Source organism: Tetrao urogallus, assembly GCF_951394365.1.
Source record: "Tetrao urogallus genome assembly, chromosome: 1".
Classification (NCBI taxonomy): domain Eukaryota; kingdom Metazoa; phylum Chordata; class Aves; order Galliformes; family Phasianidae; genus Tetrao; species Tetrao urogallus.
The window spans coordinates 40,240,738-40,817,453 of NC_136813.1; the positions used below are offsets into that span (position 1 = coordinate 40,240,738).

The following is a 576,716-nucleotide window of genomic DNA, read 5'->3' on the forward strand; positions in this document are numbered from 1 at the left end:
CAAAAATACACAGAGGAGAATTATTCTTTCTCTGAGTTAATGTAAATTTCTAGGACAGTAACTTAACACGATGTTACATATCTTTATGTAGGACTTCATGCCTGCCCTCATCTTGGCTTTCCCTCATCTTCACAACCTTGAGTTTGCAGCCCTCCTGCACATGTTCATTTCCTTGTTTTTAATCAAGTATTAATATATATGGGAAATAAACCCAGGAACAACCAATTATTAGAGTGGTCTGGAAGAATTTCCAGTAGAGATGAAATTCCTTCTCTTTCTCACATGGATGACTTGATCTGTTTCTCTTCCCCTGTCAGCCTGTGATGACAGCACTAGAAGCAATACCTATTTTAAAATGTATAGTACTTTTTGTTTGCTCTTGTTATTGTTTCCAATTTCCTCTTAAAAGAGAAGCTTCATTTTATTCCAGTATCAATATCAGCTTTTTTTTTTTTTTATTTTAATGAAAAAACTCAGCCATAGCATATCATTCGCACTGACACTACAGAATGGAGTGATACAAAAAACTTGATATCTCAAGTCAAATGATATGAAATGAAATATCTCATTAAGGGTAAAAACCATCTCCATGAGGATGTTCTCAAAATCTGTGCAAGATTTATATGTGATGTTAATATACTATCAGTCTTCTGAAAGGAGATGGAGTGAGTAACTGTCTTTGACTATCAAGTAACTTTGAAAAATAAATTCCTGGTTTAAATTTTCAAATACAAATAGGGAATTTCAACAGTTTCAGGTTATTTGAGTTGCTACCATAAAAGATCTTGGTGTCAAAAGCACTCCTTGAAAACCAGGATCCTTTTAAGTTGTCTCTGATTGAGTGCTGAAAAACTGAGGAGGGCAGAAGTCAGGCTTGTCACAATTTTCTACAGTAACACTTTATTTAGAATTCTGAAGCATGTCAGCAGCTTCTACTAAACACTTGCACCTCTCGTCTTTTTTCTCGACAGCTTGTACAACGTGACATATATGTCAAAAAATGCAAAGACATTTACATATGTATTTAATACACGTGGAGTAAATCCGAGGGTATGTATTAGACCAAATTATGAGTCCTTTTGAGCGGGCTGAAACATTTTCCCTCTGTCAAACAGCATTGTTACTCAGGCTCCAGTTGACACAGGAGGGAACCTCCCAGGTCTGGTGATGTGGAAATGTGACAGAATCCAAATTAAAGACTTTCTGTATTTTTGGAGGTAGAGGAAAAATTTTATCTGGATGAACCACATTACAATGGAAAGTGTTAGCTAGTTAGATCCTATGGTCATTGCCTCCTGCCATAGCTGCATAGGTTGTAGGAAGAGGAGCTCAAAGACCAAGACAGACCCTACAAGAGCTCATGGTTCTTGTCTGGTCTGTGGGCATGCAAACTTCAAGTCTCTGATCTGCAGTGCCCTACAGCTTAACTTCAACAGAAGATGTCCTCACTATGCTGCCAGCAGTCTCTGACAGTTTTGTTTATTGTTTGTTTCCTCCTACACAAAAAATACACCAGAGGTCTGATTTTTGTTCTCCACCAGAACTAAGCCTCAAAGTGTCAAAAGCTCTTTGAAGTGCAGGCATCATCTTCTGGCCACTGTTCAGGTGCAGGACTGCCCTTGGCACTTGGCTTGTTCCCCACAACATATCCGTTGTTTTGGCGTAACTCCACCCTCTCCCTTTGCTACCATTTGCATACTCTCCAAACTGAGCCTTCCTGGCAAGATGTCTGAGAAGTGAATAAATAGAGGAATAAATAAGACTGTTCAGGGAGCTGCTGCTTCCTTTGTCTTTCCAATTTGATCCTGATTTGGCCTTAAATATTCTTTCTTTTAACTTCACTTACATTTTTTTACAAATGTTTTTCAGAAATAACAACAGTGGAAGAAAGGCATCCCATTTAAATTATAAAATGAAGTGATAAAGGTATGGCCACATTAGGAAGAAAGAAAATAATTCAGTAATTGAAAGGTGGCAATGAAAGTGCTACCTAACAGCTGGGGAAAGAAACAAAAAGCAGTTGACATAATGTAGAGAAATGGAAATTGTTGTGAAGACCATTGAGAGATTAGTTTTCAGTAATGTAAGAAAGCAATCCAGGCAATCTGGAATTCTGCAGGACTCTTTGAAGGAGGTCTTACAATGCTTTCAAAAATAAATGCATGTTGTTTTTTTGACAGTGTTAAAATATTATAACAATATGATGCTCTAATGCTTTTATGAATGTTAAGCAATTCCAAAGACAGCTGAAAGCAATGTGGAATAAGAACCTTTTCTGTACATCAGAAAGTGGCAGGATTCAGGCTGTTTATCCTACATGTTTTAACCAGACAGACCCTGGATCTTTTACTAAGTCTTTAATGCTTTGTTATGAAAGGCATCTATCAACTGAAAAACTCCAGACCTATTGCCCACCTTCCTGCAACCAGGATCTGCCATCAGTTAGGATCCAGTATTTAAAAAACAAGAAGTCCAGTATTTAGAACAGAAATTCCCTAGAACTCTTGGAGAAGCTTTCCCTTTCCTATTTTAATACGTCATTTTAAGCCACTTTTGCTGCAAATGTTGCTAGGAGCTGCCACCCACCACAAAGTTAACACTGAAGCGATGAGTTGCCCAGTCAGGAGACAAGCTGGTGCTGGTTTTACAGATATGGGATATGGTTCAGAGAGGTTTTGGATTTTACCAGAGGGCATGTCAAAGTAGCAGCATAGAAATAGGCAATGAACATCCTTCCCTGAGAGACCCAACAGAGTCACAGAATCACAAAACCACAGAATGGCCAGGGTTGGAAGGGACCTCAAGGATCATGAATCTCCAACCCCCCTGCCACATGCAGGGCCACCAACCTCCATGTTTAATGCTAAACCAGGCTGCCCAGGGCCCCATCCAACCTGGCCTTGAACACCTCCAAGGACGGGGCATCCACAACCTCTCTGGGCAGCCTGTTCCAGCACCTCACCACTCTCTGGGTAAAGAATTTCCCCCTGATGTCCGACCTAAATCTCCCCTCCCTCAACTTAAAACCATTTCCCCTCGTCCTACACATATCAACTCTTTCAAAGAGTTGATTCCCCTCTCCTCTGTAGGCTCCCTTTAGGTACTGAAAGGCTGCAATGAAGTCACCCCACAGCCTTCTTTTCTCCAGGCTGAACAAGCCCAGCTCCCTTAGCCTGTCCTCATAGGGGAGGTGCTCCAGTCCCCTGATCATCCTAGTGGCTCTCCTCTGGACCCTCTCTAACAGACCCAACAGCCTATCTGGGGATTGTAGGGGAAACCCAGCAGAAGCAGTTTCATCTTGCAGACATTGAGGCCTCGTGTGTGTACCACCCAGAGTGTCCACAGCTACAGACAGATTCAGCTGAGGTTGCAGGTCAAGGCTGCCATTCCAAATGTGGCCGGGCTAGGTTCATATTTGTATGAACAAAATCTCCATGTGAGATCTCATGTCTGCAATCTGCCAGAGATGTGTGTGCTTTTTATATTATGATATGCACAAAACAACATCTCAAAATATCTACCTGGATATCTACTGAATTCTGGAGGTGAAAACCTTGTTAGCCTAGATCTCTTGGAACACCGTCATGTAGAGCAAGCTTAATAAAACAGAACCATTTGCCAAAGCCTTCAATACGACAAACTGTGTCAGTTATAGTACTGCAGCCCTGCTCCATGTGCACTAGTTAGCTTGCCAGAAGTTGAATCTCTGATGGCAAAGAGTAGCTGCTGTTTCACCTTTCTCAGACTGGAAGAGCACCTCTCACCTTTTTCTTCTTTCCCTTCTGGGAACTATCTGTACTCTTCAAAAAATGATGAGCAACCCCATGCACTGAAAATTCTCTTATAATGTTGAAATGCTAAACAAGAGAAGTGTTTTTTTTTTCCTCAGCAAATATAAACACATTCCACTTGAAGGTACAGTTATAAAATAACAGAGATATGATTAAAGAATTCCATGTGGATTCATTACAAGCTTTCATTTCTGGTAAACTAATAAAGCTTTCCAGCTCATTTAAAAAAAAATAATCTCCCAACATTACACAGGAAGAAAAAATTATTACTCTTTGGGTCTCTGATAGGATATTAGCAGAGAGGCAAAATATTATCTATGCCAGATACACAAGCCAATATCGCAGAAAAACTCATAAAGTATATCAAGTCCAGGCAAAAACATAACAAGCAAAAAGCAGAAAATCACTTGAACTGCAGCAAACTGACGGTAGACCCATAAATATAACTACTGTGTTTCCAGCCAAAGCGAAAACCTCAGAGACACATTTTCAGAGGTATACAATTAAGACTGGGGGAAAAAAGAGAGAGAAAGAAAATTAACAAAAAGACCAAATGCTTTTTACAGAACTCTAATGAAGAAGGAAAATAATACAAGGTACAATAATAAGCCAGATGAGGTAATAAAATATATATTTTTAAAAACTTTCAAGAGCACTGCCAAGATTCCTAGTGGTGTTATTTCTATGTGTACAGATACTCTTCCACAAATGCATCCGAGTAACCACATGATGCAGGACAGTAAGTACAGCACACAAGTCTTGCTTCCATTCATGGCATTTGAATTGCTTTGATATTGCCTTTCAGAATGTGACTGGATGTGAAAGATTTTGCTTCCTCCTGATGATATTCCATAATGACTTAGAGGAGGAAAAAAAAAACAAAACAAAACAGCCGTACTGCAAGAATGTTAATGAACACCAAAAGTGTAGGTTTTACGTACCGGTAGCCCAATACATAGATTAACAAAATCTTAAACAACAAAAAACAATAAAACAGACCAAAACAACAACGACAACAGCAAAAACACCCACAACAATGTGTTTTTCATTTTACACAATTAACTGAAGATCCCAGGACATATTTTGCAAGAGACTAGTAAGTTGGGTTTAAATATATGTCTGAGAGACTATTCTCAAATCAGATTTAAAATTTCATGTAGATATTATTTTTCTGCCCCTAGTACTGCTTACAATGCAGATCTATCCAGAAGGGACACCTTTTGATTGTGTTTTAAAGAAAACAAAATCATAAGGTGGAACTGTAGCAGGAGATGCTAAACAAGTTGTTCCCATACATTCATTGCCAAATAAGAGGAGTATAAAGAGCGCACTGGAGAGCTGCAGCTACAGTTGTCATTGTGTCATGATCTGCTGTGCTGCCTTTTGTTTTATAGACCTCAGAGGCAAATTACGCAAGGTTCTCCAGAGGGAACACATACTCATCCAGCTGCAGATTCAACCCACCTTGCTCAGGTCCCTAAGCAGAAGCCTATGGTAGAGCAGACCTCTCATGCCCTCCCTGTACAGCCAACAGAGAGGAAGGGATTTCCAGAAGATGACACAAAGCAAGGTCTGAATCTTGCTCAGAAGGATTCTGTGTCTCACATAATATGCTCCTAGAAGATCTCCTGGCGCACTGATGAAAAGCTGTTTTCATTCTTTTTTTCTATTGTTAAGTTTGTTTGACTTATAAAACTTCTGAAGGGCACTATGCTAGATGTTCTTAATTTATATTGGAAACAAAATACCAACTTTTATGGTTTCCTTCCTGCTTTGTCCTTGTTCCCTTCCTTCTGACTCCTTACGAGTCTTTCTTGCTTCCTACAGTGGGGCATAAAGGAAGAAGCTCCACTTTATGAGATGCTGAATAATAAAATGTGAAGAAACACATTCATTTTGTGGGGGAGCCACTGGGGATAAAGAACTTAGTGCTAGCAACACTGAAAGAGTCAACCTTGAAAAAGGGAGTTTGCAGGCTTTGTAATCTCTGAGCACCATGTTGTCAGCCCTCTGAAGCTTTCTGCTGTCCTGCTCCTTCATGACTGATTTTTGCTTTGTTGATTTTTCCTGCAGAGATAGAGAGGCGGTACATTCTGGTATGCTCTGCCACTACTACAGATAATGCTTGTGTTGTTTTAAAATCCCATTTAATCCACGGCTTCATCTGAGTTGTAGTGTGTTTCATTTCGTTCCCTCAAGTGCCTCCTTCCTGCTCCAGAGCATGTGCTAAAGCAAAGCTCATTCGCTGCGTTACACAACTCCAAATTACTCTAGGAATTAGGGCATTTCTGATCCCCCTGCTAATACCGGCGTTACACAATTGAGGCTCCCTCCAGATCTGCTCCTTCCTAAGGCAGGATAATAGGGGCTGCTTAGAGCGACTGGCACACTGTGGGGCCTGGGCCTGCCTTCTTCAGCTGCTGGGACCTGCTGCTGAGGTTTGCTGCTAAAGGCCATCCTCTGGAGCAGCCTGCTGCACAGGGACCAGCACTCATAATTGATGTTCTTTAACCCAGCATCGAGCACACAGACACAAAAGCTCGGAGCAATGCTGATTAACTTCAGACCTCAGAGTCTGGCGGCTTTTCTGCTGATGAATAAGCAATGAAGGTGTTGGCAGCACACTATTCATGGGCACCTGCAAGTATTCGCATAATAGAAATGGAAAAGAATAGGCTATCACTGTCTTTCAAGAATATCTTATTTGTGTATTGGAAAGCAAAATTTCAGCATTTGTATTCTTTAATTTCAGGGTTATATCTTAATTTACTCTTACCTCAGGAGTTAAGAAACAAACACTCCATAAACTGCAGATTATACAACACATACTTATGGCCATCTGGAAAAGCATACTGATTGATTAAAGTTCAATCTATCTACTTTAAGACCAGCTCACAGTAACTGCAATGATTGCAATTCCAGCTATGAACTTTTTCTTCTTGAAACATTCCTCACTCTTATCAGACCAATCATTCAACAGAACTCTCACTTATTTCACTTATTTCTGTGCCAGGGATCTGATAGTCTGGAGCACAGTTATGCAGAAAGTAGAAGATGTGCTTGATGACTCAGAATTTCTAAAGAATACAGAAGATCAGGCTCAGTGATGTAAATAGATACACTTGCATATCCCAGAACCCTTACAACAGCTGAGAACATGATTCTAAATAGTGAGCAAAGTTCAATTAACTACTGATATGTTTTGTCCAAGTTTATAAATATGCTGCTAATAATTTAATGATTAGACAATTACCTCTAATAATCAGGCAATTAGAGGAAAAAAAAAAAAAAAAACAGCAAAAAGAGCATATCAACGTATAAAAATTTTGCAAAAGTTCCACCTGCCTATGTCAAAATACCAGTAAGTGCGTTTAGTGCAGGAAGAAGATAAAATAATGCATTTTTAGAATTTAATTAAAAAAATATGAAATCCAGATTTATTTGTGGATTTTATTATTATTATTATTATTATTATTATTATTATTATTTTTTTTTTTTTTTTATTTTTTTTTTTTTTTGCTAGATAATCAACAACAACAAGAAATCTGTTCTGTCTTTACTGTTAAGGGAAATTTACCAACTAATGTTTTTTACATATATACTTTGTGATGAGATGCATACACCTTGTTTAGAAAGCTTCATGTGGATAAATATTCCTTGCAATTTGCAGTTATCTTCATGTGTGAAATACTTTTGATGAAATCACGTAATTTTAAATTTTCTAATGGCTCAGGGACAGTTTGAAAAGGGAAGCATGAAACACAAGCTCTTTGAATATTATTCATTGTGTATTCTCCAATTATTCCTGCAGTGCAGTTGGTTTATAATAGCAATTTTGCTATAATAAATTTTTTCTATCAACTCTCTTTTTTATATTCATCTTGCCACTACCATATCTGAGCTCCTCCCACCTGGATTCTTTTGCTTCTGGCAGGATGCAAATGTTTCTCTGTTGCCTTCTCAGAATTTGCTTCATATAATGCCTACTCTTTTTATTCAGTCTACTAGCGACCAGATCAAAGTAATTCCAAGGCCCTATTCATGTAGTATAGATATTGCACAAAAGGCAACTCACTCATCCCATGGACCTGATGTGTATAGGAAAACCTGATAACAGACAGTAACTACAACTATGACTCATTAAAATTCTGATATTGAACTGAACTGTGCCATGTTCAAAAGGAAATCTAGAGCTCAGGCAGGTGAACCACCCTGAGAAGATCTCACCTTTCTTTTCACAATGAGGTGAACTCTTTTTTCGTTACAGTTAAAAAAAAAAATCAATCCTAATGCCTTGCAAGAACCAAGAGGCAGAGGGATTTAAGATGTGACAGTATAAGGGATAAAAAAAGAAAACAGACTTTGAACTGCTGTGTGAAAGATCCACTGTAACAGCAGGTTACAAGCGTTTGGTTTTAGTAAAGGATGGGGGAGATTTTTAAAAAATGTAAATAAGTACATGTACAATGAGTAACAAGTAAATCACAAGAGGTACAAGAAGATTTTGGTCTGTCCTTACATTACTGTCTGTTCAATTTGTTTTAATTTCTTGTCCTTGGATTTGCTTGCAAGGTTTCTTTTAGATCACAATGTTGCCTAAAGACCAATGATTTAGAAATATGGAACTCTTATCAATATGTTAATATGGGTTTTTATCTGGACCAGGGATCTTTCCCTGCAAACTTTTCAATCTTCTCTGTTGGGGTCTCACTGACTGTCTCATGTGATGGTTCAATTGCAAGGCAGTTGAGGGGAAGGCAAAACTGAAATCCAAAGGAAACTAAGCCAGAAGCATTTTGACTACAAATCATAGAATCATAGAATCATCAAGGTTGGAAAAGACCTCTAAGATCATCCAGTCCAACCATCCACCTATCACCAATATTTCCCACTAAACAATGTCTAAATGTTCCTTGAATACCTCCAGGGACAGTGACTTCACCACTTCCCTGGGCAGCACATTCTAGCACCTGACCCTGACCAGTCCCTCAAAGAGGAATTATTTCCTAACATTCAAGCTGAATCTCCCCTGATGCAAATTGAGGCCCTTCCTTCTTGTCCTATTTCTGGTTATGTGGGAGAAGGGGCCGACCCCACCTCACCACAGCCTCCCTTCAGGATGTTGTAGAGTGCAATGAGGTCTCCCCTGAGCCTCCTCTTCTCCAGACTGAACAATGCCAGCTCCCTCAGCAGCTCCCCATAAGACCTGTGCTCCAGACCCCTCACCAGCTTTGTTGCCCTTCTCTGAACACGCTCCAGCGTCTCAATGTCTTTCTTATACTGAGCCGCTGCCATGGCTTTATGATTTTTTGTTACCGGTGTTCCACATCGTAACATCACATAAAACACTGGGAGTTAAAGAGTTAATGCTTCGGTTCTGTGTACTGCCAATTTTCCAGGTACCTTGTTCTCAGAAGAGACGAACTACATACCCCAGAAAACTTTGTGTTCAGAGGAAAAGTTAAAACTGCTCACGAGTTGGGAGACTGTTTTTTTGCTATCCACCTGGAAATGAATGTTCCTCTGCCGTTTCACCTTCAACTTTAGAATAAGGCCTTTGGTTTCAGACACTCTCTCTTTTATTTGATTTATCAGCCTCAATTCCAATTATATTGTATTATATTGTGTTATCTTGCATTCCAATATCATATTTAGTAAATTAACTATCCTCCTCATCTAATTGCCTGTTCTGTTTTTAGATTTATCGCCTACCTCCCTACCCTTCCCCCTTTTCCCCTTTCTCCTTTCCTTGGGCATGGGTCTGTGGGACGACTGCCCCAGTAGTCACAGAACTGGGCTGAACCAGCCCATAAACTGCCCACAACCCTCCCACCTTGCTTTTCAGTGGCCTGTGGGCCTGCTGTCATGGATACAGTCTAGAGATCACTCCACGGCAGGGGCCCAAAACTAAACACAGTACTCGAGGTGTGGCCTCAACAGCGCTGAGTATAGAGGAATCATTACTTCCCCGCTCCTGCTGACAACACTATTTCCGAAGAAAGCCTTGGCCATCTGGGCACACTACTGGCTCATGTTCAGCTGAGTGTCAACAAATACCCCCAGGTCTGTTTCCTCTACGTAGTCTTCAGCCACCCTGCCCCAATCCCCTAGCGTTGCCTGGGGTTACTGTGGTCAAAGTGCAGGACCCAGCACTTGGTCTTGTTGAACCTCATCCTATTGGCCTCATCCCAGCAATGCAGACTGTCCAGATCCCTCTGTAGAGCCTTCCTACCCCAGAAAGTTGGTACATCCTGCCAACTTGGTGTCACTGGCAAACTTACCAAGGGTGCACTCAATGCGTTCATCCAGGTCATCAATAAAGATACTGAATAGGACAAGCCCCAGTACTGACCCCTGGGGAACACCACTCATGACTGGTTGCCAACTGGACATGACCCCATTTGCCACCAATGTCTGGGCTTGTCCATCCGTCCAGTTCTTTATGCAGCAAACAGCTTACCTGTCCAAGCCATGGGTTACCAGCTACTTCACGATAATACAGGAGGAGACAGTGTTGAAGGCTTTGCTGAAGACTAGGTAGACTACGTCAACAGCCTTGCCTTCATTCACAAAAAGGGTCACTCATTCATAGGAGATCAGGTTGACCAAGAAGGACCTGCCTTTCATGAAAATATGCTGGCTGGGCCTGACCTCCTGGTTGTCCTGCACATGCTGTGTGATCTCCGTCACGGGGACATAAAGGTTGAAACCAACAGCCATCCCTTTAAAAGGCTTTGAACCAGCAGTTTGGGGGGATGTTTAGTCCAGAGCACAAGGCTTAAGCATGAAAAATTGTGAGGTCCTTACTGTGAAGCACTGACCTGATCCTGTTAGAGTGAATTACTTGCTAGCATAAATCTAGCCTCCCATATCCTCAATGCAATTTGGACAAGATTTAATGCTATTACTTTTAGTTGTGAAAACTCGTGCACCTCATCCAAGTTAGGTGGCCACTATCCTCCCTGTAATCACAAAGTCAGGGCTTTGAATTCATGGTATTTAAAGATTGAGATGTAGGATCCTATATAGTATATAGGATGATGACCTCTGGGATCTTCTTCTCCTCCTCAGTGCACTATCAAGGTAGTAGATGACATGCTTTATACTGTCTAACTAACTTTTAGACAGTTAAAATCAATATTCTATCACTGTTTGAAATACGAGATAGAGTTTTGTGAACAAAGTGTAATAAAACAGCTGATAGGATCTTCAATAGTGAGATGCAAATTCATGTTGGGGACATTTAAATTCAAGCTCATGCTTAAGGAAATATACTTTAAAAAGCAAAACCACCTATCCCGCCACCCATATAGCTGTCTGTATTTAAAACTCAAAGAATGTTAATTTGTTTTATGCCTTTGATTTCTGTATGAAAATAACTACCTTTATATATGCTTATCTACTAGTTGATTTCATGTTCTGACAGTGAACATGTTCTGAGCATATTTGGGTAGAAATTTATAGTTACATTGGAAAAAAAAACACAGGGACAATATCACTTCCCAAAATATGCCATAACACTTTCATGCAAAACACTTCAAAGAAATGTACATGAAAAAAAGGAAAAAAGAAAAAAGAAAATACTCCAAAGAAGTCAGCTAAGGGCTTTCCAACTGTGAGGCTCTGCAAGTTAAGATTTTTACTGTCTGTTTTTATATGGCTTTGAGGACCTGGTAATTCTTCTTGCTGTCAAAATTCCAGAGTTGGGGCATGCTCCAAACAAAGATCTTCCACAAATGGCTCCCTCTTGTGTGAAGCTGCAAGTTTCTGCCTGCCCTTGGAATAGTTGCTCTTTAAGTTATGGTTTATATTTTTAACAGCAGTAAGAACATCAATCTGAAGATAATCTCAAATGTGATTTTGTAAAAATTGCACCATCAGCTCTTTGTTATCTGGGCTACTGAGGATGAAAGCACTTGGAAAATCCAGTGCCTGAGTTACTGAACACACAGTGCTAACATCATCCCCACTCAGTCAACTTGGTTTCATCAGGATATTCAAGCACTGGCCAAAGCGCTATCTCAACTCAAAGTGGCTTCTGGAGAATCTCTCTTGTGCCTGTATATCCACGTTTTCCATCCTCCAAAGGATCAGGAGAGGCTTTAAGCTGGCTAGAGAATAATGTGAATATACAGAAGTAGCTCAGACTAACAAGACTAATAAACCCTGTTGGTTCTGAGCTGGTTCTGCATCATGCACTATATTTCATGTCTCCTTGGATCCCAAGGATATGAACAAGGGGCAGATAGCTGGTTCTATCCTGAATTACTACACGTTTAGCAGGGTTCGGAAGCTTGAACTGCAGGACATGCTGAAGTAGCTATGATGCTTCTGAATATGAGTATATAAGAAACGGCGTATTCATGCTCAGGGACTGTTGTTTCTGAAGTACTGAAGACCCAGCTTTGAAACGGTTTATATGACCCTGCAGTTCTGATCCATATAATCCTCTATTATGCAGGGAACTGAGAGTCACCTGAAATTTATTACTCAAACTGCTTGAATACTTCAGAGCATCTTGCCTTTTTTATTGAATGCATATTCTTGCTGCTCTGATTTCTTCCTGAAGCTCAAGGAAGAAAGATGTTATCGTCATCATCAGAACAATGATGTCATGTCCAGTGCTGACTCCAGGGTGCTTGTGCTGTACAGTGGCTCTTTGTATCTACCGGAAACACATGTACTTCAGAGCTGGAGCTTCACACCAAGTCCCTTGGATGAGCATGTTGGTCGCATAAGACATTGGATGAAGAATAAAGTCTTGCTTGGAAAGGAACAAGAACAAAAATAAGAAAAATTTCCAGGAGCTGAGGAACTGTGTCCCTAGGCCCGAAGTAGTAGGCTCTAGTGTAACTATTTGTACAGCTCCAAGACTCTTTTTTTTTCTTTTTTTTTTTTTTTTTTGCATTGGCCTGGATTTAATGCAGAGTAGAAAAAAACAGCAAGGATATCTGATTGCAAGCTTAGGGAACTTAGTCGGTAAACATAAATGCTATTTAAAGTTTGAAAATGTAATGTCCCTCTTCTTGGAAAGAATGGGAAGAAGGTCTTGGAAAAAGGTGAATCTACCTGACTGTTGTAGAAAACAGAGAATGACTGTTCCTAGTGACACTAACTGCAAACTTCACCATATGTCTATTTACCTAAACAATTCCTAAACCAGGAACAGATGCTCCCACACGTGGGTGACTAAACCTAAATGCCTGGGTTCTTTCACATTAATTAGGGAAGAATCTAGCAGATTTCGGTCATGCCACATCTATCAGCAGATATTGACAATCCGCTTGAAAGTGAAGCAAAGAATCTATTTATCTGTGCTAGCCCATTGCTAGCAGGGCATGAAGGAACTGTCAAGGCTGGGTGTATGGATGGAGTGGCTGGGGGAAAAATGCCACTGGTAATCTGATGAGAAACAGGTAGAGTCTGTAAAAGATAAGGAAAAGAAAAGAAGTTTCAGGTACTAAGAAAATGATCAAGATAGCAAAATAGTCCAGTCTGATAGCACCCCATGCAGGGCCTGAGGAGGGGAAGTGGGAAATGAGATTTTGTGATGACAGCCTTGGATGAAGAAGGAGTGAGATAAAAATTGTTATTGTTCTAAAAGAAAAAACAAACAAACAAACACTCAAACCCAATGAAAACTAGAATTCCATGTCAGGATGATGGTATAGTCATTCTGTAACCTCTTCAAAGTTTTTAGTACTTTGTATATTATCATTATATTTGAGAGCTATGGCAAAGGGAACATTGGGAAGAAACGAGTACAAGCTCCATTTTGACTATGGGAAATATGGAGAGGTGTCCTTCCAGGTGGATGCAGACAGAACAGTTGTACTCTGAGCGAAACTGGTAAGAAACACCTTCCATGTTCCTACATTATAGGAGCCACATTAGCACCTTGCTTGCTCATAGCTGATATAAGCTTATAATATGATGCCCGGAGCTATGCGGAGAGGTGTGTAGATCTTCTGGATTGGCTCAGAGTCATATCTAGTCATTAGCGGAATGACTGTGTTTAACGGCCCCTCAAGTAGATACAGTCCAAGATGCCAGTTTTCTGATGTCCTGTTCACTGCACTCGATTCGTGCTAGTGAATATTTCTGGAGAACTGCCAAAAATTTAATTACCAGTATAAACAAGAGAGAATAATAGTGTCTCTGGTGAGCCCAAAAAGCAGAGAAATTCAGTGATTCATCCTAGTAATATTTCTGAAAATGTTTTGGAAGGGAATATATTCAACACTTCAGAAATAAGTATATTGTATGCTTTTTCATTTTTAAGCTGCCATGGAATGTTAATGGTGATAAAATATTTGTGTTATACAGCCAGTATATGAACGTAAATATTTTCTTACTGAATTTTTACAGTATTATACTGTTTGAGTGAAATATAGTTTTACATGTAAGTCTGAGTTTCAGAAATTGCAGTAAAAATTGTTTTCTGCAAAGGACAAAAAAACAGAGCAGACTACTTCCAGTAGATGATCAACTTATTAAAAGATTCCTGAAGAAGTATGATTGGTTATGATAAAAAATGGAGGCATGATAAGGCAAGGTGTAACCTCATTCATGTGTTTAATTCCATTCAGTTAATGGGAGCAAGCATGCTGATGCAATTGATTCCACATGCAACTGTTGTCAGGACCAGGTTCTAAGCTGAAATTAAAGAATTATAGCATAGCAGAAAATGACTGGAAACTGGGACCTTGACTGGCTGAGAACATGCTAATCACCATATCCTGAATTAGTCTTTATAGTACCTGTTCTGCCTGCTCACCTGCAAAACATTCTGAATATCTCATCCAGATGTGATCAAGTACCTTGGTCTGTATTTTCCTGCAAAATTATCCATGATTTATACATATAGCAGCTGCTTGCACCTCAGAGGAACACTGCTTACCCAAATGGAGCAAGAACCAAATAAAGTGTAGTCTGTCCAAGTAAAACTGCAGGTGATAATTTATTTCATAAACATAATTAGTGGGAATGGAACCTGTCCAGAAGCCTCAGGTAAACATTCCTTTTAAAAATAGGAATTGAATATTATTCTAATGAGCTTTTAAATCTAGTCTTAAGTACATATACTTTCTCTCAATGCTTGTACTATTTTGTATACAATGAAGTGCAGGATTGATGCTGAGCACACCAATAATGCCTGCTGCAAAGGAGAGGTTGGGGTGACCTCAAAGCTTTCCAGAAAAGTGAAATTTCAGTGTCATTAGTCACACTCATCATGGCTGGGGCAAGCCAAATGAAAAGTACAACACTGGCTCATCTGCAAGTACAAGTGTAATAATCAGAGTGGCAAGAATTGACGGGTGGGTTTTTCCCCCCCCCCCACTGGATGTGAAAACCAATGTGAAATCATTAGTGACTTTCTTTAGACGTTTCTTTTCCCCCCAAGTTCATGTTCTACACAGTCCAGAAGTTTTCTCATGGTCAGTTTTCCCTAGGGACATCTTTTTTAAAATGAAAGGTTTGAATTTACCACCCAAAATGGATCATAGTTGTAGAAATTCATGCTAGTATTTTAAACAGAAAATAAGCACCCCTTTTGCAGGTGTTTTTGAAAGATTTGCAAGTCTCAAGCAATTTCACATGTCACTAACATCCTTGCATGATTATATAGCAGCCATGGAAAATGACTACTTCCTGGGCTTTTGGGGATTTGCAATCCCATCTGTTACATTTCACAGTTCATCACTAAGAGTATGAGTTATATGATAAGTTGTGGAAAGTAATTATGAAAATACATAGTAAAGTCCTCTGACAGAAGTAAATGGAGTAAGGATGAGGGTCAGGTGGGGGATATGACAGCTTCAGTAAGAGTCTGTCAGAAAGGTCTTCTGGAAGAAGTCTTGCCCATCTGCCAAACATATGAGATAATTGACATCTTGGATGTTCTTGCCAGCTGTCTCAACAGTTCAGGATCGAACAAGGGCAATTCACAGTCATTGGGAAGCAGAAATGCACGTCATAATGCGGGAACTGGAAAACATGACAGGTGACATTTGCTAATGACTGGTAATGATACACAAGAGTAGTTAATTATTGTAGCTATAACCCAGCTATTTTGGAAGACCAAAGTTGAAATACAAATTAATTTTAACACCTTCTAAAGAAACCCTGAGATGATCTGCTATCGCTCCAGTGTATTCTTGAAGCATCCTCACTCTTCTAACATTTAATGCTGACATGTTATCTTCTGAAATGTTGATACCCCCCCCATTTTAGGCAACTACTGAGATTTACACAGAATAAACATAATGGGGAAGTAAATTTTAAGACTTCAGGCTTTCTAGTAGTTCTAGTAGAACTATAGACTTCTTGTTAGAAGAGTCGGAATGTCTTACTTATCTACAGTGCAAAAGAAACCCCAACCAGAATAAGTCATTAATTCTTCTTCTTCCATTTATCATCATACCATCCTTGGGTTTCCTACCACATTAGTAATTAGGAAAGATAAGAAATGGTATTTCTTAATTTAAAGAAGAAGATCCCTTGAACAATAAAATAGAAAAATAAAAAGTTGAGAAGCAATCTGAAATACCTGCTGCATTTTAACAGCAACATAAATAGCAACACCCTTCCCCCCCAATCCAAGCATTTTGCTAATACTTCAAAAAGGTAAATAAAATGACTTGGATAATTACAGATATGTCATCGTGATGTCAATACTAGGCAAAATAATCCAGCAAGTGACATGACTCAATGAGCAAATAATTACAGAAAGCAAATCTATTTGAAAGGGGTTGATACAGTTTATAAAAAATAACAAATTACCTTTAGAAAAAGATGTTTCACACTTGTGGAACATATTCGCTTTACAGTAAAATCTGTACCTATTATACTTTCATGCTCAGAGCACCTCTCAGCTGAGGACTTGTTACCTGAGCAGCAACTAGTGGTTCTTGGGAAGACTATCGTCCTTTGTCCAGCTGCTCCCAAGACACAGCCTGCAAGAGCTCAGTTGGTTTCAGCAGAGCTGTGCTCTTTCACATCACCAAAGTATCCTTCCTAATAAGTCCTACCTTTTGTCCTTCTGAAAGTCATACTGGATCCATCCCAAGCCCAAATTTTCACCAAAAACAAAAAACAAAAACAGCCTCCCTCTCCTCCCCTTCCCCCCCCCCAAAAAAAAACAAAACCAAAAACAAACAAACAAAAACCAAAAACCAATTATTTTGGAAACTGAGTCATGTGGAGCTGACCTTTTCACTGTTGCCAGCACCTTGCATGGTGTCACCAAAAGTGAAGTAAGTATTATTGTGATAGCCAGAAGGGACTCTTCATCTTTGCTGTGTGCAGCCCTCTTATAAAGTATAGAGACACTGCAATATTCGGATGTCTGGGAGGAGAGAAATTCAAAGAAAGGTTCAGACAGCAGGTCTCTAGATGACTTCCAAAATACTTAGTCAAGCACATTCCATAAGTAATTTAGTCCCAAGTGCGTCAGATTGGTTAAGATGAATTAACGTTCAGCTATAGACTCCAGGCAATGTAAGATGATGAATTAAGTGCTATCCCTTATCACAACTGCTAACAAGTAACCACTACACAGTGCATTACCTCACAAGACACTGGTGAGCCAAAAATCACTCATAATGACATTATATGTTTACTAAACTGACATTCAGAGGATTCAAACATTAGTACATTGAAGACTTTCCCTTTAAAACATGACATGAATTAATTCAACATTCACCCACTGGTCCTTAGTCAGTTTTGCATGAATGAGACAGTATAACAGTCCTGTATCAGAGTTCAAGTGCAGCTGTATATTTTCTGGAGACTTCCAGTTTGTCATCATTTGTTGACTATGAATATACTTAAATAGAAATAGATGGCAGAGAAAATGGCAAATGATTGTAGAATTGCGGTATTAATTTCTTGGTATTTTTGTTCAAGTCATTCCTATTAAAGATCCTAGCCTTCATTCCCTTTCAGGTGAAGGGAAAATACCAGTTGTAGTATCACCATAGAATGGCTTGAGTTAGAAAGGAGCTTAAAGATCACTGAACTCCAAACACTTGCTGCCACTCATCAGCTCAGGTTGCCCAGGGCCCTAGCCCATATGGCCTTGAATGTCTTCAGGGATGTGCTAGGGCTAGACTAAAAAGAGTTATAAATGTCTCAAGCAAAGAATAATAAAGCTCTGTTGGTGCCTGCACTGAATTTTTTGGTGATCAGTAGACTCCTGAGCATGCTAGCAGGAGGGACAAACTGATATCTGCTTCCCCTGAGAACACTGCTGTGATGGCCCTCCTCCAGTTGAAACAAGTCTGTAATGGCTGAGAGGTAGGAAAAAGGAAATAAGTAAACATGTGTATCTGGAAAAAATAAACATAAAGAAAGAGGGAAATCTTCCTCAGCAACTTACTGGAGATGTGAAGTACGAGATACATTACAAGTCTGTGATAAAATGTAGATGTTACAAGTATGTTGAACTACATACCTACTCTTCTGTTTTCACTGTGGCTCATAAAGGAGAGAGATAAAAAACATGGTTTGTGGATCTGCTGGTTCCCAGGCCTAAGAAAGTTACCAAAGTAATCCTCATATTTGAATCCAGTTTCTGGTTTAGAGTGTAAAACTTAAATCTCTTTAAGAGACTGTAAATCCACTACCATCCTAGTTATGTGTTTCTATGCTTAACTATCCTTACCACTAGGGAAATGCATCTGACTTCACAACAAGTTGTCTAAGTCAAATTTCAAGCCATTAGCTCCTTTTTAGCCTTTGCAGTCAAGAATGAAAAACATGCCACTATCAGGTCTTATCATACACACTAGAATATGGATGAATGACCTCTCCTATTCTCTTCAGTGAGTTTAGAAAGTTGTATATCTTAATCCTTAAAAAAGGTTTGCCTCCCAAACCTTAGGTCCCATTTATAGTTCAACTGGTATTTCCACATTCTTTTGAACTGCGGACATAAGAGTGGGCTTAGTATTGCAGTAACAGTCCAGTCAAAGCTGTGCAGACATGGTGTTTCCTAGTGTCAATGCAATGTTTTCCTTCTTATATGCCAGGATCACACTATTCTGAGTTCAAAATTTTGAAGATATTAAACAAATTTTTATTTTAGCCACTTTTTCCATTGGAATGTTCGAGATAATCTCATCTAACTTCAGACTCTCAAACACAACTCCTGATGACATCTAATTTGGTAGTATAATACTAAAAAGTTAAATAAAATTTTATAGATGGCTTATAATTAAAGAGTTAATGAACTCCGGTTGGAGCACATCTTGATTCTGCTTGAAAGACCCTCAGGAGCTGCATATCTCTCCCCAGTGATTGTGGAAAGCATCCAGGACAGTAAGACTCCAGTAAGAGTCTAACACAAGCCAGAGGAAATCCAGGGCACAGCTCACTTTTCTATGGAAAGAAATGTTTCTTGCATCTTTATTTCTAGAGATACTGTCATCTACTGGCACACATTTTATGGGACTGTGTGTGACGATTTAAGGAGGCAATTATATCAATGCTGCCTGTATTGTGTTTCCTTCTATTTTAACCCCACATATTTTGTGCTGACTAAATATCCTACTTGAAAACACTTTCGTATGTTCATCTTTGTTGTTAGTGAGAATGCTGAACAATGTCTGCTTAATATTTAGTGCTGGATACAGATCTACTTCTTACCACTTTCTCTGTAGCAACTGCTTGAGATCTCTCCAGGACCTACTTTATGACAGTCTCACTATATAGTGTTAATCTTATATAATTCATGTTTCTTAGTAAAAAAGTTATGGATAAAAAGTCAAATGCCTTGGAGAAATCCAAATGTGACATCAGTGTAGTAACCACTGCCTGCCAGCTTCAGAACAAAAGAAAGCAAACAAAACCTACCTTCTGATCAAAATACTTGCAGCTTCTAATTCTTTGCTCTGTAGTCCAAAACCCATGGTCCTGTATTTTTTTTTTTTACCCAGTTCTACCAGTATAATAATCTGGTAGCTATCTCTGTCATTCCTTCCATTTTCAAACACCAGACCTCTATCAAGAGTTTGTCAGTCCTCTCTGAAGTATTTCAGTTTTTCACTGGATCTGGGGAATGGAAAACCTCCCTACTGTCAGGGAAGAGGTGGTCCAGGAGCGCCTAGGCAACACCAATGTTCACAAATCCATGGGACCCGATGGGATTCATCCACGGGTGCTGAGGGAGCTGGCAGAGGTGGTTGCTGAACCGCCTTCTGTCATCTTTGAGAAGTCTTGGAGGACGGGGGAGGTGCCTGAAGACTGGAAGATAGCCAGCGTCACCCCGGTCTTCAAAAAAGGCAAGAAGGAAGACCCAGGCAATTATAGGCCAGTCAGCCTCACCTCTGTCCCTGGAAAGGTGATGGAACATCTTGTACTGGATGTCATCTCCAGACAACTGGAAGAAGAGGAGGTTATCAGGAATAGTCAGCACGGATTCACAAGGGGGAGGTCGTGCTTGACCAACCTGGTAGCCTTCTATGATGTTGTCTCTGGTTGGGTGGACAGGGGGAGAGCAGTGGATGTAGTCTACCTTGATTTCAGCAAGGCATTTGATACTGTCCCCCACGACATCCTTATAACAAAGCTGAGGAAGTGTGGGATAGATGAGTGGACAGTGAGGTGGGTTGAGAACTGGCTGACTGGCAGAGCGCAGAGGGTCGTTGTTGGTGGTGCAGAGTCTGGTTGGAGGCCTGTAACCAGCGGTGTTCCTCAGGGGTCTGTGCTGGGTCCGGTCTTGTTCAACATCTTCATCAATGACCTTGATGAGGGGATAATGGCCACCCTCAGCAAGTTTGCTGATGATACGAAGTTGGGAGGATTGGCTGACACGCCTGAAGGCTGTGTTGCCATTCAGCAAGACCTGGATAGGCTGGAGAGCTGGGCAGAAAAAAAACAGATGAGGTTTAACAAAAGCAAGTGTAGAGTCTTGCATCTGGGGAGGAATAATTGCATGCACCAGTACAGGTTGGGGGATGACCTGCTGGAGGGGAGCTCTGCGGAAAGGGACCTGGGTGTCCTGGTGGATGACAGGTTGGCCATGAGCCAGCAGTGTGCCCTTGTAGCCAAAAAGGCCAATGGCTTACTGGGGTGCATTAAAAAGAGCGTGGCCAGCAGGTCGAGGGAGGTGATCCTCCCCTTCTACTCTGCCCTGGTGAGGCCTCATCTAGAGTACTGCGTCCAGTTCTGGGCTCCCCAGTACAAAAAAGACAAGGATCTCTTGGAAAGAGTCCAGCGGAGGGCCACGAAGATGGTGAAGGGCCTGGAGCATCTCTCCTATGAGGAAAGGCTGAGTGAACTGGGTCTGTTCAGCCTTGGGAAGAGAAGACTGAGAGGGGACCTGATCCAGGTCTATAAATATCTAAGGTGTGGGGGGCAGAATGGCGAGGCCAGACTGTTTTCAGTGGTGAGTGGAGACAGGACAAGGGGAAACGTCTGGAAACTGCAGCATAGGAAGTTCCGCACAAACATGCGCAAGAACTTCTTTACAGTGAGGGTGACGGAGCACTGGAACAGGCTGCCCAGGGAGGTGGTGGAGTCTCCTTCTCTGGAGATGTTCAAGACCTGCCTGGATGCCTACCTGTGCTACCTGGCGTAGGGAACCTGCTTTGGCAGGGGGGTTGGACTCGATGATCTCTGGAGGTCCCTTCCAACCCCTACAATTCTGTGATTCTGTGATTCTGTGATTCACTTTTCCATGCTTTGATAAAAATTTACCGTGGGCCTTCAAAGACCTCAGTTAAGTTCCTTATGATGTTTATATGCAAGTAATCTGGCAGATGTTGCATTCCTTCTTCTTCAGTTACAGACACTCTCTTCTCTATTCAGTCCTATTACTTCTTCCATGTCATGTCTGGTAAGTATCTATCCACAGACGAAAGATCTAAAACATACTTACCAGAGCTCTACAAAGCAAGTAGCACTGCCGCTAGAATGGGGCATCACCTACCTACTACAATACTTGTGGCAGTCTTTCCTGCTCTCTTATCAAATTGCCAGCTCAGAAATCTAAGATCATTTGCATGGTTCCAAAATGGCATTCTTCTGTCCTTAACTCAGCACAAGACTCCAGTCAGTAAAGCTGTATCTGAGGAAACTTCAACAACACTGCTGCATTTGTCCATACGTGATATGATGAGGAAAAAAAAGTAGAGTAAATGAAACCCAAGCTTCCCACTAGCTTTATTTATTTATTCATTTATTTCAATTTTGAGTCTGCAGAATTTTTCCAACAATTGGAAATTGAAGTGAGATATGATTAAAATTCAGTATGTTGAAAACAAAGAAACAGAACCTCCTGCATAGCACATACTCTGCATTATGAGAAGATGTCAAATTTTGAAATAAATTGGACTTGCAATTCGTGCTGCTGCCCATTCAAATCATTGCAGAACATTGAGCATTGAGTCTTGAGCAATTTCTCACCAAGTTTAAAAGAGGAATTGCTGGAAATTTCAAGGAGGAACTGCAAAATACACTGTAGCAAAAAGTATTTATTGAAATATGCAATTATTGTAATTAATAATACTCCAATTAACAAAACTCAATTCTCTGCCAAAGCTTGAGGCGCTTTTTGGGTCATTAGATGAAATCACAATAATTACCAAAGAAAATACATGGCCTAGCAGAACTTTGAGATTGAAAATAGTTATTACATCACCTAATTCATTCCTTCATTGCCAGTGGAGGATTGTAATATTAAGTACAAAATCATATTTGGTATTTGGGAGCAGGTTTCCAGCTTTTTCGGTAAAGCAGCAACTCTTTCAGCATAACAGCAATGAAATCTTGGCACTCTAGCCCTCAAGCTTGAGAATTTTTTTGAGAGCCAAAGCTTGTCCAGACTTCTCTATGTGTTTGCCGAGATAAATGTAGTTAAATTGAACTGTTTTGATTGCTGTTTTTCCTGTTGCATTTGTTCTCCAGCCAAAAGACCTATATAAGAAAGCATTTTGCATTCAGTGTTGCAAAATGGGACATGTCCATAGAGCCCAGCTAGCTTATTTTAATAGAAAGTTAGTCTTGACATTTTCGTTTTTTGATTTGCTTAAGATTTGGTAAGTGCCAGTACGAAACAGTCACCTAAAGCTGACATTTTCTATATGCACATTCCTATTGTAAATATAATATTTTACAAATTCACAGTGACACAACAGGACAGAGCCAGCTGGGCTCTTACACTTTTTAAAGTGTAGCTCTTGGATGCCTCAGCTGTAGGCACCAGGATCTAGGATTCATTCCAGCAGCTGTGCAAATGCACATTTAGGGTGTGTGAAAGTGAGTGCCTCCTCTCTGCAGTCCCAACCTGAGATGCGTACATGGTGATGCCCTGTGAAACTTCAGGATCAGACCATTCTGCTCCATCAACCCGAGTCTCAGCACACTATAGACTAAGCCCCAAAAGTGCTCACATCAGTGTTCTGGGGCATGCTCAGGCATGTGGACACCAAGACAACTCTCAGGTCAAACAGTAAATAAGCTCAACAGGTGTAATCAGCTCAGCACAGATAGACAGAGAAAATGTGAGTTTTTTGTTTGTTTGCTGGATCACATGCACCTGAAGTTCACCTCTGTCCTGTTTCAGACTCCTCATCCTTTTCATCCTTTTTGTTTATGATTTTTTTGTGTGTGTGTGTTTGTGGATCAAAATCTCTTGCATGAATAGGATGTTAAATGGATCCTGGGAGAACCTGGCCTTTCAGTTAGATACCCTTAATGTTCAGGAACAGGGGACATGCCAAGTAATGGGACAAAGGGGAGGCAGACACTGAAATATCTTTCAGACGGTTCCATTTTTTTCTATTAGCTTACTCCTTACACTGGCAAGTAGCACCTATTTTAGGAAATCAGGTCTGGGTTGTCACGACCAGATCCCTACTGCTTAGATAGGTAATTCTTATAGGAACTTTATTATTCCTTGATTGCAATTATGAGTCACTTCCAGTTTGCTCAGTCAGAGAAAGCCCGCTCTGCAGGTGGAAACAAGTCACAGATTCATTTAATCAGGTCTTATTTTTTGTTGTCCTGTCAAAAGTATATACATTGCAAATCTCTTATTGAAAGTAATACTGGAGGGAAGAGCATACATGTCAATTACAACAGGCATTCAGCTTTCACCTGCCAATCCCTTAAGATCTTTTCTCCATTCCAGTACCTGCACAGACACGCGATGTCCTTCCTCAAAAATAACAAAAAGAGAGAAGGAAAGAAGGAAAGAAAGAAAAAAAAGGAGGAAGGGAGGAAGGAAAGATAATAGGATTCAAACAAAACAAATGGAGAAGTTGATATTGAGCTCAGCTGGCTACAGAGAATAGTAATTAAGAGTGATTACTGCTCCTATGATGCACTTTTGAGAATCAGCAGAACACATTCTCTACCTTGTTTATTCTGCTATGCTAAAATAAATAAAATCCAGCTTTTAAAATTATTTAGCTCCCTCTTTCATTTAGCAGAGCCCTCTGGGATTACCTTGTGTATGTATGTGGGACTTATTTATTTCTATAGCTCTTCCTCTTACTTATGAGCTTGAATTATGAGTGAATTGAATTCAAGACACCAATGATGAAGTGCAGTACTACTTATTGGTCACTTTCTATTCTGACTGTTTACAGAGGGGAAAAAAAAGACATATCTGAAAGTCTTTTGTGTTTGCTATACAGCATGACACAATTATTTAATTTGGTTTAGAGTGAGTTGGTGTAACGCTGATGTTACAGATGTCAGAGGTAGAAATTCCATCTGGCTCTAATAAAAAGACATTGAGCATTGGTGAGAACTGCTGGAAATGTAACCTCCAATTGCTTTAATGAGAGGAAAGGTTTCCCCTCCTTGAGCATTTGCCATCTCCACAACCTCTCAGAGAAGTTTGTCGCAAGGACGGCAGGAATTTCCCCTTAACATTTCAGTGATTCTGAATGCTCAGGCACTCTGCTCCAGGAAATCCTTGCCCCAGGCACTGCTGTGGTTCCTTGTCACCAGCTCATTCATGTGCTGAAGAGTCTGTGCACTTGGAATTGACTATGGGCTGACAGTCTCCTAAATTAATTTTATATAGCAATTTAGGGAAAGCAGAAAGAAATCTTAGCTGAGTCTTTTAAATTTGGAGGGAAATATCACTGTGCGCACAATCTATCCACCTACTCTTCTACAGCCACAGCTAAAAAGAAAAGAGCAGATGGTCATGAGGGTTGTTCAGGATGGCCATACCTGAGTTCTTCACTGAGTTGTTTATAAATCTCTGTTTACTTTCCAGCCTTTTTGCAAGACAGCATGATCGCTCTTCCCTGTAAAGAACTTCCAAATGTACAATTGCACCATTAGCAAATAACACTATGGGACTTCTAAAGCTACTGCTGTACCATACTGGCATGTTTCCATAGAACTTTATTGCCTCTGTTGAATGAAAGCACATTACTGCTTTGGTTATGCTTGTGACAAAATGATTTATTAGACTCCTTCTCTGTAATTTGTCTGCCCTAAGCTATGCATCCAAGATACAGGTAGACATCTTTTCCAGTTAGATCTTGCGCTGAGCAACAGTACTGCAGAATGCTGTAATTCTTCTGCACACCCACAATGAACCACCTAGATGTTAAAGTCTTCATCCTCATCAGTTTTCCCAGTTAGGACAGCAGACTTTCCAACTATTCTACATAAAGACTCCTACCTTAAACACAGACAAGCTAATATGTAGAGTCAACAGACTACAGGCTTGGGGCAGAGTGGTGGGAAGGCTGTGTGGAAAAAAAGGGTCTGAGGGTGTTGGTCAACACTTGCCTGAACATGAGCCAGCAGTGTGCCCAGGTGGCCAAGAAGGCCAGTGGCATCCTGGCTTGATCAGAAACAGTGCAGTCAGCAGGAACAGGGAGGTGATCTTCCCTCTGTACTCAGCTCTGGCGAAGCTGCTGCTTCAGTACTGTGTTCAGTTTTGGGCCCTTTACCACAACAAAGACATGGAGGCCCTGAAGCGTGTCTAGAGAAGGGCAGCAAAGCTGATGAGGGGCCTGGAGCAGAGGTCTTATGAGGAGCAGCTGAGGGAGCTGGGATTCTTCTGGAGACCTTATCACTTTTTACAACTACCTGAGAGGAGATTGTGGCAAAGTGGGGTTTGGCCTCTTGTCCCATGTAACTGGTGACGGGACAAGAGGGAATGGCCTGAAGTTGTTCCAGGGGAAGTTCAGGTTGGATATTAGGAAGAATTTCTTCTCAGAAAGATTGGTTAGGCATTGGTTGCCTAGGGAAGTGATGGAGTCGCCATTCCTGGAGGTGTTTAAGGAAAGTGTAGACGTTGTACTGATGGACATGGTTTAGTAGAGCAATATTGGTGGTAGGGGGACAGTTGGACTAGATGATCTTGGAGGTCATTTCCAACCTTAATTATTCAATTATTCTATGACTCTGTGACAGCTATTAAGCCCAGCTTCCTGGTAATCCTTGTCCTTGTGCGGAGGCAGTCGAAGCATGGGAGATTCCTCTATGATGTCTGTAATTACAGTAGACACATTCAGAAAAACAAATCGAGTCCTAAGCAACTCATTTCTCCTGCCCACAGCCACTTGCTTACAACATGTACCTCACTCAGCCTGCATTTAGTCGTGAACATCTCTCTGCTCACTAAAGGTAGCTAATGAGTTTTATTTTGAACTGCACAGGAAAAGAAAGCAAAACTGCTCCACTCCCGTGGTCTCTTTTTATAACTGTGTAAGGACTTTCATACATGTCTTAATATGTGCAAAATAACTGACTACAGGGCCTGTAGCCTTCAATAAAGTAGGACAAGACAGAAGGTGTTTGAAGTTCCTAAGAAACTTGTCAGCAATTTAAATGTTGAAGACTGCGGCCACCAAACAGCAAGAACAGAAATGCTGCTCTACTACCTAATACCTGGTACAGTAAACAAAACAAAAAACAAAACAAAACCTCAAACCAACAACCTGAAATCATTTTCTGGCATTGATGCCAGCTGGCATGGAACACATCATGTCTACAGTCTTCAGTTGTCAGTCTCTGAAATAGGATAGCAGCATCCAGTTACCTTTCAGGAATGGCCCCTGGGCCACACTGGCTCCTGAATGATGCTTAGGTGTTGTCTGGAAGCATGCTATCTCAGTCCAGTGGCCACTCTAACAATGTGACAGTAGAGGCTATCGCAGCAGTGTTCATGAATGCTTCCCATGATTGCACCATCTACAGGTATGACTGTAGTCAAGTAGCCTTCCCTGCTTAATGCTCAGGTTTATATCTCTGTGAAGATATAGTCAGACAAGCCAGACAAACTGCTGCATTGGCTGGCCATAATGCTGAAAGTCATATTTCTTTCTGTGCAGTGGTCACAAAAAGGATGCATGGACAGCTTTCAGTAGTGCTCTGACACACCAAGAGTTTACTGGGGAAGTAGGTATCTACTGTCTTTCCTGAAGAGGTGTTTAGACCTTTCATTTTTGCTCAGGAGAAACTGTCCCAAGCCAAATCAGGGTTCTGAGAAGGCACAAGAGTTTCCTCCAATGGTGACTTGGTCAGTGTTACTGTTGGGCACACAGTAAACAGATTGTGTCCATTTTTCATATAAGTATTCACACCACACTTCTGTTGTGTGGTGTGAATTTCATTTTCTGTCTGAGTAAATCCTACATTTTTAAAATTAATACAACATAATCTGTGTGTGGTCACTTGTCCTCCCCTTTGAGAACAACCATGTTTGAGTAAAGATGTGGTTGAAAACAATTTACCACATTCATAGTACCTAGGGACACTTCTGGCACTGAGAGCTGCAGCCATCCTACTTTCCTACGCAGTTTGCTGGAGCTCACTTCTCTTCTGCTTTTCCAAGTCCCTCGAGCTTCCATGAAGCCTTTTCTTAACTATCGCCCCCACAACGGCTGCTGTTTGTCATGCTGCTTGGAGGTAGAGGAGCAAGCAGGGCATTGTTTCATCTTTCTCCAGGGTGTACTGAAATGCACTGCCAGTCCAGAAGGGGTGCCATCTCACTGACAGGATTTTAATGAAGGTTGAGTCTATTACCATGGAAATAATCATGCTATTTCTTAAAATGGATTGAAGCATGCTTTGAAGTAGATCTGGAAGACAAGCATTAGTTTCTGCTGGGAAAGTACAAAACCAAAAAACAACAGAAAAACAACAGATAATAAATTTTGAAGTAGAGTCCAATGTACATGGCAGTGGTTGAGATCTAGCCAAGCATTAGGTGAGATATATACCCAAAGAGCAGTAGTGTCTGTGTTACAACATTACTGGAAAGACATCTGTCCTTCACAATTTACTCATCCGGGCTATGGCTTTGAAAACTGCGTTTCACCAGACATTCGCACTGAGCTAAAGCTACAACTACCCTTATTTCCACTAATCATAGAATCATAGAAACATTTAGTTTGGAAAAGACTTCTAAGATAGTTCCTCCTGACTTGTCTGTACTCATGAAACCTTAGCAATCTACAAAAAGGTCCCTGTTCTGAATGGAAATAATATTTCACTCCTATCCAACAACCTAAGGATCAGGGACACCGTGTATGGCCAGGATGCTTTTCAGACTTTCCTGCTGCTTTTGTTTCAGGTTGCCCATGATACCTTGTTTGCCCACAAATAATGTAATGGCTTTCCACTAGTAACAGGTTTTACCTTGGTTTAGAGACATACACTATTATAGATATGTATACTGCAACTGCTGCCATGGATGTATGAGTATCTCAGAGCACCTGAATTTAGTCACTTACTAGACATAAATCCAGGAGAGTTGATGGTAGTGTTAGGATTAGATAATCCAGCACCAAACACTTGGGTGCCTGAAGTAGCCCAGCTACCTGAAGTATGGCCAGTGGATCCCACTCTAATGCAGCACCTCCTCATAACGAGATGCTGCACAGCAGTAGAACAGTATGATAGTATGTTAGATAGGCAGTGGCAGAAGAATTAATGGGGCAAAGTTGCTTTTTGAAAAAAGAAATATGTAATTGCAGCCAACATTTCACATGATTTTTGTTTATCACTGTCTTCTCACTTTTACAGTGGCACAAAGGTAGTTATCCGTTCTCCTTTATTGTGGTTATCTTTCATCTTTCCTCCTCTTTACTTAAAATTCACCTCTTCACATTAATAATCCCACAAACTTGATTATTTTTTTGAAGAAACAACATGACAAAAAGCACTGGTAGCATCTTATAAAGTATTTCTTATAGTGATTTCCTCTTGAGTTCACATTCCAGTTTGCCACGACACTATTATTCAAGACTGTATGGAAATCAATATATATAAAATGGGAAGGAAGGAAGGAAGGAAGGAAGGAAGGAAGGAAGGAAGGAAGGAAGGAAGGAAGGAAGGGAGGGAGGGAGGGAGGGAGGGAGGGAGGGAGGGAGGGAGGGAGGGAATAAGATAGTTCTTGACTGTCAACTGCTTTTGCTATTTCAGTTTGGGTAATCTTTTTGAAAACTACTTGTGAATAACTTGCTTTCTGGATTTCTTCCTGGAATGTTTCTCATTTCTATTTTACTGCATTCTTAAGAGCATCTTCTTTCTCACACATGGTCCCTGTCAACAGTACCATCTTTAATTTAGCAGTTCCTGTGTCAGTGAAGAGTATTGCTTTAACACATTCTTCTATTTGTGGAGAAAAGGAGCCAGTTGCAAGCAACTGTCTCTTAATGATTTTACACTTCTACTAAAATCTGCATAATTCTCTAAAGGTTAATCAACATATCAACATAAATTAATTTTCTAGTTAACAAGTGGCAGTTGTTTTTAAGAGCAGTGAATAAAAGGGTCTTTAGAATGATGTACATTAAAGCGTTTAGGCATAGATTAAGGCAGTCTGTATTTTATTTGCATCCCTAAAACTTTTGTCTCCTTTTGGGCTTTCCTATGTCTCCAGGGACATGGGGCACAATAAGCACAGGAACTTTAGGTCAGGTGTTCACTGTCTGATCCCATAATCAGTATCTGGCTGTAACAGTGCTCAGTGCTTCTAATGTCATTTAGTTACTTGTCAGCAAAGTGACTTACCTCAGGACTTTTTTTTTGCTTGGTTATTTGGTTGGTTTTGTCTTGATGTGTTCTGCTGCCCATTGCTATACATCAGAGTATAGTACACCCAAAGTACCCCATATGCACATGCAGCCCAATATACACTTTTTTTCTGAGCATTTAAATGAGACTGTGGGGGATGGTAGCAGAATTAGGACTTCACTGATAAGATCTCAAGTTTTAATCTGGTCTCACTTCAAGTCTTTCTACTTCTGAAAGCTGATTCCACTCACACAACTTAAATGCCTGTGTGGTTAGGTGAGCTGAGATATGACCTAGATCTGATGCTAAACATATTGTTCCCTTTTGTGCTGCTGGCTACAGAAGCATTGTATCTTCACCAGTCTAGGTGCAGAACTACTTTATCTTCATCTTTGAACAGGTACTTGGTCTTGGATAAGCATGTGTTAGGGTTGGTTCAGATAACATTGACTTTGGAGGTGTTGCAAGCAGCTACTGTCATTGCCCTCTACCCAGCTTTCAGTCAAATACTGGTTGGGTAAAAGATTTCCTATGGAAGAAAATGAAATTAGGTTGTTCCTGACCAGATTTTTAATAAGACTGCTATATAGCTTTGGGAAAACTGTTACTCTAGAAAATAAAACAGCAGATTGTTCCATCACTGATTTCATATAAAAAGGAAGATCACTTTCATGGTCAATTTCATACTACTGAGTAGGGAGCAACTAACAGGAGAAAGTTGGGCACTTATGAGTAAGTGGCATTAGCTATTCCAGCATGAAAAAAAAGGGAAAAAAAAAAAACAAAACAACTTTACTATAATACATAGCAATGCAGAAAGCTTTACAGTTAAAACTTTGAAATCATGAGCATTTAGGCCTGGACATTCTCATAAAATTCCCCAACTAATTTCATCACAAACACATCTACTCTTTCATAACTTTACATTCAATCATATACAAAGACCATCAAATAGAAGTGAAGAGTCTTCTGGCAAAAAAAAAATCCTCAAAATGTTTACCTAGTTATAACTAATAGCTTTTGATTGTTTCTTAGTAAGCTTGGAACCCATTATAGAAAGTGCAATTAAGAGTCTTGACATTTACTGTTCGTTCCAGTTCAAATTTACTAATGGGTACAATTCCGTTCCTTTTTGCATGACACAATGCCACAAATTCAGTTCAGAGTAATGCAGACTTCCAGGGGTGAGCTGGGAATAATTACACAGAAGGTCAAAAGCCTCTTGCTCTGCAGTAAGTACCATTTCTGACAGGCTTGCTAGTTTGTATAAATAGAATGTTATAATCAAGCAGATATTGGAAATGATCTCAAGGAGATTACTTTCAAACAATACAGAGCCTCCCTTATAAAGAAAGATATACCTCATTTTCAGTTATGCAGAGGGTTACCAATAAAGAAGGGCCTTTTAATACTGAAGAGCAACTAGAGTTCTGCTCATTGTGAGCTGCAATTCCTTATTCCAAGTAGGCTTTTATTATCAAACTTGAAACTAAAAGTAGGCTGAACATCTGGCCCTGTGCAAAGAGACTGCATAACTGTCTTTAAAGTGACCTCCCTGTGTGAAAGAAGTGATATTTTTGTGAATGAAATTGGATACTGAAGTATTAGAAATTCAAATACTCCTCTGGTCATTTTGTAGAGAAAGACTGGAGGAGGAGGAATTGAATAGATGCTGACTACAACATACTGTCTACATTAACCAAATGTGTGGAGGTGTGGGAACATACACATAAGCCTTTCTCCAGAGTTTGTTGTTTTGTTAAGATGAAGGAAATTTTAAGAAGTTATTCCTTCTCTCCATATAACAATTCCTGCTGTTCAGTGCTAGTCCTGAGGAGACGTGTTTGTCACCATTTCCACTCTTAAGTTATTGTAAGCAAATTACACAACTAATTTGCATTTGAGAATGAAGATCTGCAAACTCTGCTCCACAGTGTTACAGAAGCTCTTTGGGTTCTCTAGGGAAACCCTCAGAGTTGCCTAGACTTGCTGTGGGATATGGCTCAACTGAAAGAGGCATAGTAGCAGGCAACAGGCAGACACTACTGAGTCCAGAGTATAAACGGTATTTCTCAACATGAAGAGTGTCCTTACACTGTCTTCTTTTATTTGTTTTTGTTTTTTCCAAGAATGTGAGGTACTCAGAAATTTTCAAGTAAAAAGAAACGCCATCCCCTGATTTAAGAAACAAGTGAATGGCTTGTGAACGGCTGAAGTTCTTCAGCTTTGAAAGAAGAACAAGTAGAAACTTCTGCCAGTTTGCTGCACAATTGCCAAGAACTCCACATTTGCCATTAGTTATTTTTATCAGAGAGGGAAGTTGGCTGCAAGCCTAAGCAAAGAGGTGGGCCTTCAGTCCCTCGCTGAACATGGGAAAGTTCAGGTTTAGATGTGTCTCAAAGAGAAAGAAGAGCTAAGGTAGCAATTGCCTGTTCTCTACAACACCACACCCAGATTTCCTTCTATCCGTCTCCAAGGCTCACTGAAAGAGTGTTGATAGCAGAGAAAGGACAGCCTTGATCAGCTGGTCTCTGGCTCATGTTGTGATCATCGCCTTGTAAGTCAATTCAGATATGAAGTTTCAGACTTCCTCATCACCCTGTTTTACTCAACTGACTTTCTGTTCCCTTGACTCATGGCCTTATACAGAGGGTACAGCCCTTCTAGTCCATATAGGACTAGAAAGAGATCTATATGGAGACAAAGCAGCCCATCTGCTCAGTGATCATGAGATCATAGCTGTTCTGCTGCAGTCATCTCTCTGTGCAGCATGTGTCATGACTCTGAACCGTTTGGCCTGTATATCAACAGGTTTGATCTTGCCTCTGGATGATTCCTGAACAGATTGCTGAAAAGCTCTCCAAAGCACCTCCACCTTTTACATGGACTCCACCCTCTTTATTCACAGTGGGTTATGAGGAAGTTTCTGCCTTTTTTGTTTGTTGCTTCAACTGACCTGCTATAGACCGCAACTGCATTTTATGTACTACATAAATTGTGAGGCTTCTTTCAAATCTCATAACAGAAGAGTGCTTTAGGCTTGAATGCATTATCTTTGAAACATGGGAAAGGGAGTAGATTGGATTCAAAATGTGCACACAAATAAGATGACTCAGTTGGATTTAGCCATGTTGATGGATGGTCCTTCAGAAATTGTACTTCCAACTGCAGTAATCATCCACTTACATTTCTGACCACATCTGAACCAAATCCAAATAACAGGCTCATGACAGTTTTGGATCCAAGACAGTCTTAACAATGGGTTGATTGACACAAGCCAGATTTTTGGAGAAGGTTATTTGTAAGCACATTTTCGCACAGTAGGTCAAATGAGTAATAAGTCACGCTCAGCACTGGCTTGCAAATTTAAATAAAAGTGCCAGGCTTTTTTTTTTTTTTTTTGTCATAGGTGTGTGCTCAGCATTCTTTGGCCAAGGGATGCTGTTGATGCATTTGTAGCTACAATCCCATCCCACCCACTTGGGCTCCTGATATGTAACCTGCCAGAAGTCTGTCCAGGTATGCTTGGCCTGACCTCCCTTCACCCTGACCTCCTGATGATATATTTATAGCATACTAACCTGCTGGACATACCTGAACTCATAAAATTCTCTGGAGAAAAGTCTCCACTTGCTCAAGCATTTGTTTGACAGCCTTACGGCCCATAAGTACTAGATATGGCAGTAGGGTGGCCTCAGGTAACCTTGGGATACAGTGCAGATATACCATACTTCACCTGCACCAATACACCTACATGTTCTTACCAAGCAGAATTATATCTTGGCATGTGCAATGGAAATTAGAATGAGGTGTGCCAACATGTATCAGTAGAGAAATGCACCCTTAATCCATGAATGTTTGCTTTATAAAGACTGAAGTACAGTAAAAGCCATTCCTTTATGCAACACAGTCTATAGATTATAAAACTCAAGAGACAAAGCATGGATTAAGTGCATTACCACACAATGGACACATGTCAGTTTGGTTTTTATCACTGTCAAACAAGAACTGGTAAAGAGTCATAAGAAAAATATTTATAGTAATAAATCCCTGTAGCAACATCTTAACATGATAACATTCAGCTTGAGCACTAAAAGAACTGGAAGTATGCAGAGTACAAAGTGACTCAGGTATTCCAGATAACACATGACATGTTGTAGAGTAATTGTGCTAATATTTCTGGCTGGCTAATAGAAGTTGCAGGAGAAAATGCACTTCACAAGTTTTGGATAAGAAACTAAAAGCATCTGGACTGGCTACACATTACCTTTAATGCAGTAAATATAGATAGCTTTTCTTACCATTTACGGCATGGTCTATGCCAGTAAACATCTTCCAAAAGGTAAGGATAATTTGTTAATTATAGCTGCTTTCAAAAGTCACACAACAAGGTATGCACTGTTCGCCAGTCTCGCATAATCATGGAAATGTCATCACGCCAGTAGTTTGCCTCTCTCTGGATTTTTCCCCTTCATGTGCTTACATTGACAGTTTGCTTTGCTTTACTTTTCTCACTAATGTGGTTAAAATTTGTAACCCTCTTGACGAGTGCCATGGTTACAGAGCACATCTCTTTCAACAGGTTCCTTTTTCTTGGCGGCAATACAATGTCTCTGATTCACGGGTTGCAGGACAGTGGTGGTGAAATCACTGGAGCTCACTGTCCTTTGGCATTACCAGAGAGCTGCTCTAAGCAGAGGAATTACCTTTGAGTGGAGAATGCCATCACTGATTTTGGCTTTTGAAGTTTAGTTTCTTTGCCACTATTTTCCTCTTTCAGTACATTTCAGAAACTAAAAGGAATGCAAGTGTTTCCATATCACACTGTATAATTTAACAGAAGACTAATATTTTTTCTGGCAGCCTTTGTAGCTTGTATAGATGATTTCTTACATCAAACTTCTCTGTCCCTTCTTTTCCTCCTCTCCCCTTCCCTGTAAGTGTGATTTTTTGAAAAGCAAAGCTGTTTGACTGCACAGTCCCTTCTGTCATTTAGTAAATGAGGGATGGGTTAATGTGGCAAATGCCTTTGGCTAATGTTCCTTCTCCATAGTTTTCTTTGCATTCAATTTATCAAAAACACATTCATTTGAATTGACTGGAAACATTCCATTGAGACTGACTTTTAGTGATAAGTGGTTTTGATTGTTCGCTTGTTCATTTTAAAGGTTTTCAGGGCAGAGACCAGAGAAAGAGGGGAAAAGTCTTTTGACAGGCTGGAGATTTTGGTGAAGTAACAGGTACTTCAGAATATTCCGTTTGTATATACCAAGATGACTGCTTCTTTATTTCCGTAACTCTCCTCTGCGGGACAAGTGCGTTAGGTGAAATACTCTTCCCATCATTCCCAGCAGCCACCAGGTCCATGAGACAGTTCAGCAAGAAGGAAACAGAGGTGTGTCAGTGACATTCTCCACTACGTTGAGCTCACAGAAACACTCCAGTAACAGATGCCACAAGGTGCCTTCACACTTTTCCATACAGAAGACGATTATTTCCAGGTAAATAAATTGCATTGTTGAAACAAAAATCTGCTTTTGCAAACATACTCATAACAGCAGTGATGATAATGATGATATTTTCATGGGAAAAGAAATCCCATTTTCTGGTTAGTTTTAGTACTCGCGTTTTTGCAGATTGTCTATCACTGGGAAAAGCTTAAAGGAAAAGCAAGTCTGACGTGAGCAATGTAGAATCTGGAAATCCGCAGTGGGGGCCTCTTTGTACCTCTTCCTTTAATGCTGATTTTGCTTATCTTTCTTCTGGTATGAAATTATGGTTCTGAAAGATCCTTTTAAGATCTTTTCTTGGGCATATTCAGTAAAATTTGCATTAAAAGTATGGAATGATTGCAACTTGCTGCCTGTACACTTTTTTCCTGCCGTACAGTACTGCCATTCTTTCGGTTATTACATTAAATTCAAATAATGATGCTGTGCTCCTCTTGATTGACTGAAATGTAAATATTGATTAAAGCTTCAATCAGCTTAAAATATCAGAAACTCAAAATGGTGCTGCCAAAAAGATGGATATTTAATATACTGCTGAGTACTTCCCAGCTTTTCTCCTTTGTGTTTATCAGAGCGTTAATTTTTCCTCGTCACACCAGTATATTTTTATTATTTAAGCAAATCATTGTGGCTGAGGTAAGTAATAAAATTATTCTTTGTTAGCTGGCGCATGGCCATCCCTTTCATGTGTACAAGAGTCATCCACGAATTATAAGGATGTGATGTCCCTGATGGAGTTAGTGTTGACACCATAAATCCTTGCTCTGATGAAGACGCTGTGTTGTTGCCAGTAGTTTGCTGACACTGCCGGTAGAAAGGGCACAAATAAAGACGTCTTTCTTGGCATAGTACCATGACAGTAAAAGCTACTCCGAAAGGAAATAGCAGCCAGGTGAATTTCAACTCCTTTGAAAATTCATCACTTAAACAGGGAACCATACAGCTACCTACCTAATTATGTCCTTCTGTGCAGATAATGGGCTTTGAAGAATGTGGTCAGTTGAATGTAAAAAAACCTGAAAAAAATGTGTATATCTGATGCATTCAGCAATAGTCTGTTAATTGTTTCAGATTAGCTAAAACAGTCCTAGAGCAGACAGTGGGACACCATCGCATAAGTGTATGGCTGCAATGGACCTAGCAGAAGGAACAACCCAGACCCAGTTGCCTGTATTAGCTTCCTACCCATTCTCCAAGAAGGACACATACACAGAATCACAGAATCACAGAATCACAGAATCGTAGGGGCTGGAAGGGACCTCCAGAGATCATCGAGTCCAACCCCCTGACAGCAGGTTCCCTCCTGCATGGTCTCCTCTGGCCCCAGGTCCTGATTTAGGATTGCTGCCACACTGTAGTTGCATCCAGGTGAGGTCTGCATGTTCATGTGGATTTTGGGGGCTAATCTGAGCTCTCCCATGTGAAATGGTGACTGATTCCTCCTAAATCAACAGCAGCAGACATAGAATGTAGTGATGCTTGGCATAGCTGAGTTTCTGAGTATCAAGAAATTCAAGTCGCATCACAGCACACATCCATAAAACACTGACTGATCTCTAAAGAAAAACAGAGTTCTCTGTGCTTGCTGCCTTCCACACCACCATTGCTACATAGACCTATGTTCCATGACCTTAAAATCTGGATCATTAACTCTTTAACTCCCAGTGCACTACATGATGTTATGATGTGGAATACCGATAACCAAAAATCATAAAACCATGACAATCTCTTAATCTCTTTTTAGGCAGTTTAACAGGTCTCACTGCTAAATTTCTCATCATCCATTTCTGGCACCCAGCTCTTTCTTCAATAAAATTCCACCACGATGCCTTAAGGTGGCACATGTGGAATCTCATACCACACCACCAGTGCAAAGCTGAAGATTCCAGATTTTGCTTCAGAAACTGCATGTAGCTCCTGGATAGTGACATTTATCAGCTTGGTCCAAAATGATTCTAAAAATCTTCATGTTAGTGTTCCAACTTTAGACTTGGCTTAATAATAATAATAATGTAAAAATGTGTTCCTTCTCTTTGCTTTCTCCCTTCTTGGACAATTCCAACTTTAAATTTTCTCTGCTGCTCTGAGAATGATAAGCCCTTGCCTCTGTTTAAGACTGAGTCTCACAATGTCATGTGACTCTGGCAGCTGTGGCTTTGAAAGAAGGCCAAAATATCTGCCTTTTTAATGTGCAAAAAGTAGATGTTATTCAGGCGCCACATACAAAATACACTGCCTGTTATCTTGACAATGAATATGTGTATTCCATCAGCAGTGCTTGGCTTCCTTATGCCAATGGTGTAGTTTTATTAATAGCACTGGATTTCATATTATTTACCTGAAAGCTTTCAAACCTCTTGCTTGTGTAAAGTACCTGACATGCCAACCTACAGCTCAAACCAGATTGTACCTGTTTTATGCACTCTGCATGGATTTCTATCCTATTTCTACCTATTTGAGGCTTGCTGAGACCTGTCAGCATTTTCACTTTGTTCTTAGCTGGCAAAGTATTGATATGACATTTGTAAACGTTGCCAGATGAATTGGTGACAAGGGTTTGGTACATAATTGAAGAACTTCAGGTTTTCAAATGCTCTGAAGCAGCAGCCAGTGTTGGAGCCAAGATTTAATATCATTAGTGTATTAATATATGTCAGTGGTTGAGACCATTTTTTGTACCACATTTCACAGAAAATCTCCTACCAACGGCAAATGATCGAAGATGACAAACTCTCTTTTGGCTATTGCCTGTAATACAGGCTACTTAACTCCTCTTTTCCTTCCCAGAATGGAAACTGTGGCTCTCGGTGAAATAATGAAGCTTCTGTTTCTCCGCTTCTGTCAGAAATGGAAATTCAGCACAATCTTTTCATCAGCTTGAAACGCCACATCAGATTAAAAGCCCTGATGCCAAGTGGAGGGCATCTGATACATTGCTTTGAGCTGTGGTTCGTAATGCTCTTTAGTCCACCACTTTGTAAAAGTACCTCAACCTTCCTGTTACTCCCCTCATTAGAGCAGTGCAAATGTGAACAAATTAACAGAGGTTAAGATCTTCTGGAAATAGCTCTGCTTGAGCAATCTCAAGTCTGCTATAGGGCTGCCAGGGCAAAAGGGTCACCTCAAAGAGGGAAGCACTCCAGTCGGGATGTAAACTGGAACTCATTGGTGCATGCAGCCTGCTCCATGGTCACATAAATCAGACACTGAGACCTCTCTGTGGGAGAGTGAGCAGTGTTCAGTTTGGTTCCTGCTACCCTTGGTTGCCAGAGTTGGGTATTTGAATGGAGGGCAGTGGTCATACCAAATCTATTTGGTGTACTAGCCAGGCTTATTAACCCCTAGTATTGCTCTCCACGAGCTGTAGAAGCAGCCAGGAAGCACCAGAGAGTAGTGCATATGAATCACTGATCTCTTGATCTTAGACTTCTCAAAAGCTGCAACAATGAAGCTGGGTGTGAATAACATGCCCATGGTGGCCAGCAGTCCAAGGAAGCCATTGCCATCCTGCTAAGACACCATCTCATTACAAAATCTTTACATTTCATGCATATGTGGAGTGCCTGCTATGAAGTGAGCTGTCATAATGAAATAATGAAGAATCAGATGGAAAAATGTGTGTTTGAGCACTGAAAGCTAGACTTGTAGACCACAGAACAGACTTCACAAGTAGAGGTCAAGGTGGCACCAATTAGGACAAGATTATATTTAATGGAGAGTCACCTGGATTGAATTAAGTGTATTTTCTTGGACCTAGAAGGCTTGAATCAGGATAAACAAACTACTCCAGAATTCCTAGGTGACCTTCCAATAATTATGACCAAATTTGAGTTTCTAGTCTTCTCAGCCCCCAAATTATCTTTTATATAAGAACGCACATTGCTACTCGGGAGGTCTGTTTGTTGTGATTAACACAGCATGAAACAAATCTCTCTCACACGATACTGCAGGTGGAGGCTGCACAGCAGCTTCTCCAACCAAAAGAGCTAATGGGCCTCCAGTGTAAAACGCATTTTTGTAACTCCTTTTCTTCGGACTTTCTTTTTTTGTTGTGAGAAACGCAATGCCAAAAGAACTTAATCGCTCTGTTTTCCAGTCCATAAACTGCTGACATGTCACTGGTGCTGTGGTTAAACATACATGTCCACCAAGCAAAAACTCATGCTACAACCAAATGCTGGGGCCACTGCTTTTATTTTTTTTCACAAATTATATTCCTGTATATCTGAAATATGAAACTGTACCTCTTCATGGGAATACAGACTGAACCGTGATGCAGATACTGCTCAGTGTTGCAGGTTCAATCTGTGGCATCTTTGCCCCTTCTGTAGAGAGCATGTCTATGAGAGGAAGAGGTAATACAGTTAGGTTGAACCTAATCTCACTTTTTTGCAGGTCTTGCACTGTATAAGCTACTCATTCACATTAAGAGGAACATTGGTCAACAGGCTTTCACCACAAAAGAGTTTCTTTTGAAGAATGCATTTGTGGAATGAGCTCTGCTTATCCATTCAGGACATTTCAATGCATACTTAATAAACCCAGGAACGTTTTCAGATCCCAGATGAGTCTGCATCAGTTACTTGGACCATACGAATTTTCACAGCTTCTTAATGAATACATACATGTCAACTTCCCCATTTCTGCTGGCAGTGAAAACAAAAAAAGCTTGGTATTTTTAGTCAGATGCGGAATGGTTTCCTTAAGTTGACTTGAAGTGTCTGAGATGTATGGTCTGACTTAAAACCAAACTGGCACATAATCTCCTCTGCTCCCTCAATAAAAAATAACAAACGAATAACCAAATTAGAACAAGTCCAATCAACCAAATAAAAAAACACCACACTATTCTTTGTTGACCTTTAAGTCATTTCATACAGGCTTTTCAAGAGTTAGCCAAACTCCCAAATTCTAGAGAAACTTAAAACACCTGTTATAAGCAGGAATGAGTATCACTACCAGTATTTCTTTCACATTTACTTGAATCTTCAAGCCTGTGACTCATGATCTTGCCTGCCAAGATTAAAAACACTGCTTTTACACTACAAAAGAATGGGAAGACCTAGATATCCACGTGGGATGCAAAATACTTGCTTTTTCTGTAACAAAGCTAGATATAAACTTGCTACAATTGTCGCTTCAGATAAAATTGCAGTTTTTTAGACTTGTCTCTCTGCATTTGTTTAATTTCAATCATGGGACCAGAAAACCACATTTCAGAAGAGGAAAAATACACCAGAGTCAGTAATTCCTACAAAGCTTATACAGGTATTCCTGTAAACCTTTATGTAACACATGCAAATGAGGGTGTGAAGAGGCATAAATGTCTACATCTGACATCATCTGATTCAGTGGTTCACAACCCAATTAATTATATTTGCGTCTCAGCACTGACATGATCCTCTCTCCTCTAACCCTGACTTATAGGATTGCTATCTAATCATATTTCACTCTCATCGCAGCTTCAGGCTTATTGATACTGCTTTATATACCTTCAGCCCTTTTCCTGTCATCCTGTCTCCCTCCTATCTTAGTTTTTGGTTCATGCTACAGATGCTTTACCAATTCTCCATCCCCAGATGCTTATTCTCCTGTCCCTGTGCCATGTGGGACTTAAGGGTGACAACCCCAAATAGACCCACCTAAATCTGTCACATTGTGCCTGCACAAAGGCCAGAGCATTTGCCAACTTGGCTAACAAGCAGTGGGAGCCTTGCTTCCCCAGGCAGGAACTGGTGACTTGCATTACTTGCATTATCCGGTTGTGCTGTTTGTGGTTGTGAGTAATGCAGCTGTTTGCAAAATGATGCTGAGAAAGCCTGAGTTCTGCATCCTGTGTTCCTCCTATGTGTAAAAGCACCAAGTAGTATATTATTATCATTACAACTAAATATAATTACGTGACAATGATTAAGTACTTCCCATTCAGGTCCTTTGTGAACGAAGGTGTCGGTGCATCATGCAGAAGCCCCTGGAGTCAGCATGGTATGTGTACTACTAAGACATGTGGCATAGGTTGTGCTGGAGAAACAAGATATATTTGATGGCCTTTGGCTTTGGCATGAAGTCAGACTAACAACTCTAAATCCAGTACGTTAAGTCATTGGATGTTGAAGAAATATAAAATAAATAAAATAAAACTCCAAAGTAGATATGGAGCAAGGGTAAGCCTGCAGTCACCACTGACAAGGGATTCCCTAGAGACATCAGAAACATTCCTTTTCTCAGCAAGTGGCAGAGCACTGGCACAAGTTGTGCAGAGAGACTGTGGTGTCTCCTCCTTGGAGAACTTCAAGCACTGCCTTGACATGGGCCTGGGCACCCTGATCTGGGTGGCCCTGCTGAAGCACAGGCTGGGCTAGGTGGACTCAGAGGTGTCTTCCAACTTCAGCCATGCTGTGATTTGCAATTGTGTGGTAAGTCTGATCGTGGAAGTCAGATAGGATTAGCTCCCTCTCTTGTCTGCTCCAGACTTCCCCAGTGGACTCTCTTTCCAGGAAACCATGATTCTGGCCCTGGGAAAGCCCTCTCAGCTGAGATGGCTCATGCAGAGGAGCACTTCTGGTAGAACATGGAGTTTGGCTCTTCCATCACCCACCCATGCTATTCCCACAGGATCTGCATCCTCAGACATCCCTCATGTCCTGGTGCCACACCTCACAGCATACACAGCCTTCCTTCTCCTGCAGCTGGAAATCCAGGACCCCAGCAGCCCACAGCAGAGCTCTGCCTCTGTCCCAGACCCCCTGAGAACAGGAAAACACGCAGAAAATAACAATTACCTCTTTGACTATGACAGTACTGCATAGCAAGTGGGGCTCTTCTGGATCCCGATGAGTGCACTCCTGTTTCAGTCTGCTCTAATGGGGGCTGGCACCAACCTTATGAATATGAGTCAACTTTCCTGTCATGCCTTTGGGAACAGGGATGGCACCCCAGTCCTGCTGTGCAGAAGGTGCAGTCTTTCAATCTATGAGCAGCAGCCTATATCAGAAATGGAATAAAAAATATTTTGAGCCCCAAAGCCTCCATTAAGTTTATGGGTACATAGCTATCAAAGAGAATCAAACTAAAGCTGATGGTCCCAAAGGGCCACATTAGTTTTTCCCACATAAAGAAACCCATGAATGTAGCACTTCTGTCCCACACTTGGCAAGTTACTCATTTATTTTAATTTGCAGTAACCAAGACTGAGTTACATTCATCTTCCCAGCTGCTGTTAGTGATGAAAGCCCAAGGAATAAGCCTTTTCTGCTGTTGATGTACTGTGTGCCAAACCTCATCTTGAGCCCCTGGCTCCCGCTGTACTTTTCTTGTGTCTGTACTGCTGCTTTGTGATAAACGAAACTTGCAGAAGCACACGTACTGTGGTACAGGAACAAGCATCTTGTCTGGGAGTGGTCAGTGCCGGAGGCTAAAAACTCGTGTTGTGTGTTCATCTGCAAAGCCTCATGTAATAACCAAAGCAAAGTTATTATAACTGAAGCAGGGGTGCTGAGGCTTTGATTATAGATGTCAAACAAAATGGGAAACAAAGCAGCTCCAAGGAAGAACGGCGTGGGCCCTGTGTTCTCCTCCCTCCGCTTGTCACGATGAACTGCTTTTCTTTCTCTGTTTTATTTGCTCTAAAGCCTTTACAGCATTCCCTTCTTGGCATGCCTGTAGCATCCGAGAAATCTCAGTTTACTCCCAGTTAAGCTGAAAAGCTCCAGCTGGTACAAATGATCCCTTGTAAATAAATAAATATACCAAAAAGCCTAGCAGAAATGCTGACTTTTTCCCAATTTTGGGGGGAACACACCTCATAAACAGATCGCATACTTCACTATCTGACTCAAACAGCTGTGTTGCCAGTTCGCATGTGTGGAGATCAATTTCACATTGGATAATTACAGGTTTGCTGTTACCATGACAGATGAAGCTCCTAACCCCTCTCTGGTGGGAGAAACCTCTGCTTTGTGCCCCTGTTGACCCCCAGGGCTGTGTCTCCCTCATCCACTTCACATGTGCAGCACAGTGTGGATGACACTAGGTTGTTCCAGTGGCCTGGGGACCCTCCTCAGGTGGCCAGGCCTGTCAGATGGGCTTTGTAGTCCAGGCTCAGGCTGGGCTCATGGTGATTGCATGGAAAATGACAACAGGTCAGGTATGGAGAGTGCCTTCAGGGCACCCCTTGAAAAATCAGCTCAGTTGTGGCACTAAGCATAAGGAGAGGCTGGGCATTCATGTCCTTCTCTTGGTCTTTTGGATCTAATATCTTAGAGATCTCCAAAATGGCTCCATGGGTTTGACTTCGGTGTGATCACCTAACTCCAAAGATACTGTCATTAATTCTCCTTGTGCTTAGAGATATGTGCTCACTGAGGTGACTAAAGCACTCCGTGCCTGTATGCTTGGGCATGACTGTATGCTTGTGCATGTATGTGTGAACCTACGTACAAATATACTTGCATGCCTGTATGTGCTACCAGCCAGACCTCTGGTGTCAGTCTGGACACTGCCTTTTGTCATGGTTTTATGATTTTTGGTTATCAGTATTCCACACCATAACACCATGTAATGCACTGGGGGTTTGACTGCTGATGCTCAAGTTCCGGGTGCCTGTCTGGAGAAGAAGAACTACATTTCCCCATGGGGCTTTGTGGTCAGCAAGGAGATATAACTCCTGGCAAGGTCACCTGATGCTCTCTTCTTCGCCTGCTCTTCTTCGCCTGCGCTTCTCCGTCTGCTTTTCTTCATCTGCTCAACTGGACTGCACTTCTCACCTCAGCGTTGTGGTGAGGCTATCCACCTTTCAGACACACTCTCTCTCTCATTATATTTTGCTGATACTATATTTAGTAAATTAGTTTGTTCCACCTCAGATCATTGCCGCTGTTTTCACTTATTTTGGGGTCTCCTGTTTCCCTTTTCCGGATCTGCGGATCCCTCCGCCCAGCTGGTCACGGAACTGGGCCGAACCAGCCCGTAAACTGTTGACACCTGTACTTAAGAACAAATGGGAATTACAGGAGCTCTGTGTGCTCAATAAAGCTGTGGAGCAGTGGCAGATAGTGTCCTGCAGCAGCCGGCCCTCCCGTTGGGTGGTTCTAACATACTTCCACCTGACTTTGGAGGCAGAAGCTGTATCCCAGGACATCTGCTGCTGTTCCTGCCTCAGCCACACAGAGACTGGCTCCATCCCATCACAGCAATAGAGCAGTTTTGGAGCACTCTTCTCCCAAACTTGCTGGTTTCTCAGACATGGTAATGTATGGTTGTATCCATCAGCAAAGGCTGGATTCATCTCTGTTAAAATGAAATCGGTGACCACATCAGTGCTGGTGGAAAAGTTTATAGAGCTGCTAATTCCCTTTCTCTCACTCAGTATGCAGAGGAGGGAACGATGTCAGAGTTCCCCATTTGTGGTGCTGCCTATCTTACACTGTGCATGTCACATTTATGATCCCATTGGTCAATTGGTCACAGGAGGGGGAAATTTAGCAACTCCTTACAGACTGCATATCAGCATTCTTTGACTACACGGCATGAGTAAGAAACACAGAGGACAGCCCATAATAAATGTTACAAGGGGAAATACCTTCGACTGATAAGGAGTTGAGTGGATGACAAATCACAAAAGCCTGCAGTGAACCCCACAGGAGCAGATAACCTTGAGACGTACCTGTATATAAAGATTAAACAGCAACCTGATCTTGCTGGAGATTTATAGAGCTTTGCAAGTGTCTTGGTTTCAGTGTTTGCTTTTGCAGTCATTTCTGGGCTTTATTGTTAGTTTCTGTCTGTTGATATTCTGTACGGCCCCAAAAATACATGTGTGGAGAAGTCACCCCAGAAAAAAAAAAAAAAAATCACTGGAGATATTTTACAAGGAGATTTTATAGATCAATATCCCCAGTGAATGAGAAAGATAACCAGGAAAGGGCACAGTGCATCTGTGAGAGAGGTTGTGCAAAGATATAAACAAAAACACGAGGGATAAAATATATTGACATATTTGAGCCTACTGGCTAAATCTGGTTATTCATTCCTCCCTAAGTGGCAGCCACAGTTATTATGGGCTATATATTTTTGCTAAGGCAAATATGTGAGGCAGTAAATGCCTTCGTTAGTATGCTCCAGCAGGAAGGGTAGTGGCTACTGCTGTTATTCAGGGCCTCTCAGAGAAAATACCCCTGAATGAAGAAAAATGTGGCCAGTTGCAGACTGGGTCAAAACCTCAGTGAGGAAAAAAAGTTCTGCTTAATGGCTGAAGCAGGCAGGTAGAGATGTGGTTAGCACTGTCCTGAACATCAGGACAGCACTTCTATGCTGTGCAGAGGGCTAAGCACTGGCACATGCTGCCCTGAGAGGTTGTTGGTTCTCCTCCTTGCTGATCTTCTGCCTGCACACAAACATGGGCACCCCACTTGAGGTGGCTCTGCTGGAGCCGGGCTGGACCAGCAGGGCCTAGAGGTCCTTTCCATCCTCAACCATTCTACAGTTCTGCAGTTCTGTTGTTTCTTACCCAACTCCTGAGTCGCCCTGAGTCTCGCAATGAGAGCTTTGTTGATCACCTTTAGTTCTTTGTGTGTAGAAAGGTTGCAACTTTGTCCAGTTTGCAAGGATGGGAGGGCTGACAAGGGGCATGATTCCACAGCATGAACCGCAACCACTGCACTGAAGAGACTGTTCTTGTCCAAGAACAGTCTGCCCCACAAGGGTGGCTCTTCTTTGGAAAAGGTAAAATTCCCACCAGCCACCAAAATTTGGCTCCCACAGTCTCACCCTTTCAACTTGCAGCCAAAACCTAATGCCTCGGTCACAGTGCAGCAGGCTGGAGTACAGCAAACAGGTTTTTGAGCCAAACCTCCTATATTGGTGTGCTTCCCTATTGCAGATTGGTGAGGAGGAATGGCATCATAAATGTGTAGGTGAAAGTCTGCACTGTCAGAGCTCCATTCAGGAGGCAGGTGGGTTCCCAAGGTTCAAGGATGCTGCTGTTGTGATCGTTTCCACACGTAGAGAGAAATCCCTACTTATCTGAGCAGCAGCTCAGCGTGCAAAACTGAAGGTGGTTACCAGCAGCCACTCCTCATCACGCACACAGAGGGCTGAGTATGCTGCATAATGGTGAATAAAAACACACAGACAGACTTTTCACTCCAAATAGACCGTTCAATAACAAAAAAGGGGGGAAGGACAGATTAGCAGACAATTGAGCTGTTGCTTGTGCAAGTGGAAGAAATAACTTTTCAGGAACAGACCACGGGTCAGGGCAGTGGACGGTGTGGGCGTTCATTGGAGACATCAGACTAAACAGGCAGTGATGTGCTTTACACTTATGGCACTGTGGGGAGAAAAATGTATTAAGCACAGTCAGGACACTGAGGAATAACAAATAACGCATTGTATGGAGAGCAGAAGTACCTTGGAAGGACTAGCAGGACGAACTGATGTTCATATTCAGACATCCAAGATTTGTTCAAGCAGGGTTTTGGTTTAGACACATCTCTTGTTAAGGCTCCAAGGTTTCCAAATCTCTTTGTTTACTTGTTTTCCTTCTTATAACCATGCAGTAGTGAGGCTTTTATTAGATAAATTATCATACTCGTTAAAAGCAAATAACTGGTGTTGCAAGGAAAACCCCATTTAAGGACACCTAAGGAGAAGTTTCACCACTAAGGGAAAAGCGTAGCTCACAACCTCTGACTTCATCTCCACAGTTGTCCTAAATGCTGGCTCAAACAAAAAGGAAACTTTGTGGAAAAAACACGAGCCTATGGATCTCAAAATGTCCCTAGAAGCAATCACCAAATACCACCCAACTTCATCTAAGTACAAAACTGAATGCTCCAGCTCACCAAAGCCCACCTCCAACAGCTATTCCTTCACTTGACATGCACACAATGAGCAAATCCTCTCTCAGCAGCGTGGGCATCTTAAGACCACTATAAATTAATTGCATCCCTACAAATGGGGGATGAAGAGGGAAAAAAGAAAACAGGCAGATGCAGAATTCCATTTTAAAATACGTAAGGAAGTCAGATTATATAGTAATGCAAAATATTTTTATATCATCCCAGCTCATTTTTGTTTATACTGCTGAGTGCTATTTTATTTGTTCCAGCCTTGCCACAGATGCACAAACACTGAGAAAGGAGAAAGAATGTGCACTCTATACGATGGCTTTTAAAAAATCAGAAAAGCGAGTAAAATCCATTTCTTAAGAAAACATTCCATTTAAAAAATCACTATATGTTTATAGAGAAGATTTTTTTTTAACAAAGGTTTAATTTAAAAAGTTAATAGCTGGGTATTCCAGAAGGCTTGAGTCATTCACAGTAATAATTAGGGGGTTTGTTCCATACAAAATGCTTTATTTAACCTTCATGCCTCCATTCAGATAATTATACAAATGCATACATTTAAAGGTTTAAACTCTATTTCAATTCACAGCTCAATTCATAGGAAAGTTGAATACAGAAAAGCAATGCACCAACAAAATATGTCTGAGACACCATTAAAAACGATAACACTTGTTCATTTAAATCTTTGAGAATAGACTGGAATAATCATCCTCTGACAGAATTTCATTAGGGGGGTTCCCTTTACATTATTATAGGGCAAAAAAATCACCATCTTACAGGAAGAGGAAAAAAAGCTCTGAGTATATTTACAATACATACACTATACATAAATACAAGAACAACACTTACATAATATTAATAAACTTATAACATAGGTGTTGCCTAAACACTACATACTATATAAATGCAGAGGAAACTATTGGGAAATTAGATCTTCAGATAATTACTTTTATTATTTTTGAAGAACAGAAGTTTTTGCATTTAAAATCTTTTGAAAAGAAGGTGAAAGAAAAGACTTAAGAAACTACGATGTTTGCTTGCTAGCACTGCTGTTTTTATTCCTTTGAAGTATAGGACTTCTATTGACACTATTATCTCTATGGGGTTAGTGATAATGACCCTCCCTTTTGCATCTTATCGCAGGAAAAAAGACTGAGGTGCTGAACACACTAATTCCATTGTTGTGAACCTTCGGTCCCAAATTAATCACTTTAAAAACTAAGGGATGTTTTTGTATTTTTACACAGGAGGATCTAATGAACGCTCATTGGAATATACAACTTCAGCAACCTGATTAATAAGGAAGAGTTTGGGGCCAAATGCAACTCCATTCTTAGGATTTCATTCAACTAACGCCATAGGGGAATTTGCTTCATCCGTAAATGACTTGGCCAAGAATGGTATTTTTCATTATTCTGCCGTTTCTTCCTAAACACAGCTGAAAGAACTTTCCAAATTAATGATATTTTTGACCCCACATGTTGATAGCAGTGTCCAAATCTCCTTTCATTTGAAGCGTATGCATGTGTGTGTCTGTGTGTGTGGGTTGAAGGGTTTAAGGCTGGCGGTGCGTGAAGCTTAAGTCATTCATTCCTATCTCTGTGTATATTCTATTGTAAGTGCAAATGGGATATTATAAGTTCTTAGCGACAGAGAGCAGGTCAAGGGAGCACACTGTGTAGGTGTAAAATGGAGAACTTATATTGCAAAGGAGGCAATATATAGGACTATAGGGAAAAATAAACTTTTTTTTTCTTTTTTTTTTGTTTCATGACAAAATAAGATATAAATCTAGCAGTGAAAAATACCGAAATCAGAAAACCAGAGACAAGAACATCAAATCTGAATTTTGAAAAAGTTTAGTTCTCCTGCAAAGATTATGGGTCAAACGGCCTTTCCAAAGAAGTTCTTTAATCTAGAAAGATGGGAACAAGGAGAAAGGCAGCATCCAAACCACCGATGTCTGCATTTCATGGTTCATGTTTATGACAGTCCATCAAAGCCATCAGCTACTTGAGCATGTCTCCTGGTTGACAATGATTTTTCCAAATGCAGCCAGGTGCATGAACCAGGTTTAGGAAGTCACAGTATGAACCTTCATTCACATTCTCTTTTATAAATAGTGAGAGAACCCTGAAAATGAGCTGGGGGAAGTGTGACTTTTAAGTCACACAGACGGCCAGGAGGATCCCAAATAACTTGCACAGTTCTTATTTTCACAACAGCTAGAACTTGCATTCAGTTTTGCTAGTCCAGAGGACTGAATGGTTGTTTACTGGATAGTCTACAAATCACTTCAGAAGTATCTCAGTTAATTTCATCATTTGAAATCAGTAAGCACAAGGTGCTGGCAAGTCAGTAAGGAAAAAAAAATCTCTTGTTTTTCAAAAAGACATGAAAAAAGCCCAACTCATTTCATGGTGTAGAAGCCTCGGTGCCCTTTCCTATGCAAGAACCAACACATGTAGAGCTGGAGTCAACTGAACACTGTGGGTTTCTATGGGTGCCACGTTGGAGCACTGCTGCTTTAGAGCAGTGAACTGAGACCTCCTCTCTAACAGCCGCTCAGATATAAGAAACTCACATTTCCTTTCTCCTAACACATTTGCTGGTGCTCTCCTAACATCTCCAGCATGAAATGAGATCTTTTATTTGCTTAATATTTGGAAATTCAGTCTGGGATGGGAAAATAAGCATATGCACGTTCTGATGGGATTATTTCCACTGATGCCCAACAGGTATAAATTGTTACTAAACCAGTGGTCATCATGTGATTAACCTGCATGTATCAGTGTCATAGTTTTCACATGCAGTTTCATATGCTTTTACTTTGCACCTCCACTTTCTTCTGCGTTGTCTTTGTGTGCACACAGTTCCTTCCCTGGCGAATAAAAACCTGTTCTCTCAAACAGCAACCCACTGATGGGAGCATAGCTCTGCATGGATAAACGCTGCATACAAGCTTAGGGAATGGAAAGCATTTCTTGGCATTAGGAAAACCAGTTACATTTTGATCTCCAGTAAATTCATTTTTAGAAGCACAAGTATGAGGGATGGCATTACACTGCTATTTTAAGAATCCATTAGCAACAGTAATTTTTTTTTTTTTTTCTTTTTGACAGAAACCTACCAGATTAAAAATAATTAAAAAACAGAGTGGAAGAAACACAGCTAGTCATTTTCTAGTGAGATCCACCAGCCTATTGATGCAATTGTTTAGGCCACTTAATATTAAAAAAAAATATCCTTTCTCCATTCTAAGAATATCAGCTTATTGTTTGTTACTCAAATAGTCTCTAAACTGATAGTCCCCACCTTTTTTCCCCCACTTATTTCTCCCCCAAAATAATAATTTTAAAAAGGGATATATTTTGACCTCTCCAATTTGAAGACGGTATTAAGCACTGGTATTACAAAAAGGAATAGAAAAGTGAAATATGGTGAACTCCACAATTCAATGTAGTGGATTTTTCAAGAGAATATGCTCTGGTGTATAACCTGAAGAAGGTCCATTGCTGGTTTTGTGGTTATTTTACTATAGAATACCATGGATATTTGTGGGCAAATCAGATGCAAATTAGGAAGTAATGCCACAAAACACAATGATCTCCATTTACACCTACTTGGAATCCATATGGATATGATAAATTTGTAAACGAGGATCCATTTTCATCTTACATATCTGACAGACATTATTTGAGAAACTAACTAAAACTCTTAACAAAATACATCAACATGAAAATACAAATGGCACTTTGTGTTTGCTTCTGTGCTGCATTATTGTTCTCAGAGTTTAATTTTATTTTCATCTTATTGTTGATAGAATCCCATAAGTTATTGCTGTGTAAAAGTATAGGAACATCCCATCAGTTCTAATAACAGGCACTTTCAGTTTCTGTTTCATCTTTTAAAATGGATTTTAGACTACCGTGCTGGAGTATATGAGCATTCTAAATGTCACAACTGCCCGCTACCATTGGATTGTTGGCATACTACTGTACCTTGAAGACTGAACACCCCTGGAATCAGCAAAGAACAGCTGCCTATTTCAGCTCTGCAACCTTTTTTTCAAGACGCGGTGTAGTCAGGGAAATACAAGCACAAATAAAATCAAATAAAATCAGAGAGCTTGCTGGTACTGTATCTGCAGTAAATTGCCAGAAGGAAAACAAAACAAAACTTTTTCATATGGTTTTCATTCTCATTAAGTGTTTTGTTTTTTTTCGTTTACTCAGTCAAAGGCATTCTGAATGTTGACTTATTTGATACTGAAGGACTCAATATGACTTCACTATATCACACGCTATCTGCAAAACAGCAAAAAAGTGGCGACTCCATTTTGCAGAGAAAATGTTTCTGCCAAAACAGAATAATTTACTTCTCAGCATTTTCTGTGTAAGCTTTGCAAGGCATTATCTAACAATTTTTTCTTTATGAAAGCGGAAGGATTTTTAAAAATGTACTTCATTTAACCTATTTACACCCCATGAAAAACCGTGAGTTTGAAAATACTTTTCCACTATCACATATATTACAGAATATTTAAACTGTTACAAGTATAGTAAAATACTTTCAATGCATTTCAATTTCTAAAGATGCAGTATCCTTATAGCTACTTGTTTTTTTCTACTAAAACCTGCTTTGCTGCTGCAGTTGATCAGAAATCAAGCATTTTTAAGGTACCAATGGGTATGACTTTGTAAGCATATTACACAGCAACTGGAATGCTATCGTGACACTGTGAAAATATAACAATCATCTTTAAATCTGTGTGCTTCTCCAATTATAAATCACAGGCAAAAGCATAATACAGTAATATGAGCTGGTTTCTTAAGAAGGTAGCACTTTCTTTTATTTCCAATTTATTTTAAATTCTTCATCTTCTGCTTTGTTTTCACAAATGTGTTTGTTTTTATCTGCTGATGGGAGGAGGGATGTGAAAATGCTGGCATTTATATGCATGGGTGTTTGGGTGAGCATGTAGCAGGGCAAATTACTTTAGACGCATTTGCTGCGGAAAATGTGGTTCCTCACATGACCTTTCCAAACCAATGTTCAAACTAAAAAATAAGCAGGGTATTAACAGTGAATCTTACTCTGATTTGAGGTATCCAACTTCAATAAAGGAGAAAGAGATTTTTTCCATTAAACATCTTTTATTATCAGAAGATAAATTTATAAATGGTAACTAGAATACATTCTCAGTGTAGCTAATGGAAAACGAGATTTATGATCACTGCTATTCCATTATTAAAGGGGAGAAAGGTTGTCCAACTACTTGTCCATGCTCTGTACTGTAAGTTTATCCCAAGCATCAACATCACTGATGTAATTTTTAACACTGTTAATTTTGTTATACATTACTCCAGCAAATAATCATATATACAAATCAGTCTAAATCTATTTCATTAATTGAAAGCACGATAGAGAATAAGGAATACTGCATCTTCACCCCCAGTAAAAACTGCCGTTGCAATGAGCCAATGTTACAGTGCTGAATAAAACAGACGCTCAAAAAATAATGGCAATTTAAAATTTAAAAAGTTCTGTATCAAACTTGTTTACTCATTATGTTTTCATGTAATGCTGGCTACTGAGATTTGCTGACAAATCCATTGAATCTTTTTTGGAAACACCTGCAATCTGACACTTCATGGCAGAGATCGCCACGTAAGCCATAATGCTCAGTCGGTACTACCCATCCTTTATTCATATTGAAAAGCATAAATCTGTCTGTCTGAAAGGATAGGGACGCTGTATTTTTGTATTTCTCAACTGCTCAGTTAATTAAGACGGACTTACTGTGCTGTGCCAAGACAAGATCTGGTATTTCTGCATGCCACATGTGAAGTCAGCCTTTACCACTGTTATGCAATGCCGTGCGTGCAATGCACTGCGGTGAGTTGTTGTGATTTTTGAGGAAACCACGCTGGAGCAGCTGCCCTTTGTCTCTGCACAAGCACAGGAACTTGGTGGAACACAGGTGGAAGAGCGCCCTGAGAACCTGGGGGATATCCACTCCATGTCCCAACACGCTCCTTCCACAAAGTAACCTCTCTTAAAATACTCCCAAAGAGGAAAACAAAAAATATTCTCACAGAATGGAGACAAGGGGTTCGCAAAGAGTGATTTCTGCCCTGGGGAATGAGCTTCCTACGGGATCTCTGTGCAGTCAGCACAGGACAATTCAAAGCTGCATACCAAAATTTAAAGCCTCTCAATTGCTCTTGGAGATTTTTAATTCCAATTCACTACACAGAAGCCTGAAGAAGACATTAGTGCCTCTGAGTTATATTAGCCCCTGTGAACAGCATCAGAGAAGATCTCTTATTGTTTCTCTTGAATGCTAACAGAATGTCCTTACGTGTTGCTGGTCAAATAAATTTCATTTTCTATGGGGGAGAAATAAAATCACAGATTCTGCTGCTATTTAGAAAATTAGTTGGTAAAACATTCTTGGAAAAGCAAAATAATTTTATAAATTGACTTTTACCTGACCTGACTTCTTCCCCAAAACACTGATGTTGTCTGATCCATTTAAAGGGAATGACCTTAAAGTACATAAAAGATAGACCTCAGATGCAATCCATGAACCACCTCAGGTACTGCACTGACTACCATTTTTGAAAATGAAAGAAGTAATGCTGTTGGCAAAAACCCAGTTCTGTTGCTCCACAATGGCTTATGGGCTATCAAGAAGCTCTCATCTGTTTCAGCCGTTTTAAACTGCATCAACACTAAGTGCTGCTTAATGCCCAGTTCTGAGTTGGATGCTTAAATGCTACAAAATTTCACAGAAGTTGATCACCAGTGCAGACGGTGGGAATGGGAGAGACATTTTTTCCACTATCACAGAATCAGAGAATCCTTACAGTTGGAAGGGTCCTCTGAAGGCCATCCAGTCCAACTCCCCTACGATGAACAGGGACACCACAGTGATATCAGGTTGTCCAGGGCCTTATGTAGCCTTGCCTTGAAAATCTCTAGGACGGGGCATGAACCTATGGCTGCTAATAATTTGTCTGCAGTTTCTATATTGACCACTCACCAGAGGGGATACTGAATAGTAACAGTACTGAAGTTCTTCTTTTGGGGGACTGACAGATTATCCGGTATCGGGGAACATGAACAATGTATTTAAAGATAATCAAACTCTGGAGCGCCTAAGTGCTGTTATGATGTATTATCCCAGTCTTATTAATCCTCAATTAACTGCAATTACTTTCAGTGTGTGCAAGGGTTCTCTGTTCTGCTTCTTCTTAAAGATTATCTTGACTTCAGAACCTGTTCCCAACATTACAGCTAGTATTTAGGGAATCAGAACTGAATTCAGACTGATCTAACCTTTAAAAATGAACAAGTGGCACCACAAGTTTAATCTGTGCAATTTCTGGAAACAAATATTTGTAATTAAATGCATTGCTGCAAAAGACCTTTATGTATACATCTTTTATCTCTAAGCTATAAAAATCTCAACACTTAAAAAATCTTGCCAAGCCTTCTCTTTGTCTCATTTAGCTGAATAGGCAGATCCTTGTGAAGAAGGAAAACAGAAAAACACTATTCTGTTTTCACGAACAACTGATGACTAGGAGTTTCTCTCCCCTACATAATTTAATTAATACAAATTGATTCACAATTACAGAGCTGTATGGGAATGATCAAGAATTTCCTTTTATTTAATCTGAAAAGGCTTGGATTGAAAATCCCAGCAGAGGCAGCCACTGATACCCATATAAAGGAGCATTTGTATCATAATAGACAGCTGGCAATGTCTTGTTATTCTCTAACTCCCAGGGAGAAACCTAATGTCTTGCAGAGCACCACTGTACAACTGTTTCTTCTTCCTACTTACAGTTCATCCACTGACTCCTCAACACTCAGCTCTTTCCTTTATATGTTTTGCTTTCCTGACACAAGTAAGCATTATGTTTAAGGAAATGAAAGTACTTAATTGTGGTAACTAACAGGTCAGTGAAACCATCAGGAAGATTAACTTAAATTATCTTACGTGCAATTTCTGCATACCTCCCTTCTGTTGATGTGGAGTAAATTATTGTCTTGAGAGCCATTTTACTCATTATTGCTTTTTCTCTGCAAAGAGACGCAGCTGTTTCTTCTCTATTTTGCATTGTTGGTACATTCAATTCCATTTCATGGATGGCTACACCACTAACCTTGGTACTAGAAAGTATAAGATCTGACTATTTCCTCATATTCAAACACTGTCATGGGGAAGAGGATACCTGCATGAAAGAAAACTGCACTTTGAGAATGGGGTAGTAGTTTTTAGATTGTTTTTTTTCTATATTAATCAGAAAATAGTTCTAAATAAGTTGATGGTAAAATACAGATACTTGACGCTGTACTTGTAACAGAAATGCTGCTGCCCCTTTTTTGTTTGACAGACTTCAACAACAACAAAAGAAAAGAAAGGAAAGGATAAAAGAAAAGGGTTAAATGGCTGGTGTCTTCTAGGGCATAATGACAACTTGTGATACAACATTAAAATGCCACCATTGTTATTGCGAAAGTCAGCTCCAGCAACCCTTCAGCTCTGATGGTGGAACCTCTCCAGCAGGATCTTCTCGCCTACTCCTATGCAGCTCATCAGCTCCTATGTAGTACTGCTCAGGCTGATGCTGACACTGGCCAGGTAGTATTCAAAACAAGGGGAAAAGAAGGGATAACAAAGGTCTACCGTTCTTGCTCTCATCATCATCATCATCGGTTTGTGGCATCTAATCCTCCAATCAGCAGCGATTTTTCAGGAACAAAATGTCCAACAGCTGAAAAAACATACAAGCTATAAAGACTTTTTTCTCAAAGGATGCAGCATGTAAAATAATGCCCATTCCTGTAGCATTTTGACTGCTATTTCCCTGGCGACTGTGATGACACCTTTGGGGTAACCATGCTGAGGGGCAGATGGGGTTAGCTTCAGATGGCGAGGAGAAGAGTGGCACTTCTTTTCCTGCTATTTTTTTTTTTGTTATTATTTTTTCTTACAGACAGCAGAGACAGCCCTGCCTGCTAACACTGTAGAAGGGGATTCAGCCCTGCTGAATTCACTCCGGGTAGTTAAGAGACCCAGCTCTTAAGCTCGGCTGGAATAGGTAGCGTTTTTCAAACCAGCATGTGCCTGCGGCGGTGGAGCGCCAAGTGATCTGAGCGGGAAAAGCTGCGGTCACAGTCTGCACACTTGAATGGCTTCACTCCTGTGTGCTTGCGGTAATGCCTCGTCAGTTCGTCGGAGCGAGCAAACTTCCAGGTGCAGCCTTCCCAGGTACATTTGTAGGGTTTTTCTCCTGGGAGAGACAAAAGAAAGAGAGAGGGGGGTGGGAAACAGGTGGTGACTTTTCCCTCATTACTCTTAATCCTCACAACCTCCTCTGTAGGCTTCCCGTGAACACCCACTGCCTAGGGGTTTCTTTAGGCCAAATTACACAACTACTATGTACCGAATCTGCTGAATATAAGGAAAGGGCCTTGTGATTTATCATTCCTGTGGCATTCACATCACTAAGAAAATCAACAGGATTAAGGCACCAATATAGATCCTACCTTGCAGGAGTGATGCGGGGATTAGCATAAGGACAAAGGGCTGTATAATTATTCTCATGATTACTGTACAACTTAGCTAGCCTCATCCCATCAGGCTACACCTTCTCCCAAAACAGACAGCCTGCCCTGTTTTTCAGCAAGTTATCAAAGGCTTCCAACTATTTTTAGGAAATTTATGAAGGTTTCTAATTATTTGGATAAAACAACACTGCAGGCCATTTCTTAGCAAGCTGATAAAAATGACTGATCATTTCCCAAGGAAACATAAAAATTCAATCAGCAAAGTGTTCTCTTTATTTACTGCTCTCACTCACTTTCAGTAAAATTAATTCCATGTGCAAGATGTTACCAGGAATGGCGTATCATTTTTAAAAGTACTCCGCCGCAGGACTCGCACAAAGTTGTTGATAAAATCCCATTTACTTCAATGACATTAGACTTGGGCTAAGAACAGATTTTTGGAAAATCCCACCCTCTGCTTTTTATTTGAAGTTAAGCATCGTGTTCTGTCTCAGCTTCTGTGTTGCACAATGCCACAGCAGGAGATTAATATGGCTGATCCAGACCTTGTGTTTTGATGAAGAAACTGTTATAAAATTCCATTTTTGTCATCTTTGAAGGCCTTTCTTGTTTGGGATTTTTATCACTGCTCATTAATGCCTACAAGTTAAACACTCTTGGGAATTACCTTCGTCCCACAGATGAGCATGCTTCAAAAATGAGGAGGAGAAACTGTGTGAGGTCCACATGTGTGTTCCCTTGGTGTGTCAAAAGTGATTTCTTACCTCCCCTTCCTACACCAGTTAACCACAAGCAGGACAACATGAGAGCATCTCTGCAACAACTGTTTCCTTCGTCAGTTATTTATTATCGTTTATGAATCATAAGCAGCTTGCAAGATGCTATTTCAATTTTACAAACCAGTGATGCAACACTTGCTGTGTCGTAGACAGCACCGCCCTCCAAGTGTTTCTGAAAGTCAATAAATGTTTTGCTGAGAGACCAAAGTTTCAAAATCACTGCAAAGTTCAAACAGGTCTGAGAAGCGCAGCTGAAATGGATGTTGCTGCCTTTGTCAGGAAATCAGATGCTGTACAGGCCTTGGCCACCCGTACGATTGTCAGCAGCACTTGAACTCACTGGGGTGGTACCTTCTGGGCTCCATCTGGGCTGCACTGCAGTTTTGGTATTGAATAGGGTAAGAAACTGTTGCTGTGAGGAGAAACCAGTGATCCAGGCTCCAAGGTGACAGAATCACAGAATATGCGGGGCTGGAAGAATCAAGTCCAATTTCTGGCTCCACACAGGACGACCTAAAACCCAAACCCTGTGACTGAGAGCGCTATCCAAACACTCTTTGGTCTCTTGCAGCTCAGTGCCATGACCACAGGCCCTGGGGAGCCTGTTCAGTCTTGACCACCTGCTGGTGAAGAACCTTTCCTTGACACCCACCCTGGCCCTCCTTGCCGCAGCTCCATGCCATTCTGTAGGCTGCCATGAGGCCTCCCCTCAGCTCCTCTGCTCTGGGCTGAACAAATCAACAGACTTCGGCTGCTTCTCATGCATCTTCCCCTCCAGACCCTTCACCATCTTCTTTGCCCCTGTTGGACACTTTCTAATAGTTTTATGTCCTTCTTACACTGTGGCACCCAGCCCTGCCCCCAGTGCTGGAGATGCACAGCACAGAGCAGTGTGGGACAGCCCCTCCTCTCACCGTATGGCAGCACTGGGCCTGCTGCACCCCAGGATACGGTCGGCCCTTTGGGATGCCAGGACACACTGCTGGCTCACATTCAGCTTGTCATCAACCCAAACTCCCAGACCTCTTTCTGTAGGCCTGCTTTTCACTCTCTAATCCCCTAGTATCTAAGTATACCCAATGCTGGCTGGATTTGCAAAACCCGCAGTGCAGTCAGAGTGCTCTGCCAGCATTCATGTCACCGACCTGACTTTAAGGGTCTCAACAGAGCACAAAGCGCAGAAAAACATTCACTGTCCTCCTGTGAGTAGGACAGGCAGGAGCTGCATGGCAGACAGCACATCACGCACTCTTGCCAGTGACAAAGTGCTATAAAATGTGCCCCGATCTGCCACTGAACTATCTTGTGTATGTGTCCTTGCTGCAAACGGTTGGTGTGAAGCACTGCGCAATATAAGTCTTCCTGTGTGACTTGGCAGGTCTACCCAAATAGCCTTGTCACACCACATGAACAATTTATAAATGAAGTGCTTGCTGCTTCCAGCTTTACTGTAAACATTCTTCTCTTGAAACTGTGATCTTGCCCCCCATTGCTTTCTTTGACTACAGAAGCCTCCTGAACAAAGCAGGGAGGTACTTCCCATGCTCTGGATCCTCACTGAAAAAGATCTGAAAATCTGTGTCTCTGTTGATCCCAAGATCCTTCACTGCAATAGCCACTTTGGTACAAAAAGTTCCAAATTGTCTTCTGTGGTAGAAAAGCAGTGGGAAAACCTGATGCAGGAAGGGATGGAAGATGACAGAAAAATGCCAGAACTAGTTTGTTTGTCCTTTAAAAGGGTATCACTGCGGATAGGAAATGGAAGCCAGCCAATAGGAAGATGTGAGCATGGGTCACCCAGCTGAAGTTCCCAGGTGTTGCTTTGAGCCCTTCTCCTCAATGAGTCCGGCGTACCCAGCCCCTACAGAGCTATGTGCACGGGACAGGACTAACTGCATTCCTCTCACGCTATTTACACCACTGACGGAAAATATCTTTTACAAGTTCAACCCAAGGAGACCTTTCATTATTTTCAATTAAATATAGACGTATAGCGTAAGGAAGAAAAAAACAAGACAATGCAGTGTTACTCTAAAGACATTCAGTAATATGCACCTTAAAAAAGCCACTGTCAAAGAAAATTTGAAATTCAGATACAGTTTTCCCTAAAGATTAATGACAACATTTTACACAAACCTAGTTTTAGGGGAAAAATTACAATTTTCTATAAAACTCCTACATTATCTCTGGATGGTTATGCGCTAGAAAAAAGAAGTTCTTATTCATAGGCAGTACTGCATTAACTGTGAACCTTTTGCTTGGTAATGGCCAAGTCAAAGTCAAACACTAGACCATTTCAACTCGGGCACTTCTGCCTCGTGTGAGCACTTTAGATGAAATATCTAAGACACTCTCAGGTTCAATGTACCTCTTGTTCTTGGGCTCCTTCAATAGCTCAGCAGATGCCAGAGCATGGGCCTCAGAGTTACTGCCATGCACCGAGGCACTCGAGTGCTCATTCAGCTCTGCTCTCAGAGCAAAGGCAGGCTCCTTGCCCTAAGTAGTGGAAACATGGGAATGGAGAAGACAAAATAGTGGACAAGTTCTGGGAAACAGCAGGAAACATAGCATGGAAAGAAACTAAGAACCTACGGTAATTAGGGACAAAAAGAAAACTGGAAAAAGAAAAAACACCATTAGCTAATTTAATCTTCTGAATCTGTAAGGTTTTAGACTCGTAGAAGGAGCCTGTTTAAAAATAGAAGCCTGAAGCTGTGATCATTTTCATGGGAGCTAGCCTTCTACTTCCCCACCAGACTTTGCAAATTCTATTACTTGGACCTGAAATCTGAAAAAATGATCCTGAAACATAGAGAAATCACATTCTGGTGGTACCCTACAGCTTTGCAAGAAATGGATGGTAAACAGTATATCCTGACAGTCATTTACACAAATAAAGTGAGACTGAGAAGCATGAGAAGATTCCTCTAGACTGTTTGCTGTAGAAAATGAGTATTTTCTATTGTCTGGAGGGGAAAAGTTAATTAGAAAGTTTTAAACATATGACTCAATGCCCTGGATGGAACTAGTCATTTTTTAATCTTCTAAAAACAAAATATCTGTTTCTAAGAGCCCTCCAAAATATTGCCTTTTCTAATTCAGATGCCACAATCCAAATTAGTTTAATTAGTACTACTATATTAATTTTCCTACGCTACCATGACGCCTCTCACTTAAGCACATAGGAACACAGTTACAATAGCTATTCACACAATCTCTCTAAAACTCAGGCAAATAATGAATTAATAATGCTGAATAATGACCATTATTTAGTCAATCCTTCAAAAATTTTCTGCCCTCACTACAGTATTCATGTACTCTTAACTTCTGGAAGATCATTCATCCACAGAAATAAATCTCCCCCAAACTTCTACTTTACCGTTCAGTGACATTCACACACTCCAAAGAAAAGATGCCATACGTTGATACCAGCAATTCATCACATCGTGTAACAGATGAAGGAACCACAACCTGCTCCGCACGAGCATTTCTCACATAGTACACTCCTCAACAATTTTCTTCTGCCCACCAACTAGCTGCAATCACAGTATTTGATGCTGATGCTTCAAAGAAAGGTGCAACAAAAGTCCTATGTAAAGAGTAATAAGGTGTGCTTGCCAGCATGGAAACTGCTCAGGAACTCCATAGAACAGAGCTGGGCTTGCGTTCTCTGAAAATGCACTGACTGAAATTGCAGATACTCTATTGTACACCTGTAGTCTGTTTCATTTGTGTATTATTTAAGCTTCATTTATTCATCTGTTTAGCAGGCTTTTGGCAATTATGCTATTGAGTAATGATGAGGTAACTGTCTACTGCCAGGACAGAAAACATCCCAGTGATCTAGAAGTGACCAATTTTTTTCTGACATAAAATCCTTTCTTTCTCTGTTATTACAGGTGATGTCATGACCCTTCCCAACTATGTCCCATCTATCTGCTTTTTCTCCATGTAACTTTCACCACGAATCCGAGTTCTTACTTCTCCTCTCTGTGGCCCCTTCTGCAATGGTAGTCATCATTTTGAAACAGATAACATTTTTACGTCAAGTAAGATTCACCAACAAAGTATACTCAGGGGAATGTTGAGGATTACAGGCTTAGCCATCTAGTCAGATTTCTCTGCATTTAAGCTTTCATTATCCTGTGAAAGAGCCATGTGCTAAAATTCAATTTTTATTTAGAAGGAAAAAGTTTGCAAAACACTTGAAATGAAACTGTTTACAGTTTTGTGCAGTGTTTCCAAACAAGGAGCGTGGGAGCGTAAGGGAGATGCTGTCCCTCACTCCATTCACAAACTACAACGGCTTAAGCCAAACTTGCATGGTTTAACGGGTGGCTCCTGCCCAGCTCTGCTACTTACAGCCACATCTTTATACATTCCTTATTCAGTTTCTGTTGTCATTAGTCTTGGAGGAGTATTCCCCACAAAAAAAAACCCAACAAAACAAACCAAAACAGAACAGAATGAGGTACTAAAGAGTTAGCCCACAACAAGTTGAAAGCGAACAAATAACACAGCAACCGTGCCTCTGCCTATGTCTGATGATATTACATATTCTAGTTGAAGTCAACAGGTCTGCAATTCTGCAGGGTCAGGACATCTCAGAGTTATTCCTGGTTTGGTTTCTGCTGCGGAAGTAGTGTGCAACATACGTGGAGCACTATGCAAAATATATAGCATTTAGGATTTATGCCAACTGGGTTTCAGCTCTCATGTAAACACCAGAACCATTCTAAAACACAAACTGTGCGACTGCGAGAGTGAAAATCAGAAACTGAAAACCACGAATAATGGGTAATTAGAGTTTGCATTTCTACTAAAAGTAAGTGATTTCAGGCAGAAATCTTTTTACAGCAAAAACACCATCTTATAAAGAGCATTCTCAGGCACTCCTGGCAGGAAGAGGGCAGCTTAGCTTTTAGACACAAGGAAAAGGGAAAAATGACAACTCATGTTCTGTGTGACATTTTTATTAGTATAATTTTTTAATGAAAAAACATTTGAGCACTTATAAAGCACTTTCCAACTTCAGAGTGCCTTGCAAAGATATCTTTTTACAAAAGTATATTAATACTTTATAAAAGTCTGGCTTCATAATAGCACCGTGTAACAAACACTGTGTCTTCTGCAGGTAGGAAAACCAATGCAGTGAGCACAAGCAGCCTTCCCAAAGCTGCACAGAAAGTGAATAGCAGTGTATTAGGAACAACTTACTTTCTGTACGAAGACCATTAGATCTCAGTTCCACCCCTCTGAACGTTTGAAATATTTTGGATCATCTTGATTCAAAAGCCTAATTCAACTATTCTAATGTCTTTCAAAAGGTGATTTTGGATCTCTCTTTCCAAATTATCTTTTCGGTGAATACAATGAATTTGAATTTTGTTTCAGCATTGTTGAAATATGCAAATTAAAGATCTTTCTGGGAAGAGATTAAAGTTTCGTATCAGTTTAGTAAGTCTGGGAAAATAATTTCAACGAGCAGAACAGGATGTACAGTGCTAATTGTGACGTGTCTTGAAATTCAGGTTTTTTACTCCTTGTTCTCAGGCAAAGCAAAGGGACATGGTTACTTCACATGAACAAAATGACTTCTTCAATTCAAAAGCACAGTGAAAATCTGCACTCTTAAACAACAGACAGAACTTCAACTGATTTCTGACAGTTTTAAAAGCAATTATGTTCAAGCTCTGATTCTGATAATTCAGATCCAAGTCATTTTCCCACATCACAACACACAAGTATCTTTTATTTCACTGTATTGTTGACTATGAATGCTGTTTGTCACCCTGGCTCTCCTTGTCACTCCCTCTGCAAGAGCAGTACTAATTCAGGACTGTAATCTATTTCCTTCTCTTGCATATTGTTCCAACATTCCTTTAGGTTCAGCTTCAGTTTACTGCTATTCTATACAAATAAGAAAAACTCTTTGTTTTCAGACTCACAAGAACTAGATTCTCCATAACTCCACCTCTCCAAATTCATCTCATCAGTCTCAGCCCTGTTCTGTCACTGTACACTCAGAAGAGAAACAGTTCACACATGAAGCTTTTCTTTCACATTTTCACTCCTCAAAGTTCTGCAGAGACTTTGTCCCTTGGTTGAACATACCCAGCACTATGTGAGAAACAAATGAAGTAACACTCTGTGACAAGGATTGGTTATGTACCTTACCAAAGACGTATCTGAAATAAAATGATAAACACAATGCTTATTACAACAGTAAAAATAACATTTTTGGAATTGTAAAAGGCCTCTTCCCACGCGCCTGAATTCAGGAGTCAGATCATATCCCAACAACAGATGTCAAACAGCATTTATTAGATTTCCTGATCATTTTTTCCATATGTCAAGGTGATTTTTCACATGTATGTATGCACATACATGCACACCAAAGTATATGTACATGCTTACATATATGTGTATATCCACTTGGAGCAGAAGAGGGAATGGAAATTTCCTTCTGGTCTGCAGCCACATTATGGGAACATTAAAACTTCAGTTCCCTGGGAATGATGACATTTTTCCTTTTATGGCAACATCCACTCACAAAGAAATTTGGGAAAGGTGATGCAACAGGCCTCTGCTTACATCAGCAGCCAACTGCACACAGGATGATAGCACACCTGCACAGTGACTCTATTTTTCTAGGGTGCTGCTGCTCTGGGGTTTAGTCTGGATTCCTCAAATAAAACATCATTTTTTATTTGTGGTCCGTAACTGCAAGGGAGATGGCAATTAAGTGACATTTCCTTTCCCATCTACAAGAACTATGCCTTTGATTCTGCTCCTGCCACTCCTCCTGGATGCTCCAGGACTTGCTCCACCATGTTCAGCAAGAGCAATACTGATGTTTCATGGAATGAAAACTAAAACCAAAACAACAACAAACAAACAAACAAAGAAAAGTCCCATAGTAATAATAATAATAATAATAATAATAATAATAATAATAATAATAATAATATTTAAACAACAACCAAAGACTCCAGGGGATGAGCTTTGCTTCATTCAGAGGGCAGGACCCTGGTGTGCCACTCTGTTCACAGAATCAAAGCATTAAAAAACCCTAAAAACTTTGCTTGCTAAAAAAAAGAACTGTGAATAGCAGTGAGCTTTTCAAATGTAGAGATACCAATTTTATCACCACAAAACATAGAATAAACAAATACAATACAGAAGAAAAATATTAACCAACAAAATACACAAGATGAGGGAAGAGTCTGGGAGATCATTAGAGTTAATGTAACCAAGATACCACAAAGCTTTATATTCTGAGTAGAGAAAATACTGAAATATAGAAAAGAATCACCTGTCCTACATATCCGATCTTTCTCTTCTCACAGGAAAGGAGAAGTTTTGTAGAATTTTCCCATTTTTCTGCTTACTCATTTGCAAAAAATAAAGATTGAAAACACTAGCGTTCAGGCTCTGCTTTCTTTTTTTCCTTCGAGGCATGGGAAAAAGCAAAGAAGAAAAAAAACAACAAAAAAGGAAATTTGAGTAAAATATTAAAGCAAAGGCTTTTGTGAAACTTACTTGCAGTTACTCTCAAGGACTTTGTTTCTGACAGGCTGCCCTGCAAAGGATGGGCATGAGCAATTCCACTCACGCTTTGCAAAGGACATGTGGGGATCACCAATACAGGATGTTCCAGCAGCAAGTTGCTATCCGATTCTCTGCCTGGGATTGGAAGAGCGGGCTGCAAGAGTTAAAGTCCGTGGAAGCTCTGTGATGTGTATTTACTTCTCTAGGTGTGGGTGCATCTGGGTGCAACATCTGGGAAAGCACTTTGGAGGGAATGGGATTAGAGAGGTCTTTCTTGCCTTCATGCCACTGCAGAGTTACATAGAATGGTAGACCACAATCATGCCTGAGACCTCAGATGAACTACAGTTCTTTGGAGGTAGAATACTAAGAACTAAATGGTTCACTTAGAGAAAATTCTATTCTGCATAATGAAATCATCATTATTCCCTTGTGCCACACACAGACAAAACACATATGCACCCCATATTTACAAAGTCAAGGGGCATGGTTGCAAATATTTTTCATAACCTAGAGACTGAAAGCAATCACAGACACAATTAGACTTGCTTTCCCATCAAAGTGCCTTGGAATAACCATGTGGGCACCCTTCCATATCGGCACAGCATCAGACCTACAATGCAGAGAAACGACTCCCTGTGTGTAAGGTGAGTTCAGAGTTTGCAAAATGCGCCAGAAATGAAATCATTTAACTTTCCACAGAGCAGCTTTTGGAAGAGAACTGGATGTACAAGCTCCCTGTGGTATGGACACCTGCCCGTAAGTGGCTGGATTCGGACAACTATCTCAGTACATTCAGGCAGCTAGTACAGGTTCATATCTCTGAACATCACCTTACCACGATGTGGTGGCGTGGGTGAGTCTGCCTTTATACCCTGGTACATAGTCAACCAGCAGAATAATTTGTGTTTCTTCTAAATAGAAACTGCATGAAGAGAAAAAAACTAGACATGAAGACTTCCATGAAATACACTGGTTTCCACACTGGAAAGCTCTACTGTTTATTGAATCTGGCAGTAAATTTTAAACACTACAAGAAAATTGTTTCTTAAAAAATAAAAGCGTCACCCAATACAAATAGAACCTCCTATCTTACTTAAAGCAAATTGCTTTTAAAACTGGCTTTGTTTGTTTGAATTCCTAAGTTCTGGAACAGTGCAGGAACCTGCTGCTGCAGCTTTATTCACCCATCAGGTTTACGTGCAGGAGGAAGAGTTCTGGGATAAGAGCCTATGGAGCACGTAGGACATGAGAAAGGAAAGCTGGGCTTTTGAAGAGAGAGTCTGGAGGGCAGGTGACAAAGAGACGTTAATTTTAAAGGAGGCCAAAAATCTACACAGTTCAAGTCAAATCCAAGAGGATTATTTTAAAAATGTTGCTTCCTCCCAATACTTGTCTAAGGAGGGATTACAAACCTGTAAATATTTCTCTGAAACATATAGCTAGCAAAAGGCATTAAACAGACCTTAAGAAAACAACAGGTAATGAATGGAGTTTTAAACCTACAGTGCAAAAATAACTTTTTTGGTGCCTCCGACTTCTTAAGTCTGCTCTGAAATTGCTGAAAGGAAAAAGTGAACAAAGACTAATGACAGGGGCCCTTTCATATTAAAATAATATATGGAGCAACAGTGAGCGTGAGGAATGCAATGTTTGAAAAAGCACAGACTAAATAAAACACCCATGTACTCACTAGCCCTCTCTCCTCTAGGGTGGTGTCTCAACCCAGTGAAAAAGGAACTTCTTGGGGAGGAAATGTCATTTTCTCAGGTACAAAATCACATTTCTGAGATGCTTAGTGTCTCCATGTAATGCTGGGGAGAACACCCTGACACTGACAAGTAAGTTTCATTACGTCTGCTGCAAAGGTATTTGCTCTCATATCTCAGGAATGATATAGGCGTTGATCAAGGACAAAACTCCGAACACTGAAAAAAATCATTTGGCCCAGGGTCTGCATTCAGCACGATTCTGTGAGTGCTGCCCCAACTTCTGCAGCGCTGGCACCAAGAAGGGTGATTCGGACTCAGTGTTGATTGGGACTCACGGATGAAAAGCAGAAGTCAGCCCTGTGTCTCACAGGAGGTGCTTCAGACAGGGGGGAAGCTTCCATGCCTTCCTCAGCCTCTCAGAGGCAGGAGCAAAGCCACAGTCATGCCTATAAGACTCCCACCCTGCCCTACAGTAATGGATTGAATCCATTCCCACTTCTCGCCTAATGAAACATCCCAGGCCTTTGCTGCCATTGACCCCAGGAAGCAACTCTGCCACATTCCTCTAGGAATCAGTAACTAATGACTGAAAGTACAGTTTCAAGGAAAAAGAAATTGCCTACTACTCCTACAACGATGGCTATAAGAAAAACACCACAGAAATGAGAAGACAGAAAACAATCTCTTCTGTATCAGATGTTGAAAAATCACATTCCTTATAACCTTAAAGCTGGCATCCTATTTCTTTATTCAATTCTTCAGGATGATTCACAATTTTAAACTCCTTGGGCATTTTCATATGGTAAAAGGGTGGCCACATGAAGCTAGAAATGGATTTAGCTGTGAGCAAGTTTAGATGTGAAATCCAACGTAAATCAAAATCCCTTTAAATAACTATGTAGTTAGTGGGTTAGATTTCTCAGGTCATACTGCCTGTGCTCGGCACCACTTTGGCTGTGACGCATTCACACCACACAGTGTACTCCACACACTTAGAAGAAAGGGAAGATCTTTAAATATACTCCACATGTAACTATCCATTATACATTTCAAATCTGTGTTCTTTACCAAACCCCCTAGCAGACAGGATAATTTGCCTCTTCAGTTTACATAATATGGCTCAAATTTACATGTGCTCTCCATTTACGAGGAGACAGATAATGTCTATGAAAACTGGGTCACAATATGCAAAGGTTAGTTTTGGTACCAGTTGGCCTGTCATTTGGGTTGAAGTAGGATATTACAGACTAGGATTTATAGACCAGATAGCCTCTGAATCAGAATAGAAGATGTGGCCAATGCGACAGCTTGCCCCTGTTGTGTGGAAGAACTTAGCAGTGCACATAGTGCATGCCCAGGGACATCACCGAAGGCTGGCAGTGCAGAGATGGGCTTCCTCCAGTATCTCTGCAGGCAGCTACAAACTGTCATTTTCTTATATTCACATTTTCTATTATTTAATGCATTTTACACCAAGACAACTGAAATCAGTACACACAGAAATGGCTCTGTGTGTTTTTCTTGTGATAACTGCTATCCATCCAAGAGGTATTTTCACTTTTTCAGAACTCATTTGTAATGTTATGGCACTTAGCCTAGAGGATCCCAGGTATCTGTTCTTAAATTCCCTCTTCCCTTAAAGCTCACTTCCTTCATCTCTCATCTTTCCATACACAACCTTTATCCAACACTACTATGTGACTGAAACTATTACAGCAATATGAAGTCTGTTCCGAAAGTAACACCTCGTATTGTATGATGTTGGCTCACAACATCAGAAGCAGATGTTGGTGGTATGGCAGCAAAGGTTGAACCTTTCCCCCAGTATTCCGTTACATGTTGCTGTGTGACAGATGGCAGCAGGGGGGCAGTCTGACAAAATGGCATCTGACATGGAAGTGCATCTGAAGCAATGGTATGTCATTGAATTCCTCTGTGTGGAAAAAAATGCACTCACTGATACTCCTTGAGGCTTGCTGAACTTTTGTGTAGAGTAAACAGTGTATGTGAGCGCAGTGAGGTGGTGGCAGTACATTTCAGCAGTAGGGAGAGTGATGTAAAAGACAAACCACATTCCGGATGGCCAGATTTTTACAAGTGTATCATACAGACTCTTGTTCATCACTGGCAAAAATGCATAGCTAATGGTGGTGACTACGTTGCAAAATAGTGTTTTATAGCTGAGAGTTTTCTCTATCAAATAATGTAACTGTGCTCTTCATATCTGTTGTGGTTTCCATTGAAATAAATAGAAGGTGTTATTTTCCAAATGACTTGCATATACACTTGAGATGTATTATGTCACCTGAGACGTTACTGTCTTGCCCTAACCTAACCGCATGGCTTTGTCCATCCACCTTCAACATCTCCAGCTCACTTAGTTTCATTATAGTTACAGATAATTAAAAAATTAAAAAATAATCATCACATGAAATATTGCAGGGAGATTGCAAATATTTTTGAGCACTTTGCAGCTTTTCATTGCCATTTCAGAAATCTGCAGCCAATTAGAGAGAAGGCTGAGATACGTCTTTGAATATATGGCATGAAAATATCTGCATAGTTTTTGCCAAAATAATGAAATCTTTGATAGTTATTGCCAATTTTACAGCTGCGAAGTCCCATGACTTCCAGTTGCATCAACATCACAGATCAGATATTAAAATCTAATTTTTATAACCCATGCCAGTTTCTCAACAGAAGATTTGCCTCTTCAATTTATATAAAACATAGCAGATTTTCATAACCTCTGTCTGAAAGGAAGAGAATCAGTAGATCTTTCACAAACTAGGTCTAGTAGAAAAGGAAATATTTCTTTAAGATAAATGTAAATATTTTTAGAAGTAAATTTTGATGGTACAAAACCAAACCAAACCAAACCAAAAGAAAATACAGTGGTAAGAATGAGTATTGCTTTAGTCTGAAATGTTCAGCTGCCCTACTAGAACCATCAACAGCAACTTTAATACCTCCTAAATGATATGAAATGGCAGTTACATGTCATAAAATAATGCTATAGTTTTTCCCTGTCTGTCTTCAAAGCAAAAGATGCAAACTAAAGAAGATGAGTTACAAGTTGTACACCAGGCTGTACTGAGCTTGCAGGGAATAGAAGTTTTAGCTCTCTACCACCACTAACTCCCTGAGCTAATAGGAGTGCCTGTGTTGAACATAACATGGACACACACAGATGAGGAATGCAAACCAAGGCTGCTAACTTTCTGATTTTTCAGATTATTCCTTTATAGAAACACACATTAATATTTTTCTGAAGAAGAAACCAACTCAACACAACCTTGATAAGCCATTTTCTCACAATTTTCTCCTTGCAGAAAGAGTTGATATACCTGTGCTGCAAGATTGATGGTGAGCCCAGAAGGCTCTCCATCACACCCGATACCTCCTGATAGCTTTATCTGATGATTTGGCAAAGCAACACGAAGAACCTGATACTAGAAAGAGAAATTTAATAGCAAGTGTTTGTGATTTATGAAACGCTCCAACGATTCCAGGTTTCACTTGCACGTTTCCAAGTTTCAGAGCTAATGCACAATTCAAGGCCGCCCCCCAGTGGATTCCGTGCCCACACACTGCACTAAGCTTGGAGGAAAAGTTGAGAAGTACTCAGAAGCCACATGATAGCATCCTAAAAATGAAGGGAGACTCCACGAGAACTGAATGCAATGGGTACTGTGTATAACATTTTGCTTCCATTTTTAATTACATTCAAAAGAAATTTACTTGCCAATCAATGCTGTTTGTCCTGTCAAAAAAAATCACATTTTTTTTCTTCTGATATCCAAACAAATGTTACTGTGAGTGAATTTAATATGCACATATAGTAAATGAAAAAGAAAATTAGTTTTCAAACACATTCTGCATAGTTAAAAAATTGTTAGTGCAACCAGCCTGTATAAAAAAGAAGTCAAGATTATGCAATGCTGAGTTTCTGTGATCCTTCTTCAGAAAGTTTCCTATTCAAACGTGCTCATCCTTGCGTGCCTAGCTGTCATAATTCATTTATACCTATCCAAAACTGCACGCTAATTACTGTGGGTCATACGTGAATAATTAACTTATTTTGCCTGAAGCAACAGTGCAAGCCAAGATAAAAAATGTAAGATGAGATTACTACATAGGGTATGCTCATGGCCAATGATATATGTGAAGTCAAAATACAGCAGCTTCTTACCAAGACCAAAGAAGTATCTGAAAACAGATTTATCAGCACAATACAGATTTTCTCACTGGATCTCTGGCTAAGTTCAGTGCTCACCTTCTCTATAGACTACACTTTACTTCTTATATTGCAGCATGCATGAGTAGATGATAGAACAGTTAACAGCTAATCAACCATTTAATGAAGGTTTTTGATTTGATGTTATTTTTCCTAATGTTCTCTCCTTGAAGGAATGAACCAATATCCAAAATACTTCAGGCAGTTGCCTTTTGGGATGGGTACTCAGTTCAGCCAGCTAACAGGCAACTACCTGAGCTTCTCCTGCATTCAACAGTGAAGGAGAAGTACCTTCAGATGCCAATTCCTGGGTCAACCTGAAGAGGGAATTATGTGCCCCAGAGGTGCCAATCCCTCTTCTATGACTACCCAGAGATTCCAGACAGATAGCATAGCCTAGACATTTAACTGCTGATGAGCCAAAGCTGGATAGATGAATTCTATGATTACTTTTGGTACAGAAACTCTCTTCATGCTACTGGATAGTTATAGCTGCAGAAGTTGGAATTATCAACTACATTTTAGCTTTCTGTGTCTAGTTTTGAGCACTCAGTGCATTCAGTAGTACAGAATACCTAACATTGATTTTGGGTATGCAAGAGTTATCAGCCAGGAGATCATTAATGAATTACAGAATCATTAGAGAATAGGGAAACAGTTTAGGAAACAAGAGAATGAAAAAGAGGAGTAGAGCTACAGTGGGATAAAAAAGTAAAGCAAAGGACAGAGTGCAAGGCAAAGGACAGGGGTACATAAAACGCATTAGACGACAAAATATACAGGGAAAAAAGAAGAAAGAAGAAAAAATAATTAAGACAAAACATAATACACTGACAGAATGCACAAACATTAATGGGAAGACATGAAGAAATCAGAATAATTCGCCTGGAGGGGAACTAATGAAATAGCCAGAACATTCCTGCTGTTCTAGGAAAGGATTTTCTATTTACAGGAAGGAGTTAAGTGATAAATATCAAGACAAAGTCTTGCTCAGTATTCCTCTCAGTGAAAGCCCTGCTAATCAAAAGATGTACTGAAAAGAGTGATGAAGAAGTGGCTTCATCTGAAATGGAGAAGCCATCACTTGTTTCTTGAAGTAGTATCTCATAACATTCAGATTATGCAACAACACTGAAAACACCAGCAGGTTCTCAGCAAAAACCAACACTGTGCTAGAATGCTGGACAAACACCATCTTGTCTCCAAGGAGTTACAAGAATGTTGAAGTACATTAAGAACAGATTAATCAATACATTTAATTTAAGATCAGCAGCATTCTGTTCTCTGCCTTTTTAGCCATTCCAGTGGTAACCTTTTAAATTGTTCTAGATGACCTCAAAGAGTTGTTCCTGAGTTTATCCACAATAAAATCACAACGATTACACATCAGTGCTTCAGCTACTCTCACATGCCTGTCATGCAGAGTAGTAGCAAGCAGCCCTTAGGGTCAATAAGAAAACCAGGTATCGATTACGTATTATATCAGTGAATGAGATCCAGCTCATGCAGATGCATCTCTCTTGCATCTATGTCACAAGGATCCAGTGCAATCTATTCTCATAAAATGACTGACTTCCATTTTCAGTATGTGATAGATGCATCAGAAAACATCCAGAAAGAAATTCTGAGTTCTTGAATTTACAATTCAATTGTATTTAGCAACACTTATCACTGAAAGGCTTCATCTGTAAAAGCAAATCATAGTACAATAGGAGCATGGCTGCTGAGTGAAGAAGTTGGTGCTGAAGATTTACGTCTACACTTCTTGAGGTTTTTTTTATTTTGAATAGCTTTGGTTGGTCCCAAACAACGATCATCCATTGTTGTTGAAACACATTAGATGTATCCATGCAGGCTACTTTTCTGTTAACTTTCAACTGAAAAGAGTCCAGTTTTTGCTAAGAGAGCTTGTACTGAGAAGCAAAACATGGGAAGTGAGAATGATAGGGAAGTTCCAACTCCAAAGCAAGCTTCTGATCTGTACCACCATGCCAAAGCTCAGATGCACCTGCAGACATCCCTGTTATTTATATTCACACTTTTATCTCCTGGCGTAGGATGGCAAGTTCAATAGGTCCTAAATTAGGCAGAAAGGCTTGACAGAACCACGCAATGCCAGTGCCAGCAGAGCCTTACCTGTGTGCGTCCTCCGGTGAGCTTTCAGGTGGGAGCTTTTTGTGTATACTTTGTTGCATCCCTCGAAGTCACACCGATGGATGCGCCGCTTCCTGGAGTCTGGAGACTCAGACCTTCTCTGACGCCTTGTGCTCTCAATACTGAATGGCGAAATTGAACTAAAGAACAAAATAGAGGGAAAAAGGAAAAATGAAGCAAGAGCACAAAATATATCCTGGACCTCAAAAAATGAGTAGTAGTAAAGCACTGTGCCAAAGGCAACCTGATCTTAAATGTTAAATATTTCCTTTTCTGCATAACAATCAGCAGCACCTCTTTGAAACTATTTATGTTTGAATGACAGTATATTTTGCAGTATCACATAATTCAGGTTTTGATTAAGAGGTGCTTATTGCCAGAGAAAACACCTTGGAATAATGCCTCAATAACGAACCAGCCTGACTTTATTTCTATTTTACGTGTCCAGTTCCAAGTTCAGTGAACACTGATTTCTAAACAATCTTCTACAAAGACTCAGTAATTTCTCCTTGATATGTTTAAATTGGTAAAAATTCTGACAACTTTTATGAAGAAGTGTTTCCAGTACCCAGATCTTGGCTATGAATCCTCACATTTGTCCAAATATCTATTGTGTCCTCGTATACAGATTGCCAAGAGATTCTCATCACCTGGAAGCAGTGGTTTTTCAATTTCCTTATTTAACACTTCTCTATCACCCCAAAATCACAGAAGCTCAGAATGGTTTGGATTGGAAGGGACCTTTATGATCACCTAGTTCCATAGGTGATGGAACCCCTGCTATCAGTAGGGGCACCTCTCTCTAGACCAGGCTCCTCAAAGCCCCACTGAACTCCTTTCAGACCACTGAATTTAGCAGCAGCACAGGGCCAGGGAACCTTCCACAAAAAAATGCTTACGCTCACAGAAGATTTACTCCATTTATTCCAATGTCCTATCAGTTATCCCAATTTTAAGCAACTAAAATGTAGTATTAAAAGTCACATTATTTTAGTTTATAAATGCAGTACACATTGAGTCAAATTCTTGAAGAAATTCTGCTACAACAATGCACTTGCCTTGAGCTAGACAAACTGGTGCCAAGAATATTATCACGTTGGTACATGAACCAAACCCTTATTGATCTCTGTTAACTATATTACCTACCTATAAATCATTATCCATTGATTTCCTTATCAGCTCCATTACAGTTATACTGCACAGCGGCTGTGCTCACCTACAGTTACAGTAGCTTGCTCAGCTGTTTCGAGTGTGTGAACAACATTAGCCTTCCTCAACTTTCTGGAACTTCCACCACATTCCCAGGTTTATTGACATCAGCGAGCTCTTTTAAACTCTCAACGTGGAAGTTCTCAGCTCCTGAAATAACTTCTGACTGTCAAATGAAAATGAATCATAGGGAAGGAAATGGAATGTGCTCCCAAAAAGAAGCATGAACCTCTGGGGAAGCTAAGATACTAAGAATGGAACTGGAAATACCGATAGTGAGGTATTCACTGAGAAGCTCCCGTGTCAACACCAAGATTCAATCTGTGACAATGGCCACTGTTGTTGCAGCTATAGCTGTTCTGGCATAAACTTCATTTCTAGAGATTTCTGAAGTTTGATGATGATTGTTTTGGGTTAAAATTTTAGGCATCTCATGCAACTAGCATGTGATTTCACTGATGTTTCAACTTATGCATTTCAAATCTTTAAGTCTCAAACTGTGGCAGTCCAAATTGCACTTTCTTTCTTTTTGTCTAAATGTTTTTACAGTAGAATTCCAACTTAAAGCACTGCTGAAAAAAGAAGAATTCTCTGACAACTTTATTTTTCTCTTAACACTTAATATACAGCTATACTTCACCTTCAGGCAAAGAGATTTTTCAGATTAATTATTATTGCCTAAAGTACAATATGTGTAAATGGGCATACAGGGGATTTCTGAAGTACAGGATGAAATGGGCAGAGGGTCGTTATATCAACATTAACTAGCAAAAAGGAGTCCTCTAGAGAGTAAGACACATCAGCACTTTAACTATGTGACAAGAATACAGATATGTTTAGCTGCTGCAGAAATGGCTAAGGAATTGTACTGAAGCATCTGCATCTCAGGGCAAATAAAAGTCTTGAGTTAGATGAATCACTGAGATTGGTCAGAGTACCCCAGATTCTCTTTTTAACATCCCACCAGCTAAAATAAAAAGCAAATGTGTAAATCAAATCTTAAAGCTCAACACTGAAGGTACACAGTGCAGCACACAAGACCAGAAAATCTTTATCTGCAAAAACAAATATTTGGGCATCAATTTTTTGCTGCATGATTTATGAGCTGTCTTAAGAGCCTGTTTTGTAACTGAGTGTTCAGATCCTGAAAAATACAGCTTGTTCAAATGGGAGGAGGATCGAGCTTACAATGCTGCCAGAACTGAGAAAAAAAACGAACCTTGAGAACAGTCGCCACCTCATAAAAAGCTACTTGTCACGCACAGAAGGTGACCTCACTGCATGCTGCTCTCACTTTCTCAGAGATTTATACAGGAGAGGGTAGCATACAGTGGTGCCACACAATCCATGCTGCCATTTCTCAGGTTTTTTTTAATCCCTTTTTCTAAAAAGTGAAGCATCAAGGCTACCTGGTTATAGGTGACAGGGGAATAGCCAAATAAGGCACAGAAAGTGCTGAGCATTACCATTGTCCATCGTGAGCTCCACAGCCTTGACGAGCTGTGCACACAAGGAGAAAGGTTACTGCCAGCAGGGAACAGCAAACATAACCTCATGCCTTCCTTCAGCACTGCAGGCTAAGTGACACGCTGGTCAGCAGAAGGCACACACTAGACAGCTGAGCGCATACCACAGGGGGATCTCCTCCAGCCCCTCTGCTGCAGGGGCATCCTATAGTGCTGGTCTCACAGGTGGAGAAAGGGCCAGGTCCTACCTGACACTGCCAGCCCAGTACAGGCCTTATCACTGTGCAACTGCAGACACCATGGGAAGCCTTAAAAAGAACATAAAGATGGGTTCCTGATGGGTTCAGCTTCCTGAGGTTCGTACCTCTCACAGTGACTTTCAGTTCAGTCCTTCTTGTTGGTCATGGAGCAGTAAAGGGAAAACACAGAACCATAGAATAGCCTGTGTTGAAAAGGACCACTATGATCATTCAGTTTCAACCCCCTGCTATGTGCAGGGTTGCCAACCACAGACCAGGCTGCCCAGAGCCACATCCAGCCTGGCCTTGAATGCCTCCGGGATGGGGCATCCACAGCCTCCTTGGGCAACCTGTTCCAGTGCATCACCACCCTCTGAAATGCTCCACTTTCTTGAGTATTTTCTACAAAATAACTAAACTGATCGCATAGACAGAAAAAAACCCTGAAGTCCTCAAAACCAAGTTCTGTGCCTGCTGAAGGCCACTGAGCTTGGCCAGGTGGCTCTGGTCATTACAGAGCTTCAGAATTACTATTCAGTGGTATCACAAAGCATGAACGCTTTGAGAATGAAAATGATTGGGAACTCAAAGCTGTTTGCTTTTTGTAATGATTCTTTTTTTTCCTTTTTTTTTTTTCTTTCTGTTTACAATATGCTTAAGGTAATGTAAAAATTTTTGAAAATATCTTTAAAGAAAAAAAACATCTTTAGCAGTAGCATCTCTTGACATCAGACATCTCTTGCAGACTGCCCAGAATCAAGACCTGGAAGAGCATCAGCAGCTGTGAGCTGCCAGGGTGCCCTGAGGAGCTGTCAGCTCTCCTGCTGGCATCCAAGATCTCAGGAAGTCTTCAAAGCTCAAGGTGGGGTTTAGCAATAGGATCAACTTGATGTGTAACATCTCGGGGAAATTGCAGGTTATATCCAATTACTGCTGATACATCAAGTTTGAAAGGTAAAATAACAAAGAAGAAAATTGTGTTCTGGCTCTGGCTCATCAGTTTGACATTTATTTGCAACTCATCATTACCAAAAACAGTGTAATTTCTATATTGTTACTGAAAGTATTGCACTAACATAAATCTTGAGAGATAGTTGGTTGCTTCCAAAAGCAGCTGCAACACCTATAGTCATTAGTGTTCACAGGGTGGAATGAATGAAATCAGACATTTTTTGGATGGGAGCATTTAAGTTAATTTATAAAACTTGTTATTTCTAGCTAGAAGTGAAAACGTGTTTTTACAATTCAAGTACACGCAAGTGCTTTTCTCTGATGCAAAAGTCTGCATGCTAAAACAAAGACTCGGGTTTCGCCAGTAGATGGCCATCGAGATCTCCATTCTTATCTGTTCTGCATTCAATGGGGATTAGAACAAGTCTGGTAATGCTAAATTATTTTCCCTTTCTATGAATGCTGCCTTAGGTGTTCTGCCTTTGCTCCTCATACAGACTGCAGTAATGCTGCTAAAAGCACACACAGTGCTTCTACACTAACCCTGTGTTTTCTGAGCAATACGCAGAGCAGAGCTGCTCAGTGACAGCAGTATGTCTACTACTGAGGCCTTGAACTGTGTTCAGTGATACAATAAAATATGCCAAATGGTGACAAGTGCTTTACAGAAACAGCCTGCTCAACGTTGCAAATGCAGTGTTACCTTCTGCCACCAAACCATGAGGCTCATGGCGTTGCCAGTGTCCCAGCAACCTGGCAAAAGCTTGGACAAACTGTACCATATAGCATCCTTCACAGGTTTACCCTCTCCTCTAGCTGGTCCTGTAGCTGATGTGAGACTTACTACTGCTTTACCAGTGGGTCTGTGGCTGCTAAAAACATGCTGACTTCACTTCGGGACAAAACACTGGCATTTATCGGCACTGCCCCTCTGCTCTTCTGTGAGGAGCACCAGAGGAGCTGGCACATCACAGCTGCTGAGTCTGGATAACAGGCTTGGCAAGCCAGAGCATGCTCTGCAAAGTAGGCATAATGCAAGCTGTGGTCCTCATGTGTTTTTCAGGCTGTTGAAGGATGTGATTTGGTTAAGCTGACATAACAGGACAGTCCTGCTCCAGTTGCTTCCTCTGTGCCAGCACAAGCTCTTGCCTGATCGTGCAGTGAGCCAGCTTAGGGACACATGATGATGAAAAGTCAACTCTGAAAAGAGGAAACTGAGCTGCTTGTTTGCTTTTGTTCTTTTAGTTTCCTAAACAGTGGAGTCTGCCAAGTGCCTGCCCTGACACAATGGAGAAGATGGCCAAGGATATGAGGAGTGTAGCCCCCTTCCACAGTGACAATCAGCTGTTATACCATAAATGTAGCAATGTGAATTCTTCATTTATGAGACACACATACTTTCTTGGCCAGCCTTTCATTCACAGTAACTAAAAGTGCAGTCAAATGAAATAAAAGCAGAAAATTCAGTATTATATATCTGCAGATAGTATTGCAGTGAGCAGCTGAAGAACATCTTCAGGCCTCTAGCATTAGCTTGCAATTCAGAGGGCACTGGGCTGCAGAAACATGGCGAGTTCTGGCTCCTTTTAGCATTTATAGAATTCAGACCTCTTAAGCGAATAACTGGATTTCAAGCAGCTTACTGTAAAAGACTATGCCAAGGCTCACAGAGCTGACAGACAGACAGACAGAGACAAAAGTGATCCCAACACATTTGCTTTGATTCCTTCAGGACACTTCAGAGTCAAGTTAACCCACACTCAGCAGCACGCAGCCCAATCAGGGAGCTAATCTCTCTGAAGACCAAGTGCCCTTTTCTCAGTTTAAGACCTTCAAGTTTCAGGTGGTAACAGGCAAGATCTCAGTAGTCTGTATGTGTTTGAAAGAGGGAACTGAAACACATTCCCTAGTTTCCAGCTCTCAATTGCTTTCCTTCCTAGCAGCTTTTCACATAATGTAATTTCATTTTCTGATAGCTCTCACAATGTTATGTTACTGCTCAGGGTATCAGTGAAAATAACTTCACAAACACCGTGTATTTGACCATGATTAAATGTAATATGCATTATTTTTCATTACAGTTTATATTACCATAGCTACTACAGCTAAAGTTACCCCTCAAATATTTACACACCTTTCTTTTTTTTAATACAAAGTTTCTATTGTGTCCTGTTCACAGGCAAACAGATGTCCATGCATAAATACGTATGTACTTTTTCTCCTCTCTCAGACCCTAATTAATGTTTCATGAATAGCAAGCATCTGCCTCGTTGTATCAGTGCTAGCTACTTCTATCAGTGTGCAAGTGCAAAGTGTGCAAGTGCAGTGTACTTCTATCAGTGTCTGTGCAAAGGTGATTTTATGCTAGAAATTACACCTTTTGTGTAAGAAAGAAAGAAAGGACAAATCTGGCAATATACACAAACATTTACATATACTACATAGGAAAATCACATGGGTAAGTGAGACATAGACAAGAGGCAATCTGAATAATGAGCAGAGTCCAGGCAAAAAGATCCTATGATCTGGCCCCATATGGCCATTCCTGTGCTCCTATATTGGACTTGATGATTATTATAGTTCCCTATCAACTTGGGATATTCTATGATTCTAAGCTCCTGTCCACAGTGGTCACAAAAAAAAAAAAAATAATCCCCGTTATCTTTGACCACAACTTCATCCATAGCATTTATTTCCACTGAGATCAGCTGAAGCCACTTGAACTGCTGAGCTGCCTTGCAGCACTACAGGATGTTACATCCCTCCAGCTGCAGTGCAACTGAATGTCTGTAAGTGGAACAAACTTCTGCCAGTGGGAAAGAGCCTGGGGCCCTACTGGGAAAAGTGCCAATGTCAACTGCAGCATGTCTTACCAGAATGATCCATTAGCAGCTGTGTTAAACTGAGACATGAGAATGAGATGGCTGCTTGATCCTCCTGAGCTGTAGTGATGCTCTGGGAGTGCTTTCCAGCTCCCATAGCAGTGCTGTATTCCAGCTCCACGCTAGACTGAGACCCAAGCACACACATTTCACTCCGTTCCTTTGTGATGGATTATTGAGGAACAGGAGCTGGGCCAAAAAACATGTGTGACATGTTTCAGCATCTCCCCCAGATCTGATTGGAGGACCAGGTCTGCAAAACACACTGCTTGCGAGATAGAGAAATGCTATAAATCAAGCCTGTGATGAATTTTGAAATGACATGCCAAAAATGCCTCCACCAGAGCCTCCTGTCTATTTTATGCTGTTCAATAGCTAGCAAAGTGGTACCCCAGAGACTTACTGTGTAAAAGAGCACAGGACTTACACGATAACTAACTTGTACTTAGGCACTGTGTGCATTATTTAAACATTTACTCCCAGTTTGGGAAACAGAAAGTTCACTCCAGTATGACAACTTGTTCTACCTGCAGATATCCCACTGTAAAAATCAAAATCTGGGCAAGCTCATACAAAGAAATAAAATGATTCCTTCAAAACTACATTCAGCCATGGTCAAGCACAGGCAACTTAAACTCCTGAAACTCCTTCTAAACTGCAGAAAATTGGGTAACTGAGCATTTCCAACTTGGCTTTGACAGCACAGGGCTTTGCTTTTTACCTTTCCTGTTCCTTTCTGATCCATACATATCTTTCATGTTGGAGACACGAGCTGAGCTGAAATCTTCAGTGTGGAAACTAGATGAGAATGTACATGCTCATGCCTATCACTTTTGTTCTGGTTGCTTGCAGGACTAGTGCTGTTGCTCCACTTTCTACTGCAGCATTCCCTGCACGTTTTAACTTGCTCACCATTTTTTCTCTTTATTCTTGTACCTCTGATTCTGATTTCTCGTACCTGTGTAGCACAGCAGTCATTCCCAACGTCTGTATAGTGACAACTCTTGCCTATGTATCCACCTCCTTTTAATGCTTATACCAAGAAACGTGGAATTGATCATCTTACTGATAATTAAAAACTCTCTTGTATATCCTTAGCGGACAAAACTGTCACATAATATCTCACCCAGTCAATGACATTAAATTAGGACACCACATCCACTGGGACTGGAGCTCATGTGAGTGACCTTTTCTTCTTTCCTTCCTGCTCAGAAGGCTCATTATCAATATGTTAAAGATTTTATTACCCTGGATACCTCTGTATAATGCAATTCAGGGTGGTCAACTGTAACACTGCCATCAAACAGATTTTGTTAACTACTAAATAGTTGACTCCATTGACATGTACACTTCAGCTATAATATGAAAAGATAAACTGCCACACTCAAGAGAACGCTATCTCAAAAAACAATTTCATATGCTCCATAGCCCTTCACAATGCTCCTGTCTGTGAGAATATCTACAGCAAAGAATGCATCTATTGCAGAGATAAAGTGTCATACCTATTTAACCTGTATAAGAAAAAGAGATGAAGTAATTTAATTATTTGGGGAAAAAAGAATTATTGAATGCAAGGTCATACTTAAGTGAGTACAATTTTTTCTTCTAAAACTCCCATCTAAACAATAAAGCCTGAGATTTTTATTTTTTTCCACAGCTCCCTCTCTTAATGAAAGGAAGTTTTTATAAAGGAATATGATAAAATACTCTAGAAATCAAAATAGTTACTACAACCCCAGAGGCCATGCAAACTGTGCCACCAAACATTTTCATTAACAATGAGGAATATTGGTATATTTCTGAAGTGCAAGATGCTAGGTATATTCAAAATGATAACTTGAACCTGCATCTACAGTCACGCATATCTGTGTAGATCTTCATTTAGATTACAATCTCCTTGCTACATCTTTTTCAGTATTTTGCTTATGCATAGCAAATAAATACAGTGAGGCTCAAATCCATGAGGGATGTAAAAACATATTACTTCAGCATGAAGAAACTCCACTATCTCTCCTTGCATTTGTGGTTTATTCCTATGGAAAAAAAAAGACCATCAAGGTTCTGGGCATTCCGGCCACCTCCTTTCTACGAGCTAAATTTTGTCCCCCATGAAGATATTTACATGGGCAGATTACTTACATCTTCACATTTTCATTATTTCTGCTAGAATTGGAAAGATTTCTAGTGGCTCCAACTACTCTGGGATAGAAGGCAACCCTCAAAGTTGTAGAAACCTTTCCGCCATAGAATTTCTGAGAAAGAAGAATCCATGACCACTATCTACATGCTGGAATACAGCATCCTTTTACTGTCCTTGTATGGATTGGTTGCACCATGAGGGTAGCCATTCCTTTTATTCTCTGCATCACTGACATATACCTAATTTCTACCCCATCAAGTCTCACACTGCACTTTTGAGTTCATAGAATCATAGACTCATAAGGTTGGAAATGACTTACAAGACCATGTAGTCCAACTGTCCTCCCATTACCATTGCTACCACAAGCTGCTAAACCATATCCTGTAGCTCCTCATCCAGATGCCTCTTGAACACTGCCAGGGACGGCGACTCCAACACCTCCCTGGGCAGCCATTCCAGTGCCTGACCACTCTCTCAGAGAAGAATTTCTTCCTTATGTCTAACCTAAATCTCCTCTGGTACAACTTGCGGCCATTTCCTTGGGTCCTGTTTGTTGCCTGGGAGAAGAGGCTGAACCCCTCCTCATCCCAACCTCCCTTCAGGAAGTTGCAGGGTGCAATGAGGTCTCCCCTGATCCTCCTCTTCTCCAGACTAAACAATCCAAGCTCCCTCAGCCGCTCTTCATAAGACTTGTGCTCCAGATCCCTCAGCAGTTTCGTTGCCCTTCTCTGGACACGCTCCAGGGCCTTGTTGCCTTTCTTGTAGTGAGGGGCCCAAAACTGAACACAATACTCGAGGTGTGGCCTCACCAGTGCTGAGTACAGGGGGATGATCACCTCCCTGCTCCTGCTGGCCACACTATTTCTAATGCAGGCCAGGATGCCGTTGGCCCTCTTGGCCACCTGGGCACACTGTCGGCTCGTGTTCAGCCGAGCATCAACCAACACCCCCAGGTCCCTTTCCTCTTCACAGTCATCCAGCCACTCAGCCCCAAGCTGGTAACGGGTCACCAGCTCCATTAACCACTACCCTCTGGGCACGGCCCTCTAGCCAGTTCCTTTCCCAAAGTAGGGTATAGCTGTCCAGGCCATGGGCAGCCAGTTTCCCCAGAAGAAGCCTGTGAGAGACTGTCAAAGGCTTTGCTGAAGTCTAGGTAGACTACATCAACAGCCCTTCCCTCATCTACCAGGCTGGTCACCCAATCATAGAAGGAGATGAGGTTGGTCAACCTGACTTCCATGAACCCGTGCTGGCTGGGCCTGAATCCCTGGACACCACGCACATGCCGCGTGATCTCACCCAAGATGATTTGCTCCATAACTTTCCCTGGTACCGAGGTTAGGCTGACAGGCCTGTAGTTCCCTGGACCCTCCTTACAGCCCTTCTTGTAGATGGGAGTCACATCGGCAAGCCTCCAGTCCTCTGGGATCTCTCCAGATAACCAGGAATGCTCGTAGGTAGCCAAGAGCAGCTCGAACCCTGACAGCTCCCTCAGCACCCAAGGGTGGAGCCCGTCTGGTCCCATGGACTTGTTGCAGTCCAGATGGAGGAGGAGCTCTCTAACTGTCTCCACCTGTATCACCGGGGGTGTATTCTGTGTAGAATCCCAGACTTCCAGATCAGGGCGTAAAGTGCCCTGAGGATAACTGATCTGCCTATTAAAGGCAGATGTATAGAAGGTGTTGAGGACCTCAGCCTTCTCCATATCCTCAGTGATCACATTCCCCGCTGCATCAAGTAAAGGATGGAAATTCTCCTTGATTGTTCTCTTACTGTTCTTATTTTGCAAAAGGATTTCTTGTTCTCTTTTTCTGCAGTGGCCAATCTGAGTTCAAGTTGGGCTTTTGCCTTCCTCCCTGCATACCTTAGCAACTTCCTTGTAATCTCCCCAAGTAGCCTGCCCCTTTTTCTGGAGGACATAGACTCTCTTTTTCTTCTGGAGTCTCAACAATAGTTCCTGGTTCATCCGCACCGATCTTCTTCCCCTACGGCTTGCCATACAGCACTGAGGAACATCCTGTTCTTGTGGACATCTCCATCTTGAGGAGTGTCCAGGCTTCCTGAACCCCTTCACTCTTAAGGAGCGACTCCCAAAGGAGTCCTGCAACAAGCGTCCTGAACAGGACACAGTCTGCCCTCTGGAAGATCAAGATAGAAGTTTTGCTAGTCAGCCTTCTGACATCTCCAAGAATGGAGAATTCTACAATTTCATGGTCACTCTGCCCAAGACAGTCCCCAGCTTCACACCTCCCACCAGTCCTTCTCTGTTAGTGAAGAGCAGGTCTAGCAGGGCACCACCCCTGGTAGACTCTCATACCAGCTGCATAAGGAAGCTATCTTCCACACACTCTAGAAACCTCTTGGATTGCTTCCTCTGTGCTGCATTGTATTTCCAACTTATGTCAGTGAAGTTGAAGTCCCCCATGAGAACGAATGCTGGTGATCGCACAATTTCTGCAAGCTGCTCATAGAATGCCTCATCCTTCTCTTCATCCTGATTAGGTTGTCTATAACAGACCCCCAACAAAATGTCTCCCCTATAGACCTTCCCCCTGATCCTTATTTATTGGCACTCAACTTCATCACTCCCAAACCAAGCTCTTCAACATCAAAACACTCCTTAATATAAAGAACCAAACCACCACACTTCCTTACTTGTCTATCCCTTCTGGAGAGCTTGTAGCCATCCATCACAGCACTCCAGTCATGAGAGTGCTCCCACCATGTCTTGGTAATAGCAGCTATGTCATAGCCTGGTGCACAATCGCTTCCATCTGCTCCTGCTTGCTGTCCATGCTGTGAGCATTGGTGTAGATGTGCTTCAGCTGAGACATCTGCTTCACCCCCAGCTCAAGCATCATTCCCCTACGTTCCTCTCTGGTGAGCCCTGTTTTGTCCCCTTCTCCCATTGTAGCTAGTTTAAAGCTCTTCCGATAAGCCCCACTAGCTCCTGCAGTAGGATTCGTTTCCCCCTTTGAGACAGGTGGATTTCATTCATGGACAACAAGCCAGGGCCACATAAACTGCTCTTTGATCAACGAACCCAAAGTTTCTGCCTCGACAACAGACTCTGAGCCAATTACTCATTACTTGTGCTTTCCAAGCCCGTTCTGTGTACTTCGCTGCCCCTGAAGGTACAGAACAAAAGACCACTTGCGCTCCTTGAACTAAACACCCTAAACCCCTGAAATCTCTTTTCATAGTTTGTAGGCTTCTCTGAGCAATTTAATCACTGCCCACCTGAACTACAAGCAATGGAAAGTAATCAGTGGACCTAACCAGCTCTGGGAGTTTTCTAGTTATGTCCCTGACCCAGGCACCAGGTCGCCCACCAAAATCATCCTTCTTTCCTTCCTGACAGAGGCAGTCTCAAGGCATGGGGGCGACTGCCTCGCCTTAGGCTCCCTCCTAGACAGATCCTTCATTGCCTCCCCACTCACCTCCCCTTCAATTTCTAGCGTCACAAACCTGCTGCTTAGTGGGAGCTGGGGAAGTGAGGCGGCCAGGCACTGGGGGCTCCTGTGACGCTGAGTCAGGACTCTTCACAGTTAACTGTGAGTAGACAGTCTTTGCACTTGTAATTAAGCTACACTTAACCAACGATTCAAATGTACCAAACAGGTGAATTTCAACAATTCCTTAGTTATCACTACATCAGTTCAAAAATGAAAAAGATATCTGGTTTGGATGCAGGCCCACAGAAAGTCTGGCAAAAGTGCCAGTGCCTTCAGTGGAGTCAAAGATACACTCTCCCAGCTGGAAGAAGAAACTTCAGTTTCCATGAATTGGTTTTTTTAATGCTTTCTTACAAGGCAGCACTGCTTTAACTATCTGAAGAGATTATAGAAAGCACAAGGTTTGATTGAGAGCAAAATTACATTGGTAGACAATCTGCATAAATCCATATTGTACATTTTGTACTCAGAAATATAAAGAAATATATCTTCTCCAGATCTTTTTGCTGCTTTAGAAATTGTTCCACTTGCACTCAGAGACAGACTATAAAGTCTCTGTTCTCCACCCAAATTATCCACAACCCTTTCTGAAGACATGAATCAGGCTGGTAGCCAAGCAGCTCCAGTCCTCTGGGCTTCCATGAGTCCAGCTGGCTGCATGGGCTGCATGTTCTCATGCTCCTGCACTCAAACAACTGTGTGGACGGGGATCAGGGTAGTTAGTCAGTCCCTGGCTGGGAAAAACTACAGAAGCCTTTAGGATGGGAACAGACGTCTATAAAAAGGCAAGAACAAAATCCTGATGACATTTCGCTGTCAAAAGACAGGGTCAGGATTTCACTCTATGCGTGCTTCAGCTCTGCCAAAGTAAAATCTGAGTGAGGGTTTGGCTGGTTATATTAACTATGCCTTCCCAACTATGACTTTGTGTGTGGGTTTATAAGAAAGTTCTCATGCAAGGATTTAAACTGGGTAAGATTTACATGATGTTGCCTCTTCAGTTTTTCTGAAATGTAACACAATGCGCTTGCCTGATAAGAAATGTTTTCCCACTGGCTGAAGGGGGTGTGTCTCCCTCTGGGACATCAAGTATTCAATTACTTGAGGGGAATTATTCTGCTATTTCCAAGAGGCATTGAATGTTTTGTTCAGAAAAGGACAAAAATATGTAAAGTTGAACAAGCCTTGCAGACAAAAGATTTTTGACCCAGCCCTTCCCTAAGCACAGACAGAACTGCATGCTTGCAGCTTTATGAAATTTTATTTAGAGTTATTCCACAAGTATTATTTATAATATATATAATTATAATATATTGTAAATATTTAGAAAAAATGCTGATGAAACAGAGAGAACTGGTAATCTTTGAAAACTACTGTAGTCAAACAAGCCCTGTTTGACAAGAGATTGAATAGTCACCATTTTCAGATACCACATTTTTTCCTTCAATTTGTAACTGTCTCAAGGAAGAAGGTAGGAACTCACTTCCCATATGATTAGAAGCATCATCCAGTCACCAACTGAACTGCTTGCACGGATTTCTTGCAGATGACTTAGAAACACGCATCAGACCTCTTTCATCCACAAGACACTACTTGTTCTATTTAGTGCTGAAGTATATTTCTACAGCCTTGTTATCATTTGCTGTATTTATTTTTTACACTACTATCACCATCATTTATTTTCACACTTCGAAGCTCAGGCGGTTACAAAGGGAAACTCGCACAGAAACGAAGCGCATCTGTCTGGCTGCTGCTGCCTCTGAAGTGGGCACGTCAGCCCCTCCTGCATCTCCTACAATGCTGAAAATCAAGGGACTGTAATAATGGGCCACTCCGTTAACCTTGCTAATTTATGCATGTTGCTCATTAGTGCTCTGCCAACTGCAGTTTTCAAGTCCCAAAGGTAGGTCAACAGATCTGAGCATCTAGAAGAGTGTGTTCTGAATTTCAAGTACCTCAAACTTGTGGTCAGGAGCACTGGTCTAGGATCCAGCGGCCTCTTATTTTGCTATAAGTTTCCTATGCATTAATCTGGACTCAAAACCAGTTGTGCTGACCCAGCATCCAGTTCACCGGTGTCTGGAATTTCTGCTGCTCCCCTGAAAGCACCAATCTTCTACATCTTCAGTAACGGGATCTTCGGCTTAAGAGCTTCAACTCTTTATCAATAACCACCATTTTTTGCCCTCATATAAGATACAGCTACAAATGTTTCTAGTGGAAAACAGTGAGAAAACACAGTGAAATGAATGACGACAGAGCTTCCCTGAAGAGGTTTTACTGACAAATTTGCTCTGCAGAGGAAACAGTGAGTGAACCTCAACAAAATTAACATTTGATTAAAAAAAAGCCTTAAAAGCACATTGTGACTACTTAAAAGTAGTACTAAATAGAATTTTGTTAGAATATCCTCTTAAAATCATTCAATCAATCAATCCCCACCACCATTTCTGGATATCTTCCCACCCCTTATCTATTAAAGTCTCTGTTTGCTTAACAGTTGAGATCTTACAGTTTCACTCACCAGATAAAGCACCAACAAGTACTGTCAGTTTAGTAATTAAGAACAACCAATGTGCATACAGTCAAGCTTTTACTAGAGAAATCAGAGTCTGTTAAAATCTAGCAAAACTCAACCCTGAACATATGTTGTTTTGTTCTGTTTTGTTAAATGGGATGGAACATACCAGAACTTCCATGATCAAAAACCTCCATAATTTCCTAAAACATTTGCAGCCTTAGCTTGCAGTAAGAAGGGATCATTATCAAAGCATTTTGCAGTCACAATTGTTCATTTTGGATGAGGCACATATAGAAGAAAAAGAAGAAAAATAAAACTCCCTCTCAGCATGACAGAATGATATTGCTGTAACTACGGTGAGATAGAGAGCGTTGGGCAGGTAGAGAAATCAGACAGGCATTCAGCTTAAGGTCAAACAAGATGACTGCAATTATCAAGAGTGATGGCCTGAATGAGACATGCCACACATCTGACCCTGTAACCTGGAAATGGGGTCCCTGCTGACACTGGCTGGAACCCCGAGGTGTGGGCCGTTGTTCAAAGTACTTCATGACACCTACACAGCAGGCAGAAAACACATTTCAGGGGGAATAGAGAGAGAGGCTCACCCTTCCCATTGCAGCTTTTGTTTCTTTGCTTTTGTATTCCTTTACATCGTGTGGGATGGACATAGAGTGGAGGACTATTATCACATGAACTGGGGGCCACAGTGATAAGTTGCTCAGAGGTGGCTCACTGGGAAAATTCATGATCAGTTTGAATCTAGGTAACAGAACTAAATCATAGATAGATTTGGCTTGGAAGTGATCATCCATCACAAACCCCAGCCATAGGCCAGGACACCTTCCACTAGGTCAGGCTGCTCAAAGCCCCATCCAACCCAGCTCTGAATACTCACAATGATGAGGCTAACACAACTTTTCTGGGCAACCTGATCCAGTGTCACATTGGACACATACACCTAACTTTATGTGTTTGCATACATTTTTCTTTTTTTTCTCCACAAATACTGCTGTAGGAAATACGTCTATTTCAATTACGCTCCTTAATCCTCCCTGAACATTCCCATCTCCAAGCCCACATTTTCCTTATTCGCTTGAATAAATGGAAGTCCATTTGGAATTCTTTTTATGAGCTGTAACATCAGACATAAAAATCCGCTTCTCACTGAAGTGAGAAGGCTACTGAAATGCAACCCAGCCTGTTACACAAATGGAGGCAATGCTGACAGCACGGATTTTTTTAAAAAGCAAAAATATGAATGAAATACATCGTAGAAGTACTTGTGCCAAAGGAAGTCCTCTCCTGCCATACAGAGGGCAGGTACACAGAGCACAAGGACAGGAACATGCAGCCCAGAATAAAGCTGCAAAGCTTCTGCCAATGCGTTAGTTATCAGCATTATGAGGCTGTGCTTGCTGGCCTACGAAATTGAGATGTCAGGATTTCAATGTGTTTTGTGTTCAGCAAATTATAGTCATTTTCAGAACATCTTTAACCTTTTCAGTGGCCCGTGGTCAGGCTGGCAGACCACTCATGGCTCTTCATATTAGAAGTCTGACAGACATCTCCTAGAAAGTCAGGTCAGGCAGGGAATTGGTATGTAAAATTAGAGTATCAGCCAAACTGCTACTGCATGCTGCACTACTCTGAATTTAACATTGGGATGCTATATTCTACTATCTCATTTTTGTGACAAAGAATTGAGCAACAACAAAAAATACCCACTATTGATCTATGTTTGTGACAGGCTGTTTTCAGTTCTGTCACTGGAGTTTAGAGGAGAGATGTGGTTTAGATACATGTGCTGTGGGTGAGTTTTTTTCCTGAGGTGTTGAAGCCTAACTACCCATCTAAAACCACTGTTTTTAAAACCTCTATGGAGCACATCACTACTACAAAGTCTCACACCATTTCAGCATCTGTATTACTCAACAGTGTCATTCAAATTAAATGAATTCAAATTAAACACACAGCCTCTCTCGTTAAAGAAATGTTTTACACTCTAATAGCAAAGATGATCAGGAGGACAACACAGGACTCCGCAATGCTGCAACTTATCTCTTGGATAACCTCAGTTCTGTCCCTTATTCATTCTGTGTTACTTCTCAGTTTGAAAATATTGGGGATACTACCATATATCATTCCCCCTTCTTCCTCATCTTACTACCATAGACTTACCATCATTTTGGGTAGTGGCTGAATCTATCAGTATGCTTGTACAAGCACAGTAACAAGGGGCTCCAACTTGCCTATGATTTTCAGGCAGAACAGTAAATTCTAGTACCAAAAAGAACTAATACAATATCAAAGCATAGAATACAAAAAATTCAAAACATAATTTCCTCTAATGTCTAACTCCACTAGCAGTCAGTGAATGCTACTTACTGTCTGCAATGATGTATAGAGTTCCTTAGTCTAGATGCATACTTGTGGTAAACATGGTAAGGAACAGGTTATGTTGCTAACTATCATGGTTAGTCCTAAAGCATTACACACACATTACTGGACAAAACACAAGCCAAATGGTACATAATTTATGAAAGACTTGTTAGAAAATGTTAAATTTTCTTTTCCTACAGCAATTAAAAAATCCTTGAGTAAAACAGCTTGAGATCAGACTGTTTCTGCTCTACTGGCAAACTGCAAGCTTCTAGACCTGGAACAAGAGAGTCATTATTGGCCAAACCCTAACAGGAGTGCAAAACCTCCCTTTCATATCCTGGAAAATGTCCCTGTGAAAGGTGGTGCAGTGATTTATGTGCCACTCAGTGTTGTTTTCAAGACATTCACTGAACTGAAGAAGCCCCATTATAATATGTCAAGCTCACGTCAAAACCCATCTAAATCAACAGAGACTGAAAATACATCATGTGCTTGACATACAATAATTGACATGTCATATTATATTTGACATTTCAAGGACAATAGTACCTATTTAAATGGAGACATAGTAATACAAGTATTTCTTTGCTCCAGCTAATAGGGCATCTAACACGGCATCTAACAGGGCATCTTGGTGAAGAGCTGTTCAGTAGTATCTGAATAGAACTTTTAAAACTTTTTAAAAGAAGAAAATTTCTAATGGCTCAAGTCACGAAATGCAGAAGAACCAACTTCTTGAATGAAGATAGCTCTACTAACAGATCACTATCTCAGGGGCTAATTCTGGGTCACAGCTAGGTAGCTGCTACTGATTTGCAATGAGATGTAATTTCACCTCACTCTCCCTACTTCCTTTGCAGTTCTGAATAGGTTTAGGCCTCCAAATAACACTGTGCAGATTATCAGTGTGACAACTGATATAGAAATACAGATTAATATTATTATTGTACTCCTGTACAATACTACAAGGAGTACAAGGAGGCATGAGCACAGTACAGGTCACACTTTTTTGGCCTTCACAGACCGGAGAAATTGCAACGTAGCAGAATTTTGAATACACTCCACCTGACACCTCATCTTCTTTCCTGGAGGCAACTGTAAGCAGACTTTGTCAGTAGTAACAAAGGTCCTATAGGATATGATGACAGGAGAAAGGAGGATGTAGTATAAATAATCCAAAACAGGAAAAGACAACTCATTGCATTTGGATTAGGAGATCTCCAAAACTTATCACTCAAAAAACAGAATACCCATGAAGTACCCTGTTAAAATTATTTTTGTAATTCATTTGGATATCAGAAAGGTGTTTTTTTTGTTTTTGTTTTTTTTTTTTCCCCACCACATGTTGCGATGCAAAACTAAAACTGCTGGCAGAAAGTTTTTAAACTGAAGTAGATGAAATTCATCTGCTGCTGCCACTTTTACCTAATATATTCCTGTAGTCTTTAATGATTCCTTCTTGTTCCATCTTCTCACCTCTGCATTTCTGAGACGTGATGCTACACTCTCCTGATTGCTATTTAGCCAAGCAGTACATATTCAACTCTGTTATTCTGTCCTCCTAGCTATCCCCTCCAGCAATCTAAGTTTGTTACTCTTCTCAGGTCTTGTTCGGATCTGTAAATGTACTGAATGCAGCACAGTTCCCTGAAATAACATTATTCTCTCAGCCAAGAAGCATGGCAATGGCGTAACATAACGACATTACACTACATGGATATCATACACAAAAAAACATTGTATGTGAGGGCTGGTAAATCCGCCATCATAAAGAATGAAGAAAGCATCCAGAAATCTAAAGACAAAGCGCAATCTCCTGTGCAGAATATTCTTCCGCTATGTTTTCTTCCATTTAAAATCATACTTAAAGAATGCAATGCATTTATTAATGAATAAATGATTAATTCCATAAATCTGTCAGAGAATACAAGCAAACTGCTTATAAATTCTGAGATGCATGTGCCCAAATACAAAAATAAACAGAACCACTGTGTTGGTTTAAAACTCTATTAGCATATGAGAGAGAAAAAAGAGATTGGAGGAGGTAATCATGTTAGACCAATAAGCAAAGAATTTTAATCCAGAAGAATCCATAAAACTAACCCGCAAAACCCAGATCTTCAGAAAGTTTTCTTCTTAATTGCAGCAACTACAAAGCATAATACTATGAGTAAGCTGTCTTAAGTCTCATTCTCCTTTCAGAACTGTGGAAAATAGAGCAAGGTAGAAAGAAAGATACAGTGCCAGGGTTTCATTTTAGCCCTGAGAATTAAACACAGAGATGAAGAAGTTCAAAGGAGATGAATGTAAAAAGAGTTCAAGTACTTTGTGAATTTAAATTCTTCTTAATGTTTCTGTCTAGGCTGCAATAACAAGACAAAAGCATACTGGGGAAAAACTGATAAAGACAGAACTACTAAACAGTGTGCAGTTATTTTCAAGACTCAGAACAGGAAAATTCAAAGAACTGAGGAATAGATATATATATAAGGCACTTTTAGACAGCCTTATTTTTAAAAAGTGGCTGAGCAGATTTATCAAAGGACTTGAAATGTTTGATCCTAAACTGAACTTCCACAAAAACAGAATCAGATTCCTTTCTTTTCTGAGGTCAGAGAAACATAGACAGAGCCCAAGAAAAGGAAGAGCACTTTTTGATTTTAAATTAGATAGCGCTGAATGTGTAGACACAAATGTCAATATGTACGTAGCTAAATGGCAGTTCCTGAACACAAAGCATTTTTACATATTTAATTCACTAGAAGACAAAAATTGGAATAGTTGAGAATTAAGAGTAGCAAATGACATGAAATGGCTAATTAAAACACTGACTTTTATATGGAGAAGGGAAATATGTAAATTAACTCAAACTGTTTTTGCTAATTAGAAGCAGGCGCGCCTCAAAGCTCTGAAAGTACAGCGCACCAGGGATGTAAAGACAGTACAATGTTGCAGTGATGAAAGGTACCTATCCTAACAGTATACAGCACCAAACAACACAGCACAACTTGAGCTGCAGCCCGATGCCCTTTGGTGCCAGCTGGGAGCTGAACACAGCCCTTCTCTGCTCCAGCTCAGGGCTGTCCTCCTTCCCTTGCCACATCCAGCACCCCTGCACTGAGATGGTGTGACCCACTGAGAGGAATGAGGCCAACTATGTTAGGAATGGGACGTTCATAGATCACCGACATGGGAAGAGTCTGTTATCCTATAGGTATCAAATGCCACATCTCGTATCTCAGGTGGCACGCTGCCATGTTGGGACTGAGGGGAGCGGCCTTCTGCACAAGAGAATCTCATCCCTGAAAGACTCACAGCCAACTCTTCTCTTGGGGCTGTGAAATTGGGCAGCCAGAGGGAGCAGCAATGGGGACAAGGAGAGTGAGGGCACTGCATGTGTTATAGGACAGAAAGTGCCTGCTGCTGCCCTGCTGTAAGGCGCAATAAGCCTCCATGTTCTCCAGATTAAGGTAATCCATTTTGATTTCTAATTGTAATTAGAAGGGAAAAGACTGTAAGAAGCAAACAAACAGTTCCTGTGATTCATAAGCCTTACTCCAAACAACTCTGCACGGTATCTTCTTTACCTGCTGCCCTTCTCCCAGTCCCATCCAGTATGCTACCACCTGGTGTGCATTCTAACTTCCCAGTGCCGTGTTACACATGGGCTGAGGGGCTGGAGCTGTAGGAACATCTGAGGAAGAAGACAAAGATGATGACCAAAATCCCGCAGCACCACAGAAGGAACAGGCCCTCTGCATATACTCTCAGAACGCGCATGTATTCCCAGAACACCCTATAAACACTTGCAAAGTAGAATGAAATCACCTTGCAAAAAAAGCCAAAACAACTGGGCAGACTTTTTGACTCAAGTAAAGCCAAACATGTGGATGGCTGTCAGTTAATGACTCCTAACAAAGACCACAAGTCTAAGTATCTTTGCATATATATATATATTTTAATTCAATTTGATTTCAGTGTTTGCAGGAATATAGCCCTCAGTAGAGAAGGGTTTAAAATTCAGGTCACATTTTAAGTTGGTCAGAAAGGACAGGACATGTTACTCAATTAGCTGTTTATGGTTTCTCCAAAGTTTGAACTCAGGAAAACTGAGCAACTTTCTTTCTCTCTTTCTCTACGGAGGGAAGCCTAGCTTCTAACCAGCTTGGTTTGCTTTTAAACACACATTTCTTCAGATTAATCTTCAGGCAATTTGACTACCAGGTGAAATCTGGGATTTAACAATGCTATGATAACATTTACAGACTTTAAAAGAAAGTAAAGCCTACATGTTGGTGTTTAATATTACAGCAAGTCCTAGAGGTATCATAAATACAAATAGAAATTGTATCTTTATTGACTGAAGTACTGAAGGAAATGCTTTCAGTCTTAGTGATCAGCATCCAGCTTGGCTGCAAGTTTTTGTTGTTGCAACTCCTGTTCACGTTTACTTATTTGCAAGTTATCATTCTCTTGGCCACGGGCCTTCCATGGCATTTCTAAATTTTTACATGCAATTAGAAAATCTGAATCAGAATTAATATACCTGGACTATCTGTACATTAAAAAGCACACAATAAGGTTCAAAATATGTTTTTAAGCTCCAACTATTCTCACTGAAAGGCAAAGAAAGCACTTCTATTGCTCTGACAGGTTTTTCTCTACATTTGTTAGACAAATGCAATAATTGAACACTACTCTTGAAAACATAACCAACATGAAGTCTCAGCTCTAGATGGCAGTAGCCTCCTTTAATTCTTAAGTTTTCTCCTTCCTTAGTCTCTGTTCCTAAGGTCTTTGTTCCTTAACTCTCCAAATAATTCTATACTTCCTTCTCTTCCCTCAAAATAAAGACTTCAGTGCTCCAAGCAGTTTGGGGAAGATCACTGCAAGGCATTTTTATGAAAGAAATCAGGCCATTCCTGCAGTTAAGCTACATGGTTCTTCAAAGCATACAGAATAATTGAGGCCTGAAGTGGGGGAGAAAAGAAAGGAAGACTTTTTCCCCTCCTCCTTTCTTTATCAGTCACCTGGAGAAGTGTTAGGAAGAAAAAAAAGTGCTTCTTTTCTTTAATGACAGCCCTCAAGTAAAAAGGGAGGGAGCAAAGGACAGAGAAAAATAAAGAAACACAGAAAAAGAAACAGAACAAAAAGGTGCCATTTCATAATGACTTTGAACAAGGAAAAAAGTCTACCTAAAGAATATGACTTTAAAGCACCAAATGATTTTACAAATCTCTCTCTTTGGGCATAGTATACTAACACTACATTGGTAGACTTTATCAGATAAGCCAAGGCCACTTTAAGTGTTTTAAAAACTAACACATAAAGAAAGCTATCATCGAAGCTAGAACTCCTCATTTGACCTCATTTTTCCTTCCCCCAATACTGGCATTTAATTTTGCCAATCAAATACCATTCTTGGTATTCTATGCTGAATGTCCTTCCTTGTAATGGGTATTTGGTTGAGAGCTGTACCTCCTCCAGCTCCACGTGCTCTTGGACATAATCACTTCTCTGTCATCCATGTGAATCAAATGGAAACAGAAATATCTTAAACAGATTTCTAGAAATCCGTGCTTACTTAATTCCTTAACATCTGTCATCTGTCACAATTAGAGTCTGATTCTGTGAACCCTCAAGCACTTAAGCAATTTCCTTCAGGTGAACTATTCCAGTACATCTTTATCAGTCCACTCTGCGCAGTTTTCCACATACATGCTTTCAAAACCAAGCTATCGCACTTCTGAGTTCATATTTATTGTCAGCATTCTGGGAATTCCTGCATACATGTTGTGATATTTTGTTCTATTGGTAAGGAAATGTAGGGAAGGGAAAGGAAGGAAAGGAAAGGGAAGGAGAAGGGCAGGGGAGGAGAGGAGAGGAGAGGAGAGGAGAGGAGAGGAGAGGAGAGGAGAGGAGAGGAGAGGAGAGGAGAGGAGAGGAGAGGAGAGGAGAGGAGAGGAGAGGAGAGGAGAGGAGAGGAGAGGAGAGGAGAGGAGAGGAGAGGAGAGGAGAGGAGAGGAGAGGAGAGGAGAGGAGAGGAGAGGAGAGGAGAGGAGAGGAGAGGAGAGGAGAGGAGAGGAGAGGAGAGGAGAGGAGGAGACAGTTCTGCCTGCTAGATGCTATTTTCAGACCCCAGAAATTGTAAGGCTGGTAAAACTAAGGTTTCTAAAGAAAGGAGGATGGACCTTGCTGTAATACATAACACATCATTTTCTGGACTTAGGAAGGCTATAAAAAAACAGAAAACTAATATTTTCATCTTCCTCTGCTTGCAGTCATTGAATATGCTCTTCTATGAGGAGTATTTTCCAAGAGACAAGAATTTAAGAGTAACATACCAACACAAAGTACTCTAAGAAATAGAAAAACACTGAAGAAAATAAAAGTTTTAACTTCTGAATTCATCTCTGACTTGCTCTACAGCAAGATCAGATAACTTTATTGTGTCTGAATAAAGAGTAGGTCTTTTCCTCCTCTGCTTGATTACCATTACTAACTACATGGTCATTACATAACATTTTTCACAGCGTAGGGTTTTTTTTTTTTTTTTTTTTTTTTTGATACAGCAGAAATGAGCCAGCTTTGTAATTAAGTCAGTACTATGCTTTTTCCCCATCCACCCCAAGCCATACACTGCTAGCACTCCTCTAACCCTAGACAGAGACAGAGACAGGTTAGGGAGCTAACATGTGATACTGACATCTCCATGTATTTTACCAACAGCTGGATGAACACTGGTGTCCACTGAAGAGAAAAGACCAAAATCCACGGCCTGACTGCCCTTTAGATCTGCCCATTCACCTATTTAATTATGGCATACCTGCTACTTTTTGAAAAGTAATCAATGTCACCCACTTGGTAAAGAACCCAAGCAAGAAAGCTTAAAATAAAAGAAATTTAAGAGCATATGTAGGTGAAAATCGTTTTCACATCACAAGTGAAGCAATCCAGGCATAACACCACATAACACCAGTACTGCCTCAACATCCACATGGGACCTCAGTGAAGTTAAAGATGTTCACTTGAGGTAGAAAGAGTAGCTTACATGAATGCACTTGCAGCACTGGGATAGAAGTCTTCGGTTTTGGGTCTAACACAAAACTCAGAAATCACATGTGAAGTACGGCAACTTTAAAGGCTGTATTTCAAAGACCCACCACAATTCATGACAACATTAGAAATCACCCTCTCACCCTTAGGACTATAGCCATGAACATTTCATTTTGGTGTTTGCAGAGGGAGCAAAAAGAGAGCAAACAAAGTGGAAAAACTTCCTACTCTCATTCTTCACAGTTATCAGGGTTATCTATAATTCACATCTATGATTCACTATGAGAATCAACATAACTGAACTGAGTTTAGATTTTTGAATTGATTCTCTCAGTATCCAAATGAGGTTGGTTGACAATGTTATTAACATTTTTCAGACAAAGGGATAGCATGTCAGAGTAATTATCTGTGTTTGTTTTTTTTTAATTATTGTTTTTTACAAGAGGTATGATCTACAATGGAAAATAAGAGATCCTTAAAAGACAAGGCATACGACATCTAAGGTAACAGAAATGATTTATGGCAGGTAAGAAATTTTGAGTCACAGTCTGAACACAAAGGTATATGTGATTCCAGATCCTTCAAACTCCATGTTCCTGGCTTTTATTTAATGTCTGTTTCATAGCATTTAAGATTAGAACTCACATACTAATTTTCCAAGGAGGATGTTTTTCTCCAGAATGGTATTTTTACTTCACATTTCTGCTACATTTGTTATGTCCTCTTCAAAACTTTCACTCTGTTCTAACCTACTTAAGTAGTTTGCTATGATGGCCAATGGACAGAGACATAGAGGGGACAATTGTCATTACTTGGGATAATTCACCTTATGTATCTCACACATATGTTTCTTAAAACGGGATGGAGATGTCCATCTCACTCCATTAAAGGCAGAAAAAACTCTACATCCCTTCTTAACTAGCAGAAGGAGTCATACTGAGAAAAACATTGAATATTTACTGATAGTAATGTCTTCCGCTGTTATACTGAAGGCACTGAGGACAAAAGCTGACACTGAGAAATCAACACAACTATTTCCACATGGCTGATAAACCAGGTGGTGATGGGGGAAATGTATTTGAGAAGGAAAAGGAAAGAAAAAGACTTATTTCTTTAACAAGCTGTTTGATAACTCAACAAATCGCTTAGTCATTTGTCTTCTCACATTTGTCACACACAACACATTTATCAAAATGCAGCCTGAGTGAGGGGCCATGGAGGGTGTCTGAAGGCAACACAGGTCATGCTGATACACCCTTGACTTCAATGCATTGGGCTTGTAATGAGGGACTAATTTGGTTCTAAGCACTAGCTTGGCAGAAACAAAATACTTGAAGACTATTAATAGAGAAACTTTTCACAGAAGCTGTGACCTTTATGACTTAGCACGGTTTACAGCCTTCCCTCCGCTACAATTAAGCAAATCCCTGCTGCAAAGCAATGTTTGTGTTTTTTTCTGCCTATTACAAGGGGCAGACTGCTATGCAGAGCAACGCTTCATTACATATACTGATGTAAATCTCTTCCACAGTACAGTCTCACTACTGAAACAAGAGAGGAAACACAGGGTTTACAGTTCACTCAGCAATAACACTGTCTCATGTCCTACAAAAATCTGTCCTCAGTATTGACAATCACTCAGCTGATGGCCCATGTACATTTGGAGACAGTGATCTCTCTGTTGAGACAATAAACTAACAGGAGAAAACATTATCAAAAGCATAGGTGCTGTAGAATTTAGGGGAAAAAGAAGAATGTACTGAAGTGGTTACTTCTCTCCCTTCAAAGTTGGACAAAAGTGGCTGAAAAATGCGTTCTAAATATAGTGAGATAATTAAACACCTAAAAACAGCACTGCAAATGCCTGGTGGAAAACAGTTATGAAAAAGATCAAAGAAAAAATCATAGAACCATAGAATCACAGAACAGCCTGGGTTAAAAAGGACCTCAAAAATCATCTAGCAACCCCCTGCTATGTGCAGGGTCGCCAACCACCAGACCAGGCTGCCCAGAGCCACATCCAGCCTGGCCTTGAATGCCTCCAGGGATGGGGCATCCACAGCCTCCTTGGGCAACCTGTTCCAGTGCGTCACCACCCTCAAATATTCATTTACTATGTCAGCACTTACTTGCCAAACTATGTGCCAACAAAAATTTTAGCTGTTAAGGTTACTGAAACTAGAAGGGACAGAGAAATAACAACATTGGGCTCATTTTTAACACAAGCAGCAAAAGTCTGTAATTCAGGAACTGAAATTAAAACCTGCAAAATACATACTTGCATTTTTAGACACAGTAGAACAACTTTTAAAAATTGTTATTATAAAAAAATACTTTGTCCGACTCCATCTGCTCGCTGCTGTATCTCACTGCAACACAGAACACTAGAGGAAGGGTAGATAGTGTGAAAGCACAAGTGCATGGGATTAAACCAACAAAGACATAAAACAATATACAAACATAACAAATTAATTCCAGAGACACGGGCTAGAAACAGAAATTTAGGACTAATTGGAATAATTGGTACTATAACCCCAGATCTTCCTGGCACTGCAAAAATTAATTCTACAGGGATATACCTCTATCTCAAGCAGCAACACGTATCATTTTATCATACTCAAAAAATAAAGGGCTGGACAAGTTACTGACTCACTACAAGCAAATGGTGAGAGCAGCTAAATAACTCTCATTGCAGCAGTTTCATGCTTGGCAACTATTTGTGCCACAAGAAATGATATGTAGTGATGCTCTGAACACACAAAGTGATAGAACAGCTCTGTGCGAGTAGTGGAAAGCACGTTTCTCTAATTTATCCTATTCTTAGTAACAGGTTGAAACGCTGTCAGATCTAGGATTAGTTTGGTCTCACGGAGGAGTGCAGAGTGAAAACTCCCCCTGTGAAAATTCTTTCAGCCACATCTTTGACAGCTGGCCCACAACCACGCCAAATCTGTGAGATAACTGAGGAGAGATTGCAAAGAGGCGACTACTCAATATTTTTTCTAAGAACTGGTGGCATGAACTGAACAGAGGGAAGAACTTTTTTTCTCATGCAACACATACTTGGAACTCATTGCCTCTGCACACTGTCGAGGCCAAAAGAATAAATGGGTTTGAGGGAGGATCATGAAGGGTGGGATCACCTATAAATACTAAACACTAAGGCCCACAAACAGCCTCAGAATCTGAAACTGCATAAAATACTGACTCTTTTAAGATGTGCAGAGGAAGACGGATGGGTGGAGGAAAAGTAGGTAATCCAGAGAAAGAATCACACAATACCAAGCTTGCTCTGCTCTTTCATTACACACTAGATAGGCTACCAGCTCTGCTTGGATTGACATGGTACCAAGGATTTTAGGTTTACACAGATCATAGAATCCTTAGAGTTGGAAAGGACCTCTGAAGGTCGGCTAGTCCAAATCCCTACAATGAGCACACACATACATAGCTAGATCAGGTTGCCCAGGGTCTTATCCAGCCTCACCTCAAAAGTCTCCAGGGATGGGGCATCAACCACATCACTGGGCAACCTGTTCCACTGCCTCAACACTGACCATTTCTTTCTACACACATTCATGAAACATACACTTTTGAAACCAAATGCCAATTTTATTAAGTGCCCCCATGCCATATCTCATACAGCTGGAGGTACTTACTACTATGTCATGTGCAACAAAGGACAGGAAAGAAAAAGTTCAGCTTCACAGAATCGTAGAATTGCTCATGTTGGAAAAGACCTTAAAGATCATCAAGTCCAACCACAACCTAACCATACTGCCCTAACTCTAACAACCCTCCACTAAATCACGTCCCTGAGCACCGCTTCCAAACAGTTTTTAAACACATCCAGGGATGGTGACTCAACCATCTCCCTGGGGAGCCTATTCCAGTGCTTCACAACCCTTTCTGTAAAGAAGTGTTTCCTGATATCCAACCTAAACTTACCGTGGCACAACTTGAGGCCATTTCCCCTTATCCTGTCACCTGTCACCAGTGGGAAAAGATGAGCCCCACTCTCACTGTAAGCACCTTTCAGATACTGAAAGAGAGCACTAAGGTCTCCCCTCAGCCTCCTTTTCCCCAGACTAAACAGCCCCAGTTCCTTCAGTCACTCCTCGTAGGGCATATTCTCCAAGCCCTTCACAAGCCTTGTTGCCCTTCTTTGCCCAAAACTGAACACAGTACTCGAGATGAGGTCCCACCAGTGCCGAGTAAAGGGGCAGGATGAATTCCCTAGTCCTGCTCACCACACCAAGTCAGGATGCCATTGGCCTTGGCCACCTGGGCACACTTGCTGGCTCATATTCAGCCGACTGTCCATCAGTACACCAAGTTCCTTTTCCATCAGGCTGGAAAGCTGCCTGCCACTCTTCCCCAAGCCTGTACGGTTGCCTGGGGTTGTTGTGACCAAACTGCAGGACCTGACACTTGGCTCTACTGAAACTCGTACAGTTTGCCTTGGCCCATTAATTCAGTCTATGCAGGTCCCTCTGTAATGTCTTTCTTCCCTCTGGCAGATCAACAGCCCCTTCCACCTTGTTTGCAACATCTTGACTATTCATCTGTCCAACAAGGTGGGCTTTTAGCTTTTTCTTACTTTGCCCATCATTTGCTCAGACTTAATCCAAGCCAGAGACAGAGGAACATAGTACCATTTCTTATGTATGAATATTTGATACTTCCATAAGGACATGCAATCTTTCCAAGTATCATCTTTTCTATGAAGCAACTGTAGGGCGCAGCAATAAATTGCTAAGAGCTTGGAAGGATGATGTCTCTGTGTCAAGGGTGTACAGGCTGGTTCGGCCCAGTTCCGTGACAAGCAGGCTGGAGGGATTTCGCAAAATCTGCACCTCTGGAAAAGGGAAACAGGGAACCCCAAAATAATCAAAAACAACAGCAATGATCTGAGGAGAAACAAAACTAATTTACTAAATATGGTATCGGAATGCGAGATAACACTCTATAATACAATATACTTAGAATTAAAGCTAATAAATCAAATATAATGAGAGAGAGTATGTCTGAAAGGGGGAAAGGCCTCACCATAACACTGAGGTGAGATGCGCAGTCAGGTCATGCGCAGTCATGTGCGGGGAGGAGAGCCTGACGAAGAAGAGCACATCAGGTGACCTTGCCAGGAGTTGTATCTCCTCTGTGACTGCAAAGCCCCCTGGGGAATGTAGTTCTTCTTCTCTTCCAGCCCGGAACTGGAGCATTAACACTTTAACTCCCAGTGCACTGCATGATGTAATGATGTGGAATACCGATAACCAGAAATCATAAAACCATGACAGTAGCCTTCCTGATTTCAATGCAAGATGCTGGAAGAGAGCCACTGCCAACACATGTGAGTTTAGGCTTGAGAAGGGAACAATAGCCAACATCAACAGAACACGCACACTACAAAGGTGACTGAAGCAGTAATGGGCAATCTCAGAAGTTGAGAAGAAGCAGACACTTCTTCAGCTGACTGAAATGAATGAGTTTCCTTCACCTTGGTGTTAAGACCATTTTCCCTAAAAACATTACCACTTGAAGAAGTACAATGTCTTAGTAACTTCTACTCATCTATTCTGATGGTAGAAGTGACAATACCATGGAAACCACTTTAATTTTTTCCACTGAAATTACTGTACGGCTTAGTGCTCGCACCAAGATTATACACAACAGTACTTAATGATCTCTTACCATGACACAGTGATGAAGAAGGGGGTTAGAAAGGGGAATTTAAAAAAAAAAAATAAACAAACACCATCAACAACAAAAAACCTTCTGTGAAATGGCCATACCAGTCATTTTTGTGAAATGAAAAGTAATTTACACAGCAGTTTTACAGAAAAGAGAATTATGCAGTTAATCAGTGCTGCTGGATAATTACACTGTACATGAGGCCTTGCTTTTAGGAAAAAATACAAGCTAATAAAGAGAGCCAGGAGATCAGTAATAGCAGGGCTTTGGGGAGACACTGGAGACACAAAGCTAAATAATTTAAAGCGAACAAGTATAATGACTATGAAACTAAATTATTTTAAGCTTACATTAATTCTCCACCCAATTACATATCTAATGTTAAGTGCAAAAGCTAGAGAATTCCCGTCTGCTGCCTCAGCTGCAAGCACACACGGTGAAAACAAGGAAGCCAAGGGAATGTGATCTGAACATGAGCAGACTCTGAACGCCTTCTGTGAACTACTATGGACGTCTTTAATATTCAGAGGTCTGCTGGAGAATTCAGTTACTTTTTGCCTCCCTCTGGTTACTTCTGGTTCAAGTGAGGTCTCTCGCTAATACAGCCAATGCAGTCAATCGATTTCCTTGGCCATGCCCTTTTGTGCTTTTCAAGAACCAGTGGCAGCTGTCTGCTGCCACAGTTGTCATGGAGGAAGCAGGCAGAAGCTGAACAATGTGGGACTAAGAATGAAAATGATGACTGGTGTCATGAGATCATTGCATTACCTTTGTGTTGGAAGCAATTTAACTCTGATGATTACCGACCCTTGCTGATGCTGCAGCTGAGCAAAATGTGCCATCCTAGAAAAGTGTGGGTACACTGGAAGGCAGAGTTTCTGGGGGCAACCATAAATAAACTAGACTTTTTCCCTTCCTGCATTAGAGGTTATCTAACACCTGAGTTACCACCATTCAGCAGTTACCCTTCATTTGTATAACAAACAATGCAGGAAAAACCTGACACAGTGCACCTAGCAAATTATTATTATTATCTCTACGGCACCCAAAATAGCACTTGCTACTTCATGAAGTAGTTAAACTGTGTGCGCAGTGAGCTAATATTTGGTGAAACAGTGGAACTGCAGGAGGTGAAAGTATGTGAAGAGTTGGTGGGAACAGGTGAGTTACAGGAACAACACCAAACAGTTACTGAGGGATCAGATATCATCAATAACACCACCAAACACATCTGTAATACTCCAGGTTCAATGAACATTGCCAATTCTTACTCCTCGTGTTCATGTCCTCCCCATGAGAAAATGTTTGGTAAATTTTCCTAGTCCACATTTTCTTCCAAAAGCATGCTAATCCATAATAAAATATCCGTATCTTATGCTGCTTAGTTTCTGCGGTCCCAGAATAGATCTACTTGAAAGTCTTGTCAGTTCCAATGTAAATATGACCATGAAGGATTTTCAGTTTAGCAAACAGCAGCCCCATATTTTGAACCTTTCATCGATTTCATAGTGATGGCATGATAATGCCTGTGACTCTGTGCCAAGTCACACCATGCCAAACACACAGGAGCAGCTTACATCCCTGCATACAACATAACGCACTGACAAATCACACAGCAGGACTGTGCACACTCACAAGAGCTTGTCACAGATGTATTTTTCTTACCAATTTTTCATTTAACTTTTAGGACTCACTGTTTTGGTATGGACAGCCTGTTGGTGTAGCTGATGAAGCTGAAGCAGTATGATGCTACATAAGCCTGTTGCTCCCACACTTCTGCAGCCTCACAGCGCTTCCCTGTCCTCTGCTGGAGGCACTACAACGTGCTTTGTCTGCTGAGTGCACTGAGGACAGCCCAGGGAGGAGGCAAAACAGAGGAAGGAGAATTAAAAAGAATGAGCAGGAAGAACAAGAGTGCTCATTTCCAAATACATCTACCAGTAGATAAACAACTGTCATACAGCTCCCTGCTCTTCCAGAAGCTGCATACCACTCAGAACAAAGCATTCTGCGGTGCCTCCAAATTATTATTAATAGTAAGGTATGAGCTGCAGAAGGAGGGAGAACTGAGAGGGGTGGTGCTCCACAAGGCTGGCATAAGGGATGGATCTGCTCCAGGCTGCCTGCCAAATCCATTGGAAAACTTGATTTTTCCAGGGGCCACCAAGGATGCTTTTCTCCAGACCACAGTATTTCTGTGAGAACCTATGTCTGGACTGGGCTACATGGAGACAAATGCAAGCTCTGAGCTAGTGACCCTGCCTGCCCCAGCTGTATCAGTTTCTACTCCACACCCAGGGGTGTATGAAGAGGTCACAAGCCAGCGAGTGAATGTGTGATAAAAAAAGTATTCTAACTAGCCCCTTAATTCAAAGGGATGCAATAGGGATGGCAGAGCCTGCTGCAGGGACTATTCAGGTTTGTCCACAACCGACTACAAACAAAAAGAATAGGACATCTCATCAGATACAGAGAACAGAAAAAATCAGTATGTTCTGATGGAAAAGCTCAGTTCCTGCTATCAGACTCCTGAGATTTCAGAAAGGCACAGCACTGAGAAAAGCAGCAGAGAGAAGGGCAAAAAAATTAAGATGCTGGTATTTATCAGTGCTCATTTTAGCAGGGAGGAAACATGTCTGGGGGAAGTAAGAAGTATATTCATGAACAAACCACTGCATTCACAGTCTTGGATCGCCTTCAGGTTTCCACACTCACAAACTACCCCTGGGACACAATGCATTCCTTCTAGGGCCCTTCTCACTTCAGATGCCTGACAAAGGGCAGAGCAATGCACCCTCCTCATAGAATGAAATCCTAGATTCCTGGCTTTGTTAAAAGGCCTGCAGACGACTAGGTCCTGGAAGCATTACTAAATATGTTGATGTTTCACTCCTGAGCTTGCTCTCATTACTGGCTGTGTTTCTGGTTTCTGTACTGCCAGAAGAGTAGGGCACTGTGAAGGCTTGCTGCTGTGCAGAGCTAAAGCAATGCCTCACCCTCAGTGGCAGAGTGATGAAGGCTTCCCAGGTTGTTTCTCCCAGCAGCCTTCCCCTGTTGATGAGATGCGCTGAAAGAGCCCAGCTCCTTGCAAATGTGCAGACAGAAAATGATACGTCATCTATACACAACCTTCAGCTTTCAAATCACTAACACTGAATCCACAGGTGGGAGAGGCAATTTTGCTTCTGTGTGTACAGAGCAGAAAGAATATGAGATATCATCTATTTTGCAGAGGATTCAGGCTACCGAACGTCTACCTTGAGACATCAGCCTGCCTTACAAATACAAACATGCAGTTCAACTTTCCAGGGATGTTATCTCACATGATGGGATAGGCCAAGGGGTTAACCTAAGCCTCGGAGATAATGTTTTACAGTGGGTTTTCTTATGGTACCGCCATCTCTCAAATACAATTTTGTTATTATTCTTTAAAAAGAATCTCCCAAAATCTTCTGGGAATTTCCTCCAATAAATAAACAATTAAAAATCTCTGAGACTTATCTTGAGGATTCCTGGAAGTTTCTTCTTCCATGTATCAGAGAGGGCTCCTTGAGGCCCCAGCCCAGAGATGGCAGAGCTCTGCCCATAGCTCTACCCACAGCTCTCCGCCTGGGGATGGCCCCTCCCAACTACAGTCTCCTTCCCTGCCCAAATAATTTCCACATGACGTCATAAGCTGCTGCTTTTAGAAAAAAAAAAGCTCAATATAATTAGTAGCTCACTCCAAACTGGCTCCACACAAATAAGAAAGCCTGCGAGCACTGCACTCCCCAGCAGGGAGGTCCAGCCGCAGCCTCTCCTCAAAGCTTAGCTCACCTCTGCCCTTGCAGAGCCGCTATTCTTCCAACGCACTTTATTAACATTTTCCCTACAACGGCTGCAGCAGCTGAGCTGCTCCGCACAGATTTTCTGCTGGGTATAGGGGGGGCGAGAGAGGGGGTGTGAATTATACAGCGAGATGGAGCGGGGCCAGACAGCTCCTCCAGTGAGCGGCCTCCTCCGTGCGGGCTCCTTCCTGCTGCTTCTGCAGCTCTGAGGATCACCTGTTGGCCCTGGCACCCGCCCAAGCTGGGGCCTAACGGAAATGACAGAATCAGCGAGAAACGAGAGCCAGCTCGTATTCCTGCTGCTCAAATGAGGGAAATACAAAAACAGATGATGGCAACGTGACCTGGCTGCTGCAGGCAGGAGCTGGGAGAAGGTGGGGGGATGGAAGGAGTAGGAATATGTGCGGAGAAAAGAAAGAAAAAACACAACACAAAAAAGCAGCTAAAAAAACACCTTTTTTTTTTCTTCTTCTTTTTTTTTTTTTTTTCTGTGTCTTTCTGCTTTCTCTTTCCACATTCAGCATAGCAAAAACATGAACAGTAGTTCTCCCTCCACACAGGCACCTGTCCGTGCGGAAAAACACTTTGCTGTTGCTTCTGCTGGGGAGGTCACATCTTTCCATCTCCTGAAGGAGAGATTTCAAATGGAGGTTCAGATAGGCAGCAGAAACAACCTGTCTCTCTGTCCTGTGTAGTGACACACAGATGGGTCACAGATCGCTGACAGCTTTGTGTCTGGGTTTCTCCTCTCCCATAAAAATGGTGTTCAGCAATATCTTGTAACTGATAGGGTTTGCGTAAGCTGCAACATCACACAGCAGGAGAATGCGCCACTTGCCTCCCATTCCATACTCCCAAACACAAAAACAGCCAAGAAACCAAAAAGAAGCTAACTCTTAAAAACAATTCCAAAGTTTTGCCTCTTGACTGACAAAAATTGATTACTGATTACACACTGAAAACTCAGATACTGCTAGCTTAATACAAGTCCTTGGAAACCACATTTACTCCGAGCAGAAACAATCCTGACACCTGAAATTTTGAGTGAAGTTTCTCCAGACCTCAAAGTTCAGACACATTTTGACATAAGAAATGCATACTCTATCAAACAGTGTAACAGGCTTTACACAGGCTTCTAAGAGATTATTTTTTCTCCCAACAATAATTCTTAGCAACAGTTACAATAAAAGTAGGAAAAACTTTATTCCTTAAATGAACCTCTTCTCCAAAAGCGATGGAATGGATTCTTAGAGCTCGCTGGTTCATAAGGAAACCTTTCATGAATAATGAATAGTGCAGATTCCAGCCTCCCAACAAGCACCAACCATTCAAACACACCCACAACACTGAGCTGTTTCTGCAACTTTGGCCCGTACTCTGCAGCAGCTTTTCCCTCTCCAGTTTCACCAGCTCCCTCTATTTCTGTTCTATCAGTAACTAGGTAGGTAAGCTGAAGAAAAAATTAAGTAGTGAGAGCAAGCCGGAACTAATGTGCACATTATGAATTATTCAGGCGCTCTTGATTCCTGCACCTGCACATAGGCAGGAAGTTCTAAGGAACAGTCATTACTCTTCTCTTGGGTTTGCACAAATTCAGTTACTGCTCAGACACTTTGTTCTGTAACTGAGGATTTCAGGTCCCATAGTAAGCAATGGAAGTGGAGAAGAAAATAAATCTCACATTGTCAACCCCCCCCCTCTGCTGCCCTGAGCCCTGGATAATCATTCTACCCCTTCTAGAAAAATACATAACAGTGTCATAGTGCTGAATTCATCTCACATATGCTAATTCAGACCAGAGCATCATGAGAGAAAAAACCATGTGCACAAACTGGCCCTGCCAGATATTTATTCAGCTGTATTAGTTTTTGTTTGAACTTTTCTCTAGCTCAGGGCATCAAGTATTTCACGTGCTAACTTGATTGTTAAGGCATCCTTCTCCACAGATCGTATAGCAGAAATGCATTTTCTCCTTGACCTTCTGGCAAGCATCATGGAAACTGACATTTTAATTAATAAAATGCCATAAGAGTCAATACTATGATTTCAGGATTTAATGAGCACACAGGTCTTTTCCATCTTCATCTACCATTATTTCGGTAAACAAAATGTCATACACCTAACTGCAAGTCCAGATATGAGCCACGAAACTAGACCATTAAGCACATTTGCAGAGAGTAGATGAAAACCACGTATCACCACGAATATTTAAAGATAACTATGAGACGGTTGTGAGCTAACATGCTAAGGCAAAGAGATGTAGAGGTATTACACCCATTGAAAGTAGCACATTCCTGTTCTCATCCTTACTGTATCTCACGTCCATAGTTGCAGTGAATATCCTTGGGTCTTGTCCTTTATTAACATGCCATCACCAACAAGTCCTCAAGTTAAAAGATTGTCTATTAATCACAGCTAAACATCATGCTTGGTTTGACACGATAAAAGAGATCTGAAGCAACTGATAATGAAACCTTTTTAATGCCCTGTTCCAAAAATAACAAGTCAAACACTCAGAAAGGTACGGCAAATCCTTATCGCATCTTCATTCTTCTCTTTGTGCCCAAAGAAGTTAATTCAGCTTCCCTTCAATGCTGAATGCATGAATGGTCCTGCTCCTATCTCATTCCTACCCAAAAAGAGTTTCTCCGGTTCTTATTTAAGGTATTTTAATCAGGCACATAAACACGTTTTATTCTTTGATGCTCTTTCATTCAGCATCATTAATCCCCAGCATTAAATCAATAGACTTACAACATTTAATCACGTCAAAATGCAACATACAAATCCACAAATGTGTTAAGCTCATCACACATCGAATAGCTTGCAAGTTGGAATCTGTGCCTTCTTTTTGCCTTGGGATTCAGCAAACCTGTATACAAGCCTTTCATAGAAGTAAACAGGTTCTCTCTCCAAGCATCTGCCACTAAGCAAAAAAAAAAAGTTGTTGATAAACAAAACATGGAATTTTGTTTCTGCTCTGTCATCTTTTTTATCCCTTGTAGTCACTTTGGCCTTAAGAGAAATACTTCTACTTGTTTTACAATGTTTTACAGCAATGTCTTGGCAGCACAAATGTTTTAAAATGTTTTTTTAAGAATTGTTGGATTACAGACTGTACTAGAAGTGCAAGGCAGAGAAAACTATCTTTGCAGCTATTTTCTTTTTTTTTAATGATTAGCATACATTGTTTTTCCACTTGACAAGAATGCATATGGAGTTATTACCCCATATCATCGTTGGGTTTTTTTGTTCTTTTTGTTGTTGTGTGTGTCATTTTTTTAAAGAGAATTTGCTCAACCTTATATATTATTTCCAAATAATTTAGATATGCAAAATGACAAGAATCTCTTTAATAGGGCAGAAATTGTGTCTGAGATGTAAAAGTTTTGGACAGCCAGTTCCATTCTTTGATAAAGGACAGAAGCAGGTAAACAAGGAAAAAGGAGACCTCCAGATAAAGGAACAATACCTTTCATTCTACTACATTAAGAACTGAGACTGCTCATTTGAAAGAAGAAAATAGTTTTAAAAGTGAAATGTGTGAAGAAGGCGTTCCAAAACCATTCCTATATCTATGACTGCATTCCTATCCACTGTCCCGGAAACAGGAGTACCCAGCATGAACTTACAGAGTCCTTCTCTGTTACACTGGGGCTTCACTGGGTGCTTATCCAAAGTTTGCACACACTTATTCTGGGTGGTGCCTCTTTTCCATCTACAGGCAAAGGCAACATCCTGAACTTTGAGTGCATTTTGTGAAGAACTCCCATTCAGCTCCAAGCAGGAAATGGTGGAAGCTCTGTCTCACTATTCAGGGCTGTTTCTGTTCTAATGCTGCTTCAGAGAACTAAGCCCATAGCTACAGTCCTGCCTATATTCAGCTAGGATTCAGGCTCTGCTTACCCACTTTCCATTCCATCCAGTGCTCTTGTCTATACAGTGCTCTATACTCAGTAAGAAAGGAGATAAGACCTGTGCTTAAGATCCTAATGATTAAAATGCATCTGTGGTGCTTGAGCTGAGAATCTAAAATTCAGGCCTCATTTGACAAGCTGTTAACAAACTTCTGCAAAAGGTGGATGTACTGCTGTTGCTGCTACCAGCTTGTTTCTCAAAAGAACTATCTCTGCTCTGTTATCATCCAGAAAAAAAGGCTGTAAGGATCTTCTGTAAGCGGAAAAGATGCTCTTAGTTCCTGCCAGTCCCCTCTGAAGTCCCTAACAACTTACCCAATGTGAGGCTATACTCTGATGGAAGCATTTAAGTTCTGTAGACAGTCACGAAAGATAAGTATACAACTAAATCAGATAGAAAGGATCTGCTCTTTCTTTGGTCACTCTTGAGGTGTGAGTCTGTAATGACTATAATGAGGAATTCTGGTGCTTTACTTCCAAGGTCAAATCATTCTCCAGAAATTATAAACAACAAAGAGAAAGTTGGTATGTAAGCTAGGCACAAGTGCTTTTTGCTATAGGATTAACAAGTTCTATTAGTGTGAAACAAAGGTACTGCTGCCTCCAGTGTGGCTCAACATGTTCTCAGTGCAGCTGAGAGAAGGAATGAAAATTTCATATTCAGTCTGACTCATCCGTACTTTACTGCTTGTATCTGGAATCTCAGTGACCTCCTGATTTTGAAGTTTTTCCCACTGAAAGCAATGTTTATGCATTGAGCTGCGTGGAGGAAAAGATATAGTGATATATTAGGGAATTACTTAAAATGCTTTGGCTATCCTAGATGCATTAATTTTTCATTACCTCATTAAAAAAAACAAAACAAAACAAAAAAAAAACCCAACAACAAAGTGACAACAAAAACATCTAAGGTAAAACTGAAGTATGTAATGAGGACATTCCAAATCAGGCAAAGAGAAGAGCAAGCATTTTCTTCTGTCAGCTATATTCTATTTATTATCAGCATTATTCTTTATTCTTTTTCCTTAAAAATGATCCAGATTGTCTCCCAAATACGCCATTGTTTTTTTCTGTTCAACAGAGGCAAGATTCATTCATGGCTGAAAGCAATCAAAGTTTAGACACAAACATTTATTTTATTATTGTTATTCTTATTATTGTTATTGTTATTGTTTATTATTAAACATTTATTTATTCTGTGCTCTGTAGTTAATATTTGGTGTGGGAGATGAATTGCAAATACCAAACTGGATCTTAAATTGCTACTGACTGAATGGGAATCCCAACAAGAGAAACGGTGTACTTTGCCATGTTTATTTTCTTTTTAAACTGGTGACAAAAGAGATCTACTTTGAGTTAGTCTCACAAATGGCAGCAATAAAACACAACAGTACAAACGTTTGTCTTTTAATAGTGGAGACTCAAAGCAAGCTAAGGTGAAACTAAAGCAGGGTGATTCAGATCAGGAAAGTCATCCAACTCCATAGCAGCTTGACCCTAACATAGCCCCAGAGGCAGTGCTGCAGCTGCCAGCTAGACAGCTAGCCAAGAAGCTAGCTGAGGTACAAGCCAAGACGCCAGCAACAAATCCATGTGCCAATGCAAGAAAGCTATATTCCAGAATTTGGCATCTGGGTCCTCCAGCTGCCAAACATCTTCCATCTGGCCAAATCTGTGGAATGAGGTGCTAAAAAGTAGAACGCGGTGAATTGCAAGGACCAAAATCAGAACTGTCTGCAAGACACAGGGTGAAGAGGCATGTTATGCATACCAATATCTGAGATTCACATGTAGAATCACTTTGTGAATGGTGAAATGGTGGATCGGGCAACTTCTAGATCAGGAGAGAAAGTACAGACAAAATGCTCAGCAAATTACAGGAAAAGAGCAGTTGATATCTCTGAACTGGAACAGCCTCAGTCTGCAGCCATCCATGGAAGTCAGCAGATGCTGAATGTGGGAGAGATCAGTTCTGAGTAAAACAGATTTGGTGAGCACAATAAAGAGTGGAAATCAACCTACAAAAATGTTATTTCAGGATTTGATGATGCACTCCCCTCTCCTATTGCCATGAAGAAAGTACTTGCAAATATTTTAGTACTTTCATAACTAAAATACCATAATTGTGTTATTTTGTGGAAAAAGTAGCCTTTTTGAAATTTGGTGAAAAAATGTAATTAAATAGGAAGAAATGAAAAAAGAACAGAGCTAAGGATGCATAAAATTTCACTCAAATGAAACACATCCTCAGATAGCTGTCTTTAGTTGCAATAGAGCTCATTTCTGACAAGTAATTACTATTCCTAAAAGGTAATAGCTCCATACTCCAAGAAGCAAGACCAGCTGTGAGAAATACTCCCAGCAATGTAAGAAATTTTAAGTGGGCCATAGGATTTCATAATTTCAAGTGATACACTGACTTAAATATTCATCTCATTGGCTTCGCTTTTCCCATATCACTCTGCAGATAGTCCACATGGTCTAAATGAGGTTTGACAGATGTGACCTTAAACAATTTGCTCCATTATTTAAAAAAGACAGAGAAGTCCCTGTATCTCTCTTCCAAGTTTATGGCTTTATATGCCTCACGAAAATATTGAATTTCAGTCTCATCTCATGCCAGTCAAGCCAACAAATTTGCAGTGGCAGAGATGGTATATGAGATGTTTCACACCATCTCCATCTACTTATAACTAGGCATGCTGTTCAGTGGACTTATTATTAGGATCTCATGTTCTCTGTTATGGTATGTGTAAATTCACAACTGTTTGAGCAAATTATTGACAACATAACAGACTTGGACAAAAAAAAAAAAAAAAGGTAAATCTTCCTGTGAAATAGAAACTAACAGAAAAGCTTAGAACTCTGCACTGGCCTTCACAAAGAAGTTGCTGCTACTACTTTGAAAATGTTTGAGTAACAAGATCTTGCATTTTTTTAATATAAATATACAATTGTAATGGAAATAACTGCAAATTGGTGACATGAGTAGATTTGAGGAACGATTTCTGTATTTGACTACTCATTAGCAATTTGAAAGCATAATTGCTCTTAAACATGCCATCTTCTTAACTTTCTTACGAAGATTAGATGTACTTGTAAATGTGAAGAATTACTTTTCTGCAGCAACTTATTTGCCTACAGTGAATGAATGAAGTTGTTTCTCCTTTGGTAGTCCACAGATAGGTGGTCCATACTCTTATATTAAGAGTAACTAAAGCAGTGAGTTGATGGGTTTACACTTGTCACACAATAAATGCAACCCCACAGAAATCTTTTCAGAGGCCCATAAAACAAAGGAAGGGAGAAGGACAAGCAAACAAGCAAGCACACTACGAGTGGACATTTCATCGCACACTATTTTAGAACTCACTAAAGCCAGAGCGATGAAACCAACAAAACCAATAACCCTAGCATTCATATCCTTGTTCTGCCATATATGCCACATTTGTGCAGGTAAGGTGAACATGTGACATTCTGTAGTGTTAAAAAGTGTTACAGACTTGCTGGAACCTCCCACTAGATTTGGCTGTAAACTCCGCACTCTTCACAAGGGTATCTACTGGACATATCACATAGTAAAGATTTAGATTATTGGCATCCTCAAAAAAACCCCAAAACAAACAAACAAGCAAAACAATAAAATTTGCAAATATCTCCTCCTGCATTATACTGCTTTGCTTGTCTACCTACTTTGTGGTAACTGACAATGATCCATTAGAACCGAAGTTATCTAGATCCACACTGACCATCTATAAAGCAAGGTATTACTCAGCTTCAGTAAGCTATTTTGGACATTTTCAACTGCGTTATCAAACTTGAGGTAGGATTCTTTTTTGCTATTACCATTTTTTTTTATTTATTTACTAGGATAAGGGAAAAAAATACCCCTACAGTTTCCCACAATGCACAGCACCATCCTCCCATCCCCAGAGAATAAAAACCAAAACTGAAGATCAACTTTGGACCTTGCCCAACCCCACATATTCCCCAGCCATGGCATAAAGAGGGAAATAAAGTTGAAAAGTACTGCTACTAGACTTTTGTCAACACAACAGAACATTATATAATACACAATAAAATGCTTCATACCTGGAGTTGAAAAAACGAAAAGGGTTAGCAGCTGACCTGGCACAGCCCCACATGCTCTCTCTGGAAATTGAACACAGACAATTAGGAATTTTAAGTTATCCCAAACAATTGCAGGGAACTTAGACAAACTTGGGGAACACTTACTGCAAAGTAAGCAAAGAGCCTCACCATGGAAGGGACTCAGGATTTTCCCACTTAAAACTCCTCCTTAAACTAAAAATGCTCTGTAGAGCTCCCAGATCATACCTAAGCAAGTCATTAAGAGCTCTGCCATTAATTTGCATGGGAGCAGAGTTAAGGCTTAAGGGCCCAGGTGTCATTTGGTTGTCATTCCAGATCACGGTGAAACACGTTTTCTCATTAAAAAACAATAAGTGACCAAGAAGAAAACACTAATGAGAATTTAGAGCAGGCAGATATTGCACAAAGAGGAAACAGAGGCTGGAACAAGCGTCCCCTCTAAAAATCTGCTGCTTCATTATTCCCAAGGTATCATAGAAAAGAACTAGCCATAAACGCTCTATTTAAAACTGAGATTCCAAGGAAAACAGATAATGTGGTAGAATACTATCTGGAATACTGAACAATACAAATATACTACATAATAGCTATGTAAGCCCTTACGCTGTGATTTGGACATGAACAGTCCATTTTTTACTACAAATCCTGATCTACTGTATGTGCCCAAACAAGCATCAGGCAGCTGCCTTTCTGAAACAGTTTCATAATATTAGGGGATAAAGCATAAAGCCAAGTCCATGAATAACCCCCTTCAGTCCTTCCCTCTGTAGTTTAGATCTCAAATGTACCATGAGGCCAACACCCAACAAGCCAACTAAAATATCAGAATAATAACCTAAACTGTAAAAAATGTTCTAGCACAATAGCAGTTGAATGCATGTGCACTGCAAAGATTTTGGATCCTTTACAGCAATTACTTAGAATGGCCAGGTTGGCATGGTAGTTGTTGAAAGCGAAAAGGAAACTTTCAAAGTGACTTCTCTTGTTTCATGCTCTCTCCTGTGGCCTAACCTGGCATCTCAATGTTTAGAAAGAATCTTTTCCCCCAAGATTTTGCACTGCATCTTTCAAACCTCTCATGCTTCCACATTTTGAAGTGTACAGTAAATATCTGTCTTCTCCACTGTTCGATTTTGCAATTTCTTAAATGATTCATTTCTGATAATGACAGAAATCTGCTACTGAAGAGACAATATGATGCAAAGAATCTTCATAGCAAAATCAGCTCTATCACAGTGTGACATTTCTTTCCCACTCTTTTTCCAACCTGACTTTCTGCATTCTTCAGAAGCGTATCTGAGGTATGTGTCCCATCAAATCACCAGGTACAGATTTTACTTTACAACTGCACCAACTCACAATCAAAGTCACCAGACAATATCTCTCCCACTCCACTAGCCTTCAACTGAAATGAATATGTACAGGAGAAATGGAAACTGGAAGCTATCACATTCACAGAATCACAGAATCACGGAATCACGGAATTGTAGGGGTTGGAAGGGACCTCCAGAAATCATGGAGTCCAACCCCCCTGCCAAAGCAGGTTCCCTACACCAGGTTACACAGGTAGGTGTCCAGGCGAGACTTGAACATCTCCAGAGAAGGAGACTCCACCACCTCCCTGGGCAGCCTGTTCCAGTGCTCCGTCACCCTCACCGTAAAGAAGTTCTTACGCACATTTGTGCGGAACTTCCTATGCTGCAGCTTATGTCTGTTTCCCCTTGTCCTGTCTCCACTCACCACTGAAAAGAGACTGGCCTCACCACTATGGCCACCACACCTTGGATATTTATAGACCTGGATCGGGTCCCCTCTCAGTCTTCTTCTCTCAAGGCTGAACAGACCCAGTTCACTCAGCCTTTCCTCATAGGAGAGATGCTCCAGGCCCTTCATCATCTTTGTGGCCCTCTGCTGGACTCTTTCCAAGAGATCCCTGTCTTTTTTGTACTGGGGAGCCCAGAACTGGACGCAGTACTCCAGATGAGGCCTTACCAGGGCAGAGTAGAGGGGGAGGATCACCTCCCTCGACCTGCTGGCCACGCTCTTTTTAATGCACCCCAGGATGCCACTGGCCCTCTTGGCCACAAGGGCACACTGCTGGCTCATGGCAAACCTGTCATCCACCAGGACACCCAGGTCCCTCTCCGCAGAGCTCCTCTCCAGCAGGTCATTCCCCAACCTGTATTGGTGCATGCAATTATTCCTCCCCAGATGCAAGACTCTACACTTGCTTTTGTTGAACTTCATCCATTTTTTTTCTGCCCAGTTCTCCAGCCTGTCCAGGTCTCACTGAATGGCAGCACGGCCTTCAGGCGTGTCAGCCAATCCTCCCAACTTCGTATCATCAGCAAACTTGCTGAGGGTGGCCACTATCCCCTCATCAAGGTCACTGATGAAGATGTTGAACCACTGACCGTTGTTGACCATTCTCTCCCATGTCAATTTATAATAATCTTTCAATTCTCTTCAGGTCTTAGTGGAAAAATACCTATTCCCACAGCTAATACAGACAGCAATACATTACCCAGAAATCATAATTCAATTTTGTATAATTCTTTTCATAACACTCCATTTTTAACATATAAGCAACAGGGTAAACAAAATTACTGCTGATGAGGATGAGAAGTATTTGCATGTTGAATTTCTGGCAATGGGAAATTCTGGTAAGAACAACCAGAAAAATCTATCTTCCCAACAATCCAAAAGACACCTAACACTCGTGTTCCTCTTTGTTTGGCCTCAAGGCCAAGTGGCTGTGGCTCACAAGTGAACACAACTCACTATGAGATGGCGAATGAGTTTCCTGCCCCACCTGTTTACCATACACTCACTCTGCCAATATCTGAATGGGACAAACAGAGATTACAAGTCAATTCTTCAGAGTAAACTGTACCTTAAAATACCATTCAGAAAATTGTGGAGGAGTTTGGTAGGGCAAAGACCAGCATTAAACTGCTTGCCTATGCAGAGAAGCATCCTGTATAGGCAGCTTTGTACTCACCTCCCACTGCTCTGACCTTGAAGAAGTGCCCAACTCTTGATTCTGGGGCTTGAAGATTTTCTTTGCTTTGGAAATGACTAAAACAGACTTGACAACAGCATAATCAGCATAAAACAGGATCTGTAATAGTCACTTTCCAATCCAAAATACCAGTGTAGGAGGAAAAAGAAGAGGAAAAGGATGTTGTGAAGCCGCTCCTAGATATTTTTCATGTCCTAGCTTTGCATTCGTTAATTGGCAAACATAGGTATCTGGCTTCCTAAGTTAGTGTGCTAACTGCTATGCCTGTATGCCAGATGTGAGCGCTCACCACCACTGCCACTAGTCATCATGGTATTGAAATGAACGGATCCCTTCTTGGGAGATATAGAGTGGGTTTTAAAACAAGTAGAAGTAGATCAGCTCTGAACAAAATGCTTGTTCTCTCATCTGCCACCATGGGAAGATGGCACTGCAGACCTTTCTTCTCCAAACTGTGCCTTAATGAACAGCTACAAGTCAAAAGCTCAACAGAGAGTAGAGATGACAATAGCCACACACCTAGCAGAGAACTAGAGCATTTAATACTTCACTGATGATGTTAAGAGAGTGCTGATGCATTTGTGTAGATGCTCTAAAACACTCCTGGAGCCAAACACCTATTTTATAACTTTACAACGCCTTCACCATGCCCCCTTAAAGCAGACAAAGCACATCTCATCTCAAGTGCCTGTGTTGTTATGGTTCATCATAGTTCTGAATACATGCAATGTTTCATGCATATTGCAAGCACACAGGACTAGTGGTACCTCTATGCCACACAGTATATTAACAGGCATGCTCCCATTATAGAACTGTACTTGGTAGTGTTCTCTACTTGGTAGGTAAAGCTATGAAGATTCAAATACATTCTCAAGCAAGAGGAAAAACATTTAGTTTGACTTTATCTTAATAGTGGCTAAGAAACTCAGAAATGATGTGATGATACCAAGTCAGGAAGGGGAAGTGCTGAGTGCAAAGGGAATCAACCGCTTCAGCTGAGTAAATCATCATTAATATACAAATTACTAAGAAACAGTATCCTACTCCTCTGCTTTTGAAACCTTGTTGATTGAGGTTTGTGTAAATTCAGTCATTATTCTAGTTCCTCCTGTGAACTTATTGTGTGAAGCTATTTACCTGACAGCTTTCTGGTTTACGCTGCAGTATCCCAATCCTATGCTAAACATTGAATCTTTGATGCAAATACTTGAGAAAAATATTTTGAAAAGATCGAAATTCCTACTAACTTTTAACAAGTGAATAAATGCAACTATTTCTTTTTGTGCCTGCTGGTAGGTCCTATTCCTACCCAGTTTATTACATTTTTAGGCTCTGCTTGCAACATTGGAGGTTTCCATATGTAGCAGATTGCGTAGACAAGCCTCACGATGAGCATTTTTCAGGTCAGTCTCTGACCTCAGTGCCTGCCAGCCCACTCCACTCTGCTTGAGTTTAGATACAGACTAAGGAAGAGTGGTTTTGCCACTTCATTCCACATTTGATGCCTCTTTTGTTTGCCATGGTTGTAACAAAGAAGGTGTCCACCTCGGCTCTGTCATTTGTGACTACTGCTACTTCTGACACACCACAGGATCAGATGTTATCTCAGCTGTGGGTTTGCTTCACTTCTTATTTCAACCATCAGTTCATTTTGGCTACAGTAACTTCATATGCTTAGTGGCATGAAGCTCCAATTAGCCCTCCCTTGAAGTGCCCAAACCAGTAATGGTCGTGTCCTCAGCCACACGCACATGAAAAATGACACTTCTTAGGCACAAGGTCTCAGAAAAAATTTCTTCCATATCCATTATCCAGGAATCTCCTTTCACTCCTCCTTACCTGAAGCCTGAAAAGAATTTGCTGTGAGAAATGAGGTAGTGGTGGAGTCAATCTTAGAGAAACAGGACTAATAAAGGGGAAAAACTGGACACTGTGAAGAAGGAAAACAGGAGAAAAAAAAAAGCATTGTTCTTCTTTAAGATTCCTGTACTTACACACTTTATCATGCCCAGCTAACCAGTGTTCCCCCCTTAAGAGTGCCCTCTTTGCTAGCAGTTCATATACCTGGGATCCACACGTCTTTCATGTTTTTGTGTGTATTGATCACACTCAGGAAACATTTTTCCATACATCAGCACTGGTATTACAAATTAATTGCACACCATGTTTGTCTGTCACAAAATCGCAGGAACAGGATCACGAAATAGGAAAGATAAAAAGTTATCTGATCTAGATAATGAAAAAGAAGTGATTTTGGCTCAAATGACAGCAGAGGACAATGCTCTTTCTTTTTCTTATCAGTATGTCAAGGTAGCAGTTCAGTGAAGTAGTTTTACTGAGGCTTCTTCTGGCAGAATTGTGCTGTCTAACCCACACTGATGAATATTTGCTGCAGTTCTAAACTTCTTCACACGCACAGCTCTGCCTCCACTTTCGGTGTTGATTTAGAAAGAAAATACAGAAAAAGCTGAATAATGAATCACTGGGGAAATTCCTGTCAAATAGGTGCATAAACTGCTAACTGCAGAGCAGTAACACATATTGTTATTTATAATTCATATTCAGTGTCACGCTCTTGAAGCAATTACACAATGCCTGCCTCTATCAATACAACGCATTTCACATCTCTAACCACTAATGACTTCAGCTTCACTCTAGAGCAATAGTAGTGAATTCAGCATGAGACTAGAAGGCAGATGCTCCTGATCTCAGCTCACCCTCTGCTTTGCTATGTGGCCTTGAGCAAGTCACTAACCTGAGGATAAATTATAATATCTGAACACACAGGGGACCAGTACAATTTAATTAGTTAATATTTGCAAAGCTCTCAAAAGATAAAAAAACACTGCATTAATTATAATTGTACTATATTGTTTTGAGGCATTTTATTAGAAGGCATGCTTGTGTAAACATGCTTAGCAATGTAAAATCCTAACAATGGAGAAGTTTGAAAGCTACCTTTAAATGCCTGGCATTTCTTGGACAAAAATTAATCATAGAATCACAGAATGGGTTGAAAAGGGCCACAGTGATCACCTAATTTCAACTCCTCCGCTATGTGCAGGGTTGCCAACCACCAGACCAGGCTTCCCAGAGCCACATCCAGACTGGCCTTGAATGCCTCCAGGGATGGGGCATCCACAGCCTCCTTGGGCAACCTGTTCCAGTGTTGCCATTTTTTAGAAGGCAATTATATTAAACAATCAAATATAAATACTGAACTGAAACTAGAAAACAAGATCTTTGGAGGTTTGTTTGCAATGAATAATGATAACGAAAAAGATGTACAGAAAAGTATCTATGAACCCACACGTTACAAATAAGTGTCCTGCTGCACCAGTCTGGTCCCCAAACACCCTAAGCGTCACTTTCTTTTTAGCAATCCAGACCTCTGTTATGGTTTCTAGATTAATCATTAGATGCAATGCAGTTAATGATAAAACTCCTCTGAGCTTTAACAGAGGCAGGATTCCTTGATTCTTCCAGCTTATTATGCACTTTATTTAAATCTTCCTCTTAAAAAGATAATATTAGTCCTAGTAATGATATGGTAAAATATCTAGTGAAGCTCAATGCCTGGCACTTCAAAGTGATTCAAAAGAGAGGACAGATTTCCTAATAGTAATGTTTCCTTGCTCTAGATTCTAGATCTGTGCAACAGTCACTTGTAACTCACTGTTAGAGGGTGGGCAGGAAGAAAGGGCAGGAAGAAACTGATATTGTGTAGATCAAGTTAGAAGCATTTTTATTTTCAAACTAGGTTTCTTCAAGAAATAAATATTCCCATCTCCTAACACACTGCCATTTAAGGAATACCATCCCTTCAGGCAGCTATGGTAATTTCTTTGTAGAAGCTGCTTTTGATTTACAGTTGCTGTCCACCTGGCACTTGTTCCTAATGATCGCTGGCTGATGGGGAATCTGTTTTCTTGGCAAAAGGCTCTGGACATGCACAAGCAGATTTCCACACCAAGAATCCCAGTGCTTTTGTACATGTGTGCAATGGTATCCTGTGGTTTTATTGCCCAACCTATCAAGTTATTAAACTTCTTTTTTTTTTTTTTTAGAATGTTGTATATGCAAAAAAAAAAAACCAAACCAACAAAACACCTTTTAGATTAATATAGATCTGTGGATAACTTTGTAAAGTGCAGAATAAATACAGCGCAGAAGAAATCAGCACTTCTTTAGTTAGTCATACAAACTGCATGTAAGAAGAGATCATATCCTGTAGTAGTGGCGTAGGCCCAAAGTTTAGATGTGCTGGCTCAGTTTCTTTGTAAGTCACAGACTTTTGTTGTGGCCTTAGATAGTCCCATGGAACAGGATTCCTCACATAACTGCAGCACTGTTAAGGTTAATTGTTCTCTCTAAGCCATTTGCGCAGGCTTTCTCATAACCATTGGTGAAGTCAGGTATCTCCAAAAGGCAGGTGGTCACAAATGATGAGATGAGCGGACCTACAAGTATGCACATCTCCACTCCAATCCAAAACACTCAAGCATAATTTTTAGGTAGTTTAACTTAGCAGACATGAATCTTAAGTACAAACTGCACAGTCCAGTACTGCTCAGAGGTTCCCTGGTCCAGCTGAGACACAGCATTCTTCTGCTGTCCAACCCAGTGCCATTTTATTGAAGCACAATCCCTTTCTTTTCTGCCATAGTATACACATGGGAGACTGCTGACAAAAAGTAAAACTAGTACAGAAAACATCCTTGAAATAACCACAAAGTGAGGGCATCAACCATAATACATGCCCAATACGAGATGACAGGGCTCCACATCACCAGGGCATCCCACTTATGTCAATATCCGTGCAGTCAGTTCAGTACAGTGACTTGAGGGCTGAGGAGAAGCCCTAGGCAAAACAGCCTGTGAGGAGACGGGGGATCCTTTGGGGCACCTGGCACTCCTCTACAATCTTCTGCTCTAAGGTCTTACTGAGATGGAAAAAATTTACTGCAATGGACAAATGCATCCCAGACTTGGAAAATCTTCATGAGAAGTCAAACTGAAGCGGATATATTCCCACAGTTTTACTTCAGACAAACTAGCATTCTCTAGTGAAAAAAAAAAATGCTTTATTGAGAAATTCTGGAGCAGCACTACTCAGTTCTTCATGTGCAAAATCACCTCTCAGCTGTGAGCCAGTTTTAACTTGAGCATTTGTTCACAGAGGGTGGATGTACCAGAGCAGAGAGAAGCAAGGTTCACGCAAGTACTGCCAAAACACCCTTACTTAGGTTTCCTGGGAGACTTAGGATAAAGTATCTTGTTTGTAACTAGAGGAAAAAACTGAGGTGAAAGTTCCCTATAATGAATAGCACAGCAGTAGCAATGATTGCAGCTGAAACAGGAAAACAGACAGTATCAGTCTAGAAAATGAATGGTTGATGGGAACAACACTTATAAAACCTGTGAGAGATAAAAAAAAATCAACCACAGGACTGTGGAAATAAGAGATATAAGGAGAAACAAATCAGATGTGAAAGCTACATACCATCTTCAGAGTACCCTGGTACCGTGGCTGTGCTATCTACCTGCTGGGGACTTAGCTTTTCACTACTGCAGTATCCAAAACCATGTTCTAACAGAATTTAAAAATAAAGATGATCATGTTAGCATTAACATATCAATCTCATAACATAGCCAAATAGAAGGGGCAGCAGGATCAAAGCCCCCAGTCTCATTTTCACACAAGCACTTAGCAGCATCCAGGGCAGCACAAAAGGAGTTCACACAAAAGGTCACCATGGTCACATCCAGATGACAAATCACATTTCTATGAGGTAACTGCAGCTATAACTACCAGTATTCAGGACTTCCTTTCTGAATTTTCTGTCTCTCAGTCACTCTAGAGAAACAGGAAGCTATCTTAAGCAGCAACATCAGTTTACATGCACAGTGCATCTTCTCCTTGGTATTATCTAAAGAAAATAAAAGAAGGTTTTATCCACCTACATCCCACAGTGAGAAAAAAAGTAAATAGAGACAGAAAGGAATGTCTAGATTTTTTTTTAATTTTTTTTTTAACCAATACATTTATCATAAGTTCACATTACAACTCCCCCTCTGTCCCTCCCACTTCTGCCCTCAGTCTCTGCATGTAGGGGAGATGACTTGGCACGTGTTTTTTGCAGGGAGAGAGCTGCATGTTTTAAGATACTGGAGTTATGTGGTGCAAGCATGCAGGACAAGAAGGAGATGAAAGCCCTGATCAAGTTTTGCACTGCTATGCACCATGGGGTGGCTCCTGAGACCCACTGTATCATAGCTATCCAGGGGTGGGAGGGCTCCTAAGCTGAGGGAACAACCTATAAGGGGCACCTTACAACAATTTACTGGTCTTCTAAGCCTTGACTAATGCTTTCTCTTTCCTTGCCTTCATAAAGATTTCTGGAGTGTGTCTGAGATTTGACCCTGAATATACGATGCTATCCTTGCTGTGTGATAAGTATCCAGTGGTGTCAGGCATATAGAAGCAAACCTGCTCTTTATTAGAGAGCTACATGTCAGAATGAGTTTGTAAAACATGCTAGAAAAAGGATGAAATGCTGCTTACAGTGCAAAGCTCACTGAAATCTGCATATTGAGGCAATATTTATTACCAGACAGAGCAAATTATCTAAGATTAATAAATTATTCTTAATCTAAGATATGGTAAGGCACAAGAACTGTCACGAAGCAGCACTCTCACATGAAGAAATTTCACCCTAGTGCTTTGCTTGAAATAATCACTTTGTTTATCTATAACTTTACATTATTGATTGGGTTTGCTGAGCTGAAGTAGGACTACAAAGTCATTCCAAACCAACTAATGAGAAGTCTGCAAGCTCTGCCAATACAAAGCTAGCAGCAAGAAGGCAATTTCCCTGAGAAAAAATAGTCATACTTGGTTATTTTACAAATATGCAACCAAATTACATTTCTGTTTAAGTAAATAAAACTAACGCCAAACACGCAACTCTTAGCATCTAACTGTCCGAATGTTTCTGGTAAGAATTTTTTCCTACTTAGACTATAATGGACCTGAAACAAAGCAGAAACACAGGAGGATGCCTTCAGTTTTACATGATATGAAAAGCAAAGCTGTCATACAGGCATTCCAAGCTATCCTGTGAACTACCCACATAAGGGGAATTTCCAAGGCAACAAGCTTAAAAATGGTTATATTAATGTCATTCCCCCTCAGACACTGACTGGTTTTCTCCAGTTCATGGCTAATCCTTGGTGTTACTCATCCAACTTAGCAGGTTTAGACCCAAGGGAAGATGTTGGTACATGCAGCACCAACTCCCACTTGGTGGCATACTGACCTTCAAGTCCAGCCAAGGGTTGACTTACCTTCACCTGGCACTAGGGTGTGCACTGCAGGGCCAATGTGCATACCCTAGACAGCTGTGCGCATGGCCTCCCTAAACTACATGGTTCTCTTTCTCCCTAAATTAGACAGCTAGCATTGGTCAAAAGAATTACCAGCTGGGCACATCTCCTGCTATCTGCTCCATATGCTGGGAGGCCAGATAATGAGCCTGGATGCAGATGTCTAATTAGGCAATTGGAGGATAAGGGCCAACAGGCAAACATATATTACATAGACGTGTATTTATAATCCTTATGAAGGATAATTTAAAAAATGTATAAAACCCAATCAGAAAAAGGTCAAATACAGTCTGGCACCTGCCACTAGCACATACAAACTAGGACTGGCATTTTGTTAAACAAGGACAACAGCAACCAATGCTGAAGAACAGGATACTGACATCCCTTTGGAGGCAGCCACGCTGCATTTGCCACTATCCTCCACGAAGAGAATACTCTCACCAGTAAGTTATTTGTCATTAGCCGTTTACCTGTTCACAAGAAAGCACTTAAATACTGCTTAAGAAAGTTCTATTGCTATAGGAGAATCTTCTAGACTCTGAGGTCAACCTACCACATCTCAACACTTAGCTTAGATCCACCTGAAACACTCATTCCACTCGTTCTTTGCATGCACCTACACTGGCCAGTTACTCAGGGAACAGGAGGTGCCTGTCCTCGTCTTCAGAGGAAATTCCTGTCCGCTAAGTTTAGATACTAAACTGAGCACAGAGTATCTCCCTTTGGAAGGCTTCAAAGGCACTTTCCTCTCTGCAAGAATGGGACACAGAACGCAGGCTTTTAATTTCAGTGAATTGCTTTGCTAGACATCTAAAATTAAGGTACAGGCTAGATGACAAAATTATAGAATGGAGCCTGCCCGTGAGGCAATGTATTATAGACCAAGGAAGAAATGAATGGAATGGAGTCAGTATAATGTGCTAACATCTTTTTCTTCAGCTCAGCAGCTGTATGTATAGTGTCTGCAACCGAGAATGAAGTAAAAAATAAGACAAATTGCAGATCACAGTCAAATTAAATTTTCCTAATGGGGCTTTTGAAATAAACTAACAGATTACTGTTTAAATAAAACCTGGAACAAGGATGAGTTGATGCTGTATTATTAAATTTCTTAATTTAATTCTTAAGCTCCAGAGCCAGCCAAGTAATATTCAACACATTTTCCTTCATAAATTGTGGAATGAATTATTCTAAAAAAGCTTTTCATGGTTTGACCGATTCTCTAAGTGTTCCAGCAATGTCAAGCACATAAAACAGCATCTTCCTGCCACTCATATGTTAAAAGTATTCACCAGCTCTCCATGCCTTCTTCTCTTTTCTTTAATTAGGCAAAACTATTTAAAGCAAAATCATGATGGGTCATACTACTTTTCTGGCTTATTATGTGTGCTATAAACTGAGAAAAAAAATACTTGGCACTTCAGGGTTGGGTGCTGTAACTAACAAATTTAAAATATGTGTGAGGCCTGTCAGTCAACCAGCAGCAGCACTTGTGAAGAACTGTTTCCTTCCTTTATCACTGTCATGCTAATTACAGTGAGAGCCAGCACCCTGCCTTGGCCATGACATACACCCTCTCTGCTCAGGGGGAATACAGATTTGAGGATCACAATTTCAGTGCTTGACCCAAAGATGAGTTAGCAGGTGTCTGATCAAAGTCCTCCCGAATCGGGACAGGTGGAGTGTTTCTGAGAGGCAGCATGGCTGGATGCTCTTTCAGGCCCCCAGTACCTGCTAAGTCTGCACTGGAGAATCATTACTGCCAGCCCTCTCCTGCACAACACATCTTCCTTCCTGCACCTCTGCACGTAATGTTGAGTTACTGTGGGAAGGGGGTGATGTAAGGAACACCTCAGGAAGAAAATTCATGTCCCAGCTGCCTAAACAGTGCAAAAAAAGCAGTTCCCCCCAAACACAACAGTTTTCTCTCAGCATATAGATTATTGCTTTGGGAACATCAGCATTTTTGGCTATTGATAGCCAGGAAAGAAAAGAGAATGTAAGTACTTTTAGATATTAATACATTTAAAATGCATTTGTAATTAATTATATAACAACAATGTCTCGCAGCCCTTATTATATCCCTTCCTATTTAATAATGTCCAGAAGGCCCATAGTTTGAACCTCTTGGATGCAGTAATATGTTTTGTAGGGCTAGCACAGGCTTCAGTGCCTGGAGGCTCTAGTTCTATTTCCAGCTCTGCTTCAGACTTACAGGGTGACCTTTACACATAGCCTCATTTTCCTCACCTATAAAAGGGGATATTAATACTTATTTACCTCACAGTTGGTTCCCTTCCAGCTGCTACAGTGACTGAGCAAGCTTATGTGCCTGCAGAATTACTAATGCTTGTGATAAACTTTCTCTTTTTTTTGAACAAGCAATAAAGAAATTAAATCGGGAATATATTTTGTCCATCCAGAAAGTAAAAGTACAAAGAAAAACAGCAGTAGAAGAAAGAATGTTCAAAGCACACCATTAATTTCCTTTCAATTATTCTATTCTTCACGAGAAATGTGGGTGATTTCTGTTTGACAGCAACTAGAAGAAACTTCCTGATGCTGCTTTCAATCAGTAAAAAAGTGTTTGCTTTTTTTTTTTCAAGGCAAGTCTAAACTGCTATCCCTTTGGAGTAAATATAAATACACTACCAGGTCTGTAAGCAAATAATGGAGAATAATTTTAATCTGAAACTTTACCTAGTAATTAGGGAGGAAAGAAATGAAAATGAATCAGAGAGAGCAGAGAGCGGTAGCTATCTCTTCCTAAAGAGAATGAAGCTAAACAACAAAGCTGCTAGCAGGTAGGCCGGCTCAAAGCTGAGAGACACATCTGCAGAGCCGCTGATGACCGGTGCCTCCAGCAGCCAGGGCACACCTTGGCAGTACTTGTCTCACTCTGAGAAGGCGATACTTACTCTTGTACTGCTCTGGCTATGGAGAGCGCTGTAGATCCAGTTTCATTAACGCTATCTAAGGTCACATTTGGCAGGTCGTCATCATCACTGTCACTTTTAATTTGTCTGGGAGATAGGCCTCGGGGGTCCATTTGTGCTGGAAAGAGACATATAATGGATTAATATGAGCATGCTGAAATTAATCTTGTCCCAGAACAACATTAGGGTGTACAACACATCCATCCACTTAAGCTGCATGGCACATTTCGCTTGAAGCTTCACAAATAAGATGTCATATTTGCAAAATAATCTAGCAGTTCTACAGATAAACACAAACGTTTCCAATGGCATGCAAATATTTGAATGCATACAAGCTATAGGAATGCATTCTGTGGACCTAAGCCACTGAACACAGATCATTATGCATACACAGTGTTCGTCAAAGACTCAGTTCACCCTCAGTTCTGGATGTCTTCAGAAAATGAAGAAAATGCATTTGCTTTGTGCTTTGTACATCACACATGAGAGCAAATTTTACAGCTAAATTTCAAGAGTAATCCTTTGTTTTTGACTGCCTGTTCTAAGACACTGGGTTGAGATCTGTGTCACGCCAGTCAGCTCACAGCTAGGCATCTAAAATAGGCCAGGTATCCAGTTTTCTGTCAGTGTCAACTTCTGAAAGTGCTTTCCCTACTGTAATGTGTCAAAGCATTTACAAATAACCTTGCACAGACGGCTAACTTTCAGGTGACTGATGCTGGGTAACTAAGCTTCTTCCTTTAAGTAAGACCTTTCGGAAAGGTCACATGCTCTCAAGTCTTAAGAACATCCAAACACTCACTGCAGGACTATTTTGTCCATCCACAGTTTACAGCATCCATACTGTATGGTAATGCAGTAGATGTTAAGGTGCAGGCAGCGAGGAGCTGTATTTGTGAGGCAAGGCCAGGGCTGCCCCATGCTGGCCTCACTGCAGCGCATGGTTGAGCCTGGCAGCCAAGATGGCGGTGCCTCAGGGCAAGGCTATTTGTGAAAGGGCAAAAACACTGCACAGGCAGTGAAGAAAAAAAGCGAGTAACAGTCCTGACAGCAGAGCCAGACAAGAAGGAATGGAAGGAGGTGCTCCACATATCAGAGTGGAGATTTCCCTGCAGCTTGTGGGAAGAACCCCTGTGGAGCAGATACCCATACTGCAGTCTGTGGAGGGAGTATTTCCTAAATGGGGAAGCTCAGGAGCAAGCTGGAGAAAGCTCTTATGATAAGAACTACAAGCCATAGAGAGCCCACATTAGGCAGGCTCATCCTAAAGGACTGCAGCCTAAGGAAGAGCCATGCCGGAGCCAGAGGAAAGTGTGAGGAAGAAGGAGCAGCACAGACAAACTGCTGTGTTCTGACCATAAGCTTCATTCCCCATCCTCCTGTCTTCCATCTTATTTTCTCATTACATTTTCAAGGTCAGGCTGACCAGGCTCTGAGGAACCTGATCTAGCTGTCAGTCCCTGTTCATTACAGAGGAGATGGACTAGATGACCTCTAAGTGTCCCTTTCAACTCGAGAGATTCTATGATTCCAAGTTCTGTCGAAGCAGGGAAGAGTGGCTGGATGGAGTCTGGCAGACAGTCAAGAGTCAGCCCTCCAGAGGTACCTTTTGTGAAAACAGAGACAGCTAAGGAGACCAAAAACATAGGCTACATGTGTCCTCTCTTCACTCTCAGCTACTGCCCTCTAAAGTGAAGCACGGACAACAGTACGCTGAGAGAGGAAACCAAGAGATGGATTGAGAGCAAACTTGGGGCACAATCACAGAATTACAGAATCACAGAATCACAAAATGGCCAGGGTTGGAAGGGACCTCAAGGATCATGGATCTCCACCCCCCCTGCCACATGCAGGGCCACCAACCTCCCTATTTAATTCTACAACAGGCTGCACAGGGCCCCATCCAATCTGGCCTTGAACACCTCTAGGAAGGGGGCATCCACAACCTTTCTGGGCAGCCTGTTCCTGCACCTCACCATTCTCAGAGTAAAGAACTTTCCCCTGATATCCAACCTAAATCCTCCCTCCCTCAAAATCATTTCCCCTTGTCCTGCAGTTATCTACCTTTTCAAAGAGTTGATTCCCCTCCTGTTTGTAGGCTCCCTTTAGGTACTGAAAGGCTGCAATGAGGTCACCCCGCAGCCTTCTTTCTTCCAAGCTGAACAAGCTCAGCTCCTTCAGCCTGTCTTCATAGGGGAGGTGCTCCAGTCCCTACAGTTTCCCACAAGTATGAACTGGGATACTGACTGGAGTTGCTTGCATCAAGGTATAAATCCAGAGATAAACTTTAGAGGTGAAGTAAACAAACACTCCTTGTCACCTGTGAATTACCATGCACAATCATTAGGCTCTGAGAGATACTGAAAGCATGTGGAGCGGAGAGCAAAACCAGAGAGATGCCTGATACTGCAAGGGAGGAGCAGGAAGGGAGGGCAGGCAAGAGATTTGTTTATAAATGTACATACTTTGTTTGGCCAGGTGAAACAGAAGAACGTAAGATAACTTATTTAATGAGCTTACCGTTCCAGTTTGTTAGCTTGTACTCTAGCACACTGTGAGAGAGAGGATGCTTTCTGGGTCTTGCTTACATGTGTTTCAAGAAAGACAGCTTTTATTCTCCTTCAAGCTCTGGCTAAGGAGAGCCCTAGAGAACAGGTTTCCTTTACAGATCACAAACAGTTCACAAGGTGTCTCACAAGGTGTTCATAAGGTGTCTGTGGCTACACAACAACTTTGAAAATCACAGTTAAATTTCCCATTTCACCACATTTTTTCAGTTGCTGTATTCACACGACTCTAGAAAAGGGACTGAGTTACACTGAAGAATGGGAGGGATATAATACTCCAAGAGCTGTGTGGCCATAAAAGTAGCACTGATGGATAGCTGGGCTCTTGAAAAGAAAGCACTCCCTAAATGAGTGATGACTCTAGGGAAAGTTGGTCTTAAATATTAATTTATATCTTGGCGGCGAACCACTTCTGAATGAAAGAACAGTGACTGATTATAACTACCCTTCAGCTGCATTTTTATTTATGTTAAAGAACTTCACAAAGAAATTGTTATTAAAATATGTTCAGTAAGCCAATGTAGCAATCCCCTCCTGAAGCACAGCCCATAGTGCAGATGCACACGATTACTTCTATTAGCACAGTTAAAGTGCCTCAGTACTACTGGCTGCATTCTGTTTGCTTGTTATTTCTGCATGTAGAACCAAGAAAGCACCTTTTGCTTATCAAATCAAAGACTGTTGATAATGAAAAATAACCTGCACTGAGACAAGCATGCAGCATCTTAAAAATTATTCAAATGTTTAATTATTTTGGGTAGATCCCCATTCTGACCATGCTTCTGAAAATTATAACTTATTCATGATGATATGTAATGTGTTTCTGATCATCAAGGATAATTTAGTATTTAAGAGTGACAGAACACTCAAATCAGCTGATTTGGCCCCAGAAAATTATTTGGAAAGAAGGCGCTACTTCTGAGCTTACTTATTCGGTAACAAGGCTATCTTTTAAATGAAACTTTAAGATGATTATTACTTACTCTATTACTTTTCCAGTTTTTCTTAAAGTGACTCTCATTGCAGGAAGTTATGCATTTATATACACCCAGTTTTAAATGTTTCATAGGTGATGCATTTGTAAAATGAAATTAAGTAAAAAAATGTGTTTGTTACTTTGCATTTACTGCGGCTTAACCCAACTTGCGCTATGGAAAACGCTTTAAGAAGCTAAATCAGAAACTTTCTTGATGTTTACATCCAGGTTTAACCTAAAATCATGGAAGTTACTTAGCAATTTAGTCCACAATATAGTTATTATACACCAATTTTGAACACTTTACTATGAATACACCTACTGTGCTGATGTAAGTGTGTACAATAAGTATCTTACATACTTGTGTTGCTTGTAAGACACACTGTTTCATTATTATTATAGAGTGTCAGCTCTTAAGATATTATTGGGATTTCTACACCATTTGCTGTTGTTTTTAAATAACCTGAGGAATGTGTTTAAAGTGAAAATTCAGTTACATTAAATTAATGCCTTCTGTTTGTGTGTGCTCAATGAGGTACACAGTACTCCCTATACTCCTCATGCACCTATGAGGCTGCCAGTGGAACTGTGCTTTTGCAGCTAAGGATAATACAGCCCCATGGACACTATTTCCTTCACCAGCAGCTAACATTTGAGAACATCACAAGGTGTTGTGACACATCAGTATGGTGAGAGTGAAATGCTAGGAATGGAAAGATATTTTTGTTATATTTTCAAAGTGAACCTAATTCAAGATGGACATTAAATTAGAGAACGATGCAGAGATTATTCCCTTATTTTTTAATGTCAGCCATATACATACACATTTTTTTTTTGGTCCCACTTTCCATTTGTGACCTCTTCTCCTGCTCAGTCTCCCCACAGCCCTCTAATTGTTTGCTCTCTTTCTCCTGGAAGGCCAATGGTATCCTGGACTCCATAAGAGGAGGAGCGACCAGTAGGCTGAGGGAGGTGATTGTTCCCCTCTGTTCTGCCCTCATGAGGCTCCATCTGGAGTACTGCATAAAAGTCTGGGGCCACAACACAGGAGAGATGTGGAGGTTGTGAAGAGGGTCCAGGGGAGGGCCACAAAGATGATCCAAGGGCTAGAGCACCCCTCCTATGAAGACTGGCTGAAGTCTTCACAACCTCACCACCTTCACAACCTCAGCCTGAGGTTGTGGATGCCTCATCCCTAGACGTGTTTAAGGCCAGACCGACTGAGGCCCTGGACAATCTGATCTACAGCAGCTGGCAACCTTGCCTGTGGCAAGGGAGTTGGGACATAATGATCCCTTCCAGCCCAAGCCATTCTCTGATTCTGTTATTCAATTTATGCCTATTAGATTCTTTGATAGCACTGGGGAAGAGCAAGTGTTGAAAGCCCTACAGGTGCTCTTTGCCCCAAAGACTCTCCATGGAGGACCAGTGGAACACAAAGCAAGATAGGTTCAACTTCCTTCCTTCTCCTGCTTTGTATTTGGACAGCCATGATGCCGGTGAGCCAAGGTGACTATCCAGGAGGTTGAGCTTTGCCTCAGATATGTGGGGTAAACTGCCCTGTTTTCTCCACAGCATGGCTGCAGCTCCTGTAAGGAGAAGCAGCCTTTAAAGCTTTTCCTCCCTCAAAAGAGTTGTGTGAAAAACCAACTTGCCAAAAGCCTAACAGATCTCTCCTCCTCACCACTCACTACAGTGCATGAACCACAGCACAGATTTTTATACGTATATAATTTGCAATTGCTACTTGTGTCAACACCGTTCACTTTCTCTTGGACATCTAAGAACAACTGTTGAATGGCTGGTACCAAGTTTCATATACACAAGAAGCAGTTCATAAATGCTGAATTAAGAGCAAATATTGGCCTAATGAACATCAAACAGGAAAGAAGGAAGAGATGTAGGCAAGAGATAGTTTAACAAAATTAGATGAAAAAGGTGGAGGACAAGTGAGTAATGGAAAACAATTGGCAAGCAAGAGACTCCACAAGACATGCCAGTACATTTTAACCTTCCCTTTGTATGGGGACCAAGATTTTTGTTGAACTTAGTACCATGGGTCTTAAAGAAATCTGGCTGCACCACTGAATCAAGTCTTCCCTAGTACAAGCAGACATATTTAATCAATAAAGCTTGATCTGAAAATGATCTGGTTTTCTTCCCCTTACTATTCCTCTCGAAAGGCAAGATTTGTCCAGCACAACTATCCAGTGATTCTGATAAGTGTGAATGAGGCTAAGGTGAGTCAAGCAAAAAGAAACAAGTTAGAGACAGGCTTCATGAGGCAAAGTGTCATTGAAAGACCCCACAGGAGTTCCAGAAGCAAGCTTTAGCACAACACGCTGGTAAGACTGGCAAGCCTGGTGAGTTATTTAAGAACGTCTTTAGACATAAATGGCTGCAAACAGTCACATCACTTTCTTTCCCTGTTAGCCTCAAGAAACAATGACATTTTCTACTAAAGATAACACAGAGAACTGCTTTTGACACAAACATATACGCAGCCTCTCCTTGATATACATATTGTCAAACTGTACCAAAAAGGGGTTTCCTTCGAGGCAATACAAATGAACTCATCCTGTACTTGTTTTAAGGTAGGATCTGCAAATGGATCTGACAAAAGATGCATGCCAACCTGTAAATACTATAGAACTTAGTCTACCACCATTAATACGGAATCTGCCAACTGTTAGCTGCCAGTGGAAGAAAGTCTGATCTGGATCAGATATAACATCATTTCTATTTCTGTCAAACTTAACACAGCTTCTGGCAGTAAAATTTATGTTGGTTTTTGGGGCCAGGCAATAGAATCATAGAATCACAAGATTGGAAAAAACCTACAAGATCATCTAGTCCAACCAACCTCTCATCACGACTGCTACCACAAGCTGCTAAACCGTATCTCGTAGCTCCTCATCCAGATGCCTCATGAACACTGCCAGGGACAGCGACTCCAACACCTCCCTGGGCAGCCATTCCAGTGCCTGACCACTCTCTCAGAGAAGAATTTCTTCCTTACGTCTAATCTAAACCTCCTCTGGTACAACTTGCGGCCATTTCCTCAGGTCCCGTTTGTGGCCTGGGAGAAGAGGCCAATCCCTTTCTCATCCCAACCTCCCTTCAGGAAGTTGTAGAGTGCAATGAGGTCTCCCCTGAGCCTCCTCTTCTCCAGACTGAACAATCCCGGATCCCTCAGCCGCTCCTCATAAGATCTGTGCTCCAGACCCCTCACCAGTTTTGTTGCCCTCCTCTGGACACGTTCCAAGGCCTTGTTGTCTTTCTTGTAGTGAGGGGCCCAAAACTGAACACAATTCTTGAGAAGCATCCTCACCAGTGCTGAGTAGAGTGGGATGATCACCTCCCTGCTCCTGCTGGCCACACTATTTCTAATGCAGGCCAGGATGCCGTTGGCCCTCTTGGCCACCTGGGCACACTGTTGGCTCATGTTCAGCTGAGCATCAAACAACACCCGCAGGTCCATTTCCTCTTCACAGTCATCCAGCCACTCATCCCCAAGCCTGTAGCGCTGCATGGGGTTGTTGTGACCAAAGTGCAGAATCCGACACTTGGCCTTGTTGAACCTCATCCCATTCACCTCAGCCCAGCGATCCAGCTTATCTAAATCCCTCTGAAGGGCCTCCCTACCCTAAGGCAGATCAACACTACCTCCCAACTTGGTGTTATCTGCAAACTTACTGAGAGTACACTCAATACTTGATCCTGGTTCTGGGGACAAAATTACCTTTCCTAAAATGCCGGAACAGACTTCTTAAAGTTGTACGAGTTTTTAATGGGTGCTGATGTATTTTGTGCTTTCTGGCACAGAATCTATGTGAATGAATGAACCTGCCAGCTGAAAGAGGAACAAATCCCTTGGATCCACGGCAGAAGACAGAGCCTTCACCTTCCCAAGGTAATAATGTAACTACAAGGACACATAACTGTCGTATTTTTTTCCTTCCCCGCTCTCTAAACTTACACTGTTTGCACTGGAGCACTTCCTGGAAAGAGGAAAATTTGAATTTCACTCTCCAGGCTGACAAGAACCCAGCACGCCACTTCATAGAATCACAGAATCATGAAATCACAGAATTACAGAATCACAGAATGGCCCAGGTAGGAAAGGACCTCAAGGATCATGAATCTCCAACGCCCCTGCTACAGGCAGGGCAACCAACCTCCCCATTTAATACTACACCAGGCTGCCCAGGGCCCCATCCAACCTGGCCTTGAACACGTCTAGGGACAGGGCATCCACAACCTCTTTCGGTAGCCCGTTCCAGCACCTCAGCACTCTCACAGTACAGAACTTCCCCCTGATATCCACACTGCTCGTTACCAGCTTCCACTAATCTCCAGATTAATGGACACAGAACCATTAATCTCCACCCTCTGTCTGCAGCCTTTCAACCAATTTCTTATCTATCAGGTGGTCCACCCATCAAATCCACATCCCTCCAATTTGGAGATAAGGGTGTCCTGGGGGACCATGTCAAAAGTCTTGCTTAAGTCCACGTAAATGACATCTGTTGCCTTCTCTTTGTTCACCAATGCCGTCACTCCATCATAGAAGGCCACCAGATTGGTTAGGCATGACCTTCCCCTAGTGAAGCTGTGCTGGCTGTCTCGTATCACATGCTCATTCTTCATGTGATCAAGCATGTCATCCAAGAGGATCTGTTCCATGATCTTCCCAGGCACAAAGGTGAGATTCACTGGCCTGTAGTTCCCCAGATCCTCCTTGCTCTCTTTCTTATAAGTGGGAGTGACGTGATCCTTCCTATGTCATCCAGGACCTCACCTGACAGCCATGACTTTTCAAATATGATGCAGAGCGGCTCGGCAACCACCTCAGCCAGCTCCTTCAGAACCCTGGGATGCACACCATCTGACCCCACAGACTTGTACACATTCAGTCTCATGAGGCGGTCTCGGACTTGCTCTGCATTTACAATGGAGGGGGATTTACTGCCCTGGTCCCCACCTAGAGGTTCAGGGATGCAGGGCTCAGGAATGGGAGAAATATTAGAATCCTGGCTGCCAGTGAAGACTGAGGCAAAGAACTCATTCAGTACCTCAGCCTTCTCTTCGTCCGTTGAAGCCAGATCTCCTTTTCCGTTTACCAAAGGAGGTACACTCATTTTGGCCCGTTCTCTTCTGACCAATGTACCTATAGAATGTCTTCATATTGTTTTTCACATCCCACAGCCAAGTTCAGTTCTGCCTGTGCCTTGGCTTTCCATATCCCACGTCTTCAAGTCCGGACAGCATCCCTGTACTGGGATTTGCACTTCTTGTAAACATATTCAGGCTAACAGGCTGCTGGCTAAACAGCATTCATGTTTCCTTTGAGGAAAACTTCGTGTTCTCATCACAAATTGACACGCACACTTCACATGAAATTTTGATTTGAATCACTCCAGCCACTCTTGGGGATCTTTTGTTTCTCATCAGCTACCCTAACTTTTGGGGGCAATGAACAGATCTGAGCTCCCTCAAGAGAGAATAAAGAGGTTTATTCCACCCTAACATGCCCCGCCCCATCATTATTTAGAGACACATAGCCCAAGTTCTCTGACATAGATGGGAAGGCCATGCACCATCAAAAATCCTAGGGCTGGATGCCTTTAGTAGGTGCTCTGAATCTGTCCCCTCTCAGGGGTGAAACAGGACATACACAAATACACTTCTGCAACTGCTGACAGATTTCAGTGACCACAACTCGACTGGACTTCCTCAAATGAAATCTCCTGCAAATGAAAAGATTAATCCCATCAGTAGGCTTGCTAAGATCTACTAGATAATTTCACATCTACACAGCATCTTTGATTTAAAAGATGACACATTATTAGATGATGCTTGCTGGTGTGAAAATAGAGAAAATTTCAGCATCCAGAAACATTGAAGCCTCTGGCTCATTTTATTTTAATACCTCAGTTTTCTGAATAAAGTTAACTTCACTACTAATAGCTTTGTAAACATACGTACATGTAGGCCTGGTGATACACTACAGCAAAATACAAACTGCAGCATGCTTAGTTTCCCTCTTAAAATAATTAAAAATCTGTTTTTTCCAAATTCAGACCTAGCTTGTTTTTGCTTCACACATTAAACTTCCCACTGTGCTTTCTCTGAAGAATGCCTAGTATCCAACATTCTGATCAAAGTGATTGCTCATGATGGGGTTCCTAAGTGACCTGACATCTCACCACAACATCTGCAGAAATTAAATTCTGCAGAAATAAGTAGTCCTGAGGAACCTCAAATATACTTGCAAGAGTCATGTTTTCTATTTTCTTAGGAACTTTTCCTCTCCATTTGTTTCCAGTGCATGATAGCACAGAGTAGCTAAGAGATCATAACTTGTTTTAAGTCACTCTGCACTGACTTCCACTAAGAATGAAAAATGTACTACTCAGTGCTCCAAAATTTATATTTACAAGAACCTCATCAGTAAGATTGAGACACGTGTGTATCTGTATGGGCACAGAGAGGGAAGGAGTGAGGTAAGAAGGAATTCACGACTGGAATGTAGGAATAGACAGGTACAAACTCTATTGGAAAGACAGGCAGGTAAGGAGGAGAGGGGGTGTTGCCTTCTACAACTATGAGCTGGAGTCAATGGAGCTCCACTTGGGGATAGATGGAAGAGCTGACAGACGGGTTAGGGTTAAAGGGAGTGCAAGGGAAAGAAATGTAGTGGGAGTCTGTTACAGCCTGACTGAGAAGACAGAGTGGATGAGGCCCTCTATAAATAGATAGGAGCAGCTTCACATTCACAAAACATGGTCCTCATGGGGACTTCAACCGCTCTGATATCTGTTGGAGGGACAACACAACAGGGCATCAGAAATTGAAGAGGTTCCTGGAACGTGTTGAAGATAACTTCCTGGCAGTGTGGTGAAGTTCCCACTGAATGGAAAAGGGGAAACATAACCCACATTTTCAAGAAGGGAAAAAAAAGAAGATCCAGGGAGCTGTAGGCCAGTCATTCTCACCTCTGTGCCAATCACGGAGAAGATCCTCCTGAAGGCCTTACTAAGGCACACAGAAAATAAAGATGAGGTGATTGATGGCATCCAATATGGCTTCGCCGAGGACAGGTCATGCCTGATGAACTTGGTGGCATTTTATGATGGGGTTGCAGCTTCAGTGAATAAAGGAAGAGCAACTGACGTCATCTACCTGGACCTGCACAAATTGTTTGACACTGTTCCACATGACATCCTGGTCGCCAAATTAGATAAAAGGATTTGGTTGATGAACCACTCTCTGGAAAAGGAATTGGCTAGATGGTTGTACTAAGAGAGATGTGGTCAACAGCTCAGTGTCCAAGTGGAGACTGGTGATGAGCGGTGTTCCTCAGTGATCAGTGCAGGGACCAGTGTTACTTAACATCTTTGTAAGAGGCATGGACAGTGGGATTGAGTGCATCCTTAGCAAGGTAACAAAGCTGAACGGTACAGTTGACACGCTAAAGGGAAGGGATAGAATCCAGAGAGACTTGGACAGAGTTGAGAGATGGGTACATGCCAACCTCATGAACTCAACAAGGACAAGTACAAGGTCCTGCACTTCGGTTGGGGCAATCCCAAATACAGATACAGGCTGGGCAGAGAATGGGTTTACAGCAGCTCTGAAGAAGAGGACTTGGGAGTGTCAGTTGATGAAAGACTCAGTATGAGCCAGCAATGTATGCCTGCAGCCCAGAAGCCCAACTATATCCTGAGTTGCATCAAGATAAGTGGGACCAGCAGGGGGAGGAAGGTGATTCTGGTCTTGCGAAACCCCACTTGGAGTACTGCATCCAGTTCTGGGGCCCCCAACGTAAGAACATGGAGTTCTTGGAGCACGTCCAGAGGAGGGCCACAAAGATTATCAGAGGGCTGAAGCACCTCCCCTACAAGGACAGGCTGAGAGAGCTGGGGCTCTTCAGCCTGCAGAAGGAAAGGCTCTGAGAAGACCTTATAGCAGCCTTATGGTACCTGAAGGGGGCCTGTAGGAAAGCTGGGGAGGGGCTTTTTATAAGGGCAGGTAGTGACAGGACGAGGGAAAATGATTTTAAAAAGGAAGAGGGTAGATTTAGACTAGGTATCAGAAAGAGATTCTTTACTGTGAGGATGGTAAGACACTGGAAGAAGCTGCCCAGTGAGGTTGTGGATGCCCCCCTCCCTGCAAACATTCAAGGCTGGGCTGGATGGGACTTTGAGCAACTTAGTCCAGAAGGAGGTGTCCCTGCCTATAGCAGGGGGTTGGAACTAGATGATCTTAAAGGTCCCATCCAACCCAAACCATTCTATGATTCTGTGATTCTAAGAAGGTGACAGTTGCTGCCAAAAGGAAAATAGAGGTAATACAATCACAGCTCCACTCCTTGATGGGAAGAGGAAAGGAGCCTTCAACAAGTCGTGCCTTAGTATCCTCAGAAAAGAGCAAAACTTTCTGGGGCATCTCACTAACTTCCTAAAGAAGGAACAATGGCAAGAGTATTATTCCCTCTCTCTGCCTGTTTCGACCACTGATGCCAAAATGATGTCTCGGTCACCAGCAGCGACACTGAAGAAAACCATTTTTGGCCACGGGGACCCAACAGACAAATGTGGAGAATATTTCACAGGGAGGCACAGTAATGGTCATTAAAACCCATCATCTGCCAAGGGTTATGAATACTGTAGTGTCTCAAGCATAACTTTGCTCTCTGCATTTGGCATGTGGCACAGTTCAGTACCTGAAATAACTGCCTGTGCAACTCTGCAGCCAGCAAGTCCCTACCATTTCTGAAAATCCTCCTTCCTGGCAGGCTTGCGCAGAGCAGGAGCCCAGTGCCAAGTCCTCCCGCAGAGAAACACAGAAGAAGAACATCACAGAGGCTGCATTTTGTTTCGAGCAGTAGAAGCAACACTTTCAGATACAGATGGTACATGAGATTTGAAACAAAGTCTTCTGAGATTAGGCGTTATACTCAGGTTTACTTAGTGTCTTTCAGACAGGTGCCATAGGAAACCAAATCCTGGCTCTGGAGACCTAGCAAATGCACTCACAGTGGGAATGAAGGCATTTATGATTTTCTCCTCGTAATCTGGCACGTACTATACGAAGCACATATAGAGCATTTTTCTTCCTATTTAAAGTTCATTATAAGTACTTTATGCGCTGAGAAACACTCCGAGTACACCTATCAGATTTTCAGTCAAAACAGCTTGGTGTCTGGTAGGGGCTGTAGAACTGGTCGATTTATTTCATAAAATTTTATGTATAAAGCAGCAGTATCCATGAACTTAATGGTCAGAATATAGAGTCTACAGGGGTAATTTTTATTACAATTTATAGCAAGATTACCCATACTCCACAGTTTTCAGATTTTATTGAGATTTTATGGGACTATATGGCTAGAACAGTTAACTGCACCCAGCATAGCTACGGTTCACGGAGAATGGGAATTGGCACTGAACACAGTGTAACTAATCTACCACAGAATATTAATTGCTATGATCCCATCAAAGGCAATAGTTAAAATCATTTCACCAATCACATAATTTGCCATAAACCTGTGAAAGAATGGTTGTACGTAGAAATGTAAAGGTGAGAGTGATTGCATGAATGGAATGCATGCACATATTTAAGAATCTCTGTCATTGGGTTGCCTACAGAAACATACAACACCACTCTATTTAAAGAAAGGACTTTTCTTATTACAGGCTATTCGAATGTTGTGATTCTTACCTACAGAAACACCAAATGACTGAAACTATGAGAATTAAATAACAGCATAAAATACACAAAAACTGTATCACTAGAAGTTAACGGGGAAGATTAACTAAAATATCACAAAGCCCCTACAAAAATAGTAGCAGATCGCAACTAATGCATTTCAACAGTCTAAAGATATTTTAGACACCAGAAAGTTTCCAGTGGGTTGGTCCAAGTCACAATAAAACCCAAGGCAGGGATAAAATAAATGAGAAGTTTTATGCGTATTTCATCTGGATCCAAATTTGTGGGATAAAAGCAATTAGATCAAAGCTCAATGCTGGTGAGACCACAAAACGGAAGGAGCAGAGGCATCCTGGTGCTGAACGCAAAGAATTAACAGCTTCTAATAGGTGTAGGGACTCAGGACATGTTGAAATGGCCTTCCTAATCCTCCTTATGCTTGGCTTCACAAACAAAGCTGGAATACATACCTACCTCGCTCCCTTCCCCAAACCTGCTGCTAACAAGAAACACATGAGGCTAAATCCATTGCTGATAAATGATAAAAGAGTGTGCTTCTGTGGTGAAAACATCTATACACGAAGCTAGTGAGTCAACAGATCTGACCTTCTGTAGAAGACTGTCATTCAAGCTTCTTTGTCTAAGGCTTCTTTCTCAATTTAAACAGCAAAGTATATCTTGAAACCTGTATTTTGACTCTCAGTTCTGGTGAGAATTACTATTTACTCTAGTTCTTAAATATACACACCATCTCCAGTGACACAGACTCCACCCTGAAGCCAAGCCTGTTTCTCTCCCAGCCTAGCCTCTGCCAACTAGCTTCTCCTTTCCAAGAACAACTAATATTTCTTCCAGACGAACTGCAGGAACAGAAGGAGAGATTCAAGCTGCAAACATTTTGGGGGGTAGGAAAGCGGGGGCAGACAGGTTGGAATACATACAGACCCCAAATATTTTTGTGTCCAACAACAAAAAATTGCAGCTCAACTAGGTCCACCACTCAAATCCTAAATCCACTGAAATGCAGAAAGATTTCCCATGAAACAAAAAAAGGCAAGGTTACCAGTTTTAATCAGGAGTGTCTTTCAGAGCAAAACTGATACAAGCAGACCACATAATTTGATCTGTAAACAAATGGATGGTTCTCAAATTCCTAACGTTGTACTACAAGTTGTGTTTATTTCTGTGGAATAGGCTTTACAGTAGGTGGAAATACAGCATGTACATTTATATAAATAGAGTAGATGGTACTTTAAAAAATAGGTAGTGGACAACATACTCCAGTTTTAAGCCACAGCAAAATCTGTAGCAACAAGTATTACATTTCCCGCTTATATGTTAGGAATATGGTATGTGTAAGCTGTGAAGATATGCAATCCAGGTATTTCTGCAGGTCTATATGCAAATGTAATAACATAAAAACAGGTCGTGCCAATGTCATTATGGATGCTTATGCACGAGAGGTTGAAGTTGAAGTGGAAAATTAAAGTTTATAATATTTTGAATGCTGGATTGTTGTGCAGGTTGTGCAGTTGTGCAGGTCCTTGGTGCACCATCACCAGGGGGAGCTTCTGAAATGCCCTTCAGTGAACGGAGTAACTCTTCTGAACTATGGAAAGCAATTTTTAGGGATACTATCTTTCACAAAATCTGCCACTAGAGGGATGTGATTTGCTGGTAGTACTCATGGCTATGATCTGAAAGGAAAGCAGTGGAAAGACTCAGAATAATGGGACTATAGTTTGCAGGGGAATGTGTTGCTCCCCGTCCAGGCCATGTTGCTCTTCTCTGAGTCTCTCCTTGTTCCCTTTCACACTACACATTCTACCTGGATCCCTTTGCTACCCTCCTTATGCTTTTGTCTCCTTCCTCTGTCTCTCATATCCTGTCCTATTTTTCCTCTTGAACATATTCACACATCCATACCCATCTCACCACCTCTCCTTTTCTCCCTTGTTCCCTTTCATCCTGTGTTTTACCCATCCTTTCTAGCTTCCCAGTAAAGTTTCTCCTTGCCTTTCCTCAAGCATTTTTTTTTCTTGCTTTACTCCTTAAGGAGACTCCGATTATTTTTTTTTTTCCAGAGCTCTGAATCTGGCTGGCTTTCTGCAAATGCTTATGAATACTAAAAAACGGTCAACAGTCCAAACCAAACTTGAAACTTGAGGCTCATGGCTCAGTACCACAGAGGTGAGGTTCTAGAGTTTTGCACAACAACAACAACAAAAGGAATACATTTTTCAACATAGAAAATGCTATGTTTTTTCTCTGCTCTCAGTCTCAGAAAGAACAGACTACAGACTAGTTTTCTTGCAATCAAAGAAATAAAAAGAAGGAAAAAAAGGAATGGCCTGAGGCAAGAATATGACATGAAAAATGCTAGCCTAAATGGTTAACATATAGACAAACTTCACACAGCTGAAGAAAAGGCTTTAAGGGGAACTCTCAGGCAATCTTATCCATAGGTGTTGCTACCTGCTGTGCCTCTAATTGCACATTTTAGCAACACACACCATTGCTGAACAGGGAAAAAAAGGTGAGAAAAGAGTTTCTCCTGGGATTTTAACAAGCTGGAATACTTTAATATGTAATAATGCCTAGTTGTCATAGCACACAAAAAAATCTTGAAATCTTTTTCAAAATTTCTGATGACAGAGTATAATAGTGACCACTGAAGGAAGCAATCTTCATCCCTTCATCACATTATAGGGGCTGAGGGACTCATGGCGCCCAGGAATAACTGCATGGCTTCCATCCCCCCTGCATCCTGACAGTCTTAACATATTGCCTCACTCTGTGTATATGGAATAACCTAAGGATTGGGCTGTGGGTGAGCTGGCAGTGCAGGGGTGGCATGTAGGGACACCCGCAGCAGTGAGAGTATCAGGATGGGAAGTCTCAAAGACAGTAGGAAAGTATGTGTCTATCTGCATGTGCATGTGATTAGAGTGTTTTGGGATCACATAAAGGTGTTAGAAATGTGTAGGTACTTATGGAGACTTCACACATTCCTGATGTTACATTACCAGCATATATCCTGAATGTATAATCCCTCATTACCTTCTTACTATATATTTTCAATGAATCCCCAAAATACAGATTCTGATTTTGGTTTAAATCAGGTGAACTGAGAGGTTTTTATTCTGAAACAATAATCAGTCTGACAGTAAGGTGCTTTTGTAGCAAAGCCAGGGTTCCTGTCGCTCCTCCTGAAACATAGTATGTGACACAGGACCTGATGGGATGCTCATTTCTGTGCCTCATCACTTAATTGAGTAGATCCTGCTCAAAAACATGTTATGGCATGTGGAAGAGAGGGAAATGATTAAGGATAAAGAATGAACAACTGACATATCCACCTGGACTTTGATACATTCTCACACAACATCCTTTCCTCTAAATTGGAGAGACAGATTTGATGGATGGACTGCTCAGTGGATAAGGAATTGGCTAGATGTCTATTTCCAAAGAGCAGCAGTCAATGCCTCTATGTCCAGGCGAAGAACAGTGACGGGGGTGTCCTGCAGGGGACCCTTACTGTTTAGTATCTTCACTGGTGAGACGGACAGTGGAAATGTAGCGCATACTCAGCAAGCTTTCAGATGACAGTAAGCTGAGCAGTACAGATGACACTTTGTAGGCATGGGATGCCAAGCAGAGAGACCTCAACAGCCTTCAAAACTGGGCCCAAGTGAACCTCATGAAGTTCAACAAGGCTAAGTGAAAGGTCCTGCACCCTAGTCAGGGCAATCCCAAGCATGTATACGCTGAGTGACAAATGGAGAGCTGGCCTTCAGGCTACTGGTGGATGAAAAACTCAACACGAGCCAGCAGTGCGCACTTTCAGCCCAGAAGGCCAACTGTACTCTAGCCTGCATCAGAAGAGGCATGGCTGCCAGGGTGAGGAAGGCGACTGTCCCCCTCTACTACGCCCTCATGAAGCCCCATCTGGAGCACTGTGCCAGTGCCTGGGGCTCCCAGGACAAGAAAGACAGGGAAGCTCTTAGAGGCCATGCAGCTGTTCATAGAGCTGGAGAACCTCTCTATGAAGAAAGACTGAGGAAACTTGGTTTGTTCAGCCTAGAGGCTCTGGGAAAACCTCACTGAGGACTTCCAATACTTAAAAGGGGGCTACAGGAAAGATGAGGAGAGACACTCTGTCAGAGCGTGTAGTATTAGGACAAGGGGTAATGGCTTTAAACTAAAAGAGGGTAGACTTTGAATAGACATATAAGTAAGACATTCTTTACTTCTAAGGGTAGCTGGATACTGGAAAATGTAGTCCAGAAAGTCTGTAGATGCTCCATCCCTCGAAGCATTCAAGGAATGTTCAAAGCCAGGTTAAATAGGCCCTTGAGCAGCCTGGTCTAGTAGAAGGTGACTCTGCCCATGGCAGGGGTTTGGAACTAGATTATCTTTAAGGTCCCTTCCAATACAAGCCTTTCTGTGATCTTATCAATCTGTGCTGCTAGCATCTCAGGTATATGGGAGCTATTTCTTTGCAAAATGATCTAGTTTTCAGTGCTGCAGAAAAGGTTGGATTTAACAGGGAATCTTGTAAGTGAAAAATAGGATAGAGGCTGCAAGACAGAACAGAAATGAGCAGCACACATGGAGGAGGAGAAGTAGATTTCAGACTCCACGGGAGGAAGGTGTGACTGAAAGTGCATGGATCAGTGATGCCATGGATAAGAAAGCACGGCAGCAGAGATGACAACAGTGTGGGACAGAAATATTAACAGATAAGGAGGAAGAGATGAAACAGATCTGCTAACTCAGAGAAAAATAAGGAAGGATAATAATAAGTAAAGTAGAAAAAAAGAAGAGGTGAAAAGAGAGGAAGATAGAAGACACAAAGAAACAGATTCCTTTTCCTGAAATAATGAGAGTACTCAAACAGAACATGAAGAAGAGTAGATTTTACTTGAACTGTCTGCAAAGCAGCTGTTGGAAGGATAGTTTTCTTGGAGAGAGAGGTTCCCATAAAGCACTAGGAGAAGCAGTAAGCCACCTGAGTAAAATATCTGGAGGGAGGGTTAAACTAATAAAGGAAGTTTGGGAGGTTAAAAATGAAAAGGTTCTATTAAAATGTGGGAGGAACAGGACAATTCAGCACAAGGAAAACTGGGATCTGAGAGGGAATAACAATGGAAAATATTTCTCTGTATTTCCCATCTCTTGCATTTTTCCCTGCTCTGAACCAGGTTGCACTTAATTTTGGATGGTTTTACAACTACAAGTGTATCTGCTCAGGAAAATGCCTAAGTTTTATTCCAATGAAAAGAACATCAATACAAGCTCATGTAAAATCCAACAGCAAGTGCTACCCTAAAACACTCTTGTATCATGATTTGGACCCGATGCAACAAGAATACATAGATTATGGGACCAATGTTGCTGATGCTGTCAAACAGATAACATCAGCAGATGACTTTGTTTCAGCATGCATGTTTTTTGTTTCAGAAAACGATTAACGTTCATGTAAACGACAGAAGTAGTGACTTCAGACATTTCTGAACCTGCATCTCTCCCTCAGTTGGTATAGAGGATTAGTAGTCAATTCATTTTGTCAAAGATGTCTTGTTAGCCTCCGTCCATTCACTTCTTTAGAGCTAAGACAAGTTAATCCGTGCATTTATGAAATTTGTTTAATCAGTTACTTCATGCAACATCACTGTTACATTTATATCGTTTTACATGAAATAAGAGAAAAATACACTCCAGCAAAAGATGACAAAAAATGACGACCTAGAGTGGACTGCTGCCCATTATTCTTCTGCTGTATTTATTCAAATTCACCTGAACATTTCTATCAAATTAATTAGTGAAAGCAAAATGGGTACAATTGACGAGAAAAAACAAAAAAAACTTAGTTCCTTCTTTTCCTTTAGCTTTAATAGGTGCTGCAGGGCTGGTTAATGGTCTCTGCCAATAACAGTACAAAAGAGAGATTGTCAGGGCAGCTCAGGAGGCCTGGAGCTCGTGGGCTGAAATCCCTACAGCGTATTAAATTCTGGAATTTCGTTGATGAAGCCAGGGTAGTGAATTTCCAACTTTTACAAGATTAAGAGGTCCTTCACATGGAGGAGAGTACTACCAGAGCCAAGCAGCACCTCAGAAAAGAAAACACATGGCAGAAATTCCGGATGAGCTCAAGGTCAGGTGCTGCTCAAAGCTCCAAAACCAAAATACAGGCTAAAACTGATTTCTTTTTTTTTTTTAATTTCAGACAACATGGTGAAACATTCTGCTTTCATTTATCACTTCTTGACAAAATGCCACAAGGTCAGAAAACTGCGTAATTGTATGAAATGTACTAAAGCTTCTTAAACTGTCATTTTGAGGCTTAAAACGAAACACGGATCTGCTTCGAGTTTGGTTTCTATGCTTTAAGCCCGTAAAAAGGACACACCTCGTACATGAGTACTGAAGGAATGGGAGGAGAACCACAGACTTATGGACAACAGAACAGTACTAAACATCAGAATGACCAACCACTGTTGTATATACACTACTAGGTAGGCATGAGAGTTAGAAGAAAACGTCTTTCAGTTGTGGGTATCTGTTCATTATACAATTAGGTACCCAAGAGACATAATGCGTTACTAAATGTCCCATAACTTCATAAGCCCTAAAGTGAGGTTATCTGTCAGTAGCCTTCCTTTCCGCTTCAAGCAATACCTCATTTCAGGGGAGAATTAGCCATATTTTATACGCCCATACACAATGAACCCTGAAATAAGTATCTCTCATTCCCTACCTCATGTTCCCATTTCTGTCACTAATGTCCTTCTTTATAAGGCTGTACTTTTCAAGGCATTTGGGCACATCTGTTTTCTCTTTTCTACCTCTATCCATTATATCATCATCTCTTAACAATTTTTTGCTGCATTGGTAGCTGTTACTTTCTCATATTTTCTTGCTCTCCATATCCCCTTTCTGTGTTCTTTGGACTCCGCTTTACAACCATATCTGTCCTTCTGGCATGTGCTTTCCTCCTCTCCTCACACCTCCACGAGCCTCTTATATCCTGTGTCTGCAAAACTCATTCCCAGCACTCTGTGTGGTTTCCTTCCCTCCTGCTGTTTAATCTGGAAGAGGTAACTTCATTCAAAATGTGCCACTCCTTGAGCCTAATAAAACCTGCTCTTTATTCCAAAAACCTTCCCTTCTCAGTTCCAAGAGAACAAGTGCTTTCTCTTTGATGGAAACAATCTCTCTGACTCTCCTTCCTGCTCTTGTTTTTTGAGCTTTGTATCACCTGGTGAGTTTTTCATGTCCTTCAATGATATTCTATACACTGTCATTACTCCGTTGTCCTATTTCTTCAGTTCCTAGGAATGATCTATTTCTCACAGGACAAAACTTGACATGAGGCACCTAACATCACAGCTGACCTCAACTATTTTTTTGGAATTTATTTTAAAGAGCACAGAGGATAAGAATTGTAAAGGTCCTCTGTGAGTAGCTGAAGTTCTATGTCACTTTGGCAAATGACACAGCAAGCTTGTAAACAGTTTTGTAAGGCTGTTCTGTTTTCCTCATACAAGAATGATTTTACAGATGCCACAGACACACAAAACCAGTTCTACCTTACCTTTGACGTGGCTTCTCCCATCCTCCAACAGTGGCACTACTATAGTGTTGTTCATATTCCCAGGTGATCTCACGGCTGTATAGACAACAGGTACCGACTGTACCACAACGGGTATACGGTGCACGTGACTCATTTTATTGGACTGCAAGTTCATGGGGCTTGAAGGTGGAACTGGATGGATAATGTGCAAAAATTGCTGACCTCCCACACCAGATGCAGAGGCCACAAGAGGACCTGGACTTAATACTGATGGTACAGATGCTGCTGAGGATACCGACGTTATTACTGTGGGTGATGAAGCTGGTCGACTGGAAGAAGAAGAAGTAGAAGTAGAAGAAGGGGAGGAGGCTGATGCTGTCATGGAAACTGGTGAAGATGAAGCTGCTGTAGGGGATGACCTGGCTTTGTTTATTGATAAGTCCACTGGTTCAGTCTGTGTTTGGAAATGATCTGTAGATAATGAATCCTCCGGGGGATCTGCCTTCATGTTGTTTAGTAACAAGGGCACAGCTTCCATATCTGGGTAGTTGTGGACGTTTGGAGACTGTTGGGGAAGGACAGAAGGACATATTTTTAGTTACATATGTGGCTAAAGGCAACATAAACACCCAACGTGTCATCTCCAACAGCGATGGTCCCCAGTATTTTTTAAATTACTTTTCAAATGCTTGAAGACTGTAAGTTCTCCTGCTTGTCTACATTCTTCTAGATCAGGCAGACCTCGCTTCATCTTTCTGTCATAAGTGACCTTTAAAAGAACAAGTCTAATCACTTGTTCATTCTTTGCAGCAGCAATTCTTATTTGAGTTAGAACGTCATATATATTTTTTCTCATTGTTATACTTTCTCTTTTTTGAAAATTTATTTTATAAACTAATTAAGAAAAAAAAATCCTGACTTTGCAAAACACATTTGTGGCGTAGGCTAACTCTTTCAAAGCTAATTGGTCTAAATTTATTCTAGAATGGTGACACCTGTGATAGCTTTATTCTTCATTTTCATCATCAATGTGGTTAACAGAATTTTTGGATAATGATATTGGGCCAAAGATAGATCCCTGGAGAAGCCCATTTGATACATCTTCCTTTCATGACAGCACATCATTAGTAACTACCCTACAAAAACATTTTTTTTCCAAGCAATTTGCAATAGGAATAGCAAGAAAGGAAATGCCCATTGATAACCCGGTAGTAAGAGAACACTTAATATTTACCTGGCACAACACTGCAGCAGTGCTTCTCTGCAGGCACACTGCCACAGGTACACACAATCCATTCCCTATTGCAGTATGCAACTCAACACAGATCAAAAAGCTTGCCAAGCTACTTCAAACTCTGATCCAAAACAGTTCTTCCGTACACAGATCTAATAAGTCATCTTTTTATGGTACCTAAGCAGCTCCAAATGCATTCCCTCATTCTCTAGACCACAGTATTTATGCAATTTCTAAAAATATTAAGGCAGACACATGTAACCCAGAAACATTTCAGTTCACCCACTCTAGATAGGCCAACAATCAAGCAAACTATAAATCTAAATTTGGGATTTTTATAATCTACCACGGTAAATATTTTCATTGAGAATCAACATTTTTGAGTCAGAGCCAGATTTCATCACAGAATGAACTTCAATTGCAAAAGGAAAACAGAAGCATTAATATTAAAAGCTATAAAAACAACAGCCTAAGTGGGTATTACCCCTAGCATTATGAAAGATGAGATATTTAGTAGACCTCATCCATTCAGTTGATTTAGATTTGTTCTTGGACCTAACACTTCCCCCCATTTGAAAGCAAGAACATCTCTGGAACAGCACGTCTCCTGCTCTATTCACATACAAATCAACTTAAAACAAAGAGACCCCAATTCATCCGGCCACAGACCCTGATGTTCTGCGGTAATACAAAAATTCATTTATAAAGACAATGGGGATTTCTGCTTAAAAAAGAACACACCATAAAGAACAGGTCACTTTTCAAAGTGAGTAACAAATGCAAGTGGCAAGGTTGTGAAAATTTCTTCTTCAAAAAGGTAGAAGAGTTTGTAATTGCTCAGTGACGATTGCTTACAACTTACCCTGAAACACCTTATCCTGCATACTGCCAGTAATGAGATTCAGCATTAGGTACACTGGATGTATGATGATAAAGACAAAACCATAAAACATACATAGCACAAAGTGGGTCACTTTTCAAATCTTGACAACAGCTGACAGAAGTCTTACACATGCAGTGGGCAAGCAGCCTGGGTCTGCTCAGCTAAAGAGACCAGTGGCAGAGGGAAGACAAGGTGGAAAGGGATACCCTGCGCACCGTATGGCAAAACCTTTAGAAGACGTTGCCTTCAATCATATATCCTAAAGGCTTGAGTAAAAGGGGATAGATGGAATTAACCCATATACAGGAGAGATGCAAGATCCTCATGCATCTCCTTGTGCACAAGGCTGGGCAAGGGTATGGTACAGCATTTAGAAGCAGTACGAATTGCCAGCTCCTGGTTGAAGAAGGGCAGATAGACAGTGAAGGAACCCATGCATGTTGATCCAGGCTTCCCCTGGGAGCATGAGGCAGATTTCAGTGACAGTGCTGCCTGCCTCAGTAGTATCAGGACCCCAGACCTGTACAAAGCCAGTGCCACCACTGCAAGTGCAAACACAACAGACAGAAGTCACATTAAGCATTCTTTCCATGAATAAAAAGTCAACTGCCTTTGAGGTAAAACACACTTCATGTATCACCACAGTCTTAAAGCTCTTTCTTCATTTGTTGTATGGAACAAAAAAAAAAAAAAAAGAAAGAAAAGTACCATGTAACAGTAGGCTACCATGTAAATCACTTTCTTTTTTAGCAGTCTTTATATATTTATTTTTCCTATCACACAGTCCCTACACTATATCCGCTTTTCATTAGTACACTCTTTCCATCTGGTTTCTGGATCAGTCCTTGTACATGATTGGGGCTGCTATGTACTATGCAATACAGTTACTATTACTATTTCAGCCCTCATTAGTAAGATGAAACTTGAAAAATTCACACTGCCTTCATGAATGTCTACAAAGAATAAAATTGGTTTGTGCTCCTATACCCTCCTTTCACTGGCAAAACTCTAAAAGTAAGATTGTCTGTGCTTTCATACACTTCATCTGTAGCTGAATTCAGCTGACATTACAAAACACAGCAGGATCCTTGCTGGTAACAGTTTGTGCCTCCTTCTTAAGATAAAAACCGTAAACAAATGAGTTATATTTTGTACTGACAGTAGTCAATATAGACACTACTCCAACAACTTGCACCCTGACAGTGACCTAAACACGATGGAGATGTTTTTCCAAGATCTTGGATTTTAAACTAAGGTGCCTGAGCTCTATTTAGCATCACAGAATCATAGAGTCACCAAGGTTGGAAAAGGCCTCCAGGATCATCCAGTTCAACTGACCACCTATCACCAATAGTTCTCACTAAACCTTGTCCCTCAGTACAACATCTAAAGGTTCCTTGAACACCTCCAGAGTCAGTGACGCCACTGCCTCCCTGGGCAGCCCATTGCACTGCCTGGACATTCTTTCAGAAAAGCAGTATTTCCTGACACGCAGCCTGAATCTCTCCTGGCAGAACTTGAGACCATTCCCACCAGTCCTATCACTGTTACACGAGAGAAGAGGCTGACCCCCACCTCACCACAACCTCCTTTCAGGTACTTATAGAAAGCAATGAGGTCTCCTCTGAGCCTCCACTTCTCCAGACTAAACAATACAAGCTCCCTCAACAGCTCCCCATAAGACCTGTGCTCCAGACTACTCACAGCTTTGCTGCCCTTCTCTGGACATGTTCCGGGGCCTCAATATCTTTCATGTCATGAGGGGCCCAAAACTGAACACAGTACTCGAGGTGCAGCCTCACCAGTGCGGAGTACAGAGGGATGATTACCTCCCTGCTCCTGCTAGCAACACAACTTCTGATACAAGCCAGGATGGCACTGGCCCTCTTGGCCACCTGGGCACACTGTTGGCTCATGTTCAGCCGAGCAACAACCAACACCCCCAGGTCTGTTTTCTCTACACAGTCATCCAGCCACACTGCCCCTAGCCTGACACTGCCTGAGGTTATTGTGCCCAAAGTGCAGAACCCAGCACTTGGTCTTCATACAATCACAGAACAGCCTGGGTTGAAAAGAACCACACTGATCATCTAGTTTCAACCCCCTGCTATGTGCAGGGTCACCAACCACCAGACCAGGCTGCCCAGAGCCACATCCAGCCTGGCCTTGAATGCCTCCAGGCACGGGGCATCTACAGCCTCCTTGGGCAACCTGTTCCAGTGCGTCACCACCTTCTGTGTGAAAAACTTCCTCCTAATATCTAACATAAACCTCCCCTGTCTCAATTTAAAACCATTCCACCTTGTTCTATCACTATCCACCCTTGAAAAGACAGCTGTTCCCCCTCCTGTTTATATGCTTGTGAGTGGGCTGCTGAGCCAGCAGAGGCGGAGCTAGCACAATCGCAGTGGAGTTTAAACACCTTCCTACCATGTGAAAGTCATTGCTGTGGAGACCAGCTTCAGGGCAGGTAAGATTGCACTGGGTAAGGGACCTAAAGCAAAAAGGACAACCAAAAAGCTCTTTTTAGGTTTTTTTTTTTGAAACCAACAAAAGCACTATGCCAGTGTTGGAGGGACTGGCAGGTGGGCGGGCTGCTGAGCCAGCAGGGATGGAGCTGGCACTGTCCACTCTTATCTCTGAGCTTGACCTTGACCCTTTTCTACAAGGCTAAAAGCAGCCCTTGGGAGGGAGAAAGCTAGCTTCTGCCCATCTAGTGTGCCAGATCAGAAAAGGTGAGAAAAGGGTTTTACTGTCTACCAATAACAGGGAGGGAAGTCAGAGTACTAGTGCAGCCCACACTGCCTATTACTGAAGCAGTAGATGCAGGAGGTGGGTCTTGTGGCAGGACATGTCAGTGTTCTTGTCTTTGCTCAGGAGATCGCTCTCCTACTGACAGACCCTGAGACTGCAGGTTCAAACATGGTCTCTACCAGACGGCTTGCCTCAAGAAGACTGTGGCGACCCAGACGGAGAGCCTGCCCAGAAATGTGGCGGTTCAGGTCTCTGGCTGCAGGGAGTGCCTGAGCCTGCTGCTGCCAGGGGAGGATGGGAAGGATGCCACCTGAGTGAGGTGCGAGCAAATAGATGGGCTGCTCAGCCTGGTGGTGGAGCTTAGAAAGGAGGTAGAGAGATTAAGAACCATCAGAGAGTGCGAGAGGGAGACTGACTGGTGGTGTGACTCTGCGAGAAAGATGCAGAGATTGCACCCCCCCAAACCGTAGTGACCCTCTCCCCTTGCCATAGTCAAGCCACCCTGGCTAGGGTGCTGAGGGAGCTGGCAGAGGTGATTGCCGAGCCGCTTTCTGCCATCTACCAGCGTTCCTGGTTGTCTGGAGAGGTTCCGGAGGATTGAAGGCTTGCTGATGTGACTCCCATCTTACATGAAGGGCCGTAAGGAGGATACAGGGAACTGCAGGCCTGTCAGCCTCACCTCGGTACCAGGGAAAGTTATGGAGCAAGTCATCTTGGGTGAGATCATGCGGCATGTGCATGGCATCCAGGGGATCAGGCCCAGCCAGCACGGGTTCATGAAAGGCAAGTTGTGCTTGAGCAACCTCATCTCCTTCTATGACTGGGTGATCAAACTCGTAGATGAGGGAAAGGCTGTTGATGTAGTCTACCTAGACTCCAGCAAAGCCTTTGACACGGTCTCTCCCAGTATTCTTCTGGGGAAACTGGCTGCCTGTGGCCTGGACAGGTACACCCTTCTACAGGTAAAAAACTGGCTAGAGGGCCGTGCACAGTGGGTAGTGGTTAATGGACTTAAGTCCAGTTGGTGACCCGTTACGAGTGGTGTCCCCACAGTAGTGTTGGTACTGGGGCCCATCTTGTTTAATGTCTTTACTGATGACCTGGATGAGGGGATTGAGTGTACTCTCAGTAAGTTTGCAGATAACACTAAGTTGGGAGGTGGTGTCGATCTGCCTGAGGGTAGGGAGGCCCTTCAGAGGGATCTAGATAAGCTGGATCGCTGGGCTGAGGTGAATGGGATGAGGTTCAACAAGGCCAAGTGCCGGGTCCTGCACTTTGGCCACAACAACCCCATGCAGCGCTACAGGCTTGGGGATGAGTGGTTGGATGACTGTGAAGAGGAAAGGGACCTGGGGGTGTTGTTTGATGCTTGGCTGAACATGAGCCAACAGTGTGCCCAGGTGGCCAAGAGGGCCAACAGCATCCTGGCCTGCATTAGAAATAGTGTGGCCAGCAGGAGCAGGGAAGTGATCATCCCCCTGTACTCAGCACTGGTGAGGCCACACCTTGAGAATTCTGTGCAGTTTTGGATTCCTCGCCACAAGAAAGACATGGAGGCCCTGGAACGTGTCCAGAGGAGGGCAACAAAACTGGTGAGGGGTCTGGAGCACAAGTCTTATGGGGAGCAGTTGAGGGAGCTGGGATTGTTCAGTCTGGAGAAGAGGAGGCTCAGAGGAGACCTCACTGCACTCTACAACTTCCTGAAGGGAGGTTGTGATGAGGAGGGGATTGGCCTCTTCTCCCAGGCAACAAACAGGACCCAAGAAAACAGCCGCAAGTTGTACCAGAGAAGATTTAGATTAGACATAAGGAAAAACTTTTTATCTCAGAGAGTGGTCAGGCACTGGAATGGCTGCCCAGGGAGGTGGTGGAGTCACTGTCCCTGGCAGTGTTCAAGAGGCGTCTGGATGAGGAGCTATGAGATATGGTTTAGTAGCTTGTGGTAGCAATGGTGATGGAAGGATGGTTGGACTAGGTGATCTTGTAGGTCCTTTCCAACCTTGTGATTCTATGATCTCTCCATAATATCAACTTATAGCGCTGCTCCATAGTGTCATCCCTTAGCATCACACCATAATACGACTTCGTACCACTGGCTTCTGGCCCATAGAGTCACTCCACACCGTTACCCCATAGGGTCACACCAAACTTTTTCCCATTGTGTCACCCCATATTGTCTTCCCAGAGCACTGCCCTGCATCACTACCTCACAGCATCACCCCATAGCACTGCCCCATAGATACTGTCAACACGTAGCACTGCTCAGTAGTGTCACCCCCATAGAATCACCCCCTAGTGCTGCTTCATAGCATTGTCCCATAATGTCATTCCATAACACTACCCCCACAGTGTCGCCCCATACTGTGACCCCATAGCATCACTCCATAGCTCTGCCCCACAGCACTGTCCCTTAGAATCAGCCAATGGTGCCATTCCACAGTTCCATGCCATAGTGCTGTTCCATAGCATTGCCCCAGTGCACTGCCCCACAGCTCAGCCACAAAATGTCCTCCACAGTGCTGCTCTGTAGCAACACCACATAGCAACAACCCATAGAGCTGCACCATAGCATCACCCCATAGCATTACCCCACAGTGTTTAGACTGTATTAGAACAAAACCTCTAAATACGAAATTAGGTTTATTTGCTGGAAAGGCATAGTATAAGAAAACCTTTTCTAATGAACCTCAGTGAAAAGGGATGGCTTATCTCTCAGCACTTTGTTACCTGGAATCTTCCAAGAACATTATTAACCAATATCTGACTGTTCACGTCCTTAGACAGTGAGTGTGGCCACTGGTTTTATTCAGTCAGACTACATGTCCATCAGTACACCAAGGTCCCTTTCCATCAGACAGCATTCCAGTCACCCAGCCCCAAGCCTGTAGGGTTGCCTGGGGTTGATGGGATCAAAATGCAGGACCTGACACTTGGCCCTATTGAAACTCATACAGTTAACCTTGGTCCATCAATCCAGTCTATCCAGGTCCCTCTGTAGTGCCTTTCTCCCCTCAGGCAGATTAACACTCCCTCCCAACTTGGTGTTGTCTGCAAACTTACTGAGGGTGCACTCAATCCCCTCATCAAAGTCATTATTAAAGATGTTAAATAGAAGCAGACCCAGTACTGAGCCCTGTGGGACTTGGGAACCACATCTGCCAATTCCCTCAGCACTCTAGGATGCAATCCATCCAGCCCCATGGACTTATAAGCATCCAGCTTTCAGAGCAGGTCCAAAACCATCTGATCGTGGATCACGGAGGACCTATTCTGTTTCTCATGCCTATCAACCAGCACAGGGGGCTGTGTTCCCAGGGAGTACAAGTCTTACCATTAAAGACTGAGGCAAAGAAGGCAGTAAGTACCTCATCCTTATCCTGATCCTTGGTGACCAGGTTGCCCTTTGTGTCCAGCAAGGGATGATGATTCTCCCTAGCCCTCCTCTTACTCCTGCTGTATTTGTAGAAATATTTATTAAACATATTTTTCCCAGCCATCTCCCAGAAACATTTGTGTTGTTCTTGGGAGTTTGGCAGCTTCCACAGCACTTAGTGGGTCAGGAGGGGGGTTCAGCTGGAGGTCCCTGTGACCCAGCGGACTGCCCTGGCCCCCAGCCCAGCCCACGGAAGCAGAACATAAGGGCATGTGTCTCCATGCAGCTCCCTCCTCCCAAAGTGCTCTTTGCCTCTGGTGTCAGGAAGAGGAGCAGCCCCAGCCCCTGCCCTCACGTCTGCACAATGGGGCCATCAACCATCAGTCGAAATCAGAGAATCACAGAATGGCCTGGGTTGAAAAGGATCTCAAAGATCATCTAGTTTCAACACCCCTGCTGTTCCCCCTCCTGTTTATATGCTTCCTTCAAGTACTCGAAAGCCACAGTGAGGTCTCCCCAGAGCCTTCTCTTCTCCAAGCTAAATAAGCCCAGTTCCCTCAACCTCTTCTCACAGGAGAGGTGCTCCAGCCCTCTCATCATCTTAGTGGCCCTCTTCTGGACCTGCTCCAAGAGCTCCACGTCCTGTAATGGGGGCTCCAGGCCTGGACGCAGTACTCCAGATGGGGCCTCACAAGAGCTGAGTAGAGGGGGACAATCACCTCCCTCTCCCTGCCGCCCACCCCCTTTTTAATGCAGTCCAGGATATAGTTTCCAGGCAGAAACAGAAGCACAGGGCAGATTAGCGTGGCTCCCTGCTAGAAAGGGTTCTGAACAATGCTGCAGCCTCTGCTGGTCACTGGTCTTGGCTTGTGCTTTTTGTGCCAGCCCTTCAGAGCCGTACCCAGTATCCTTGCAGTGCTCCCTTTCATTTGCTGGCTGCTAATAAATGCTGCCAGGCACACACAGCATGTGATCTCCCAGTTCACAAAGCATTTTTTGGCTGCGCGATAAAGCATTCCTTACTACCTGTCTTCCCATCTCTCATGGAAAACCAAGCAGCCAGCCACACAACCAGTCACCACGCCCTGAGTGGAGCACATTACAGCAAGGGCTGATAAAGAATTATCTGCTGGATGGCCACCCTTTCCTGCCCATCTACACATCATCTTTCTAGTGTCCTGAACGTAGCTTACTGTGGGCCATATTTTGTAATAGCTCCTTTTCACACCGTCACCCTACTAATAGAATGACAGAATCATATAGTTGCTCAGGTTGGAAAAGACCTTAAAGATCATCGAGTCCAACCACAACCTAACCATACTACCCTAACAACCCTCCACTAAATCATGTCCCTGAGCACCACATCCAAACAGTTTCTAAACACATCCAGGGATGGTGACTCAACCACCTCGCTGGGGAGCCTATTCCAGTGCTTCACAACCCTTTCTGTAAAGAAGTGTTTCCTGATATCCAACCTAAACTTACCCTGGCACAACTTGAGGCCATTTCCCCTCATCTGTCACCTGTCACAAGCGAGAAGAGACCAGTCCCGCTCTTGCTCTCTTATGGCAACCTCCTCTCAGCACCAGCATTTGTCCGCACAGCAGAGCTTAAAGGCAGCACAAAACCAGAGATCATTTTGCTTCTAGCAGTCCATCCTGGCACCTTTACGCTCATAAAGTTCACAGGGTGCTGGGTTTCAATGAGGCTTCATGCTTTTGTGGAGTGCTATTGCTCTCCACAGCACAGTTTACAACCCTTCAACAATCAGCTGTCAGCTTTCAAACTGCTCCTCTTTTCTAGCGGCACTCTCTCAAGGTCAGCTTGTAAGAAAGCAGACCAAAAAAGCTGCCCTTGATGACGGAAGCTGAACAGACTAAATTTAGCCTTTATAAAATAAGCCAGCTTTGAGGACAGGAAGTTAAAAAATAAATTGCTGAATATTTAACTCTTCAAACATCACCAAAAAAGCACACACCCTTCTCAGTTGTCATCATGCTGCCCCACCTTGTCCTGCTCTGGCAGCAGGAATTTGAGGCAGGATGATGCTGTTTTGTCAAAGAGTTACAGGAGGGTGAGATGAACAAATTCTGCTATGCCTGCCACAGCAGCACCCAAAGGAGGAGATTGGGTGCTACGAGCACATATCTGTGCCCATCTGAAACAGCTTTCAGCTCTGGCTGACATGTGTTCAGGGTGAAATCCAGACAGCCAGAAATATTCCAGCACCTACACTAAAAGAAACTCAGGGTAGGTTCAAAATAACAAATGGATAAACAAATGAATAACAAAAGTGGTGGTGACAGACTACTGTGTAGAATCGGAAAGGGAAACAGCTAAAAATTAAAGCCAAGTAAAAGATGTTAATATTGTGTTTCTGAGTGGAAAAGCTCCAAGAGAGCAGGCATTTGTGCCTTTTGCTCAAGGCTGCTGCTCTGAGCCTTCCTTTGCTGATAGCACTGAAAGGAGCATATAAACAGGAGGGGGTACATCTGTTTATGAGGGTGGATAGTGACAGGACAAGGGGGAATGGTTCTAAACTGAGACAGGGGAGGTTTAGGTTAGATATTAGGAGGAAGTTTTTCACACAGAGTGGTGATGTGCTGGATCAGGTTGCCCAAGGAAGTTGTGGATGCCCCGTGCCTGAAGGCATTCAAGGCCAGGCTGGATGTGGCTCTGGGCAGCCTGGTCTGGTGGTTGGCCACCCTGCACATAGCAGGGGGTTGAAACTTGATGATCACTGTGGTCCTTTTCAAATCAGGCTGTTCTGTGATTCTGTGACTGTACAGTCTGGATTCATTAGACAAATCCAAGAGGTCATGCTGAAGAAGACAGCTAGATCTTCCTGTTTTTCATAGGGAGCATGAGTTTAAAAGCAGCTTACCATCAATTCTTGAGAAATGATTGCTTAGGGTCAAAGGGAACTTTGTGTTCAGAGTGAAAATAAGATCCCAAGAGACTGCACTCCTGAATTAGGCTGAGCCAGACTCTATTCCAGTAACTCCCATTACTCCTTTTCTAAACAGCACCAGTTGGTACCATTAGAAAGAGAGGCAGGGACCAGGAATGACTGAAATAAAAATGGGTCCAGTGTAAATGCATTTGAACAAATTGTGCCAATTCAACGGGAGTGACTGAATGATGCCCTCTTTATGGATTACTATCTCAGCATAGCACTTGGATGTTTGATTTCAAAGTAGATGGTTCCAACTCTCAATAGCTAACAAAATTCTACTCTCTCTGTGACTCTGAAAAGGCAAAACAAACTCAGTGCAATCTATGAGGTGCAGGTGCCCTTTGTTAGCAGACCGCTGCTAGATGTGTAGAACCTACACAACATGATCCAAAATAAGAGAATAACTTCTAGCTGGGGAGATGGAAGTCAAACTAAACATTAATAAACAGACAAGTAAAATTCAGGCTTCACGGTTATATTTTCTTAAGTTTTCCTGAACAGCCACACTAAGGTACTGCTGCACTCTGTGTGGAGGTATTCTACAACTATTGCAGTAATAAAAACTCAAACCTTTTGCAATGGCTCAAACTAGGTGCAGGGAAATGTGCTTAAAAAGAGATCCCTATACAAACAGCATTAATTTTTAAACATGTTTAACAGTGAACACAAATACACTTAGTGTAAAATGACTTATTTTTAAATAATGTATTTCCAAAGGGGGGTAAACATTAAGGTTACTTGGTGTTTAACTCTCTCATCCCCGAACGGACAGATTTATCAAGGCCTTTCTCCCATGGCATACATGGAGAAAAAGTGATTAACACCTTCTACAGCCCAAAAAACTAATCAGCCCCTGTACTATCTGATAAGTTAAATAATACCTTTCAAAAATACGAGCCAACACTCGCAGGGTTTCAATCTCTACATAGGACTACCACAACTTTTTTTAAGAAACAGAAAACTCTATGCCTTCAATCCCTACATCATTAACACATTCAGAAAGCAAGATGTTTGGCATGGATTGATTGTCTATATTTGACCTAAGGTGTGGGGGGCAGAATGGCGAGGCCGGACTCTTTTCAGTGGTGAGTGGAGACAGGACAAGGAGAAACGGCCGGAAACTGCAGCAACGGCCAGAAACTGCAGCATAGGAAGTTCCTCACAAACATGTGCAAGAACTTCTTTACAGTGAGGGTGACGGAGCACTGGAACAGGCTGCCCAGGGAGGTGGTGGAGTCTCCTTCTCTGCAGATGTTCAAGACCTGCCTGGATGCCTACCTGTGCGACCTGCTGTAGGGAACCTGCTTTGGCAGGGGGGTTGGACTCGATGATCTCTGGAGGTCCCTTCCAACCCCTACAGTTCTGTGATTCTGTGATTCTGTGACCAGTGTGACTAGAATAGTCTACCAAAGGAACAATCTGTTGAAATAAACCACTAGATGACTACTGGTATAACACAATACCAGTAGACAAGAGAAACTTAAGTCTAACTAAGGTGTTAACAACAGCAGTGTAAGTTCTTGCAGTAACACTTGCTTCAACCATATAAGGAATACTAACATACTTGTATTTCTTGTACTAATCCGTTTTAGATTTGAGAATCATTTCTGAAGAAACAGTAGTCCCGTAAATAAAGGCTAAAGGGGAAGTAAAACACTGCTTAAAGTATTTTACTTCCCCCAATTCATGGTCATTCTTGGCATCAAACAAATAGTTTATAAAATCCCAAACAATGTCACATGTCCATTCAGTAGTACTTCTTGTAAGATTTTCTCTCAAGTTTTTGGAGTAATTCTTCCTCTCTTTAATTTCAATTAGTTCTCTGTTTTCCCTACTCCAATCTTAATTTGGAATCTTTCCATTTAGTTTATTGAAAAAAACTACGCACTGAACAGTACTATGAGCCAAAGACGATTGAGTTAATAAATTTGAATCCTTGATGCTTACATTAAATAATAGTAAGAAAAAAAATGTATTAAACATACATAGGCATTTTTTAATGAATTTGGAGTTGTCAGTACGGGCTGGTTATTTAGCATGAAATGGAACACATCAGGAACTTTCTTCAAGTACCTACCAAACAGATTTGTGATAGCAAGGTCCAGCAAACTAGCAAGGCTTAGTGAAAGTCATTTTTGAAAAGAAGTGCCGAGCATCATTTATACTTCTAGGTGAACATATTCAGACTGTATTCTAAAATTTATTTCTATCTAACATGGAAGTATTCAGTACTCACAAGTAAACCAGCTTGCTTTGATAAATGACCTGAAAGCCTGAAGAATAACATGCAGCCAATAATTTGCTGAAGACATAGAAGTTAAAGTTTTACACAAAGAGTTGGCCATAGAATATTCATCAATGCAAAAGCAATAGAAGGACTATGACAAATAATTCATGAATATTTTAAATATATACAAGTTGTTGCATAGCACCAGGTGAAACTCAGCCATTCTTCCCCCCCCCCCCCCTCCTTCCACCTTGGAGTTCAGCCCTTCCAAACTGATCTTGCACATCTAAGTCACTCCTCCTTGGGTCAGATACCACAACAGGACTCTACATACCAGTTGATGTGAAAAAGGCATAGAAGATTGGGCAGTTAGTTCTTTTTAGTTCTTCCCCTTACTCAGTCTTCCTCACATTACATATGAGGTGGCAACAACTCTTCAGCTAGCTGGAAGACACAGCAGGAGCAGTGGAGCTGCCTTGCCCCAAACTGACACGTTTCTCATACACTACAGCTGAGTTTCTTTGCCACTTTATGCACATCTCTGTTTACCTTAATTTTCACCAGCAGAATTCATGTTCCCAAATCAAACCCTCCTTTTTCTGCTTAATGTCCTTCCTTCTGGAGTTTACGATGATTCTGTTCTTCTGACCTTTGAAATGAGATTGCATCTTTATTTCAACACACTTTTCCTTACCACAGTAAGTACACTGAATACTATTAGCTACAATTAGATGTGACTGAAACTGATGTTTTCAGTAGTTTGGGGAAAAAAAAAAAGAAGATTCACTTCAGAACGAAAAGAATTCAAATGAGCTTTTTAAAAAATAGTGAATTGCAGCATGTTCCTCAGGCAGATATCCAGGGACACCCGCCCCAAACTGGACACTGGGCCTGGTGAAACAAATAGGTCCTGCACCTCTGATGGCAATGAGGGTCCGCAGTGTGAATTCACACAGCCCAAAGCTTTCATTCTCCAAGATGAGAGCTCAATCTAATGAGCTCTACTCCCTGCTCCTTAGATCTTGGGTCTAAGGAACACATCTCTGATCTCCCAAATTCCTCTTGCTTCCCACTGCGGCCCTTGGGACCAGGCAGCAGCAAGGAGGGCCCCAGCTAACCTTTGAGAAGGAAGAATAGCCAGACTTGGAAGAAGAGTCGTTACTGGCTGGAAAAAAAGCCCTACAGGCAGACAAAATGCAAAGACTGGGTCTGGTGTTCTCTGAGAAAGGAAACAGGTAGCAGGTCGTGTTTGCAAAGGCTGAGATAAGACCAGCATAGAGACCAGGGCTTCCAGAGGTCATGCTAGGTGAGCTGTGATTTAAGGGATTCCACCATATTAAATCCTAAGAGAGCTGTCCTACAAACCCTAAAAGAGCTACCTAATGTCACCTTAAAAGCAACTGAGTACACTACGAGTAAACCTCTCTGAAAAAGATGAGTGTGAGAAGGAAATGGTGCTCATCCCCCAGGGCTGTGGGGCTGACTGGCGAGGCTGTAGGCCTTGGCTCATGGTCAGGAACAGCATGCATGACCTCGCCCAGAGGGGAGGAGACAGTCACCAAGGGAGTGAAAGAGTTTCTGCCAAGTAAAGCAAAATGCCTTGCCAGTGGCTGACATGGGACCTAGAGCTGCTGAGATCCATCATTCCTCCACTGTCAGCAGATATCCCTGAAACACAGTGTTGAAACATCCTGTCCCTCTGTTAATACTAAGGCCACAAAAAATGAAGACAAGAAGTACACGTTGAAGTAATTGCCCACTGCAGGATCTGGACAAGAAGACAGTTTTCTTCTTAACGTTCCCAAAAGGCCGACTGCTTAATTTTTCAGGCTTAGTAACGCTACTTTAACAAAGCTTTTGGGAGCCAATGATGGGAATGGCTATTCTTGCCTTTTTCCATAAAAGTGAATGTGATCTTATATAATCTATGAATATGTAGATTTGGAAAATTAGTCTTTAATGCAATGGACTTTGTTTCAACTGACTGACCTACTACATCACAGTACTTACTGCTAGAGAAAACTAAGAATAAAAGTCGAACCCTATATATGTACCTCAGCCTCTAGTATACATACCAAAATTACAGTTAAAAAATAAAAAGGATAGGATATGGATTACGAGATCAGCAACCTATTGACACTATACCTGGAACTGCAGAGTGTATCTGAGTGTTAACTCAGATACAGACCAATTAGAACAGCACTACTGAGGTGACTTGTTTTGGCATTCAGCCCATGGCGACAATAACCACCTGACAATTACTGCAGACTGGTTATTCTCCAGGAGTCTCTTTTAGGTGGAAATAATACAGACTACTTTTGCTTTACAGAAAGAAAATGTTGGGGGAGAATTTGGAGTTTTTTCAGCACTATGGTATCGAAATTTAATATTACAACATCAGAGCTAAAACTTTACAGTACAAAATTAAAAAAAAAACAAACATACTTTAACTACAAAGCCTACAAAACTACAAAGTACTACATAGTTATATTATTTTATTCCTTCTGATTTTAAGGTTACTAAATATAAATAGTATACAATAAAATCTATTACTATTCATAGTAATTTCCACTCTTCAAAGTAAAGCTTACAGTGCGTATCTACAACTTTCATTATTTTAAACTACCACAACTGAAATCTGAGACAACTTTACACACTCGTATTCTTATTTCCTTGTATCTTTAAGCCTACAAACAATAAAATCTCAACAGATGAACCAAAATAAATTCAAACAGATACTTTTTAATTGTTATTATCCCACTGTCTTTTATTTCATGGCAGGCAAAAATTGATTTTACTTGTTTTTCTCAGAACAGAGAAATACAGAAGTAATACAAACACCACAGTATTATTTGTGGAGGACATTACTCAAGTTTGTTCAGGAGGACTAACTGATTTTAACAGAGGAAACATCAATTTCCAAAAAAAGTATTCATATGAGCTGCCTAGCAACTTCTCATTTATAAGCTTATATCAACTTGAGAATATACAACATTGACTAAAATTAAATGTTAGATACAAAATTGTTGTTTTTTGACAAATAATGCATATAAAACACTAAATTAGACACCTGAAGCTAAACTGCACATAAAGCAGTTCTCAAGTCCCCTTGAGAGAGAGATTTCAATTTAATGGAAGCTTGTTATGTGCTCTCTATGGTGACGGGGACTATTTCTTCCCCTTGTCCATAGGAAAAGTAAAAGAAATGGATAGCAGTCATTCAGCTTAGCCCATCAATTATCTTTCAATGGAATGAAAAGTCCAATTTTATTTTCTAACTCTTTGGACGTATTTGTTTATTGTAAGTAATAAATAAGATGAAACATCATTACAGATGCAGACTGACCCATTTAATATTTTGGCATCATGGAAGTCCAGAAAAGCTGTTGGAAAGGACCTGGCATCCTCATGAAGATGCACCGGCAGTGATCACGCTACACCAACGTAACGCCAAGGGCACAAAGTGATAAAGCTGGCAACCATTAAATTTTCTACATATGCAGACCCCAGCAAAAGATACAGATCACCTATTTGTAATTCCCTGTTGTGGACAGGGGCACCTATGAGATCTGGCTGCCCAAGGCCCCCTCCAACCTGGCCTTTAATGCCTCTAGGGATGGGCCATCCACAACCTTCACCCTCACAGTGAATAATTTCTTCCTTAGATCTAATCTCAATCTCCCCTCTTCTTGTTTAAAGCCATTACTCTTTGTCCTGTTGTTACACACCCTGTTCAAGGAGCACCAAGGTTTAAGGCGCAAGAGTTGATCCGCTCCTGCATGTTTGCTGCTTTGCTTCCCTGACTCAAAAAGGAGACCAATTACATGAAAAACCTACATTCTTTTTTACTTCAGAAGAGGTGCATAATGTGACTCTAAAAGAAGAAAAGATTGAATTGTTCTGTTTTTTCACTAACCACTGTCACCACACACCAAAAAAAAAACAACAAATACCAGCACCACAACTACATCTCTGAGTAGCCATTCTCAGGTACTTGTTTCTTTTGAGACACAGAAACTATTGTTGCCACTGATGCACGAGTCCTGTGTTTAAACTATTTTACAGTGCCGAATAGTACTGACAATTCTTAACATATTACAAATGAAACTGGAGAATTAACACTAGGGTGTTTTTTCCCACTGAAAAAAAAAAAATTCTCTCTTCAATATAACTGCAATTGCATGTTGTAGCCTTGAAAATCTAATACAAGGAAGGTAAAAACAGCTGCAGCTGTTCTGTATCGTGAGTTCTCCTCAATAATTCAAGACTTTTGCATTTGAGCCATCCGGAGGATTGTTCCTGACGAACAGCAACACATGAGCAGGCTGCCACAGTTCCTCTATAATGCTACTCAGGGCAGAGCTGCAGCGCAAATGACTCTCATACGGCATAAACTGTACTCTTCTCACTACTTCAAAAGCATGTTCATGACTGCAGACTTCTAAGGAGGGGTGAGTTGGCCAGATGCCGCTTATCTGAGCAGATGTGATGACAAGAAGCTCATCTTGGGTGTGCTTAACAAGCAACAAGTTTCACAGTTACTGCCATACCACAGCGACCAACAGGTAAAGTACTTGCATTTCCAACTGTGAACTGGACAGTTTTACAGAGGAAGGCTGAAACAGAAACACACAATTATAGAACATTTTGAAAAGGAAAACTTCTTGGTGTCCTCATTAGTAACACATCAGAGGGGGTCAAGCACTTCAGATGAACTCTGGAACAAAAAATAATTCCCTAACAAATAAAACCCAGTGGAAAGAAACCCGTTAGAATTAGTCAGCCAGTGCCAGCCCTGAGATACTCAGACGATCAAGAAATAAATTAAAAGTATTGTGTAAGCATCACTTGAGACAGTGAAATACAGGAAAGACAGGGAGCTGTTGGAGAGGGTCCAGAGGAGGGCCACGAAAATGATCAGAGGGCTGGAGCACCTCCCCTATGAAGACAGACTGAAGGAGCTGGGCTTGTTCAGCCTGGAGAAAAGAAGGCTGTGGAGTGACCCCACTGCAGCCTTCCCGTACCTAAAGGGAGCCTACAAACAGGAGGGGAATCAACTCTTTGAAAGGGAAGATAACTGCAGGACAAGGGGAAGTGATTTTAAGTTGAGGGAGGGAAGATTTAGGTTGGATGTCAGGGGGAAGTTCTTTACAGAGAGAGTGGTGAAGTGCTGGAACAGGCTGCCCAGAGAGGTTGTGGATGCCCCATCCCTGGAGGTGTTCAAGGCCAGATTGGATGGGGCCCTGGGCAGCCTGGTCTAGTACTAAATGTTGAGGTTGGCAGCCCTGCATGTGGCAGGGGTGTTGGAGATTCATGGTCCTTGATGTCCCTTCCAACACAAGCCATTCTATGATTCTATGAATGAGACAGTGTGTTTCTTCCTTCTTGTAGCAAGCCATCAGCACCTATGGCTTTTGCCTCAAACATGGCACTTGGCAGACTGTGGAAAGGGGCGCCCAAATTTCCCGCCACTCAGAGAAGCAGGACGGCACCAGCTACCTGTCCGGTAGTGTACCTCCGGTTAAGTGCTGTTGAGAACATCCCTCCTGAAAATTTGCCTCGCCACAGCCTGGCAAGTAAATTGCCATAAAAATATTCTCTCCGTCTCTCTCATATCCAGTAAATCTTACAACCTGTAAATTGGACCAGTTTCAAAAGGATGCATCAGAAGGATCCCATCTCAGAACAGCCTCGTAACTGCACCTCGTAAACCATAAAAAGCCTCATAAATAGAGTTCTCCTTGAGAATACTGGAGATAGATTTGAATCTCTTCAGGCACCGGTGAAAACTAAAGCCAGGTCTTCCACATCATTAGTGGCTAAGTGATCCATGCTTCTGGGTAAAAGGAGGGCATGAACATTGCTGGCTATTTCTGTATTATAAGTACAAGGTTTATGGGCACTTAAAGCAGAGTCTGGGCCAGAGCAGTAGAAGCTGTAATATCTCAGTGCCAGGTCAGATATCCTCGACAGGAGATGTATAGATTACCTGTTTTCCTAGGCCTGATTAGACACAGACATCGCTGAGCTGTTCCACTGTTAAAAACACCACATACACATAAACAAGATTTCAGGCCTTCAGAAGTGTAATATATTATAAACAATTAAATAAGAATCACATACCTCCAATTTCTGTGGTCAAAAAGAAGATCTAAGGATTTAAGTTCTGAATTCTGGCACTGAAATCCTTACTATATTCCACATCAGGAACATAACAGGCTAAAAGCCATTTACTTTGCTGTGCAGAGGATCTGGCCCTTTCCAGCTCTCATGGTTTTGTGATTTTTTGCTTTTCAGTATTCCACGTCGTAACATCATGTAGTGCAATGGGGATTAAAGTGTTAATGCTCCAATTCCAGATACCTGTCCCTGTACATCACAGAAGTCACGGGATCTGGCCCTTCCTGGTTGGGCAGTCTCTCACTGCCTTGCAGGGGGTGTTGGAGGGTGCCTTCCTAGCCATACCAAGCTTTTCAGGTTAGATCGGTCTCAGGAACTCATTCTCTCTCTCTCCCGTTTTATTTGACTTATTAGTCCCAATTCCAATTAGATTGCATTATATTGTGTTATCTTGCATTCCAGTATCATAGCCAGTAAAATAAGCTTTTCTCCTAGATCCTTGCTGCTGTTTTCTCTTTTTTCCCTTCCTTGAGCCCAGCTCCCATCTCCCTATCCCTTTTCCTTCCCATTTTATGGGGCCGGGGGGGACCAAAGGCCTACTGCCCCTGTCACTGACATAGATTGATCTAATTAACTCTGTGACACCAGGAAAGAAGAAGAAACTCAGATGCTCAGTCACACATGACCAGGTGTCCAAATGACACAGAGATAATTTAGAGCAACAGTAGCGCTGTGAAAAGACTGTTTATAATGCCATTACAAGATTTTAATAGAGCGACTCACAGTTAATACAAACCCAGGTGGTCTTCACAGACAGATGAGGTACTTCATCACACTACATGGCAACAAGAACTTTGATATACAAGAGCCTATTCTTCAAATGCAGAAAGCATTTCTGAGGAATCTGTTTAACTTCAAACCCAATGATCCTACTGCTCAGACAGCAATTTATATTCAGCTAATAACTAATCCAGTGCCTGCGTACGACATAATTGATAACTTTATTGCTTTATTATCCTCGAATGTAATGACAAGCTTTATCACCATTTTTTTTCCTTCCTTTCCTTTTAAAAACTGAATTCTTCTTATGTGGAAAGAAAAGAACAGTTACATTTTACTGTCAGTCACAGATATTTCAATTTTATTAAATGTAAAGTCAATTAATAATTATGCTGGAAGGTCTTTGCTTGGACAGCACAAAGTGAGCTGCATTAGCCTGAAGACTAAGTGCAGCAGCTGCGCTATGTGAAAGAGCACAACAAAATCACTGCCAATACACCCGTGCACTACAGGAAGGGGGGATTCTACTTGCCAACTTGCTTTTTTTTTCTTTTGGAATGCAACATCCTGTAAAATTTTCTTGACAATTTTTAAGAACGCATACTAGTATTCAATATCACGAGTGCAGATCAACCCAGCTCAAGTCCTGGGGGATGCAGCCATTGCTGAGAGCCACTGAACAGCTTCTCAAACAGCCAGGAAAGCCAGCTTATCAACCGATCAGCTCCAACTGTTAAAAATATGTCACAACAGAGCTGATAGTTAAAACAGTAGGGCCAGCTGACTGCCAAAAAGATTACTGAATGTGAGACTTTATCCAGGGAATTTTCAGGTTATTAATTCATACTCATCACCTCAGGAGAGAAAGCACATTTGTTTAAGCCAGAATTTGCAGACTGTGTCCTAGTTCAGACACCAGTGCTATTTCAAAATGCTGGCCTTGATGCACTTAAAAATGAAAGACTAAGGAAGAGAATAATGTAAGAGAAAACAACCAAAGTTTCTGTAGGGCTGTTTAAGATATGAACCTAAGAAAAATGTAAGTAAAATGTATTTCATGCTTTACTTTCATCTTACGTATCTCTAAGATTTCACAGTCTACAGAACAGTATCAATGCACACGATACAGTTGATCTTGGAAATATTGATTACACACCAAAAGCATGACATTTGAAATCACATCTTCATTACATTCAGAAGTAACTGCATACTGTCATAGATGGATATGTTTATCACTGTGAGACTAAGTCAGTTATCTCTGGAAAATGTGTTTACTCTGTAGCTCTTTTGAGATAACAGAAATACATCTTATGAAGAGAATGTAGCTCTTGGAAAGGCAATTGAGTACAACAATGACAACAAATAAGATAACTGGATCTTGGAAGGGAAGGGTGTCCTAAGTTCATGCTGAGTTCAGTAAGCCTCTCCTGCATGAAAGGTGGTGAACTTCCCTTACAAATTGGCTTTATCCAATAAAAGACCTCGGCCCGCTATTCTCAACCAAATCCTTCTGGAAAAGAGACTATCTTTGAGGCTTGTCTTCATCCTTTCAGATCTGGCAGGAAGGCCAAATCTTTGGTACATAAACAGTACAAGTGCCAGTCATCTCCCTACCACATACATTTTCAGTGAGACACAGAATTCTGTAAAACTTAATGAAGATGAAGTATAAATTAAAAAAGATGATAGGAAACAGAGAAATTTGAACCAATTCACCCACTTAGTTCATCAAAGTCATTCCTAAAGGATCCATGACTGAAAAATAGGCAAAGCAAGCCCTCTGTGATCATGTTTAAATTCATAGACTCAATCTTACATTTCCACTGTACAGATATGTACACATACAAAGAGGCAGAGAGAACATCTGCATGCAAGATGAACTCAAAGCCATAGCAAACGTTGCGGTGTCCTTCTACAAATAGATGTATACATGCAAGTAAAACTTCTCCTAAACTAGAATGCAATGGCTTAAAAATCAGAAGTGCATAATTTGTTTAAAATATCATAGCATTATATTTTTATATGCTACTGCTATAGATTCTTAACCCAGAGCAACAAACACCTTTCTTTAATAGATAGGTAACATGAAATTTGAGAGATATTTAACTGTCAAATATTACTCTGCTTATGGTACTCATGGGTCAACATGCCTCTTGCCATACTGCAAATCTTAGTTAACTTAACAAGCAAATAAAGTGGATAAAAAAGTACAGCTGAAACCAATAAACTAGAAACGTGACAGGTCAAAAAATAATAAAATCCAGAAAAATTACTGATGAAGAAAGGAGTGTAGATGTTGGAACGTTTTTATTATGACAATGAAACCACAGAACTTGTACACTGAATATTGTAAAAAGAAAAAAAAAAAAGAAAAAATGATGGAGGGTTGTTGTCATAAAGGTGTGCCACAAGCAATTGTCTGCTTCTGTAATTTCAGTGTCTACAAAGGAAGTGTCAAAACATGAGCTATGAGTTCAGTGTTTGGTTGAAGTCAATAACAGAAATAGAGGGAGCCTCTCCAAAATCCAGACTTCCAGGAAGAAAGCCTCTACTACCAACCAGATTCTACTACCAGCCTATGTACACACTGTCTGAAAGCTAATGTTGACAAAACATAGCCTTGATTTTTTTTCCTAATTTTCCATCTGTTTAATGGAAGAAGGCAACATACAAGGTGATAATAAGGATTTTAGCCCTTTTGATTTCCTAACTGGAGACTCCAAGCTGCAAAAATGGTTATTAATGAAAGAGGGAAGCAAAGTAACTCAGTAAAAGGGATATTCTTGTTAAGATATTTGGGTTGATTTTCTCGGTCTACCAGTACGCTCTTCGTTTTGTTCAGATTAGCCTATGGCCAAAGGTATGGGAAGTTAGAGCATGACTGAAGTAAGAATACAAAGAGCCTCGCAGGAAGTAGAAATAGAATGACATGAATTATCTAAACTAGAACACAAAAACAGCCAGCAATTGCATGCTGCAGAAATATTTTTTTCCTCTGCTTTAAAAAGGCACCATTTGGAGGCTTGTTGAGAGCACTAGAATTAGAGGATGTCAATCACCTTGGTTTTCCCAGTAAGGATATTATTGCCTTTACTGAAGCCAAGAGAAGTACAGTATTTCAAACCTTTGTTACCAGAAACCAGAGGAGTTGTTTGATTAACTCTCAAAATAAAACTTTGAAGTGACCAACACAATAAAAATATCTATGTAGTCATGAATGACTTTGATGTAGTAAATGAAAATATGTAGTAAAATTTGGTGTTTGCATTAATTACAGAAATATTTTTAAACAGGAAAATTAAGAGGTGTAGAAGAAATGGATCTGCAGGTGTTGGTCGACAGGGTGCCCAGGTAGCCAAGCAGGCCAATGGCATCCTGGCCATCAGAAATAGTGTTGCCAGATCATCCCCCTGTACTCAGCACTGGTGAGGCTGCACCTCGAATGCTGTGAGCAGTTTTGGGCCCTTCACTACAAGAAAGGCATTGAGGCCCTGGAACGTGTCCAGAGAAGGGCAACAAAGCTGTGAGGGTCTGAAGCACTGGTCTTACAGGGAGCAGCTGAGGGAGCTGGGATTGTTCAGTCTGGAGAAGAGGAGGCTCAGAGGACACCTCATTGCTCTCTATAACTGCCTGAAAGGAGGTTGTGGTGAGCTGGGGGTTGGCCTCGTCTGCCACGTAACTAGCAACAGGACTAGAGGGAGCAGCCTCAAGTTGCACCAGGGGAGGTTCAGTTTGGATATTAGGAACAACTTCTCTGAAAGAGTGGTTAGGCACTAAAAAGGGCTGCCCAGGGAGGTGGTGGAGTCGCCGCCCCTGGAGGTGATTAAGAAACGTTTAGATTTTGTACTGAGGGACATGGTTTAGTGGGGAAGTAATGGTGTTACATGGACCGTTGGACTGGGTGATCTTGGAGGTCTTTTCCAGTCTTGGTGCTTCTGTGACTCTAACACAGGGAATATCACAAACATGTCACTGAGCTCCAGCAATAACTGACTTCATCAATGGTTAACTCTCTCTACCATCACCTGTTTACAACACAGTTGGCGAGGTGGTAAATGCTTAACAGGGAGGAAATTGATGACTGAGTGTTTGGCATCTACAATCAGTATGATACTTTTTTGGGGGGTGATGAATCACCGCCATCGTTCCAGCCACACAATGCTGCTTTATTCACTCTTTGCAGAAAACCTCTTCTCTAGATGGCATAAGCCACCAACACCTCTCTTGGTAGAGCCGTGTCAACAGGTCATTTCAACAAACCTGAGAATCCTACGATCCAACGTGGCTGTGCGTAATCCACAGCCCCCGGTCATTTGCCAGTCAGCCACCAAGATGTGGGAATGTTTGTAGATCTCAAAGTAGGAAGTAGTAGTAGTTAGTTTAGTTCCTACTAAAAGTAGTTGCTTTTAGTAGGAACAATAATCTTTATTTTCACCAGCAGTTCCAAACAACAAATAATGGAGGATTCTGTGAAGTCATTAAAGGTGTTAATGATAGAGTCTAGGGCAATCTACTCCCTTGCAGCCCATTTCCATTAAACTAACGCTATACTACCACAATAACATTTCAAGTTCTGTCAAAATCTTGAATGAATTTGCAAAAACTGGAAAAAAAAAACAACACAAAAACACCCAACTGAACATTTTGATACACTTAGTTCAAGTGTGTCTCTGGAATTCTGCTCTCCACAAAGACCTTGGCAGCCTTACCGCAGGCTGCTGGGACCAGGGCCAGCTGATCCCCGATGTCACCACCAGCTAGAAATTTCACTCCCACTACCTTCAAAGCCCAAGATGACAGTGAGGAGAAGCAGCTTTATTTGGAAATACAATTCAAGTGCTCTTTAATGGCAACACAGGTTGTCAAGATTTATTTGCCTTTTCCCTTTGCCTCTTATTCAGAAACTGAGAATAGTTCAAAGTCTAACCCAGTTTCTGGTACTTTCTCATCATCACTTGAACACAGACTTCCACAACAGAACACACAGAACCACCATTACAGAACACTTATATACAGGTGATCAACTACTTTCTACAGCGTATCAGCTGTTTCACAAATGGTATTCCAATAAATCAACAACAAATAGTTGTTAATTTATTGTTAAGAGATAGTGACAGTTTGTCACAACATTAAGAATTGTGACAAAGTCAATGAATGCACACCACATGCTTCAGGGTAGTTCGGGGATCAGAATAGTGTTTTGCAATTCCTTTTGCCGTCCCAGAACAGACATCTCATAATACAAAAACCTGCCTTACATTATAATATCGACTGAATTGTTATATTCTCTTCATTCTGCCTTTACATTGACACTAACAAGTGCCAAGCTCAGTCCCAAAAATGCATCTGTCTGTAACAACCATCTACCACAAATTCAGTCATTTTGAGATGCATCAAGAACACTGGAATAATAATATTTTATACACAGATACACATGCATGCATACGAAGTATAAAACAGAAAAAAAATATTTAATTATAAAAATTTTACATAACATTCGGTATATTCTATGTAGTTATACTCAGTCTGATTGTATATGTAATTATACTATATGCTTATTTATATACATATTTAAAAAATGTGCAACTAGAAATACATTTATTATAAGCACTTCATACATTTATGAGACCAGAGCAATTCTTTACACCCTACGTTTCTTCTTAGTGACACTCAGAACAGTATAAAAATCAGTATAAGAGATTGGTATCACTTCAGTATCTTTTTCTATTTTTTGTTCTTTGCAAATTCTCGCAATAAATGAATGAATGAATGAATGAATGAATGAATGAATGAATGAATAAAAGAGAGAACATCAGTTCTTCCCTTTTAGCCATTCAGTTCGTCCTGAGATACCCTCAATATAGGGGGATCAATATTGGAGGCTCAGCGGAGACCTCATTGCACTCTACAGCCTCCTGAAGGGAGGTTGTGGTAAGGAGGGGATTGGCCTCTTCTCCCAGACAACAAACAGGACCCTAGAAAACAGCCACAAGTTGTGCCAAAGGAGATTTAGATTAGACATAAGGAGAAACTTTTTCTCTCAGAGAGTGGTCAGGCACTGGAATGGCTGCCCAGGGAGGTGGTGGAATCGCTGTCCCTGGCAGTGTTCAAGAGGCGCCTGGATGAGGAGCTGCGTGATATGGTTTAGTGCTTGTGGTCGCAATGGTGATGGGAGGACGGTTGGACGAGATGATCTTGTAGGTGCTTTCCAACCTTGTAATTCTATGATTCTATGAATATCCTAACGAACTCTTCAGACTGAGAATTTCTCCTTATTACAGTTGGTTTTCCACCAGCATAACCTTACTGCCGTCCCTTAAAAGATCAAAGGCAAAGAGGAAGAATTCTAATGAAATGAACTTTAATTCTATTAGGTCATTAGATTTCAGGCTGTGCTTATGAATCTGTGCTTTGGGGTCTATCACTAAAATGCCTCTTTTTTTTCTTTTTTCTTTCTTTTACTTTTTTAAGTATCTTTTAAAGTATCTTATTAGAAATGCACTAGCGGCTCCTGACATTCAGCAATGAATATTTTTGTGAGTATATGTAATATATTGTGGTTACCAGGGCACAGAAACAGACGCCAGCACACAGACTTGTTGCTTCCAGCTTGCAACCCCACAGTATGTAGCAGATTCAAAACAACAAAACTATTTCTATCCCTCTTTTTCATTGTCACCTCTAGAGCAGAACTGATCACTTTTAATTCATGCATTATTGAAAGGATATCACAGCAATGTGCCATATACCACTCTGTAAAGCCATAATATCCATCTAGAAATCTTTTCCAATTGCAACAAATCTACATGTAAGCTCTTGTTTCATTTTTCAATTCTTGTACCCAACAGTAGTAAGCTCCTCCTTTTCAGAAAACAGAATAGTAGTACCCCCATATGCTAACAGAAGCAGACATGTTTTTAGAGTGACTAATACAAACTCTGTAGGTAATACAACTAAACTCAGGTGTTCCACATTGCAAGCAACCATTTCAATAACATAATAACACTTTACAAACTAGGAGTTTAAACAATCAGCGTATTAGTTCAAGACAATTGCAGTTAATATTTCAGTACAGTTCTCCACCAAGAGCCCACCGTTTGACAGCAGCATCGTGTACAGATCTGTACAGATTTATTTAGTTAGGAGGTTTCAGCAGCACAAGGAACTGAAACTCACAGAAACTGTTCTGTACATTTATACATTAGGACAATCTTTTTAACAAGACACACGGACCAAGATGGGGAACCTCAGAAAAGACTCTCTCCCTGCTGTAAAATATACTATCCCAAAATTTCTGTAGAAACTTTAAAACCCCTTTTAAATGCTATCAGGTTACCACCACTGGTATTGCTTGGAACACCGGAGCCCATTGCCTCTGAAACTCCTTCAAATCCTTTGATGCCATATCTGAGAGCGCCTGACACCTTGCATTTCCAGCTGCCAAGCCTCTGGAACGGAAGAGAGCAGGGCCAAGGCTACTGATGAAATATACATACATCAAATGAATTAGCTGCATTTAGGACTATATATACAAACCTAAAAGATCAATAGGATTAAAGATCTGATCTGCATACCTAGGTGGGCACCTAAATCCTCTCTGCTGAATTGGAAATGAGGGACATGTGGTGGATCTGGAACATGGGCTGCTTACTATAAAGCAGAGATTTACCTTCTAGTTCTGCCCATCTGTCTTTCCGCTACTTCGCTCTGCTCTTTTACATCTCTGCTGCTGTTGTAAAAGCAAAGGTGATCATTTCTCAAAACAACCTGTCAAACAACTACTACTAGGCTCCGGCCGGTTAATCAAATGCACCCCCTTTTCCAAAGTACGTGCTGTTACTTCATCTGCCACATCAACTTAGCAGCTCTGAAAATTCAGGTCCATTTGTAAACCACAGCCTGTCCCAATCCATTACCACATGACACTTGGTCAGCAAGCAGACTGTAAATTAACATTTCCATCTTCTGCTGTAGCCTTCTAGTCATAGTAATTACAATAAAATCTCTTTAATCAGCAGGCTCATAAAATAACCAACGTCTTTTATTTGAGGAAGACCTTGTGATGCACATTACATCACCAGCTGCAAAGGGAGATGATCCGAATTTGCTAAGGTAGCAGAAGAGGAGGCTTTCTCACCTTCATAGCCATGACTAGCTACTAGATGCAGAGATGTAATGTTTGCTGCTGCTATTGGCTGAAACAAGCATCAGATAATCTGAGCTTTCTTGTGCATTCTCAATATATTTCAAATTATTTTAATAAAATTATCCTATAAATGTGTGCAGATCACCTACACTAAGAAAGACATGCTCCTGTAGTATCATTTATGCAGTGTTCAAGGCAGCCTTTTCAACAAAGCTTATAATTAAAAGGCTTTTGATGGTGAAATTGGGCCTCTGCTGCTAATCAAAGGACCAAAGACACCCCTCAGCATGCATAATTCTGCACCTCTTTGTTTCAGGGAAATCTTGACAGGAAAATAATGGTTCCTTCCATTTCTTTCTTCTGCGTCAGTTAACCAGGGAAGGTTATTCTGCTCAAGTCTCCCAACTGCTGCAGCATAAATTACTGGGGAAATGGTGTCAGAGGCACAAATTTCCCAGGAAACATTCTGTATGCCATTTGCACTGGGGATGAGTGAACCGACGAGCAAAACAACATTTGTCAAAACCTACGTGTATGACACAGGCCAAATTCAGCAACTGTGTTAAATTTGGGAAAATTTTAGGCAGGGGAAACTGCCAGACTCCCGCACCACGCCCACTGCTCACCCTTCAGGTTTCCCTAAATATGGTTTCAGATCCAGCTAACCACAAGCACAGCACTGCAAAGACTCTTCAAGGGGTTGAAGGACATGAAAACAAGTTCTTTTGCAAAGTTTCCACATTGAAATGGCGTCCACCTCAGATGAATCTTCAAATTCTTAGGTTTATAGGACACAACTTGATTTTGAACTTACAGATTTAGTCACAGAATCATGGAAAGGCCTTAAAGATCATTGAGTCCAACCACAACCTAACCATACCACCCTAACTCTAACAACCCTCAGCTGAATCATGTCCCTGAGCACCACATCCAAACAGTTTTTAAATACATCCAGGGATGTTGACTCAACCACCTCCCTGGGGAGTGCTTAACAATCTTTACAAATGTAAAGATTTTCCTGATACTGGGACAAAGAATATATGACCACAGTGAGAGGTGACAAAAAATAACAGGGAATAAATATGCAAACGGAAGAACTATAAGTACTTCTTTCAGTCTCAGTCTCCAAGATTGTCAAACAGATGCTGATCCCACTTTGCAATGTTTTGATCCAGTCATTGATTTATTTCCCCAGAAAAAGTGAAGAAGCTTAATCCTCAGACAAGTATTGAAATCACTGCAGCTGAAGAGCTCTCAAAAATAAGCCTTTTTGGTTTGCGAAAGCTTCTTATACTTGTAAATTTCATTCATCATTCTTCTTCAAACCTAAAGTTCAAGACAATAAATCCAAACTTTTCCTTAAAACTGGCAAAATAGTGATGACAGATGTCCCAGGGCAAACTTGACCATGACTTAACTACTCCTGTGCTCACTCCTCGAGGCTACTGGCTAGGCAGGTTTTTAAAAGATATAAACATCCTCTTACCTTGACTGTAACCCCCTCTGTGCTTCGCTTCTGCAGAGCATTCCTAATTCAGTGAATGTCCAGTCTTACTACGAAAAGAACAATTTAGGTAAACACCAGCATGAATTTCATATCACTTTCCTCCTTTGTGAATTCCAATAGAGAATGTGTCCAACAGGATATGGCCCTCTGCAACAGCCTTAGAAGCAGTGGGGATACAGCTCCCTAATGAATGATCATTTTTAGAGGTCCTTATGAAAGTATGGTCTTTATTACATGAATATCTCATTTCATGACATAGCTTATTTTCACTGGCTTTATACGTCCTCTATACTGCCCAATTTCATATTAAAAAGCCAAGCAAAGAAGTTTCAGAAGTAACTCAAATATTTGTTTTTGATGAAGTGTAACTAAGTTTCTGGAGAGAGCATCATCAATACCTTCCCCATCAGGACCAGTGCAAGTAGCAGCCATTTCTTTCCCACGTGCACTTATACAAGGACTGGAGCTATACCCATATGAGATGTCACAGGAAGCCTTCTGGGGACACCATGAACAAAAAAGAACCTGAGATAAATAACAAGTGTGACGTTACCAGCAGCTAATCCTTTCTATCAAACATCATCACGCTCCTCTTAGAGTAGACTCAAGGACACAAGATATCTTACAGGGTTGCATCTCATCTTATTTTTAGCTTTAAATTAGACAGTCTGATAAAGACAATGTCCCTAGAGGCCATTCCCACACACTATCTCCTACCACCCACGGAGATCATGGGGCACAGCCTTTCCATGCTCTACTTTGCATCCCATACTGAAAAACACCATACTAAAAGTATCTGCTTTTCCCCGCCCCTCCTCCTCAAACCTTTTCTCTTCCAGAAGTAGTGATTTATGCTGTTATACAGCCTCTTCCAAACTTACTTTAACCTTATTCCCAGACATGCCAGTCCAACTACTGGAGCAGCAGGAGAGAGACTGAATTCCATACCAAAACGTCTTCTCCTTCATGGAGACGCCGATTTTTTTTTTTAAGTTAGGAGCTGTTTTTAATCACTACCAACACTCTGTGGGCAGAAAGAGTTTTATTCTGATTTCAGCTGCAGACACAGCTAGGCAAATGAACTCTTACTTTGAAACTGAAGGCCTTACAAAAAGTTGAAGGACACATTTGTGTTACTTTTTTTAATGCATAATCAAATGTTCTATCTGTCATGGTCAAGAGGCGAAGAAGAATTTCCATAATTCAGTCAGAAAGTATACAATGTAAACACTGAAGATTTAATGGTAATTATCTTCAGATATGCTGAATCCTGGTTGATGGATCCAAGAATCCAAAAGCATGTCTGAAAATCCAAAAAAAATGTAACGGACTGCCCTTGTTGTTTGGTTTCCCACAGCTTTTTTAGGTCAAAGGTGCTATATAAAAAAGGGGCAGGGAAAGTGTTCCAGTAACCATATATTCTGGAGTACAGAAGAGTCTGGAAAGAAGCCGTCCAAGCAGAACTTCTTTCAAGAAGAAAACGTCTTTATAAGTGAAACGTATTGATTCAGTAATTTAATACCTCCCATTCAGCAACATTTTTCTTTGCTAGTGTTAAACTCAATGTTCAATAGCATACAGCCACAGTCCTGCCAACAGATAATCCCGGTTTTCATACTCAGACCCCATGCTTTATAAAAGTTGGCACCTTTACGAAAATTGGATCTTGTACACAGGCTGCTTCTGACAGTAAAGCCTGGTGATGTGTTATCATCCTCTTCTCATCTCCCCATAGCTTATTAAAAACTGCATTATCACAGAGCACCAGTCACTACTGAGGCACTTTCAACTCTGATCCTTTGCCTGTATTTTTGCCTGCCGACTAAGCCTGTGTTTTCATTTCAAAGTCCTTTTCACTACTACTTTCCAGTGGTAATAAACAGAGGTTTTTTTTCAGGTAAAAGCTGTCTTGCTGCTTGACACTGTTCAGAAATGTTTTACAACGACTGCTACAGGAAAATATCTTAACTTCTGGCTAGTCTCCAATGGACTTTGAAACTTTTAAACCTGAGTGTATGAAGGTCATTTTCTTTGTAGCACATGAAGCCTAGCAGTTACCTTAAATGACCCAGCAGAAAGGAAAACGTTGAGCAGTGTCGCTCTGCACAGCCAGAGCAGGGAGTGCACAGTGCAGGGACAGGATGAGGCACTTCAGAGAAGTTTTGGTTTTTCTCTGAGTTACAAGCAGTGAGCACATTGCTTTAGCAATCTAAAACAAAACACAGTTTGGTTACAGAGGATGCCTTTCAACATTTCTGCTTTTAAAGTCTGTTCCAGGAGAGACTTGGTGCGTCTGCAGACATATCCCAGGCTCTCCAGTTTACCCCACTGAGGTTCGAACAGGAACACTGCAAAATGTTCATAACTCCTAGAGAACTGAAAATGCAAACTCCACACTGACATTAATAAGTACACTGTGTATGTCAAGGCCCCTTTTTTAAATTAGAATTCTGACTGTTACCAGGAAAGATCTCTTACCTACCAACATGGCATTAAGAATAATTGTATTTCACTTCTGCCCATAGAAGAGAACCGAGCAAGCAACACAATATGTAATGTTACACTGATGTGTCTTGCTTTCGTCATATATAGCTTTTGGCCATCACAGTCCTTCAAAAAGCTTTCCTCTTCTCTACCTGACAGTGTGTATGTATGGTGAGTCTAAATAAATATGGATTCAGTCATTCTGAAGAGTAATTATAAGATAAACCAAAATATTCTCAAATTCAAATACAGTTGTACTGATTAAACTATGGGAAAACAATTCAGGATTCCTTTTTTTTTTAGAGGGGTTAGCAACCCAAATCTGGAAATATGAACAACTCCTACAACAGTGGGGTATTGACTTGAAACAGGATTTTCCATCTCCCAATGTAATACAGATCCAAGCCCCTGCTGTGGATGCATCTGGGGGAGGAAGGACTGTATGTACGCATGGCTTTACTCACCTCACCTAGAGACGCCAGGGATTATAGCAACAGCGGTCACTTACTCATGCTTGCATAAGACAAAGACACTGAGGCATGTGCCTCCTTCTCTCTATGTTGAGTTTATAAAGAAAAGTTTCAGTGGAAAAATTATACTATGACTCTACTCCTACACAGCACAAGACACAGTTAAAGACTAAGTACCTCAGCTTATCATTTAATTTGGAGACTGACCAGCCTACAACAGGGAATCTCATGATATTTCTCATTTCCACAATAAAGCAACTGCTACTGTCTAATTCAATAAAGCAGGCTCCCGTTTTCATGTGGTTATGGTAAACTGCCTGTATGCACAACATATTCCTAAAGCTGCATGGGAACTGTTGAGTCCTGGCCTGAAACACTGATTGATCACCTGAGACAAGCACTAAGTCAGCCGTGGGAATACTGGTGAAAGCAATTCAGCTGTGTGACCGAAGGGGTGGAGCCTGGCTGCACCTCTCTTAAACCTCATTTAAGGGCTGACTGCCACTACAGAAGGGTCTCTTCTTGGAGATCCCTCCTTTTTGGAGTTTTCTACTGTGAACCTAGATCCTTGGATATGGGTAAGTATTTCTTCCTTGACTGTTTCTTTTCCACCTTGATAATCTTTCCAATGATAACATCTGTAAAGTGCTATCCTAGCCATGCTACTCTTCCAACTGTACTAAAGGGTCACACAAAGCATGTGAAATAAAAGGCATGGGCTCAAAGGATTCAAGGAACAGTCCCAGATACTGCCTTGTTCTTCCTGACAGCTTATTTTCTCTTCTCCCCACAGATGCTAACCCAGATACAGTTAGGGATTAACTTTATAAACAGTGTCTGCTATCAATGGCACTTTTCCATGTGTTATTTATTGTCTTCATTGTGTGAATCAGTGAGTCCAAAACCTCACTGCTGTTTCGGATTTTGGAGGGCTCACAATGAACGCTGTGTATCATAAGCAGAGTTTACTGCTACTAGCTTTACATGCACTGAGCAGCATCTCACTCTCCAAACTCACTGCTAAAATTCTATATCGCTACTTGTCTCACTGTGTTACCTGAACACTTCCCATATAAAACTGATAGCAATAGGGAATTTCCTTAGCAGGTTCCATCAACTGCCCTCATATTATGGAAAATGCCTGCATAAGGCAATGGACTGCAAGAAAATAGTTTGTTAGAGATGTGGGAAATGTTTAGTGTGGTGAAGTTGTCTAAATAAGTCTAAAGCCAACATTAAGCCGTGTCTTCCCCAGTTAAAAGGTCTTCTCAAGGAGATAGTAAAATGATGACCAAACAAAAAGAAAGCGAAAGTATTCACTCAACTGCATCCATCTCTTATCTGCCATCTCTGTCTTTCAGATTTACTTAAAATGTTGCAGTCAACAGCGCTTAATTTTTGCCAAGTTTCAGATGCAAAGATTGCAGAGATGTAGTAGCAATAAATTAAAGGCTTATTTACTCTTGTCTTGAGGTATACAGACATAATCCTCTGATTTTATCAGACTCTCCGTTATTTGCCCATTCATGATCTCATGTACCATGCAGTAACGTACCAAACACCTCACTATCATATTAACAGAACAGCACTGTTCCACATTATCGATGCCAGATATTATAAAATATATTTTACAAATATGTTTGTCCCATCTCTCCTCCACTCTTACTTGCTGCGCGTTTAGCTGCCAAAATCACTAAATTTCAAATGCAGAAGTGAACCTTACAACGAACATCAACTAACATCTTCTGACTGAACTGCAATTCAAAATGTCAGACTCAGGCAAACAAGACAGCAAAACTCATGAGAGCATAATATGCTAATGCTGTAAAATGGACTAGTGCAGAATCTTTTTCCTCCTGTAATGACAGAGTTGGCCCCTAATAAGATGTGCACACACTATGTGGAGTAACAAGATCACCCCAATTCTGCTAGCTGACTCTGGTTTTTACTTCTGTCTCAGTTCTTAACCGAAAACCCCACAAGCCATTAAAGAAACATGTTCTACGGTTATGATGACAGACTATATCCTAGAACATATTCCAAGGATGCTGAGTCCCCCAAAAAGAAGAAAATTACCTTTGTAGAAGATTACAGTATTACATAAATGTGGGACTGCAAGGCAGAAACTAATTAATGTTGTCGTCCTAAAAACTGAAGCACATGGATTTGGAGAGGTTTGTTCAGTCAGTGTTAAACCTTTCAGAACTCGGGTTTTACAACTTCAGGAGGCAGCCCATTACAATGTTTTGCTATCATTAATACTACTAAGTTTTTTCTATAAAAGCTGAACTTTTTTATTAAATTCAAGATGGAAATTCCTTCTCATCACAGCCTCAGAGAAAACAAAGAACTAATTTTGTCAGGTTGTCCTTATACAGTCTTTTCAGTAACTTGAAAAAGACTTATTTAAAAAAAAATAAATCATTCTTTTCTCCTTTCTAGTCAAAGCAAGCATTTATCTGTCAACATTTCCTCTACCCAGAGCTTCTTCATTTAGTCGTTTGGGTAGCCCAGAATAAACTCCACCCTAAGCCTATTAACCTTTTAAATGAATGCTTTTAACACAAAAAAAGTTATTTAACCTGTTTTCTCCCTTTTTTTGCATGATGTTCCTATGATGTTGCTGTTATTTGAATCATGCCAAGCATTTGAACCAAATAATCCTGTCTTTGCGAAGACGGGAAGCAAGAAAGGTAAATTCCTATCCAAACGTCCCTGGAGGTGTTCAAGGCCAGGCTGGATGGGGCCCTGGGCAGCCTGGTCTAGTATTATAGGTGGAGGTTGGTGGCCCTGCTGTGGTGGGGGGACTGGATCTTCATGATCCCTGAGGTCCCTTCCAACCCAAGCCGTTCTGTGATTCTATTCCAACATTTGTGTCTTCCATTATTCTTCTCCTTTACATAAGCCTTATAGCTTGCTTTGTCTCCCTCTACTTACGGAAGGCTTTTGTTATTAAAAAAACTTTATTTTAATGTCACTTCCCTTACTTAGCATATTTTAATTTGCCCAGTAAGCTTCTGATGCTCTTTTTCTTCATAGTTACCATGCTGCCAGAGTTTAAAAACATTTCTCCTTACTGCCCCCATACTGTTGTTCAGACACTTCACTCCTATTAGACAACAGTCTCAAATTAAGTCTCAGCTTACCTGCAGAGAGAAATGGCTAAATGATCTCAGGTTTTTAATATTCTTTTGTAACTGTATTTCAAAGCAATGCTAAACAAATCAGTTGGAGAGCATCAGCCAAGCAGTCCACCCACGTTCACAACCTTTCTTTACCTAATGATAATTACAGATTGTACTACAGACAGCCTTTAATAAACAGCATCAAGTTTAGAAGGAATACATCTGTAGGGACCCTTCTGTTGCCATGGAAATATCTTCAGGCTGAGCTGTCTTTAGCTCTAGACATTACCTCTGCATTAACCTATTATTATGTTTTTCTATGGGTATTAGTACAAATTACGGACTAACTCACCACAATTGGATTATTACAAACGATATTACGTCTGACTCTGAGGGATTCCACATAACAAGGAGTCACAAATGCTACATAAACAGGTAACTGCCTTTCCTTTCAGACAAACTGGATACTTGCCTGATGTTGTATGGCTTTTACTTTTGTAAGGTCTTGAACATTTTCAGCTTCCACTGGCAACTGGATGTCAAGGTAAACCAGCAAGGAGAGGAGCCTTACCAGCAGCTCTCCAGAAGGTCATGACTAAATTTTCTTCACGTTACTGTAGAAGTTTGGATACAACTTGAGTCATGTCAGTTAAACACATGAAATGGATTACTGCTTTTTGAGACACATGATTAATGCAGAAACAGTCAGGAACACAATGAACAACACCAGATGACCTTGAACTTAGACATTACAGTGACAGGCACTGTAGAAGTGTACAAAAGACAAACTCTCTCACACAGAGAGCCCCCAAAATATTTTGCAACTATATATACATAGCATCAATGAAATGTAGCCACTCAAAGGGTACAGGGTATTAAGAGACTTGCCCACAGCATACGGCACAACAGTGAAATCTTTAACACCCACACAGTATAAACAGGGTCTCAGTTTTTAAGCTCTCATCCAAAAGACACCCACACAGGCAAGTGAACAAGATTCAATTTACTTATTTCATATAACTGAAGAAAGAAATTAACCTCTGTTGAGATATGAACCTTTGGTCTCAAGCAGGGTTAAAGTTCCAAGCTTAGAAATTACATTTTTCTTAATTACCTATGACATTTTGACCACTTCTCTGAAATTAAATAGGGCATAATTGAAGATGTTCCTTACTCTGACAATATTTCATATTGTCAATAACTTTGAAACAGAAAATCAATCGGAAGAGTTTTCCCTTGGCTTGAATTGTGACACTTAATTTTTCTTCAACAAATATTTGTTCAGAGACTTTTCAAGACCAATGTCCACTGAAATACAGTCAATGTCTTAAGCAGGAACTGAGTGACATCATAAAAACCCAAGAAAATACAAAGCTATGTCTTCTGGTACAAATTGTATTTGCTAGTCAAAATACTTAGTTAGTGAAGTTTCTCAAGTAATGAAAACAATAGCAAAACCATATTCTACAGGCTTGTTTCTTTTCTAATACATTATGTGTCTGCAAAATGAAAAAAATCAGAAAAAGGAAAAAAAAATTTATGAGGCTGCCCAGAGTCTGACAAGTGATTTAGGACCTATTTTTGAACTGCTGACTCAAGCAAAGTTCACTGAAATTGTCCTGCAGACCTTAAAAAGCCTGCAATTATTGCTCAGAAGTAACATTAAGCTCAGTTGACAGCTAAAAAACACCTGTTTTCATAATAAAAACTGAGTTTTCCCTCTTTTTCCTTACATCTTTCCTTCAGTCTCTATTTTATTTCTTCTTGATCGTATCCCCTCCGATCAAAAAATTGCTTCTTCCAATAAGCATATGGATGTTTTCTGTAGAGTTAGAAATGCTTGATAACAGGTTTGCAAGATGGAAATGTTCACGTGATAATAAGCAGACTAGCTACCATCATTGCCAGACATGCAGCCCCACTACCAAAGAATCGATCTATTACTCCAGTGTCTCTAACCATGTCACTACAATCCCAGGGTCAGTGCACACTTATGACAAGTCTTACTGCTGTTGGGAGAAACAGCAGTCCCACCTCCCTGCTGCCCCCAGCTTGCCTCCTCCTCCTGCTGCCACAGGGACACTGGCACCAGGGAACTGGCAGGTTGAGAACAGCCTTATTCCCCCAAAAGAGGGGGAATTTTTATTCCCTTTCAGTGCCTCTGATGCCATAGCAAGACTGTGGCTGGTGATGGGTAAGGGGGTAGGGGGGTTGATCCCATGCAGCCAAGATGAGGTAAGAGGATGGATGCTGTGCATTGCCAGTGATGGTAACAATCACAGAATCATAATCACAGAACCACAGAATCATACAATGGCCTGGGTTGAAAAAGCCCTCAATGATCATCTAGTTTCAAACCCCCGGCTATGTGCAGGGTCACCAACCACCAGACCAGGCTGCCCAGAGCCACATCCAGCCTGGCCTTGAATGCCTCCACAGATGGCCTCCTTGGGCAACCTGTTCCAGTGCGTCACCACCCTCTGAGTGAAAAACTTCCTCCTAATATCTAACATAAACCTTCCCTGTCTCAGTTTAAGACCATTCCCCCTTGTCCCATCACTATTCACCCTTGTAAACAGCCATTCTCCCTCTTGTTCATACGCTCCCCTCAAGTGTTGGAAGGCCACAATGAGGTCTCCCCGGAGTCTTCTCCAAGCTAAACAAGCTCAGTTCCCTCAACCTTTCTCCACAGGAGAGGTGCTCCAGCCCTCTGATCACCTTAGTGGCCAATGAAGTGGAGGTGTGAGGGTGACACAAAAGGACAAAGGCAATGACATCTGCCCGAGTGGTTGGATTCCTGTGCAATCAAGTCATGTTCTGTACTGTCTTCTTTCGTAAGCCCACTAGAACCTGTGGTATGGATCATTCTGTCTTCACAGTGACTGAAAAAAGTTTTCCTGTGTATTTAAATTACACAATTGTCTACTAACATTTGTACAAAACTCCCCATTCATTCAGCGCTCACGATAAATGGCAATGAGTGACCAAGACAACAGGTCCTATTTGTTATTCCACTATCACTGATGGCTGCTAGATGCTCTGTTTCATTTGGAAGATGCCACTCAGCCACCTTATGTAAAACTTTCTCATTAATGTCCCATAAGACACCGTCAGAGTTCAAGGTTTACAGAATTCCCCATAGTTGTACAGAACCCTATGCTTCACTATCTGAGACCCTGTAGTACAGAGAATCTGCTGCCTTTGGGACTCCACAAGTGACACTTGTGTTCCCTGAAAGGCACAAGATATCAAAAGTACCTTTTGTCCTTGCAGCCTCTGCCAATGGAAATCCTCCTTCAGATAGAAGTGCCACAGGGTTGAGTCTTCATGAGTATGAAGACTGCACCAAACCAACTGAGCTCCAAGTTAGCAATCTGATTAAGGCATATAATACTGCCTGTGATAAAGCATGGATGGAAGCAAAGGATGACGATGGACACAAAGTGCACACCCTCCCCTCCATACTGTGTATACTACAGAAGTTAAACAACTGAATAATAATGGAAAGCCAATCACAAAGCTTAATTTAAGCTGTGTTAAATACAGACTATGCCAGATGAACAGCAGGAATAATATGCAGGTCAGTAATTTTATTTATTTATTTATTTATTTATTTATTTATTTATTTATTTATAATTAAAAAGGAAGATTAAAGATCTCTGTAGATCCTAAACTAAATCCAGTTCCAATCAGGACCAATGAGATAATGACAAACAATCTAGCTGCATTTAGCTGTACAACAAATGGTCTCTGGTAGCATTATTGGCTTCACAAACATTATATTTGCCAAGAACAATGCACCTATTATCAGAAATAACCAAAGATCCCACCAGCATTTTCCACACATAAAATAGACATTCCTATGATTTCTGATACAGTTTTAAATTTCAAGGTAGGAAAAGAATAGTAAAGAATTTTTTAAACAATATACTTTTCAACTAATCAAACCCCAAAGGAATTTAAAAATGGAAGTAGTTAAGAACGAAAGCAAGACTTGCACTAAGAGAATGCCACTTCCTAAGCAGAAGACTTCACGTTCAACAGCTTGGTGCTTTAGAAGAACTTGCCACTTGACACACAGCAGTTGCATAAGTGAGAAGACAGATGCTAATTAAATCAAGAGACTGCCACAAAAGGTCACGTTATTTAATATATTATATTCTTGGGCCCTTAAAGAACACTTAACATATGGCACTTCCATTTTTTATGTCAAGTTTCACAGGCTTTTCTTACATTCTTTATATGATATCTCTATTTATGAAGACCTGTGGAAAGAACTTGAAATACTGAGTGACAAAGCAGCAACACGTAATGCATGTGGGAACTCAGCCATGTTGGGCACACACAACCATGACATGTAAACTGGTCAGATGTACATATATAGCAGTTCTGGTGATAATGGGTTATACCACAGTAGCTCTGCTGAGAAACAAGACTATTAAAAAAAAAAAAAAAGAAAGATATCAAGTTATGGAATGTGTGACACATTCCTTCAAGTGCAGCATGGGAGATAGACTAAGCAATAAAAGACTTCCCATTTTTCAGGAATTCACTTCACTTACACTGAAGACTTAATCATATTGTCTTACCATTTTGGGCAGATGGCTGGGGGAGTCCTAAGTAACACCTCTGTTTTAAGCCAACCACAACATAAAACATAAAAACTCGTTATAAATCTGTATTTTACATACATAATGAATGACAACGCTGTTGTTTTGAGAGACCTTGAAGCTACAGTGGATACTTGTCTGAGAGCATCAGCCCAACAATGTTTAGATGCTCCCACATGCAAACAGCAAGCAGGGAGTGAGCAAAAACAGAAAATAACACTGTACAACTGAACAAATTCAACAGGAACCACGCAACTCTAGTTTCCCATGTGGGAGTCAACTCCTCCAATTCATCTTGATACCCTTAATTTGTGTTGTTCATCCAAGCACCCACTTGCAGAGCCGAGAAAAATCAGGGTGCTAGAGAATAATTTGTCCTGCCTGCCTTAGCAATGCAAGGTGGTTCACTCAGACACTGCTTGTTAAGAGTTAAAATACCCAGCTTACTGAAGAAGAATCCTACATTTCTTACTTGAAACTGGCATGGTAGTGCCAAAACGATGTGCAAAAATGCTATACGGATCATCTGAGAAGTGAACATTCAGGGATATATAAAGCAGACAACACATTGTTCAGAATGTATTTCAGAATGGTTCAGAAAATGATGAATGAAGTTCAATGATAAACATGAAAATCCTGATTGACAGGGTTACACAAGTGCAATTAGCAGACAATAGCTATAGAGTGAGTGAAAATTAGTCTTTCACGTAACACATACAACTACTACATTGCCACAAGTGTTATGGAGACCAAAAAGCATAAATGAGTTTTAAAAATGAATTAAACAATTTAACAAGGGAGAGTTCATTAGTAGCTATTAAACACGGAAAACGGTGTCCCCCAGGGGTCTGTCTTGGGACCAGTGCTCTTTAACATCTTTATCAATGACATCGATGACAGAATCGAGTGCACCCTCAGCAAGTTTGCTGATGACACCAAGCTGAGTGGTGCGGTTGACACGGTGGAAGGAAGGGATGCCATTCAGAGGGACCTTGACAGGCTGGAAAGATCAGCCCGGGTAAACCTGATGAGGTTCAACACAGCAAAATGCAAGATTTTGCACTTGGGCTGGAGGAATCCCAGGCATCCATACAGACTGGAAGGAGCAGTCCTTGAGAGCAGCCCTGCAGAGAAGGACCTGGGGGTCCTGATGGATGAAAAGCTGAATATGAGCCACCAGTGTGCTCTTGCAGCTCAGAAAGCAAACGGTATCCTGGGCTCCATCAGAAGAGGGGTGGCCAGCAGGGACAGGGAGGTGATTGTCCCTCTCTACTCTTGTGAGAGGGCATCTGCATCTGGAGTACTGTGTCCAGGTCTGGAGCCCCCAGTACAAGAAAGACAGAGAGCTGTTGGAGAGGGTCCAGAGGAGAACTACAGAGACTGGAGCACCTCCCCTATGAAGGCTGAGGGAGCTGGGCCTGTTCAGCCTGAAGAAGAGAAGGCCACTGTGCAGTGACCTCATTGCAGATTTTCAGTATTTAAAGGGAGGCTACAAACTGGAGGGGAGTCAACTCTTTGAAAGGGTTGACAACTGCAGGACAAGGGGAAATGGGAAATAGTTTTAAGTAGAGGCAGGGAAGATTTAGGTTGGATGTCAGGGGGAAGTTTATTACAGAGAGAGTAGTAAGGTACTGGAACAGGCTGCCCAGAGAGGTTGTGGATGCTCTGTCCCTGCAGGTGTTCAAGGCCAGGTTGGATGGGGTTCTGGGGAGCCAGCTCTAGTACTAAACGTGGAGGTTGGCAGCCCTGGATGTGGCAGAGGGTTGGAGATTCATCATCACTGAGGCCCCTTCCAACCCGGGCTATTCTGTGATTCTGTGAAATATAAAAGTCCAAGTACAACAATGTGTTTAACATCCCCTAAAAACAGCTGACTGACAGCAGTTCTGTCCAAGGAAGAACTGCTTGACATAGACCTTTTTCATCTTCCCTGTTTTCCTCACCAACTGCAGACCATATTGGAGCATGTGGCCAAATATGCCTTCGGCTTGCCTCACCATGGTGGTTACAGTACAACCGTTCCACTCCACACAGGCAGATCTAAACCACAAACTGTACTAATGCACAATATGTTTCACCACGTACTCATATAATAAAGGGTCTGTTCGCTAGCAGTCAGTGTAGGTCCTATTGTGGATTTTATCACTCAAAATGTCATGCCTGGTACACAGCCAGATGCCATTTGGATACAAATCTAACTGAGAAGTTATAAAGCTTTGTCATGTTCCCCAGTAAGAAAACTATGCAGGAGACAATTTGATCAAAATATAAAATGAAGAAGCAGCTTATTCCTTTAATACAGCTTTGTACTTCTTTCCTGTCACAATGAACGACACTGTGAGGGCAGAGTTCACACCACACAGCTTCCACAGATTGAAGACGAGGCTTTTCCAAGGGCTTCTCACAGGAATAACAAATTTGCAGGCGCAGGTGTTCCCTCAAGCTCACCTACTGGCACAACTGCATCTCAATGAGGCTATCTGATTGCCCACTGTGGAAGTCACCCAGAGCATCAAACAGGGTAACGGATCTACAGAACATTTATTCAGGGCTGAAGTATTGGAAAGCAAGAACTGTACTCATATTTAGTGAAATACACAGTGCTGGTATTTCGGTTTTGAGCACATTTCTGTTTTTAGAATGCAGAAACTTGACACAGGGTCAACACAGTAAAGATGAGATTACACACACCGGGCATTGAGCTAATTCTTCCTATTAGACACACAAAATTCATTTGAACCTAAAAGAGCAACAAAACAAATACCTGTATTCTGTAAAAGGCACAAGCCTCTTGTTCTTATCAGGGTGCAGAGGAAGCAGTTGTTTTCCATCTATGAATTCTTTACTGACTTACAGGCTGGTTAGCCCAGATAAACTCTCATCCATACATCCTCCCCTGACAACTGGACTCAGATAAGGTTCTCCAGCTCAAACCTGACCACATTAAGATGTTCAGGGCATTTGTAACAAGAGTGCCTTCCTTGGCCCAGCAAAGCCCAACCTTATTTTTCCTGCTCTTGCTGAGCTTATGAGTGATGAAAAGTTCTTTTACTTCCTCAAGGTCAGGCTTGAAGTGGTGAGTTAACAGTGAGCTAAATGATTTACTTGGGAGAAGACACACTCTGAATTCAAAATTAGACCAAGCCTTCAACTGAAGCTGGACCACAATAAATATATTTATCTCTAGCTCATACAAAGAGGTTTTTTTGCAAGCTCCAGTTTAGGCACTTTAGTGCCTAAAGCAAATTGATAAGTGAATTTCAAGAAATGTCTACAGAAATACACCAACATGGTAACATGCACCAACAGATAAACAAAATACTGAGAAGTGCATAATGGGAACAGTCTTACCCACGCTGAAGCTCATACTGAAAAACCATGCATGTTGGATTCAACAAATGCAGATGTTCAAAACCTCTGTGCTGTAAGAAACAGTAACACTGCACTACTGATACCTGTTTTATTCATAATTACTGCTGATTTCTAAAACACAATTTGATCAAGTACCCCCTGCTATTAGCTGATAGCCTCCGTTTTTAAGTCATTATACATGCCCAGGACTATCCAATGTAAAACACTGCAATTTTGTGTTCATCACATAACTTCCAGATTCTGCCTGTGCAGCCTGCTGTAGGGAGCCTGCTTTGCAGGGAGGGTGGACTCGATGAGGTCCATTCCAACCCCTACAATTCCGTGAGTCTGTGACTCTGTAATTATTAAGCTTCTTATACAAAACTGAGGAGGTTCTTCATTTCAAGTTCCTTTCTTGGGATACATACCAAGATCACACTAACACTGCAGTATTATTTATTAATAGTGCAGAAAAACATGAATAATGAAAGATCGATCATACACCTAATAAAACTATGCCAAGGGATGCGTCTTGAGCATGAGCTGCTGAGTCTCCTGTTGTTCCCGCAGGCAGCAGGAACAGTTGGATTGTCAGAAAGAGAAAATATTTTGTGTGGAGTTTGTTTTTTCTTCAAGTCTGCAAGGAAAGGGATCAGACTTTGTGTTTCTTTGGTGTAAACTTGCAAGTCATCTGCCTAGGGGCTTCGCTGTCAGTTTTTATATGAGCAGACACAAGTCACGAGGAGAAACTATTCCCACTACAGCGTCTCACTAACTCGTAGATGAACACAACCTACCTATGGAATATATGAGAGAAGGAAACATGATATAGATCAGGTTTCCCTCCTTGAAATTGTTATGTTTGAAACTACGTGAAAAAAAATAATACTCTCTGCAGAGTGCCTTGGCTCCCAGGAATGTCTAGTTGTAATCAGCAGGGCATCAAAATAAATAATGATACCCTCACACCATTGTTTCTGCTCAGTCATGCCAGGATCATCTTACTGTTTCATGTGAAGATAATGATGCAATAAATCTTAACAGATCTGTACCACTGCATCTTGCTTTTTCACGACATGCTCCAAGATTTCTAGCCTGCAGATGCATCACCCTCATAAAGAAAGGCCTTGATCTTGTAGTCTGTGTGCAACTCAAAAGTTTGATGAACTCCATTACCAGAATAGATACACACAGGCACTATCAGGGACAGGCCTTGGACGTAGTTCTCCACAATGTTTGAAAACTGCCATTCCTTTGCACACGCATTTCCTCAGTATAACAGCCTTAATAAACAAAACTAAAAAAAGCAGCAGTACACTCTGCAGGCTTGAATGGAAAGCCTTGTATCAGCTTACAAAGGCCGACTGCTGTCCGGCAGTTCCATTGTTTCTCACAATGTAACTTAGCAGTCTTTCACTCACCTGCCTCCTTCATCCTTTCAGCACCTGCAAACCAGGCAATGGAGCATAGCATGCATCTTTCATCTTTGTGGCATGACTGCAAGCATGACCCATGAGTTAGAGTAGCACAGATCCAACCCAAAGGCTTATTCTCACTTGTCCCCTTCTGTGAACATCCCTTCATATCTGACTCCTCAGAAAGTCAAAATTCTCGTTATTCCTTTCCACCAGGCTGCTTTTATGCCATATTGGCAAACTGAACCAGCTCATAGAGGGGTCCCAGAAGTGCCAGCGTCAGCCCAAGGATGGCAGGAGTTAAGGAAGGTGGAGGATGAGGATAACAAATAGGACAGCCTTTTCTAAACCACGGTGCTCTATGACAGACTGGGTTTCCACTACAACTAACAGTAAGATTTTTATTACAAGGAATACTAAATCTTGCTAAGATTGGTGAGCAGTCAATTCCCATTCCTCCAGCACAATCCTCAAGAAGGCACTATGCTCTTTTATTAAGACAGTTTGCTAACATGTGTTACACTGCCAGAAAAAGTAAAGATCATAATTTAGAACAGCAGCAAAGACAGGTGGAAGTATATCGTAAGCTACTGTCCTGAGGTTTTGCATGTCCGTAAGAGAAAAAACAGAAGAACTGAGACTGTTGAGAGAAAGCAGCAGAGGAGCACAAACCAAATGCATAAATCTTAGAGGGAGCTCATCTCTCCAGAGGTGCTCTGAGTTCCCACAAACTGCGTGCTTCTAGTCCCAGAGGTAGCAGGGTAAGGGCATGAACAGACTGTGAGTGCTGCCCTGAAAACAACACACAATTCACAATGAACTTTGTTTTGAGGGCATTAGAGGTAAAGCAGTACAACGGCCTTGCACCACTTGTTGCTCCTCCAGTGCAAAGCAAAAATCCAGCATTTCAGACAACGTGGACTACACTGACTTTTTTTCTTCCCCTTTTAATCGAAGATTTTTAGAGATCTGCAGAGAATATCCAAATAGCACATGTTAGACTTACAGAACACCTGGCTAATCAGGGCTTAAAAGTAAGTATTTGTAAGAAACACCAGTGTTAAAATCCTCCTCCTCACATTTCTCACTTTGTGTTAGAAGAGCCAAGAAAGACAAAAAGCAAATATGGTCAAGTTATTTAAAAGATAGAGTCAGAACTGTTAGACTGACTTGTGAAATGCTCATCTGGCTTTCTCAGCTGCTCCACAAATAGTCTACAAGGGGCTCATGCCAGCTTGCAGCAGTGGGCTCAGTATTGGCACCCATGGGCACGATGTGCATGGACACTTCCCAGGCTGGCAGATGGGCACGGCAGGGCCAGGTAAAGGACTGCAGAAATCTCCAGCAGAGATATTCCCAGCACAAGGAGCAGAGTCAAGGTCAATTATTGAAGATGTAACCTCCTTCAGTTTTCTCAAGGTATATTTTTCTCTTAGAATTCCCATTCAGCAGTTATTCATTACCTGATTTCTCCTGTTAGAGAAATTACTCTGTTGGCATGGTAACATTCCCATCCTGAATTTCTATCCCTGTTCCTCCTTTCAGCTCCTGAAGATGGTGAATATCAACCAATTCATTTCTAGACCTCCATGCCATTACAGTCCATACTTTATTCCATTTCATGGACTTTTAATTAAATTGCTTCTGACATCCATAGGTGCACGTGGTCATCCCATCTTCTGGCAAACGCTGGAGCTGGGACTGAGTGCAGTTTCAGGAACACGTGCTCAATTTAAGAAGATACATCTAAACATACAGTGAAAGTGGTCACTAATCAGTTATTGACCTATGTTATGCAAATTTTGAGATAAAAAATTACAGTTCAGAAGAAAAATACAGTGTGCCGTGGCAGCCTGAAGGGTCAGCTGTACCCTGGGGAGCAGCAGGCCCAGCACTGACAGCGGGTGAGGGGAGGGGCTGTCCTGCTCTGCTCTGTGCTGTGCAGCATCACCTCCTGCATTGGGGGCAGGGCTGGGTGCCACATTAGGAGGAGGAAAGGAGGGCAAAAAAGAAGATGGAGGGTCTAGAGGGGAAGACATATGAGGAGTGACTGAGGTCTTTTGGTTTGCTCAGTCCAGAGCAGAGGAGCTGAGGGGAGACCGCATGGAGGCTGCAGCTCCTCACCGGGAGCAGCGGGGCAGCACTGAGCTCTGCTCTGTGTGACAGCGACAGGGCCCGAGGGAACGGCATGGAGCTGCGTCAGGGGAGGGCAGCTGGGGGTTAGGGAACAGGTGCTGCTCCACAGGGTATCCGGGCCCTGGAACAGGCTGCCCAGGGCAGTGGGTATGGCACCAAGCTGTGTGAGTTCAAAAAGTATCTGGACAACGCTCTCAGATGTAGGGTTTGGATTTTGGATGGTCCTGTGTGGAGCCAGGAGTTGCCGATCCATGAGGGTTCCTTCCAACTCAGAATATTCTATAATTCTATGATATTTTTCCCTTCAAATGAAAAGGGCAAGTCCATCTACTGATACTACAGACACCATTTTTCAATAGCTAATTATTTTATCCTAGGATGCACTCAAAGTATATTTGCTGATGTAATTTGCACTCACCATTAACTACTGGCTAACAAGAAATAACATGCATCTCTTTAGAGATTATAAAGCTTTATATATCACTTGAGTGGAATCAAGAAACATACTAATAATCAGGGTACACAATCAATAAAAAAGCCTATCTCGTACAGGTTTCACAACATTATTCCATTTAGTATAAGTACATAAGGAATATTTAACATTCACTACTTCCAAAAAAGTTTAGTTTGAGTATTTCATAGTAGATTTCAAACAAATTTAAGAATAAACATTGTATCTGACATGTAATATATTATTCTGCTTTAAAAAGCCAGAAAATTTAACCTGGTTGATTTCTTCCACTCATTTTAAAGACTTTTATACACACCTCAGTGGCTCTAGAGATTATAGCAGCAGTTTGTATAGATCTCAGGTTTAGTCCTGCATGCTACTCTGGTCAGATAGTTTTGGCTTCTATTCTGTCCACTGTTTTCAGAGTTTTCTATCATGAAAATTAATAACACTTTTCATGCCACAGCTACGCAGCATGCTTTAACTTGCAAACTATACAGAACTGAGGATATTGCAGATTCCCCACTTTAATCTGTTTATACCTACATTTGAACCTGGGTCCGTGAATAACCTGAATTTAGAAAGAAAAACTTCAAGAAGTTTTAGAGGGTTTTTTATTGTTGCTGCTTTTCCCCCCAAGGAATCCTTTCCCAGCTCTGGTTTAGAGCTCAGCCATGTGTATGACTGCAGAAGAGTTAACTGTAGACAGGAGCTTCTCAACTAATGGTCTACCATAAAAACCACAGCCTAGAACACTACTTCTTCCACAGGGGGTCTTTATTCTCCATAAGACAAAGCTGTTAGTGACGTTAGCTCTTTAGGTGCTTTAGATTCAACAATACAAAGACATATTTAGTATACAAGCTGTATGTATCCTATGAAGTGTGAGGTTTATAGTCACATGAAGTTGTTACATTGCATTGCTCCACACTGCACAGCAGCCACAGGAAAAAAAATCCTTTGCATTTCAGTATGTTCTGAATGGCACAGCTTCTGTTCTCTCCAGAAACCTCAAGACGAGGACACCTTCTGCAATGATCTTTAAAAATCCCAAGTCTGCTCTCCTGTGACTAATGGGGAAGTAAACCGAAAATCCAGCACACAAAACACACTTTGCCACCAACACCTTTATCTTAAACTCTCATTAGTATCAGGATGGCAGCAGGCAGGCACAAGACAACTAATACCACAGCCTCCAGTAGTCATAAATGTCTCCATGAAGTTCAAGAGCAGTGATGATTTGCAATTTTAAAGGTTCATCTTTGTTTGCATGGTCCCTAGTATACAGGCTGACAGACAATGAAGGGTGTATCAGAAGTATTATCACTTTATACTTGATTTTCAAGCGAAAATGAAATCACAGAATGGGCTGGGCTGAGCAGAACTGCAAAGATCATCAAGTTTCAACCCCCCTGCTATGTGCAGGGTCACCAACCACCAGACCAGGCTGCCCAGAGCCACATCCAGCCTGGCCTTGAATGCCTCCAGGGATGGGGCATCCACAACCTCCTTGGGCAACCTGTTCCAGTGTATCACCACCCTCTGAGTGAAAAACTTCCTCCTAATATCTAACCTAAACCTCCCCTGTCTCAGTTTAAAACCATTCCCCCTTGTTCTGTCACTATCCACCCTTGTAAACAGCCGTTCCCCTTCCTGTTTATACGTTCCTTTCAAGTACTGGAAGGCCACAAAGAGGTCTCCCCAGAGCCTTCTCTTCTCCAAGCTAAACAAGCCCAGTTCCCTTAACCTTTCCTCACAGGAGAGGTGCTCCAGCCCTCTGATCATCTTAGTGGCCCTCCTCTGGACCTGCTCCAGGAGCTCCACCTGTCCTTCCTGTAGTGGGGGCCCCAGGCCTGGACGCAGTACTCCAGATGGGGCCTCACAAGAGCTGAGTAGAGGGGGACAATCACCTCCCTCTCCCTGCTGGCCACCCCTTTGTTAATGCAGCCCAGGATACAGATGGCCTTCAGGCTGCAAGTGCACACACTATGATTTGTTATTGCATAGGAGAAAAAACTTTTCCATAAGAACCAACGTGGTCACTCTTGTGTTTTCATAAAGCCTCATATGGGACTTAAAAAGAATAAATACTATTGTGTGGAGCAGTGGCAATCACTAGTAGCACCGCTGTAATGACCTTTAAGTAATGGAATTCAAGACTCTTAACTGAGTGAGGAAAGGAAGATAACAACTGATCAGTCTAGACCCTGGAGTATGGTAGAAGAGAGGTTTTCAGGGAACTACATAGGACCTCACACAAGGCAGCAATAAAAGAGTCAGGTGGTACAGGAAATGTGGCAGATCTTCAAGGACAATACCAAAGTGCAAGACTAGTGCGTTCTGCTAACCAGAAAAGCAGGAGACTGGTTTGACAAATGCAGAACCAATGGTGAAGCTCCAGTGCAAAGAGGCAATAAATACGACAGGAGGTGGAAGCAAGGAAGCTAAAAAGAATGAGCAAGGAAACATCATGCAGGAACTGCACGAGGAAGGCCAAAGTTCAGACTTGCAGGGGATGTCAAAAGCAACAAGAAGAGATTCTGCCACAATATCTGCAGTAAAAGGCTGGACAAGGAAAATATGGGTCCGTGCTGAATGGGGTGTGAGTTACAGACAGTGAACATTGGTGAGGTTGAGGTACTTGACGCCTTCTCTGCTTGAGTCATCACCAGCATGGTCTACTTACAGGTCTCTGCTTGGAGGCAGGGTTCAAGCAGTAGTACCCCTTGCTGTGACTAAGAACCAAGCTGGGGATTACTTGAGAGAACTGAACTGAAATAAGCTCATGGTTGTGTTGATGGTTGCTGAGGCAGCTGGCTGAAGTTCTTTTAGAGCCCTCGTCTACAGTGTTTGAAAGGTCACGAAGACAGTGGAAGATCCCTGGTGTCTAGAAGAAAAATTGTTCCTGTTCTCTGTGAGCACATTTCTGGACACTTTGAAGGTTAGGAAGGTAACAGGAAAGATTCTGCATGAATTCACCCAGGATTTGATATTGCTAATGGTACCCAATCTTGCCTTTCTTTCCTCAGTCAGTAGTTGCCTGAACCCTCACTAAGAAGGCCCAGTACAACACATAAGTTCTCAATTAAGCTTTTACCATTTTACATTCACAAACAGATGTTCAGTATTGATAGATCAAAACAAGAACAGAAATCTAGTGTAAGGAACATATAAACATTTGGAGCTACCAGGCACCCAATACCTGAGAACTATGAAACCTGCTTACAACCAGACTGTAACTAAGCCACCTTTTTAACAGAAAATAATCAGAGAAAGAGGCAAATGATGTGGAAAGACACATACAGAATTAGAAACATAACTGAGTGTATCTGTACTTCAGAGAGGAGAGAGTGATGCTGCTGTTTTTCAAGGTCAAACTGATGTGACTACTAGGGAATCTCCAGTAACTCACCAACAGCCATGACAGGAGTTCTACAAACAACAGCATCTCCGATGATGATCAAAGCTGAAATCTGTTATAATACTGATCTCTAGTGCAAATTCTGAAAATAGGAGACTACAAATGGCAAAGCTGCCTAAGGAGGTGGAATGCAGGTGGCAGCAGTTTGCCTCTACACCCACATGGCTGATATAATAGAATCATAGATTTTCTCAGGTAGGAAAAGACCTTAAAGATCATCAAGTCCAACCACAACCTAACCATACTGCCCTAACTCTAACAACCCTCCACTAAATCACGTCCCTGAGCACCGCATCCAAACAGTTTTTAAACACATCCAGGGATGGTGACTCAACCATCTCCCTGGGGAGCCTGTTCCAGTGCTTCACAACCCTTTCTGTAAAAAAGTGTTTCCTGATATCCAACCTAAACTTACCGTGGCACAACTTGAGGCCATTTCCCCTTATCCTGTCACCTGTCACCAGTGGGAAGAGATGAGCCCCACTCTCCCTGTAAGCACCCTTCAGATACTGAAAGAGAGCACTAAGGTCTCCCCTCAGCCTTCTTTCTCCCAGACTAAACAGCTCCAGTTCCTTCAGTCGCTCCTTGTAGGGCATATTCTCCAAGCCCTTCACAAGCCTTGTTGCCCTTCTTTGGACCTGCTCCAGCACCTCAATGTCCTTTCTGTACTGAGGTGCCCAAAACTGGACACAGTACTCGAGATGAGGCCTCACCAGAGCTGTGTACAGGGGCAGGATGACTTCCCTAGTCTACTCACCACACCATTCCTGATACAAGCCAGGATACCATTGGCCTTCTTGGCCACCTGGGCACACTGGTGGCTCATATTCAGCTGACTGTCCATCAGTATACCAAGCTCCATCAGGCAGCTTTCCAGCCACTTCTCCCCAAGCCTGTAGGGCTGCCTGGGGATGTTGTGTCCAAAATGCAGGACCTGACACTTGGCCCTACTGAAACTCATACAGTGTACCCTGGCCCACTGATCCAGTCTATCCACGTCCCTCTGCATTTCTCTCCTCTGGCAGACCAATAGTCCCTCTCAGCCTGGTGTTATCCGCACATCCACTCTAGTAAAGTGGAGCAGAGGCAGCTGAAAGAGGAAGGGCTGGAAAGGCTTTCCATGAACAACCCTTACGGAGGTCCTGCTGTCCTCCATCCATTGCACCAACTCCACAAGAAGCCCATCACTCCCTGCCAACCCAAAAGAGCTCTGGCTTCATTGCAAGAGCCAGGTGCAGGGCCTGGCGTAGATGTGCACGGGGTGAGCCCACATGGGGCTCTCATAGGCCTCTCCATGCTCATTAGTTTGGGCTCCATGTTTGGTCAATGGCCTTGTCAAATAGCAAACACACACACAGAGCTGGAGGAGAAGATGAACGTCACCTGTCACTGCTGTTGTTTTTAGGGCTTTTTTTTGGCCTGTCATTCTTGTGATATTCTGACACATTTAGGCGATGCAACCAAAAAATAACATTTGTAAAACAGTGTCTGTGAAAGAAGATGCCCCTAAATAACAGTTTATTAAAAACTCATCCTCCCAGCATGACAGGGGAGGAAAAAATCACAAAAACAGGATCCTTAAAGTAATTTATGTAAGGGTTCATCTCCACAGAGAGAAATAGAGAAAAAGCCAATAATGCTAAAAAATATATAGCTCTTTCAGTATTTCCCAGCAGGATATGAAGCAAGAGTAAAATATAGATTAAAAGGACTATTTATAAGGCAACCTCAAATAAGAAAAAAAAAAAAAAAAGTTGAAAGAATATATAAAAAAAAGTGTAAACTAGAAGTAATCCCATCTTTTAACAAAAACAAAACAAAGATTAAAATAATGTTGGCAATATCATAACATAGTGGCTCATACTGATGAAGTGTTCTGTCATACTGTAAATTACTCAATTATGCTTATTTTTCTTATGCTAATGAGTATATAATAAAGATGTAATAATAATGTACACTTTCACAATAGTTCTCACTTGAAGTATCTCAGTGTTCTTAAGGAAACAAAGTATAGCAATTACACAAGTGAGAATGAGGGATACATAGAGATTTCACTTCACACTGAGCCAACACAAAGGAAAAGAACTACAGCCCAGTCACTTCAGTTCCTCTTCCACTCTCAACATACAAATACACTCTGCTGATCAAAACACAGACCAGTAGAATGAGGTGACTCTAATGAACATTAAAAAAATCAAATTCTCTGCAGAGTAGAACAAGATGAAATGTGTTAACTTTTTTTTTTCATTTCAAAATGATTATTAGACTTTGTATTCACAGTTATTTCTCTGATACGTTTGAATGGAAAACAAAGGAAATAAAGACCTCCGAAACATGAAGACCATCCATCCATCAGCAGATGCCATCAGCAGATGTTCATTAACCTGTGTGCATACATAACACACAGAGGTAAACAGGAGGCAATGTAAGGTAACTTTCTAGTTAATAAAGGAGAGATTACCTATCTCACCTTGATCATTTTCTACATAAGAACATATTAACCATATTTTGGAATGTACTACATTTCAGTACAGTAGCAACCTGCAAACTACAGATGCCCAACCAAGTATGTCACAGGACTAGAAAAGTAACTGCCTTTTAGATGCCAACAATTGTGATTGTTTTGCATGAAGTCTAAAAATCATATTACTGTATCTTAGAACTGTTTCGCACTGCTACACAAAAGTAGAGAGGTCTGTTTAGTTTAATATGTAACAAGTATAACAGGATTTTAGACTACAGTTGGCTTACAGAATACCTCGTACTCCTTTGAGTACAGCATTGATACCTTTCTGTCAGGATACGAAGATCAAAAATCTGCACCTTGCTGGTTTCCTAGTTAAGATTCCAAACAAGACAAAAGTGACAGCTAAGTTGTGGATGCCAAATTCCCAGAAGAAACATAACATGGAGCACACAAAACCATCATTAGAATCGGAGTTATCAGGGGAATGACATAAGGCTACATACCATCCAACTATGTACTCTTATGTCACATATATATATTTTTTTACATTTTAAGCTATTGTCTAATGCACTTAAGGTAACACTGATCTTTCACAACTCTATAAAACCAACTCTTTTCAATCCAAAAAGAAGATTTAGAAATTCACAGTAATAGACAGACAACTGGTATGTTCCATGGTTGTTCTTCTTTACAGCTAGTGCTTCTCTGCTGAATAAATCTTTGAGATTCCCATCATAAACTCTAGTAGCAGAGAAGGCTGAGATGTCATACATTATCAAAAGAAGCAGATTTCAAGGTGAGCTCACAAAATAATTGACTGTGGATAGAAGGCTATAACCTCATGGTGGACTTCAGGATTACACTCAAATCTGACTTCCTTTTTCCCAAATACAGTGTGTTTTTTAAATGCACTGTTTTTCAGTCGTTGCTGTTTTCTTTACGGTCAGTACATGAAGCTGTTAACAATTTTATATATTTAAGGAATAATATTCTGCATAACAATTTTACTATGTGACTGTAACAACATTCAATTATGCTCATTTCTGGGTAATATCAAACATTCCGCTTGACATTATTTCCATCTTTCTCTGCTTCATCCCTTTTTAGACCTGCTACTACACTCCTAATTTGCATGATCATTGTTATCTGAAAATATCCATTGAAATGAAGTCTAAACACATCTTTTGATCGATTAAACCAGAGATAATCAGAGAATGTCCATTTATTATTTATTCATGCAGTGTCTAGTGCAATGAAATCCTCATCTCCAGCTGAAAATCTACCCATTACTACCATACATATAGCAAACAATACTAGGTAGAACAAGGAATGTATTCCCTGCAGTGCTCTATAACAGCCAACTTACCTGCCTAGGAAAATAAAGCAACAGCAGACAGTGGTCAGTAAATTAAGTCTCATAGGATCTAAGATCCTTCTCTTAGTGAGAATTTTAGACAGCGTGATACATCTTGCAATCCCACCTGCATTTTACATTTGTAAACTTGGTTAAGTTGGCTAAAGGCTGTCAGGCAAGTGTGAAAGTGGGTGTGCTGACTGAGCTGTTTAAGCTATCATTTCCTATTAATCTTAGACTGATCACCTTTCCACAGTACTGTTGCATCTGATCCTGGAGGGAAAAAATCCCAGACAAATAAACCACAGTTGGTGCAACCATGGTGTAAATTAGTTCTCTATTCTATATAAGTGGAAGGGCTGATCTCAGAAGGAATAAGAAATGAGCTACACCATAATCATGCAGTATTTGGCAAGGTTGCAGAGGAGAAGTCCATTTGTGTCTAAAAAGCAGTGAAGGTGTCTAACAATGTTGTTTCAGATACAGTTAGCTGTCACCAATCACATGAAGTTCAACAAGACTATGTGCTGGATTCTGCACGTAGGATGGGGCAGCCCTGGTTGTACGTACAGACTGGGGGACGAGAAACTGCAGAGCAGAAAGGGATCTGAGAGTTCTGGTTAACAACAAGTTGAATATGAGTTAGCAGTGTGCCCTGGCAGCTCAGAGGGTCAACACCACGCTGGGAAGCAGCAGGCCCAGCACTGACAGCCAGGTGAGGGAAGGGATTGTCTTTTTTGCTCTGCGCTGCGCGGCCTCACCTCCTGCACTGGGTGCAAGTTTGGGTGCCATAGTGTAAGAAGGACTTAAACTAGTTAAGGGCATCCAAAGGGGGACAAAGAAAATGGTGAAGGGTCTGCAGAGGGAGACATACGAGGAGTGGCTGAGGCCCTCGGTGTGCTCAGCCCAGAGCAGAGGAGCTGAGGGGAGACCTGATGGCCACTGCAGCTCCTCACAGGGAGCGGAAGGGCAGCGCTGAGCTCTGCTCTCCCTGAGAGCAGCGACAGGGCCCTAGGGAACAGCATGGAGCTGTGCCAGGGGAGGGGCAGCGGAGAGTTACGGACAGGGTCTGCACCAGAGCGTGTTGTGCACTGAACAGGCTGCTCAGGGCAGCGGCCAAAGCACGAAGCTGAGGGAATTCAAGGAGCATCTGGACTACATATGGTTTAGATTTTGTGTAGATCCCTTCCAACTCAGGATATTCTATGATTCTGGGTTGTGATCATATTGCCTGAGCACAACAGTGACGGAAGATATAATTGCATTTTCTTGTCAGGAACCACTTTAGGTATGTCTCATGCAGCACTGCATCGTGCCCCATCCTTACGTCCTTACTTTTTGCTAGAATTAGATCTTGATCTCTTTCTAAATAATGTCAAATTTACGGCTCTGTAGGGCAACTAATGAATCATACCAGCTGTATTTCTAACACTTCAATGACACTCCTTGCGTATGGTCTCTTCCAAGATGAAGGAAAACAAGAAAAGACGGCAAGTTTCCTTACAGAATATACTGATATACGTGCACTGCCCTCATGCTGCTTGATTCCCCAAAACAGTAGTGCTAAATATGAAGTATCATTTTAGCAAGAAAAGATAAAATTATGCGGAAGAATCAAGGATTCATAAATTACAGCACTGAATACTACAAGTATGGTTTCTTCTAACAATACAAAGATGTTTGTAAGGAAAATGAATCAATATAAACAGTCGAGGAGCAAGCTTTGCTATTGACACACTTCTCAGCAGAATTTCAATAGGTGATTTCAGGTGACTTTGAAAATAAAACAGATTTCTGTCACTACCATCCAAGCAGAACAGATTTCTCTGTTGATATATACAACATAAGTATACAACTTATGCGTTCATGGCTTTCTTCAGACCTGATAGGATAATTTGGCAAGAGGCACAGAACAACACTGGCCTGTTAAGGGGTTTTGCTGTTTCAGTCATTGTTTTCATAATTCAGCCATTATAAGGCATTGGAATGCAGATTTAGAAGACCAATTCAGAATAATCTTCCAACAGAGATCTGAGAGGAGACAGTGCGATCACAGGAATGGATGAAGCTGAAGGTCCAGAAACAAAAAGACTGACGAAAATTAGAAGTGCGTTATTCTCCATATTTGAGGATTAATTCATGGACTTACTCCACAAGGGCTTATGGTCTGAATCTGTAAATACTGAAGGAAGTGTAACTTCATGTGCCTGCATGAGACACAACAGTTTTAAAAAACTGGTCTACATCTGCAGCAATGGCCACCAAAACATCAAACTCAAGGCAGCCAACATCCATCCTATCTTCTTGATAGTAGACATCAGTTAATGAATCCACTGTCTTGTTTGTATTACCATTTAAATTAATGCAGCCTCCATTTTTACAGTGAGGACCATTGCTTTCTAAATCAGTTTTTGGCATAGCCAAATAACAAGTATTTATTTCCACCTACACCAATTTAGGCCGAGACAGTTTTCTTTGTGTCTTTCTTTGAAGGCAGTTACTGACATGCAAAGATGTTACTGCAGACCAAAAGATCTAAAGCTGCAGGTCATGGGAGGATATTAAATGATAAGCAAATTCACATTTCTAAAGTAATTCTACCAATTTATTAGCAATGCCAGCTCCCGTTCCACAGTAGGGGAGGTAATAACAAAGACTTGTTAAAGGGCAATGTGATATCTTTTATGTAATGTCTTTTTTAATTTGTGATGAAGTCATTAAAGCAGCACTGTATCTTCTTGAAGCTTCAAACAATAGTCGGCACTAAATCTCCTGTGCAAAATTAAGGACAGTAGTTCACTGGGAAAAATAAGCATCTGTTCTTGCTAATGCTAATGGCCTTCTAAAAATCATTAAACTATTCTAAATTGGCGATGATAAAACAAAGCAAAACTGTTTTAACTTCTTCCAAAGCAAAGAGAAAATCCATTTTCCTTGCAAATACTTTGTTCCAAATTTGCTCAGTAACCTGGTAACCTGTACTTCATAAGGCATTTCTCTCTTATGAAGTTGCCTAAATCTCATTCACCCACAATCGTTTGGCTTCTTAAATCTGCATTAGTAAAAGCTTCTCTTTACTTCATTTACACAGTCTGTAGACCTTGAGTCACGACCACCTCTCTCTACTCACAGGCTTGAAGGAACTGGTACTTCAGTCACAGCTGAAATAAAGTTTTTAGCTCCCCAGTTTCTTACAGCTTAACAAGAAACTTGTCTATTCTGCCGTGGAACCAGCTCACATAGCTTTGTTCTACGCTTACCCTGAAATCTTAGTTGGCCTACACTTTCTTCTCTGTTGTGTCCCTTCTGCTGTGTTGCCTTTTAAATACAAATTTAATTACTCTATGTATGTAACACTTCTGCTGTATAAGAATACTTTCTTAACATTGCTGTGCAGAGATGTCAGCTCAGGTTTGGATATAGAACACCCTAGCACAATGCAAGAAACAGACATATCATGAAACAAAGCAAAATCAAAGATCTCATAGCAAGACAAAGATCTTGGAGTTCAACGCACAGACAGTAAAGAACAACCTCATACTTCACCTACCCTGCAAAAAGATCAAGGTCCCCAAAAAGAAAACAATGGATTGACTCCAAACACATCTGAAAATGCTTAGTCTCAGGTTTAATTAATTGCTCTGTCCTGGTTCACAACTGGAATCTCTATAACAACCACATGTTGTCAAGGGCCAGCATCAGGTGAATACCAGGTTACCCAGAGCAGAAGATGGAAGACAAATTTCTAATGGAAGTGCATGTGGACAAGTGGTGCCTCCTTCACCATAGCCATAACCTGGGTCTGTTAAACCTAAGAAGACTGAGAGGTATCTGATAAATGTTTATAAATACCTAAAGGGAGGTGGGTAGCAAATGGATGAGGCTAGGCTCCTCTTGGTGGCGTGTAGTGACAGGACAAGGAATAATGGCCTAAAACTTACACAGGAAGTTCTGTACTAGTATGCGGAAGAACTTCTTTATGGTAAAGGTGACAGTGCACTGGAACAGGTTGCCCAGAAAAATTGTGGAGTCTCCTACGGAGATATTTAAGACCCTTATGGACATCTGCCTGTGCGACCTACTGTAGGGCACCTGCTTTAGCAGGGGGTTGGACTCGATGATCTCTTGAGGTCCTTTCCAACCCCTGCGATTCTGTGATTCTCTGATTTGACCCAAATAGGAAGTATGAGCAACTTCAGGTTCATACCAGTTTTTGTCTGTTTATGGAATGTTTTTTTTTTTGCCTTCTATCATGCTTCTGCTTTGCCAGAATGGGAGTAAAAGGAAATGGAACGTTACTGCTTTTTGAACTTTTTTTTTCTACCTTGTCACATTACTGCAGTGACCACTACATGCTTCAGCTACGTTGCTACACAGCAGTATTTTTTACTGCTGGGAGATTACTACTTCACAAACACTGAGGACAAGCATGATTTTTTTAAAACACGCTTTTAAGTCCCATATCAAACACATATTGTTTAATCATTACACACATCAAATTATAAAATAAACTGAAACTTAGTAGTGCACCCTCAAATGCTATGGTTATGTCATCTCCTGAAGTCAACTGCCTAGCTGGCACTTTACATTTACACTTGCAATTCCCACTTGAAGCAATGATGGAGGCATTTAGCTTACTCCCCTCATGGCCTTGGAAATGTACCCAGAAACACAGGGGCACCTTCTGGCTCCTGCTCTTTGCTAGTAATTCAGCACTGGCACTGAATGACTTGAGAAAATCCCCACACCTTTCCTTCACCTGCATCATACACTGCACTCCACAGGAGCATGAATGCAACAGGGCACGCTGGCACAGAAGCAGAACTTTACACAGTTCCCACCTGCCATCATTCCAAATGTGTCCAATTGCATCCATGCAACAGCTGCCCAGTATGCAATTAAACTCTCCTCTACCAGTTGCTCTCTCACCAGGCAAACATTTCAAAAGCCAGGACAGCAGAGGACTGTCTGGGGGTCTCAAACAGCACTGCATGCATGGCCAACCAATATCTAAAAAAAAAAAAAATGCCCTTTCTGTGAATCCCACTGTGGAGGTTAAGAACCAGAAGCGACAGATAACCAAGGCGTAACAAATACAAAAACACCTTTTCTGGCTGATGGATTCATAAACCCTGCAAGGAAGTTTTCAGTATGGCAGATAAGAAACAGTCACACATCCTTGGAACCCGCAATTAATTTAATGTTAATTTCAACCTATAACCAATAATGAGATAACCAAGCAGTAACAGCAAAAAGCCAGTTGTCTTCCTAGAGAGGTTTTAGAGCAGTTTGCATCCAAGATGATGAAGCTTTGGCTTCTACCTTTAAAAACGATTCAAAAATGCTATCCCGATTTGCCAAGTTTTCAAAGTAGAAATGCCTCCCTGCACTCCACCACACTGCAATGAGGTGCAACTACATGGACTTCAGACACTGAAACAACACAAGAGGAGCTATTTCAAATTCACACTGCACAGATCACACTTCAGATCCCACCCCACTCTTCCCAGTTATGATATTCACCTTCCCAAACAGTTTCACAGCACGCGTCTTTGATAATCCCAGCCTTCAAACACTTGTTCCTGTTATGTCTACAAACATCTACATATTCAAAACAGTCTCTGAAGCACACGCTAAACATCTGTTTCAACCATTTTCCTCTTTAGAGTTTGAGCTGTTTCCTGGAAAATTGCCATCCTAATGGCCAGTTCCTCAGTTAGCAAACTGGAGAATTCATTTTGTATTTATTGATTATTCCCTAATGAAGAGTCATAAAGGTGCTGGAAAATCCTGACCAGACACTTCTTAATTAGTATCAAAGCACATAAAATCTCAAATCAAACTCAGCTCTTTGTCCAAAGTCTCAGTCACTGGAAAAGAAAGAGATGAAATCATTTTCTGCTTACACAGAAGTCTGTACATTTATATTAAAAAAATAAAACGTAAGGAAATTAATAAAACTATATAAATTACTCATTTCCTTCCAGTTTCTAAGACGCCAAGTAGGTCTTCCAGAATGAAATCACACTTTACTGAAGGAAGTATTCTTCCTGAAGGGACCAGCTATATCTATCACGTATAGAACTTACTGTAAATGAAAAACAAAACAAAACAGTATAGCATTTGCCTTCTGGAGAATATGAAGATTTGTATTACATATAAAGACACAATACAAAGCATCCAAAGTATTTAAAACTACCTCTAATGGATCTGTCTTTTCATCACCGTGTTTTATAAGACAGTCAAACTTCAGTGTTCCCTCAGCCTATGCCGGGCTGGTATGTTTTCTGATGGTACTCTTGAGAAGACAGAGATGAGCAAAACGGCCCTTAAATGTCAAGGTTTTTTGCTCAAAACAAGCCTCAAGAACATTCTGAATAACTGATCTCTCCTAGCAAGTCTTTCAGGTTAAGCCATCCTGAAAGTTAATTCCTTGTCTTCCATATCATTTAAGTTCTCAATTAAATAACTGAGAAAATAGCAGGAAGGAAAAAAATAACAGAAGGAGGCAAAAGCCCATCCTCACATGGCAACAACTGCTTCTTTTGTTATACTCTCTGCTCGTTGAATCCAGAGTGGGAAGGTGGCTAGAATTCTTCAGCACAGCATAAAATGCACACAAGGGAATAAAGACTTCGTGACAGAACAAAACCTCATCTTGTTAGTATCTATAAACATCCCCATTAAATTTAGATCTTCTCATGACAGTCTGCAGTCTCTAATGTAATTATTATCACACGTATAAGAAAATGCCATACAAAGCCAAAACATCAGTCACCCATTTTCCTAAAATCTACCACTCTAACACCAAGTGTTTCCTCTGCAGAAATTCAGAATTGTATTCATAGGGTCAGTTCAGTACTCAGCAAACTCCACAACAGTAACTTTAACCATATGAAGCTTCCAGCCCCCTTATCACAACGATAAACAAATATATTCCACCCCAAAGAGCAGTTCTACAGTTTTGCAAAAATAGTAAATGAAATAGGACAAGCTTATAAAGGACAAATCAACCGTGCTAAGGCAAAGAATGCAAGAAGGTAGAATAGCAAAAACTTGTGGGCCTTACGGGATATATGAATTTGGCTTCTTTGCTGCAATCCATTACTTCTCTCCATTCTTCAAACTGCACGCTTTTTGGTAGTCTTAAAATTACACTGTAGAAAATATCTTTGCTAAACCAGATAATTTCAGCATATCTTCCACAGAATTTTGTGTTCCCAGCAGATAAGATCAGATCACCACATTTTCAAGAAAATGAGCTCCAAAATGGTAACAGAGAAAAGTGCAATACAACAGGAGGGCCAGCTAACCACAGAGTAGCTTGGCTAGGGTCACCAGCTTGCTGAAAAATGAAGCCACATACATAGAAACCTCTGCTTACCCCTTGCTCAGATTCCAGCAGCTCTGTTTTAACTCTGACTGCCGGCATCCCATCCAGCATTAACATTCTGTTTTCAAAAGCGCTGACGTCCTAGAGCAAAAAAAGACAAGAGTAATTACAAAAGACATGAAAAACATTTGACAAAAGTTGTAATTCTATACTATTATAGAAGTAAGTTTCTTCTAAATGAAGTTCATGAACATGTAATAATAATCATAGAATCACCAAGGTTGGAAAAGACCTACAAGATCATCCAGTCCAACCATCCACCTATCACCAATAGTTCTCACTAAACCATGTCCCTCAACACAACATCCAGACGTTTCTTGAACACCTCCATGTTCAGTGACTCCACCACCTCCCTGGGCAGCCCATTCCAGTGCCTGACCACTCTTTCAGAAAAGTTCTATTTCCCGACGTCCAACCTAAATTTCCCCTGGCGCAGCTTGAAGCCATTCCCTCTAGTCCTATCACCAGTTACACAAGAGAAGAAGCCGACCCCCAGCTCACTACAGCCTCCCTTCAGGTAGTTATAGAGAGCAATAAGGTCTCCCCTGAGCCTCCTCTTCTCCAGACCGAACAATCCCAGCTCCTTCAGCCGCTCCTCATAAGCCCTGTGCTCCAGACCCCTCACCAGCTTTGTTGCCCTTCTTTGAACCCGCTCCAGGGCCTCAAAATCTTGCAGTGAGGGGCCCAAAACTGGACACAGTACTCAAGGTGTGGCCTCACCAGAGCTGAGAACAGGGGACAATCACTGCCCTGTTCCTGCTGGCAACACCATTCCTAATGCAAGCCAGGATGCCATTGGCCTTCTTGGCCACCTGGGCACACTGCTGGCTCATGTTCAGCCAAGCATCAATCACTACCTCCAGGTTCCATGTCCAGGTACATGTTAATAACGTATAATAATAATGTTAGACCTCTGTTTTAGTAACGGACAATATGCGCTGAGAACTTCTGTTAGAAGTGAGAGCTGCAAAGCTGAAATTGTCTGCATCGACATCCTCATTTATGAATGCCCCATTCCACTGTTTCCTGAGTTTTCTCATGAACTATGCAGAACAATCTCCTGTGCCTTCAGTTCAGATCCCACCTCAACCTGAGTTAATTTTATAACGCAGCCAAGGTTCAAGTCTGGTACCTGAAAGTGAGTCCCTTCAGCTGCCTTTTGGATTGGACAAGATGCTGAGAATAAAGATATTTTATCACTCTAATGACAATATGACCTGACAAATCAACACACTTTGGTCAGTTGTATGGAAATGTGAAAGCCTCAGAGCTCTTTATCAAATATGAAACTATGACACATATACAAGCTTTTAAGTGACTCTTTCACAGCTACTTACTTATTTGTGGCCCCCTCTGGAAAGCAGTACTTGAGAATGGAAACTCACTTTCACTCTGTTACCACAGAGACCTCAATAAATGTACTGCAATGGAAAAAAAACTTTTTTTACGTGTTTCACTGGCAGCAGATCTGCTCAGCACTGTGTGGTGCCATTATCCATAAGGAGTTCCTATGTTAACTGCCCTGTTCCTTATCATGAGTACTTCAGAAGAATTTTTAAGAAAAACCGTAATGCTTCCTAAAAGCTTCTGAAATATGCTTACTTTTCAGCAGTAAGTTCTGTACCCACTGATTATTATTCAGTGTTTGAGGTGCAGGTTGGGAAAAGCAAGGGGAGGAATATGACGCCATGGAACAGCTCTTGGAAATCACTCCAGGCTCTACATCCCTCTTCCCAGCAAGGGCTGCTGCACTGTGTTTACTCATCACAAGCGAATCTCATGCCTTTGGGCATTACAGTGCCTCAGTGACTTGGATGTGCTTTGGGGTGGAGCAGCAGCAGGAGCCAGGCTGGCATTCTGGGCTCTCCCAGCACCTGTTCTGCAAGCAGGGAAGTCCCCCTACATTCTTGATTTATAAGCAGCACAGTTGAGTTTTACAGAAAGATCAGGAATATACCATAATAAAGCATCCCTTAGGTTGTTTAGCTTGTTGACAAAGAAGGATGAGCAGATATTGCTTTGTGTCCCCGAGGAGGTCTTACCCAAATGAAAAAAGGGACGTGGCTGCTTGCTGCAGAAGGCACAAGCAGGAGGAGGGGGGAAGACAAAGCACAATCGAGGAAAGGCATGTTTAATGAACTGTTAGAATCTGATTAGAGGCTAATGTCCCTTTTAGTGCTTTGTACCAATTTATAGCTGATATACTTGAACCATTTTTTCCCACTGGCTGTGATAAACTCATTAGCTCTAAAAATGCAAGCTAACCAGAGCCTTTGAAGTTTAAAACTGATAAATCATGAAAACCTGACTGGTTCATGTACCATTTAACACATTCACATTTAACCAATTTTTCCCAGCACCTGTTTCCCTTTTGTTGTCTGAAATCGTATTTCTTAAAAGCAATGCTATGCCTTTTGAGCGTAGGTCTGAAGAATGAATACAGTGAACAGTGCTGGCTTTTGGGTCATTCATAATTCAAGAGTAGCAACAATCTCAGGAGTAGATTCTTTACAAACTATTTGATCCTTCTGCATTTGTAGCTGAAAAGACATTGTGTGACATATCCGGGCAGACCTGAGCAGATCTAATCCGTGCTTTACACACACAGATGAAATATTTAGCCCAGCATTCACTCAGAGAGCTGATCTCTCCTAACTCCGCTCTCCTGCTGCAACAAGGCTTTGCTCTACAGTATGCTTAAAGCCATTCTGCAAATACAATATAATTGCTGAGGCTTGTGTATGGTGGGCAGCCATCTAAGGAGAACAGACTCAAGTGAGACGGGTGGTGAGGTGAATTCAGCTCCCCTTGGAACCCCTTGGTCAGCTGGGCCAGATGGAGCATTCACACCTGAGCGAGGCCAGGCTGCTCCAGTGCCCCATGATAATTACACTCAGGAGACCCACCAACCAGGATTGCCGATATGATGCATTAAGTCAAAACGTTTTTCACACCACACTTCCCTCTTGGTTCACTAAACCCTACTGTGGCAGCTAAATTGCAGCCCTGTCACATGTGAAGGTGATACGAACTCTTGTGCCAGCCTCTGATGCACACCATCCCACCTCCTAGCCCTGCCCACCTGCTGGACCCCACTCACCCACCCAGGCACAACACAGCAGATGCATAGTCTAAAGTAGGCATATCACAGAATCACAGAATCACAGAATCACCCGGGTTGGAAGGGACCTCAAGGATCATGTAGTTCCAACCCCCCTGCCTAGCAGGGCCACCAAACATACACATTTAGATCAGGTTGCCCAGGACCCCGTCCAACCTGGCCTTGAACTCGTCCAAGGACGGGGCATCCACAACCTCCCTGGGCAGCCTGTTCCAGGGCCTAATCACTCTCCTTGTAAAGAACTTCCCCCTAACATCCAACCTAAATCTTCCCTCCTTCAACTTGGATCCATTTCCCCTAGTCCTGCTATTGTCAGCCCTTTTGAAGAGTTTACTCCCCTCCTGGGTGTAGGTTCCCTTCAGGTATTGATAGGCTGCAATGAGGTCGCCCCGCAGCCTTCTCTTCTCCAGGCTGAACAAGCCCAACTCCCTCAGCCTGTCCTCATAGGGGAGGTGCTCCAGCCCCCTGATCATCTTACTCGCCCTCCTCTGGACCCTTTCCAAAATCTCCATGTCTTTCTTGTACTGGGGGCTCCACACCTGGACACAGTACTCCAGATGGGGCCTCACAAGAGCCGAGTAGAGAGGGACAATCACCTCCCTGTCCCTGCTGACCACCCCTCTCCTGATGGAGCCCAGGATCCCATTCGCCTTTCGAGCTGCCAGAGCGCAGTGCTCACCAAGCCTAGCTCTGCATGACTTTATGGAAACATCTGCTATCTTGGATCAATAAACTAACTGACCCTAAAAGAAAAAACCTCTGTTTCTCACTGCTATCAATCTCAGCCTTTCACTGATCAGGTTTGGACATTTACTGTCTTGAAAAATGAACATAAAACACCAAGTATGTGCAATTACAGTTATTACAGCACAATGACTACCATTACAGTAACTGTCACAGGAATCAAATACATTATAAGGTTTACATGCTCCTTTTCTGAGAAGACATCTAATAAGAAACCACTATTTTTGAGAAATGCAGCATCAGTCAGTGGAAGAACATTTCCAAACACAGCTTTAGATTTACAATAAACAAGTTTCAGTCTTAATGAGAGCATGCTCAAAGAGCTAAGAGCAGAAGACGTCTTCCTATCTCAAAGCTATGATGGATAATTTGTCTTGCTTCTTCATCTTTGAGTCGTTTTCACACAAGTTTTCTGCACACACAGGAATTTCAGAATTCATCATGTTTCTCAAACTTTGAGTCATTTTTGCAGGACTCCCAAATTGTTTCTTTTTTTTTTTTTTTTTTAATGACAGACAACTTAAATGTATTACAGAACTACAAAACAGCCCACATCACTTCTACACTCTGGCAATAAGATGACTGCTGTTTTTTTCTGAAAATGAATACCTGAATTCACACTATTCTCATTACTTACATTACTATACTGAAAATACAGTATCCATCAATCAAAGCAATAAAGCAATAGACAACTCAGGACAAAATATCTGAAGTGATCCATGCAAGGTAAAGCTTTTGAAAATATAACTGAACATTTGAATGATATAACAATATGATTTTGAAAGTTTGAAATGCTTCTTTTTCTCTGGTTCAAGGGAAACTAGAAGAATGAAAGATCATAATCTCTTCTCAAACACCACTACCACCTCTAAGGAGAGAAGGAGAAACCTTCTTGAATTCTCAGAGGAAGAAAGCATGAAACTGCCTTTTAACTTAATCTCCTATGCTTGCTTAAGACCTTCATTTCCAAAAAAGTAATTTATACACCAACACAATGACATGTTACTTGTAGAAATGATGTTTTTTTTAGGGTAAGGCACACAAGTTAACATTGCCACAGTACGTATCCTAGCAGTTCATTCCAATAAGCGAAGGAAGCAACCATCCAATAGAAAATAAAAGAAAATTTATGTGGCTAGAAGATAATCACTCAACTGGGAATTCTGCCAGGGAATCGGGGTTAACAGTCCATGTCTTGCCATAGGATCTTCATCATATGTAATTATGTATATTGCCGTGTGAAATGCTTAGAATGAAAGCAGAAACTCTGGTAGTTCTGCATTTTACTCTGAACTTGAATTTCATGTCAAATGCACCAGAAAAGAAAAGGATCATTTGCATTTATTGATGCTTCAAGGAAAAGGAAAAAAAAAATAATAAATGGTTGAACATTAAATTTTCATACTATTTTCAAGTGAAACCGGGTGTGGTTTATCTCATTCCATTCCAATTCAAAGTTAATTTCCTTAAGTGAGAACAGAACTTAGAGTTTGCAGAAGCCTATGTGAACAACATGGACATAAGTGCTCTGTTTTACACCTAATTTAAGGGACAATTTTAAATAGAACAGCAAAGGACTTCTGTGAATACCCCAGGACATCAGCTCAGCATGAGACTGTAAAGAATAATTAACTACGGCTAACCCTGCTAGCCTTATAAAGAGCTGGGGGTGAACCCAAATGTAGTTCATAAAATCCCAAACATTACATCATGCCAGAGGAGGCTGTAAGGCTACAGAAGAGGTACATATCACACACACATATCTACATGGCATCCAGTGATTACACACTGTCATGGTTTTATGATTCCTGGTTATCAGTATTCCACATCATAACATCATGCAGTGCACTGGGAGTTAAACTGTCAATGCTCCAGTTCCGGGCACCTGTCCGTAAGAGAAGAAGAACTACATTCCCCAGGGGGCTTTGCAGTCACAGAGGAGATACAACTCCTGGCAAGGTCACCTGATGTGCTCTTCTTCGTCAGGCTCTCCTCCCTGCTGCTCAACTGGGCTGTGCACCTCACCTCAGTGTTATGGTGAGGCCTCTCTACCTTTCAGACATACTCTCTCTCATTATATTTGATTTATTAGCTTTAATTCTAATTATACTGTATTATAGTGTGTTATCTCGCATTCCGATATTATATATTTAGTAAGTTAGTTTGTTTCTCCTCAGATCGTTGCCACTGTTTTTAATTATTTTGGGGTCCCCTGTTCCCTTTTTCCAGAGGCATGGATTTTGTGAAATCCCTCCATCCCTCTAGTCACAGAACTGGGCCGAACCAGCCCATAAACCGTTGACAGAGTGTAATCATTAATAATCTCCAAGATAAGGTTCTCAAAGTAAGAAGATGACTGCAGTATCAAATACCACACTAGTTTCTTGGCTGGTGTTACACCATACAGAAAAATGACAACCTTAATCCAGCATCCTGAAATGGTAAACAGCACAATAGACAACCAACAAGTAAGGTACTAAATGATAAGGTTTAATGAAAAAAAAAACCAACTCTGGAAGACCTCAGAAAATAAAAATAATATTGTGACCAGCAACTATCACACTTAGAACAATTTTAACACACTCTGGTCAGATTTGCTGTTATCTCAATCTTTTGAGCCCCACTGGGTGCCAAAAGGACTCTTGTGGTTTAACCTGGCAGCAGCTCAGCACCGTGCAGCTGTTCACTCACTCCTTCCCAGGCGGGATGAGGGAAAGGACTGGATAGAAAATAGATAAAAAAACCATTTACTATGACAGAAAAGGAAAACAGGAACAAAAAAAGCAATGATGACTATATGTATTTATGCGCAACACAGTTACGCGCCACCCACTGACTGACACACAGCAACAATACAACTGTTCACCAGCAGCATGACATCTCCAGTGGACTCCCAGCCAACTACTGAGCACTGGCCTGCCCCAGTCAACTACACACAGCCTTATGGCCTTCTGCACGATGTCACGTAGTACGGGATAACCTTGGCCAATCCAGGCCACCTGTCCTGGCTCCAACCCGTGCCATCATGGCGGGAGCTGCTCCCTGCTGAGTGGCTGGCCTGGCTCTGGCTGTGCATCCATCGCTCAGCAACAGCCCAAACACCACTTTGCTGTTCAGGCTGTCCACCTGAAACCAACACAATAATTCTGACACTACGTTACAAGTAACATTAATTATATCAGAGCCATACCTTTCACTATATACCAGGAATAACCACTTCGATTTCCTCCCAGCACAATATTCACAGAACAACTGGATAAGATTTTTTGAACACCAAATGAATATTGCAGGTTTTTTTTTTTTTTACACTTAGAAGCCTTGCACAAACACACACACACACATACAAAGTGACAAAAATGAGCCATCTATTCAGAACTGAAATGTATTTTAAAAATGACATGTTTCAAAGAAACATGCAATGCATTTACCTTTATACAGGAACTATTAAAAGCTAAAAAGATCTTTTTGTAATACCTCATGATACAGAGCAATAAGAAATTTTGATATTTCTTTCAAGCACAGACAATTAGTAAAGGGTACTAAGAATTAGAAACGAACAGCTTTTCACCAAAAAGATAGTAATTGAGCTAGACTGCCACTCTTCCTTGACCACAGTTACAAGTGAAGTGGTTTTGAAAAACTACTACTCAATCTCCAACGTAGTTTTGTGCTCTTATATCAATTGCCCTCGAGTCTCGAGAATAGTTTGAAGAATATGACGCTTAAAATTAAGAACAAATAGGAAAAATAAAATAGGTCAAGATAATGTGGAAGATTTTTCACAGTCCTGCAAAAACAATATTGATCCAATTTACAAAATAAACATTACTTAAAGGTTACCCTTACTATTAGTTGGGCTGTTGCTTCATTATTCAACTTGAGAAAAAAGATTGCATAAAACATAAACATAGAATCATAGAATGGCCTGGGTTGAAAAGGACCTCGAAGATCATTTAGTTTCAGCCCCCCTGCTATGTGCAGGGTCACCAACCACCAGACCAGGCTGCCCAGAGCCACGTCCAACTTGGTCTCGAATGGGCCAGGGATGGGGCATCCACAACCTCCTTGGGCAACCTGTTCCTGCATGTCACCGCAGTTTGTATGAACTCAGGTTTCTATTTAAGAAGTCTCTTTATCTTTTGCCTTTACTGAAAACTAAAATCAAAGTTTGTAAAATCAAAAATAAGTCTCAAGTCACAACAGGCTTTTAATTAACTTCTCCTGGTGCCAGAAGGAGTATATGACATCAACTGTGTCAGGGGAATAGTTTGACCACCTGACACAAATTTTCCCGTACCTTTTAATTGCACAAATTGTGGCTTTCTAGTAATTGACGGCCAAATAAGTATTAAATAGAATCGCCCAGGAGCCTACCTGGAAACACACAATGACTAGAATTCTACTCTGAATTCCACCTGCTGCTCTGGTAGCAGAATGAGCTGCTTGAACTGTAGGGAGCCACTGGCATACTTTTCTACCCACCTACCAATGTGCAGTCTGCTGCTATGAAGACAGATACAACGGGCACTGCACACTGGAAAATAAAGAGAGCATTTAGCATGTAACAGCAGCCATGGTTTAGTCCAGCATTTCTGTCTGAGATCCTGGATGAGAGGTCAAATGGTTGAATGTTGTTCCCCATTGCAGCCTGTGGGATGTGCCTGGCTGTGCCTGCAGAAGCCTGAAAGGACCACAGATCCTCATCTCTGCCACAACAAAGATCCAGAGGGGAGGTAAAACAGCCACAGAAGTGGGTTTGGAGGCCTGGACATCAGTACTTCCTCCTTACATCACACTGCCCTTTGCCAATCCAGTTTTCCAGGGAAATAAATGACCTACAAGCAATACTGTATGCCCTGCTGGAGCACAACTGGCTGGTGGATTATGTCCTTCAGTCTGGGGAGAAAACTGTTGCTCCTGCATATATCACATTCCTTCCCCTAGGACAGAGAATAATTACAAATTGATTGTCAGTGACGAAAGCTGACATGTTATTAATCACAGACATTACAAACTACATCCTTTTAACAAGAGTAATATAAGGTAATGTAGTCCTTAAGTACACCTAGTTCCCTTCTAGCAGCTGGGCCCTAAAAATGTTTTGACTTGATATTACTCTAAGCCAAAGGCAGTGTTTCTAATTTATCTGAGAGCTACAACATATAAGCAGAAATAAAAGTATACCAAGAAGTCAGCCTTCACACTTTGGGTTAAAAATGTAACCACTAAACTCTAGAAAACTGAATTAAGCAGGTCTTACTTGAATTTCAGATTTTCCTTTATTTATAGGCAGTTTTTAGAAACATTTTTTTTCACAGCATGGCTTAGGTTGGAGGGGACATTAAAGATTATCTATTTTTCAACCCCCGTGCCATGGACAGGGCTGCCACCCACCAGATCTGCATGCTCAGGTACCCGTCCAGCCAGGCCCTGAATGCTTCCAGAGATGGTGCATCCATAGCTTCTCTGGGCAGTCTGTGCCAGTGCCTCACCACCCTCTTCCTATCATTCTTTATCCACCAAATAGCCCACTCTTAAAATCCATTTATCTCCAATTTAGAGATAAGGATGTGGTGTGAGATCATGTCAAAGGCCTTGCAGATGTCCAGGTAGATGACATTGGTTGCCCTTCCTTTGCCCTCTGATGCTGTCACTCCATCACAGAAAGCCACCAGATTGGTCAGGCATGATCTGTCCTTGGTGAAGCCATGCTGGCTGTCTCAGATCACCTCCACATTTCTCACGTGCCTTAATATCTCTTCCAGGAGGATCTGCTCCATGGTCTTCCCAGGCACAGAGATGCGGCTCACCACCCTGTAGCTCCCCAGATCTTCCTTTCTCCCTTTCCTGAATATAGGAGTGATGTTTCCTTTTTTCCAATCACCAGGGACTTCACCTGACTATCACTGTTTTTCAAATATGATGGAGAGCAGCTCAGCAACCACCTCAGCCAGCTCCTTCAGAACCCTGGGGAGCATGCCATCCAGCGCCATAGACTTGTATACATTCAGCCTCAATTTAGATTCAGCCCTTTTTTTATTAAAGCAAAAACAGTATATGACAGCCTTTGCTCCCAGAAGTCAGACGCTATTTTCCAGCTCAGCTTGTTGCACTGCCCAGTAGAGAGACAGAAGATAAAGCATATTTACTATAGGCTTACAAAGAGAAGACGCCTGAATGCAGCTGTACTCCTTAAGACCAAAAACTGTAGGACATACCTGCAAGCAGCATAGCTGGCTCTCACGGGACCTCAGAAACCATCTGCCACAGTTCAAGTACAGAGCTGTAGAGATGATAGGCAGCAAGTAATGAAACCAAAAATACTGTCAGTGGCCTCATCCCACCTGTTAGGAAGAGCTGTAACCACAGCCCTCGCCCCAGCAGCTCCACCAGAGCAGCAGCAACAAGAGAGCACAGACTTTTTCTGCTGCTGCTATTTGCAAATCTGTGTATAAATACCACTTGATTCATGTACATACCAAAATAACACAAAAGTAATAAAATTAAGCTGAATGATTGTATGCTCAGGAGAAAAAGTCAGAGTGTTTGCCAGAAGCAAAACGTTATTTTATCAACTTTCTCTTTTGCAGAGTGCACGTGTATGGAAGCATACTAAGAGCTGTAGATGCTTCTTGCTGTGGAGCAAACAATCTGCTTATTCTGATGCTTCAAAAGGAAAGATATACACTGTGATGTAACTCCCAAACTGCAAATGTTGAACATTCTGTCACAACCTCATCTCTATCCTACTTAACATCAGTTTGAGGCCTTCACACTCCCCACAGGCTTCAGCATGAACTCCTGAGAACATGTTAATATTGAAGCTGGCAAGTAGCACTCATTAGTGTGTTTGTTTTTTTTTTAAAAGGCAAACGCTGACTTCTTAGCAAATGAATTATAAAGGAGCTCAACTTAAGAATGAGAATTTTTAAGTATCTACCAAATACAAGGCAAAAAAATGCCTGAAATAATGCATCACCTGCAAACTGCTCACATCAATTCCTACACAGTCAATATTAAGGGTATTCAATTGCTCACAATGTATCTTCTTACCCAAGGCAGGGTGACCAAAATGCTTATGCATAATAGAAAACGGTCACATTTAACTCCACAAGTAATAAATTATGGTGGAATTAGGGTCCACTTCAAAGGCAATTCTAATTAAGTGTTAAGAATTTCTAATTAACGAGTTTCAAATGTCAACAGCATGAATTTCTCAGATTCTAAGTGAAGTTGCAATTCCTCAAACACATTTGATGGCAAGTGTACTGCATATGAACAGTTATGCCAATAATTAAAATATCTGCCTAACATTAAGATTAAAGAACATTTTAAGTAACTTCCGATATAGCCATGAAAATGACAGAAAAAATATAAAATCAGAAAAAGAGATACTCAGCTAGCATATAAAGCCCCACAATAACAGATGTTTGCACTTTGATTATAGCACCCTTAAAATTCAGAGATACCAAATTTGTTGAAGTACATAAAATAAATAAACGTGCGTCTCTAGGGGAAAAACAGACGCATAACTTCTAACACATCAGTTAGCACGAAACTTTCTGATACCCTGTAAAAATTCAAGGAGATGCAAATGCTACAGCTAATGTTTTCTTTGACAGGATTGAAGGGTGAGTCTGCTGCCTCAGGAGGTCTCCAGTCCAACCTCTGGCCTTAAGCAGGGGCAGCTGGGAGCTCTGACCAGGTCGCTCAGGGTTATGCCCAGTCAGGCCTCAAAACTTGCAAGGATGGACATGGATCAAACCCTCTGGACAAGCTGCACCACTGACAGAAAATAATGTTTCCTCATAGTCTGAACCTTCCTCCTTCTACCATTCCCTTTCCCCTGCAGTCCATGCCTTCCAGCTGGGATGCAACCAACTGACCACAGCCCTCTGAGCTGATACATCCAGCTCAGAATTTAGATTTTTTTATCAAGGCTTTGCACATCTGACTGTGTCCCATCCCTGCTGCACTTACTGTAACTTGCATACAAGAATATTGCTGCAGACAGCTGGAAGCCTTGCAGAAGTTGAGATGAACAGTTCTCACTCCCCTTGCCCACTGTTCCAGTCACTTTATATCACAGAAACCAAGACAGCAGCTCAGGCATGCATCACCCTCGGGTGATTCCATGCTGACTATTTCCAGTCATCTCTTCATTCATGGTGCCCAGAAGCGTGGTCCCAGAGGACTGGCTCCATGATTTTCTCTGTGGACTGAAGGAAGGTCAACCGTCCTATAGCTCTTATTGTTTCTGACACTCCCTTCAAGCCTGAACTCACGCTGAGCTTTGGCTTTCCTGGTCCTGCCCCTGCACGCCTGCACGATATTAGTGTTCATTCTTTGCAGCCTATCCATGCTTCTCCCTCCTGTGACACTGTATCTGATCCTGTGAACTGTAATTCAGCCATTAGAAGTCCACTTGTCTTATCACCTGCAAAGGGATTAAAAAAAAATTCGATTTTTCTTCTACAAACTTGTTTTTCCAAGACACATTAAGCACAAAAATAAATATGCAAATTCTGGCTACAAATGTATTTGTGCCCTAGATTTTTTGCAGCTCTAAAATATGGGTTTCCAGTTCCCATACTCAAGACAGAATTTCCATTTTTCTGGTAGTACGTGGTCCAAGTCACTATCAAGAAAAGGACCTCAAACCAGGTGGGCCACTGTCTAACATATATCAATGTTGTTTTGCAGCACTTCACTCCCCATGATTCACTGCAGAGGCAAATGAGGCCATCACCAAAGCTTGGCATGGACTTCAAATGATACCTCCAGAGCCCACTTCCTTTGTTTTCTTCAATCACAGAATCATAGAATGGCTTGGGCTGGAAGGGACCTCAAGGATCATCAAGCTCCAACCTCCTGCCACAGGCAGGACCACCAACCTCTACATTTAATACTAGACCAGGCTGCCCAGTGCATGAACCAGAATGTTGACTAACTGTTATTTTCACAAAGTACACCATGCTATACAATAACACATACACCTCTACTATAGCTATTCAACACTAGCTTGCAACAGAGGTGCTCTATGTAAATGTGTTTGATGGAATTGTGTGTGACTATTAAATGTGCCCCTGCTGTGTCTTTAAATCCTCATTAGTGTTCTTTAAGTCAGTGCACCTGATTATACATCGCACAGCAGGAAGATCTAACAAAGTATTGCTATTTGAATTATCTTTTTATAACCTAGCATCTCATTCCCATTAAAAATGTATAGTGACCTTACCCGTGTCAAGGCTTTCAAGAAATAAATAATGCACTGAGATAATTGGTTGTTTGCCATCATACGTAGTCATTATTGAGTGTCAAGCCCTGAGTCATACTAATATATTTAACGCTTCCTATTAGAACATAATGCAAAATTGTGCCCGTGTAAATCACATATTTATTACCAACACGTAGCTCAGTTACACTGTGTAAAACAGTGGAAATGATTTCCTACTTACAACAGCTATGTCTTGCGTAGAGTAAAATGTTTCTATTAGATTTACTTTGTGCCACCAGAACTGGATGGGTTAAGCTGCTCATATTTTAAAGCAATGATTTTTACAGAGGCATAGAGTGTTATATGCACTGAAATGTGTACCGCATCCTTCTGAAGAGACCTGGACCACCAACATTAATATTGTGACAAGACTGCCAACATCATCATTCTGGATGCTGAAACTCAATAAACATATTAAATTATTTTAACCACTAAAATCACAACAGTAGTGGTTTTCACCAGCAGTGTTATCAGACTGAATGATGCAGGACACAAATCTAAACAGCAAGTCCATCAATCAACACAGATTAACAACAGTGCTTTCCACGTTGAAAGTTCATGCCAAGCCACTGGGTTATACATATGAGTAACACAGATCATTAAGGGAAATATGGCTTTTCTTAAAATCACTCCTCATAAGGCTTAAATAATTAAAAATGGATTAAAGAAGGATAGAAGAATGTATGTCAGGTACCTAACTCATGTTTTGTGATGGAAAGAACCAAAGTTGTGTTACTGCTGGGGACACTCTGGCACAAAGCAATCACAGGGTCTCCCTCAATCTTTTCATATAATCACAGAACAGCCTGGGTTGAAAAGGACCACAAAGATCATCTAGTTTCAACCCCCTGCTATGTGCAGGGTCACCAACCACCAGACCAGGCTGCCCAGAGCCACATCCAACCTGGCCCTGAATGCCTCCAGGGATGGGGCATCCACAGCCTCCCTGGGCAACTTGTTCTACTGTGCCACAATGTGTAAAAAAATTCCTCCTAATATTGGACTTAAATCTCCTCTGTCTCAGTTTAGTACCATTCCCCCTTGTCCTATCACTATCAACCCTCATAAACAGTCATTAAACTGTTGAACTCCCTGTGCGCACGTGTGCACATTATGTATGTGGTGGTATACTTCACATCATCTGAAGACACTGATAAATTCTGCATTTCAAGAATTATAGAAAAAAAGCACAGTAATTATAGCTCCTGTTTGGTGCCAGGAACAATAATAAATTGTCCACTATTAAGAGCAAATTGCGCATGTCTGACTATCATCATTTATCCTCGAGTTTAAAACAGTCTCTGCACTATAATTCAGACTTTCTTTTATTTTGTTTTGTTTTAAATAATGACTACACTTTCTGAGCAGCCATTTGTCTGAGAAAAGGTAGGGAGAGAAATTTGTTTCCAACCTGAAAGCCTATTCACTGATTCAGTAGATTATATTTGTTATTCTAAAACAGTTAATTAGGTATTAACCTGACTACACCAAAACTAACTAAATAAAAAAATCACTTTGCTGATTCAAGGAGTAGTTCTGAGCAACTTCTAATTAATTGAGAAGATCAATGTTAACACTGCTGTGGCTATATATAATTATCAAGGCAGGTAACATCCTATCCACACAAAGCAAACCTTTTAGAATAGGTTAGCAAATAATCCTTTACACTTTGGGCATCAGCAGTAGCCATACACTCTAAGACAAAGGTTTATACCTGAACTGCAAAACTTGTACTGTAATTCTGCAACTTGGATAGTAGTTAAGTATTATATGTGCCAATCATCTTGAAGAGCCTACAGAGAGGTCAATAACTATTATCTATAAAGGTCTAAATCTCGGCTGGCTATACGAACCATCCCACAGTGTTCTAAGCCGTCCAAATTGACTTGGACTGGAGAATGCCAAGCTTCTCATCTCACTGGTGAGAATTATGGGCCCATCATGTTATGAGGCACAAGAACAGGTTGTCCCTGAGTGCCATAAGGCAAGCCGTAGGGGAAGACGACTGCTGTGGGTGAGCAGGGAACTACTGTTGAGACTCAGGGAAAAAAAGAGAGTCTACGTCCTCTGGAAGAAGGGACAGGCTACTTGGGGAGATTACAGGCAGGTTGCTAAGGCATGCAGGGGGAAAGTTAGGAAGGCAAAAGCCCAACTTGAACTCAGGTTGGCCACTGCAGTAAAAGATAATAAAAAATCCTTTCATAAATGTATCAACAGCAGAAGAAGAACCAAAGATAATTCCCATCCTATACTTGATGCAGCAGGGAATGTGGCCACTGAGGATAAGGAGAAGGCTGAGGTCCTCAACGCCTTCTTTACATCTGCCTTTAATAACCAGATCAGTTATCCTCTCAGCTTTTTATGCCCTGATCTGGAAGTCTGGGACGCTGCTCAGAATATGCCCCCAGCAATTCCGGTGGAGACAGTCAGAGAGCTCCTCCTGCATCTGGACAGTCACAAGTCCATGGGACCGGATGGGCTGCACCCTCGGGTGCTGAGGGAGCTGGCGGGGGTGATTGCTGAGCCGCTCTCGCCATCTATCAACGCTCTGGTTATCTGGAGAGGTCCCTGAGGATTGGAGGCTTGCCAATGTGACTCCCATCTACAAGAAGGGCCAGAAGGAGGATCCAGGGAACTATAGGCCTGTCAGCCTCACCTCGGTACCAGGGAAAGTTATGAGCAAATCATCTTGGGTGAGATCACATGGCACATGAGTGGTGTCCAGGGGATCAGGCCCAGCCAGCACGGGTTCATGAAAGGCAGGTTGTGCTTGAGCAACCTCATCTCCTTCTATGACTGGGTGACCAGACTGGTAGATGAGGGAAAGGTTGTTGATGTAGTCTACCTAGACTTAAGCAAAGTCTTTGACATGGTCTCTCACAGTATTCTTCTGTGAAGACTGGCTGCCTGTGGCCTGGACGGGTACACACTTTTTTTGGTAAGAAACTGTCTAGAGGGCTGTGCCCAGCAGGTAGTGGTTAATGGAGTTAAGTCCAGCTTGTGACCCATTACGAGTGGTATCCCCCAAGGTGTCGGTACTGGGGCCCATCTTGTTTAATGTCTTTACTGATGACCTAGATGAGGGGATTGAGTGTACCCTCAGTAAGTTTGCAGATGACACCAAGTTGGGAGGTGCTGCTGATCTGCCTGAGGGTAGGGAGGCCCTTCTGAGGGATCTGGATAAGCTGGAACGCTGGGCTGAGGTGAATGGGATGAGGTTCAATAAGGCCAAGTGCCGGGTCCTGCACTTTGGCCACAACAACCCCATGCAGTGCTACAGGCTTGGGGCTGAGTGGTTGGATGACTGTGAAGAGGAAAGGGACCTGGGGGTGTTGTTTGATGCTTGGCTGAACATGAGCCGACAGTGTGCCCAGGTGGCCAAGAGGGCCAACGGCATCCTGGCCTGCATTAGAAATAGTGTGGCCAGCAGGAGCAGGGAGGTGATCATCCCCCTGTACTCAGCACTGGTGAGGCTGCACTTTGAGTACTGCGTTCAGTTTTGGGCTCCTCAGTACAGGAAAGATGTTGAGATGCTGGAGCGTGTCCAGAGAAGGGCCCCTGGTGAGGGGTCTGGAGCACAAGTCTTATGAGGAGCGGCTGAGGGAGCTGGGATTGTTCAGTCTGGAGAAGAGGAGGCTCAGGGGAGACCTTATTGCACTCTACAACTTCCTGAAGGGAGGTTGTGGTAAGGAGGGGATTAGCCTCTTCTCCCAGGCAGCGAGCAGGACATGGGGTAATGGCCGCAAGTTGTATCAGAGGAGATTTAGATTAGACATAAGGAAGAACCTTTTTTCTCAGACAGTGGTCAGGCACTGGAATGGCTGCCCAGGGAGGTGGTGGAGTCGCCGTCCCTGGCAGTGCTCAAGAGGCGCTTGGATGAGGAGCTGCGAGATATGGTTTAGTGCTTGTGGTGGCAATGGTGATGAGGACGGTTGGACTGGATGATCTTATAGGTTGTTTCCAACCTTGTGATTCTATGATTCTATGACATAATTCATTGTTTTGGAAACTTGTCTACGCCCAACTCTAAATCTCTTCCATCTGGCAAATGGTGGTAAGTAGCCCTGATACATACACTTGCTACAGATCAAAGAGTGAATGGCACATACATATTCTGAGTAAAATAGAAGGCATCCCTTGCCTGAAGTCAAATATGTAGTTGAGAAGCACACAATGGCAGCTGAGTGCTATTATTACCATCTACATTTAACTGACCTACCATTTCAGAATTTCCTTCATTCATATTCCATACTGAAAAATATCTTCAACCGAGGTATGGGGAAAAAAATAATAAAATAAAATAAAATAAAATAAAATAAAATAAAATAAAATAAAAACAAAAACAAAAACAACAACAACAACAAAAAAAAAACCACCAGCGTTCAGCAGGGAGAGGGTGCTGATTGTCCCCCTCTGCTCAGCTCTTGTGAGGCCCCATCTGGAGTACTGCGTCCAGGCCTGGGATCCCCACTACAGGAAGGACAGGTGGAGCTCTCGGAGCAGGTCCACAGGAGGGCCACTAAGATGATCAGAGGGCTGGAGCACCTCTCCTGTGAGGAAAGGCTGAGAGAACTGGGCTGGTTCAGGTTGGAGAAGAGAAGGCTCCAAGGACACCTCACTGTGGTCTTCCAGTACTTGAAAGCAGCATATAAACAGGAGGGGGAACGGCTGTTTACAAGGGGGGATAGTGATAGGACAAGGGGGAATGGTTTTAAACTGAGACAGGGGAGGTTTAGGTTAGATATTAGGTGGAAGTTTTTCACTCAGAGGGTGGCGACGCACTGGAACAGGTTGCCCAAGGAGGCCATCCGTGGAGGCATTCAAGGCCAGGCTGGATGTGGCTCTGGGCAGCCTGGTCTGGTGGTTGGTGACCCTGCACATAGCAGGGGGGTTGAAACTTGATGATCTTTGTGGTCCTTTTCAATCCAGGCCATTCAATAATTCTATGATTCTATGATTAATATTAAAACATCTTCCCAACATAAACCACTTCAAAATTATGAAGGTTCTAAATTTTTGAGATTACTGTTATTGCCACTACGGGATTAAATAGTAGGTGAGCTTGATTTATAAATGCTTTCCATATACTTAAATACATAGCTGTTGAGATAATTACACAACCTCTTCCAGGCCTCTTTTATCGAGCCATGACTTATCAACAGATAGCGTATTTTAACTGCGTAAAAGCCATATTTTCACGGAGAGATGTACATTCACTTGTCATTCCTAAAGAACTTCACATGAACTGAGTAAGACAGTATGTTAAAAGGATCCAGATTATTCTAAAGAAAAGTTTGGCTCCTTGTACACCAATAGCCAGGATTACAAAATCTCTGACTCTGCATATAAAAAACATTATCCTTGCTCTCTGCAGAGATTAAGGCAATTCACTTGTTTTACATTCAGTGATAGAATAAACTCCACTGTCATGCAGCCTGGAGCTCCTGTATCTCATCCATTATGTAAAATCTCCACAGAGTAGTTCAGCAAACATCATCTCAGTATCACTGCACTTAATAAGGCTACCTACACATCTAAGTTAATTTTCATTTTCTGAAGACCGACAGAAGCTCTTTATTTCTTAATTTGCAAGACGCAGTCTTATCATCATCTGTCCTCAAAGAATAACCACCAAAGCCCAAGCCCACACAGTTTTAAACACAACTCAGACTTAAATCCAAACACATGTGTATGGGGGGGGGCATCATCTCCCTAAAAGACAGGAAAAAAAAAAGAAAAAAAAAAAAAGCAGAAGCAGAAGCACTGGTATTGCTTTGAATCTCACTATTTCTAGAACATCTTTTTTGTTGTTTTTCTTCCTCTGGATTTTTTCGTGAGTTTTTTGTCTGTTTTTTGATAACACTGAAGTTTTTTGTCTGCTTTTTAATAATACTGAAATGTTCTTATATGACCTAGGAACTCAGGAAGAGAGCCAGCGCATCTTTACATATGTTCAAAAGCTAAGGCTTTTCTTTTCAGTTGAGCTATGCCTACACATCCTTTACTTCTGACTGTAGAAATCACAGCTGTAGAGGACTGCTATCAAACTGAACTGAAGCAATAACAAAAAATCTAGGTAAACAGCAAAGTTCAAAAGAAGGTAACAACCTCAAAAGCAGAAAACTTGCCCTTTCATGACTCATCACTACACCCATGAACAAGAAAGGCTTAATGAATCACCGAGACTACATCTGACATGCCATGTGGGAAGCATACAAGCAGGTCAACACTTAGATTAATACCAGGAGCTTATTTTCTCCTTCAGACACATGTCCTTGGGTACATGAAATACCGTATTCCTTACAATCATTATTCAGGTCTGTGAGCAGTGGATATCAGTATTAAAATAACTGCCTTCTCCTTACGTGCTAGCTACTGAATTCTAACGCATTACTCTATGCCTTCCTGTGAGAACTGACAAATTGCATTGTTTGACATTATTCTCCCCATGACATGTCAAAAATATACACTTATTTCTAGCATTCAGCATTTATTGTCAGGTAGGTAGGAAAGGGAAAGCAGTAAAGTACATGTAGTATTTCCATTTCTGTTTCAATGTTTCTTAATCAGTATGACTGTGCAGACCAAGAGCCATATTTTTTCCCTTCTTGTTGAGAACTAAAGATTAACTCCAAATTGCAGTTAGCTGTGCTGCTTCATGGTTCTGAAAAAAAAAAAAATCCCTCAAAAAGTATTCTTACTTTCCAGGTAAGCACTTAAACTCTGATAACTAATGACTGGAAATGGGCAATTAAGAAAAGGAAGAATTAAGTTTCTGTAAATCTCTGGTTTCAACTTGTTTTATTTGATGGACAATGCCCAACTGAATGGTATTCAGCTTCTTGGAAACAAAAAACCTGAGAGTATGAATTTAAACATTTTTCTCCCCACTTTGGTAATTTGTGTCGTACTTTGGAAAATACATCAAAATGGTCTTGTCAAACTGCTTGGAAATTAAACGCCTTGTGCTTCTCTCTCTGGAGTACTATAAATTTAGTCATTATTAGAATTAGTATAATTGTTCTTTAAGTGCTCTAGGAATAAAAGGTGAAATGAGCTAAGTGGCTGCTCTTTCGTTCCCATGAGGACATGTTACAGCAGAGCAGTCAGAATGCAAGAGCAGGGATGCTCAGTGATGCTCTGAAAACCCATGGACTGAAGAAAAAGTCTTGCAAAACAGAGCCCCGTATGCTCATGATGTCTGGGCCAGAATATTTTTCGGGCAGCAGATGTCTTTTCTTACAGGGAAAAAAAGGAATCCAGTGGGAAGAACTGCCCTCTGGAGATGCCTGCTCCTGCTTGTCAGCTTGTTGATGACAGGAACCTTCAGCAAAATCACTGAGTTAAAAGTGAAAGGATCCAAGCATTTGCAATCCAGCTCCCTGTGGACTCTGTCCCGTCACTTAGGACTAGTCTTCATCAGGAGCAACAAGGGTAAAAGAACCAAAGTAGCTAGTTTGAAAACAGCATGAAATACAGACAGAAATACAGAGTGTCTCCCCAGCTGGTAGGCCTCTGTGGCACTCGCCCAGCAGCACCACCAGCCTGTCTCCATCAGCAAGCATCACCATGCAAAAGGAAAGAACTCCTCAGTGAGACAAATTTTCCTGAAGACACCCATAGCCCATATCTTTTGGGGGATTTACTTTGCTTTAGACTGTGAGAAATCAGAGCATGTGAGATAAGCTTTCAGAGCACATCTCTCAGTTTAGCTCCTGTTTAGCAAGCCAGCATGAGCAGCCCACAGCCAAGCTAGCAGTCACCAAATCACAGAGACAAGATTCATGGATGCACTTCCTGATCTAAGCTACAACAGTAATACACTCAGTTCACTTTCCAGCTTCCATTCCAACTAGCTTTCACCAAAACACAAACTAGCCTATGGTTTGGGTGATGGATCATTCCAGGCATATTTGGTAACCATGGGGACAAACCTGTACCAGTATGGTCCTACCAAACACTCCAAATCTGTCCCCCCTGTAGCCACAGAGCCCACCACTTGCAGCAGACACCCTCTGCTTTCACACAGCAGCCAGAACTGAGGAAACGTGCGAGTCAAGATTTCTGAACTTGATTTTCATGCTGCTTCCATCACAGTTTTTAAGATGGGTTTCAGAGACCACATGAGGTTACAGCATCTGTTTCAGTTTCTCCCAAGAGGCAGGGACTGTGTAGTACGTTTCCTCTCCCTCTCCCAGTATCATTAACACAGCCAACTATTTCAAAGTCCCAGAAACCGCTATTAAAGTTGTCTGCATTATAAAGCAATCTGTCATTTTATATTCAGTAGTTAGTTTTTTCTAACTGTTCTCAGCTCTGGTTAGACTTTTCAAAGTGAAGGGTTTCTTTGGCTTTTACTTCTAAATGAATTTCAAAAGAAAACACTGAAAAAGCAAAGTAATGGTTACAGAAAGACATTCATTACAGGAAGAACTTAAGCTCAAAAGGTCAAGTAATCATAAAGCAAGCTTTACAATCAACAGTAATTAGTAATGTGATAGACGTCAACACATTTACTAACTATAATAGTAAGGAGACATCTACTAACTTTCAAAAGTAGTTTAACAGGCATCCTACTATACTGAGTTATGCCAAATGAATCAGATCCTTAAACACAGCTTTCCCATACATTCACAATTTACTAGCTGGCTCGTTATTGTCGGATAGCATTTTGTGGAGCAATGATCTAGGTGACAACAGCAAGATTTACCTTTACAGTATGCTGTGATTTAGTAATCTCAGCAACACGCACTGTGAAAATAACTTGCTTATTAGAAATATTCCTTAGTTTGGTTACACTGTGTCACTTCTAGACTAATCGCTCTCCTACAAGCTACACTGCACTACAACATGGAGCTACTGCTTCTCCCCCATGCCATCTTACACAGATATTGCTGCCTTGCTTTTTTAAAGCAATTCTCCACTTCTCCAGTTTACAAAACATATTTAATAAATAGGATTGTAATTCAAGAACCGTTGCAAAGTCGATGCACCTGAATCATCCCACAGCTGTTCCAAGCATAACAGAAACCTGTGCAGCCACCAGGATGCAAGCCCCACAACACCACCACTGAGCAGCTGCTAAGCCAAAGACATTTCTCTGATTTTTAGCAAAGCCTCCTGGACAGCTCTGCACTGACAACTTGAAAACATAACCTTATTCATTATATATAAGAACCTCTTTATTTATTGATTTTACACTGAAGTTTGAGGCTTTTGTAGTAGACGAGGCTTTGACATGGAAGCCCTTCTGAAGTTTGAGGGTACAGAAAAAACACAGCTACCTTTAACCACTACTTTGTATTCTTCTGAAGTAACACTTCTGCAAATACATTTTTGTTTTGTGATGTGAGTTTTAAAGCAATGGTTATGATCTTTCGTAGACCTCTGTCCCCAGTCCACATTGGCAAGAATAAAATAAAAGCACAAAAGCCCCAAAATTAAAATCCAACTTGGTTTAAACAAGCTCAGGTCACGAGTCAAACACCAAGCATGATTTGTCCCTAAGTCTGATGAACTGGTTTTATGTGTATATATGTGGGTGTGTTTTGGATACTTGTCCCAAGCCAGCTGCTGAAGAGCATTGTCAACGCAGCAGAACAGTGGGGAAATGAATAGAACAGAGCCAAGACCCAATGTGCTGCACATGATCATTTTAAGGGACAGAACAAGACAGAGCATCTCTGCTGCATCTCCCTTTTCTGAATATAAGGTTTTGGAAAAAGTAAAATTTTCCTCCCATGTTACCATTTCAGAGTCCTTTATATCTTTAAATGATTAAAAGTAAAAGCAGCTCTATTCTGTGTATATGAATGGACCCCAGACAACAAACACTCTGCTATCTGTTTTAGCTGTTGAGCATCCATTAAATAGTAACCACCAACGGATTGCTAAGGGACAGATCTCAACAAATGCTACCCAGCAGATGAAACCCAAAGAACTTTCCAGGCTTTGTGCCCTGCTCAATCAGGCCAATGGTCATTTTTAAGTGGTTGCTTGTTATATTTTTTTTATCCAAGGTATTTATAATAATAATGAAACAAAACATCAAACTGCAGCCTCTTCGCCGTAATCTACATTGAAAAGAACATGACAGAAAGGAAGGATTGATGGCTAGTGCAAGATAACTCTCTTGAGATTAATGCATTTTATCCTGTTGATACTTCTATCTGCAATCATACTCCAATAATCCATTGAACATTGTTAGATGTGAAAGACCACTTAAGAGCAGTCGTTTCCTTTCTAGGAAAAGCGCTTGCAACAGATACAGAGGAAAAAGCAGGTGACAAAAACCAAGCACACTGCCATGCTGCTACCAGTATTGTGACAGCAGGATACATTATGCAAATAACAACGTAAAAACTCCTCAAATATACATTAATAACAAAAACAATCACTTTTATCATTATCAAACTCTAAAATCACAGTAAAATATAGACTGAAGTCCAACAAGACCAAACTCCATTCAAAAGGGCAGCTTCAAGGATACATCAGACATCTCAGGGACTAGCCCTCTGTGGAGTTGTTTCTCCCCATGTGCAGGACTTCACATCTTCTGCTGACCCTGATGAGTCTCCTGCCAGCCCATTCACCCAACCTGAATATCAGCCCTGCTCTCACCACGTCAGCAACATGTCCTCACTCTCACACATCCTGCTCTGCACGGGAGTTGAGGAAGGTGACGCTGAACCGATATTGCTGGACAAAAGTTTTCTCTTTCTTATTGAGAGATGACACACTGGTTACATTCTCACTTCTCAGGTTTGTCACACGGACCTCTTCAAGAAAATAAGCAGCCAGCTCCTAGCAGCAATCAATTCAGTACAAGTCTGTGTGTTCCACATTTTTTGAGCATGACCTTAAATAATTTAGAATATTGTTAAGTTTGATCAAAGGAGCCGTCCAGAAGTAGGCTGTCCATAAAACCACAGCCTGACTGCACCCAAGACCACTCACTGAAAAGGCAGGTCTGTTACTCTAAGCAACTTCTTCTCCCCTCTTCTGTCCTTAATTTAACCTTTCTGACCACCTTTCAAGCCTACCCACTTCTTTTGCCCTGCGGTCTTAATACTGCTGCCTAGGACTTTCGGAGCTCTAGCTCCTCCCTGCCAATTATCAAATTCCTCATCAGCTTCTACACCTCTCTTCTTTATAAATTCACATTCAATCAATGTAGACTGAAAAATGTAAATCTTAAATGCCATATTCAACAAAAAACTGAATTTCTGGATTCAGACACTGTTAAAGACAACACAGAACCATTCCAATATGCACGCATGCCATCAAGTTTGTCATGCATGTTTCTTACTTTGCTGTGAAGGATTCATCTGACATTATTTTATGAAAAATAAAACATTAAGTCCCTATTTCATCCAAAATTACATATATGGCTAGATATCAGTTATTTACATAAAAGTAAATTTACACACATCGTGATATGGTTTGAAGGAGACCATCAAAGAGTTTAAAAATACCGACACAGCATACAGATGATGTAATCCAAGATCTTTACACTACCAATATATCAACATACTCATTCCATATTAGTAGCAAAATCTTGGTTTTCAAAACTTATTTAGCTAAGCAGCATTTTCACAGCTGTACAATAAACTGAAAACCAGGATGCTGGTTAAAATCCTCCAGTCTTCTCCCCACTGGAGTCAGAATTTTATCAACTGATCTTAAAAGCATCCACCTCTGTTGCTTAATTTTTCTAGAATCAGTCTTCACAGACAAGGATTTTTGTCTCAGACCTTGAGTTATTCCACAAAAAAAAACCATTTGTTTTTCGTTGTTCGGCTACATGATTTAATCATGGTATTTTCTTAATCATAAAGATTAACAGCTGGATTCAGAGCCCTACGTTTGCAAAGACTGCCAAACTGATAACACACAATGAAATAATGCAGCATTCTCTCCCTTATCTGCACATATTCTGCACAGCTACCCCATGATTACTGAGGGATATCAGAGGAACACGAGAGTAGAAGTATGCTATGAAAAGAAAGAGGTCATCCCATTTCTCCTCTTCTTCCTGCCATCCCTCCACACTGAGTCAACTAAACAAAAGAAAAAGGATCAGAGATACAAAGCTAGAAGTGCTGCATTTCTCACACCACTACAGTCTTTTCCAAGAGATTTGGAACATGGCCATATGAACTCAAGGAACATTCTGACTTTCTCCTGGTTACAACAGCCAATCTTGTGGATCTGACAGATCTTTAATTTTTTCTGCCCTAGTGTCACATCCCAGGCCAAATACACAGCATGGCCCTCTAGTCTGAACATGTTTCTCCTCCAACACAAATGTTATTACACCATGGTTGTGTTGTCTTATCCTGTTTTCTGGACAGTATGTGGAACCCACTCCAACTCCAATATCCAGAAATAACTTAGAGATAGTAAGAGGGTACTGACAACCTCTCATTAACTTTCTGCCAGTGAAGCATCATCATTATCCCCGCCTTTTAGCCTGTATGTGCAGAATTTTGTCACTCTCATTCTGTAAGATGCAAGCAAAGTCTCAATGGTATCAGTCTTTCTACTATTTACTACTATTTATACACCAAGAGCTCTGAGCAGGGAAGTGTTTGCTCCTCCACGATGTCATCCTATCCCAAGCTATCATACATATCTGTACAGAGAGCAGCCATGGATGGATGTGTCAGCAATTAAATCAGAGAAATTCCTTAAGACTTTGTATGCTGGCTTTCACAGACAGCAACTGCTGGTTCGTATCTGGGAATACAGGCCCTGATCCTTGAAATGAATTATGCCACAGAACCAATAATACTACTTGTCAGCTCTATTAAGGTTTAAATTTGGCCCCTGGAGCTTTTCAGGAACCTGTGGTATAAAATGCAGATGTACTATAGATGTTTCTAAACTAAACACTATTTCAATGGCTGTTATATCAGGAGGTCGGGATCAAGGACATAGATGCTTCACTCAAGACTTGTGCTCCTTGTGAAACTTCAGGTAGTTAGGAACAATGCATCTTTTACTTGTTGCAAATACTAAAAAGACTAATCTGGGAATTTAAGTCTTCCATAACTAAATCAGCTGTCAGTAAACTGTAAAACATCTGAGCCACTCAAGTACTGATATGACCAAATTATCTTTGTGATAAATGACAATATTAGCCCTACTTAAATACTTTGGTCAAATAGAGCTATACATTTCTGGTAGTCAACAGCACTTTTGGAGAACCTTAATTTCTGTTTCTTTGATTGTTCCTGCCCCTGTCCAAGGTTCAGGGGATGAAGAAAACTGTCTGGAAAAGAACTTTTCTACTATGACACATCCTTTCTCAACAAATAGTTTCCAGAATCCCTTACTTAATGGAGCTGTTGCGCTGTATTTCACTGCTCTGTGCATTGCATCTGCCACTGCAATTCGTTTCATCTGGTGCAAACTCAGGTACGGTCAGCTTTGTCTAAACATCCTTAGCTGGCAACGGTTAACACAGCATCCCAGTCAAAGTCCATAGTTCACCAACAGGTCAGACTGACAAATATCAAGTCCTACTGAATTCTATCATCTTATGAAACATAACAATAAATTCAGTAATACACAGAGATCCACTAATAGTTTTTCCTGTCCATCTACCATAGAAAAAACAGGTGGTATGACATATCTCGGCATGGTAAGAAAGCAAAGCACCAAGGTATTTACTAAAACATCATATCCTATTTGACTTACATGGCATTTGTCAGTGTGATACCTGACTGCCACACAACAACACATTAAGCTTCACAGTCATCATACGTAATGGAAGATAACACCTAACCCATTCACCCTACATCCCTGTGCAGAAGAATAACACACCCTGTTGTGTGTCTGACCATTCAAACACCTGATCTCTATGGCGTGACACCACTCATTTCCTTAAGGGCACTACTACCTTTTCCTTTGAATGTTCAGGTCTGTAGCTTTTGTTTCTTTTTTTTTTTTTTTTTTTGCTTTCTTCTGTTGTCTTTTTATTTTTGTTTTGTTTTTGTTTTTTTAAACTCAGAAACTGTTGCATTAAGCTACAGTTACATCAAGCTAAAGTTGTCCCCTGCAGGAAAGACAATATGGCACATGAAACTCTGACTGGTTGCTTCATCTATTCTGTTTTGTAATATACTGTAATTTTTTATAATGGCAGTAATATGTATAATGCATATGGCTGTAAAAATATCAACCAACTTTTATGGCTTTCCTCTTCATATGAATATTCAGTCATCCATTCGTCCCTAGATCCACTTCAATCCTGAAAAGAAAAAAAGGAATAACTTAGTTGGCATGTGATTGATTTATTTTCTGATTGGCTTATTAATTAAATTCTCAAATATTACTATACACACACATATATATATAGGTAAAAAGGTAACCACAGACTTCTGTTTTGCAGTGAAATAGCTTAGAAGAACAGTAAGATTTTTTTAAATAAAACTGGATTATTATGATACAACTATATTAACTATATTGGAGAAAGCTTTATATATTTCCTGTTAACAAATTATTTTATTCAGTGTTTTCAGAGTTGTTCGTTTCTAAGCTGCTTGCAGTTATTCTTCAAATTATGTTTGCATCACGTTTGTAGAAGCAAACTTTGCAATGCAACTTAGCTTCACGAAAACACACGAATGCTGGCAGTCTTCTTAGGTTACTGTGGCTATGGCAATAGAAAAAAGCATAGATATGTGTTTCAAAACTAAAACTAAAACACAGTTATGTAGCTAATCACAACCGTGACTATGTTTGCATTACCAAATCACGTACAATTGCCCTTTCACAAAAAACATACTTCTTTAGCAATAACTGCCTTTGCTTATTCATTTGTTCAAGTTTGCATGATTTACCAAGCAATGAATTGCCCATCTTCCATTTCCTTCCACACACCACATCACTGCAGTCTCTCTCCTTAATGCACTCCAAGCTCATGGAAGTACTACTGTATGGACTCTTTGATAAGCACAGGCATTTCCAGCACTGCAACCACCCCACAGCCCAAAACACAATCCAGAACACCCAAAATACAGAACACATAGTTTGACGATAGAACAGGAATCAGCCTCCTAGCACTGAGATGGCCAGCAAGGGTGGCAAAGAGCAGTGATGGTGATGAGCAATGAGCACTGGCCACAGATTCCACACATATTGGCCAAATAACTTAACCGTGACTTTTTTAGGCTGTTTATGGGTGAAGAGAATCACAGAATCATTAAGATTGGAAAAGACAACTAAGATCACCCAGTCCAACTGTCCACCTAACACCAATACTGCCCACTAAACTATGCTCCTTAGTATCACAAAGGTACTGAGAGGTAAATCTCTATCTGAAAACACCTGCTCAACGAGCAACCTCATTTTTAGCAGTGTTCTACACCTTTGACTTGAAATGAAATGACATGGAAATGTACATGAGAAACAGGGCCGTCTGTCCTTGCAGAACTCATGCACTGATTCTGTCCCGTGTCATACCACTGAACAATAGATTGCTCCTCCTATGTCAAGAAAAAAAGTAAAAAGTAAACAGAAATTTTAGAAGTCCAGTTTGGAAACAACTCTTTTTCATCCGGTTGGCATCCCCAGTGCTTAGTAGAGAGGGCTAGAGTAAGGAACATGGGAAGACTTTTAGGACAATCATGCTAGACATTCATAGACAAATGGAGGCTACTCTTCTTTGTAGAGAATGTTTTTATATGTATTTTTTATATTTTTGTCTGTTTCTAGACAAGATCAAGTTCATACAAGTATCATTTCACTATCTGTTTTATGTACTATTAATTTTTAAGTAAATTCCTTAGAAGTACTCCTCATGTCATACACCTCCTTTTTCTAACTTGGATATATAAGGTAGAACACACATACACAGACAATATCAACTATGTTACAAAGTAGTAATTTGCTTAACTTTCCTCTCTACAAAGTAAAACCCATATTAGGATATAACCATACCTCTGAATCACTGCCTTGAATCATTTATTTTACTTTAAATAATATATGCACTTTTATTCTTCAAAACTCTCAAATCTGAACTTGCAATCCCTTTCGATAGATCCCCTTACAATCCCTCTCAAAGCCTCGAGTCACATCCAGCTTCATGAAGACAAAGAGTGACTACTTCCAAACTCGCCAAGGCCATCCTAATCATCAGATGCAGCAGAATAATTGAAAGTACACTTTTAGCAGTGTACCACATAAAGAAAAGTGGTTGCCATCAATGCAGTGTTGAGAATGGCTACCTGTATGCTCATAGTAGCCACATGCTTATCACAGAATTATAGAATGGCCTGAGTTGAAAAGGACCACAATGATCACCTAGTTTCAACCTCCTGCTATGTGCAGGGTCACCAACCACCAGACCAGGCTGCCCAGAGCCACATCCAGCCTGGCCTTGAATGCCTCCAGGGATGGGGCATCCACAATGGATGTTGAAATACAACATCCTTATATTGGATCTCCTCCTTGGGCAACCTGTTCCAGTGCGTCACCACCTTTTGTGTGAAAAACTTCCTCCTAATATCTAACCTAAACCTCTCCTGTCTCAGCTTAAAACCACTCTCCCTTGTTTTGTCAACTTACCTCCTTTGTTTCCCACATTTCTGGTTCTTTCAGAGAAATCTGTAAACTCTGTAAACCAGACAGGACTTTCCATTCAGAAGCAATAAGGGACAGGAGAAGATAAAATTCAGCGCATCACTGTACTGTATCTGCCTACCCAAAATTTTACATACACCTGCACTCAAGTACCTACATTTCTTTCCTTGGATCTCGCCCCAAAGATCTTCATAAACTGTATTCTGCACCGCTGTAATTTAGACTAGGCAAAATACTTTGCCACCAATTTTTCTGTAGAGAAAAAGAAACTGCAATGTGAGCCGGTGTCCCATCAGCAGGCATCACAATCTGCAAGTGGAGCCAAGTAACAGGATCACAAGAGCACTTACGACGCATTTCGTCACTGATAACCCAACTGCGAACATAAAGTTTATTCTGTTCTCAGCTGAAGGTTTTGCCTGTCTTTGATAACTTCTCTTAAGATGAGGCAAACTGAGTTACTTGCTCTGAGACCACTGGCACCTCCCAATATCTTTGTTACTCTGACGTGGTGTCAGTAACAAAAATACCTGAGGCTGCTCTAATATTTCAAAAATACTTCCGAAAGTTAACTTAAGTTTCGAACTTCTGGTATTTTAATAAAAGTAAAGAGACTGATATTTTAATAAAACTAAAGAGAAGCAGCAGGCAGAGAGTGGGATGCTTGTTGCTAGGTGATACCTAGGCTCTCCTGAACTCCTACAGACTGAAATATTTATCCAGACTCCCACAAAGAATGACATCCAGCATAGAGAAAGAAGAGACACGCTGACTGAAATGCATCATGATTCAAGGTGAGAAGCAGCAGCTCTGCCACCAGTTCAGTCCCTGGGGTGCACCATGACAGGGATGCTGAGGGGGAGGCTGACGCAGCTCCTCCTCGGCGTCTGCCTTGACTTCACTTGGAGCCCCGGCAGCGAGACACCTCCAAAACCAGCTTTTCTTTTACTACAAACTGGGACTACCTCAGTTCCATTAGGGTCTTGGCAGCAGGAGAACCTGCATCCTTCACCCACCTGACTGTAAAAGCTGTTGTGTTTTAAACTGCTGTATTTCAACAGTGGATTTGCAGCTGGCCAGGTGTGGACAAAGCTGTCACTAACAGAACATACAGCCTTGGCAAGAAGGTTGCAAGCCACCCATCTCCTCCTCCTCCCTTTAAAAGGTTTATTCAATGGCTAAACTTCCAAGGAGTGCTTATGAACACTTCCAGTAGAGTATTAAACACTGTTCTTTACAGGTCTCATATATGACATTAATTAATTATTTAGAATCAAACAGCTTCAAGGATCAGTCTCAGATCTCCTGGGACTTACAGATGCACTTCAACCTCCCTACGAATCAAGGGCAAGGTTTGACAAAAAAAATATACAGAAACATACTAGAATTCTGGTGCTATAACTTTAGAGAATTGTTATTCTGAGAAAAATGTATTTCAGTAAAGAAAAAGTCTGCATGCATGTCCACAAAGAATTCTGGTGTGGCAAAGAAGACAAGAAACCTTGTGAAGGTTAAACAGCTTGAGTAGTTAAAATACATAGAAAGAACAGAGTCCTCAAAAGTCTGAATTTAGGTAATATTCACTGGTCAATCCAGAGTAGTGCTGTAAATTGCAGGGAGCAGAGAAAATCACAGCAAAACAATGTAACCCCTTGAATTGTTATTGTAAAAGCACTGATTGTTCTCCATGCTTTTTGTTGATTGAATGGATAGCTCTGAAATCTCTCTATTCCCTTCGCACCTCTAGCCTAAGTAAAATGACATTGGTTTCTGTTAGATCTAAATAAAATAAGGTTCTGATAAACACAGCCACACATCACTTTGGACAGCTTGCTGACATAAGGAAATGTCTGTGTTACACAGCACACACTCAGCACAAGGTCTCTCAGATCACCATCTACCCTCACACACAGTTCAAACTACACATTAAAGTTAAAATCCTATTTACCATTCTGCACACATGAAGTCAAAGGACTTAGCGGGCCCTTTCTTGGTAGAAGAATTACTTGCAACTTTTAAAATATACATATATACACACATTTATATGATTATAGATATATGAAAATACGTAATACATAGATATATGAAGAAACACAGACACAGAATTCTGATGAATCGATCAACTACTTGTTTGTAAATAATTGACTTAAGGAACCTGCAGAAAGCACACTCTCAATCACCAAAACAACACAGGGCCTTTCAGCCAAACTCTGAAAACATTTCTGAACCCTCAAAGAGAGAATTAAGAAAAGTCATTTTATCCTCTTATTTTAGACTTTCTTCAGCAAAACTATATAACTGTACATACTACTCTCAAAACGATAATGACTCTCTGAGATCACTATTCCACTTGAAACTAATTACAAAACAGTAATACCAAGGCAAGTGCCACCTCAGTTTTAGGTTGAAACAGTGCTTCTGCACTTTGCACTCCAGCTCATGCCCCACACAGAACAACAGAATAAAGACTTGCCAATGATTCTTCATTACCATCATGGTGGGGAAGGGGACAAAGCCCAAAGCTCTCCAACAGAGAGATGAATGAATGAAGTGACTGGATTGACTACAGAGATTGCACAGGAAAGCAATTCACTGTTTGGACAGGTTTCATGTTGTCATATCTTCCTGCTAATAACGAGTATCATTACTAAATGTTATTACCCACCCCACCCCTTCTGGTTTAGTATCATTACTGAAATCAGCTTTATGTTCAGAACAGAACCTAGCTGGCTCTACTTGTGGTGCAGGCAGTACTCACACTCTCTGCTCAAACCTGCAAGATAATCTACACTTATATCCTAACCCAGTTAAAAATAAAACAAGGATTTTCCTTATTTCCTTATTTAGAAGGTGGTGATGCACTGGAACAGGTTGCTCAAGGAGGCTGTGGATGCCCCATCCCTGGAGGCATTCAAGGCCAGGCTGGATGTAGCTCTGGGCAGCCTGGTCTGGTGGTTGGCAACCCTGCCCACGGCAGGGGGGTTGAAATTAGGTGATCATTGTGGCCCTTTTCAACCTAGGCCATTCTGTGATCCTATGATTTCCTGTTAAGGGGCTGCTGAATCCCAGAACAAAAGAAGAACAAACAATTCTTGCACTCACATGCAGTTGTAAGTGAAATATTAAGAGCTTAAGGAGGAGCCATCATTTCTTTAGGAAACTCAGCACAGTATTGGTTTCTGAATGTACCGTGCATCCAACATTTCTTGTGCTGGCAGCCATCACCCAACCTGAACACACAGGGTGGCTGAACAAATAAGGCCCCTCACCACAAGCCCAAAAAAGGAACAAGCACAACTGAGCTGCAGTCTTGTGTCAAAAACCACTCTCCAGCTGCAGTGAGCATCCTGCCATTTGGTAACACAGCAATGTGTTCAAGACTTAACCTGCTAGAGAATTTGAAAACCAGTGATCCTGCATCAGGATGCCAAATGCTAAATTTACATGGCTCAAAAGTTATTAGGGAGTTTCTTCACAGTTGCCTTACAGGAAATTCCAGGACAATGGAAAAATCACAGCAGGAAGAAAAAAAATGAATGCTGTTTATATAACAGAATCGCAGAATAACGATTGTGGGTTGAAAAAGACCTCAAAGATCATATAGTTTCAAACCCCCTGCTATGTGCAGGGTCTCCAACCACTAGACCAGGCTGCCCAGAGCCACATCCAGCCTTGTATATATGTAATACAATATATACGTAGCAGTTTACATAAACCCTGTCATGTCTTCTCCTTCTACGCTTTGAAAGAGTTGTAAAGAAGTTAAAGATCTGCACTACCCATCATCAGTGTGCATGAAACAGCGCATTGCTTCCCCCTAACCACAGTACCAAGCATGCTTTGCTAGCTTTTATAGCAAAACCACTTAATAAGCAGCAACAGAATGAGCTGCACCTAGTAAACTCATTTTAAAAGAGAAAAAAATGTTTCCATAGGCAACAAAGATGGCTACAGAGGCTGTCTGTTTCTGTATTACCAAAAGAAGTCTGTAAGATCCACACTGACTCCCTTGCAGATGGCAGATAGCTATCTCCTCTGAGTTCCATCCACAAGTCCCACCTCACCACACTGATCATGGTAAGGTAAGTTAGCAAGAACCTGGCAAACTGTTCAAGCAAGCCCATTCTGTTGCTCCAAAACACAAGTGACAAAAGCCCAATGTGCCATCTGGCACAGCTGCAGCTAGGAGAGGACACACTGTCAAAATTTACTACAAAGTTGGGAAAAATGAACAAAGAAAAACAAGCAAACATGACCACAGAGCTCCAAGTTACGATATATGCCAAAGAAGCCCAGCCACCTTGCTTCCAGGCTCAGTTACGCTCCCAAAAGAATAGGAAGCCACAGCTGAACGCATGCTGCTCTATTGGGTGGTTGTGCTCAGCTCCTATTCTTGCCTTCCCTCAGCTCCCATCAAGTTTTCCCACTGCGTTCACTACAATTTGGGACCCTTCTTTGTTTTCAGTTAGAAGTGTCCCAACCACTTTTTTTTTTTCATGAAAATCAGCGTGACAGTTTTACACATATTGAGGCTCTACAGCCCTGTACGCTATGTGATAACAGCAATGCCATTAATCAGTTTTACGAGTCCATTTGGCTGGCATGATACAAACGTGGCTGATGAGTGTCTGGTTTAATAGGAAGGTAAGCTCTCTAAAATTGATCAATTGACCAGTAGTCTTCATTAATCATTTTTAATGGCTCTTCTCCTATCATGGCCTTTACTGAAAGTGCAGACTAGCATTATTACTAATAATTATCCCTCAAGATACTGTAGGCAAAAAGCTCAGAAAAAAGGAGAAATCACACAACTGAATATATAATATTCCCATTCAGCAGCATCCACAGCTTGAAACAGCTCCACTAGCAGATTCAGCAGCTACAAATCTTTAAATAATAATTTAAAACCCAAAGCAAGTCACTGAACCACACTCATCCTCTTGATGTCTTTGGAAGGACTGAGAAGAATAAAATTGACTCCAATACTGTTCCTTGAGAATTTCTACCAGAAACTCTGTCCTAAGTTCAACCTTTACAATATACTGTAGAGCTCAGTGCGAGCTATGATTAATCCCATGAAAAAGTGTACTGTTAGGAGACAGGATCTACCTGCTACATACCAGGTCATGTATTTCCTCAGCCTTCCTACCCCAATTACTTCTCTGCTTGTTTTAACAGCCCACATATTTCTGACAGGAGACACAGCTGCTATCTTTATTTATTTATTTTTTTAAAAGAAAAGTATATTCACACCTCCTGTCAGATAGTTCCACATGCAACCAGACAGAAATTCTGGGGAGTGGGGAAGGGATAACTGGAGGAGGCAGCAGCAACTACCATCTACATGCTGTAGGAGCCATTGCATTCTGCAGGCCAACAGGAATCAACAACCCCCTTTAACGGTAGGCTCAACCTGAAGAGTAACCTCAGCGAATAAAGTTCTCACCCAGTTCTCATCTTCCAACTGGGGTGATCCCAACTACTTACAGAAAGCAACATATGCATTTGCTGCTCTTCGTGCCTCTACAGCTAAAGGAGAGAAAGATGCAGTGCAAGGCCCTGAGTCCCTATTCTGTAACACTGCACACATTCCAGCAATCACTCTTAATTGAAAAAGAAGACCAAGCTGATACATAAAAGCTAGCAGAACTTAACAGAAGTACAGATAAAACCGTAAAAAATCATTACAAAATCAGAAGCTAACAATGATAAGGAAGCTGCATTGCTTAGTTAATTAAAGCAGACTGGAAAGTGCTTCAGAGAAACAATGTTATACTGCACAGAGGAAAGCTCAGCGTAAAAAGCAAGAGTTTTCATCCTGTACTTAATGGATCTCAGTCAGACTGGCTGTTCTGTACTCTGTGCCATGGAAGTGTATCAATCCCAACTTATGCTCCTGTCACTCTCACTAAGAGCTAGCAAGCGGGCTCATCATACTTAATTATCTTGCAGGAAAAAGAGGGTACAGCAACTAACTAAATAATAACTTAGTAGTAAATAATTTAATAATAATACAAAGCATGGATATTAGAAAAGGCTTCTGCTAAAGAGCACATGACTTTTATTTTTTTCAGTATTCCAGGAGTAACAGAAAACCAACGCAGATGTGATGTTATGAACACTGCTCCGCTTGAACAGGGTCTTGTTAAGCATCACTCTTCTGTCAAAGACAAATGAAACATTTTCTGGTCAACCACTGAAATCTGTAATCAGTACAAACCATCCTTGGGAAGAAGAAACAAGAATGACTAAGAACTACATTCACCAATTCTCTGAGGTTCAAGATCAGTGATTTCTTGACAATCAAAGTTTTTGTATTTATATCAGTTCCCTTTGATTACTTTTTAATATGCAGGTAACACCTGACATAGTACATTACACAAACTGCTTAACAAAGCAGTTAAGCTAACTGGCAGCAGCAGCTACAGATGCACCTGCGGCTAAACCCAACCCTGGTTTAATTCCAGGAACACACCTATCTCATGTTTTGAAATTATGAGGAAGCTCCTAAACTGCATCACCTGTTGAAAAATATCTAATTTATGTAATTTAATTCAGTATCAAACAGTAACTACAGCTCTTGGTGTTAAAACTATACTGATTTCAAGTTGTTACCCCTCATCAACAATCTGAGTCACAGAGTTGGTTCATCTGGCCCTACCTCTTGGATATTCCCTTTGTTACATCACCTTTGCTTTCTGCATTACCCACTGCAGAAACATCAGTTCTCCAGATCTCAAGACTCAAGTTTCCCCTATCTTTCTCAGGTTCAGGGCCCTTATGACCACCCTTGAGATTCAACCACCATCAGCCCCAGATCACAGTAACACTGAGCCAGGCAGCAACATCCTCCCATCCTGACCATTGTGTTTCTGTTCCCCTTCCCACACCAGTGCTGCCAGGATGAACTTCTGGTGCCTGAGCCAATCCCACAGATGCCCACTTGCACACCCAAGTACCAGTGATGGCAACTGAGAGCCTCAGCTATAAACTTCAGGGGTCCAGGTTCGGTAACCACATCACCCTACTCCACAAACAGCACTCTTAAACCACACCTCACAACCTTCAGTGGGTTCAAAGAAAACTAACATAATCCAAAACTAGACAATTTTGTGAAGAAGATTTGTGAACCTAACACCCTTCTGTAACTCATCCCACCTACTCTCACTGTGCTTTTCAACACAGTTTTCTTTTTACTCTCCTTGAATTTCTGCCTTTTGTGGGCTACACATTCACTAGTGTTAGTCCATCAATAAGCTGCTTAGAGCTTCACTGAGATTGGCATCATTCCCATTAAAAAGACAAATTCTGACTTAAACCTGTAATCCATCCACTAACTGTGAATGATGACAGGGCTGGCTGGGTTTTTCACATTTTTAATATACAAAAGATAGTAAGTTTTTCTATATCATAAGTTGTACTCCTGATTATTCACTAGAAATGTATTTTGTCTCTTCTCCATTTTTCGAGTGTTCACTCTCTGAATTCATTGCTAGCAGTTGATGTGGCAGTTGCTAGATACTCCCAAAATACCCAAACTGAACATGTCTCACACACTGTGCTACTGAAGAGGTTATGCTGAAAGAGCTGCTCCAAAAGTAATGCCTCCTATATTGTTATGTTGGCCTTCAACATCAGAGGCAGATGGTGGTGGTATGGCAGTAAAAGCTGAAACTTCCCACCAATATTCCATTGCATGTTGTTGCTATGTGACAGATGGCAGCAGAGGGGCAGTCTGACAAATGGCGCCTGACATGGAAGTGAGTATGACACAAAGGGGTGTCACTGAATTCCTCCATGTGGCAAAAATTGCATCCCTTGACATTCATCGAAACTTGGTGAACATTTATAGAGACCAAACAGTGGATGGGAGCACAGTGAGGTGTTTCAGCAGTGGTGACAGCGACATGCAAGGCAACCCACATTCCAAATGGCTATGCACAGCTGTCACACCATGAAATGAAGAGCATCTCAATCAGCTCATCCGTGCAAATTGTCACATTATGGCCAGGAAACTGTATTTAGCTGAATATCGGCTTCAATGCATTAGAAATGATGATTGCAATGTTGGAATAACACAAAGTTTGCACCAGGTTGGTCTCACGAGTGCTCACACAGGCAGAGCAACAACACCTTATGCAAATATGTGATAATCTACTGAACCATTGGCAACCATGTGGCTGAAGGTGACAGTTTTCTGGATCTCATCATTACCAGTAATGAATTGCACTGCAGGGAGTGGTGACAAGTGAATTCCCCATACAAGAAAGAGTTCAAGATACAGCCCTCTGTGGGTAGAAGTGATGTGCACTATCTTTTGGGTTAGGAAAGGAGGGATCCCTCTGAATTGCAAACACAAACTATGGCAACTATACTGAAAAGTGGTGTTTCATAGCTGAGAATTTGCTGTATCAAAGAATGTTGTGCTCTCTGTATGAATTGTATTTTCCATGGAAGTACAGAGGAGGCATTACTTTCAGAGTAACCTAAGTATCCAGGCTGGATGTGGCTCTGGGCAGCCTGGTCTAGTGGTTTGCGACCCTGCACACAGCAGGGGTTTTAAACTAGATGATCATTGTGGTTCCCTTTCAACCCAGGCCAATCTGTGATTCTATGATGATGAAAAAAAATAAGTAATCAGAAAGGCATTGATAGAACTGCAGACTTCATTTAATAACTTATGGTCTTAAACTGAGACAGGGGAGGTGTAGGCTAGATGTTAGGAAGAAGTTTTTCACTCAGAGGGTGGTGACGCACTGGAACAGGTTGCCCAAGGAGGCTGTGGGTGCCCCATCCCTGGAGGCATTCAAGGCCAGGCTGGATGTGGCTTTGGGCAGAGTGGTCAAGTGGCTGGCAGCCCTGCACATAGCAGGGGGATTGAAACTAGGTGATCATTGTGGTCCTTTTCAACTCAGGCCACTCTATCTTGTTATCATAACAAGAACACATACAATCAAAGTACTGAAGCAGTCCAGAGGCTGTATGCTGTACAGCAGAGGTAGCTGCAGTATTCTTTCTGATAAGCATAAGGAATATTGCAAATAACTAACACTCTCACAAGTGGCAAATGTAATCATTCTAATGATAACCCTTATTGAGTTGCATCCTATTATCACAATTGTGATTCTGTTAAGATGTCCACTGAAAATATCTAATTTTAATTAACTGTAATTTAGACTTATAATCTGAAACAGGTTATAACTTGCTGGTTTTATAAGACAATGAATCACCAACTAGAAAACAAAACAAAAGTCTCCCTTGGGGGAAGCAGGAAACCTAACATATTTTAATATACAAGGGAGAAGTAATATAAATCAATAAACAACAAAAATAATATACTGAGAGTTAAAATAGAAAAAAAAGGCACAAGGGTACGTGCTTGAAGTTAGTACTGGAAACAACGCAGAAGTTAAAATAGGTAGGTGCAGCATCAGGATGCTCTGCATCACCGAGGAGTGAGCTGCAATAAGTGAACATTACATGCATAAAACACATGGACACACGTGGACACAGGCACAAAACCACACGTATCAAAGCAAACTGCTGCACAGAGCTGTACTCAGCAGAGGCCTGCTGTCACCCTGCTGCAGCCTACCAGAACTTGGCAGTCAGGGCAGGCCTTGCAGCTGGGATGGCAAACAGGGAAGGTTTCCTGTCTTTACAGGTCATTCTGCCCACTGAATCACATCTATTCTCTGCCCCACTGACGCATTACTATCAGCTTATTTTGCTTTCCAGCTCAATTTCTAATCGAGTGTATAGAAGGAGCCCACTTGTCTCATCTCCCTCTCCCTTATCAACAGGCTGAGTGACAACAGCACAAGATCAGCCCAGCGATTCACCTGCCTTCATGTCCCACTGCTCACAGCAGGCATCACTGCGAGTGTCGGGCAGTTAAGAAGTCTCAACAGTTCCCTAATCTTTAGAGTATCAAGCATGTAAGTCATCCTCTCATAGGGAAGATGTCCTGGACCCGGCCCAGCGGTTTAAAGGGCTTTGACACACTGAGCAGGATTACAACAGGCAGCACCGTTTCAAAATGAAATAGCAGTGAGGTTTGGCTTCCTAACAAACCCACTAAAAATACACAAGCTTAACTGGAAACATATTAACCTGCAGTCTGACAAGCAAATACAAAATACCCTCTCTTCAACACATACTCAAAGAAATAATGTTGTATTCTTTTGTGTTCTATTTCTTATCAGTGTTTGAAAAAAGCCCACAAAGCATTACGCTGGATGAGTTCAGAAGGAGTGTATTATATAAATACAGAAGCACAGTTGCACTAATATCCAGGAATGACATTCACAAACATCTTGTTACAACCCTATTAAGGCCATAAACTAAACAGCATTATCCTAGCACGTATCAGGCAAACTTCACATAAGCATCTCTTCAGAAGTTTCCCAAAGATCAGCACACTAACAAAGACAACAGCAGCGCCAGGTTTGTCACCATTGTCCGTCTCCACCCCACCCAGCCCTATAACTAGACCAAGACAAAACACCACCTCCATAAGATAGAATGCTGTTAATACCGAATTAAAGTAATACCAAGCAGTATTCAAGCATACGATCAATATCAGCTGGAGCTTAAGGTAAGACTACCCAGAGGCAAGAAGCATCAGACCATGGAGTCTATAGAGCACTGGCAAACTGGAAGAATTTAGCAAAAGGAGGGTGATGTAAAAAAAGCATCAGCCCTTTCCCCACCCTCCAGTCTGGTACATGCCAAAGCAGGATCCTTATCACCTGAAGAGCCTTCAGCTGAAGAGCCACCAAGACAGAACTCTGAAATTCTAAAAGCTTGTCCACTGGGAACCTCAAGAAATTTCCTCGTTTATCCCTGTCAATTTCCACTGCTGTGATCACCTCAAAATCATTACAGCCTCATTATATCCATTATATAAAAGCTTTAAGAACAAATCACCGGACCTGCAAAAGAACAGCTTGCGGCATCTAGATTCATCCCAACTCAGTCTGGAGACAATATTTCTGCTTTAACTTACAACCAGGAACAGAAATCAGGAGGAAGTTCTTCACACAGAGGGTGGTGACACTCTGAAACAGGTTGCCCAAGGAGGCTGTGGATGCCCCATCCCTGGAGGCATTCAAGGCCAGGCTGGATGTGGCTCTGGGCAGCCTGGTCTGGTGGTTGGTGACCCTGCACATAGCAGGGGGTTTGAAACTAGGTAATCACTGTAGTCCTTTTCAACCCAGGCCATTCTATGATTCTATCAAAAACAGTCAGTGTTCATGTGCTGAGAGTTTTGTCGAGAGTTGTGATATTTACTTCAATTATTCCTATTGATATCTATCTATAAACACTTTTAAATGAAAATTAGGGCTTTACTCCACACTGACTGTCATTAATTCCAATTACTTGTATGCCTTTTACGATTGTTCTGCAGATTATATTTCACAGATTATGTCTGTCGTGTTATAAAGACAAAAAGCAGTAACACAGAAGCATAGGGGTTGAAAGGGACCTCTGGAGGTCACCTGGTCAAACCCTCCAATAGGTGTTGTTGCTACAAAGTTGTGGCTGTCAGGAACAAGAGGGAACACACAAAAAATATACTGTCATTCCTCAGCACCACGATGAACAACATGATAGTATTTTAAATGTCAAATATATATACATACATCCACAATAGCAATCACTTCACCAGTTTCTCAAAATTGATTTTGAACATGAGCTTTCTGACACATGGTCCCCCCAGAATAACACAACCAGCAACAGACAGTTCCTTTGTGCAGAAGTCCACGTTCCCCAGCTAAATCTATTTTCTGAGAGGCAAGTCTGGTGCTAATCCCAGTCAGATTAAGTTTCTGGATAATGCTGGACTTGTGATAGTGGCACATCTAGGTCATTGCAAAGGTCCTTGGAGCTGATGATCTAATTGGTGGTGATCCCTACTGAATACAGAAGTCAGCACTTGGTCCAAGTTCTTTTGATGGTGATGGTAGGTTTTGAATATTTTTTTCCCTCCAGAATTTCAATACATCTCAACTCAAGACATGTAAAGATATAGTGCAAATCTGCAGCATCCAGCAGCTATACAGTAGCAACAAACAGTTGTGCATATACTCAAAACAAGACTGTTTTCACTATTAAAATAAAAATCTTTGTAGTACAGCAAAAGGACACACAGAAACGCAGATGCTCTCAAATTAACCACATATCAAAGGTGTTATTTCTATGTACAGGTACTTCTAAATGTCCCTGATCTCTTAGGATTTGGTTACACCAGCTTAGTCACACTCAGAAAGCCATCACAAATAATACTAGGTTTTATTACATTCCACACAGAAAGCTTTGCAAACTGTTTTTTTCATGTTACAATTTGACCATAAAATAGTTTTTAGCCATTACAGTTCCTGGATCTATAGATGTACTCTAATGGGCAACTGTCAGACAGAATGCTTCATTTCTGGACTGTGCTATGGAGATGTACTGCCTGAAAACAAGATTAATAAAGCCATCAGAAATTACATATCTTTTAATTATCTTCATGTTTTATAGTCACATAGCACACTGCTTTTAAAGGTGGGAAGAAACATCAATACATACTTAAGAAAAACAAGGGAAGACTAGCAGTAATGAAAAGGTAATAGCACAAAGAGAGCAAGAAGAATCAAAATACTACTGAAAATTAGAGAATGGCAATGAATACATATTTAATGCAACTCTCTCTATTGCATGTGTATTTCCTCTGCTACTCAGAAATGAAAACAGGGGAGTATTAACTTACTGGTTACTGCAACTATGCAAGACACAATTGATCCCTAGAGTATAAAGCTGGGGTTATATCCAGCCTTGCTCTGAAAAGACTAAATGACTGCAAGATACAGCAAATGGTAAACCATGCTTTAAATGTGTTTTGCTGAGCTCGTGTTTTCACGTCAGTCTAATACTTCTACATAAGACTCTTTTCACAGAATTAGCAGGTAAATCTAGCATCTGACTGCTGTTTTGTGACTGTCCATTCCTACTTACTTTGAAATGGGTCTATTCATTAATTTTTGCTTGAAAAGATATCACAGTCCAGTGCCCCAGCTTTGCCGTTTGTAGTGATTCCCTCCCGTGAGAACAAGCTCAAGAAGAAGGTTTTCTTTCTCACACAGACAGGAAGCTCTGTCACCAAAATCACACACAGACCACTGGGGAGACACACAAGGAAGCAGCCTGACAAAGACAGAAAATTTCATCGTGTTTTATATTTTAGAAGAAGGAAAATAGAAAAACAGCCAAGTCTCAAAGAACAAGGATTAACATTGAGAAGAAGACAGAATGGGAAACGAGGAGAAATATTAGCACATGGTGGAACAAGAAAAGGACAGGAGAAAGCATTAGTTAAAGGAAGCAAAATACCATGACCTTCAAAAGCAAAGACTGCCTCCTGTAACTACCAGACATGCAGGTTTTCTCCTGAAAATACAGGGCAGGAAGGTCTGTGGGGATATATAAAAATGTGAATTGAACAGAAACACTGCAGATGGTTGACAGAGGCACAGTGATTGAAATAAAACCCTTAAGACCAAGAGAACCAGAGGATGCAGGGATGAAATCATTCTTCTGACTTACGTTCTAAAAAAATCCACAAGATTTACAAGAGAGAAATATTTCTACTGTGAAATACGTATGATTCATTGAGCAGGTCAGATAAACCATCCTTCACCTCCCACTACTGGAGTGCAACACAGGTGAGAAACCAGCTGGATCAATGGACTCAGAACACCTCAGCTACTCCAAGTCCTCAGCTACTCCAAGACCTACTAGTTGCTGACTTCTAGGCACCAGCTCCATGAAACCTGTGTAGGCTATCAGTCTGTTTGGGTACTGCAGCATATGGTGCACATGGACAGGCTGTGAGAGCAGGGACTGTTCCACCTGGAGAAGGGAAAGTGTAAAGGAGATCCTACTGCTGCCTGCAGCTACCTAATGGGGTACAAAAACATCAGAGCCAGACTCTTCACAGAAGCACGCAGCAGGATCCTAAGGATACAAGTTCCAGCAAGCAAAATTAACTCTGATTAGCTATGAGGAAGAGTTCATGATACGGGTGGATAGAGAGTACTTAGAAAGGTCACAAAACATCCATCCTTGAAGATAATCAGAACTTGACTAAACAACAGCAGAGCAACCTATCTTAAAATTCTATTTTTCTATGAGGAATAGCTATTGATATGGCAATAAAGACACTACTTTTACAAAAGTAGTGAAAAGCGAGTGAAAAGAACATCCAGAAGTACATGACTGCAAAATCACACCATCATTAATGCATACTTTTTCAGTAGCTCAAGTTCACTGCTCAGAAGAAGACCATACAAACTTTAAAAAAGTAAAAAAGCAAAATAACAATAATTGCACTGGTAACTTTCCTTGTCTTCCAGGCACGTGTGAAATGTTTATGTAAAGCATATTGGAATCCATCTGAGATATAAAATATCTTCCAAACAGAAATTTCAACTTTCAGATCTTTATGTACAAATCAAGAATATGAGTCACATGATGAAACAGAAGGATGAGCAGATTTCTGCAGTTTCTTATCATCTGTGAACAAAGCACTGAGAAACATACATGATACTAACCAGCCAGGACTCCACAGATCGCATCAGCAGAACTGCATACAGAATACAGGGTTATTATTATACTGCTATGCTAAAGTTAGACTGAGGTCTCTGAGGACACATTCAGTTCCCACTCATCTTCAAAATTTATGCAACCTTAGATTATACAGTTCCTCAGATTCAGAACAATAACACAGTGCCCAGGTCGTGCCTCAGTTCCAGAATACTTCACAATGCATTACAACATTCTTCAGCAACGTCCATACTCATTTTTCATAATGGTGTACCAAATTTTGTACAAAAGTAGGAACAAAAAGCAGACTGGAAAATCCTGTCTATTTCAGCATCATGATGGTCACACTTGGCTTAGTGTCATGGGACATGTCTGTCCTTGGGAAACATCTGGAAGAGCACAAGGGAGCTCCACCACTGACAGCAAAGATGTTCACCAGCATGTCTCTCCATGATCCACACATCAAGAGATCACAGCAAAGCCCAAGGGCAAGCAACCATACCCCCCCCTCAGTGTGTTGGGTCATACCGATACTCAGCACTTACCATTTTTGTAAAAGAGAGCAGCAGCTGAGCAACTGGCAGTGTCACAGAAAAATAAGAACAAAACAGTTCACATCAAACCCATAACCAACCTTGCCATGGTAACTAATTTCTAAGAGAGCCACCATATTATTATCAATTCTCTTGCTACAGAGAATACACAGCTCCATTTCTGCAACATACAGTCACAAAATTTAGACACTTTAACATTTAGGTTTAGGTTGTATATAGGGAAAAACTTCTTTACAGTAAGGGTTGTGAAGCACTGGAATAGCCTCCCCAGGGAGGTGGTTGAGTCACCATCCCTGGATGTGTTTAAAAACCATTTGGATGTGGTGCTCAGGGCCGTGATTTAGTGCAGGGTTGTTAGAGTTAGGGTACTATGGTTAGGTGGTGGTTGGACTTGATGATCTTTTATGGTCTTTTCCAACCTGAACAATTCTATGATTCTATGATTCTATTTAGCCCATATCCTTCAAGGAAGAGGGAGGGAGATAACAAATACATAAGTCACACTGGAAGTAACGTCTCCTATGCATTTCCATGGAAACTACAGCTTATACAAAGAGCACAACACTAGTTGACAGAGCAAATTCTTAGCTATAGGATACTACTTTTCAACACAGTTGCCACCATTAGCTATGCGTTTTCACCAGTGATGAACAACAGCCTGCATGCTGCACTCATTACTGTTGGAGCTTCCCTCATCTACTGAAAGCTTAACATTGAAGATTCACTGCCTAAAATACTTTTGTGTAAAATATAAAGCTAGTTTCACCCTCATGGATTTTGAAGTGGTAAAAGGAAGGGGTTTAAATTAATTATTATATGGCAACTCATGAAAGTATTGAGACAAGTATGGCTACCACAGTTTTACATATTGGCTTTCACTGCAAGAATGAGAAAAACTGATTTATGACACTTTCGATTAGGCTTACACTACATAAATACACCCAGAGGGAGGAGAAAAACATTGTTTCAGTTAGCTCAAATTTTTAATATCATGCATTTGTATCTAATCCCCCAAGAATAACCTATCAGTATGCTACAGACTTAGTGTTTACTTTTTTCCACACATAAATATCTGATTTGACTGCAAGAGATGTCAGACACTCAGGACTCCCACTGACATCAGAACTGTGAGCTGTTTCAGAGCTCTGCAAAGGTTTACTCACCATCTCCAACTGCCAGCTCTCTTTTTCATGTCACCGCTGCTATGCAAGTTGACCAAAACAGATCTGGATGGTGACAGAAACAGTTTCTAGATCATCTAATATAGGTAAGAAAACTGTACTTACAAAACTAAAACTAATAATTACACTCGAGCCACAGTTATTTCTTGCATTCCTTAATTCATATTTATTTTAATGCCTCCATACATTTTAAATAGAATTTAAGACAACTGTTACATTTTTGTTCAGTAGAGAGATGACAAGAATTTACCAACATGAGTTAGTAGCACTGAATTCTGTGGTCTTATAATTGTTTTATTTTTCCTGTAATTCCAAAATCATCTCAGGAGTTGCCCGCTGTTGACAGAGCTATATATGCCATCATTTAACATCAGTGGGATCAATCCTTAACGAAATGAATGGCAAGAGAACTCTCCATAAAAAGGCGATGAAGAACCCACAGGAGCATTTTCATTTCTCAGTGCTCAATATAGAGTGTTGATATACATACAGACGTGGTTCAAAAGAAAACTACATTGGCCCATGAGTGACATTTAACTATCTAATACAATGCCAATGGGTGAGTCAACAAAGAACAGGCAGTCAGAGACAAGAGGCAGGATATGCTGTGGTGGTTTTCAGTACTTTGCTTCTGTACAATTGAATGTGTTTGGCTGCAGTTCACAGAATCACAGAATCACCCGGGTTGGAAGGGACCTCAAGGATCATGTAGTTCCAACCCCCCTGCCTAGCAGGGCCACCAAACATACACATTTAGATCAGGTTGCCCAGGACCCCGTCCAACCTGGCCTTGAACACGTCCAAGGACGGGGCATCCACAACCTCCCTGGGCAGCCCGTTCCAGGGCCTCTCTCCTTGTAAAGAACTTCCCCCTAACAATTTCCAATTTTTACCTCCGTGCTGCCTCACAGTATGCAGCACAAAAGGCATACTCACATTACGTGCCCAATTACAGACATAAAAGAACACAAAGCTGCAATGAAACCTCTAAGATTTGCTTGCATGTCTAGCAAAGGGACTGAGACAGAGATGAACCACAAAGTTACTAAACAAATGCAATACACATTCCTAGAATCACTTAGGTTTTCTTTGGCACGGTCTCTAAACATATTATTTAAGGGAATTGGTCCCTCTCAAGTAATTCAAAGCAAACACCACCACAGGGCCTCACCACAACTAGTCAAATGCAGACCACTACTCTTCTGGAAAACGTGCCATTGCTATTACAGAGGCTGTTTTGCAGAACAATGCAATGCAATTTTTGCAGTACTATTAAATCCTTCATACAGGTAGAAGATAATTTAAACCTGAATCACTTTAATTTTACTTTTGTTGCAATATCCTATGCTAAATTTCTGCTCAGAATAAATTTTTGAAGCTGAGTGTTATCAGCTTCCAGAAACGCAGACTTCTAGAACATATTTAACGGAGGATCTTGAAAGAAATACGGGTTTTCATCTACTTAACATTAAACCTTTGCTGTAAGATTATAAAAAGAAATGGACAGTTCAAGGTAAAACACTGTCTCCAGTCACTTCCATACACATCCTATCTTTACGACTCCTGGCTGCAACCTTTTTAAGGTCCTTTCACTGAGAGTGCTTATCTCAGCTATGGCTTCCTTTTCTTTTTTTTTTTTTTTTGCAATGAAGTACCCTTCAAACTAGCTCAAACTGCTTGATTTTGACATGGTCACAATGATTTTTCACTACTAGCTATTCATAATCTCAAATTACCTCCAAATGCCAGGACCACAAATAAAAACATGCAATAAACTCCAATGCTTAGAAGGGAAGCTATTCAGCCTGGGGACTCCAAGTTATCTGACACCTCAGAACAGACCAGAACAATCAGATCCAGCATGTGGCACTGGGCTCTGCACATCACCACCCTGAGCTCAGAGGCAAATGGTCCACAAGCCCGAGCACCCAGAAACCTGAGCTGGGACTCCATGCCTAGAGAATAAAGCTCTTTATGGTGGGATGGAAGATTTCACCCACTTTCTGAAGATCAGACCAGAGTTAGCAAAAGGACAATTTGGACAAAATTTCAGGAGCATCTAGAAATGCTATTATTTCCAACAGTATTTAGACAAATTAGACAATTCTTCTTGCTCAAAAGGAAGACAGGACAAGTGGGAATGGCTTTAAACTGAGACAGGAGAGGTTTAGGTTAGGTATTAGGAGGAATTTTTTCACTTAGAGGATGATGATGCAGTGGATCAGGTTGCCCAAGGAGGCTGTGGATGCCCCATCCCTGGAGACATTCAAGGCCAGGCTGGATGTGGCTCTGGGCAGCCTGGTCTGGTGGCTGGCGACCTGCACATAGCAGGGGGTTGAAACTAGGTGATCACTGAGACACTTTTCAACTCAGGCCGTTAAATGATTCTATGAATATGATGAACGGGAGAAGACTATGAGCCATGCAATGAAACATAAAACTGCAGAAAAGCACAGTCCTCTCCGCAAAGGCAAACAAAGAGAGGGACGTGGCAAATGGCAGCAGTCACCTTCAAGAAAAGGAGTGGCCAAAGTGTAACCTTCTCCTGGGGAAGGAGAAGTACAGACAAAAGAAGGAAGAACAGCATGAGAAAGATGGAACATAAGCAAGAGAAGCAAGGAAACAGAGTACACCAAGTGGGGAAAAAAATATGGGCGAAAGTAGGAAGACAACAACAAGAGATGGAGAGAGGAAATTCAGAAGAAACAGAGTAAACTTGTACAGCTCTTTCAGTATGAAAATTCAAAGTACCTTAAGAAGCTTCAGAAGGTCATAGGAAAGAACATCTTTCTTTTGGTGGTAGTTGGTTGTTTTGTTGTGTTGCTTTTTTTGTTCTGTTCTTCACAGAAACCACTGAATCTGCAAGCTGAGTTGGCCACTCTCAGGAAGTGAAGTCAATGAAACAAAACATATCTACTGATTTTACATGTTTTAAAATTACAAGAGCATCTTTCGTATGCATCCTCATTAGCAAGAGACTAGAATGGAAAGAAACACAAAAAGGTGAGAGGATGATGAACAGAAAACATCAGACAAACGTGAACAAGACACTGGTATGAAGATGAGTCAAATGTGGAGAGAGGAAGAAAAAAAGCATTCAGAGAAATGAGAGGATGGAAAAATTCACAAACATGCAACTTCTATGCTACTCATCTGTAAAACTTGTGGCTTCTTCCTTTTTAATATATATTATATAAATCTGGCCAATGTCCTATGATTATGAGGATACTAATAAGATAATATAGTTATTAGTAGTATTTTCACTACATTCATATTTCTGATTATTCTAAATTTTAGTAAATCAACAGAAAGACAGAGGAAATAATGTTTAGTGCACCTCTGCTCAAGCTCAGCATGGGCACAGGAACCACTCGGGCTTTACTTGAAGAACAGTTTCTTGAAAGCATTTTCAAATGCGTGGCCACTATTGCAGCCTCTGAGGAAGGAGTAGAACTCCACAGGAAGAGCGTGTCACATCATCCTACGCATTGTCCTGCTTTCTCCAATCCCGACCGGACTGCAGCCAGTTAAAGCCAGGGGACTCCTTTTAAAGCCAAGGGCTGTTTCTGTTTTTCTCCTCCAGAACACCTTTCAACAGCCACAGTGCTACAAGGGTACCTGGCTGCTGCTGACAACCTCAGCAAACCATGACTGAGTCCTTTACGAGACCAACCAAGCTCCATTCTGCAGCAGAATCACAGCATTACTGTGCATTTTATTAAAAAGCTGAAATGAGAAACATGGTAAGTTTGAGCTGCTGTGCCCTTTGATTTTCAAACCCTGTTCACACACTCTATAGCAAGACTGAACAGAGCAGCTAATACTATTTACCTTGTCTTCAGCAGGAAAGACATTCTACATGAGGTTGTCTGGCACACTACTGGTTTTTTCTGATCTTCAACTACTGAACGTCCCAGAGACTGTCAGTCTCTTTGGCTGCTTTCTCAACCAGATGTGTACACATATATAATGAAAGAATCCCTTAACACTTCAACTTCTGTATATCTGCAAAGAATTCTGTCTTTTTTTGTTCGTCTCCCATGCCTTCCCACAGTCTTGGCAAAAAAAAAGAAAAAAGTTTTAAAATAATAAAGCAACCATTCCTCAAACCTCATGGAAAGGATTATTTCTGCTACAAATGTCTTTTCATTAGAAGTGCCAGCTTAATTTCATACCACATCAGAAGCTGCGATGACAGAAAACTTGCACAGCCTCAGAAACTGCAGAGGAAGGAACAGAAATACAAGAGATCAAATTGTCTTTTTTTGACACTTCTCCACGCAATAACACTGCACACAGGCAACTGAGGGTTTGAGCACATCATCTCCCACCACCACTGCAACCACTGATGATGATGCTACCCATAGCCCCTGGCCAGTGCTCATCCTCCCAAGAGACCCAGTGTTCCAACAGATGTCACTTAAGGAGAAAGAATGGATTCAAGTACACAACAAATGCAAGCAAGTGGTAAACTACCACCGGGTGAGGTTTGGGTAGCAGCTTTCTAGGGTAGAGGATGGACAAGGATGCATGGTGAAACACACAGTATTCTTGCCTAGCTGCACAGTCTGGTTAACACAGGAACACAGTCTCATATGTTGACGGGCTTGCAGTTTATATGTATATACCTGCTACTGTTTCAGTTCAAAAGTCTTTACCAATTAGCTTGAGATGCATTTTCAAAAACTACTGCACAGCAGCAGCTGGGATGGAGGCATGAGAAATAAGAACAGCCCTGCAATCACTCAGGTTAGTTCAGAAGGAGGGCAGAAGGTGCTCTAAGCACAGAGCAGAAGTTCCCCACAGTGCAGGAGATGCCCATGGAGGAGCAGGCTGTCCCCCTGCAGTCCATGGGCAGTACATGAAGCAGATCTCCACCTGCAGCCATGGAGGAGCCTACAGAGCAGCAGAGGATGAAGCCTGAAAGAGGCACAGCCCATGTATACCACTTCAGGAGCAGCCCCAGGCTAGAGCTGCAGCCCGTGGAGAGCAGCCTGCTGTGGGGCAGGAAGGCTGGGGGAACTGTGCCTGTGGGGACCTGTGTGGAGCAGTGCCTGAGGGGTGGGCCCTACGGTACAGAGCCGTGTTAGAGCGGTGCTTAGAGAGCTGAAGCCTGTGGGAGGACCAAGCAGGATCAGTTTGGGAAGGACAGCATCTCATGTGGAACAGGAATAGTAGCAAAGCATTATGGACTGACCACAGCCCCAGTTCCCTTGGGCACGAGAAGAAGAAGACAGAATGGGGTGGATGGACGTAAGGTATTCATAGTTTGCTTTTTCTTCTCACCGCTCTAGTCTGTTAGCAATAAGCAATAAATTGCATTGATCTCTCTACAGCGAGTCTATTTTGCCTGGGATGTTATGAGGTGAGTGACCTCCCCCTGTCCTCATCTCAACCCGTGAGCCCTTTTCCATCATATTTTCTCTCCCTCTTCCTCTGAGGAGGGGGAGTGAGAGTGGTGGAGTTGTCAGGGTGAAACCATAACATCAGACTGGACTCTTATTTCTCCCACTGACCTTTGCAGAACCTCTAAGCTATGGCGGGTGCATTTCCCTGCACTCCTTTGCTATGCCACAGCAGAAGTCATATACCAGAGATAAGCAAATCCAATTAAGATTAAAAAAAACACTACAAAAATAATTACCAGAGATTAAACAATGATAAAGATTTTTTTGTTTTGCAGATCTTACATGAACTTGGCAGTACCTTCCTAATGACTATTTTCACTTGCTCTTTTGAGCCAAGACCTACCAAGTGCCTGCTTGCAAACAAGCCCTCCACTTTCATGATGAGCCTTTAATAAGAAAAGGCTCTGCACCAACACACAGTTTTGCCTACTACTTATCAGGCTGTGTCTTTGGATAATCAGATTTGCAGGGCAGCCCAGCTCTCACACAGTTAATACTGGTGCAGATGTGTTTGGACACATGGAATCTACAGATATTGCCCAAAAAGTACCATTTTGGTTTCTCTTTTAAACATAAGAACCTGGCACCCTGCCGTGGCATTCTGGCACACTGCATCCACAGGAGATGAGATGGTCCTCAGCATCCCGCTTGGGTCCCCTCACAATGTATTGGACCAGACCCCATGCAGACAGCACTGCAAAGACAAATTCTGCACTTCCACTTAAAATATTGGTAATGTTTTTGTGGGGCACTCTCACCATCAGGTAGCCAGATGGAATCACAGTCTGTTGAAAAGAAACAAACACAGATCAATAACGACAGCCTGAGTCCTGCGCTTTAAATATTGTCAAAACACGTACCAGAAAAAGGCTGGTGGACTTCAGAGAGAAAGCTCGGTGCACACAAATATTCCTGTATTGAGAACTAACATCTGCAGGAGTTAACTAAAGATGTATAAATATCTGCCAGCAGACAAGACGAGTAAATAAATAAGGATGGGGAGCATTTCACACTCTTTTAGCCATTTATATTTAATGATCTCTCTACCGCTCAGTCTGGAGTTCTCCAATAACAGAGCTGTGGAACATGTGAATGAGAACAGGAAAGCATGAACTCAGAGATCAAACCTCAGCTCCTCTGGTTTTAAATTGAAAATAACAGCCCTTTCCCTATTGATTTTTTTCTCCTTTTTCATTTGTGAAAAATTGATTTTTTCTTGCCTGTGTTTGCTGTAGTGTCCACAACCTGCAGCTCGCTGCTTGCATTAATCTTTATATTTGTTCATCCATACCTCTAAGTAAGCCGTGTAAAATAAACACCTGGGAGCCTTTGTCCCACACTCACTGGTCTTTTTACGAAGGCCTGGAAATAGTATCCTTCCCATGCTATGACCAAAAGGTGAGGCAGCTGTGCTTGCATCCCCTGAAGATGCTCAGAGAAGGACCCTTTTATAGACTTTTATGTATTCTCCACAAAGCAGCACCAACTTCATGGCTGAGGCCACACAGACTCATGCCCCCCCAACAGCTCCCTTGAAAAAAGGAGAGTGAAACCTCCAGGCTCGCTAACACCTGAAAGCCGTGAGGAATTTTAGAGGGAAAAAAAGCCCTGAGGTACCCCAGCAGAGGAGATAATTTTGGAAGGTCAAGATGAAAAGGCAGAAAGCTCTCAAATAATGAAGCCCTCACCGCAGTTAATACCTGTTTCTCTCACCCTCTCAGTACGAGAGTAATGGATTTAACAAAGGAGCCCACACCACACTTTGCAGACCTGCACAGCTCTTACCAAGGCAGCTGGGCTGGCTGGAAAACTGCCAGCCAACTGCACTCCTTAAAACCCAGCGGCTATAAAACTGGCAAAGTTTAACACAGAGCATCTTTTTAAAAGCAGCAAAAAGCTGAGGTCTGACTGAAAAATTTTCCTCAGAGAATGATTTGGGGATTAATCTGAAAAAATGTAATTGAGGGTAAATCTGCGGTGCTTATGAAATACTAATATTTTAGCACTGAATCTCTCCCGCAAAATAGGAGCTCTTAATTCTCTAAGCAGGCCAGATTGTGCAGCAGTATTTATGATGTGCGCACATGGCCACTCAAAACACGTATGGCTTGCTTTGCTTTTGATCTGAACTATGAAGTGCAGATGTGGAAGGCATTAATCCACTTTGGCAATCGATCTCTTGCACACCAGAAAACAGTCACAGGGAAATGAAGAACCAACACAATGAAGTATCACCCGTCTATATTGGAAATAGTCATTAAATGTATTAGTTAAATTTCAGAACTCGATGCAGCATTGAAGACAGGCTGAGGGAGCTGGGCTTGTTCAGCTGCGGGGTGACCTCACTGCAGCCTTTCAGTACCTAAAGGGAGCCTGCAAACAGGAAGGGAGTCAACTCTTTACAAGGGTAGATAATGGCAGGACAAGGAGAAATGGTTTTAAGTTGAGGGAGGGAAGATTTAGATCAGACATCAGGGGGAGGTTCTTTACTATGCGAGTGGTAAGAGTGGTAAGGTGCTGGAACAGGCTGCCCAGAGAGGCTGTGGATGCTCCATCCCTGGAGGTGTTCAAGGCCAGGTTGGAAGGGGCCCTGGGCAGCCTGGTCTAGTATTAAGTGGGGAGGTTGGTGGCCCTGCCTGTGACAGGCGAGTTGGAGATTCATGATCCTTGCGGTTCCTTCCAATCCAGGCCATTCTGTGATTCTGTGTGATTCAGCGTGCAAAAAATATCCTCTTGCATACAACAGGCCACTTAAGGCAGTTAGCCATTATGCTAACTTGTGCCTTGTAAATCTGAAATACACTCCTATTCCAAGATCTTCACAGCATTAACTATTCTGGGTTTGATTTAATTCAAATTAAGCCCTTCATGACAGCCTATGTCATCTTTCCTTGTCCCCTTCGTCCAGAGGCATCAATAACATCCATAGAGAGCACTGTAAACACACTCTCATTACATAGTTCTCTGACCCATTTATCAGACTAGAGAAAGAAAGGGGATTGACTATGACACAAACAACAGATACACAACGTATAGAACTGTCAGTCCAAGATTCACAATAAGATTCACACATCCTGCTTGCAGGTCATGGGAAGAGAGGCTGGGTGTCAGGAAAAGCTTTTTCACCAGAGGGTGGTCGAGCCCTGAATCAGGCTCCTCAAGGCAGTGGTCATGGCACTGAGATCATAGAGTTCAAGAATTGCTCGAGAAATGCTCTCAATCATATGGTCTGATTTTGGGGTGGTTCTCTCTGGAGCCAGGAGTTGGATTCTGTGATCCTCTTGAGTCCCTTCCAACTCAGGATATTCTACATTTCTGAAGTAGGAAATTAGGTGATACTGCAGCACTGACACACGCACTCAACGCAGGACACAGACACTGTCCATGAGAGGGGGGCTCAAGTGACAGTCCTCCATATATGGGTACACTCTAATTGGAAATCACCTGCATTGCACATCATGCTGAGACTCCTCCAGTGAGATGCAGCAAGCATGCAGCAAGGCTAGATTCATCTCTTACATAACCGCATTCCATTTGGTGGATTTTCTAAGCAGCAGCAATTCCCAAGGGGAAAAGAAGAAAAAGAAAAGGCAACTTCTGTAACGTTATTCATAGGAAAAAAAAAAAGCATCTTCCTCTGGGCACAACAATGAATCATTCATCTGTTCATAGGGTAATATTCAGGCCAAATAAGAATGCCAGATATAGAAAAAAAACAAACCCAGTGCAGTGTAAAGTAAATAAAATAAGACCTCTACCCTTTCTGAGAAGTGGAAGGAGCACTTTTTTTGTGAATTTGGGTTCTAGAAGTAAATGTTCAACAAATCTTAAATTGCAGCTATTACTGAGAACAGAGAGCTACAACACAGGACCACAAATTCATAAAATCATTAAGGTCAGAAAGACCAGTAGGATCGTCTAGTCCATCCACAACCCATGCCTGTGACTGCACTAGACCACGTCCTTCAGTGCCATATCCACACTCTTCTTGAACACCTCCAGGGACTATGACTCCACCACCTCCCTGGGCAGCCAATTCCAACACATCGCTGCTCATTCTGAGAAGTATTTACTAACATCCAACCTGAATGTCCTGTGATGCACTGTAAGGCCATTCACTCTCAATCTATTGCTGTTAGCTGACAGAAGAGAGTGACTCACTACAACCTCCTTTCCAGGGAGACCAATAATGACCCCCTAAGCATCCTCTTCTCCACTCCAAACCATCTCAGTTCCCTCAGCCATTCTCAATTAGACTTGTACTTCAGACCCTAACCAGATTCACTGCCCCCTTCTCTGGACATACTCCAGGATCTCAATGTCTTTCCTGTAACAAAGAATATTTATTTATTTATTTTTACCAATGCACAAAAGAACAACAAAAAAAAATGCTTACAGTTACATTAAAAAACAGAAATTCATACAAAGAAGTCACATCATGCAGACCAGAAAGAAAGGTCATCAGCACAGCAACCTCTCTGCTTCCACATGGGATAGCGCTCACCAACACCCTCCTCCCTGATCCATGATCCCAGTGCTAGATACAGGCTCCATGTCCCTACCCAAGGCACAGTGAGGCACCCTGGCTTGGCACAGGTGCCCCAGAGCTCAGAGGGACAATGAGTGGCATGACAGCAGGCACAGCCGTGCTGCAGCATCACTGCTGGGAGCAGCCATGCCCTGCGCACGATGCAGGGACATTTGCACCATTTACAGCACTGCTCCAGGTCCCTTCTCTCCCCGCTTGTGCTCCCAGCTGCTGCCCCAGCTGCAGACAGACACCAGATTCTTTCCGGCAGCTCCAGCTCGCGGCTGTGTCCCAGAGGCGCGGTTCCACCTGCAGAGCCCAAGAGCAGCAACAACTGCAGAGCTCCAAGCATACCAGCAGATAAGAACACCCTGTTTATTCTGCGAGGAAATGGGAAAGAAGAGGGCTGAAACGAGGATGAACCAGTCAGTGTACTAGGTAGAGGGTTGGTCTGCTACTGGCTTGCTGAAGGGCCAGGACTTTGCTCAGGTAGGCTTTGGGAAGTACATTCAGTCTTGCTGTTTCTGGGGGCATGGGACCTCACTGCAGCGAAGCACTTAGCCTGGCCCAGCTGATGCTGGAGGACAGTTCAGAGGGAGCGATGGATGCTGGCCTAGAGATGTTCCTCTTGCTATTCACAGCTAAGAGACAGAGCTCTGAAGGGTTTGTAGGCTCAACAAACTTGGTTCTACCTCTCAAGCCATCGCACCCCAACCTCACCTTGCCCACGTTTCTGCAAGCTACCCAATTTACGATTCTTGGATCCTGAATTCCTGATGGATGCTGGCAGGAATCTGTTAAAAGTCTCACCCTCCAGATTATGCTCCCAGTTCTCCACTGTTTCCCTTAAAGCCTTCTTTAGCAGATTCACCACTGGAAGCTGCTTTTTAATCCAGCTTCTGCCTTTTTTGCAAGGCTTAAAGGAGACCTGCAGGGCTGATTTGCAGGGGTATCCACATCAGAAACATTATCTAGATCAATCTCATTGCTGTGGGCTTAGTAACGGAGCTCTGGATGCTGAAAGACCCACTCCTATGGAACTGCAAAAGATGAATCATCTGAGTGTCTCTGGTTATAGATGTCTATCTTCCTCAAACTTGGGGTCTCCCATGTCTGCATTTTTCAGATTCTTCTGCGTGCTTTTTAACTCCTCCTTTGTCTTATCCAACTCTGAAACTGTTTTCTGCAGCTTACTGTTGACAGAGAATAACTCCTTCTGGTTCTCTGCCATCTCACCAGACATCTTCCAAGTCTCCTTCAAGTTCACATATTCCTTCCTTGGTGAGACACAGTAGATAGCAAGCTGCTTTACTGCTGCCTGCCCATCTCCCATCTCTCTGAACATCTCTTCCACTTCAGTCTACTGTCTCTGAAACAACAATTCAATCCACTCCATGGTTCTCAGATTGCTTTGCTGGTGGCAGGCCTCTTCTTCTGATCTTCTGTTATCCTCCTGCTACTTCTCCAGGAGTTTCACCTGTTTCCTGAGGGAGGAACACAGCATCTCTGTGTCTCTCCCAGCACCTTCTAAAGCAACTCTGTTGTGGTACTGCAAATGTCCATCCCACAGCCTATCCACGATGGCCTGGTATTCCCATTTTTCCTTCCCTTTCATAGAGAGCCGAGCCTTCACCTTGTCCACTTCATTCTGTAAGGTCTCTGCATCCAGTTCAGTCTGCTCCTTCAGGGCAACATCAAAGAAGAGCTTACCGATAATCTTATCTTTTGCTGAGCTGGATCCTGCACTGAGGGCACGTGCAGCCAGGCACCATACTGAACCATTGGAAGCAGGCTGGACTGGCTCTGGGCAGCCTAGTCTAGTGGTTGGTGATCCTGCACATAGCAGGGAGGTCAAAACTAGATGATCATTGTGGCATTTTTCAACCCAGGCCATTCTATGATTCAGTGATTCTATGATTCCACGAACAGGCAGGCACAGTGGAAGGTACGCCTGCACAGCACACCTCTGAAGAAATCAGAGCAGACAGTGCAGTGGGCGTAGATGGGCAAGATGGGTCTGACAGGCTGTGACTATGGCAATTAGAGCAATTTTCTAGCACTCTTCAGGCAGCTGGATTGAGCTTTGCTCCACACCAGCTTTAAACGCCGAAGTGCCTTAATTAAGAGCTCGGTGGCCCTAAGTTTCAAATGCAGTCAAACACGATGGTCCTGTGTGGAATGAGAAATTAGGCTTGATGATCTCTATGGGTCCCTTCCAACTTGGAATATTCTCTGAAGAGAGACAGGAGAGCAGAACCATCCCTGCACGTGCCTAGAGATGCTGCTCCTCTTATTCTTCACAGCTAAGAGACAGACCACGTGCCCCACTCTGGAGAAAACCCACAGCAATAAGGCCGCTGCTGGAGAAGTGCCAGCACACCCCTCTTCCCAGCAGAGCTGAGATGCACACACACCAGGTTGCCTTTGGAGGAGGCTGAACAAGAAGCCCGTCTGCAGCAGCACACCAAGCACGCTTCAACCCCCAGCGGGGTCACGGAAGCCCACAGTAATGACTGGTTTCATGATTTTCATCTACTGATCAGCTCCTGCTGCTCCAAATTACTTTCTTATGTCGAAATAGCCTCCAGCACATTGGTGTCAAAGTTAGGTGAGGTGAATCTAAATCTGGTGGGCTGCAGATTCTGTGACTGCTTCAAATCTCATTTAAAATAAACTCACACTGCCCAACGTTAGAAATATGACTTGCTAGTAACACTAGATCAGTATTTGTTGGATATTTTACCATTCCCTTTACTCCTCTTGACTCCTGCTGCTTCTCTGAACAACCTTATCCAATTTTCCAAGTAAGCAGAACTTTTTAAATGTCTTTACACAAAATTACAAAATCATGAAAAAGGCTGAAGTACTGAAGCCAAAGAGTAGGGTGGCTCTGTCACTGGGAAATAGTACATGTCCTGGGAACAGAAGTGAACCTGACACACATTCTCTGATCAGATGGAGGCAGCTGACTAGTCCCCTTATAGCTTGAAAAAGAGAAGGCTCCAGGGAGACCTCATTGTGGCCTTCCAGTACTTAAAGGGAGAGTATAAACAGGAGGGGGAACGGCTGTTTACAAGGGTGGATAGTGATAGGACAAGGGGTATGGTTTTTAACTAAGACAGGGGAGATTTAGGTTAGGTATTTGGAGGAAGCTTTTCACACAGAGGATGGTGACACACTGGAACAGGTTGCCCAAGGAGGCTGTGGATGCCCCATCCCTGGAGGCATTCAAGGCCAGGCTGGATGTGGCTCTGGCAGCCTGGTCTGGCGGTTGGTGACCCTGCACATAGCAGGGGGTTGAAACTAGACGATCATGATGATTGTCTTCAACCTCGGCCATTCTATAATTCTATGATATGATTCTATGACAACTTGGGCAGCTGTACACCTGAGCCCATCACCTAAGGCCTTCCCTACTGCCCAAGGGAAGAAAGGCTTCCAGAGCCAATTTCTCTCACCCTAAAATAGGTAGCTAAACAAACCACACATCAGGTATTAGGCATGCATGTTTCTGTCCCTCTGATGAGGCAGCATACCTGAAGCCATTCAGCTGCAGATTTCCACCTTCTGGACACCAGCAAACAGGAGAGACTGTTTCAGTCAGTGCTTCAGGTTGACTGACCCATTGCTAAATTCATGTCTCTTGTCATGCGCTGTCAGAGTTAACATCCAAGTGTAACAAACACGTACCACCAAGGACAGTTTTCCTGTTGTTGAAAACCTTATGCTTGCTTTGGTTTGTTCACATATGATCAGTCACGGCTTGCCTACTGAAGTTCCATTCAGAGAACTGTAGATAAGCATCATCTTTTACACATGGAAGTTAACATAGCTAGATCATAGCACCCTTGAGGTGCTATGAGGTGCTGCAGGGGAAGAAACAGCTTGGGTGAGGTAGCAGCAGGTAGGCAGCCATTCACCAAGGCATGAGCTGCTCACTCTTCCCTCCCCCACCACTGCTTTTTCTAAGTCTCCCATTCCTGAAACTTTCAGTCTCCCACACTCATCAAACCCACTATTTGGGACCCCTTCCCTCCGGAAACCACGGCCCCCACACAACAGTGTGACATCTACACACAGCCCTCGTCAGCTGCAGGAGCTGGGGCATGAGGCATGCTGCCCTTGCAAGATTAATGCTTAAATGCTAGTATTTATTTCACAGCTACAGCACTGAAATATACTGGCTTGCTATAGACTTACTGATTACACAGCCTTACTTAAAAGGATAAAAACCCATACTCCTTTTATTCCTCAATTCCTTTTAATGTCTTTTCTTTATTTTACATTCACCTCCTCCTCATATAAGGTGCCCATGAACCTTATATGAAGCAATATACAGAAACTCTCTCAAAATTTTTACTATCAACTGCAAGTTTTTTTATTATTACTGAGACTGAAACTGCAGAAAAACATACCTGCAAAATGATTCTGGAGATGTTCTCTGCTTTAGCGCATTGTATTTTGTCAAACGTGCGGAACAGAACACAGTACTTGGAATGTTATGAGCAAAACTATTTATAAAAGGCCAGAAGCTTTAAAAACAGACTTCTGGTTCTCTGCTGGCTGAGCAGCTCTTACCTATCATCTCCCTGTCCCGAAGTTGCACAGCATCCCCTAATAACAGCCAAGAATGAAAACAGAAACTTACACAACTTACACATGTTTAACTCTGAAAGTCAAAACATAAAATATACCAAGACCAGGATGTATGCTGGCTCTTACAAGATAGTTTTTAATCTTAAAAATGGAAAATCCTTCTCTTCTGGATAGAACCCTTCATTGCTAATACAGTTTTACAAATATGAAGCATTTACCACCATTGAAACCTATAAAAAGTCTGCATCAGATCATCTTCATGGGAGAACCTCCAAACCTAATTAATTCCCAAAGTAGTAATTTCCAGAGCATTAACATTTCAAATGTCTAAAGCAGACAGCAAGGTGCAGAAGAATGATTCAGTGACTTCCTAGAGAACGAAAAACACACCACAAGTCTTCCAGGGTGCTGTCCTCTATCAAAAAATATGGCTTCAGAGTTCTTGCAGCTGAAAAGTGAGCTGCTCCAAAAACAAACGCCACTGTCTTTATCAAGAGGTAACACCTGACTTCAGGAAATAGTTTGGCATTAAGAAATCAAACACTCATCTGGAGAAATTTTAGGTGAATATTAGGAGTTTCACAACTGCAGAGACCTAACATATTAAAAGGGAGGCTTCCCTTACAGCAGTCTGGTACCTTCTGCATGTGAGTTCATGTTCCTAGAGAAGAAAAAATATGCGAGTCCCAAAGAAGGTTATGTGAATTATTTCTTTATTTAAAACTTTTTGCCCAAGGCAAGAAAAAAGACCACACAGTTCTAAAATACTCTCAAAGTCTGCCAACCATAAGGAAAGCAGAATGTAAAAGGCACAAGGATATTTAAACAAATGGAATTAATTCAGGTCCTTTTCTCCTTAGTTTCTGAGCATCTTCTAAAAAAATGTGAAAAACATAACTTACATCTGTCATCTAGAGCTTACTTTCTCTCAAATTCTTCCTGGGAAAATCCACATGTGCACTGCAGCATTTGAGGTCATTTCATTCTCTTTTTTGTCCCCCACACGCATCTGCACATTTGTCTATCCTTAGTCATGAGAACACGGATGAGTTGAGAATGACCTCAGGGAGGAGTGGTGGAGCAGCACGATCTAGAAAAGCCTCAGTATCATTAAGAAAGGAGATGGTCTGTAGCAACAAATCAAGATAATAAAAAAGGAGGGGGAAGAAAGCAGAATCACAGCTCCTCTTATTGATGAAAATTAAGATACACCATACACATCTTGACTTAGCCTTTCAGAAAACTGAAAAGGAACACACTTGGGGAGAATGTGCACCTTTTCTAAAGGTAGTCAGGTATAGCATCCTCAACCTGCTCTTTTCATTTCAGTGATCTCTCACCATAACAGCAGTCTCCTCTAGTTTTTAATTAGTAGTTCACAGAAATCACAGCTTGAATATGAGGAAATGTAGCTCACGGCTTTGAAGTATTTTTCATGTATCATACATTAAATGCTCTGCTCACCTCCCATATTCTTTCCATTCCTATAACAATAAGAAATTCCCATTTTTGGGGATTTGTGAACTAATAACATTTGCAGAATTCTCTTGCTGCAATGGCATGTGCAAATGGGAAACAGTACCTAACGGGACAACACAACTGCAACATATTTGGTATTAGAAAGCATCACATCTAAAGTTGCTCATTTATGCAACTTAGGAATAATACAACTGTTAATTAGCTATTCTACTACAGATTCAGGCACCCAGACAAGAAACATTTGTGATCACTGAGCAATATTTAACCTCTTCTTCAAAAAAAGGCAAAGCGTGAAATCTGATTCGTGACAGGGTGCTAAATTAGACAGCCTTAACTGCAGAGTCCAAGAATTGCCACTAACTCTCCTGCAGACATTTTCAGAAAGAAGTTCCTGCCACCTCCATTCTCGAGCTGTCCCTGGAAAGCAGTGTTTCTGCTTTCAAAAGTGTTTACAACTTTTTACTTATTTTGGAGCACATGGGGAAGAAAAAAGGTAACCACGTCCAGAACTGAATTCCTCTTCAGCCTACAGAAAGGCTCAGGAGGGTCCAACAGAATCACGGAAATGCTCAGGTTGGAAAAGACCTGAAAGATCAAGTCCAACTGCAACCTAACCATACTACCCTAACAAGCCTCCACTAAATCACGTCCCTGACTACCACTACTAAGCGGTTTTTAAACACCAGGGACGGTGATTCAACCAACTCTCTGGGGAGCCTATTCCAGTGCTTAACAACCCTTTCTGTAGAGAAGTGTTTCCTAATACCCAACCTAAACCTCCCGTGACACAACTTGAGGCCATTTCCCCTCATCCTGTCACCTGTCACCAGTGCAAAGTGACCAACCCCACTCTCACTGCAATCACCTTTCAGGTAAACAGACTTTCAGACTAAACAGCCCCAGTTCCTTCAGTCTCTCCTTATAGGGCATATTCTCCAAGCCATTCATAAGCCCTGTTGTCCTTCTTTGGACCTGCTCCAGCGCCTCAATGTCCCTTCTGTACTGAGGTGTCCAAAACTGAACATAGTACTCAATGTGTATAAATACTTGAATGGTGCAAAGAGAATGAAGGCAGGCTATTTTCAGTTGTTTGCAGTGCAAGGAACAAAGATGCTGGGCACAAACTGGAGCACAGAAGGTTCCCTCTGAACACCAGACAGCACTTCCGTGTTGTACAGGTGACATGACACTGCTGCAAGCTGCCCAAAGAGGTTGTAAAGTCTCCTTCTTGCAGTTCTTCAAAAACCACCTAGAGATGGGCCTGGGCACCCTGCTCTGGGTGTCCCTGCCAGAGCAGGGGGTAGGCCACATGGGCCCAGAGGTCCCCAACATTAATAATTCTCCAATTCTGTAGTAAATATGAAAATAAGTAGCTCTGGAGAGCTAGGTAGTATCTGCCAAAACAGATTTTTTTTTTCTTTCAGAGAACTTCACAAACTTTACTTAGGGGTGAACAAAAGAAACTAAACTTTTCCTGAGTGCCTGACAGCCCCACTCCCTTGTGCTCTCACTCGCAGCTGCCACCCGCTCCAGTTGAATCAGCAACACAAGAGCCTGCAAAGCTCTTCCTTCCAGCTGGAGGCTCTGCAAATAGGGCAGGGTGCAAGAACCTGGCAGTGCAGAGGTACGCATGTGTGGGCCCACCTTCGCCCCTCCTCTCCTGACATCCACTCATGCCACCCATCTCTCCTTTTTATATCCCTTTTGATCTACATCAATACTATCAGGTCTCTGCACACAAATGAAGTTCACGGAATCATAGAATTCATCTTTAAAGGTCACCTAGTCCAACCCCCCTGCAATGAGCAGGGACACCTACAGCTAAATCACACTGCTCAGAGCCCTGTCCAGCCTGACGTTGGGTGTCTCCAGGGATGGGGCATCCCCCACTTCTCTGGGCAATCTGTTCCAGTGATTTGCTACCCTTACTATAGAAAAATTCTCCTTACACACCCACTCTAAATCTCCCTTTTTAATTTGAAACTATTTCCTCTTGTCCTATCACAAGGAATCCTGCTGAAGAATCTGAAGAGTTGCTTGAATTTCATCACAGCAACAAGAAGGCGAGCCCAGCCTCCACTCACACTGAGTGCTCAACCAGATCCCACAGAATCAGGCAGAAATGCAAGCATGGAGGGGAAAGGTGTCTGATCCTCCATGCACCACGTCTCTAGCTGGCATTTGCAAACCCCAAAAATAAAATCAAACCCAAATTGTCAGCCAGCACTTCTGAACATGGCTCCTGTTCCCAGAACCCGGGCAACTAACTTGAGGTGACTTAAAGTGGTTTGGCTTTACGTGTGCTGTTACTCTCTTAAAGCTTGCCTTTGAGGCTGAGAAGCACATAACCTAGAAACCTACACATTCCTGTGATTTTCAGGAGTTGTGGGCGTCAACGCAAAATGGCACTCTGCTCTTTACTTCTTCCACACCAATGTTATAACACTAATTTATTTTAATATATTGAATAACGTCACAGCCCACTACCTATTTGCACTGCTCTGTAATATTAAAGTTTCCCAGCTTCAGATTTGTATCACAGGAGAGAAGAGAGCAATACATAACTGAACTCCAGGCCATTCTATCTGGTACAACCACAAGTTAATGAATGCAAGTAGGAACTGTTTAGCAAACTCCCCAAAAGCCAATCCAACTGTTAAGACTCATTGCTTAGCACACGGACAGAAGTCTCAGTGATCTGTTCACAAAATTGTTGGGCAAGAGCCGTTTTGCTGTGCTACAAAACAAACATTCTAATTTAAAAAGGAAACTCCAAAGTCCAGAGCCCTGCATGGAAAATGTGTTGGTAGTAACTGTCTTCTGATATGACACAGATTGCAAATCAAGTAATTTGTTTATTCACAACAGCAGAGGTTTCAGAAGGGAAAAAGGTTTCTTAAGCTCATTGATCTCCAGAGATTTATTACACAATATGCCACACAGAGCCATATAAAACAACTATATGTTCTCCAGAGGTAGTGAGAGGAAAGGGACTACAGGTATCACCTCCATAACTCTACGGGAGAACATTACAAGAGCAACTGCTACAATTACACAGAAAAGGTGCATGCCTGGCCCTCCAGTGTGTGCAAGGTAAGGTCAGATCTGCAAGGAACTGATCTGGTTACACAGGTACAGAACAAGGGGCAAAGCAGCCAGATCTGAGCTCTCTGTTCCTGAATCCACAGCTGGGGATTCATAACCTGCCCAACCCACACAGCACGCCTGTAATTCAATCCTTGTGGTGACCGAAACAAGCTCCAGTCTGCACTTTTCTGACCTCTGAGGAAGAAGATAACCATCAGTAAAGTTCAGAATTGACTGTCTGCTCAGTTTCATCAAATTTCCCTACGATGCAGGATGCCAAGAAGCAACAAGAACCAATTTATAGCATATAGCAACTTAGTGGGTTTCCTCCCCACCCCCGTGCTTCCTTCACCAATTTCACACAGGGCGCTTATGCAATTCATCAGCTGAGCTCAGGCAGGTCAGCAAAGGTCAGCACGACCAGACTGCCCTTCTGCCCTCCTGGGAGGGCCCTGCAGCCTGGCACAGCACCATGAGCCGCAGCACCACTGCGGGTGGGAGGATGGTATCAGGCTCCCTCCACGTACACAGCTCCATGGTGGGCTCAGCAAGCCCAGCTCAGAGCTGTGGAGCAACAGCAGCTCACACAGAACAGTTCTTGCACTTCTGTGTGGAGGAAACAAAAGGTAAGGCTGAGCCTGGTACCAGGAAAGTGCAGCACCCTTTAGGCACTCACCGTCATGCACCAGAAAATTATTATTTTAGTAGTGATTAATACAAGCTGTCATGTAAAATAACAAAGGTTAAAAGTGAAATGCATGCCTTCATTACTGAGAGTAACAGATTTGCAATAGGAAAGTTCTTAATTTATCTCTGGCAATTTTAACCATTTTCATATAATTTATGTTAAGAAGGCAAAACTGACTGACTGGCACTTTGTTTCACAATAATACACCAGCCAAAAATCCTGGCTTGCATGACTCATTTGTCATCACTGCCAGAGACTAGGAACTCCACATCTGATGCTCTATGCATAAATACAACCTACCCACAGTGGAAAATATGCATCACATCAGGACAGGGTCAACCTTGACTGAGGTTTGTAACTTCCAAGCACTTCCTATCACTAAAGACAAAAGAAATACATCCCTTTATTTTTACAAAACAAAAATGACTGTAAAAGCTTCCCCAGTCCCCAGCTATATTCCAAGTGGGACTGTGAACGCAGCATATTCACATGGCATTCAGATGATTAAGACATCATTTCAACAGAGCTCGACTATCGCAGGCTATCATTTAAAAAAAAACACACTTGATTTCTGCAACAAAACCAAACCACAAGGAGGAGCAGCCCTTTAACCCAATGAAGCACAATGACAACTACACTGAGCACATCCACTCCGTGTCTCCTGAAAGCAGCCAAAATGGCACTTGCCTGTTCTCTTCCTCCAGTGCCCTCAAACATCAATTCCATATTTGAAGAAAAAAAAAATCTGGCGGTTTGGAATTACTCCATCTTTGATCATTCTCTACCTTGCAAACAACTGTGGCAGACGGAACCAGCATTTTTATTGTTACTTGGAGACGTCACGGTGGAATTTATGTCTCCTTTACACAGCGTCTCTCTCTCTCTCTCTGGTATTCAGATTTTTTACAGCCAGTTTTCAACACTCTTGCCTGCTATTCATAATGAAAGCCACAGTGGAATCTTTCAGGTTTGCCTGCAGTTGTGGTTACCCTGCTTCTCATAAACACGGCAACTTCCTGCCAAGGTTCCCACTGCTAAATCAGGTTGAAGCATGGCATCCTTCACAGCTGTGACCCCTGAATGCACTCATGCTGCAACTCTGTCTGTTTCTATTAACTACACGCAGCAGTGAGAGAGCATTTCTGCTGCTGCGTCCAGAACAGCCTCCTCTCCTCTCCGCCAGTTCTGAACCCGCCAGCATACTCCCGCGGGTAGCAGAGCAGTAGCTGTTGTTTCAGAAATAACACCATTTTCATTATTATTTTTCTTTGCAATAGGCAGTTTGTGGTACACCTTTAAATGCACTGTGGTGACAAGTACGTAAGCCTCAAGGCAGGATCCCAGGATCAAACCATGCGTCAGTCGCTCCTCTAACCATGCAGACTCGAGCACGCAAAATAAAGCTCTTGATTAAGGAAGCGATAAAGGACAACCTGACTTTTCTTACGTAGGTGAAAAAGGATGAATTAAAAAACAAGCAGAGAATCTATGCACTCTTTGGTGCTCCTGCAGAGGATACATTTATTGCACAGCAGGACATTGAATGTGTTTTCCTATATGCTGATAAATTATAAATGATGTGTGTCCTACTTCTTGTAGTACCACCTTTTTGATAATCTCCTTCAGGACAGAGTCAGCTAATAGCAGCCCCAGCACTTCTGACCTTTACTTAGGCACAAAATTTCAGTTTTCTTCTTTAAACAGAGTTTTGCCTGCAGTTCCCCAAAGTCACCATTTCGCTTACCCAAAGTGAGCAGGTCTGTTGGACACGTGCATCACAGCACCTTGACACCAAGCCACAAGCACATGAAACCAAGATGAGCTTCTTTTGAAGACAAATGGTGAGCTGCCCCTCTAACACTTTTGGCTGAGACATTTCCAGCCCTTTCAACTGACTCCATGTACCAAAACCTCAGCAGCATTCAAATTGTGAAGCTGTCAATCACCAATAACTTCTGTTGCAGGGACAGAAAACGGGAAGGAAAAGAAAAAAAGCCACCCCTCTCCCCTGCTTGCTTTGTGCGTGCCCACACCTCCAGCTGACCCAGAGATCATGGCGGTGATTAAAATACAGCAGCTGCCCTGGCTCTCAAAGAGCCCAGCTTGGCAGAACCAGCCAACACCCAAGCAGAAAAGAACAGATACATAATTTTTTTTTTTTTTTTGGTTCTCCTTCCACTGCTCAAGTCTGAATTGCTCACTTTCATTCTGACCACAGGGGAGTGAGTGGGAAAATCTCCCTTTAGAATATAACCTGAAACATCCAGATACTCACCCACGCCTGGTGAGTAGGAAGACTTCATGAGCATCATCAGGTGCTGCACAACCTTCTCTCCCTGACAAGGGGAGAGCAAGCCTAAAACTTGTTAATGCAGAGACAACCCTCCAAACACGAATGAGGCAATGAACTACAGAAACATACCCAGTACCACTGCTGTACCTTGCTATCCTGTTCAGTGAAAGAAAACTCCTGCTCAGAAAACCTGGGGACAATGCCCAAACTGAAGAGCCTCCATTTTGCACTGCTGCTATTCTGGCCATGGGCCATCACACAGGAAGCCTGAGAAGCAAACCAGCAAGAGGGATATGAAGGGCTACAGGCATACTGAAATCCAACAGGACAGCAAGGAAAAGACAAAGAGTGGCAGTGCCCAGAGCTCTTCTGGTGCACTCAGAAGACAGAAGGGGACAGAGACCAAGCCTGATAAGAAACACAAAACACTCTAATAGACAACAGCCGTGCTACTAAAATAAGCTTTCTCAATTAAGCTTAAACGCATACCAACATGCTCTTGTAAGAATGCCTGCATCCACAGCCTTTCTCAGACATGGCCTTAGAACAGTTGGGGACATTTTACTATCAATTCTTTAGATCTCAATGTGAAAATTAGCACACAGCACCTGTACAATTGGACAAAGCCAGAAAAGAAACACTGCCAAAGCTGCAGCCTCACCCCAACCCCAGTTTGCACAGCTGGTGTTTGGGGACTGCAGCGTGCCAGTTCTGCACGCCTGGCTGCAGAGCAGCGTGCTGGCATTGCAGCAATCAGGTGGCACAGTCCGTGTGCTTTCCGACTGACATCTATTCAGGCCCATGACCACTCTACGCCTTTGCGTGATTACATCACTAAGGACACGCAAGACATCAAACAAGGCCCAGATGTGCCCATGCTGCAGACAGAAAGCACCACTGGCAGCAGTTATCTGTGCAAATACAAAAGATCTCCTAAAGTAAAAAGGTTTAGACTGCATTATGTCAGAACATAAACTAACCATCTCAGTACCACACACTTACAAAGTCACCTCTCCACTTCAGAAGCTTCAGTCCTGTTACTAAAGCTGCTAGTTTTCAGAGCCTGTTTCTCATTTAAAGCCAAAATGACTAAAAGACTATCAGAAATATTCATCCTAGTTTACATCCAGTCAAAAAATATACATGGATGGTTTGAAGGGACAAAATCTATTTATGATGGTCACCCAAAACCATCAGTACAACAGCACAAACGTTTAGCACTACGGTTAGCACTGCGGCCACATAGACAAGACCACAGGGTACTACTGCGTGGTCATAAGAGGAATATTTGCTCTCCCCTGGATGGACAGCTGCTGGCAGCATCACAAAGCTGCTTGCTCCTAGCGTATTTCCTGAGCATGTCTCCTTGTCACGATGCAGCAACAAAGCCCATAATTCTACTTCTGATTGTCTAAAGCTGCAAAGGACAAACCTGGAGAAGGAGGAAAATACATTAAAAGGTGGAATGCTGATGCGCAGGCTAAAAAAGTGCATCAGCTCCAAATACTTTCTGCGTGTGTTGGTTTGTCCTGTGTTCATTTTTAAGACTCATAGTTATTTAAGACCTGGGAAAGTTGGATACACCAGGGCAAAATCAGCTCAAGCTGGGCCACTTTCCACACCAGCTGCTATAGACTGGCGAGATCCATAGGTTAAGCCATTTGCAGATCTCACATGTCTGAACAATGCTCTCAGTTGTATGACCTGATTTTTATGTGGCCTTATGAGGAACCAGAAGTTGGACTCAATGATCCTTGAGAGCAGCCCTGTGGAGAAGGACCTGGGGGTCCCAGTAGATGAGAAGCTGGACATGAGCCAGCAGTGTGAGCTTGCAGTGCATAAAGTCAACATAAAGTCAACAGTGTTCAGGGATGCATTAGAAAAGAGGTGGCCAGCAGGGAGGTGATTGTCCCCCTCTACTCAGCTCTTGTGAGGCCCCATCTGGAGTACTGTGTCCAGGCCTGGGGCCCCCACTACAGGAAAAACGTGAAGCTTTTGGAGCAGGTCCAGAAGAGGGCCACTAAGATGATGAGAGGCCTGGAACACTTCTCCTGTGAGAAAAGGTTGAGGAAACTGGGCTTATTTAGCTTGGAGAAGAGCAGACTCCAGGGAGACCTCACTGTGGCCTTCCAGTACTTGAAGGGAGCATATAAATAGGAGGGAGAACAGCTGTTTACGTGGGTAGATAATGATAGGACAAGGGGGAATGGTTTCAAAATGAGACAGGGGAGGTTTAGGTTAGATATTTTCCACTCAGAGGGTGGTGATGCACTGTAACAGGTTGCCCAAGGAGGCTGTGGATGCCCCATCCCTGGAGGCATTCAAGGCCAGGCTGGATGTGGCTCTGGGCAGCCTGGTTTGGTGGCTGGCGACCTTGCACATAGCAGGGGGTTGAAACTAGATGATCATTGTGGTCCTTTTCAACCCAGCCCATTCTGTGATCCTCAAGCATCCCTTCCAACTAGGGATATTCTATGATTCAGACAGAAATAAACTCAACAAAGCTGATGGTTTGCCATGTGGAAAGGGAAACTTAGTAGGTGAATTACAAGAACAGGAAGATCCTCAGACATAAACAAAGCTGAGTTACTCAATGGGTGCTTTGCCTTGATCATCACGGGTGGTCAGGCTTCCCATCTCAACCAGGACCATGAGCCTCTAGGTGAGGGTATGGCAAGTGGTTTCTGTCCCACTGCAATGGTGGAACAAGTCCAAGTTCCCCTCATGAAGGTGAACATGTACAAGTGCATAGGGCTGGATGGTATCCATCCTAGGTTCTGAAAGAGATGGCTGATGTGGTTGCTGAGCCACTCTCCATCACTCCTGAAAAATCATGGCTGTCTGGTGAAGTCCCGGGTGACTGGAAAAAGAGAAACGTTACTCCCATTTTTAAGAAAGGGAGAAAAGAAGACCTGGGGAACTACAGGCCAGTGAGCCTCACCTCTTTGCCTGGGAAGATCATGGAGCAGATCTTCCTAGAAGCTGTGTTAACGCACATTTGAGACAAACAAGTGATTTGAGACAGCCAGCATGGTTTCACCAAGTGCAGATCATGCCTGACCAATCTGACGGCATTCTGTGATGGAGTGATGGCTTCAGTGAACAGGGGAAGGGCGATGGATGTCATCTATCTGGACTTCTGCAAGGCCCTTGACATGGTCCCTCACCACATCCTTCTCTCTGAAGAGAAGGAGAGGTGTGGATTTGAAGGATGGACTGTTTGATGGATGAGGAATTGGCTGGCTGGACGCAGCCAAAGGGTTGTGATCAATGGTTGTGTGTCAGGGTGGAGGCCGGTCCAGAGGAGGACCACTAAGATGATCAGAGGGCTGGAGCATCTCTCCTTTGAAGAAAGGTTGAGGGAACCACATTTGTTTAGCTTGGAGAAGAGAAGGCTTCAGGGAGACCTTATTGTGGCCTTCCAGTGTACATACAGGAGGGGGAACGGTTGTTTACAAGGCTGACTGTGAGAGCAACTTTCAGCAAAGCTTTTAACTGACTTCTATGATCGCTTTCACACATTTTCTTTTCTATGAATGCACACAGGAATAAAGTCCTTCTGCGAGTTTTATGCTAGACAATAAATTAATCCCAAGCTGGCAGCCCAAGCATACAGATGAAGATTTCAGCAACAACTCATTTAATAGGTATTTGCAGATGAGTGCTACCCATAGTCAAGGTGACCGCAGCTCAGAACACAACTGAAGAAGTCAGGACCCTTTAGCCAGACAGACAGTCAGAGCAGCACTGTCAGTACAAAACTACAGAGATATCAGTTTTGTTCATCACATAGGAACAGATACTGAAGGAAAGCACACAGGGACAACAGCAATTACATACCATATAGGCACTGGGAACTGCACACTGAGGAGTCATTTCAGTCTGGACACAGCCACGCACCATTGCAATGGCTCAGTGGTATAAACAATGCCAGTGATGCCATCTGCAGCCAGACATTAGGGCTGGGCCAGAAAGTACAGAGCTTCTAGATGAGGAAGGCAAGCAAAGCCCCCTTCAGGAAGGACTGGGGGAAGGAGGGACAGAGACCCTGCTGGAGACACATCAACTTTTTGACAAAGGAAATATGACAGTGGTGAAGCCCTCTCCAGTAGGGAACAGCAACAGCTGCAAAGCAGCACAGCTGCGAAGTCTGAAAGCACTCAGGAGGGGCTGGGGAGGGAGACAAGAGGCAAGCCTACCCAACCTACAGGCTACATACCATAATCCTCATGGGGCTTGAAGAGCATGTGACACATACCTCACACCTTGGAGGAGATGGGAAAAGACAACAACTCTCTGAAGGCCTCACTTCTCCAGTGCTGGACACTTCACCATGCAAGTGGGAGCAGCAATGCTGGCCTCAGCAGAGCCTGCTGGCTTGCCTCTTTCTACAGCTGTGTGCTCTGATAACCCAAACCCCAGTGGCCAGCACAACTTTCTCCTGCACACATGGCTGCATCAAAGGACTGGCACGTGCACCATAAATACCAGCCCACTCGAATCAGGACAGTAGCCTACCTTCTCCTTGCCACCTGCAAGACGAATATTAGTGGAAGAGTTGCTGTGAGAGACCAAGCACCATGAACAGAGGAAAACGAGAAAGAACTGGCATGCAAAATGAAGTATGAGCTAACAAGAGATGCAATTTCCTTTGGAGCTGCCAGAGCTATAACTCCATCAGCAAGGAGAAGCCTGTGGGGAAGGACAACTCAAGTTTCAACCACGGATGATGTTCCCCAGGATTAATCACGGTATTTGTCAAAATACCGTCCTCCATGCATGACAACCAGTACCTTTATGTTGTCTGCTTGTTAAGTAACCAGAGAAAGCAACTCAAAGGAATGCCTAGAAAGGCTTGAAGACCCAAACCATCTAGGCCTCTTAATCAAGGCCTCAGGGGTAACAACAGCCAAGGCCCATAAGTCAAACATCTCTGCACTTGTTCACACCAGTCATTTCCCATCCTTTCAATTGGCCATGATCATCTGTAAGTTCACTTTCCCTTCACTTTCTCTTGGGTTAATCCATTTCTTAGAAACAGAGGTTTGGAGATTACAACACAGCCTTACGCAAGGGAAACGTTAGGATGCCACTAAGCTGAAACAACTCAGATGAAAACTTGTGATACTGAAAGGAGGAAGGGATTGGCTCAGGCTTTTCTGCACAGCCTCTGAAAAAAAAAACCAATTACATTTTTCATCTGAGTTTCATTATAAAAGTTTGCTGGTGCTCTGCCCAGAACACGTCTCCAGACCAACCCTACCAAATGCAATCACAGTACTGGATTACCTTACCTGGTATTTCAGGGAAGCCTAAGAACAAAACTTACTAACACTTAATTGGTGCCATAAAAATACTCAGTTGAGATTCTTTTCCTCCCTAACCACAGAGAAAAGCAAGCTTTTAGAAGAACAGTGTTCTGCAATCTCCTCTTACTGCGTGCATACAGGAGGAGAAATCTACCCTTTCTGAATTGCTGCTGGGACTAAAGAGCAGATAGCTCTTCAGAGAGAGATGAGGAAAACAACACTTAAAACTCCTTTCTCCAAGTCTGAATATATTTACAGGCAGGCAAAGGGTAAAAGTGTGGGAATAAACTAGAAAGAAATACACTGGAAGGTATGGTAAAATAACCTATGGAAGAAAAAGAAAGAAGTACATATCTACTTCAATAACTCCACTTAGTTACACAACAGAACAGGCAATGGGAATGACAGAAAAAGGTGACAAATACAAACATTTGCATATGGTCACATCCTTTAGTGACCAACTGACTGATAACCATCCCTTGCATATTACGTAAATCAAGCCTTCAGAAAACCTTTAACTTTTACAGTCTGTTGTAGAGATACGTAACCACCACAACTACAGCAGGTAGGATTTGTTATTTTATTTTTTAATTAAACACATACTAAGAGAAGAATAATGCAGGAAAAAGGTTACTCCAACTGCACATCTTGCACTACAAACTGAGACTGGATTTCAGCTCACCTAGCATGTTATCTATATGCTTACTTTTGGCTAAAAGTAATGGCCCAAGGCTTGCTCTGCAGTGAAGGAAGAAGCCAACCACAGCTACACAACAATTTATCCTCTTTTCAGATTAGTTTCTGTGATGGATGGGAGGAACTGCTCTGCAGAAACATCACTGTTTTTCATTGCTGACAGAGGAAACCCAGAGAACTAGCCTAAACTAGACTTCTAACTACAGTGATTTGAAATTAGGGGAAATGACTTCCACCCTAACAGGTCTTCAATTTGTTTCCTTCCAGGTGCCAAATAGTTATGTAGTCTAGTGCAAATATTCGCACAAAGATACGTTGGGCTTCAGTTCACTGGGGAACAAAGGGAAAAAAGTCAAGGAAGGACAGCGGCCCATTCTTTAAGTCAACATTAAGTAAAAACCAAAAAGGTCTGAGGGTTCCTTGCAAAGGTGCCTGGCACTTTATAACTTCTTTTCTGATGCTTATGAGCTGAGGAGTGCTGCTCTGGATCACCTGGCAATACCAACACATCTTACTGGTGACTTCACAGAAGTCACTTTCAGGGAATTCGCTCCAACTGACGCTCATTGGCAGTCTGAAACCTTACAAGAACATCTACTAAAGAAAAAAAAATACACACACACATACAAAAAAAGAACAACATTAAGAGGATCATAAAGGTTACTGGCGATGAGAGAGAGAAAAGTGAAAGAAAAGAAATCTACCACCTGGCTTGCAAAGTAGTTTCACTTCTCTGTGGTATGGCAGGAACACTTCTGTGTAGAAATGGGTAAGGAGGTTGGCACACAGCACTCAAACACCTGTGACTTGCTGCAGTACCTTTAAGAAATTGTTTGATTCATCTCCTCTGGCTGCTGTCCATCCCACTTTATCAATTTGTTCAAAGTAAGCATTAAAAGCTCTTCAATATCTCCTAATTCTTACTACTGCTGAGCAGAAGCAATTGCCAAGTGAGATACCTGTCCCACAGAGCCCATTCATGGCTGAGTGTGGAGGTTTCCAAAAGTTCAAAGTAGAACTTCTCCAAGTTTCCAATTCCCACATCCATATGACAGCTGAACTGCACAGAAAATCATAGGTGAGAAATCAGTAAGACGCATCAGAGCCACAATCTGCCCAGAACAAGTACCAAGTCCTGCTCAAGATTCCTTGAGGAAATTCTGTGTTGTTTTCTCTGAAAACAGCACACAGTGAACTTCTTTTCACTTCAGGCACTCTGGTGCTTTGCTCCAGCTGCTGTTAAAGACACAGGGGAACAAAGCAGCCCTGCTTAGAGAAGCCTCAGCCCACTAAGGAGCTGGGAGCACCAAGTGCCAGCCCTACCTGGCCTCAAAGGAAAGATCAGCGAAGTGCACACAGTGCTCTGGCTATGAGCAAAGCCCTAGGCAGCCAGTCCTGTCTGCAGATACACATGCAATCGTATGAGGCGAGGGGGAGGGAGCAAGCATTTAATCTCTCTGACAGTGTTTTCAGTCAGAGACATGAAAAGTGGTTTTCTTCAAGTTCCATCTCTTGTTCAGCTCTGCTGTTAAAACACACAAGTTAAGCTCTATGCCAGTAGCTAGTGTCACTTGATAGCCTACTAAACCTTTGTTAAGCAAGAGGATTTGCATGCTATTATCAACAAAACCATAAACGTCCCAGGTTTCTGCAAAACCACCTCAGCCATGATTAAACCGTGACCACCGCCGTTTCCCCTTTTCCAATGTCAGTCCATACAGCAGCGCATCTCCCCACCCCTGGCCAGCTGGTAACACAGGCCCAGCCTACCCCACCTGCAGCCTGCATGGCCATATGCCCTGCAGCCCACAAAGCCCTCACTTCACAGCATGGCTTCATCCTGCTCTGTCCCTCAGCCACACCATACCAGAGCCCTGCGCCAGTACCCATCCCTCCGCTTCTAGCCTTCACAACAGATGACCCCCTCTTCACCCATCCCACAGAACCTCACAGATTTTTCTACTTCTAACAGCGCGTTGGTTGACGTTATGTATTTTTAAATGGAACTCCTGACCGGGAGGGGCTCAATATCTACAAAGTCACAGCAGAGACAAAAAAAATAAAAACCTCACCACACAATAAGGGGAAAGCTACTCCCTTGTAAAACAAAATATCTGTGCAAAGGCAATAGATTGGTATGTCCATACATACCCTTGGGCTGGATATCAACACGCAAGATGAAACAGGAGGAAAGAAAGGCCATAATGAATCATAATAAACAAAATGTGAGGGGAAAAAAAAACAGGAAAGTCTTTTAAAATTGTTTACGAGCTAAGGGAAGCTTAACTTGATGCACCTCAGGTAGCAGAGCTGAGACACTGTGATCCAAGGAGATGCTTCCTGTGTGAAATGCAGAGTCAGGAGTAAGTCAAAAAGAGCAAAGACCCCTGAGAATGGCAACCATCACTGCTGTATTTTTACTGTGCAAGCAACAATTGCACTGAAATGATGTAAACACGCAGGGTACAGCACAGGGACACTCAAATGGCAGATGAGTGGAATGCACAGAAAATACTGTATTTATATATGTGCAGTGCTATAGTACATATTTCAGTCACTCCAGCAACAAAACGGATTTTTCCACCTTTAAATTTCTCTATCATTGATCCTAATTCACTGAGACCAGCTGTTTTTCCTCTAGTTTTGTTTGATTTGCTTTTACTTTTGTGGGTTTTCCCTTATGGTTTGAGCTTTGTTTGTGTTGGTTGATTATTTTTTTTTGGTCTGTTTTGTCGTTCATTGTTCTCCTTTCTGTTCCCTTGTTAGCGTCCCTCCACTGCCAGCTTTCTTAATCCTAGACCCTCAGGAGTTCGTTTGTGGACCCCTTACTAGAAGGGAATCCTAACCTCTGACCAAGGCTTGTAAGCACTGCAAACGAAACAATGAAATTATTTGAAAGTGAAACATTTGTGATATACTTATGGACAATAATCTCCAGCAGAACAAGAAAAGCACAGCTCCACTCTGCAGTGATGCAGAACCCCTGATTAACATAATTGAAGAGCTTTTATGCTCTCCTAGCAGATTGAACAATTCAGAGTCACCAAGTCTCTGGATAGACCCAAATGAAGAGATCAGCTTCTCCTCAAAGGGACCACCCACATGCTCTCTTTCTGCATATTCTCCATGCCCTTCTGGTCAGGCTCTACTATGAGTGAAACTGAAGTGTGCTAGAAGTACTGAACAGCGTTCATTTGGATTCTGATTAAGCTCAGTACCAAGGCAGAAAAAAATAGTATCATCCTTCACTTTTCTAATTCCAACTTACAAGAGTGCCAATGCATTAAACAGACATACTGTAAATGTTCATAAACTTCGTATCTGAAAAGAAAGAAGCAAACTGTCCTCCCTCACTTCATTCTAGCAGAATCACAGAAAGCATGTACTTACCTAAAGTCAACCTCCATGAGACCTGAACCCACTATCACTGTCATGCTACCGTTTGCTGCAGTTAAATCTTCAGTCCCATATGGAACACCGAAGAACCAAAATCTAGCTAACTATTGCTGTTGTTTTCAACTGTTAGAAACCATGACTGAGGCAAAGTTCACGTCACTTCAAAGTGTTATGACATGAGGTACATCTCATGCCACTCACAACTTGAATAGACATCAATGAAGGGAGCAGTTTTTGGAAAACTACCATCTTACCAGGATTGACATTGACATTGACATTAAGCCAAGTTTTATGCCTGTGAGAAAAAAAAAAAAACAAAAAACAGAAAAATAAAGATAAGAAAAATCCCAAGATGTAGCTGCAACTATTATTACAAAAGCCCTTTCATGCACAGATGCACAGTAATCTGTACAGGATGCCCCTTGCAACTATCATATTTTTAATTAAGAATATATGCCCATAATTTCTCAATGTCTCAATATGAGGACTAGTACAAATAGCTGAGCTGTTTCAAAAGCAGACACATTCTCAGTACCCAACTTCAAGCTCTGTGGGTAAATTTTTGAACTAATTTTGCTGTTTCAGCAAATGAGCAGAAAGAACCCTGCATCTCTACATCACACCTCGACTGTCTCAAACCAGTTTAATGCAACCTCCAGCTTTTGGCACCTTTATGAGAACGCTGCTCTCCCCCAGCTGTTATCATCATCTGAGTCCAAGATTTAATGCTGAGAGAAATTTCCCAGAATCACACAGACTGTATCAGGAATGGAAACGGAAAGCCCCCGGTCTGCACTCCCACAGTCATCTTAATCTTCCCCTGCACCTTACTGCATCGTTAACTGGCATGTGCTGAGGGGAAATGGGGCTTAGAAAAGAAGTCAGTCCTTATTAAGTGCACTTGGAAACGGCTGTTGACCAATTACCCAGTTACATTTCAAAATCCAAACGAGAAAGGACAGTGTAAGAAGGACCCAAAGAAAAGGGAGAAAGAAATACTGCACTTGGACACTAATTAGCAAAGAACTGACAACAAAACAGAAGGGACTTCTAAGAATTAGAACGAATGCAAGTGTAAGCTCGAATTCACAGCTTCTTGTAAGTATTACACTCACATAAGATAGAACAACAGTGGAGTTCCTTTATTTTCCCAGTTTTGCAATTTTTTTTTTTTAATGATCGAAGTTACCTATTTCCTCTTACTGTGAAATGAAAGTAGACAGAGTCTATATTCCATTACTTTAATAACATTTTTTTAAAATGACAACGCAGTTACACACAAGTGGAGGTGGTGTGCACTTATTACTGATGACTACCTCACAACTCAACTCAGACAACACCTCAGTTCAGATTTTTAAAGTACGTCAAAGGGAGGGAAAAAAATACTTATTTAAAAAGAAAACAAACTTGAAGCCTAGTCACAATGACAAACCATAAAAATCAGGAATTTGTAAGTGTACAGTCATGCGTACTACAGGTAACTTAGTACCAGGACTTTAAAGCCCTGAGAAAGACCTTTGCTTCAGGCATCTAAGAAAAGAATTATGCAGATAAGCCCCATCCACACCCTTGAAGTGTCTGCCAACTATAGAATTTTTCACTATTACAAAGCCAAACAATGAAACCATGAAGCAATAATTTTACTTTGGCTGCAGCAACACTCAGGACACAGTTGACTGGAAAGAATACAGCACCCACACCAAATCTGCTAGCTACAGAAGTGGATACCCACCAGTTCTGAAAGCAAAACTTCACCATGCTGCCTCACCCTGCAGCTTTCCAAGGGAAGGACTAAAAGAAATCTACTAGGGGCTGTTTTAGATTTTAGCATGCAGTGGTTTATCTCCTTCAGTCACTTTATCACTTCACCCTTCTTTACACTTCCAGTAAATCCAGAATTATGCACTTTATTGCTTCCATGCCCTGAGTTACTGTCTGCCTGTAGAGCACTTCCACATCACCATCTGCACTGTTTTATCCTAGGCTCTATAACCTTTTTTTATTACTCTTTATTATTTATTATTCTTTTGAATAACCTACTGGAAAGTGGGAAACAAACCAGCTCTCAGATTGAGAAGGACCACAACAGTCAGCTATGGCCACTCTTATCTCCTGTTAAACAACACGTGACTTTCAGTCCTCCTTAGGTTCCTGCTGCTTCTCTCTTTCCAAGGACTTGCCTGACTCCCAACTCTTCCCCATTAGTTGGACGACTGATTAAATTCAGAAATAACTTCAAGTAAGAAGCAGACATCCCTGTTCCCTCCTCTCTGCTTCTGCATCTATCTCATCCTACCATACACACACAAATGCATGTAATAATGCAATTAAGATCAGACTCTGAAGTCTTGTCCCCATTATTTATCAAGGTGAAAAAAAAATAATAATTAAAAAAAACCCAAAAAACTGCAAGTTTTGTAACTGCAAGTTACAAACATCATGGAGTATAAACTGCCTCCACCAAGCCTAGAGAGTGGTAGCAGTTCTTACATATACCACTGTTTTGTTTTGAAGGCCACTGTTTTTGGAAGCCAGTACTACTGAAGTCTTGCTCATTTTTATATGGTCACTCCAACTGCGCTCTTCCTATTTGTAAACTGCAAATTTGAATATACGTGTTGCAACTGATTTTCTTGATGTTAATACTCAATCACATGTTTTACAATATTTCACGTGTTAAACTTTTTAGTTCAGAAAAACTGGCCAAACAGGAACAGAATGCCTGCTGGTAATTTAACCCTTCCACAAGACTCCATTTGCCACATTAATCTTACCCTCTTTAACTCCACATCTCCCATTCTCCTAGTAACTGCCCCATTTACTTGTGCCCAGTCTATTATATTGCTGCTCAGTTAATTTATTTTCAAGTTGCATTGGGTACAGATTTGAATCCAGATCAAGCAAGTCTGACAGAATCCTGAGAGATTTTGTTCCCTACTGTTGGAAAGGACTCTGAACACCTTGCTAATTCCACTCCCATTTCCTTTCTCACCCTCCAGAGGACATACCTGACATCTGTATTTGGGATCTTACCTCACAAGACAGCCTGCAACAATGCTGACCTGATGAACACACATTGGAAGTTATGAAAAAGTCAATTCAAAGTCAAAGGATAAAACATCTCCAACTTATCTGCATCTCTCATTTCAGCATCATGTCATGGAGCTGAAAAAAAGTCTCTGCTACTTCTGCTAAAGAAAAAAACTCCTATAATCACACTAGACTGCTGGTGCTCACCCACAGAGAAGTCGAGTACTCTGACTAGAAAGCTCTAACACCATGCAGCACTCAAGCCTGGACACAGAAGCATTTTACAGCTGGGGGTTCAAAGAACTGCAGGCTGAAGGTGGGAAGAAAGAGGGGCTTACTTTCTATTAAAACTGACATTTCTGTGTATCTGTGATTAATGTCATCCCTGACTTCTTTCATCACCTTACTTTCAAAAGTCACAACAACCTGAAGAAAAAGCCAACATATCTGAGGACTGACACTGATGCTGTTTCTCTAAAGCCATGGCAAATCTGCAAGACTCTCCAAGTCTTCAGTATTACTCATGAAACAGCTAAGTATCACCTAACTATTTTGGAAATCTGTCTATACTTGATAGAAACAACAAGAAATCTGGAGCTGCCAGCAGGAGCAGGGACATGATCATCCTTATGTACTCAGCTCTGGTGAGGCCACACCTCAAACGTTGCGCACAGTTTTGGGCCCCTCACTACAAGAAAGACATTGAGGCCCCGGAACGTGTCCAAAGAAGGGCAACAAAGCTGTGAGTGGTCTGGAGCACAGGTCTCATGGGGAGTAACTGAGGGAGCTGCAATTGTTTAGACTGGAGAAGGTTCAGGGGAGATCTTACCACTCTCAACCTCCTGAAGGGAGGTAGTGGTAAGCTGGGGGTCAGCCTCTTCTCACGCATAACTAGCAATAAGACCAGAGGGAATGGCTTCAGGTTGCACCAGGAAGGTTCAGTTTGGATATTGGGAAAGATTTGTTCCCCGGATTGGTCAGGCATTGGAACATGCCTGCCAAGGCTGCCTAGGGAGGTGGTTGAGTCACCATCTCTGGAGGTGTTTAAGAAATGTTTAGATGTTGTACCAAGGGGCAGGGTTTATTGGAGAAATACTGGTGGCATGTGAATGGTTGGACTGGATGATCCTATAGGTCTTTTCCAACCTTGGTGACTGTATGATTTTATGAACATCAATATTCTGACATGAAAATACTGAACATCGGAAGTTCTCCTGATGTTTCTACATGACTGAGTTCTTGCAACCATCCATTTATCAGTGACACCCAAAAAAACAAAATTGGAAAAGCAGAATAGGGCTAAACAGTATTGTTTTTTCATGATCACTGCGTTAGGGGCAACATATCATAGTTACATGCTGCTATTCTAATGAGTTCAGAAGACAACCATCCTGATAAAAGGATTATTTTGGATCCTTTTAAGAGTATCACACAACTATCTCTTACATTTCCATCTTTTGTTTTTATACTGTGATAACTCTTCATCTACATTCATTGCATTCCCTTTAAGTTTAAATAAAGTGCAGTAAATTCTGTTTGGCTTTCATCTGGAGGCACTTAGTTTACAACTGGTCCTTCAATACAAAATTCCGTTTGTACTGGCACAATGGATTCTCATAAAAACAATTATAAATTTAGCAGAAGTCTATTATGCTACAGCTCCTTGTTTCTATCTTGACTTACTGTGCAGTAGTCCATGCAGTTTATTTGGTTACATGAAGAATTACTGTTCATTTCACATAATTTATCTTTTTCTGTTAGTATCTACTTGGCATCCTAAAATGACATCCACTTTTTTTGGATCCACGTTCACGACTGCCAACAAATGACTTGACATACCCGCTGTTCTGCCTTCAGCCATACAGAATTTTACCTTCTCCAAGCCCACAAATAATGTAAGCAGACAAGGAAACAAAAAAGTACAAAAAAAAAAAAAAGAAAAAAAAAAAAAAAAGAAAAGCAACCTGAGACTCCTCAAGCAAACAAAAAACTCCTCCTTCTGTACAGGAAAATACCAACAAAGCTTTTCCTGATTGACTGACCTTCCCTTGGGCTAACATCTCTGTACATTATTTACCAAGAGGAGATCCCTGATTCCCTCCTCCTATTAATTAATCTTTCTGCCATTTCATACCTCTGCCACCGTCATTCGCAGCCTGTACATGTGGCAAGAGCAGACTGCTTTCATCGGGTAGAACTAGTCACAATGCAACTGAAAACAAAAACAATATAGTTGAATCCTTCCTTATAACTGACAAACTTCTTCACAGCCTTCAGGATGTTAGGCCTTATTTACAGAAGCAATAAACAAAGCCCTTCTCAGTTAAACAACCATGATGAGGAAAGCAATGATACTTATCTATGCATAGACGGCTTTTGTAGTCCCCTATCTGTTCTTACTCTTAAATCCCACAAAATATATATGGTCCACGCATATAGCTGTCCCATCTGTGGCACATCAACCTACAGATTTCAGTGGTTCTTGCTTGTCAAGCCACCAGTGCCTCTAAATGTTTAAGAGCCACTGCTTCAAGCACTGTTCAACTTCCCACCTTCATCTTACCACCTGCAGTATGAAATACTCCTGCAGCCACAGATGTAGGTAGATCTAGATTCATCCTGCCTTAATTAAGAAAATCATGTAAGGCTACCTTAACACACTTGCTACAGTGTCTTTATAATTACCAAGCAAGGAAAAATAAAATACTCCTTTTAAATTGGATGCAAAATATTGTTAAAGTTATAGCGGAAAAAATTAAATGCTTGGGACACACTGGCTCTTATGCAGGTTTCAAAAAGAAGCACAGGCCTGCATGCACATATTCTTTCAACAATTTGTTCACAGTAACACATCGTATCTCCTTACAAACTGTGCCTTGCCACACTCTCATGATCATGACTATGAAGCAACCAGCACTACAGTGAACAGACAAACAGGGTGGACGGGCATTTTCCTGGAGAAACCAAAGACAGAACTTCTGCTCTGCAGGCATTTCTCTCAATAACATGGCATGGGACATAAGGCCATCACATTCCTTGTTTTGGGAAGAGTCTGAGGTACCTATCCATTGGCAGCAGTGGTGGCCACTGAACACCTCTTTCACTCTCACACAGTCACAACAGTTTCAAGGGGTCAGTATACAACTGGACTGGGAAAACAGCCAAAGTAGAGCATAAATCAGCACAACCCTTAAAGTTAGACTGTTCATCATGCAGAATCACTGACAGTACACCGAGTACAAGCGATGACTACAGCCGACAGAGGAGGAACAGGCACTCAGTGAGATGAACGTCAACAGAGTCTGCAAAAGCCACCACTGACACTAAGAGAAGGAGATACAAAACCATAGTCAGAAATACACTGGTTTGACCAACAGAACCAGGGTCACTTACACATTAACAAACACACAGACATAATCACTGCCCACTCTGCATACAGCTCAGCTCTCCTAAAATATACACAAGAACTCTGCTGTATAGTTTTTTTCCCTTAAGGTGCTTCTTATTCCCTGAAGATGAACATAGTATCAGCTTCAGGACGCCCCATATAGTACATATCATGCTCCATGGATAAAGCTACTTTTATTCTGAAAATACTAACAAGTCCAGCAAGACAGAGCTACAATCAGTAGCCTTTAAAAGTAAATATGCGTAAGTATCCCTGTACAATAAGAATAAGCTACCCAGTAAACGCCTGATGCCCCGTCCCTGGAGGTGTTCAAGGCCAGGTTCGATGGAGCCCTAGGCATCCTGGTCTAGTATTAATATGAAGGTTGGTGGCCCTGCCTGTGGCTGGGAGGTTGGAGTTTGATGATCCTTGAAGTCCCTTCCAACCCAAGCCAATTGTACGATTTCTCACATACTATCCTGCATAAACATAAAAATCACCCTCCAAGGTGCTTGGAAACATTCAAGAAGTAGGAGAAGAAAAAAATCCCAAGTTACAGTTCACCAGCTGCGCACAAGTCACTAATGACCTGATTTTCACAACCATGTAGGATAACTTCTTTAACACCAGTGCAAACAGAGCCAAAGATCCCAGTTCGGCACTTTTTTATTCAACTTATTCAAATCTCTCAAAGATTCTCTACAGTCCTGCATCCAGAATTAGCTACTACATTAAGGAACATATAAATCCAGAATTATAATTTTCATGTGCACGCAGTAACTTTCAGTATGGTCAACACTCTTCAGAGATATTAATTTAAAAGCCTGAACCAACAATTCAGGATTTCCTCTAAGCTGTAGCTTTCTCAAGTCAATATTTGTAAATCATGTTTCATGTTTCCAAGGAAACCAAATGGGTAATACCTCTTGCAAACAGCTCCTTCAATATACTTTTCATGGTTACATGGCTCACTGAAGTTTTTCCTGGTGTCACAAAAGAAAGTCATACCTTTCCTTATACCTTCCAGAAAAAAAAAAGCTTGCAGAAACAACCGAAGCAACTTCCATGATAAGAACATATAGAAATCCCTGTTGACTTCCCAGTGTGAAGAACACATATAATAACCCTAGTATTACTTTGCTTTTCTGTAGTAATTTTTCCAGTGACCTTAAAATGGTCAGGGTAAACAGCAGTACATTCATTTTGCATATGTAAAAGTGAAGCACTTCTTAAATGACTTCTAAATTATCAGTCAGTACACCAACTACAGAGGTCTTAACATGTCACCACCACCCCAAAAATGTATTATGCATCTCATAATAAAGTTCAATGTAAATGTTAATGAAGAAGATCAAATCTGAAACAACACATCATAATAGAACTTGTTTGTTTGTTAAGTAAGAAAAATAGAAGAAAACTGTTTAAATCAGCTTAAGGAACGATCAGCTGAACAGATCCTGTAAATAAAATAAAACACCAGAGCCACATGACATACTCAAAGTCATTTTGTGGATGAGAACTTTGGAAGAGGTAGGTTATCAGCAAAGTAACAACAAAATAATCTATCTGGAGAGGAAGAAAAAGTAATGTAGGAAAAAACAACACTAACAAACCTACAAATTCTACTTTGATTCATATGAATACTTCAAACTTTAAAAATGAATGAAATGCCTGCATCAGTATTTCTGTGCTCTTGCAAACTTTTCCCAAGTTGTGTAAGATTTCAGTTGCCAAAAAAACTGGTGATGGTGTCTCTACAGTTACGTTCCTGAAGAATGCTATTTGCCCAAACATCCTTCCTGAAAAATAGTCAAGTTTTACCAAAAAAATCCAGACTAAAAAACAGTACACATCATATTTCCTCATCTGTTCACATCTACCTGCAAGACACTCCCATAGAACTGTTTAGCATTGAAAATACAGAATCAAAATTCATCAGGATATTGCCATTGATTCAGTCAGAAAAAGAACTACACATTTGGTAACAAAATGTATTCTGGTGGCTGAGAGAAACATGAGCCCTTCAAGAAGGGACCACAACCTCCTCCTGCCAGAACAGACACCAAGCCAAATCCATGGATCAAGACAGTAAGAAAGATTTATTGTTATCCACACAAATCTGCAACCTGCAGGGATCCAGATTTGAGAATACCACACAAACTCAACCTGCAGCTTCTCAACAAGTGTAGAAGTAGCTGCAAAATTGTTCATACAGCACCCAAAAAACTGAACCCATTAAAAAAAGAATCACTTTACATAATATACCAGGCACTACATTAGCTACACAAACTTTCTTGGCAAGCAGTGAAAGCCAATTCCTGTTTAAAAAAAGGTCTCAAAAATTGTCTGTAGTAGGACAAACATCATTCTACAGCTGATGATTGATTGAGATGTTACTAATGGGTAACAACATGCTGTCTGTGCTGCTTTAAAACTATATTCAGCATCCAATAGCTTTCAAAAGATCTTCAATCACTGCTCAGCAACGGTGGGCTATCTTTATGCCACTTCAAAACAAAACACGCATGCATGTGTTAGTTTACTCTTCTTGGGACTACTTGTATCCTTCCCCCTATCCTGAGCCCCACAACTTGATCTCAGTTTGTCTCCCCTGCAACTTGCACTTCACTCCACTTCACTTCTTCACTTCTTTACAGAGAGAGTGGTGAGGTGCTGGAACAGGCTGCCCATAGAGGTTGTGGATGCCCTGTCCCTAGAGGTGTTCAAGGCCAGGTTGGATGGGGTTCTGGGCAGCCTGGTCTAGTATTAAATGGGGAGGTTGGTGGCCCTGCATGCGGCAGGGGGGTTGGAGATTCGTGATCCTTGAGGTCCCTTCCAACCCAGGCCATTCTGTGATTCTGTGATTCAATCACACAAATGGGAAAGAGATGAGAAACAGCAGGAACACTCTTATAAGATACTTGAGCCATTGCTCAACACAACAAAACACCATGAAAAGACATACGAAAGGGAGCCCCTGTCCAGTGTGCAAGAACAGGAAAAAGCTCAAGAAAAACTCCTAGACCACAAGCCAAATCATAGTCACCTTGACCCTGAGATACAATCACAGGATCACCTGGGCTGGAAGGGACCTCAAAGATCACCTACTTCCAACCCCTGTGCCATGAGCAGGGTTGCCAACCACTAGATCAAGCTGCCCAGAAACTCATCAAGCTTGGCCTTGAATGCCTCCAGTTAGAAACCAGATGGACATACAACGATTGTGAGAGCCACCCTTAACAGAAGAAATGGAATTGCCTTCCACATGGTAAGCTGTGAGGTATCACAGATTTTCCCAAAGGTAATACAGTCAGCAGCAAGGAGATGCCACGTGCAGTTCCAGCTGTCTACTGCATTAACTCAGAAAATAATGGGTTACTGCTTTACCACAGTGTTTTCAGGAACTGCTGTAATAAATCTTCAGCAGAATTTCAGGACTCCAGGGACCTGTAACGTGCTATGTGATCTATAACACAAAAATATAAATTAAGCAATGACTGGTTTTTACATTTAGAAATGCGTGCAATGGAAACTAATGCTGCATTCAAAAAATAAAAAAGCTTGGAAGTAAAAAAAATAAAAAGCCTAACAGACACTGAAGAAAACAAGCAGTATTACTGGCAAAGAACAACATGCGACATCTGAAGCTTCCACTTTAATAAAAAATGATATCATTAATAGCATATTAGAATTTTAAGCTAATGGCTGTATATGCTTTAGGTTCACATTTCTTCCTTTGCCATGTGAAGAGTTGCACTCAGAATACAGTTCAAAAGCTCCATGGAGAGCTGTTGACAAGGCTGAAACACTATTCCTTGACTGTAAGAGGCTATTTCTTAATAAACTGGTGGTCCATAAAAGTCATGAATAGTACTAAGTCCAATAGAGTAAAGTACAAGCCCAATTCAAGCACTCCACTGGAAGCCTAAATAAAGTTATCACAGAGTGAAATGAAAGCCAGTTTACAAACAGGAGGATGTGGAGCAAAAACCGGGATTGTAACAGATGATGGAAGGTAAATTTGATTTCAGAAAGGTGATGTCTCCCCACAGTCCAATCAGGTCTGTAATAGTTTTGTATGAGACATGTATAGAATCTGCTTTTACAATGTATTTCTCTTTCCTTCTTTTAAAACACTGATAAATAAACACTGATTTGAACTTCTCTCAAGAGCAAAACAAGATACTATTTTGGCAGAGCCTCAACCGAATGTATTTCTAGTGCTCTTCACCTGGTGAGCTGTTGGTTTTTTTTGTTGTTTTTTTTTTTCTTCCCAGTACAGCTTGAAGCATTAATAATATCTTTGTTCTGAACAGCTCCTTTCAGTTTTCTGACTTGCTGCACAAGGCAATATAGCACAATGGCACTTGTTCCTAAACCTGATCCTTCTGACATGATCTACACTAGTTACAATAACCTGGAGAAAGAAAGCGACAGAGCCAACACATTTCCTTTTTCTTCCTCAAGAAGGAAGAAGATACTCAACACTTCCAACTTGTACAGTTTTTGATAACGCTGCATCCTACATACCTATCTGTCTCCAAGAGAAATACAAGCAGAAATGGAGTTATTGCGCTGAAGTACATTGCATACACTGGAAAAGCTGCCAAATAAAAAAATATAAAAATGTTTTGGCCTATTTCAAGAAGTTAAGAAAAAGCTGAGGAAAAAAGAGAAAAGCTTATCTTTGGTTTGGTTTCCTTATGAAAACAAACTTCTCCATTATCATATTTTTACAATCAGAATACGTAGAAATTAAGCTTTATTTACATATCTCCTTGAGAAGACTGGGGAAATAGAGCAGCACATACGAAAGCAAGTCTCTAAGAAGTCTGCAATAATTATAGGAAAAAGCCCCAGTTAGTTTGAGTATCAGCAGGACATCAACGATGAAATTACTGTGAAAGAGCAGAACTTCCTGAGGTTGAGCCAAACTCAGCAAAATCACCTGACAGCCACACTCCCTCTTTTAAAAATGGTGTGGTTAACTAGCAGCAATTACAGGGGGAAACTGAGTACCTGAATTGCATTATTACATCTGAAATGATCCTGGACAAACACGGAAAGAAAAAATGGTAAACAAGAGACAGAAAGGTCTCAAGTAGTACAACAGAACATAAGCACATTAGACATTTCAGAAAAGGCACTTAAATGGTGATGTTATATGAGAGAAAGTGAAACCTCTGTAGTAGTTACTTTCACATGCAGCTTCACAATATGAAAAGACGGGCACTTCTATCTTTTGACAAAGATTAATACTTCTAGAAAAAAGCCTAACAAACAGTACTCTAAACTTCTACAGTAAAGACATAGTCTTCAGTAAAGAACTAGTCTTCTTGAATTATTATGAAACTGAAATGAAAAAATGAAAAAAAATGAAAAAAATCTGATTTTTATTTAAAGCGATTCTTCTCAAAAAAGTTGAAAAAATAAAGTTTAAAATTGTAAAAATTATTTAAGCTCCTTCTATTGTCCACATTCAAGCAGTACTCACTTGTTGAAGTTTCAACGAAATGACCATTATTAATCTGATAAAAGTTACAGACCAAACAAAAATGAAATGCAGTGCACTAACCAACAAGCAGGTGCACAAAAGCATCATCTCTTTCACAGCCTATTCTACTACTACAGACCACTAGACAGCCCACACAGAAGTTAAAAAAGTATATTAGGAGCAAAAAAAAACACAAATTTAATTTCTCTTCCAATCTTTTAGTACAAATAATATGCTGAAGAATGATACATACTAGTTCTAAAACTCTCAAGTACAATTTAAACAGAACCTGTGGGTTTCTTCTATTTCTCTTCTTTTATTACATTTTCCCATTATTTAATACAAAAATCAATTTTAACAGCAAATACTTTTTATTAAGATTTTTATAATAACCAGGCACATTGAAAATAGACATAAATAATACAAATAATTTAAGTGATGATTCCTGGGGCTTAGGAGAGTTCCAGTTTCCACCCAAGTACAGTTTGAATGAGTCAGTATTAAAACTAAACCATCCAGGAAATAATACAACTCCTCTGATAATGCAATTTTATTAACTCAAAATTTCAACAGAAGAATCAACTCCATTAATCACAGAATCATAGAATTGGCCTGGGTTTAAAAGAACCACAATGATCTTCTAGGTTCAACCCCCCTGCTAATACAGAAGTATACTTATATGTGTATACACAAAATATACATCTAATATACATAGATATACACACACATATATAAGTATATTACATGTGTATTAGATGTATATATATACATACACATACAAGGGTGTGCATTCTCTTAGGTAAAAGTGGCTTATGCAGAATGTAAAGATTTCTCCTGTTTATCAGCATGTTGATCATCCTTTAGAACATCCTTTAGACAATGGACAGCACTGGAAACAACACGTAAGTATTCAGAAAAAAAATGCTTAAACTGATTGTTTAAACAAAGGTTTCCTGCTTCCTACTTTGAAGTAAAAATGATTTCAATCAATTCTCTCCAACAACTGCAAATTAAAACACTGTTCAATTATGCAAACTCCAGAAGCAAAAAGAGAAGGAATCGACAGAAGACTGGCTGACCACTAACTTAAGAGACAGAAGTACAATGGCTGGAGCCAAGTATATGGATGAATTCAGGGTACAAATAAGGCACAAAGGTTAGGGGAATTATAAATACCTGGGACTGCTTACTGAAGAACACAGGTGATTCTTTATTGCATTACAATCATGTATTTATAGAATCATAGCATCACAAGGTTGGAAACGACCTATAAGATCATCCAGTCCAACCGTCTCCTCATCACCATTGCCACCACAAGCACTAAACCATATCACGCAGCTCCTCATCCAGGCGCCTCTTGAGCACTGCCAGGGACGGCGACTCCACCACCTCCCTGGGCAGCCATTCCAGTGCCTCACCACTCTCTGAGAGAAACAGTTCTTCCTTATGTCTAACCTAAATCTCCTCTGATACAACTTGCGGCCATTACCCCATGTCCTGCTCGCTGCCTGGCAGAAGAAGCCAAATCCATCTTCAACACAACCTCACTTCAGGAAGTTGTACAGTGCAATGAGGTCTCCCCTGAGCCTCCTCTTCTCCAGACTGAACAATCCCAGCTCCCTCAGCTGCTCCCCATAAGACTTGTGCTCCAGTCCCCTCACCAGTTTCGTTGCCCTTCTCTCCAGAACCTCAACATCTTTCCTGTAGTGAGGGGCCCAAAACTGAACACAGTACTCGAGGTGCAGCCTCACCAGTGCTGAGTAGAGGGAGATGATCATCTCCCTGCTCATTCATAGATGTTCTAACTCCAGCAAAGTATGTAAGCCTAGGTGATGATGACAAAATTCAAACCAAATTAGCTTATTGTGACAGTCTTATCTGATCTTCAAAGCAACAAATCTACAACCTGACCCCACTGAGTCATAGGATACCCTGAGCTGGAAGGGATCCAATGGATCACTGAGTCCAACTCCCAGCTACACACAGGACTACCCAAAATTCTACCTGAATGTCGGTGAGCACTGTCCAAAGCACTCCTTGAACTCCAGCAGCTCAGTGTTATGTCCACTGCGCTGGACATCCTGTTCAGCGCCTGATACCCTCTGGCGGAAATCCTGTCCCCAGCCCCCAGCTGCCCCTCCCCTGACACAGCTCCATGCCATTCCCTCACACCCCATCACTGTCACACAGAACAGAGATCAGTGCTGCCCTTCTTTTTCCCCGTGAGGAGCTGCAGCCACCATGAGGCCCCCCCTCAGCCTGCTCTGCGCTGAACAAATCAGGGGTCTTCAGCTGCTCCTCATACATCTTCCCCTCCATATCTTTCACCATCTTCAGAGCCTCCGTTAAGACACTGATAGCTTTATGTCCTTCTCACATTGTGGCACCCAGCCCTGCCCCCCAGTGCAGGAGGCGAAGCCTCACAGCACAGAGCAGAGCAGGACAGCCCCTCCCCAGTTAGGCGTGCTGCTCCCCAGGGTACCGTTGGCCCTTCGGGCTGCCAGGGCACACTGCTGGCTCATATTCATCTCGTCTTCAACCTGAAACCCCAGATCCCTCTCTGTACGACTGCTCACCAGCCTCTCTTCCTCAGCCTGCACCCAATGCAGAACCTGGCAGTTGCTCTTTTCATGCAGCTGGCAATTGTCCAGTCCTCCCATTTGTCATTCTCCTTGCAAAGTCTCTCTTCTACCAAGGCAACCACAGGTATTCCCACAAACAGTGGAAATAGTACACCTTCAAATCCAGTCCGTAAATCATTGATTAAAACACTTAAGATAACTGGCCCTACAGCAGAGCCCCTGTAGGTGGAATCCTACCAGTGACTGGTAAATGGTATTACCAGTGTAATACCATTTGATCGCAACCCTTTGAGCCCAACCTGTCTTCCAACTTCACCCACTGCGTTATGTATTTGTTTAGCTTTATGTTGACATTTTGTGCAGAAGAATTCTGCAAGAAACAGCACCAAAAATTTCGCTGAAATTACAAAAAGATTACATCAACCAGCTTTGCTTGTTCCAAGGTGAGTAACCTTGTCATAAGAAGGATCACCATACAGGACTTCTCCTCAGAAATCCTGACCAACAACTGCACTGTCTTTCAGGTGTTTACTTGTTAACTCCCAGAATAACCTCCATATTCTGCTAGGCACCAAAGCGAGGCTGACCGGCCTATTTTTCCCTTCTCACCCCACCAAGTTCTTTCATCAATCGATATACCTTGACTTTACGCTAAGTTCCTTCTGGATCTGCTTAAATCACAGCACATTCACCATCAACTGAAAACTGAACACAACCCATCATCATCTGAAACCACCCTTCAGGACGGCAGTGAACTTGAAATTCAGCTTCACTCCTCAATTAACAACTTAAACATAGGCTTTAAAATCTTTTTCACTATATCATTATAGATTTAAAATAATAACATATTTACACACCCCTCTGTTGGGGCTGATATGATCTTTAGCTTAGGACACAGGGAATTAAATCCCACTCTCAATACTGGGCTTCACATTTAGGCAGAAGAGCACCATACAAAGAGAGAGGAATACCCATGCCAGACAGAAAGAACAACAATGGTAGTCTCAGAGGAACAAAGCCTAGAAATACACCTAAACCCCCAAATAAAGAGTTCATTTCTAAGCTCAATGCCGCTAGATGTATCTCCAAAATCAGTCAGTCAAACTATGAAGTGAAAGAATGAACCAAATGTGACATTTACAGCTAAATGCAAGCCTGTTTATCCAGACAGAATTCCTTACGAGTCTTCAGAACTTACACGCTGGTCAGGTCTGGCTTCACTTTTTCTGTGGCATTCAGTGTTGTTAAGATGCTTTCAGAACATAACTCTTTTACCTCACAGCGTTGCCTCAAACTTTATAAAAGCTTACTCATTCAACTTTGAAACCAAAAAGTCCATCATGTCTGACCGGAATTAAAGTTTTAGATTATATCAAATGATTGCCACAGCACATGCCTCACTTCTTCAGAAATTACTTTTACAGATTCATTTATAAAGATAAAATTATTCAGTTTTGCTGAATTAATTGTAACATTGTATAACATAAGGAGAACATTTCAACAGAGAGTACTTCTATATTTCTAATTTTTATCTAGTTTTATGTTGTTATTTATAGCATTGCAGTAATATACAAGGATATCTCAAATATCTAACGCTACCTCTAGCAACAACATCCACCATCACAGCAAACACAGCCCAAATGACAAGTCTTACTGGCCTGCAGGTTAGGGTACATAAAGGAGTACAAGTAGAAAAATTAAGACAAAACAGAGGGAAAAAAAAATAAAATTAAAAATTAACAAAGCCTTTTCATTACAAGACTATTCTACTCAGGTCGTTAGCAGAAGGGCTACAGCAGAAGAAAACAATGGCAGAAAACAGTATTTTTCACCTAAAGAAGATACTGGGAAACAGTATCACAGGAGGCAGAAGCAGCAACAGGTAATTACACAGTGAGAAGAACTGATGGATGTGAAGGAGCTCATTCTGATTGTAGTCAATTCAATCACAGAAAGAAATTTTCTGCCTTTATTTGTAAGTCTTATTTTTCCAGAAGAGGAAAAAGATGAGTTAATGAAAGCTGCAAGGAACTGTAGCCATGTTTGACAGGAATGTGAAAGTACAAGCTTTTCTCACTTCTGCTGATGGACTCTGGGTCATGTCCACAGAATGACCTGGGTACCAAACAGTTAAGTTCCTGGTGCTTTTCCCCACTGAAGAAAACCACAGCCTGGTTAAGGGTGCCTGTTCTCACAGTGTGCGGTGTTAGCGTGGAAGCCACACAAAAATCAACAGCACACAGAATCTCCCTGCCTCACCACCAGTAAATCCCACAGAGACAGGAATGTTTTCCCAAGGATTTAAGATGACCAGTGCAGTCACCTCTCACTTGTTTTTAAACAAGAACACTGTACATGCCTATGTGCAAGCTAATCATCTTAGACTTTCTCTGTAGTCATTCAACGAGAGACTTTGTTTTGTTTTTTTACCTTAAGAACACTTCAAGTATCGTGAGTTTAGCACATACCTCTGCAGTAAGGATGGAGCAAGGCTCCTCTTTTAAGGAAAGGAATGAATTTTATTCAAGCTATCCACCAGAACTCTCTTCAACAAGCGCCTTCAACTACTACGCATAGATGAGAGACTCCCACCCTCGCCCCTGCCCACATGCTTATTTACAATCTCCATGAAAAAGAAATATTGCCTTCTTAAATCCTGCAGCACACAGAAACTAAAGGAGAGCACATCTCCTGCAAGCATAAAATAAATCTATCCCGAATACGGGCTGGGGTGTGAAAAAAAAAAAAAATTGTTCTAAATCTAATATTATTTTTCAGTTTGTCCTGTGCTTGTATTTGTTTCATGTGACTATTGATCTTTCCAGAATACAAGGCCCAGAACTATTGATGTATATTCTTCAAATATACATTGAAGACATTTTCAGCAAAATGTTGACTCAGCTGAATATAGATCTGGAAATCATGGCAATACTTTTTCAATTAGCAGCCTCCAAATCTATGTGCCAACTAGACTGAGTTTGCATGCTCTCCCTTTCAGAAAGGAAGAAAACCCAACAGCATTTTGTTTATTTTTTCCTTTCAAAATTCTGCAGGGCCCCATCTACACAAAAGATTTAATTGATACTGTCTCCCACAACATCCTTATAACAAAGCTGAGGAAGTGTGGGATAGATGAGTGGACAGTGAGGTGGGTTGAGAACTGGCTGACTGGCAGAGCGCAGAGGGTCATCGTTGGTGGTGCAGAGTCCGGTTGGAGGCCTGTAACTAGCGGTGTTCCTCAGGGGTCTGTGCTGGGTCTGGTCTTGTACAACATCTTCATCAATGATCTTGACAAGGGGATAGTGGCCACCCTCAGCAAGTTTGCTGATGATACAAAGTTGGGAGGATTGGCTGACACGCCTGAAGGCTGTGCCACCATTCAGCAAGACCTGGACAGGCTGGAGAGCTGGGCAGTAAGAAACCAGATGAGGTTTAATAAAAGCAAGTGTAGAATCATGCATCTAGGGAATAACTGCATGTACTGTTACAGGTTGGTGTGTGCAGTAGCGTGCCCCTTATGGCCAAAAAGGCCAGTGGCATTCTGGGGTGAATTAAAAAGAACATGGCCATCAGGTCGAGGGAGGTGATCCTCCCCCTCTACTCTGCCCTGGTGAGGCCTCATCTGGAGTACTGTGCCCAGTTCTGGGCTTCCCAGTACAAAAAAGACAGGGATCTCTTGGAAAGAGTCCAGCGGAGGGCCACGAAGATGGTGAAGGGCCTGGAGCATCTCTCCTATGAGGAAAGGCTGAGTGAACTGGGTCTGTTCAGCCTTGAGAAAAGAAGACCGAGAGGAGACCTGATCCAGGTCTATAAATGTCTAAGGTGTGGGGGCAGAATGGCGAGGCCAGACTGTTTTCAGCAGTGTGTGGAGACAGGACAAGGGGAAACAGCCGGAAACTGCAGCATAGGAAGTTCCGCACAAACATGCGCAAGAACTTCTTTACCGTGAGGTGACGGAGCACTGGAACAGGCTGCCCAGGGAGGTGGTGGAGTCTCCTTCTCTGGAGATGTTCAAGACCTGCCTGGATGCCTACCTGTGCTACCTGGTGTAGGGAACCTGCTTTGGCAGGGGGGTTGGACTCAATCTCTGGAGGTCCCCTATGACTGCGACTAGGTGGAAACTGTGAAAAATTAAGTTGTCTTGTAACTTACTGATTTACAGGGACTGGAAAGGAATAATATTCCCAACTTCTGTTTTAGGGTTTTTTCCTAAGAAAAATCTTTTCATTTCCCACTTAACCCAAATTTTCTTGCAACAAGATTCCATGAGAAAGAAACTGGAATAGCTCCAACTACTGTCCAACACTTAAAAAGATTTTAAAGCATCATCAATCATAGCTCTTTACATGCTCTCCTGCAGCACTGCCAACTCTTATTCCAAAACTATTCAGAACTGTTTTATGCCAGCATAGCACACTCAAAGACTGCCTACATTATTCTGATTTTAAGTCCTGCTCAGATTTGTGTCAAGCGTTACTGCTTAATACAGCCATCTTTCCTTTTTTCCTAGGAAGAACCAGCAACTAATATGACTAACTCTAGCGAGGATGACCACATACTATCACATCTGCTATGAAAAGTGTCCTGAATTTTTAGCATGTCATCTAAAAATGCCAGTCCCATGGAAAAAAAAAAAAAAAAACACAAAAAACACCATAACATTCACAGTAACTGACAACCAGTTTTTTTAATGTAGCAAACTTCTAATGCTAGATCATTCTATTTAACAGTCATTCCAGCTGAACTTCTCAGTGTCTGCTTCTGCAAAGTTTGATATCGAAGTATTGAAGAATACATCAGGTATTTTTTACTATATTGGTAAAGGAAAAAGTCTAAAGAACAATTCAGGATGTTTTTATTTGGAATGACTCTTATTTGGAATGAGATCCACACAAGGAGATTAATACTTTCCTCGTAGAAACTGCTGGGGTTAGAGAATCACCTTTCCCCGTGCCGCAACCAGTCTGTTGAGAGCTGAACACCATTACCAAAGTTACAGCCTGCACACGCTCAGGAAGGCTTCCAGAACTTGCTGGCAAGACACCCAACTTCACTAGCAGGCCCCAAGCACTCCTTCCGACAGCCCCAGCTCTTTGCAGGCCAGTTGCAGTGACCCAGCCTGACGGTGTCACCAAGCTTCCTGCACTGCAGACAGGTATCTAAGCCTTTAGGAAACAGATGCCATGTCACCATCGCAAATGGGCTTTTTGGCCAAGGCAGAGCAAAAGAAATAATTCTTTGGTAGTCAGCAGGCAGACCAGTGTTAGCATTCATAACCTTGTGCTCTTTACAGCTCTGACCAGTGGATAACGCCCACACTAATTAGAAATTGGGATCATTGCTTGTCACCTCACAGAGGTATAACAAAGCAGTTATCCTAACGCGACATCTGACAAAGCTGAGACCAGAGCTCAGGTCTCCAACACGATATGTCTGATTAATTATCCCCTTTGCTGCACTGATGTCCAAGGTCATGCATTTGATTGTTCTGTGTTTAAACAAAGGCAGCACGTTCACCCCACAGCCAGGAACAAAGCTGGGGATTTCTGAGTCCCATCATTACTCTGCTATGTAGCAAATACCGTGCCAGCCATTAGCAAAAAGCATACTTCATTCCTCTTCTGAGGGCTGGTTCACGCAGAGGACAAAAGCTTGCTACTGCTTACCAGACGTTCCTTAACTCAAGTGATGCTGGTTTGTGCTGCAAATTCAAAGCCCATCAATGCGAGTGCTACCAGCAACCCACAGAACAATAAGCACGAGAAAACATCTTTCTTGTGTTCCAGAGGGGGGAAAAAGTATCTATGAATAAACAAACCAAGAGATTACAAAAATAAAAATCCAGACATTGTTAGGATTGCATTCAGAGGAAATGTCAAGCTACAATGGTCTACACTAATGAATAAAGTCTTGAATCACGTGATTTCCCTTCAATCTTACACACGCAATTTTATTTCTGACATACCTTAGCTTTTGCATCCTTAACTGTGTGGTTTTTCATTTGAGTTAAGAACAATAACTATAGTCAGCAAGCCATCACCTAGGCAAGTCCTACCTTTGCATCTGCAGATGAACAGACTCCTCTGACAGAAGAGCTGATGTGCACAGCTGAGTAGATGTGCATAGTCAGTAGAATGGATCAAGACTGGAGGGCAAGGGAGCTCCCTGAAGGGGGAGAAGAGCCAACACCTCAGGATCCAGCACTGGTTGTATTTCACACCATGGACTGACTATTCAGAGGCCACAGGGGCTGCTACAAGTGGTGGTCTGATACAGCTTCAGTCACCTCTACACTGTCACAGTGCAAAGAGGCAGAAAAGCAAGAGGACAGCCCCTCTTAGATCAGCACCCAAGTTTACCCACGGACCTATGCTGTGCCACCTGCAGTCTTTGAAGACGTTTCACACAAGATCATACACTGACTCCTGAGCCAAGTTTTACTGTGTATTTCGACTGAACAACACTGCAATGGCTCATGCCACCACCTCCGCCAAAAAAGGCAGGAAATGGAAGAGAAACAGCTATACGAGCCAGGCACAGCCATAACATCAAGATGTCTTCTCCAATTCAAATCACATTATTTTGCAATAGACAAAAAGAAAACAAAAAAATTCTATACTATACTTTGACTGTGGTTTAGACTAAAGTCTAAATTATTCATTCTGAAAAATACCAAGAGGTATTACACTGAAATCAAGAAAGGAAAAATCCACACTAGCTCAACATTATATACAGCACAGATCCACTCACTTCTTGGCAAAGCCACACTGATCTTTTTCCTTCCTTCTGTCTCTCAGTGTTTGTTTTGTTCTTTAAGAACTCCCTGCCACCAAACAATAAATACAACTGATTAAAGAACAGTTGTCTGTTTTTTTTATTATTTTTATTGCTTGGGACCAATGACAAAAGCACAAATTCAGAGTCAACTTCAACCAATCACACCAAACCTCAATGAAGTATGAGAAAGTTCACACCTTTTTGGGCTCCAAATCTAAGCAGACCTACACAGGAAAGGGCTTTCTGCAACAGTACCAGCTCAGTTTTAGTACAAACCAAAAGAGACCGCACAATTTTCCTCATATAGGTCCAATTCTAACCACTACTGCACTTGGTCCACATACACAGTCGGTCTCATCAGTACTCTGCTTTGCCTACAGAGCTGACTGCCCGGATAGAATCTATCCCAGCAAAACATAACCTGCAAATATAACTCTTGTTGCTCATTCATTTTCATGTTTAGGACTGACTTAAAAAACAATCCATTTAGCTGATACAGGTCTGTCTGAAGTTCAACAGAATCAGTTTACATAGAGCTTTTGACTGACGAGCACTGTTGAAGTGTCTTCAGCGCTACAGCATAGACGCTATAAAATAAATTTAAAAAATAATCTTTTTTCACTGCATAGGGAAAATCATCACTTCATGTTTTCACATTTGCACTTTGAAGACGTAAATATTTGTCTTACGGCACGGCAACAACATAAAGGAAAACACAACAATAAAGGAAAAGCTGCACTTTGACTGCTTAGTAATTTTTAAAATCTCACTTTGAACCATCATGCATCTTCCTATGTTTTCTTCATAGCTGAAGAAAGTGAGCATGCTTCATGCACAGCTCCTCCTCTTTCAAAGGCGCACAGCTGCAGCTGTAGCAAACAACCACTAGTCAAGAGCTGAGAAGGTCAAAGTCTCAACTGGTGCATCCATCTCAGCTTTTCCAAAATTGAAATTTCCAGTTGAAGAAATTTTTTGTTTGTTTCTCTTTGTATTTATGTCAAGAAAGTACCTCCATCCCTGGAGGCATTCAAGGCCAGGCTGGATTGTGGCTCTGGGCAGCCTGGTCTAGTGGTTGGCGACCCTGCACATAGCAGGAGGGTTGAAACTAGATGGTCACTGTCGTCCTTTTCAACCCAGGGCATTCCATGATTCTATGGAAAGGCAAACCACAACTATGTCCCAACACAATAAATCAAGACAACTCTTCAGAAACCAAAAATGAAACATTTCAAGAAAAAAAAAAAAAAAAAAAAAAAAAAAAGTATTCCCCCCCAGCATTATTAATATGAGATGGTGAATAAGGCATTTGTATATTCAACCTGAGTGGAACAAAGACCTGGTCAAAACCAACCTTACACTGAGCAGATCTGTTACCCAGCACAAAGAACACTCATGTCTTTGGGAAATGAGCAAGCAGTTGGCCATCCCAAAGAGCTCAGAGATCATCCAGCAGCCTCAAAGATGAAGGCTGCAACACCACAGCACTGGGAAGGTGGAGTTAGCAAGCACTGCCTACTTAATAATTAGACACAGCACATGCCTTCCCTGTAGCTGATAAACTCTCTGGGTGGGTAAATGCATATCCAAAAGCTCAACAGCAGGATGCCTTTCTAAGTGCTAAAACACACGCACCAAATTTCACAGGGTTTCAGCAACACTGAAGTGTGGCAAAGCGCACCTCAAGCACCTGGAAGAGACTTCTTGCCCAAATAGTGTGCTCTTTATTTCTACTTAATTACAGGGGGGTTCAGTCACACACTGCATAGGTCTGCAAACTCAAGAGCAGAAGGACTATTCCTACCACTGGGGTTTGAAGCCTAAACCCTCTCCATGGCACAAGAGCTGGTTTGATGCTGCAGTACCTAAATCTCACTTCAGAAGTGAAGCTCAAATTGCACACACTCAGATCTGGCTAATCCCAAAACACAGAGGGCTCCATGGTTATTAGCCAGTCCTGCAATCATCTTAAAAGTTTATTTTTAAAAGTTGCTACAAATTTTCTTCTGGCCTCCCTTAGGCTCTCAGATGCCTTTTTAGCACAGGCTTTTTTCTAGCAGAACAACGGGTAGGCAGCCTGGAAACGCTACTACAAGTACTGCTGAAGGAAAAGAATAAAACAGAAATTAAAACAAAAACCACCCTCATCTCCCATTCCCCTTCTCCACAAGTCTGACACCACTTCATTAGCAGCAGCAGAAACCAAAGAGCACCTCCCAAATCCCTAACTCCCTCCAGCACACAACGCGATCATTCCTCAAATGCCCCGCAGCGCTTCTCCCTGCAGCCAAGCGCTGGCGGATGGCAGGGAAAAGATGATTTCTTCCACAGCCCCCTTTAAATGCTATGCACTGCTCCACGAATTGAGAAGCTAAAAGAAGAGGGAAAAAAAGCAAAAAACGGACCACCTCGTCCTCTGGCTACCCCCACCGCCTGGTTCCAGAGATCCGAGGGGGGCGGGGTGCGGGAGCAGCCCGGGCACTGCGGCCGGCGGCACGGTGATGTCATCCGCCAGGCTCAGCCCGGGGACCCGCAGCGGCCGCCACCGACCGACGGAGCCGGGGGCGGTCGGAGCGGGGGGGCCGCGGCGTTCCGGTCGCAGCGCGGCCCAGGGCTCGCCCGTACCTCCCGGTGGGCGACACGGCTGCTTCCAGGCGATGTTCGCGAGTTGATTACGTCCCGTTAGAAAGGTATTTCCGGGCACCCCCGCAGGAATACCGCGCAGGAGCCCGGCGGCGCGGTGCGCGCAGCCTGACATCATGCACAGAGCGCTGCCCGCGCCTCCCCCCCCCCCCCCCCGGATCCCGCACGGAGCGCTCCGCCGCTCCCGCACATTACGGAGTTGGAGCTCCAGAAAATGGAGCCCGGCGCCCGCGCTACAGAGCGGCCCTGGGAAGTTGTCGCGGTCGCTACCTGCCGGGGCTGGGCAGGATGGGGACGAAGGGGAAAAAAATGAAGAGAATACCGTTTATCGTACGACGGTGGAGGGAAGGGAAAAAAAAAAAAAAAAAAAAAAAAAAAAAAAAAGCGGTTTACTTACTTACCCGGGGGATCGGAGGGGGGAGCTGCCAAAGGCTGACATAAGCCACGGTGGGGGGAGCGAACTTATCCCCGGCACCTCGCACGGACCGAGGTGCTCTGACCCCGGTAGGCGCACACACATCTGCTCCGATTCACAGCGCTGACAGCCGCCGGCTCAGTCCCGAGCAGAGCGGGTGCCACGGCCGCGCTGAGGGCGGGCGGAAGGCAGCGCACCTCCGCCGCACGGCTCCCCCGGGCCGGGCCGGGCACAGCCACGGGTACGCAGCGCCCCGTGCACACAACGGCAACGCAAACGGTTGACAGGGCGGCGCGGACGCGCTCCGGAGGGATGAGGGATGCAGGCGGACGGGGTGGCACCGCCGCTCACCCCGCGCTCCCCGGCCGGGCGGGGGCAGCGCCCGGACCCTGCGGCCGGCCCGGACGGAGGTCAGCGGACGGGGAGGGGAGACACAAACGGCCCCGCGCTGCCCCTCGGCAGCCCCCTGCAGCGGCCTCAGCGGGAAAGTTGGGGAAAGTTCGGGCGCGCGGACCCCCGGCCCGGCCGCAGCCCCGGCCCCGCGCGGAGCCCCCTCTCTCCCTCCCCTTTGCTTTCTGTTGGGTTGTTTCGTTGTTTGTTTTTTTTTTTTTCTTAAATATTTCACTTCATCTCGGCGCCGGCCGGGACAGCCGAAAGCCAAATAACGCCGACGTTACGTTTATTCCGGTAAGGAACGGAACGGGCACAGACCTGAGCGGAGCCGCAGAGCCGGAGCGCCGCTTCCTCCCCCCGGCGCGGTGTCCCCGCGCTGCCCGGCCCGGCCCCCTCCGCCGGGGCAGCGCCCCCCGCCCGCCCGCAGCTCGCCGCCGTCCCCAGAAAATGAATGGGGGCACCCCGGCGAAGCGCGGCGTTCGCCGCCGACTTACCCGCGTCACATGATGAGCCGCGGGCAGGGTGGGCCGGGGGTGGAGGCTCCCGGCGCCGCCTCAGCCGCGCCCGCGCCACAACACCGCGCAACGCCGCGGCCGAGCCCCGCGCGGGGCAGCCGAGCGAGCCGCTCCGTTCAGACAAAGGCGCCGCGCCGGTCCCCTCTCGCTTCGGCGGGCGCCGGTGTCCTCGCTGGCACGCCGAGCGCCCCCACCGGCCGCCGGGCGGGGAGGGAGGAGAGGGAGGGGCCGCGCCTCCGCCCCGCAGCCGCCCCGGGGCTCGGTGCGCCGCCCGCCCCCGGGGTGGAGACGGGAACGCCCGGCCCGGGGGAGGGGCCGCCGGCGGGGCCCGGACTGGGGGTGCGCACGGCGCGGCGGGCGTCCTGGGGATGGGGGCGCCGAGGGGATGCCCGGGGCGGGAGCCCTGCGAGGCGGTGGGGAGGGAGGGGACGCGGGGCGCCGTGGGCAGCACCGGCCGTGGGCGGTGGCCCTTCCTCGCCTCCCGCAGGGTGGCCGCCGGGCCGGGGCGGGGCGGACCCGAGGAGGGAATAGTGGGCGGGGGCCCCGTCCTTGGGGTGGGGGTGCGGGCGGTTACCTGGCAGGGGTGGGGGCCGAGCTGTGCCGACCTTCCTTTGTGATTTTTTGTCTTAAATAAACACACTGCGGCTATTGAGAACTCTGTGAGGGCTTGTTGTCGATTTGTTTGGGATTTTTTCTTGGGTTTTTTTTTTGGGGGGGGGGGGGGGGGGTTGGGTTTTTTTTTTTTTTTCTCTGTTTGTAGGGAGGTGGGTGTGTAGGGTCACGCCTCTGCAAACCGAGAACTTCTCTTATGGGAAGGGTTTCAGACGAAGGAACTGAGGGTAACGGAGCACGGGGCTCTCGTGGCAACGCGTAGATAGAGGCAGTCCGACAGCCTGGAATTAGTCGTTATTGCATGGCTGCGCTGAAGGCGTTACTTTAAAGCACTTAGGAAACAAAAACGTGAATCTTGGGACTTGGTGTCTAAACTTTGAGAAGTAAACACCTATTTCGTCTCCAAAGTATGCTTACTAAGGTGTAGGTCGCTCTGAAAGTAATGCCTCCTGTTTATTTCCGCAGAAACTCAACCAATACAAAGAGCACAACAACACTGTTAGATAAATTCTCAGCTACTAAACACTGGTTTTCAGGGGTGACAACCATGATCCGTGCATTTTCAGCACTGATGAAGAAGAGCCTGCGCCCTCCACAAGTGGAGGTGACGAGGTGACACACTGTCACTGTTAGGACTGCTGAGCCACACCACCTCACGGTGCTCGCATCAACTGTTTGGTCTCCATCAGTGTTCAGTAAGCATCAGTGAATGTCAGTGGGCACCATGTGTTCTGCATGGCAGAATTCAATGACACGCTTTTGCTTGTATGCACTTCCATGTTAGCTGCCATGTTATCAGACTGTCCCTCTGCTGTCATCCATCACACGGCAACAGCATGTAATGGAATACTGTCAGGAAGGTTCAACCTCTACCACCATACCACCAATATGTGAAGTTGTGGGCCAAAATAATGAAATGGGAGGCATTACTATTGAAGTGGCCCTCATACATGTTTATACAGCGAGATATTTTGGTGGAAGCATGCTGGCTCACATGTACGTGGTGCCCAAGCCCTGCAACCAGCCTCCCAGCCTTTGCTCAGTGCAGAGCTGTTGTGGCTGTTCTTTGCCTTCTCCCTCAGGCTCCTGTTGCTTGAGGGGAGAACAGCAGGGCTGGTATGCCCGTAGGCTGTGACCAGCTCTGGCTGCTGGTGTGCCCCTGGGTGATGATCAGGAGACCTTCAGCATAAGGAGGCCAGAAAGCCTCCTCAGGTCCCACTGCCACGCTGGTCCCTGGCCTGTGCTCCCGTCACATTCCTGTCCTCCTCACATTCAAATCCCAGTCTGTAACCTCTCAGGTAATGGTTTGGTGAGTAAAGCACAACACAGGAATCACTCTGTGGCTGTGAGGTTGGCCTGCCACGCAACCATGTTTGTAACAACCCGTAGGGTGTGCATATTTACACAGAGAGACGGGCCGAGCCCAGGTAAATAACTACTGCTGAATGCTGTGACTTTCAGTACGTAAAAACAAATGCTTGCTCTTCTACCCGGTAGTTACGCAGGGAGTCTGAGGAACCAGAACCAGCATCTGTTCCTTTAACCTGAAGTACATCCATGCAGTGCTTGGTGTGTTCTGCCCTTACCATGAACGGCACTCGGCCTCCTCTGGGCATGAGTGTTCCAGGTAAAGCAAGCTCCTTGCTCTTCATCCCTGTGTGTTATCTCACAAGGTTAAAAAAAGGCAGGATGGCAAATAAGAAATGCTAAATCAGACAGAAACAGAAGTCCACACCGCACTGTATATAAATATGTCTCTGTGAGCCATAAAGGAGATTAGGTGTGATTTGCTATTATTTTGTCTCTGGTGTAATCTTTTCCTTTGGAGAAGAGGGAGCGCAGAGTTAAAATACAGTCTAATGACCCAAACAGCAGATTTATTGTTACTTCACGCATAGTGCCAGCTCCAAAAACTCACAAGAGATTAGGAATGTGATTCCTTCCTTTACAGAAGATTTAAGCCAAGTCAAAAGTTAACACTGTAGCACCATGTTCTAAAAGATAAAACATGCAGTCCTGCAAGAAGTAGGCTACTTCAGAACTCCGCTGGAAATGGTACCTGGGTAGATTTATAGGTTGTATTCAGATTTATCAATAAAAACGTAAGTATTAGCACTTGGAATGGGGAGCAATGATTTCCTAGCCTTGAGCGTTCTGCAGAGAAAAACTAGGTTTTACCTACAGAGGTTAAAGGATTAATGAATACTTGGCACATGAAAAATGAATAGCAGTAGCAGGAAGAAGATTGCATGTAGACGGCGTGATAAGGCGCGTAGCGGGGAAACATCACACTGCACGTGTCGCTGTGCCCTGAGAGCCAGATGAAGCTCATTTCCATTCAATTGCAGATAAAATATTTAAAAACGTCAATATATATTTTATCGCACTTAAGAAGTATTTTATTCATTTATCTAGTATATCTAAGGAAATCGTCTAGAAGAGGGGCTGGTGATAGAAAGGTATTCTCCGTGAGCTTCACTGTGCGCTATGCTGGCTGTTTACATGGTCCGCTGCCTTCTATTACCCATATGCATGAATTTGCGGGCCAGTATCTAAAGCTAAAGTATGTGGCTACACTCATAGGAGAAATGTGTTACATGATTATATATCAATAGATTGATATAGAAACAGGGATATTACGCATTAGTATTTGATATATAACACAGATTTATAGAGAAATGTAGTTCTCAATCACATACTTTTATGGAAAAGCTGTCCTACTAAATCACCATCTTGGCTTGCTCCACATACCTGAACCCTCTGTTTCCATTCTTGTGCAGCTTAACAAAGCTGAGCACACACCATCTATTTGGAAGTGTTCTGACTTAAATTTTTAACACAGAAGTGCTTTGAAGGCATGTAGTATTTGCACAAATTTCTCATTTCTCTTTTTTGTCTTTTTCTTCTCAGAAGGATTTTAATTGTCTGTTAATCCACGGGACTTACTTGCATATCTTTTTTTTTTTTTTTTCAGAAACAAGAATCATAAATTTGGAAAGAGCATCATCTTTTTTTTTTTTTTTTTTTTTTTTTTTTTTAAGATGTCTTGCCATATTAAGTTCTAAAAATAGAAAAAATCAGCCAGTGGAATATTTTTGGTTATTTGCTTTTATTGCAGACCCGACAGTTGTGTATGTGAGGGTTTTTTCCATTACCCTTTCCAGGTCTGCCATGTTGCAAACCAGTACTACACACTTGCTGTTATTCACTCTTACAACCCCAAATTGTTATTTTCAGTCTTCCTGTAGATTTTTTTCCTTTAATGGAGCTTCCTAAATCTAATCAAAAGCAAAGTCCTTTAAAATCTCCATGTCCTGTCCCTCAGCCTCTCCTCTCTCCTAGATCTGTCCTCTATGGATACAGATTTCTTCATTTTTCCCCAGTAGCCGTTTGCATTTCATTTTAGATTCTAATCCAGCCAAAAGTCAAGTAAATAATATTCTTGAAAGCACTTTAGTAACTTTTACATTTAACTTTGTCTTGGTTCCTGATTGTTGTTTTGTTGTTGTTGTTGTTGTTTTGTTTTAATAATAATAATGAATCAATCATTTTCCAAATGGGGAATGGCATCACCAGCAGAGAGCACACTGGAACCTCAGAACAAAAGAAAACAGAAAATCAATAGCATATTTTAACAATGGAAGCCTGAAATAAATAAAGATGCATCTGAAATAAATCAGTAAGGTGCTGAGGTTTGAACCATTTTGTCATTTAAATTAATTCCAGTTATAAAAATACATATATTCTTAAGTTACCTACTGCTTATTCCATTTCAGCTTGTATTTAATTTTCTAATTCAAATATCAAGTAAAGTTAAAAGAAACTCAACCCTTATTACCCAAACTAAAAACTAAGTGCTTTTTTATTTGTGATGCATGGCTAGGGAAAAAAAAAAAAAAAAAAAAGAAGCAGTAACAAATTACATGATATGTTTTAGAAGACAGATTGTGTTCATTTACTGAACTTGGGGGAACCTTTGGGTTGACAGATAATCAATTCAAATACCTGCAGCTGAGGGATTGTGTTGCTAATTCCTTTCACAAGCCTTCCCTTTTGAATAAAGGCATGTGAATGTTTTTTGCCGTGGAACTGACCACATCAGCAGATACAGCCTTTTTGATAAGGTTGCTGTCTTGCCATGCAGCCTGTGATCATCTGCCAAGTAGTTCCTCCGTTCCTTGTATACGTTGGTTTTAGGCTTAATGTGAATAAATTGTGCTTGCCCCTTTTTCTAAGAGCCATGATGAAGCCTTAGATTGCAAATTCTTTGGAGTGAGGACTTCAGCTTCCGTTTCTTTCAATCTAGTTATAAAGCATGCCTGTATGTATGGCACTGTGCTGCCAAGCACTGGGGTATTTTAGTCAGCTTCTAGGTGGCCACTAACCAAAGTGGTCTAGCTGATGCACAGAAGTACAAGTGATATATGGCCATGTTTCACACAGCTCATTGCAAACATCAACAGTGGTATTCCTCAGGTCTGAAGATCAGAGCTTTGTAGTGTAGATATCAGTGTTTTCCTGTGCTTCGTACAAGCCAGTTGCTCATTCTCGGACTGTTAGGAAGTTGTTTCCTTCAGCCCACTCTCCTGAGTAAGCCTGAACACCTGGCTCAGGGCCTAAATGGCAACCTTAGTGTACACAATATAGCCTCTCTTATATGATGAAGGGTATAGTGGAGAATACTTCAGCATCAGAGCGAAAATTATAATCTAATATAATAAGAGTATGTTTGTCTCTGGGGACAGAGATCAAAATATTCAGTTTGCCAGATTTAGATTAGCAATGTTGCCAAGATACATATTCTAGGAAAGTGGGGCTGCATAGTGTTAGTGCTCTACTCCCCTGATCTGAAAGCTGTGTGCCCTTCATATAACCTTGGATTGCACTTTTTTTAAAGTTGCTGTCTTTCAGCAGGAGCCATTGAAGGGTTGTGATCTTATTTAAGAGAATAGCTCCAGAATCACAGGAGGGACAGTTTCTTATTTAGTGTAATCTGACACTGGCAAAAGTTAATAGGGAGAAAGAAATCATCAATGAACACATTCTGTGAAAGAAAATTCTGGTTCTTTCAACTCTCCAGTGTTTGGTTAATATTTCTGTAAGGAAAAAAGATTGAGAAAAGCGCTCCTGGCTGTGGAGAGCATATCAGTTGAAAGTCTAGGGATGGAACGAGTGGCTCTGGATTTTCCTTTCAAAACTATGTCAGCTGAATTTATGGACTTAAGATCACTCTGAGAAATCTTCTTACATCATTTTAAGCTTTGTATTTGATTCCATTGTCTGAGCTCAGTATATTGAATTACATGTTACTTGGTTATTCAGGAAACGACAAAAAATGATGGATCTCTTAAGCAGTGCTTTATAGAGAGGTGTATCAAATTCTTATATCAACACCAAAGTAACTACATCTCATCTGGTAAGACAGCAACTTGTTGTGGGACCATCTTCCCTTGTAGCTCACTCTGTGCTATTTTCTGTGTGGCTCCTGTTGCACTCCACTGTTTCTCTGCAAAAGTGCCCATTTGTGATTTGTTCCCTGTGTGCAGGTTTCACGAGCTGCAGAGGAAGTCTTGCACAGGGAGACACAGAAGGGCAGTTTCAAAGTGCAAAGAAATGCTGCATAAGCACTTGGGTTTTGTTCATGGTACTGAGAAGGGTTCTGCAGACAGCTTGGCAATAGAGCACATTCAGGTGGGTAGGTATGGCTCCAAACTCTTTGATTCTGTATTTTGTAGGCAGCTGAAACACCTGGGATGTCTTCTTTGCTCATATTATCTTAACAATCTTCTACGCTTTTCTTGTCAGATGTTGGGTATAGCAAATATTTTCAGGAAGTTCTGCGGTTTGTTTCCAGTTGGTTTTAATTCAGCAAAGTTCTTTGTTCTCTGTGGAGGTATTAAATAAATTGCAAGAGAAATCTCTGAGCAAATAAGTATTTACATGCTTTTTCTTTCCTCAGACAGCCTTTCTCCTTTCCTCTCCTTTCTCATCTTTCACCCTTTGCTACAGACACTGTCCTGTATAACGAAGACATTCACACTGATAACTTTTGTTTTGATTTCTAGGCCTCACAGCTGGGCTGTTCCAGTACCAGCCTCTTGGATTCTGATGAGATTTCCCCTGCCTCAAGAGTAGAAGAGATCTGGAATCAGAATGGAATTGGGACACAGAGCAAATGTTTCTTTTCAACACTTCTGTTATTTCATGACTTGGGCTTGAAATGCCCACTCTGGTACCTGGGCATAATGAACACACCATAGTGCTTTCGGGATTAAAAGTTGCGTAAGAGTTTTCATCTGGACTTACTTGTACACATCACATTTCAAATGACTAAATTTCTTTGGGGGAATGTGTTGTAATTTTTAAAAAGGGTATTTCACAAATTATTAACCACAGAAGTGCCACTGGGTATTAATCTAACAGCTAAAATACCCAATCATTGTGTTGTAGCAATCGCTTACTTAACGTTTTGGCTTGTTTGTGTCACTTTTGTTGGTTTTTTTTTTAACTAAAAGAATGAATTCCTTTGACTGACTGCAAGGCTCAGAAAATACCAGTTATCAATTCTCTTCCTAATGACAACCGATGACATGATTTTTACAAACGGTTGAGCACTTGGCAAATGCTGGCCATAGAAATCGAATGAGCTGAAAGAAACTCCAGCCTGCCCCATTGTCATGACTGAGCTGACAGATGGGAAAAAGAGAAGGAGGTTGCGATGCTATCCCAGAAGCCCAGAGGCACAGCGTGAAGTGACTGCTCAAGTGCCTTGAAAGACCCCAAGTGAGGGAAGAGCAGATTTCCCTGGAGCAGACATCAACTGTACTTTGTTTCAGAGGTTGCCCTTTCTAACACAGCCCCCCAAACAGGCCCACCAGATTCTCAGCAGTGGAGGTAAAATAGAATTTCCAGGAAGGAAGGAGGAACCGGAGCCAGGCTGCTGCTGGGAGAGCAGGAGGGCAGAGGTGCCAGCGCAGCTGCCTCAAGCAGGTGGCCCAAATGCCAGCATCTGCTGCACCATCACCTGCCTGGGCACCAGCAGCGTGGCCAGGCTGCTGTGCTGCCCAGTGTGCTGCTGCAAGCAGCTGCCTTCCCTGCTTGCACCTCATCAGCGGGGAAAATCCCCCGGTATGTAGAAAAGCCTCTAAGCCCCAGCGTAAGAATTCAGAAATTGCCAGTGACAGTCTGTTGCAGTCAGAATGCTAGGCCTTGCCTTTCCTTACCTATTTTTCCCCCTCTCAGTGCGTCTAATGTGTATCCTCTGGTTTTGTAAAAAGCGACTTGAGAAGTTAAAAGTACCAAACCTCAGTAGCTTCACCCATATGTGCTGCGCGCCTCAGGCTAGACAGCACATATTGGTAGCCAGACTGAGAAGAACATTTACCACGTTACCTCTTAAAAACTCACTTTATTTTTCTTGTTGAGCTGGCTCCCATCCAATGTGACACTCCAGCATGAGCCATGCAGTGACAGCAACAGCCTCCATGGAAACACACCGGAGCATGAGGCCAGCTTGGGGTAGAGAGAAAAGGCAGCTTCGTCCTTTTTCTTAGTCTGCTGCATTTCCTTCTGAACACACTCTCTTTTCTTTTTTTTTTCTTTCTTTCTTTCTTCTTCTTCTTTTTTTTTTTTTTTTTAAAAGCATATTAGCAATCCCCCTCCTCTGCCAATGTTTTTTGTCTGTCTTTTGTAACAATGCAAAATTATGCTCACCCTCAGCAACCTGGAGCTGATTGCAGTACACCTTACAGCCCCAACATTGCACACCTCCACTCTTCCTTATTCACTCCAACCAAGTGCCAGAACCAGGAGGAGACCCTGCCTGTGCCACCAAAATGATGTGAAGAAATGCAGGCTCCAGTGGGAGGAGGTTCGAAAGCGCACTGCCGAGCCAGAGACCCTTGTGTGTTGAAGGTGTTGCAGACTCAGTGTTTCTTCTCATCCAAAAAGAGGCAGAAAGCAGCAAAGGAAGGCTGTATCTCAGAAATTTCTGCACCATCTTCCAGAATTGTATGTATTCCCACTTCACTCAAGAACCAGTTGACCAAGGAAGAAGTGGGTGAAGGGAAGAAATTAAGCAGGTTGCTCTCCCAGTAGTGTAACTGGGGAGACTTCGATGGTCAGGGTGCTGTGAGGAGGAAGCACCTTCATCATCTTCATTTCTTTAATCATGCCTGCCTCTCCTTCAGACTAAGAACTTGTCCCTGCATCTAATAGCATTATTCAACTTTGCATAACACTATTTTGATAGAATTGATTATATGATTTTTTCCTTAATATTTCTCTGAAATTATTCTTCTTTTTTTTTTTCCCCAGGCTGTCATGAAGTAGATCTCTCACCCTGAATATTCGCTCTTCAATATAGGTGGTGAACAAGACAGTTATTTGGCACTGCTTCAAATGCTTCAGCATTTCACAGGCTAAAACCCAGCAAAATCTGCAAGCCTACAGGCTAGCTGGTACTGTGCTTAACTTACAGACATGTGGCTTTACATCTACAAACTACACGCAAGCACTGATCTTCCCCACACATAACTCATAGGCTCCTACTACTGAATTCATAACATGCAGTGTGAAATATCAATTCTGTATATATCACGGGGAGAATTAGGTGCCTCAGATTCACAACAACCAGAGTACTGAGCAGGAGGCCTCTTAAACTAACCAAAAAGAATGACAGAAAACAGATATACAGTAGCATTTCCTTCATCTCGAGACTTAAAGTGCCTAAGTGTGGGCTGCAAGCAAACAGCTTCACAGGATTGGAATTCACAGGCTGGTACTATCTTCCCATGTTGAGCACCTTAGCCATCACTCCCAGGGGCAGCTCACATTTTTAAAATGTGATGTGTCAGTACTCCAACAACGACAGATGTGTGGCATGTAATATAGTGTGTAATAAGCACGTGTTAATGTATAATACTTTATCTTTTATAAATAATATTAGACAGCAGGCACTTAGTTGATATATACCCTAATTCTCTTATCTCCTCGCACAATTTCCTATATTAGATACACTTGCTTGAGAGACTGGGACGTTTCAGATTAAATGTAGACTGCAGGTGTTTTCATCAGGACCAACCACTCTTGCCTCTCTCTAACGGGAAAAGACTCCTCTTTAGGGTCTTGCTCATTTCATCCTGAAACAGATGTATAGATCTAATTGGCATTGCCAGACACCTTTGTTGTGCCATACACTTTAGAGGGCATTCAGAAGTATATTTTGCTTCACTGTATACTTTGGCTCTCTCAATACCAATTTGGTCCCTCCAAATAATTTGTGTATTTGTAGTCAGCAGTGGGTCCCTAAGGCTAATTCTGCACTCAAATCTTCATGACATAAAAGTGAATCTTTATAAATCCAGCCACTGTCCCCTTAATTAATTTTCCCACAAAAAAAAATGTTTGCCCCAATGCACCAGACCCCCAAGAAAACTAATTGCACAGTACGCATAAGGGAACAGTATTGCATAAGGAAAATCAATTGCCTGATTCCCTAAGTGGTACTCTCTGATTGAGGTTACTGAAATTACTTCTCCAAGATCACCAAGGGTTCTAGACCTTCAGTCAGCATCCTTAATATCTATTTAAGTGCACGAGACCAGGTTCTGAAATAATGGCAATTTGAACAGCTACATTGAGCTGGTTGTCCTGGCCGTGTTTAGCAAGCTGGGGATGTGGCCCAAGAATTCTGTGTATCTTCCCAATACCTTTCACATCACTTCTGATCCTTTCTTCTTCTCATCTATCTCTCATTCCAAAAAAAGCCTGGCTATTTTATCATCTTGTAGTGTAACACACTAAAAACAAACTTTGTTGGCTACCTTCAAAGCACTTCATATAACTTTAAGACATTTACACTACCACAGCAACACTGCAAAACATGCCATCTAATTTACATAAAGTCACCCAGAGGTTAATTAGTATATGGCGGTAAATTTCCAAAAGAGTGCACCAGGAAAAAAAGCAGCGAAAAGCAATTCTTTCCTTAATTGGCTTTGTACACACACCTCTCACTCCATGTTTTCTGAATGTACTTAGTAATTTCTGTCTTCGTTTTCTGATAAGATTGCACGTCAGGTAGAAAAGAAGTCAGTCATTGTGTATGTCTAAGCGGTTACTTGCTGATCTCTTCTTGTGGGATAGGCCATTTGGAAACGTGGTTATGGCATGGCATCGCAATTGCACGATAGATGCTGTATTGCTACACTTGCACGCGTGCTCTGGAATAGAATAAAAAAGTAACCCTGGATATCTTTCTGTTTGAATAACTGCTGGCAAAGGTTGATAAAATCTATACATTACAATGTCATGAAATCGTGCGCATTCCCAGCTGTGTGCGCACTGTGAAATGTGGAATGCAGGGAAGATGCTCACTTGGCGAGCCCTCGTGCAGGGGAAGAGTGGGACATTTAGTACAGGCAAAATGATGCATTGCTGTTTGAAAAGAAGCACTCTGGGAGACCATCAGAAACTGTCCCTAGGTGACCAAGCAAGAAGTCTTTGCTGGATTTACCTCTGAGTCTTGACACGTGGATCTGTGTATCGGCACCACATTTAGCTCTGGATCCTAAAACATCAATGGAAGTATTCATGCTTTTACACAAGAGCTTTAATGGATACAATCCGGGTTAATTCAAAGACTATATCTACTTCAACAATGACAGCATACACTTCCACTATCAAGACCTAAAAATTGTGATAGGTTGCTTTACAGAGTTTTTAAAGACAGTTTTTAGTAATAGAATTTACTGCAGCCAGACTTCTGCTCCAGCCTGAATCTTGATAACCTAAAAATATTTGATAGCGCTGACCTTGGCCTTTTAAATATGAATTAAATCTACATTTCCCCAGAGGCTTTGGAGCCAGTCAAGAATTCTAACCTCAAAATGTGGCTGTCTCTGAAGTAAGTAGCAGAAATCAATGCAGTGGGGTTGCAGATTATTTTGAGCAGAGGTTGCTCCAGCTTTATTTCTGTCTTCTCCATCAAGCTGCTTAGATGCTCAAAACAGCAATCCCGTTGGTGGAGCCAAGGATCCACTTTAGTTCCCTTTAGAAACAGAGCACCCCTGGATGTAGCATCAAAACAACAGGCACATCATCCTCTACTGGCACAGTAGAGGCACTGGTCTCTACTGCTTTCCTGATTATTCTACTCACTCTGCTGTAGGGAAGGTGATGGATCCACCTCCAGTCCTTTGAAGGTTTGCAGTTCTCTAAGTGTTATTTCTGATTAGCATTCCCACAAAAGATGTCTAAAAGGCAAACACTTGCAGAACTTCAAACACCTTCATAATAAAGTGGATACAAAGTTGTACAAAATTTTTCTGGTAATGCTAGAGTAGTTACTTGTAGTATTTGGCAGTGCTACTAGCATAATTAGAGCCCTTCCATTTTCCTCAATTGTGAATAAATCTTTGCTTGACAAGTAACATCACTGCATTTGTTCAAAAGTTGTGCTGTAATAAGAATACCAATAATTGACATTGAACATATTCTATCTTATGCATCTATTGTTCCCTATTACTCTTGGTGCCTAAACAAGTGCTTTTTTTCTTCCTTTAAACAGCCCTTGTCCATTGTTGGTGTTTACAATCTTCTTATTGTTGCTGAGAATTCTCTTATTCCTTCCCCACCATTGTTTTGCAAAGCTAAATGCATTTAGTTATTTTAATCTTTCTTGAAAAGTCAATCCTTTAATTAGAATCTATGACTGTGGAGTTCCACAGGGTGTCTGCAGGCTAAAAACCACTAAGGCTGTTTTCTTACTAATTGTGCTCACAGACAGGACATTTGTTAATGTTGTTGATGGCAATAGTTTGTTGGGGCTTTTTTTGTTTGCTTTTTTTTTTAAAAAAAAGAAAAAAAAAAAAGAAGAAGACTGTTTATTTAGGTGAGAGACAGAAGGCAGAATTCATTAAATTAGATTTTCAAAGGCTTGAAGGCACAGAAAGGGATGATTTTCTTGGTTGGGATTTTTAACCAAAATATACAGCAACATGACTAAAAGCCAGGGGGCTGGAGAATGAGCATGTCAAAATCTCTCTAAAACACAGAGATTTTAAGATTTTACTTGTAAAAGAAGGCTGACAAATGCTGAACCATTCTCTCGTTTACCGATTGCTGATGAACATACAAAAATGTGGCAACACTCCTTGATTCCTAATTTATTGAATGTGTTTTGCTAATGACACATTTGGAGATTCAGTGGAAAGAACCCACTGAACAGCCCCAAAATGATTACATCATCTTTTTTCCCCTTTCTTGCTTTCATCTCCAATTTTGCTCACTGAGCCTGCATGCGGATTTTTAGGAAGAACTTAGTTTTTCTAGCATGCAGAAGAACCAACAATCTCTTACACAGGCATTACAACAAGCTCTTGAAATAAGTTTTTATGGGCTCCTAATTCCTCTTCTGTGTGTCTTTGAAGGATGTAAGTTCTCTGCTTATGCAATGGCTCTCCACAGCACCATACATACTATTCTATACAGTAAGTGTGGAAATAACTTGCCCAAAAGATAAATTTTTACACATCTTTCGCACATGAATTTACTGTAGCTTGAATGTTTCTTATGCTGGGATATATTCAATTTGATTCATTACCTACAGGTTACAACAAAAGTTCAATTGTTTGGGCATACACAGTAATGGTATTTCATCACAATATGCCCAGGATGTGCTTATATTCCCTCTGCCCTCCATTTAATAACACCAAGATTATGAAGATCAGTTGTGTAGTGTGTCTTTCTCTGCACTTAAATCCTGTTCTGTCACTGCTGTGTCCCCCCTTCACTTCCCCTGTGTCCCACACTGTAATTCGCTCTTCACATCCTATTCTGAAAGTAGCCTTTTTAAGGCATTTCTCCTTTACTTGGGAGAAAAGCCCCAGTGGTTGGGGCTTCCTCATCCTTGCCACGTTGACAAATGTGTTGTGCATATCAGCTCTAGACCTGATGTAGTCTTACCCCTGGTGATGATAGCCAAAATGATATTAAAGACCTCATTAATGTTTTAGTTACACTGCTAATCATATGCTAGCATTTGGGCCTATGCACCATCAGTTACTGGCATGGATGTGATCTGAGAACAAGCATCTGTCAGGCAGTACCCTTACTGGGCCTCTAGGGATGCCTATGTCTTTCCAAATGATTTCCTTATTAGAACTTTTTTGTGCTATGTGTAGCATCCCTACCCCCCTTGAAAGCAATCATTGCCCCATGTCCATACTGTCTCATTTCCTTCTTCTATTTCTCTATTGCAGCTGCTAAGGTGGAGGCAGGCTGTCTCTTAGAATCATAGACTCATCATAGAATCACCAAAGTTGGAAAAGACCTCTAAGATCATCCAGTCCAACTGTCCACCTACCACCAATATTTCCCCACTAAACTATGTCCCTCAACATCTAAACACTTCTTGAACATCTCCAGGGATGGCATCTCTATCACCTCCCTGGGCAGCCTGTTCCAGTGCCTGACCACTCTTTTGATGAAGAAGAATTTTCCTAATATCCAACCTGAATCTCCCCTGGTGCAACCTGTGGCCATTCACTCCAGTCCTATCACTGTTACATGAGAGAAAAGACCAACCCCCACCTTCCTTCAACCTCCCTTCGGGTAGTTGGAGAGAGCAATAAGATTCTCCACTGAGTTTCCTCTTCTCCAGACTGAACTCAGCTCCCTCAGCCACTCCCCATAAAACCTGTGCTCCAGACCCCTCACAGCTTTGTTGTCCTTCTCTGGACATGTTCCAGGGCCTTGATGATTTTCTTTTAGTGAGGAGCCCAAAATGAACACAGCACTCAAGATGTGGCCTCACCAGAGCAGAGTACAGAAGGACAGTAACCTCCCTGCTCTTACTGGCAACACTATTTCTTAGAATATTTTAAAAATATATTAAAATATAAATTTATATTCCTTGCTTTCCTCTTCTCTATGTGTCTTTTTCTGCACCTACAGTGTCTTAGCTTTAGCTGCAGCAGAGCTCACTCCTTCTCTGAATATCCCTTGCACAGCGACATAATCATTCTTTTGGTATCTAGGAGCTGTAGCCTAAAACCCTCTCAGCTCAAGATGTGCCCTATTTCCAAGGTGAGATGGCTATCACCAGAGATCCTGAAAGCTGAACTCAGACTACACTAGGCTACGTGCCCTTGGGGATTTCAGAAGAAGCCAGACATCTTGTCTGGTCAGTCCAGGGCACAACAGATTTTAGGTGAGAAATGTGTGGCATTTCCTCAGCTTGGGCTGCATTTGAGCCTACTCAAAACTTTGCTTTGAGGGATTTGATGGCAGTTTAGGATGTTTCTGGAGAGTAAGCGTTTAGTGGATTGGACAGTGCTGGAGTGAGTGAGTAACGTGGATCCCTGCGATTCAGGCTTTTGCATTTTGTCCAGGTCCCACCATAATTTTGATAAGGGTGTATGTTGCTCTTACTGCCTTCTGCTCAAAAATCTGGCAAGTAATTGTGTATGCTAAGATCTGTGTACCTATACTCACAAACCTATTTACTTTGCTTTTTAATGAAATCCCTACATTTACACGACTAAATGACAAGTCTGCATCAGCAGGCCCTTGACATAAAGCTCACCACTGTGCAATGTACACTGCAGTTCCATCCAGGCTGCAGTGCCAAAGACTCTGAAGTTCAGCCATCCTGGGACTGTAAATGGGGAGATTCATTCCTACTGTGTAAATAGGAGACAAACTAGCTTTCAGGCAGTACTGAAAATCAAAAATAAACTCTTAAAGGAGTAAAAAGCTCATCCTCTAAAAACATGAAAAATATTTCAATTTGGTAGAGAACAAAATATTTTGAAATTATGCAATGTGAAACCGTTCCTGACACCCCTACTGAAACACAACCCTGGTTCCAGGGTGTTCAGGCGCCCCTGCTGGGACAGATAATCTGCATTTAAATTACAAGGTTCAGCCATATGTCTGGCTGGGAAATGAAAAGGTTGGAGTGATAGATACCACCTTGTGATTTTGCAATTGGAGCCTTTCATCCTATTCAGTCACTCTCCTGCACAGTGGCCTGTTCCAGGAAAAGCTTGCTTCCCATTAAATAATATCTGAATGTCTCCAAGGCCCATTTCAGAAATGAGCATTCTTTTTTCATTATTTTTTCTCAGAAACTATCTATCAAATCTTTACTTGCAACAGTTTTTGACTAATATTCTTCTCTGGTTATTTAACGTTAACAACTTATCAGTTTAACCCACACAACATTTTTGACAGTTAGGTTATGATATATTACTTGGGATTAATCTCCTTTATTCATAACAACACAGCACTCCCTGGCTCCCCACCCAGTGCCCCAACGTGTCTGCATGTTTTAAAACAAGAAAGCTATACTCTTTTTTTTTTTTTTTGCAACACCTGATATTAGACAGTCAATGCTGCTGTCTTTCAGTGAGAAATATTTTTGTTGTACCTGTCAAAACAGTGCAGCTGCTGGATACGTTCGGTGATGATTTGGAATTTGCTTCTCTTGCACTGTGATGAATGACTATTATACTATTCTCAGCACTTCAGTTGTATGTCCTGAAAAAGAAGTAAATCTACTTTGTGAGAAAATCTCATTTTTATATTGTGAAGAAAAAAAAAATTGTATAATATTCTGAAAACATAGGTCCTTTTCCCACATTTTAGGTGCTTTACCTTTTCTGGACTTTTATTTTCACTTGTTATTGCACAGGGCCTAAGTTTAAGAAACAGTCTTGTGCAGGCTTGTTGATTTGACAGAGGTACCAGCAAGTGGTAAAGGCTTAGGTAAATGGCTTAGGTTTAGAAATCTAGTTGCTGTACTCCTAAAATTGGAATCTCTCCCGGAATGTACAGTCTTCACTGAAAGCCTTACACAGAGAGGACGCTATTCAAAGCATCATGGTATAGGTCTGGCCCTGTACATGCCATGTTTCAGCAGCTGGTAATTTGATCAGGCCATTTTTAAGCTACACATATGAGGCACTGAGGTCAAAGTCTGCACTCTTCAGAAGAACATACTCACAATGAATTCAGAGAATACTGCCAAAGAAGAGCCATCCCAGGGACTTTTCTGGTAAAGGCAGCTTTGCATGCTAGTGAGAAAGAGGTCAAAAGAAGCCTTGCTTTGTTGTATTTTCTGCTCGTCCAGCTGCTTGCTGTGGTTTGCCCTCGCAGCATTGGAGGCCATGTGGCCAGGCTGAGCTGCTGACTGCCCACTGGCCACGTGGATGCGGTATAAGCGGTGTCCCCTCTCCAAGGCACGACTCCCCGTGGCTGCAGGCTGCAGGCTGCCTTCTGCTGTCTCCAGCCACTGATGCAAAGCTTTGAACTCAGCCTCAGAGCTCAGTGCTTTTATCGCCACTTTGAAAAGAAAAATAAAAAGACCATTAGTGTAGACCAAGTGTGAATTGGTAAAAAGGGATATCCTTGTGAACTGCTCCCAGAATTGTAACTGGCCTTTGGAGCTCTTAGGAACAAAGAATTGCAAGAATTAGCGTAACAGAATGATTCTTATTTTCATATACTTTTTATTCTTGCTTTTTGTCAGAATAGTTTTAATTGAAAGTAAGCAGTAATCATATAGCAAACAGTTCCTTTTGATAGCTTTGAAAGATCTCTTTTTCTTAAAAGCTCGATTGAAAAATCATCTAAGTATGCATAAAAACTTTTAACATCTAATTTGGTACAGAATTTTTCCACATATGGCATATATTCTGTGTGTTTTATAAGATAGACAGCTTTATGGAGTAGTGTGTTCTGTATTATATACATGTACACCACAGATGCGTATGTTTTTGTAGAAGTCGTACACAAAATATTATAGGCATGTGTTTAAAGGAAGACAGAATGACAAACATCTTGGAGCCACAAAGTCTACCTGATGCGTATTATGCATGTTAGCAACAATTGCCTAATGGATGTGCTGATGCCAGAAGAACCCTTTGGGTCTTTCTGACAATAATGCATAAAACTTCAATGAAATATGTCATCCTTTTCACTCATTTAGGAAACGCAAACGACGCACTGTGTTTAAATAGCTTTAAAGGCCTGACAGAAATCAACAATAGCCAGGAAATTTGAGAAAGCCAAAGTCCGACACTCCCACTTGAGCACATTACACCCTGTTTGTGCAAAGCGAGTGAGAAGTCTGGGGTATCCCACCTAATTTTCAATTCATTATTTATGTCAGACCCTATGGGAAAAGCACCAGAAGGAACAGAGGCTTCCACCTCAGATCTTGTAGGCAAGAGTTCAAGCGAAAGTACAAGCGCTCTACACAAAGCATCAGGAGCCCTTTGGCCTCAGACACCATTTTCCCGCAGCTCAGACAGAGTTCCATCAGGTGGCACCAAGGTGCCCCAAGCTGCATGCTGTTGTTAATGGAGACACAAGATTCCCAGAGCATCAAGGCTCACCCCACAGCAGCTGCCCCAGCCTCACCCTGTGAGCCCAGCCCTGGGGCCTGCTGCTGGGCTGCAGATGGAACTGGAGACAAGACTGTCTCAGGGACCCAGGGTGGGCCTGGATGTGAGGCCTCTGCAGACATGGGGCTGAGCGGGAGGCCTGGCTCCCCTTGCTGCTCTGTAGCTCTGGAGATGAGCTTAGTTCATAGGGAAACCATCTGGAGAAAGGAAAGGACTTCCATGTCAGAAGGTTTCTTTTTACTATCAACTTCCACACAGCCGGAGGAAGAAATCCCCTCAGCCACGGGCACAAGGTTTATTTTGAGAAAACAAACACGTGTCAGCAATTTTTCAGTTATTCCTTCAACCTTTAGACTCACTGGAAAGGCATCGTTTCAGTGACTTTCTTACATGAAGGCATACAGACAGGAAAGCACCATGCCAGCTGTGAGTGCAATATGCCACTGGTCTGTTAATGATCAAGAGTGACAATAGCAAAGGAACCTGAAACCAAGCTGAGCAAAAGGAGGGGAGGCACGCACAGAATAAGTATGTGGCAGCTACCAAGTATTAGACATTTATTTGGTAGTAATATTGAATGTACTGTATTGAATTGGACTGTATCAGTTAGGGACATCTGCACAGCTGTGCCAGAGGGTTTTTTTTGTTTTTGTTGGTTTTTTTTTGTTTGTTTGTTTTTGTTTTGTTTTGTTTTTTTCCAGGTCCTGCTTTCCACAGAGGCAGCAGCATAAAAATAAACACACATTAAAATCAATCTATGGGGAACTGGATAAACACAGTGCAATGATGGCTGCATTCTTGTGGCTTGCACCCTGCTCCTGTTAAACACCAGCCTTGGATTTCTGTAGTATAATTTAGCAAAGACAGCAGCATTTAAAAAGAGCTGTAATAATTTTAAGCCTTTATTGTAAAATTATGCCCTTATTTATGGTAAGTAGCTCCTCTGATCGTTAAGTCTGTATATTACACTAAGCTAGGCTGTACTTGTAGCACCAGCTGAAAACATGAGGTAGTTCTTATAAAAAAATTCAGCCTTTCTGTACAAGCATTTGAATAGCATCAGATTCAGCATGCATAATTATTTTCAATCAGCTTTTGTGCACTTGTGTTGAACAGGAGAAAACACCAAAACTAAAAACAGAGTGGAGAGAGGAGAAGAGGAGGAGAGCCAAAAGCTCTCCATGTCCTGTCCTTTCCCTCTGAATGTGCAGAACATATCTGTAACACACTGAGTCAATAATGAAGGTATTTCCCAAACTTGGACCCTGACCTTGCACCCGGACCCTGCCCCTGCACAGCCTCCCACTTTCAGCCTCGATTTTTGAGCATACAGATGTGACAATTTGACCAGTGACCTACATAGAACACGTTTCCTAACCCAGACGGCAAGCAATTTTAAGAGCACAGTGCTGCCACTCCTGCACAGGAGAAACTCCCACTTCCTCCTAAAGGATGTCTCCGGCTGCAGACAGCAGCAGCAGGGGCTGTCACACAGAGGCAGAGATTCTGTAAGGCAGCTCTATGAACACAGCAAAAGACCTGAGGGAAAATATGGAGAGAAGATGAATCTATTCAACACTAAACATGTTTATTTTAACTTCTCTGGAGCTTCTGAAAAATCACTGAGCAAAACTCCAGAGTATAAATCAAAGTGAGAGAGAGAAAGAAAAAGGGCAAGCAAAAAGAAAGTCATTACTTTGATTGGCAATGAAAGATTACTCAGAACCCCTAACTGTGTTTACCTAGCTCAGCTTTGTGATCTAAGTTCACCATTTCAAAACACTTGAAAGAAGCCCATGTGAAAAAAACAATGAAAGAGCCTGGAGTGTTCACAGGAAAATGACTTATGTACACTACAAGTGGAAGTGTGTGCTTTGCCACCTATGCTCACACAGTGCATTTTCTTTACTATTAAACATATGTTTTAAATAAACGAGTTAATTTCAAATTAAGGATCAAGAGGTTGTTTTTTGTTTTTTTTTTCCTTTTAGTAGTTTAAATTACAGAATAAAGGCTAAAATGATTAACATAATGCCATCTACTTACTTTTTTTTTCACTTTACTGTCCTGCAGTTACACCTTAGGGCAGCCAAAATTACATTATCAGGCTGAAAAGTCAGTGCTAGGCACGCAGTTACAATAAGCACTGTTCTCATTTGTTCACTGTAAGCTCCCCATTTCCTTCTTAAAAGTTGTTTTCAAAAGGATCTGCTTGCGTAATTGTGCAGCAGCAAGCCCTGGTAGCCTCAATCCCCAAGAATGTTTTCAATGACCTCTTCCTGCCCAGTTTTTCCATGAGGGAACTGTTGGGAAAGGGGGAGCTGACGGAGTTACCAGAGGGTAAATGAGTGGACAGATGCAGAACAGAGATTAGAGTTTCAGAAAAGAAAAAAGAAAAAAAGAACAAAAAAAAAAAGAACAAACAAAAACAAAACAAAACAAAAATAAACAACCCACCCCCCCCCCAAAATATTATTTCTCTCTTTTTTTTTTCTCCCTGGTGTTATGATTGCTTTTAAAAACTCCTCCTGATTTTAACATTTAACGTCCTTGTAGTCACAGGCCTTCCAGCTACAAAGTAGACCATCACTTTAGAGGTAGGATATTATTAACACAGAAGAACAGGGGCATTTCATTCACATAATGGCTGCTGGCATCAAACAGGCTGTGGACGAATCCTTGCTAGCAAGAGGCTGGGTAGTGACAGTGTGAGTCAACACTGCCATTTGCACTGCAGATAAGTGAGTGCAAACAGGGGGCGGGAGGGCAGTAGCCAGAGTATTAGAAATGAAATGCCTGCTTCTGAAGAGAACTGAGAGCAGCAATGCAAGAACATGCCTGGACTTCATGTGTAGCAAATCAAGAGTTGTTTATTTACAGTATTAGTTTTTTGCTTTTGGAGAACACTTCAGAAGCCTAAGGGCAAAATGACCTTGAGAAGTTCAGATTATTAATAATTAATTATTACCCTCTGACAGACCCCATTTATCACCACAAACACCACATACATTAATTAGAGCACTTCTGGCATTGGAGCAAATCTGTCCCCTTCATACCAGATTTTGTTTTAGATTTTGTTCCCAGAGGGAGCGTTGGAATTCTTAGATGTACCAAAGAACAGCTTAGAGTTTTTCCACTAGGATGGGTTTAAAAGTAATTTTTTTACTGTCCCCAAATCAAGCTCCATAATAACCTCCATCATCAAAAGAATATCTGTGCTAGAGAAATACAACATTAATTACCAGAGTTGCAGTTTTTAACCTCGCTTGTCACCTACAGCACTGACACTGGTGACTGCAGGGTAGATTATTCAGCAATTAACATTACGTGATGTTGCTGAATGCAGCATATTTCCTGTAGCTTAAAAACATGCCACGCTGTGGCAATGCAGGGTAGGCAGCTTTTAAAGTTTGGATTGAATCTAAATGAAAGTTTCCCATGAATTGTTCAACTTCTGCCATTGCTTTACATATTGTGGTAATGGTGTGATGCAAAGTAGGGATTCGAAAGGACAAGAACAGAAATCTTTCTTTGAGACTGATGGCATTTTGTTCATTCCCATGTACTAAGAGGACAGAAGGAGATTATTGTGTTGCACTTTCCCACTCTACACTTAAAAGGAGTTCAAAATGAAAGCTTCTTAGTTGTGTAAAAATCTCTATTTGTCTCCAGTATAAAATTTCCCATCAGCTTAAAGTGTGCAAATTTGGCCCAGTAAAGAATTCAGGAGATATATATACCGAGAATTTTATTAGGTTCAGTGAACTGCAAAGTCCACAGTGTTGCACTGCTTGCATTTTTCCATGGATGGGAACATACATGTATATATACATATCTATAATGTGCGTATATATATATATATATATATATATGGGCAAATATGATGCACTAGTGCTCCATGCTTTTAACTTTTCACCCAAACCAGCCTGCCTCTTTAAAAGAAGCACAGGCTGAAACATGCTATCTGCTTCTCAGAAAGCTGAAGGTGGATCCTTGCCAGGGATTTGTGCAGCTTCCTGGCTCTGCTGATAAAGCAGGCCACCGCAAGGTAAAGCCCTGCTTTCCCTCCAACACATTTCCTCTGCGGCCACCCAGGGGCAAGGAACTGAGACGAGCATGGAAACACGGGGACTGCAGCACATGGGGACCACTCTGGAGGAGTCCCCTGAGAGGTTCCCATGTGGCTACACTGAGAAATGTGAGCTTTCAAGTCAGGGTATTCACATCAGTGCATGGAAAGTATGAGAAAGCACTGCTAATGTTGAAAGTTAATGATAGCATTTGACCATGTTAACCAGTAAATGACAAGGCAGGGTCACAGGAGTTAATTATTCGAGTAAGTGAATGCTAAAAGAAATGTTGAGAAATGCTGGTAGTTTGCACTGACTGAAATGGAAGGTGACTAATCATTTCAAAGTTTAACCTCGACAGCTCTAAGTAGACCCTCCTTGCTCTTTCTCTGGTTTTGTTTTTTAAATCAATATTGTGTACCTTGTGGGCAGAACATTAAAGGTTTTGCAGCACAAAGAAAGAGGAAAAAAAAAGGCTGTCTGGCTAGAAGGGTACCTGTGAGATGGAGAGCTCTGAGAGAGAAGCACTCTGATTTGAAGATGTCAGTTCTGGAAAGAGGTTCTGGCCTCCTGTGTGATGCAGGGCCGCCCTCCCTGTCTCTTGGTACTCGTGTCTCTGGATTTCAGCCCTTCTGGGGCAAGTTCTACCTGGCTGTACATGCCAAGCACAATCAGGCCCAGCTCTCCACTGATCTCCAGTGGCAGTGCCATGATACAAACACTAATGAAGAGAGACTGCTCGTACCTGCCTAGCCACCAGTGAATCCACCACTTCACATTTTTCATTATTTATTTTCATGCCCTGATAATTTAGAAAACTCCAAGGCAAAATACAATTACTGCTGTACCATGGCTGCTAAGCTTCTGTGAGACATAGCTGCATAATTTTAAGAGTAGAATTCCACTAGGCCGCTTTGTTTCAGCAGGCAAATACCAGAAAACAAGGTAATACTAGAAATAAGTTTTCTTTTTTGTATGCTGAACTGCTTTACAACTTCTAGTACTGATACATGAGTCTCTGACATCAAGGGAAAAAGAAAAAGAATCAAAAAGGAAGCAACTATAACCTAACACTTCATAACAACCATAGAGCATATACACAGTGCTTTTCATCCAAAATGGACGTACAGATCAAAGAATCATAGAATGGCATGGGTTGAACAGAACCACAGTGATCATCAAGTTTCAACCCCCCTGCTATGTGCAGGGCTGCCAACCACCAGACCAGGCTGCCCAGAGCCACATCCAGCCTGGCCTTGAATGCCTCCAGGGATGGGGCATCCACAGCCTCCCTGGGCAACCTCTTCCTGTGTGTCACCACCCTCTGAGTGAAAAACTTCCACCTAATATCTAACCTAAACCTCACTGTCTCAGTTTAAAACCATTTCCCCTTGTCCTATCACTATCCACCCTTGTAAACAGCCGTTCCCCCTCCTGCTTACATGCTCCCTTTAATTATGGAAGGCCACAATGAGGTCTCCCCAGAGCCTTCTCTTCTCCAAGCTAAACAAGCCCTGATCCCTCAACCTTTCCTCATAGGAGAAGTGCTCCATCCCTCTGATCATCTTAGTGCCCTCCTCTGGACCTGCTCCAAGAGCTCCATGTCCTTCCTGTAGTGGGGGCCCCAGGCCTGGACGCAGTACTCCAGATGGGGCCTTACAAGAGTTGAGTAGAGGGGGACAATCACCTCCCTCTCCCTGCTGGCCACCCCTTTTCTAATGCAGCCCAGAACACAGTTGGCCTTCCGAGCTGCAAGCGCACACTGCTGGCTGGTGTCCAGCTTCTCATCTACCAGGACCCACAAGTCCTTCTCTGCAGGGCTGCTCTCAAGGAGATCTTCCCCCCGTTTGCACAAATACCTGGGATTGCCCTGACCCAAGTGCAGCACCCTGCACTTGACTTTATAGAACCTCATTAGGTTTTCATGGGCCCACTTCTCCAGCCTCCAGTCCAGGTCCCTCTGCATGACTTCCCTTCCTTCCAATGTATCGACTGCACTGCTCAGCTTGGTGCTGTCAGTTTTCACTCAACCTCTTGGGACAGTGCAGCTGTCTCCAGACTGGGATTCAGCATGTGCTAAATAAACAGAATTTGAGGTTTGGAATCATTTTGCCCCCTTACCAGTTCAGTGAGGGTAAGGCAAAAAAGAAAAGCATATTCTAAGCATATACACATGATATTGAAACTAGAAGGAAAGCAGAACTGGATCCTAATAAATAATAAAATAATAATATTAAATAAATAAAAGAAAACAGCACCAAAATTTGAAACTTTAATCTGTTTATTTATAAGCCTGTCCTTACTGTTATGAACAGAACGTCTTCTTATTGCTGGGCTGGGTGCTGCATTGGCATACATCCTTTAGGAGCACATCAAAGGGAAGGCAGCAAAATCCTCAGTAGTATTGGCAGTAGAAAAAAAAAAAATATTTCTAAAAAGTATTCATTCCTGATGCGTAGCATGAAGTCACATATGTTGTGAGAATTTGCTATTCTTCCCAGTCATGTTGTAGGGGTGCTAGAAATGCTATCTGACTGTATTCCCGAAGAGAGAAGTTCACTTGTAAGATGGGTCAACATGTGGGGTCATGGATCAACGGTTAATTCTTCATTAAATGTTACCTTGCATGTGATGCAAGATGTCTTTTCAGCAGCAATCCACATCCCCTAGTGGCACACAAGAGTGACTGCCCTTGTCACAAGCTTGATTCCTGCTGCCCAGGCTGCCTCCGTCCCTGAAAATCCTGAACAGCTTCCAAGTGTCTAGCATGATTCAGAAATCGGCCTTCCTTCCTTCAAGCCCACCACTGTGCACAGAGGAACATCTCTACAAGCAAACACGCATGACAGTGCATGCAGACTGAGCCTTCAGGGCATCTCAGGCAGCAGTCCTCAGCATCCTATGGACGGACAGAGCAAGCCAACCTTCAGAATAAGCAAGCAAGCAGAAATGTTTGCCTGGTCAGCAGAGGATTTGTGAAGTTAAGGGTACCACTGAGGCTGCTAACAACACTTAATGAAGGAAAAAATGAGCCATTCTACCAGGTATGTAAGGAGACAGGACCATGCTTGTGTCAGATGCTGCTTTCAGACCGCATGCCATTTGTTCAGACCATCATGAAGGCCATCAGTGGCCAAGAGGAAAGAAGCCCAGCTATGGCTAGGAAAAACATACTTTGTCAGTTGGGTAAAGATGTCAAGAGGCGAAGATTATAACTATAAAAGAGAATCTTTGCTTCAGTTCATATCTGAGAATAAACATTAAAGAACATTAAAAAAAAAAAGTCACTGTTGCCAACAAGTCAGCTTTCATGAAGGATACGCTTTTACGATACGTAACTTGAAGACTGTAGAGAGCAGAAGCCTGGTTTTCAAGTCCTGTTGCTCAAGAACAATTTGCTCTCCTGCAGTACTTGGACTGAGGTGGAGGGATGCGGTAAGGGCAGTGTGGGTGGTTCATAGCTCTCACTTTGCTTTGGCTTGGGAAGCTGGGAAACCACAGCAGTTCTTCTCTTTTTCTTGCCTTAAGCATGAATGTTCCTTTTGTCCTCTAACAATCCCTTTAGTGTGTTCAGGAAGACAGTCCTTGACTCTTTCCTGGGCTGCCGATAGAAGCCAATTGGAGCAGCAGGATGCTGTTCTTCATCTAAAACCATGTTGTGGTTCTTGCTGCTGATGCCACTGCTGGCATCAAGCAAATCAGGGTGATTGCAAGCTACTTTGCTAGTGTTCCTTCATTAGCCTATACCAGTGGTGATAATCACTGCTTATAATACTCTGTTTCAATCTTTCGTGCACCATCCTTGCACTCATTCCTTAGGAATTATTTCAGCTGGTGGTTATAGACCTTCAGCTCAATACCATGTTACAGAACAAGCAGAAGGGGTGAAGAGAAACCCTGCACCATGCTATCTTGATGAGGCCTTCTTATTATTTTGAATATCTTTATTGGGAAACTTTTGGTCTGTTCACATTTTCCCTTTGTGATGTAAACCTAACAGTTTTAGGCAGCATGGCACTGGTACACTTTAACTTTCAGTTAAATTAACATTAACTTTCAGTTAAATGTTGGTACTTGTGATGAAGCTCTCCTTAGAGTCATCACACATGATTTGGGGTCCAACAGTCACTTATTCAGTACATTTTGTAGGTCTGAAAGATATTCACAGTTCTGCATAGAATCTACTTGTCTAGCCTCCCAGCTGCCACCGTGGAAGGTTCTGCTATGGGTCAGTCCTTGGCTACGTCTTCTCCTCTACATGGATATCTTGGATACCAAAGGAGACCTCAAATGGCCCTGGATCTTTACTAGTGGGCAAATAAATTAATCTCCTATCTCCCATCAGTTAAGATCTGTCTTTTCTTACTGGTAAGAAACAGGTGGCTGTTTATCTAATCTATCTGAGAACAGGCTAGCGTGCCCCCTGGGGATTCCTGTCTCTATCCATTGATTTATTTTAGGAATTTAGGTGAGTAGATAAGGTGAGATGACTTATTTTTGGATGGCTATAGTGAGGTGAAATGAATCCCATCCATACCAGTACACGATTAATGCTAGAACAGTAAGCACCTTGCACTTTGCTCTTAAATGTCATAATAATTTTGGTTAGATTAATGCATTTTTAAAAGTGTTGCTGCTTTTATTAAATTGATCCTTTCTCATTTTAATCCAATAAATTTCAGAAGAGGCTTTACAGGGTAGTATTTTTTGCAATGAGCCTCAAAAATCAGAAACATGAGACAGACAGTAAGTCAGCAACTTCCTTCTGAATTCAGAAGATGTATATGAAAAGTGACTTTGAATTCCTATGCAAGTCATACAGAAGGAGTAGTATATACAAGACAAATCATTATATTGTGACAAACCATAAAGCAGTTTTTGGTTTTATAGCATCTTGACAGACTGTTCAAAATCAAGTCTTTAACCTTACTCTTTACTCTGATAATTAGGTTTTCTTGTTTGACACACGTTATGCCTTATTTAACACACAAAGGAAGCAATGGTAATATTTTCTTTACTGTGAGCCTACTTCGTTGTGTTTTAGCCCATCACTCCTTGGTCTTTTATCACAAGAAAAGCATGCTATACTTGCTTGTATGGAAAAAACAGATCTTTTCTAGCAGTAGTCCTGATATCTGCAATAAGGATTTATGAGGCCAGGAAGCAAAGTGTAGTCTTTTCCCTCAAGAATAACTGCTAGTGCATTAATCTGGGGAAAAAAAAATCATATCATTTTTTCATAAGTCCTGTCTCTCTAAAGATATGGGTTTTACTTACTTTCTCTGAGCAGTCAGTGGTCATGACAGTGACACAACCTCACTGGCCTAATAATGCTCATAAAATATAGAAGAGTACTCAAAAAGTATTTATAGACTCAAAAATAGAAGTCAGGACATATCCCTATCATAATCAACACCTTTTTGGCAATGCTTAGTCCACTCCTGGGATTATTGACTGTTCTGTCAACAACTGTCCAGTCTGACCTGGCAAAGCAGCATTTCTGGATAACAGATACCTACAAGACCCAGTGGCTTTCATTATCTACAGCATCTGCCTTTCTTAGAATACCTTGTTCTGATCACTATTCACACAGCTACTGCAGTTACTGAATTCCTGCCTGTGTAGAATACTCAGATGCTGTGTCTCAAAAGAATTCTGTAGGTCTGGTGAGCAGCTGCAGGGGAGATACTAGATGGAATGAAGAACAGTACAGGGAACTACAGAAACCTCTGTAAAAAAGAAAAAGAAAAATGTAATTCTATTAGATAAAAGGAAAGAAAGTGTGCAAACTTGACTCTGAGTTGTCATAGTTGTCTCCATCAGTACTTCCCATTCCATCATAAAAATATCTCAGAAGGGGTGCTGCGAGGAAACGAAGACTGATATGTCCATAATGTCCTTTGTGAAGATGCACGTCGTGGGCATAGGCAGTGTGCACCATTTGCAGCACTGTTGGTGGCTGTATGATACTGAGAGAAGTGTCAACATATAGAAAAGAACTGAGTCTAACTCCGTCTCTGTTATTGTTGTTTTCCTAAGTTAAGGAACTATAGAACATGGGTCTACCTCCACTGACTATGACAGAAAGAATCAAGAAAAAAAAAAAGAACCGAAAAAACTGATGATGCAATGATTAGAGTGCCCCTCTCAGAGCCAGGATATGTTATACTACTCCTGAGTTAAAGGTGTGGCCTGCATAATAAAAAGTGTGAAGAAACTGGCAATATATTTGGGGCTATCAACATGCTAAATGTGTCAACTGCAGAAATAGAGGGCCAAATTTTCAGCAGCACTACAACACATTGGTTTTGATTGTGCTATTCTTCAGCATTTCTCTAGATCAAATGTCCTAAAATCACTGTATTTCCTGATAAGATGCCAGTCTTTCTGTCCTGATGCAGTGACAGTGTACTCAGGTGATTTCTAACCACCAAGTTACGTATGTACTCTACAATGTATAAGTTTATATGGCAAAAAATTGTCTAAAAATAACCATTACTAGCAGTAGGAGCTCTGGATGAGGGGGCCAGCCTAAAGAAAATCTGAAAATGAATGTGTCCTTTCAAAGCACCTATGTGTTCAAAGGTCAGGTACATGCTGCTCTTTCCTTGCTTCTTAATAATGAAGCAGTAAGCCTGTTTCATGCTAGCAATAACAGCCACTGTACCAAATTCAATCCAGTACTCTACATACAGCGATAGTGACATCTGACGGTACTTGTGACGGATTATTATGGTCCTCCATCATCAAAGAGCAGTAAAAATTCAAGGCTGCAGTTAAAATTAATCTGGCCGTGAAACTGGCCTACAGTTATTTTTTCCCCCAACTACTGTAACATTGATGTATACAAGTCATCAAACGTGACTTTGTGAGGGTATTAGATGTACATAAAGCTTGCTGAGAGAAACACACTGTTGTCGCAATACATTCAGATGCCAACTACTTAAAATGGATCTTTTTACTTCTCCAGTAACATGACACACAATATCAGCAATAAAGTGACTTAGTGATATCCAGAATGCTCAGAAACCTACTGCCACTGAGCTAGTTAATAATATTTCACCTTTCATGTAGGGACTCTGGCCTGAGTCACTCTGACAGAAATGACTCTAATTGCTGATTTGAAATAAGTTTTAGTGAAAGCCCTGAGGACAAAATTATGAAATTACAAGACCACAGCTGTCCCTAGGAGGACTCTTCTGGATTCTTAGCAAAAGCCAAGGAACTGAATGCACAGAGGAGGAAACTATCCATTGGCATCAGGCTCTATGAGCAAAGCTAGGAACTCTGTGCCTTGCTGGTAGTGGCAAAGCAACTCAAGAAACTGTCCCATTGATGGAAGACTTTTCTGAGATTTATCAGAGCGATTGGCACTGCATCCATTCAGTAAATACTGATTTGGACATCAAGAAACTACAGTCTCCTGCTGTGGAAAGCAATACAGTGGGATGTGAATTATGTCTTTGTTTTTTTTTTTTTTTTTTTTGCCTTGATTGCTTAATTTGCAGAGCATTTGTATAATCCATATATGGCAATAATTTCAGGAACAAAGTTGGTATTCATGATGCCGTACAAGCTGAATAAACCTTGTCAAACATGTAACACTTGGTGGTGGAAAACTTGGTGGTGGAACAAATTTTCTGCATGCTTTAATTGTAGTCAAAGAGTTCCAGCTTCCCCTAGATTTTCATGGTGTGTTGTTCAACTAGAATTTCTTTCATACATCCGAAATTTGCTGCAGGTTATAGTATGTTTTGTGATCCATCACAAGATGGCACATTACCAGTTGATACTATATAATCCGTAATGAAAATATGTTCTTAATGTTCTGTGAAAAATGGAAGGAATTTGGGTATCTTACTAAAAGCTGTAGAGAGAGGAAATGAAATACAGCCCAGCCCCATGGTTTGAATTTATCCTTTATATTAAAGAGATGGTAGTCTTATAAGTACAAGGTATCTGAAATTTATATTATTTGAAGAGCTGTGTATGATCTATTTAACGCATGTGTAAGTAGATGTTTAAATATTTAACATTTGTAACTGGAATTTAACCCTTTTATTCTACCTTCAGCTGTACTGTGAACTGAATGTATAAATTACAGGTGTTCTAGATTCAGTGGCTCATTTCTGAACTTGGTCAGGGACAATTCAGCCATTAAATGTTCCTTGGATGCACTTTACAACATCTCAAATCAAAACACTATCATTGTGGGATTACTCAGATTGAGATCAACCATCCTACGATTTGGAGATTCCCTCCGGAATCAGTAACCAACTGTTTTATAAAAGCCAGTGTTTGTGGCTGATATTAAACTGGTACAAAACATACATATCTCACTTTCACTAGAATTTTACTTTATTTTACTGATGCTGCACAAAATATTTCAATGAAAAAGTTTCAGGGAGAAGTGAGATAGGGCCTGGAAGCTTTTCTCCATTCTTCTTTGCATTTCAGTGCACTTTTATTCCCTTCTGTCCTTCTACCGTGTCTGAGATAGACTGCATTGCATCAGTGCGGTGTCAGATGATCAGGAGCACAGCATTTACCATTTATGCTAGGTAGTTTTGGCCTGCAGAATAGAAATTGAATAACAGATGGTTCTTTGATCTCACAAATGCGCAACATGTTCTGACGGTTCCACACTGTAGCTAAACACATTCGGACCAAAACAAGGTAAAATTTTAACGTGTGAGGATCGTAAACAAATGGCATAATTGCAGATACTGGCTCAGTGTAACATTTAGAAAAAAGGAAGCACTAGATTTTGTGCAGTACAATAATACAAAAAAGATTTTATGACATCTTTCTAGCACAAAAGTAACCCTATATGCTGACAAGTCCTGTGATACTGGAAACTTTAAAGAAAATCTCTTTGTTTGTTTGTTTTTAAGATATGATTTAGTTAAATTGTAAGTCATTAATTTAAATTAGAGACTAATTTTCATCAGTCTTATGGCTTATATTATGTAGTTTAATGATCATGATAATTCTTATGACAGAAAATCTGTCATAGTTCCACAGGACAGTGTTATAAAGACACAATAGAAGAATGCTTTCAGGAGTTGTGAGAATGAGTTAACCATACAGTGCTTAGTCGTTCTGGCACAAAACTGCAATGTAGAAACTATGGATAGGGATTTCATTCAAAAGAGAATCCCAAAGACTTACACACACCTGTTTTCCTTCACTTCGGAAATACCTGTGAGTTTGATTTTCAACAAAAGCATTGCTATGTGCATCATTCAGCATGCGTTTATGTATTATGAAGCTAGCTCTCTGACAAAATCAACAATTTTAACTACTGTCTGTGGACAATGAAATGACTTAGAAAACCACCTTGGATCAGTTTGAACAGTTCAGAGGACGCTCTCCACATCAGCACATCCAGCCATATCCACTTAAAAGAAAATTGGCAACCTACTACAATTTTGATTTGCAGTAAAATGATTAATTACTACTGCTAGCAGGAGGATTTCTGCCATTCATTGCTGCTGCTTGGAGAGCTGTTGAGCTTCAGAGACATCCTCTCTCTCCTCTGGAGAGACCTTTGGGCTGTTTGGTATTTAAAGAATCAGTGGAGGTCCTGTGTGAGCAGGTGGTTGGCCATGGGCAGGGTGTGGGTGAAAGCCCCATATGAGTCTAGTAAAGGCTAGTAAGGGCCTTTGATCCTGGACAGCAGTCTCATAAGGCTCAGCAATAAACTCTTATTTTGATTTGTGTCAGATGCCTTGTCAGAAAAAGTGCCCTCAGCATTTTCTGGCAAGATCTCTTACTACTTCCCTGAAAGAGTGGTCAGGCAGTGGAATGGGCTGCCCAGGGAGGTGGTGGAGTCGCTGACCCTAGAGGTGTTCAAAGAACATTTGGATTTTGTGTCAAGGGACGTGGTTTAGTGAGAACTATTTGTGATAGGAGTGATATTTGTGATAGGACTGGATGATCCTGTAGGTCTTTTCCAACATTGGTGATTCTGTGATTCTGTGATTCTGTGATTCTGTGATACTGTTTGTGAAAAAGAGACACTCATTCTTTCACAGTACGTAAAAGAGTGATATTCTCATGCAAGCATGACATTGTCTTTTGAGACCATTATTCTCTGATGTATAGCATCAGTTTATGAAGTGATGGTAGTTCTTGGGTCATGAGATCATATCAGGCTTTTTATCCTGCTCTATTTCATTCTTTATACAGCAGGCATCAGGTTTAGTAGTCTTCAGCATCCTGTCAAAGAGAATGTCAACAGATGACAGCCTAAATTTAATCATTGCCCTGCTGTAATTTAATCTAAATACAGATCAATCTGGTTGTGTATGTCATTTTATAATACTTTATTATTTTGATATTGTTTTCTAACAACACTTTAGATTTGAGATAACAAGGACTGGCAGTTACACAACTATGCTCAACAAATTATCTACTTTTATTTATGCCTTATGCTTAGTCCTTTCTACATCAGAAAATAATTTGTTTTGCCTAATTGTCTACTTAGCAGTGGTATTTTCTAGAAAAGCTATCACTGGAAATTGAAAATAACAAAGAGAAATGTTTGTCTTCTTCAGCCAGCATAAACAAACGTAAGTCTACCTTGCTCCAGGGGTCCAACAGTTTCTGTGGTGTCAATATGAGCTCTTTCATCTGACTTGGCCTATTTGTTTGGCATACACAAGAAACTTAAAAATATTTCCTTTTCATCTCTAGTATTTCTGAGATCTTCTAGGTTCCCTATTTGAACATTTTAAGTACTCTTTGCGCAATATCTGTTCTGGAAGCTTTTCCATCTTGCTCTATTATCTCTTGTGTCCTATACATGCAGAAGCAGATCACAGGACTAAATATCTGGTGATGCATTTCAAAATGTTTAAAATATTTTTGGGCCAGACTAAATTGCCAGTTACAGAGCTCTGCTATTAAGAACATACCAATCAATAAATAGTTTCCAAGACATCAATTCGATCTTAAATCATATAGCTAAAATACATACATATTTGTTCTCCAAGGTGTAGAAAGGGTGTTTGTGAAGTGTTTCTGGCAATGACAAGAAGTGATTTATGGTTAGCTTCCATCCACATGTCACAAATAACCTTATGACTAATAAAGACAAGAACTTTCAACGTCTAATTACTAAAGCCAAACTTCCCTCTCTCTGTTCTCATCAACATGCTGCATTTGTAGCGATCTCTAATTTTGAACATACAGTTTTGAGAAACGTGAAAAAAAAACATTGCTTCTGGCTTGTTAAGGCAAGCGATGGCCTCAGCTGTACTTTCATTTCCCTGTACGCATGATAGGGTTATCTTCTTAATGAGGTATGCTATTTTCATGATCTGAAATTTACATTTTTTCTTTATTCCAGAAGCTCTAACTCTTTCCAGAGCACCCAGGAGTCACATGACAACCTGTGCTTTTCTCACATCAAAATTTCATCTGCATATAATTTAATAGCCTCTAGATTGTGAGAAAGGTGTATATTCACATGAAACATCTGTTAAAAACAACTGAAACAGTGATCTTCAGTGTTTTCCAGTAGGGAGGAGATTGTCAAACACGTGTTTTGTTTTTCTTCTTACGAAATGCAGAAAAATATTTACAAATCTTCTCTACAGACATGTATATCCTGGTCTGGAAGAAAATGTTCTCACTTTACAGGTTTAATTGTTTAGGACCTATACAGAAATGAAAGAAACTACCCTCTTTTCTACTATGCTTGTACTCTGGTCAGGAAACTGCACCCATGCTGTAAGCCATTTCATCTGCTTCTGCAGAGCAGCAGCTCCGTCCTGTTCCAAAGCAGTTTATATTTCAAGATGAAGAGTATTCCCCTAGAAATTTGAGGTGGTTGGTGTAGGAGATTAGTCAAAGGAAGGCAGTTTGATTTTCTTATCTGTGTTCTGAAACTCACTGAGATCTTCCAAAGTCCTTGAATGACACACTCCAGTGCTCTTCTCCTTTCCAAGATAGCCTCTGTAAGAGCATTAAGTCTTACATCATAAATAATTGCAGGTTTTCTCACAGTTACCCCTTCACTCAGCCCCTCAGCCCTGTGATTCAGCCCCTGAACTTCCCTTCCCCAATGCACAAACATTCCTTTTAAATGTTTAAGGCTGTCTTAGTGGATTTAAGACTTTGACAACCAACTTTAAATCACCAGTGAAGATGGTTTTGAATAAAGCTGTGTACTGAAGTAGTTTGTGCATGGACATACATTTCCTGCTGTCAGTTCTGCTAAAGAGTGATAACCTCTTACAAAGAGCCCATAGCTAACAGCTGGCCATCAGTAACATCTTGAAGCACCTGAACTGTTTGCTAAGCGAAGCTGAATGAAAGCTCTTAAATCAGTCGCAAGTGCTTATGCTTCCATTTTTCGATTTTATTCTCAATTTAAAAAGATATCACTCATATTTTTCATTTCTGTATGGAGTAAAATTTTCCTCAAATTTCTGTTCTTTAATGGTCAGCCTCCTGTTAACTGAAAAGTATTAAAAACATGAATGCTTCAGAGCTACCTCCAGTCAGAAATAATTAATTTCTGAATCTTGATTGTTCCAGACACTATTTGAATCAATGGAGAAGAGCTACTTAAATCTTTCTTAGTAGTATTTCACATTCATAGAGGGACTTATTACTGGTCCATTTATCTCCATGGGAATTCTGTAGTTTATTTCACTGTTGATACCACAAGTAATTGAGTAGTTCCTCAGCTCCAAGTACTCTGACAGAATTCTGCTTCATTCAGTTTTTGAATTCTAACATTTCAACAGTTTTCACAATCTTCTGCACATTTTCTATGACTGGTGACCCAATCAAATCATATGTAAAGTCCTTTTGAAATGCACTTCCCACATTTTAAATTTTCTAACGTTTGCATTCACTAACAAACTTCCTGAAATCTATCATATGGCAATAGTCAAAGTGAAGCTAGGATTTTATATACCTCTTTTCTGAGCTACCTATGATGTGTTGCAGCTCATGTTGGTGTTTTTTTTCTTGTTTTCTTCAAATTTCCAGTGGCACAGACTCGTGGTTTTGGTGGACAGAAATAAAATCTCTGTTGACAGTGACTGTAAAGATCCAACAGCTCATGAGTTGCTGTGTGGTAACAACTAAGATGCTCCTAGACAGACACTGATATATTACTATTGGTTTCTTGTCAAATGTGTTCCCCTAAGCACAATTACAGTCAGAATGTGCATACATTAAACACATTTCAACCACTATGTTTATCCTCCTTAGACATGTAAAAAAAAAATAAACATTTTTTCCTCATTCTTAAAAAGCCCCAGTATCTTCCTATCCCACCTTTAAAGAAAATCAGTGTTTGGCAGCTGTCTTATGTTTTTGCCGCTACTGTTTTCCCTATGTTTTTGGCATCGCCAACACATTCTGCAATATGCTGCAGTGCCCTTAATAATATTTTGGAGCAGCCTTGCTAGAATGCTAGTTCACAGAGGATGCAATTAATACGCATCATCTACACTATGCACAGTTATGAGTTTTGAGCCTTTATTGATACTTCTTTTCTGAGGGATTACTCATGTGAGGAATATCCCAATTTTGTGACGCATTTCACTTTTTTATTTTGCTCTTACATACTTTGGCTGAAACATTGCTGATGGCACAAAAAAATCAGTGTTTCTTGACTGACCAGGCTTAGCGTTATGGATATTATTTTAGTTCAGCTTTATGTTTCGTTATTAATAAGCATATTCGCCATAGGTTGGCAATCTTTGCTCTTTGGCTCAATATCAATCATTTTCAGAGGCTGAAGCTGGATTCTGACCTCTAGCTACCATGACAAAAACAGGATCTTTAATTTATTACAGGTGTTTGCTGGAACAACAATTATAGCACTAGACTCAACACTAAATATTGCAGGATAGTACATTTACAAGACATGGTGGAAATTCCCTCTACCAGAACAGTGTTTTTAGAATTCTATAGTTTGTGACCCTGTGCAGCCATCTGTGGTGACCTCTAGAAGTCATTTGATATTCCTGTTGTAGATATATCTTTATCAACCTTAGAGTATTAAAATCCAGTTTTTGAAACTTATTATTTCCTCACATTACGCATTTCATATTGGGAGCATTAATCCAGGCAATACAGAATCATGGAGATGCAGAACCAGGTAGGCTGGAAGTCTCTCCAGAGGTCATCTCATCCAACACTGCATTTGGGGCTTGTCTGTGTCCTTTTGAGACCTGGACATTTTGAAGAATGAATTGCATGTCCTACAGTCTCTGTGTCTCTTCCAGTATTGGATCACCCTCGTGGTTTAAAAAAAAAAAAAAAAAAGTGTTCTTATATCTATCAAATTGAAATCTCCCATGTTCCCCAGAATCACCAAAGTTAGAAAAGACCCCCAAGATAATCTAGTCCAACCATCATCCTACCATCAATTTTTTTCCACCAAAACATGTCCTTTAGTCAAAATGTCAAAATGTTTCCTCTTCAGGGATGCTGACTCAGTCACCTCCTGGACAGTTCATTCCAGCACCTGACCATTCTTTCATCCAATTGCTGTGTACTTTCAAGAGGAGTTTAGCTCTGTCTTCTTTGCTTTCCCTGTTGCAGACCAGTAAGATCTACCCTTATCTCTTCTCAGGGTTGAACAGGTCCAGCCTGTGTAGCCTTTCCTTGTAGGCCATGTGCCTCCAGTGCAGTTTACTGGCCTCCACTGTACTCAGTCCAGTGTATCCATGTCTTTCATGCACTGTTGAGTCCCAAAATGGACACAAAACTCCAGATGCAGTGTCAAAAGTGTCACACATAAAAGAGGGACCACCTCTATGGATCTGCTGCCTACAGTCTTGATAATACAGCTCAAGATTCTGTTGGCCTTCCCTGCTGTACAATCACATTTTTGGCTCACATTCAACTCTTCCTTTGGAATCCCCAGGTTCTTTTCAAAAAAGCCGTTTCTCTGACTGCCTGCATTGTTGCATGGGTTTATTCCTCCTCAGATGAAGACTTCATATTTTTGCCTTTCACGAAATTCCCATTAGTCCATTTCTTCAGTCTGTCAAAGTCCCTCCGTATGGCATTCCTACCTTACAGGGCATTGACCGCTCCTCCCAGTTTGTTGGCAAACTTCTTGAGAATGTAGTCTGCTCCATCATCTAGGTCTTTAACAGGGAAACTAAACACTGCTCATCCCAGTATTGATCCCTGAGGGATACTACTATTTACTGCAACCAGAAAAGCTACTTTACGTCATTGATAACAACTTGTTGAGTCTATTCAGCCAATTGCTCAGCCAATTTTCCACTCACCTTATCATCCAGTTTTCTAGCCCACATCTTTCTAGACTGGGGATAAATGGACTATTGGAAGCTCTGTTAAAGGCTTGCTAAAGTAAAGATATTCAAAACATGCCACCTCTCTCTTGTGCACAACATCCCTGAAAAGAAATGAGGCTGGTCAGGCATGATTTGCTCTTGATAAATCCATGCTAGGTACTCACAGCCACCTTCTTGCCCTTCACGTACTTCAAAGTGGATTCCACGAGGAGTTGCTCCATAGCCTTCTAAAAAGCTGAAATGAGGGCAACCTATCTGTAGTTATCTAGATTCTCCTTCCTGCCCTTCTTGATGATGGGTACAGTATTTGCCCTTTTCTAGTCATCCCACCTTTGAAATTGTCATGACCTTTCAAAGGTGCCAGAGAGCAGCCTTGCCCCTCCAGACGTCAGGTATATTCCATATAGTCACATGTGAATGTCTAAGTGGGTTAAATATCCCCTAATTGTATCTTCTCCTACCACGGATACTGTTTCACACCCACAGCAGTTAAGTGGTTCAAGGACCAGAGAGATCAAAGATCAGTAGCTGAGCCTTTTCTATGTCCTTTGTCATAAGATTTCCTGCTCCACTGCACTGAGTCTGCATTCCTCTTAGCTTTCTTTTCACTACTGGTATACTTACAGAAACTTTTTGTTCTTCTTTGCCTCCTTTGCTAATTTCAGCTCTAGTTGTTCTTTGGTTTTCCTGACTGTATTCCTATATGCTTGAACAGTGTCTGTTCATCCCTCCTAAGCAGTCTGTCCCTGTTTCCACCTTCTGTGTACTTATTGTGTTAGAGCTTAGGCAGGAGCTCCGTGTTCATCCACATTGGCCTTCTGCCATGCTTGCTCAACTCTGAACATTGTGCACTGTTCTTGTGTTCTGGGGAGGCTGTCCTTGAAGATCAGCCAGCTATCTTGAGGCCTTTTGCCCTGCTGAACAGTTTCCCATGAAAGCCTCCCTGAACAGACCTAAATTTGCTCTTCTGAAGTCCAGAGAAGGACCTCTGCTGTTTATCTTGCTCACTTCTCTCACAATCTTCAATTCCATAGTCTCAGTTGCTGCAGCCAAGAGCACCCTTAGCCTTCACATCTTCAATCACTTCTTCCTTGATTTTGAATAGCAGGTCCAACAGTACATTTCCTTGTTTCTTCACTGACCACCTGCATCAATAAATTAGCTTCAGTACAGTTCAGAAATCTGGATTGTTTGTATCTAGCCATATTTGCCTTCCAGCAGATACTGAGGTGATTAAGATGATGCAGGAGCATCTGGGCCTGTGACTGTGAGGCTTTCTCCAGATGCTTATAAAAGGGCCCGCTTATATTCTCTTCTTGTTCCAGAATCCCTACTACAAAGTTGCCTGTGCAAGTCCATCCTCCAATCATTATCACTGCAGAGATGGAAAAGGTCTGCGAGTATTGGTCTGCTGCGCCATGAGCTGTAATAGCTCAGGTGGGAGAGCATTAGACTGAAGATCTAAAGGTCCCTGGTTCGATACCTCCTCTCTCCAACATATTTGAAAAATCATGGCTGTTGGGTGAGATCCCCAGAGACTGCACAAAGGGAAACCTTACTCCCATTTTCAAGGAAGGGGGAAAGGAAGAGCTGGGGAACCGCAGGCCGGTGAGCCTCGACTCTGTGCCTGGGAAAACCATGGAGCAGATCCTCCTGGTTACTCTGGTTACCACGTTAAGGCATAAACAAGATGAAGAGGTGATCTGCGATGGCCAGCATGGCTTCACCAAGGGCAGACCTTGCCTGACCAGTCTGGTGGCATTCTGATCCCTGAGGGATACTGATCTCTCATAGAAAGATGGCTTTGGTGGATGGCAGAAGGGCGATGCATGTCATCTACCTGGACTTCTGCAAAGCCTCTGACATGGTCCCTCAGCACATCCTTCTCTATAAATAGGTGTGGATTTGAAGGATGGAATGTTCGATGGATCAGGAACTGGCTGCATGCAGCCACAGGGTTGTGATCAATGGTTCTGCATCAGGGTGGAGGCCGGTCACAAGCAGTGTCCCTCAGGGGTTGGTCTTGGGCTCTTCAACATCTTCATTAACAATGCAGACGATGGAATTGAGTGCACCCTCAGCAAGTTTGCGGATGACAACAAGCTGAGCGGTGCAGTCGATACATTGGAAGGAAGGGCAGCCATCCAGAGGGACCTGGACTGGAGGCTGGAGAAGTGGGCCCATGAAAACCTAATGAGGTTCAATAAGGCCAAGTGCAGGGTGCTGCACTTGGGTCAGGGCAATCCCAGGTATTTGTGCAAACGGGGGGGAAATCTCCTTGAGAGCAGCCCTGCAGAGAAGGACTTGTGGGTCCTGGTAGATGAGAAGCTGGACACCAGCCAGCAGTGTGCGCTTGCAGCTTGGAAGGCCAACTGTGTTCTGGGCATTAGAATAAGGGGTGGCCAGCAGGGAGAAGGAGGTGAGGGCCCCCACTACAGGAATGATGTGGAGCTCTTGGAGCAGGTCCAGAGGAGGGCACTAAGATGATCAGAGGGCTGCAGCACTTCTCCTATGAGGAAAGGCTGAGGGAACTGGGCTTGTTTAGCTTGGAGAAGAGAAGGCTCTGGGGAGACCTCATTGTGGCCTTCCATAATTAAAGGGAGAGTATATACAGGAGGGGGAACAGCTGTTTACAAGGGTGGATAGTGACAGAACAAGGGGGAATGATTCTAAACTGAGACAGGTGAGGTTTAGGTTAGATATTAGGTGGAAGTTTTTCACTCATAGGGTGGTGACGCACAGGAACAGGTTGCCCAAGGAGTTTGTGGGCGCTCCATCCCTGGAGGCATTCAAGGCCAGGCTGGATGTGGCTCTGGGCAGCCTGGTCTGGTGGTTGGCAGCCCTGCACATAGCAGGGGGGTTGAAACTAGATGATCACTGTGGTCCTTTTCAACCCAGGCCATTCTATGATTGCATGATTGTATAATTCTATGGTCTGTCTTCGTATTGTTCAGCCCTTGTAAAAATGGCTGGCTACCAGCACAGTATCAGGTGCCAGAGCTCTTCACTGAGAAAATCCTCACTGTAGAACAGTAAGCATTTGAGAATACTTAAGAAACAGATATAGAGAGACTTGCTGGAAGAAGAAATCCTTTGATAGGTGAATGCATCCAGAGAAAGGGGAGTTTGTACTGACCTACAGGATACCCACAGCCCCCAAGGATGCAGTTGTTTTGGTATCACACATACATAGCAACGTATCAAAAGCAACATAATCAAAAACTGTACAGGATAATGCAAGAATTGAAATCTATACACAGATAATTGCAGAGAGATTTAAAATCTAATGACAGAAAAAGGAAAACATTTTCCTAGCAATAATGGATATATTCCCTAGTTACATAGGACACAGCTTTGTGATGGCACTGCACTGCACACAGTTCTCACTACTTCAACTTCCTAAGTTTCTGTTTGTTCAGATATTTTGGAAGTCAAAGACTGACCACATTGCTCCTACAATTTAAAATTTCTCCAGCCAATACAAGGCAAAAGTATATGTGCATGACAGTATGTCCTTTTGAACAAAGAAAGGTACGTATGGAAATGGAAATACATTTTCAAGTACACTGATGCATCTGTTAAAATAACCAAAATTATTTTCATGTTTGACTATCACAAAAGCTAGCAAGTGCATTCTGCACTAGAATTCACAGTAGTATTATTTTTGAAATGCACTTCAGCAAGATTTCATAGTCCAGTATATGACAGTAACTACAAGCAGCTGTAAAATATGGAGCTCTTCCACAAAAATGACCAAATGACATTCCATCTACTGTATGTACTATAAAATCACCCTTTGTGATTGTGGTTAATAGCAGGATTTTACTGTGCAGGTGGTGTATGTTGTCAACAAGAATTCATGATAAAAACACATTAAGGTCAGCCTGACATTAGGAATGAATATAGATTGTCAAGCACAATCTGGCAGTCAACTTAAATCACAAACACTAATTAAATCACATTTTTCTCTCCTGTCGTGAGTGTTTATGTAATTGTATGTCCCTTAATCTGCCGAATCCCAGTTTAATTTCTTGTCTTGGTGTTTCAGAAATTGTTTTGACATGAATGGTTTCAGAGGAGCCTGTCCATGCTAATTCAGCAAAATCACGCCTACCTCTCCAACACTGTGGAACAATGCAAAGACCACACTGAGATCCTGACTGCTACAAAGAGAAGAACTGCCTCTCCAACTTAGGATAGCATGAATAAATTTCCAGTATGTTCTACAAACACTTTCAGAACATCTCTAACAAATATAAGGCAATTACACAGTTCTTTACTTCAAACTTAGAAAGCATCAGTTAGTGTATGCTAACTGATGCAGGTACAGATACTTAAGTTGGCCACATTACATTCTCAGGTATTCCAGTAAAATCATAATAATTTTGCTCATTTCAATATTCTTATTTGGCTCTTGCATATTGTAAGAGAATTTGAGGACTGCACACATGTTGGAGATGCAAACTCGTTAGTGTTAGAAAATGACATCAGTGCAAGTGTCAGAAAATGACTTCCTCATTTGCAAAGCCTACCTTGCCAGAAAGATATTTACTTTACACAAAACCCAAACTTGGAGCCAAAGATTTCTCCTGATCAAATCTGTTGGTTTGAAAGACACTCAAAGTTTTCTTCCTCTTACCACTTGCCCACTACATGTGAGTCTCACATATCAGAAAAGATTGCTCAGTACCATAAGTTTTTCTCATTAAAATTAACCTTCGCAAGCTTAATCACTTTTCTGTCAAGTTTCTGTTTGCTGTCATAATTAGATTTCTGAAGGCTGAGTCATGCTGGGGAGGCAAAAAGGCTGCAGTGGGCACTTAGTCACTCCAGCCAAAAAGCTGACATGAATATTGGGTGAGTACCTGATGACTGCTACAAAAAGACAACAAGCCTTCCTGGCTTACAGGCTGAAGCATGGCCACTGTACTTCCTAGTTTCCAGTTCTGCTGTGACATAAACATCAACTGCTCCAGAAAAGTTTTTAAGAAGGCTTTATGTAAGAAACACTATTTGGAGAATATGCACACTACCGAAGAGAAGTATGCTTTCCTTTCAGTGTTATACTTCTAAGCAGGTACTTCAGCAAGCTATCCTTGAAAAAGTAATTTTGTATCTTCTTTGGAGGGAGGAGTAAATCTCTTGCTGTCTGGCTCTTCAAATGTAGTTTGAATATGAATTTGAAGACTGTTCAAGATCCCCCCTTGAGGAGCCAAAAAAACTTGTTAAGAAGAACTGGGAATTTAATGCTATGAGAAGGGCAGATTTCACGTGCAAGGAAGGAAGGAGCCAGTTGCCAATAGATGAAGTTTCCCAAGAAGTCCTAAACACAGGCCTTAGCTTTCAGGGAAACATACATTTTAAATTCTCTCAACCAGTCATATTCTTGTAGGTGAGTAAAGCATTCTCCTGAAACAACAAGGTGTGTTAATGATTATTGTATAAATTAAACAAATCATGACATTCTGAGAGCTTGGAAGCTTACCTCTCAGTTACCTTAAAAGGTTGCATTTAAAAATATTGCAAGGTAATCTGAAGCGATAAGAATGCTTGCCATCTGTTTGAAAACATAGTGCATGGTTTAGCAGATTGGGTTCCAAGCATTTCTATTGTTGTGAACCACAACTCTGATAATATTATTGATTTCCATAATATTCCTGAGATATTTCTGACATACTGGTCAGTGCTGTACTAAATAGCCAAGGACAAAGCTCACAAAGACGACAGACACACATTTAGTGAGCCTTGCTTGTGCTCTGGCTTCTCAACTACTGCAGATACTACATGGGAGGTGTACCACCTTAGGCCTTCGCAGTCTGCCAAAACTTCAAAACACTGGAAAAGTTTTATTTGTTTAAAACCATATTGCAAACAAAGACAGTTAAAAGTGTGTACTGCATTTATTATAAACACACTGTTTGCAGCAGAAAGATGTTATTTTGAAAAATACTTGCTCCAACCATGAGAGCAAAAGGCAATATATGGATTTTGAGCTTGCTACTGAAAAGGGGATATCTGAAATAGCAAGCTTTTTCTTGCTCTATTCTCTTTATAATATTCTATCTCACCACAAGTTACATCAATAGCTATGCTCACCATATCTCCACTAAATTTCTTTTCAGTTCTTTAACTTTCTATCCTTATGCTTAGATTTATTTCCAATAATTTCAGCATTTTTAGATACTACATTTGAAGATTATTTTTTAAAACTGCTGTTTTTGTCAGTCAGCAGTACTGCTTCTGACTTGCAAATGTCAGACATATTTGAACTCCCACATTTTCTTTAAAAAACAGTTTTGAAGTATTGTTAAAAATAATTACTGACATCTCACATTCAATAACAGATTCAACTTTACAATAAAATAGATTTTTCATACTTTTCCTAACATCCATATCAGTCATAACTACTGTGTTTATTTAGGTACTGAAGGCAGAGATTCTGCTGCCCCTAGTACCAGTCCAGACGCTCACTTTTGTTCAAAAAGAAGGCTAGGCAAAGTTTATGTCTGTCCTTGTAATGCAAGTCTTAGTTACACATTCAGACTGAATGTGGTACAGTTCTTTAAAAGGGTAATGAATGCAAGGTTTAAAGAGCTCCTTCCCTGACAAGGGAACCTCAGCAGAAGTTTTCCCATGTGAATCACACTGAAGCAGTGACCAGCTTCTGCTCTAGCCCTGAGGCCACACAACATCATGCAGAGGGAGACTGTCAAATGATTGATAGGGAGTGGAGCTCCAGTGCCTAACTGATGTTTATACCTATTGGGGAAAAAATCCCCGTGCAGCCAGCACTATTGACAGCCCAGCTCAAATTTCTCTTCTCATAACAGCAAAAATGCTGCTGAATGGAATCCTGCGTGGCTGAACTGATGGGAAAGAAAACTGAGGCAGCACTGCAGTGTGCCAGCAATGATCCAGTCTGACCTACTGACAATCCAGACTAAAGGTGGTAAACTCCTGCTAGTGGACTGTTTCTGCAAAGCATTTCCCTATACCTTGCTGCTTAGAGCTATGATTCCTTGGCTGGTCTGCAGAACTGCTGCTGTGCAGCGCTCGGCACCTTTGGAAGCGGTGCCTGTGGAAGTCATCCTGAGGACCAGTTACTCCCAGGAGAATTAATTCAGGATTAGATCCCACTTATCCTGCATGACTCTTGGTACATGCTCCGTGACATGTAGAATTAAGAGGCCTGAATATTTGCTCCTGGTCTTGAAGAAATCAACTGCATAAACTCAAAAGCCTTGGGTAGTGAAGGATCAGGCTCTGCCTGGGATGCATAGGAAGAAAACAAGCAAACCTATGATGATCTTTGCACTAAAGATTGTTAAGCGCTGTGCTACTGTGTAATATAATGAAAATACACCAGATTTTTTTTTCAGGCTTACATATGCAATAATTTTGTACAGTGAATATGATAATGATAAAAGGCTAATAGTATGTCTCCAAAACACTATGTGAAATACATAATGCTGTGGTCAATGGTAAATAAGAGCACTGAAATGACAGCCTTTCAGTTCAAACAAAGCATGGTATTAAAATTCTGGTGGGTGAGTTTGGAAACAAAAATCGTCAGCTTCTTGCTGATTTAGTCACCTCTCTGGCTGGGTGTCAAAATAGGTCAAGAGAGCTCTCTTTTCACAACAGCAAGAAGTAAATGGAAACTTTCAGCCTAAATCAGTAGCAAAGGAGACATTCCCACTGTCATGTAGCTTTTGTATTTGTTACATGATACTCGGTGATGTTAAGTGACGGCTGACAGGATTTCAGCAAACCAAAACGCCCTTGTCCCCGAGGACAGCACCAGCCCTCACACCTGAGATGTTTTGGCCCTGCCATGTAGAACATGGAGCACCCCTGGCCAGCTCAGCCAGGCATGGTGAGGTCAGTCAGCAAGCAGAAAAGCAGGGAACAGAGGCAGAGTGGCAATGGCAGCCTGACCACAACCCCGGTGACTTGGGCTCAGTTTCTAATAGCAACAATCTCAGAAGACTCTCTGTGCACAGCTTCATAATTGAGTGTTAAATAAAAGTGCTGTGCTGCAAGCAGTGCATCCTCCCTTACATATTCTGACTTCATTTTCAGACTTGGTAGCCTATTAAGTACTTCAGTTTGAAAATTTTTAACACTTAAGCAGGGACTGTGAAATTAAGCCATGGTCAGGTTTAAACACAGTGATTTCCTTTGCCAAGTATTGCTTGAGATCACTGTGTTTCTACTGCTCGGAACTGCATTTCCATGCTAATACATTGCTAAGAGATTTTCTATATGCCCCTCTAGCTTCATCGAAAAGCTATAACTAACTTAAGTAATAAATTACCACAGGCTCTATGCACATAAAGAAAAGGTGTAACTGGAATGAAGGCCAAGAAAAGAAGTGTAACACCATCTTAAAACTTGCAGCAGACTTTTCCCATAAGTGAAAAATAATCATTTCAAAAATATAAGGCTCTCAGTCACAGAGCAAACATGCAACAAAGCAAAGCCATCAAGAAAACTGAATGTTTTGCAGTTAAGACAGAACTCAGACTTTAGAACCTGAAAAGAAAGCAATGCCCTGAAAAATCTAAATGATCATATATTATTCCTTGTAACATCTTCAACAATTAGATTAGATATTAGGAGGAAGTTTTTCACTCAGAGGGTGGTGATGCACTGGAACAGGTTGCCCAAAGACGTTGTGGATGTACCATCCCTGGAGGCATTCAAGGCCAGGCTGGATGTGGGTCTAGGCAGCCTGGTCTAGTGATTGGTGGCCCTACCCATAGCAGGGGGTTGAAACTAGAATATCTTTGAGGTCCTTTTCAACCCAGGCCATTCTATGACTCCTATTTTATGACCACAATTAGTACAAACATATTTTTCGTACCTGCAAGTCTGCAAGTATGAATGCTGATGTTTATACCAATGTAGCATAGATTTGTGTCTTGTACAGAAATACAATAAACTATGATTTTTGAAACAGTATAGGAACAGGAAAGCAGGCAGCTGAAAAGGAGGTTGACCTACTGTCTGATTTATATCTTTTGCTTCCGTGCATTTAGAGAGAATTAGATATCTAGAGATACATAGTGAGATTTCAACGTCTTTATGCACAAGCACGCGGCTTTATGAATCCTGGATCCCACTGCATTACAAATGCTACCAGCTCTGCTCTGTGCGTGCTCTGGACAAACGCGTTTCATTGCTGGGTGGGTCAGTGTACTAAATAAGGCGTGGTGCAGAGAAGGGTTACCGCAAAGGTTACCTCTGCCCCTGGAATTCCTAGGAGGAAAGCTATACCCAGGGTGCCCTACAGCACCGTATCCAATTGCTCAGGTATTTAATTGCTCAGAAATGTTTTCCCTGCTCTCCCCTTTTCCTTTGTGTCTGTGTGCTGCCTGTGTATGTGGTGCACAGAAGGGAGGAGGGAGGCAGGCAGGAGGGTTGGGCTCAACATGTCTACCGTGGCTTTTCCACAGCTAAAAGAACGGGAATATTTCCTCCTTCTCTTGTCGGGGACAGGACTAACATTAATTAATCAGGGCAGCTTTTTCCATTCTGCCAGAGGTATTCACTGGGAGAGCTTGGCTTCTGGCCACTAGAGGAAAAAGAAAAAAAAACAGCACCACACAACCTCATCTTGTTTCTAAATTAAGTACTGTTAGTACTCCTTATTTATTTATTTGTTAAATCGTCCCACAGCACTCCTCCCAGCCGCCGGGCACACCTGCCGGCCGGGCCGCGCCTCACTTCCCCGGGCTGCCTTCCCAGCCGGGCCCCGCCGCCGGGCCGGCCTCACCCACGGCCTCTTCCCACAACGGGAGGACGGAAGGGCGGGAAAGCGGGGAACCGCCCGCCCCCGCCGCACATCTGCAGCCCAGCACAAGGCCGACTTGTGTACGCAGCCCCGCCGCCGGATAAAACCCGCCTTTGTCCGCCCCGGCGCCGCGCTGAGGCGCCGCGCATATCAACGAGCCGCCCGCCCCCCCCACCGCCTCGCTCTGCCGGCCCCGCCTCCTCCCGCTGGCCTGCCCGCCGACCCCAAGCAGCCGTTGGGCCGCTCGGCTGCCCGCGGGTTGCCATGGCAACGGCGGGGCCGGCGGCCTGCGGGGCGGCGGCCGGCCTGCCCTGCCCCGTCCTGCCCCGTCGCTTAGCGCTGCTCGGCCCCGCGACGCCCGGCTCCGCTGCCGTTTGCCCGCTGCGATGAGAGCCGGGAGTAACGGCTCGACCGGCGGCGGTTCCCCGTGTTCAGCAGGGCAGGCAGAGGAGATGGCGGCGGTCCCAGCACCTGCGCGCTGCTTTCTGAGCCATCCTCAACGTCTCCGAGCAAAAGGCTTTCCCCCCAGGCCGTGGGCACACAGCTGCGTTTCTGCTTCCATAGCCCTGCTATGTGAACGCTAGGAAAGCATTGCTTCCCCTTTCCTGTGCTGAATTAACGCAGTGGGAGGGCTGACACAGAAATAACAGCTCTGATGATGTTTGCGTCACCTGCGTGCTGCTCCCCCGGCAAATGCTCTGCTGGCAGATGCACTTGCATTGCGAGGGACATGACTTCCTCTTGGAAACAGCAGGCACCTGCGCTTGGTGCGGTTGGCCCAGGCTGAGTCCTTCTCATCAGTGGTGCTGGACATCTGCTCAGAGCTGCCGTGCTCTCCCTCTAGGCATCCTGGAGTGGAGTATTTGTACTGAGGCCTCGACTGAATCATAGCATGTCAGGGATTGGAAGAGACCTTGAAAGATCATCCTACCCTGCACAAAATGTATTCACAAATGCAAATTGCTGGCTTTATGTGGTTGCTTTGATATTTACTGCATTTTCTTTCTATGTAAGGTTAATCACAATAATCTGAAAATAAAGTGGAAGGGAACAAAAAAATAGCTGCTTTCTGAACTGAACAGTGTATTCACAATTTTACAATTTCACTGTTTATGAGGGTGGATAGTGATAGGACAAGGGGGAATGGTTTTAAACTGAGACAGGGGAGGTTTAGGTTAGGTAGTAGGAGAAGGCTTTTCACTCATAGGGTGGTGACGCACTGGAACAGGTTGCCCAAGGAGGTTGTGGATGCCCCATCCCTGGAGGCATTCAAGACTAGGCTGGATGTGGCTCTGGGCAGCCTGATCTAGTGATTGGTGACCCTGCACATAGCAGGGGAGTTGAAACTCGATGATCACTGTTGTCCTTTTCAACCCAGGCCATTTTATGATTCTGTGATTCCCGTGAGATTATGTGTGGGGTAAGTTTCTGGTTTAGTAAACTCTGTAACACAGAACTGGACATGAGATAGTAGCCGTACATTTTAACAAGTTAAAGGTCAGCAAAAATAAGACTAGACCTAAGTAGCATAAATTAATGTCTTTTGGAATTTTGCTGTCATACGAACAACAGTTTAGTTCAAGAGTGAGTTTTGAATCCTTAGAAAGAAGCATGTTACGCATATGCAGTCATAAAGTGAGTCCTGGCACTAGAAGAGTGGCATTGCTTTTCTGTGTGCTTTTATAGTATCTCATGGCTTACTCTATCATGTAATTTACATTACATAATACTTAATGATCTCAGAATACTAATTCTATGAAGATATTGCTACATATTGAAATACATGATCCAGAGTTTTACTGAGGGTGATATCAGCTAATTCCCACTGCCTGATTTCTGAAGAAAATTATTTTAGGGACCATTTGTATTTAAAAAAAAAAAGATCAACTACCCCCAGCTGTCTTGCTGGTTGTGCCTTGCAGTGTGTCCCTATTCTATTTGGTAAGTAACTGTTTTGCATAGTGAATGAAAGATGACCAAATGAGAGGATTGAAGAAGAGCACTGGGGATTTAAAAAACTTTTGATTCTGCTCTGTCATTTCAGTCTTTCACTGTATTCCCTCCAATGGCTTAACAACTGCTGTAGATGAACCAACATGAGGAGATGGAGCCAGTGTCAGGAAGGCATACTGCTTTGGTAAGTCACGTGTAAGACAAAATGATCTTTGAATTTTGAATAAATGCAGTTGTTTTTACTTCTTTCCTAGTCAGCAACATTATCTGAAGTGTAGCTTGGAATATCCACCTAAAATCTTAGGTACATTTGGAAAAAATACCAGTAAGGATTCAGTCAGTGCTCATGATGATACTTGGATGGTGTTCTTTTGTGAGAACAGTACTTACAAGAAGCACTTTGTGTCATGCCTGAAGTTGTTTTCTGTGATACTCTGGAAAAAGGGGATATTACAGTAGTGGGTAATAGAAATGCGTGGGGTGTGATATGGAGGGGGGAACAGTGTTAGGAGAAGCTGAGAGGAACTCAGAGAAGGTCCAGCCATGACACCGATGGGATCATAAGGAAGGCAGAAACAGAAGGGAGAAAGAATGTCAGAGCCCTACTGGAGACATACTGCTTATTCCCAGCATTTCAAAATGGGATTTGAACTCTGAGAAATAAGTACAGAAATGAATTATCTATATTCTATGATTCCCAAGGTATTTGAGAGTGTCTTTAATGTTTCCACTCTAAAAGGGGGGTAGTTTTTCTGTACACTGCATTTCAAAGGCAGTCCCCTAGAGTGAAGTTCAGCTTTGGCTTCAAGCACAGAGATTTAGCTATAAAAATGTGGCTGAGGTATCTTAACTTTCCATTACAGACAATGGATTCAGGTTCCTCCACAGGAGCCATTTGAACCTTGCACTTGAATACACTGAAAGCAGGCATTCAGATGCAACATGATGTAGGGTTTCTCAGGGATTCATGACCTGATAGGCCATTGAAGGTCAGGCAGGATTAGTCAGGGCAACTCAAATGGCTCAAAAAGCCACATTTAGGCAACTACATCTAACCTAGTACACTCAAATGAGTTTGCATTCTGAAGTAGATCCTTCCGTTTTCTCAGCTAAGTCTCCAGCTTCTACACTGACAAGGCACCTTGCTCTCATCTGTGCTTAAGTTCTTTGATTCAGGTGTTGTGTCCTGCAGGCACACTTGAAGTTAATCCCTACAGGCTTAATTTACTTGCCTAAACACTGGTGACCAGCACTCTTTAAGACTGCCATGATGCACTGTCAGTTATGGCCTTGGACCCGAGGGAGGCCCACTTCTATTGGAGTGACAGCCAGTCTATGCATTCAGCTTGTCTGAAGGTCTTTTCTTGTGAATTACTTCCACAAATGTAATTCTTCAAACATTTTCTGAGAAAAATACCTCTTCTGAAGTTTCATTTCTTTCTTCCCAGAAAAAAAAAAAAAAAAAAAAAAAGGATATACAGCCTCAACCTTTTCTAGAAACTCAGAGCTGTCTAAGACCTCTCTTTTCCAGAATCTTTACTGCTATAGAGTGCAAATGGGAAAAAAAAAATGTGGGGAAGATAATGTGAGTGCCATTTAAGAAACTGAAAGTGCGAGTGGCAGAAATCTTACTGTTCTCTGAAGTTAAAGGTTGATCATAGGATCAAGGTAGAGGGCTAAAAGCATTAAATGAGTGGTTTCATTCAGAGAAGGACTGGATATAGAATCACAGAATCTTTAGAGAATTATAAAGAAAAAATAGAACAGTATAAAGGAAAACCAATTTGATATATGGGAGAATAACAGTAAAAACAGATATACAGACATTGGGAATAAATTCAGGAAAACTAACAAAAAAAAATGACATTTCTAAGAAAGCAGCACAGAGAAAGAAAATCTGATACACACTGAAGACATCTCTTAAGGCATCTTTGATACGCATTAAGACATCTTGATCCAATCAAACTTAAAATTGATTGAGTACGAGCATGGGAGAAGACCCATCTTCTCCCATACATGTACCCAATGAATATTGCAAAGACTTGCAGAGATTCCCCACCGCCTCATTTCTTTATGACCTTTCTTTATTTCTGTTCCCTTAGAGAAACATTGTTAGTTTTAGAATTTCTCTTATTCTTCCATCTTTTTTTCCTCTGAAAATTAAAAAGACTTCTTCTGCCTTCAGATGACTTTTATGTGACAGAAAGTCAGGTCATCTTTTTATACTTTTCAATATTTTATGAGAATCTTGTCAGGCTTTTGAGACTCTTTAAATTTTAGGACTCAGAGAAGCAACTCAACCTTATGCTCTCGTGCCATGAGAGAATGTGCTTTTCCTGGTGAAATGTTTAAGTCAGACACTTGAACATCTTCCAGACTTTTCACCTTTTCACATCAGTCACAGCTGCTATAGATACCTTCACAGGGCTGAAGCCAGTAAAAGACTTTAAGCATCTAGAAGTGGGACTTGGGTGCAATTATCTTGCCTGAGCCTGGGACAATGATCCAAAAGCCACCTGTTTGTCTGCTGCCTAGTTTGATTAGATACTTTCCTGTCAGATGGTGAAGTTCTTGAGACACTTACAACTAAATTAAGCAGCTTAATGCCTTCCTGTTTTCTAATGTAGGGGAGAGTTGGGAACACAGGCTGTGTTCCATCTACAAAGCCTCAAGGGACTCAATCTATTAGATATTTCCAGAGCGTAGCTTATGAATGCTTTCCTCTGAAATACAACTGAAAAGGAAGCAGTGGTGCTTTGATGCCAAGCACTTATACATGCATGCACACACATGTGCACACACACAGGCAGATCAAAACTCCCTCCTAGCTTGGTGTTGTCGGCAAACTTGGTAAGGGTGCACTCAATCCACTTGTCAAGATGGGTCATTCACAATATCCTTGGGCAACCTGTTCCAGTGTGCCACCACCCTCTGTGTGAAAAACATCCGATTGCATTTTAGCAGCAACAGCAAAGAATGTGAGTTTTGATACATTTCTTCAAATAAGAATCAGGAAAATATCCCTTCAAAAGATAGAAAGGCTTTTCTATAGCCCTAACTAATCTAAGTTCTACAAAGGGATAGGTCTAAGATGCCAGTATTTCTTACCACTTGGCTTTCAGTGGCTTCTCACTCAGTGCTCGCTTCTTGACATCTTTGTTGAGGGGTATCTTATTCCTATGAAGAAGCTGCTTAGCATAGGTTTGGAAGGCAAAGGCATGGAGATGTTGCATGTATGCATGATGTTGCAAAATCACATTGTATCTAATGCCCATCAATCTGTTTTTGTTAGAAATGTTGTCCTAGGTTTTGGTCTTCCAGCACATGCTTATGACTTTGAAATAAGTGAGAGATGGCATCGCTATGATCAGGTTCAGTCCTTTTGTAGATGTCTAGTCATCTTTCATTGTCACATGATTTTGTGATAAGCTTTAATCACATCACAAGGTGGTCTGCTGTTTGGTTACTGGTCCTGCTTGAGTAGGCTGGCCATGTGTCATGTGCATCCAAGTAAGAAATTATCAAGGAATAACAAAATCGTATGTTATTAACCCTATGTCAAGACAAAGCTGGAGGTAAAAACAACAGCAGGAGGGACACAGACCAGCCTTGCAATCAGAGTGTTTACAGAGAGACAGAGGACAGAAGGTAAATGTCCATTGTGCAGTGCTTCCCTGAATAACTAGTTCAGTTTTTTTTATTATTATTTTTTCATTAGCAATTGCCTGTAAAATCATAGTATCTCTCCTTTGTCTGAAGAATTTATTTTCCTGAAAATTTTGTGCTGTACATTCTGAAATATATTTTTCCCCTTCATTGTTCTAGGAATTTTGGGTCTGAGCTTTGCCAAACAGATCCTCACTCTGCATTTTGAATCTGACATCCCAAGGGCTTTGTATTTTCCCTGTGTCCATCTGCTGTCAGGAGGAGTTTCAGCTAGTGTTTGGACTTGCATATTAGGGCATGTGGAGAAACAAATTAGCAGGTAAGAAATTGCCATTCTTCTGACTCATTTCTTTTTTTTCCTTTTTTTTTCTTTCCCAGTAAGAAGCACAAAGATAAGTGGCAGCACATGGCTTATAGCTGCATTATTATAACTGCCTTCCCTATAATAGTTCTTATACTAGCTAATCTGGCAAAAAGATTCCAATGGGTGGAGGTGGGAATAACATCTGCCTTTTATATCCTACACTTGCCAATGTAGGCATGTGAGGGTTTTTTTTGTTCCAAGAACCTCTGAAGCATAGTGAAGGTAAAGGTCCTATGAATTGGAACCACCTGCTTGAACTAATCTTTTGGCAGGCTCCTGTTTTCCTGGAGCTGGTTCAGAGTGTTTTGGGCTATGTGGAATGGGAAAAATCCACAAAAAATTACTTACACCCCATAACTGTTCTCTATGCTATTGTGTTCAGATTGGAAATGTGTAATGAACAAATGTAGTAAGCGTGAAGCACATACTGGGCTTGTATGACCATATCCCTTACTCTATGGACTGTTGTATAGTTTGACAGTAAATACAGAGCTAAGAAATCTAGAGGTAAACAGCTTTCAAAACTAATGCTACATGTAGCACAGAAGATTCATGGTTTTGTGATTTTTGGTTTTCGGTATTCCACATCATAACATCATGTGGGGCATTGGGAGTTTAACTGTTAATGCTCAAGTTCTGGGTACATGTTCAGAAGAGAAGAACTACATTCCCCAGGGGACTCTGCGGTCACAAAGAGGAGATACAACTCCTGGCAAGGTCACCTGATGCGCTCTTTCTCGTCCGCTCTTCTTCGTCGGCTCTCCTCCTGTCTCCCTGCTGCTCAACTGGACTGCGCATCTCACCTCAGCGTTATGGTGAGGCCTATCCTCCTTTCCTACATTCTTTCTCTCATTATATTTGATTTATTAGCTTCAATTCTGATTATATAGTATTATAATGTGTTATCTTGCATTCCGATATTATATATTTAGTAAGTTAGTTTGTTTCTCCTCAGATCATTGCCACTGTTTTTAATTATTTGGGGTCCCTTGTTCCCTTTTTCCAGAAGCGCAGATTTTGCAAAATCCCTCCGCCCTGCTAGTCACGGAACTGGGCTGAACCAGCCCATAAACCGTTGACATTCTTGGTGGAGAATGCGGGCAAAAGCTGCTTTTTAGAACAAATCTCCCTCTGCTCTTGGAGGGCTTTGTTGGGAAAGTTTATCTGTTTCCACAGGTGCTCACTGAAAACTTGACCTTGAAGTCCAGGCAGACTGCCAATATTCTGGGATATTTGTAAACTTTGAGCACTGCTATCTTGCTTCCGTAAGGAGAAAAAAAGTGATTCTGCTTTCTCTTTTGAACCTGTTTGCAGAGGGAGCTGCTAATTTTACAGAACTTGTGATTTTTAAGCAGGCTCCCAGTCTCTCCTTTGAATCCTTTATGCCTTTTTTGAATGCTCATCTGATCACATTGTTAATCTCCCTGAATGTACTGTTCATCATTTTAATTATTTCACTCAGCATCTGTATTTATCATATTTTGAAGAAGCCTTCTCCAGAACCAGAGAATACTGAGTGGCAGGGAGTGTGGAGAGGCTTGGGAGAGACTTTAGACAGACAGACATCTTCGGTGTCATGGAACTTTACTCCTGAACACCTGAAAGACTCTTGGAGCCTAATAGATATTTGAGACAGGGATGTTGCGGCTCAGGCAGATCTGAGGAGGCACAAATGATTTGGGGCCTGGCTAATGCTTATCAGGCCTTATTCAATAGTATCCCAAAAAGAGAGAGAGTTTGTGAAATTGAGAGAGAATGTGTGAGAGCTGAAAGGGAGAGTCTCAGGGAGGCAGTACAAAATGAGCAAGAGAGTTTCCTGGTCAAGAGAAGAGACCTCCAATCTGAGAGGGATATCCTCAAGTCCGAGAGACATGCCCTCCAAATCAAGAGAGACTCCCTGCAATCCCAAGCAGAGAGTCTCCAGGCTGAAAAGGAGAGTTTCCAGGAGAGTCTCTTAGTCGAGAAACAGAGTCTCCAAATCCAAAGAGAAAGTCTCCAAGCCGAAGGGGAAAGTCTCTGAGCTGAGAGAAGGAATCTCCAATCTCAACGAGATGCCTTAGGAGCTGAGCGAGACTCCCTCCAATCCAAACTCGACACCCTCCAATCTGAATGGGACACCCTCCAAATTGAGCGAGACACCCTCCAGTCTGAACTAAATACTCTCATAATCGAACAAAACAAACTCCAAGCTGAGCTAGAGGGTGAGAGCATCGGAACTGACCGACCTGATCAACCACAGAAGGCACCACAAGTGATGTCAATTGCCCCTGTAAGAGTTATGGAAAACGAAACGAATCTCAACTCAGAACAGAAGAAAGAGGAGGAAAGAGGTCCAGAGGAGTGGTTCAGAGGTCCAGGAGAAATACCCCTGAGTCCAGGGGAGGGGCCCTCAGTAAGACCGCGGTCACTAACGTCTATGAGGGCGACAAGAAGTCCTGAAAGAGTAAGAGGTGAGCAAGATACCGTTACCTTTGTTGATCGATCTCTGAAAATGAATGAAATTCGAAGTCTGAGAAAAGACTTCTCACGTCGCCCAGATGAGCCTATTGTCACCTGGTTACTTTGATGTTGGGACAATGGGGCCAACAGTGTGTGGCTGGATAGTAGAGAAACTTGCCAACTGGGTGGCATTGCTAGGGACTCAGCCATTGACAGAGGCATTAGTACATGCCAGAATCAGTCCTTTACCCTCTGGAAGCGGATGCTGTTAGCTGTAAAAGAAAGATGCCCCTTCAAAGACGATCTGATGCCTGAAAAAAAACAATGGACTGATATAGAAAAAGGCATCAGTTATTTGAGAGAATATGCTGTGGTGGAAATGCTACGTAGCCCCGATTTCATTCCTGATGAGCCAGACCAAGAGCATGATCCTGAGAGAGTCAGGTGTACACCAAATATGTGGCATACATTCACAAAGACTGCACCGGAAAGGTATGTCAGTACATTTGCAGCAATGTATGGCAAAGGGGAAAGAAGACCCCTTATAAGTGAACTGATTAATAAACTTTGAGTTACATTTAAGCCCTCTACGAGCTTTCAGCCATTGTAAAGGTAGCTGAAAAGCTGAACAGAATGGAGAGCAAACAAGAAGATATAATAGGAAAACTTTCAAACCGTGCCTAATGCTGATGGATCCACAGTGGTACCAGATACAACCAATGGGGACCAGAATTCCCAAAACAGCCTACCGGAGGGGCTGATCAACTTGGTTTCCTCCCAGCCAGTGTCATCCTATGTCTCAGCTATCAAAAGAAGATGTCTTCCTGCTCAAACAAGTGACAACAATAAGACTATGTCACATTTTGCCTTCTGGCATTACCTGCGTGACCATGGAGAAGATATGAAGGAGTGGCATAAACAAACTACTCCTGCACTTCAAGCACGGGTAAAAGAATTACAAGACAAATCAACCACCAAGGTGAACTTCTTCAAAAAGGTGACTGCTCCAGTTGCTACAAACAATGGAGGTAAGAAATAGAGGGGCCCTGCCCCCAGCCAGGGGGGGGAAAGGGATAATAGAGTGAGTATATTGGACTGCCTGGAACATCATTGTGACCATGAAATGATAGACTTCGTGATTCATGGTGGAGCCTGGAGGGGGAATAGTAAAATTGCTACCTTGGACTTCAGGAGGGCGGACTTTGAATTGTTCAAGGGACTAATAGGGGGAGTCCCCTGGCATTCAGTCTTAGCGAGTAAAGGGGTCCAAGAGAGCTGGTTGCTCTTCAAGAAGGAAGTCTTAAGGGCGCAGGAGCAGGCAGTCCCCCTGAGCTGCAAAATGAGCCGGCGGGGAAGAAGACCGGCGTGGATGAATAGGGAGCTATTCTTGAGGCTCCGGGAGAAAAAGAGAATCTCCCGCCTGTGGAAAGAGGGACAGGCCACTCAGAATGAATATAAGGAAGTCGTTAGGATGTGTAGAGGTGAAATCAGAAAGGCAAAAGCCCAGCTTGAATTTAACCTAGCCGCTGGGGTGAAAAGGAATAAGAAACTCTTTTATAAATACATTAACGGTAAGAGGAGGACAAAGGAGAATATCCACTCTTTGCTGGATGAGGCTGGGAATGTGACCACTGAGGATAAGGAAAAGGCAGAGGTTCTGAAAGCCTTCTTTAGGTCTGTCTTTAAAGGTCAGACCAGTTATCCTCAGGATACTCCTCTCTCTGACCTGGTAATATCGGCTGGGGAGCACACTAACCCCCCTGTGATTCTGAAAGAAACAGTCAGAGACCTACTGCTCCAACTGGACTGTCACACGTCGATGGGGCCAGATGAGATCCACCCGAGAGTGCTGAGGGAACTGGCGGAGGTGATAGCCGAGCCGCTTTCCACCATCTGTCAGCGCTCCTTGTTGACTGGTGAGGTCCCAGAAGACTGGAGGCTTGCCAATGTGACTCCCATTTACAAGAAAGGTCGTAAGGAGGATCCGGGGAACTACAGGCCTGTCAGCCTGACCTCGGTGCCAGGGAAGGTTATGGAGCAGATTGTCTTGAGGGAGATCACACAGCATGTGCGGGATGAGCGGGCGATCAGGCCTAGCCAGCATGGGTTCGTGAAGGGCAGGTCCTGCTTGACCAACCTGATCTCCTTCTATGATCTAGTGACCCAACTAGTGAATGAGGGAAAGGCTGTTGATGTGGTCTACCTAGACTTCAGCAAAGCCTTTGACACTGTCTCCCACAGCATTCTCCTGCAGAAGCTGGCAGCCCGAGGCTTGGATGGGTACACTCTTGGCTGGGTGAGGAGCTGGCTGGAGGGCCGGGCACAGAGAATGGTAGTGAATGGAGTCAAATCCAGTTGGCGACCGGTCGTGAGTGGTGTTCCCCAGGGGTCGGTGCTGGGGCCTGTCCTCTTCAATATCTTTATTGATGACCTCGATGAGGGCATCGAGTGCACCCTCAGTAAATTCGCAGATGACACCAAATTGGCTGGAAGCGTGGATCTGCCTGGGGGTAGCGAGGCCCTACAGAGGGATCTGGACAGGCTGGAGAGCTGGGCTGAAGCCAATGGGATGAGTTTCAACAAGGCCAAATGCCGGGTCCTGCACTTCGGCTACAACAACCCCAAGCGACGCTACAGGCTTGGGGTGGTGTGGCTGGAGGACTGCGTAGAGGAAACGGACCTGGGGGTATTGATTGATGCTCGGCTGAATATGAGCCCACAGTGTGCCCAGGTGGCCAAGAAGGCCAATGGCATCCTGGCTTGCATCAAAAACAGTGTTGCAAGCAGGAGCAGAGAGGTGATTGTTCCCCTATATTCAGCACTCGTCAGGCCGCACCTCGAGTACTGTGTCCAGTTTTGGGCCCCTCACTGCAAGAAAGATATTGAGGCCCTGGAACGTGTTCAAAGGAGGGCAACAAAGCTGGTGAGGGGTCTGGAACACAGGCCATATGAGGAGAGGCTGAAAGAGCTGGGATTGTTCAGCCTGGAGAAGAGGAGGCTCAGGGGAGACCTCATTGCTCTCTATAACTTCCTGAAGGGAGGTTGTAGTGAGCTGGGGGTCGGCCTCTTCTCTCGTGTCATTAGTGATAGGACCAGAGGGAATGGCTTCAAGCTACGGCAGGGGAGATTCAGGCTGGACATTAGGAAGTATTACTTTTCAGATAGGGTGGTCAGGCACTGGAATGGACTGCCCAGGGAGGTGGTGGAGTCACCGAGCCTGGGGGTGTTCAAGGAAAGGCTGGATGTTGTGCTGAGGGACATGGTTTAGTGGGAGCTATTGGGAATAGGTGAACGGTTGGACTGGATGATCTCTTAGGTCTTTTTCAACCTTGGTGATTCTGTGATTCTATGATTCTATGATCAGAACCACAGAAATATAAGGCCCTGGTGGATACTGGTGCACAGTGCACTCTAATGCCCTCAAGTCACCAAGGGACAGAATCAATTTATATTCACGATGTGACTGGAGGTTCCCAAGAGCTGACTATGTTGGAGGCTGAAATCAGCCTCACTGGTAAGGACTGGCAAAAGCACCCTATTGTGACTGGCCCAGGGGCTCCATGTATACTTGGTATTGATTACCTCAGAAGGGGATACTTTAAGGATTCCAAAGGGTATTGATGGACCTTTGGAATAGCTGCTGTAGACACAGAAGGTGTTAAGCAGTTGTCTGTTTTGCCTGGCCTATCAGAAGATCCGTCTGTTGTGGGGTTGCTTCGAGTGAAGAAGCAACAGGTACCGATTGCTACAAAAATGATGCACAGATGGCAGTACCACACCAACAGGGATTCCTTGCTCCCCATTCATAAGTTGATTTGTCAACTAGAGAGTCAGGGAGTGATCAGCAAAACTCACTCGCCTTTTAACAGCCCCATATGGCCAGTGCGTAAAGCCAGTGGAGAATGGAGGCTGACGGTGGACTACTGTGGCCTGAATGAAGTCACACCCCCATTGAGTGCTGCTGTGCTGGATATGTTAGAACTCCAGTATGAACTGGAGTCAAAAGCAGCCAAATGGTATGCCACCATTGACATTGCTAATGCCTTTTTCTTCATTCCTTTGGCCAAAGAATCTAGACCACAGTTTGCTTTCACCTGGAAGGGCATTCAGTATACCTGGAATCGTTTGCCCCAGGGGTGGAAACACAGCCCAACTATTTGCCATGGGTTGATCCAAGCCACACTGGAACAGGGAGGTGCTCCTGAGAACTTACAGTACATTGATAACATCATTGTGTGGGGCAACACAGCAAAGGAAGTTTTTGAGAAAGGAGAGCAAATAATCCAGATCCTTCTCCGTGCTGGTTTCGGTATTAAGCAAAGAAAAGTGAAGGGACCTGCCCAGGAAATTCATTTCCTAGGTATAAAGTGGCAAGATGGCCGTCGTCACATCCCGACAGATGTGGTCGACAAAATCACTGCCATGTCTCCACCCGCTAATAAGAAAGAGACACAATCGTTTCTGGGCATAGCGGGCTTTTGGAGAATGCATGTTCCAAACTACAGCCTCATTGTAAGCCCCCTTTATCATGTGACACGGAAGAAGAATGATTTTGTGTGGGGTCCTGAGCAGCAGCAGGCTTTTGAACAGATTAAACAAGAGATAGCTCGTGCTGTGGCCCTGGGGCCAGTACGGATGGAACAGGATGTGAAGAACATTGTCTATGCTGCTGCTGGAGAGAAAGGTACCACTTGGAGTGTGTGGCAAAGAGCCTCACGAGAGACCAGAGGCCAACCCCTGGGATTTTGAAGTCGGGTGTACAGAGGGTCGGAAAGAGTGCTACACTCCAACTGAGAAGGAGATCTTAGCCGCTCATGAGGGGGTTCGGGCTGCTTCTGAAGTAGTTGGTCAGAAGTCAGCTCCTTCTGGCACCTTGACTGCCAGTGCTGAACTGGATGTTCAAGGGAAAGATTCCCTCCACCCATCATGCAACTGATTCCACTTGGAGTAAGTGGATTGCGTTGATTACACAACGAGCACGGATGGGGAACCTCAGCCATCCAGGAATCCTAGAGGTCATCATGGACTGGCCTGAAGGTAAAAAGTTTGGAACACCACCAGCAGAAGATTTATCTCGTGCTAAAGAGGCCCCACCATACAATGAATTACCAGAGAATGAAAAGAAATATGCCCTGTTCACAGATGAATCGTGTCATATTGTGGGAAAGCATCGCAGATGGAAAGCTGCCCCACACAACAAGTTGCAGAGGCCACTGAAGGGAAAGGAGAATCAAGCCAATTTGCAGAGGTAAAGGCTGTCCAACTGGCCTTAAATGTTGCTGAACGGGAGAGGTGGCCAATGCTCTATCTTTACACTGACTCATGGATGGTGGCAAATGCCTTTTGGGGGTGGTTACAGCAGTGGGAGCAAAATAACTGGGAAAGAAGGGGTAAACCTATTTGGGCTGCTGAACTGTGGAAAGACATTGCTGCCCGAACAAAGAATATGGTTGTAAAGGTGCGCCATGTAGATGCTCATGTGCCCAAGAGTCGGGCTACTGAAGAGCAGCAAAATAACCATCAGGTAGATCGAGCTGTCAAAATTAAGGTGGCTCAAATAGACTTGGGCTGGCAATACAAGAGTGAATTATTTCTGGCTCGGTGGGCCCATGAGACCTAAGGTCATCAAGGAAGAGATGCAATATATAAATGAGCTAGAGACCGAGGGGTGGACTTAACTGTGGATGCTATTGCACAGGTTATTCATGACTGTGACATATGCGCCACAATTAAACAAGCCAAGAGGATGAAAACTCTCTGGGGGGAAGGGCGATGGCAAAAGTATAAATATGGGGAAGCGTGGCAGGTTGATTATATCACCTTGCCACGATCTCGCAATGGTAAGCGTTATGTGCTTACTATGGTGGAGGCAACCACTGTGTGGCTTGAAGCATATGCAGTACCCCAGAACACCATATTAGGTCTCAAGAAACAAATCCTGTGGCGACGTGGCACTCCAGAAAGAAATGAATCAGATAACGGGACTCATTTCAAAAATTCTCTTGTAAATACTTGGGCCAAAGATCATGGCATTGAGTGGATTTATCATATCCCCTATCATGAACCAACTTCTAGTAAAATTGAACTCTGCAATGGGTTGTTAAAAACTTTGTTGAAAGCAATGGGTGGCGGAACATTTAAGCATTGGGAGAAGCATTTGGCAGAAGCCACCTAGTTGGTCAATATTAGAGGATCAATTGTGGTGGTCCTGCTAGCTCCCTACATACTGTCAAGGGAGATAAGGTCCCTGTAGTACATGTAAAGAACATGTTGGGAAAAGCGGTTTGGGTCCTTCCAGCTTTTGGGAAGGGCAAACCTCTACATGGAACTGTTTTTGCCCGGGGACTTGGGTCCACTTGGTGGGTGATGCAGAAGAACGGGGATGTTCAATGTGTACCACAAGGGAATTTGATGTTGGCGGAGTGCAGTCAGTAATTCCATGTATATAGATAGGTTTGTGTGTGCGTGTGTTTAATGTGTGGAATTATTGTTTGCTTGTATATATTAAGCATGATGTAGTGATGTAGAATAAGGGGTGGAATGTCATGGTTTTGTGATTTTTGCCTTTCGGTATTCCACATAATAACATCATGTGGGGCACTGGGAGTTTAACTGTTAATGCTCAAGTTCTGGGTACCTGCCCAGAAGAGAAGAAGAACTACATTCCCCAGGGGACTTTGCGGTCACAGAGAGGAGATACAACTCCTGGCAAGGTCACCTGATGCGCTCTTTTTCGTCCGCTCTTCTTCATCAGCTCTCCTCCTGTCTCCCTGCTGCTCAACTGGACTGCGCATCTCACCCTCAGCGTTATGGTGAGGCCTATCCTCCTTTCCTACATTCTTTCTCTCAGTATATTTGATTTATTAGCTTCAATTCTGATTATATAGTATTATAATGTGTTATCTTGCATTCTGATATTATGTATTTAGTAAGTTAGTTTGTTTCTCCTCAGATCGTTGCCACTGTTTTTAATTATTTGGGGTCCCTTGTTCCCTTTTTCCAGAAGCACAGATTTGCAAAATCCCTCCGCCCTGCTAGTCACAGAAGTGGGCTGAACCAGCCGTTGACAGTAATGAACAAATGCAGTAAGCATGAAGCACGTACTGGTCTTGTATGACCATATCCCTTACTCTATGGACTGTTGTGTAGTCTGACAGTAAATACAGAGCTTAGAGATCCAGAGGCAAACAGCTTTCAAAGCTGATGCTGCATATAACAAAGAAGATTCAGTCGCTGCTTTCTTGAACCCTTAATTTGACGGTGTTAGAAATTTCAATATTTGTTCTGGAGTAGCTAGACTGAAAAACACTGAAAGATTCTGAGAGTCCCTATTGTACTTCTGTTTGTGTATACAGATTTTGTGTCCCTCACACTGTAACACTTTATTGTAAGGGGCTTCTTTTTAAACCCAAGGCTTGTAATGACCTTTGCAAAATAGCTCTTGCTGAAGGCTTGATTGCTTATCTTTCAGAGGGAAGACAGCAATGGGATGTCCACATATATTTGTCAATTCATGTTAAAAATGGCAAATCTATGACAACTGCGCATTTTATATACATGTTGTTTCCAAAGTGGATGAAAACATTATATATGTACCAGCCGCAAAATCGAGGAGTTGCACTTCATCCCTTAGATAACTCTGTAGTTATTTGTTGTTTTTCTTTTTTCAACTGTGTTTTAATACACTACAAGGCTTATAAAACAAACATGTAGTCTCCCTGATCTGAGGATTTGCAAGTCCTAACCTTTCTGAGTTCTCACACACCCTGAATGTGTAATTTATGCAAAATAAAATGTTCGACACAGAGAAGTAGCAAAGTATAAGCCAGAATGCCACTGAATCAAACCAGTTAGGACATTTTCCCAGGATGTTCAGATGGTTGCACTGAATCAGGCATGAAAGGTGCTAAAGCCCATGTCCCTACAGTTCTTAGACTGAATATGCAGTATAAGGGTGTCATTATCTTTATGAATTCTGTAAATTATGCATACAGCCTCACTTGGGATCATTCTGCTCTGCCATTTTTAGTTGGTCAGATTTTGGCTGAGCTGCTTCACAGCTGTAAAGGAACTGCAGCTCAAATAAGTTTCAAGTTAAGGTGTTCAGACACCTAAAGATGTATAATATGAATATGAGCTTTTGAGAGCGTTGCCCTTCATATTATTAGAAATGCCTGTAACTACAGTGATAAAAATAGGTCAATGAAAAATTTTAGTGTGATCCTGAAGTGTTTATTTTTTTAATTATGCAATTACTGAGCATTTTTGAACAGTTACTTTAATCTCAACTCACATGTTTTTCACCTTCCTAAGTCTGAATAGACCCCAGCGCTGACATTTTCCTTTGTCCGTCCTGATGCATTTGCTGGATTCAGACTGTATGTTATTCCTTCTTTAAACTGGATACCTATGAATTGTCTTTCCTTGCCATTAGCAGCAGTGCTTCAGTCTTTTAATCATGTCCTTTCTCTGAACTTTGATCTGGTGGGCATAATTCACCTCTCTGAGGAAGAGTTAAGTATGTAAAACACTTAACAACAACAAAAAAACACTTTGAGAGCCTATTTATATCGAGTGCCACATTGAGAGTCCTTAATCTGAAAGCACAAGGAGTACAGGGACTTGGACAAAGCAGTAAGACTTGTATATGCCATTTTGATTCAAATTCATTATCATTTTTAGGTATTCACTTAGAAATTTGATCAACATCCTCCACGGTATGCTAGATTTCCATCCATTAGATGTCTACTTACCTAAAAAAAAAAAAAAATGGAATAACTCTCTGCATCTGCTGCTAATTTGAATCCTTTATCATTCATGCAGTAAGTTTATTTAGTGACTTACAAAAATTATCAGATATCCTTTTCCATTTTGTCATGAATTCTTTTTGTCAAATGACTAGGTATAACATTTTCTTATGAGATGATTGAAGTCTATCATCTGTTTGTAAATTTTCAGTATCTGAGAGTTCAAACTGAAAAAAAAGCTGTTTGCCTGCATGATAGGAAACTTAGAATTTTTTCTCATGGTTTTCAGTTACTGATTTGATAGATCAGCGTACTTGAAAATTAAAGTAATATGATTTAAGGGTTGAGAGTGTGAAGAGTCCACCAGAAAAGTCATCTCAACCACTTAACCCACCATAATACCACTCATTGCTGTGGTATTTTGAGTTCCTAAGTCGTTGCATGATTGCTAAGATACCTTGGGTTACTTTAACGGTTTGCTGAAAACTGGTTCCATCACTGCAGAGAGCAGGTTGCTGAAGTTCTTAAGCCAACTGCAGGTGCTTCATGCATTTTATTTTCATAAAGCCATTTTCTTAACCAAGAAAGAAATACATATACAAGTGTTGCTGTAGGCAGCATTGCTAGCCTTTTCTACTTCATAATCACTTTTTAAGTACTATAAAACAAACCACCACAGTGTGTTTTTTTTTTTCTTACAGAAAAGTATTCTCAAGAACTATGCCTACCCAATATACTTACTCTTTATAACCATGTATGTTGACTCTTTCTCTCATGAAAAGATTTGATTTTTTTTTTTCTTTTTTTTTTTCTGTAGACAGCTATTACTTCCAGTGAGAGAGTAATGGCAAATTACTAGAACTGGAGCAAGCTTCAGAAATACTAAAGATGATGGTCCTTCGGGGATGGGACAAGCAGATTTACAGAGATAAAAATTACAGTAAGAACACACAAATGTTGTCCTGGATTAGATCAGAATACTGAACCGTTCAACATCTTGTCTCTGGCAGTGGTCAATACTGGATGTCTAGGTGAAAGTTAAAGAGAGGGCAAACACATGGCAGAGATCTTCGATGCTTTGTTGGTATCCAGCACATTTCAGATCAAGGACTTCCTGAACCAGAAGTCTTGTCTCTAGTTAGTAGACCTCAATAGATTGCGGCCTTCCATGACTTAACGGGAACTGCAGGAAGGAGACTTTTACACGTGGCTTTTCCATGGGCAGACAGTGATAGAATCATAGAATCACCAAAGTTGGAAACCATCCAGACCAACCATCCACCTACTACCAATATTTCCCCACTAAACCATGTCCCTTAGTACAACATCTAAATGTTTCTTGAATGCCTCAAGGGATGGTGTCTCCATCACCTCCCTGGGCAGCTCATTACAGTGTCTGACCACTCTTATGGAGAATAAATTTTTCCTAATGTCCAACCAGACTCTTCCCTGGCACAACTTGAGGCCATTTGCTCTAATCCTATCACTAATTATGCAGGGGAAGAGGCCGACCCCACCTCACCACAACCTCCTTTCAGGATATTATAGAAAGCAGAAAGATCTCCCCTGAGCTTCCTCTTCTCCAGTCTAAGCAATTCCTGTTCTCTTAGCTGCTCTTCATAAGACTTGTTTTCCAGACCCCTCACCAGCTTTGTTGCCCTTCTTTGGATGCACTCCAGGTTCTCAATGTCTTTTTTGCACTGAGAAGTTCAGGACAGCGGGTAATGCTTTTAAACTAAAAGAGGAGAGATTTAGATTAATTATTGGGAGGAATTGTTTTACTCAGAGAGTTTTGAGGCACTGGCACAGGTTGCTCAGAGAAGCTGTGGATGTGCCATCCCTGGTGCTCAAGGCTAGGGTGGATGTGGCCTTGGGCAGCCTGATATTTAGTGGATGGCAGCCCTGCCCGTAGCAGGGTGGTTGGAACTAGATGAACATTACGGTCCCTTCAATCCCGAATCATTCCACAATTCTGTCATTCTAACATTCTATCATTGTTTTATGAACTACATTCTTCATCAACATCTCAGATTGTCATCCAATCTCTCACCAGAGCCAGTGGCAAGAAAAAAACAATTCCACAACACCATTCCCCTAATTTATTTTAATTAGTGACCTAGGGATGAGGAAATAGTTGTCCAAAAAAGTACCAGTTTGTTTCCAGAAGAAAAAAAAGTAGGTAACTCAGTGAAGTTAAGGAAGAAATTGATTATGACTCACATTACAGATCTTAAGGTGGTATATCTTCATGTGAACTATTCTTTGGTTCAGTCATCTGGACACAGGCATTTACAGTCATTTGAGATTACGTGTCTTGCCTTTAGTGTCTTCCAAAAGTGTGCAGGCCTTGTCCCAAAGGATGGGATCCATACTTGCTAGCCCTGTGAAGATGCCTCAAGTATCCCAGATATCTCTATCTCAAAAAGCACTAGATGTTTAAGAGACGGAATTGAGCCCAAAGTATCTAAGCGATAATTGAGAAAGATGAATTCAGTGCAGGGAATGAAGCCTGAAGGTGATGAGTTGAGCTTGACTCAACTGGTCCAAACACTGGGGATTGCTGAGATGCATTAGGATGCCTAGGATATCTGCAGAGACTTGGTAGGCATGACATGGGACCTTCAAGGGGTGATCATCTATTGAATGGCAACTAGGAGCCAGGCAGAATAACATAAGGCAAATAATAGTAAACAGTGGCAGGAGACTGAAGTGACCTTCCAGAACCAGGAAGTCTGAACTGTATTGCAAGGTTCACTGAGTGTAGGGATTTATAACCTGTTGCCAAACACTGCAAATTTAAGCTATTTGATATTCCTTAGATTTTCTGAGCCATTCCTGTGGGAGAGGTGTGTATGAGACAGAATGTAGGAAAGATCTCTGCCCCTCCTAGTGCAGAAGCTGAAGGCTAGATGTGGTACATAGCGCATCTCAAATAATGCTAATTATCCACCTGGGGAACAAAACAGGCTGCTTCTGTGTGAGAAAAAAAGGCCGAACTTGCAGAAAGGAAGAACTGAAAATGAGGATTGCTTGAAGAAACTAACATTTGATGAAGTTTGTTTGTTTGTTTTTCCACTAAAATAAAAGTATGGGCAAACTAAGTTAGTCTTAAATAGAAAAGTCTTGAATATGTTTAGGAAAAGGTATTGCAATAAGCAAATACTTTCTGTATTCTATATTTACACAGTGCAAGGTTACTGATACTGGGTCTTAAGGAGAATTTTGTCGACAAGTAAATCAGTGAAGTTTCATAACAATTTATTTAGTGCAGCTTTTTTTTTTTTTTTTCCATTTTTTCTTTAGTCATTTACCATTGCTGAAATTAAAAAATATTCTTAAAATCTACTTGTGTCAACTACTAAATTCTGGAACTGATAACAGATCAGAAAATAAGCTAAAACAATTAAAGAATTTTTAATTAAGAGACAATTTATTAGCTGAAGGAATGTTTTATATTTTAAGTTCCACACTTTTTTTTTAGCATCTAAGGACCCTGTAAATAATGATCTTGGAGTCTGTTGTGATGAAAGCTACAGAAAAATATTGAGGAGACTCAAAGCTTGATACAAAACCAGAAACAGACTTAACTTACAGTTTATTCTGTTGAAAACAAATATCCTACCTTTTAACTCAGAGTTTTCCATATCTTCCTTCAATACTCACAAAAGAGGTATTGTCATGGTTCTATGTTGTTTTTTTTTTGTTTGTTTCTTTGTTTATATTTTGGGTTTCAGTATTCCACATCAAAACATCATGTAGTGTACAGGGTATTAAAGTGTCACTGCCCCAATCCCAGGTACCTATCCCTGTACATTACAGAAGTCACGAGATCTGGCCCTTCCGGTTGGGGGGGGCGCTCTCTTGCTGCCTGGCAGTGGGTGCTGGAGGGTGCTTTCCTAGCCATTCCAAGCTGTTCAGGTTTGAATCAGTCCCAGGAACTCTCTCTCTCTCATCTTGTCTGATTTATTAATCCCAATTTCAATTAAATTGCATATATTGTGTTATCTTGTATTCCGATATTATAGTAAGATAAGTTTTCCTCCATAGATTGTTGCCACTGTTCTTTTCCTCCCTTCCTTCTTTCCCATTTTTGTGGGACTGGGGTGGGGGGGTGGAGGGCAGAGGCCTGTCGCCCCTGTCACGGACATAGATTGATCTAGTCAACTCCGTGACAGGTATAGAAGAAACCATACACATACAGAGGACAAAGGCTGGGATTGTCAGAAAAAGTATCCTGTCATTTCCAATCAGATTTAGTTTGTGTGTTATGGTAGAGTTTTGCAAGAAAAACAAAGAAGCTGTCCTCTAATGGCTTGCTGATGTTCAGAATCCCCTTTGGAATAATAATTACATCCCTATATGTGTACTGATGTATCTCTGCTCTGCTTGCTCTCACTCTTGTGCCTGCATCATGAAATGTTACCTGTGATTTTATGCCAAACACCTGTATTTCTCTGTGCTGTATTGGTGGTTGCACATTGGGCGTCCCATGGTTTCTGGCTCTGCTCCTAGGCCCTGCTGAATTCCAGGCCATTTTTATGCAAGATTGTAAGGTATGTTCAGGAGACCAGGGGAGTTGTGGGGGCAGGGATCAATTGCTTATAATTGAGTTGTGCTCTGTCTCAGGATGCACTTGGCTGATCAAAGAATGTGCCAACAGTTTATTTATATCCAGGCATATACCCTTGGGTGAATTCTCCCCACAAGCTTTGTGTGCATATATGAATATTGCAACTGTATACCTGAAAACACTTTGGCTATTAATAAAAGTCTTTTGGGCTCTTATAAAATGCTGTAAAGCAAGCTCCTTCATTTAGAATGGGAATATCAATGGAACCAGTAATGTCTGTTAGATTGAAATTACATTCAAATCTACTTGAATGTTTTTGATTTTTATACTGCCTTGAACAACTTAATGAAAAATGTAGACTAGCTTTGGGCTTCACGTGGCATTCAATTCTTAATTATAATCAGCTCTTATTTTTACTGCTCCTATATTCGTTTTGTTTTGTTTGTTTGTTTGCTTTGTAATATTATTTAGAAATCTTTCTAACATGTTTGAATGGCCATCTCCCTCATGTCGTTTCACTTTTTTTACCATTATAGTATTATCTGGTTCTGAGCATGTAAATTCCAAGAATGTAAATTCCAAGGAGAGAATAACACTGCATAGGATTATAATCAACATAGAAACATGAGGTTTTGTTTCCTTTAGCTAAATGAATTGGCCTTTAGAAACCCACACTGATTCGTTCCTGAATTTATTTCTGGTGGGAGGATGGAAGTCATAAAATAGATGCTAGGCATTTCTAGCACTTCAAGGATTTATGAAAAATACTAAGGAAGTGGGCATGTGAGGAATCAGCTAGAAATTGTTCTTGGCATTTCTTAACATTTTTCTCCACAATAGTGGTATATCAAACCAGCAGTCAACTCTGCTGTACCAGGAATTGTGTGTAACTTGGTAACAAGACTTATGGTCAGACAACATCATATGGTGAATTTTGTCTTTGGTCAGATATGCTACAGTGTACATGTTCTGAATAAACACCTCCAGCAAGAGTAAGAAAGCAGTGACATTGTATAGTGTGTGTATTATGTCACATTTCCTTTGATTTGGCCTTTGTGTCTCTCACCCCTGTAATTGCTTTCTGCTTTTGGTTTGGTGATGATCCAGGTTAGATAAAGAATGACTGGAAACATTTGGACAGTCTCCCAGTGACTGAAAGGTAATCTCTGTGAAATGACAGGAAACGTTTTTTCTTTCTTTTCGCCCTGCCTTCTTCAGTAAACCAAGTAAACTTCTTGCTTCATTGGTTCCCGTTCTCATTGTGCCTGTCAGTTACAACTGATGCAGAGTGACTAATCGTAACAACCAGATAGCTTCCTGGTGCCTTTGTGGCACTTGGCGATTAAACATTCACAACCATGCTGTGAAAACTTTTACCAGTTTTCAGATTCACAGTAGAACTTTCTTAAGTAGCAGAAAGAGACATTTAATATATCTGGGGATTCAGCTAGTTCATTTACTGCAGTATTCATAGTAACGGATTTCCATTGCAACATTGCAAAGCACATTTATCTTTACAGCATCTAACAAGGTACTTTTTTTTTTCCCCCACCAGTTGCCACTGGGGCAATGTTTTGTCCTCAACTTCAATGCCTGAGCTCAGTACATTTCAGCACAAGTTTTGAATGTATGTGACTAAAAATGGGCACAACTTATGTTGATAGATGGACAGCAATCCCTAATCACTTTTCCAGACATCAGTGCTTATCCGAGAGTAAAACATAGATACACAAAGTAATTTATGAAGCAATCAGTAGTACTGTTTCATAATAAATCCATTTGCAAGCAATATACTCCTGGTTCACTGGTGCCATGACTTCATGTTATCATTTGTACTTGTTGGGTAGTCATTGTTTATGTCTTATTGGAGGGACCAATTGCTCATTTCGTCATCTCCCTTAAACTGCAGCATTCAAATGAAACTAAGTGTTATGTGAATACTTACAAATTACTGTTGTTAAAGTGCTGTTGAAAGACTACTTTCTAGAAGGCTTAAGAAACTAGCTGTGCAGCTTGAAAGTGTGTAACACTGCAGACAGGCTGTAGAGTGGAAAAGCTCTAGGTCTGACGAAGCTCTTCAGTTGATGTAACAGTAATGTCACATTCTTCATACTTCACAATTCAGTTGCAAACATTGCAGCACAAGGCATGGAAAGATAAAAAATTTATTTATTTCATAGCAAAAGAAGACTGATAAAGAGCTTGTTCCAGTTCATATTTCACTTTGTTCTTCAAAATGATTTTGATAAGTAGTAATATCTAAGTGTTACCATTTTGATTTTACAGGAGGACCACGACTGTTTTGCTGTGATCTAATGCAGAAATACTACCTCATATTTTTCTGCACTATTTCATTTCTTAATGATGGCTTAATTTATGGAGGGAGTGAGGGGAATAATAAGTTCTGTTTCCAACTGGAGCTGGCTGCATTGGCTTTCATTGTAGGCAGTGTGTGAAAAATGGTTATAGTTAGGAAGATGTTCATGTTGATTGTTATGAGGTCATTTAAAATAGTCTTCATGTTTACAAGTTTCTTTTTTTTCCTACATATTCAGGTTACAGCAGCATGTACATCAGTGGTGGTGTCTACTGTTAATAGACAAGGGAAGAGCCACTGATAATATCTATCTGGACTTCAGTAAGACCTTTGACACAGTCCCCTGTAAAATCCTTCTCTCCAAATTGGAAAGATGTGGATTTGACAAGTGGACTGTTCAGTGGATGAAAAACTGGTTATGAGATTGTACCCAGAGAGTTGTGTTCAATGCTCAGTGTCTGGATGGAGACCAGTGATGAGTGGTGTCCCTCAGGGGTCAGTACTGGGCCCAGTGCTCTTTAACATCGTCGTCAACGGCATCAACAGTGGGATTGAGTGTAATCTCAGCAAGTTTGTAGGTGACACCAAGCTGTATGATGCAGCTGGCACGCTCAAGGGACAGGATGCCACCCAGAGAGACCTATGTCTACCCATGAGATACCACCAAGCAGGGGGCCAAGCAGTAAGCCTCATGAGGTTCAATAAATTCAAGTGCCAGGTCTTGCACCTGCATTGTGGCAAACTCTGCCATGAGGACAAGCTGGGGGATAAAAAGATGGTGCACAACCCTGCCAAAAAGAACTTAAGGTGGATGGGAAGCTGGACATGAGCCAGCAGTGTGCCCTTGCAGCCTAGAAAGCCAACTGTATCCTGAGCTGTGTCAAAAGAAGCATGGCCAGCAAGTTGAGGGATGTGATCCTGCTCCTCTACTCTGCGCTGGAGAGACCTCACACATGGAGTACTGCATTCAAATGTGGAGTCCTCAGTACAGGACAGACATAGACCTGTTGGAGCACGCCCAGAGAAGGGCCACAAAAATCATTCAAGAGTTGGGACACCTTCACTGCGAGAATGGGCTGAGAGAGCAGTGTCTGTTCAGCCTGGAGAAGAGAAGGCTCTGAGAAGACCTGATAAAGGCCTTTCAGTATCTAAAAAGGTGCTATAAGAAAGAAAAGGGCAGACTCTTTAGAGGGATCTGTTGAGACAGGACAAAGGAAAATGGTTTCAAAGTAAAGGAGAAAAAATTTAGATTGGATATAGGGACAAACGTTTTTACAGTAAGACTGTTGAGGCATTGGAACAGATTGCTCAGAGAGGTAGTAGAAGTTCTGTCCCTGGAGACATTCAAAGTCAGGCTGGACCAGGCTCTGAGCAACCTGATCTAGTTTTGATCTTGTTCATTGCAAGGAAGTTGGACTAGATGGCTTTTAAATCTTCCTTCCAACTCAAAAGATTAAATGATTCTACAAATCCCTCCTTATCTACATTGACTTGTAAAGTAAGTTTCAAAAATCAAGGTGTTTTGTAGAATCACTGTAATTAATAGTGTGAGACATTTAGAGATCTATGGCAGTGAGCATCATGAAAATACAAAATAGCATTCCATAGGAAATGCAGGGAAAAACATGAAAATTTGAAGCTAGCTCCACCCTGCAACAATTTAGAATGTAATCGAATATTTAAATTAAAAAAAAAAAAATGTTTAGGCCTATACTGTTATTTCTGTTATAAAAGTCAAATCTTTGGAGGTGGATGTGATTAATATATATATATATATATACAAAAGTACATTATGTCTTTAATAGCAAACTGCAGTACATTCTATTTGGAAAATATGTAAAAAAAACCCAGCATAATCAAAATGCTTTTAAATTAGGGCTTTTCTTCCACCTTTTTTACTTTCTTTTTCTTTCCTTTCTTTTTTCCCCCCTTCGTTCTCTTCTTTCTTCCTGTTTTTTTTTTTTCAGGATGGAATTTCTTTATCCTGAGAATCTGACATAGAAAGTTTTGTGCTTTTTTTTTCTTCTTTTTTTTCCAAAGTTTTTTTTTTTAATTGGAAGATTTTCAACTGATTCTACCCAGAAGGAAATAAGTAAATTTTCAGGGAACGGCTTCTGTATTGTGCCATAAATAAAGCTTGGGACTAGAGTCTGAACTGTAAGTATTGAACAACTAACTGCTTATTAATTTTAAAGCAACAATCTTATGCATTGAATGGGGCACAGTTCTGTGGACAAAACAACGAAGCTATCCATAAATCTTGGGAAGTGAACAACATGAACGCTGCAGAATTAATGACAGAAGTTTCTAACTTATAAGAGCTTTTTTTTTTTTTCCATAACCTTAAAATTATTTTAATATAGGTCTTCTGCATGCACATACATGTAGGTCATTCTGAAAGTGATGCCTTCTATTTATTTCCAGAGGTCGAGGTGAACCTCATGAACTTCAACAAATCCAAGTGCAAGGTCTTGCACCTGGGTCATAGCAACCTCTGCTATCAATAGAAGTTGGGGGATGAAAGGATGGAGTACAGCTCTGCTGAAGATGACTTGGGATAATGGTGGAGTTATACAATTGCTTAGGTTGGAAAAGACTTTAAAGATCACAAAGTCCAACCACAACCTAACTATATTACCCTAATTTTAACAACCCTCCACTAAATCATGTCCCTGAGCACCACATCCAAAAGGTTTCTAAACACATCCAGGGATGGTGACACAACCACCTCTCTGGGGAGCCTATTCTGGTGCTTAACAACCCTTCTGTAAAGACGTTTTTTCTGATATCCAACCTAAACTTACCATGACGCAACCCAGTCCTCAGTACATGAGAGACATGGACCTATTGGAGCACATCCAGAGGAGTCACCCACAGCAGTCATTGCTTCTTCCTGCATGACACAGGGTCCATCAGCTCTGTTGTTTTCCTTGAAGCCATGCCCAGCTCCTCCTCAGCTTGGAGAACACTATATCCAGAATGATCAATTTCCAGTTTCCATCTTCTACAGACTTTTGACTTACTGCTTGTCATGGTTTTATGATTTTTCGTTATCGGTATTCCACATCATAACATCACGTAGTGCACTGGGAGTTGAAGAGTTAATGTTCCAGGTCCAGGTACTTGTACCAGAAGAGAAGAACTACATACCCCAGAAGACTGTTCACTGTTCTGTTATCATTCATGCTCAAGAGGAACAGATATAAGGCCTTGCTAGGTTATCTGATGTTCCCTTTTCCTTTGGTTCTCCTTCTTGCTTCTCAACCTGACTGCATGTCTCACTTCAGCAATATGGTGAGGCATTTCCAGCTTTTGCACACTCTCTCTCATTATATTTGATTTATTACCTTCAATTCTACTATATTGTATTATAGTGTGTTATCTTGCATTCCGATACCATATTTAGTAAATTAGTTTTGTTTCTCCTCAGATTGTTGCCACTGTTTTTAATTATTTGGGCTCCCCTGTTTCCCCTGTCTGGAGGCGTGGATTCACGAATCCCACCGCCTCACTAGTCACAGAACTGGGCCGAACCAGCCCGTAAGCCATTGACATTCTTGGTGGAGAATGTGGGCAAAAGTTGCTTTTTAGCTTTTAGAATGAACCTCTCTGCTTCGGAGAGCTTCGCTAGGACAGTTTTATCTCTTCTGCAGGTGCTCACTGAAAACTTGACCTTGAAGTCCAGGCGGACTGCCAGGATACAATTTATTACAAATATTCTGGGATATTTGTAAACTTTGAGCACTGCTATCTTGCTTCTGTAAGGAGAAAAACAAAATAATTCTGCTTTCTCTTTTGAACCTGTTTGCAGAGGGAGCTGCTAATTTTACAGAACTTGTGATTTTTAAGCAGGCTCCCAGTCTCTCCTTTGAATCCTTTATGCCTTTTTTGAATGCTCATCTGATCACATTGTTAATCTCCCTGAATGTACTGTTCATCATTTTAATTATTTCACTCAGCATCTGTATTTATCGTATTTTGAAGAAGCCTTCTCCAGAACCAGAGAATACTGAGTGGCAGGGAGTGTGGAGAGGCTTGGGAGAGACTTTAGACAGACAGACATCTTCGGTGTCATGGAACTTTACTCCTGAACACCTGAAAGACTCTTGGAGCTTAAACAGATATTTGAGACAGGGATGTTGCGGCTCAGGCAGATCTGAGGAGGCACAAATGATTTGGGGCCTGGCTAATGCTTATCAGGCCTTATTCAATAGTATCCCAGAGAGGGAGAGGGTTTCTGAAATTGAAAGAGTCTCTGTGCTGAAAGGGAGTGTGTCAGAGCCGAGAGAGAATTTCCAGGCTGAGTGATAAAGTCTCCTACTCGAGAGAAAAGACCTCCAATCCGAGCGAGGTACCCTCCAGTCCGAGAGAGACATCCTTCAATCCAAGCAGAACTCCCTCCGATTCAAGAGAGGTGTCCTCCGAACCAAGAGAGACTCCCTTCAATACAAATTTAACAACCTTCAATTTCAACAAGACACCCTCCAGTCCAAGTGAGACACCTTTCGGTCCGAGTGAGACGCCCTCCACTCCGAGGGACATCCTCAAGTCCAAACAGCACATACTCCGAACTGAGAAAGATGGCTTCCAGTTCACAAAATTCAGTCTCCAAATTGAAGTAAACAACATTCAGGCTTATCAAGTCATGCTCAAATATGAACCAAATACTCTTATAATAGAACTGGACAGACTGAGCTGAGCTGGAGAGTGAGAGCATCAAAACTGACCAATTTGATCTACCACGGAAGGCACCAGAGTTGATATCAGTTGCCCCTGTAAGAGGACGGAAAATGAAACAATCTCCTCAGATTGTTGCCATTGTTTTTAATTATTTGGGGTCCCCTGTTTCCTCTTTCTGGAGGTGTGGATTTGCGAATTCCTCCGCTCTGCTTGTCATGGAACCAAGCCAAACCATCCTGTAAGCCGTTGACACGGCTTCACATGGCACACAGCTGACCTCCATCTTCACTGCAATAGGGAGTTAAGATCCCCGAAGCTGTAGGGCCTCTGATATTATCCTATCCATCTCCTGCTCACCTACTTGAGTGCTCTGCAGACTGCTCACTTTCTCCTGCAACTTCATTACCTGGGCCATAACTCATCAACAACGGCAACACGTCTTATGTAGAAGAGATGGCTCTAAGCCTCCACGTAGTGGCCCCAGGTACTCCCTGCAACCTGAGAGCTGAAGAGTGCCTCTCTGTTTGGGTGGGAGCTTCTGCCATAGCTGACACAGCAACTCCAACAGCTGCTGGAGAATGAGCTCTGCAGTGTGTCAAAACTATTCCTGAGGGACTGTATGCCAGTAAGACTGAATGGGACCTTCTTGTGCCCTTCTGCACAAACTGCTACACAAAGTGTTGAGTCTGTTCACTGCTCTCGGGTTGCCTCAGAATGGTCCCCAGTTGCTGGGTTAAGTGTACCTCAGGTCTTTCACCAGACCAGTGGAAGGGCATCCTTCAAAGATGTGGCCTCCCTGTGAATCCTTTCATGTGTAATGGAGATACAGGACACAAATTCACAGGAAACCAGGCTTTGTTAGCTCTGGTACTTTTGGAGCAGCATGTTGCCTGTCTGCTCAAGGCCGTTGTACAGCCAAAGATGTATGGGAAACTAGAATTTTATTCCTCAATATACCATATTTGCCTTCCTTCCATTCTGTTATTCATAATTGCTTTTTACCAGTTTTCTGAACATAAAAGTACTCATCTCTAGTTCCCAAGATCACCCTTATACTTCTCTGAAATAAGTATTATCCCACATAAGCAAAGACATTTCCAGTCTCATTTGGAAACAGATGTCTACTATTCATTTCTAGAATGAAGGAGGATATAAGTGCATATATTGAGAAGTATTATTTAAATTTTGATATTGTCTACAAATTGTGTTTACAATCAACACAGCAAAAGCACATCCATTAAAAACAAATAAACAAAAACCAACATGACTGTATGTGGCATGGCAAGAAGAAGAGTATGGATTTGGATATTTACCACATAAATGTGTAATTGCAAAGCACATTGTGATGAAGGATACCTTTCTGTATGTTGTTTCTAAGAGGCATTGTGGAGGAATAAGTTAATAAAAAATTCAATTAAAGTGTTGTGCAGCAGTAATTGTTTCAAAACACTGTATTTTGAGGAGTCCCATATGAATATTTTACATATAATTCACCTATTGATGGCTATATCTTTTCATAAAGTGGTTTCATAAAGTCTTGTATGTGTTTTACTTGTATTTTATATATGGTTAGTATGCTTAGCTAGTTCTTATGCCTCATTATTCTGATAATTACAATAGATTTAAGAGTGATAAAATTCTTTCCTTCCATTTAAACTGTTTTTTTTTTTTTTTTTTTTTTTTTAATAAGCAGAAAAACAGCTCCTTTAATTTTTTTCTAGTAGACTTTTATGTAAGAGAGGAGGACTATTCCTAAATTCGTATTGAATTGTTTGCTCTCTAATGCTTTGACACTGAGCTCCATCATTTGTGTAGCTGTTCTTGGATGTAAAAATATTGCTTTTCCTGAAGTAAAGACAGCTCAAGCCTGTTTCCCTGTGCTAAGCAAATCCTCTGTCTGCCACATTTTTGTCATGAATAAAATAACGTTGATGTTAGTTGTTAACACACTGGCTGATCTCAAGATGGCATGTAGAAAGTGGGAAATTTTTTTTTACAAACGATGACAGTCATATATTGATTTAATCAGAGTACCTTTGGTCTCTGTAATTGTCATGCCATGTGAGAAACTGGATCCATTAACGATCCAAGAGCTTTCAGAAAAAGAATTTGATAAAGATTTTATGCCGTGATGTCATGTGATTTTTGAACAGGCTCAGTTTCTCCAGTGTAAATAAGAGAAGATTGAATCAGCAAAAGATTTTCCATATGGCAAGATGTATGAAGAATTAATAGAGGCAGCTCATCATAGCCAACTATCTGAAACAGTGCATATTTTAAGCTAACTTCTAATTTTCAGTAAATTGCACAGAATTTGCATGGATTGAAGCTCCCAGTTGAAATCGAGGACAGTTCTACTTATCCCCATACCTCTCAAACCTAATTGCTGAGTTTTAGGAGATCAGATGGTGTCCCAGGACAGGGGCACAATAATAATGAAAGATGTTAATTACATCTGTATGGTCTGGATACATCATATTTTGGAGAGTGATGCTGAGATTGGCTTTTTAGCTCTAACATTAATGAGAGTAGCAAATGGCAGCTAGTGAGGAAATACCAGCTGTAGGTCTTGATCTGCATGCAGATCAAGATCCTGAGACTTCTGTTAAAGTAAGTCTGAAGAGGAATATTACATTTTTGTTACTGCATGTATGGCATACTTACATTCATCTGAAGTATAGGTAGATTTTTAAGCTTGTCCTCATTAATTACATACTTACTAGTTGCTCCTCCAAGGTCAGCCTTTCAAGGAGCCCGTTCCAAAGGCTATACATAAAAAGTTGCCTAGATATTTTTAATGAACCTTGTGCCTACGCTTGGTATTCATATTCATCTGGCACAGCTATCTGCAGTTTAAGTAAAAAAAACGTTAGAATTGAAGCCTTATTTATTTGTTTACTTTTGTAGATATGGAAGTCTTTAGTTGATAGGACAGTGAACTGGTCAGGAGACTGAAGTTAAATCTTGTCTTTATTATAGTCTTCTCTGACTTTTGGAAAGTGACTCAGCGAACGGTACGTACACACATACACACAAGAATAAATGGTACATTATCGGTATGTCTAGTGTAATATTTAGCCATCAAGATGTTTTCCCAGGGAAAGAAATTGTTGCATGGAGAGTACCAGTGCGGGTAATGGGATTTCTCAACAGGATGCTCAAATCCCTAACCTATTGAAACTAAAAACACATTTATTTGTCTTATTCTTGAAGATTATGGTGTGTTTAGAACTGCTGTCTTTCACTCTAATTTTTTAGAGCAGCTGGACTTCAAGTGAGGGGGCCTCCTGCAACAGTTGCAATGAAAATAAACAAAATGCAGCTAATTATAAGTTAGCAGCATCCTGACATCTGCTTCCATTCACTTTAGCCTCAGAGTTTTAACATTAGATGAAGAAAATGAAATATTTATTACACATTGATCACAGAATCACAGAAAGCTTGAGGTTGGAAAGGACCACTTGGGATCATCTAGTCCAAGACTCCTGCTTCAAGCAGGGTCACCTAGAACACATTCCCCAGGATCATATCTGGTTTCGTTTGAATATCTCCACAACCTCTTTGGGCTACCTGTTCCAGTGCTCTGCCATCCTCACAGTAAAAAAGTTATTTCTCACATGCAGATGGAATTTCCTTTGTTTCAATTGGTCCCATTGCCTCTTGTCCTGTTTCCAGGCACCGCTGTAAACAGCCTGGCACCATCGTTTTGATACCCTCCCTTAAGATACTTGTACACATTAATAAGATCCCCACTCAGCCTTCTCTTCTCCAGGCTGAAAGCTCTCTCAGCCTTTCCTTAAAGGAGAGATGCTCCAGCCCCTTAATCATCTTTGATATGGAGTACAATGCCACTTTCCTCACATCTCATGTTAAATATATGTCACAAGCTCCTCATATATTGGCTCTCTATATTAGAGAGTGCTTTGATGTTACTGAGGTCAAGGCTGGGGATGCTAAGGTTGAATCCCTATGGGTAAAGACCAGGGGAAGGGCTGATAAGACAGACATCCTGGTGGGCGTCTGCTACAGACTGCCAAACCAGGATGAAGAGACGGATGAGGTGTTCTATGAGCAGCTGGTGGAAGCTGTGCGATCGCCAGGCCTTGTCCTCATGGGGGACTTCCCCGACATATGCTGGGAAGACAACATAGTGCAGAAGAGGCAGTCTAGGAGGTTTCTGGAGTGTATGGAGGATAACTTTCTGATGCAGCTGGTGAGAGAGCCAACAAGAGGAGCTCTAGACCTGCTGTTCACAAACAGAGAAGGTCTGGTGGGAAATGTGGAGATCGGGGGCTGTCTTGGACAGAGTGACCATGAAAAGGTAGAGTTCTTGATTCTTGGTGGAGCCAGGAGGAGGAACAGCAAAACTGCTACCTTGGACTTCCAGAGGAGGGACTTTTTCAGGCTATTCAAGGGAATTATTCAGGCTAGTAGGGGGAATCCCCTGGGTTTCAGTCTTACAAAGTAAAGGGGTCCAAGATGGCTGGTCACTCTTCAAGAAGAAAGTCTTAAAGGCACAGGAGCTGGCTGTCCCCCTAAACCACAAAATGAGCCCGCGGGGAAGAAGCCCAGCATGGATGAATAGGGAGCTATTCTTGAGGCTCCAGGAGAAAGTCTATCTCCTGTGGAAGAAGGGACGGGTGGTTCAGAAAGAGTACAGAGAAGTTGTTAAGATGTGTAGAGAGAAAATCAGAAGGGCAAAAGCCCAGCTTGGACTCAATCTGGCCTCTGGGGTAAAAAGGAACAAGAAACTCTTTTACAAATACATCAATGGTAAGAGGAGGACTAAAGAGAATCTCCATTCTTTACTGGATAAGGCTGGGAATGTGACCACTAAGGATAAGGAAAAGGCAGAGGTTCTGAATGCCTTCTTTATGTCTGTCTTTAAAGGTCAGACCAGGGAACTCCACTCTCTGACCTGGTAGTCTCAGCTGGGGTGCGGACTGAACCCCCCGCGATTCAGGAGGATGCAGTCAGAGACCTACTGCTCCAGCTGGACTGTCATAAGTCCATGGGGCCAGATGAGATTCACCTGAGAGTGCTGAGGGAACTGGCAAAGGTGATAGCTGAGCCACTTGCCATTATCTATCAGTGCTCTTTGTTGACTGGTGAGGTCCCAGAAGACTGGAGGCTTGCCAATGTGACTCCCATCTATAAGAAGGGTTGTAAGGAGGATCTGGGGAACTACAGGCCTGTTAGCCTGACCTCGGTACCAGGGAAGGTTATGGAGCAGATTGCCTTGAGGGAGATCACACAGCATGTGCGGGACAACCGGGCGATCAGGCCTAGCCAGCATGGGTTCAAGAAGGGCAGATCCTGCTTGACCAACCTGATCTCCTTCTATGATCTAGTGACCCATCTGGTAGATGAGGGAAAGGCTGTTGATGTGGTCTACCTAGACTTCAGCAAGGCATTTAACACTGTCTCCCACAGTATTCTTGTGCAGAAGCCGGCAGCCCGTGGCTTGGACGGGTATGCTCTTGGCTGGATAAGGAACTGGCTGGAAGGCTGGGCCCAGAGAGCGGTGGTGAATGGAGCTAAATCCAGCTGGTGACTGGTCACAAGTGGTGTTCCCTAGGGGATGATGCTGTGGCCTGTCCTCTTCAATATCTTTATTGATTATCTGGATGAGGGCATTGAGTGTACCCTCAGTAAGTTTGCAAATGACACCAAGTTGGCTGGAAGTGTGGATCTGCCTGGGGGTAGCAAGGCCCTACAGATGGATCTGGACAGGCTGGATAGCTGGACTGAAGCCAGTGGGATGAGGTTCAACAAGGCCAAATGCCGTGTCCTGCAATTTGGCCACAACAACCGCAGGCAATGTTACAGGCTTGGGGTGTAGTGGCTAGAAGACTGCATAGAGGAAATGTACCTTGGGGGTATTGGTTGATGCTTGGCTGAACATGAGCCAGCAGCATGCCCATGTGGCCAAGAAGACTAATGGCATCATGGCTTGCATCAGGAACGTTGCCAGCAGGAACAGGGAAGTGATTGTTCCCCTCCAGTACTGTGAGGCTTTTGTGAGGCCGCACCTTGAGTGCTGTGTTCAGTTTTGGGCCCTCACTGCAACAAGGACATTGAGGCTCTGAAGCGGGTTCAAAGAAGGGCAACAAAGCTGGTGAGGGGTCTGGAGCCCAGGCCTTTATGAGGAGCAGCTGAAGGAGCTGGGAATGTTCAGTCTGGAGAAGAGGAGGCTCAGGGGAGACCTTATTGCTCTCTATAACTACCTGAAGGGAGGTTGTATTGAGCTGGGGGTCGGCCTCTTCTCTCATGTCATTAGTGATAAGACCAGAGGGAATGGCTTCAAGCTGCACCAGGAGAGAGTAGGAAATACTACTTTTCTGAAAGAGTGGTCAGGCACTGGAATGGGCTGCCCAGGGAGGTGGTGGAGTCACCGACCCTGGAGGTGTTCCAGGAACGTTTGGATGTTGTGTTGAGGGATAAGTTTTAGTGAGAACTGTTGGTGATAGGTGGGTGGTTGGACTGGATGATCTTGTAGGTCTTTTCCAACATTGGTGATTCTGCGATTCTGTGATTCATACACTGGCTGTAAATTAAAAATAGCTTATAAAGGAGAGAAGAGAGCCAAAACTTCCACCCATAGAAAAATATGCAAGGGAGTCTATGCAAAATATCAGCTGCTTCAGGTAGCTGTGGGGTTAGATTATGCTATTGACAGGGAAAACAGAAATACAGTCCATTCAATTTTCCTCTTAATTATTTTTAATTGAATAACTGCTAATGCAAAAATAATTATGCAACAGTATTAATAATATCAAGAATACATGGCTGAGTGAAAACAAGCAGTTTGCATACGAGCAGTTTGGGTAATTTGATTTCAACATCAAAGCTCTTATTCAGCAAGGTGCCAGGCACTCTCTCTTCTCACCTGGCCCGTCTTGCAGCCTCAAGACTTATCAAAAGATACATATTTCAAATGAACCATTCTGTTCTAAAGTACTCAAAGAACTTGGAAACAAATTATGTAAGCTGCTTGAAGATAAACTCCATAGGAGGTGTCTTAACATGTTGGGGGCATTTTTCCTTTCTCTTTTTCCTTTTTTTTCCCCTTAATTATTTGAGAAAAGAGGAGGATTTTACAATGTGCAGTAAATTGATAAAGGGATGAAGGGGATTGCGATTCATTGCGGGGCATTAAGCAAAGCAGGAAGCTGTAAAGTTTAGAAGCATTTTGGTGCATATATCTGGCCCTTTTAAAATGAAATAAAAATGAAATAAACCAATAAAAGTTATTAAGAATTTTCTTTTTTCTACACATGAGTACCTTGGCTTTCTCTTACAGTAGTTGGAGTCATGGGTTCACTGCACAATATAACATTATTCATGTGAGAAAATGGTAGGGATATTAATTTGAATGTTGCCATGCAAATATATACACATTGTCTGAAGCATGGCTTGTATGCTGTTTTTCATGTGTTATTCAGTTGTGGTTTATTGAGTCGTCGTGTTTTCAGTGGTGCTCAGGGACATGATTTAGCAGAGGGTTGTTAGAGTTAGGGTAGTATGGTTAGGTTGTGGTTGGATTTGATGATCTTGGAGGTCTTTTAAAACCTGAGGAATTCTATGATTCTATTATTATAATTTTTGCTTACAAAGTATGGGGAAACCTCATTAGTAATAGCAAGGAGATAAAGTATGTGCCTTCAGGTATAAGCTGGAATATCCCATGATCCTGTGGAATAGAGTTCATACTCTAGAGAATATTAGAAGTAACAGTTACATTGAGAAAAGAAGTACTGAAAAAGAATTTTTTTTTTTTTTTTTTTTTTGTGATACCTAATTAAAAAAAGCCATTAAAGGGATTTGGACAACACAGCTGGAAAAGAAACAAGCAATCTTTTTTTTTTCCTTCTTCTTCTCCTACACAGAAAAGCAGACCAAATCATGAACATTTCAGTTTTCAAATGAGAAGCTTATTTATCTGAAAAAAAATTGGTTCAGTAATTTTATATTGTTGTTCCAGTCAGTGAATTTAAAATTTTAAAGAAAAAAAAATGGCTTAAATAAAAAAGAACCTTTTTGTTTCATCATTGTTTATTTATACCACTTTGAGAATTTTCTTCCAGCATTTTCATAAAGTGGGAAATTTGAAACCAGTTCTTTACTGTGAACACTGAGGTTTCCTTTTCATGAATCAGCATCTACATATAAAATATATTTATTTACCAGCTGTCTCACTAACTGCATGCTAGAGCACACAGAATGGTCTCAGAAAGATTCTTTTGTCCTCATGAGGGGAAAGGACTAAGTTCTTCTCTTGCCGTAAGCCTTCTGTAAGTAGTAGCCCACAAACTGGTTTTACTGGCCAACTATTAACAGATTTTTTTTCTCTATGTGTATATTAGGGGTACATACCATGGGTCAAATTCTCTGTAGGTATCCCACAGATAAAATCGTAGAATCATAGACTCGCTCAGGTAGGAAAAGACCTTAAAGATCATCAAGTTCAACCACAGCCTAACCATACTACCCTACCTCTAACAACCCTCCACTAAATCATGTCCCTGAGCACCGCATCCAAACAGTTTTTAAACACATCCAGGGATGGTGACTCAGCCTCCTCCCTGGGGAGCCTATTCCAGTGCTTCACAACCCTTTCTGTAAAGTGTTTCCTGATATCCAACCTAAACTTACCCTGGCACAACTTGAGGCCATTTCCCCTTATCGTGTCACTTGTCACCAGTGAGAAGAGACCAACTCCACTCTCCCTGTAAGCACCCTTCAGATATTGGAAGAGAGCAATAAGATCTCCCCTCAGCCTCCTTTTCCCCAGACTAAACAGCCCCAGTTCCTTCAGTTGCTCCTTGCAGGGCATATTCTCCAAAGCCTTCGTAAGCCTTGTTGCCCTTCTTTGGACCTGCTCCAGCACCTCAATGTCCTTTCTGTACTGAGGTGCCCAAAACTGAATGCAGCACTTGAGGTCCCCCATAGTGTGAACTTCAACTGAGGGCTGCAAAAAGTACTTTTGATAGTAGTTTGGGATCACAGAGTGATGAGACAGTGTAACATCACTAAACATCCTATCCTCTTCTTGACTTATCTCCTGCTTGACATGCGGAGTAAATGTCCCTACAAGCATTGAACTCATTGCCCACAGTCCTGCAAAGCACGTGCATGGAGTACTGGATAGGAAATCACCTTAGTATTATACAGTCAGGTAATACTTATCATGAGCAAAGAAAGGACTTTTTGGAAATTGGCATTTTGGAGTTGGAAATTCCAAATTGGAAATTGGCAATCCAAATGGAAATGTGGCATTTTTTTGTTTGTCATGGAATTCTTCATCTTTTTCCTGTCCTTTGCAAATAATTACAGAATATAATCACAGTGAGACATTTGCTGAATTGGTCTGAACTGTGAAATAAGTTGTTCTATTTTATCAAAAGTAACAAAATAAAACCTGTCTTTAAAACACCCCAAATAGTAATCAATCCAGATGTGAAACTTAATAAAAAGCTTGGACCATCAGCTTCCATGGTGTCATAAACAATTCTATTGTACAGAATCCAAAACTAGAGTTTTAAGTTAAGCATTGGCTTTAATGGATATTAATCTCTTGGGTGCCATTTAGAAAGTTCAGGGGTGGAAGACAAGAACAGAAGAGCACGCATCGCATATCCACAGGGCAAACCACCACTGTACTTATTAGACTTACACTCTCTGACCTTGTGCATAAAGATGTGAAATGAGGCTTGAAATATAAGGGAACGAAATATGATTTATACGAGTCAAATGAAAAAGAAAGGCCTAAAGCAAAAACAAACAAATAAATAAATAAATTCCCCAAACCCAACAACCCCCAGCCAAATCCTTTTCTGATTAAAAATGAACAGCTGCACTGGTAAATTGCCACTTGTTTCTACAGTTCTAAGGGGCAAAGGTGCTTTTTTTTTTTAAATACAGTGGGACAGTTTTGGGTACAGGACCATACCCAGCAGATAAAGGCTGCAGCAGTCTTAATTTTTTTTCAAGCTTTTTTACTGTTGCAAAGAATTTCATTTTTCAGCCCCAGACCCTTTTTGCCCTATGTTACAAATGTCATACTGAGAGAACGTCTTGCCTTCAAGTTAGTAAGAAATTAAGCAGAATTATGCAGGATGGAACAGAACTTTTCTCTCACTGACCTGCCAAGTGCTCAGCAACTGAGCTGCAGTAAGATCCCAAGTTTAAATTCAAATGTTTAAATAACATCATGTCCCACAGAATTACTTTATAAAGATGTTAGCTCCTTTTAGATAAACTCAGGTAATGCTTTAAAAATACCTCAGCAGTAGTTTTCTTCAGGTCTTCCTAATCCACCTTGAATACAGTTATAGATCTAAACACAAACACTATCTGATAAATTTCATTCAACTCTACATGCAAATGTTGATAATTAAATTTCTTATCAAGCAGAGCTATTGCCAGGAAATCTTATCATTCCATCAAATCTTCACAAATCTGTACATTTCTGGGATGTGATTGAAAAAGTTGAACCTCAAATATTTTTACTGAAAAGTAAAAATTATCTCTGGAATCTCACTGTCATCTCTCAATGAGATTATCAATGAATTTGGTAAATGACACAGCAGAACAGGGAAACAATACCACCCAGTCTCTCTGCCTCAAGGATGTATAATGCATTCTCCATGGCTCCATTTGGCTCCATTTCAAATGAGAGTATGTGCACTGCTGAACAGAACAGTGGGAACTCAAGCACTGAGCTCTGATCTAACTATGAGGCCATATTTAGTCATAAATATGGGTCCAGGTAGTGCTGCAGACTGACTCATCCCAAAGCAAATCTTTCAAATATATCTTGGGAGGGAGTTGATTGTGTCATTTCTCCCAAGAGGTGGAGTCTGCTCCTATCACCCCCTCATTTCATGGTGTTGACCTACTCAAAGTGTATGGAGCCAGAATCATCAGCACCTCAACACAACCGTGGTAGAAGAAGGCTGCTGTGTGGAGGGACTTGGTGGTAGTGTGAAATCAACCTGGAATGAGAGAAAAGTTGGCTGTTGATGAAGAGATTTACACTCCTCCACTTCACTAGGCCACCTGTCCTGGCTCAGGAAAAACTCAGTGTCTCTGAAGTTTTATAGAATCACAAAATCATAGCATGGGTTAAAAAGGACCACAAAGATCATTTAGTTTCAACCCCTTTGCTATGTGCAGGGTCGCCAACCACCAGACCAGGCTGCCCAGAGCCACATCCAGCCTGGCCTTGAATGCTTCCAGGGATGGACGTCCACAACTTCCTTTGGCAACCTGTTCCAGTGCATCACCACCCTCCTAATATCTAACCTAAATCTTCCCTTTGTTAGGTTTAAATCTGTTCCCCCTTGTCCTATCACTCTCCACCCATGTAAACAGCCGTTTCCCCTCCTGTTTGTATGCTCCCTTCAAGTACTGGAAGGCCACAATGAGGTCTCATCGGACTCTGCTTGCTCTTCTCCAAACTAAACAAACCCAGTTCCCTCAACCTTTCTTCACAGGAGAGGTGCTCCAACCCTCTGATCATCCTAATGGCCCTCCTCTGAACCTGCTCCAAGAGCTCCACATCTTTCCTTTAGTGGGGGCCCCAGGCCTGGAGGCAGTACTCAAGATGGGGCCTCACAAGAGTTGAGTAGAGGAGGACACTCACCTCCCTCTCCCTGCTGACCCCTTTTTTAATGCAGCCCAGAACACTGTTGGCCTTCCGGGCTGCAAGCGCACACTGCTGACTCGTGACCAGCTTCTCATCCATGAGTCAGCAGTGTGTGCTTGTAGCCCGGAAGATCAAGTGTGTTCTGGTCTGCATTGAAGCTGTCCTGAGCCACCAAATGGCATTTTTACTCTACCAACGAGGAAACTCCTCATCTGGTGTAAAAGGTTTTTTTTTGGAGTCACCCATCTTTTTTTATTCTGTTGGTTATATTTCCCCCACAGGAATGGGGAAAAGCATTTGCTCTCAAAAAAGGTTATTCTACACTCTTCAAATTTTAACCTACTGAATTCATATTTTCTTCCTCTGTACTTAATCCTGAGTTGTAAAGATATAAGAGGAATGAAGAAATAGTAAATTGGAAAAAAAAAAGGGGGGAATAAATAAAGCTTCAAATGGAAAATAACAGCAAAACGTTCTTCATGTCAAAGACATTAAGAACTGTTGGAAAGCTCTTACATGCAAGCCTGAGAGCTGAGCTTGGACAATAAGAATTGAGTATCAGAAAGCAAAATCTCAAGAGGAATTAATGGCTTTTTAAAGCAAAGCAAAACAAGACAAACAAACAAACAACAACAAAGAAGTGATCTTGAACAATGTCTAATGAACTAAGCTGTGCAGGAACTTCTGTGAGAAGATGTCTGAAAGCTGCATTATGAGCAATTCAGTCAGAAGGCTAGAAAGAAACAAGAAAAAAAACAAGCTAAACCTACACATCAATTGATGTGATGTACAGAAGCTGAGAGAGAACCAATCTGCTGATGTTGTTTTCCAGTTCAGATAATGTTTTGGATCATATCCACTGCCTATCATTTCTGATGACTGAAAAGCTGTTTGGATCTAATGAAGGAAAATGTTGTCATTAGAGGAGACATAAAGAAATTTTAAGTGTTAAAAAATTACTTTTATGACGTTTGATGCCCAGTACTAAGCAGCATTCGCAGAATTGTTCTTAAATATTTTCACATCAACATTTACTATGATATTGATATAAGCGTAGATGGGAGAGACATTCTTGTTTAACATCTTCATCAGTGACCTTCATGGATGGACAGAATCCACCCTCACCATGTTTGCTGATAATACAAAGCAGGGAGGAGTGGCTGATGCACCACTGTGCTGTGGTGACTGTGCTGCCATTCAGTGAGACCTGAACAGACTGGACAGTTGAGTGAAGAGGAACCTGATGAGGTTCAACAAAAGCAAGTGTTGTGTTCTGCACCTGAGAAGGAATAACCACATGCATCACTACAGGGTAGGGGCTGACCTGCTGGAAAGGAGCTCTGCAGAAAGGGACCTGGGTGTCCTGGTTAACAGCAGGGTCCGCCATGAGCCAGTAGCGTGCCTGTGTGGCCAAGAAAGCCAAGGGTATCATGGAGTGCACTAAAAAGGACTTGGATCTTATTAACATGTAATCTTAAGAGAGGGTAAGAATGGGGCCATGCTGTTTTCAGTGGTGCCTGGTAAAAAGACAAGAGGCAATGGGCCCAGACAGGAGGTTCTACCTGGATATGTCAAAGAAATTCTTTACTGTGAGGGCTACAGAGAATTGAAACAGGCTGTCCAGGGATACTCTGGAGTCTCATTCTCTGGAAATACTCAAAAGTCACCTGGGCTCTTTCCAGTGTAATCTACTGCAGGAAACCTGCTTTGGGATTGGATTAGATGATGTTCATAGGTCCCTTCCAACCCCTGTGATTCTGTGGTTCTTTGATTCCCATGTTTTTATGTAGACTTTGAAGGATGTGAGGGATTTTACTTCTTTCTGCAGAAATATAAGCAATACACTCTCATTTGATCATTCCTTTATGCATGAACTGTCCATTCTTAAGACATTTCCAGAACACCGGGAGGATTAATCTTTCTGTCTGTAGTTCTTATAACTCTCTCATACTAATATTTGGATCTGAAGATTAGTATGATACATTTGAAGAGACTCTTAAGTATTGCTACATGGCAAAGTGGAGCACCTTATATGTCCTACTGCACTGATGTGTACATAACCCTTTATTCTTATGCTTCTTGCTTGTTACTTTTTATAGCTACTCACATGATTATATAATTAGTTGGCCTACTTCATTATGTTTGTTTCATCATTTGTTTCTGGATCAAAGCAAGATGATAACAGCATTGAAAGAAAAGAAGCAGGTTTTTTTCCCACATACAGTGACTCAGAATTTTTCGTCTGACAGATTTCTGTGAAAGTATAGCATGAAAAAAATAGATTCTGAGAGGATATTTAAGCACAAAATATCCTTTAATTGAATGAGAGTGGATATTTGCCGTCTTTCCTGGTGACTGTGACTTAAAAAGGAGAAAGTGATATTTTATTCAAAAATAATTCAAACATTATTTGAGGTGCTGAGATAATCTGGTAGCTTATAAAAACTGATGTGATGAAGGCTCTATTACAGCAGCTAATGAAAAGCTATGGAGAATTCTACTGTTTACTAACAGCCACTTAACTGACTCCATTCATATTTTACTACGAAAAGAACTGTCATGGAAATTAGACTATAGATTTGAATTTTTTTCCTGTCATTCAGGATAATCTGTTATTTTAATTACTTGGTTTTTTTTTTTGTTTGTTTTTTGTTTTTTTTTTTCTGCCACTAGTTATTTCCTGTGTGTCTGCTCAGCATGCAGTAGTAGTTCAATCTGTAGGCACTAGTACAACATAAATGCCAACTGTAAAGAAGAAGAGCCTTTAAAATAGACGATTAGGAAATAATCTGTCCTTGAGGAAATTTGCTCCCTAATTCTCTATTAGTGGCAGATGATACCAACTGATCTAGAAATGTTTTCTTCTACCTAAGCAAATCACTTTCCTGTTTTACAGGCTTTCCACTGTGTTGGAAGTTAACACTACAAAATAAGGCTGGAAAAATAAGTTTGCTATAATTTTTGTGTACTGTTCTGTAACATTACATTGGTGCACCCGCTGTAATGCATTCCATATCATTGAACTTTCTTCCCACAGAAAGGAAATCCCATTTTATACTATGCAGGTTTTTAGAATTATTGTTATGGAAGTGAACTGTTGAACTCTGACTAAAAATCTTCAGGAAGTTTATCTAAAGACCTTTTAATGAAGCACTTAAAGAGCTGGAAATATTATTTCTGAATTAAGTGCTAAATATTTACTTTAGAAATCTTTTCTGTGCAGAAAAAGTTCATTCGCCAGTCTTCTCAAAGGAGGATTAACTTGAAGCAGAGAAGAATTATCCTTCTTTGATAACTGAACTAAGGACTGAATCATTTTCCAGCCCAGCAGTTCGTTTTAAAGTACATACATATTTCAGGCTTGAGTTTTAAAGTGCAATTTTGCTATGCACCTATAAATGCTGGCCATAGGTAGGCAAGTTTCATAGCCAGACATCTCACTCCTGAAAACAGCAAATGAGGTGAAATCCATTATGGAGCTACACAGAACAAGCTAATGTTTTTTATTATTATTTAAAGTGCTTAAAAAAAACACAACAACACAACAGAAAACCTTCAACAACAACAATTAAAAATAAAAACCAAACCACAGAAGTCATCCACCACAATGAATCATAAAATGAATCATAGAATCATAGAATGGCTTGGGTTGGAAGGGACCTCAAGGATCATGAATTTCCAACCCCCCTGCCGCATGCAGGGCCATAAATCTCCCCATTTAATACTAGACCAGGCTGTCCAGGGCCCAATCCAACCTGGCCTTGAACACCTCCAGGAATGGGGCATCCATAATCTCTTTGGGCAGCCTGTTCCACACAGTAACAAAATTCCACCGATATCCATCCTAAATCTTCCCTCCTTCAACTTAAAACCATTTCCCCTTGTCCTGCAGTTATCTACCCTTTCAAAGAGTTGATTCCCCTTCTGTTTATAGGCTCCCTTTAGGTACTGGGAGGCTGCAATGAGGTCACCCTGAAGCCTTCTCTTCTCCAGGCTGAACAGTGAATGATTTCTTAATTCATTGGCAACACTAACTGAGGCCATTCCTGGTGTGCAGTTGGTACCCCTGTCACTGTAACCTCACACTGCAGGAAGAAAGCAGCACTCAGAGCAAATCAGATTTTAATCAGACCACGTTTTAAAACTGAGCTGAGTCTCTGTCCTAATCAGGAAAAGCAAGCAAACAACCAAAGAAGACAAAACAAAAAAATCCCTTTGTCACGTGCTTTATACATTATATTATACTTTAAAGCCTTTATTTTAAAAGACTGTGTTATTATGAGAGAAAAAGGATAGCTGGATTTAAAGTTTCATGAGGGACTATGAGATCCCACATGTTTAAATAGAAACTGTATATGATAGGAATACTGTAGGAATATTAAGAGACTAAGAGGGAAACCTTAGGAAATACACAAACTGGCAGAGATGCTGGAATAAATTGTTGGCCCTTGCTGACAGCACAACACTGCTGAAAGAGCTACTACAGCTGCAGTGTCAGTCTGTCTCAACAAATTGTTTGAAACCTACATAATTAAGTTGTATTTCCTTTTTGACACCCTGGTGTCATGTACCAACCTATTATCCTCTAAGTTTGCAATAAAGTATGCAAACCTATTATGCATAATGTGAAGCAGAAACCAGGAACATAATATCACCGCCTTTTTCTGTTTGCTACTTATTTAGATGCTAAAGTCTTCTGACAGGCATTTATCTCACTGTGTTGGTAAAGTATCTACTGTCTCTGAGTATTAAATCCATAGAAGACTAATGAATAAATAATAGTAATATAAAGGCTTCACTTTCTTTTGCCATGAATTTATAAGCTTATTCATGGAAAATATGAAGAACTGATGCAGCTTAAGAAGCACACTGGTGATGCGACACAGAAGAATACCATTTCCATCACTATGTATGAGCAATTTGTTACAGAGCACATTAAGTTGCATTTGCACTGAAGATGCATTCAGAAAGCTTGTCTTATCCACTATATCTTACATGCCAATGACAGCCCTACCAAAATTCATTAATTAATGTAGGAGCTTTCAAATTTGAAAAAAATAGACTTTTTCTTCACTTCACAGTTTTAATAGAAGTGGATTTTCAAAGACACGGGAAATGTAAATAAAATCATAGGCTAAATACAGAGATCATTGTGTCCTGCCAATGCTTTGTAAGGCTACAGACTTTTTCTCTGATCTCTTCTGAAGCTCTCTTTATCATAACTCACCTAAGCAATCTTTGGAGACTGCAGCAGCTCAACTCCTCTTTAGGGACGGATGCTGAGATCTTGTTGGAGGTGCTGACATTTGCTCCTCCTGTGAGCATAGCAGCAAACAGCAGTTGCAAGTAGTTAGCAACTATCCTGATTTGTCCAGTAGTTAAAGCATCTTCTCCATGTCCTCACAACCCTTAGGAAGTTTTTGATATGTCTTGCTTCTTCCAATACTTGGCAGCCTCCAAAGGAGATGTAAACACAATCTGAGGATTATTCCTAATGGAACTAATAACTTTAAATTCAATGATTATAACTCATGATATAGCTGAAGTCTTCCTGTGATTCATGTCCAACTCAACAATTTACAGGAATCTGGTAATACTCTTAAAATAAACAATCTTTCAAGATTAAAAATAAATAAATAAAATTAAAAATATATATTAAATTTCAGGCATCTAGTACCTTATCTGTTTCTGCTGAGCAATAAACATTTCAACACTTCCAAAGAAAATCCTTCTACCTACATCTGTTTCAAAGAACAATATTGTAGTCATTTGTTTCTCTGGACATTTTTCTTACTGGTGAGCATAATGTGTCCACTAGTCTTTGGAAGTCAGACAATAGGAGATGTGGAGGTCTTCTTCATCTCTTACAGATGAAGAGCCACAGCAGTACCCACAGCAGTAGAAGATAACAGTGAGGTCCAAATCATGAAACTGTGATAAGCCTCATAAGAAAGAGTTGTGGGTCAGTTTCGTTCAACAACAACCTCAGGCAACCCCACAGGCTTGGGAAGGAGCAGCTAGAAAGCTGCCTGATGGAAAGGGAGCTTGGTGTACTGATGGACAGTCAGCTGAATATGAGCCACCAGCGTGCCCAGGTGGCCAAGAAGGCCAATGGCATCCTGGCTTGTATCAGGAATGGTGTGGTGAGCAGACTAGGGAAGTCATCCTGCCCCTTTACTTGGCACTGGTGAAGCCTCATCTCAAGTACCGTGTTCAGTTTTGGGCACCTCAGTACAGAAAGGACATTGAGGTGCTGGAGCAGGTCCAAAGAAGGGCAGCAAGGCTTGTGAGGGGCTTGGAGAATATGTCCTACAAGGAGTGACTGAAGGAACTGGGGCTGTTTAGTCTGGGAGAAAGAAGGCTGAGGGGAGACCTTAGTGCTCTCTTTCAGTATCTGAAGGGTGCTTACAGGGAGAGTGGGGCTCATCTCTTCCCACTGGTGACAGGTGACAGGATAAGGGGAAATGGCCTCAAGTTGTGCCAGGATAAGTTTAGGTTGGATATCAGGAAACACTTTACAGAAAGGGTTGTGAAGCACTGGAATAGGCTCCCCAGGGAGGAGGCTGAGTCACCATCCCTGGATGTGTTTAAAAACTGTTTGGATGCGGTGCTCAGGGACATGATTTAGTGGAGGGTTGTTAGAGTTAGGGTAGTATGGTTAGGCTGTGGTTGAACTTGATGATCTTTAAGGTCTTTTCCTACCTGAGCGAGTCTATGATTCTATTATTCAAACTGTTCTTGCTTTCAAGTATTTACTCAAAGTTGTGTCTGATAGAAGTCACGAAACCCCAGAGTGCAAAGCAATTATCTGTGGCTGTCCTGATATAGCACTCTATTGGAATAGACCTCCAGCAATCCTTTTCCCCCGAAATTTCTGTATTTCCACTTTGCCTATTCATTTCATGTATATATTTCATGTATGGACTGATACAGGTCATACATATAGTGAAAGGCAGATTCCTCTCTGAAATGTGCCAAGTAGATATGAATCATAGAGTCACAGAATCACAAGGTTGGAAAGGACCTATAAGATCATCTTGTCCAACTGTCCTCCCATTACCATTGCTACCACAAGCCAGTAAACCATATCTCGTAGCTCCTCATCCAGACGCTTCTTGGGCATTGCCAGGGACTGCAACTCCACCACCTCTATAGGCAGGCCATTCCAGCGCCTCAGAAGAAAGGATGAAGTTTTGTCTTGTAAAAAAAGTAGTTTGTTAAGTGCAAGAGATGGCATTTAATCTAACAAAGAGACATTTGTGTGCTAAAAGAAGGGAAACAGTCTTTATCTTAATGGAGAAACTGGACAGTTATGGAGGAAATACGAGTTTCAAGAGAAGAGACTGAACCTGATTAAACCTTCTACAACAGAACACTGGCATATAGGCTACTGTATATCATCCATCTAGGAAGAATCAGGAGAGAGGAGTTATCTAATTCTAGCTGAGAATGGTTTTTTGGAAGTGCTGTTTCCTAGCAGCAAGTTCTCTTGGTGCAGTATTCTGAATTGAGGGTAATAGAGCTATATGAGAAATCAAAAGGAATTGAGCAAGTACATCTAAAGGGATGTGAGTTTTCTTAATTGCACAGCATCTTCTCTTTTAGGGGGTACTGTTACTGACAGATTGGCCAGTGTTTCCCTTAGCTGTATGTCAGAAGGAGCTTTGCAAACCTAAAGTGTAACTGCATTGATCTCTGAGCCAACTGTGATGTGGGCTGAATACCAGGGAAGAGAGAGAAATACTGGATAGAGAGTAGTAGGCAGTACTTTCCAGCAAAAGCAGTGTAGCAGCATAGCTGCTAAGCACAGAACAAGTTTTCATAGATGAAGTGATGCCTTTATATCCACAGTGATTAACAGATTTAGTGTGTAGATAGCCTTTTTTTTTACACCACAAGCATTTTTGAAAATTTCCCATTAATTGCTAACAATGGTTAAAAATTAAAACCCCTTATTGATTCTTTGACTGCTTTCGTCATTATCATAGATGCTTTCCCTGATAAATACCAGAAGGCATACTGGTATCACATTCTGTGGGGTTTTTTCTACTCTAAGATTTCTAAACTGAAAGATATCAGTTCTACCAGGCTGGATTTCTTTTTCTCCTGACTACAGCTATTGCCACGTGTTTTCTTAAAGACCTTTTGAGCTTCTGAGAGTGACAAAATATTAGATATGAACTTCAAAGATTAGTTTAACTGGAGGTCTGAAATTCTTGGAAAGTACTCGAAAAAGTCAGTGTTTTAGATGAGCTCATGGTACCTTCCAAAAAGTGAGTATGTACTGTCAAACTGATTTTCACTAATTGAATCATACAGAATCACAGAACAATAGAATCACAGAATGGCTTGGGTTGGAAGGGACAGCTTCTGCTCGAACAGTTTTTCTTGTATTCCCACACAACCCCCCTGCCACAGACAGGGCCACCAACCTCCCCATTTAATACTAGACCAGGCTGCCCGGGGCCCCATCCAATCTGGCCATGAACACCTCCAGGGATGGGGCATCCATAACCTCTTTGGGCAGCCTTTTCCAGCACTCACCAGCCTCTTGGTAAAGAACTTCTCCCTAATATCCAACCTAAATCTTCCCTCCTTCAACCTAAAACCATTTCCCTCGTCCTGCAGTTATCTACTCTTTCAAAGAGTTGATTCCCCTTCTGTTTGCATGCTCCCTTTAGGTACTGAAAGGCTGCAATGAGGTCACCGCACAGTCTTCTTTTCTCCAGCCTGAACAAGTCCAGCTCCCTCAGCCTGTCGACGTAGGGGAGGTGCTCCAGCCCTCTGATCATCTTTGTGGTCCTCCTTTGGACCCTCTCTGTCTTTCTTGTACTGGGGACCCCATACCTGGGTGCAGTATTCCAGATGCGGCCTCACAAGGGCAGAGTAGAGAGGGACAATCACCTCCCTGTCCCTGCTGGCCACTCCTCTTCTGATGGAGCCCAGCATAACATGTGGTTTCTGAGCTGCAAGAGCACACTACTGACTCATGTTCAGTTTTTCATTCACCAGGACTCCCAGGTCCTTCTCTGCAGGGCTACCCTCAAGGATTTCTCCTCCCAGTCTGTATAAGTGCCTGGGATTCCTCTGGCCCAAATGCAAAACTTTGTACTTTGCTGTGCTGAACCTCATTAGATTCAACTGGGCCCACCTTTTGTGTCTGTTGAGGTCCCTCTGAATGGCATCCCTTCCTTCCACTGTGTCATACCATCTTCTACATTGGACACACAAATGAAAAAAATGTAAAATTAAGCAATGAATTATAGAATAGTGAGTCCTAACAACCAACGAATTTCAGGATAAAATCTTAATCTCACCTAAACTAAGAAACAATATGATGAAGCTTTATCTCTTTGTATCTGCCCCTTTTGCTTCTTTATAGAATGACAAACCAGGTTGGGATATTCTGTTAAAATCAGTTTGATAGCTTGATTCGGATGCCTTTTGAGGTTGTTTCTACAGCTGAGAAGATTCTTCTAAAATCATTGTCAGTCTTGCATGATTAGTTAGAGATTTTTATTCTTCCTTTATTCATTGTGGAATATCATAAAGCCAAAGTCTTCAATGCACTGGAGTAAAATAATTGATTTTTCTACTTCAGTCTAAGCTTTGGACTTTCACTCAATTGCACAGAAATTTTAATTGCAAAGTGTGTCCAGGTGGGTTTTTCTACACCCATGGAAAGTAAAAGTTAGTAATACATTCTTAAAACAAATACTTGCTTAAATCAACATTTTGTGTACTGAGTAACAAATAGAAATGAATGTTAAAATTATCTGTGCATTTATTCAACTTAGATGCTTATTTAAGACCCTTCTATCCCAGGCTCTAAGGTGTGAAATATAATTATTAGTCTATACTATCCATGGCATTTTCTTCTGGTTTCCTTCTAAATATCTGATACCACCAAGAAGCATATGATACCTCAGTCTTTTCTTGAGCTGTGAGTTCCATATCAATTTGGCAGGTTCTGGGAGCTATCTAGCTTGTCCAAAGATAGATATACCTAGAGCATCACCAATGAAAGGTTCCTGCATTAACTTGTTACGGTGACTTCTTGTTGGCTATTAGTGACTTTAGACAAGAGATTCATTACAAGAGGCAGCACCAACTACCTGCAGAGGAAGAACTTCAGATCTTCTAGGGATAGTTCCATCTCTTTTATCCCGTCTTATTTATGAGCAGGGAACTGATTCTCTAATCTTTTCTCTGTAAAATCTGTTTGATATATAATACTTCCAACATACTGTATTCCAGATATTTTAGAGGAAAGCTTCATGAATGTCTGATGCATTATTTGGCTGTCATACATTTTATTAACATTACTGCTGCAGCAGTTTAAGAACCAAAGATTCATAGGAAATTCCCTATCAACTACTTTTTTCAAAGGAAATAAAGATAAGCTAATTGTAGGAGGCAAAGGGAGATAAAATATGTGTCAAAGGCGGAATACAGTAAGCACCTGTTTACCGAAGGGCAGCCAAGGAATAGGAAGGCTACAAGTGTAGAAAAAACCACACAATTTAATTCTACTGAACTTCTTTGATAATCTCTCATATACAATGGGAAAAATAATGTTTAATTAGATGTATTTTTGAAGCTTGCTGCTGTGTTTGATCAAATACATATTCTCCTACTTTTTCACTACTCTATTTCTAGGCATCTTGCTTGCAGCTTTCATCTGTACTTGGCTCGTTGACCAGGAACTATGAGTTTGAGGTGAAGTTACACCACCACGCAGTCAGTTTTTGGTGGCACTGTGTTGTTCAAGTGATGTCCAGTCACAAGTGGTGCTCCCCAAGGATCAGTACCAGGGACCATCCTGTTTCATATGTTTACTGATGAACTGAATGAAGGGATTGAGTGCACCCTCAGTAAATCTGCAGATGACACCAAGCTGGGGGAAGTGTAGATCTGCCTGAGGGTAGGAAGGCCCTATAGACGGATATGTACATGTTAGACAGCTGGGCTGAGGGTGATAAGGTGAAGTTCAACAAGACCAAGTGTCGGGTCCTGCACTTCGGTCACAGCAACCCCAGGCAACACTAGAGGCTCAAGGCAGAGTGGTTGGAAGACCGTGCAGAGGGAAAGGATCTGGGGGTGTTGGTCAGTGCTTGGCTGAATGTGAGCCAGCAGTGTGCCCAAAAAGGCCAACAGCATCCTGGCTTGTATTGAAATAGTGTTGCCAGCAGGCTAGGGAGGTGATTGTCCCCCTGTACTCAGCCCTGGTGAAGCTGCACCTCTAGTATTGTGTTCAGTTTTGGGCCCTACAGGAAAAACAGTGGGACTCTGGAGTGTGTCCAGAGAAGGGCAACAAAGCTGTGGCGGGTCTGGAGCACAAGTCTTATGAGAAGCTGCTGAGGGAACTGGGATTGTTCAGTCTGGTGGAGACTCAAGGAAGACCCTATTGTTCTCTACAAATGCCTTAAAGGAGGTTGTACTGAGGTGGGGATTGGCCTCTTCTCCCACATAACTGTTTATAGGACAAGAGGGAATGGCCTCAAGTTGCACCAGGGGAGTTTCAGGTTGGACATTAGGAACAATTTCTTCTCAAAAAAAGTGGTCAGGCACTGGAACGGGCTGCCCAGAGAGGTGATTGAGTCACCATCCAGAGAGGTGTTCATGAAACATGTAGATGTGCTGCTAAGGGACGTGGTTTAGTGAGGAAATATTGGTGGAAGGTGGACAATCAGGCTAGATGATCTTGGAGGTCTTTTCCAACCTTAATGATTCTATGATTCTATTCTGTGATCTCTTTCAGGAAATATAGCCAGCACTATAAGAGTCCCTAGATGCTCATTAGTTCCAGGCTCTGATGCTTGATGCTGGAACTACTTCCCTTGGCAGCCTATTTTATTCTTTAATAACTCTGAATTGAAAGGGCTCTTCCTAATCCTCAGTACATAATCGGCATGGGCAAACTATCTCAGTTAAGTAAGAACAGACCAGAAACCTTGTTCAACGTTAAATGCCAGGGCAGAAGCTTTGGGCTTTAAAAAAGATTTAGGGAGCTCTCATTTATTTTATGCTAGACCTTCTTTTGCCATTGCCGTTGGTTTGGGCACATGGTTAAGCTCTTTTTGTTCATGGAATACACAAGATCTATCATAAGATCAATATATGTTTCCAATATAAATAGCATTAGAAGAAAATCCCGGTTCCTTGGCTCTGCCTCTGCAGTCTGCTGACTTTCAGAAAACCGTAGTGATGGGGGTGACATGAACCTTAGGATGTGATTCTGCAGAGGATGTCAACAATACAAACCCATGTATGGAAGTTCTAAGAAGACTAAGAAGACTACTAATATTAAATAACTGCATTGCATCTCCCTTCCTAAAATTGATTTAATACACATATTAAAAATATTATTATCTTTCCTCCCATTATTTCAGAGTGAATTGCTTAAAAGGCTAATAAAATCAGTATTTGCACACTTTTTATTTTGTAGTTCAAAACTTCAAGGTTGGCATACAAAACATTACCTTTAGGGAGTGAAAATAGCTTTACCCAGCAGCTTTGAATGCAATTATCTGAGTCATTCTTTCTTTCACTCCATGCAAAATATCAAACTGAGGTAAAACTCCTGTTGGCTAATAGACAAAAGGAAATTACAGCTGTCTGGAGTTCAAAGAATTGCAATAAAACTTGAATTATGGTGTAAATATACTGTTTATTTTGAAAGACTTAACAGTTCACAGATTAAACAACTATGTTTCTCTATATGCTCAGTGCTGTTTATGTTATCCTGGGCACGTGTATTTCTGCAATATTATATGCATTGGCCTATCTCTGCATAAGAAATTTCTTTACTCACATCTTCTCTTACACTTATTTTATGATTTTTTTTTTTTTGTAAGACTGAGCCAATTTAGAGTACATGAGGATTGGGTCCACAGAAATGATTCACTTGGGCAATGGGCAATGTTAAATACTTACAACCATTCACGAGTAGGCACATTGTTTGTTGATAATTTGCTGCTGTCACTACATTGTGGGAAGAAGTTGCTCCACAGGCAGAACATACTGTATTGACTACTGTAGGTAAAATATAGGCCAAGAACAATTAAGACACTGCATACAATTTTATGAGAAGAGTGAAGCAAGAATTTGCCAACACCACTGCAGTATTTATTTTTAATTGAACAAGTACACTAGAGTTTCACTTTCAAAAAGGATCTTAAGATTAATGAGTTGTTGTTCACATTTTATGTAGAGATGAGTTGGCAACTATGTTCATTCCAAAAATTTCTTTCATGTTTAAAGGGATTCATTATGGCCTATAAGACAGGTGGATTAAGGGGAACTAGTTCCCTGTACTTTGATTTTAGTTCTCGATCACATTTTCAGCAGTACTTAAATGGTGGATGCTGCCCAGGCCCCTGGCTGCTATGCAGCTACTACAGCAGTTCCTATGCCACTGTGGGGCAGAGGGCTGTGGGTACAGCCCTATCAGGCCAGCCCAGCAACCCAGCAAACTCAAGGTGCATTTCCTCACCTGCCAGTACTGGATTTTACAGCAGTATTTTCAAATCAGTCAACAGCAGCTATTTAAACATCTGCCCAGAGACTAAAAAGCTTTCTCTTGCCATGCAGATATTTGTACCTCAACATGTGGGGGATATCACACCTAAAATTTTGAACTTAGAGCTCAGTATGTTTTAATTATTCATATGAACACCTTCTGTGCTCTGGATTCAATTACATGTTGTGCTAATTGTCTGCTCACAGCTTGGCAAACAATATTTAGCTTAAAATATGTCTATTGAGTGTAGCTATCTTTCGATTTTATTGAAATTCCTCTTATTTTTGTATACTTGAATAAAAATATTGGATTGTGTAGTATAGTATGTTTGTTACTTATATATATTCCCTTCTGTAAGCCTGTCTTTTTTTTCTGGCTCTATCTTTCCTCTGAAGTATCAGTCCCAGATTTTTGGAGTACTCCTTGAGAGAAATATCTTTTCCTGTAGTATGCACCTATAGTCATACTGATCACACATCTCTGAGCCCCAAATTGCCACTGCGTACTGCTAGGTAGAGATTGACCAGAACTAACTGCTGTGTTCAAGTGTTCACACTATTGATTTGTGACCTTTCTCCTTCCCATTTCTGTAATCACTTCTATCCTTTTCACTTTAATGGGGATTAAATAACAGTGAATACCAGTATGAATTTTCAGTTTTAAGTATAATGCTTAAACATTTTCTTCAGGAATTCATCCTACCACTGGTCTTATCCCATACTCTACTACTCACCCACAGTAGTAAAAAATATATTTATTATTACTCCTACAATTCATCTATGATTTTGATTAGAAATCAAACAATTTAATGTTTGGGAACAAACTGATGCATGCAAAATGCTCAGTACTGCGGGTACTGATTTTGGGTACTGTCTTACCATTTTATTAATGGACCAGAATAGAGACATCAATACCCAAGAAGTTTGTTTACCTCTAGTAAAAGCTTATGTCTTGCCTCAGTATATATGACTACAGTCTGTAGAAAGATAAAATTGTCTCCAATTCATCTGACCACACTTTTTACGATTAAAAGTATACAATCCATATATTTCATCTTTTCATCCTGGCAGCAATATGTTAATTTTACAAAGCCCGTATGATTAGCTTTACATACCATGTGACAGTACTAGTATTAGACAAAACAGTACACAACTTCTTAACAAAACATTGCAGGATGGCTACTTTCAGTGAGTTGCAGCCTTAAGCCATTGCGTCTCAGCTCATCTCTTTAATAATTCCTAGTAAGCTGATAGCTTGTCTCTGACTCCAGTAGTAGCACTTGAACAAGTTCTGCATGAGTAAGTATATTACTCTTCTCAAGACCAACTCTGCTTTGGTCAAGATTTTTAAAGATGTCTCAATTAGTCCAAGGCCTTGAGGGTCAGTTCCAGACTCAGAGATGCAAATGTGAGGTAGGCCTCAACCCTGTTAAAGCCAGTGAAACTTGCCTAATTGTTTTGTCCAGATCTCCACTGATTATAAGAAATGCTTATATATTAGGAGAATGTGGAGATATGTGCTACGTTTCAACTGAAGTTTGAGTCTGCAAATGAATCCTATCTTGGTTTCCCTTTCTCACAGCTGTTTTTTCAGCTGTGGGTAATGATGCAAGTTAGCTGAGAAACAGAAGCCTAAACTGAAATAGAATCACAGAATCATAGAATGGTTTGGGTTGGAAGGGACCCCAAGGATCATGAATTTCCAACCCCTCTGCTGCATGCAGGGCCACCAACCTCCCCATTTAATACTAGACCAGGCTGCCCAGGGCCCCATCCAACCTGGCCTTGGACACTTCAAGGGATGGGGTGTCCACAACCTCTCTGGGAAGCCTCTTCCAGTACGTCACTACTTTCAATATACTGCAAGAGCATGGCTGAACATCTCAGTTCTCTTGGCTTTTTTTTTTTAACAGAGACAAGCCATGTAGAGCCTCTTGCTCTTCCTCAGCGTCTTCCACATTCATTTCCTGATGCTCAGGCAGATCTCTACTCCTGAGACCACGATCGCTGGTTTTATGTCCTAGTACTCCCAAAAGTGGGAAGTCCTGGCCTGGAGATAGCAGCCTGCTGTAGTGGTTGGCAGGACCACACTGCAGCTCTGACACCTTCAACAGAGCGGGTCCAACAGATTGAGACCTCTTCACTCGAACTTCACTGATTTAATGAGGCATTCAAAGCTAAAAGTCCAGCCCATATGAGACAACACTAGGTGGGATGCAAGGCACTATGTTTGGCTGCCTATATCTTCTCCATCCAAATGCCCAGAAAGCTACTTTAACTGCTGTGGCACTAGGCCCCTACGCAGTTATGTGGCTTTACTAGAAATAAAAAGATGGTAGTGCACAAAGGGGAGTATTTCTTTCAAAATTAATCGCCTTAATTGTTCTTTGATAGAATAAATAACAGTAGGATGAATAAAAAAGAATGACTGTGGCAAGGATTCAAAATGCTGGAAACATAAATTTTCCATGAATGCAACTTGTCAGGAAATAGACAAAATTGTAAAGTTTCCTACCAAAATTATGAAAACAGCAGTATAGAGACAGCGCACTCAGTACTGCCTGACAGAAATACTATTTCAATGGTCATGTTTCTAATTAAGATTAAATATAACAGTTTTAAAGCATCATTAAATGCTAAGTTCTTTTTCACTTTTAATGAGCCTGTTGTAGCCTCAAAGCTGAGAGAGTGCATTCTTGCTTGATGTCCTCATTACATTTTCAGTAATAACTGATATTCCCTATGCAATTTCCCAACTGAAAACTCCTCCCAAGTCACTTTGTTCATGATGCTGTTGTAAAAGGAAGGCAGTAGAATGCATAAATCGGTGTCTAATCATGTCTAAATGTAACTTTAGCACAGCTGGGCTGGCAGCCACAACAGAAATGGCTAGATTTGAATTGAATATTATAGGGAGGGTTATTTGGAATGTATTTCATGGGAGACAAATCCAGGCCAAGCAGCCAAAGAGGTGGGGAGGAGCCATGGTTACGTTTGCTTCCCTGACTCAGATATGGCCATTTTATAGATGCATAAAAGTGAGGAAATCTGTTTAAGTGTTGTTTTTCTGGAATTGACAATTTTGAAACTGAATCTTTGCCTAACATCCGGTTATTTCCAAAGCACAGTAACTCACCAGGAACTCTAAAGTTAATTGGAAAAATAACTTGGTAGCCTATGATACCAACAGTGAGTCTACTTAGGAGTCACTATTATTAATATCAATATCAATATTTAAGTATTTGAACCTAAATGTGATTTTAGCTACAGGAAGATTTTGCTTAGTACTATTATTAATTGGCTGTATTAATAGTGTAGCTCATTAAAAAAAAACACAAAACCTTGACTATTACCAAAGGGTAAAACAAAATACGCCTTTAATATAAAAAGTCTCAAACGTGATGATGAGAAAAGCTTTAAGCTAGTAAGTAGAGAGGAAACACGGGAAAATTATGAGCATTTTTTGGTGAAAACAGAAACCCTTTATTAGCTTTAGGGAGTTTCCTGCTTTGGTTTAATGGTTGAACGCTCTTAGGGGAATACATGCATTGATCCTTCTTCCAGTCTCTGCAATGTCCTCTACTGTAATTAGTTCCCTTTATGTATAATAGAGCATGAAAGACAGGACCAAAGTGGAGGGCAGGAATCACTGGCTGTTGTGTCTTAGCCATGCTGTGTGATTTTGGAAAGCAAAACAAAATAGCCCCAAAACATGACCATGTTTTACTTAAATGAACAGCCCCCCTATTATTATTATTGAAAGCCCTTGTCATTGCATAAACCTTTATTTTTTTAATATAATGTAATTTGTTACACATAAATGAAAAGCTTGGAATGGTGGGTTTTTTTCTTAGAAGAAAAGGAGACACTGATAATGAGGCAGAAAATTATGTGAAAGCCCAAAACATTGAGTGATTCATTGCTAAAGCTATCTTTTAAATTTGCTAATGAAAGTGGTGAGTAGGCTGTAGCCAAACGCCTCACGTACCCCTCATCTTACCCCAATAAGAATATAAGGAAGGCATTTTCCTTTGGCTCTAAATTCCATAAAAAATTATAAAGTGCTTCCTAAGAAAATGCCAAGTGCCTGACATGATTCCCACAGGAGTACCTGTGTGATGAGTTGGAAAAGCTGTCTGTTTACACTCAAGGGATTCGGGCTGATACTACATATTAATGTGAAAAAACAGAGCTAAGTGCCTCAATGAAAGTGAGTTCACCCTTCTTTATCATATAATCACAGAATCATAGAATGGCCTGGGTTGAAAAGGACCACAATGATCATCTAGTTTCAACTCCCCTGCTATGTGCAGGGTCACCAACCACCAGACCAGGCTGCCCAGAGCCACATCCAGCCTGGCTTTGAATGCCTCCAGGGATGGGGCATCCACAACCTCCTTGGGCAACCTGTTCCAGTGCGTCACCACCGTCTGTGTGAAAAACTTCCTCCTAATATCTAGCCTAAACCTCTCATGTCTCAGTTTAAAACCATTCCCCCTTGTCCTATCACTATCACTTTAACAACTTTGGTGTTAAAAATCAATTGTAAAACCTTGACGACTGAACAAAAGCACATCAGGCAAGCTGAAGCCTATGGAAAGTTTACTTGAAAGATCTTTCTGCAGGGTGTGGTGGTTTGGGAGTGGCAAATTCCCAGACACAGCAAAATGAATCCATATGTGAGTTAGGTGAAATATAAACCTGGAAAGATACACAGCCAGCTCTGAGGTGAAGAAAGAATGAGGTGGGGATGCTTTCACAGGGAAATCTGAAGCTTGGAATTACATCTAGGGTAAAGTAAAGTTGGGCTAAATAGCTGATCTAAGAAGTTCTTCAGTTTCAAGGAGAAGCCCTGGGCCTCAAGAGAAAGGCCGTGGAGCAACAGGAAGGCTTCTAGGAAATTGTGCAGTGGAGCAAGCACCATGACCATGTGTTTGTGGAGCAGCATACCCCAGCTAACTCTGCAAGAAGCTCATGCATTTGCTTTCACTCTTGTGTGCCAGTTAAAACATTGGATAGGAGGGTCTGAAAATCCAGGCGTGGTATCCTGGCTAGTTCCTTTAACATAAAGGAAAAGACAATCAGTGAGTCTTGTGCCACCACCGGCTGATTAGAAGGATGTCTGAGAGAAATCGTGCTGACCGTGTAGTCAGTCAGTAGAGCAGCCTTGGGTCAAGCACAGCCAGAAGGCTGAGCCCTGGGAAGGCTGTTCAAACACACAGTTGAGAGGGCAGCCACAGCGTAACACAGAAGGTAAATGCAGGTAAATGCAGGTGCAACCATATGGCAAATGCCTCTATGCAAGCCACATTTTCTGCACTGCTAGAGATTTTAGATTCAAGACTCCCAGTGATTCTTAAAGAAAAATAAATGGAACCTGTTTTGCTTTTCTGCAAACACTGCATTTTCCACAGCCATTCCATTAGTCAGACCAATGAATTCTTTCAGATATATCTAACATAGGAAGGTGATTTTCCTCAAAGGGAAATATGATAAGTGAATGGATGTAAGGTGGTCCCTGATCTTTCGCAATTACAGATGTAACCTCAAAGGTCTAATTGATGCCCTCTTGTTAGGACCTCAAGCAATTGCAATGAGAGTGATTAGATCCTGCGATTTATGAGACTTTATGGGAGTTACTGGATTGTGTGGGGCCAAATCAACATGAACCACTGAGCACCTGGTTGGATTCTGGGGTGTTTGCACTGACAAGTCTCCTAATGAAACAATCTTTCAAGTAATTTGCAGGTCAGGCTCCTCTGTACTTAGAGAAGAACATGTTGGAGCACCTCTCCCATGGAGAAAGGTTGAGAGAACTGGGCTTGTTTAGCTTGGAGAAGAGAAGACTCTGGGGAGACCTCATTGTGGCCTTCCAGTACTTAAAGGGAGAATATAAACAGGAGGGGGAACGTATGTTTATGAGGGTGGAGAGGGATAGGACAAGGGGGAATAGTTTTAAACTGAGACAGGGGAGGTTTAGGTTAGATATTAGGAGGAAGTTTTTCACCCAGACGGTGGTGACGCACTGGAACAGGTTGCCCAAGGAGGCTGTAGATGCCCCATCCCTGGAGACATTCGGGGCCAGGCTGGATGTGGCTCTGGGCAGCCTGGTCTGGTGGTTGGCAGCCCTGCACATAGCAGGGGAGTTGAAACTAGATGATCATTGTGGTCCTTTTCAACCCAGGCCATTCTATGATTCTGTGATTGTATGAGGTAGTGAATATTCCTGGAGTGTAGAAATGAGGAATATTAACCATTACAATAGACTTACGAAGGAGCAAGAGTGTGAGCAGACAGCATTTTAAGACTGCTATAATAATTTTGAGCAGAGTTTTCTCTAAGTGATTTATTCTTCTAATGTCTTTCTAGTCACTACGCTGATAGTGAGAATGCTAAAAGCTATCAAGCAAAAATCTTATCCTACAAGTTATATCCCCACATAGAGACCCATTCACTGCTGTGGGAATCTGCCTGCGTGCTGGAATCCTCTTGCAGCTTGAACGACAGCAATATTTAGTATATAATGTGCACATATTAAATTAACCTGATTGAATATTCCATACCTTGCAACCTATCCAGCAAATTTGACATCTTTTTCTGCTCACCTAATATTTGTGGAAAGACTGTCATTTCTCAGATTATGTTTTATTCAGGTGATCACATACAATTTCTGCATGCAGCTCAGCAAATGTGACTGGAGCTGTGGTGATCAATTGCGTATGGCTGGGGGAGAGACACCGCTTATATAATTGCTGCTCCCTGAGGCTCACATCCAAATCCCAGCAGCTCCTGCGGGGAACCTTCCCAGTTTATTGAGCTAAGACAAAAGGGGATGCTAATCTCGTAGGCACTGCTCATGGGAAAATCTTTGTTTTAAAAATAGGGATGGCGATGAATTCGTTAGAATGAACGGGCATAGAAAGGAACACAAATGTGCTGGCATCCTGGCAGAGGCACCACAGTAATGTGGGTGTGTTCTTGCTAATTCTTCCCGTTGCATCCACGCAGTCAAGAGGCTTTTAGCTGACAACAAGGATTTATATTTAGCACCTCAGGGGGAGAGCTGCCCTTCCCTAAAATACCTTTCTCATTTAGCTGATTTTTATTTCAGAAGGCAGCCCCTCCTTTCCTGGCTGAATGGCAGGAATCTGTTCTAGCATGGTACTGTAAGCGAGCAGAGAGAGCTTGTGACTGCACTAATCCTTGAGAAAGGCACCAACTTGATAAAGCTATAACATTTTTTAATAAAAAAGTTAGATTGAAATATGTGAGAATTCCCATAAAAACAAAAAGGTGTTTTTTTTTTTTCTTCAGGAATTCAGAAAGGAAACTCAATGGGCAGAGTACGTAATAACATCCCGTTATGCAAAATGCCTCCAAGTGTTGACAGATTGTCAGCATTGAGTTTTGCAACATTTGACTGAATTCTGCAGTGGGTTTATTAAAGTGATTTAGTGCCATGCGACCAAATGCAATATGTGTTCCACCCATTTTGATTAAAACAAGGCAGGCCACTGGAAGGATGCCAGAAAAATAAAAATAAGTAATCCATTCATATCAGTTTAGAAAGTTTCTAGGAACTCATGCAACTTCATAAATGATGGGGCATGCTGAGAACAAGCAAGAAATTAGTAATCAAGCAGACGGCATAAAACCCTTTCCACATTTGTGTTTGGTAGTTCACAGTCAGAGTATGTGGCAATGGCAGCTGACAAATAGCTCCTGGAGGGGCTGGGTACCATGTTGTTACATTAGGCCAGCTACACAGGGAGACAGTTCTTTGGCCACGTAAGGGTCTAGCAGGGCAAGCAAGGACAGCAATATTCTGTGCCAAAACTACCTGCCTAACTTTAGCAAAGACTGCAACTTAATGGCATGAAAGCCCAACTTCAGCTGTACTAGTAAATAACAAAGTGGAAAATGAAAACCTAAGAGGAATCAGACTCTGTTTCAGCTAACTGGGTGATTTAGTGTTTAGAGGTTAGAGGTGCTGTCAGTAGTGCAGCTAACAGACCTGATGCATGAACATCCACTCCACTCACATGGCTAAAGTGGGCCTGTTGCACTCATTGAGGAGCAGTGGGGCAATGTTGAGGCTGCAGCTCTATGACAAGTGGCTTCTTAGAGCTAAACCACACACTGTTAGTGCTGACCTGCAACCTTTTGGCTTGTCAGCTACTGGCAGAGTGTCTTGATCTCATTCTACCTATCTCTGACAAACACCCTTGCTTCCTACTCCTATTTTCCTTTAGCAACCCATATCAACTTTGATATGTCAATAGAATATTTTTGCATTGAGTGCTTATGAGAGATGAAAGTGGGTTTGTAGTTGAGCAAACAGTGTCCCACTTGGCTCTGAAGATCTCTCAGTATTGATGTTCCTGCCTTTCTGACAAGAAGAAATATCATCCAGTAAGGATTTTGACACATATTGCACACTCTGGATGTTATCCAGTTAGAATGTACAGAAGTCCATTGACAGGATGCTTTTATTAAGTGTAGAAAATATGGTCTTGCTGCAGTATTACTCTGAGCTGCAATACAATCAATGCTTGGATTTGTTTTTATTATTGTTGTACAGCACTGCTGATTGGAAGGAAGATTTTGTGAAACTGTCAGCATCTAAGATTGTCAGGGGAGACAGATTAGGACATAATAACACCTGTACGTTCAGCAGGATGCTCCAAAGGCAGGATAGCTGCTTTGTGCAGTATAGACAGGACCTAGCTGCTGTACCTTGTTTTGATGGCCTGAAGAAGCCTGTGTCATTGCTGGGGAAATGCAAAGTGGCAAATATGGAGCACTGGTGCCAGCGTTCAGACCAAAGGTGCAATTGTGCACCCCAAATAAAAAGCCTGATGGGAGCAGACCTAATCATCTTTAAATCAGCACTGCTTAAATGGCTCATATAGTTCTGCAGTACCACTACGTCAGGAACTGTTATGACAAAAACCTTGCCAGGGAGTGCATAGAGCTATGCTTGGTTCGTTTATGTAGTGTACATATACCAGCTTTTGAATATAACTCTTCAAGGCTTATTCCAGTGCCTCTTTCTGTATACATAACCTGTAAGGTAGTGAGCCTCTTCAGCACACATTGTTTTGTCTGGGATCTGTCTCCTATAACTCTTCTCATCCTTTTATAACACTTGCCTGTAACATAAGTGACACAGCAGTGAGAATGTTTTACAGAAGGTATTTCACACAAGCTTACTGCACACGAGAGTTTGACTTGCTCATTTGTCAAACTGCATCAAACCATGAGGTTTATCCAATATTCTTTCTTTGACACCACTTTGCTGCCTGACCTTAGGCAAATTGCCAGATCCTCAGCTGATGGGTTTCCACACCACTTTTAGACTCATGCGATTCAATGAAGAGCTCTTCAGAAGTGGAAGCACTTCTGTTATTAACTTACATGTATGCATCAATGAGAAATGCACGTAGAGACTTAGTTATGGCCAGGTTCCATAATCTTTATTCATCCTAATTAGTTTCTACATTTGAACAGTCTACTGATTAAAGTGCTCCCTAAGACTGACAGAACATGCTAATTTGTGCTGGAAATACGCTTTTTAAGAAAGCTAATTTTTGTTGTGAAAAACAAGGAAGTTCGTATCCCACGTCACTTATTACAGGCCTCTAAATACTTATAAAATAATATGTAAATACAAGAGAACTGTTTCTTGAGGTAAAAAATAGCATACACCTCTAAAACCCAAGCACAACATAGATTTGGTTTAGGTCTCCAGTTTTGCCTAAGATTTGGAGGTCATATGGCACATTTTAATCTACATAGTGACTTTCCTTGCCTTTTCTCATCTCATAATATTCAGTATATTTTTCTAAACGTAGGTAGTTGGACTCCAGACATAACACTATAAAAATCTGTCAGCTCAGTTCAAGTCAGACAATGCCCTCAGCTACTTTTATTTTCCAGCATGTCATAAATGACCACTATTTCTTGACAGAGGTGTCTGGGTCGGAATATGCCCTGCTTCCTGCTGGTAGCAATTAAAATTATCCACCACCCATGGGTAGATTTGAATTAAAGTATCAGCAGAAAAATGACTCTTTTAGCCAGCTAGGTCATGCATCAATTGCAAGGTATAAGTAAAGGTGGCACTAGAAGGAGAACTGCATGTTACAAAAGAATGAAAAAGAAAAAGGAAACAAATTCTAACCTCAGTGTCATCTGAATAATGGAGAAATATTACCACTGACATAAGAATGGGCTACTGCAGTGCTGGAGGAGAAGAGGCACGAGTAGCAGTAACTGCTGTAACATCTGGAGAATAGATGGACGAGCCAAGTGCTGGGGATGTTGGCAGAGTAATTCCTAAAACCGTGAATCACAGAATCACAGAATCGCTTGGGTTGGAAAGGACCTCAAGGATCATGAATCTCCAACCCTCTGCTGCAAGCCAGGCCACCAGCCTCCATATTAATACTAGACCAGGCTGCCCAGGGCCCCATCCAATCTGGCCTTAAACACCTCCAGGGATGGGGCATCCACAACCTCTCTGGGCAGCCTCATCCAGCTCCTCAACACTTTCACAGTAAAGAACTTAATGGAGAATGGGAAGGGTTGCTTTATGCTGAAAGGAGTAATGAAGATATCAACTAGAGCTGACACAAATTTCAAGCAAGGCCATATATAAATATCTTTTTCTGCCCTCAGTTGATTTTGGGAAGTTTCATATGTGAACATGATGGTAGAATGCAACCATAAAATTACTTTTTCTTGGAGAGTTATAAAAGGTAGAAGGCAGAAACAGAAGATAAGGAAACCCTGTTTGTCCATGTCCCAAGGTTTCCAGTCTGAGTTGTGGTCCCTCAGCTGATCATGCATCACCTTCTGTCTGCAAAAGATTTGGGTTGTATGTTGCTGGTCCTACCTTGTTTCACGTTACCCTAAATCCAAATTTAGCATATGGACTGTTTTAGCTTTCCTATAGGCGGCATCACATAGGCTTATTAGACAGTTGCTAATGAGTCAAAGAAGTTGCAAGTGCAGCTACGTGTTTGTATTATAGTGGGAGCTCTTTGTAAGGAAAAGCACAAAGACTGTGCTCTTGGCAGTGGAAGTTATCCCCAGTTTTACACACCCTTTGCTGAGGAAGCTGGGATTGTTTAGTCTGGAGAAGAGGAGGCTCAGGGGAGACCTCATTGCACTTTATAACTTCCTGAAGGGAGGTTGTGGTGTAAAAGGGTCTGGCCTCTTCTCCCAGGCAAATAGTAGGACCCAAGGAAACAGCCAGAAGTTATACCAGAGGAGGTTTAGGTTGGACATTAGGAGAAACTTTTTCTCTCAGAGGGTGGTCAGGCACTGGAATGGCTGCCCAGGGAGGTGGCGGAGTCGCCGTCCCTGGCAGTGTTCAAGAGGCGCCTGGATGAGGAGCTACGAGATATGGTTTAGTAGCTTGTGGTACTAATAGGAATGGGAGGGTGGTTGGACTAGATGATCTTGCAGGTCGTTTCCAACCTTGCGATTCTGTGATTCTATGATTCTGTGACTCCAAAACAAATAGCAAGTTAGGTCCAATCCTAGAATCATGGAATCATAGAATGGCCTGGGTTGAAAAGGACCACAGTGATCATCTAGTTTCAACACCCCTGCTATGTGCAGGGCTGCCAACCACCAGACCAGGCTGCCCAGAGCCACATCCAGCCTGGCCTTGAATGCCTCCAGGGATGGGGCATTCACAGCCTCCTAGGGCAACCTGTTCCAGTGCGTCACCACCCTCTGTGTGAAGAACTTCCTCCTAATATCTGACCTAAACCTCCCTTGTCTCAGTTTAAAACTATTCCCCTTTGTCATATCATTATCCACCCTCATAAACATCCGTTCCCCCTCCTATTTATATACTCCCTTCAAGTACTGGAAGGCCACAATGAGGTCTCCCCAGAGCCTTCTCTTCTCCAAGCTAAACAAGCCCAGTTCCCTCGACTTTTCTTCACAGGAGAGGTGCTCCATCCCTCTGATCATCTTAGTGGCCCTCCTCTGGACCTGTAGGTTTGCTAATGTACTCTTCCACAGGGCTTCTGCCATGCTTGGATTTAAACAACATAATTTTGGGACTCATTTTCGTATTTGGAGAACTCCCATAATAGCAGAACAGCAAGGAGTAAACATATTTATGCACGCATCTCTAAAAATATTTAGTTGTTTATGAACTTATCTGCTCCTATATTTCATCATCCAGTTTCCATATCTAGACTTTGCATGGCTGATAAATAAATTAATTACATAATGATTTCATAAGGATCTACATTGAAAATTATAGTTGTAATATTACCATTTTACACTTATTTATCAATGCCACTTGGAATTGTAAGCATAAAGAAATGTTGAGGTCCTTTATAATCTATCTTTCAAATTGTTCTCAGCAGCACAGTGATCAAAAAGGCATGCACAGCATGGCAGTGACTTCTATGATCTGCCAGGAGAAATTGCAAGGCAGTCTGGATAATTGGTGTGACTGAATTAACCTCCAGTGAAAAGAGGGAAATAACCACAGCAAAACAAACCTAAAGGAGAACATGACATTCCTATGGCTTACCTGCTCTGAACTTTCCATTTGTGATGTGTGAATGTGCTGCACAACTGTAGTTAACGTGGAACAGACAAGGTGTAAGTAAACTCTGGGAAGGTTTGCTTACTCAGTCCATTGGGTATGCATCAAATCATGGATAGTTTAGTGACACTAGGATTAATAAAACCTTGTTTTCTGTGGCTTTATCCCTCATGGATGCTTTCCTGTGCATATTTTGTAACTCATAAGACCTGACTGAGGCTGAGAGAATGAGGACTGAGCTCAGCCAGCATCCTGGGTATAAATGGGTCTCTTTCAATCATAACATCTTACAGGTTTCAGAGTCAGGAAGATGTGCTTTCCCTGTACAGAAGGCACATTTTATATAGGCCTTATGTTATTGGAAAACTGGCTACAAAGACCTAGGCGTCAGCTGTACTGCATTGTTTTAATTCAGTTTGATACAAGCAATTCTTAGTAGTACTTGCAAACAAAGGATAACAAAACTAATGGCAGCTCAAAACTGGGCTTACTTTGATAAAGAGATGCTGAAAATTGAGCTTTTTTTCCCTGGATCTGAAGGAGACAGTTGCTTGTGGAAGACCAGAAGGTGATCAGTAGTAGTCAGTTTGGTTCACCAAAGGGAAATCATTCTTGACCAACCTGATTGCCTTCTATGATGGGACAGATGGCTGTATAGATAAGGAGAGAGCAGTGAATGTTTTCTACCTGGACTTCAAGCAAGGCTTTAATGCTGTCTCCCATGATATCCTCATAGACAAGTGTGGGAAGTGTGGGACGGATGAGTGGATGGTAAGAGGTAGATTTAGGACCACGTGAATGGTAGGTCTCAGAGTACTGATCAGTGGCATAGAGTCTAGCTGGTGGCCCGTAGCTGGTGTTGATCCCCAGGAGTCAACACTGGCTCCAGTGGTGGTTAACTTATTCATCAGTGACTTGAATTAAGGGACAATGCCTCCTCAGCAGGTTTTTGATGATATAAAACTGGGATGGGGGGCTGATAGCTCAAAGTGCTGTGCTGCCATTCATAACGTTCTTGACAGGCTGAAGAGATGGGCAGAGAGGAACCTCTTGACATTCAGCAAGGACAAGCATCTGGGTCCATGCATCAGTAAAGACTGGGGGCTTGTCGTAGATCTGTTACAAATTCCTATAAATGGAGCACTGCAAGCAGCAGATTTCAGCTTATTCTACCTGTGGTAGATGGTGCTCTGACTTAAAAGGAGACAGGCCGTGAGCCAGCTGTAACCAGCTACAGTAGCTCAATGCTAATGGTTTTAATGAGGCTTGACAGGTGTAAATGAGGACAGGCTTGCCCCTTCCTGAGACTTCATAATTTCTGATAAAAGAATGAAAAATCCTTGCAACTTTCTTTCACTTTCTCTTAGTACACTAAAAAGCGAGCAAAAAAACAAACAAACAGTATTTGTTATGTACAGAAATATATCACAATAGAACACGCTGTAGTTGAAGGTAGAAGGGAGACTACTATTGTGAGATCTTCACAATATATTAATAAAGAGAGTGAATTTTTGTGAAGATGAGTTGCTGGAGAAGAGAAGGCTGCGGGGTGACCTCATTGCAGCCTTTCAGTACCTAAAGGGAGCCTACAATCAGGAGGGGAAATCAACTCTTCACAAGGGTAGATAATGGCAGGACAAGGGGAAATGGTTTTAAGTTGAAGGAGGGAATATTTAGGTTGGATGTCAGTGGGAAGTTCTTTACCAAGAGGCTGGTAAGTGCTGGAACAGGCTGCCCAGAGAGGTTGTGAATGCCCTGTCCCTGGAGGTATTCAAGGCCAGGTTGGATGGAGCCCTGGGCAGCCTGGTCTAGTATTAATATGGAGGTTAGTGGCCCTGCCCATGGTGGGAGAGTTGGAACTTAATGATCCTTGAGGTCCCTTGCAAGCCAAGCCATTCTACAACTCTGATTCTGTGTGCTGCAATTTGGGGTTAAATGTCAAAAATCATTGTTTACAGCTTTGTAGCTGGATGATGAAACCAGAAAAATTGGACTGTGCACCTCGTTTGCTTGTTCAATTTATCATTGCAAAAATCATCATTATCAATTTATCACTTGAAAAAAAATCCCTATCACAAGAATATACAAATTTAAATAAGAAGGAAATAAATAGAAATTTGGTTCCCTAAGGCCCCACAAGAGAACATATTTCTTGATTTTTCCAAGGAAACAACTTCTATGCTTTGCGAAGACAAAGCTCCTGCCTCCAAGTGGGGAGTGGAAGCTGAATGTCAAAGGGTAAATTCCATGAGAGATGACAAGTGCTGATGGGCTTCAATTTGCACAATCAGCAGCATTCAGCCTCTCCAGGGGAAGGAACAAGGGGAACTGGGGGATGGAGAGAGAGAAAATGAGTTCAGGCCGTCATCTCAGGAGGAATGCTAGGTAAAAATATGTACAGCATTTGGAGTTGGCCAATGAAATTAGCTGGCATGTCTTTAAATATTCATTTGGTGGTTTTCTTTCATGATAATGAAGAATGGAACAGACTCCTCAAGTTGTTGTTTTGTAGAAAAAGGAGCTGGGTGCGGTGGGTGATAACGCAGGGAGAGCTTCCTGTTTGTACTTTTTTCTTCTTTTGTTGCTTTGGAAAACAGTCTGTGAGGAATGATAGGAAAAAAAAAAATGGCTAAAAATGAAAAAGCAGGATGTGATTTTTTTCTAGGGCTGAGCACCTACCTGAAAGTTCAGAAGGCCGCAGCTGTGTGTCGTGCCTCCTGTGTTATATGCATTATATGGCTTACATGAAAGGAGGATCTGCTAAGAGCCGGTATCACACAATCATCAAATCATGGAGTTAGAAGGGATCTCAAGAGACCATGGAGTCCAACCCCCTGCTAAAGCAGGTGCCATACAGTAGGTCGCACAGGTGGGTGTCCAAATGGATTTTCAATATCTCCATAGAGGGAGTCTCCACAGCCTCTCATGGCAACCTGTTCCAGTGCTCCATCACCCTCACCTTAAAGAATCACAGAATCATAGAATCAAGGTTGGAAAAGGCCTCCAAGATCATCCAGTCCAATGTCCACCTATCACCAACAGATCTCACCAAATCATGTCCCTCAGTAAAACATCTAAGTGTTTCTTGAACACCTCCGGAGTTGGTGACTCCATCGCCTCCCTGGGCAGCCCAGCCAGTTCCTTACCCAGCACACAGTGCAGCTATGCAGGCCACAGGCTGCAGCTTCTCCAGGAGCACACTGTGGCACACAGTGTGGAAGGCTCTGCTGCAGTTAAGGCAGACCACATCAACAGCCTTTCCCTCACCCCCAGGCGGTCCCTCCATCATAGAAGATCAGACCATGGTCTTCACCAACCCATGCTAGCTGTTCCTGGTCCTTCGTCTGTCCCACATACACAGTGTATTCTCCTCAGGACAATCTGCTCCATAACCTTCCCTGGCACTGAGCTCAGGCTGACAGCCTGCAGTTCCTGGATCCTCCTTATGGCCCTTCTTGGAGATGGGATCACGATGCAACACTCTGCCTTCTGGGACCTCTCCAGATGACCAGAAGTGCCGACAGATGATGGAGAGCAGTTTGGCCATCACCTCTGCCACTTTTCTCAGCACTCCCAGGTAGATCTCATGACACTTCCCCAAAGACTTACCCTGTAGTGTCACCTTATAACACTGCCTCATAGCATCACCCCATAGCGTCACCCATGCCCCATGAGTCACCAGATAGCATCAATGCATAGCACTGCCCAATAGCGTCACTCCATAGAATCACTTCCTACCACTGTTTCATAGCACGGTCCCATAATGTCAGCCCATTACACTGCCCCCACAGTGTCACCCCAAACTGTTGCCCCATAGCATCACTCCATAGCACTATCTGATAGAATCGCCTGTATAATCAATGAATATTAAGATGTTACAATCACAAAATAAACAAGAGAGTTAGGCAAAGTAGATTATGATAACAAAAGAGAATAAATGGAAGGCTTACCCTTAGTTGGGCTCACCACAAAACACCAGAAGAAGGGATCTCCAGACAAGATCCTTCCCTACTGGTAGCCAGCTCTTAAATAGGTCTGGCTCTTAAACAGAGCCTGGCTCCACCCCTTCTGGCAGCACAGGTGAATTGCCTTCACCTGTGCTCCTCTGGCTGACTCATGGCTTGCCTCAGGTGATCAATCAGAGGTTCATGCCGTGACTCAGTAGTTCCCATACAATCACCCAATGCTGCCATTCCATAGTATCATGCCACAGTGCTGCTTCGTAGCGTTGCCCCAATGCACTGCCCCACAACTGAGCCACAAAATGTCCCCCATAGCGCTTCTCCATTCCATCACCACATAGAGACACCCCATGGTGCTGCTCCATAGGTTCACCCTATAGCACTGTCACATAGCACTGCCCCATATTGCTGCCCTGTAGCATTGCCCTATAGCACTGCCCTATATCCCATAAAACTGCCCAATAGTGCTGCCCCAAAGAGTCACCCCATAGTATCACCCTATAGTACTGCCCCATTGCATCATCCCATAGTGCCATTCCATAGCATCACCCCAATACTGCTGGCTCATAGCCCTGGCCCATAGTGTTGCCCATAATGTTACACCATAGTACTTCCCCATGTCACTGCCACATCCCGCTGCCCGTAACTTCATCCCATAGAATCACCCCCTAGTGCTGCTTCATGATACTGCTGCATAGCATCACTCCACAACATCACGCCATAGCATTGCCCCACAGTGCTGCTCCATAGCAGCAGTCTCCAGATAGCATCAACACATGGTGATGCCCAATAGTGTCACCTTACAACAGCATCGTTCCATAGCATTGCCCTACAGTGCTGCATCTTAGCAACATCCATACTGTCACCCCATAGTATCACCCCATAGCACTATCCCTGTCCCATACCACTGCACCACAGTGTCACCCAACAAATTCCCATAATGCTGCTGCACAGCACTGCCCCATAGCGTCACCCTGTAGTGACACTTCATAGCATTTACCTATTGCGTCACCCATTGTGCTTCCCCATAGGATCACCCCATAGAGTCATCCCACAGTGCAGCCCCATAGGATCACCAATAGTGCTGCTCCTTTGCATCACCCCATAGAATCACTCCATAGTCATCCCACAGTGCAGTTCCATAGGATCACCAATAGTGCTGCTCCTTTGCATCACCACATAGCATCACCCCATAATGTGACCTGTTAGTGCTGGCCCATAGCATCATCTCACAGGGTCACACGAAACCGCTGCCTCATAGCATCACTCCTTAGCACTGCTCCATTGTGTCATCCCATTGTTCTTCCCCATATCATCATCCAATAGCATCACCCCATAGCACTGCCCGCTCTCCATCATATTTGAAAAATCATGGCTGTCTGGTGAAGTCCCCAGTGACTGGAAAAAGGGAAATGCTAGTCCCATTTTTAAGAAAGGAAGAAAGGAAGACCTGGGGAACCACAGGCCAGTGAGCCTCACCTCTGTGCCTGAGAAGATCATGGAGCAGATTGTCCTAGAAGCTACGTTAAGGCACATATGAGATAAAGAAGTGACTCGAGACAGTCAGCATGGCTTCACCAAGGGCAGATCTTGCCTGACCAATCTGGTGGCACGCTGTGATGGAGTGACTGCTTCAGTGGATGGGGGAAGGGCGATGGATGTCACCTACCTGGACTTCTGCAAAGCCTCTGACATGATCCCTCAGCACATCCTTCGCTCTAAATTGAGGTGTGGATTTGAAGGATGGACTGTTTGATGGATGAGGAATTGGCTGGCTGATCGCAGCCAAAGGGTTGTGATCAATGTTTCTGTGTCAGGGTGGAGTTTGATCACAAGAGGTGTCCCTCAGAGGTCGGTCTTGGGACTGGTGCTCTTCAGCATCTTCATCAATGACACAGACGATGGCATCGAGTGCATCCTCAGCAGGTTTGTGGATGACAGCAAGCTGAGTGGTGTGATCAATACATTGGAAGGAAGGGAAGCCATCCAGAGGGACCTGGACAGGCTGGAGAAGTGGGACATAAACCTAATGAGGTTCAAGAAGGCCAAGTGCTGCACTTGGGCCAAGGCAATCCCACGTATTTATACAAACTGGGGGAAGATCTCCTTGAGAGCAGCCCTGTGGAGAAGGACTTGGGGATCCTGGTGGACAAGAAGCTGGACATGAGCCCGCAGTGTGCACTTGCAGCTCGGAAGGCCAACTGTGTTCTGGGCTGCATTAGAAAAGGGGTGGCCAGCAGGGAGAGGGAGGCGATTGTCCTCCTCTACTCACCTCTTGTGAGGTCCCATCTGGAGTACTGTGTCCAGGCCTGGGGCCCCCACTTCAGGAAGGATGTGGAGTTCTTGGAGCAGGTCCAGAGCAGGGCCACTAAGATGATCAGAGGGCTGGAGCACCTCTCCTATGGAGAAAGGTTGAGAGAACTGGGCTTGTTTAGCTTGGAGAAGAGAAGGCTCTGGGGAGACCTCATTGTGGCCTTCTAGTACTTGAAGGGATTGTATAAACAGGAAGGGGAACGGCTATTTACATGGGTGGATAGTGGCAGAACAAAGGGGAATGGTTTTAAACTGAGACAGGGGAGGTTTAGGTTAGATAGTAGGAGGAAGTTTTTCACTCAGAGGGTGGTGATGCACTGGAACAGGTTGCCCAAGGAGGCTGAGGATGCCCCATCTCTGTAGGCATTCAAGGCCAGGCTGGATGTGGCTCTGGGCAGCCTGGTCTGGTGGCTAGTGACCCTGCACATAGCAGGGGTGTTGAAACTAGATGATCATTGTGGTCCTTTTCAACCCAGGCCATTCTGTGATTCTATGACTATGATTCTATGATGAATCTATGATCTATACAATAATTTAGAGGAAACCTTGTGAAATTCAAATGAATGGAACACCTAAATAATGAGCTTTGTGTCATGTCTTGTTTGACTTGGCAGTGCCTCTTCCTTCAGCTTTAAAGGGGTGGACAATTTCATGCTGCACGGAAAGCAAGTTAGGGGCAGGGGAAGTAGACAGTCAGTGGGCAGAAGGTATGGGCGGTCCTTTTACCCAATGGCCTACAGGTGAACTTACTGAAACTTCCAGGAGAAACCTGTACCAAGTTCCCACTCCAAGCGAGCGGGAAAGTGTACTGCGTAAAATGAAAGAGTTTCTTCATTTGTTCCAAGGCAGAGGCCAGAAGTTAGTCATTTTGAATGGGCAGGCTATTGGGAATTCTGCATTTCCATGTGACACTTGTGGTGTTGATCCTTGCTGGATGTGAACGTTCTTGAACAAAGACTTGTATGTCTGCACCAACATACCAAGGGCGGGTCTGAAAAATAGCCCATGATTTTGAAGGATCTGCTTCGGCACAGAAGGCCACGATTTCACCGTGTACCTTCACTAACAGCAGTAGGTGAATAAAGACACGTCTGCTCCCTGTTTTCCCAGGCAGATCATGAAGGGATATTTTCTGGGATCAGCAACTCTGAGACCAGTGAGGAGGTAAAAGGCCTGCAAGATTTAGCTGAGGCACAGTATGTTTCCTCAGGCTTTCTCCAGAAACAGGAAGGAAGCCAGAGGAACTGAAAAATTAGGCTCTGAAGCTGGAATTTGAACCAGCAGGGCAGAACATCTGAATTTAATGAGGCTCTGCTTGACATCAGCAGGAACATTGGAAGGCCAAAGTACACAGGATTAGGCCTCAAATTAATGATGCAATGAAAAGGAAAAATGCATAGTTTTAGGGAAGATCATTTTGATGATTGATTTTATAATTATTCATGGCACCTCATGTGAATTATCAGGATATTTTTATTGATGGCATTTATTAATGCATTAAATTTTAAACTATGCTCTGGAAGACAGTATAGTACAGGCAGGAAACAGAATGTGAGGTTGAGATATTTCAGAAAAGGCTGAGAAATAGGGATGTTTTGTGTAATTAAATGGTACATAGAGCACCCAGCTACTGCTATGATGCTGCTTTAGGTCTACACTCTTAGTACAGAGCTGCTGCAACAATTTAGGATTAAACAGTTTTACCAGAACTTCAATTTTTTAATTATTTTATTTTATTTTATTTTATTTTATTTTATTTTATTTTGTGATATAATCATAGAATCATAGAATGGCCTGGGTTGAAAAGGACCACAGTGATCATTGAGTTTCAACCCCCTGCTATGTGCAGGATCACCAACCACCAGACCAGGCTGCCCAGAGCCACATCCAGCCTGGCCTTGAATGCCTCCAGGGATGGGGCATCCACAGCCTCCTTGGGCAACCTGTTCCAGTGCATCACCACCCTCTGAGTGAAAAACTTCCTCCTAATATCTGACCTAAAACCATTCCCCGTTGTGCTATCCCTATCCACCCATGTAAACAGTCTCAGACAATGAAACATTAAAGAAGTCATCATGAAATGCATATTCTAAAAAAGATAGATCAGTAATGTCAGCTTAAAATCCCCCTGTACTCTTGTCAGGACTCTACTTACACGATGCTTCTGCAGAGTAGACCCATGAAAGCCTCCTGTCACCATTCCACAAACTCAGACTTGCTTCTTCACAAACTCAGTATGGAGTCCATTGCTTCTGAAGCTGTAGTGCTTAGAATTTGATTTTACTGTGGTCACAGTAGGAACGTGCTCCTGAAACAAAACTGTTGTAGTTTCCCCACAGTGAAGCAGAGTTTGCTATTCATTACATTACAGGAGATCAAAAGTCTTTGCAGTGTAAATGGACTTACTGGCAAATTTTTGCATGGTAGAAACATTGTGCTGAATGTCCGTTTTCATGTAGATGGCTTCCAAAGCTGTTTGAGACCATACAGTATCTCTGCCGAAAGATAAGGAGTAACCTTAGGACCTAAGGCAATCAGAGTTGCTTTTCTTCACTGAGAGTGGGAAACACAGTCTGTCCGATAACTGAAGTGGCAGAAAGAATTGTCCGTATTTTAATGAACATCCAGGTTTACTGCCCAACAGCATGTTGTCTTCAGGAATTAGAGGAACAGGGAAGCACTGAATACTGAAAACATGATGACTCATGCTAACAGGTTTTCATTTCCATCATGTGTAACAGTGGATCAGTATACTTTGCATCAGATGAAACACATGCCGTGATTTGTAACCTCTCTCACATTTTGCCTGCTGTAGGGAGCTTGCTTTGCAGGGGGGCTGGACTCCATGATCTCTGGAGGTCTTTTCCAGCCTCTACAATTCAGGGATTCTGTGATCCTGTGAAGTCAGTAAGACAAATCCCACTTAGCTATCTAGATGTTCCCAGAGCAGAGCTTTGCTAAATGTAAGGTGTTCTCTTCAATCCTTATGATTCATGGAGTTTCCAAAAACACAAAGTTTTCAACAGTAAAACATATGACATTCTTCAGCATTTCCCTGGCATTAAACACAGCACTGTTCATTTCATGGGAGCAGCACTAGCAGGACTTCTTCTAGAGCAGTATCTGATCATAGAATCATAGAATCATAGAATCATAGAATCATAGAATCACCAAGGTTGGAAAAGACCTAAGAGATCATCCAGTCCAACCGTTCACCTATTCCCAATAGCTCCCACTAAACCATGTCCCTCAACACAACGATCCAGTCTTTCCTTGAACACCCCCAGGCTCGGTGACTCCACCACCTCCCTTGGCAGTCCATTCCAGTGCCTGACCACCCTTTCTGAAAAGTAATACTTCCTGATGTCCAGCCTGAATCTCCCCTGCCGTAGCTTGAAGCCATTCCCTCTGGTCCTATCACTAATGACACGAGAGAAGAGGCCGACCCCCAGCTCACTACAACCTTCCTTCAGGAAGTTATAGAGAGCAATGAGGTCTCCCCTGAGCCTCCTCTTCTCCAGGCTGAACATTCCCAGCTCCTTCAGCCTCTCCTCATATGGCCTGTGTTCCAGACCCCTCACCAGCTTTGTTGCCCTCCTCTGAACACGTTCCAGGGCCTCAATATCTTTCTTGCAGTGAGGGGCCCAAAACTGGACACAGTACTCGAGGTGCGGCCTCACTAGTGCTGAATATAGGGGAACAATCACCTCTCTGCTCCTGCTTGCAACACTGTTTTTGATGCAAGCCAGGATGCCATTGGCCTTCTTGGCCACCTGGGCATACTGTCGGCTCATGTTCAGCCGAGCATCAATCAATACCCCCAGGTCCGTTTCCTCTACGCAGTCCTCCAGCCACACCGCCCCAAGCCTGTAGCGTTGCCTGGGGTTGTTGTAGCCGAAGTGCAGGACCCGGCATTTGGCCTTGTTGAAACTCATCCTATTGGCTTCAGCCCAGCTCTCCAGCCTGTCCAGATCCCTCTGTAGGGCCTCGCTACCCCCAGGCAGATCCACGCTTCCAGCCAATTTGGTGTCATCTGCGAATTTACTGAGGGTGCACTCGATGCCCTCATCGAGGTCATCAATAATGATATTGAAGAGGACAGGCCCCAGCATTTCAGATAGGGTTGGCTGAGTTTTGTGTTCAAAAATCTCTGGTCCAGCAGCAGCCAGGTTCTTGCTAACTTTATTTTCAGTGTCTGACTAGCTGAGATCAAGCAAACTAATTTGCTCTTGTTCCTACCTGTGTAAAGGGATACAAGGAGTAAAGCACTGAAAATTTCCTAAAAATTTCAAGTCTTTTGCAAAAATGACTGAAGAACTGGGATTACTTCTTTTCACTAGCAGATAGCTGATCCCCTCTACAAACAACAATAATTAATGAGAAATTTGGGTAGATGTTTGGACCATTATTTGGGAAAAGAGGAAACTGGCAGGATGACTGTGCAGTTGCAGAGTATTAAGCCAAGGATATAAATTCAAACAAGAGCACTTTTTTCCAATTCCATCTCATCAGCAGCCACCTGCCTGCTTTAAATATTTTGCTTCCAGTAGTTGAAGGGACCGTATAAACAGGAGAGGGCACAACTGTTTACGAGGGTGGATAGTGATAGGACAAGGGGGAATGGTTTTAAACTGAGACAGAGGAGGTTTAGGTTAGACAGTAGGAGGAAGTTTTTCACCCAGCACTGATGACGCACTGGAACAGGTCGCCCAAGGAGGTTGTGGATGCCCCATCCTGGAGGCATTCGAGGCCAGGCTGGATGTGGCTCTGGGCAGCCTGGTCTGGTGGTTGGTGCACATAACAAGGGGGTTGAAACTAGGTGATCATTGTGGCCCCTTTCAACCCAGGCCATTCTACGATTCTGTGGTTCTATGAAATGCAGAAGTCTCCAGTAAAGTTTGAGTAACATATCATCTTTCCCTTTGCTCAGTTCTTCAGGTGCATATGACAGTACCACTGCACAGGCTGGCATTATACAACCTTACCTTTGAAATCCCCAGAAGAGAGGATGTACTGCTGTTTATATGCTCAGAGCTTCCCCAGGTTCTTATTTCCCACTCTCCAGTCCAACCCAGCAGACAGGTGGTGCTATCCCGGGTCGGATCAAGCTGTTTTTTTGTGGGCTCCTCAAAGGGCTGGAGGTGGGGCACTGGCTCTCCCTAACAGCTGCTTTGTGGTGCAGCTGCACGCACCCAGCTCTGTGGGAGGCAGGAGGAGGGCCCAATGATGATCTCATGGTAGCACAGACGGAAAGCCACACATTGTGTTCCTGCATGTGCCAGCAGAGATATGTCAGCCCTGGCACCCCTCTGGTGGCAGCACAAAGATGGGAACACTGCTTTCTGCAAGTATGTAGTCACCAGCAGGCTATGTAGAGGGAAAGGCCCTCCTAAGAAGGGTCTGAGATGACATCTATGTCCCATGATCAGGCATATGCTCTCCTTACGTCCTCACCTGCAGAGAAATGCGTGCTAGTGCATGGGGGCAGCTGAATACTTTCCAAAATGCTCTTCCAGGCACCTCTGCCTATGGAGGATTTCCTACAGAGCACTCAGACTTCAGAGCCTGTTTTTAGTAACAAACTGCCTACCACTTGAAGCGGCCTTGAACTGACCAGATTGTCAGCACAGAACGAACATGCTGCATTTCTCGTGTTGTTATTCTTACTTCCAAACATGCTCAAAAGAAGCACTGTTTTAAAGACTCTCACCCCAGCTGTTTATCAGCTGAGTTAACAGAACACTTCATTCTGAGCACTTGAGTAAAGTTTATGGTTTCCTGTCCTGGGTAACTGATCTGAAACCTCTCTAACAACACTCTTGAGGAGTGCATAGGAATGTTCTTCTTAAATCAATTTCACATAGATAATAACAATCAGAATCAGTATAGCAATAGAAACTCAGATACAAACCTAATTATAGCACTTCATAGTTGTGGCCTCTATGTGTTTAATTCTATACCATATACTTGGCTTAGAACTGATATCTCCTCTGATAGTGCTATTGAAATGGCATGTAGCATACAGAGAGGAATTAATCTTGTCTGCACTACAACCTTTGCAGAACTAAAAAGTTAGAGCTCAAATTCTGATCAGATCATAGAATCATAGAATCATAGAATCACAAGGTTGGGAACGACCTATAAGATCATCCAGTCCAACCGTCTCCTCATCACCATTGCCACCACAAGCACTAAACCATATCACGCAGCACGTCATCCAGACGCCTCTTGAACACTGCCAGGACGGCGACTCCACCACCTCTCTGGGCAGCCATTCCAGTGCCAGACCACTCTCTGAGATAAAATGTTCTTCCTTATGTCCAACCTAAACCTCCTCTGATACAACTTGCGGCCATTGCCCCGTGTCCTGCTTGTTGCCTGGGAGAAGAGGCCAAATTCCTCTTCACCACAACCTCCCTTCAGGATGTTGTAGAGTGCAATGAGGTCTCCCCTGAGACTCCTCTTCTCCAGACTGAACAATCCCAGCTCCCTCAGCCGCTCCTCATAAGATCTGTGCTCCAGACCCCACACCAGTTTTGTTGCCCTTCTCTGGACACGATCCAGGACCTCAACATCTTTCCTGTAGTGGGGAGCCCAAAACTGAACACAGTACTCGAGATGCGGCCTCACCAGTGCTGAGTAGAGGGGGATGATCACCTCCCTGCTTCTGCTGGCCACACTGTTTCTAATGCAGGCCAGGATCATAGAATCATAGAATCATGGAATCATAGAATCACAGAATCATAGAATGGCCTGGGTTGAAAATGACAACAACGATCATGTAGTTTCAACCCTCCTGCTATGCGCAGGGTCACCAACCACCAAACCAGGCTGCCCAAAGCCACATCCAGCCTGGCCTTGAATGCCTCCAGGGATGGGGCATCCACAGCCTCCTTGGGCAACCTGTTCCAGTGTGTCACCACCGTCTGGGTGAAAAACTTCCTAATATCTAACCTAAACCTCCCCTGTCTCATTTTAAAACTATTCCCCCTTGTCCTATCCCTCTCCACCCTCATAAACATACGTTCCCCCTCCTGTTTATATTCTCCCTTCAAGTACTGGAAGGCCACAATGAGGTCTCCCCAGAGCCTTCTCTTCTCCAAGCTAAACAAGCCCAGTTCCCTCAACCTTTCTCCATAGGAAAGGTGCTCCAGTCTTCTGATCATCTTAGTGGCCCTCCTCTGGACCTGCTCCAAGAGCTCTGTGTCTTTCTTGTGCTGAGGGCCCCAGGCCTGGATCTATGTTTTGCTAGGTAGAGCAGTGTTACTCAGTAGGACAAAGGACTGAGCTCTGCACTATATAGATGCTCATCCTTGTAAGACAGATGTTAAAGTCATGCTTCATGGGAATCTAAAATATATTCCAGCTATGAAGAATATAAACAATGCTTCCTGGTACCTCTTTTCTTTCCTATTACTTCCTTTAGCAGTCAAATCTAGTCCTGTGGCCTAGAAGGTCTGATAAATGTTTGAAATTTTGGTCATGTGTACCAAGCATAAATCAGTATAATTACAGCATGTTTCAAGTAGACAGTACAGTCACTTTTTCAATGCTAAGAAGCCATCAGGATGGCATAACTCACACATTTTATGCCAGGTTTTATAAGTCATTCACTGAATAGAGAGTTTCTTCCCAGAAGAAAACTCCAATTTGTTTCCAGTTTGTTTCTTTTTATGATTTCTTGCTGGGTTAAGCAAAGCAGAAGTCTGTGTTACAGATTTGAAGTCATGTGCAGCCCAAGTATGTTGTGATTAAAATGATGGTTCTTATACTCTGAACTAGATTTTAATGGATACTGTGTTAAGACAGCAAGTGTTGCTGGATTACCAGCCTTGCGTTTATTTTCATTATATTTCTTTGTCTTAAAGAATCATTTATCCTTCCTTCTCTTCTTGCATTGAGAGTCCAGTAAGATATGGTGGGCACTGGAGAAGTGGGGAAATTAGAGAATAAATGGCAGATAAGGTTGTAAAAGCAACAATTTTCTTAAATAACTGAGGCCATGTGAAAGAAAAAATTCATCTTTTAAATTAATTAGACACATTAGGAAAAAAAGATTAAAAAGACTGGAGAGTGCCTTTTGTAATCAGCATAGTTATGAATCTTTCAAATTACATCTGGCATTATTCACTCTCTTCAGAATGAAACACATTTTGACATGCTACACGGACTTCCAGAATATAATGCAGTTATGTTATGTTTTTAGGTATGGTGGTAGTTGTTTCAGAAAAAATTGTGAAAGGAATGAGAAGGAAGTATGAAAGCTTTTCTCATGTATGTCTTAGAAATGAAAGTTAGTGGAGATCACTAGACTGATTCTGATACTCTTTTTTATACCAAAAGGCATCAAGACTCACCTAGATTTCATGAAACACTGGAATTTTAGATCATACTTCAGCCTTCTGAGAAACTTCAGCTATGTAGTGTAGTTAGAGACCAGGTCGATATTGACTTCTTAGGCCTTAGAAATGGAAAGAACTAATGAGCTAAAATATATTTTGAGAAACCTTAGGGCCAACCATGTCTATGTTACAAACATCATCAATGTCATAACTTAGTACAAGACCCTATCTTCATTGAGAGTCAATAAAGGGTCTTTAGCCATGTTGATAAAGACACTTCCCAGGCACTGAGGAGTGCTTTAACAAAGGTATGGGCCGATACTCTCCCTTCATCCAGATCCAAGTGTCAGTGGCACAGGAGAACAAACTTCCAAAATCATGCAGTGCAGGCCATAAAAAACCTCTTTGATCTCTGCTGGCAAAAGGTTAAGTCTTTAGCATAATGTGTAATTATTTCCACTGTCTTCAATTAACTACAGAAATAAGAACATGTTCAGAACCTGAAAAGCTTGGGGTATAAATCATAGCATCACAGAATGGTCTGGGTTGGAAGGGACCTCAAGGATCTCCAGCCCCCTTGTTACAGGCAGGGCCACGAGCCTCCACATTTAATAGATTTCAGGAAGACTCAGAGCCCTGTGCTCCAAAAGTTCTTTGGTGTCATCCAACATCATTTCAGTGTTATCCAGGACCACTGCTGTTCTCCAGTTTTGATAGTTATACTTCTCAAGTGCTGTATTTCTCCAAAACATTGGCAGTATCTCTTTATGGGGGTTCTGACCAAAAACTTATCTGAAAGATCCTTTTACAGGATAAAGATGAACGTCTGAGTAAATATGCAACAGAAACTTCTGGATGCAACAAACAGGGAAAACATATTTCTGCCTTGAAGAATACACAATCAAAAAAAGCAAGATCAGTTTTGTGCCTGCAAATGTTTCATATTTTGCAGAAGAAAGCCAGAAATCTAATAAATTTACATGCTGCACTATTGATGAGAAACTCTGATCAAATAAGAAGACCAGGTCACTGTGAAGGGAAGAAAGAACAAAATCCTTGCTGTGACAGTCAGTGGATGACATCTTGGCAAAGTGGAAGAAGTAGAACAATTTCTCATCACTTCAGTAGAGCCAGAATTTCACAGCCAGTATCAATTATGATTCAGCAAGTGGGAAAAAATTGAGACGCTGAGATGGAGGACAGCATAAGTGCCTAATAGGAAAACAGAAATAACTGTTTGACACTTGCCTAATTAATATCATGGGAGTGCTGATCTACATTCCACTCTGGCTTCTCTGAGTTTAAAACAGTATGTGCCAAAATGGCACTTCTGATTAAAACGACTCAATCCAAACAAATTCTACACTGAACACTTCTGAACTCTGGAAGATTTGAAGCCAGTACTAAATTCTTAATCTGAATGGGAAGTTTAAAGTTATAAGCACTAAATCTAAACTATAATTTGAAGTAAGATCTATCGTCTGCATTTTGTACAAGGTCTGGCTACCTGGTTAGGAATTTTCATTGTATAGGGAAACTACTGTCACTTTCTTTGAGGATACTTCAGAATGCTACAAACTCCTATATGTTCCCATATACTCACTGAAAAGAAAATTACTATCTGCCTCATAAAATATGTGCAATCAAATTACTCTGGTGTAGAATTTAGGGCAGCTACCTCTGAAACCCTGAACTGCTCACTGTGTATAAGCAAAGGGAGATGCATTGCTCATTCTGCAGTGATTAGCTTTTTCCATGTAGTTCTACCATAAAGCAGAAGTAGATGCCTTTCTCCCTGCCTTTGCCACATGGACAACTTTCTCATAAACAGTGAATCCAATAGGCATCATTTAGTATTATGGTAGTTAATGTAAAGGTACAAATGATGGCCAAACAAGTTTTTTCCATCTTTTTTGTCCTGACACAAGCCTTGTATTAATGCACAATCATTTATTGATAAAGCTTCAAAACCATGCAAATAAAATTATGAATGAGAAAACAGTCAGGTATTTGTTTGTTTCTCCTTCCCAAACAGAAGCAAGCTCAGTAAGTATTTCATTGAAACGTTCAAATTGCTTATTATCAGGAAATAGAGTGGTGAATCAGAGTGTAATGCACAGGACTTTCCCCAGGACAGAAAGGAGCAATCTTGTAGCTATGCTGTTGTTCACCTAAATAAAATATAAGTCTAAAGTACAAGATTGACTCAAAAGAAACTAAGTGAAACATGGGCTGGAAAACACCTGTGTGTTTGTTGTTCTCCAGCAGCTAAAATACTGAGATAGGTCAACATGTCTCTTATAGACTAAGACAGGGATGTCAAGATTTTCATTTGTCACAGAACCGATTTTCTCTGAAGAAGGAGTTATTTGATTTTGTCAAATACCTCCCAAGTCTGAGGAGCAATGGTGATACCTCCATACATTTCACCTTCATAGATTTGCATCCAATTTCACTTTTTAGTTGGCACTAAGAGTGGCTAATCTTTCAAAAAGAAGGTATATTTATAAATAGATAATATATATACAGTATATAAACACTAACAAAACTTGATAAAGCATAAATACCAAACTGAAAATGTTCTCAGATCATTACAAAACACTTTGGATAAGCAATAAAAATGTGGGGACTCTGAAAAAATCTTACCTGGCAGCTGACTGCCTGTGCAGCCAGAGCGCTAGATGAATCTCTTCCCACAACACATAATTCTGCTCAATGGATAAACCTTAATATCATCAGTGGTTTACCTAGCTAAGTAAGCTATATGTTGGCTGATTGTTCAAAGCTTATCTGAACCACCAGGGATTGCAGAAGAGGGGAATAAAGTCTCATGGCAGGCTTTCTTCTGAGATTTCCAGTATTTCTTAATGTCAAACCAAAAAATAATTCCTTATTTATCAAAAGCTGACTGGGCAATTTATTTTTATTCATAGAATCATAGAATGGCTTGGGTTGGAAGGGACCCCAAGGATCATCAAGCTCTAATCTGCCCATCACATGCAGGGCCACCATTATTATCATTTACTTCTATTATAGAAAATGTTTTGGCTGATGCCAAATATTTTGCAATGTTAGGAACACAGAAAATAAATCCAGTATTTGTTAGTTTGTGATGAGCATTTCTACCTCAGGAAAGGTTTCATTTGCTGTTTCTGCTTGAATGATCCTCTGTGAAGTTGTTCAACAAAAGACAAGCATCAAGACATTGAAAAAAACAAACGGAGTAATTTAGATAGATGGACATACTGGAGGGAAACAGCAGTGGGAGTATCTCTGTGTAGAACAGTTTCATTAGTGTGTTCGATGTTTGGGTTATGCTCTGCAAAGAAGTGTGAATTTTCTCAACATCCATCACAAGTGAGCATGTACTCCAGTTGTACTGAAAGGCATTTGACTTCTTTCTACATTGGGTCTTGCCTTCTGAATAATAAGGAGGAAGGAGTGAGGGAAAGCTTGTAACAGACTGTGAGTGCAAGACAGAACAAATTTCTCTAAATAAACTAGTTTCCTTCTGTGAAAAGCCAGCTTTTATCTTCAAATGCAGCGTGTTATCCTAGGAATAACCCTGGTTGTAACAGAACCACAGCACTTCTAAACTATAAATCCTCCTCTTCATGCCTTCTCCCTGCCCTTGCTTTTCCCTTTGTCTGTACCGTAAAGCCAGGGAGAGAGTAGATGAAAACAGAACATCACTTCTGCTACGATGGCGGAGAGGCTGTGAAGAATGAAGGGATTCTTGTGCTTTTTCATGAATGCAGAAACAATGAAGTGTTCAAACTTTCAAACATTTGATTAGGCCAAATTAGACTTTCTGCTAATAAATGAAGTTTCATTTTCTTTCATTTTTTTAAAAGGTTTCTTCTTTTGTTTTTGAGACACTAATGCATCTGCAGAACAAATGGAAGAAATACACCACCTTTCACTCTCCACTGTACGTAGGAAGTATTACATCACATTCCAAGGGACTGCCTATGCTTGTTGGATGCCTCCTTTATGCAAACAGTCACTTTAATAAGGAATATCTCCCCTTTTAACCACCCTGAAGCTGATTTCTCATCTGGGAGGTTATAAATTATGTTTAGAGGTTAATTGTTATGCAAATCTGCTCATCATGGGGTTCCAACATCCAGAGAAATGAGAAAATGTTCCCTTCCCCAGTGGCAGAGGCTCACAGAGGACACCTTTTCATTTCTAAAACCATTTGGAGAGGATTATGTGCCATATGTTTTCTCAAACATATTGCACGCTAAGTGTAAGAAGACTATATAAACACAGTGTTAAGGTTGCACAGTTGAAACATAATTGTATATTAATGTGTCTCTTTTGTGAATCCATATATTTCATAGTATGCATTTCAAAACAGAGTGCCCAATTCTGTAAACTCTGCTCAGATTAACACTTCTCATATAGGCAAGTAACCCCACTGGCATCTGCAAGCAAGATTTGCAGACTACAAACAGTTCACAGATTTTAAGTACATATTTAATAAGAAAAATGGGGATAGCAAACACTATAGGCCAGATGACAGAGACACAAAGATTTTACAATTTTTTTAACATTGGATTAAACTTGAAAAAATGTTAATTTATTATTAATTTTTATTTTCTTATATTGTAAAATTCAACAGACTTCGTAGCATCCCCAGGTGTCTTCAGTTACCAGGTGTGCTGCTCTAAAGAGCCCCTTAGGTTGGAGGTTGTGTGAATGGAATGTATAAGTAGCTGTTGTTGTGGAGAAATAGTTCTCAGGAAACGGCAGGGCAAAGGATGAAGCAAAGTGTACTGAGAGTTAGAATGTGAAATTCCCCCTAAAAACGTGACGTTTCAGAGGCTGACAATCCTGTTGAAGCCACAGGAGTTGATGTGGCACTGGTATCAACAACAGTCTATATAACACAGACAACATTCTATTAATAATAAGAAATCAAACAGTAAAAGATATTCTAATAAATATTTATTGTGACTAACTTGGCCTCCTGTCAGGATGATATACAACACTACCCTTTGGGACAGAGACAAGAAGTTGTAATGAGATAAACACATGGGTCTGATCATTGCCTCAGCTGTTCATCTTAGGCGTTTTCAGGTCTGATGGTCTTATGGTCTGATCTTACCATTCAAGAGCCAAGGGGATCCTTTGTGGGTAGGTCCACTTCCCTGAGGACTTTGTATAGTTCTGTGGAAGTTAAACTTATAGAATCTTTTCAGGTGGGAAAAATGAGACGTGTAAGGTTCACTGTGGATGCTAGGTCTTTTATGAGGTGAGATAAGTCAAGTAGGGACAAGACAAAGAGTAGGACAACCAGATGAGATGAAGGAAAATTAGATTATAGCAATTATCAACACCAAGAATGAATTTCTCTACGTTGGAAATTAGAGTTCAGTCAAATTTCTAGAGAGGCTCAAGAACAGTATTTCTTTATATAGAAAAAACAGCTAAATTCAGAGAACAGACAAAAGGATTTCGGACAAAGTCATAAACAAACAAAATCATCTGAGGCAAATGTGTGGTATTAATTTATACTTATCATATTACCTTGGAAATAAGGACAATACATTTTACCAAATATAACATTTGAAGTAGTATCTTTTTTTCTTCAGCATCAGATAAATATTATCTTCCAAATTTTTGTCAGTAAAGTATTGAAATCAGCAAGAAGTTTCAAGTAACACTGAATATAACTTTTGGCAAAAATTTAGTGCATTTTAATGTTGATTACACTGTGGTTTTCTTGTTTTGTTTTGTTTTTCTCAAAGACATCTGCAAGATGGCTTTAAGTACTCAATTTATTCCCATTCCATCCTGTTCCAAAATCCAGTATTTGGTAGGGAATAGGTATCTTTTTCTTGTCAATGATGTGGGAGAATATCTTATAAGAACTTCACTTATCAAAATCAAAAAATCAAATCAAAAGTCCTGCTTCCAGAATACTCTTTGAAACCTTTTCTCTTACACTCCTCTGCCTCCCCGATCAGTGCGGGTGTTGGTTCTGAACAGCTATATTATTGTTAAAGGAATGGACAATATAGTATTTGATGTATTTTAGTATAGTATAGTATGATGTATTATGATGTATTATAGTATTTTGATGTGCAAAAAAGAATTTCCTTAAAAGAGAATCATCTTAGAAATAACAAGTAGTAGCTTTTCAAAATGTGGCCCAAAATTAACACTTTTTTAAAATGTGTGTTTTAAACCTGCAATTTATTTAACAGCGGATTGAGATAGCTGCTTCTTTTTAAATTTGAAGATAGTGCCTCATTCAGTGACATTAAGCATTAATGTGAATCATTTTTTATTTAAAAATAAATTTACTTATATTATTCATGCAATTTGATATTTACTTAATGTTTGAGGGCAGTATGGGCTAGATAAAATACTCACTGGCTCTTCCCAATTACTTTGAGAAAGATTAGGTGTCCTCTGAATCATAGTGAAAGATTCTGACTAAATAAAGATGTCATTTTAGTACAACTTAATATGACATCCTGAAAACAACATGGATTTGAACTAGAAGAAATGACAAGTGAAGCAGTACTTCAGAGGTGACCACAGATGAAAAGCCGTTAGAAGCAGTCTCACTCTCTAGTGAGAAGAAAGAAAAGTACTCAAACTCTACATCTGGATCTTATTTCACAAATTTCTCAGGAGAAAAGGTTGAACAAAAGCAAAAGTTACTGCCCTACCAAAAGTGGGTCAACAGAAGATGACTGTATGGGCTAGTTTCAATTTTTTTAATATATAAAACTTCACTGAAATGAACAAATGTTTTAGAGGGATTTAAATTTGAAGGAAACTAAAGAGCTGTACAGTAACCCCTATGAAAATGATTGCAATGCATTTACATCTGTGAACTCCTTTTTCTATACCCAAGTGGAAATCTAGACTCCAAAGTTGCCAGAGATCCATACAGCTGTGGATATCACACCCTACATGTCACAGTGAAGGACTCCAGCCCCATACAGAAAGTTGTTTCTGCTAACGCCACAGCTGCCTATAGTTAATGGAGCAGACAATTAATTCCTTAATGTGTATTCTTCTAATTTCAATACTACATTCCTGTTCTGTCTGTACTGAATTTGCGCTATGGTAGATGATGGCTTTTTGTTGCACAGGACTTGGGAAATTTTCATAAAACTCTCACATCATTGGTAAGTTTCTTTTTACATGATTGAAGGTGTCATCCTGTGACACATACAGTGAAATCCTACACATTCTGAAACTGAATTCCATACATTATGAAAAGCAAAAGATGGCTTTCTGTGAGGCATTTTTCATAATTTTTTCTATTTTGTAAATTGCATACTACATCCTTGATGTCCTTCTCTGTTCAGAATTGCATATGTTAACCTTTAGGCATGATGTAAATTTCCACAAAATTGAATTTCCACAAAACTGATTATTGATTTATGAGGGATAGGGACCATCGCACTGCACAGGTAGATTTTTGGGTGAGATGAGAAAGTTCTAGTTGTTACTTGTATGCTATTGTATTTGGAACATGTAGAAATCCCAGAATTGTCATATGAGGCCTTTGATATCATCGTTATTTAAGATTAAGCCTGGAGTGTCTTCAGCAACCAACTATCTTCTAATTTTCAACAGATTGAGATAAATAATTTAAAAATTAACATAATGGTTTGGAGTCGTACTTTGAGAATGAATTGCAGTTGATGTAGGAACATGAAATGTAGATTTTCTAACTTTATGTATGTACAACATCAATTTGAACACTGCTTGGTGCAATCTTACATCAAATGGAATGTGTATAAAAATAGAAGATGAGAAAGAACAGTTATTAAAAATCTAGGAAAAAAAATTAAAGTTCTGAGTGAATTGGGTCCATGAGAAGTTAGTTTTCCCTTAGGCAAAAAACTTTTTGCCAGGTAATTTCTTTATCTGAACAATTTTTATGTCTTCCTACTTAAAATTCTAATATTCAATCAGTAAAGTTGACAAGTACAAATATTTCCCTTCATTGCCAATTTAGCACTTTTCTCCAGCATTCTGCATGCCAAGTAGAGTTATACATTTACCTTCTGAAACTACTTTACTTTTCACAAGTTAGGGAGAGCAGAAGAAAATATATAAAAAGAATAATGCCTTGTTTTAGTAATGAGTAGAGGGAAGAATCATTTCCTTCAAACTGCTAGCCACACTTCTTTTGATACAGCCCAGGGTATGGGTTGGATTCCTGGGCTGCAATGGCACATTGCTGGCTCATGTCCAGCACCCCACCAGTACATCTAGGTCCTTTTCAGCAGCACTACACTCAATCCTTTCATCCCCCAGTTTGTATTGGTAATGGGAGTTGCCTCAACCCAGGTGCAAGATCTTGCATTTGGATTTGCTGAACCTCACAAGATTCACCTGGGTCCACTGTTCAAGCTTACCTAGATCCTTGTGGACAGCATCCCATCCCTCTGGTGTGTTGACTGCACTCGACAGCTTTGTGTCATCAGCAAACTTGCTGAGGGTGCACTCGACCCCATTGTCATTGATGAAGATATTAAAGAGTATTTGCCCCAGCACTAGCCTCTAGGGAACAACTCTCAGCACTGATTTCCATCTGGACACTGACCCATTGACTACCACTCTCTGGAATTGATCCTGCAGTCAGTTCTTCATCCATTGAACAATCCACCCATCAAATCCATACCTTTCCAATTTGAAAAGGATGTTGTGGAGAACCATGTCAAAGACCTCTCTAAAGTCAAGATAATTTCATTGGCTCTTCCTTTTTCCACCGATGCAGTGACACCATCATAAAAGGCCAGCAGGTTGATCAAGCAGGATTTGCCCTTGATGAAGCCATGCTAGTTCTCCCGGATCATCATCTTGTCTTCCATGTGCCTAAGCATAGCTTCCAGGAGGATCTGCTCCATGATCTTTCCCAACCACAGATGTGAGACTGACAGGTTGGTATTTCCCGGGGTCATCCTTTTTACCTTTCTTAAAAATAGGTGTGATTCTGCCTTTTTCCCAGTCACCAGGGACTTCACCTGATTGCCAGGACTTTTCAAACAGCATTGAGAGTGATCAAGCAACTACATTAGCTAATTCCCTCAGGACTCTGGGATGCATCTCATTAGGACCCATAAACTTGTGGATGTTCAGGTTTCACAGCTGATCACAAACCTAGTTGTCAATGTCCCTGGGAGGGACGCTGCTTTCCCAATCCTCTCCTACCAAACCAAATGTTTGAGGGCTGTGTGACTAGCATTTATCAGAGAAGACTGAGAAAAAAAAAGTTGTTAAGTACCTCAGCTTCTCATCTGTTGTTACCAGCTTGCTTGTGTTACTCACTAGAGGAGTATACCCCCCCTGGACTTTCCTTTTCCGGTTGAGGTACCTGGAGAAGCTTTTTTTGTTCTTCTTGGAATCCCTTGACAAGTTCAGTTCAAGCTGGACCTTGGCTTTCCTGACGCCATCTCTACACAAAGTTGGATGTTGGTTAAAAATTAGGGCTTAGATCCAGCAGAGCACTTAAGCAAGGTCTTAACTCATCAGTGCTGTTAATTTCATATTTAAAGCATGAGCTTGGTTTAGTGCCGGCCTTCATAACTTTTGGACAGGAAAGATTTCTATTAACTGGCAGTACCCTGACTTCAGAAAATTTGTAACTTTCACACTATTTCAAGAGTCTGTTTGCCAAACACTACTATCATAAAACCCATCAACATATTCACTGGAGACTTCAGACTTAGGCATTCACATCCATCTGCCTATCTGGGCTCTCCTTATGGTCAACGGAGATCAATTCATTTCAGAAAAGCATCAAAATAATCATTATGATTCATCTGAGTGCTTGCTTCTCTCCCTTTCCTATAATGCAAGATGAAAGGATTAAAAGGGAGTATCCACATTGCAGACAGAATGTAAGAGCAGCTGAGAGGAATCCCTCACTCCTGTACTGCATATCTCAACCACTATTCCAGGTCTTTACATATACAATCTATTAAAGAAGAAAAATTCACAAAGTTAGATTTGCATTTTTGAATTCACATTTTTAAGAACTTTTGGGTGTGGTGCTGACAACTTTTTGCATTTTCATTTGTGTTCTCCCTGGCAGTGGTAAGTAGTTTTAATTTGCATGAAATTTGTGTTAGCATTAATCTGCTGGCTGTCATATTTATTCTTAGAGTGCTTCTAAATACTTTCCTGCCAAAAGTAAGAATTGTGGTCCCATCTGGTAGAAATTAAGAATCCACGGTTAGTTTTGCCATGACAAATCCTCAAAACAATGATCACAGTTTCCCCAGCTATAGCTATGCACCTGACGGTTGTTTGGTCAGCACTTCCAAAACAATGGCTGTGTGAACTCAGCAAGAGGCTGCTCTGCTTCCCCTTATCCTCTAACAAGGACTTGTTGAAAATCTTGTAAAGGCAGAAATCAGTAAGATGAAGCATATCTCTGTAGGTTTCTTTTTCGACCTTATCAAAAGGTAGCCATTTGCTTTGTCAAATCTTCAATGGAAATACAGCTTCTCTCTCCTCCTCTTTCTTCTTCTGATCTTCCCTATTTGTTTATTTACCAGTTTAAGCATCTTTGTTGCATTGTAAACTATTGCATACTTAGTAAAACTTGAATAAACATCATGAATATGTTTTGGGAAAAGAAGAACACCTCTCACAAACATTTAAAAATGCCTATTTTCTCTGATATTTTTTTCAGACTTGTGAGAGATTACAGAAGAGCATTGAGCACGATGCTGACAAAACACTTAAGAGTTGATATTAAACTCAAGGCAAAAAGCCATTATGAAAAACAAAAATCAGCTAAAATAGAGTATCCTGGACTGCAAAGAAGTCCTGAGCTGAGATTCATTGAGCAATGAGACACACTGACTGTAATGAGATGAGTGAGTCCATGTTGCCTATGAAAGGGTAACAAGTTGCATAGAAGTGCCTTTGACCTTGTGGTTTGGCCATTCTATTTAGAGAACTTTGTTGTATTTTTTTCATCCTTATTCTGTCCATAATTACAAAAAAAATAATAATAATAATAAAAATTGGAAAGGACCTTTAGAGCTCACCTTGATAAACGGAAAGTTTTTTCATTACCCCAATGCTGGATCCACCATCTAAATATCTTCTTAAAATCTTCTGCTGTTGGAAGTTCTATTCCTCTCTGTATGGGAACTATTGATCACGGCCTGAACCTCTGATTGACCACCTGAGGCAAGCCATGAGTCAGCCATAGGAGCACAGGTGAAGGCAATTCACCTGTGCTACTGGAAGGAGTGGAGTCGGGCTCCACCTCTCCTAAATCCCATTTAAGTGCTGACAGCAACTGAGGAAAAAGCTCTCTCTGGAGATTGCTCCTTGTGGAGTTTACTGTGAGCCTATGACACCAGTGAGCATTTCCATTTATTCTGATTATCTTTCCACTGTGGTAATCTCACTAAACCTAACCTCTGTATACCTATTGATTGTATGCTCTCCAAAAAAAAAAAAAAATCACCAAATTTTCTACTGGTAGGTTTTAAATCATATCACCTAAATTAACCTTACTGCAACTTGAAGTCTCATTACTTTCCCAAGTCACACTGGATGTATACCGGGGTGTTAAGGACTCAATCCCAAAGATGTGAATTCCTGCCACTATCTTTAAATGCTTAATTCTGTTTCATTATTTGAGTAACCCACTTCAATGTAAAGAGACAAATACTATCAGAACTTAGTTAATTTCATCTATTTCAATTCTGTTTCAGAGTGAGATGAATTATACCCCTTCTATTCACTGAGCTTATAATGGGAGTTCAAATGTAGATATCTATATTGGAGATATCTGTTTGGTCAAACAAACTCTATCCTGTTTATGGTGGGATTATGGGAATATTTAATTTTCACTCATTATCCTAAGAACCTCTCTATCTTGGGCACTATGGGGCTGACTGTGAGATGAGACCTACACAAATGTGACTTCAATATGAAGAACTTTCTCTTTCATTCTGTTAGTCATTTTTGTATGTCAGATTACCACCAGTGGAAATAAAACAGCATCTGATATTAAGGAGTACTTCAGTCTACAACTGTATGAGGCAAGAGGTCCTGCAGTTTTTTTCACCCCATCTAAGGAGCAGTATTAGTGTAAAAGAGGTAAAGTAAAAGTGCATAGAAGACTGTGTGGAAGAAATGGACCTTGGAATGCTGATTGATGCTCTGCCAAACATGATCCAGCAGTGTGCCCAAGTGGCAAAGAAAGCCAATGGCATCCTGGCTTGTATCAGGGTAGTGTTGCCACCAGGAGCAAGGAGGTGATTGTCCCCCTGTACTCAGCTCAGGCGAGGCTGCACCTTGAGTACTGTGTTCAGTTTTGGGCCCCTCACTACAGGAAAAAGGCATTGAGGCCTGGAAGCATGTCCAGAGAAGGGCAACAAAACTGGTGAGGGGGTCTGGAGCGCAGGCCTTAAAAGGAGTGGCTGAGGGAACTGGGATTATTTAGCCTGGAGAAGAGGAGACTCAGGAGAGATTTTTTAGTGATCTACATCTTCTTGAAAGGACATTGTGGTGATCTGGGGTTCGGCCTCTTCACCCGAGTAACTAGTGATAGGACAAGAGGGAATGGCTTCAAGTTGCACTAGAGAAGGTTCATGTTGGATATTAGGAACAATTTCTTCTCAGAAAGAGCGGTCAGGAACTGGAATGGGCTGCCCAGGGAGGTGGCTGAGTCAGCATCCCTGGAGGTGTTCATGAAACATTTAAGGGACTGAAGGACATGGTTTCATGGGGAAATATTGGTGGCAGTTGGATGGCTGGACTTGGAGGTCTTTTCCAACCTCGGTGATTCTATGATTCTAATATTCTACATGTTACAGGGAAGCACTTTTCCCAATGATGTTAATAAAACTTCCAGTTCTGTCCTCTGGAAGATTATTTGAACTGTTCTGCTTTAGGTATTCAGGTGAGTCAGCAGGCACTGAAATTGAAACAGATGCTTATTCAAGTAGCACCAAATTAACATCTAGATATTCTGGAAAATGTTTTATTAGCATGTAATTAATCACAAGTTGTGCTTCATAGGTGAGGTGTTTCTTTCAAAGCAAAAAATCCACAAATGAAAAACAAACTTGAATTTTGCTTGCCAGCTCTCAGAACAGATGCTGATAATTATATATAATTTCCCACTTCCCCACCCCCCCCCTTTCAGTAAATGACTGCCAGAAAATCTGTGAAGAAAATTGTAAAGGTCACTGGACAGAAAATTTCAGAGTTGCTTAAAAAAAATATGATGTTAGCTATTCCAGATCCTATGATCTCCACTTAATTTAGATTAGATAGCTTGACAAGCATGAAAATGAAAATACATTTCTAGTTACTGCTGCTCATTGAGATCCAGATCTTAAGTATCAGCCTGTTTTCCTTAGAATAGAACAGAAGGGATCTGCAAAGATTATCTAGTTCAACAGCATACCACTTCAGGGATAACAGAAAAGTTTATTACAGAGTGTATTATCCAAATGCCTCTTGAACATTGACAAGTATGGGAAGTTAACCATCTCTCTAGGGAACCTTTTCCAGTGTCTGACCATCATCATAGTAAATGATTTTTTTCTACCATCCAGTCTGGTCCTACTCTGGCACAGCTCTGTGCCATTCCCACATGTTCTGTCATTGATTCCCAGAAGAACCTGGTACTTCCCTCCATGCTTCCTCTCCTCAGGGGTCTGCAGAGAGCAATGAGGTCACCTCTTGGCTTCCTTTTCTCCAGACCAGACAACTCAATGTGCTCAGTCTCTGCTTATAGGACAGAGCTTCCAGCCTGTTTATCAGACTTATCTGCTTGTTTATCTTAGCATGCTAGAAGAGAATATTACTTGAATTTTAAAATTGATATGCAGTATCTTGATAATTACACCAAATTATTGATAAACAAAAAAATCAACTTTTGAAATGACTCAGAATGGAAAGTCTCTTTTGACAGATACAGACAGTAATTCTTCCCCAGCAATAAGCAGAACAAATGACCTAGGGCATGAAAAACCTATGGCAGACCATTCATTGTCATTCATCCTGTTCAGGTGTGAGATGTTTTGCAGATACACTTTTCCCTTCAACTGCAAGTGTCTCATTTTCATTCAAAACCATTCTGTTCTCATCAGTAGCATGTAGAGTAGGTTGATTAAGAATAAAACTTAATGTTCACTGGTTTTGGTAAGTCATTATTATTATCTAGGAAGAATCATAGAATAATGGAATGGCCTAGGTTGAAAAGGACCACAAAGTTTTCAACACCCCTGCTATGTGCAGGGTTGCTAACCACTAGACCAGGCTGCCCAGAGCCACATCCAGCCTGGCCTTGAATGCCTACAGAGATGGGACATCCACAGCCTCCTTGGGCAACCTGTTCCAGTGCGTCACCACCATCTGGGTGAAAAACTTCCTCCTAATATCTAACCTAAACCTCCCCTGTCTCAGTTTAAAACCATTCCCCTTTGTCCTGCCACTATCCACCCATGTAAATAGCCGTTCCCCTTCCTGTTTATACAATCCCTTCAAGTACTAGAAGGCCACATTGCGGTCTCCCCAGAGCTTTCTCTTCTCCAAGCTAAACAAGCCCAGTTCCCTCAACTTTTCTTCACAGGAGAGGTGCTCCAGTCCTCTGATCGTCTTAACAGTCCTCGTCTGGACCCGCTCCAAGAGCTCCACATCCTTCCTGTACTGGGGGACCCAGGCCTGGACGCAGAACTCCAGATGGTGCCTCACATGAGCTGAGTAGAGGGGGACAATCACCTCCCTCTCCCTGCTGGCCACCCCTTTTCTAATGCAGCCCAGAACACAGTTCGCCTTCCGAGCTGCAAGCGCACACTGCTGGCTCATGTCCAGCTTCTTATCCAGCAGGACCCCCAAGTCCTTCTCCACAGGGCTGCTCTCAAGGAGATCTTCCTCCACTTTGTATAAATACTTGGGATGGCCCAGACCCAAGTGCAGCACCCTGCACTTGGCCTCACTGAACCTCATTAGGTTTTCATGAGCCCACTTCTCCAGCCTGTCCAGGTTCCGCTGGATGGCTTCCCTTCCCTCCAATATGTCAACTGCACTGCTCTGCTTGGTGTCGTCATAGGTTATGTTCTGAGTATTTACAGTCCGATAGGTACCCAGGAAACCAAATGAGCTGTTGATTCTTCAAACACTTGCACATGCCATCACCTATGAGAAGAACATGGGTAGCTGCCCAGAAATGTGAACCCTTCTGAAGAAAAGCTTGTACAGAAGGATGCTGATAAAATAGCTGTGAGGTAAGTACTGGTAACTTCACAGCGTTAACAAAGAGAAATAGAATGGTTTTGGAAGTAAGTTTTGAGTGAAATAGGCTTCAAAATACTCGCAAAGACATAATCTCCTGCTAAGGATTATTTTTGGAGATGCTATCTTGAGCTTTTAAGATTGCTGTGCATGCCAAGTCTGGTTACACTTACTACGTTGCTAGTACTGGTGTTCTTGCACAGCACACCCAGTTGGGTCATGTCTGTGTGAGGTGGAACCTAGAGCAGAACATCCTGTACTTACTTGCTACATCTTCAAGATCATTCTTTTCTGGCTGTAAGAGACCTGGTAAACTGTGGTAGGGATGTTAGTCAAAAACAAAGGTGAACTCAGGTTCATGTCCTGCAAGGTTCATGTCATGCAAGTACATGTCCTGTGCACATTCCACTTGGTAACTTGGATGCGTTTAAAGACTTACCCAACATCATCTGTGAAACTCTTCAGCACAAAAGACATGGTCTTCAATACCATAAAAGAGAAGTTAATGCCCGAGTTGTAGAAGTGCTTTACAGGTTTCCTATAATATTCTCCTATAAATATTCTGTCTTTCAGTATTTTATCCAAGAACAGCCATTCCTTTCTCAGGGATTAGTCTGTCCCTAATTCTGCGGTGTTTGGCTTCTGTGGAATTAGCTGGACTTACTTTTTTTGCTTTGTGAAGTAGCACACCAAGGGCACCACAGGAAAAGCAACCCCAAAAAAGGTATCTGCCAATAGTTCCCCCTCTTGCAATCCATCCTGCTAGCATTTAAAGATCAAGGGTTTATTTCTTAAATTGTTCCTGGCACAATTAGTTATGTTCATAAAAATTAACAGGAAGGCATTAGCTATTGAGAAATGTTGGAAAATGTTTTTTTCAATGATATTTTATTCTTTGTCTCCCATGCAGAGTATACCAGCATTAAAAATTAAGAATTTTTATGTGTTTTAAGTCCTTTTTTTCCTTCTCATTTTAAACTAACTTCTTAAGTTAGTTTGCTTGAAAAATCAACTGCATTTCTCAGCATTCCAGTCCTTCTGGGATTCTCTTTTTCTCTTTCCATTGTGGCAGTCTTAGGTTTCATTTAAGGATCAAGAATCTTAAAAAAAAAAAAGAAAAAAAAAAAGAAAAAAAAGAACATTCCTGGCATTTGTGACAAGATGAACTGGCGTCATGGCATCACTGGTAGCACTGTTGACACAAGTCTCTCCAAGATCCTGATCATCCTACTCACGCAGTTGCAATTTTTTTAGCTTATATGTTCAGGTTCACACCCTATTTATACACATGTCCACCTATACTCACAACAACAAACAAGCAGGCTACAGAAAGAACAGGATAGCCTCAATCTTTTACAGCTTGCTTCTTCACCATCACCACCAGGTTCGCACAGGGGCAAACCATTATTGCTGCAGTTCTACCCTTAAATTAAATTAACATGTGCTTCCAAATGCAGAACTCTCCTTGAGGAGGAAGCATGTACAAAGATGAAACAACACAAATATACATTATTGTAGAATTCTCAAAGGCAGATGTGTGTAAAAAAATCTCCTTGTTCTACCAACATTGGACAGCTCTGGAATCTTTCCAAACATAACACTTAACCAAAGAGAATGTTCTAAAATAGAGTTCTAAAACAATTAAAGAAAAACAGATACTTTGGAAAGGTACTATTTGCTTTGCACTCCATACTCCTTGCCTTCTCAACTAAACACACAATACAGATGTTAGACTGTTAAAGGCACTGTCCAATAGGGACATTTAGCTTCTTCCCATAGTCTGTAAAGGATACTTTCAGAGACTTTGGAGATGTCTTTTTGATTGTAACATGAATATGTTGTTGCAGTGACCTCAGTAATAATATGTCCTTTGTTGAACTGTGCTCCTTTCAGTCCAGTTGATATGTACATACTTGTATTTCTGAACTTCAGCTGCAGAACAATACTTTGGGTCACAAATTTGCAAAACTACCTGGTTTGGAATGGAAAAAAATAAAGAAAAAAGAAGAAGAAATACCCTATTCTGGAGATTATCAAAGCAAAGAATATGGTGAAAAAAAAAGGCATATGTACCCAAGTAAAGACTTAAGTTTCGGGATCCTGTCACTTTGAAATATAGAAATGCACCAAGTGACAGCCTGAGCCCTACCAACCCACATCCTCAATTATAATTAGAGTTCATAGAATCATAGAATCCTTAGAGTTGGAAGATACCCTTAAAGGTCATCTTGTCCAACTCCTCTGCAATGAACAGTACAGCTACATCAGGTTGCTCAGAGCCCCGTCCCCTTGTTCTATCACCACAGACCCCACTGAAAAGTCTGTCCCCTTCTTTACTGTAGCTCCACTTTAAAAACTGAAAGCCCGCTCTCAGGTTACCTTCTCTTCTCCAGGCTGAACAGCATAGATCCATTCAGGACTCTCCAGCCTAACCTTTGCACCTCTCAGATGCAGAACTTGCCCTGCTCTTAACACAGCTCCCTCCAGCACTATTTAGATCAGAACCATGCAAATATTCATCTTGATTTGCCTGATTGTCATAGAAATATTTTTTTGCCAGTACAACCAAGTATTCATCACTGCGATGCGGGGTGTCTTCACTAGGAATAAGTTTGTTTTGCATAAATTCTCCTCCTAGGCCTTCTCAGGAAGTTACTGTAGCCCAACTAATGGAGAAGCTAAAGGTTATTCATGTCTGAATGAGTGAAACAAAACAAAAAAATTAGACCCATCTCTGGCACCACCCTTTTCCCATTGTTTACTTCATTTGACCCAAGATTCATTGTCAAGTTTTGTCATGGTTTTGTGATTTTTGGTTTTCAGTATTTCACATCGTAACATCATGTGGGGCACTGGGAGATGAACTGTTAATGCACAAGTCCTGGGTACCTGCCCAGAAGAGAAGAACTACATTCCCCAGGGGACTCTGCAGTCACAGAGAGGAGATACAACTCCTGACAAGGTCACCTGATGTGCTCTTCTTTGTCCACTTTACTTTGTTGGCTCTCCTCCTGTCTCGCTGCTGCTCAACTGGACTGCGCATCTCACCTCAGTGTTATGGTGAGGCCTTTCCACCTTTCAGACATTCTCTCTCTCGTTATATTTGATTTATTAGTTTCAATTCTAATTATATTGTATTATGGTGTGTTATCTTGCATTCCGATACTATATTTAGTAAATTATTTTGTTTCTCCTCAGATTGCTGCTGTTTTTAATCATTTTGGGGTCTCCTGTTCCCTTTTCCGGAGGCACTGATTTTGCGAAATCCCTCCCCCCCCGCGAGTCACGGAACTGGGCCGAATCAGTCTGTAAAATGTTGACAAGTTTCATTTATTTTTTGCACTTTTGTAACCATCTCTTGCTGAGGTCCAGGTGCTCTTTCTTAGACAGTAAAGACAATCAATTCTCATATCAGTGTTGAAATTTAAACTTCAAAAAACTTAAATACTGAGCAATACAGAGTGAAAAACATAGCTTTCAGTGTGGCTCTGGATACTCCTGCTTATCTTTAACCCCTTTATGAGCCAAGGAAAGTTCCTGAAATTCTTGGAGGCCTTCTACATCAGGATACTGCCAGTCACCTCTGCACAGTAGCACAGGAAAGTTTCATCCTGTCCATACTCAAATTAACTGAAATGCTTCCATTGATTTGGAAGATGTATACTAGATCCAGTCACAGCTGTGTGTCACTTAGGCTGGCTGACTGCTTGTACTAGGCAGCATCCCCTGGGTAGGCAGGGCAGGGCTCTCGTGTCTCCACTCATCTCATTTGTTTCACAGGCAGCCTGCAAAAACACCAGCAAGCCATTTGCAAATAGTTTGTCCAGGAAGGTCCAGCTCAAATGATGTAACATCCCATTAGTAAGTAGCACAACAAGAGGAATGGTGTGCAGAGCCCTTGTTCTCCAGCCATAGCCTCTGCTCAGAGCCAAACCTTCTCTTCCTTTTCCTCTGCTTAGGAGCGAATCATGGGCAGCTCATGTATGCTCCACCTAAGCAAAGGATGGACCACTCAGGTGGTTTTGGAAATTGCACACAGCAGACCATGTTGTAGAAGGACCACATCTTTGTCTCTTCTACAGGAAGAAAAAAGATTAAAAATGTGAGTTCTACAATCTGTTGTTTTTTTTTGGTTTTTTTTTTAAACTACATTGTCTGTGCATGCAGCAATGCTGAAAATAAAACGCATTAAAGGCGATGGCTTATGAAGTGTTTTGTTTGTGGACTTCTTGGAACCTGTGCAAAGACAAGGTGAATCCCTCTGTGTAACTTTTTCCCTTCTTACAGTGTCATTGCAAAAATTCTTGTTGATGTAAATATAAAGGCACAGTACCTGGTTCTCTCAATGCTGTTATTTGAAATCATAGTAGCCTTATCTCATATTTATTTCAAAGAATATTTTAAAAAGCCATTTAATTAGGTTATTTAATTATAATTATTGAGCCCAACTCCTGACCTTGCTCAAAATAGACAAGAGGTACAATACTTGTTCTTTTGAGCATCAACAACATAGCACAAGAGTAAGAAAAAAAAGACAGATTTCTATCTGATAAGTGACTGTTTAACTAAGTACGCATTTCTGGAAGGTTTGTTCCAAAAAAACCTCTCACAACAGATACAAAATATCATTTAAAGATTGTAACGCAGTCTTGCAAGGATGCTATATAATACGATAGTCTGTTAAATACACCACAGTTTCAAATTATAGTGCTAAGTAGCAATGCCCCAAAAATGGATTTAAAAACTTTGATTGAAGACCCAACAAATAGCTTCACACTCATCAGTAGGTGAGCAGATGGGTTCACCTGGCACCATTTTCTCCACTGGTGGTGCACAAAAGCAAAATGGCACTCCCTTCAGTCAGTAGGTGGTGTATCCCAGGAGTTCAGATTAATCTCTGTGTCATAGTCTGCATTCAAATAAAAGCGCTTCTGTAGTGTGAAGCAGTTGAGAGTGCAGCCATACTTTATGGCCCTACAAGGAGCTGACATTAATTCTGTCCTTTCTAGAAGCACACACTGAGACGCAGAATCACAGAATGGCCCAAGATGGAAGGGACCTCAAGGATCATGAAGCTCCAACCCCCCCGCCACAGGCAGGGCCACGAACCTCCCCATTTAATACATGACCAGGCTGCCCAGGGCCCCATCCAACCTGACCTTGATCGCCGAGGTTCGCTGCTTCAGAGCTGTCCCTGCCGGAACCGCAGCGACCGACCGCGCGGTACAGGGGGGTTTCGCTCGGTTCCTTCATCCAGGAAACCCCGAGGTAACACAGCAGCCCGGCAGCTCTCGCGAGAGTGGCTGACGTGAAGTGGGCGTTGCCAGGGCAACGGCTCTGCATCCACGCCCCCTGCCTAGAAAATGCCTCAGGGACGGAGAGGAGCCGTCAGGGTGTGTGGAGCACGTGGGCTGTTCGGAGGAGGAGAAACGGTAAGCCACCCATTCACGGGTCTACACAGGGAGGAGGGTTGTTATCACTGCAGAAAGTGTTAAGTGCAGGTGCACCCTTTAACGGGCTGGTAACAGGGTGAGGGCGGTGCCAGTACTACCGGCAGCAGGGCAGGGCTGATCAGTCACGCCCCATTAGGGCTGCCCGAATAGTGCTGTGAGTCTGCTGTTTTGCCATGGCTGCATCCCTGCAGAAGGCTGCCGCCGGTAAAAATATGGAGACCCAGACTGAGGTCCGGAAACAAGATGCCAGTGTGCAGGTCTCTGGCTGAGCGAGTGCCAGAGCCTGGCCTTTGCAGTGCTAGATGAGGAAGACAGCACTTGTGTGAGATTCGTCCAGCTAAATGACTTACTCAGCCTTGTGGTTGATCTGAAGGAGGTGGAGAGGCTGAGGAGCATAAAGGAATGTGAGAGGGAGATTGATTGGTGGAGCCAAACCCTATTGACCCCGAGATCTTGGCAGCCAGCTGAGGCTGAACATGGAGCACATCACCCCCAGCTGCCTTGCTGATAGAGGTGACAGAGGGGAGCCAGCATGCAATGATGCTGTTACAGTGAGCCCCCTGTCCTCTCCTCTCCCTAGCATTAAGGGTGAAGAATTGGGGGTGTGGGGCAGTGGCAAAAGACCCCTGCTCACCGATGCAGGCGCACCCTCCCAGAGATTCCCCTGCCTCCCCAGCTGCCCTTGTGGAACAGGTACAGTGCTCTGCAGGGACAACTGGACAGCGGTGGTGATGATGGTTGTCCCGACTTGGTACAGTGGTGTAACTCCCAGAAAGGCATCGAGGTGATATTCACTGGACAGTGTTGGACCCCCTGCCACTGCAGAGCAATGCAATTTGGGAGAAGAGGACCAGTGGAAATGAGTACTGGGTCGGTGAAGTGGGCATCCCCCATGCCAGCCATCCTTGGTTCCCCAGGTGCCTCTGCAAAATAGGTTTAAGGCCCTGGAACTCAAGTGACAGGTGAATGAGGGTGTGGAGGGAGGTCCACCTGTGAGGTTGCCTTGGGTGAAACAGTCAACTCCACAACTTAACTGCCTCCACACAGAAGGACAGAAGGGTGGTTGTCATATGTGGCTCCTTGCTGAGAGGAATGGAGGGTCCTGTATGTCTGCCTGGCCGAATCTATGGGGAGTTGTGCTGCCTCCCTGTGGAATGGCTCAGGGATATTTCTAGGAATCTTCCCAGTCTGACTCGCCCTTCTAACTATTACTCCTTATTGATAGTTCAGGCTGGCAGTGATGAAGTCGCTGAGAAAAGCCTGAGGATGATCAAAAAAGTCTTCAGGGGACTTGGGCGGGTAGCCGATGGAACAGATGTGCATGTGTTTTTTTGGTTTTTTTTCTTCTATACCTTCAGTGGCAGGGAAGGATACTGAGACACACCACATAAGCAGAAATTGGATTTTCTTACTGATTGTAAGGACTCGTTATTACTATCATATTTTTCATTAGCAGCATGAGAACACGTCACAGCAGCACTACATCAGTATTCAGTTCTATGTGTTGGTACTCTGAAATCATAAAATTTAAAGCCTCTGTCCCCTAGATTCACACAGAAGCAGTGGTGGGATCTGGGAAATAAGGCACGTAAGATGCAGCACAAATAAGATTTGCAGAAAATACTGAGAAGTCCTTCCCCTCCATCCTCTGTGGCCTGCTCTGCTCTGGCCATCTGGGACAACTGACTGCTTCCTCTCTTTCTGAGCAAGGTTCTGTGCCAAGGACAAGGTGGACAGGCAGGGTCTCTCCCATCTGTCCGTCTGTAATACACAGTGAAAAAATAAGCAGTGAAAGGAAAACAATGAAAAATGAAACAAGCTGACCTGGTGTTATCAGCCATGCAGCATCACTGCTGTTTCCAGAGGGTGGACATATCAGAGCTCATCTGAAGGCTCTTCAACTGCAAAGCCAATGACCTCATTTGTCACCTCTCAATGCCTCCCTCCTGTGGACCTTGTGGATGATGTACATCTTCGTTTAACAAGACATTCAGCTTTGAATAAGGAGGAAAGGATTACTGATAGTGGTGTGAACTCAGAACTCACATAAGTCACCTTTATGGGAGAGCTCAGCTCTGATTAAAGCACACTGGAAAAAATGTGCCTCTCCAAGGAGCTCTCATTGTAAGGCTCCCTCTTAGGCTTTCCAGGCTAGATCAGCCACAAAAGAAATGTGACTACACTGTTGAGTGTAGGAGCAGCTGAAAAAAATGGCAGTGTTTGGTCTTCAATGAGGAAGCAATAAGCCTTTGCTACTTACTTTAAAGGGATACAAATTCATTTGGTGAGACTAAAAATTCTATAGTCTGTGTGACACAGGATGTCAAAAGAAATGGCACAGCAAGTCTCTGCAGTCTTAAAAACCCATCATTAATAGTAGTGAAGTAGACCAGGGACAAGTAGAGCAGCACTAGATTATAAAAACTGATAGGGGGGTTCTTATTTTATTTTTAAAAATTTAATTTATTTTAAGGCAAGGCATTTCTTCTTCTTAAAAAACACTAGTAATTTAAAAAACAAAAACAAAACAAAACACACGTGGGTTTCTCTAAGTTCCAATGCAGGCAGAAAAATGAGGCTGAGAGCGCTATTTTGAGAATATTCTCAGACGTCATTATCTTCAACGGGAGGCCAACAAAAATGGGAGTTTGCAAGATTGGGATCAGACCCTGATTTGTTCTATTTTGAAAGAAAATAGTTTCAAAGAAGAGAAACTTGCCTTTAGCTTTGGTGATAAGGAGTCAAAGGAGTTTCTCCAAACAAGTCTCGCTGTAGTCTTTTAAAGTTTCTGTACTTGTAATAGGAATGTCACACCTGAAGGAGCATTGTCCTGTTTTGTAACCTGCCATGAGTCCTGGTGCCCAGCTGCAGGTTAAATGCATACAATGAGATTCTCTTTCCTCCCACTGCTGGTTCTGTCACTTAGTATATACTGAAGTCTGCAAAAATACAGTATGACTCAGAATATGTAGGCTATGTCTAAGCAGAGAAAGTTCATTCAAAATTGATGTCCTTTCAGGTATCCGTGATATTCCCTGTTTCAATTGCTCACCTACTGTACAGCTGAGTGAACGCTTAAGGAAGCTGCAAAGCAATGCAGCCTGTCTGAGACATGAAGGAATGTAGAGCAGGATAATCACAACATCATCAACCCAATTCTCCAAGGTAGCTGGCCAATAATGCTGTTCTAATTGAATAACTTATCCACAGCAATTTCCCTCGGGAGAGCCTACGGCTTAGGCTCTCTGTGTAGGCAGATGGTGCAGCATACACAATGAAACCTGTAATTTTCTCTTACTACCGGACATGTTAACAGCGAGCTGGTTTTGCAGTTCTGTGAGCCTGTTAATATTTTATTTTAACTGTTTTCTTCAAGTTATTATGCGTCATGCGGTAGGGAAGGGAGAAATCTCTATTACATTCTCTATTTATTTTACAGGCAGCCCACTAAGCCACTCCATGCTCATTAAGGCTTCTGCTTTGCTAATCAGTGATTGTGTATGTCATCATCAGCTATATGCGGAAATGAAGGTGTCATAATTAAAAACAAAGGTGCATCAGTCACCAGAGCGCTGCCTTACCAACTAGCATCAAAGCATAGCAAATAGTCTTCAAGGTGGTTCTAGATCTGCAGGGCTGTTTTTTAAATCGTGCATAAATGTGCATGTGCCAAACATATTTCTGATGCTGAGCATGCTGTCTTGGTCTTGCACTCTGAACCACACATCTTTGCCATCCCCTCTTTCAGTGCTGATCGGCAGCACACGCAGCTGAAAGGCAAATGCAGCCTGGGAGAGCCATGCGGCAGAGACAGCCCATCAGCAGCAGAACAGCATGACAGATGACAGACCCAGAGGCAAACCCAGGCCTGCCAGCAGATCAGCTTGTGGAGCTTGCCAAAGAGCCAGATGCAGCTACTGAAAAGATATCGTCCTTAGCTCAGCAGCTGGGTCTCGCCATGGCCAACCATGCTTCGTTCCTTACTGCTGACCCCAGCTGCCTGGAGACAATGGAGTAAGGGGGGGAGGCTTGATTACATCAACACCATGGCATTTAAATTTCACTAGGACAAACATCGAGACTATAAACGATGTCAATTTCTGCACAGCATAATTATCAATACTCTTTTATTGCAGGTTTTCTGGTTGTATGAGTGCATTGTGTCCCTTCCCCCACTGTCTCTGAGAAAATACAGCTCAGGGACTGAGTCTTTGTTTGCCATTCCCACTCAGAAACACATTTAGCTACCGCACACCAACTACTAGAAGCAGCAGTACACTGTAAATCTAACTAATTAAGCATTGCTGTAGAGATCCTGTCGTCCTCATCTCTGGAAAGGTGCAATTCTTTCAGAACGCGGAGACGTCTAATTCGTGAATATATCCCAGGGCTTGGCTTGTAGGACTACACATCAAATAAATCTTTGTCAAGTGAGTGGTGTGACAATTAGGATGACAACTAATGATATGGCATCACAGCAAAGATAATTGCACCCATTGTGAGACACTTACCAGATCAGGATACATGCACAGCCATTCAAAAGTGGCATTCATTCATTCACCCCAGCTTCCTGTTCTGACAGCAGTAGTGTATTAATAAAGTCATCATTTCTCCTTCTACAGAAGTTGGAGGATATTCTTTTTGGACCATCTTGCCCCCCTTGAAGTTCAGCACTGCTTTTCTGCATACTGGTAATTGGCTTAGTCAGGCAAGCAAAATGTTAATGCAGGTACTCAAAAGCATCCCACTGAGGACAAAGTAGGAGAGGGAAAGGTCCTGTTCTTTCATTTTCTCATCTATAATAGCTACCAAGAAATATCTTAAGCAAACATTTATAAATGTGTTCTTCATAAAATAGGAAGTATAGGACACTATTGATCTGGAATGGAAATTTCCTTAGTTTTGTTGAAGTCTATGTAGAGAAGCCAAACCATATTGTCCCTTTAGGTTCAAGGTAAGATTAATCTCACTTACCTTGGGCATCTAAGTCACACTGGGATCCCTTTTAAATCAATGGCGAAAGATAGGCACTTTCATAAGGCTATTCATCTCGTTCTAATGTAGGCATCAGAACGAGTCATCTGAAATGAATCCTTCTGTGTCTTTCCATTTATTATAAAGGAAGCCTATGGTGACTGGCTTTGAATTAAGTACCTATTTTTTGTTCTTATAAGATTGGGTGAGATTTTATATTCCACTCTTGTTGTTTCCGTGGCTAAAGAGGAATGTATACATGGAAAGTTTTTTTTCTTTTTCTTTTTTTTTTTTTTTTATTTTCTTTTGAGCATAGCCTTTCATTTTAGATTCATATGTATTCCCATAATTAAGAAAGGATTACCAAATAAGCTGAGCCATAAAGCTACTTTTCTGTGTTAAACACTACAAAGCTTGAAATAGTACAATTCCCAGTACACAGCCTTTGAGCCATTTGCAGTGAGAATATATAGTTCTCAGTGAATCATGCAAAGCTGGAAGATCACTCAACACTGATTCCTTCCTCTTTCCATTCATTTATTCAAAGAGATAAGAAGATCCCAGATGTATAAAGGCAGCATGCACTGGGGATCCAGTCTGTTCAGATGCTGGCAATTCTTTTAGTGACTCCAGTGACTCCAGGGATGCCGAGCAAATGAGATACTGAAAAAGATAGCAGACGTGGTGCAAACCGTGCAGTCGCAGGGGACACTGGCACAATAGTTCAGATGAAGATACAGTCCTCCAACTAATACTGTTTGATGGCTCTGTGAATAGTATAATAGGATAAACATTTTTACAGTCATCTCATTGTTTATTCAATATTTTGACTGACAAACGTGTTATCAACTTTTTTTCTGGATTGTTTCCAAAATCTTAAGAAAACTGAATAAAAACTATTTCAAATGTCCTGCTTTAAATATTTTTAAATGAAATTTCATTTCAAAAATTAGATTATCCTTTTAAAATATATTTAAGCTATGCAAATAAAGAAAAAAAATTGAAGACATACATAATTCATTGCTACAATTATTTTGTCTTTTGCTTTTAGGTAGTTCAATATTCTATCACAAATTACCTTATTGTTACCAAATTACCTATAATATACATATTAACTTAAGTAAAACAAGTTCAGAATTGCCAGAAAATAGAAAAAGTGGCTATTCACTTGTCAGTACTGCTGTGGAATCATAGAATTGCTCAGGTTGGAAAAGACCTTAAAGATCATCAAGTCCAACCAAAACCTAACTGTACTGCCCTAACTCTAACAACCCTCTGCTAATCGTGATTTTGTCATGTAATAGAGAGAGCCTTGAGAACAGACATTTCTTCCCAGATGAGATAGAATAAGGCAGTGCAAGTTTTCTCACAGCAACCTGTTGGTTTTTTGAGGTCACCACTATGAAGGAAACAGGGTCACCAGCACATATCTATACTCATAGGTTTCTGAAGAGAAACAACTGTGTGAGTTAATCTCACTAATGTTGCTGCTGGTATTTTCTGTGCTGCTTGTACCTCACTGAGCTCTTTACAGAAAAGCTGGTAATGGTCATAGTTTCTTCCAATTTGATGCAAGCTGCAAAGAAAAGTCCTTTTTTATATACCAAATGGTCACTTGGAGCAAACAAAACTTTTGTTGGCACCTATTACAGAAGTGTTATTTTGTTACATGAGCAAAACGAGTTATACTTCAGCAGCAATTTAAATGAATTCTCACACAAAGGAGAAAATGGATCTTTAAAACTATACATAGATATTTTGAATGTATAAGTATGCCTTTAATAAGAGAGGAAAGAAACTAAGCCAGCTGGTATCTCAAAGTATGGAGGGGATGAGGAACTGAGTGGAAAATAATGTTCTCAAACAGAAAACACTTAAAATTACAGCTGCTTCCATGGGTCAGTTTCATTTTCTTTAATGTAGAACCAGATGTATGTGGTGGGAAGATTGCCAGGTCATTTTTTCAAAGCTAGCATTCCACATTACTGGTATGAAATAAAGATGCTTTCATGGATGTTTTCAACAGTACATTAGGTCTGCAGAAAAGCATTTTGATTGTAGCAAATCTTGAAGGGTCCTGAATTGCTACAAACTCCTCAGTGGGAAAAAACACCTTGAAATTCTTTAGCTTTTTCAAGGGCACAGGGAGGTGTATGAGATCTGATCCATTTCCCTGTGAGATTAACGGGAGGCCCCTTATAGATTTAGTTGGGATTGAGGGCAGTAATAAAGATATCTGGCTCACAACTCTGTACTCAAACAGGCTCTAGTAAAACATGTTTTTAAAATCAAGTTCTTGTGCTGATTATCTGGGAACACATCAGGAGTGGTATCTCCGTCTGTTCTTGGAATACTATCAATATCAGAATGATAAAACCATTCTTTTTTGTAGAAAACCAGCGGAGCTATCTGAGGCACACAGAATCACAGAATGGCCCTGGTTGGAAGGGACCTGAAGGATCATGAATCTCCAACCCTCCCACCACAGGCAAGGCTTCTGGCCTCCACATTTAATACTAGACCAGGCTGCCCAGGGCCCCATCCAACATACCCTTGAACACCTCCAGGGATGGGGCATCCACAACCTCTCTGGGCAGCCTGTTCCAGCACCTCACCAGCCTCTTCATAAAGAACTTCCCCCTGATATCCAACCTGAATCTTCCCTCCTTCAACTTAAAGCCATTTCCCATTGCCCTGCTATTATCTACCCTTTCAAAGAGTTGACTCTTTGTAGGCTCTGCAAAAAGTGTAGTGACTTAAAGCTGGGTGGTTCAATAAAGTTCTGATAATTTCTTGTAAATCTACAGGATTTATTCAGGTGAGCCAATGGAGAAAAGATGAGGTTCAAGTATTCCTAATTTTCCATCAATACAAAGAAACAGTTGGATTTCCTGAGCTGTCAGCCCTTTCCTCTGATTTGTGTCTTTCTCTGCAGTGAAGAAGTTCAGGGTGCAGTTGGCATCTCCATTCTTTCAGGCATAGAAAGAAAGAACACCGTTTATATACAGAAAATTGGTTAATTATCTTATTTTGAAGTAGCAACATGTTTGGATGTAGCTTTGGAGAGAGTGTTTGAAGCTATAGTGTTTGGCTACTGGACCAGTTCCTGCAGTAGTGTAACATGAAGTAATAGAGAGAGGTTTCCCTGATTTATGAGGGAATGCCCCAGATCCATGATGAGAACCAGGGAATCATAATCAAGAAAAAAGCATAAGAAAATGTTCCCTTCCATCATTTTCCTCCTTATTAAATGAAAAGATTTTGAAAGAAGAATAAATCTGTCTCTGACCTCTGCATTTCTGGATTTTATCTCTCCAGATTTGTAACATATGTATGGGATAAATATTACATGTTCTGATTTCAACTGCAGTCATGTCTTTTTGGTCACAATATAGTGTAATAGTAACACTGATGTCCCCATGACAGAATGCAATTAGATCAGCTAAAAATTAGTCTCTATTTTTTATCTGTGTAGTATAAAACAAGAAAAAGAGAATGTTTATATTCGTGGGAAAGCATAAGTTTTTGAGAGAGAACATTTGTATTTATTTATATAAAGGAATATACATATTTAAATAAACAAATCAGGGGATAAGTAGAAGGAAGAAAATACCAACAGGAAACAGAGCAAATGAGTTCTAAACTCTAAGCATAGGAAAAATAAATAACACAAGTGAATGCTGCAGTAAAGCCCTGTTTTATAAGCAATTGTGACCTGTTTGAGTGAGAAATGAGATAGGCTGCCAAAAGTGTATCTTATCCATCTGTCCAGTTTAGAATATTAGTTGGGCTGGTTACTTGGACAGTTATCAGCCCAATCCTATTAATACTTACCCATATTAATAGCCTTGCTCCTAAGTGTATTCCAAAATTGTGAATTCAGTAAGACTAAAATGAACTGTGAGTAAGATGACATAGCTAAATGATACATAGAGCCAAATATGTGCATAAAAGCATGCAGGATTAAGACAAAGTAATGTAATATATGGTCATCATTAGAGTGATAGTCCTCACTGGAGACATGGCTTAAGTTCCTTTATTTGATCTAGTCTTCCATGATCTTAAGAGCATCATTAGGATGAAGATTTCCATGTTTTTATTCAGCACTGTAGTTCTACAGCTCTGCAGGATAGGTGCTTGCATTTCTCTTTCCTCCTGCGTGCAAAAATGTCTTTCAGATGGATGTGCTCCTTACTCTAATGAAGTACTTATTGTATGAAAGAAAGAATCTGAATAAGAGTTGGAAGCTCACTGTGGCAAGGTGATTCCTCTGACCACCTAATTACGTATTGCTCTCTAACCCTTAGCAAACTAACAGGAACATTTATGCTGGGAGATGAACTAAATGCAGGTGCCAGCACCTGGATGTTTTCAACAGCGTTGCATGAAAGAAGCGCTATACCATCTTAGAAAAAGAAAACTTATATTCCTACAGTCTTAAGTAGAATTTGTAATCCTAGATGTTTATGTGGTTTTGGTACACCTTGACATCCTAGGGACTATCTCCTCTGACAGGGCAGCCTGGTCTGGTGGTTGGCGACCCTGCACTTAGCAGGGGGGTTGAAACTAGATGATCGTTGTGGTCCTTTTCAACCCAGGCCATTCTATGATTCTATGATTCTATGATTCTATGATTCTATGATCTGGCAGATGCCTTATGAATGCTTTGGTTATCTCATCTGATGTCTGCAGTTCTCCCTCAACCCTCTGGAGTAAAGCTAGGCATATGGCACTCCCATGCATTGATATTATTGATAGTGCAGTACCAGGGCCTGTGACAGTGAAGTACTTTTTTTTGGCTCTCTTTTTTGGCAGCTTTGTCTTGTATCTCTATGTATATACCCGAACAAACATTATTTTCCCAACTCATAGAGATAGTAGAGATCAATCAGTTATCCATACAGGAGTATGATAAAGTTATATAAATACTAAAGAAAAAAATCTACCAAGTTATTAGGTCATTTAGAGTCTTGCCGAAAAGCTATTCCATGGAAAAGCAGTATTTTCTTACAGTGACCACTCATCCAGTAAAAAAAAAAAAAAGGATTTTTTAGTCTCCTGATACTGAATTATTAACATCCAAGCAAGGGCCTCTTAGATATTCTCCACAATATTCCTATCCATTGAGAACAACATAGGTCATCTTCATAAGACTCCAGGAAAACTCTGTATGCATGTGCTTTACATAGGAGACTTTTGATTTTCCTGGCAAGCATTGCACGTATAAAATGTGGATACTTGTCCATACTGCTGTGTGATCAAGTTTTCTCAGCAGTTTTCTAGCCCATGACAGAACTAGAGGTATGATTTTTAATGAAAATCCTTATCAGAAACCATTCGTTTTCCTCCATGGCTATTCTGCATGCTCAGGATACTGTTCTAGTTCTCAAGCCTTCTGGGTCAGTATAGCTTAGGATTTCAAGCAAAAGGCAGGGATTTGCTGTTCTGATTGGAAACTAAGCAAAATTTCACAGTTTTAGTTTGATTTCACAGCTTTATTCAGGTGTGGAAAGGGATGAAGAACAGAACCTCAGTGAGCTGAAAAGCAGAACCATGCCACCTTGTTACAATTCTAGCAGTAATCTACTGACTCCCACTAAACTACAGTTTAGGATAGCTGTTCACAGAGTTCTTACCATAGCTCGTGCCAGAGAATGAGATTTGAGAATCAAAATAAGACAGTTTGTATTTTCATCTTTATTTTGTCAGTCTGTAAGACTCCACATTGTCACTGCTTGTCTAATTTATTACATACACATGGAGGAAACATCATCGCCATTGTTGGCTGCATTTACAGAAGAAACTACTGACAGCATATATTTGTGGCTGCTGGGTGTGACTTATACAAAAATGCTGCTGTAGGGAAATGTCTGCACATTCATATGGTGAAAAATGTGACCACTTAGGAATTTGGATGTGTTGGAGTCCAACAACATGGTATCAACTACTGAACAAGTGTTCATGCCTTTTGCCTACTCTTAGTGAGATATTTCACTATGCAACTGTCATCTAATATAACGAAGAAATTGTGAGAACTCATGAGGGTTTTTCTTTGGTTTGGTAGTTTTCCATCTGTTATTTACATGCGCTTAGTGTGTACATGGGGAGGAAAACAGTGATGCAGAGAGGAGAATAAGTGTGAATATCCTCAGATAATAATTACATTAGGAAAAAACTAGTTTTGTTTTTCTTGCTTCTTTTTCAGCAAGATTGAAAATCACGTGTTGGAGAGGCTTAACATTAAGGACTGAGTAATGCTTCCTTGCCTATACACCACCTCCAGGAGGCTTAAGGAGAGCAGGCATCTTGAGTTGTGATGAATCACCTTGGTTGTATTTTTACATGAGCCTAATGTTCAGTTCAGTGAAGCAGCAATTATCCTGCCCCAGGCAAGATGGCCTCTTCTTTGTGCTTCAGATCAAGGGGCTGCTGAAAATGATGGAAAGTAGAGGGAGGAACATGGAGAAAGTACCAAAAACTTAATTACTGGAAGGTCAAATGAGTTACTCTATTTTTTAATTATATGAGAGATCAAATTTGACTGTGGAAAAAAAAAAAAGTGGCAGGAGAACTTCATAACTCACCAAGCTATTCTGATGACTAATACATTCTAGTCTGTAAGGCACTTAGCAGCAGCTACGATAATGACAACTATAGAAAATAGACAGATAAACTTCTTAATCATTAAATTGCTTATTTCCTTCAGTGTGACAGTCCTATACCTCAGTAAAATGCAGGACACCACTGGAAAGCACATGTATGCCCCTTAACTTCAATGCTACCTAGGGAAGGATGTTTTTTCCCATCCTGCATATTACTCCTTTTTAAACACCTCCTTGCTATAACACTCAGGTGATTCCAGGACATTTTGAAGTTTCTGATAGAACACAGGCTGTGAGGTACTGGGAGCACTGTGTTTATACACAAAAAGAAGATAAGCCTTTTCTTCAGAGTCTTCAGCATCTGGAAAGAATAGATGTGAATGGAGTGAACTGAGGTATACCTATTACACAGAGAGACACGCATCTTTTCTACCTGGACTGGGATATGGCTAGGTTGGGCAAAGGTGAGTCTGGAATACATCTAGGTGCATTACTATAGCTCAAGAAACAAGAGAATGATGGGCAGATCTGCAGGTGCACCCTTAGAGACCAGGGGAAGACAAAGTGTGATGGCGAAGTGGGGAGAGAGAAAAGTTTATTGGCCACATCTTGATAACTGGAAGTTTTAATGGCACTTTTCCCCACCCTTTTCTCCTGCCACATTTAGAGTAGTTGGTAATACATGAAAAAATGGTGTTTAAAATACACTGAAAGCTCTCTGCTGTATTTTGCAGAAGATGAATGCAGTTTTAAACTGCAGCTTTATTGTCTGTTGGCAAAGTGACTGCCATGAAGTGATTTAAAACTGCATATTCTTTAGTGCAGTTAGACATACTTTTGAAAAATCAAGTCCTCTCCTGCTCAAGGGATTAGTTTAACTTTTTATAACACACATATTTGTAATTCTTTACCACACTCTCTTCTACTTTATCATCTTGTGTTTTCTTTATGAGGTTATGATTTTTATACATAGTTTAGTAGAATCTTAAGAAGGCTCAGAGAGACAGGTGTTTGAAATTCTAGGTGCAATAAGGAGACTTATTTATTAGAAAAGAAGATATATGGTAGAAATGGGAGTTGCCTTTGTTTCTTCAGTACCCAGCTGAGTTCCCTTTGCAGCAGCTGGAAATAATATTTGAAATGGAGTTGCTTTCAGTCCTTAGGTAAGAAAATTTTGGCAATAACAGTAAAGCTAAGATACAGTGGATCACAGATAAGACATTGCACTTTGGGGTATAGAGGTCCCAGCTTTACCTACTCTATCATGGACTTGATCAGTCTCTTGGGGTCACCCATGTTCATTGTGTTTACTAAGGCTGAGAAGCCACTCACTTAACAGAGGCATAGACAGCCTTCATGGTTTTAAAATATTGCGCAGAGTTTCCTCAATATTCAGTTCTTAGGATTTTCATCATACTAACTCCTATTTCTGACCTAACAGTCAAAATGGAATGAGAGAGCATGTGTTTTAGAAAACAGTCATATACTGACTGAAAAATCTCCATACCTAGGAAGATTACCCATCGCCCTTGGTAAAGTGTTCCATGTGTAGCTTGCCCTACGCCATTAACTATTTTCATAATAGAATCATTATGACTGGAAAAGGCCTCTAAATTTATCTAGTCCAACTGTTCATCTACCACTAATAATGCCCACCAAACCATGTCCCCAAGTACTACATCTGCCCTTTTCCTGAATACCTCCAGGAACAGCGTCTTCTGGACAGCCTATTCCAATACCAAACAATTTGTTCTGAGGAAAAATTCTCCCCAACATTCAACGTGAACCTCCACTGGAGCAATTTGAGGCCATTCCCTCTTGTCCTATTGCTAGTTACCTGGGAGAAGAGGCTGATCCCCACCTCGCCACTACCCTCCTTCAGGCAGTTATAGAAAGCAGTGAGGTCTCCCCTGAGCCTCCTCTTCTCTAGACTGAACAATCCCAGCTGCCTCAGCTGCTCCCCATAAAACTTGTTATTTTAACAGTCCTGGTTAATAAAAAATAGTGTTGATAATTTACAAAAACCAAATCACGACTTACCTTCCTTCTGGAAATTAAACTAAACAAAGTCCTTCAGTTTTCCTGATTAGGCTTGCTTTCCAATCCTTACATTATTATCCTAAGTCTTTTTAATTTCTCTGAGCAGTCTTTCTGAGTTCACAACTATTAACTACTGTGTCTAATCACTTTCAGTCTACTGATTCACAAAGATTTCTGTGAAAATAAAAGAGATCTTTAACATTTCTATGAGCTGTTATTTACAAAAAAAAAAAAAAAAATAAATTAAACTTTGAATATGTTTTCCACATTTTCCTCATTTTGTTGATTTTTTGGGGGGGGGGGAGGGGGATTGTGTGTGTATGAATTCTTAAATGCATTTTTGAAATCACTGCAAATCATCTGTGGATTTTCTATGAACCACTAGTGAGCGTTAAACTGTTCTTACCTGAGCACCTTTTCTCTGTAGACCACAGAGTTGTCCACCTCCAAACTTTTATTGTACAATCTGCTGTCTTTGTAATTGTATGCCATCACAATCATATAAATTAATAACAGGATGCTTTCACTTGCACCTAATTTACCAGAGAGCTGACATAACTCAATCTTATTTATCCTTTTATTTTGTTATTAGCTGCCCCTCTGATCTTCAGATCAGCTACAAGTGTAACCACAAAGGTTCTAATGTCTATTTTGGAACTGTGACGGTATTGGTCTACTGATAAAAGGTACAGTAAAGCCCAAGAACAGAACCACTCAAGACCCTGTAGATGATACTTTCTTAGTGATGACTTCTCACATGTTTTGAATAATCAGTTAGATCACAGTTGCTTTACTTAACACCCATTGTACTGATTTTCTTCTGTTTTCATAGAAATCTGTGAAAATCATCAGAAATCTGTGAAAATCATCAGAATCTGCTTTCATTTTTAATTATAAAGTTATACACCATAAAATCAGATGCCTCACAGAAGCCAATGCAAATATAATTATCAGCCCAAGTTCTAACTTCATAAAAAATGTGCGTCAGATTAGCCTGACAGCAATCCCTTACCATCAATCTGTGTGGATCTGCGTGAATTGTATTACTTCCGTTTAAAACTTGATTTACTGGGCACAGTACTATGACATTACTTTTGCCTTGGACTCAGGCCCCGAGCTGCATAGGATCATAGAATAATAGAATCAAAGAATCATAGAATGGCCCGAGTTGAAGAGGACTACAATGATCATGTAGTTTCAACCCCCTGCTATGTGCAGGGTCGCCAACCACCAGACCAGGCTGCCCAGAGCCACATCCAGCCTGGCCTTGAATGCCTCCAGGGATGGGGCATCCACAACCTCCTAGGGAAACCTGTTCCAGTGCGTCACCACCCTCTGAGTGAAAAACTTCCTCCTAATATCTAGCCTAAACCTCCCCTGTCTCAGTTTAAAACCATTCCTCCTTGTCCTATCACTCTCCACCCTCTTAAACAGCCATTCCCCCTCCTGTTTATATGCTCCCATCAAGTACTGGAAGGCTACAATGAGGTCTCCCTATCTTGATCCATCTTTCATCCTTTTTTTCTCCTCTTCATGCCTCCCCGTCCTTCTCCTTCCTTCTTTTTCTTCCTTCCATTCCGTCTCTCTCACACACTTTCTCTTCCTAGCTTTCCTGCTCTTAAAACAGCTTTAATGAGCAGAAGTGAGATGAAAAGGTGTTATCCAGTCTGTTTTGCAGTTCTTTGACCTGCACAATGAGGATACTGACATTACCTATTCTTTGAAGACATTTAAAATCCACAGATGGAAAACACTGTGGAAATGCAAAATGCTGAGTATTGCTGTTGTTGCTGGTCATAACGTCAGCCATTCCAGTTTCAGCAGTACACTTTAGGAAGGCAATGCCAACAAATAACCACAAACTACCAAACAAAGGACAGAGAGATGTATTGCTTGTAGAGCCCTCTCCTCTCAGCATTGTGTCTCAGCCCCTGGCCCAGCAGTCGGGTTGGATGCGTGTGGCATGCTTCCAGGTCTGGAGGGCTTCAGCTGATGGACTGCTCTTTGGAGTGTTTTCTCCCCAGGGCAGGAAAAATTGGAAGATAAACAATTAGATGGCTGCCATGCACAGCACTGTGTGTGCTGATTACTTGATTCCGCCTGACACAGAGGGATGTCAGTGCCTGCAGTGGTATCTGCTCCTGTCACTATCAGCATGCAGCAGGTGACACTACGGAGGGTGAAGCTCAGCTGAGCTGCCTAAGGATCTAAAGAGGGGGGTTGGGGAAAGTAAGATATAGGTGACATCACTAACAAATCTGTGAGTGCATGAATGAGGAAGGGAGAGGTGGGGCAGCTGGATGCAAACTCAGTGTGTCACTGCACAGCTGCTGCAGCTGGATCAGTTTTAACACAAAAATAGCTGCTTCTGTCCTCTGCTGCCGCAGCTACAGCACAAAGGTCTCCATCAGTTAAATGATGCAACCAGGCCTTTGCTTTTGCTTTGTAGCAGAAATAGTACCCCAGAGTAATGAGAGCTAAAAGGCTGCTTATGAAAATGTCAATCCTCTTCCACACCCCTCAGCTACCTACTGCCTATCGGCAGCCTCTCAGAGGGAGGCAGGCACAAAATGGGGAGCTTGAGCATGGGAGCTTTAAGGAGTTTTTTAATGATTTCTTTCCACTGCGCTCAGCACAAAGCAATATATATTGGTGGCCACCTGTCTGCTGATTGGCACTGATGGTGCATTGTGCAAGTGGGAGGCGCAGTACATTTCAGACACAGTCAATGAACCAGTGAGCTAGGCAAGCACTTAGAAAAGCCATAGGGCACATCAGAGGATGGCTATATCCCTTGAGGATCCAATGTGTTGAGCCTATCTTCTCTGTAGTTTGTCTCGGGAGACTGCTCCTCCTTTCTTTTCCTGCTGTCTTTGGGATTGATCAGGCACACCTTATGGATGTTCACTGATAGTAGTAGGGTGCGTGAAATGCACAGCAAAGATGCGTAGGAATATCTGTTCACTTCTTCCCAATGAGGTAGATGACTACGTTTTTCCATGTTTTTTTTCTTCCTCTCTTGAAATATTCTCAAATTTAATGATAAAAATATTTAACAAAATCTGATCACCAGGAAGATTTCACAATTCTGTGAAGACATCTATTAAAATCTGTAGGAATCTTTGGTCAAAAAAGAGAGTAGTGGACCAATAGTTCTTAAATTTCCATTGAGTTATTTTTCCCAGATTATGTCTCACAACACATAACCCTTTCAGGAATATAAACTTTTCTGGATTCTCACTGCAAGAATCTCAAAACAACAATGACAGCACAAATTCTTTTAGTTCACTATTAAAATGTTTTGTCAAAATTATATTGGGATTGTGAAAAAAAAAAAGGAAAGAAATCTGTTAAAAAAATAAAAGGAAATGTTCCTTGATAGCCTGGATGAATTCTGAAGATGTATAAGCAAGAGTCCCCAGCACAGGGATGAGGCACAGAGGCAGTGTGATATGACCATCCTTCAGACTTGCATATTCTGTAGAAATGCAATCTACTGGCATAGTTTTATTCCATGACTAAGCTGTACTTCTGCTTTTCTGAGAGTCTAAGAGTGTAAAAGTGTGATTATTGAATGACCATGTCAAACTGGCATGTTTGTAAATCCTTATGAGCTGAGATTCAATGGCGCAGGTGTAAGGCTCTGTTACCAAGATACAGGGCCCTCCAAGTGCAAAACGCATAAGAGGTAATCAACCTGGAAAAAAAAGAAAAAAAAAAAAAAAAAAGTAAATCTGTAGTGCCCCAAGTGTGAATAGCAAAATACATTATTTACCTAAGGCCATCCAAGGTTTTTCTATTCAGAACTGAACCAGATCACAATACATTTTCTGTATTATGTCAAACTTGGAGGACCATCAGTACATTGCAGGTATCCATGCCTTTGGTTGAAAATATCTGTATCTTGAAATGTTTTTTTCTCTTTAAAATGCTGCATAAACAAAATTAAATTAATCAGCATGTTAACCTTATTGATAATTTAGCTCTATCCTGTGGACTAGGAAAATGACATGACAAAAATATTCTGCTCCTTTCTTTGTTCTTTATTGTTGTACTATGAGACACTGAAAGGTAGTTTGATATCATGCCATCAGGCATTGAAATAAGAGTGGTAAAAGTACATACAAAAACACTACAACAAAATTATTTTTGCTGCTTGCTGCCTTTCTTAATCATCCTAGCTGTATGGAGCTGTGGGGTGACAGGGAAAGCTGGCATCATTCAGGAGAAGCACAAATGCTCACTGTGTTTACATAAACTTTGGAAACCATGTTAGTATAAGGGAGAATTTCTTACAACAGTGTGCAAATCATTAGCTGATAGTCTATGACCTGTAGGCTGCTAACTGTTAGCTTTTTCTCAGCAGTCTTTGAGGGGACTCTGAATTTATGAGAAACTAAGTGGAGAAATGAGGGGCTTAAAAGACACTCAAGTAATTTACTTTGTATGTATGTAAAACATTGTCTGGAAGCAACTTACCAAATAAAGTAAATAAAAGCAAATCCTGGTAAGTGTTTGTAATACTGGAGCACTGTCTTCAAAGAATAGTGGTATAGAGCTCAGGTTAAATGCTGTAATACACATCCAATTGCTGTTGTAGTATCTTCTTCCATGGATTTCAGTGAGTTTTCACTTAGAAAGCTGAACCAATTCACAATGTATTCTTCAGTATCTGATCCTGACAATTATTTGATAAACCCAGGCAGGAAAAATTCTAAACTCTACAGGCTGGAGTTGGACCCTCAGTACCTAAGGTGTGCTATTGATCAGGGTCCGTTATGCTAGGATAAGAGGAAATTATTTCAAGCTGAAAGAGGGCAGATTCAGGTTAGATATAAGGAAGAAGCCTCTTACAGTGAGGGTAGTGAGGCACTGGAACAGGTTGCCCAGAGATGTGGTTGTTGCATTGTCCCTGGAGACTTTCAAGGTGAGGGACTGGTTGCCATGGGCAACCTGATCTATCTGTGCATGTCCCTGTTCACTGCAGGGCAGTTGGACTGGATGACTTTTGGAGGTCTCTTCCAACTCTAAAGATTCTATGGTTCTATGATCTTGCCAGGTTGTCTGAAAAAGAAAGCTGGAAATAAATGATCATCTCTTTCTCACTCCATGGCAAAACTGTGCACTATGAAGCTCAATGGCATAAACATTTTATTACCATTTAGAGCAGGTAAAGCAATGGAAATACCCAGCAGAGAGCAAAAGATCCAAAACCATCTTTCATTAGTAAAATAGATCAGTGACTGATCTATTCCCTCTAATATCAGCTCACCAGAAATGTTTTCAGTACTCATATCTGGAAATTTCTTCCACCTCAGTTTTGCAGAATGTCAAATCAGTGATTTAAGGAATCGAGCTCTATAACCCAGAGTTAGGTTATAAAGCAGGTATATTTTTATTCAGCATTTGGCGCCAAGCTGGATGCAAGGGAGATAGCTCCTCCGAACTTGCACACCGTAGGACAAAAGCTTGGTACAGATATAGGCCGAACTAATACATAATCAGTGTTTTTCCCGGAATTCGTATACATATTCATTACATTTCCAAGAACCCATCAGAATATGGTCCCTCCCTCTTGCACTTGCGCTGTGGGCAGTGGGGGGTCTTTTTCTGATGGTCATGGGATGAAGGCTCACTGTCTTCAACCGAAGGAATCTGACCCTACCTGTTCCTTGTGCCATGTTCTTTTCAAGTTTACAATAGAGTTTCAAGATGTTCTTATCTGGGCTCACATCCTGCTTACCTGCATTTCTATGCATGGTTAACCCTTATCTTGTCCTCTCTTTACTCACATTCCTATGCAATTGTTAACCCTTATTTACTGCACATCCTGCTTGCTACATTCTTTTGTCTTGTCTTCCTTTACACCTGGCCCATGTTTACCCTTCATCCCCTAACTCAATCCCCCCTTTTTCTTGAACCTAGCAAATTCTTTTGCTAGATTACTCCATTCGGGAAAAGGGAAGTTTTGAAATAACTCCCACTTTCTTGTGAACTGCATTCAGTCGACTGGGGCAAAACTTCAAGGCCTACTGTACTTCTCAATTTCTTTCTTTCATCACAATCCCTGTTTCTATATACTTTCCAGGCCCCCTCATTTAATTTGTCCAGGTCCCTTACTTCAATTACTTTAACCTGTTTATTATCGGGAGAAAATTAAAGATATTCTTGCTCGGACTAGCAAAAGACCTTCAGAGGTATAAACAAGTTAAAGATTGTAATTATTCATGCCAGACAGACCCTCTTGACATGATCATGAGACGTCTAGCTTGTACACCTGGCATGGGTGTTAGCAAATGCCATAAAGACCATTGGCAAGCCCCGCCAAAATCGAGGTGGCTTAGTGGAGGTGAGTGGCAAGGAACCATGGGTTGGTGTGTGACAAAGGAGAAGACGGCAGATTGCCAAATGACAGAACCCATCAATTCTACATGGAGCCCGCTTTACATCAGTACTTTAATTCCTTGAGCAGAAATTTATGGCTGGCTATGTTTAGGTAAGCTCCAAGTAACTCTCTCTCTCTCTTTTTTTTTTTAAATTTTTTAAATTTTTTTTAAAGAAGCCTAATCACCCTTGTGCAAATTGATAAAAAAGTGACTTGTTAATGGCTCTGTGATAGCAGAGCTTAGTAACTCATTAACAAGTCAAAGCCACTGGAAATGAGTCCTTGTTAAGAAGAGATCAAGTTTACCTCAACGTGTTTTTAAATTTGTTTCCCTTATTGGCTGAGAAGAGAATGAGTTTATCCATTAACATCCACTTTATTACTTCTCTTTTCACTCAGTTTCTGTAATTCACTAATCATGATGATATTCAAGTTAAGGTTTATGTTCCTATTTGAAGCATTTAGAAGTCTAACATTTAGGTCTTTAGCCAGTCATTGTAGGATCCCTTTGTAATGAAAAAGAGAAAAAGAGGTATCTCTGGGTAGTGACTCATTTCATCCTAAAGTAGGCCAGATGAATCACCCTCTGGAGGTGCCTATTTCTCTGCTAGGTGTCTTAGGGTGACTAGTTCAAATTGGCACATTGAACTGCTGGATATCTAAAATTAAGACAAATGTGTCCCACCCCAAGGGGGTAATCTTCAAATTAGGCCAGCTTGAGAACTGCTGTTAAACAGAATGGTCCAACAGGATACTCTGAGCTAAATGTGATACTCATGAAGTGCTAATTATGACAAGTGAAGCTTTTGGCCTTCATTAAATGGACAGAAAAATATTCATAAGTATTTCCACTAATATTATGAAAGCTCAAAAGCTATGCCTAAGTATGCCATTTGAGGAAAAACTTCAGTCTTTAATGCTACAACCTGCTTTGTCTTTCTATTGCCTCATTTCAGAGTTCAAAGTTAGAGGCTTTATGATACCAGAAGTGTATGGACAGACCCTTAGAACAGTTCAATAGCATATATTCCAGAAATAAAGTGGAAGAAGGCCTGCTATGTGAGTAAAGCATGAAGTACAAGTGCAACAGAGACCGAACAGAACAATCATGGAACAAAAAAAAGAGTCAGTGTTACTTGAAGGCCACAAAAGGTTGTGTTAGTAATTGGCATATTGTTTGAATCATACCTGTGAAAGGCCATGTATGAACATAAAGCAAAGCAATGCTCCTTTGGTCTTTGAAGTTTCTATAAGATTCTTGAGGCTTGTACTGAAATTTGTTGATCCTGGTCTTCAGCAAGTCTCACTGAGCCCTTTCTCTGATCCTTTCCATTTTTCTCAAACTTAGCTTTAACACAGTGGAGGATTCCTGAGGGATAATGAACTCTTGGTGCTGAAGGACCATGTGACTATCTTTGTGTACTCTTTACCTTCACTTACTATGCAGAATTGCAAATTACTTCAGGTGAACGATGCAAATGTGGTTCAACAGTCTACACAAGTCTACTTCTCAGTTCTTAACTCCAAAGAGGTTGCATCTTTGATCTGTATAGATGCTTAAAATAGAAATGTTGATAACTTGTATTAAGAAATACATTTCCAGTCTGAGTGAGTTAGAAATGCTTATCCTCACCCAGCATCCCTTTGTATTTCACTCTGACTACTTGTGCATTGATACTCCTATATAAAAATAGAGGCTTAGTCATTAAAACTGGTCTGTCACACTATTGATATTTTTGGCATTTTTGCTCTCCAGTCCATACTGCATACATTACTCTGAAGATCAACACTAGCATGGATTAAGCTGTGCTAGAAATAGAATTACTTCACAGTAGTAAGATGCTGGTTTTAAACATTAATTATTTGAGTTTCCATCTTCTTGGGGCACACATCTGTGCTTACTCAGGACTAGATTCTACTGACAGTTTCCTCTACTGACAGTTGTAAGTGTGCTCCTTACAACAAAAAACAGAATACACACAGGAGAGAATTCACAGTAACCAAATAGTCCATGAAGTAGCCTCTGTAGTCAATGAAAGTCTTTCTCCTCCAGAAGTCGAAGTGGGAACTAAATAACTGAAGAAGCAGACAGGGAAATTTTTTCTCAAAATACTCATGATAGTCTCTGTAATCTCCATATGATTCCCTCAAGTACTGTGTTCATTTTAGGCCCCTCACTACAAGAAAGACATCGAGGCCTGGAGCGCAGCCAGTGAAGGGCAGCAAAACTGTGAGAGGTCTGGAGCACAAGTCTTAGGAGGAGTGGCTGAGAGAGCTGGGATTGTTCAGACTGAGGAGACTAAGGGGAGATCCCATAGCTCTCTACAACTGCTTTAAAGAAGATTGTGGTGTGGTAGGTGTTCACTTCTCCCAGCTAACAGCAGTAGAACAAGAGGGAATGGCATCACATAGCACCAGGGGATGGTCAGGTTGGATACAAGGAAAAATTTCCCCTCAGAAAGAGTGGTAATGCATTGGAAGAGGCTGTCCAAGAGGTGTCATCTCCTGTCAGGAAGTAGTGGAGTCAGTGTCCCTGGAAGCTTTCAAGAAATGCGTAGATGTGAAACTGAAGGGTGTGGTTTAGCAGGCATGGTGGCGATGGGCTCATGGATGGGCTAGATCACCTTAGTAACCTTTTCCAGCCTTAATGATTCCATGATTCTATGTAGGAGCAGTGTCTTCCAAACCCCATGAGAGTAGCAGATTAGAGGCAAAAGGCAGGCTGACAGCCCTGCTCAGCTGGGAGGTTCAGTTATGGACTGGCCAATTACCTTCTTTATCTAGCATTTGGCTTTGATAGACACATGGGGCTGAAAATGCAGATGCAGTACAGAATCACAAAGTGGCATAATTAGCATCACCCATACATGTAATAAAATCACAAAAGAATACATGCACTCAAAGTCTCCCACAGCATGAGTGTGTCCTGCAGATGAATATATGGTTGTATTGAAAAAGAAAGCAGTAGCACAATACAGAGATGTGCCTTCCTCTACTTTCTAATTTTCTGACTTTATGGATTATGTTCTTTCATTTCTGTTAAAAATACAACAAAATGCTCCACTTTAAACAGTTTTAGTCCTTGGAGAATAATACCGATTTTATAAATGAAATTAAGGGCATCTGCATTATTCCAATAGTAAGATCATTTAATTGCTAATTAAATGATAGTGAACAGATGGTTTTGCTTAAATTTATAAAACACAAACTCACCTTTCAGAAAAAATGTTAAAAATGTTGTCATAAAAAACAGCTTAAGTAGTACATCCATATACATTGTTGTATGGTAATATTCAGTTGTGTGATCTGGTAGTAGAATGAGTAAGAATGTGGATAAGTATCAATTATATTTAATCATCTTAAATCTAGCTTGAATACAGAGCCATACAGATTCTCTGTGTATGGGCACTGAAGAGGTTGTTTCATCTTATCCTAGAGCACCTTTCTTTATAGAAAAGAGCTGGATTGCTCTGTATGTGACTTTCAACTTTGATCATAAAGAAAGTCTGGATGACTGGCTTAGGCTTCCACAATTAATATTTTGGTAGTGAAGGCCAGACAATACGTGCCCTGTTCTACGATGTAGGAGGAAACAACACTAGATTATGTGTCACGTTGGGAACCATATGAACAACTAATTGCATTGATTATCAGCTATAAACCCAATCTTATGGAGAATTTATCTATTAGAATGATAGAATCACAGAGTTGAAAGGGACCCTTAAAGATCATCTAATTCAGCTCCTCTGCAATGAACAGGGACAGCTGCAGCTGCATCAGATTGCTCAGAGCTCTGTCCAGCCTGATGGGGTCTTGAATGTCTCCAGGAATGGGGCATTCACCACCTCTCTGGGCATGCTGTTTCCAGTGCCTCACCTCTCTTATTGTAAAAAAGTCTTCCTTATATCCTGCCTAAACTATTACAGTTTGAAATCATTTCCCATTGCCCTATCAAAACAGATCCTGCTTTTGTCCCATTGTCAGATGGGATAGAGTTGATTCTTTCTTGATAGTGTCTGGTATGACGCTATGTTTTGGCTTTAGGAGGAAAACAATGTTGATAACACACTGATATTTTAGCTCTTGCTGAGCAGAGCTTTATAGAACCAAAGACATTTCAGTTTCTCATCTTCTCATACTGTCCTGACAGCAAAGGGGTGTTGGAACACAAGGATCTGGAATGGGATAGAACCAGAACAGTTGACCTAAACTGGCCAAAGGGATATCTCATAGCATATAACAACATGTGAAAAAACAATACAAGTGAAGGGGGTTGGCCATAGTGGGGACTGGCACTGCTGGGAATCTGGCTGAACATTGGTCAGTAGGTGGTGAGCAATTGTTTTGTGTATCATTTTGTATGTATACATATATAGAGTTCTCTTCCTTTTCAGTCTTAGTAAAGAGTTGTTGGGTTTTTTTTTCCCCTCAATCCATGAGTTCTTCTTTGTTGTTTTTTCTTCTGATTCTCTCCTGTTCCTATTGGGGAGGGGTGAGTGAGCAAACAGTTGTGTGGTGCTGAGCTGCCTGCAGGGTCAAACTGCATCACTTTTGTTGGGATATACTTAATTATTGTAAAATACAGACAAGGAAGGAAGAGGAGCAAGGGAGTTCAAGGGAGAGTTCTTCTCTTTCATCACAATAACATTAACATATAACAGTTTTATCATCATCTCAGAGTATCTGTCCATTCGAACGTGGAGGAACCTCACAGCCTGCCTTTGTGATGTGGCTGCATAGCATGTGTTTTTCTTCTAATATAGTAAGGTAGGCACAAAAGACCAGCATTTCAATAGTGATATATGCGCCCATCTGTATGCTTATATGTTAACTCAGTAAGTAAATAATTCTAGTATTTGCTATCAGATTTTTCCAAAATAGAGTAAATAATTTCAGATGAATGCAGTCCATTGGATTACCTCCATGCTTAAAATAAATTACTGTAAAGAAATGCATGCTTTTTACAGCATATGTTAGCATGCAATAGTAACAGCGCAGTGACAGAAGCCATTTTAATGAATGTTGTGCTCCTGGTAGTGACAGCACACTGGGGTTTGGAATAAACCAGTTGCAGTTGGCTGAAAGCTTGGGCAAATGTATGTTTGTAGACTGTCATATAATGCAGTTGGCATAGTTCTTGCCAACAACTGTGAGCATAAATACAGCAGCATGGCTTTTTCCAGCTTCCTGGTTTACAAGCCACTTGATCTGCAACTCAAACGCGGTATATAGCATCTAAAGTATTTTTCATGTCAAACAAGAAAGGAGTATTCAAATATAGTGAAAATATATAATTACTAGTTCTGAAAGGATGTACACCAGATATCTTGGGTCATCTCTACACTACTTGTCAGTAAAATAACTTGTTAACATTAAATTGATTCTAAGCTTTTTAGGGAAAGCACCTCAGCTTCCTACAGACTGTATTTACGTACTGCAAAAAAGAGAAGTGAAGGATCTTAGAGAAACACAGTGTCTGTTCAATATCTGACAGCAAAATAGCCATCTGCTACAATCAAAATGCCTCTGATGATACAAATTCTGAAAAACTTTTGAAGGAAACAACACAGCAGTTCTATCTCACAACAGAAGAAAGTGAATAAAAATGAATTAATTCAAGGATATCACCCTCCTAAGTCCCACTGATTTATGATGTCAAGATGCTAGACTATGCTTCAACTTTTGTTATGAATGACAGCAAAACATTGCACCATGTTGACTCCTCTATTTTGTACGTAGTTATTTACAGTAGAAATTTACTAATTGGCTTTAATGGCTGAAAAATCTATTGTAAACTCCTGAAAATTGCAAATTGGCCTGTGAAAAAATGCATTAAAAAACTCCACTGCCCTTTGTTCCATTATTTTGACAGTAATAGTATATATTATTCATTAGACATCATACTGTGCTGGTGTACATTCTGGAAAAATAATGAGTTATAATCTCATTTTAGTCAAGCTCCTCTAGACCATCCAGCTGAGTAAAAACAGTGACAGTGTGAGGGTAAAATAGGTTTGCACTTGACAAAACATTTCTTTCCTCAGAAGAATAGTCTGATGAGCCATTAAAGTAAACAAGAATCAGGTCCCAGTGCAATCTCTTCAGTGTAATCTCTTCAACTTGCCTTGAGAAGGACAGGGAAAAAAATAAGGACAGGAACTGGACAAGAAGGAAAGGAGGAGAAGAAGAATATTTTTCCTCTCGAAGAGAAATCCAATATCCATTAATAGCCTTCTTTGCAGGATTCCTTGTGTCTGCATTTTATGGACTGTATAGATTGGAAGAACCATACTAATAATTTATAATGTCAAAGTATGAGGACACTTCAAGAACGCAAAAGGCTTTGACTCAAATGCTGTATAAATCTATGGTAAAGTGGCCAGGCCTGGATTCAGCTGCAGAGGAACAGAGGATAAAACTGAACTTGAGCAAAGCAAACAAAGAATGGCCATAGTATGACATGTACATTGTCAGTGACAATGTACAAATGATGATAACAGTTTGATACTGAAAATGATGAAGTTTCAATAAAGCACCAAATATTCCCTTCATGTCAGAAGACATTGAAACACCAAAAACTAACTGCAAAACTACCTGTACATTCAAAATTACTGTTTATATTCCAAAGATTGTTGCAGAGACAAAGAGAGCTCAAGAGCACCCTGACATGGATGAATGTCTAGGTTTGGACTCCTAGGAGTTATTCTGTCATAGAGTTTTTCATAGTCAAACTTTGCTCCGGTTACAATCAAGAACAACTACGATGGAATGAGAACTGGGACACAGATAATCAATAATCAGTCTTTTACAGTCTTAAGTCTTGAAAGTCTTTTACAGAGAAGGTGGTGAGGCACAGAAACAGCTTTCCCATAGAAGTGGTGGAAGCCTGGTTCCAGAAATCACTCAAGGTCAAGCTCTTAGTAACCTGATCTAGCTGTGAGTTTCTCTGTTAATTGCAGGGGAGTTGGACCAGATGAACTGTAAAGGTCCCTTCCATCTCTAAGGATTCCATAATAATTGGAGTTACAGTGCATGTCTTCATAAGAAACTGTTAAGTGTGATGGAGCCTCGCTTTCCTGGAAACAGCTACTTATAGGCCAACTGATAATAAGCAGGAACTTAATTCCTTATTTTGCTTTGGTTGCATGTGCTTGTTTTGATTCAGCTACTAAATTGTCTTTATGTCAACCTACAAGTTTTTTCCACTTCAGTCCTTCTAATTCTTTTCACTATCACACTGAGGAGAGTACAAAAGTGGCTGGGTGTTGCTTAACTGACTACTGTGGTTAGAACACAACCATAATTTACTATTGATGGCAGCAATCTCTGGGATTTTGGGGTTGTTTATGACAGAGGTTCCAGACTCCCTATTGTTTTGTTTTCCCCGACATGCAGAGTTTGTTATATATATTTCTGCTTACAAAAATTAGGACATTGACATTTTTCCCCTGAAAGAAAACTATAAGGAAATGACCAACCGATTGATATTGGTAGGATTATTCTGCAGATCACTATGCAGAGGGATAATTGGTAATTTGTTCACTTGAACCTGTAGAATCTGACAGTTTTCTTTCTGGAAGTCCTGTGTGAATGAACTTAGTATAGATGCTTTTCTTTCTTTGCTATTCTTTGCTCGAAGAATAGTCAGCCAAGCTGTATACAATTTGCACATGAGAGGACCCCACATAAGGAACAGCTCTAACATCTTTAGCAGTCTTAACTCATTTTCACTTTCCTTATCATCCAACTCATTGGAAGAAGGATATGGTTTGCATAAGTCTTTGTCACAAAACTAAATTCCACTCAAGAAAGACAATAGTATCCTGTTTACTGGGAAACCTTGGGTTGAGAAAGTATTGGTTACTGGGGGTAAACATCAGCTGTTCTTCTCCATTAGTATAGACATCAGTGTCACAGACACTGTAACACTATACCAAAATTTACACTGAATTGGTTCCAACATACTAGGCATCGTGTGAATGCTGATAAAATCTCCCCAACAAGGACAAACTGAGAGCTGGGGCTGTTCAACCTGAAGAAGAGAAGGTTCTGGGAAGACTTGAGAGTGGTCTGTCAGTATTTAAAGGGAGGCTGTAAGAAGGGACAGACAGATGTCTGACAAATATAAACGATTGGTATTTTTGTGACATCTTGTGGCAATTGGTGTCATACTTCTTGTTTTCTTTCAATAATAACTATATTAATGAAGATATACAGTTCATTTTTCCCATTTAATAAAATCAAGGAACACTCTAAAAGTTCTCCTATGTAGTAAGTGCAATCAATTGCACAGGCAATGTCCAGAGTGTTAGGAATACTCACCTAATGAAGTATCATGTTTGATTTTAATAGGGCTAATCCAATCTCACCAGAAGAAAGTTACATTATCTTCATAAGGAGCTCCCTAGCTAAACTGAGGTGAAGGTAATCCAATTTAGTCACTCTCGCTTTTCCATAGGAGCAGCCCTATGCAAAATTCCTGCAGATACGTTCACTCATTGAAAATTTGGATAGAATAGCAAAACATATATATATTTATTACAAATCTAAATCACTTTGACAAGTAGATATTCTCTATTGACATGTGACAAAACCAATGAACCAACCAAGTAAACAAAGAATAAAAAGATCTGCAGACAATTCAGGCAAAACAAGCAAACAAACAAACAAACAAACCAAAACAAAACAAAATGAAAGAAAAAATGACCTGAAATATATCTTCTGCTGATTTTTATATTTTTAATCACTTAAAATATTTGTTTCAATCACTATAATCTCTTCTGCTTAAAGAAATGAGATTTCCATAATAGAGGCTTCTAACAGAAATTCTAACAGAAGACTTTCCTCCACTTTTTAACTGTTTGCTTCAAAGAATGATTAAGTCATTCACTAACATAACTGCATCTGCTGTAATTTGTTTCTTCAATGTCCATCAAAATAGTATGTTACTGGAGATATTACCTCATTATGCTCTAGTTGGCAGTGATGGATGCAGCAATGGTCTCTTAGGATTCTGCAACAGTGTCAGTAAATATTAGGTACATAAATTCCAGACTCAGAAGAGAAAATTGTCACCTGATGCATACATTGATTTAAAAATATATCCTTAATATCCATTAGTTATAATGGCTATTTAGGTACTTACTCCTAAGACAGAGTTAAATGTTAGGGTGAACTGAATCCCATCATAGTCAGGGAGATTTATGTCCTGTTGCCCTATGGCAAAGGCCTAGTAGGAGCACTCTCCTTCAATTTTTTGAGCTTGTATAGTTAAGAACAAGTACCAGGATTTGTTTCTGTTGCTTGTTCTCTCTAATGATTCCCTCTTGCCAAGCTTCAACAAACAGTGTAAAGTACATATTTAACATGTTTCTGACATTTTAAAAAAGGACATCTCGTGATTGCTGGTATAATAAACATTTTTATATATAAAACTATATCAATATGTGACATTTCTAAATATTTGCTGATGCGATTTTAAAATTAGCTATCAAACAGTAAATACACAGATCCACCTGTTACTTCTGCTTTACTTTTAATACCATTGTGAGTTTCACAGATACCATCTACTAAACTAATATTTAGTAAGTAAAACCTATATGCCTGTAGCAAAACACCTGACTCAAGTTAGTTTTATTGCACAGTAATAATTTACCACTAGATTAATTTAAAGAGCAGCAAACTAACTATAGGCCTTTGCTTTCAAGAGGTACTCCAGTAAGTTGTGGTTTGTGAATAGAAGACATTTCCCTTTGTTACTGAAAGTCTTTGTTGTCATCTACTTTGCTTTCTTGTAAAGGATATCTTCTCATTTCTTTTTCTGCCCCATTTTCTTCACTCATTTTGGCCTTTCAGTCTCCCAGTTGCCTTTTGGATTGATGACCCAAAGCTTAAAAGGCAGTAGCTATCTTTGATGCTCTGTGTCATTTTTGTGCCCTGTTCCTTTGGTCTTGACCAAAGAAAGTGATAGCATAAGCAATTATGAATATTCTTAATCTAAGCATAAATCCCACAAGTCAAGAATGAGAGATTTACCTATATCTTTTTGATTGAATTTTGTGATCTCATCATGTCCTTTACTGAATTCTCTTCTTCTCTACAGCTCTATTTGTAGGCTGTGATTGGAGAAAAAGCTGAAACATTTTATTTCATGAAGACTATGAACGTACACTGTGGGGTTTTTTTGTTTGGTTGTTGGTTTCCATGGGTGATTAAATTTTCTGGACTTGCTAAAAACAAAATTGCTCCCGTGCAAGTTTCCCCCAATGCTGACTTCAGCTGACTACCTGAGGTAATAGAAAAACAAAATTCTGTAGAAATAAAATGTGCAAGCTGAGAAGTAATGAGGATAAGCGTATCCCTAATGGTAAGTAAATTATAAAAAATATGGAATACACACTATTTCGATAATTGACTTAGATTGAGTAGTATTACTCATCTTTCTATAGCAAATACACATTAGAGAAGAACAGAAAATACTGCAGGTGTTGAAGTAACATTTTCGTATTTCCTTAAGAAAATCTTCCAGTGTTTTTATCAGAGGCTGATGTATTAAATCATCAGACTTATTACCATTTTAAAGAAATGCCAAAATCTTTTAGAGATAGTTTTAATAAGCCAAGTTGCCGTCATCACCTCTCTGTATTGACTAGTATTGAATTTGGCCTCATGTTCTAGTGTAGTCATATTCCACAGCAGCGAGAAATCCAATCCAAGCTACTGTGTAGTCCCTCTCAGCTACGATTTGAGCATTTCTCCTAAATGAGTTCAAGGAGAACTCAACCAAATATAGACATCTTGTAATCCAGTTTTTTGGAATATAAACTAAAAAAAAATGCACAACAGCAAATGATCCGCTGTGGCATTCAATGCATGCATGGATAGGTTGATCCTGGCTGTCTACCAGACACCCACCCAGCTGTTCACTCACTCCCCCTCCTCACTAGGATGTAGAGAAAATAGGATGAGAAAACTCGTGGCTCAAGGTAAGGACAGGGAGATTGCTTACCAATTACTGTTGTGGGCAAACCAGGTTCAACTTAATGAAAAAATAATTTATTGCCAATTAAAATACAGTTGGGTGATGAGAAAGAAAGACAAAACAACGTATTTTATTTTCCCTTTCCCAAGTTCAGCTTCAATTCTTCACTTCAGACTGCTCTTTCTCCTGCCAAGCAGCAAAAGGAGTGGGTTACTGTCAGTCCATAACAGCTCTTCTCTGGTCTTCCTTCCTCTTCACACTTTTTGCCTGCTCCTGTGTGGCTGCTCAACATGGGCTGCAGTCCTCCAGTACAAACCTGCTTCAGCACGGACTCTCCACAGTCAGTAACTTCTTCACAGCACATACACTGCTCCAGCTTGAGATCCTCTACAGGGTGCTATGTGGGTGTCAGCTTTGCTATGGTCCCCTCCATTGGCTATAGGGAAATACCTGCCCTACTGTAGTCACCTTCAAGTGTTCCTAACTTTGATATCTTTTGATTTTATTGATAAAATACAAGCTAATTTCATATTGTTCCATCTCTTACTGCTACAATTGTTCTTCATATAAATAATTACAAATTTCAGCCCTAATTTCTATGTAAAATGTCAATGATGCTTCTATGCAAAATTTTCCCCAAAATTCCAGCCAACCAACCAACCAAATGTAGCCATCCAAAGCTGTTAGATCAGCTGTGCTGTCATTGCTTCTCAGAGTGAACCTGAGTAACCTGTTTAGTCAAATAAGTAGCTAGTGCATTTTAGAAATCATACTAAGTTTCTCATCCTAACAGCACCCAACAGCTATAAATTCCTCTGATTAGTTAGGCATCATTTTAAACACATTCTACTTACATTTTCATGTTGTCCCTTGGGTACATTAGGGAAGTACAGAACTGGATTACCAGGATTAAAATTGGCCTTTCAAAGAAGAATTGAGAAAGAAAAACCTAGAAGAAATTAAAGTCAGATTTTTGAAGAGCTGTTTATAAGTATCTATTCCATAGCAATAAGTTAAAGATGCTGAGAGTAAGAAAGCTGACATTGCTGAAGGTGCACAGTCACATGAGGAGTCCTTGTGCTTTGTAGCAGGAGACTAAAACACATTTGAATATACCTTGCTTCTAAAAATACCTGGATCTATTACCAAATCTTCTGAGAGCAGAAAAATAATTCTAATTGTGGATTTGTTTATAGCAACCAGATTTCAATTAGTAGGCCTCAAATTACAATGTACACTTCACTTGTGAAGCATTTTTATGATTTGGAAATACGTATGTTTGATAAGATCAGGGGGGCTTTAAGTCATGAAGTTAATTTTGCAGTTATTGAATAGCTGTGAAATATTATGGGATATGGTACAGTGCACTATAATGTATCTGAGGTATAAAATATCGTGAAAAGTTTGCAGAAATATCTGCAAACTCAGACATTTCATTTTCCGGTTATACTACTACCAAAACATTCAAAGAGAGAGGTGGAAAAGCTATAGCAGAAAAGCCAGGTGTATGGGGATTACTGAATCATGGCCTGAACCTCTGATTGATCACCTAAGGCAAGCAATAAGTCAGCCACGGGTGAGAAGGTGAAGGCAATCCACCTGTGCTGCGGGAAGGGGTGGAGCCTGGCTCCACCTCTCCTACACCCATTTAGCAGGTTTAGAGCTGACTACTGGTGGGTAAGGATCTCTTCTGGAGAACCACTGCACTGGAGTTTCCCATGTGAGCCCAAGATTGGGTGACTGTCCTCTTCTGCTCTAGTATAATAACTACATAAGCCAAGCTCTCGGATATACTATATCATCTGTATATTCATTGATTGTACACTTAGTGAGCCAAGCAGGCCAAGTATACTTTATATCATGGCCTTTCTGTGGAACTTCTATAAATGGGTCAGGGGAGAGAACATCACCCCCTTAGATAAAATGATCCCTGGACAGATCCCAGGGTTTCTGTTATCTCCTTATTACCAATTAGCAACCATACTTGAGAAATGGGGTACCCTGCATACTATGGGGAATATTTCCCCATTCTGCATGGCAGAATACTTTGAAGGGTTAGACAGAGACATCCTAACTACAAAAGAAAGGCAGTTAGCTGCATCCACAGTAAGATTGGACACCTTAGAAAGTGAAAATCAGCTATTAAAAGATCGTATTGAAAAACTGGAACAGGCTCCTTTTCACCTGTATGGGACCTTAGTTTCTATATTAAACCCTCTGGTGGCCTTGGAGGCTGTGGTTCAACAGGTTGCTCAGTTAGTAGCTGATCTGGGGGAGACAGAGCATCTGCACACTATGCACAATATTTGAGTAATAGAAGAAGCAGAGGTGCTTCCAGTAGTTAAAACCAAGAGGCCACCTGTGCAGAATCCTCAGCTGGGGCCTGTAAGGGTCTTGTGAAAACAAATGTTTAACTATCTTATTTGGGCTGGCATCCAATTTGTGAAGATCAACCGCCAGCCCAATCACATTCTCTTTCAGCTGTGGAGACAGGAGTTTTTGAAGGATTCCAAAGCTACCCTAAGAAACCAAGGGTAAGAGTTATCAGAACAGTACCAACGACAACGTGGAACTTAGAGGATTTCATTGTTCCCAATAGAAAAAAGAAGTCGTCTCAGGTGTCTTGGGCTACAATGCCCGAGCCACCTGAAACAGGAGACTTGACTCTGGCCCAGTTCATGGCATGACGTGGGATGTTAGTACCCCTGGGGCCTCCAGAGGCCCTATGTAGAATTGACAATATACTGGTCCCAGAAAAACATCCAGAGAGTTATGGCACTTGTTGATACTGGAGCAGAAACAGCAATTGTCTACGGAGATCCAAACAAATTTGATGGAGACAGAGTGATGATTGGTGGTTTTGGAGGACAAACTGTTCCTGTCACCCAAACATTGTTAAAATTGGGGGTTGGGCGTCTCCCACCTTGGGAGTATAAGGTATCTATTGCCCCAGTCCAGGAATACATCTAGGGCATAGATATTCTATGGAGTCTGGCTCTCCAGACAACTGTGGGAGAGTTCAGATTTTGACATAGATGTATTAGTATCCAGACGGTGCAGGCAATGTTAAGAGGCCATGCGAAGCATGGGCCTATTTGCCTGCTGAAACTGTGCCAGATTACTAACGTAAGATAGTATAGACTCCCTGGTGGGCAGGATGAAATATCAAAAACGGTGCGGGAATTAGAAAAAGTGGGCATTATAAGACCTGCGCACAGCCCATATAATTCCCCCATATGGCCGGTGTGAAAGTTGGATGGCACGTGGAGAATGACAGTAGATTACAGAGAATTAAATAAGGTCATGCTGCCTATTCGTGCAGCCATACCCAATATTGCCTCCCTAATGGCCACATTGAGTAGGGGGAGATAAAAACCTATCATTGTGTCCTAGATTTAGCAAACATGTTCTTCAGTATCCCAGTTGCTGAAGAATCGCAGGATCAGTCTGCGTTTATGTGGGGAGGCAGGCAGTGGACCTTTCAGATTCTGCCACAGGGGTACGTGCATTCACCAACGTATTGTCATAATCTAGTGGCGCGTGACCTGGCTGATTGAAAAAAAACAGATGATGTTAACTTATATCAATTATATTGATGATCTCCTGCTGACATCTGACTCACTGGAAGCAGTAGGACAGGCAGTGGATTCACTAACCGCCTATTTATACCTATAAATCCCCAAAAGGTCCAAGGTCTGGGCCTGTCTGTAAAATTCCTGAGGGTGGTTTGGTCAGGAAAGATCAAAGTACTACCCAGTGCTGTCATAGGTAAGGTTCAGGTGTTCCCAGTCCCTACAGCACTGAAGCAGCTGCAAGAATTTCTAGGTATATTGGGTTACTGGTGTTTGTTTATACCTCATTTATTGCAGCTGCTAAGGCATGCTGGCCTGAGTTTGATGGATTGAGAATTCACCATCTGAGAACATTGCCCATTGGTTACATCAGAAGCTGCGGCATGCAGGACAAAATACAATGTAGGCAGCTGCTAAAGCATGGGGACTGCCCATACAGCTACCTGACATCACCCAGGGATGCTGAGATTGCGACATTTGTTCTGAGACAGAGATCGCTGCCCAAAACAACAGCCCATCTTGCTAGAGGACACAATCCTCTCCAGCAATGGCAGGTCAATTACACTGGGCCCCTTCCTCAGTCTGAGGGGGTGAGATAAGCCCTCAGCTGCATTGACGCTGCAAGTGAGCTACTGCAGACCTATCCAGTACCAGAAGCAAACCTGGCATATACCATGAAGGGACTCACTAAACTGATGTCTGCCTAGGGGACACCTCAAGTCATCGAGAGAGATCAAGTGATTCATTTTACTGGTGCAACAATATACAGCACTGGGCAGAAGAAAATAACATCAAATGGCGATTCCACCTGCCATATAATCCAACAGGGGCAGGCCTCATTGAACATTACAGCAGTATTTTTAAGGCTGCCATGAAGACAGACTCCCAGTCCCTGCAGGGGTGGACAAAAAGACTGTATGAAACCTTGCGGGACCTGAATGAAAGACCACAGACCCAGTGCCCTGAGAATGCTGCAGACAACATGGGCTCCTCTGCTTAGGATCCAAATTATGGGCACTGATAATCAGGTAAAAACCCAGATTGGTAATGAAAATAATATTCTGCTTCCTGCCCCTGAGAATTTAGATCCTGGTACCCATAGAGTAAAATGGCCTTGGAAGGTGCAGGTAGGACCAAAGTGCTGTGGCATACTTGCACCTTGGGGGAGATTGTTGGAGGCGGGAGGCTCAGTAGTCCCTCCAGTAATAGGTACCTGGCCTACTGATATTGTGGTCAACACTCCAATCTTCATTGCTAAAGGGACTCCCATCATGCAATGTCAGCCACAGGAGCACAGGTGAAGTCAATCCACCTGTGCTGCTGGAAGGGGTGGAGCCTGGCTCCACATCTCCTAGACCCATTTAAGAGCTGACTACCGGGGGGAAGGATCTGGAAGCTCCACCAGAGTTTCCCACGTGAGCCCAGGATAGGGTGAGTGTCCTTTTCTGTATAATAAATACATAAGCCAAGCTTTTGGATATATTATATCATCTGTATATTCATTGTACACCAGATAATTCTCTTAGTTCCCTTAAATAGTTATGAAAGTTCTCACATATGAATATTCTGAAGCGGAAAACATTCTGTTCTGAGATGCTCCTGTGGTGCTTAACATATGCCACTGGATATCTCAAGTTGAGATCTGAATGTGAAGATAGAATTAGTGCAAAAAGAAGGGAAACTTTTCTTCCTTCCCAATAGGACTAATGGTTCACTTTTGTATCAGCCGAAACAGTCTTCATTTCAACCAAATCTCCTCATCAGTTTCTAGCCACAACTGCCCTTGTTTTTGCAGTACGTTCTTCCCTCCCAGTTCCTTCAGTTGAGGCAATGGGAGGTGCAGGTAGCAAGAAAGCAGAATACATTATTTTTATTTAATCACAGAATCATAGAGTCACAGAATGGCCTGGGTTGAAAAGGACCACAGTGATCATCTAGTTTCAACCCCCTGCTATGTGCAGGGTCACCAGCCACCAGACCAGGCTGCCCAGAGCCACATCCAGCCTGGCCTTGAATGCCTACAGAGATGGGGCATCCTCAGCCTCCTTGGGCAACCTGTTCCAACTGCACCACCCTCTGAGTGAAAAACTTCCTCCTAATATCTAACCTAAACCTCCCCTGTCTCAGTTTAAAACCATTCCCCCTTGTCCTATCCCTCTCCACCCTCATAAACATCCGTTCCCCCTCCTGTTTATATTCTCCCTTCAAGTACTGGAAGGCCACAATGAGGTGTCCCCAGAGCCTCCTCTTCTCCAAGCTAAACAACTCCGGTTCCCTCAACCTTTCTTTATATAACAAAGGGGTCTCCAGGGATTAAAAAAAGACTTAATGGCCTAGTATCAGAATCAGGGTAACTAAATGAGGGTTGTGGAGGAAAAATGACAGATTAATGATATTTTGTCAATTCACTATTAATGGTTTTCTATTTAAATGCTGGTCTGGAAATATAAGAAGATGATTGAAGTGAATGCAGTTTAGGCTGTTTCCACATTTGCTGAGAAGACATACATGAAAACCATGTTATTTGGGATATGGAAGCTTCTGATATATATACAAAAAGACACTATAAGGAGTAGGATAGAACAACATCTGATCACAGCCTCAATGGAAATCAATACTGACTTTTCAGAGACCCTGGCTAATCAGAACTCATATATCATCAGAAATAATACAGTTAAATAATAGAATTGCCATGGTGAAATCAGTGAAACAAAACAGAAGACATATTTTTGAAGTTCATTGATAACAACAGAGGACATTTCAGCAGTCAGAAAGTAAAATGCATTAGGAATTCTCAAAGACTATAAAGATGCTAGTGATTTTTAAACTCGGAAATCCTGGAAATTACTCTAACCCTTCTAAAGTGACTTAGCAGAGTTCGAAAGGATTCCTTGAAGATATGGGCATCTAGGCATCACACTGAGCAACTCTGAGGCAGCCTAACAGGCCAAATGAGCTTGCAGCCTCAGGAGCAGGATGACAAATCTAATCACATTGAGTGCCCCTGGCTTCTCCTTGCTCTGTCCTACATCTTTTGTCATCCTGAATCAAGAAGCATTCAGACAGCATCTTGGATAAGAAAGTCATCAAAGTCCAGCTGATATGGTAGCTGAGAACAGTCATTGTCACAAAGGAGTAATTCAACCCTTTTAAAGGATGGAGCTACTGGTTTGCTTAATCTTAGTGCCTTTCATAGCTGGCATTTTTTTGAGAGAGAACAGTATGGTTGGATGCTTTTGTACTATAAACACAGATCACACTACCTGGGTGGCAGTCAAGTATTTTTGTACAGATGCTCTTCAGCTATTGAATATTGACTCCCAGAGTCCAAACACAGACCAAACACAGTAACTGGCATTTGAACTTTACATCTTACTCAGTATTTGGTCCAGATGACAACTGATAGGCTGGTGCCAATATCCACTTGCACTACCTTTTCGATCTTCGCAATAAAATGTAGAATTTATTCAAGAATTATAGACGCTCTGGAAAAAAATAATTTCAGCATATAGGAGAACATGAATGAAATAAGTAGAAATTTTACTGTTTTGAAGCACTAGCTCTGAAAGTAGTCACAGAAACATGGAACGATCAAGTGGTTTGCTCGTGATTCTCATGTTGACTAGTCTTTCCATTTCTGTTTTCAGAGTGCTAATTCTGAGCAGTGCCAGCACACTCCCTGAGACAAATATCCAAGACTGACTTTATTTGTGTGCATGAATTTACCTGAGTTAAGACACTTGGAAATCCAATTTCTAGATATGTGGATACCCCATTCCTGGAGCTATTCAAGACCAGGCTGCATGTGGCTCTAGGCAGCCACAGTCTGGTGGTTGACAACCCTGCACATAGTGGGGGAAGGGGGGGTTGAAACTAGATGATCTTTGAGGTCCTTTTCAACTCAGACCATTTGGTGATTTTATGATATGGCTGTCTTCCTACCAATAAGAGTCAGTAAGAAGTTTTTATCAATCAATCAATAAATAAATGATCTTCAAGGTCACATTATCATCCTGGTGAAGGAATTGTTGAGACAACTGAAAATAGCTATTCATTTTAGGATCCATAGCAGAAGGTGAAACAACTCCCTTTCTTTCAGTTACTTTTTTTAATTCACTCTGAGTGTGAATCTCTAAAGCAATGACAGCTACAGGAAATCAGAATCAGTGAATGGAAAGGGAACATTTCTTGAAGTTGTCATAATTAAATTACAGCCATTACCAGAGTAAGCAGAAAGCACTGTGAATCATTCTAGCATACATATCGAAGCACAAAATTTTAGTTTACTTCCTAATTTATTAGTTTCCCCACATTCACACTGCTAATTATAATTACTCCAAAAGGATTATTAATTAGAAATTATTTTGCATTAAGCAATTGGAAGACATGAATCTCTTCTGAAATAAAAATGATATTACAAACACTGCAGCAGTTTTACAGTAATGGTAATCTAACGTGATTAACTACTGTCAAAGATATACAAGTATGACTAAGCTAAGTAATTAACAATGCTGTTTAGTGTGCCTCTTTATTCTGTTAATACCCCATAATTTGTTCCTTCCACAAGAATATTGCTTGTGGAAGAAATACATTTTTCTGTTAATAATAAGAATTTTTCTTGTGAGAATACATTTTCATTTTTAACTACCTTTACAGGTTTTTAGACTAATTTGAGAAAGTTGGACTGGGAAATATGGGATTTAATGGATAAGAACAGCCTGAACTGTGTCTTGAATAAAGCAAACTCAGCACACAAAACGTCACATGGAATATGTAATAGTGAGAAGTCATATATGGTTTAAAAATAACAGTCATCTTTTTAAATTAAATGGTGGAAATTGCTTTGGGCACCTCCACTGGGAATTGGGCTCACCACCTATTTCTGAGGTCTTTTCTTCCGCACATTGCAATAAACAGAGGTGTTCTCCCTGGTTGCAGAGAAGTGACCCTTTTCAGTCCTTTCAATGAGGGACAAGGGCATAGTTGTATAAAAGGGGAGGCCTTCATCTCCTCATGTGATTAGTGCCCCTGGTTGACTTAATGTAACCCTGAAGAAAACCTGCATCTGAGCGCCATAAAGTTCAGGAAGACAAGCTTTCAATCCTCATCTGAATTTTATCAATTGGGCCCATGTCTATTTAAATCTATGTTATTACAAAATAACTCTAGAACAGCTCATGAGGATAATCCTTACTTAAGAGAAGCATTGCATGATAACTTAATCAGGCTTTTCCATTTGCGGTATAAGCTGCCTGCATCAATCTACATTGTTAATGATCCCAGTGAGTTCAGAAGGAAGCATGGTATGAAGAGAAAGAAACAGCTAAGAAAACACTAAGTATCTGGTTTATGAGGAAGCCAAACCACAAGGAGAACGTGCACTGTACAGTAATAATGCTAACTTAAGATGCAACAGAGAGATTACTTGCCCAGTAATTTAATGACACATATCTTAATATTTACTGCACCAAAGATCTCAGCAAAACATCCAGTTTTACAATGTGCTTTTACAAGTCCTTCTTCTGAGTCCATGAGACCACTGGTTTAGGAAGGGTCTGCCTCAGCTACCCAGCTTCCAGTACTAGAAGCATCTCATGGTAGTATGATATTGCTGTAATGCACTGCAATTTGCACCATTGTTTTCCACAGAATATGTAGACACATAATTTTCTCCTTTTGTCTGCCCTAAAAGAGCAGCTGCACTTTAATACACAGTCCTGGCCAGTGTGAGTGTTGCAAACAGTATAGGAAGCATGAGAATCCACAGTGTTCCAGAAACATTAAGGCATATTATGAGCTCCAGACATTTGTCAAATGGGGAACAAGGAATTACAAGCATCATGGTGGAGAAGAGGGAAAAATGATTTCTTGATTTACAAACTTGGTGGCTGTGCTCATTTCAAAAGTCTTATAAGCATGGTAAAACAGTGCATTTTGGTGATTTATCAATAGCCAAATAAATTAAATTTGAAAGAAAACAAATGATAATGTGGAATCGGGCTTCTCTAGAGTGAAACAGTTAGAAAATAACTGATAGATGAATGACACACCATATCACCAGCTGAATTCTTCTGAGGATAAGTCAGACTACAGAGAACACAAAATCACACTTCCTCTTTAATTTCTGGTTTTCTGTGCCATGAAAATACTGCCTTTCCTAAGCTACTTTTTGCACTAGCGGTTGTAGTTGATGGTTAGAACAACAGTTCTTTGCAGTTTTGAATAGAGTTAATGTTTACTTTTAGAATTAGAGAAAGAAGCATTAAACCAAAACAGGCCCAAAGAAGATTTGTCTTCTCTTCAAGTGAAAACTAAGGTGCTTTCTCTTTGTCTGAATAGTCACTTAACGAAAAGGCTTCCTTAAACAAATCTTAAATATCTATTCATAACTATACCACCGCTAACTGGTTTTCATGAAAACTCCCAGAGATAAGGATCAGGGTGGGTTTACAAGGCTGATTACAGCTTTACCATCTTGACTAAATGCCTGTAGCAACCTGCATGTACTAATATCATTCATACGCTTTTGTAAGAAACAGTTGGAAATGTCCATGCTTACGTGAAAAGTGAAGTTCCATGTACAACTTGGCTGAAGCATATTGTTGACTCCTGTGACAGTAAACAGCATTTTTTCATACCATAGATTAACAACTAAGTGTCCCAGGCAGTTCAGGTTTACTAGCCAGGAAACTGTGTTTAGTCAGTCTAAAGGGTATTAAGTATCATAACCAAAACTGACACAACATTTTCAATTATGTGAAAGAAATAATGTCTCTTGACTGAAGTTCAGAAGAAAAAAATCATTCAAAAAATAGACTACATCAGAGAAAGATTTTTATATTTGAACTCCATGTCCCTACTCTAAACACTAAACAGCTACATGAAAGAAGGTTGGCATTTCATGAAACCTCAGCTTAGAACCTCTAGTACTCTGTCAGCTAGACCACATGCTTGGTATTTCAACAATAAAGCAGAGGTGACTAAATGCTGTGTACATATTATGGATTTCACAAGGTTATATATTCCTCATATTAGTGTTTATTTGAACTCGGCCTCACGTGAGTGCAATTTCAAGAACTACAAGTATTTTAGAAAATGACACTGCAAATGGATATGTCACTCACTGAAACTATGGCACACACTGGCAGAGCACAGAACACCAGCAATAATTCCATGGTTCTCCCCTCAAAACAGAATCTGCTGCTACTTACTGACAGAGACACTTCAGAGGCTGGAGATAAACGAGGTCTGCATTAGTGATCAGTATTACTTCTCCCGAACTCCCCGTCTCCCACTCATTATCGGGATGTCAGAACCACAACAAGGGTAACACAGGTTATCAAAAGAAAACAGTGCCAAACAATTTTAAGTACTCCAGTGGTATGGTCTTTTCTTCAATCAAACTAGTTTCATTCTAAAGTCATAGCATCATAGAATGTCCCAAGTTGGAAAGGACCCATAAGGGTCACTGAGTCCAACTCCTAAAACCAATTAGGTTTTTCTCCTAGAACTTCCAGAGAAACTCACTTTCAGAAGCTCTTTTCTCAGGTGGTTTCAACTACTGTTTAACTTCAATGTTAATTTATTCAAGGCTACTTTATATCCACTTGCTGTTCTGTCAATACTTTATCTTAAGTAGTTCTTCCCTGATGAGCAATCATATCCCTTCTCAATTTGATCCTCCTTTAGTAGACTAAACACACCCACTTTTCAAATGGAAAGATTGTATTCCATTTCCAGAGTCATCCCAGTAGTCTTTAGTGGCTTAATTTGCCTTGAAGTTGGGCAATCAAAACCATAGGCACTATTCAAGATGAGGCCTATACAGCAGGAATATTTCTCCATTTTCTTACTGGGAAAAATCCAACTACAATTGTACATCTTCAATGTACATCAACCACCCTATGGCAACACTCAGGCATCATACAATCAACTCTCTCACTACTTCTAGCTCCTGATGATGAACTCCCTTTATTTCCTTTTCCAATTGCCTTATGAATACAGATTCTCTTAGCTACAGCTTTGCACTTGGAATGTACAAAAAAAAACAACCCCATAGAACTCCAGTTAGCTCCTCCTGTACTGTTAATACCTTGCACTTTTATGTTAGTGCTGTCTAGTACCCTCACAACATCAGCATGTACCCTTCTTCTCAAGACCATTAAATGACAAGAGTAAAATGAACTTGACAGAACACTAATAATTTCCTGTCACTACAAACTGCTTTGGTTTATCTTTGAAACACACTGAATCCATCTCTCAATCACTTTGTCAACTGCTTTGCAGACATTATGTTGATGCTTTGCTTTTCTTCTGTCCCTTCTCATTCCTTCCTATCTATGCCATGCTCATAAAACCACTGACTATTTTATTTTTTTCTTGAATACATTCATTTGGTATTCTCTAGCAATACAGCATCCTACATAGAATTATATGAAGTTTTTCTCTGTGCAGTATTTCTCTCTTTAAGCACCATTTTATATATATATATATATACACACAATTATTCCCAGAAGATCACAGTACCCAAAGAATTCAATCTCCCTGAGCCTACTTAAGGAGCTGGTAAGGACATCCAAATTGCAAAGACCTGAGCTTCATGGCCTGCCACCCACATCAGATATCCTTCAGTGACTCACAATATAAACCTTAAAAAGTCTGATGCTCTTCAGCCCTTTCCTAGTCAGCACACCTGAGGCATTTTTTTGAGTTTTCCCAAGACATTCCTCCAATAAACTGTAGCTAAAGAGTCTCCTTGAGGTAAATCCTAACTTCTCTGGCAATCACCTTATTTTGCCTGGTCTGCAGCCTTTTATCCCATCTGTTATGAGTCAGGCACTGAGTCTCAGTTGGGGAAATAGCTCCGTTGCTGTTAACCCAATAATGCCTGTTTCTTGGTATACAATTGTAATTGCTGATATTTTAAGTGTGCAGACAGCTGAGATTTCACCACAATCATAGTTTCAGTTCGTGGCATATTTACTCCTTATTTATTACTGGTGTTAATGAAAAAAAAGTAGTGGTAAAGAAATGGAGAGAAAAGTAAGTAATTGTAATAATACAATCACACAAAAAGATTGAAAAGTCATCAAACAAAAATGATATATAAATAAGATTCATATCTGAAAAACTCCAAGAAAGATTCCCTGGGAGAGCTAGTAGGAGCATTATTATCTGAATACTTAAAAAATGAAAACGTTTGAGAACACACAGAAAAAAATAATTCCATATTATCCAATTCCAATTCCATACATTGTAGAAGAATGGTTAATTTGGTTCCATGGGTCTAAAAATGACCACCTGATTTAAAGAGATGTAAGGGTTACAAAATTTTTCATTATTATTAGTGCTTACCCTAAAAGAAAACACTGAGAAGGAAACCTTTTATTTGAAAATTAAAATTCCAATGATTTCATTACTCATACAGATCCTTTTTTCCTCTCAATTTCACTTATTTGTGGGGTGTTGTTTAACATAAAAGTGCACGTTAAGGACTTTAGCTAGACGAAAGCAGATGAAGTAAACAGATGGACAGCAAAGAAGTGGCTTGGTTTCTCTAACAGGGAGCATGAAAACAGTGGAATATGTGGAGCAAAGTCTTGGCTGTATAGAACTGCACAGAACTAGATGTAGAGGACTTTTACCTTATTGTAAGTGAAAGCAGGAAAATTATGTATTCTACTTCGATAAACTGATTTGACCTAATTGATATTTCTGGTTACTATATAATCACTATAAGTGCATATTCCCCACACTGCCCAAACTGCCGTAAAAAAGACTGTAATACACCCCAAGGCACACTGATCTTACTTCAGTTCTTAAATTCAATGAACTTTGCCCAAGTTCACACACTCCCATACTTCCTTCTAGAGGCCCTGCTATGTTCTCCTTGTCTACCACATGACTGGAATAAGTGCCCACACACAGGGCAATGACAGCACACACAGTATGCCTGATAGCATTTGATAGATTTAGGTTTACCATTCATGAATATCATTGTATTTGTATATAGAGTAAATAGTAGTGAAACCCCTGTGGGAAAGAAAGTGGCAAAAACTCCACTTGGATATCTGGTTGGACCAGGTCACCACTAGGGGTTTCTTCCAATCCACAGCAGTTCTGAGATTCTGCAAAATGACGGCATTTTATCGGAAACAGTGCATGTGACCTAGTATCTTTATATTCATAGAATCATAGAATGGCCTGGGTTGAAAAGGACCACAATGATCATCTAGTTTCAACCCCCCTGCTATGTGCAGGGTCATCAACCACCAGACCAGGCTGCCCAGAGCCACATCTAGCCTGGCCTTGAATGCCTCCAGGGATGGGGCATCCACAGCCTTGTTGGGCAACCTGTTCCAGCATGTAACCACCCTCTGAATGAAAAATTTCCTCCTACTGTCTAAGCTAAACCTCCACTATCTCAGTTTAAGACCATTCCCCCTTGTCATCACTATCCACCCATGCAAAGAGTCATTCCCCCTCCTGTTTATATGCTTCCTTCCAATATTGGAAGGCCACAATGAGGCAGAGCCTTCTCTTCTCCAAGCTAAACAATTCCAGTTCCCTCAGCCTGTCTTTATAGAGGAGGTGCTCCAGCCCTTTGACCATCTTTGTGGCCCTCCTCTGGACACTCTCCCACAGCTCTCTGTCTTTCTTGCATTGAGTGCCCCAGACCTGGACACAGTACTCCAGATGGGGCCTCAACAAGGGCAGAGTAGAGGGGGACAATCACCTCCCTGTCCCTGCTTGCCAGTCCTCCTTTAATTACATAGGTCATTACAGGAAATTAACAACACCTTGCCTATATTATCTGTTAGGTTTTACAATGTGAGCTTTGAAATAGTGGCGTTACATTAGGTTACGATAGCCTTATAAATATCTTCTGAAAGCAGATGTTTTCATTCTCACATCATGCTAACACATTGAAAACAAAAGTTATTATTCTTAGTATGGTGGTACCCAGGAATCATTAATCCTATGATCCTAATGTTTGTGTATCTTGACCTTTTTAAGAAAATATCAGCTGCACTATTTTCTACTGTTCCTGCCAAAAGTTTGTGCTTCCTCCATAGAACAGCAGGGAAAATTTTAATTCTATAGCGCTACAGAGTACAACATCCAGGGAAACAGACATTTCTAACTGTTGGCTGAAGAATCATGGGAAACGAAAGCTGGAGATATTTTTTTCTCTGTGTCTTTCCCACTCCTCTGACCTGTCAGTCACTTAATCAGCACTAATGTCTCCCTTGCACCTGCATTTCCCTCTGCATTTCGGTACTGAAAAGACAGGCAGATTTAAAGAAGGGCTGCTAACACAGCAGTGTGAAGAGAAACTAAATGAACTAAAATTTACATACTGCAGTCTTTGTACTGAGCTCTCAGTTGCTTCTTGGAGAGTCAACCACAAGAACAACACAGTCATTATCAGACTTTCTTTTAATAAGCAATGTCTACAGGAGTGTACGTTTCTTTATATAGATACCTTAAGGGTGAGAAGCTTTGAAGCAGATGATGTCTCTCTTAGTAATTAAGTAGGACAGATATTGCTGACTAATTAACTTGATAACCAAAGGGACAGGGTATGGGGAAAAGCAATGGTATTTTTCAATACTGGAACAAAATAACCTGAGACGTGAGGTTGAATTTGTAAAAGGAGGCACTCCATGGGAATTACTGAAGAACTGTCATCAGGCTTGATGAGGCAGATGAGGGGGGGGAGGTAAATCAGAGCTCCTTTGGACTGGCAGGAATTGCACTTCTCAATTTTAGGGCATGTGAACAGGAAATCTACAGCATCATCTCCTTCCTTTCTTTGACTTTCCTTCCCTACGATAACTTCCCTGCCACTTGCTTAAACCCCTTCTTTCCTGAAACCTCCTTGAAACCTTCAGCTCAAGTACTACAAACTTCCATTTCTTTCTCCATCCCGTGCATCCCTGATTTTTTCCAAACTGAAGGGTGAGAAAAGACAGAAACAATATGCAGAGAACAAGGCTTGTTACTCCTGCATTAACTGGAATACTCATTCTATCACTCCTAGGTTACATAGCATTATATGCCTGTAGTAATAACAAGAGAAGGCAAGGACTGTGCAGACAGGAAGTGGGGACAAGCTGTTCAGACCAGAAGAGACTCAAAATACAAAGCTATTCTGCTATTACCTATGGTCTATTGACCAGAGAGATAAATTCACTGAATTTCTCTCTATTCCTGTTAGGTCAAAACTTTATTACTGAGGTCTGTAAATGGTCCTTCTAGAACTTCCTGCTGGGTGAAAGACTGCCATGTCATTTTCATGCCTGAAACTACTCAGATTTCAGTTTTCCCCCTGACATACACAGTGTGGTTGAATTTTCTATGAACAAGGGGTTATTTAAATTTTAATAAATCATTTATTTTATAGCATTTTTCCTACTATTTGCAGCAGATTCTAAAGTGTCAATTAAATTGACAATAAAGCACTTTCAAAAATAAAATAAGGCTTTATTTAAACAGTCAAATACTCATTTAAATTATAAATGAAGTGGAACTAAGATTATTCCCTGTGTTTTCTGTGGTAGAAGAACAGCTGAGAATTAATTGGATCAGTTTCTCTTCAAACTGATGGAGAGAGTTCTAAAATATCCTGTCTTAAATCTCCACTAAACTATTTCAGATGTATTCAGTGAAGCCAGGCACTGTAATTTCTTGCCTGCAGAAATTCCAAAAGGGTTCTGGGGACCCTCTTAGTGCTGGAAGGCTGTAGGTTTTCTTCTTGGAATTACCTTTGTTAATGAGGCTGGCTTTCTTCCCTGGAGATGACTAATCAAACCAGCAGGAAAAATGCCTGTGTCTCGTTCCTCAGAGATCTCTCCAAACTGTAAGAAACTGATTGCTGGCAGTTAGGCAAGAGCCAACAGTTGAAAACTGTGGTGACTTACAGCAGTGAAATATGGATCATTCAGAAAGAAAAATGTTATGTTTGGTCACTCAAATGTAATATCTCTGTATTTTCCCTTGGAAACTACAACAGATATGAAAAGCACAGTAACACTATTTGATAGAGCAAATTCTAGGTGACAAAAACATTGTTTTTCAGCATAACCACCACCATTATCTGTGCATTTTCACCAGCAGTGAACAAGAGCATGCATGCTTTGATTGTAAAAATCTTTGCAAGTGGAGGTGACCTACTGTTCCAGCGTGTTTCACCACACATCACCTGACTGTGCTCATGTCCGCTGTTTGGTCTCCGTAAGATTCAGTAAGCATCAGTTTTTATATGGAGGAATTCAGTTACACCCATTTGCTCCACACGCACATCCATGTTAGATGCCATTCTGTCAGACTGTCTCTCTGCTGCCATCTGTCATACAGCAACAGCATATAATGGAATATTGGTGGGAAGGTTCAGCCTATACTGCCATACCACCAACATCTACCCCTGATGTTGCAGGCTAACATAATAAAATAGAAGGCATTACTTTTGGAGTAGCCCTCATAGATAGACCAGAAAAGAGATTCTCTATAATTCAAATGAGATTTCAAACCTTTCTCTTCACTGAGGCTTGCAAATAACCTTATGTCCCTGAACAGAAACTGAAGAAGATGTTTCCTAGAGGGCAGATACTCATACAGTCTATGTTGTCCTCATGGACATTACTAGACATAGGCTCAGCAGAAGAACACTGGGGTGCAATAGCGTGTACTTTGTAGTTTACTTTCACACCCTCTTTAGCTACCTTCTAGAGAGATCAGGACTGATTCCACTTATTTGTTTGCTTAGTTGTTCAGCTAGTTTTATTTTGGTTTGATTTAGGTTTTACTGACACTTCATGTGTTTTGCCAACATCCCCTTCCACCTACATGGAATTACTGTTCCAACAGTTTATACAAAGTCTGTAGTGGTTGGGAAATTTGTGAAATTAGAAGAATATTTAGAGATGCATGTACTGCCATTTAACGGAGCCTTTCTCTATGTTGTTTTACCAGAATAACCCCATAAATGTTTGTTGCTTCTTTTCCCAGTTCTGACTTTAAAAGTATCACTTTCTATGGCACCACTTACAGGTCAAGAATAGCCATTGAGAGCCTCATAAAAAGCTGCAAACTTTGAAATATGTAAGTGCTAATACAATTAACATTTCATTATGTCACTGCTTAATGGGATCTGATGCTTTAGCCTACTATTCTTTTTTCCCCATCCCAAAAATAATGTTTTAGTTGGTCAACAAATGATTCAAGATAAGTAACTTTAGACAACATACAGATACAACTTCAGCATCTAAGGACTAGATTCAGATGAACCCTCAGATACCTCAGATATTGGAAGTGGCCTAGAGTACCCAGACAGTTGCTTGAGCTAACAGATAAGGCATGGGTCCAAAACAGACCCATTCTATTGTAATTAGATTTAAGACTACAGCTCTGTCCTTTTCCTACCTTTTCTGTCTTTAACTTTGCTATATTAGGCTACTGCCTCATCTGCATCAAGTTGCATAAAATATTGTAATACTTGTAATAGCCAAGCAAGGTTGAGAGCTGTTTTACCTCTGGCTTTTAATTTCTCACACTATTTCTGTTCAGATATAGACCCCCTGGAGTAATGTTTTCAGAATACCGCACTGGGAAATACTATAAGTGTGCACAAAATTATAGCTCATTACAACAGAGGGAGTCATTTGACTGTCTGCTTTCTCAGTCTTTATGTTGAAATGAGATTTCAGTGTTATTTTTAAAATGATTACGGAAAAGGGGAAGGGGGAAGGGAGTGTTATGCCAACGTTGTGTATAGTTAGATGTACATATACCTCTTGTATGACTTCATGGCATTCTCATATATACATGATAAAAATCTAGTGAGAAGACATCGGCATCACATTATGGACTTCCAGATTATGGCTTTGATTGCTGTATATCTACAAGGTAATACTTTCTAACCATCATTTATATGTATTAATATGCCTTTCTTTTTGTTCATGAGCCTATGGTTAAACTGGTAGTTTTTAAATCTCTATGATTAAGCACCAAAAGAACAGCAGGCAATCAGTTCTGTTGCCTAAATGCTATTTTGTACCATTTGGAATGCTCTAGGATACCTGGGGCATTCAGCTGGGACTGTCAAACACAAGATAGGACATATGAGACACAGGGATGCAGAAGTGCTATTCTGGAATGAGAGCTGGATGCCAGATGGCATACCCTGAAGCATCTCACTTGCTTCATATGCCACATGTGGGTAACTGGGAAGAGAATCCAGTGAACCTTAAGACAGGCACTTACGCCCGTACCAAAAGTAGATGCCTACATTCTCTACGTAGTCACTGCAGAGAAATAAGTGCCGTAGAAACCTATATTTAGGCAGAAAAGACTTGAAGGGACCTAGAAATCTCTAGTTATGTGTCTATTACTTAACCGGCAAATATTTGTAATTAAATTGGGATTGACCTATCCTAAATTGAATTATCTAATGATTGTAAGTATCTGCAGGACTTGAAGAATTGGATTCAGCTCCAGAGTTCCTTAGTTACTGCTGTTTGACATTACTTAGATTAATCAGAACAGCTGCATGGATCTGGCAGATGAGACATAGAACCTTTGGGAAAAATGCACCCTTTTGGAACAGCACCTAGAGATCAGACTTTTAATATATCCTATGATACTTCAAGTATTACTAAGTTTTTATGTCTAGATGACAGAATCTCTCCCTTCATATGACTGCCTCAGCTCCATTATGATCAATGGAAATCTAAGGCTTGATTCAAGCAATCAGAAACAAGCACCTGAGATGCTCCAGTTACCTAAGATATCATCATCTTCATGGAACTGGCATACAAGAGATCCCTGCTTTTCTCAAGTGGCAACCATACATTATGAAAGGTGCTTAACTGAATCAAATGTTTTCTGTTTAGTACACTAAATTGAGCCACTCACAGTAGTTGGAGCTGAAATAGTATTACAGTCATATAAAGTTCGTTCCCTGAACATGGAGCTCAGTCTCTACCCCAGTTTCATCTCTCACTATCTCTTGTTCTCCAAGAAAAGGACAGATTTGCTAAAGTAGAAGGTTTCACCTGCCCAACACTACCAAAGCTTTTAAGCTCCAATACTTAACTCACACATTAATACTTACAGTATAGTCTACTGAATTCCAGTGTCTGAATCTGGAAATAAATCCCATCTCTAATTAAAGCTGGCTGACCAAAATCCCTTTGAAGTCTATGGAGAAAAACAAACACCCTGGAAAGGCAATTGGTCCTACTTTATAAGCTCATCTGTATATTTGTATGGAGATGTTGCTTCGCACTTAATACAGAATCGCAGTTTCACACAATAACTGATTTTGAAAAGCACCTCTGAGGAGCACCTAGTCCAACCATAATGCTCAAAGAAAGAGTCAGCTAAAGCAGGTTGCTATGTTCAGTTGGGTTTTGAATATTTTCAAGGATGGAGACTCCACAATTCTCTGGACAACCTGTTTTAGTGTTAGGTCATCCTTACAGTAACAGTGCTTTTTCTTGTGTTCAAACATGAACTTTTGTATTTCAGTTTGTGCCTTGTGCCTTGTGTCCTGTCACTGACAACAATCTATCTCCATCTTCTTTATGAGGCTTTGACTTTCCTTACCACATCCCTTCATGCTCAGATATGATAGGGAATCAATACAGTTAGTGTGGACTAGGTAACGTTTGGATGCAACACCACCCTTCTTTCAGGAGGATCAGTTTGCAGGAGGCCTGACATAGAGATTAAGAAAAACTGCCTAACTTACACAGGCTGAAATTTTGGATTTGATTTCAAGCTTGAACAGCTCTGTACATTTATTAGAGCTGTTTTTCCTACATACATCATGTCATATTCAAATTTACCACGCTGAACACAGCTGTTACATTACAGAAAAGAACTAGAAAAGCTGAGAGAGAAAGCCAACCTGTTTATGATTTGCTGTTTTTGCCTAGTCTTTTTGTTCTGCCTCAGGCTCCTATCAACCTGATAGTTCTGGAACACTGCAGTCAGGTTTAACAATTACAGATGCAAAACACTGCTGAGAAGGATAGATTTCAGTGCAGTACCAAAATCAAACAACTCACCGGAAACTTGGATTTAATGTAAGATTTAAAAAGAGATGCAGATATTTTTATGTGCACTTGGAAGAGTGTAAATCAATACAAATTAATACAAGACCAGTATTCTTGTCAAAGCAAAATAAAAAATGTCAGGGATACTGCAGATGACTATGCTGAAGTCCCACCAATTTAAGTCAGTTTAGGTATGAGGAAGCTAAATTATGTAATTCTTATATTCAGTGGCAATGCTTTTGGATATAAAAGACTGTATATTTTTCAGCTGAAGTATCTGTATCTATCTATGACTTGAATATCCATATCTAGCAAGCCGAATTTTGAGGAAGAGCTCATAAGCACCACAAGATGTGCATCTAGCTTTCACTCTGTTTTTTTGCATTACAGATATACCAAAATGTTTGCAGTAGGTAAACAGATAAACTATTTTTTTTCTCCATAAATAAGTCTGGTGAGTTCATGTCCCATTCATGATCTGCTCCTGTACCATAAAGGAAAAGATATGTGGGACTCTTCTTTTGTCATAATTTTGTAGCTGCCAGCTGTTCGCTCAGATTGCCAAGCAGTCTGGTCTGTTGAAAAAAAAAATAGTGGCTAAAAAGGTATCCCATAAATTGTACATAGTGTCTCATAAATAGTACATATGCAATAGCAGCTCTGAAGGAGTTGTCATGTCTACAGCACAAGTGCTGTGCCACTGATCTGCTATGACTGCTTATCTTCACATGCCAAACCTACTATGGCTACATAGGTTGATTTGGTGCCCCATATGTAAGATTCAGCCACACTCAGCATATAATGCTGGAAGATCATTTCTGCACATGCACAGAAATGTGTACATGAGATTTATCTTTCCAGAACTATTATACCTCCCAGACAGCACGGCCACTTTTAAGACAACCTGTTTCTAAATGTTGAGCATTCCTGCCAAGTCAACATAATAATTGCTCAGAACTTTGCGAGCTACTTTATGTTTGTTGTCATTAATGTCAAATCCAGTACAAAGAAAAAAAAAAAAAAAAAAAAAAAAAAGAGTAAATGCAGATTTCTTGCCATAGTCTGTAGATTTGTCACTTCTATTTCTCATGAACAAATATGAGTAACATGGAGTCATCCTCATGTATGCAATAATGAGGTTCTCTGATACTTTAACTTTTTCTTGTCCAGATCACAAACGTCTTCAGTCACTTACAGATGCAGTTTTGTCTCACCTACTTTCTAGTATTGATTATGATTTTCTACGTATTTAAACAAACAAACATAATATTGTTTTAACTTCTTTCACAGCATATTTTTCACCCAATGTAAGAAAGGTCTTGCTTTAACTAATTGGGACAAATAGATATCTATAATGAAAAGATATAACCACAACATCTTGGGTACAAATCTCTGCCCAAAGGCTCTCTCTTTTCTTGAAATCCAGCAGACTTTTCTGGATGAGCCAAGAACTCCTGTTTGCTGTGAGTTTTTAAGCTTCTGGAAATACTGCAGGCACATTATCCATTGTCAGATCACCTACAATTAGCAAAATGCCAGATAAAGTTGTTCCCAATACTGTTACTTATCCATTATTTATTCACAGGGAGTGCATTCGGGGCTAAATTGAACTAAACACGGTAGTTAGTGCAGTAATGGTCTTCTGGTCTATAGCTGCTCTGCAGAAAGATATGGCTCTTCCATAGGTCTCGTGTCCTACTAATCCTCTGCACATACCTTAAGACTTCTCAAAGTGGGGGTGACTCACTGAACCTACTGAGTGAGAGTCAGCAGCAGATTGCAGACAGCTCCACTTAGGCATCTCAGTGTAGGTGTTTACACATGACTTAGTTGTTTAAGTTCCCTTTAGAGTCAGCAATATCCATAGTTTGTTTCAGTTGCTCAAACATAGCCATCTGTTGCAACATTACTGTTCAAGACATACTCATGAATCTGGCAGATATGATAGGGAAGACTTTCTGAAGATTTTTTGTCTTTCTGAAGGAGGAGCTGGAAGCACAGTGGGATATTTGAGATACAGGCGACTAAATAGAGCATCTGAATTCACCCTAAACATTTCAGAGTACCTTGCCAGATTCTTAAATGCCACTTCAGAAAGGTGCAGTTCACTTATCATTAATGCATCAAAACCAGAAACATCATGCAGATATCTTGGTATCCTTCCTAGGCAGGATACCCTACAGACTGGTGTCTATGCTTAGGTCCCATGCCTTATCTTCTAGCTCAAGCACATGTCTGGATACTCTAGGACACTTCCAGTGGTAGTAGATAACTAAGTGTTCATCTGAATCTAGTCCTTAGACTGTGAAATTGTATATGTATATTGTCTAAAGTTACTTATCTTGAATCTTAATCCTGCTGAACCTTGTTCAACATCCACACACAAATTAGTCTCTAGAGAAACTGTATGCAAAGCAGTTTCAATTGTCTCACTGTAAATTTGTGCTTTCGTGGATCTATGCTTCAGTTCAGTTTTCCTCCAGGCTGAAATTCTTTGGTAAACATTCCTTTTCTGATTTTCTGATTTTATTCTTGTTTTTTTGTTTGTTTGTTTGTTCCAAATCCAAAATTTAAGAAACCTGTTTTTTTGTCTGTTTAAAATTCAAATGTTATGTTCTTTAATAAGATCTTATTGCTTAACCATTTGTAATTTGAAAATTATTCTGTTCTTCAAAGTGAAACAAGTAGTTGATAACATGGATAATATTTTAATGTGCTTTTATGAAAATAAAATTATAAAGAATGAGAGATTATCATTAACCAGCAGTAATTTTGTTCTGGACAAGTGATTCCTAAGATGTTGTAATCTTTTGGGCCAATACATTGTTGTATGGCAATAATCCATACCTCCTAAGCTACCTTTAGTTATCCTGCTAGTTCCTTGTGTACTTCAGGAAACGGGTGAGATTAAAAGACTGTGAGAGAAAATGACTGAAATGGGGTATCAGCTACTGCTAGGCACTGTCTTGACACCATGTTGTCAACCTTTTGCTTATTTTTCTGTAATAATTACTATTGATTAAATTCACAAGCCATGGTAATATTTCAGATCTATTAAGACATTTTAATCTCTTAGTGTGCATACACCTTTTTATTTTTGAGTTTTTATTTTAGAGCATCAGATGCATGAATAAAGAAATCCAGTGAGATTTGGAAGGGCAAAGGAAATTTGGAATCTGACCTTTTTGTATTTCCATATGTGGCCATATGCCAGGCCTTTCCTAAGAATTTGGAGGTCCTAGAGAAAGAGCTCACTGGAGATCTGTGCCTTCCTGGACAGCGAAGTGGCCCAGAACAAGCCTGTGTTGCATGTACAGTGTGTGGAAAGGCACATACAGTATGTGTCTTTCCACACACTGTGCAAACAATACAGACTTTCTCAGAAGAGGCATGAGTCAACTGTGCAAATATAGGGTCTGAAATATGTCACATCAGGCTGCCCTGCTCAGGGGTGACTGAACTCAGCCTGCATCAGAAATGAATATTTGGCAGCCCCAGCTGTTGGGCTTTCCAAAAACTGTCTGGTTGCCCTGAAAAATAACTGACCTATGGCTCTCAGACACATTTTGAACTGAAGTCTGCACTATCCATTGCATATAGATTTCTTATCATCTTTGCAGAGGCTTATTGGTCCTTGTGCACCCACTGAGACATGAAAACCTTATTCCCAGTGCCTTTTGAGATATCTCCTATTCATCATGAATTAGGGGGGAATACATGAAGCAGAAGTCTATGATTTACATACGTCTGCAAGGGCTGTTCAGGCCTAAATTTCTCTGCTTATAGCTGTTGATGCTTGCCTTGTGGTGATGATAATTGATTCTTCCAGAGCAATTGGAGACAAAGGATTGGGAAATATTATCCAGTTCTCTGAATGACACCCCTGGATTATACTAATGCTCTGTCTGCTTTCTTTCTGCTTTCTTTTCTTTTTTTCCCCATGCAAGCCATAAAGCAAACACCAGATGTTTCAGTCTGCAACACAGTGCCAGTCCACAGTGTGGAGAGAAAACAAGTGGAAAGTAATATTCTTAGCTTTTATTCTCTGTGTATTTCAAAGTAAATGCAATTCATATATCATATGCTCCTCACACCTGAAACCCAATGTAACTACCACAGTATGCTGCAGGGACATCACTGCATCCCAGGCTCTTCTGCAAATCAGGTAGCTGAACATTTTATCAACTTCAAATTCTTCATGAATGTTCCCATCTTCTTCTTACATTTTCACAAAATAATCATGGTGTACTCTTGTGACTCAGACATCATTCTGCACCAAGATGTTCTCACTGACAACCCTAGTATTAGCTGTCTAGAGCTCTCAATAAGGACTGGCACAGGCATTTTCCAGACACGAGTCTCTGCACAGCATCATAGAGTGGGAGATACAGGAGTGCTGAAAATAGGTCTTGATTTTAAAAGCTAATCTGTGATGCCTGAGAAGAACAAAGTAACAAAAACAAAATGGGAAAATCTGCCTTGGGGCCTTCTATTTACTAAATCACTGCTGGATGGTTGTCCACTGGGAGTCCACTGGGGGGTTGGACTCGATGATCTCTGGAGGTCCCTTCCAATCCCTACAATTCTGTGATTCTGTGTGATTCTGTGATTAATATGCCCCTTCCCCTACTTGTGGCTCTGATGAAGTCAAACTCACATTAAAAATTCCATTGGTTATTTGTCTTGACTGAAGATAACAGCCCAGTTCTCTAAGGTATTTACATCTCTTGGAAGTGCCAGCACCCTCTGCTCTCACTGAACACTATGTGAAAAGATGGCAGTCATCCACATGGCGAGACACTCAGAAAATTGCAGGCTTAAGCCCTCAGAGCCCACAGTTCTTCCCTACAGCTCCTAAAAGAGCAGCCACATTCAGTACTAATGTTTCTGCTATAGGGTTTCACTTTCTGACATGTGTCCAAAGCTTGTACAAGAGCATTATCAAAGCCAACACAAAGATCTTTGTTCCCAGACATTCTTTCAAATCCAGGCAAATTTACAGGAAGCTTAGACACTGCAGCAACATAGGCTGCTTAACAGCCTTGATTTTTTCCTCTTTGTGCTGCAGAGTTGAAATGTGTTTAATGATTTTAAAGAAGATTCCAGAGAACAGGTAGGCTAACTACCTGATTCAGAAAATGTTATGCATTCAAAGCCTTGTAGTGATATAGAACTCTGAGGATTAGGATGTGAATCACAAGACATTTGGCTTCTGCAGTTCATTTTGAAAGAAAAGAGCCCAATATAAATCCTGCGGATTTCATCATCTGCTGCCACCCAACGTTTTTATTCATGAAATATCGTTAGCACAGTAGCAGGTAGATGTGTTGAGCCAGATCTGCAATAAGAGTAAATCAATACATTTCTACTTAAATGCTGAGAAACGACTCCCATTTACAGCAGCTGGAAATCTAATATACCGGCTCTAGACATCAACGTGGCTTGGTTATGGGAGATTTTGTAAATACTAGTGATTAGTCTTATACTGCTATTAACAAAGAGTTGTATAGGTTGTGATCACTGTCTGCACATTTTCTGTTTGGAAACACAACTGAAGCACACAGGTTTACATGCACTTTAGTGGGTTTGTTTTATTGTAAGAGGTGTGAATTGGCTAAAGGAAAAGGTTGTAAAGCAGATGTGTGCCAACATGGAAGGAAACTGGAAGAGTGGTCCTCAACACCAATTCAGTGCATCTTCTGCAGGTCACATCACATAAAGCAGCCACACAGCTGCACAGACCCTTCCAACATCCACACTGAAGCTATTTCTGTCTTGGAGGTCTTCAAGTGATTTAAGAGGCACAGTGATTTTATGTAGTTTCTATGCCAAGACAGAATCTCAACGCCTAAGAAAGACAGAAAAAGGATGTTCAAGCATGCATTAGGGGTTCTTTAATCTGCTAAGGTGTTTTTCTTGTAGGTAGCACTACTTGAGGAAATATTAACAACTGTAATATTTTTTTAATAATTCTAAATAAATGTGAAAAAAAGAAAAAAATATTGTAGTTGCATCATAGATGTGTGTCTGTGTAACTGATGTATTTGAAACCCTACTACTGTACACCAACAGCTTAAGTTTCTGCCATAGCTTTGTTTGTCCCGCAGTGTTTGCCAAACACATCGCAACTTCAGACTTCGGTTCTATCTACCTGAAGAGTCGACCCCCTGTCAAATAAAGCCATCATCAATAAGAGTGAGAAAGCAGAACCTATCCTACTGATTCAGCACTTGCTGAACTGGCAAGTAGAGAATTCTCTCCCTTTCTCCTAGAACAATATGCAACTCCAGTTATGTTCTGTATTTAGCCCACATTTGGTTGAACTTACCAAAGTTACACAACAGACAATCATTTATCTTTTAATTACTTGCTGTGCTTCTCAGGGTTCTCTTTTATGAGACCTGCTTGACAGGTGAAGGGTTGCACAGAATCTTAGGCATGATTTTTAAAAAGGCCTTTAAGAACAGCCCAAAACATGTACATGTTTCTTCCTTTATCGCAAATGTCTTTACTGTTAACTGAACTGCAATTCAAAACTTACTGATGTTAATTTGATTGAGGTTGTCTTGCAGGATTAATTTAGAGTCCTAGCAAATCAATGGCAATCAGATGGCAGCTGTGACGAAATGATGGAATATAAGGCCTGAACCCACTCTCAAAAGCTGTCAATGCAGATGCCAGGTTGAACACTTCAGATTTCTATGCTTTTTAAAAAAGTTACAAGTTACTTTTGTAGACTCTATTCTGCAGAATCGTCATGGTTCTGAATCTATTCGAGGAAGAGATTTAGGATTTAAGCACAAAAACAGAGAGGCATCTGTGGGGGTACAGCTAGAAGAGTGAGGAAAGCATTCACCATACCAGAGGCAATCATGTGGTGAAGAAACTCTCCATCTATAAACAACACAAGTAATTGTTATGTTTCATTGCCTTAGAAATTAAAAAAGGGCAAGGTGAAATTTCCCTTAGCTTCTACTAATCGTCATGCAACTAGTGGAACATTTTTGGCCAAATACAGCTTTCATTTTTTGACCGCGGATGATTTCACTGACAAAGCACATTGTCTGGAAAACTCATGTAATACGTATGCAAAATGACTACAGTTTAAATCAAAATCACAGTGCAGCTTTGTTCAGTGCCTCACATCTCACCTGTTTTCTATACATGGTTTTTATTGTAATCGTTTTTTAAGATGTCACAGAATGGTGCCATCTAAGCTTTAGTCTCTTAAGGAATAGTCTGGGGAACTGTGTGTGAGAGGAACCTGATGTTGAACTCCATTGCATTGTAGATTCCATAGTTCTCATTTTCAACAGGACTGTTATTCTGTTATCTGTAAGTTTCCATTATCAGAGTGCTTATCAGCTGTCATGGTTCTATGTTTTTTTGTTTTGGGGTTTCAGTATTCCACATCAAAACATCATGTAGTGTACGGGGTATTAAAGTGTTAATGCCCCAATCCCAGGTACCTATCCCTGTACATTACAGCAGTCACGGGATCTGGCCCTTCCGGGTGGGGGGCGCTCTCTCTTGCTGCCTTGCAGTGGGTGCTGGAGAGTGCTTTCCTAGCCGTTCCAAGCTTTTCAGGTTTGACTCGGTCCCGGGAACTCTCTCTCTCATCTGGTCTGATTTATTAATCTCAATTTCAATTAAATTGTATATATTGTGTTATCTTGTATTCCCATATTATAGTAAAATAAGTTTTCCTCCATAGATTGTTGCCACTGTTCTTCTCCTCCCTTCCTTCCTTCCTTCCCATTTTTTGTGGGACTGGGGTGGGGGGGGAGGGCAGAGGCCTGTTGCCCCTGTCACGGACATAGATTGATCTGGTCAACTCCGTGACATCAGCAGACAGGAATTCAGTTTACAAAGGCTTAGTGTACTATGTTGATGAAATTACCCAAAGTTGGGCCCAATAGGAGAAGTGTCAAAATTGTTTTCTACCTTCACTTTCCTCTTTTAGAGGCACTTGGAAACAAAAACCTCAAATTAAATCATTCTGCTTTGTCTTTTTATTTAACCTAAAGCAGTTCCTTTTTGTGTTTTTTTTTCCCCCCAAACCAGCCACAATGTTTCTGCCTCTCCAGTGAAGCAGGAGAAAAATTCTCTCCTGCTGTTATTAGCCTGCTACTGGTTTTCATCATAGTGACTTATCCTCTTAGGTAATCTTATCTGTATCATTACATCTAAATGAAATTGTTCTATGTCAGTGAAGTTACCTACTACATCTAAAATTTATTATACGCACATTAAGATTTATACATTCAACTTTTAATTAAATTCAGGACCCAGGGTAACTACCACTTCTTCATTGTTCAGATGGGATGTAAGCTGCAAGAGCAATTTTTTTTTTTTTTTTTTTTTTTTGCAGAACTTATCACTGGAGATCTTTAAACACTGATTACACTGAAGCTCTCCAATAAAATTCCTCTAACAATCATTACAGCTGTGCACTAGTACAGCATGATTTTATGGGACACTCTTTTCATTCAGTAAGCAAACCCTTTCCTGTTTCCACAACCTGGTTACCTTTTTCCCTCTATTTCATTTTAAAGTCCATCTAATCTTAATGTGGACTTCTGACATAGACCTAGAAATGCTTGCTTTTCTCTCTCTATGAAAAGAGTTCACATAACTAATTCACTTACAGGTTTTTACACAGATGCCTAAAATAACCCTTAGTAGGGGCAAAGGTGTTGAGGTTGCAGTACCTCAGCCTACAGCTTTCACACAAAATTATCAGAGGTATCTGAAAATACGACCGCTCTCTGTCCATGATGATGTAGGTTTCTGGAGAGAACTGTGTAATTAAATAGTAGTTATAACTGTATGGCTTCCGTACCAGATTGCCTTGATTTCTCTGTTGACTATTCTCACAGCAATCCTCTTCTCTCTATACCTTGAAGACCTCACTTTCTTGCTTCACTGGATTCCCTAAATGACAGATAATTTACTGAGTTCCATTCTCCAAATTGCAAGCATACAGCAATCTGTGAGGGATATCTCAGCTCTTCTACCTTAGGAAAAAATAGTTTGATTTATTAAGTGATTCTCTGTTTACATCTGACTTTTGTAAATGAGTATTTTCAGCACAATGTTATGTGAACAACTGCAATATTGATTCCTGCAGTTATCTGTTTACAAGAAGATACTTATACTGAAAGTAATTGAGAAAGTCAAGAGAAGAATAAGCTGTCTTGGGAAATGTTCTCATTAAAAAGGCAGTTCCTGTGTTATCCCATTATACTCTTACCTGTCAATCCTGCTTCATTCACACATCTATTCATATCAGATTCCTTTTGTATTTTATTTTGCTTTCCCCTTTTAGATTGGGATATTTAGATTGGGATCACTGTATTTCCTTTGCAAATGTCAGTTAGCTTTGTGTCCTGTTAAAAAGGTACAGTGCAAGGTCTATTAGCAGCAGAATTTAAAGTTGATTGTATTTAAGACATAAACAGCCTCAGTTCTGTTCCCTAGCTTCAGCCCTGCACACAGTAGTGCTGAAAAGATATGGATAAATGCTCTAATGTAAAGGTTTGGGCTTACCTGTAATAAAGTGGTCTTCTTCTACGATGGTCAGAGGGCTGGAGAACGTCTCCTATGAAGAAAGGTTGAGGGAACTGGGCTTGTTCAGCTTGAAGAAGAGAAGGCTCTGAGGAGACCTCATTGTGGCCTTCCAGTACTTGATGGGAGCATATAAACAGGAGGGGGAACGGCTGTTTATGCGGGTGGATAGTGATAGGACAATGGGGAATGGCTTTAAACTGAGACAGGGGAGGTTTAGGTTAGATATTAGGAGGAAGTTTTCACACAGAGGGCGGTGACACACTGAAACAGGTTGCCCTAGGAGGTTGTGGATGCCCCATCCCTGGAGGCATTCAAGGCCAGGCTGGATGTGGCTCTGGGCAGCCTGGTCTGGTGGTTGGTGACCCTGCACATAGCAGGGGGGTTGAAACTAGATGATCACTGTGGTCCTTTTGTGGTTCTATGATTATTATATGATTCTAGCATTTACAGTATAGATGCAACAGGGGAAGAGAACATACTCAATCCTGTGTGCAATGCTTTAATCATCTGTAATTAGAGCAGCTCTTGGCATGTTTTAAGTCAATTGTGAGACCACCTCACAATTTTTCACAGAGAAGGTGAAAAGCAACAGCATGTCGATTTTCAGCACAGACTACACTGACATTGGTTTGAACTGGTACAGCTCAAGCACACACAAACATGGAGCAGAACAATAAGTATTCTGCAGTGATTTTCATGACAGCATTAAAATCCTGATAGCCAATGCTAATCTGTTGATGTCAGCACTGTAAAATTGACTACTCTTCTCACCATGTCTCAGGAGAAGAAATACAAGTATTTTTTTTACCTAACCAGATAATACAACAATGTTTTTTGTAGCTATGCATACCATTAAAAACTGATTTTTTAAAAAAGCATTTTGAAATGGAGTGCTCTTCTTGGCATAAATGTTCACAAACTAAATTTGAAAGCTGACATAATAGCTTAGAACATTAGTGAATCAGCAGAGACATGCTGTACACCAACTAACATTGAGTTTCCAAATCACTGCCACCAGCTAATAAAAATCTTTTAATGTCTCATACTTCTGAATCTTAATAGCCCCCAGCTGTTGGGAGAATGCATGTATGAGGGAGAAAAATGTTGTCCCTTCCACTATCCCTAACTTAATTCTTCATAGGTCTTAGCACGCATCCTGTTGATTTGAGGGCAGTCAATTTGAATAGACATTTGGTGTAATTCAGAATAAGAAAATGAAGACACTGAGAAATAAAAGAACCAAGAAGCTTCAAGGTTAGGACAGACAAGTGACAACCTGACAAATGGTCTACCAGGTAGATGAGCCAAAATGCCTCTATTAGCCCTGATAGAAGCCAGCTGGAGTCTTTGTTATGCTCACATATCATACAATGACAGGCACTGGCTTTGGGCTATATAGTCTCAGCCTGTCACAGCTGGAATTTTTTGTACATCTAACATAAGACCCTTTTACAAGATTTTGGAAAGGATTACTTTCCCTTCCTCCTACAACAAAAGATACATTCTTCACATTGGTAATTACAAGATCCAATTCATTAATTATATTCTAGCAACAAATAATTGTAAAGCCAAGGGAAGATGCCGCATGTTTTGCTGAACATAATATTGTTGGAACAGTTGGCTGAACGTTAGTACTTAGTCTTGCTTTTGTAAAATACCACATAAAAATAGAACACAACAAAAAAAGAACTTTATTTAGAATGTCAATACATCAGTAGAACTTCAGGAAGTTTAATATTCATTTAATTTTGGGGATTGTTTTTCATTTGGGGATTTTTTATTATTTTAAAATGGAAAAATCACAGAGCATCTCTGCTGCCTGAGGCCAGCACTCTCTGTGCCTTCTTCTGAAGGAGAGGCTGACATATTGAGTCTTCCTGTCCTTCAGCTCTGGAACAGCCAAAGTAGATGGAAAACTTCTCAGTGCAAAAGGCTGACTTTGATGTGTCTAATGGGTGATGAGCCTGTACCCCATATCCAGAACATGATGGCAAGCACTTCCAAGACTTTCACAGAATCTCGGAATCATAGAATGGGCTGGGTTGAAAAGGGCCACAATGATCATCTAGTTTCAACCCCCCTGCTATGTGCAGGGTCACCAACCACCAGACCAGGCTGCCCAGAGCCACATCCAGCCTGGCCTTGAATGCCTCCAGGAATGGAGCATCCACAGCCTCCTTGGGCAACCTGTTCCAGTGCGTCACCACCCTCGTGAAGAACTTCCTCCTAATATCTAACCTAAACCTCCCCTGTCTCAGTTTAAAACCATTCCCCCTTGTCCTATCATTATCCACCCTCATAAACACTCCCTTCAAGTACTGGAAGGCCACAATGAGGTTTCCCCAGAGCCTTCTCTTCTCCAAGCTAAACAAGCCCAGTTCCCTCAACCTTTCTTCATAGGAGAGGTGCTCCATCCCTCTGATCATCTTAGTGGCCCTCCTCTGGACCCTCTCCAAGAGCTCCACATCTTTCCTGTACTGGGGGCCCCAGTACACTTTGTCCAGGATGTTAGCTGTTTGCAATGGAGTGAACTCCTAACGCTCTGTTAGGAAGGTGTTTCGAAGGAAGGACATCTTTATTTCCAGACAAAACACTGAAAAATCACTTTCTCTCAAAGTTTTGTATTGCTGTTTTACTTCTGAATCTCTCTGATCACCTCTCTTTTTCAGACCTGTCTTCAGCTGACTGCCAGCCAGCAGTAAGGAGAGATGTCAGAATCAATGAGAGTAAAAGGCCTCTCCTCTAAAGCTTGTAGACTAGATGCAGGGCCTGATGGTGATGGGAGGTAAGGTCACCATCTCTCCCTGCACTGGGAGAGGCAGCCAAGATCGCCTCCTGCTTTGTCTGCTGTGGAGCTCAGTGAAGAGCAGAACTTCCTAATGGCTTAAGTGCTCCCTCAAACTTTGAATAGGCATGAGACCAACAGTGAGAGTTACATTACATTACACTGCTCTCTAAGGAGAACCAGCAACAGGCAAGAGCAGTTTGCTGTTGGGACTGATTTAAGCATTATAAAGAACATAAAGTTGACTAAACCTTACTGCTCTGAATACAAGACTTCTGCATAAAACTTCCTTTACGCTGCTGATGCTCAGTGACTTCGCTGCTGCTGGGTAGTGAAGAGGTTGCAGTGTATGTTTCTGCTGCTCCTCTCAGCCCCAAAGTTCTGGGAAATGGCATAAGAAATTAAGTGATTGAAATTTTGTGACATTGCAAGGTGAAATTACCATCTCCTGACCACTTTTTCCATTGTGCTGTGTCCCAAGGTTTAAAGTGGTTCATTGTGTTTTCACAGCACCAGGACATGTTTTTGCAAGTGTTAGCAAGGATTCTTGTTTCCTAAGCACCACAGATATCACAAACACCACAGCACTGATTTTACATTGTGTAGTGTCAGAAAGGACTCACCAAGAATGGGACAGCTCCATTTTGTATATCAGTACAGCTCAGTTTTCTGTATCAACTGGAGACTGATGTGGACAGACTGTGCCAGTAGCCCACTTTTCTTTAGAAAAGAAATTCAGTCCCCCAGCCTTCTGCTCCAGGAAGAAAAATATGAAAACCTGAATCATGCATAGCTGTCATAATGACAGAAATTCATAGCCATCAGTCAACGTGAGGCAAAAGAAGAATAGCAAGCACCAGAGCCAGGGACAATGCTGCCTGGTATCACTAAAGCAGACTCTGTGCTTGCTATTCATGGTGGCAATGCTTTGCCTCAGGAAATGCCTTACTGCCATGTAGGAGGGTAGCCTGGGACTCCCCTACTGCACAAAGGGGAGAGGAGGGAACATTTCCTACTGTTTCACAAGGAAGCTGCAGCATCCAAAAGAAGCTGCAGAATAGCAGCTGTGACAGACTTTCTGGTATAGATGGGCAGGGGTATAGCTACATCTCTCCTTCCCTTCAGAAAATATGGAGAATTCCATCTGCTGTTACACTGATCAGGAGCAGAGGTGATGGCAGTGCGGAATTGACATAACAGGCATGTATAAGTTTTGATTTGTCTTAATGCAACCTTGAGATCAATAAATAAAGCAAAAAATGAGTACATGGAACAAACTTGAGGCTGTCAGTAGAGAGGAAGTGATATATTTCAGATTAAATATTTCAGATTATTTCAGATTAAATAATAATTCAGATTATATTATTATTTCAGATTAAATATTTCAGATTAAAGCTTTTCATTTTGACCCATTTCGACTGAGCCTACTCATTTTACTCTATTGATTGCACCTATCTGGACTCCAAAAGAGCTGCTGCAGTGTTGTAAAATTTCCTTCTGTTTCCTTTTCTTCATAGCACATGTCATAGCCATGCTAGCATAACTAATAATGAAGTTACAGTGCTTACATTCTGTGGAGAACTTTGTTGTAGCTGCATTATGGTAAAAATAATGTGAAGCTAACAAAAAGGCAGTTAATCATACATTTTAAATGCTGTTAATGGAGATGTTAAAAGAACCACAGTCTTCTACTGAACTGCAAAGGCCTCCAATTAGAAGAGGATATTATGTACCATTCAATCAAAGAAAAATTCTCCTACTGCTAAAATACTGACATACAGTTTACAAATATTTTCCTTCACATTCATAAACTGTTTGCTAAATGGAAACATTCAACTACACATCTATGAATAAGGAACTTAGCCAAGAGTTATCTTATTCAGTACTGATTTGATAAAGAAAACAACCATAAAATTAAATTAACTATAACTTGCTTGACTAATTTGCCATTAGACAATAAATGTTAGAATAAATTCAATGGGAGTAATTTCATCAATATTACTTCCTTCTGCTGCAATGCATGGGCTTTCATTTCAGCTGTTTGGGACTTGTTTATAACTTGCATTTCATGCATCGCGTCCTCAACAACAACAACTGTGACAGTTCATTTCAACTGATACACTCCATTAGTGTAAATAAAAATAGCATGAGTTTATTTGCTGCAGTTCTCTGTACCACACACTCACTCACCTATGCATGCTGTTTTTGTTTATACTAGATTTACTGTGCTTGTACTGCAGCTGGGTCCACAGAGTAAAGGACAGACAGTTCAGGTGGCTTATCTAAGAATACCATGAGCAAGTTTTTCTGGGCTTGGAAATACTTCAGTTGCTCCAGCTGTTAATGTCAGCATTTCAGCCTTACTGGTGGCAGTAGTTAGAAAGTACTGGCTTCAATAAGGAATCTGATACTGAAGATCTTATTTCAAAGAAGAACAAGAACAGATCATTCAAATCCTTTGTCTTCACTAGATATCAAGCCTCGGTACTACCTATGAATATGAAAAGTTAGTACCAGCAGTAACAGTGATATATTCAAATGTTATAGCACGCTTGTTCCAGAGTGACTTTGCACTGTCAAATTTAATGTCTTGTAGTTATTTTGTCGCAACAATATTCCCAGTTCCTTTTTGGAAATATTACAGTATTGCCTCACAGTGTCTTCAAGTAATTTTGCATTTACTGTTATCAGGAGAAATTTCTGAATATCCACTAGTCAATTTTGATCAACCTCATGATCTCTGATCAGGTCCGCTTCTTTATGGTAAGAAAAACCAGCTAAGAGTAGATGTAAAACTACTGTGATACTTTTCTTTTCCCTATCTTTTTTACCTGTTTATCCCTGCAAAGTAATTTTCTGTACATATTATCTTATTAAGGTTGTAAAATTTCCATAATTGAGTTCTGGTTGCAAAGTTTTGTGACTTAACCCAGAAAACAGCTAAACACCACAGTCATTTGCTCAGTCCCACAAAATGGGTAAGGGAGAGAATTTAAAAAAGGCAAAAATGTGAGAACTCAGGGGTTGAAATAAGGACAGTTTAATAAGAAAGGAGAAGGAAAATGAAAACTCAAAAGGATAAAAAGCAAGTGGTAGATGTCACACTGAATGACATGGTCTAGAGCAGGCACAAATGTGGATCAATGGTTGGAGTAGCTCTCAGTAGTCTTTCCAACCTTAATGATTCTGTGATTCAAGTAAAGCAAAATACTACCTGATCACCAGCTAATGACCAGCCAGTCCCCTTACAGCAGGCCTCCCAGTTTTATTGTTCACCACGATAACATAAAGTGTGGGATGGCCTTTGGTTATTTTGGGGAAGCTGATCTGGTTCTATCCCCTCACAGCTTCTTTTGTGCATCTTCAGTCTTTACTGACAGGGCAACATGAGAAGCAGGAGAGTCATTGATTCTGTGTAGGCGCTGCTCAGCAACAATTAAAATATCAGTGTCTTATCTACATTATTATCCTAAAAAAACCCAAAAACACAGCACTGTATCAGCCACTATGAAAACAATTAACTCTATCCCAACCAAAACCAGAATACAGTTTCCATTTTCTCTCATGCTGCCTGTTTCCCCCAGCAATATGTGGAAGAAATTAACTTAACTTGTTAACGCTTGATCCATCACCTCACTAATCTATCACTTTTCTATCACTTTCCTTTGGTCTTTCACTTCACTGTATGTTTCAAATATCCTACTCTAGTATGAAGTACCATACACAAACATCACTAACATCTTCATTACTTCTATACTACTAATGGAAATGTTAGTAAGGGTGTGTTGTGACACTAATCCCCAGAGATCCTGCTGGATGACTCCTGCGTAATGAATTCTTGTTTATCATTATCTTTTATACTCCATCACCCAGACTATTTTTCAATTTAAGGCTTTTATAACTGAGCCATTTTCAATTACTTTTCATAGAAACACTTTGGGACACACATTTTTAAGTGTTTTCCTGAACCTCGAAAATGCATGTTATTAAGTCCTAATGCTGCAACACTGTTAATTTCTTTTAAAAGTTCATGAGGTATTTAAATCTTGCAGCAGTAGTTTAGCAAACCAGTTAGTGAGGCACGTCAATCATTTGCACTGAGCAGGAACAAAGCATTTTTTAACTTGATTCTTAAGTCTATTATATTTTGATTGAAAATGTTTCATAGGCTACCACTGGTTTTGTGAAAGGCGCAGCAATCTGAACTCGAACCAAACTGCATAGTGCTGCAAGCAGAAACTATTCCTTCATTTTCACTGTGCCACAATCAGAGTAAGAAAGAAACATCAGAAGCAAAAAAGTGAGAGAGTGCAATTTAATCCCACCACATTTTCATTATCATAGCTGCCATCATGGTTGCCATCTGCCATTTCCTGACACATTTTCTGACAGAGATAATTTTCCTATTACTCCTTCGCTCATAGTCTAGCAGTTCTGCTATGTTTGTTAGGGAGTTAACAGCAATATAAGACTTTCCTGGCACCTGCAAAGCATGGTGACTTCTTCCTGCGTGTAGAGTTTTTCCCAGTCTAACATAAGGCACTAGCAACTTTCCACATTTTAAATGAGAAAAACTATTGTGGCTTCTGGATTCCCCTTTCAGGGTGAATTCCCCAAGACATGTCTGGAAGTGTACATTCCCTGTTAACTGACATACTGAGGACAGTGGCTAGGTAGCCTGAGCCTAAACTTGAGCCCAGTTCTTAGCCAAGATAGCTTCTACCACCTGAGCACATAAAGTAGAAGTACAAATGCCTGAAAAACAGAAGTGGGGTCTTTCAGGCTTTCAATTCATGTTTAGGATTGGAAACCTCTAATCCAGTGCTCAGCTGAAACAAACTAGGTATAAGCAGGGCAGTGTTGTAGTAATCATTTTCAGTTCAGCAAAATTTATTAGCACTATTTTACTGCAGTTCATACCAGACTCAAGCTAAATCCATAGAGAGCCATTTGGGTGTCAGAAATGTGTTGCACCAGTTTCAAGAAAAATACTTTATTGTGAGTGTTCATGTATCAACCTACGACTTCATAGGTCACCTAGAACTAAGATATGGAAACACCCAGCAATTCAGGGAAACTACTCTTGCCTGGCAAAATTGTATTAGGACTGAATTGGCTGTGAACTGTTCACACATTTCTGTACAGTTCAGCTGAGTGGTCCTCATAGAATCAGAGGGTAGCTGAAGTTGGCAGGGACTTCTGGAGGTCATCTGGTAGAGCCCCCCTACCCAAATGGGCAATCCAGAGCAGGTTGCCAACAACAATATTCAGACAATTTCGGAAGGTCTCAAAAGAGGAGGACTCCACAAACCCTTTGGGCAAACTATTTCAATGTTCTGTCACCTGCATAGCACAGAAGTGCTTCCTGGTATTCAAATGGAACTTCCTAAGTTTCAGTTTGCCCCTTGTCCTATCGCTGGACACTGCTGGAAACAAACAAAAAAACCCTACAACTAAATGGCTTACTTTTTACTGCAAGCAGAAATGATTGTGTTCCTGTGTTGCAAGGTGTGAGTTAGTAGTCTCTCTTGGATTGGTGTTGATCTAGGACAGATTTCTTTGTTATAAAGCATTAGGCAATCTGTATCTCAAGGATCCATCCACTTGAAAGGAAGCATGGATCTGGCTGTGTTTATAGTGTCCACAGGTCTAAATATTCTCATTTATCTGACTGCTTTTTGAAAGGCCACCTCATAATCTAAATTTGAAGATAGCTAATATTTACTGAAAACAAGGCATCTGCATTTTACAAATTTGTGTATTTTTCACAATTCATATACTTCCACCATCAAGATGTTTCTAACATATTGCATGCCATATGCTTCCTTAACACCACAGTCGTCTAAAGACCATGTTCCCACATATATCGATATTATTAGAATTTAAGACAAGATATAAATAAATATTTCAGGTAAAATTAGTATTTTAAAACCTAAACCCAACCAACCACTGTCAGAATCAATATTTGCTTTTTTTTTTTTTTTTTTTTTTAACTTACAAATAACTGAAGGTAGAAATTGTTTTAATGTTAAAATGGAACCATATTAAGTTTTTCTGGTGAGTTAAAAAAAGAGATGAGTAAGAAGAAAAGCAGAAGCTTGCAGAGGAGTAACATGCTTAGTATTTATTTAAAAAAAAAAGAATATCACATCTGTTGCTGCAGAGACCGCTCCAGTCCCTAATGACTAGAGACCTAGTTGACTTTAAAAGGCAAAACAGATTGTCTGACATGTGCCTACATATGGATTTCTTGAACTTTTATCTGAAGTATTGGTATGACTGACAGACATTAGATGACATATACTTTTGGTTCAAATTGAGTTAAAATATTTAATGGTTAGGCAAAGTTGCAGGTTGATAATAAGGCAGGCAAGCATACAGTAGGGAAATTCTCACAGACTTCAGTGATTTAGCTTTCATTCTATTGTTCTTTCTAACAGTCTTTTATTTTCTATCCTTTAGCATGTTCTTTATCAAAGGTGCAATTCACCTTTAATTATTGGTTAGCTGACACAGAATCATTAGAGATGGACTGAGTGTTATATTCCTGTTCTTCCTCTGCTTCACAATGCCTGGTGTTAAAACAATTAGAAAATATTTAAACAATAAAATGTTTGTGGAAAAGAAAATATTATCAATGTTGGGATTCTTCACATGATTTCCAAAGGGAGAGTGTTTTTAAAAACTAAGTGCAATTTGTCTGAGGAAATCCATCTCCATTATGACTATCTAGAATACATCCTATTTTAACATGTTGATATTATATTTTCTGATGTTGAGATTGAAAGTAAAATCGTCAAAACTGGCAGTAGTATATGGTAGTACGTGGTTTGCTATGTGCTCTGGATCACTCTTCCCTTCTGTTTCCAATTTAAAGGAAAAAGATAGTAGTACTACTAATCATATATTGGTTATCTAAATGAAAGTTTTGAAGTTTTCATTGAAAAGCAGTAATTGGTAGCATCTATACCATCTACACAGCAGAACACTATGCATCACAAAAACACCTGAACTACCATCAACCAGATGAGACATAGACTTGGCCCAAATATACTAGAAGTAGTCTATCAGCTTCATGCAGAAGTTCATTAGAATAATCACAGAACCATACAACTACAGAATACCCTTAGGTGGAACAGACCCACACAGATCATTCAGTCCAACTCCACAAAGGATTGCTCAAAATCAAAACATTTGGGAGCATTGCTCAAGTGCTCCTTGAGCTCTTGCAGCTTGGTGCCAGGCCTGGGCAGCCTGTTCCAGTGCCTGACCACCCTTGGGTGAAGAACCTTTTCCTGATACTCAACCTGACCCTCCTATGATGCCGATCGATGCCATTCCCTCAGGTCCTGCTCCTTCATAGTCACTAGAGAGAAGAGCTCAGCAGTGCCCCTCCACTCTCCACTACCTGTGAATACTGCAGCTGAGGCCTCCCCTCAGCCTCCTCTTCTCCGGGCTGTATATATCAAGGGACTTCAACTACTCCTCATCTTGCCCCGCAGACTGTCTTCATAGTCCTTCTTTGGGTGCTCTCCGAACGTTTTATATCCTTTTTATGTTGTGCCATCCAACCCTGCACCCAGTGCTGGCAGTGAGGCTGCACAGTACAGAGCAGAGCAGGACAATCCCTTCCCTCACCCATTGGCAGCCCTGGACCTGTTGCACCCCAGGGTATGGTTAACTCTTAGAATAAGACTAAATCTTTCTTCTCCCAGACCTGTTTGAAATTGTCAGTCTTAATTAAATTGACCATAGATCTCTGAATTCTAGAACTGTACTTGAATGTTTGCCCTCACTCCACGGTCTTTTGCAATGTTACTGAGAGATCTAATTATCATTTTGCAGCATGTGGGGAAAGAAGGAGGGGTCATCATCTTCTGTCCGTATCCATCGTCAGGATTTATCCCTTTGCTAAAACAAAGCAAGAGTCTCTGTGTATCCCGTGTCCAGGTTTTGTTTGTTAGTCACCACCAGAAACACAGAATATACTACAGAAACACTAGCTGATTGGAATAAAAAGAAATGTTGAATGTAAGAAGCAATTTTTTGCTTCTACAGTAATGCATATGAAAATAAACATTATCTAAGTCTTCAGAAAAACACTGAAAGTTTGTGAATGCCTTTAAATATAATTGTCTTTGAACATCAGACTTAAAAGTAAAATAGATATAAAACAGCTTGCCTGAATATGAAGAGGTTACGTGATTTCAAAACGAGGAGTAATAGGAGCAATTAGTCTTGTGCATTTACATGTTTTCAAATGTTTTCAGTCCAAGCAGTAACAGCAATTTTACACCAAATATATACGGAGGATGTTAATAAGTCAGAGTGTATTTTACATAGCAATGTGTAGTGGTGTAAGTGAAGTTGTGGAGTTAATGAAGGAAAATACTGCTAATCTGGTGGTATTAGAGCACAGCTGTGAGTGATGTACGTGAACCATAAGCCCAGTATACTTAGCATGGTGTAAATAATAAATAATTAATGAGTACTGTGTATGAAAACAGATATAAATTAAAGAGCTTACTGAGAAAAGACATGCTTAAGAATTTAAATTGATTTCCTGAAAAGGATTCTCTGGTATCTGCTATTTGTTTTCTATAAACAAAAAGGATTGTGAGCATGACAATGAACTGCTGGGCTTTTGTGATAGAAAGCTTATTTGCCTTTGTTTCAGTTGAGGCAAACAAAAACAAAAGAGCTACTTAATTATTGTTACTGAATGAGCATACATTGTGCTTTAATATTTTTCATGTCACTATCCACAGGGGTAGGCTGATTAAAAACAATCCTCAGGTTTGTTCTAAGATTTAGATTCTGCTGCTTAAATGTTGTTGTCTAGCATGTCTTGAGATGCTTCACAGTTTCTGAAGAAGGCAGTACAGAGTCTACAGGAGCCCAACAATTTCTGGAGCCATAGTTGGAGATGAGAAGTCCTAGAGAGGTAAAATGGAAATAGGCTTACACAGATGAATATCACCTGGGGAAACCACCAAAAGATGATCAATACAAGCAACTCTGGGCAGACAGAACTTGCAGAGTAAGCATTTCCCTTGGTTTTCATTCATACATCTGTTGAAGACATTAGCAAAGGCCAGAGGGTAACACAGCACCTTCACCAGTCCTACTTGTACACCTTGACAATGAATGACTTCTGGCCTGGCCTAGTTTCTGAGCAGCTGCACGAACTGGTCAAAATTGGGCCCAAAACAATGTGCATAGCCACGTCCCTGTATGAGGGATCTCTCAGCTAGGTGCTTTTTCTCCAGGCAGAAAGGAATGCAACAGCACCCTTGGAAGTCTCCTTCTGCCCATGTCTCCCCTCTCCCTGCCTCTCTCCCTAGCCCAACAGACTGCCTGCCCAGAGAAGGCACGTGCCTGGGAGCCCTCTCAACAGTACACAAGCAGCAGCTCCCAGAAGACCAGCTGAACAAGGGCCTTTCTCCCTGCGCTACACTCCTCAGCCAGGCCTCCATCCCCACTGCGAACTCTGCAAATGGTAACCAGTTGCAACGTGACACGGGATGCAGTGGTGCCTGAACGCTGGGCCACTGGCCTCTGCCCCTGGTCTCCCCACTGCCATATCAGGGCCTGATCAGAGGCCCCACCAGAACCAGGGCTGCCGCAGAGCCTCAGTGCTTTGCACACTGTCAACCTCTTGGCCTTCCACAGGAAGCTGTCAGCCAAGGCCCCTTGGACAAGCAGCTCTGATGTTCTAAGTAACGAGCAGTGTGGGGTCAGGCAATGGGTGCCGGTGGTCAGAGGCAGCCCCACTTTCTTCCCTTGATGCCTAGGATGCCGAAAGTGCAGATGGGTGGTGGGGAAGAACTAAAGGGGAAAGCTTTCAGGGAAAGCTAGTTGGCATGATGATCTGCCCAGAGAAAGAGGACAAATTGAGTACCTGCATCTCACAAACATGTCACTGGAAGCAAAACTGGGAACTTTAATTTCACTAAAGCAATTCTGGTACTGTGAGAAATTTGTGCATGATTTTACAGGAGTGCAGGCCTAGTGCAGACTTGTTCTTGAGAATATTTTAAGTTCCTATATGATTTCTGGTTAGCCTTTGTACCAAAGTACCCCATCCTTGGAGTAGTCCAGAAGCTCAAGTCATGATTATAACGTGAGCTAAGCCACTGGTTGGAGAAACTGGGAACAAGCGTAGGGCAGCCTTCATCAGAAAGGGGACTGCTATGGCTTCCTTCTTCTCCATGTGCCCTGTCTACACTTCTCTGGAAAAGAGGGATCAATGGGAAGAGGGAAAGAACATCCAGATCATTTCGAGGTAAAATAAGAAAGATTAATAAAACAGGAGAGACAGTGACAGCCATAGACTAAAATGTGAACATTTCTTCAAGGAGAGAAGTCCTTCACTTCAGTATAGCTTCTGTAGGACTCAGACTTTACCATGAGGGTTATACACATTAGACAAAAATGAATAGCCACAATTCATAATTCTAAACCGAATCACGGTCCCATTCATTGTTCAGCTATTCATGACATTTTTTAAACATATATAAGTGACTTTTCACAGTAAGATTGCATAACAAACCTTCAAATAATTTTACTTTGGTAAATTCAAGTGAAGCTTCCTGGGTTCAACTATGTCTGATCTACATTTATATCAAAAACTTTGCGGTCATCTTTGATCGTTCAGCTCCCACCCAAACCCTGTCCCTTCCTCCAGTCAAAAAAAAAAAAAAAGGAAAAAAAAAATCTCAATCAAAGTACTTTTTACTTTATTTAACAGAAAGTACTGAATATAGTGTTACTCTTCTTTATCTGCCACTTGATGCTTCAGCTATGCTTGAGATCGCTTTTCTGGCCAAAAGGGAAATCCTTTGCAGAGATCATGGCAGGTCTTCTGAAACACAACATGAAATGCTACTGTCAAATATTTGCTGACAGTTTCTTTGTCATTCATCAAGGTCATCAGGAGCCACAGCTTTCTGCTGAGCGAGAATCTGCTCACTGCTGATCACATCCTATTTTTGTGTTATTGAGATCCTTTAAACAGAGAACTTCTTTTGATTTACAGCTGAATCAGTGAGACCAAATGAGCATGCGCAAGCACACACACAGACACCCTACTGCCTCATGCCAGTCAAATTAGTTCAAAGTTCTGAAATTCTGAAAAGTATTTATTGGCAATAAGCACAGGAGTGATAATGTCACCCCATTAAGTCAGCAAAGCAGTAAGAAGCCTTCTGGCTGTCTTTTTGAAAGTTCTGTTTTTAACAGCATACACTGTGGAGGTCATTTTCATTTCAAGTCACAGCATTTCTGTTGTTAGTAAACAAGATCTTTATACAGATCAGCCAGGCAATACATATATTTGACATACTACGCTCAAAAGAACTTGCACTTAGTATACAGGAACTAAGATTCCAGCATTTTCATCCTTGTTCTGTTTTTCCTATGGTTGCAATGCAAGCTTTCTTGTTCAAATCATTCTGTAATAAAATAGTGCTGTTTCTCTTCTTTCCAGTTCTTTTCTTCGTGGGCAAAATTTTTTTTTATTCTGTCCTCCTTAATACATCCTCTTATTTTAAATTTAAGTGTGTCTGACTGGTGCTTATCCTTCTTACAATTCCACCACAATTTTTGAGTATGATTTCAGTAATACAGATGTTGAGGTGAGATCTGCCATAGCAAACCTGATCATTTATTTTCTTGCATACCTGATAGCAACTGACATCGCTACACATGTATGGAACATGTATGTTCCTTTATTGAAAGAAAATATGCATGGTATCTGTCAGCATGCCACTGGATAAGTGTTTTAGAAAGACATTTTTAAAGATGATTCCATGGGCTACATATAAGCAACCTGCTTGATAACTTTGCAAAAATTGACAGCAAGCATGAGAACCTCTGGAGGCTGAATATTTTATAGCTATTAGCCTACTCTAGAAGGATGGACAGAAGGGAAAGTGTGCTTTGCTCTCTTAATAGCCAGTACTCTCAATAAAGACATGAAGCTCTTGGAACGGGTCCAGAGGAGGTCCAATAAAATGATCAGAGGGCTGGAGCACCTCTCCTATGAGGAAAGATTGACAGAACTGGGCTTGTTCAGCTTGGAGAAGAGAAGGCTCTAGAGAGCCCTCATTGTGGCTGTTCATGAGGATGGATAGTGATAGGACAAGGGGGAATGGTTTTAAACTGAGACAGGGAAAGTTTAGGTCAGATATTAAAAAGAAGTTTTTCACACAGAGGGTGGTGACACACTGGAACAGGTTGCCCAAGAAGGTTGTAGATGCCCCATCCCTGGAGGCATTCAAGGCCAAGCTGGATGTGGCTCTGGACAGCCTGGTCTGGTGGTTGGTGACCCTGCACACAGCAGAGAGGTTGAAACTAGATGATCTTTGAGGTCCTTTTCAACCCAGGACATTCTGATTCTATGAACTGTATGCCCAATTTAAGTACGCTCGGGATGAAAAGCATTGTGTATATGCTGTATGGTTGTTATGAAGTGTTAGCTTATAGTTGCTTTTTCTTCTTTTTCTTTTTTCCTTGATGTCATAGACTCATGTATCAGCATTAGAAGTTGTAAAGCAGTTCAGCATACAAAAAAAAAAAAAAAAAAGAAAAAAAAAAGAAAAAGAAAATATAATTCAAAAACCAAAGATAGCCTATGAGGAAAGATTCCCTGTAGCATGACTAGCTCATCTCAACTTTTGACATGGTTTGCATGCCCACTTCATAGTATAAAACCTGAAAAAAACGTTCTTCCACAGATTAAAAATAGCCAGAGAGAAGGTGTGGCTTAGCTAATAAACATGGCAATGAAGGATTCATGTTCTCCTACTTTGGCCCACATTTACAAAATTCAAATGCCCCCACAAATATAATACCTGAAATGTTGTTGGTTTTTTTTTTTTTTACATCAAAGGTCCTATGTTGCCAGAGTAGTGAACACATACAAGTGATGGAAGAATATCAATATGGCTTTTTTGAAACTAAATCATGCCTTCAAATTATTAAGAGTTGTTCAGAGCATTCAGTAAGCATGAGGATAACTCAAGATATGAGTAATATAGTGATTTATAGATTTATTATAGATTTCTTGGAGGATTTTACCAAGATCCATCACTGATGGCTCTGAAGAAGCTGTGGGATAATCAGTAAAATCTTTTATTTTTTTCCTTTAAGGGTATAAAACAGAGCACAGAATAACAGTTTTCACAGAAAAGGAAAATCAACACAGGAGTTTCTTAGAAATCTACATTGTGATCATCTCATTCAATATGTTCATATATTATCTTGAAGCTAGAGTGAATAGTGAAAAGAAAATTGGCTAACCACAGTAAATTATTTAAAGTGATGAAGAGAGGACAATTGTACTGAAAACCTACAGTAGTGTATTACATTACATGGTAAATGAATGTTAAAAGGATAAAAATGAATTTAGATAAATACAGAACAGCATACATGGAGAAAACAACCACCAGCTTATCTAAACTTTATATATACAGTGTTAGCCTCTTTAGCATTTACCTGGGAATTATAACACATTATACCATGAAAAGCCCTACTTAGTGCTCAGAATTGGTCAAAAAAGTCAAAAAATCTAGCAGTGCTACCTCAAACAGTCCTTAATGTTGTTAAAAAAAAACTCAAATTTTTGAGTAAGAAAGGAATCAGTCACAGAATCACAGAATGATAGAATTATTGAGTCCAACCCCCCTGCAAAGCAGGCCCCCTACAACAGGCTGCATAGGTAGGCGTTAAAGTGTGTCTTGAATATTTCCAGAGAAGGAGAATCTACAGGCTCCCTGGGCAGCCTGCTCCAGTGCTCTGTAACCCTCACTGTGAAGAAGTTCCTTTGCATACTGGTGCAGAACTTCCAATGTTCCAGTTTATGGCTGTTTCCTCTTGTCCTGTCCCCACAGACAGCTGAAAAGAGGTTGGCCATATCTCCTTGACTCCCAAAATTAATCTACTTATAAATATTAATTAGATCCCCTCTAAGCCTTCTTTTCTCAAGGTTGAACAGACTCAGGTCGCTCAGCCTTTCTTCATAGGAGATGCTCCAAGCCCTTTATCATCTTTATGGCCCTCTGTTTGACTCTCTCTGGGAGATCCCTGTCTTCCTTGTACTGGGGATGCCAGAACAGGATACAGTACTTCAGGTGAGGCCTGAGCAGGGCAGAAAAAAAGAGCAAAAAAGAGCCCATGAAGCTAGGAGACTTCATGGTGAGAAAAACAAAACAAAACAAAACAAAACAAAACAAAACAAAACAAAAAACCAAAGGGAGGAAATAGTACAGCTTATCATTATCATAAAAAAATATTGGAAAGATTAGTAAATACTTATTGCTCACTATTGTTTTCTACCAGCTGTAGGAGTACTAACTGAAGTGAGGAGATAGCAGATTCAAGGTAAACAAAACAAGACAGTTTTCACAAACAATTATCTGTGGAACTCTTGAAAAGGCCACATGAAATTAATGTTGATGCTAATGCTGGTATGAATTATTTTTTACTTTATAGCAGCTAGTCATAAAAGCATAACTGACCTTGAAAACCTACATTTCATATCCCATTGTTTGATCAGCTTCAAACTGTACCCCAATGCATAAAGAAGCAGGAATTGAGTGTCCACAGTGAAAATAGATGCAGCAAAGTAAGTAAAAACCAATTATTCTTAATCCTCAAAAGTAGACAGTAACTCAGTGTGAAGTATTTGGAGGTTGAGCAATTTTACTGCTTATTTGGATCACCTTGGGTCGCTGCTTCGGAGCTGTCCCTGCCAGAACTTTCGCTCGGTTCCTTCGTCCAGGGAACCTCCAGATAACAGAGCAGCCCGGCAGATCTCGCGAGAGCGGCTGACGTGAAGTGGGCGTTGCCAGGGCAACGGCTCTGCATCCATGCCTGCCTAGAAAATGCCTCAGGGACGGAGAGGAGCCGTCAGGGTGTGTGGAGCACGTGGGCTGTTCAGAGAAGGAGAAGCGGTAAGCCACCCATTCACGGGACTACACAGGGGAGGAGTGTTGTTATCTCGCTGTAAGCGTGTAAGGTAAAGAGTGATTTTCAGGGTAAGCCCCGAGCGGATCAGCGAGCAGGCAGGGCGGGGCAACTTGCCATGTAGGAGGTGGCTTAGCACTTGGCACTTAACAGGTCAGTTAACAGGTCGTTGCTCTCTGGACACACCGAGGTGCAGCCATGGTCACCACACGGCGGAGAGCTGCTGCTAAAAGGGACGTGGAGACTCAGACTGTGTGTCCAGACATGCACGAGTGTCCATGCTGCAGTTCAGGTCTCAGGCTGCAGAGAACGCCTGGCTCTGTCACTGCTACAGGAGGGCAGCCCGGATACCAGCTGTGTGCGGTGTGAGCAGGTGGATGATCTGCTCAGCCTGGTGGTAGAGCTGAAGGAGGAAGTAGGAAGGCTGAGGAGCATCTGGGATTGCAGGAAGGGGATCGATTGGTGGAGTCATACACTGCCATCCCTACAGGAATGGTGTGGGGGAGATGCTTCTGAAGCAGTGGGGGATCATCTGCCGTCTCACAGTCAGGTGGGAAGGGGTGACCTCAAAGACAGCGAGGGATGGAAATAAGTCCCTGTTTGGGGCAACAAGCGGACTGCCCCTCAGCCTGTCCCACCTTCCAGGTGCCCTTATGTAACACAGGCATGAGACTCTGGAGCTGGACGGACTGGGGGTGTGGATGTCGGTGAAAAGTCCATCTGTGCAGGAGAGGTTGCCCAAGGCTAGTTATTCTGATCCCTGTTTTGCTACAGTGTCAGTCAGGAAAAAAAGAAGGGCTGCTGTCATAGGGGACTCCCTTCTCAGGGGAACCAAGGGCCTGATATGCCGCTTCCCCACAGGGAAGTGTGTTGCCTGCCTGGTGCCTGGGTGAGAGATGTTGCTAGGAACATCACTCACCTGATTAAGCCCTCCAGTTATTATCCATTACTGGTTTTCCACATTGGAAATGAAGAGGAGGCAAAAGAAGTTCTCGGGTGACCAAAAGGGACTTCAGGGCTCTGGGAAGACCACTGAAGGGATCAGGAGTGCGAGTTGTGTTCTCCTCTGTCCTCTCAGTTGGTGACTGGAATCTGCACAAAAGGAGGAGGGTGGACATGCTGAATGAATGGCTTTCTGACAAGCATTAGGAAACTAATATTTGAATACTAGCATTTGAATCCTTGCTTCCTTTTTCCTATAGGAACTGACCCTCCTGATATTCAATTTTAATTTAGACTTTAAAAATACATGTGATCTTCTCTGGACAACCTGTGCCAGTGCTGAGTCACCCTCACAACATAGAAGTGTTTCCTAAGGCTCAAATGGAACTTTCCGTGTTTTATTTTGAGCCCATTGTCTCCAGTCTTGATGCTGGGTACCATTCAAAAGAGCCTGACTTTTATAAATCAAGGCAATTAATGTCCCTACTTGGAGATATTTAAATTCCATAAGCAGTTACAAAATGTTAGTAAAAGCATTACATCCTTGAAAGAATGATTCCAAGATTTACATGTATTTATATAGTGTATGGCTTTAAAATGGCAGTCTCTTTCTTTCATCCATTACGTAATGAAAGTTCTTTTTTCCTCCATGACTGGTGATGGCAGTGGGCATTAAATTCCTGTCGCCACTGGCTTTATTTACACTGTTGACAGTTTTCTCAGCTTTGCTGCAAAATAGATATAAACATTGGCCTGCTTGTTAAAACCTAGGTTTGGCAAATGGCGTAAGAATAAAAATAGTAGACTATAATTTTTTTAATTGTTTTTCACTATATTAGTATCTAGTCAGTCATAGATTGAAGATGTGAGGAAACCTTAGGTTTTGAATGGAAAACCAGTTTGTATAACAAGAAAGAACTGTAAACAATTTAAGATATCTACTGGAGTGAGGTATCAAAACTGCATAAGAATGAGATCTCTAAGAATGAGATCCACTTATGATAAAACAAAAACAAACAAACAAAAAAAAGAACAAATTTTGCATCATTTAGATTGATCAGAATTGAGAACTCATCATAAAATAGATAACTTATAAGAAGAGGATATAACAAAAGACAAAAAGTTAACAAAAGAATTGTAGACAAAATGCTGGATATATTTATGTATTATGAACAATTCAAATTTAGAACTCCAGTGCAGGACAAACTTCTTTTCTCAGTCTTGCATTTGATAGTACTGAGTGCCAAAGCCAGTTAAAAAAAAAAACACACACTGACAATTTATTGTATATGTAACACTGTTGGGTTTAATTTGGTTTCTAGAGAAACAAGAGCTATATAATTTCTATGTTTGTCAGTGGACTCTGCAATCTTTGAAACAATCACCCAATCACAACCCAAGTTTGCAGACATCAAAGATACGCACTGGTTACTCTTTTGTCATTGCTAGCTCCAGTGAGAGCCCTCACCTCCAAGGGGTATCGCCTCTGTCTGTATCTTGCTCTCTTCCACTCCTTGGGGGAGCTAGCTGCTTGGTGGGTGGTGAGCAATTACTTTTGCATCACTTGTTACATACATTCATATACGTATACTGGTCATAATTATTATCCTAGTCCTAGTACACTAAAATAGTTGCCTTTTTACATAATTTCTGAAGAATTTTCCAAACTTCATATAATGAAGCCACCTAACAGATTCTCAATTATTTATTCACTCAACAGATTTTGAGTAAGTTAAAGGGACCAGAATCCATATGATCAAAAATGTGTTGGTTCTGGATACTGAAACTTTTTTGTTCTTCACAAAAAAAGAGATTCACTTCTTTAGAGAAATGGGGTTTATGATTGAGGAACTGGATTTACGTAACTTGTTGGTGATATGAATCGATTAAACTGGATCACACTTCAAACAACATTTCTAAGGGGATATTTTTTCAGAATTGTCCTCTGCCAGCTTATTTTCAGCTTGCCATTGAAAGACTGCCATTTTTCCACTCGCTGTGCCAAATCATCAATGAGTTTCCCTTGTGCCTGGTTACACAACAGTGAGAGTAATAGGACTCTGAACCACCTAAGCACTCAGGTTGCAATGTAAGTGTATCCCTGTAAGGTGTACTTCTGTCAGGCATCTCATCATCATCTGTCTAAGGAGAGGGATTTTGCTCTCCAGAGAATAGCTGAAACAGAGTTTCATTTAACCTACAAGGGAAACACAGGGATCAGGTTCAGACATCATTATTACCACAGCACAGCGGGATGTGAACAAAGCTGTAAATGGAGTGTCTTGGCATTGCTCGGTGTCGAAAACAAGATTTCTCCACGTGGTTCTTTTTTCTAAATCTAGGGTTTGATTGTTAAGCAAGTTAATATAAAACCCAGTCATTAATTGTACCATTTTAAAACACTTCATACTTAAATGTCATGCAGAAAATAAATTAAGTAATTTAGGAAATATTCCAAACATGCCCAATATAACATATGCCAAGTTTTATTTAAAGGCTTAGGGAAGGGGCTGGAGCTTAAAAACCTTGCCAAAATCTAACACAGCATAAAATATCAAGACTTATATTTTAAAGTCTACACAATAATACAGTACATCATAAAGATGAATTTTAAGGTAGTGTGAGCCATTGCATTTCTCCTTTACTCCTTATAGTTTAATAAATATTGAGTTTGCAATAGAGGTAAGGATAGTACAGAGTTTTAAAGCTCTCTGTGTTTATACAGAGGACAAGAAATAAAAACTAGCTACTTAAATAATTAGTACACACGTCCCTTGTTATCACAGGGTTAATTCACAGTGGATACAGGAAGAGACTTTCCAAATTCTTCACTTATCTCTGTAGAGAACTCAGGGCACTGTACAATTTCATGCATCCTGCATCTTCTCTATTTAACGGATGAGGCTATTGTAGTCCATAATATGAAATTATTATATGTATGTAAGTACATACATATATAGTTTAATTTCAAACATAACTAAATAGTGAAGGGTTATGTTATTTGATTAGAGTTATATGGTTTGGATGATTCGTGACTCAAAACATAAACATTAATAGTATAGCCAAGTGTATAGATGCTAATAGGCAACTACTGCATAGTGATAATTTTCTTTGTAAAAATTTGTATTCAGAGACCATCCCATGATGAGACACCAGCCCTGGGAATACAATGCAAGTTTTCTAATTGCCAATTCTATGCAAAGAGATTGTGCTGCAGTAGCTCTAAATTGCAAATCTTTCCCTATGGAAGTCCTCCTTTAAACATACTGTTTCAGTGGCATAGAACTGCTGTGCCCATCATATTAATAATATATTTTAAAAGGAATACTTTCCCCAATAAATATTAAAACTATGTCGGACTGGGGAAGTTTCAGAGTATCTCTAATTATTAGTTTTAATGTATAGATCTTATACAACCACAGCACGGGGAGAAAAAGCAGTAATTGAAACTTATTTCCAGGCATGCTGGTCATTAATAATTAAAAATCCTTACAATGTTCTCGAGCCAGATTGCTAGAAAAGGTTTTGAAAAATATCTTTTGGGATACTTCCCTGTTAACTATATCTGCACCCTTGGTAAAGTGCCTGACAGTGTCTGGCACTCGTGCCATTCAGATGTTGCACTGAAGTGCATGGTTCTTACAGCCCAAAGTTCAGGGAAATGTAAAAGGGATATGCTATTTTATTTCTGTAAAGAAAATATTTGTATCTTGGGAAATAAAAATGACTTGATTTGAAGCACCTTTCAACAAATATAGATTCCAGAACTTGATTGGAATCATACAGCTTTGTATTTTAAAATATAGTGGAAGTGTGGCTACAGTCTGCCTGTATTCTAATGCTGGAAAACTTATAAAACAATTTTTAGTAAAGAGTGGTCTAAATTTGGCTTTGTGATACTTAGAATACTTCCCAGGTGATTTCCTGTATGTTGTGAGACAGTACTCCAGAACTCGTGTCTTTCTCTCTTTTGTCTAGTAATGGTCAGAGAATCATAGAATCACCAAGGTTGGAAAAGATCTCCAAGACGATTTCAGTCCAACCTATCACCAATATTTCCCACTAAACCATGTTCCTCAGTACAACTTCTCCATGATTCTTGAACACCTCCAGGAACAGTGGCTTTACCACCTCCCTGGGCAGCCCATTCCAGTGCCTGACTACTTTCTTTGGATAAGTATTTCCTAATATCCAACATGAATCTCTCCTGGCATCAGTACTTTTATCTTAGTAGCATAAATCTTTACTAAGACTCTATGCCTAAGTCTCTCCAATTTTTATACTAGAGGACGTCAGTTTTTATTTTTGTTAACTAAATTTAATAGGACACTTTGTATATGTGATTCAAATTTCTTCCTCAAAACATTGCATATGTGGTTTGGAGAGTTAAAATTGGAACACCACACGTTCCTACAGTCTGTTCATCTCTGACAGCCTTGTTTCTTTCTTCAGTGGCTGCTCTAGTGCTGATAGAGGTGTCAGAAGAAATTACCAATCATACATGTGGGCTTATAACTCATATTAATCACTTTTATCACAGCTATAGAATCCCTAGAGACTGTACTCTGCTTCATTTTCTAATTACAAAGTCACTCTTTGTATTTCTCAATATGGACAGCTATTTAGTCGTTCATAGAATCACCTTGTTCAAAATGTATGATGTCAATATTACAACTTACTTATCCACTTTTTCTCTCAATTTAGCTATGAAGTTTTAACAAGAGAATCAGTTATATTCATCCCAATTACTGTTCATCTGTTCCTAAAGTACAGTGTCTAACCCCAAGCCAGTCCATGATTCACTAAGTCTTGTCACAATTACCTTCTTTTACCTGTGCCTGAAATAAAGTAAGGACTGAAAGATTTAAAGCAGAATTTTGGATTAGTTTAAAGCCTGTGTTAAAGATAGATATATTTTTTTCAATCTAATCTTAGTTGTATGTCTAATAGAAACAAATGTTAGTTATTTTGCACTGTAAACTTCCTGAAGGGAGGTTGTGGTGTAAAAACGTCTGGCCTCTTCTCCCAGGCTAATAGTAGGACCCGAGGAAACGGCTGGAAGTTACACCAGAGGAGGTTTAGGTTGGACATTAGGAGAAACTTTTTCTCTCAAAGGGTGGTCAGGCACTGAATGGCTGCCCAGGGAGGTGGTGGAGTCGCCGTCCCTGGCAGTGTTCAAGAGGCACCTGGATGAGGAGCTACGAGATATGGTTTAGTAGCTTGTGGTCCTAATAGGAATGGGAGGGTGGTTGGACTAGATGATCTTGCAGGTCGTTTCCAACCTTGTGATTTTGTGATTCTGTGATTTCCTTTGCAGCACAAGGCAGTCAGCAAATCTGAAGTCAAGCTCCAAAAAAACAAACGAACAAAACCCACATTTCCTTTACAAATTGAATGGCATATTCATTAAACTTTAGATTTTTGACATTTTCAGATAGCCACTATGTGGCTTCTTCAAAATGTTTTGGAGGTTAATTTGGTGATTTCATCAGCTACTTCTTTCTTACACACCTGTTTATGTCCAAAAGAAAAGCTAACAAAATTTTATTTTCTTTGATACAATTACATTAAACAGTTAAACAATAAAAGGCTATTGCTTTGCCAAAAGTTTTAACTTCCAGTCTACACAGAATTCATCCCCCACCTCTCAAATGAATCATTCTTATTTCTCCTTGTTGTCTTTTCACTGTCTTCTCTGTTTTTGAAGTTTTTTAGCTGATTCTGAAACATGTCTGTCAAACAATACCCTGTAAATTCTTAGCACACATTTCACCATTTGTCTTGTACTTTTTGGTTGGGTTTCTACTGTTTCAGGTAGGTGGAAATGTTCACAAATCCATGGGACCCAATGGGATGCATCCACGGGTGCTGAGGGAGCTGGCAGAGGTGATTGCTGAACCACTTTCTGTCATCTTTGAGAGGTCTTGGAGGACGCAGAAGGTGCCTGAAGACTGGAGGATAGCCAATGTCACTCCGGTCTTCAAAAAGGGCAACAAGGAAGATCCAGGCAATTATAGGCCAGTCAGCCTCACCTCTGTCCCTGGAAAGGTGATGGAACAGCTTGTGCTGGATGTCATCTCCAGACAACTGGAAGAAAAGGAGGTTATCAGGAGTAGTCAGCACGGGTTTACCAGGGGGAGGTCGTGCTTGACCAATCTGGTAGCCTTCTATGATGTTGTTTCTGGCTGGGTAGATGGGGGGAGAGCAGTGGATGTAGTCTACCTTGATTTCAGCAAGGCATTTGATACTGTCCCCCACGACATCCTTATAACAAAGCTGAGGAAGTGTGGGATAGACGAGTGGACAGTGAGGTGGGTTGAGAATTGGCTGACTGGCAAAGCACAGAGGGTCGTCGTTGGCGGTGCAGAGTCTGGCTGGAGACCTGTAACCAGTGGTGTCCCCCACGGGTTGGTGCTGGGTCCAGTCTTGTTCAACATCTTCATCAATGACGGGATAGTGGCCACTCTCAGCAAGTTTGCTGATACGAAGTTGGGAGGATTGGCTGACATGCCTGAAGGCTGTGCCACCATTCAGTGAGACCTGGACAGGCTGGAGAGCTGGGCAGAAAAAAACCGGATGAGGTTTAACAAAAGCAAGTGTAGAGTCTTGCATCTGGGGAGGAATAATTGCATGCACCAGTACAGGTTGGGGGATGAGCTGCTGGACGGGAGCTCTGCGGAGAAGGACCTGGGTGTCCTGGTGGACGACAGGTTGGCCATGAGCCAGCAGTGTGCCCTTGTGGCCAAGAGGGCCAATGGCATCTTGGGGTGCATTAAAAAGAGCGTGGCCAGCAGGTCGAGGGAGGTGATCCTCCCCCTCTACTCTGCCCTGGTAAGGCCTCATCTGGAGTACTGCGTCCAGTTCTGAGCTCCCCAGTACAAAAAAGACAGGGATCTCCTGGAAAGAGTCCAGCGGAGGGCCACAAAGATGGTGAAGGGCCTGGAGCATCTCCCCTATGAAGAAAGGCTGAGTGAACTGGGTCTGTTCAGCCTCGAGAAGAGAAGACTTAAAGGGGACCTGATCCAGGTCTATAAGTATCTAAGGTGTGGGGGGCAGAAGGGCGAGAATGGACTCTTTTCAGTGGTGAATGGTGACAGGACAAGGGGAAACGGCCGGAAACTGCATCATAGGAAGTTCCACACAAATGTGCGAAGGAACATCTTTACAGTGAGGGTGATGGAGCACTGGAACAGGCTGCCCAGGAAGGTGGTGGAGTCTCCTTCTCTGGAGATGTTCAAGACCTGCCTGGATGCCTACCTGTGCGACCTGGTGTAGGGAACCTGCTTTGGCAGGGGGGTTGGACTCGATCTCTGGAGGTCCCTTCCAACCCCTACAATTCTGTGATTCTATGAAATGCACACTGTATGCCTCATCTTAAATCTAGTGTGGATAACTATCCCAGCATTCACTAAGTTTCAACTAAGTTTTATCATACTTATATTATAATCTCAATCTTATTTGAAATGAAACAATTGCAATCTTTTTGACACTAACCTGAGGCAACAATCAAAATAAAATGTTCATGCTCTGAGTGTTCATTTCATTGTGCATTTATGTCACAGGAAATGTATTTGTAGTAGCTAGAGTGATGTGGAATAGCATAGAATCATAGAACAGCTTTGATTAGAAAGCACCTTCAAGATCTTATTGTTCCTACTCCCTGCCATGAGCAGGGCTGCCAACCACTAGATCAGGCTGCCCAGGGCCCCATCCAACCTGGCCTTGAATATTTTCACAGATGGGGCATCCACAACTTTTCTGGGAAACCTATTCTGTAAAGAATTTCCACCTACTATCAAACTAAATATTTCCTCTTTTAATTTAAAGCTATTTGCACTTGACCTATCACTACCCATCCAGGTAAAAAGTTGATCTCCCTCCTGTTTGTAAGTTCTTTTCAAGTACTGGAATGCTGCAGTGAGATCTCCTGGGAGCCTTCTCTTCTCCAAGCTAAACAAGTACAGTTGCCTCAAACTTTCCTCGTAAGAGAGGTGTTCCAGCCCTCTCTTTGTGGACCTCCTCTGGATCAACTCCAACAGCTTTTCATCCTTCTTGTACTGGGAGGTCCAACTCTGGATGCAATACTTCAGATGGGGCTTTACAATCACCTCCCTCACTTTGCCAGCCATTCCCTTCGTATTGCTGGCCCATGTCCAGATTTTTGTTCATCAGGACTCCAAGTCCTTCTTAATGTGTTCTCAACTCTCAATGAGTTTTTCTCCCAGTCTGTTCATGTATCTGAGATTGCCTTAACCCAGGTGCAACACATTGCACTTCACCTTGTTGGACCTCATTTATGAGGTTCTGAAGGAGCTGGCTGAGGTGGTTGCCGAGCCGCTCTCCATCGTATTTGAAAAGTTTTGGCTGTCAGGTGAGGTCCCGAATGACTGGAGGAAGGATCACATCACTCCCATTTACAAGAAAGGGAGTCCTCCTCCCCAGGAACTACACTGCAGCTAACTTTGGAAACTAACTTTTTTCCAACTTTAGTAACTTTGTCAAGGAGGTGTTCTTAAGTGGAAATCTAAAGTCTTCATGTAGAAACAACAAAGAGAAATCGGTAATTTTGAAGGCCTGCAGACTAATGCCTAAAATTCAGGCATTTAAGTATAGGCCCAGTGTAAATTCAGATAATTTACATTTGATCCTATGGCTATGTATGCCTTCTTCATAACCTGGAGTGGATCAAAAAGCAAAATGGGGCAATAAATATGTTTAAGGGTCATCTTTATTCTTAATTTGATTCACAACAGTACTGACAGATCTTTTTAGTCCTGACAATGCACAAAAATTATTCCCAAATGACCACAGTGTCAAGAATATTTTTAGTACATTCCAGTACACTCCCTCTAACATTCTGTAATATTATTCCTCAGTTGCAAGTAGCTGCAAATAGCATTGGTGTGATTCTGATTGCATCATTCAAATGTAGTTCACATGTTTCATAGAATCACAGAATCATAGAAAGGCCTGGGTTGAAAAAGACCTCAAAGAACATTTAGTTTCAACTCCCCTGCCGTGGGCAGGGTTGCCAACCACTAGACCTGGCTTCCCAGGTATTTTCTATGTATATATAAAATCTGATTTTTGTTACTCCATAATATTTGAGCAGAGAAATATCATAGAAACTGCATATGGTTGATAAGAAATATATATATATTTATGTATATATATATGCAAATCTTCACAGGAATCTTTCATCCATGACTTCCATCATTATGACATCCATAATATGGTAAACTTTTCTGCTTATATTCTCTAGTGGTTCTTACTGTCAAGGACTCATACTCTCTAAAATTAGGCCCATAAGTGAAACATATCCACTATAAAATATTCTGTAGGAGCAACACAACAACTATTATCAAACAGTGTTCATGAATTGTTTTTCTTGGCTAGCACCATTGCACCCACATGGCTGATATTTATTGTCATCCACCTCATTCTTGCCCTTTTATTGTCCCCCACCTTTTAAACTCTAGCCAACAACTCCACTAATGTAGCAACAAATTTACTGGCAAGCTCTGCAGCAGCTGAGCCCATCCCAGTTGCTCTGTGCCAGTCAGCCAGCTGGTAAGCTGAGAATTATCTGGGAACTGGCTGTAAGGCTGTTTCACAGAGCAAAAAGAGACCCTGAGGTAGTTGCCTTAAAGAGACTGTTTTTCTTTGGTATGGTATTATTTTCTGATCATTGTTGCTGGCACAGAAAATTTAATATGGAGGATAGGAAAGAGAAACATAAAGGATGTAGTTAGGAAACTGCACTTAGAGAGTAGGGAAGGATTTCTTGATAGTGTGTGAAGAATTCTGAAAAATACAAAATTAAGGATGAATGAGGGCAGTTGAAATATTGCACTTTCATAGTGATGTAAAAAGCAGGAGGTTATTCACTTTAAACAAATAGCATAAAAATAAATTGCTAAGCCACGTCTTGCTGTTACTGAGTACTCTTGGTTTTACCTTTCACATATTCTTTCCTTTTAGTCTCCCACTGCTTGGCTTAAAGCCTGTTTTCTTACTACTGTGCTATATTATGCTGCTTTATTTATTATAGCATAGTTTTAGGAAGAAGATGAAGATGTAGCAACTTCATTCAGCTTAGGAGTGCTTGCTAGTTCTTGAAGTATATATCTCTCCTTAGATCTGATGTCATAGAGCTGGAATGACATAAAAATTATGTTCTCAGAGTTTTAGTTAACCCAGTGCTTCACATTATATTGTCCTAATACACTGAGTGATATCCACATCAATAAATTATAAAGTCATTTAAACCCGATCTCCCTCAGCAAGGTGAATGCCCAGCCATTCAGCTAAAGGCATTCTACTTTAATAAAAGTTTAATTTTATTCTATATAGACTATAATAGCTCTGGCAGCATTGCATTCTTTTATGACTATTCAGAAGAAATTTGAAGGCAAGCTTTTAAGTTTTTAATGACAAAACTAAATGCAGTGCTAAAGGAGAGCCTTTCTGAGGGACAAGGAAAGAGAAGATTATGCCTGACACAAATTGTTAACACTGATCATTAAATGTATAGCGCCATGTCGTAATACTCCAGCACGTTCTCAATTTCATTCTCAACCTCTTTTTTATCTTTGGGATTTTTATCTTTACAAACAGAATGTACTGGCAGAATATTGTAAAGTCTGAGAATGATGTATGACTTTCCTTGGCAAAGAGGGAACACAAACAGGTTGGAGGTCTGAAGTTAACAACAAATCAAACAAAACTTCTGTGTTTTAAATTCAACAATGTCACCATTGTGAATGTGCAGTTCCTGAGGAAGCTGGCAGTTCTGTAAAAGATGTCTTCCTGGTTCTCAATTTCTTTTTATGTCCTGGTGGGAAACCTGCAAGTTTCTACAGGTACTTGGTAAAACACATTCAAACTCAAAAAGAAAAGAGTTCCAGTGTGTCCTGTACAAAATATGACATAAGTCATGCAGTGCAATCTCTATTAAAATCATGGTGGCTGGCTCTCCATCTTGCAAGCCATTAAATCACCATGGCAATTCTGAACATACTCATCAGGCACAGACATAGCTCTGTGCTGCAGGTACAACTGTTGTGTACTTACTCACTGAGGTTATAATTAATGTTACAAACTATAAGTGCTGTACAATAATTAATTGTCTCCAATAAAGTAATGAAATCATTTGAATCTACAGTGTCCCTGGTATGATAGGCCCTGAATTGACTTTCACCTAGGTAGCATACTTGGTGCTTAAACATCAGCTAAATTTTCTAAGCTCCAGAGGAGAGAAAAAAATCATTTTGACCATCAGTTTGCTACCGAAATCAGTATAAAAACATAAGATTCTCTATAAAAGAAACAAAATCTGTTTTCACTTTCTCTGTTACAAATGTATGAAAATGAGAAAAGTCGAGCGTTTTTGATGGCAGGGATTGTATAAAATAGTACATCTGCAGCCCAAGTGCCATCACTTTGTCCTGGGATTTCTGCCAAACCAGGAGACTGTTCAGTTGTAATTAACATTTCCCATCCCAATATCATTGTTGATGAGTTTCCATGCAGTTTCAAGTACAGCTGCCTGCTACAGTAGTTCATTATAAACACAGGACCTCTTCTGACTCTCTTTTTTTCTGCTCTACTTATCATGGGCACTTTTCACTTTCTTCTAAAGAATCACAAAGTTCCCATCTTGCCAGGCTTTGTGAGGTACCTCCGTCATCTTTTGTTTAAAGATCTGCCTATTGTTTTTGGCTTGATCAATTTGAACTTTGTTGCCTTTCAGAAGTCTTTCATCTTTTGTTTGGAACTGCTGGACTTCATTTCTTACTGAACCGATTCCACCTTGAGCTAGACATCTCGCAACCCTTGTTAAATTATTTGTCCATTCAGTTTGGTGATCAGATTAGCCATATCATATCCTGATGCGTTTCAGGCTGGCTCTTCTGAAATTCCTTGGCATCAGTTCTCTCAAGTCTTTTGGAAGCACAGCTAAAACTAAATGGAAGGCTAAGCAATTACAAGTAAAGTGGGGATGTGAGCAACTGTTCTTGAGGATAAATTATATAAATGATCAGTGTGGAATACAGTGGTAAATTGGTAGCCAGCCAGCATGAGGAAATTGCTTGGGAAAACAGAGATTTCAGTAATTTTTCTGCAATTGTTAACAGAAAAATCAAACAATGCATTGAATAAAGACCTGATTTTAAAGGATTAGCTTGTACTATATTTTATCTGTAGTATATTCTTATAATTTCTACCGGAATTACTATTACTACTAAGTCATGGACCAGAATCTTTGCTTCAGCAGCAATACTGTTTTTTAACAGTTTGTCATTTAAGCATAAATGAAGGAAAACAGCAAAATACAAAGGAAATTAAAGGAACCAAAGAAAAAAATCATAATCCACTTTACCAATCACACATTTTTCCTAACAATTTCCACACAATTCCTAACACAGTAAGTAATCTAAGCACTGAGTGTTTACTTAAGTTGTTTTTGAAAAAGAGAACAAACAAATATGATGAAGTCCAACAAATCTGACCGATTAACTGAGATAAGTGATCTCAATAGCAAAGAAAGAGAGAAGCGGCAAGATGGGCACAGCTCCATCATGTGTGGTCTATCAAATTGAGGAAAATTATTTTATTTTTGATGCAGTAGCAAGCAGGGAGCCACTGAAGCCAGGAAAATGAAGGGATGGCCTAATTAGTGACCTAGAAAAATGATCTCTCCGTCACTTTTATGAACTGAATAGAAAAAAATGGGCTATGCCAAAGGAGAAGTTCTGGCTGGCACCAATATGCTCCTTCATTATCAGGAAATGTTTCACCCAACAATAAAGAAAAAACAAAAGATAGTATAGAATTGGAAACATCTGGATATTAATTAAGTTTCAAAGCGACATTTTAATAAACATTGTTACAGTGAACAATCCTGAGAAACAGTTAAGTGGATAATTTCTTAAACATATGGGAGGTGCAGGGGAGGAACTCTGATATTAAATAAAAGAACAAAAATTAATAAAGAAACTTCCTGAATATAAATGACAGAAATCCAGATTCTATCCTCAACTGACTTAAACAGACTTGCTCTAAATTAGCGTGGATATAATTAAGAGCAAAAGGCTGTCCAGAAAGGCCAGATGGGTTTTAAGCAGGCCCAGAGCTTTAGATGTGGATATATGAATTATTGCCTTAAGCAATAATGGATTCTACTACAGGATCAATAGCATTTGGAAAAAAAAGATAAAAATGAAAGTGCGATAATATGTATTAAATATTTATTTCTGGTTTAGCAAAGCGTAGCTCTGAAAAAAATATCCCAACATGAAGGAAGAACAAGAAGTATGGCCAAGATCTGGCAACAAAGAGAACTCAATAACTGATTTTATTTACATCTTGTGCTTTTAAATATAGTTGAAGGGACACTCGTGAATCTCAGTCATCAAGCACTTGGACACTTTTAAAGTCCAAGTGATGAGACCAGGTCGGAGAAGCATTGCCTAAGAAGTACCTTGTGCAAAGCAATTAAATACGACGATTTTAAACAAATTCAACAGTCCAAAATTTTGGATACTTTTGGAAAATAATATTTCCAGCTGAGGGCTGCATCTTGAACTTTTTTTTTAATGGAAAATTCACATATAACCACTCCATGAACTATTGATTAGACTGCAGCTCGTAGTGGTGACATCACGTCTCATCACTGATAATTGTATGATCCAGGAAACTGTCACCTTCAGTCTCCTATTTGTTCAGTAGGTCTTGACAAACTTGCCTGTGGTTCTTTCTGTTCCTGTATGAAAATTTGACAATTTTGGGACAAACTTGATGCAAAGTTTGTGATATTCCAACATTGTCACCATCATTTCCAAGAAACAGAATTGATATTCAGCTCCATAAACAGTTCTCTGATTGTTATCTGCTGATTCATGCGGATGAGCTGATTGAAACACTCTTCATTTCATGGTGTGACAGCTGTGCCTGACTGTCCAGAGCATGGCTTGTCTTTCACATTTTTATCTCCACTGCTGAAACACACTACCCACCACCTCACTGTGCTCACACCCACTGTTGGATCTCCATCAACATTCAGCAAGTGTTAATGAATGTCAATGGGTGTCATTTTTTCCCAATGGAGAAATTCAGTGACACACTTTACTTCATACTCATTTCCATGGTGAGATACCATTTTGTCAGAGAGCCCATCTCCTGCTATGTGTCACATGGCAACAAAATGTGATGAAATACTGGTGTTAAGATTCAGCCTCTACTGCCATACCACCAACATAGTTCTGCTCAGGGAGGTGGTTGAGTCCTCATCCCTGGAGGAACTCAAGAAAATTTAAATGTGATGCTATGGGACATATTTTAGTGGGTAGTATTGGTGGTAGGTGGACAGTTGGACTAGAAGATCTTAGAGATCTTTTCCAACCTTGGTGATTCTGTGATTCTATGATGACAATACTTTCAGAGCAGCCCTCATACACGTAAGATGTTGAAACAGAATAAAAGCTTGTTTTTACTGTTCTGCTAACTTGTTCTATTGTTGTAAAGTTTTCAAGACAGAATGAAAATCTTACAAGTTCTAAGAAAGATAACATACAAGATGGGATTAAAGAGATTAATTGCAGGAATGACACTGAATAGGTAGGTAATTTGTGGCAGCACTGATAAACAAGATCAACAGTACAACTAAAAAAGTGGAAAACTTACCATCATTGTTTATCTGACACATAATGGAAGTACCTTTCAACATGTTATATCTTCAAAAGGCCAGAATAAATCCTTTCCCTATACCAAAATTCACTTAACTGTAAAATACAAATGCTCTCTGTTTATTTACCAAAATACTTTACTACATACTACTATCCAGAAGTGGTAGAAACTAATGTAGAAAGATGTAACAATAGCAGCAACAAAAAGCATTTATGATAATTAGTTTGAATTAATTTGAACAATAGAAAATCCAATGGATTGAAAAAAGCAAACACAGTAGCAAATAAAAAAGTAATTAGTGGATTAAGAAACAATAATAACAGTTTCTTGGAGAATGTAAGAAATAGGCAAGGGAGGAAGATAAAGTTTATCTTTTTAAGCATGGCTGGAAATTAAAGCCACTGGATTAAAAATACCAGCATTAGACACAAACACTTTGGATTTCCTGAAGTGCGGTGGAAGAGCAGATTTACTTGAATCAGGGATCAAAATCTAAAGGATAATAGATAAAAATATAAAATGCCAGAATAATGGTGGAACTGTTAACAAATAGATTGATAACATCTAGACATGGAGAGAAACACATCTTAATAATGCAGTTTGAACTGAAGTATATGGAGGAAACAACAGGACACTATTTTGATAGGATTTTCAGTAACTTGGTAGTAGATAAATACTACAGTCTGAAAACTTAATCATATTCTGTTTTAAAAAACATATTGAAGGCCTCTGTTGATCATCCAGCAGTCAACTAAACAGCATGCTCATGAGGAATGGTGCTTATGATATTTTTAATAGCATCATACAGGATTCAAGAGTATGCCTTCCACTGGAACATTTCATTCAGTAAATGTTGCCCTGTGTCTGAAAGAACAGTAGAGAAACAGGTGGGGCTCAAAGGTGAGAGTGATAAGATCAGAGATTGTGAAATAGTCTCATATTAAAACCAGATGGAAAATGGACTATTTAGAGCACATAATTTGACCAAGAAACTTTCCTCGTTAAGAGATAACATGACTAAAACACATTGCTGTCATTAAAAGAATCCAATACTACTATTGCTAATAAGAGCTCTGTGACACGTGAAATTTATAGAAAGGCAAGATTTTAAAAGGAACCAAAATTTCAAACTTTCTGGACATAAATCAATCTTCACTTATAAAAATAAGAAAAAGAATCCATAGTTTACAACCATCTATCTTGCTGTACCTTTCTCTGAGTCACATGGCACAAAGTGCAAAGCATTTGACATTGTCCTGCACAACATCCTGGTTGCCAAATTGGAGAAAAATGGATTTGGTGGACAGACCAACTCACTGGATGAGGAATTGGCTGGATGGTCACATTCAGAGAGTTGCATTTACCAGCACAGCGACCAAATGGAGACTGGTGGTGATGAGTGGTGTTCTTCAGGGACCAACTCTGGAACCAGTGGGATTGAATGCACCCTCAGCAAGTCTGCAGATGACACCAAACTGAGAGGTGCAGTCAACACAGTAGAGGGAAAGGATGCCAACCAGAGGGGCCTTGGCAAGCTTGGCAGGTGGGCCCACACCAACCTTATGAAGTTCAAAAAGGCTAAGTGTAAGTTCCTGCACCTAGGTTAGAGCAATCCCAAGGTGTATACAGGTTGCGCAGAGAATGGCTTGAAAGCAGCCCTAAGGAGAAGGATGAAAGACTGAAAATGAGTTAACAGTCTGCACTTGCGGCCCGGAAGACCAACTGTATCCAGGGTTGCATCAAGAAAAGTGTGACCAGGAGACTGAGGGAGACGATTCTGCCCCTCTGATCTTGTGAGACCCCACCTGGAATACTGCGTCCAGTTCTGGGGCCCTCAACATAAGAAGGACATGGAGCTGTTCAAGCAGATCCAGAGGAGGTCTACAAAGATGATCAGATGGCTGGAGCACCCGCCCTATGGGAACAGGCTGAAAGAGTTGGGGCTCTTCACCTTGGAGAAGACTTCGAGGAGACCTTATAGTGGCCTTCCAGTACTTGAAGGGGGCCTACAGGAAAGCTGGGGAGGGACTTTCTAGAAGAGTAAGTAGCAACAGGATGAAGTAAAATTACTTTAAACTAGAAGAAAGTAGATTTAGACTAGATATTAGGAAGAAATTCTTTACTATGAGGGTGGTAAGACACTGGAACAGGTTGCCAAGAGAGGCTGTAGGTGCTCCCACTCTGGAAGCATTCAAGGCCAGGCTGGATGGGGCCTTGAGCAACTTGGTCTAGTGGGAGGTGTCCCTGCCCACAGCAGGAGAGTTGGAACTAGATGATCTTAAAAAGTCCCTCCCAATCCAAACCGTTCTATGATTCTGTAAGTGTGTAGAATATATACTGATTATAGAGAGCTCATCAGTCTGATTTACTGTGATCTGATACGTTCTTGTTATTTCTTCATTCTTAGAATCGTATAATCATAGAATAGTTTGGGTGTATTTTTGTGTATGTCTTTTATGTATATTTAATGAAAACCAAGGACACTGGTTGCAGGCCAGTGCTCTTAATGTAATATTAACTTTTAAAGTATATTCTGTGGATGTCAGTTCTGAAGTGCACAGAATACAGATGTGATTTATCTTATGAGAAAACTATAGTTATATTAAAAATTATCAGTGAAGTAGATTTTTGATATGCCTTAAAAAGACTAACAGCTAGAGTGTCATGTGACTATCACAGAAGTTTGCTATTTTTGTTTGCAGGGAACATACACCTGATAAAGTTGATCATGGCTTAGGCCATTCTTGTGTCTCATGGAGACATATATCTATGGAGTACTTCAATCAAAAATGCAATACTTCTACCCTATCATGTTTTTAAAATCATGTCAAAGGCCAAATCTTGACACATGGTACTGAAAAGCTGCTGCCTCAGCTAGTTCAGTTCCATGACCAAGTCTTTCACAGATAACCTAATTCTCATTTTATGTCTACTGGAACAGTCACAAGAAAAAAACAAAAAACAAACAAACAAACATGGATTTCCCCTCCTAATCCTTCACTCCTACTTGACTAAAATTAAGAAAGATGATCTTCTTGTAGTCTTTATAAGAGATTGTAACAATACAGATTCTGATAATATGCATGTCATCCCTAATCATGCCTTTCAGCTGCTGTGTTGCTTTAGATACAGCTTTGTGCCACTTTTCAAAATGTAACTGCATTGTGTATATTGCTTTGTAATGCTGACTGCTGGCTTTTGCACTTAGTCTCTCATTCATGCATGGCAGCAATACCTTGAATTTGTATAGTTGCTGTCACAATCTGTTCAGTTTTTTTCCAGTATCAGAGCTTGTTTCATAGCTGCAGGGTTTGTTCTTGCTGGTAAAAGCAGCAAAGGGAGATGAATGAAGCTATTCAACTCCTTAGCTGCTCCTTTGCTGGCAGTCTTAGAATGCAGCCTGTCTCCCAGAGTCCAACCAATGTAAATATCTGCAAAGTGTACTGCACTAATATTGCATTTGATACATGGGCTACAAGGATCACTGCTGATCTCTTTTGTCACCATTAGGAAAGTTTCTTCAATGCTAGACTGTGCTGTGAACGTATTTTCCTGCATTTCTCATCTGCTCCACCTCATGCAGTTCTTTAAATACCAACTTTGACTTCAAGGTCAGGCACTATGTGTAACGGGAAAATGAAAAGTATTGTTCCTGTTTCACAGAATCACAGAATCACAGGATCACAGAAACACCAAGATTGGAAAAGACCTACAAGATCATCCAGTCCAACCATACACCTATCACCAATAATTCTCACTAGACCATATCCCTCAACACAAAATCCAAACGTTCCTTGAACATCTCCAGGGTCTGTGACTCCACCACCTCCCTGGGCAGCCCATTCCAGTGCCTGACCACTCTTTCAGAAAAGTACTATTTCCTAGCGTCCAGCCTAAATCTCCCCTGGCACAGTATCATGGTTCTATGTTTTCTTTTGTTTTGGGGTTTCAGTATTCCACATCAAAACATCATGTAGTGTAAAGTGTTAATGCCCAATCCCAGGTACCTATCCCTGTACATTACAGAAGTCATGGGATCTGGCCCTTCCGGGTGGGGGGGGGGGGGTCTCTTGCTGCCTTGCAGTGGGTGCTGGAGGGTGCTTTCCTAGCCGTTCCAAGCTTTTCACAGAATCACAGAATCACAGAATCACACTGAATCACAGAATTGTAGGGGTTAGAAGGGACCTCCAGAGATCATCGAGTCCAACCCCCCTGCCAAAGCAGGTTCCCTACACCAGGTTGCACAGGTAGGCATCCAGAATTTTCAGACATTTTCAGACATTTTCAGGTTTGACTCGGTCCCAGGAACTCTCTCTCTCATCTTGTCTGATTTATTAATCTCAATTTCAATTAAATTGTATATATTGTGTTATCTTGTATTCCCATATTATAGTAAAATAAGTTTTCCTCCATAGATTGTTGCTGCTGTTCTTTTCCTCCCTTCCTTCCTTCCCATTTTTTGTGGGACTGGGGTGGGGGGGGGAGGGCAGAGGCCTGTTGCCCCCTGTCACGGACATAGATTGATCTAGTCAACTCCGTGACAGATTTTTGGTGCGTTGGCTGGGAAATTGCTGCTTCTTAGCTTTTAGAACGAATCTTTTTTTCTCTCTGCTCTTAGAGAGCTTTGTTAAGGTGCATTATCAGTAGTTCAGGTTTCTGTGCTGGAAAACCTGACCTTGAAAGATTAGGCGTACTGCCAGTATTCTGGGATATTTGTAAACTTTGAGCACTACTTCGTCTGGGTAGTGTCTTTTTTTTTTTTTTTTTTTTTTTTTTTCTTTTCTTTTTTTCTTTTTTTCTTTTCTCCTCTTGTTAGCTTCAATTCATTAACCCTTTTTAGCAGGCACCAGCGATGAACCCACTCGTTATCGTGGGGGTGCTGGGTAAAGGATTAAAAGCAATGGTGTTACTCACAAAATACTGGCCAATAATCCATCTCACACTTATGTGTTGTGGAATTGCATTCATATATAACTACCTCAGGGCACTGATGGAGACACCTATATTTTGCCTATATGCAATGTGGTATGATTTGAATTTTGACATCTACATCCCAGAAGGAATGGCTAATTTCACAAACAACTACATCCCAAATGGAGTAGCTAATTTTACAAACAACACGATGTTCAGACCAGTCTCCGGGTTTTCTTCTTGGTTTGTCAAACGTTTTTTGAATCTTGAATTAATAGTCATGTTGGTGTGCGTGTCATCAATACTTATGTTGATGTGCATGTCATTAATTTTCCTGAATGTACTCCATCGCATTCGTAATACGGAGTCTCCTCCAAAATTAGAGAATGATGACTGGCAGGGAATATGGAGAGGTTTAGGAAAGGTCTTAGAAGCATGGGGACCCGCAGTGTCATGGGATTTTACTCTTGAACACTTGTGGGATCCCAAGAAACTAAGCCAGTATTTGAGTCAGGGACGATGCGGCTTACATAAATCTAAGGAGGTACAACTTATTTGGGGTTTGGCTTGTGCTTACTGTGCCCTATATAATACCATTCTGGAGAGAGAGAGTTTCCGAGCTGAGGTTCATGCCAAAGGGGAAAATCTCCAAGTCAAATCTAATCAATTAAAGGAGACACCAGTAACAATACCAGTTGCTCCTGTGGAGGGCAAGAAATGGAAACGAGTGTCTTCGCGTCTTGAACAAAAAAGAGAAGAAGAGGAGGAGGAGGAGGTGGAGGAAGATCCAGGCAAGGGGCCCTCCTCAGAACCACCACCATAGCGAAAGGCAAAAGGGAAAACTAAGAGACGTGCAGAAGAGAGTAATGAAGAGGAAGTTTCTATTACTACTCGCCGGCCTCTAAAGATGACTGAAATCCAAGGTTCAAGAAAGGAGTTTACACGGCACCCAAATGAAACTCTTGTTTCCTGGTTGGTTCGCTGTTGGGACAGTGGGGCCCATAGCTTGTCTCTAGATGGTAATGAAGCTCGCCAACTAGGCGCCATTGCCAGAGATCCAGCTATTGATAGAGGAATTAGTCGATGTTCGGATGAGGCTGCCACCCTCTGGGAACGAGTGTTAACAGACGTGAAGGAAAAGTATCCCTTCAAAAACGGCTTAAGGGTTGCGATGAAAAAATGGGATACAGTTGAAAAGGGTATCCAGTATTTGAGGGAAATAGGCGTGGTGGAAATGTTGTATGACCATAACTTTGTTCCTAACCACCCACGCCAAGACCACGACCCTGAAAAAGTGAGGACGACTCCTGAGATATGGCAGAAAATGGTGACAGCAGCGCCGGACAAATATGCTGCTACACTAATGCCAGAGTGTGACAGATACAACGAACAACAGAGAACGGACTTAGTTTATGAACTAATTCTTACGCTCCAAAACTATGAACAATTGCTATCCCCAATTCATGCTGCAGTTGCTGCTATTTCAAAAATGACGGACCAACTGAATGAAACGTGGGAACAAATGTCTCAACTGATTAACCATGACAAACCTGTAGCAGTATCAGAGACTCTTGATGAAGATCAGGATAATCAAAAGAGTCTAATGAAGGAGATGAAGGAGATGAAGGAGATGATGAAATTTATGCGAGCCCACCTAACTAAAGAGGATAAACCTTCCTTCTCATGTGCACTATCAAAAATCTCAGCTGTTAGAGGCAAACGCTCTCTGACTCAAGCAAGGGATAATACACCGCAAATTGTCTTATGGTATTACCTACGTGACCATGGAGAAGACATGAGGAAGTGGCACAGTCAAACTACTCCTGTACTACGAGCACGGGTGAAAGAATTACAAGGCAGATCAACCACCAGTGCAGTTGCTCCAGTTACCACAGGTAATGAATAGAGGGGCCCTGCCCTCAGTCGGGGGGGGGGGGAAGGGATAATAGAGTATATTGGACTGTGTGGATTCGATGGCCTGGCACATCAGAACCACTGAAATATAAGGCACTGGTGGACACTGGTGCACAGTGCACTCTGTTGTCTTCGAGTCATGAAGGGACAGAATCAATCCATATTTCTGGAGTGATCGGGGGCTCTCAAGAATTGACTGTATTGGAGGCTGAGATAAGCCTCACTGGTAAGGACTGGCAAAAACATCCTATTGTGACGGGCCCAGGGGCTCCATGTATTCTAGGTATTGATTATCTCAGAAGGGGGCATTTCAAGGATCCTAAGGGGTATTGATGGGTCTTTGGAATAGCTGCTGTGGACACAGACAACATTAAGCAGCTGTCTGTTTTGTCTGGCCTATCAGAAGATCCTTCTGTTGTGGGGTTGCTGCGAGTAAAAGAGCAACAGGTACCGATTGCTACAAAAACGGTGCACAGGCAGCAGTACCACACCAACAGGGATTCCTTGCTCCCCATTCATAAGTTGATTCGTCAACTAGAGAGCCAGGGAGTGATCACCAAAACTCACTCACCTTTTAACAGTCCCATATGGCCAGTGCGTAAAGCCAGTGGAGAATGGAGGCTGACGGTGGACTACCGTGGCCTGAATGAAGTCACACCCCCACTGAGTGCTGCTGTGCCGGACATGTTAGAACTGCAATATGAACTGGAGTCAAAAGCGGCCAAATGGTATGCCACCATTGACATTGCTAATGCCTTCTTTTCCATTTCTTTGGCCAAAGAATGTAAGCCACAGTTTGCTTTCACATGGAGGGGCATTCAGTATACCTGGAACCGTTTGCCCCAGGGGTGGAAACACAGCCCGACCATTTGCCATGGGTTGATCCAAACTGTATTGGAACAGGGCAGTGCTCCTGAGCACCTGCAGTACATTGATGATATCATTGTGTGGGGCGATACAGCAGAAGTCCTTGAGAAAAGAGAGCGAATAATCCAAATTCTTCTGAGTGCTGGTTTTGCTATTAAGCGAAGCAAAGCGAAAGGACCTGCCCAGGAGATTCAGTTCCCAGGTATAAAGTGGCAAGATGGAAGTTATCACATCCCAACAGATGTGATCGACAAAATCACTGCTATGTCTCCACCCACTAGCAAGAGAGAGACACAATCTTTTCTGGGTGCAGTGGGCTTTTGGAGAATGCATGTTCCAAACTACAGCCTCATTGTAAGTCCCCTTTATTATGTGACACGAATGAGAAATGAGTTTACATGGGGCCCTGAGCAGCAGCAGGCTTTTGAACAGATTAAACAGGAGATAGCCCGTGCCGTGGCCCTAGGGCCAGTACGGACGGGACAGGGTATAAAGAACATCCTCTATACTGCTGCTGGAGAGAAAGGTCCCACTTGGAGTTTGTGGCAAAGAGCCTCAGGAGAGACCCGAGGCCGACCCCTGGGATTCTGGAATCGAGCCTACAGGGGGTCGGAGGAGGGCTATACTCTAACTGAGAAGGAGATCTTAGCCGCGTATGAGGGGGTTCGAACTGCTTCCGAAGTAATCGGTACTGAAACACAGCTTCTTCTGGCACCTCGACTGCCAGTGCTGAAGTAGATGTTCAAGGGAGAGGTTCCCTCCACCCATCATGCTACTGATGCCACTTGGAGTAAGTGGATTGCGTTGATTACACAACGAGCACGGATGGGGAACCTCAGCCATCCAGGAATCCTAGAGGTCATCATGGACTGGCCTGAAGGTAAAAAGTTTGGAACACCATCAGGAGAAGAAGTATCACGTGCTAAAGAGGCCCCACCATACAATGAACTACCAGAGAATGAAAAGAAATATGCCCTGTTCACAGATGGATCGTGTCATATTGTGGGAAAGCATCGCAGATGGAAAGCTGCCCCACACAACAAGTTGCAGAGGCCACTGAAGGGAAAGGAGAATCAAGCCAATTTGCAGAGGTAAAGGCTGTCCAACTGGCCTTAAATGTTGCTGAACGGGAGAGGTGGCCAATGCTCTATCTTTACACTGACTCATGGATGGTGGCAAATGCCTTTTGGGGGTGGTTACAGCAGTGGGAGCAAAATAACTGGGAAAGAAGGGGTAAACCTATTTGGGCTGCTGAACTGTGGAAAGACATTGCAGCCCGAACAAAGAATATGGTTGTAAAGGTGCGCCATGTAGATGCTCATGTGCCCAAGAGTCGGGCTACTGAAGAACAGCAAAGTAACCATCAGGTAGATCGAGCTGCCAAAATTAAGGTGGCTCAAATAGACCTGGACTGGCAGAACAAGGGTGAATTATTTCTAGCTCGGTGGGCCCATGAGACCTCAGGTCATCAAGGGAGAGATGCAACATACAAATGGGCTAGAGACCGAGGGGTGGACGTAACTATGGATGCCATTGCACAGGTTATTCATAACTGTGAAACATGTGCCATCATCAAACAAGCCAAGAAGATGAAACCTCTCTGGGAGGAAGGGCGATGGCAAAAGTACAAATATGGGGAGGCATGGCAGGTTGATTATATCACCTTGCCACGATCTCGCAATGGTAAGCGTTATGTGCTCGAAACATATGCAGTACCCCATGCTACCGCCCGAAACACCATACTGGGTCTCGAGAAACAAGTCCTGTGGCGACATGGCACCCCAGAAAGGATTGAGTCAGATAATGGGACTCATTTCAAAAATTCTCTTGTAAATACTTGGGCCAAAGATCATGGCATTGAGTGGATTTACCATATTCCCTATCATGAACCAGCCTCTGGTAAAATTGAACGATACAGTGGGTTGTTAAAAACTATGTTAAAAGCACTGGGTGGCGGAACATTTAAGCACTGGGAGAAGCATTTGGCAGAAGCCACCTGGTTAGTCAATACCAGAGGATCTATCAATCGTGATGGTCCTAACCAATCCAGTTCCCTACATACTGTAGAGGGAGATAAAGTCCCCGTTGTACATGTAAAGAACATGTTAGGAAAGGCAGTTTGGGTTCTTCCAGTTTCTGGAAAGGGCAAACCTCTCCGTGGTACAGTTTTTGTCCAGGCACCAGGGCCCACTTGGTGGGTAATGCAAAAGAATGGGGATGTTCAATGTGTACCACAAGGAAACTTGATGCCGGGGAATGCAGTTAGTAATTCCATGTATATATATATATAGCCATGTGTGAGTAATGCATTTTAATCATTTTTGTTTGTTTGTATATATGTACATATATTTTAAGCATGATGTAATGATGTAGAATAAGGGGTGGAATGTCATGGTTCTATGTTTTCTTTTGTTTTGGGGTTTCAGTATTCCACATCAAAACATCATGTAGTGTAAAGTGTTAATGCCCAATCCCAGGTACCTATCCCTGTACATTACAGAAGTCACGGGATCTGGCCCTTCCAGGTGGGGGAGGGCGTTCTCTTGCTGCCTTGCAGGGGGTGCTGGAGGGTGCTTTCCTAGCCGTTCCAAGCTTTTCAGGTTTGACTCGGTCCCAGGAACTCACTCTCTTATCTTTTTCGTCTGATTTATTGATCTCAATTTCAATTAAATTGTATATATTGTGTTATCTTGTATTCCAATATTATAGTAAAATAAGTTTTCCTCCATAGATTGTTGCTGCTGTTCTTTTCCTCCCTTCCTTCCTTCCCATTTTTTGTGGGACTGGGGAGGGGGGGGAGGGCAGAGGCCTGTTGCCTCTGTCACGGACATAGATTGATCTGGTGACACACAGCTTGAAGCCATAAAATTCTTTTAATAACAGAAGCTGTTGTTGAGGGCTGACAGTCTGTAACTTACTTCTCTTGATCTAGATAAACTTGATCTAGGTTATGCAGTGTTCACTTTGTTCTTCCTACTTCTCCGGTGATGGTCTGATGGAAGAAGTGTTCATGCCTGCTTTATAAAATACTCTCTTGTGCTACACATTCTCTGCTACACAGGAGCTGCTCTGAAAGCAATCCCTCCTGTTTTATGATGTAGACCACGATGCCAGAGGCAGATGTTGGTGGTTTGGTAGTAGAGGCTGAACCTTCCCACCAATATTCCATTATATTTTGTTGCGGCATGACAGATGGCAGCAGTGGGGAAGTCTGACAGATTCGCGTCTGACACTGAAGAATGAATGAAGCAAAAGTATGTCACTGAACTCTCCCATGGGGCTTTTGAAGATCTCCAAGAGGGAGATTCCACAACCTCTCTGGGCAACCTGTTCCAGTATTTGGTCATCTGTAAAGAGTTGTTTCCTGATGTTCAGTTACTTTTCCTGTTCTCTCAATACAGACAGGAAAAGGTATTATATTGGATATTTCTGTATATGATTTTTAAACATTTTTTAAATTCTATTTCCTTTTAATGTTCTTTAGAGAAAGAAAAGACACACAAAAACTATTTTTTGAGTAGAATAGTGATCACAATTGTTTCAATCAATATTAAAACATGATTGTTACTGAAATGACTCACTTAATGGTTTGACTAGAGATTTATTTAAATTCAAATAAAGCACAGATCAAATCTTTATATTAAAAATGGACTTATCATTACGAACGACTTAGATAACTTAGATTTGTCAATTTTAATTCATAATTGGCAGACAAAGTTCCATGCAAATAGACATAACATAATAGAATAAAGAAACTTGTAGGGAATGTTTCAAGGTAAAATCTTAATATGAGGGTTATTAATGGTAAGACTGCAAAGACAGAATTATTTTAAAACAGCTGATAACCAAAAGGATAATACACTTTTCCTGTTAATAAGTGAATAATTTATTTATAATTTATAACTTTATACATATATACACATGCTACAATCTGCCAAACACAATGTAAAATATTTTTTTTTAATGTGAGATGTTTGCTTAACGTTGTCTGTACTTGTTAGTTTTGCTTAAATACGGAAGCTAGAGGGCCAAACTATGTAAAGACAGGACTTATATAGCAGACTGGCAGTAATGGACATTTATGCACTTGATCACCACCAATATCACCAGTGGAAACCATTTATTCCTTTCAGATTTCCATAAGTTAATTATTTTTACTGTAAAATCTGTTTTCATTGTACATTTAAGTGGCTTTGACTTCCAGATTTTGTCTCCAGTTATTTCTTTCTCTGAGAATTAATGTACCACAGAGTAACTGGGTTTTGGCCTAGTGGGATGAGGGTTCACTTTTATGCTACTTACACACTATAAACAAGTCACCTGTCAGGTTTTTTTTGTAATAAAGTACACAGTCCTAACTCTTATCTCCTAGCAAAGCATATTACTGGATCTCTATTCCCATTTGTGACTTTTCCACATCCTTTTCAAACATCTTTGTTCCAAATACTTGACAGTGTACTCCTATCTGCCTGCCTACTCAGCTTATTTCATTACTTATTGTAATTACCTGTGATTTTATGAGTCAATCATTAGCCTTTACCCAGAATTTTTAGAATGTTCTGAGTTGGGAGAGACCCACAGTTATCATAAAGTCCAAATTCACAGAGGACCACCCCTATATCTGAGAGCACTGTCTAAACACTCCTGGAACTCCAGCAGCTCAGTGCCATGACCACTGCACTGGGAAACCTGTTCAGTACCCGATACCCTCTGGTGCAGAATTTTTCCCTACCACCTATCCTGACCCAGCCCTGACAGATCCATGCGGTGTCCTGTCACTGTCACCAGAGCTCAGCATTGCCCCTCTGCTCCCCCATTGAGGAGCTGCAGCTGCCATGAAGCCTCCCCTCAGCTTCCTCTGTTTGGGGTGAACAAATCTCACAGAATGGCCAGGGAAGGGACCTCAAGGGCCATATGCAGGGCCACCAACTTCCACATTTAATACTAGACCAGGTTGCCCAGGATTGCCCATGCCTTGAACACCTCCAGGGATGGGGCATCCACATCCTCTCTGGGCAGCCTGTGCCAGCACCTCATCACTCTCTCTGCAAAGAACTTCCCCCTGACCTCCAACCTAAATCTTCCCTCCCTCAACTTAAAACCATTTCCCCTTGTCCTGCAGTTGTCAACCCTTTAAAAGAGTTGATTCCCCTCCTGTTTATAGGCTCCCTTCAGGTATTGAAATGAGGTCACCCTGCAGCCTTCTTTTCTCCAGTCTGAACAAGCCAAGTTCCCTCAGCCTGTCTTTGTAGGGGAGGTGCTCCAGTCCCCTGATCATTTTCGTGGCTCTCCTCTGGACCCTCACCAACAGCTCTCTGTCTTTCCTGTACTGGGGGCTCCACACCTGGACACAGTACTCCAGATGGGGCCTCACAAGAGCAGAGGAGAAGGGGACAATCACCTCCCTGTCCCTGCTGGCCACCCCTCTTCTGATGGAGCCCAGGATACCATTTGCTTTCCAAGCTGCTAGAGCACACTGCTGGGTCACATTCAGTTTTTCATTCACCAGGACCCCCAGGTCCTTCTCTGCTGGGCTGCTCTCTAGGACTGCTTCTTCCAATCTGTAGAGATGCCTGGGATTCCTCTGGATCGAGTGCAAACCTTGCACTTCGCTGTGTTGAACCTCATCAGGATCATCCAGGCCCACCTTTCAAGTCTGCTGACGTCCCTCTGAATGGCATTCCTTTCTTTCACTGTGTCATCCACACCATTCAACTTGGTGTCATCAGCAAACTTGCTGAGGGTACACGATTCCGTTGTCAACCTCAGCTGTTTCTCATACATCTTACTCATTATGCCCTTTGTCGTCTTTCTAGCCTTCTTTTGAATGCTCTAACAATTTCATGCACTTCATGTGCTCACGGTGAAGCTGCACAGCACAGAGCGGAGCAGGATAGCCCCTCCCCTCGCCCAATGGCTGCACTGGGCATATTGTTGGCTCACATTCAAGTTGCCATAACCAAAATCCTCAGATCCATTTCTATAGGCTGCTCTCCAACCTCTCATCCCCCAGTCTCTAATTTCATCCAGGATTGCCCCATTCCAAGTGCAAAATCTGGCACTTATAAATTCTTGCTGAATTTCATACAGTTGTTGATTGCCTAGCTCTCCAGTTTTTCAAGATCTCTCTGTATGGTCTCTCCACTTTCAAGGGAGCCAATGGCATCTTCCAATTTAATATTATCTGTAATCTGCAAACCTTTGAGTCCTGCATCCATCATTTATGAAAACAATAAGGGGAACTGGCCTTAATGCAGAGGCCTGGAGAACTCCAGTAGTGACTGGCCACCAAACTGCTATAACCCCAGCTACTATAATACTTTGAGCCCTATCTGTCATAGAATCATGGAATCATAGACTTGCTCAGGTTGGAAAAGACCTCCAAGATCATCAAGTCCAACCACAACTTAACCATACTACCCTAACTCTAACAACCCTCCACTAAATCATGTCCCTGAGCACCACATCCAAACAGCTTTTAAACACATCCAGGGATGGTGACTCAACCACCTCCATGGGGAGCCTATTTCAGTGCTTAACAACCCTTTCTGTAAAGACCTGTTTCCTGACATCCAATCTAAACTTACCCTGGCTCAATTTGAGGCCATTTCCCCCCATCCTTTCACCTGTCACCAGCGAGAAGAGACCAATGCTGCTCTCACTGCGATCATCTTTCAGGTGTGGGAAGAGAGCAAAGAGCCACCTCTTTCCCAGACTAAACAGCCCCAGTTCCTTCAGTGTCTCCTCATAGGGCATATTCTCCAAGCTCTTCACAAGCCTCGTTACCCTTCTTTGGACCCGTTCAACTGTGTTGCCCTCTGCATCCAGCAAGGGATGGAGATTCTCCCTAGCCCTCCTCTTACTGTTGATATATTTATAGAAATATTTATTGTTACCTTCCACCTTAATGGCCAAGTTCAGTTCTAACTGGGCTTTGGCCTTTCTAATTTTCTCTCTGCACAGCTTCACTATGTATTTATAATCCTCACAAGTTCCTTCATAAATTGCCTCATAAGTCACTCAATTGTTCATCCATCATGTTATGTAATGTACAAAATACTGGATTGCAGATACCAGGGTGACAAAACCTCACATTGTGGAATTAAATCTGTAAGCAACCCTGAGACCTAAGTATGGAAGACAAATCAAAATACTCAGAAAATAAGCTATATTTATAATACCAAAGGATAAAATGGGGAATTTTCCCTCATAATTGTGTCATGGTTAGACAAGTGCCTGTTTCCATAGAAGTTTACTACAGACTTTTTCTTCATCCAATCTTTATTTTGTTGCATACATGTATATTAGGGAGATGTTTGGACCATACACAGTTGGGACCATTTTCATACCTTATTTAAGGGCTCAGGCATCATATTATATCATTAAAAAGACAAGGCACTTTTAAGACACATATATAAGATCTTATTTTCCCTTTGGAGATATATTTCTGAGTACTGGTTATGAGAGAGACTATAAAAGCTAGTCTTTAAATGAAGAATCTAATGAGGTTCCTAAAGTCCTGCAGCAAAAACTCATACCCAGCCTTAAGTATTCATATTGACTTGTTTTCTTTGTTGTATTTCTATGGAAGAAATGAGGACGTAGGCCAAGGACATTTTGTAAACATCACACATTTGATCATGGATGAATAGAAGTTGGCACAATAACTGGCAAACATTCAGATACTTATCTTGATATTGCTGACTTTACTATTTCTAACTTGGCTTGCTAAGTTCACTACTGCTAGAATACACGCCTTATTAGCAAAGTTTACACTGACTGATAACACATTCACAAGAAATTCTAGCTTCATTGATTCTGGAAACAATTTTAATCAATACATATTTAAGTTTTATGCTTTGTGCTGCATTCACATTCTCTTGAAAATTAATTTATGGAAAAGATTTTACAGAATACAAGCATGAAATTAAAAAGTGCAGAATGAGCTAAGGTTGCTTCTTCATCACTTTAAATAATACTGTGGACCACCAATTATCCAATAGGAAAGAATTAATACAAACTGTATATAATGTCATAATAGATTTTAAGCAGATAAGGCAATGCTATACATCAAAGAAGAAATCATCCCAGTTCTTTCTGGCAACCAAACAAATCTGGTATTAATCAAATGAAGTTTCTCATAAACCAAAATTATATGAATAGTATATGTTACTTGTTTCATTAAAATCTGATTATACTGTAATGTACAAATCTAATTTCTCTAAGTACCTCATTATTCCATATTTCATCTGCCAACTGCAAGCGTGATTTTATTGTGAGAGTGAATTAAGCCATGGCATAAAAACCAGACTGATATCCTGAACAAAGTCAAACCATGATGAAAGTTTCATTGTTAAGAAATGTACAGATGGTGTGTTAAATGATCCACAATAAATGTTCGTTTTTTTGTGAGTCACATAGTTCCATTATAAATAAAAAGTTTAGGTAATATTATGAGCCTGATGTATAATTTTATACTGAAGTAAGGCCAATGGCTTTATTAGATTATTTTACCAATTGACATCTAAGCAGATAAAATAAGAACAAAACTTTTCTGTTATATACTATACTCAAAACTTGCCATGGAACGGAAAATAGGTTGTGGGTTGTTTTTTTTTTTAACTATAAATAATATTTACCCTTAATCATAAGATTCAAGTCCTTTTACCTAAATACTTAGACTTACTGTAACCTATAGACAGACCTCACTTCACCAGATCAAAGATTTGACAGGAATTTCAAAGAAAAGGGGATTAAAATTATTGTACCCTTAGAGCATAATGTTATTTCATGTTTTCCATGATAGCATTTATTTTTAACAAGCAAAATCTATAAAGTTCCTTTAAAATGGAAGAATTACTAATGCTCAATAATCATAGAACCTTAGAATCATTGAACATCCTGGGTTGGAGGGGACCCATAATGATTATCGTGTCCAATTCCTGACACTACACAGGACCACCCAAAATTCAAAACATATGTCAGAAAGCATTGTCTGTATGCTTCGTGTACTCTGGCAAGCATGGTGCCATGACCAGTTCCTGGGGTGGAAACCTACTCCAATGCTGGACAAAATCATAGAATCACAGGGTTTGGAAGGGACCTCTGGAGATCATCAAGTCCAGCCTCCTGCTAAAGCAAGTTCCCTATAGCAGGTTACATAAGAAAGCATCCACATGGGCTTTGAATATCTCCAGAAAAGCAACATCTCTGGGCAGCCTTTCTAATACTCTGTCACCCTCAAAGTAAAGAAGCTTTTCCTCATGTCCATATTGAATTTCCTGTGTTCCAGCTTGTTCCCATTGTCCCTTGTTCTGTCACTGAGCACCACTGAAAAGAGCTTGTCCCCACCCACTTGACTCCCACCCTTAAATGTTTACAAGCATTGACAAGATCCCCCCTCAGTCTTCTCCATGCTGAACAGTCTCAGGTCTCTCAGTCTTTCCTCACAAGGGAGATGCTTCAGGCCCCTCATCATCGTTGTGACTCTCCACTGGAATCTCTCTAGAAGTCCCTATCTTTCCTGAGCTGAGGAGCCCAGAACTGGACACATAATTCATGATGTGGCCTCATCAGGGCAGAGTAGATAGGGAAGATTATCTGGTTATCTGGAGAGGTCCCGGAAGATTGGAGGCTTGCTGATGTGACTCCCATCTACAAGAAGGGCCAGAAGGAGGATCCAGGGAACTATGGGCCTATCAGCCTGACATCCCTACCAGGGAAAGTTATGGAGCAAATCATCTTGGATGAGATTGCACAGCATGTGCGTGATGTCCAGGGGATCAGGCCCAGCCAGCACGGGTTCTTGAAAGGCAGGTTGTGCTTGAGCAACCTCATCTCCTTCTACGACTGGGTGACCAGCCTGGTAGATGAGGGAAGGGCTGTTGATGTAGTCTGCCTACATCAGCAAGACTTCAGCAAAGCTTTTGACATGGTCTCTCACAGTATTCTCCTGGGGAAACTGGCTGCCTGTGGCCTGGACAGGTATACCTTTCTTTGGGTAAGGAACCAGCTAGAGGGGCCATGCCCAAAGCGTAGTGGTTAATGGAGTTAAGTCCAGCTGGTGCCCTGGTACAAGCAGTGTCCTCCAGAGGTCAGTACTGGGGCCCATCTTGTTTAGCATCTTTATTGATGATCTAGATGACGCATTGAGTGTACCCTCAGTAACTTTGCAGATGACACCAAGTTGGGAGGTAGTGTTGATCTGTCTGAGAGTAGGGAGGCCCTTCAGAGGGATCTGGATAAGCTGGATCACTGGTCTGAGGTGAATGGGATGAGGTTCAATAAGGCCAAGTGCCGGATGCTGCACTTTGGCCACAACAACCCCATGCAGCGCTACAGGCTTGGAGTTCAGTGGCTGGATGCCTGTGAAGAGGAAAGGGACCTGGGGGTGTTGGTTGATGCTCGGCTGAACATGAGCCAACAGTGTGCCCAGGTGGCCAAGAGGGCCAACGGCATCCTGGCCTGCATTAGAAATAGTGTGGCCAGCAGGAGCAGGGAGGTGATCATCCCCCTCTACTCAGCACTGGTGAGGCCACATCTCGAGTACTGTGTTCAGTTTTGGGCCCCTCACTACAGGAAAGATGTTGAAGTCCTGGAGCGTGTCCAGAGAAGGGCAACAAAACTGGTGAGGGGTCTGGAGCACAAGTCTTATGAGGAACGGCTGAGGGAGCTGGGATTGTTCAGTCTGGAGGAGGCTCAGAGGAGACCTCATTGCACTCTACAACTTCCTGAAGGGAGGTTGTGATGAGGAGGGATTTGGCCTCTTCTCCGAGGCAGCAAACAAGACCCAAGGAAATGGCCACAAGTTTTACCAGAGGAGGTTTAGATTAGACAAAAGGAGAAACTTTT

General features: G+C 41.4%; 1 protein-coding gene and 1 pseudogene across 2 annotated transcripts; both read right to left on the reverse strand.

Annotated features, from left to right (window-relative positions):
* Nucleotides 1-56,274: 56,274 nt before the first annotated feature.
* KLF12 (KLF transcription factor 12) lies at nucleotides 56,275-314,652 on the reverse strand (the record flags this gene model as incomplete). Its single annotated transcript, XM_079549022.1, has 7 exons — nucleotides 314,599-314,652; nucleotides 211,847-211,936; nucleotides 149,220-149,763; nucleotides 128,348-128,483; nucleotides 115,001-115,060; nucleotides 73,149-73,306; nucleotides 56,275-56,456 (listed from the first exon to the last, which is right to left on the reverse strand). Exons 2-7 carry the CDS (start codon nucleotides 211,910-211,912, stop codon nucleotides 56,275-56,277), a joined length of 1,146 nt encoding a protein of 381 aa, XP_079405148.1. The 5' UTR covers nucleotides 211,913-211,936; nucleotides 314,599-314,652.
* On the reverse strand, nucleotides 268,382-269,613 carry LOC306948311 (E3 ubiquitin-protein ligase TRAIP pseudogene; annotated as a pseudogene). The gene has a single exon. The product of its transcript is annotated as an E3 ubiquitin-protein ligase TRAIP pseudogene (transcript).
* Nucleotides 314,653-576,716: the final 262,064 nt, after the last annotated feature.